Source organism: Microtus pennsylvanicus, chromosome 14, assembly GCF_037038515.1.
Source record: "Microtus pennsylvanicus isolate mMicPen1 chromosome 14, mMicPen1.hap1, whole genome shotgun sequence".
Classification (NCBI taxonomy): Eukaryota; Metazoa; Chordata; class Mammalia; order Rodentia; family Cricetidae; genus Microtus; species Microtus pennsylvanicus.
The window spans coordinates 64,183,833-64,760,548 of NC_134592.1; the positions used below are offsets into that span (position 1 = coordinate 64,183,833).

General features: G+C 41.1%; 3 protein-coding genes and 1 non-coding gene across 54 annotated transcripts; 1 reads left to right on the forward strand and 3 right to left on the reverse strand.

Annotated features, from left to right (window-relative positions):
• Positions 1–91,402: 91,402 nt before the first annotated feature.
• Nrcam (neuronal cell adhesion molecule) lies at positions 91,403–359,157 on the reverse strand. 43 transcript variants are annotated; one of them, XM_075947288.1, is made up of 34 exons: positions 358,904–359,157; positions 298,832–298,985; positions 232,801–232,878; positions 169,083–169,284; positions 166,948–166,965; positions 164,458–164,563; positions 162,326–162,522; positions 161,483–161,605; positions 157,268–157,438; positions 156,738–156,794; positions 154,826–154,937; positions 152,221–152,405; positions 150,897–151,028; positions 141,977–142,120; positions 139,682–139,793; positions 138,008–138,174; positions 137,763–137,910; positions 136,200–136,324; positions 135,793–135,822; positions 134,974–135,075; positions 130,932–131,129; positions 130,764–130,834; positions 129,389–129,614; positions 128,797–128,912; positions 127,136–127,340; positions 125,225–125,347; positions 124,515–124,691; positions 123,099–123,134; positions 116,641–116,766; positions 115,515–115,667; positions 110,229–110,360; positions 109,429–109,507; positions 101,886–102,040; positions 92,513–92,787 (listed from the first exon to the last, which is right to left on the reverse strand). In XM_075947288.1, exons 4-34 carry the CDS (start codon positions 169,186–169,188, stop codon positions 92,636–92,638), a joined length of 3,984 nt encoding a protein of 1,327 aa, XP_075803403.1. In that variant the 5' UTR covers positions 169,189–169,284; positions 232,801–232,878; positions 298,832–298,985; positions 358,904–359,157; the 3' UTR covers positions 92,513–92,635. The 43 variants fall into 43 exon arrangements, with proteins under 43 accessions (XP_075803432.1, XP_075803407.1, XP_075803409.1 ...); XM_075947287.1 differs by having other exon boundaries at positions 124,506–124,691; XM_075947292.1 differs by lacking the exon at positions 135,793–135,822 and having other exon boundaries at positions 92,512–92,787; positions 124,506–124,691.
• A 17,014-nt stretch (positions 359,158–376,171) lies between these two features.
• Positions 376,172–423,303, reverse strand: Pnpla8 (patatin like domain 8, phospholipase A2). 8 transcript variants are annotated; one of them, XM_075948411.1, is made up of 14 exons: positions 423,181–423,280; positions 419,079–419,118; positions 416,109–416,135; positions 414,781–414,907; positions 410,783–410,906; positions 403,027–404,153; positions 402,787–402,936; positions 396,862–397,013; positions 395,015–395,109; positions 392,447–392,618; positions 388,685–388,742; positions 383,957–384,151; positions 378,444–378,639; positions 376,172–377,433 (listed from the first exon to the last, which is right to left on the reverse strand). In XM_075948411.1, exons 6-14 carry the CDS (start codon positions 404,062–404,064, stop codon positions 377,159–377,161), a joined length of 2,331 nt encoding a protein of 776 aa, XP_075804526.1. In that variant the 5' UTR covers positions 404,065–404,153; positions 410,783–410,906; positions 414,781–414,907; positions 416,109–416,135; positions 419,079–419,118; positions 423,181–423,280; the 3' UTR covers positions 376,172–377,158. The 8 variants fall into 8 exon arrangements, with proteins under 8 accessions (XP_075804526.1, XP_075804522.1, XP_075804527.1 ...); XM_075948407.1 differs by having other exon boundaries at positions 416,083–416,135; XM_075948412.1 differs by having other exon boundaries at positions 415,996–416,135.
• A 15,682-nt stretch (positions 423,304–438,985) lies between these two features.
• Positions 438,986–443,701, forward strand: Dnajb9 (DnaJ heat shock protein family (Hsp40) member B9). Of its 2 annotated transcripts, none has more exons than XM_075947801.1 (3): positions 438,986–439,143; positions 441,089–441,315; positions 442,150–443,701. In XM_075947801.1, exons 2-3 carry the CDS (start codon positions 441,099–441,101, stop codon positions 442,599–442,601), a joined length of 669 nt encoding a protein of 222 aa, XP_075803916.1. In that variant the 5' UTR covers positions 438,986–439,143; positions 441,089–441,098; the 3' UTR covers positions 442,602–443,701. The 2 variants fall into 2 exon arrangements, with proteins under 2 accessions (XP_075803916.1, XP_075803917.1); XM_075947802.1 differs by lacking the exon at positions 438,986–439,143 and adding an exon at positions 439,286–440,006.
• A 66,847-nt stretch (positions 443,702–510,548) lies between these two features.
• On the reverse strand, positions 510,549–510,655 carry LOC142835434 (U6 spliceosomal RNA). Its single transcript, XR_012907861.1, has one exon. It is a non-coding gene; the product is annotated as a U6 spliceosomal RNA (small nuclear RNA).
• Positions 510,656–576,716: the final 66,061 nt, after the last annotated feature.

The following is a 576,716-nucleotide window of genomic DNA, read 5'->3' on the forward strand; positions in this document are numbered from 1 at the left end:
AAAGGACTCGTGGTCATGCCTACTGGATTATGATTTAGCTAGCTATATGTATCCCCATTATTCTCATACTCCCTTTATTAGGCGTCTTAAATGCTATGAGTTCTTTCAGGTGGGAGGAAAGTTTATTTTACAGAACATAATTTTTCTTTTAGTCTGCCCCAGGTAGCGAGTTTAAATGTCACACATGTAGACTTAGGTGTATGTGTGTGTGTGTGTGTGTGTGTGTGTGTGTGTGTGTAAGAGGGAGCCCTAGTTCTTTGAGTCCTAGGATTCAGTTATAACTTGCCAACATTAGCTATGGATGGAGCCTTGTCCTATGACATTGTGTCGCAGTTGCTCTGCCAATGTGACTGTTTGCCAGGGGATGCAGAGATAAGAAAACTAAGACCATGAATTCCTCAAGCTTTGCCATGAGCACTAAGGCTGGAGATCACAAACTCTAAAGAACCTGCCTGTGTAAGCACTGATAGGTGCACCAAATGACCTGTTTAATTACGACTGCATCCTTGGTAGCAGACACATAAAGTTTTCCTTAAAAACAATCCCTTCTTTTTCTGGTGCTTGTCCAACTGGAGGCCCAGGCTCCATTCCTACTACTGTGAGAAAAAGGAAGAAAGGAAATGTGAGCGGGAGAAGAACGTAGAATTGTAGCACAGACTCACACGCACACCCCTCCGTAAAAATAAACCATTGCCTTTACAGTGTGGTGAGTTGGGGCAGGGCACCCCCTTGTGGTTACTCACGGGAGTAAGCATTTCAGGATACTAAAGAGGGTCCATGGTCTAACCATCTGTCCTTCAGAAATCAGCACCAGCTTTGACACATTTGCAGTGACTATGATGGTAGCAAGTGGATGACATAATGACAGCCCTGTGCCTGCCAACTCCATGCTCAGTGTATGTCAGGTCTGTCAGTCTTTCCTGTGATGGACCCCAAAGCGGCGACTTTGCAGGACTTTAATGGCTGCTGAACGTGGTGCTGCTGACCCAGGGCATGGGGAGCAGAGGTTAGCCAAGTCACTCTGGACTTATGATCCGTCTACATTGCATAGACAGACACACTAGCAAATGAGAGACATCTGGGAAATAAGTGACCGGCTGGAGCCACTTGCTGAATGAAGCATCCAAGAAGGCTAAGAAATTCAACTCTATGTCTCAGGCACCAACCACGGCTGAAAAAATGAACTGTTCACAGTCTGGGAGATGTTCTGACATATCCTGGTACAATGGAGGTGGGGATTTTCCAAATCCTTCTCTTCGCTGTCCCCACCCAGTGCCCAAGTGTTCCCTCTGTGTACCAACACCTCTCTCCCTGTGGGCCCACCCTAGTAGCAATGGGTGGTATCCAAAATTTTCTTCCTTTATCAAAAGGAAAATAAAGACCCCCCCCCCAATGATTACTTGTCATTATGGAATGCAGAGCAGGAAACTATTGGTAGTCACAAATTGCTCATGGTAGGAGGCAATGGGCTTAAAAGCCGTTCCTGGGGGGGGGGGATGTTTAGGACATCCCCAAGGTCAAGGTATTGCATTGTACAGGCCACTTTGGAAGCAGTGCACGCTCAGACTGCTGGTAATGCTGGAGGTAGGTGCACCCTAAGACTGCTGGTAATGCTGGAGGTAGTGCACCCTAAGACTGCTGGTAATGCTGGAAGTAGTGTACCCTAAGACTGCTGGTAATGCTGGAGGTAGGTGCACCCTAAGACTGCTGGTAATGCTGGAAGTAGTGCACCCTAAGACTGCTGGTAATGCTGGAGGTAGGTGCACCCTAAGACTGCTGGTAATGCTGGAAGTAGTGTACCCTAAGACTGCTGGTAATGCTGGAGGTAGTGCACCCTAAGACTGCTGGTAATGCTGGAAGTAGTGTACCCTAAGACTGCTGGTAATGCTGGAGGTAGTGTACCCTAAGACTGCTGGTAATGCTGGAAGTAGTGCACCCTAAGACTGCTGGTAATGCTGGAAGTAGTGTACCCTAAGACTGCTGGTAATGCTGGAGGTAGTGCACCCTAAGACTGCTGATAATGCTGGAGGTAGTGCACCCTAAGACTGCTGGTAATGCTGGAAGTAGTGCACCCTAAGACTGCTGGTAATGCTGGAAGTAGTGCACCCTAAGACTGCTGGTAATGCTGGAAGTAGTGTACCCTAAGACTGCTGGTAATGCTGGAGGTAGGTGCACCCTAAGACTGCTGGTAATGCTGGAGGTAGGTGCACCCTAAGACTGCTGGTAATGCTGGAGGTAGTGTACCCTAAGACTGCTGGTAATGCTGGAAGTAGTGCACCCTAAGACTGCTGGTAATGCTGGAGGTAGTGCACCCTAAGACTGCTGGTAATGCTGGAGGTAGTGCACCCTAAGACTGCTGGTAATGCTGGAGGCAGTGCACCCTAAGACTGCTGGTAATGCTGGAGGTAGTGCACCCTAAGACTGCTGGTAATGCTGGAGGCAGTGTACCCTAAGACTGCTGGTAATGCTGGAGGTAGTGTACCCTAAGACTGCTGGTAATGCTGGAGGTAGGTGCACCCTAAGACTGCTGGTAATGCTGGAGGTAGTGCACCCTAAGACTGCTGGTAATGCTGGAGGTAGTGCACCCTAAGACTGCTGGTAATGCTGGAGGTAGGTGCACCCTAAGACTGCTGGTAATGCTGGAGGTAGTGCACCCTAAGACTGCTGGTAATGCTGGAAGTAGTGCACCCTAAGACTGCTGGTAATGCTGGAAGTAGTGTACCCTAAGACTGCTGGTAATGCTGGAGGTAGTGCACCCTAAGACTGCTGATAATGCTGGAGGTAGTGCACCCTAAGACTGCTGGTAATGCTGGAAGTAGTGCACCCTAAGACTGCTGGTAATGCTGGAAGTAGTGCACCCTAAGACTGCTGGTAATGCTGGAAGTAGTGTACCCTAAGACTGCTGGTAATGCTGGAGGTAGGTGCACCCTAAGACTGCTGGTAATGCTGGAGGTAGGTGCACCCTAAGACTGCTGGTAATGCTGGAGGTAGTGTACCCTAAGACTGCTGGTAATGCTGGAAGTAGTGCACCCTAAGACTGCTGGTAATGCTGGAGGTAGTGCACCCTAAGACTGCTGGTAATGCTGGAGGTAGTGCACCCTAAGACTGCTGGTAATGCTGGAGGCAGTGCACCCTAAGACTGCTGGTAATGCTGGAGGTAGTGCACCCTAAGACTGCTGGTAATGCTGGAGGCAGTGTACCCTAAGACTGCTGGTAATGCTGGAGGTAGTGTACCCTAAGACTGCTGGTAATGCTGGAGGTAGGTGCACCCTAAGACTGCTGGTAATGCTGGAGGTAGTGCACCCTAAGACTGCTGGTAATGCTGGAGGTAGTGCACCCTAAGACTGCTGGTAATGCTGGAGGTAGGTGCACCCTAAGACTGCTGGTAATGCTGGAGGTAGTGCACCCTAAGACTGCTGGTAATGCTGGAGGTAGGTGCACCCTAAGACTGCTGGTAATGCTGGAGGTAGGTGCACCCTAAGACTGCTGGTAATGCTGGAGGTAGGTGCACCCTAAGACTGCTGGTAATGCTGGAGGTAGGTGCACCCTAAGACTGCTGGTAATGCTGGAGGTAGGTGCACCCTAAGACTGCTGGTAATGCTGGAGGTAGTGCACCCTAAGACTGCTGGTAATGCTGGTGGTAGTGCACCCTAAGACTGCTGGTAATGCTGGAGGTAGGTGCACCCTAAGACTGCTGGTAATGCTGGAAGTAGTGCACCCTAAGACTGCTGGTCATGCTGGAGGTAGGTGCACCCTAAGACTGCTGGTAATGCTGGAGGTAGGTGCACCCTAAGACTGCTGGTAATGCTGGAGGTAGGTGCACCCTAAGACTGCTGGTAATGCTGGAGGTAGGTGCATCCTAAGACTGCTGGTAATGCTGGAGGTAGGTGCACCCTAAGACTGCTGGTAATGCTGGAGGTAGGTGCACCCTAAGACTGCTGGTAATGCTGGAAGTAGTGTACCCTAAGACTGCTGGTAATGCTGGAAGTAGTGTACCCTAAGACTGCTGGTAATGCTGGAGGTAGTGTACCCTAAGACTGCTGGTAATGCTGGAAGTAGTGCACCCTAAGACTGCTGGTAATGCTGGAAGTAGTGCACCCTAAGACTGCTGGTAATGCTCGAAGTAGTGTACCCTAAGACTGCTGGTAATGCTGGAGATAGGTGCACCCTAAGACTGCTGGTAATGCTGGAGGTAGTGTACCCTAAGACTGCTGGTAATGCTGGAGGTAGTGTACCCTAAGACTGCTGGTAATGCTGGAGGTAGTGTACCCTAAGACTGCTGGTAATGCTGGAGGTAGTGCACCCTAAGATTGCTGGTAATGCTGGAGGTAGGTGCACCCTAAGACTGCTGGTAATGCTGGAGATAGGTGCACCCTAAGACTGCTGGTAATGCTGGAGGTAGGTGCACCCTAAGACTGCTGGTAATGCTGGAGGTAGTGTACCCTAAGACTGCTGGTAATGCTGGAGGTAGTGCACCCTAAGACTGCTGGTAATGCTGGAGGTAGTGCACCCTAAGACTGCTGGTAATGCTGGAGGTAGTGTACCCTAAGACTGCTGGTAATGCTGGAGGTAGTGCACCCTAAGACTGCTGGTAATGCTGGAGGTAGTGCACCCTAAGACTGCTGGTAATGCTGGAAGTAGTGCACCCTAAGACTGCTGGTAATGCTGGAGGTAGTGCACCCTAAGACTGCTGGTAATGCTGGAGGTAGGTGCACCCTAAGAGTGCTGGTAATGCTGGAGGTAGTGCACCCTAAGACTGCTGGTAATGCTGGAGGGCCCTGGCGGCCTCTCAGAGAAGCTGATGTCTACCCACCAAGAAAACATTAAAAACAACACCTGAACCCATAAGTTCAGCACTGTTACCCCATGGAAAGGGGAAAGGCTAAAATCAGCTGTGGTAGTTTGAATGTAACTGGCTCCTATAATTGCCTAAGGAGTTATGTTATTAGGAGAAGTGGCTTTGTTGGAGTAGGTATGGCCTTCTTGAAGGAAGTGCATCACTGTGGGGGCAGGCTTTGAGGTTTCCTATGTTCAGGATACCTCCCAGTGTCTCAGTTGACTTCCTATTGCTTGCAAGATGTAGGACTCTCAGCTACTGCTCCAGCACCACGTCTGCCTACATGCACCCCTTGCTCCTCACCATGATAATAATGGACTGAACCTTTGAAACTGTAAGTGAGCCACCCCAATTTAATGTTTTCCTTTATAAGAGTTGCAATGGCCATGGTGTCTCTTCACAGCAATAGAAACCTAAGATACCAGCTCATTTTCTCCTTGCGAGCACCAATCTGTCCTCACTTCCTCCTTGAAAGCAATAGGAAAAGGGTTTAGAAGTGATACAAGTGTCCCCGTCCTTCAAGTTTAAAGTTGAGCTGGAGAAAGCTCTGACCTTATGTTCTTATTTTTTCTGGGTTCCTAGTGACCCTCTGTGGTGGGAGTCAGCTTCTCTCCTCAGAGTTCATCATCTGCATTTTACTCTCTGCCCCCTCAGGTTCCATCATATGCTTATCACCCCCAGATATGCAGGAGGAAATCTGAGGACCTTGCAGGTAGCATAATCTATATTCTTCCCACTGGACTCCTTCATGTCTGCTCTATTTTATCTTTCCTCTTATTCTGTGGAATAAAGCAAGAAATGGAAGAGAAGGAGAAGAGGAGAGGAGAGGAGTGAGGAGGAGAGGGGAAAGAAAAGGAAGGGAAAAGAAGGGAAGGGAAGGGAAGGGAAGGGAAGGGAAGGGAAGGGAAGGGAAGGGAAGGGAAGGGAAGGGAAGGGAAGGGAAGGGAAGGGAAGGGAAGATTTATACACAGTTCCCAGATCTTCTCACACTCAGAGAGCCGAATCTTCCTAAATTCAACCAGGACCGTGAGCAGTTGCTATCTCATTACTCGCTGGCTGTAATTGCCCGGCCACTTCAAGCATGTCAGGCTCTCTTGCACTTGAGAACCTCCACAAATGCTGCATCTGCTGCCAAGAATACTTCTTTTCCCCGTGCGGCACATGCTGACCATTTTTCACGTCCACTAAACTGTCTCAGAAAGACCTTCCTGGCCAACCCCTTGCAACATCTTTCTTCATGGAGCCTACATACAGAAGTGTTTGTCTGAAGGTAGTTCATTTCTTTGTTGTCTTCTACACAAGGTATTGAATTCTGAGAAGCCAGGAGCCATGCAACCGTGACCGGAGCCTAAGATTTAGCAGAAATATAATACATTCTTGGTAAAAGAGTGAACCTGACCTATTAAAAGCCTCCAAGAAAATGGTATGTATAAGAACATACTGGGGAAAAAAAATAAAACCAGTGAGTTCCAGGCTTGCCAGGGCTATATAGACCCTGTCTCAAAAAAGCAAAAAGTTAACAGCAACAACACCAAAAAAACAAAAACAAAAAACAAAGAAAAGGCCAACTAAATTTAAAAGGTAAATAATGCAACTGAATGGGGGTTGAACTGAAGCCACATCTTAGAAGGCTGAGTGCCAGCATTAGGATATGGCTGCTAGTCTCATCCTCAGTCACCTCTGACCTGGACCATGCTATGAGTTTTATGTGGACCATGCTATGAGTTTTATGCCCCCAGGCATGTGGTGGTTTAAATAAAAATGGCCCCCATAGGCTCATGTATTTGAAAGCTTAGTCACCAGGGAGTGACTTCATGCTATATGAAAGAATTAGAAGGATTAAGTGTGGCCTTATTTGAGGAAGTGTGACACTGGATATGGGCTTTGAGGTTTGAAAAGATTATGGTGTCTCTCTCTCAGCCTGAAGATCAGGATGTAGCTTTCAGTTCCTGCTCCAGCACTACGCATGCCACCATGTCCCACCATGATGAAAATGGACTAAACCTCTGAAGCTGTAAGCAAGCCCCAACTAAATGCTTTCTTCTATAAGAGTTACTTTGATCATGGCGTCCCTTCACAGCACCAGAACAGTGGTTAAGCCAAGGCAGAGGGTTAGGAATAGGAGCTTATTGGGAAAAAAAAAAGCAATCCAAGCAATGAGTTTCACGTCAGCCAGGCCTAAATAGACTCTGTTCTTGTCTCAAAAAAATCAAAAAATAAAACATAATAATAATAATAAATTAAAAGATAAATAACACTTGAGTGGAAATATAAGTTGAGGCCACATCTTAGAAGGCAAAGAGCCAGCGTTAGGATTTAGGTTGCTGGCATCTACCACCCTCTCTCACCTCTGGCCTGGGACTATGCCACAGACTGGCTTTTGGTCCTGGCTTTCCTATCCACAGACATAGTGACTTAGGTTTCCTTCCAAGAGCTGAAAATACATTGAAAGTTTAACTTCTGCAAGGCAGAACACGGTGACCAAGGGTCTGTAAAGTCCCTTTGCAGTGGTCCTTTTTGATACTTCACATTAGCTCATATTGCTTCTTCCATCCAACTTCTGCAGCCATGCCTGTTCCTGGGTTCTCAGCACTTTCCGCCAGGATTCTGAGTCTGAAAAAGAAACAGAAATAACAGAGGCTCCTGGAACTTCCCGAGAGTCTTGTGCAACTATGTTTCTCTTGGGTCTTTTCTTAGCACCTCTTCTTTATTAAAAATACCTCCTACCCTTCATCATGCTCAAGCAACCACAGGCAAACTCTGCTTTTCTCGCTTTTCTGTAGCATTCTGTTATTTATCACAGGTATGAACTGTATCATTCATAAACAAGTGGCCCCTAGAAAGCTAAAACCAAATCCCAGTGATATATAAGAACACACATGAGTAGCACAATAGATGTGTGTTTATGGAATAAATGTATGTATAAATACAATGTGTTAGCCAAGTACTTATCGTTTCTTCTCTCAACCTAAGCAAATATAAACTTTAAGTATTTTTTATACATATATCCTTTTGTCATCTCTATATAAATACTGATTTTTAAAATAGTTTTCCCTTGAACTAACCTCTTCTGGACAATATATATATATATATATATATATATATATATATATATATATATATATATATATATGCTTTGCATGTGTGCATTATCATATGTGTACACACATTAGAAGAACCATTCCTTTTTCACTCAGTATCAGCGTAGTGCTTTCTCCTTACTTTCTGGTCAGCTATGGGAAAGGGAAACTCATAAAATGAAATGCTTTATGTTAATTCTTATCATGGTGACAGCACACTCTAGGCACTCAATACGTGTTAACTTTATCACAACAGTGCTTACATGTTTCGCTATAAAAACGTCGAAGTCCTCATTTTCACGATAGAATGAATCTGAAAGACTATTGAAACTAGACACCCGGAAGCACAAATATCTAACTTGTCATTTAAAAGAGCGTGTGAGTATAAAGTACCAGGAAGAGAAGGCCATTGGATGAGAGCCTGAAACAGGCGACAGAGATGACAACAGCACAGGTGTTACAGTCGAGGGCAGTGGGGAAGATTGTTTGATTCTAGAATAGAGACGCTTTGAAGCACACGATGTTTCCTGTCTGGAGAAGTGGCAATGGGATGAAAATGGGGCAGAGATGGAGACGTAGATTTGGTCCTCTACAGAACACAGATGTAGGGAGAGAGGACTGGAGATGTGCCCTTACATCCCAATATTGCTACTATCTACTGAAGGCTTCTGCCTTCGCTTCACCTCCCCAAGCTGTGCTGTCCAAGAGCCAAAAAAGACCTGAGTAGGATGTTCTGAGCCCTCACAGGTAAATGTTTAATTTGCTTTAGAAGAAGGTCTCTTTTCTTTGACTCGGAGGCCCATTGAGAAACTTATATATCACATGTCTTCATTCCTTCTAACTACCTTTAAAAGACAAGAAGAACACATCAATTTTAGTGATGGGAAAATTGTCCTCTCTTCAGGTGGGCTTAAATCAGGCTTATGAGAAACATTGTTGATGGCTAGGACTGTTGGGAGCAGTGAAGCCCCAGATCCTGAATTTCTTGTAAACAACTTGTTTTCCCCTGATCTGAGTGCCTACAGCTGCTCTGAGCACGAGACCCTCAGGAGTTCCTGATGGCAGGAGAGTGGTTTCTGGTGGGTTTGGCTGGGGCGTGGCTATCTCTATATAAGCTGCCCCTGAACACAATAAAGGGGGTATTATTGGGGCATTCCTGTTTTAAGGATGACCTGTGTCTCTGTCTCTCCCTGAACACAATAAAGGGGGCATTCTTGGGGCATTCCTGTTTCAAGAGTGACCCATATCTCTGTCTCTCTCTGTCTGTGTGTCTTTGTGTGTCTCAATCTCCAGCCCCTTTCCTGGTTCACGAACTGTATGGTGGCGCATAGAGTGCAGACGAGCATGGTGCACCACATAAGATGAGATAAGCCCTATGACAAGTTAATATTCTAGTTTGTGAGGGTCATTGGGGTGGGCTGAATGATGCTGCCTTCAAAGGTATGCACATCCTGACCCATGGTACCTATAAGCATGGTGTTTTTCATGGCAAAGGGGATTTTGGACATATGATTAGAGATCTTGAGATAGGTTAGAATAGGTTACTTAAGTGAGCCCATTGAATCTCAGCGATCTTTATGAGTGGGAGACAGGACTGTTAGAATCAGGAAAGGAAATGTGGTAATGGAGGTGGGAAGAGAGGGAGGAAGGAAAAGAGAGACAGGGAGGGAGAGGATGAGAGAAAGAATGAAAAGTAGCCCTTATCTTTGAAGATAAAGGAAAGGGCTATAAGACTGTAAGTGCAGATGGCCTCTCAAAGCTAGAAATAACATGATAACATGAACACAGGACCTCTCCTAGAGCATCCAGAAGAAACGCAGCCTTGCCAGTGCTTTGCCTTTACTAGAACTATAAATAATAATGATAATAATACATTTGCAATGGGACTGGCAAGATGGCTCAGTAGATGGAATACTTGCTGTGCAAGTATAGGAACCATAGTTTGATATGAGAACTCCATCAGCCAATATTAAGATACCGGCCCACTTTGGGCCACTTTGAGCTGAAATCTTAAAGGCTATTGACTAAAAGAGTTCCCACAGCAAATCCCTCTTTTGTCTAAATAAGTGGGCTTAGTATCCTAAAGGCTATTGGCTGAAGGAGTTTATATCCTTAGTACCCATAAAATCCAGGTTGGCATAAGAGCCACCTGAAATACCAGCCCTCAAAGGGGATCCCTCGAACAAGCTGGCTAGCGGCACTAGCTAAAATTGGTAAGCTCCAGGTTCAATGAGAAACCTTGTCTCAATAAATAAAGTGAAAAGCAATTGAGGAGGCAATAAGACCTACACACACATACACACATTCACTCACATACACACTCACACCAGTTACATACATGTGAAAAGATGTTCACAATGCATTCACATGACACACATGCATACCACCCCAAAGTAAACAAAAATAAATCAATTTGTGTTTGTTTACTCCCCTATGTTGGTAATAAGTTGTTATAGCGACAATAGAAAACTAACAATGTCTTTAACCTCCAAGGTAAGGCATATAAGTTTTCAGGAGGGATCATCCAAGAGGCGGGAGTACAAGGAGAAGCCAGGGGAACATCCTTGTCTACATTGGCATGATGCTCTTCATGCTCAGCCTTTGCAGGTGATGGGCTTGAGGCTGTGCACCAGGTTGGTCCAGGATAGTACAAGGTCATGTCTGCTGCCTCAGTATGGAATCATTGGCGATTCCTTTCATCTTGACAAATGCCTGTTTCTGGATACACAAAGAGATTCACTGATGATACATTAGACATGAAGTCACTGGCCTCACCTTACACCCCTCGGACAAGCTTTGAGCCTGGATCTCAATGTAGTCCCAAATGTGATCCCCACATCTTTATGTGGCAATGAAATCTCAGGAGAGAACACATTTGGATGATTGACAGTGAGGAAAGCAGACATTTCAATAATAGACGCAGTACTCAAAATCCCTTCCTGGCACAGCCGAAGCAAGGAAACTGAAATTACATTACCTAATGAAAACAGCGATTTTAATATATGATAGCTCTTACAGAGGTGGCAGTTTGAGAGATGGTGCTTTGTATTGTTTTGATTTAACTTGATTCATTTTGGCTTTTAGCTGTGCTTCTGGGCAGACTGGTGATAGAAGCAGAGAGCTAGGGAAAGGAAGGGGTATGGGACAAAGCAAAACACAAAAGCATACAGGCAAGAGTGAAGGGAAGGGTCCTAAGCTCCAGACACCTTGCCACCTTCTCCAGCTTTCAAGAGCATCCAATAAGTATCCCAATAACCTTCGATCTCAAGCTGCCCGCTTTTCAAAGACAGGTACAGCTGAACAGTGGGGCACGATTGGATCCTGGGTCTGCCCTAGCGGGGTTCTGAAGAGTGTCGGGGCGAGAACGTCACGTGCTGCCCAGCTCCATCACACGGGACCAGAGGTGGACTGAATATGTCACTCAAATTGACCCTAAAGGGATGAAAATTAAACTGCTGACAAAATGAACGTTATCAAATTATAGGAAGCTATTTAATAGGCTCAAGTTCACACCTACCTTTGAAGGGCTTTAAGGAGAGTCTGTCTCCCAGCTGTTCTCGGCTCTTATCTAACAAGCAATTTCTTAGGCAGGACTATCACCGCCTTTAATACAGGATGTCTCTCACAAGCCCCTCCTTTTTCTCTCTTCTTTTTAATTCCTCTTTGGGGAATTCTCCAATTCCCCGAGACACCACCCTCAGACTCCCGAGCCTCCCTCTTCATGAAGCTGTAGCTGATCTCCATCTGTTCTCCACTCCCTCTGAGTTACCAACATTTCCCTCCCTCTTCCTTTCTCTGCACTCCAGACTTCCTAGGGGAAATACTCACTTGCCTCCCAAGATATTTTTGCAGTTGGTGACGGAAATAAAGAGAGGAAAGGGGAGACACAGGGGAGGAGAGGAAACCGGAGTTACAGTGCGTGAGGAGACAGAGGGAAGTATGGGGAGGAAGGTTGGGAGGAGCGTATGAAGGAGACACGAGGAGAGGCCTGGTGGCCAGGCAAGGGGAAAGACCACCAAGCACTCCTGACTGCTCTCACTTATGCCTGTACTGGGCTAATGGTTCAGAGAAGCTGAAAGGGGGCCTGTGGAAAGTCGTAACACTCACCAAACCCTTGACAGCAGCTATTCTTTACAGAGACTGTGAACAATGGCCTGCCTGCCAGTGTCTGACTGGAATAATAGCTGTACCTACAGGATCATTTGGAAGACTGATGGTAGAGGAAACCCCGTTTATCTGCCAGCACTCATTTCACGAGTCTCACTGTCCTGTCAAGCCAGGGTGGGAAATATGAATGAATGCAGCCTTGCTAATTAGCCATGCTCATTGGGTCCTTGTTGTTTCAAAGCAAGGACCCCACCCACCTCTGCCCGGTTCCTCCACCTTTTCTTATTTGCCGGACTGTGCTGACACCTATTCCAGGTGCATCCAGAAAGGTCTTGGATACTGTGAGGCAAAGCAGGCCTGCAAACCCTGGAAACTTTGCTGCTGGCTGTGTGGGAGCTCATTTCTCATCCATTCAGCCCCTCATCTTCTCTTCCTGCAGCCCCTGTCTCAGCTGCCTTTTGTTGTTTCCGTGCTTCTGGCCCACCTGGGCTCATATTTCAAAGGCTACATTACTTTCCCTATGCTATGCCGAGTTCCTGTTCTCTACTTCAATGACAGCCACTTCTCCTACCATTTTTATGACAGTATTAAGCCAGATATTGCCTCTCTGTGCCATGTGTATGGGCTTGGAGAATGTTGAGGCACTCTATGGCATTTCGGTACATCTGAGACCCTTGGCTGTCATTCAAGACCCCTTTCTAAGAATTCATATGGGGGAATGAATCAAAGTGAGACCTGGGAAAAGGACAAAGATGGAAGGCCAGGCTCATAGGATTTCCCTGTGTAGAAAGATACGGCCCATGCTCATTTCCACATTTTTTCGGTTACCATCCTGAACCTCTCCATAATTTTTAAACAATCCACCAAACTGTCATGTTTGTAGCTAGACTTGACAATTCAGTGGCTGGTTTCTGCCACAATTGGTAGACAAAGGGCAGAGTCGTGAGTTAATAAGGTCAAACTGAGAGGCTAAAAATCCCCAAGGTTTCTGTAAGTTGAGAGAAGCGAAAAATCTGCCCATTTGGCCAGGGAAACATAAACAGCAAAAGATGACTTTTTATTTTACTTTATTTCTTATTTTATTTATGATTTTTGTGCTGTTGGGGAAGAAACACCGGCTTCCTATCGGCTATGCAAGTATTGCACTGAGCACACCCTCAGCCTGAAGCAGCCTGATTTTAGTGCACTGCTAAAACAAACGTTGTTAACCTGCAGACACCAGACAGTCGTAAACTCCTCAGGGTAGCGGCTTCACCAGTGATAGCTTTTGGGACAATTATTGTTGTCACGGACCCTTTCACTGTCGTACAAACTTCACTATATACCAATTATCCTGAAACATCAACCAGCACACCAGAAAGGACACATTTTATGATACAGGTGTGTGAAGGGACTTTCTGAACCAGATCCCAGTTGTTCACGATAGAAGGCCAACAACTGGTAAAGGGGGCTTCGTGATATTAAAAAATTTCTTCACAGCATAGAAAACAGTTAATCAAGTTAACAGCCTGCATAAAGGGAGAAAAAAAGCTATACAATGACTGAAAATTAATATCTAAAATAGACAACAAAGAACTAGACAATACTAAACAACCAGAAACTAAACCCAATCTGTAAGTACACTAAGGAAATGAGCGGGCAGTTCTCAAGAGCAAAAATGTACAACCCCATCAGACATGAGAGAAATCCAAATTACAGCTATATAGAGAGTTCATCTTATCCCAGTGAGAATGTCAGTTATTACAAAAACAAATTACAGCAAATTCTGGCAAGAAAGTATTGCCTGCATAGTGGTCAAACCCACTCAGGTATCCTGGATGAACCAGGGTAGGTCATGGCTTCTTCTCATGATGGTGGAGCAGCAAGGTTGGGAACTGAGCATGAGATGCAGTAAGGGAATATAATATCCTAGGTCTTAACTCTTCAGTGGAGAGTGGGATGGGCCCAGGTCAAGTTTGACTCATGAAATGTGAGATCACCTCAGAATACTGGCAGCATTTCAAAGGTCAGAGATTTACTCAAAAAATTAAGAAATAAAGATGCTCATAAACATACCTATTTGTTCAGGGAGGCTGCTTGTTTGTTTCCCGGATGGTTAGACTCCCGAAATAATCACACGGATTGTATTAAAACACTGCTTGGCCCATCACTTAGGCGTATTGCTAGTTAGTGTTTACATCTTAAATTAACCCATTTCTATTGATTTGTGTATCACTACATGGCAATGGCTTGCCATGCAAAGTTCTGGCATCTGTCTTCTCTCTGCAGCTACGTGGCATCTCTCTGACTCCACCTTTTTTCTCCCAGCATTCAGTCTAGTTTTCCTGGCTAGCTCTATTCTGCTATATACAGAAGGTCTTCACACACCACCTTTTTTTTTTGTGGATTTTTCGAGACAGGGTTTCTCCGTAGCTTTTTTGGTTCCTGTCCTGGAACTAGCTCTTGTAGACCAGGCTGGCCTCGAACTCACAGAGATCTGCCTGCCTCTGCCTCCCGAATGCTGGGATTAAAGGCGTGTGCCACCACCGCCCAGCCACACCACCTATTTTTTAAACTTGTTATTGCACAGCCTGTAGAAACTTTATTAGTACAAAATGGGTCAGTTTCTGTGTCTTTATGTAGTCAATGACTTAAAAATCACTTTTTAGTATAAATAAAAATAGCATTTATCTTCAAACAATTAATTAGTAAACCCAGAACTAATACACAAAGGAAAGGGCTGTAAAATACATACAAAAATTAATTATTGTCCAATGATCGAAATATCCTCACTCCCAGGGGGATATTCCAGTCTCATTACAAATTGATTTATCTCTTTTCTCAATATCTGACTCTAGTCCACTCCAGACTTAGGAAGACATTTGGCCTATGCTGCTATTATCTTCCATGAAGGTCTTTTCTTGTATTAATCCTGTCTCAGAGATGCAGTGCATCACTGAGTTTTTTCTGGGTTTACGATGCTCTTGCTTTTAATTGAATTAACTGATTGGAAATGAGAAGCAGATGGACACCTGGCCCAGAAATTAAACTCCATCTCCTGTAATTAGATAGTGTGGATTCATGCTTCCATGGGATCCTCCTCCTCACTACAACCAGAAGAACATTCCAATGGGTCTTTCTCAAAGCATCATCCTTTGAATTTACTCAAGAATTCTGAAGAAACAGGAGTGAAATTTTCTTTGCCTTTTTGGTTTTCCTCTGATGGTTTTGCCACTTAACTTTGCTTTTTGGCAAGAGTTAAAACTGCATAAAGGGAATGCTGGGTAATGCTTGGCTAAATTTTACTTCCAAATAACAGAACTTAATTGGGGGAGAGGATGAGCATCATAACCATAGGAAAGTTCTGAACTGTGACCCTCAGCCTCTCACCTCTCCCCAAGTGCTCACAGGAAAGAGCATGGAGACTGTCTACCCCGTGTCTGAATCTTAACCCAGGGGGCAGCTTTAAAAATCTGTTATGTGCTACTAAGTGCTTAACAAGAGGATCTCAAAATATAAATCTTGATTTATAGCATGTGTCCATTTCTATGACATAAATTGTTTTTAATCAAAGCTTATTTCAAGCCACTGAATGCAAAGTTAAAAGAGGTTTATATTTTGAGCTCAGCTGTCCCACATAAGATGGCTGTAGAACACCTCTCTGCTTAAGTCTCAGCTTTCTCATCTATAAAATGGTGAGGAGGTAACTTTCAGGGTTGTTACAAAAATAAAGTATAATTAAAGATAAAGAAGGTAACTCTCAGAGTGAAGAGGGAGTAACTTTCAGAACTAATATAATATAAAGATTAAAGTAATAACTGTAGTGCAACCAGGATACCCTGACCACTAGAAGGTCAGTAAATTGTTCATACACCTCACCACTTAAAACTGGGCTATAAGAAGTGGCTTCACTTTGCTCAGCTCTCTAATCATCCGTCTTAAAACTTTAGCAAGTAAATTACCCTCCACAGGTATGGTTGGGAACCTGGAGATTTGATTCACATTAATCAAGCTCATAAGAAGCATATATATCTTATAGTAGCAATTTCCCCTTTTGATTTACATACAGAATTTCTGAAACAACCACATAACACAGTGATTAATTTTTACTTCTAGTGGCTTTGGAAACTGTAGTACAAAAACATAAATATTAATTATATTCAAATATGTTTAAATAAAATCCTTATTAAAAATTAAATTGAGGCTGCCCTTGAGCCTATGTTTTCTTTCCTATAACCCTGGCCTGAAAGCCAAGACTGGTGATCTTCTCTGGTCTCCTTGTAGGCAATTAGTATTGGAAGGCTGTGGAGAAAGACATCATTAAGAGGAGAGTATATTTAACATCCCCAAGGGAGTCCTGCCTGAAGTTTCTCAGCTACAACTATGATAGATTTTAAATTCACCAAGGAGGAAAAACAGAAACTAGTGTTTTATTTTTTTCTATATGCTAACACATGGGAAGGTAAAGAATATGAAATATTCCTAGAAGACCTCAGATGGATTCAAATCTTAAAAGCATGACATACATATTATTCTTTTCTCTGTCCCTGGGATAACAAGTTGAACAACCCAAAAGATACACACTATAGTAAAATACAGTAGGTAAATATGGATAAACATTAAAAGAGAAAAGGAGACTTACAATTATAGAGATGACTGTTTCCATAAAATATGGGATTCTATAAAAAATTAAAAGGAGAGAGGTGTTTAGTATAGCAGTTCTCAACCTGTGAGCAGCAACCTCTTCGGGGGTTGAACAATCCTTTCACAGGAATCACCTAAGATCACTGAAAAGCACAGATATTTACGATATAATTCATAACAGTAAATAAAATTATATTTATGTAGTGATGAAAATAACTTCATGGTGGGGGGTCACCACAACATGAGGAACTCTATTAAAGGCCGCAGAATTTAGAAAGACTGAGAATCATTGATATAACAGATCAATGTTGTAAGAATTCAGGAGTTCCCAGTTTGGTAAGTACACTCTCCCATAAAACCAGATACATTGAATCTGATAGAAGAGAAAATAGGAATAGCCTTGAACACATTGGCATAGGAGATGACACTCTGAACAGAATAATAGAATATCCATAGCTCAAGCAGGAAGATCACAGTTCATTAATGGGACCTTATAAAACTGACCAAAAAAAAGCTTCTGTAAGACAAAGGACACAGTCATTCAAAGTGGTAGCACATAAAATGAGAAAAAAAGATTTTTTAAACCAATTCCACTTCTGAAAGAAGACTAATATCCAAAAATGTATAAAGGACTCAAAAAACTACATATCAAATAATAAAGACCAAATAATACAATTTTAAAATCAAATACGTATCTAAACAGAGAATAATCAGTAGAGGAATTTCAAATGGCTGAAAAACACTTAAAGAAATGTTCAACATCATTAACCATCAGGGAAATACAAATCGAAATGACTTTGAGATTCAGTCTTACACCTTAGAATGACTAAGACCCAAAGCACAAATGGCAGCTCATGCTGGTGAGGATATGGAACAAGAGGAACACTCCTCCATTGCTGGTGGGAGTGCAACCTTGTACAGCCTCAGAATGCCTCAGAAAATTGAGAATTGATCTACCTCAAGATCTGCCTGTACTATGCTTGGTCATATATCCAAAGGACACCACATCCTACAACAAGGACCCTTGTTTAGTGGCATTCTTTGTTGCTTTATTCATAATATCCAAAAGTTGGAAACAACCTAGATGTCCCTCACAGAAGAATGAATAAACAAAATATGGTACATGTACACAATGGAGTATTGCTCAGCTGTTTTTAAAAAATGACATTATTTTGTCATGATTGGTTGTTATTTCATAGAAGCCTGTTCTTTTCTAATGAGAGAGAGAAAGGGAGTAGATCTGAAGGGAAGGAAAATTGGAAAGGGACTGGGAGGAATAGAGGGAGGAAAAACTATAATCAAGACATATGATACAAGAAAAGAATCTATTTTCAACTTAAAAAAAAGACCAACTCTTCTAATTACAGGTATAGAAGAAAGAGAACAATGTCAGGATAATGGCATAGAATAGACATTCAACTCTCCAAAATATATTAAAATTAAAGCACTAAATATACAGGACATATAAAGAGTATTGAAAGCTTTAAAAAGAAAAAAACACAAGTCATTTATAAAGGAAAACTCTTCTCAATGGAAACTTTGAAAGCCAGAAGAATTTGGAACAACATACTCCACATTCTAACAGATTAGGAATGCCAATCTAGACCTATCATATGCAGCAAATTAATCTGCCATAGTTGAAGAAGAAAGAAAAGATTTCTATGATATAAATAGCCTAAAATAATTCATAGTCACCTCAGAAAACCAGTCCTACCGAGAATACTAGAAGCAATACTTCAGACTGAAGAGGGAAATACACAAGGCCAAGCAACTAAAAAAACAAAATAAATAAGTATAAAATAGAACCATCAAGACAAAGATCCAAAAAAGGCAACAATTAACACACGTTTTTGAATAATAACAATAAATAGAAATGACCTCACCTTTCCAACCAAAAAGCAAAGGTTTGTGAAGGGATTAAGAAGCAAAGATTGACAAAGCTGGTATCTATGAGAAATTCAACTCACCTTCAAAGATAGCTATCACCTGACAGTGAGAGTACGGGGAGAAAATTCTGAGCAAAAGGACCAGATAAGAAAGTCACTGTGATCCTATAGTATCTGACAAATTAGAATTCAAACTAAATCCTGAGCAGAAGGACCAGAAAAGAAAGTCACTGTGGTCCTACAGTATCTGACAAATTAGACTTCAAACTAAATCCTGAGCAGAAGGACCAGAAAAGAAAGTCACTGTGGTCCTACAGTATCTGACAAATTAGAATTCAAACTAAAACAAATGAGAAGAGGTAAAAAAAGAAACTTCATTCTAAACAAAGAGCTGATTAATCAAGAAGATATTGGAAGATATTGCAATCCTAAATATATATACACCAACTTCTGGCATTCCCAACTTCATTAAAAGCATACTAATGAACTTAAAGACACAGATTAACTTTGACTCACTAATAGCGGGTGATTTAAACATCCCACTTTTTCTAATAGATTAGTTATATGGACAAAAATAAACATAGAAATGTGAGAATTAAATGATACCATATATCAAAAGAACATAATAGATATTCACAGGAAACACCAAACAATTATACAGTCTACTCAGCAGCACAGGGAAGAATCTATAAAATAAGATAAAATAAAATAAAATTGGGAACAAATTTTACAAAGCAAATCTTAACAAATTAATATAACTTGAAATACCTCCGTGCACAATCTATAATGCAATCAAGTGTAAAATTAACACCAAATGAATCTCTAGTAAATACACAAACACATGGAGATTAAACAATTCATTACTGAATCATTACTAAATAATTAACAGGTAAAAACAGAAATAAAAAACAATTCCTAGACTTAAATGACAATAATAGAAGTACACAACAAAAGTAAGCACCAACATTCAAAAAATATCAGAAAGAAGCTGGGCAGTGGTGCATGCCTTTAATCCCAGCACTCAGAAACCAGAGGCAGGGGGATCTCTGTGAGTTCGAGGCCAGTCTGGTCTACAAGAGTTAGTTCCAGGACAGGCTCCAAAGCTACAGAGAAACCCTGTCTCGAAAACCCAAAAAAACCAAATAAATAAAAATAAAAATCAGAAAGAGCACAAACAAATGACTTAATGACACAACATAAGAATTTGAAAAACAAAACTACAGTCTCAAATTCAATAGGTGACAAGAAATAGTAAAAATCAGAGCAGGAATTAATGAAAAAATGCCAGAAATACATATCTTAATAGAACCTTGGCCCAACTAACAAAAAGAAAAAGATAACTCAGAATCAGGAATGAACAGCAAAACATTACAACAAAAGAAATTGAAAATATTATCAATTGATACTTTAAAAAACTTACACTCCTGCTGCAGAATATTTGTACACTGTGAAGAGGTGTCTTTGCAGAGGCACCTTCTGATTAGTTTAAGAGAAAGCTGAATGGCCAATAGCTAGGAAGAAGAGGATAGGCAGGATTTTCAGGGAAAGAGAAGAAGAGGAGGAATCAAAGCATAAGGATTTTTCCAGAAGACTCAGAGCAAGTAAGACGTTCTGTAGTAAGGGAAGGTAAAAGTGTTGTGGCAGAAGGTAGCTTAATATAAAATGGGTTTAAGCTATAAAGCTAGTTAGGGACAATCCTAAGCTATATGTCCACTTTCATAACTAATAAGAAGTCTCCATGTCATTATTTTGGAATTGGCTGGTGGAATAGAAAAAGGTTCAGTACATACTCCATTAAGTTAGAAAATCTAAAAGAAATGGATGAGTTTCTAAAATCATCAAAACCACCAACATTGTGTTGGACTCTAGCGTCCAAACACCAAGGAGGAGTCGCCCCCAGAGACCATCTCACACACCACAGCCGATGCAAAAGCATGAGGATTTTATTAATTCTGTCATGACAGGGTCCCCCAGCATTCGGGAAGCCGAGGGACCTCGAATAGTGGGTACAGTCTAATTTTAAAGGGGCCACAGAAGCAAGGGGGGTTGTTCTTTGACTATTCTGATTGGCTTATTCTAAAGGGCTATTACCAATAATTGACTGGAGAGCTGTTGTCAGATCAGATGAGGTAAGAGGTCATTTTGACCCCGTTTCCCAGGGGACTGAACCAAAACATACGTATATAGGCAATTGTTCAGGAACTGAGTACATGCAAGTATAGCTGTTAGGTCCTTGGTTCCCAGGAGAGGAGGGGAAGCACTATGGCACAGAGGCTGAGAGGATTCAGAATTGTCAAAAATGGCTTCAGGATTGTCTTAAAGTCTTACAGTTGAACCAAGAGAAGACCCATGATTTAAATAGACCCACAATATATAAGATAAAAAAAAATAAAAACCTTCTAACATAAACACCTCATCACAGGACTCCACAACTGGATCAAAATGTAGAAAACAACCAACTGTGTGGTACACATCCCCAATAAATCTATAACACAACCCCTATATCAAAATCTTAGAAATATTGTAGAGGAGGGGTAGAGATACTGTAATAGTCATGGATGTCTGCTGTGAGACAGCGTCTTCAACATAAAAAGACCTTTACAGTGAGAGTGCCTGTTGACATCCCAGTACGGATGGGGAAAATCTGATGAGGCCTCGCCCCTAGATGAAGAGCTATAGGCAATTAATTGATTCTGAGAAAGGCGTTGGGCCAAAATGATCTCAGAGCCTGTACTTCAAGCCTATAGGACAGAAAAGCCTGGCTCAAGTTTGAGTGAGGATGAGATAGGAAAAAATAGGTAGATGCCTCTCCAGTCAGAGGGAGGGTTTGGATGAAAGTACCCCCACATCTCACCCTGTCACTTAAGGTATATAAGCTGATGCTCACATTTATAAGCTGAGTTCCTGCTTGACTGGACTCCCTATTGCGTCTGATTGTCTTCCATTGGGGGGCTGCAGATGGGCAAATAGCACACTGCACTCACCTTTCCCTGGGTATGAATATGGAGTCTCAAGAAGCCTGACAACTGGAGGCCAAAGAAGGCAGCAAAAGGAAGAATAATTCTATAGGATGTGCTCCTGATAGGTTATCCAATCTCCTGGATTTTAGATTTTGGTGTCTGTTTTAATATACAGGAGATATTCTTTCATGTTTTGCATTATGTAGTGAAGACATGTTAATAAAGTTGCATAGTTTTGAAATTTTATGCTTGGATTATTTTCAATTTTGTAACACACAGGCTGTCCAGATGCTTGCTTCCTTATTTACTTGTCCAGGACTTTCCAGGACAACATTGTTGGTCCAGAAAAGTAAATCACTTGCCTCAGTCTAACGGTGCGTTTTGAACTGAATTTCCAGTTGCTATTTTCTTAAGATCTCCTGGTCATTTTTGCTCCTGAGGTGACTTTCACCTTTGGAATAGGGAACTGGAGGAACTGGGGATCAAAATCCAGACTACTATACGACACGTAGTGCTTTTTACATTTCTATTTATTCAATTATTTATTTTGAGTTGGAGTCTCAGTTTGGGGCTCTTTCTGGTCTAGATGTCACTATGTATACCAGGCTGGTCTCAGACTCACAGAGATTTGCCTTCCTTGCCTACTGGGTGCAGGGATTAAAAAAGTACATGATCATATGCAGCAATATGGTCTTCTAAAACTTTTAATCTTATTGAAACAGGGTTATGCTAAATTACTTTATATTGGAAAGCTTGAACTTGTCATTGTCTTGTCTCAGCCTCCTAAGTAGCTAAGGTTACAGGCACATGCCCCTGTGCCCATCTACTTATGGTTATTAAAACATTCTTTCCTCATTATTTATAGAAATTATGGGTGTTCGGATGTTTTATTGTAGGCATTGAGTCTTTGATTAAACTTGGGGACCCAAGCATAGGGTGTCAACTTAACAATAATGAAATCCAGGGTGGGAAGTGAGCCTAAAATGGGTTCTAAGAATATGGTTCCAATATGCTTCAAACATGTTGAAAACAGCTGCACCAATTAAAAAGCAATTAAATGCATAAGTGGAATGCTACCAAATTGTTCTGCAAAAAAAGTTTAAATGAGAATGGCTGCAAGTTGTCACACAGAGAGAACTGTGTGCCTGAATAAAGGTTATGCACTTTTTCTCAACAATATCGGAGGTATCTTTAAAGGCAATAGCCCAGAAACAGTTCTTTCAGGGTGCCACCCCACCTTGTGAAGATCATGTCATTTCTGCAAGCCCAGTGCAAGGGAGAAGAAAATGAATGCAAAATAAGAATTACAGGGAAAGACAGGAGTGAGACCTCAGAGGTCCCCAAGCTTGCAGTCTGTAAATATGCCCATCACATGATGTGAAGAGCCAAGCAGAAGAGTGAAATGAACCAAGAAGGAGCTTATAGAATGGGACAGTTGATACTACCCCCCCCTTTTGGAGAAGAACCAATTCATCTTTTCTGATTTTATAATTTTGCAGTAAGTAAAATAATACTATATAACCTGGTTGGTCCTTGATATATCAAATAAATATTTTCTACTATTTTCTATATTAAAGGCCTGTCTTGATTGCCAGATAACATGGCATGGTGGTTTAAATAGGAACAGCATCCATAGATTCAAATATTTGAATGCTTTAGAGAGTGGTACTATATGAGGTTAGGAGGTATGACCTTGCTGAAGTGGGTGTTGCCTTGTTGGAGAAAGTGTGTGTTATAGGAGAGAGCTGCTTGGTTGTTCCCGGCCACTTAGTCCTGAAATAATCACACAAAAACCATATTATTGAAAACACTGCTTGGGCCATTAGCTCTAGCTTCTTATTGGCTAACTCTTACATCTTAATTTAACCTGTTTCTAGTAATCTGTACATCACCATGAGGTTGTGGCCTACCAGCAAGGTTTCAGCACATCTGTCTCCAGTGGCTCCATGACTTCTCTTTCTCCACCTTTTTTCTCCCAGCATTTAATCTAGTTTTCCCTGCCTACCTAAGTTCTGCCCTATCAACAGGCCAAGGCAGTTTCTTTATTCATTAACTAATAAAATCAACACATAGACAAAAGGACCTCCCACACCAAGTGTGCTATGGGGAATGGGCTTTGGGTTTTCAGAAGCCCAGTGCTCTTTCTTTTCCTGCTGCCTTTGGAGCTGGATGGAGAACTCTTGGCTTCTTCTTCAACACCATGCCTGCCTATATATTGACATGCTTCCCACAATGTTGCTAAAGGACTAACTGCTGTAATGGTAAGCAAGCACCAGGTAATTGTTTTCCTTTATAAGAGTTGCCATGGCCATGATGTCTCTACACAGCAATAGAACACCGACTAAGATACACAGCTATAAATATTCATGGAAACCTGACCCGTATTTGTTTTTTTTTTTATTGAGAAAAGGAAAAAAAAAGTTTCAGCCTCCTCCCAGCCTCCCATTTCCCTCCCCCTCCTCCCACCCCTCTTCCCCTCCCCCCACTCCTCTCACCCTCCCTCTCCAGTCCAAAGAGCAGTCAGGGTTCCCTGCCCTGTGGAAAGTCCAAGGTCCTCTCCCCTCCGTCCATGTCTAGGAAGGTGAGCATCCAAACTGGCTAGGCTCCCACAAAGCCAGAACATGAAGTAGGATCAAAACCCCGTGCCATTGTCCTTGGCTTCTCATCAGCCCTCATTGCTCACCATGTTCAGAGAGTTCGGTTTTATCCCATGCTTTTTCAGTCATAGTCCAGCTGGCCTTGGTGAGCTCCCAATAGATCAGCCCCACTGTCTCAGTGGGTGGGTGCACCCCTCGTGGTCCTGACTTCCTTGCTCATCTTCTCCCTCCTTCTGCTCCTCATTGGGACCTTGGGAGCTCAGTCCAGTAATCCAGTGTGGGTCTCTGTCTCTATCTCCATCCATCACCAGATGAAGGTTCTATGGTGATATGCAAGATATTCGTCAGTATTGCTATAGGTTAGGGTCATTTCAGGTTCCCTATCCTCAGCTGCCTGAGAAACTAACTGGGGACATCGCCTTGGGCTCCTGGGAGCCACTCTAGGTTCAAGTCTCTTGCCAACCCTAAGGTGGCTCCCGTAAATAAGAATTGTACTTCCGTGCTCCCCTATCCAACCTTCCTATATCCCAATAATCCTGTTTCCCCAAGTTCCCCTCATCCTCCCCTTCTCCCTTTTCTCTCCCCATCTCCCCTTACCCCCATCCCACCCCACCCCCAAGATCCCAATTTTCTCCCCGGCAATTTTGTCTACTTCCCATAGCCAAGAGGATATATGGATCATTACGCACTTTGACATAATTCAGTTATGGCAAAGGCTGGGAAAGTGAATGTCTAGACAGGCTTAGAGGATCAGAAAGTTAACAGCTAATCAAGGTGAGAAACTATGTTCATATCCCACTGTGTCTCTGTCAGTCTCTGTCAGGTGGCTAGAGGTGAGGCAGGGGCCACTACCAATCTAGAGGATCAACAGTCATGGAGGAGAACAACAAAATAGATAATCCGAAACTCCCTGGCAGCTCAGGATCCTTTTAATACTACATTTAGTCCAGATGGCCTTTGTCCACTAAGTGTGGTTGCTTTTCTGTTTACTTCCAGACCCCATGGAAGTTCCTCTTATATCCACTTGATAACCAGAACCAGACAATTAATTTCAGGGGACAATAGAGCAGGACAAGAAAAGTGATGATTTGCTGTGGAGCTGAGATTTCAAGTTAATCTTCAAGGGGAAGATCGAGGAATGAGACAAAAAAAAAACATTGGAGCCCCTAATCAGGTAAAGAATTGAAGGATCAAGCACGTATTTCAATATTCATTCACCTTAAGCCTTCATCTGTAATAACTTAAAGGTGAGCTCTTGTGCTCTCAGAACATCCTGCATCCCTTGTGTATGTATGTAACTGGAACTATCTTTCAAAGCACCCTGGGAGAGACCAAAATGAAGAGTTGACTGGAGTCACCTGGAATCAATTTTCTCTCCACAGAGGACAAGTTTTCTCTACAGCATGTTAGAATTAAAAGGAGCCATTAGAGGGGAACTCAGTTATGTTCTAGATGAATTTTGCATAAGCTGCTTCTATAGGGAGGTAGACATAAATATAGTACTGTACTCAGAGGTGGGTAAACACTTAAAGAAGTCAATGAAGAAATATTTCTGCATGGTTTTTATGGGTCTTGCAGGGGTAAAAGGAACAACAAACATATGAAAGCAGGGATTAAGGTTGCAAATTCTTATGAGCAACCTCAAAAATTCTATGCTGTATTGAGAAAGAAAAGACACAAAGAGTCTTACCCAGCTGGGAACTTTATGAACCACAGAAAGAGCCTGACAGGCAAGATGTGCTTGCCTGTACAGTTATGACATTCTTGTTATTGGGTAACCAACACTTCTCTGATTGGCTTGGAGACCCACTGCACAGGAAGGAACCTACACCAGATACTGTAAACTTTGTTGACAAAATAAGAGTAAGGGAGACCACAGACCTTAAACGGTAACTAGGAACCATTTGTTTAGCTAGCTTGAATAGGGTCAAACTAGCTTTTAAGTGTTTTTGTTAATACCCGTCAATAAGCACTACCTTCATTCTTAATTGAAGAAACCACCATTTTTAGTAAACTGTGGTGAATGCAGAGGCTTCACAAGATGCTGAAAATAAGTGGTAAATGAGAACTAGAACCTAGGAAAGACATTGCTATAGTCACTAAGGCTCAGAGAAAATTGAAGAAAAAATAAGCAGGGACTGAAAGAACATAAGAGCCAGAAAATAGAGAGGAGTGTAAAATATCATCACCTTTTGGATATAAAAATGGCATAACAAGCCACTGCAATTAAAAACTAACAGTATTATGCACTAAGTGTGGTGGTTTAAATACTAAGAATGGCCCCCACTGGATCATATCATTGAATGGTTAGTCATTAGGTAATGGAACTCTTTGATAGATGGGTCAGAAGGATTAGAAGGTATGGTATTGCCAGAGGAAGTATGTCAGTGGGAGTGGACTTTAAGGTTTCAAAAAGCCCATTCTGAGCCCAGGAACTCTCTTTCTTCCTATTACCTGTGGATTCAGATGTAGAACTCTCAGCTACTTCTCCAGCACCACGTCTGCCTGTGTGACACTGTGCCCCCTACTATGATGACAATGGACTCAACCTCTGAAACTGTAAGCAAGTATCAAAACTTTTCCTTTATAAGAGTTCCTTGCGAAGGTCGTGGTGTCAGATGTCCCTCAACTGAAGAATGGATAAAGAAAACCGTCATTCTAAAAATAATCTAAGTCCCTGAGTACTGATCACTGCTTTTTTTTTAACAGGTTCTTCCTTCCAGATTCAACACAGTTTATACCATTTTGTGAATATATAAAGTGTTAGTGCCCTGTCAACGTAGAGGAATATGTGCATATTCAGAACTAAACTTTACTTCATATCAGAAAACCTTCTTCTCCTATTTTCATCTTTCTCCCACCACTGATTCTCCATCTTAGCATTGAGTTATAAACCCTGATACTGAAGCGTTCTGCCATTTTTCCTGAGTAACACAGGTTCGAGAGCTTTCGTAGTTCACCAACCATCATATTAATAACGTGTCACCAAAAAAGGCAGCTTGCTAAATGTTTCTGGAGAGCTGTATGTCATGGTGACCTGATTGCTTTTATTAAAGTCACGTGCATGCAGCTTAGTGCAGGTTGCCAAGTAGATTTTTAGCAAAGAGCATGTATGTACTTCAAGCAAATTGGGTCCTAATTTGCTTAGCTATGCATGTGCTTGCCTGCCTCAGAAAGACATGTGAATTCTGACCTTTATTCTAGTCCAAACAAACCCCTTTTTTTCCAACTTATTCCAGCATACACAATAGTTTAGATAAAAATGATTCCTGCATTGGAAATACAATTGTGGCTATGCATAGAGTGTGCCAATCCTGCTGATTTTTTCATTCACCTCCATAATTTTGAACCAGTCACTTTTATTTTTGTGGTTCAGATTTGGTCCATCTTCACGTAAAGATTCCAGGTCTAGGTGATATTTGATGTTTGCAAATAATTTTGGAGCATGAGTCCCTATTTTTCCGTCCTTGTTTATTTACTTTCTCACTTGGGTCTGGCTCCTATGTCATGGTATCACGTATTAGTGCTCAGCACTGTTGGATTAATTGGGTGCATTTGTAGTACTGCTTTCTTAGCAGGTAGAACCTAGGCTAACTGATTACACCATGAACACGTTCTTGGAAACGGTGTCTAAAAATGGAAAGGGGTTACTTTAGCCACCTGCCCCTCCATTTTCTAATGACATACTTGTAATCAACAGCTCTCCAGAGAAGAGGGCCCCAAGTTGCCAACGGTACATAGTTATATGTAGGTTGCTCTCCCTGTGTTTGAACTACCCAATTCTTAATTTCCATAAATTAGAATTAAGACAATGATGAAAAATCAATTCCAAGGTACTTTTCATCTTATGGCAAAGGTCTTTGTGGAGTCTGTGAATGCTGGGACCTGACTTGGGGAAGGTAAAGAGAGAAACTGGCTCCCTCTGAGTTGGAAGCTCTGGTTCCAGGAGACTGACTTCCACTGGTGCCTACAGAGAAAAGCATAGGGTAGTTTTGAATGCAGAAACTGAAACTTCCTTGGGGATTTTTGAAAATGCTTGACAAGGAATAGCATATTGCCTAGAGTCAGCCAAAGAGAAAGCTGGAGGCCCCAGGGCTGCCGCAACCAGTGGCTGTGTGACTTCTCCCCTGACTTGGGGTTCCTAAGGGAGCGTTACTGTCCCAGTTCTCCACAGCTTACTCCCCACAGTGGAAGGGCTGACTCTCTGCTGTCACATCAGTTAAAACCCAGCCAAGCAGTGGGAATTCTCTGGATTTTGTTCTATTCTTAGAATCCAATTACCATCTGGTGGCATCAGGAAATGCTATTCTTCTGTGTCAGCGAACACAGTGCAGCATCGTGGTGAGCAAGCTAAGAGCTTTCAGAGTGTGGACCAAAAGGAGAGAAATGATATTTTACTGCACAAAGAATCTTCTCACTCTTGGAATCCCCTAACTTCAGACTAAAGCTCTCTTTTCTCTCTCATTTGCAGTCAAAACAATGTTATCTAAGCCTGCAAGGACAGACAATGCCAGCCATAAAAGTATCGAATCACTAAACAAAAACGCCAGTGGCGGGTGTGGAATACCTCCAAAGGGGGTTATGTTTGTTACTTTTTGTTGGTGCGATAAAACCGCATGACTAAGAGCACCTTGTGGGGACTTTATTGGCTCCAGGTCCGTACAGAGATCTACAACAGCAGACAAGCATGGCAGCCAGTATCCGGAGCTGGAAGATGGCAAATCACATTGTATCACACAGGAAACTGAGAGCAAAGGGAACGTGGAGTGAGGCCATTTGCCCTCAAAGCCCATGCCAGTGACCTACTTCCTTCAGCCAGGCTCCATATCCTCAACACTCCATGACTTCCCTAAAGAGCTTCATGAACTGGGGAGCACGTGTTCAAATATGCGATCCCCTTGGGGACATTTCTCATTGAAATCTTAAAACAGATGTTGGTCAAGGAGGCCGCAGAGACTCCCAGGACACTGCATTCGCACATCATTCTTCTTGGTTACCCAGCAGAAGTGGCTAAGAAGACCCTACTGCTGAAGACACCCTGGACTCTGGTTGTTTGACATAGAGAAATCAAGCTGGAACTGTGCTGGAAGCTTCCTTTCTGATGGGCAGCTCTCACATGCTAGATGGTGCAGGGAGGTTCTTGGAAGGCCAAGGCGGCAAGCCTTACCCAAGTGTGAACTCTATGAAGTACAATACTAACCTGCAAGGCAAGATGTGCCCTTTGGTTCAATAGTTGTGTGACTGTTGTCTGTTATGAGAATAATTGACCACCCCTGACTGGAGTCCGCACCACAAGAGGGAAGCACTGTAAACTTGATTCAAAACCTATGACTGAAGAGGTCTCAGGTCCTAGAGGAACCTAACTGTTGATTTCCACAGACAAAGGCTACCCCAACCCTAATTAGAGAAGTCTTCCCTTGCAGTGAATAGAGTGGGATATAAGTACTCATTGATTCTCAAGATGATAAGAATAAAGGAGAACTGAAACACATGCATGGGGTTGGAAAGATGGTTAAGAACACTGACTGCTCTTCCAGAGGACTCAGGTTTGATTCCCAGCATCCACATGGTGGCTCAAAACCTGTAGCTCCAGTTCTAAGGGATATAGTTCCCTCATCTAGTCTTTGTGGGCACCAGGCATGCACATGGTACACAGACATGCATGCAAGCAAAATACATTATATAATTTTTAAACAATACATATACACTACTGATTTTTATTTGAATATGCTTTTTTATCACTTAAAACTATTTTTAAAATTGAATATATTTTAATCATATTCTTCTCCTCCCCCAAGTCCTTCCAGATCCTCTCTGCTTCCCTATCCATTTAAGTTCAAGATTTCTCAAACAAACAGAAACCCCCTGGAAAAAGAATAAAATAGCACTCAGAAAAAAAGTAACAAATAAAAGAACACAAAAAACTTCAGAGTGCACTATATGTTGGCCAATGGCTACTGAACATGAGGCCTGCCTTGAACTGGTTGATACATCCAGTACCACTCCATTGGAGAAAACTGATTTCCCTTCCCCAGCAGGTATAAATGACAATTCAGTGGTTAACCTTTACCCTTGTAGCTAGATTTTCATCCATCCATCCATCAATCCATCCATCCATTAAAAAAATATAACAAAATAAAATATAATAAGATAAAACAAAAACTGTCACACAGAAGTTGGACAGAACAGAACAACATAATGAAGAGAACTCAAGAGAAGACAAAAGGATCAGAGGCCCCACTTGTTCATACATGCAGGAATCCTATAAAAACACTAAAGGAGAAGCCATAATATATACATGAATCTTTATGCAGACTCGTATAATACCTGGGTATGCTGCTTCATTTTCTGTGAGCTCATATGATCTTTGCTCAGAATGGTTAATAGGGAGTTATTTTCCTGGTATCCTCTACCCCCTCTGATTCTTACACTCCACCTCCTCTTCTGTTAGGCCCTGTGAGCTCTAAGGGGAAGGATTTGATGGAGACATCCCATTGTAGGGCTGAGTATTCCAAGGTCTCTCATTCTCTATGCACTGTCTGGCTATAGGGCTCTGTATTTGTTCCCACCTGTAGCAAGAGAATGATTTGCTGCTGATGCTTCCTTTTCAAAAATAATAAAGACAGCATTTGCTCTCATGTAGGCAGAGTTCATAATGAATAGCAGGTATTCAGAGTCTCTCTGTTGCAGATGCACACATGAATGGTATCTGAGGGATGAGCAGCACAGTGGAGGGCATTGTTCTCTGACACACAGCAAACAGGAGAAGGAATAGAAAAACACCATAGGCTCCCAGGTTGTGCAGAAACAAAACACCGTATGGGAGGTTTAGCAGTTATGGCCAATCTCTTGAAGTACATGGATTATTATAAAAACCTAACCTTTTGAGTTCTCCGTAACATATATAAAAATAAGACAACACATCAACATATAATGAAAGAGAAGCAAGACATGAACAGTTTACTGGAAACTCAAGAGAAAAGGCTATTGCTGGCACCCTCATAAGAAGAATTTGTGAGCAAAATGTGGCAGAAAATAGTTAAGCTGATTTGAGGGACCCAATTAATCATTTTCATAGTGTCCATGTTGACAGTACAACTTCAAACCCTCCTGATTAGAATTATACTTTAAGGGACCGAATACCTCAGAGTTGGGGTGATGCCCAATAGGGGTGTGCTAAACAGGGGTTCCCTGTGATGCTCAGGGAGACTGTGATTGCTGCCTGTCTGCACTCCCACATGCTTCTCACAGAAGGAGCAGTGGACAGGGAAGGACAATTTCCATGATGGTTGCCCTTGAGTGAGCCTATGCTAAGAGAATGACAAGGACCACATCTCTTGTTCTTGACAAGGACAATGCAAAGACAAAATAAGTAATTCATAAGCCTCCTCAGTATTCATCATGAAAATTAGTTAAAATAATTCATTTATAGTCAGTCCTGAAGTGGTATTTATTACTGGATAAACTGTCTGCTCCGTATTTAGGTCACTGGAGACAAATGAATTGGGCAGTCAAGGATTGTTAAATCTCTCTCTGCACTGGGCACTGTGTTGGGTATTATTTGTATCAAAGACTAATTGGACATTTAGTTGACTAGGAAGTAGTAATTGCTTTGAAATGTGAGCTGTTTTGAATAATAGATACCATTTTAATAAAGGTTTCCTCTGCAGACTTTGTGGTCACAAAGGGATCCAGAAAAATACTCCAGCTTATATAGCTCACCAACTCCACTAGACATCAGGTTTCAGTTTGTTATTAAGCTGAAAGAAAATATTCTGGAAGTTTAATGTCTCATTGCTCTGGGTCTTGAAGGACCTATTTGGCTTGACATCTGGCATCTCCGATTTTCCATGGAAAGAATAAGTATATTTATTTGATCACGCTCACTGGAAGCCCGGTGAATTTTTTTTTTAATTTTTCAGTGTTGGAGCTCAAACTCAGAATCTTGAGCTCTCCCTACAAAGTTGTATCCCCAGCTGATATAATACATAATATGTATATACAAATATCTGGAGAATTGAGAAAATCTGTCTGTTTTTCCCCAATCTTATCTTATGCCTACTAGGTAAGTATCCCACCACTAACAAATCCCACCAGTATAACAGGTCCCCAGATCTTCACAAGCCATTACTCCTTAGCCTAGTTGAGGCCATGATGGAAGGACCATTTTGGCTCTGGAACACAGCGCATAGGCAGCAACACCTGGCAGCGTGAGAACAAAGACCTAATCCATCAAATCTATAGTTCTGGGAAAACCCTTAAATGTACTTGCTTTTTGGCTCCCCATAGTTCTGATTCTGCCTAACTGTCCTTGCTAACTGAGGTGTATCAACCCAGGTACAGTTTGTGTGCTTTCCTGCCCAGATTACCCTGAGAATTCCTCGAGGCTACACGGGGTCAAACAGCTGCAGTCACCAGCTGATTAATACTCTCTTTTGTCTTACAACCATGTTGGATAGGTCTTCTCTTGTGGATACCCCACAATTCCAGTACCTCAGCAAATATTTCTGTAAAGGTTAAATGTGTTCATTCTTACTTTTCTTGATATTTTAGGTGCCAGGAAATAAAACAAAATCTTTTATCTCCTTGCCATGTGATTAATATGAAAAACAAGGGAAAACACTTATGACAAAAATATAATTGATACATCTATCTATCTATCTATCTATCTATCTATCTATCTATCTATCTATCTATCTATGTAATCATCCGATAGGCTCTCCACTTCTCTCAGAAGCCTTTCATGGTCACTCCAGCCAATAGAATTTTTCCCCATGGGTTTGCATGAACTTATTTCTCCATAATGCACTTCTTACATATAGAGACCAGGTGTACAGCCTCCTTCCCCGTGTGTACTCTATGCTCTTGTGGGGAAGACTCCATGTCCTGCTTATCTTCTTTCTTCACAGTGCCATGTATGTGACATGGAGTCAGATCAGATCTTATCAGTGAATGAATGCACAATAACTGTCTCCTTAAAATTTGGACTGTTGTGTAAATTAGATTTCAGCATAAAGTTTTATTTTCTAGTCAACATTTTTTTTCCTGATTGCTTCACAAATGTATTCATCTTAGGTTTGTTCGAATCAGCATCCAAATGAGGACACATCTTGCAATCAGTTGTAATCATCTCTTTCAGTCTATCCGTTTTTCTTTTCCTAAGCAGTCTTGAAGAAGCCAAGTAATCATTCCCATAACAACTCCATATTATACATTTCATAGATCACTTCTTGGTATTGTTTAGTTTGTGTCTCTATTCTTGTAGTTCGTGCACACTGGTAATTAGTTCTAGATGCTTAATAACATCCACATTCTAAAAGAAGGTGTCATGTAAGACATGCTAATATGTCTTAACAGTGTATAATACCATGCTCTCTGATTTTAGGTGCTATAAAGATGAACACATTTTTTTCAGTATAGGACGTTGAGCATAAAGCCTCACACATGCCAGACAAGCATTCTAAAACTGAGCTAGATTCCCAGGCTTCTTAGTTTTATTTTGAGGTAAAGTCTCTTCAAGCTGACCAGACTGGTTTCAAACTTGCTATGTAATCAAGGCAGACATTGAACTTGGATTCCTCCTGATTTACCCAGACGAATACCTGATTTATAGCCTATATCACTAAGTCGGCTATTGAGTTTTAATACTCACTCTAAAATTCTTCACTAGTATTTATAGTTTCTTTAGTAACCATGAAAGCCTTCGATTTTTATTTTTATTTTATCAGTGGTTGCAAACTTACGATTTTTAATTTTATAATTCCTTCTATATTTGTTACTCTAATATTTCTATGAAGTACTTTCCCATATCCCATATTTGATCATTTGAAATTGTTTGTATGGAATAAAAGGAATATTCAATCCTTTCATTATCAATTTCTAGATTAATAAAATGATAGCAAATTCCAATTGTGGATGATGAGATGCTAGCTTGTTATGGAGTATTGTCATGAACTCATGAATTTTTATAGATTGAATAGTGTTCCAAACAATTGCATTCATTGTTCTTTTTTGATGCTTAAATTATCTCATCCTAGATCAGTAGGGACTTCAAATTGATTTCTATGTATTTTCATCCATAACAATTTACTTGGACATTTTCAAAGAAAGAGAAATTTAAAGACTATAATGAACTTCCAAATGCCAAAAATTAATGGCAACAGTTTGCTACTTTTGCTTTACCTGTGCATGTATGTGCACATGTACATATGTGTTCATGTGTATGCATAGTTTTTCTGCATGTATGTCTGTGTGTGTTATGTATAACTATTTAAGTATAAGTTTCAGTTCTCTTAAACTTTTAATACTTAAGTACACACATTTTAGGAATGAGAACATTCTCTTATAAAAACTAAGGTCGTTTTTGAAACCTATAACTTATAATGCTTTTCTCATTTTATTCAGTCTTTAATAATGCCATATTCATATTCCTCATACCATTTTCAATCAGCATACAAGGTGGTAGGTACCATTGTGATGTTTATAATAAAGTGGCAACACCAGATTTTTTAAGGTTTGATCCAGTTGATGCGCTGGTTTTGGAATTTAACTCTTACTTTCCATAGCCTTAACCTATGTCTATAGCTTATTTCCTGTAGGTTAGAAAATACATCTAGATCAGGACTGTCCCATAGCAATATGAAATGTATCATAGGCACGATAAAAATTTATCTAAGAGCCACAAGAAAGTAAAGATAAAAGACATTTATGTCCACTATTTCCATAGTTCAAGCATCTAGGAAATTAGAGGAGAGGCTTCATGAGACACTAGGGAGCCAACATGGTCATGCTCCGGAAGCTGGGTGATTGCTACCCTCCTTCCACCTGTCCTAAGGATGCTTTCTTTGCTCTGCTTCGTTGGGTGTGTCCCTGTTTGCTTGGCCTCTCATTGTTTCTTCCTATTCTATTATCTCGACAGGACACACAAACAGACTCAACTACAATGGCTACTGAAAGTTATTTAGAAAAATGCAAAAACAAGACTTACTCCATGGCAGAGTAGTATATTTCCCTTCAGTGGGGACCCTAACAGCTATCCACAGACTAGTCTCTTCTTACACCTCAAAGGACAACTCAAGGCGCAAGAGAATGAGATCCCATGGTAGATGTGAGAGACTTCATTGGCCTATGAATTATATGTCTCCAAAGCGAAATAGTATTTTTTCTAACATCTTGCTGGCACAGCTTCTAAGGAGTGGAAGAGAAAAATCACGTTAAAGGAGCCCACAACCATGGCTTCTGAGCAGGTACAGACAATGTATTTGCCATCTTCCGAACTCAGGTGATTGCTAGTCCTTTCTACCAAAATTGATCCTTTGGGGGGGGGCGGGGGAGAAATAGTACTTAAGCAAGCCACAGTGCAAGCCTCATTTGCTTGCTCGCTCTCCCCCCCTCTCTTCCTTCCTTCCTTTCTCCTTTTTCTTTCTACTTTCTTTTTGCTTATTCTATGTGTCTTTTACATCATGTACCTTGACCCCATTCATTTCTCTATCCCTTCTCATCCAACCTCCTTTCCTGCACCCCCCCCCCAAAATAAAACAAAATGTAAGATAAAAAGGAAAGAAAACAAAAGGGAACAAATTAAAATTCTCATCATGGAAGCTGCAGTGTGACACAATGAGTCATGCAGTAAACCCCTTTACCGTATATCTTCACTTGTAAGTGTTCGTTCATGGCAAAGAGTCATGGGTTTGGTTTGTGGCCTCTCATGTCTAAAACACTATTGATGCTGGGCCCTCACTAGGACTACTTTTAGATATCCGGTTGTTGCCCTGTGTTGTTGAGACCCTGCAGGTCAAGTCCCTTCACTTGCTCCAGCAAAACATAGATGAGGTGGATGTTGAGGCTGACCAAATCGTAACCCTGGATCTGGGCCTGGGCAGCTGCAGGGTTGGTCCACCCGTCAGTTCTTCCCGTCCTCACCACCAGGGTGAGCTCTTCAGCATGGCTAGGGCTATTTCACCTTCTTGCGGCAATAAGCGAGAGATGGGTCCAGTTCTCCCGTTTCATGTCCTCAGGGTCAGCGCTCCCACAACTACACCATCAGGGCCAGCTCTATTGTATTGCCCAGGCAAGGTGCTGGGGCCACTCTTCAGAGCGCTGGTGGTGAGGGATAGGGACGGCCCTTCTCCTCTTACGATACCAGGGCCAGATCCTCCACCTGTCTCAGGTGTTGATGGGTGGGAGGGGGGGAGGAGGGCATCTCTCCTCCACCCGTGTTACCGCACATCTGATCAGTAACGGAGGCAGCTCTCCTTTGCTCCTAAGGTCGGGGCTGGGTCACCCTCACCTCTGATCACCGGGCAGCTCTGCTGTGCTGCGTAGGCAAGGCAGCCTCAGCTTTCTAATAGGAAGAGCAAAGGTTTACCTTCCCTCTGATTTGTGTTTCCTGTAGACTGAGAGTTACCTTGACAGGTTTGGTCAGATTAAAATTCACTGGTTTGCAAAGACCACAGAAAGATGTAACACCAGTTTGCATCTCCTTTTGTGTAGTGTTAGCAGTGCCAATTTAGAGTGCTCAAATATATTATTTGCTGGGATTTAGAGATGTGATCTTCTAATTCCGTCATTCCTTTCCCATTGATTAGCCAGAATACTCTTACCCTGAAAACAAAATATCCTTTCAGTGAGCATTTGTTAAACTGAATATTCTGAGAAGAAAGATAAGATAAATGCCTGATCCTTCCTTTTATTTCCACTTAGGATAATAGTGCATTAATCTATTAACACTCTTTAAAAGTAATGAATGAGGAAGCCATTCTAGAAATAAAGAAGAAAGTTACAAAGCAGGGAAGGGGTTCGATAACTGAACTGGAGAAAAGGCAATAGAAAGACGACAGACAGATCCATCATTGACAAAAGAGAAAAGTAACAGTCGGATGGACTACTTTGTTAAATTCTGTATGAAATAATTTTGAAATTGAATGAGATATATTATTCTGTAAGAAAATAAAATACCCCTCTCAAAAAATTAGAAAAACATATCTTCCAAATAACAGCTATCCTCGATATTTTTACAGAAGAATTTTAATCAGTCAAAGGAAAAATCAAACAAAAAAACCAAAAAATCCACAAGGGAGTAATTCAAGAACATCAAAAAAGAAAGAAATCCTTCTAATTATGTTTCTGATTTAAGTATAATTTTACGCCAAAACCTACTTTTAAAAGGGGGGGGGGAGAACAAGAATATTTTCACTAGTGAAATCAAAGTCAGATGCTCACCAAAAGATCCAGAAGGTAGATTAAAGAGTGCATTATGCATACTAATTGAGGCTCTTTGGAGAAATGGACCTAATTGTAAAGGCATGGCATGGCACTATTAACAGCAGCATGTATAATTTGCTATCATTGGGTAAAATTGCAAGAATGTATATGGGTATTCTCTTGGATATTAAAAGGAAGGAATTCTGGATGGACATATAAGAACCCAGTGGTGTGACTCTGAACAATTAGGGAACCATACGCAATAGAGATGCTTTACTGTACACAAAGCTACACACAAGTGCATGTACACTTACAGGTAAACGTGGATGTATCTATATAAAATTTTGACTCATATCTCAGAGTTCTTTAGTAAAGCAGAACTACAGCAAAGTAGTCCACATCTCTTTATAAGCGTAAAAATATTACTATAGGAATTGGCTTAGATGATTAGGAAAACTGAAAATTAAAGGTTTAACAAACCTAATTGTATAATTCTAGTCTATAATTACTCAAAGAGCTAAGAAATGAGAGAGTAGTTAGGGTTTAAGTCCTGGTGAAAGAAGTAGGAGTTGTGATGAACACGGTCAGGGAAAAGGTGAGTGCCAACTCCAGCGAAGAACACATCTTTCATCTTTCCTTGGCTATTTCGGTCTTTCATACCCGCAACAGACTGGCTGCTGTCCTCCTCCACTGTGGTTACCTTCACCTAGTCTATTCATTTATAAGCAAGTCTCTTTCACGACCATCCCTCAAAGTCACCCAGAGTCATCTTTACTATCTTTATGGCATCCCCTAAATTGATCAAGATAATGCACAAAAATAATTTCCACAACTACCTTTTAGAATTATTGGTGAAAGAATTAGACAAATACTTTTAGAGAGAAGATTGCAGATTTTCCAGATTTTTAGAGACTGAATTTGTAATCTTATGCTTTATAAAAAAATATATGACTGCTTTAACATCCACACATAAGGGCTATCTAAAAGCATTTCCCTGGGGGAAAACACATGTCTTAGCTGTACTTTGTCATTAAGGATTCTGATATTTCTGAACACAGCGTCTATATGCCTCATTGTCTCTGTTTTAGCAAGACTACATGCTGGATAATGCATCAAAGTTAGATTTATTTATAGCCTATAAGTCACACAAGTTCTTTGTGGGGATGCTTGAAAAGCTTTTTCTGAAAACTGGGAGATAGAGTTATGGTCTAATTTTTATCCACCCTACCTGTGCCTGTTAACACTGGGATATTCTAAGAGCATTTTAAACTATTGTCTCCATAATCAAGATCCTAAAGGCATTGTTTCTAAAAGCAGAGGGAAATTTCTACATCAAAATCTTTGAGGAAGCTGGGTGCCTTTAATTCTAGCTCCCTGGTGACAGAGACAGGTAGATCTCTGTTGACTGAGGTTTCTGTCCCACCTGGTCTGGCAGTCATTCAATCCCAAAGAATCACACAGAGATCCACATTAATTATAAACTGGTTGGCTCATTAGCTCAGGCTTCTTATTAACTAATTCTTATAATTTACATTAGCCCATAATACTTGTCCGTGTTAGCCACATGGCTTGGTACCATTTTCGGCAAGGCGGTCACATCTTGCTTCCTCTGTGTCTGGATGACTGCCATCTGAGATTTTCTTCTTCCCATAATTCTCATTGCCACGCCTCTATTTCCTGCCTGGTGGCCATTGCCTCACCTATACTTCCTGCATGGCTAAAGGCCAATCAGCATTTTATTAAAAATAATACAAGTGACAAAAAAAAACATTGTCCCACAGCAAATCTCTGTTAATTTGAGGGCAGAGTGGTCTACCTTGAGAGTTACAGGACATTCAGAACGACATGTAGAGACCTTGTCTCAGAAAAACAAAATCTTTGAGTTAAAGGATTTGAGCAGCTCTCAAATAAAAACCAAAAGTTCACTCAAAAGTTCTGTCACAGTGTCTCCTGTATATATTCTAGAAAAGGACAGGACTATAAAAAAGGAGCTTAATGCCTTGGACATTGCTATTACTAATATCAAGAGAAATAGGTTTAAATCAATGCCAGTTACACAAATAATCACCTGGTAAATCTCCCTCCTCATTGTTCCTATCTGTAAAGTAAGGAAGAACCAAAATGCTGAAGGCTGAGAAATAGTCTTAGAATACTGCAAATGGTGGGATTTAGGGAGGCCCTCACTGGCTCTGCCTGAGCCCTTTTGGGTTCAGAGAAAATAACAAAGGAATAAAAAGGAAAAGAATTGGCCTTGCGGGAATCTTTTTAAATGCAGAATATCCTAGTTTTCATCTCTAGAAGTTTCATTAGGTTCTTTCTTCACCTTTTTATTTCTACTCATTATGCTGGGGTTTGGGGGCTATATAGTAGCTATTCTAAAATCCTTGTCTGAGTATTCAATCATCTCTTCTATTTCCAACTCAGTGTGTATATATATATATTATATATATATATATATATATATATATATATATATATATATATATATACCATTTTCAGCTTTTTTCAATATCAAATAATTTCTAGTTGGATCCCGAATATCATTTATTTTCTGCTGTTGAAAGCTTGGTTTATTTTAGTCCTTTAGGGATGTTTGACACTTTCTGGTAAACATTTAGGTTTTATCATAATATTATTGTATACAGAGGATACTAAGAGAGCCATAAGAAGCTAGCAGAGCAACACATTTACAGTTTCAGAAGACACGAGGTTGTACAGAAAAGTTAGTCACTCCAGTCAGCCTTAGAAACAGTTTATTTTTCCAATGGCTACACCACAAAATCATGCCTAAACATATCATTCAGATAATCTCCATACTGGCTGACTTAAAGTACAATACATAAAATATATGGTAAAATGTACAAGTAAGGGCAAGAAGAACTTGCTCGGCAGTTAGGAGCCCTGGCTGCTCTTGCTAAGGACCCAGACTGGGCTCCTAGCAAAAGTCTGCAACTCTAGTTCCAGGGGACCCAATGCCATCTTTGAGGCCTCCACAGTAACCAGGCACACAAATTGTGTATACACATGCATGCAAGCAAACATACATACATAAGAAATGAAAATAAATATTTTATATAGAAGCATAAATTAAGGTGAGAGATGCTTTCATTCCACACAGTGTTAAAAATCAATTGTAAATCAATTTCCAAGAACAATAGTCAACTGTAGAAATTATTTCTTTAAGAAAAAGATAAAAATTAATTATTCCCCAACACTCTTGTATCTTAGACAGTCATTTGCATTCTTAAGGCAAAAGCAACTATTACATTTTACCTTCTAAGTTGTTTGCCAATAGTACAAACCTTTAATCCTAGCACTCAGGAGGCAGAGGAAGGCAGATCTCTTAATTCAAAGCCAGCCTTATTGACAAAGCAAGCTCCAGGACAGCCAAGACTACACAGATAAACCTTGATTTCAAAAACCAAAAAGAGACAGAGACAGAGAGACAAAAAAGAAAAGAAAAAAAAAAGAAATTTTACTTCCTATACCAAAACCCATCTTTCAAAGTCAACTGAGAATTATCTGAAATTAATTTTATATTCTTTTTTTATGTATTTTTTTATTGATAAAAGGAGAATAAAGAAAAGAAAGAAAACAAAAAACAAATTTCCACCTCCTCCCAGCCTCCCATTTCCCTCCCCCTCCTCCCATTCTTCTCCCCCTCCTCCCACCCCTCTCCCCTTCCCCCCACTTTTCTCCCCCTCCCTCTCCAGTCCAAAGAGCAGTCAGGGTTCCCTGCCCTGTGGTAAGTCCTAGGTCCTCCCCCCTCCGTCCATATCTAGGAAGGTGAACATCCAAACTGGCTAGGCTCCCACCAAGCCAGCACATTGCGTTGGATCAAAACCGCGTGCCATTGTCCTTGGCGTCTCATCAGCCCTCATTGTTCGTCATGTTCAGAGAGCCCAGTTTTAACCCATGCTTTTTCAGTCACAGTCCAGCTGGCCTTGGTGAGCTCCCAGTAGATCAGCTCCACTGTCTCAGTGGGTGGGTGCACCCCTCGTGGTCCCGACTTCTTTGCTCATGTTCTCCCTCCTTCTGCTCCTCCTTGGGACCTTGGGAGCTCTATCCAGTGTTCCAGTGTGGGTCTCTGTCTCTATCTCCATCCGTCGCCATATGAAAGTTCTAGGATGATATGCATGATATTCGTCAGTATTGCTCTAGGATAGGGTCATTTCAGGTTCCCTATCCTCAGCTGCCCAAGGAACTAACTGGGGGCCTCAGCTTGGGCACCTGGGATCCCCTCTAGGGTCAAGTCTCCTGCCCATCCTAAAGTGGGTCCTATAACTAAGAAATGGGGTTCCGTGCTCCCCTATCCAACCTTCCTTTATCCCGATCCTCCTGTTTCCCCAAGTCCCCCCTCCTTTCCTTCTACCTTTTTTCTCCCCATCTCCCCTTACCCCCATCCCACCCCACCCCCAACATCCCACTTTTTTCCCCGGCAATTTTGTATACTTCCCTTAGCCAAGAGGATAACTATATGTTTTTCCTTGGGTTCACCGTCTTACTTAGCTTCTTTAGATTCGCCTATTGTAGACTCCGTGGCCCCTATTTATGGCTAGAAACCAATTATGAGTGAGTACATCCCATGTTCATCTTTTTGGGTCTGGGATACCTCACTCAGGATAGTGTTTTCTATTTCCATCCATTTGCATGCAAAATTCGAGAAGTCATTGTTTTTTACCGCAGTGTAGTACTCTAATGTGTATATATTCCATACTTTCTTCATCCATTCTTCCATTGAAGGGCATCTAGGTTGTTTCCAGGTTCTGGCTATTACAAATAATACTGCTATGAACATAGTTGAACAAATGCTTTTGACATGTGATAGAGCATCTCTTGGGTAAATTCCCAAGAGTGGTATTGCTGGGTCCAGGGGTAGGTTGATCCCGAATTTCCTGAGAAACCGAAACACTGACTTCCACAGTGGTTGCACAAGATTGCATTCCCACCAGCAATGGATGAGTGTACCCCTTCCTCCACAGCCTCTCCAGCAAAGGCTATCCTTGGTGTTTTTGACTTTAGCCATTCTGACAGGTGTAAGATGATATCTCAAAGTTGTTTTGATTTGCATTTCCCTGATCGCTAAGGAGGTTGAGCATGACCTTAAGTGTCTTTTGGCCATTTGAACTTCTTCTGTTGAGAATTCTCTGTTCAGTTCAGTGCCCCATTTTTTAATTGGGTTAATTAGCCTTTTAAAGTCTAGTTTCTTGAGTTCTCTATATATTTTGGAGATCAGACCTTTGTCTGTTGTGGGGTTGGTGAAGATCTTCTCCCAGTCAGTAGGTTGCACAATATAGAAACAGAAGGGTCACTACCAAATTCCTTTTATGAAGCTACAGTTACTCTGATACCAAAACCACACAAAGACTCAACCAGGAAAGAGAATTACAGGCCGATCTCACTCATGAATATCGACGCAAAAATCCTCAACAAAATACTGGCAAACCGAATCCAAGAACACATCCGAAAAATTATACATTATGATCAAGTAGGCTTCATTCCTGAGATGCAGGGCTGGTTCAACATACGAAAATCTATCAATGTAATCCAGCATATAAACAAACTGGAAGAAAAAAACCATATGATCATTTCATTAGATGCTGAAAAAGCATTTGACAAAATTCAACATCCATTTATGTTAAAAGTCTTCGAGAGATTAGGGATACAAGGGTCATACCTAAATATAATAAAAGCTATATACAGCAAACCGACAGCTAACATCAAATTAAACGGAGAGAAACTCAAAGCCATCCCGCTTAACTCAGGAACACGACAAGGCTGTCCACTTTCACCATACCTCTTCAATATAGTGGTGGAAGTTCTAGCAATAGCAATAAGACAACATAATGGGATCAAGGGGATTCGAATTGGAAAGGAAGAAGTTAAACTTTCGTTATTCGCAGATGATATGATAGTGTACATAAGCGACCCCCAAAACTCCACCAAAGAACTTTTACAGCTGATAAACAGCTTTAGTAATGTGGCAGGATACAAGATCAACTCCAAAAAATCAGTCGCCCTCTTATACACAAAGGATATGGAAGCAGAGAGGGAAATCAGAGAAGCTTCTCCATTCACGATAGCCACAAACAGCATAAAATACCTTGGGGTAAATCTAACCAAGGAAGTGAAAGATCTATTTGATAAGAACTTTAAGGCATTGAAGAAAGAAATTGAGGAGGATACCAAAAAATGGATGGACATCCCTTGCTCTTGGATTGGGAGGATCAACATAGTAAAAATGGCAATTCTACCAAAGGCAATTTATAGATTCAATGCAATCCCCATCAAGATCCCATCAAAATTCTTCACAGATCTGGAGAGGACAATAATCAACTTTACATGGAAAAACAAAAAACCCAGGATAGCCAAAACAATCCTATACAATAAAGGATTGTCTGGAGGCATTACCATCCCTGACTTCAAACTCTATTACAGAGCTACAGTAATGAAAACAGGGTGGTACTGGCATAAAAACAGAGAAGTCGACCAATGGAATCGTATAGAAGACCCGGATTTAATCCCACAAACCTATGAACACCTCATTTTCGATAAAGGAGCTAAAAGTATACAATGGAAGAAAGAAAGCATCTTCAACAAATTGTGCTGGCACAACTGGATGTCAACCTGTAGAAGAATGAAAATAGACCCATATCTATCACCGTGCACAAAACTCAAGTCCAAATGGATTAAAGACCTCAATATCAGCCCGATAACACTGAACCTGATAGAAGAGAAAGTGGGAAATACCCTACAACAGATGGGCACAGGTGATCGCTTCTTAGGTATAACCCCAGAAGCACAGACATTAAGGGCAACATTGAATAAATGGGACCTACTAAAACTGAGAAGCTTCTGTAAAGCAAAGGACACTGTCATTAATTTTATATTCTTACAGCAGTTGGTTCCCCTTCCTTCTTTCCTTCCAGTCCCTCCCATCCTCATGCCCTCCATCCACTCCACCTCCACTCCTGTTAGAAAAGTGGCAAGCATCCCATGGATATTGGCAACACATGGGCAGTAAGACTAATCACCTTCCCTTGCATTAAGGCTGGGCAAGGATGCACAGTATGAGGAATGGGGTCACAAAAGCTGTAAAAGAGTCAGAGACATTCCCTCCTGCCACTGTTAGGTGTCCCACAGGAAGAACAAATGGCACAACTGTCCCACAGATGCAGAAGGCCTCCAAGTCCCATGCTGGCTCCCTGCTTGTTGATTAAGACTCTGTGAGCTCCTAAGCATCCAGGTAATCACCCCTCCATTCTATTCTTTAACTCCCATTGAATGCACTGTCCAGTCTCACTTCTCACACTGTGCACAGGGGTAGCAGTACACTGAACAAGTTAAATGTTCTCTTTCGGCCTCACTATTTGAAGTTGATTTTGGACAATATATACTTGCCTCATTGGAGTTACTGATTCTCCAGTAAACTGGTATAAATGCTCTACTCTAGAGTAGAGCACATTGGCCTCAGCCCTGAAGGACCCTTCTGTGCAATAAGAAAGCTACATACAAAGGGCCAGGAAGTAGTTAAGAAGAATTTAGTTTATCAAAACATAAATTCTGATGATATATATTTCTGTATGTATGTATATACTTACATACATATGTGGTCACATGCATTTTAGTCTTTCTATGATTTTCATTAACTCAATGCATTTTAACTAAAATATAATTACATCCCTTCCCCCATTTCTTCTCTTCCTTCAGCCCCTCCCAAGTCCAATCCTTTCGACCCCTCCCATGTTCTCTGCTCACTCTCAAATTGATAACCTCTTCCTCCAAGATTATTACATGATGTGTGTGTGTGTGTGTGTGTGTGTTGTGTCAATACAAATTGCTTTATCCACTCCTATTGTTTGTGTGCATATGGTTTATAAGGTTTCAGGGTCGTCTACCTGCACTGGGTAACCAATTAGGGAACTAATCCCCAGAAGAGGTTAGTTCTCCCTCTCTGCACATTTATCAGTGGTCTATAGTTCTGTGTCTAGGAAAGGGATGCCCTGAGGATTCCCCACTCCATGTTAGCATGTCTATTGACTTTCTCATTGTTCAGGTTCTTGTTTATGCAACCATTTCTAGAAGAGGCAGGCTTACATTCTGACTCTTATAACTATTTCATCCCCTCTCCTGCAATGTTCCCTGACCCACAGATGTGTACATTGGAGCTTCAGCCCCTACAATGTTATCTCTGTATTTTGATTGGTTATGATTTTCTGTGATGGTTTCCATTGCAGCTTCTTTGACAGGTGGTGGTAATTGAATTAAGGCCTTATGCTAGTTGAGCAAAATGGCAGCGTCAGATTCTAAAATCCACGGCCTCAGTAGCTCCAGGTAATTGGCTAGGTTTACAGTACCGGGCATGATTTTCTTCCTGTTGAGTGGATCATAAGTTCAATAATATAGCTTCTGATTCCCCCCATCATGCGAGTGCCACTTACTGGACTTTTATGGGTATCTGGCTGCACTGGTCATTGATGTGATTCATGGATGTCACAGCTGGGTAAGACTATAAATTGCTTTCCTCCCTTGGCAGCTTGCATAGCAAATGTTGTTCGTATAAAAGCTAGGACCACGGGAAGGCGGCTTTCAGATTAGATTCAGTTCAAATTATTTACTCCTGTGCCCTAAGTGTGCAGTGTCTTTGGCAATAGGGACTTAACTTCTTCCTCTGAGAGGCAACCAAGTCAACAGCAATAGCCTATGTAGTCTAGGCAGTGATTTGAACTACCCTGGCAGCCTGCTTAAAGGGAGATTTCTTATTCCTGGTGCTAGAAGTTGTGTTAGTCTGTGATTTGGGAAAGAGATATCAGTCCAAGTGGCTTGACTTCATTTAAGAACTTTATTCTAACTTATGCATTGCATATATTTTAAGGCAAATAAACAATAATGATTTCTTAAGGCTTTGCAAACAACCTTTGTGTTATTTGACTCTCCTATTTCTGTTCTGACTTCCCTGACTTTTTCCCAGTGGCTGCCTCCTCTCCGTTTTTTCTTATTCTCTTCCATATCCCTGTATCTTGCTAGTATTTCTTCAAGCTGTCCCTCATAGTCCCTTTATGCTTTCCTGGTTTCTGCTGTTACTCCAGGCTATATATTCACATCTGAAGTTTTGGAGCTAGGAACCACAGATTTAAGAAAACAAGCAAAATTCAAGAAGTCCTTGTTTTTTACTGCTGAGTAGTACTCTAATATGTATATATTCCATATTTTCTTCATCTATTCTTCCATTGAAGGGCATCTAGGTTGTTCCCAGGTTCTGGCTATTACAAACATTGCTGCTATGAACATAGTTGAGCATATACTTTTGTTGTATGATAGGGCCTCTCTTGGGTATATTCCCAAGTGTGGTATTGCTGGGTCCAGGGGGAAGGTTTTTGAGAACTCAATAACAATGGCAATGGGTTTTTGATCCTCCTGCACGTACTGGCTTTGGGGGAGCCTAGGCAGTTTGGATGCTCACCTTACTAGACTTGGATGGAGGTGGGTGGTCCTTGGACTTTCCACAGGTCAGGGAACCCTGATTGCTCTTCGACCTGATGAGGGAGGGGGATTTGATTGGGAGAGGGGGAGGGAAATGGGAGGCGGTGGCGGGGAGGAAGCAGAAATCTTTAATAAATAAATAAATTAAAAAAAGAAAAAAAATTAAAAAAAAAGAAAACAAGCAGCATTTGCCTTTCTGGGTGTAGGCTAACTCACTCAATATAAGCCTTTCCAGGACCACCCATTTACTGCAAATTTCATTATTTCATGCTTTTTTTGTAGCTGTATTGTGTATTCCATTAGGTATAGGTACTATGTTTTCATTATCCATTAAGCAGCTAAAGAACATTTAGGTTGTATCCACTTCCCAGCTACTATGAATAAGGTGGCAATGAGCAAGTATCTGGAGAGTAAGATGTTGAATCTTAGGGTAAATGCAAAAAGCACTATAGTGTATAGCTGGATCATATGGTAAATTTCCTGTTGTTTTTGTTTGTTTGTTTGTTTTTGAGGCTTCTCCACACTAGTTTCTAGAGTGGCTTCACCAGCAAGCCCACTTATGGTGGTTTGCCTTCCCGAAAGTCTCACCAGTGCTTGCTGTCAGTTGTTTCATTGATCTTTTTGTTGTTTTTATTGAGCTATATATTCTTCTTAGCTCCCCTCTTTCCAATATTAACTATTCTTAATGGGGGAGGGATAAATTGAAATGTCAAAGTTATTTTTATCTTTCATTTCTCTAATTGTTAAAGATTAATACTTTTTGAGTTATTTATTAGCCATTTTTTATTTCTTCTAGTGATAACTTTCTTTATAAATTTCTAGTCCATTTTAATTGGGTCATTTGTTTCCTTGACTCTGCTATTTTTTCATTTTTTGTACATTGTGAATATTAACTCTCTATCAGATGTGTATCTAGCAAAGATTCTCACTCACTGTGTGAATCTCTTCTTCTCTTGGTTGATTATTTCCTTAGGTATACAAAAGTTTCTAATTTTATGACATCCTACTTGTCAATTTCTGACTTTATTAGTTCCTTGGCTAATGGGATCCTACACAGAAAGTCCTTTCTTACACTTCTATCTTGTAAGTTCCTACCTATGTGTTCTACAGATTTTAGCTTTTCAGGTTTAAAATTCAGATCTTTGATTTATTTGGAGCATATTTCTGGGTGATAGATATGGCTCTTATTTCATTTTTCTGCATGAGTACGTCCAATTTTTCCAGCACCAATTGTTGGAGATACTGACTATGCTTTTGCTTCTTTGTCAGTCATCAGATGGCTGTAGTTGCAAGTACTTATGTTTGGGTCTTCTATATCATTTTACATTTCTATATGTCTTTTTTTGGTTTTTATCATATTTTTGTCACTATAGCTCTATAATACATCTTGATACCAGAAATGACAGTCCTTCTGGTGTTAAACTTTTTGTTCACGACTGTTTTGTCTATCAGAATCTTTTCTTGTTTCATATGAATTTTAATTTTTTTAGTTTTGATTTATTTTCCTATTTGTATCCCTTTCATTCTCTTGACTTCTATTTTGCCAGCTAGTACTTCAAGCACTATAATGAAAAGGAGTAGGGATAATAAACAGCAATTTTATTTCTGATTTTAGTGGGAATTCTTTGAGATTTTTTTTATGTTTATGATAATGTTAGACATGGGTTTGGCATATATATCCTTTACTATGTTGAGGTATGTTTCTTCCAATATTATCCTCTCTAGGACTTTTCTGAAAACATACTGGATTTTGCCAAAGGCTTTTTTCTGCATCTATTGAGATGATCATGTGAATTTTGCCTGTAAGTACATTTATACAATTTAGTATATTTATTAAATTGTTGAACCATCCCGTCTTTTCTGAGCTAAAGCCCACTTGATTGTGGTACATGACATTCTTAATATGCAGTTGTATTCAGCCTGTTAGCATTTTATTGAAGATTTTTGTGCCATGTTCATCAGGTAAATCAGGCTGTAGCTTTTGCTCTCATGGAAATGTATCTGGTTAAAGTACTACTGGTTTTATAGAATGAGTTTTGGAATACTCCTATTTCTGTTTTTTGAATAATTTAAGAAGTATTGGTTGTAGGTCTTTGAAAGTCTGGTATAATCTTGCTGTGAATCCCTCTGGACCTGGGCTTTTTTTTTACTCAGAAGGCTTTGTACTACTGTTTCAAATTCCTTATTTGTTATGGGATCGATTATGTTGTTGATCAATTTTTTTCTTAACTTTCATAGTTTGGGTGAATCAATTTATTGTTTTCTTTTAGATTTTCCAACTTCTAATAGAGTACAGGCTTTTAAAATATTCCTCTATAATATTCTAAATTTCCTAGGTAGGTGTTTTAATGTTTCCCTATTCATTTCTTATTTAATTAATTTGGGTCATATCTTTTTTTCTTTTACCTAGTAGGGCCAAGGGTCTAACTGTCTTGTTTATCTTCTCAGAGTCAGCTGTTAGAGTCATTGATTCTTCATATTGCTTTTGTTGTTTCCATTTCATTAAGATCTGCTCTGATTTTTATTATATCTTGCTATCTTCTGGGTTTTTGTTTGGTTTGTATTTGTGTTTTTCTAAATTTTTAGTTCTATGATTAAGTCATTTTTTATTATCTTTAATGTAGGCAATTATGACTATAAACCTTCTTTTTAGAACTACTTTTAATATGTTCCAGATGTTTTGTTGTATTATATTTACATTTTCACTTACTTGCAAGAAAGTTTTTATTTCTTTCTTGAATCTTTCTTTGAAACATTCATCATTTAATAATAAATTGTTTAATTTTCCCATGAGTTTATAGACTTACAAGAGCTTTGTTTGCTATCAATTTAAGTTTATTGCATAATGGTTTATATTGGATATGTGAAATTGCTTCTCTCTGTGTTTGTAAATAGTTGCCTTGTGTCCCAGAATGGCATCTGCTTTAAAGCAACTTCCACGTACTGCTTAATAGAACGTGTATTCTTTGGTGTCAGATACATTTGATGTCAGATTCATTTAATTATGAGAATTCTGTTTACTTTCTGTTCAGTTGACCTACATATTGAAGAAAGTGGGGTGTTGAAATTACTTGATAGTACTAGGCTTGTGCTAATTTGTGTCTTAATTTCCATTAGAATGCTCTTTATGAAATTGGTTACAACAGAGTTTGGTGCATAAATACCTAGTATTATAATATTACTTCCTTTACTGATCCCTTTATTAACATGAAGTTTTCTTTGTCTATAGTTAGCTTTATTTTGCAGTCTATTTTCTCTGCTCCCCTCCCTGGCTCTCCCTTCTCCTCCAACCCTCCCCCAAGATCCTCATGCTCCTAATTTATTCAGGAGATCTTGTCTTTTTCTACTTCCCATGTAGATTAGATCTATGTAAGTTTCTCTTAAGGTCCTCATTTTTGTCTAAGTTCTCTGGGATTGTGATTTGTGGGCATGTGATCTTTGCTTTATGTTTATTATGAGTGAGTACATGTGATTATCTTTCTGGGTCTGGGTTACCTCACTCAAAATAATGTTTTCTAGCTCCATCCATTTTCCTGCAAAATTCAAGATGTTATTTTTTTTTCTGCTGTGTAGTACTTCATTGTATAAATGTAGCACATTTTCCTTATCCATTCTTCGGTCAAGGGTCATTTAGGTTGTTTCCAGGTTCTGGCTATGACAAACAAAGCTGCTATGAACATAGTTGAGCACATGTCCTTGTGGCATGATTGAGCATCCTTTAGATACATACCCAAAAGTGGTATTACCTGTGTCTTGAGGAAGGTTGTTTCCTAATTTTCTGAGAAATCACCACCATACTGATATCTAAAGGGGCTATACCAGCTTGTATTCCCACCAGCAATGCAGAAGTGTTTCCTTTACTCCACATCCTCTCCAGCATAAGTTGTCATCAGTGTTTTTGATCTCTGCCATTCTTACAAGTGTAAGATAAAATCTCAGAGTTGTTTGGATTTGCATTTCTCTGATGACTAAGGATGTTGAATATTTCCTTACTTCAAATGGAAAAGCAAAAAAAACCCAGGATAGCCAAAACAATCCAGTACAATAAAAGAACTTCTGGAGGCATCACAATCCTTGACTTCAAACTCTACTACAGGGCTACAGAACAAACAACAACAACAAAAAAAAACCCAGCCTGTTATTTGCATAAAAACAGACAGGAGGATCAATCAGAGACCTGGATATTCATCCACACACCTTTGAATACCTGATTTTTGACTAAGAAGCAAAAAGTATCAAATGGAAAAAAGAAAGCATATTCAACAAATGGTGCTGGCATAACTGGATATCAACATGTAGAAGAATAAAAATAGACCAATATCTATCACCATGCACAAAACTCAAGTTCAAATGGATCAAAGACCTCAACATAAAGCCAGCCACACTGGCTTATAGAAGAGAAAGTGGAAAGCACACTTGGATGCATTGGCACAGGGAACCACTTCCTAAATAGAATCTCAGTAGCACAGACACTGAGAGAAACAATTAATAAATGGGATCTCCTGAAACTGAAAAACTTCTATAAAGCAAAGGACACGGTAAACAAGACAATTGACAGCCTACAGAATGGGAAAAGATCTTCACTAACCCTACATCAGACAGGGGTCTGTTCTCCAAAATATACAAAACCTCAAGAAACTGGTTATCAAAAGAACAAATAATCCAATAAAAATGAAGTACAGACCTAAACAGCAAACTCTCAACAGAGGAATCTAAAATGGCTGAAAGACAGATATCTATTTCTTAATCCAGTCAACTTGTGCCTATCTGCTAGCCAAATCTTTTGCTTGGAAAATTAAGATTATTAATATTTAGAGCTACTATTAAAAGCTGTGTGTAGATTACAGTCATTCTGTTGTGTTTTACTGGTTTCTATTTTTAGTTGTGCTTTGTATTTTCTTAATTATAGATTGCTTTATTGTTTCTAGAATCTTTTGGCTGTGTTTATTCATCTCTTCAGTTCAAAGTATTGCTTCCAGCTTTCTGTTTACATTTTTATCCTATATAAATTTTTTATGCTCTTTGACTCATGAAAAGATTTTCTTCCTTTGGCTTTAGGATATAGTTATGAGGGTTACTATAGTCTAGGTTGGCAGTTATGGTCTTTTGGAACTTGAAGTACATTGCTCTAGGCTCTTCTGACTTTCAAAGTTTTCATTGAGAAAACAACTTTTATTTTGATGAGTTTCTTTTATATGTGCCTTGTGGTTTCTCTCTTGAAGCTTTCAATATTTTTTTGTTCTGTATATTCAGTGTTTTGACTATGATGTACTATAGGGAGACTCATTTCTGGTCTAATCTAGTTGTAAGTCTGTGTGTTTCTTCTGTCCTATGAATATGTCTCTCCTTAGTATTGTAAAGCTTTCTTATATGCTCTTGTTAAAGATAAGGTCTGTGGCAAGACTCTTCTCCCTGATCTATGCCTGTAATTTGAGATTTGGCCCTTTGATGTTTTCCCTTATTTCCTTCATGTTCCTTCCCTATGTTTTAAAATATATATTTTTTGTTTATTTGGTCTATATCCTCTTCTTTATCTTCAAGTACCAATTCTATCATTTGCATAATTCGTTTTATGTATAAGCCTTTTTGTTTAGTTTTTTAACTGAGATATTGAGTTTTTTAATTCAACATGGTAGAAGAGGGAAAGCAGGAAGATTTTAAGAGCCAGAATACCAGAAAGTCAGTTGTAAACCAGTCTCTCCTAGAAATGGCTTCGTAGTCAAGCTGGAAACAATAGCAATACCAATGAACATATAAATACTGTCAGGGAAACTTTCAGGAGGTCCCACCCCTGCTATTTGGACTGGAGAGGGAAGGGAAGGGGGATGGGGGGAGCGGGAGGGAAATGGGAGGAGGGGAGGAGGTGGAAATTTTTAATTAAATAATATAAAAATAAAAAAAGATTAAGGTCTCTATATGTTGCCTAAGTTGGCCTCATATCCCTAGGTTCAAGTAATTCTCTTGCTCAGCCATAAAAGACAAGTCATAAAATTATTCTTGAGCATAACAAATATTTCATTACAGTTGGGGGCTTTATACCTACTGTCCATCATCAGAGGATTATTAATAATTATTGTTTTGTCTTTAGAATATTAAATAAAGTAGTGTGGTAGATAAAAATCTTTATTTATGCTAGGCATCTGTCTTGGTATCAACTCACCATTCATCTTTGACTGATCCCTGGAAAATAAGTTCCCAGTACCCCTACTCAGTGATTCCCTCACCTTGCTTAGAAAGGTATAGTCATGACTATCTACTTGCTATGATATGCCTAACTTCCTCTTGGCACCTGTAACTTGCTTACACAGTCAAGAACTATTTACAAGTTTCCTTGACTACCTAACATTGGTAGAGAAGAACCACTCTTGGTTTTCCTGTGCAGATACTCAAGGTCTTCATGTGGTTTTCACCTTTAAAAAGCCTTTCTCCTCACTCTCCTTCTCACAGCAATCTCAAGTTTGGCTCAGGGATTGTTGTCCTGCTAGAAGTAATCTTTAAATCCTTGAATTTAATTTAATTGAGTTTGTGCTCTTTGCTTGCTGTTTTTGAACCTCATACTCATAGAGCTAAAAATGCTATTTAAATGGATGTGCCCATTATGGTAGAAAAAGCACCAAGAAGTCTGTCCTCTCTCTGAGCCGCTGCACTGTGATCGAGACTGTTCTTTTAGCCAGTTTCTACTGCTTTGTCTGTACTTTGAACTCAGATGTCATACTTGAATTATGATCTGGCTTTTGCTCCCAGTTTTGCTTGAGGATGCTTGATGTCTTTTGGCTCTCCCTGTTCCTATGTTAAAAATCTTACAATAGACCCATTATCAACCCATGTTCACTTCTATATCAGACTGATATTTAAAAATATTTAAAAACCAAACAATCAACTTATCTTGGAGAATACTATGGATAATTTTTATATTATATCAAAAGATGCTGACTAAGAAATAGCAAATGATGACAGATAACAAAAGGAAGGAGAAGAAACATGATAAGAAAGCCTTACTAAATAACTTGGAGATGTTCAGTCTTTTGGTAAAGAAAACTAGCCAGTGGCAGTTAGGAATTTTCCTAAAGCGATCTCTCTGCCAATGCAAAAATCCCAATCAAACACAAAAAACCAAATTAAAAAAATATCCAGGTTTAGTGGGATTTCTGCGCTCTCCGGTGGCCCCAAAGGGGAACAAGGAAGCTGCAAACGCGATCACGGGGGTGTGTGGAGGGGACTATAAGGAGACTTTCCAGGGGAGCAGTTTAAATAGACTGGAGGAGTGGTCAAGATTTTGGCAGGCTGTCTTGACTTTCCTCCAGGGAGGGGTCAAGGTTTGGCGGGCACAGGGACGGGGCCTCCAAAGATGGAGGCCAGAGACTGGGACTTACAGTGGCCTTCAAAAATTATATAGAGGAACAAAAGATTAGATGGAGAGCTGAAAAAAGACCAACACTTGTATCTCTTGCTAACAAAGAGCATATTTCTATTAACAATCAGATTTGGAGACATTTAAGCTTGCGGAAAAGGACCTAGCTGTGAGAAATTTTGTAGACTGTGAGTGAGAGTCAAAAGTCTTCCTTATTGGGAGTTCTCGTACGTGGACTCAGTACATAAGGATTACCATTCCAGACATACAAATACTTAGTCAAAATAGGAAAAAGGAATCACATCTCAAAAACTTCAAATAAATTGTATTAGCTTGTTTTCTACTGTTCTGATTAACACCATGACCAAAATCAACTTGGGGAGAAAAGAGCATATTTGGCTTATAATTCCACATCACAGTCCATCACCAAAATAAGTTGGGGAAGAACTCAAGCCAGAAGCCTGGAAGCAAAAATTGAAGCAGAGAACATTGAAGAAGTTGGCCTACTAGTTAGTTCTCCATGACTTGCCCAACCTGCCTTTTTATACAACTAAGGACCACCTGCCCAGGATTGTACTGTCCACTATCAGATGGGCCCTCTCCTATCAATCACTAATCAAGAAAATGCCCACCCACAGATTTGCCTATGGGCCAATGTGAAAGAGGCAATTCTTCAAATAAAAGGAGTCCTTCTTCCCAGATGTTTAGATCTATGTCAAGTTGACAAAAAACACCCAGTACATAAATAAAATGAGTTTTGAATTATTGTATCCAGCGTGAGTAAACCAGTTTGAAAACTATAAGAACATTTAAGTTGTGAAGAAATGATGAGTACAAGAATTCTTATAATTAAGAAGGTTAAATGCCCAATGAAACTTGATGTGAATCTGCAGAATGATAATCAGGCAAATGTGTGGCTATAAAAAGCACTGAGACAAGATGACCTATATTCATCCTCTCTGGAAAGACATAATCAGTTTGTACGGAAGGATTCAAATGATGGGGGCCAAACAGGCTTGCTTACATTTTTCCCTGAAGCAGACTTCCCCGAAGAAGAATAGCAAAGCCTCACATTTTTGTATACCTGTTGAGTAGGAAGGGGGAGATTTGAAACCCCTGACTTGAGCCCTTTCATACCTATTTATTACAATGGCTGAATTAATTAATTCCATATAAGTCATCCTTGGAGAAACAGCAGGGACATGAAAAGAAAGATCCAAGCCCAGAAATGCCGAACCATCATCACTGTTCCAATTTACTAACATCTGCTTCATTCGATTGGAAGGATGCTTTAGGAGGTCAGAGAAAAACTTATCCACTAAATACTCTCTAGGACTGTGTCTGAAAACACTGGGGCAATGGGAGCCTAAAATAAAGACAGAATTCACGTTGTTTGCGGGGAACTGGAGACAATCATCAGTGTTAAGGCTTCCTGCTCTTAAACATTCTTTTGTTTTGTTTTGTTTTGTCTTGTTTTGTTTTGTTTTGTTTTCAAGACAGGGTTTATCTGTGCAACAGCTCTGGCTATCCTGGAACTCTCTCTGTAGACCAGACTAGCCTCAAACTCACAGAGATCTGCCTGCCTCTGCGTCCTGAGTATGGGTATGCCCACTGAAACGGTTTACCTGAGCTTATAGGAGCTCACCAACTTTAGCCAAACTGGGAAAAAACAAGCATGAAACCAAACTAGTCCCTCTGAATGTGGTTGACAGTTGCATGCCTGGGGTAGACTGAGGGGTCACTGGCAGTGGCACCAGAATTTATCCCTACTGCATGTACTGGCTTTTTGGAATCCTATTCTCTTTGGGTGTATACCTTGCTCAGCTTAGAGAGGGCCTTGGACCTTCCTTCCACAAAGCAATGTCCCTTACCCTCTCTGAGGAGTGAATGGGGTAGGGTGGGAGGGTATGTGGAGGGAATAGGAGGAGAGAAGGAAATAGTAACTTGGATTTGTTTTTTTTAAAAAAAATATCTAATAAATTAAAACAAAGAAAGCAAAAAAAACCTACTTAAATTAATGGAAGACTAAAAACATTCCAAAAATGATACAACTGGCAAATTGTATGCTTGCTATTTGGATTTTAATAAAAGCAAAACAAACAAGCTGTAAGCCAACAATGACTCAATGTTCTTGTAGGAAATGGATTGACGGGCCCAGAGGTCCCTTTTCAGTCTTCAGGGACTTTATTCTAATAACCCTGACTTTTGTTTTTGCCCTTGAGACAATGACAGAAGTGGGCACATTTTCTCTCCCATGTCCTCTGCTGTTTCTGCAGCTGAACAACATCGGGGTCTACAGGACAAAATTTTAGTCTCATTAACCCCAAGGACTTCACATTTTGAAATCTGATTTTCAAGAAAGCTCTAGAAATTAATTAATTATCAAACTATTTAGATACATTATTTAATTACGTACATTATTACATAAAAATTGCCAGTTCAAAGAATGAAATAACCAAGTCTACTATGAAGAATATGGTATATTTCTCATTTACACTTTGCCTAGTCTGTACAACCTTATTGATTGTATCTGGGATTTTTTTTATCATATGATGAAAATAACTTCAGGACTTAGTTTCTGGCTAGTGATTCAGGAGTCAAGATTTGGGTTTGTAGAGTTAGAATATCTACCTGGTGCCTACTTTGAAATATTCTTTTTACTATATAATCTATAAGGGTTTTATAAACAGAAAGTTGATGAATTTGCAGCAGAAATGGTCAAAATATAGCTGCCTTAATGGGATATGTGTGATGCTGCCTGTGTGGAGAAAGGTGGGAAATTAGGAAAGTCAAGAAAATGGTAAGGTCTTTGAAGACACAGCACCTTGTCTGCACCCCACACCACACATGGATTAAGCTCTCAATATTTGGTGAGTAGTTTTTTTGGTTTGTTGTTGTTGTTGTTGTTTTTGTTTTTTTTTAGTATCTGACTTTTTCTTTTAAAGTGAACATTTACTGTCACACAATATGCAAGAAGAAAAGCACACCAAGTGATTGCACCTATGTGACCAACATTTAGATAAAAAACCTGAAGCTTTCTTATACCTTTCATTATCCACACCCCATCCCTCCTGTCCTGACCTCTAAAATCACAGAAAATTAACTTTATTTACTTCTGAAAATCACACATAATCTTTCTTCTGCTCAGTGCTATTTACAAGAAGGCAATTGTTTGTTACTATTCATTTGCTTTATTTTGGACTATTTCATGATTGTGTACAGTGTACTGTGATCACAGTCACTCCCCCCCCACACACACACACTGCCATTTCCCATCACTGTCTCACTCCCAGTGACTGGCTTCTTCTCAACTGCTAACTTTATTTTTTATTAATTAATTTATATTATGTGTATGGGTATTTTGTCTACATCTATATCTGTGCACCACATGTGTGGCTGCTTGCTGCAGAAGCCATAAGAGGGTGTTGAATCCTTTGGAACTCAAGTCACAGATGATTGTGAGCTGCCATGTGGGTATTGGAAATCAAACTCAGGTCCTCTGGAAAAGGAGCCTGTGCTCTTTACCTACCGCTGAGAAATTTTCCAGCCCCCAATAAAGACCATTTTTATTATTACTTACAGGTCTTTCACAGAGCTGTATTCTTGATTTTTAATATAGTGTACTTTTTAAATCAGATTACTTATGTTGATTCCAGGTTTCTGCTTCTCTGAATTGTGTTAGAATTCGGTTGGAATGAGTGTTGTTATGTTCTCGTTTTGTGTATACACACATGACAGCTGTTAGGTGTCCACCAAGTAGCTCAGTTTATAAGCCAGTGGGGGAGTGGACAGATTTCAAATACTACCAAACAGCTTCACACAAAAAAATTTATGCCCATTTGTGTGTTCCGTTATTACCATAGTTGACACCAAATATGTTTGGAGAAGATAAATAATGAAGAGAAATTGTTCCCAGGCTTATAATTTGGAGCCTAGGAAAGACAATATGATCCTCAAAATATAGGCCCATCTCTCATCAACTTGCTGAGGAGTGAACTGACATCTTTGTTCCTATGTTTGGGGAAGGAAGGCAGAAAACTGCATAAAGCAGAAGAAAAGAAAGCGATGTGATTAGATGCTAACCCCAGATCCCAAGCACTGTTAGTAATTGTCCTTGTGACAAGTAAACCTGGCTGATATTTAAATCAACTTTCCCAGAAGTCCCAGTTAAGAACATTCTCCTTAGAAGCTACCATATATAGAAGTGGATGTTTTTAAAGCACCTACCACCCAGCATCCTTTCCAGCCCAATAGATAAGATTCGAGCTGAAGTACAGGAAATACAAGCTCTGCCTTATACATCAGCATTCACCACAAACTTCTACACTTGTTTAAGGCTTGGGGGTAAAGTTATGATTCAGGCTACTCAATTAATCTTGAAAGAAATGTTTTTTATTTGCCAAAAATAGATAGGAACTATTGTTGAGCCTTCCCATAAGATTTCTGTAGGAAGTTTAATTTGCAAATAACTAAGCAGGAATGGAAATGCCCAATACTCTCAGACAGAATAATTAGGTTATTTTTCCTACTTAAATGTGTCTGTGCTTTTTTTGATTAAATTCAAACTTTTCCTCTCAATGTCTCAGAAATCTCATTTGCCCATAGTAACACAATTAAATCACCCAGGAAGACTTGGTTATCAAGGCAAAGAAAAATGCAATGCTACATTTACAGAAAGAATTTGATTGCTAGTTATGAAACCCTAAGAAATATGTATGTATTTCATAGTATCACTTGACAATTGAGAAATAAGCCCTGAAGAAACTGAGCTAACATCCTCTCTGACACATTGCTATGCACAAGGACCTGCGTACTTGAACCTTTCCTATCTCTCTTTTTTCAAATTGGCTTCCAGTTCAGAGTGATTTGTTTCTGCAACAGACACCTGCTGCACGAGAGAGAGAGAGAGAGAGAGAGAGAGAGAGAGAGAGAGAGAGAGAGAGAGAGAGAGAGAGAGAGTCTGCCACCCTTGCACAGAAAAACCTGGGTTTTTGCTGACTTTGTTTCCCTTGGGGCTATTTTCAAGAACTAAGTTTGACAAAGTCCTGCCTATTTGCTTTTCATCTAACATGCTCGGCAAGGGGTTCATTTTATTTTCTGTCTCTCCAGAATCTGTGTCTAAGAACATTATCCATTAGGAGGCCTAAGGAAGCTGCTACTCTCAGTGACCAACAGGCATACTTGAAAGTCCATGAGCAATGTGTTAAGAGACAGTTCTTCCCACTCTGTATTTTAATTGGCCCACCACTAAGATGCTGGCTGAACTGCCACCAAATCAACAAAGCATAAGTAGTTAGTAATTGTTCCAATGCCACCAAAAGATCTAGAACCTTCTGAGCAGACTCTGGTTTATACTAAAGGTAGTAGGACTATTAATAACAGGCATGTTCAGAGCTTAGCCAGCCTAGTAGACATGCAGGTCACTCTCCTACAGGGCCCTAGCTGTTAACATTCACCTTAGGAGCCTTATAGGCACAAATGGACAGTCATAAATCACCTGCTACCCAGCCTCCTACAGACTATTCATCAGTCACCCCCAAGTCAGGAAGTGTAGGGTTCTGGGTGAAACTATAATCTATTTCATTCAAGCTGCTTCTCTCCTCTGTGAATTTATAGGAACATTTCCACACCACACCCTTCCCACTTTCCTTTCAACTTTTCAGTTTTCAGTGCTCCATTAATTCTAAGTTACTCTATTCTTTATTTGCATATGTTTGTGCACAGACGTGTGCACATGTAGGGTGGAGGGCTGAGCGGGCGTGTGTGTGCATATATGCTGAAGCTAAAGCACAACCTCAGGTGCAATGATGTGGGATCCCCTCTGTATGCTGTGAAAACCATCGGTTAATAAAGGACCTGCTTTGTGCCTATTGCAGTGCAGAATAGGACAAGGCGGGAATTCCAAGCAGAGAGAGGAGGAGAGAGTCGGTGGAGTAAAAGAGAAGCCATGCATCCACCCAAGGAGAAAGATGCCCACCACAGTACTGGGAGCAGTGAGACCCCAGATCCTGAATTTCTTGTAAACAATTTGTTTTCCCCGATCTGAGTGCCTACAGCTGCTCTGAGCACGAGACCTTCAGGAGCTCCTGATGACAGGAGAGTGGTTTCTGGTGGGTTTGGCTGGGGCGTGGCTATCTTTATATAATCTGCCCCGGAACACAATAAAGGGAGCATTCTTGGGGCTTTGGTATCAGTGTAAGAAGGTCTGCGTGTTGGTCTGTCTCTGCGTCCGTGTTCTCAACCTCCAGCCCTTTGCCCGAAGGTGGCGAACTGGGTTCTAGGGCACAGTCCCGACACAGGGGCACAGTGCACGGCACTAGAGCCCACCGGAAATTTGCCAGTAGGGCACAACTTCATAGTGATGCACAGATTAATAGCGATGGGTTAATTTAAGTTGTAATAGCTAGCTAGAAATATATATATATATATATATATATATATATATATATATATACATATATATATATATATATATGATAATAGGCCAACCAGTGTTTTAATTAATACAGTTTCTGTGTGGTTATTTCAGGTTCAGGTCTGGGTGGCCAGGAAGGAACAAGCAGTTTCCGTTTCCAGCGCAACCCTCCAGAACACATGAATCTCATTATGGACTGGGTCTGTCACTGACCTGGAGATCACCAAGGAGGCTAACTTAGACGGACAGCAAGAACAAAGACCTTCCTGTCCCTACCTCATGTCATTGCACTCACTTTTACCAGGAAAAAGATACTGTTTGTGTTTATTCTTTGAGAATTTTATATGAAATGTTTGGATCATATTCACCTCACCCAACTTCTCCCAGATCTTCTCCCACCCCCATACGAAACCAACTTCATGCTCTCCCTGTCTCTCTGTCTCTGTCTCTCTCTCTCTCTGTGTGTGTGTGTGTATGTGTGTGTGTCATTCTTTCTCTTTCTTTCCATCTCTCTCTCTCCTTTTAGCTATCTCCTGCTTCGCCTCTCTCCTTAAAAACAAACAAACACACAAAAGAAACCACACAAACGATAACAAACCCATGGTGTGTAGTTGAACTACACCTGGGACTGTCCTAGTGTGTGGTAAACATGCCCAGCGTCACTCTATTACAGAAAATCAACTTTCCATCTCCCAACAGCAACCAAATGCCAATAGCTCTTTAGCTATGGATAGAACTCTATGCCCACCTACCCTTCTCCATGCTAGGACTTTTGTCTGACATGAGTTTGTACATGCCGGGTGTGTGCAGTCAGGAGATCTGTGAATTCATATGTATATCTTCTCTTTCATGTCCTTAAAACATTGTTTCCTTTAAGCCATCAACCACCTCTGGCTCTTACAATCTCTCTTTACCTTCTTCCTAATTAACAATAAGGCATGGAGCTAAACAGAGTGTTCTCAAAGTATAAAACACAAATGACTGAGAAATACTTTTTCTTAAATGTTCAACATCCTTAGCCATCAGATAAATGCATATTAAGGCTATTTTGAGATTTTTATTTTACGCCAGTCAGAATAGCGAAGATCAACAAAACAATAACAGCAAACGATGGCAAGGATTTCTCAAAACAGCAGTGTGTTTTCACTGCTCATGGGAGTGCAAACTGGAATTGTCACACTGAAAATCAGTGCAAAGGTTCCTCACTAAAGTAAAATATGGATTTCCCTTAAATTCCATCTGTTACCACTCTTAGAGATTTTCTATAGAGATCCCTACCATCCATGTTTGTTGCTGCTTGTTTCACAATGGCCAGGAAGTGGAAACAGCTTAGATATCTCTCAGCAGATGAATGGAAAATGAATTTAAACAATGGAGAGTTCTGCATTTCATTTAGAATACTGTCAAAGGTGTCACCAAGGTTGGGGGCTCGTTTTAAAAAGTTGGTATCACCCCATAATGGGGGAACATGCCTCAGTTAGACAACATACACAACGAAACAAAACTCCAGTACCAAGAATATGTAATTGTTTGTGAATTGTTTGCCAATTGAATTTCATAGATCCTGCCCTAACCCGAGCAAAGGGGTTGAGCTGGCTGACCCTGTTGGCTCATACATAGGAGAGAAGGTGGACTGACCAAAACTCTGCGACCACTCAGGCCCAGATCCAAGGCTTTGAGGTAGCTCACCCCAACACCTACCCTATCTAAAAATGGATAGAGTATGTGACAGTCTAGGCCCTGCAGAATCAAAGCTGTGGATCTCCATGGCACAGGGCAAAAAGAGGATATCTGAGAGGAGTCCTGGGGTAGCTTTGGTATTGATAGTGTAACAGAAGCCAGAGGCCTCATCCAAACCAGACCAATGAGTCATTCCATTGAACTTTTGTAAGTAAAGCTATTTGAACAAAGGGTAGACTGGGTGACACACCTTGATGCACTATAGCAGTTTCCATTGTGGGTTGTTCCTCAAACTTGCAATTTTCTTTTTTTTTGATTTTTAATTTTTTATGATTTTATCTTTTTTTTTGGAAAGGAGGTTGTAGGGCAGAGGGCAGATACAGAGCAAGTGGAGTGAGGACAATGGAAGCACATAATATAAAATTCACAAATCAATACAAAGTTTTTTAAAAAGGAAAAAGATAAAAAGTAACTATTCTGAAGATATCCTTACCATTAAGTTCTGGAATACTAGAAACTCCACAGAAATCTTGTTAAAAATTATTCTTCTATCACTATATCCTCTAAAAGATTCCAAATAAACAACAACCACTGAGTCATTGTTTCTTCTGCTGGCTAAATTCCCTGTGCCACCAGAATAGCACAAGTTCTTAATACAAATGTGTACTTCATTCTGAATATGTGGTCAGATGATGGGTCATAAATGTCCCAGAAGATTAAATAAACGATGTGGTCTTCATCAGTAATAAGGATTTTAAGCATTTGACATTCCAAACAACTGACAAGAAATGAAATTTTAGAGTTCAGTTGGTGCAACCTGTTCAAGAGCCAAGACTACATGTAGTTCTGATCTCATATTCCTTCTCTGTGCCAATTTTTGGTGGGTCTTGCTAACACATTCAGTTCTCTTATTTAATCCATATTAAAGGTAGACTTTGGTGCTGGATTGAGTTGTGTAGGATCTTGTTGGACATTGACTAAATTATCATTTTTTAAAAAATGTTAGGCCACCAGTTCTCAAAGGAGATATTCATATTCAGTAAGACACAAAATCCTGTTTTTAACTGCCGTTGTATTTTATCTTCCTCCCCGTGGCTGTGTCCTTTTTTGAACTTCAACAATTAATCTTAGGAAGTGGCATCGTTTCCTGGGATAATGAAAATATAGAGTGTATTGACATATAGCTAATTCAATCTTAAAGACCCAGGGGCTATGAAAAGAAAACAAGAAATTTCGCAGTTAATCACAAAATATTGCCATAAGGGGATATAGACATGTTTATAATCATAAAAGTTGAAAATCAGGTTGGAAAAGTTTTCTACCTGTTTGTCTCTCTCCAGTTCTGGAAGTATCTTTTATTGAAGTCTCTCTCAAGTTTAAATGTTTCCTAATTATCTGCAAATGTGACCGGATTATGACAAGTTGCATATCTACAAAGAATCTAGAAGTTGATGTGAACACTCACTTTTGAAAGTACTTGTGGTTGAATAGACAATAGAAGTAACTAATTTGAGCTTAATTCCTTCCTATTTTTCAGTACTGACAGGAGGAGCCCTTGACCCATCATATGAACAGTAGTCTTCTGCATTCTTTCTTACTAACAAATGAATTCATAATAATAGATTTATTTGGAAGTGCTCTGAGTCTCTAGACAGCAGAACCTACTAAATCATTATGGTTCTATTTTTCAAATTCTGTTTTCACAGTGCTTTCTTAAATTTATTTTTAAATCAATCTTTTCTCACTTTACTCAATCTTTATTGTCCTATTAAATCACCTTCACAGAGTAGATACTTACTGAAGTTCAAAGCCGCCAATTGTCTAGGGCTCTTTGCCTTAGTCTCCTTCCTCCAGGTTAGTAGTCAGGTGATGCAATGTATACCTTCCCTCTTGCTCCAAGTTCACAGCCAGCTGAGCAGAGAGATCAGAAGCACAGACATCAACTGTCAACAATAGTGCTCCTTAGAACCCATCTTCATGAGGAAGTGAACAGACTCAGGATTTGTGATGGCTATTCTTGGCTGTCAACTTGACAACATCTGAAATTAACTAAAATCCAAAATGAAGGGCACACCTCTGAGGGATTTTTGCTTAATTTGAAGTAAGTTGATCCACTTCTAATCCAGACCATTGAGGTAGGAAGACACACCCCTTTAGTCTGGATCTTGAAGTAGGAAGGCTCACAGGTAAACTGGGCCACACCTTCCGCTGGAACCTATATAAAGAACAGAAGATTTGGTTCTTTGCTTATTTGCACACACCTTAACAACACATATATTCTTTCATTGACATTAGAGCCTACTTCTTCAGGATTCTGATGTTTATGTCTACCAAAGAGCAGCTAAGACTACGAGTCTCATAAACAGAACAACTATTGGACTCACAGCCCGCCAGTGTTGGATTAGCTTAACTGCAACCTATAAGTAATTCTAAGATATATATATATATATATATATATATATATATATATATATATATATTTCTTATTATGACATATATATATGGAAAGAGAGGGAAAGAAGAGAGAGAGATTCGTTCGATAAATTCTGTTACTGTAGAGAACACTGACTAATACATGGCTATTTCCTAAATTAATCTTGTTAACCCTGAGGCTGACTCTAGTGCAGGGTAGATCCTTCCCTCCAATCTTACCACACCATGGAGATAATTGGTCATAGCACATTATCAAGCATATTAGGTAATTTCTGAAGAACGGGAAGTTAGAAAATACTAAAGTATGGCAAAAGACCTTCACCTGCTCATTTTCTTCTCACTCCCAGCAGTTTAATCACTTGCCCCCTTCTTCCCCCCAGTGCATGAATGTGGGGGCCCACAGTGCCATTCCATTCTAGAGGCTCCTGACCTTAAGCATCTCTCACAGTCCTCAGTGGTTTCATAAGTGCAGATTACTGGGCATCTTGAATATTTTCTTTCTCTTGGTTTTATTTTCTTCTAATTGTTTAAGATAGTGTTTCTCTGTGTATCTACAGCTCTTGGAACTAACTCTATAGACAGGCTGGTCTTGAACTCAGAGATCCACCTACCTCTGCCTCCTGAGTGTTGGGATTAAAGGTGTGTGCCACCATCTCCCAGCCCTGTTGTGTTTCTGATTCAGTATGTGTGAGTGAGGCCTGAGAATTCATATTTCTAGCAAGTTCTTCATATCGCTCGGTCAGTCTTCTAAGCTTGACAGCCACTAGCATCACTAGAAGAGAGGAATCTGTGTTTCCTACTATTCTTTGCTATTTTTTTCTTCTTTCAGTCCATGAAACTCAAATGATCCTGTGGTCTAGCAGACTTGGCATTGTCACCTGGGGAATCAGCGATTTATCTAACAAGATAGCTCCACTTCACCGGGATTCCCCATCAACACTGACATCCTTCATGCGACTAGTGGAGGAGGGTGATGATTGTTGCCTCCAGAAAATTATGAAATAAATAGGGCATAAACTAAATCAAGAGAAGCACAGCAGCCAATCACACTCCATTCTGTTTTCCATCCTGTAATACAACAAGTCAAAATTTTGGGGTAAAACTAAATGATGACACTAAAATATGCTGAAATAATTTCAATAACAAAATATTCCAAATCGCAGCTAATGATTCTTCAATCATGAATTTCCAAGGTTGAACTTACAATGCTAAGATCAAATTCATGAATATTAGCACCTAAAATCAAATTATATTGCCTTTGTGTGAAAAGCCAAAAGAGATTAAAGACTCAAATTCCAGCCTGCTCATTGCCATTCTTCAAGCATCTAGAATTTTATTTTCTTTCACTGGCCTAGATTCCTCTTGGAATCCTCACAGCTCAGTTGTACATACACTCCTTTTGTGGGGCAGGTCAAAGAGCATTAGTGATTATCCAGATACAAGCTTTACATCCACTTAATGTAGAAGACGCATCAATTCTTGTCAGTCAAGTCAGCAAATATCTCAAACAAATCATATCCCCTGAACCGTCTATTAATTGTTGCCAATTATCTAGGAAGATTGAGACTGAGAGAAAATAGGCAACATCCTTCATTTCAAGTTTACCATGGTGCTAGACACTTTGTCTTTGTTGAGGGAACACAAATTTGAACTCAGATTAGTCTCTCCTGAGATTTATTACATGTCATTTTTACCTATAAGAAAGAGGAACAGGAAGGTTATCTATGTATACTGTGGACCTTCCTCTCCTTTGAAGTGGTCCAGACTTGGAGTTGGCTTTCTTTAACCTAGTCTATTCTGCAACAGTGAAATACAATTTTAATGCTCTGATCTTTTAATTCTTGTCTTTTCAGAAAAATTCAACATTTTTTACTTTAATAATTTTATTTTATTTAAACATTTAATTCAATAATTATTTCCATACAACACTGTGACAATGAAGAGAAAGGTCATTTCCATTATGTCGTAAACAGAGATTACAGAATCACAACCAATCAAAATGCAAAGTTGTGAAGTCCAGTTCCCATATAATACAATACAATTCCTATAACTAAGATTTAGTGGCCATAGAAGATGAGAGGACAGAAAGACTGTAAGAGCTAGAGGATCAGGGAGGTTTGGTTTTTTGTAATATTGTGTCTCCTGGGAATGCTAGAAGCTGCACCCATAAAACCTCATCAACATGACTGCCTGAACATGGGCTAAAACAGATAAGGGAAAGTTCGTGAGGCATCCGCCCTAGACAACCCCAGGTAATTAAGGAATGCTGCCAGCAGAAGAAATAGTCTTCCTCAGGGAAGAATACACTAAATGATTATCCAGTATCAAATTATTACCCCTAAAAACACTTTCTAAAATTTTTTAAAATAATTATCTAGGCATAGGATTTCTGGGCCATATTCTAAGTGTGTATTTACTTATTTAAGGAGGTGCCAAAATTTTGATCTTTAAGTTGGCTAAATGAGTCCTTTAACAGTTTCTCACAGGTAACCATTGTGTTCTGATTGGTCTCACCCCGCCCTCTCTTCTTCCCCCCATTACTGTTAATCCCTTTTGTTCCTCTTTACAAATTCTTTTCCCACACTGATACCTTTTTGTTTGTTTTGTGACTTGCTGAATTTTACTAAGGCCATCTATGTGACCATGTGCTTGTCAATATCCACTACTATTAGTATGTCAGTAGTCAATGGTTAGCAGGTGGCTGTTGAGCCTTCCTTAGTCCAGAGTTCACTGATGACAGATCCAAGTGAGCTTGCAAAGGCTCGCTGAAGGCAATCACGGCCGCTGGGAAATGATAATAGTGATGGCTACATCATGCTCTGAGGATGTATTTTGCAGCCCTTCTTACTATAATCTAGCTCTTATATTCTTTATGCTCTCTCTTTTGTGATGTTGCCTAAACCGAAGATGAGTGGTGTTATTATGTAGGACTGAAGACTCAACCATCACATATTCTCAGAAACCTGACCAGCAAGGAGTTTACCACCATTGGCTGAAAAGAGAGGCTTCTCTGATTAAGAGAAGTATCATCTGTCTATCAGTTTGTGCTAGCTGGTTTTGTGTGCCAACTTGACACAAGATAGAGTCATGAAAAAGGAAGGCGCCTCAGTTGAGGAAATGCCTCCATGAGATTCAGCTGTAAGGCATTTTCTCATTTACTGATCAATTGCGGAGGGCCCAGCCCATGGTGGGTGGTACCATTCCTGGGCAGGTGGTCCTGGTTTCTAGAAGAAGGTGGGCTGAGTGGGCCAGGGGAAGCAAGCAGCACCCCTTTATGTCCCCTACATCAGCTCTTGTCTCCCAGATCCTGCCCTGTTTGAGTTTCTGTCCTGACTTCCTTCAGTGACGAACAGCAATACTGAAGTGTAAGCTTAATAAGCCTTTTTCACCCCAACTTCTTTTTTGGTCACGATGTTTCATCATAGCAAAGGAAACTCTAAGACAGGTATAAACGTAAATATCAGAAAGCAGTTTGACAGTAGGTCAATACAACAATACTCAGTTCCGTGCTAGGGTCTGTGATCTCTCCTACCACAGAGCAGGCATTGATTCCCTCCTGCGGAGCAATCCTCAAATCCAATCTGAGAAGTCGGTGACCCTCTAAACAGATGCCACTATTTCGCCAGTGGACACATCTTGTTGACCAGGTTTGCAGAATAACTCATAGCGGTCCCAGCTAAGCACACTTGAAATGTTTTTCCTCCCCCAGCACCTTTTACAGACCTTCTAGTCCTATGAAAGCTAGCCCGAAGGGAGGAAGCTTCCATCTCAGTTCTGACTCGATTTGTCTGCATCTTGTACTTGAGGCATATGTCTTCAGCAATAGAATGCTGTCATCTAGTTCTGGTGGCCAGCCGAGAGGAATGGCGCGAGCCTGTGTTGTTGTGAGAGCATCAAAGGGCAACATCTTGCTGCATTGCCACAATGAGTTCTAGATGCCCTATAAACTTCCCATTCTTTACGGAAGTCTAGTATTTTAAAACCGTGGTTTATCTTTTAAGATTTTGATACTTTTTTCATAGTAACCAACATCATGAATATGTTATGTCATTTCATTTGCATTTCCCTAATGGTGTTGAGCCATTTTTTTTTTCATGGCCTTATTTCCTAACATTTCTATGCTTCGGGGATGTACCTATATAAATCACTTGTCAGACTTTTAAACAGTGAGTTGCCTCTTATTGATATTGAATTTTAAGGGCTCTTGATTATTCCGGAAGCAAATTTTCACAGAATGTGTTTTATAAGTATTTTCTTCTAGACTGAGGTTTGTCTTCCCATTTTCCTAACAATCAAGAGTAACAATCTTGGGTTCTCATGCTGAAGTTTTAGTCTGGAATACCTCTTACCCAAACATCACAGACAGTTGTTTCCAGGAAGATTTGTAGTTTCACTCCTATAATCTGGTCACTAGCTCGTTTCAAACTGACTTTCCTATGCCATGTGAGAATATTTTTCACAAAGTAGTTCCACCACCCTTTAGAAGACTATATCCCTACCTTACTCAGTGACCCTGATACTTCCATCAAGATTCAACCGGCCTCATTAGTGTGATAAACTTCTCTGTCCTGTTCTGATCCATAAATCTATAGTTTGTCATTATGCGTATCCCTCACTCTTGTTCCGTGTAGCTTTATTAAAAAGTCTTAAAATTCTAATAATTCCTATTTGCTATCTTTCATGCCTTCTCCACTCTATGCCTTTGCATTATCATATATGTTTTAAGATTTACCAATTTATATACGTCTCCAAAGAAAAATAGATTGAGGTCACTTGAAACATCAATTTGAAAGAAACAATATTGAGTGTTCTAACCCATGAGCATGGAGTATCTTTCCATTAAGTCTTTAATATTTTTCTCACGAGTATTTTGCATCTCAGTGCACAGGATTCATAATTTGTTCATTTTTCTTAAGTATCTCATAGTTTTCAATGTATTATTAATGATATTTCACATTTTCCACTTCTAATTATTTATCTACATCTGAGATTTTCACTTTTCTTTATTCTTCTATAAACATTGTGCTTTAATATTTAATTGCTGTTGTTGGTTTTTTTAACTCTTTGTTCTTTGGTCTCTTTGATACTTTTGCGGGGGAGGGCTGCCACCCAGCTCTAACATAAGTCACACATGGAGTCATATTCTTTCTTATAAATGCCAAGCCTTAGCTTGGCTTGTTTCTAGCCATCATTTCTTAAATTATCCCATGTACCTTTTCCCTCTGGGCTTTTTCCTTTTCTTACTTCTGTATATCTTACTTCCACTCTTCCTCCATGGCTGACTGGGTGACTGTGGAGCTGGCCCCGGCATTCTCATCTCCTTGTTTTTATTGCTCCTCCTTCCTTCTTCCAGATGTCTCCTCCTACTTATTCTCTCTCTCTACCAGCTCCACCTATCCTTTCTCCTGCCTTGCTATTTGCTTTTCAGTTTTTTATTAGACTACAAGGTATTTTATAGAGGCAAACAATCACAGCTTTACAGAGTGAAACATATGCAGCATAAACAAGAGCAACCCATCTTCACATTATTAAACAAATTTCCACATCATAAACAAACAATAATATTCCACAACACTTAATCTCTAATATTGATAAACCTATCTTGTTTGCATAAGATTCCCTGTTGTGGGATATTTGATCACACTTGGAAAAGGTGTTGCTGTCTTATTCTGAATGGTCAATAGCTAGGCAGAGAGAATAGGCAGAGCTTCCAGGCAGAGAGAGGAACTTGGGGTTAGAATCTAGGAACATGGGAAATGCTAGCAATACAAAGAAGGGGTCAGATTACAGAATAGAGAAGAGGTAAAAATCTACCTTGGAGGATGTAGATTAATATAAGCAGGTTAATTTAAGTTATAAGAGCTAGTAGGGAACAATCCTTAGCTGAAGGCCAACCTTCCATAATTAATATAAAATCCCCAAAAGACTAACTACATTTGGTGCCCAATGCATGGGCCATCTAGGACCCAGAAAGCTGAAAAAAGTTCAGAACACAGACTCAGACATGACTCCCTGGAGAAGTCTCTTGGGTAGGCCTGGTGATTACAACATACAGAGGTGTGACTGGGATGGCCAGGCATGGCTCTCACCACTGCCTGTGAACCCAAAAGCAATGATGCTAACCATAAGCACCATGTGCTAAGAGAGCCCACAGCAAACAGGCTAACCACTGCCTTGCTGCTAAAGGTCTGTCTCAGTCAGTCAGAGAAATACATCAGATGTGAAAACCAAAAAACAACAAAGGCAGGTCCAGGCAGAAAAAGAAATCTCTGAACTGGTATAGTGTGCTTAAAAATGTGTTTAGATGCTAAAGAAAGAAAAAAAATGATATAGAAAGTCATAGAAAAATTAATTTAAAGACAATAAAGCCTTTAAAGTAAAAGTAAAGAAATATAAAAAGAATATGCCACATAAGGATGAAAATATGCAGGGCATCTGTATGCTGTTTTGTTGACTTTGAATTTGTGAATGCTAATGAATGAAGAGCAAAGCTGCTGAAAGACATTGGATTGTAAAAAAACTGATAAATTAAACTAGCCTATATATTTTAAGATTGTCTTAACATGAGAATGGAAGTCAAGAAATGTGTTGTGTTGGGGAAGATACTGTGCCTTTGTTTCCACAGGAAACAAAAGCTGTGGATTTCTTCAAAGTCAATAAAGATCGGGTTTGAACGAGGGAGACCTCCTGAAAATCATAGTTGCAGACATGAAGGAAGAGACTAAGAAAGACTAGAAGACCGGTGACATATCTGCTGATCCCCTGACATGGGAACAGCTCTGGGACCATATGAGACCGGATACATCTTGTCGGCTACAGAATTCCCATTACTTATTATTACAAGTCATCCTTTCATATGGCATGGATGGAGATTTATATTACAGTTTGGTTATACAGTCCAAATGGATTTATAAAGTTGGCAGATACCTTTTATCTACCCCAACATAGAACAGAGACTCATCTTTAGCTGAGTTGTACACACCACACCAATCATACTTGTATTAATGCAGATATCTACGTCACCTTTAAAAGTTTGTATGTTTTCAGAAGGAAAGAGACCAGATATCAATGAAAACAAATATCCCAGCTAAGAATGCCTCTGTTGCAGTTTCTCAAAAATCTGCATCCATAATGGATTCAAAGCTGTTGGCTATGATGGTCCAGATTACTACACCTGGAACTTTCCCATCACACAGAGACTGAACAAAAAATGATACCACTAGTTCTCCCAGAACTTGGCCATTATCTCAATTTTCTCAGGGTCTGCTAAAGATGCTGTTGTCCCTAGACAACAAGAAGTAATTTTAGAAGCATTAAATTCACATTCCCAAGAGGTGGCGGGGTTTCTCTATGTAACATCCCTAGCTATCCTGGAACTAGTTCCTGTAGACCAGGCTGGCCTTAAGCTCACAGAGCTCCACCTGCCTCTGCCTCCCAAGTACTGGGATTAAAGGCATGCACCACCATCGGGTCACACTTTCTTGATGGAAGACTATATAAGGACAATGAAAGAAGGAAGGGTTCATTTGTTCATAGCCTGATTGCCCTCACTTTGAGAGTGCATCCATTCCTTCATTAGCATTGGAGCCTACTTCTCTGGGATTCCAGCATACACAGAAGACCAGCTGAGACATCAAGCTGGGGGACTGAGCAGCTACTGGATTCCTGGACTTTCTGTTCACTGCTAGTCAGTGTTGGACAGCAGCCTGTAAATCAGTCCAAATATATATATATGTGTGTGTGTGTGAGTGTGTGTGTGTGTGTGTGTGTGTGTATCACTTAGCCCAACCTGCCTCCAAGAATAATTCTCCTGACACATATATAGTTAATATAAAATTGTCTAGCCTTTGTTAGAGTAGACAGAACCATGTGGAAGAATGGGTATCAGTATTTTACTTACTGGAAAAACAATAAGTTTCTGAAGATTATATTGCAATTAGATTGAACTTTTCCCTTTAAAACCATTCTCTGTGGGTTTTAAGCATTTTTAAGTTTGGTATCTGGACCATACAGAGTGAAAAAAATTTTTTTCCTTATGAAATAACCTAGGAAAAAAACCTAACACCATTGGCTTTCTCATTCATAAACACATTCTGTTTGGTACTTCTGTGATTCTTTGTGAGGTGAATGAGCCTAGAGTTTCAATTCATTTGCTTGTTATCTCACTGTGACAGGGCATGATTTCTCCTTAGTCAGCGCTGATCATGCAGATTGCACTGAAATCAGATTACAGCTGCTCGCTCTGATGGATTGATTGATTCTGCCTTTAACAATCACTTCTGTCCCTTATCTGAGAGGAGAAAGCTGAGGAAATAATTAAAGCACTCCTTTGTAAGTTTCTATAAGGGTTTTAACACGCAACTATGCAGAAACCACTCCTGTGTAAAAGGAGGCAAAAGCAGGTTTCTTTCTTTCTTTCTTTTTTTTTTTTTTGGATTTTCCAGGTTTCTTTTCACAGTGCGTATTCAGAGTATGTCTAACAACTCCAAGAGTCATGAAATCATTAGGCCATTTTAAGCTGATCTCTGTAGTGCTAAGACCAAGCTCATCCCAGAAACAGCAAGGACTAGAGAGTCGGTGGAATTTCAATCTCCATCACGGGACACAAAGAGGCCTGCTCTCAGCTTCCAGCCCATTCTTCCACTCAAAAAAATAATAAAAAAAAAAATGTGTTAATCCAATATTCTGGGCAAACGTTGAGCCACGTGCTGGCATAAGAGCCGTAGAGTTTGGCTTTATGGAGAGGTCATTTATATTCCAAACTCGGACTGTACAATGAGGTGTCTCAGCTTCACATTTCTGGGGCCATGACCTTGAGCATACTTTCAAGCACTATTTGTTTCTATATCCGAAAAAAAAAAAAGTAATACTATTCTCTTGCAAAGTTTTGGGAAGCATCAGCAATCACATAGGTAAAGTGCCTAGATAGATGAAGGTGTCTCCCGTGATAGGCCACCGGCATGCGACAGTCCCCAGATCTGAGTTTGTTTATTGCTTCAGCGGGGCTTCTGTCCAGAAGCAAATGACACAATTTCCAGCGTCTCTCTCATAAGTTTATCCTGCTGGAAGGTGACCTTGGAGAATCTGCGCCAAGACAAGTGACGTGCCTTTCTTGGCCCTTGGTTCTCCAGCCAAGAGGGTTATTTAGGGCAAGGGACGAAAATCGTGTAGCGCAGACAGAAGCTCTGTAAAGGCAGGTGAGAGGAGGCTAGGAAAGAAAATCCAGGATAATGCGTCTAATTTGATCCGTTCCCTGGAGTCATTAAAATGCATCCTTCCCTGGACTCTAAAATTCTTGAGCTGAAATAATCAGTCTAACAAGATTTTTTCCCCTAAAGAACAGTAGAAGCCTTGTTTATGAGGCTTTCAAAATCCCAGGCCTGTTGAAATACTGCCCCCTTGTGCTTCAGGGTGGGAACAACCTCTACGGGAAACAGTCTTTATCTAACATGCTGAATACACAGAGGGCCTCAAATCACCCCTCTAAGGTGAAAGGTTAGAATGCGGTACCAGAGCCCAATTTGTATACGTGTGATTGTAAAACTCCACCGGTTCCATTCCTGTGCTACATGCTCGGGAACTAGGCTGAAAATTTAAAATCATACACACACAAACAGACAAACGGGGCCACGGGGACATCCTTGAGACTAGTGCCAAGAATGCCCCTTTTCTATATAATTATGAGCGATCTCTCAGTGTTCCCTTAGTTGCCAATCTCGCTGAGGGCTTTCACTGTTAGAAGCCAGCGTCTGCACTACGCTCTATACGGTACTAGGCCTGTAGCTCCCGACTGTACTATATGCTCCTGTGTCCCTATGGGACCTGCTGTGCGAGCCGGGAACCGGGCTGAGAGACTTAAAACCATATGCACAAAGAGACACAGAGAGATGGAGACATGGGTCACTCTTGATACAAGGTGCCAATTTTTATTGTGTTCAGGGGAAGCTTCTATAGGGCTCTGGCCACGCCCCAGCTCTCGGGATCTTTCAGCTGCGGATCTCTGATCAAGATCAGAGCAGAGGAAAACAAGTTGTTTTGCTCAGTTCACTCTAGCAGGCAAAGGGTCTGGGGCAGGCAGAGAAAATCAAGGGGCCAGGGGTCTATAGCTACCAACACGTGAATAACACAGAGACAGACAGTTACAAATTTCAAGGGACTACCAGGTGAATTCGGAAGAAATAACTGACCTCTTAAACGTCCTCTCTTCAAAGAAGAAAAAGAGAACGAATACGTCAAAGAAATTATGAGGTTTTTCCCTTCTATTGCCCTGCCTTCTCTTATTTCTTTATTTCTTTCCCTATTTATTGAACAACCCCTAGAATCAGGCACTCTGGGCTTAAAATCTGCTTTTACAATTGGTCCTTTGTGTAAATTTGGGCAAATTACTTAACATGTCTTCACCTCGGCTTTTTAAGTCTGTACAATGGTGGTAAGGGTGCTTGTGATTCTTCGCGTTTAGTCCTTACAACAAGACCTGCCACACTGTCAACACTGAATAATTACTGTCTATTTCCCTGTCTCCGGATGTATGGTAGAGTGTGGGCAATGTGACATCCTTATCAACGACCCTGTCCCCCAGGGTTCATGGCTGTCTGCAGGAAGAGGAAGGTGGAAATCGTCAGAGATGGTGGATGACAACAAGGAAACAGTGTCTCCCAGCCACAACAGGGAGGATGCCCAAATGAACTCACAGAGATGGCAAAAATATGCCCAAGACCTGCACAGGTTCAAAGAGGACAAAATCCCAGCACAAAGTGCCGCCTCTAACCAACAAACTATTTCAGCTGACACATGCTGAGAGGAGACATATCAGCCTTCTCCAACAGACCAATATGTCACCCACACTCCAGCACAAGCCCCATGCTCAGGGATAGCTGGCCAACACAAATCAAACTTCATGTATTTCTGTTTGTTGTTTCTTTGGTTTATTTGTTTTGGTAGCTTTTGTCTTTGGGGGTGTTTTGCTTACTTTGATTTTAGAGAAAGAAAAAGAACATGAAGTTGAGTGGAGGAGGAGGAGTTCAGGGAAGAGACAGGATGTGAACCAAAATACACTGTATAAAAATGTTTAAACTAATAAATACCAAAAAAAGATAAAATGAAGACAGAACGTGGGGTTGGAGCTGCAGAAGTCTATAATGGCCCTGCACTATAAAACTATGTCACATTTCAGAGGTCTCAAACTATTTGGGATTTCGCCCTTACAATTGAAGGGCAAAGAAGAATAAAATTCTTGATTATATCAGAAATGCCAAGAGAAGAAAAATTCATGATCCTTCAAGAACCCACTAGGAAACTGTAATGCCAAGTATCCACTGTCTCAAACATGGCCGAAATTCCCACAGTTAGTCTGAGGAAGCTTGGCAAGCTTCATATTTCTCCAACTTCATCAGGAAGATATAGTTTTTCTCCCTGTTGGCGGGATTTTACATTTTTAGCTAAAAAGGCAGATTCCTTGAGACAGACAAACCTGAATCATGCTGCCTTCCTCTCACTGAAATTATACACATTTGTCTTACCGGATTATAAACTTCAGGAATCCTCCGCTAAAATAAACATGTGTCAGCATGCATTTGCCATTATTATTCATTATATATTAGCACTACGTATGATGTCGATTTGGGAAATTCTTCTAAACTTCATAGCTAAAACTGAGTAACTACATTTTTTTATATGTACCATTTCTGGTCTTAAAAATAATGCTTGCTATAGAAGACATGGATAACACACAAAAACACTGCAGAAGAGAAATATCCTCAGCATCACATGATAATTAACTTTAACTTCTGAAACTTCCTTGCAGATACAGAACTATGACCTGTGTAGTTCGTAGGTCAGGTGGAGTCACAGAGATCATGAGACACATGGCGTTCATCTCCTGGTTGAAAACCAGAGTTCTCATCTGGGTTCTGCTGGTTGGCAAGGTTTCAGGGTTCTTAGTTCCAGCTCTTGTCCAAAAAGGCACAATCTCTGCTCATTACCAGGTCTACTCCCTCTTGAAACACATACACTTGTATGTGTATGAATGCATGCGAACGTACACACACATGTACACACACACACACATGTACACACAGACACACACACACACAAAGTTGCCATGCACCGTGCCCCCTTGTCTGCGCTGGCACCCACTTCCCGAGCTTTGGGCAAGGGGGCGGGAGGTTAACATACACAGACACACACAGACAGAGAGAAAGCAACACGGGTCATCCTTGAATTCCCCAAGAATGCCCCCTTTATTGTGTTCCGGGGCAGATTATATAGAGATAGTCATGCCCCAGCCAAACCCACCAGAAACCACTCTCCTGCCATCAGGAACTCCTGAAGGTCTCGTGCTCAGAGCAGCTGTAGGCACTCAGATCAGGGAATTACAAGAAATTCAGGATCTGGGGTCTCACTGCTCCCAGCACAAAGGTAGAGAGAGAACAGAAACTGGAGACCTGGAAGAAGTGTTCATTGCAACAAAGTATCAAATAAAACATTTTTCAAGTCTTCTAAACAATCTTCAGTCCTCATTGTGAGAAGATTCCCACAGCCTATCTTGTGCATCTGTCTTCAGCCTGGGAACACTGCTGGGTTCTCCCCGCTCCTGGCTTGTGTAGAGTAGCACAGGCACGTTCCACTGCGCCAGTCCCAGGAGTAAATTAGCACAGAAGCTAACTTATCTAACTCCAGAGCTTATATCCTCAATTTCTAAGACAAAAATAGTTCCCCTTAATTCAAATTTTCCACTTCTATTGCATTTTAATGCTAGGGATATATAAATTTGTATTCTTTAAAAATCAATCATATTATGAACTAAATATACTAAATATTTAATGTTGTGTAATACTTTATTATTACAATGAGTCTTTGAGGAAAATTTGGCTCAGGAAGATGAAGGACATGAGAGAAGGCACATGAGGAATGAGCTTAGTTCTTAGGGCATATGATGCCCCTCCCCCACGGGGGAAAGGACCAATGTCTTAAAGACAGATGCAAAGATGGGAAAATCCCTTTGACCAAAACAGAATTATCTTAGGCTTCTGCTAACGGATGAAGCAAAATTTCCAATCACACTAGTAATTTAGAACATTCTGGATATAACTAAAGCAAGAGATAGGTGGAATAATAAATCCAATTTCTTTGAAAGTGACAGCATATCAGTTGTGATCTGTGCTATTGGACCACATAGTACACACAACTGAAAATGGACACAAGTAAATAGAACTCCACAAAAGGGAAGGCTTACATGGCCTCCTATAGATTGTGAGAACTAGGAAACTTCACCTTAGTAGAATCCCGCAATAGGTGTTTATAGACTCTGCCTCACCCATGCATGACAGCACTGCCTGGGAGCTTGGCACTGCTCTGCATTCTCCGCTAAGTGTTTCGTTCTGTTCTTGGTCCATTCCTCAAGGGCTGTGATGGACACTTGCTCGTGGGTTTTGTAAAATAGGAATATTTTAGAGGCTGAGTATGTGTACATGAGTATGTATGCTTTGGTTATATCCTTTCCAGGAGCATCCAAAATGTGACCTGCAGGTCACATGCCTCCCAGAATAACTGAGAATGTGCTACATAATCTCACAGTGTCTAAAGGTTGGGCATCACATCAAATAATTTCTATGAAAGACACATATGAACGTCTACTAAGCCCAGCTTCCCCCATCACCAATACACACAGCCTTTCTGTTGCCTTGGTACCCACTCCTTGGCTTTGTGTCTCAATTCATCCACTTCCTCGGATTTCTGATTTGGGCTCTCCAGTTGGTGCCTGCTTTCTGACTCTTAGCCATCTCTTTTGAATCTAACACTGTCACCTGTCCCATAAGTCCTGTGCTGGCTGGTTTTGCGCATCAACTTGACACAAGCTAGAGTCATCAGAGAGGAAAGAACCTCTTTTGAGGAAATGCCTCCATGAGACCCAGATTAAAGGCATTTTTTTTTTCAATTAGGGATCAATGGGGGAGGGTCTATCCTATGGTGGGTGGTTCCGTACCTGGGCTCGTGGTTGTGGGTTATATAATAAAGAAGGCTGAGGAAGGCAAGACATGCAAGATAGTAAGCAGCACTCCTTCACAGCCTCTGTATCAATATTTTTGGTACTTGTTCCCTTATGGAACTTACCTATTTTATGTCCCATTTCCTGCCGACCCCATTAGGCGACTGGAGGCAGCATTCTGTGCTGGAGAAAGCGCTGAACTGAAAAGTCACGTTCTAATGCCTCCGCTAATGAGCTGTGTTATCGTGGGCACTCACAGCGACTGTGGTTTCCTCATTTACATGATGCTGGAAAGTCAGTTGGAGAGACAAGATAGAAACAGTTGTTAGCATCAACTCTACTCATTTCTAAGCCTCAGCTGAGTTAAGAAATAAGTGGAGAGCAACAACAGATCCCTGTTTAACCCATTTAAAAGATTTACTCAGATTCTACTTTAAACAACTCTGGGGTAGCACAGGAGATAAGGAAACACATAAGATCAATTCTAACTCTTGGGTAATTTCAATGTTCATTGCCAACACAAAAAGCTGAAAAGCTTTCAAAAATGGGATGCATATCACTGAATGACTGGCCAGGATTTATTGTCAATAAATCCTCCAGCAAAAGCATTCTGAGTTTCTGCAGAAATGAAATGCTAACATGGTCTTGAAGTAGACTCATTCTAACCTTGAAAAAAACATCCAGCCGGAGTTTTCCTCTGACGTTCATATGCCTGCTGTGGCACATGTATGCACACACACAATAAATGTGATTTTAAGTATTCCTCTGAAAGTAGAGTGTGTGCGACATGTAACTTCCTCACAATTATTTTATGTCAAAGAAATGTACTGTGTGAAAATCTTTGTTATAGTTTTCGGACTAGTAACAGACATGTGACATCTGGCAAAGGTAGGGTTCTGGTTTGCTTTCCTAATGTTTTGATAAAAAACATGACCAAAGGCAGCTTGCAGGGCAGAGACGGGGTGAATAATTTCACATCACAGCTTACAACCCATCAACAAGGGAAGCAAAGGTGGGAACTTGAAGCGGAAACCATGGAGGAATGCTGTTTACTGGCTTTCTTTCCCAGGCTCACGCTCTAGCTTTCTTATCCAGGCCTTCCTGTGTGGAGATGGCACTATGGTTGGGTTCTCCCGCAGTTATCATCCATCAGTATAGTTCCTTACATATAGGGCCACTGACCACTCTGGTCTGGTCAGTACCTCAGTCGAGACTCCCTCAGATGACTTTGAGTTGTGTCAAGTTGACAGTTGAAGCTAACAAGGACAGGGCCATATGAACTCATTGATTACCACATCATCATCCTTACAGCTACAGATATTCAGGAAAGACATCCTAAATGAAGATGTCAGCAAAGAAAGAAACCTTTTCTCTGCAATGGGAGAAAATAGAGCTCCTCACTGGGGAAGCATCTGGACATCCACTTTTTCTGCAGAGTCTACATTGGTTCTGAATTCTAACAATTGGAGCTCAGCATGCAAGGAAATGGAGTCTGCCTATCAGAGCCCCTCTTCCACCTCCTCTGCTATTAACACTATAATTTAAATATAAAGGTGCATCTCGCAATGATGGAAGCTACGTCTATCTCCTCTATTTGTTAAGGTCTGTCTGTGCTACTGTTACAAACACCACAAAAAATAGTTTATAAAGAACAGAAACTTATTTTAGAAGATAAGAGCTCCAACATAGAAGGGGCTTCTTCTTAATGTTTAATCTCACAATTGAAGGATCCTGGGTGAGATGGACAAAGGGAATTAAACTGGCCTTTTATAAGAACCACATCCCCATGATAATAAACCACATCTTATAATAGCAAATCCACTCCTGGGACAACTGCTTTAATCCACCCATAAAGACAGAATCTGGAGAGCCTAAACACATCTTCAATCTCTCATCCTAATACCATTAAAATGATGGCCAGTTTGAGCAGGAGCTTAGGAAGTAGTTAACATAAAAATATAGAAATGTCAGGTACTTTTTCAGAACATTCTAACCTAAATGGCATTAAAATGGGCTAGGAGAAAACCAAATCTAAGCCCAGCCCCAGGGTGAAGCCACTGTGCAAAAGGAACTAATGTCATTTCCCAGAGTCTGCCTCCAGAGAAAAGCTTGCTTCTCTTGTTACTCTGATTATCTTAGTTCCTAGCCATCGACACTCATGCAGAACTGGTGTCCAACTGCAATGGTGTCCAAACTGCTTATGGCTCAACACAGGGCAACACCACAAGAAAGGTCTTGCATCTCCAACCAGGACTTGACTAAGGAGGAGACAAAGAGAAAATGTGTTCCTTCTCCACAATAACACACACGCGCGCACACACACACACACACACACACACACACACACACACAGCATTACCATTGCTTCAGTATCCACTCCTTGGCTTTGTGTCCCACTCTTCCACATCCTTGGGTTTCTGATTTGGGCTCTCAGCCCTCCCTTATGAATCCAACACTGTCACCCATCCCTTAGGTCTTGTGTTGGCTGGTTTTGTGCATCAATTCAACACAACCTAGAGTCATCAGAGAGGAAGGAACCTCAATTGGGAAAATGCCTGTATGTGATCAGCTAGTGATTTTTCCAAACTAGTGATAAATGGAGGTTCTAGCCCACGGTAGGTGGTCTTGGCTTTTATAAGAAAGAAGCTTGAGAACACCAGGACTAGCAGATTAGTAAGAAGCACTCCTTTATGGCCTCTGTATCAGCTCCTGCCTTCAGGATCCTAGTCTGGTTTCTTTCCTTTCCTGGTAAGTACTCTATAAATACAAGCAGGGAGATCTTAGTAGGTACAGCATACTTGGTTGCTGACAAAGTGAGTGTTCTCATATAGCATCTAACAATTGCTCAAGATGAGTTTGAGATTGAATTCACTGATACATGGAAAAAAGTAGTATCTTGCTCCCAAGCTCGACAAGGATGTGGAGGTGCCATTATTATTTGTGCTTCCCAGCCTTAGATCTTATCTCATTTGATCAAAAATAGCCATTTTATTAAAAGAAAAAGCAAAAGTCAACATATATATATATATATATATATATATATATATATATATATATATATATATATATATATATACTCTTCTCCCATGTGGTAAACTCTGCATCACCTACATTCGCATCAGAAGAGATGGAATAGAAGGCACAGACTACCTCCAGGAGCATGAATATAAAACAAGAATAGGAAACCTCTAGAGTCTCCTCATCCTGCACAAGCATAGCATCCTGTGCCCTGGGTTGACCAACTGTCACTAGGGCCCCTGGGATAAATACGGATCTTAAGTAAATGAATGGAGCCTCGTGTGTTCCCTTGGGGAACAGGGACTCTTTAAAGCTCACACATAGCTGAGCTCTGGTGCACAGCAGGTGCACTGGAAGTATGCTGTGATGCATGACATGCACTCCTAATTAATCAAATGACTCCTTGCCCTACACTTTTATGGCATTTCTCTAATTTAGTTCTGTGCCACATGGGAGAATATGTTCCTGCCATGACTACAGTTCTATAGTTTTACTGAAAGGCATTTAAAGGCCATTGAACCCAAAGACCTATTCTGTGCACATCAGTCCTAGCATTCCTGTGTGTGTGTGTGTGGGGGGGCTTCTTAGCAGAAGAGACCCAGGCTGTGCCTAGTGTGGGGACTTCTCTTGTCTATTCTGCCTAATAAGACTCTGGGTCAACGAGTACGCTAAAATATAGAGCACAACCAGAATTTGTTATCAGAAGTAGTGATGGTTTCTGGGAAAGAGAGGAGCGATAAGAGGATGTTAAGGATAAAGAATGACATAGCAAGGCACAAGTAAGACTTGCATGGTCCAGTCCCTTCGGGTGCCCAGAAGTCCCAGGTGAAATCACAAACCAAATTCTTAAAGAGAGCAACCAAGCTCAATGAAAACAACCAGAATAAGAACCTAAAGAAGAAATGAGCTATCATCTAAAGATGCTGTGTAGTATGATGAATTAGGATCCAGGTTGTTAGTTTTGACCTTACCAAGTGAGCAAGTTGTTAAGGGATTTCTATCAATGGAGTAATTTTATAGTTATCAGAGGATTCTCAAAGCCATAAGCATTCAGTGAGCTAAGGGGCCGGTGATGCTTTGTTACAGTATGTGGACTTTGAACTCTCTGTCTCACAGATGCCCTGTGCTTCTGCCGCTTTGGAAAACCAGGAGTTACCCTGCTAGCTGTAATAGTGAACTCATCCTATGTGACTCCTCTAGAGGCCTGTCAAGGGTGATAGCCTCTAAACGGAAATGCCAAAGATCTTCCGAGTAGATTATCTTTTGTGTTCACAAATCCCCTGGATCATCCCGGTGTCTCCACACAAAACTTTCCTGATTTCAATGGAATTACACTTTCCAGAACCCCAAGTAAAGATCCCGCTGTTCCTCCTAAGGCCACTATGCTTGTACTAAAACCAGACCTCTCAGCTGCTTCCAGTATAAGACCAAGCAAGGCCAGGACACTGAAGCCTGCTGGTTCCTGGGAGACAATGGTTGTCCCTTAGATGACTACCTATAGTTTGAGGAGTCCCGGTAACTGTGCTAATCTGCACTGGATTGCCTAGCCACCTACCTAACTCTCCTTTCCTTTCTTCTTTCACAGTGGCTACATCTGCACCTTAACCTGAAGGCTCCGTCACAGGTAAATCATGAACAAAGTTCCTGAACTGCTCAACCTACCTCAGTGTCTGCTCTGGGAAGACTTAGGTTTGAACAGATTATCAACCATCTCACAACTAGCTGGATGAATGACTTCACTCATCCCTATTCAGTTAGAGCCATCAGTCTTTGTAAAAATCTTATTAAAGAACCCAGGCACAGATTTATATCAAGAGATGGTTGGCAATTGGCTTCCATTTCTTTATCTGTTTATTATCTAATTTACATTAAGGCTTTAGAGATTCCTAGGACTAGAATTCAAACAGAATCTGTGACTAGAGGGGAGGCATCAGTTGGGAATAAGTGTGATTAGTAAGTGTACTAAAGCAACAAAAAGAAACTAGGTGGTGTTTTTCTTTTCAAATACAATATTGTTCAGTGTTGCTATTGTGTGGTATTAACTTGTATGTGTGCGTTCCAAAGATGACACTATGTACTGCTTCGATGTCCTAACCTCATGTGCCTTGCTTTTGCGTCCATCAGCCATTCATTTGTTCTAGTGTACCTATAGATGTGTTGATGTAACAAAGTTTTTGCTGTGGAAAAACTCTATTTTTGTGGCATTCTTAACATGTGAGCTTCATGTAGGGACATACAGATGATATTCTGATGCAAGCAACCTCAGTATGGTCAGAGAAAACCCATATGCCTCATTGGAAACAGGATTCAGATTCCACTGCAGTAGAACAAGGGATTTCTCAAATCCACCATCTTGAGGTATTTTATTCCCATGTGTGTCTGTTTTCTAAATATGCTTCTATATACCTCTTCTGGAACAGATGATTGCACTGAGAAAAACAATTCCATTCTTGTTCAATCAATGCCCTGGTGCAGCGCTACAACGATACAACGATAATTCCATGTACTCTCTGCTTTCTTATACTCATTCTGAAACTACAATTTCCAGTGTTCTTAACAGTCTTCCCCTTTTATTAAATATGGATTTTTCTCATCCAATATAATCTGAATACAGTTTCCACGCTTCTACTCCACGTTCCTTTCCACCTCTTCTCCCACTGAGATCCACTCATTTTCCATCTCTCATAAGAAAAGAACAGGCTTCAGAGATAACAATGCAACATAACAAAATAAAATATAATGAGATAAAATTAAAATTATCATATCAGAAGTGGGGTTAGGGCCCAGCTGCCTTGCTGGTAGTGGTATGGGAGCTGGAGGGGCATAGGATGTGCCCTAGGGTTTAGTTAGGGTCTGGACTTTGGGGCAATTCACCTGACAGGCCAAACACTCACCTGTTTTTTTCTTAAGCTTTTTATTTTTATTTTTTTTAAAGCAATTTGGGGTTTACTGCATGCCTTTTACAATGTGGTGACATTTTTCTACTCTTGTGACACAGCTTGACTGGCCAGCTTTTGCTTGGAAACACGCATTCTTTCTTTCACAATGTGGCCTAGCCAGTGTTGCTGTTTTTAAAAATAATTCTTATTGCTGCTGTTTTTCAGGGACTAAAATTGCAAAATTAGGCCAAGCAAGTCTTCCCTCTGATAGCCGGAGTTTAACGGTCTCCATTTTCTTTTTTTTTTTAAATTTATTTATTTATTAAGGATTTCTGCCTCCTCCCCGCAACCGCCTCCCATTTCCCTCCCCCTCCCCCGATCAAGTCACCCTCCCTCATCTGCTTGAAGAGCAATCAGGGTTCTCTGACCTGTGGGAAGCCCAAGGACCGCCCACCTCTATCCAGGTCTCCTAAGGTGAGCATCCAAACTGCCTAGGCTCCCCCAAAGCCAGTACGTGCAGTAGGATCAAAAACCCACTGCGATTGTTCTTGAGTTCTCAGTATTCCTTATTGTCCTCTATGTTCAGCTAGTCCGGATTTATCCCATGCTTTTTCAGACCTAGGCCAGCTGGCCTTGGTGAGTTCCCGATAGAACATCCCCATTGTCTCAGTGTGTGGGTGCACCCCTCGCGGTCCTGAGTTCCTTGCTCGTGCTCCGTCTCCTTCTGCTCCTGATTTGGACCTTGAGATTTCTGTCCCGTGCTGCTCAGTCTCTGTCTTCTTTCATCGCCTGATGAAGGATAATATTCATGAGGATGCCTATGTGTTTGTCTTTGGGTTCACCTTCTTACTTAGCTTCTCTAGGAACATGCATTATAAGCCCAATGTCCTTTATTTATGGCTAGAAACCAAATATGAGTGAGTACATCCAATTATAAAATGGGGCACTGAGCTGAACAGAGAATTCTCAACAGAAGAACTTCAAATGGCCAAAAGACACTTAAGGTCATGCTCAACTTCCCTAGCGATCAGGGAAATGCAAATCAAGACAACTTTAAGATACCATCTTACACCTGTCAGAATGGCTAAAATAAAAAACACCAATGATAGCCTTTGCTGGAGAGGTTGTGGAGAAAGGGGACACTCACCCATTGCTGGTGGGAATGCAAACTTGTGCAACCACTCTGGAAAGCAGTGTTTCGGTTTCTCAGGAAATTCGGGATCAACCTACCCCTGGATCCAGCAATACCACTCTTGGGAATATACCCAAGAGAGGCCCTATCATACAACAAAAGTATATGCTCAACTATGTTCATGGCAGCATTGTTTGTAATAGCCAGAACCTGGAAACAACCTAGATGCCCTTCAACGGAAGAATGGATGAAGAAAGTATGGAATATATACATATTAGAGTATTACTCAGCAGTAAAAAACAAGGACTTCTTGAATTTTGCATACAAATGGATGGAAATAGAAAACACTATCCTGAGTGAGGTAAGCCAGACCCTAAAAGAGGAACATGGGATGTACTCACTCATATTTGGTTTCTAGCCATAAATAAAGGACATTGGGCTTAAGCTTTTTAAAGGCCTTATGGGAATCCATGCCCCAGACGGTGGGTGGCGTTTTGTAGGCAGAGGCTGCTCTTTCATTCCCAGTCACCCAGACCAAAATAATCACACAGAAACTATATTAATTACAACACTGCTTGGCCTATTATCTCGGGATTCTTATGAACTAACTCTTACATCTTAAATTAACCCATTTCTACTAATCTGCGTATTAGTACAAGGCTGTGACTTTTGGCTAAGGATCTGGTGTCTGTCTCCTTCAGCAGCTACATGGCGTCTCTTTGACTCTACCTACTTTCTCTATATATCCCTGTTCAGATTTCTCAGCTGGTTTTACTATCCATTGGCCAGAACAGCATTAACCAATAAAACCAACACATATACAGAAGGACATCCCACATCAGCGACTGTGGTACCACAGGCTAGCTGAAGTTACTTCTCCATTTATGTTTTCTTGTCGCATGTTGGAGCACAAATGTATGAAGCTTCCTTGTTGGGTTTGCCTGGACCATCAGTTAGCAAACAATGACATGAAGACTTGTCAATTATGAAAGCCTGGCCTTTAGCTTAGGCTTTTATCCTAACTAGCTCTTATAACTCAAATTACTCTGCTTCTATTTTTCCACATTCTGCCACATTCTTTCCACCTCTCTTCCATTCTATATGTCTGACTTGCTCTGCATCTTGCTGGTATCATCACCTCTATTCCTCCCAGAGTCCTTTCTCTCTCCCAGGAGTTCCACCTATTCTCTTCTGCCTATCTTTTTGTCTTTTAGGTCTTTATTAAACCAATCAGAAGGTGCCTTATGCAAAGACATACCTTTACAGTATGTGTCACTGCTCTGCTGAAGGCAACTTCAGAATTCTAACACTAAGCCCATGTGCTTAGTTGTGTCTGGGTGAATGACTGCAAACTGACCCTTTTCTCTTCCCAGAATTCTCCTGTTCTGTTCACTGCACCGATACTTCCTGCCTGACTACTGGCCAATCAACACAAGTGACGAATCTTTACAGGGCACAAGACCATTGTCTCACAGCAAACTCGCTTTTCCTTGGAATGTACACACTGCTCCACTGATGCAGGCAACTTCAGATTGGATGAGTAAAAATATCTGCTTCCTTCCAAACTGGATTTAGAGTTCACTGCACGAGAAGTACAGGGATTTTGTGAATGTGACATTGTGAGGGGTTTTAGTTGTGTTTGTTTTCTAAAGAAGTTTCTGTTACAGATGCTTGAGCTGAGCTAGTCCATTCATTTCCAGCTAATGTCCTGGTGCAGTGCTACAATAATTATCCCATACTCTGCTTCCTTGTACAGCAATCACCTCTTTTGTTCCAATTCATCTCTGTGAGTTATGCTGGTATAATGCAATTCTTGCTGCTGTCAAAGTCCTGCCATCATCTCTGCACTCCTAACAAACCGATTTTACCTAGGAATGTGATTGGTTTACAACAAAGAAGGACATGTGAGTATATTAATGTTGAAGTGCACCCGGAATGTGATTGAACCAGAGTGGAAGAGGAGATCTCAACAAAATTATCTGGAACAGAAGCAGTACACATCACCATCTTTGGCATGTGAACATGCAAATGACTAGACTTTAGTACAATGGCGAATTTGTAAAACCAAGGTGCTTCTCCTGAAGCAAAATCTAAATCCTGTTTACTACGAAACAGACTGGTTTATTTCTATACCTGTGTAGTAGCTTACATCAGAACAGAAGTGTCCATGTGCCTAGGAAAAGCATTTATTGAGTACACAGTAAAAAAAGGTCATACACTGACAGCAACAAAAACTGTGTCATACAAATGCACCACACAGAGAAGAACTGCAGGAAAATCTGTGATTGATTTACAAGTCCATTATCTTCTCACTGCACCAGAACACTAGTTGGACAAAAAAAGAATGAGAGATGGAAGAACACAGGATAAGATGTGTAACTTCTCCATCATACCTGTGTTCCTAGACTCCAAGGTGACTGCACTAGGGCAGACTCTGGCATGGACCTGGGCATTATTAGAAAGTGTGGAGTTAACAATCTCTCCTTTATGATGGTCCCACAAATCCCTAACGTGTCTTATTCGTGTATTGACATATTGAAGGCTAGCGTGTGACGGCTGGATCCCAACAGCCTTCCAAGTGTGGCTTTTTCAATAAATCACTTTCCTATTTAAAAAAAAATAAAGGATGTGTAACTTTAACAGTATTCAATTGCATCTTTAGAAACATGTGCACGGGTGACCAAAGCAAATAAGAGAGTAGAGTGTAAGAATCTGTGATGTCAACAGCACATGCCACCATTTTCAGAAAGAACACATGCAAGTGTCTAAAACACTGCATAGTGGAAAAAGCAGAGAAAGTCATGTCCTGTTTACAATGAAGCTGATTGCTTGATTCATGCACACTGCAGTTGCTTGCAACAAAAGAGCAACAAGTCCATTCCAAGGTGACATTGGTTTATTAGGAACACTGAAAATGCGGTGTTCAGACAATAGCACGAAGTGTGTTATGCCAGGGCTGCTCACAGATGTACTGCAGCAGATATGGTGACTGGTTTATGAGAAAGAGGAGCACATACGATGGTTATCACCGCATGAAGACACTGAGACACTGAAGCAGTGCACGGTGTCATCCTGGCTAACACAGACAGAAAGGAGTAAAACACCTCATGGTGGAGCAATAACAAAAATAAATAAATGAAAAGCAGGATTATTTACTGCAGAGGAAACTACATCCCATTTAGAATGAAGTTGTCTGCTGCTTGCATCATTGCTTGCCTCAGAACAGCAGCACAGATGTTCCTAGATAAAACAGGTTTGCTAAAAACAGTGGAAACAGTGGTACGTTTTACAATCACTTCATTATAGCGATGTACCTCACAGCAAAGTATTAGAAGAGAAGGGCTGATTGCTTCCCAAGAAAGCAGAGCAGAGGAGTTTATTGTCGTAACTCTGCAAAAGGGCATTAGGCTTAGGTTTGAGGTCATGAAAATAGCAGTATTTTCACAAGAGAAAGATATATATGATATCTGATCATTAATACAACTTATCAATCCTCACAGGAAAGTCCTGTAGGAGAAGTGGTGATCATTTTCCAATATGCAGAGCACTGAACCAGATTGTTAGTGTGAGGGCTGGGGTCACGTTAGGCTTAGTTTTCGGGTTAAGAACAGAAAACTGACTAGGAGGGCACCTGGGTTGGGATTAGGGTTAAGGTCAGTCTTTGGGTTGGGGTGAGGGTTAAGAACAAGAAAGAAATAGGAGAATCAAGCACAAAAATATGAAAGTTCAGTATCACACAGGGTCATGTGTAGAAAACACATCTGTAGTTTGTTAAACCCCTGCCCAGTTGGATGTTTTCAAAAGCAGCTCTATTTCTCCAGCAGTGAAACCTATGTTCTATTTACAAGAAATAATGGTTTCATCCTATAACTCTGAAGTTGCTTGCATCAAAATTGTTGTGCATATGTAACAAGGCAAAGCACATTTAAGTTACAAGAACTAGTTAGGAACAAACCTAAGCTAATGCTGAGCTCTCATAATTAATAATAAGTCTCTGTGTCATTTTTTGTGAGCTGACAGTCCAAGGGGGAAAAAAACCCTATTTACAGAAGAACATTTAAGGGAAAGCAGAGGATTCGAGTTCATCCATTTATTTTTAGAAGTTTTTTTATAATTATTTTTATATTTGTCTCTTACATTAAATATGAATTTTTATATTTAAAAATAAATCTCAATATTTGTAGAAAGTGCTAAAATGTACTAAAGTTTTATGTTGTTGATTCATGGCAAAGCTGTGTGACTTCTCTAGTCTTTTGTACCTTTTCTTTTCCACTGTTCCTCCATCCCCCTCTCCTCTTCCTGAATTTTCTTATTCCACATAAATACAAATGCAAGCTGCCCTACAACTAGCTGTGCAGGAGGATAATCTCGAATTTTTCCTTCATCTACCTCCTGAATATAATTCCTGTTTTACAGTATTACAGCGGTGCCAACATGCCCAGTCTATGTGGTGCTGAGCTTCTAACCCAGAGATTTCTGCTTGCTGGGCTCTACCAACTAAGTTCCTTCCACTCTGGAATTTCTGTGCAAATACTGTTACTACAGTCAAAAAGCAGAGGACTCAGGAGGGACTTTTGAGAGTCAAGTTCTAACACTTCTTTCTCACATAAAGAAAGGAAAATTTAGGGAGCTAAATAACAGCTAAAACCACATGCCAACTTTCCAACTCTCAAGCCCATGGCGGCTGGGCAGATTTCCTTAATTCTTGTTTTTAGAATGGGTGTTTTGGTATATAAATCATTCTAGAACATTTGAAGTTTTTAGAAGGAGAAATAGAGCTAGGAAATACTATAATCTCCACATAGATCCTGAGGTACATGGTAAATTTTCCTCATTTTACCGATGAAGAAACTATGGCACAAAGAATTTGAATAACTGGCCCATGATCAGTAGACAGTGACATTGGTTCCCTTGAGATGAGCTGATGCAGAAAGAAAGCAGGGACGGGCAGAGAAGACCAGAAGGTTGGGGCCATCGCAGAAATGAAACAAAACAGTCCTCAGTGCCCTTCCCTTCAATCTTACTGGACTTTGCCAAAGAAATGGTCAAAATCTTGGAGGTGTCAGGGAAATTCTTGGGTATCTTTCCTATTGTATACACTTCCTATTTATGTCTGTCTCTCGTTGATTTATTTTACAATTCTAAAAGTCCTGGGATACTGCTGTTAATGAAGATGAGCCTTGTCCATGGATAGAAATGCAATTATTCTTTGTTATATAGACTTCGGCAATGGATTACAGCAATTCTTATGGCCTGTCAATATGACGCACAACACAGAATTGTGGGCTGGAGAAAAGCTCATCTTGGGAGTTCACTGGCTATGCAGCTTAGCCAAAGTGTGGGCAGCAGGGTCATTGGGAGACCCTGACTCAAAGAAATGAGGTGGAGAGTGCTGGAGAGAGACACCCGACATTTTCCTCTGGCCTCCACCTGCATATTAACAGATGAGCACACAAGTGTATATCACACACGCACACGAGCATGCACACACACCACACACACACACACACACACACACACACACAGAGAGAGAGAGAGAGAGAGAGAGAGAGAGAGAGAGAGAGAGAGGCCTTTGCAGCTGAGGCTGTAGCTCAGTGGTAGAGTGATTGTCTTAGGTTCAACCATGAGCACTATCCCCCAAAGTCTTCCTTTGAATTGGTTATTACATTTTCCAAGTTCCTCAATTAATGAAACCAATAAAATCTTTGTTAGATGTTTTCTTTCTATTTTTAAGGGTATTGTGATTTTTATCTTTTAAAAACACTCATTTTTCATATCTGCCCAGCACTGCACTTCAGGCTTTGCCCTCTTCATGTAGATCCTGGGCACAAATCCACAAACCACAGGTCCAGTCCGGCCCACTCTCTGAATTTTTATGGTGTACATGCTAAGCAAGGTTTTTATATTTTCTAATGGTTTAAAAAAATAAAGAGAATAATAACATTTTTGTAGAATGTAAAGCAATGAAACATAAATTTTAGCATCTAAGTTTTTAACAATGACTCTGATTGCTTTCTGTGACTGTATTGTCTACACTACAAAGGAAGATTCAGCTAAGCCTGCATTGTCTACACAATGGTTCTCAACCTCCCTAATGTTGCAACCCTTTCAGTACAGTTCCTCATGTTGTGGTGATCCCCAACCATAAATTTATTTCTGTTGCTACTTCATAACTGTAGTTTTCTTACCCTTATGAATCATAATGTAAATGTCTTTGCTTTCTGATGGTCTTAGGTGACCCCTGTGAAAGGGGTCATTAGACCCTGAGGAGTCATGACCCACAGGTTGAGAGCTGGGAAGAGGCTACCCTGTCCAGAAAACCCCAATACTTACTATGCCTTTCTGGAAGTTGGTTCGACTGTGGTTTATTTAATGCTCTAGACTCTGAGCATTACCTCCAGGCACTTCTCCTAATTGTCCAGTCTGGCCTGGACAATTAAGGAAATTGTCTTCTGGGTGCACACAATGCATGTATTTGCAAAGGCATCACCAACCGAACTGTGCTCTCCTTACTCCTCCATACCTGGCTGTAAACCCTCTAACTGAGCTGTGCCTTGGCCTCCTGGCATCCCCAGACCTCTCTCCTGCTGGGTAACAGGAACATCCACATGTAACAGTGTTCTGCACCAGTTAACAATTAACTACCAATTGGCTTGTATGATAACATGATGAAAAGCAGTATTTCTTTTAATTTCCCAGCAATGAAACAGCACAGCAAAGAGTCAGTGGGGTAGAAGCGGTGATCAGCCCTTCAGGATTGACAAGAGGGACGCTTGGAGGAGCTGGCATGTGAGTACATTCCTGAGACACAGGTGTAAAGTCTTAGGAAGCCTGACCCGTTGTCCTGATGTATTGAACAGGGATGGGCAGGTCACGCAGCTTCCAGAAGTGCCCCTCACATTGCTTTCCATGGACCCATCTCTCTGAGGGCTCCAGGTCCGTCTAGCCTGTCTTTCCATCTTCACTAATTCCCAGGTTTTCCTGCTTTGTCCTTCTGGTGGGGGACCTTCTCCTCTCTTCCGCAGTATCCTGTGTCGACCGCTGTTGGAACTACAGTCTCCTCAGAGCACAGTTCTGTTGTTTCTGGAGACTCTGAATGTTCACTCCCAGAAGGCACTGTTAGAAAAGCCAATGGGTCATGTTCAGTAATCAGTAAAGTAGAAAGGTGATGAGAACAGCTGAGAGAAAGAAATAGGGTAAGGAACAAGAGTTTCAGAGCTCTGTGTGTGTGTGTGTGTGTGTGTGTGTATGTGTGTGCGCGCATGCATGCGTGTGTGCATGCATGCGTGTGTGAGGGTGCATGTGTGTGAGGGTGCATGTGGGGGGGGTGCATGTGTGGTGTGTGTTGCAGTTTAAAGGGGGAAAGAGCTTGCACCATGGAGTCAGACATTGCTGAGTTGGTGAGACAGATCTCTGCTGCAGCCGTGTGACCTTTGAGAAGAAAAGGAATGCTGCCTCACAGGCTGGAAAGAACATGAAATGGGTATGGTGTGCATATTGCCAGCATGGGGCTTGGCATTTAGCAGGCGCTGAAGGTAAGTTTTTTATTTTCTTCGTCCTTGCCATCCTACCACAGCAATTTCATGCTCAATAAAAGGGAACGGAATCTGAAAATATAAACCAGGCAGACATTGCAAGGCTGTTTGCATTTGGGAACAAAATGGGAAAGATTGTAATTTGCTAAAGATTGTTTCTTAGTGTTCTTGGGCTGCCAGAATAAAGCACCAGTTACCAGTCTGGATGGTTTAAACCACAAACATTTATTATCTCAGGATGTGATTTATTTTGTGAAGGCTGGAAGAGAAAAATAAAGGGGCTGGCTGCTTGTTCCTAGTGAGGCCTCTTTCTTGGTTTGCAGATTGTCTCCTTTACTCCATGCCTTCGTATGGCAAAGGGAGAGGGATGGAGTGGAGAGAGGGAGAAGTTGAAGAAGAGGGGGTGAGGAGGAGAAACAGAGGGGAAAGGAGAGAGAGGAGGAGAGGGCAGGAGGAGAGAGAGGGGTGCATAGGGAGAGGGAGAAGAGAAGAGGATAGAGGGAGAGGAAGGGAAGGAAGTAGGAAGGAAAGTGGAGCGGAGAGAAGGTGAGGAGAGAGGAAGAAGAGAGGAGAGGTGCTATTTGTAGACATGACAGTGTGGGATACACAATCCTTGTGCAGCCTGGAGAATGAGGAGTGACCTTATTCTTGTGAAGGGACCTAAAAGAGAACCCCAGCAAGGAGAAGCAAATGTAGATTACTCATGCCATGTCAATCACACCTCATTTAGATGGGAGATTGAAAGCCAAGAGACAGGATTTTGCTTAAAGGAGGCCCCGGATAATTTCTGGAAGGAGTAAGGTTGATTGTGGTGGCATTTCAATTGTATTTTAATAAATAAAGACTGCCTGAAGATCTGAGAGTCAAACAGTCCCACTGGTCAGCCCTACAGACCAGGTAATGGTAACACACACCTTTAATCGCAGTAGCCATAAAAACACGCACCTTTAATCCCAATAGTCACATTAGTTGCCACAGAAAATGGGCAGTACATGCCTTTAATGATGGTGGTGCACACCTTTAATCACAGTGGCACGTGCCACTGTGATTAATCCCAGACCTAGAGAGGATTATAAAATGAAAAAACAACTCTCAATACACAGTCTTTTTCTGAGATTCCAGGAAGCAGGATTGCCATTTTGGACTGAGGTTGAGGTAAGAGTCAGTGTTTGGCTGTTTTGCTTTTCGTATCTTCAGGCTGAACCCCAATTTCTCTCTCTGAGTGTTTATTAATCGTACTTCAGATGATGGTAAAAGTCCAACCTCAGAAAGGCTCCAAAGATGGCTTGTCACAGAGTCAGAACTGAGAAGCCTCTTCTGCATCAGGACCAGCTGTCCATACCCCCAGTGTGAAGAAAGACCTGGAGCGATGTTGGCCAGGCAGGGCTCTTGGGGACTGAGTTGTTCTCTAGTTGGCAGTTGACTAGAGAACACAAATGTAGCAACTGTATGAATGGAAATCAAATATTACTTTATTTCTAAGGTGAACATCAAATCTAGATCTTGGATTTGTCATCCGTATTTGGGTGCTCATATTCTATCTCATTAGGGTCCTTCAGCCACCCAACCAAGAAAGTCTGGGTGTGCTCTGTAACCTTGGCTTGACCTACAACATCATGCCCAACTGAACAGGTAGAGGAGAAAGCCACCATAGACTTCTGAAAGGACAGGGTGATCCCTCACATAAGAACCCGGGTCCCCTGCTTCTCTGCCCCATCCTAAGGTAAGCAGTAGAAAGAAAGAGAGAGAGCCTGTAAGGGGAGGAATCACCTATGTCCATTTTATTTTCCTTTCAAAATCAAATCAACTTTATTGAGATACAACATATATAACAAAGCACACTGACTTTAAGCATACAATTTTTTAGTTCTGATGAACAAATACCCCTATAACTATCCTCACAACCAAAATATCCATCATCTCTAAGAGTTTTCTCTGCCTCCCAAAGGTAAATCCCTCTGCAAACTCATCCCTAGCAGCCACAGTCTGCTTCCTGTCCTTGGAGGAAAGTTTGACCTGCTTCAGTGTTCCATAGCAGCAAAAGCTCTGTGCTTGGTTTCCCTTAGTGGCGTGAAATACTTGTACTTACTGATGGCTGGTGGTCTGAACATTGTGCACAGTTCAAAAATTTGTTTAACCACTTACCTACCACGGGCACTTGAACGACTATTTGAAGATTTTTTTTCTATTATGAAAACTACCTGGTCCCTTTCTTTAATCTCAAAGCTAAGTCTTTCCCATTCCTCCAGATGGGATAGGAAAGAGGCTGAGTGCCATGTTCCACACAAGCTAGTGTGTTTCAGAATCCGAGGGACTGTTAGAACGCCAGACACAGGTTTATGCCTGCAGAGTTCCTGAATCGACTGATGGGGGGCAGGGCAAGAACGCAATTCTAACAACCGATGCTTGGACTTCTAAATTTCATTTTACTTAATTTTGGCATTTTTTTTGTCTTATTGGTCTCTCGCTTGATTGTTTTGATTTACATTTTTGTGTTTCTTGGGTTTTTTTTTGAAAGAAAGAGAGAGAAAGAATATAAAGTTGGGTGGGTAGGGAGGTGGGAGGGATCTGGGAAGAGTTTGGGGAAGGGAAAAATTATCAAAATATACTGTATGAACTTTTTTTTCCAATAAAAAATAATAAAAATAAATAAATAAATAAAACCGATGCTGCCACTCTGGGGAACACCTGGCCTTGATGGCCTTGTAGCATCCTTGAAGATCAGGAGGTTATGTGACCATGGTGTGAGACTGTACTCATCCCAAGCCTCATTTATACACAACTCTATTTACCATTCAGACAAACATAAGCTTTATTGAGGTGTCTGTGATACCATAATTCAGTTGTTTTAACTATAAAACTCAAGATGTTTTAGTACTTCAGGAAGAGCCCTTGCACCAAGTTGAAGTAAGTCCTTGCCTCCACTTCCCCTAACCCCAGATAGCAATCTAGCTCCTGTTTTCACACATTTGCCTTTCTGGACAGTTCAAGTAAGTGAGAATAGTGGGCTTTGTGCTTGGCATTTCAAATGTGATGTTCTTGGAGACCCCTCTTATTGTTGTGTTCAGCAACCCTTTCTAGAACACACCAGGTAGCGTTTCCTCTGACCAGGTAGCTATACCTCTATTCATAGGATATACTCATTTTGTTCAGGTGTTCATCTGCTCACAGCCACTGGGCTTGTTTGCTAGCAGTTATGACTGATACTTAGTGAACATGTATATGCAAGCCCATGGCTAGATGTAGATGTTCATTTCTCTTGGGTCTAGATTGATGAGTTGCATTGTGGTCACATGGTAAATTTATATTCAATATTTAAAGAAACTGATAAACACTTTCCAGAATGGCTGCGCCATTTTGTATTCCCTCCACCAATGTGTGAGCATTCTACACGCCTCTCTAGATTCATTTTATGTGGGGCATATGAGAGAATTTGAGCTCCACCATTGCGCTGTGTTGAGGACTCTATTTGAAATATCGTTCCGTGACTACTTACACAGTAGCAAAGTATAACATGGCCAACATCAGTTTCCACACTGGTTGCACATCAGAATCATCTGGGGACGCTTTCCTAGTGAGGGGGAGGTTCAGATCAAGCACTGAAAACAGTGAGCATCCACTGTGGGCCAGGGCAAACAGACGCTGGGCTTTTAAAACTGCCAGGTGATTTCAGTGAGCCAGCTGATAAGCACTGCTGAAAAAAGTCTCTTGTTGAGCCACTCAATGAGATAACGAGGCACACACTTAAGAGCTGAAGAAAGACACGGTCTACTGGACATACTGAATGGAAAGAACAAAAGGGATGGACTGTCTGCTCAATAGTGGCTTCTATGATTAGTTCCCTTATTGCCTGATATCAGTTCAACCATCTGGCCATGAAGCAGAGAACTGATAACTGAAGGGTGTGGGATTAAGACTGTTTGTTTCTGAGACTTGAGCAGTTTAAAGTCAGTGGACAGCCAGAAAATCAGGGGCAGGGGTGACTGGTGGGTAGCATCTGTCAGGGAGGAGTGTCCAGACCCTGGTGGAAACATTCTTTTTTTTATAATTTGTTATGATTTATTTAACTTTATTTTATGTGCATTGGTGTGAAGTTGTCAGATCCCCTGGAACAGGAGTTACAGACTGTTGTGAGCTGCCATGTGGGTGCTGGGAACTGAACTGGGAAGAGCAGTCAGTGCTCTTAACCGCTGAGTCATCTCTCCAACCCCCCTACTTTCATTCTTGCAATGGCCTTTCTTTTCCCTGGCTTCCAACTGAACACAGCCCCCTGCTTTGCAGAGACAAGCATGTCCTGTTACTGGATTTCCTTTCTCCCTCTCCTGTTCGCTACATTGAGAGTTTCTGGATGGTGCGCCCCCCTCAGCCCCTTGTTCATATTCTTCTTCCTTAGCAGTTTGCTCAGGGCCCCATGGTTTAAACAGCAGCTCTTAATCTGAGGAGTTCCATGACCCTTTCATTTGCTGCCCTTAATCTGAGGAGTTCCTTGACCCTTTCGTTTGCTCCTCACTTTCCTGTTTCTTCACGAATACTAAGTAGGTTTGGCACAGGGTCCTCAGGCCCAGCTAGACTGGCCGCTGCACCTAGGCAGGCATGCTGGCCTCGCTGTGGCCAGCTTGTCCCCTGGCTTTTCTGTGGTTTGTCCTTGCCTTTCGCCTTTCAGCTCACATTTCGTTCCTGGGGCCTCTTTCCCGACCACCGTGTTTAGACTGCTTTCCATTCGGAGCTCTTTCCTGAGTGTGGACTTGCACCTATCCAGGTGATCCTCTGATTGTCCCTGTCTGCGCACTCTGGGCTCCAGGCCACAGCGGAGCAGGACTCATTTCCGGTTTTGCTTGTGTTTCATCCCGGCTTTAGCCAGTGCTCAGATTATTCTTTTGTTCCTAGGACCCACAGGATTGGAGTGGAAAGGCGAAGTAGACTAGACTTCATCTACCCCAGCGTTATCTACCTGAGGAAACCATTATCTAAATGGTTAGAGGAGGGGTTGGTGCAGGGCCGTGACGCTGGCAGAGGGCCTAGTCGGTACAAACCCTTACTTCTCTCTGGGCCACTGATCTTTCCACCCCACCAAGCTACTATTCAGTACGGATACTGCAGTAATAGCATCTGCTCTTCCCTCCCCTTCTCTTAAGTCAATCATAAGAGCTGTGGGCGGTATTTAAACTGCTTTTGTGTGTGTTCGATTCAATAACAAACATCAAACCATTGGTGGCCAACAAAAATCGTGTCTTTGAAGAAAGGGATTAATGCCGTTTTAAGGACTCCTATCTCTTATTGTCTCACACAGGCACCTGACAAAGCTGGCCAGCGAACTCCAGGGCAACTCCTTCCCTGAATCGCCGAGGCTGAAGCCCAATCAAGAGAAAAACGATGCAAAAGGCTCACAAACCTCATGTTTCCTCTCTGGAAAGAGCTCACTAGGGAGAGCTGCAGTCTCATGTCTTTCTTAGCAGCAGGCGATCATTTTCTGCTCCGTCAGGTTATCCTTTGATTATCCAAACTGATTGGGAAGGTATCCCTAGGCGGCTTTCTCTAGTTTTCTTTGGTGCCGAATAAAGCAAGGAGCGCCCTCTGGTGGTCAGCGGTGGAAACGTCTCGAGCGGGAGCGATGCAGTCCGTAGATAAGAATCCCTGAGTTCCTGGACTCCCCTCATCTCAAAAGTCGTTAAAACCACCCTAACAAAATGGTTTACACCGCTTTATAACTACCAGATATTTCTGAAGCTATGCTTATTCTTTTACATCCCCTGTTGCCACAGAGCCCTGACATGATGCGGAATGCAGGTGCGCCTTTGTTAATCTGGCGCACAGTGAAGAGGAGAAAGGAGGATCTGAGGGAGCCATGAACGTGGCTTCTGTAGGAGGAATTCTGAGCTCTATTAGATAGCTCTGTGCTTTCTAAATAACCAAGAGGGCAAGGCGAGTCTCCTGAGTGTACTGCTGGGACCAGGGGCCTGGGACTAGGGCAGGTAATGGAATGTTGGTAATTGCTAAGCTTGGGCTATTCGCACACCTATACGGCTTGGAGACGGCCAGAAGGAAGTGGATGACATATTCGTAATATGTATGAGTGTTCAAACTCTCTCACCAAGCAGCCATGTTAAGAAATACAACTGTGCTTGAGGCAGAAGGAGGTCTGAGCTGGTGGATTGGGCTGGTCATCACAGATTGGGCAAGTTGGGCATTTTTAAGAAAGAACACAATGGGATTTCATTTCCATTTCTCAAAATACTGGAACTATCTCTTTTTGCTTAGCCCCTAACCCTTTATTAAAAATTCTGGATTATGCTGTCTTATCAATTCTTATATTTAGTTTTGTGATAATGTCCTAGGCCTTTCAAAAATAATGCAAAAAAAGTTAAAATTTCTTCAAAACCTTTTTGAAAATCAGGTTTGAAGGAGCTAAAACTCAATGATAGTCACTTTCTGACGGCAGTCCAGTCACATGCTCTTGCTCTGTGCACAGATGATCTCTAGTTACACCTGCTCATTCCCATTCTGCTGGGAACACGGCAGAGTTCAAAAGAGGGAGGGATGTTACAACCACATTTAATTTTGAATACAAATCTGTCATGATCTGCAGAAGTGACTTCTTCATGCACAGAGACATTTAGCATCTCTGGCTGGAAGAACACATGTATTTATTTTTCTCTGAAAACACTGAGGTAACTTTAGTCTCTGTGCTTTCTGGTGTCTAGGCAAGCCTGTCTTATTCTTGGTATTTCCCACTGATAGGCTGGTTGGGGACAGTAAATGTGAAGCCATGGGAGTATTTAGGGCTGCTTCATTTAGGGATCACTTGAAAGCAAGTTTTACCTGTATACATCAAAGACGCCAGGTAACTCCATCCGTTAATGCTGAGGATCTCGGTCAGAAACTGGCTGACACAGTGGAGAAAATAGCTCGCGATTCCAGTTTCACAGCAAAAAGAAGAGGGCGAAAAACCCAAAGTAGGCATTTGCTGTTTTCACACCCTTACACTGCATTAATTGATGAGCTTGCGTCTCACACAGCAGAACATAAACATTGCTTGCGTGTTTATTTGCACGTAACACCTCTAAGCATATAGCATCTACACTTTCCTCATATTTACAAATTCAACAGAATATCTACATAGAAAAAGCTTTACTTAAAATTAAACTTGATGCAAGTTATGAGAAACCAATTTATTGGCAAGTGAATTTGAGCATCCCTTCAACCATAGGTTGTCATAGATTTTTATATTGGAGGTAAGTCATTTCATACACACCGTTTATGACTATGGGAGGGTATATGCATTTATTCTTTAGGCTGCAGCTGTAATCCCTTTGACTGCTGGCCTAATTAAGCGCTTGTCAGATTTTGCAGATTCTGGAGTGTGCCTGTTGCAGTTTGCACATACACTGTTGAGTGCTGCAGTTTGGAAGCTCATATAGGTATACTGGAATCTCTGTTCGCATGCTGCTCTGTGTTTCAGTTCTAGAATCATGTGTTTTTCATCCATTTTCAACCTCAATTTTCTTCTTCGATATAGCTTGTTTGGCTAGAAACAACAAAAGACCACAGGCCCATCAAGCTCTCAGGCCGATGACAAAGCTCTCTTTGCTTTGGATATTTATAGGGGAAAGCCCCTTCAAATAAACTTGTTTTTACTTTCCCAGCTTTCCAGCACTTCGGTTCTCACTGCCAATCCTTTTTAAAGTCCCTCCCTCCCAACAGCAGTCGCACAGGATGGAGCTGCTCAGATTGGCCAGTCTAGAGCACAGGCGTCAGGGGACGCTGCGTGTCTGAAGGCACTGCACGAGGCTCGCCCTGCATCTTCTAGACTAAGGTCTGAAATCTAACTTGAGAGTTTTGTCTTCGGTTCTTTCTGTATGGCACACACGCCAGAAGGGATCACAAAATGTCACGTTTATGCCCCCAAACAACTGGACACAGAGAGCGTAAGAAGTGGGACACTGCCACTGTAACCTGGAGGGTTAAGAAGCCTAGGAAGTAACAGGAGCAAAGAAGAGGTGGCAGAGCCTTGGTGAGCATCAGCAGATGTGTCTGTCATAATTAATTCACATAGGAAGTATTTACTGTACACACTGTTCCTAACAGTCTCCCCGAAAGACTAACAACAGCTAGACATAGTCACGAGTTTCACAACAATGTCCACAGAGACATTGGAGCTCTAGAGAACGCTACAGGAACACTCTCCACAATAACAACGGAATTCATATTTAGGGTTCAGCTGAGGATAGTGGCACTAAGTACCTGGCCATGTCGCCATCACATCCGCGGTGTGGCCTCAGTGCGGCATGTTTCATGCAGCTTATGGAGCTGTATCCCGCACAGGGAATGATGGGAGCTGTGGATGATGTTGGATTGTTTTTTAATCAGTTCCAAGGAAATTGAGAAAACTCACTCTGAACAACAAAAAGTATGCACGTTGCACCCCAGTTCACATTAACGTATCGCGTGACTGAGTTGTGTTCTTGCTTTGCTCTCATAATACTCACAGACAGCAGAAAACATCCTTTCTACCCACGTGTCCATAGGCTGAGAGGGACGAGAAGAGCTCAGGAAAGACATTCCAGAGAAATGGGACATTGGCGCAGAGCCTAAAGACTTAAACAAAGGAGTTCATGGCGTTGACAGGTGAAGGGGCCTCTGAGCTCTCATTGCCCTCGGCTGGTTCTTTCTCTTTCTTACCACTGTATTGTCCAATAAAGGAGCCGTCCTCATTGAATTGGCCATTCACCCCCTCGCCATAGTCAACCAGGCTATCGTCACTGTCCTCTTTTTTCACAGTCCTGTCTGAAGGTGTTCGGCTTCCTTTTTTCAAAGGCTTGTGGTCTTCTGCATCGCTGGGAAGAAAAAGAAAAAGAAAACAGAAAACATTTCGGTAAGACTGGCATTGATTGAGGCGAAGCGCCTTGTTTTGACAGATCGTGCATGCAAATTATGAAAAAGCATATGGAGTCCTGAGCTGCTGCGGCCAAATCTAACTGCCAGGTGGACTCCAGAGGCCAGGGCTCTATGCGATGGAGATCAGGCACAGAGATGGTTGGATCATGGTCTGCAGCGGAGAAGATGGCTTTTCGATTGCGCGTGCTAATTGAAATGAGAGATTCCGATGCCTGATTGGAAGGCAATCCAGGAGCAATCACGAGCATTAAAAGGAGGAGGTTCAAGGACAAGAGAAACCCATCACTGTTTCAATTCAGAGGAGCAGGGCAGAGCTCAGGACAGTGGCCAGTTAGTGTGTTAAACTGTAGAACATCTCTGATTCCTTGGATGCAAATGGAGCATGATTTTGGTTACATGTGAAACATGGATTGTTTTTTCCTAAGCCAGGAGGAGAAACAGAATCCTGCAGTTCAAATAATTTTGTTATTGAGTGCAGGCCAGGTTCGTGAACTTCTGTCTTACCTTTCAAAAGACCTAGAAATCCATTAAAAGAAGGCAGAGGAAACAAATGAGAACAGCCTAAGAAGAGAAGCACAATCCTTATATGGATAGGTCACAATATTTTTTTCTGAAGAATTTTTTGGTCAATTGGTAAAGATTTATTAATGTGGAAAGATAAACACTGTACATTAAAAGCACTATACTTGAACCGTAACCAAACATTAAAGGGGGTGAGTGCTTCCAAACTCACAAAAACAAATATGTCTTATCTTCTGATTAACCAGTTTCTCACATCTCCTCTGTGCTATGCACACACTACAGGGTCCAAGGCTTGTACTTTGGCAAAGCATTATGGGAGCCTATTATTATTTTGCTTATTTCTTTGCTGAACCCTTAAGCACAACTTCTGAAAGCAAAAGAGTGTTTAGTGTGTTTAAGAATGTCCACAAACATGGCCACATATGTCATTGAATTTAAGATCATCCACTAATAGGGTCATATACATAGGGACAGTGACTGACTCCTTCACAGGTAACATTTGGGAAAAAATAGCCAAAAAACTGTGTGAAATAGGCTCTTACTTGTCTAAGAGCCCTGATGTACTTGATGTACAAAGGGCTCACTGTAACTTCAGTATTTTAACAAAAACTGGTGCTAAGATCATTGTTAGTAAGACTGATATTTTTTCCTAGTCAAGCTCCAAGATTTAAAGATAAATAAATCTGTCTCCTTTGGCAACACCTTCTTCTAGCAATCTCCTACTTTTCTCTCCAATAAAAATATGTCCAACTTTCATGTGCTATGAAAAATGACCTGTTCAGCTAATACACAAGTACACACTGCCATCTGAACAATCTGCACAACTTGGTGACATCAGAGGTCATTGAGGTGGCCTGTTGAGGGGAGCATTTCAGAGGACATAACACCCACAAAACACAACTTATTATAAAAGCAGTTTACATGACATCTTTGAGATTTAGCTGTGAACTTCTGTACTTTGCTTGAATATCTCTAGTGTGTATGCCCCTAAAGAGTTCAATGACAAGCAGAATTTTGCCACCAGAGTTCCACTTATTACTCTACTTAGTGGAAATAACAGCCCCAGGAATACATTATAGGAAGATGCTCATTATGTCATTTCTTTGATCCTGTCTTCCCTTCATCTAACATTCACTAAGTACCTACTCTAAGACAGATGTCGTTCTGGCTTTGGGGATATAGAAACAAACAACACAGACTATAATGCTGACCTTATAACCAGTGGGGTAAAGTGCAGTTAATAACCAACATGGTAGGGAAAATTCATTATGCCAAATGATCAGTACTGCAGAGAATCTAAAATTGAGTAAAGAGAATGGAAGAGGGGGCGGGGCTGACAGAAGCTATCCAGGGAAGGTCTTGTTCAAAAGCACCATCTGAACAAGGGTCTAAGAGCTAAGTTGGCCATGGATGACTAGAGCAAGATCAACTATGGCAAAAGCATCAAGCAGCACAGATGATCTGTGGCAGGCCAGGCCTGATATGTTCTAGAAACAGCAAGGATCTTGCTGTGGCAAGAATTGAATGAGTAAGTGAGAAAGAGAGTAGTTGGAGGTGGAAGGTGTAGGCCAGGGTTCCATGGACATTGACAAGCCTCTGTTTAGGAGATGGAGGCGCTGGGGGGGGGGGTCCATGTGGGAGAACTGCAGTCTGACCCATATTACTCCAAAAGCATGAACTCTGTCATCCAATGTTGACAGTAGTCTGCCTTGAGAGAAGGGGCTGACAAACTCCTGCAAACTGGAGCCACACCCACTTGTGACTTCTTTACTGTTGATGCTCATGGCTCCCTTTCTGCTACATCAGTAGAATTGCAGGTAAGACTATGTGGGCTGCAAAATCTAGAACATTGGCCAGGGGCTCTTGAAAAGGGAGAGTCTGCAAAGCTCTGCAGTAGAGTCATGAGATTGTTTCCATCACCTGGGAGAGAGATGACTCTAGTTTGGACCAGGGTGGAAGGTTGAAGAAGTTTATACAGAGTGCTCAGCTTGTGGTCGTATTTTGGAAATAAGAGAAAGGAGGACTTCCTGATGGATTGGTTATGGAGCAACAAGGAAGATGATGGCATAAGGATGTCTGGAAGAAACCAGAAGCTTGGCATTACTCCTATTCACTGTGCCGCAGAACATGCTCAGAAAAAGATCCAAAGTTTGACTTGCACTTGTTAAAGCTTGTCCATGTCAGAAGCTCTGTAATAATGTTGTGGGACTTTTTAATGACAATGATATTTAAAACCAACAAAAATGCCACAAAAAAGTCAAGCTATAGGCGGATGCAACTCATGAACTTCGACAAGGAGACCTGAACTTATAACAAGTCAAATGTAGACAACCACTGAAGAGATAAAATAGCATATACAAGTTGGATCAAGTTTAGGAATGCAAGTTTGACTTAGAATGAAAATATAATTTATGAAATTTAACATTTTTACTTTTGTAGAAAGAAAGTAAAACCATTATCATCACAGTAGATTTAAGCAAAAGAATATGACAGAGTTCAACACTCATTCATGAAGAAAACTTTAATACCCTAGAAAAGGAAAGCGTTTCTATTAAGCTTGTTAAGGATGCCTATGTGAAAACTATAGTAAACAGAATCCTTGATGGCCACTGCTGAACTGTTCTGCTTGGAATCATAAATAATGGTAAGGATGGTCTTGTCTCCTCTTCCTTATTTCTCTCTCTCTTCCTTTTACTCATCCTCTCCCTCCTTTATGTTTATGAGCCTAACACACTCAACCTTGCTATGTAGCTGAAGATGACCTTGAACTTCTCATATTCCTGGCCTTGCCGCCCAAGTGCTAGGAATACAGACATGGGCTACGACATTTGGCTGTTTTCAGCACTACTAATGAAAATTACCCAGGAGTATCAAGCAATACAATGAGAAAAAGCAATAACATTTTCACACACCCATCAAGTTGTTGGTAGTTCTCTATATCCATCACTAGATTATAAACTCCCAATGAGGGGCCAAATTCTATTGTGCTCAAGTTTTCTAAGGTCTATAGTACACACTCTAAAAACATCTATTGGGTAAACTTATGTTAAAATTACAATAGAGGAAACCAAGAATATTTCAGATATGCTTTAGAATTCTAACATTAATTTTTTTCATTCCTTCTTAATGTTTTAATAGCAGACAAAGCATTAGCTTGTATTTTTTATTCTTCCATACTGAGAATACATTTTAGGGAGTTCATTCATTTCTTTCCCTGTGGTGCTTGGTTCACATCCATGAAATGTTTACCAAAATAAAAACCAGCAACCATAAATAAGTCTGATAATTACATATGATTTTCTTGCAGCAACCATCCAATTATGATCAAATTACACAACGGTGTTATTGACATACATGCATTCAAACCTTGTGCTGGCACACTTTCAAAGTTCGTCATTATTTTCTTACATCCAGTTCATATTTGTGAGCATGATAAGCTTGAAGTATGTAACAAGTGAAACAGCATGGCCTGTATCAGCCAGACTTTGAGAAAGAGTTAGCAAGCTGGCAACAGGGCTGTGGTCATATGAATAGCAAGATTCCCATAGCAAAATTCTCCATTTGAGCAGCAAATCACACAGCACAGGCATATACAGTTTACAGCCTAGGCTCACTCTTGTTTTTAAAGAGAATGCATCTAAAGAATAAGGAAATACTTACATAGTTGGCTGCACTGTTTCTTTGATTTTTCTATATGCTAGTAAGGATGCAGATCCTACTGTCTGTATAATTAAAGAGACAAACAAAGAAAGCTGCAGGCTTCTGAGAGAGGGTAGCTGCTTAGGGATGGGTGTTGGACTGAGGGTATGGGGATACAGTATATGGAAAAAATCAGATTTGGCCATTATGGGAGTTCCATCCCTCTTTGCACTACAACATTTTCTCTGGTTTGGAGCCAACCAGGTAGAATTGTTCCATCCTCAGACTAGAGAGTGTGTGAAACACAAATGGAATTAATTTACATTTTGGCAATAGTACTAATTGTGTGTCAGCATGAGACTAGCGTTATAGTTCTTTTTCAGAATTCTGGAGACTAAGATTCAATAAAAAAATACAGAGCTTGAAACTTCTAGCAGGTGCAAAGTAGAGAAAGGACCCCAGTGATTTAGGGAAAGGAATAACACTCAAATGTACCATTACAACAAATAATTCTCCATAAATAGTTGGAACCGTTTTCATTAATTATGAAACCAAAGGGAATAAACCTGTGGAAATATCTGAGTGCCTAAGGCCAAGGTCATATCGACAACAACGGTCTGCTGCAATCTGGGAGATGCAATTTCACATGAATGATTCACAAACTTGAAACTTCATTCAAAATCACATCTCCGAGTTGTGCTTTGAGTTGAAGACATCCATCAGAACTTTATCTCCTTTGGCTTCTCCAGGATTAATGTCATTACATGAGTGACAAGGGTTTTTTTCTTCATGTCTATTGGGCTTCTATTCAATAGGCCCAAACGGAAAGTCTCTATATCCTGAGAAACTTTGGCAGAAGCCAAAGATAGCCATCTGAAAACGCTTCACAGACACAGCACACGTATGAACTAATGCTGAGACAAAGAAATGAGAGCTGGTAGATGTAAATCTAGTCATGACTATGAAGATACGAGCTAGACACTTGCTATGTACTGCTCCGAAAACAGAACCATGCTGGAAACTGTCTGCTCATTCATAGAGAGTACAGCACTAAAAAAGAAACCTCTGAAGATGTTTGGATGCTAGAAATTTTGTCTACATGATGATAATTGAGAAGAATATAAATTAGGTATCATAAAGGAATCAGAGGCAATGGCTAAGTTGAAAGAAAAATTAATAGCCTCTTGATTCCAAGCTAGTTCATAAGCCACAACCCTTACTTAAATCAAGGTTTAGTGGTGTTAGCCTAGTCACCCAAAGTCACATTGTCCTGGATCTTGGCTGCACATCAATATAATATCAATTATATGATATTTTGAGGGCTTTGAAATGAGCAGTACATTGCCACATTTGCTTACGCATGATAAGAATATGAATCCACCAGAATGTGAAGAATGCATGACGTACAATGGCTTATTTCTAATTCATGCAAATGTATTTTTTTCTGTATTGAAGATGTAGCTTCATATCAATAAATAAGGGAATGGTGTGCACAGCCTGTATGAGGTCATAGTCACATAAACTTTACAAGGATGTCCTTTAATTAGTGTCAGCTCACCTGTGCTTGGGAGAAACAGGTAGAAAAGTGAGTTACACCCGCGAGGATTTTGCTCTTACAGAGTGCGACCCCTTGCCGAGGGCTATGCACACCGGGGGCTGCTCTTCTGCACTATGGAAAACTGGCCATAGTGGGCGGGTCCTGTCTTAGGTTTGCAAACTCTTCCGGTTCCAGACCCAATACCTGGCATCACCATAACCCTTACAAGACATTGTTATGGTGTTTTGAACTACAGAAATTGTGAGAGCTTTGAGAAATATCGGCTCTTTCTGTTGAGAAGGGGAGCGGTGTAGGTGCTGAGACACTGGAGGCCCAACAAGCTCACACCTGCATGGACTGCGATGAAAACTCACACTGAAATACATGGATTTTCTGAATCCACTTTACATTTCCTGTGTTGGCATTGGCTGTGGTCCCCTTATGAACAATAATGACAAGGGAATACCAAAAAATGAGATACAGAGGCAGGTAGATAGATGCAAATATCTATCTACAAAGGTGCCTTGGATATCACAATAGTGAATCTTTTATTTCACCTAAAAGTATTTTCTTCTATAAAAATAGCCACAATATGAGCTTCATGTATATTTAGAAGATTATATTTTATGTTATCAAAAACTAAGTTATAAAGGATATTCCATAAGTAGAGTTATTTGAGGGCATTAAATACATGATAAAACTTACTCTGATTTTAGTGATGTTCTAAAGTAATCATTCCTCTCTGTGAAAGACATGAAGTGTCAAGGCAAGAATAGTTTTGTGTAAAGGGAATTAAAAGAAGGTAGACAGGTTGTGCTAGATGCTTTTCTTAATATGGAGTTAAATTAAGATTGCAGAATTGGCATTCATTGAGTTAATGTTCGCCATGAATGGCTGTGACAATTCTTAATAATTAACAGCTTCAAAATAGCCTATTTTATGGACTAAAGGTCAGGGGGATGGGTCTTATTAAAGAAAACGCTTTTATTAATCTGAGATTAAAAAGTCTTGGGGCTGGGCATGTAGTTCAGAAGTAGAGCACTTGCCTAGTCTGTGCAAAGCTCTGGACTTGGTCCTCAGCACACACATTTACATCCACTTTCTCCTCTCCCTTGAAGCACCTACAAGACTGAGGTAGTGGGGTTGTGAGTCTGGAGCCAGCCTGGCCTATGTACTGAATCCCAGGCTTGCCTGAACTACATAATGAGATTCGGTCTCAAAACTAAAGTGAAACAGAAGCAGAGGGCAGTCCCGCTAACGCTGGTTTTATAAATGCATGTTTTCCTCACACTGTAAGCTGTGCAGGATTCTCCGTGTTCTCACTGCAACACAGTGACAATCCTAGACTGAATAGCACAGCTCGTGTCTCTGGAAAAGATAATATTCTGATCCTAAACATATGACGACAATGGAAGTATTTTTTTACAAGGATACCTATGTTTTAATGACAAGCTTTTAGTCACAATATTTTAATCAAGAAGGAGGATATATTGATATGGACTTTGTTCTAAATTAATAACTGTCAGGCAGGGCCCGCTAGTCATTCAAGTCTGCTCTCAGAACTCAGCGAGTGTCTGAGGGTAGTGCCTAGGGGGAGGGAAAGCAGGGCCAGAAGGAGCAAGGGCTCACCTGTACTCTCCAAATGTCCCATCATCTTCCTTCATGGGCTGGATTTCAGGGTCTGCATGAGCATCCTCCTTCTCTTTAACTGAAAAGTTTGAAGGACAGCATTACCCATTGATCCTAAACTTCCTTGTTTAGTATTTGCAGGGGCGGGCTGAGATGTAGAGGAAGGATAATCTCTACATACGTAGATACCATGCAGACATGTTTCTGATGTGGCCTTGAGTAGGCTTTGATATTCACTAGATCAATGTACACATCAAGATACTTCAGTTTTTTTCCCCAATGAAGAAATGATTTTTAAGTTTCTCAAGTTTCTTCTATATTTTCCAGCCTATTTATGAGCATATTGATGGTAACAAACATTTTTGTAAACATGCTCTTATGTAGTATTTTAAAAAAAAATAATGTTTTTAATCAGAGGATGAAATGGTCAAGTCAAGAAGACAGGAATTCATCAATCTTGCAGGGACCATAATGCAATGTCACACCAGTTCTTGTATTCTGAAAATTGTACACGCTGTCCCCTTCTTCTCCTGTAAAGTGATGTTAGGTCCTACTTCAGTATTTATAACCTTTTGGGTCCTATAGAAACAGGCTTCATTGGAGAACTAACTGACATATTTCTTCATGCACCCTAGGACCCATGATAGTCTCCACAATATAAAGAGGGGTCAAAATGGTTTGACGAAGAAATTCAACGTATGGCTCTAAGAAGATACGCTGTGCCCTTTCCTGTCTCCATTATTCTTTTCAGTTTAGCAGATAAATCAGCAGCACTAGAAAGCATTTTGAATCCTTCTTACCTGGATATTTACCACCCTTGTTTCTTCTGACGAAGCAAACGATCAGCAAAATTAAGATGAGGAGGGCGACGGCACACATTAGACCTATGAACCAGCCCTGGGTCGCAATATCCACTTGCCGGCTTGCCATCGCTGCAAAACAAACCAATGGCAGGAGTAGGAATGGGTTAATGCCAGGGTCAGTTCCATGCTGGTCTCTTCATTAAAAAACAATTGCCACAGTATATGAGCCTTTATGTACTTTTCACAGGATTCCAAATTGGAATCTGTCAATCATCGTAGAGAAATGACAAACTTAACTTTAAAAAGCCTTCATTATGCAAACATTGAACTAGAGAAATCCCGATGTTAATAAGATTAAATGCTACCGCACCCTGATAAACACTAGATTCACACTACTGCAGCTACACACTGCCAATAGAACTGCATTCTCAAACCAATTAAAATCTATTATTTGGGAGTGTAAAGTGGATATGATGTATGAAAGGAATATAAAATTGAATTTTAAACAAAAGAGAATGCATACATCTAATGGAGTATTTTCTCTTCAGAAGAAACTACCTTGGAAGACTAAAATATCAGTGAAAGATTGAAGTTCTTTTTTCATTGTTTAGAAATCTCAAAAATACAAAGGGGGGGGGGGAGAGAAAAGAAAAGAAAATGGCCCATGCAAGAAAGCCACTGATGAACACCAGAACTGTTATTTTACACAACACCTCCATTTCTGAATGGAAATCCTGAGAATATTAAATCTATTCTCAAAGTATCAGTAATTGTTATTGTCTGGGCTCTATTATCCAAAGAACCTCAAAATATATTTGATCAACAGAACCATTATTGGAATAAATGAACAGTTTGAAGAGAAAATACTCATTTACATGCATCCAATTCTTTACGTCTCCATCTATTCTGTCTGAGTAAATGACGTGAAACTTTTTTATTCAGCTACTCATAGTATGCAAAGCCCATAAGAATGGTTCGGGTATTATGAAAAATACCAAAGTGCTGTATCAGTGGCTACTCAGACACACCCACGAAGATGGGTTTAAATGTTTGCATGAACCCTTTATTAAAGACCTTTGCTTTTTCTTTTTAAACATACACGACATAAAAGGTTTTATTCTTCTGCATCCATACATATAGTGTGCCTTTAATCTGAGTTTCTTCTGAAAAAGTTTCACCATTGGGTTAGATGTGCATGGTCTCTGGATGCAGAAATAATCACAACCCAGGTTTCCCATAGGCACCGAAAGTAGCATCGCATTGTGTCATTTTTGCCACAGGCGGGGGGGGGGGGGAGGGGTGTGGGAGGGGGATGGTTGAAATCAAGTGTGAAATGAAATGTAAAACAATGTCTGGAGATATGTTTAAGAGATACGATCGAAATGGAAATATATTATTTGGAACATAAACTGAAGGCCAAAAGCCCCTCTCTGTCTCATTATTCAGAGGATTTTTTGAGCTGTACTGTAACCAGGCACATGTAGAACTTGAGGACAAACAGCTCTGGCTTTCATCCACATGTCACAGTGGTGGCAGTAGTGATGATGACATCAGTGGTGGTGGTAGTGATGATGGTGGTGGTGATGGCAGTGGTCTTGCTGATGATGATGTCAGTGGTGGTAATGATAATGTCAGTGGTGATGATGGTGGTGGTGGTGGTGATGGCAGTGGTCTTGCTGATGATGATGTCAGTGGTGGTAGTGATGATGTCAGTGGTGGTGATGATGGTGGTGGCTGTGGGGATGATGATAACAAGAGCTAACAACTTGGACCACTCTTCTGTGCTAAGAACTGTACTGAAGGCAGGATGGATCTCTTTTAATCCTCACAAAAGTCCTCTGAGATGGGCATTATGATAATCCCAAAGCGAGAGAGGGTGAGAACATGAGATGCCCCAAGAATTGGAAGGGACCTAATGTCTGTCTGTCCTGTCTATCTTCAGTTAGTGAGCATGCTACTAAGATTTTTTAACTGTCCTGATATAATGCATTCCTGAAAACATGTCCAGACACCAAATCCAGAAATGTCTGAATATATAATGAACTGCTTTAGAATAATCCATTTCAGAACAGGTAAATTATTTGAAAAATTCATTAAATTCTCTTTGGAAAAATAGTCTTGGCAATTTGTACAAGATCTCTGCACACTTTTATTCAAAACTGAGTCCCAAACCACATGACAAAAATTATGCTAATCATTGGAGTACTTGATTATGGGATGCTTAATGAATTATGGCATTGTTATAAATAGTTTCAGCATTTATATCTTACATTAACTCAAATAAGACTGGTGGAATAAAGATGTGAGATGCTCAAGAGTTAGCGCTGACACTGCCTTCCACAAATGGAGGCTTTCACTTCCCAGCAGCTACTCCTAAGTAGCTGTGCAAAACTGGCTGCTCCCTGGATAGCTGGCCAAAGATTTTCATGTTAACTTTGAATTTTTGCCTTTATATTAAAGAAAAGAGTGCTTGGCATTTCTCCAATCTATTACTTAAGACTAGCCAATCATAACAAGTGAGCAGGTGTATACATTCATACATACATTCATTCATACATACATACATACACACACACATAGACAGAAACAGACAGACACAGGTGAAACCTAGGGCATTTTCCTTCTTGGAAAAAGGGGTTTGACTGTGAAGTAACTCTCATAGGCCCAAGTGTTTGAACATGTGGTCCCCAGCTGCTGTTGCTCTTTTGGGAGGTTTTCAAATCTTTGGGAGGTAAAATTTTATGAAGGAAGTGTGGGTCAGCAAAGAGAGGTCTTGGAGTTTTATTGCCTCGTCCCCCAATCCTAACTGCCCGCTCTGGTCTGCCAAGCTGTGAGCAAGCAGCCTCAGGCCCTGTTGCAATAGCCACTTGCTACTCCCCTCACCATGCTGTCACCACCTTGATAAACTGGACTCTTAACCACTGACCAAAATAAATCCTTCCTTCCTAAGTTATATCCTGTCAGGTCACAGCAAAGGAAAAGGCCACTGACACAGGTGGGTATTAGTTATAAAGGGAAAGTAGATTTTCTTTTCATCTGGAATTCTATAGTTAAAACATATGCTTGAATTATTGGCAAGGTGATAATTAAACTAACACATATAAGGAGTATGCAAATACAAAATAAGGCAGAGAAGTGAGGAGGCTTGCCTTGATGCCTAGAAGTTTCAGAATAGTTTGCTGTTCTTATTTTGCTTGGTGTGATATGGATAGCCTGTGCTGCAAGGTGGGATATCTCTGAGAAAAGTGTTCTTTGGTCCTCCAAATCATAGAGTGAGATATATGATTACTATTTATGAAGAATTCGCAAAGCATGGAAATGTTCTGTCCAGTTAAAACAGTCAGAAATGGAAAGAATGAACTTGAAAAAAGCCTGAAGAATCAACAGAAAAGAGTTGGGCCCAAGAACGGATCTGTCTTAAATCCCTGATGATGGAAGAGAGGGGCTCCACAACTGAGGGGTGACATATAAGGAGGCCAGAAGGGCAGTGGTGAGGAGAGATGGGGCAGGAATAGAGCAGAGCACCGGTCTCCCCATGGTCCTGCTGCCTTCTGTCTCAGTGTGTGCTGCCTGGCACGGGCAGTGGTATCCTAGTCACAGACTTCAAAGGTGGAGATAATACCATGTCGTGCCTCATCCTAATATTATCAGTGGCTTACAGTAATGTCCCATGTCCCTCTTGTTCCACTCATTCATCTTGAATAAAACTAGCACTTGCCACTGGGATGGTAAACATCTCCCAATGAGGAAAATATTTTTTTTAAAGGAGACATCTTTGGTTTTGCAAAACGACAAACATGATGTGAGCTAATTTTGGAAGCGAATTCAATTAATCTGTAATTTGGGGGGACATGCAGGCCTTAGAGGCTAAGAAAAGCACAATAAGGAAGTATGAAGGCTCATTGAAGCCACTGTTTCTGAGACAACCTGGTCCTTTAGAGGCATGCTTCTGCAACTTTGTACAGTGGCTGTGACTGGGGCCTCTCTCTGGGACTGGAAGGTCAGACTCTCGTCCCGGCTACTGTACTGCAGCTGTCACTGAAGACTGGACATGGTGCAAGTGGGCAGTCACCGTCCTCACTTTAGAGCAGGAATGGAACGAGAAAAGCACTTGCGTGTCTGACCAGGCTGACTAAATTCTGTATTTTATTCCTAGTCTAGCTTCTTGTATTCTGAAATTAATAGTCACCAGTAACAACAAGCAAAGTCTTGCAGAGCCGAGTTATTCAGAAGCCCCCTTTCAGAATTAATTCCTTTCCTAAACTATGTATGTGAATGGATAGGAAATAGAAGGAAGCGAATAACGGGAATTTTCTTAAAACATGCTGACTTTAGCGGATGTATCTTTAGAAAGACTTATTTGGTAAATTATTTAGTACTAACTTTGGTTCCTTTCTCTTTTAAAAACTTTCCTGGGTGAGTATTTTTAAATGATAAGAAATTACTTTAAAAACCATGCTCTGTTAATTCAACTAGACACTCCATCTTGTCTTTGGTTCCTACAGGTGTAGGTATGTAACATCTCCTCAAGAATGGGTGACATGACTCAGCAGGAGATGGATGTATGAACCATAGGATGAACACACACCAAACGGTTCCTGCTTCAATCTGAGGAAGCAGAGATTATTTTCTATACTGGCAGTAAATATTTAAATAATAAATATTATTTAAATATATAAATAAATAATAAATATTATTTTATTTACATTTTATGATCTTTTTAAAACTTCGCTTTTATCCTAGCAAACTCTGAATAGTATTAACAAAACTAAAACACATATAAACAGGCAACTTTTGCAATAAAATACAATATCAGATTCATAGAATTTCTTTTGCATAAACTTAATAACACTGTATTGATCATCTAACCACGTTGGAGGGTTCTGCTGGGTTATAATCCATTGTGATATAAAGAATTTTTACTCTCTTAGATATAATTCCAACCTAAAAAGTATTTCAAACATTAATGTCAATTTAATTCAGGGAAATTTTAAATATGGAAATTATTAAAAATTGAATTATCTACATAATGTAAGTGAAAATTACACTTCAGTCTTTTAAATGGTTTTGGTCAAGAAGGTAGTTGAAAAGGGATCTTCCCAATTTTGTAATTAATTTAATGAAAGAAGCCAAACATAATTAAAATGCAAATTCCCAACCCAACAGGGCCCCACACATGAGATCCATAGCCCTGCGAGCTCCACCCGCACCAGCCTCTGACTAGAGTGTCTGTTGTCTTCTACTCCTGAACATGAGCCAGAACTGGGGTGGTGTGTGCCTCACCTGGGCCTGTCTCAAACACATCCTCTGAACTCACAAAACCAGAGTCCCCCTCAGCACCAACTCGCACTTTGTATGCTGTTCCTGGCATGAGACCCTTTAACCCAAAGAAGCTTCGAGAACCATTTACAAGTTCCTTTCTCCATTCTTCTTTGCCTATGGAAATTTTGCAAAAACAAAAACAAACAAACAAAAACAAATTTGAACATTTCAAGGACCAAAAGTTACTTAATTCTTCAGGAAAGGAAAATTGTCTCTTAAGTAAAGATTAAAACCCCTAGTGTGAGTAAATGTATCATTTTAGATTATTAAAGATCTAATTGTGTCAAATAAATCACTTAAAATGTTTATAAAGATTCGTAAGAATAATCTTTTGGTAAATTTAAATGCCTTGATATCCAAGTTACAGATTCAACATTTCCCAAGTATTGATTTTTTCCGAAGGGATGGTTGTTTGCAAAAACATATATTTGCCCGATAAAGGCCTGAACAAGAAGCTGAATGGTGTCGAACATTTTGTCAGATGTTTATGTAAGCATTCATTGGCCGTTCAGCCTGTGACATGCAGAGCCCACTGCACTGAGAGAGGGGTGGGTTCTCATGAGTCACTGGAATCTCAGCCCGCCTGCACCTTCCAGGAAACGTGGCTATATGCAAACAGAGCTGACTCGGGAATACATAAAACAGCAAGACAAAACAGATGCGTCTACAGTTTTAATTTTTTTCCATTTACTCTAAAATTTGGTTGGGTTAATTTGGGTAAAACGAATTCTTTCCTTTCAGTTTGATTTCTACTGCTAGAAATTTCAGATTGAAAAAAAAAAGTTGTCTTATGTGTACTTAAATGTTATTAGTTTTGTCTCCATGTTATTTTTACAGAACCAATGTAAAGATCTCTGACATGAAAAATAACATGCAGTGAGCTTCTGACCCTATTAGTAACAGAGTATTCGTATTTATATATGAAATAGAGGCTTGCAGTTCACTATGACTTTATTCTAAGGATGCTGATTCTCTTGGTAGGATCAAGTTATTTTTCAATGTGGCCCATGGTAAATCCTAAACATTATTCTTAGTCTCCTAAAATGTGTCCCCCAAATTGAAAGCAGGGTAATAAATCATGTCTTACTGCCTGCTACACCATATTCAACATAAAACTTCACATGCTCTGGTCCCTCATATTCCCAACTGATATTGGCATACGTCTCAGCGGCTGCGGCAGAGAGATTGCTGATCCTGGGGTTTACTGCTCGAACTAAATACACAACAGAAAACAAAACAAACAAAACACACAAACAATCATATTGCAGCACCATACACACTGACTGAAAGATCAAATAATCGGAAGTTGTGCAAATAAAATATTAGAATTTATTATAAAAAATAATTTAGAGTTCATGCATCTTCACTTTTTGTTATAGAAAGATTCTCTCAGTTACTAAAATAGTATAATAACCATAAATAATGGCATATGCTATTAAAATTATGAATTCTAGTACATGGTTTCTAAGTAATGCAAACTGCTTCGCATTAGATCCGGTCCCAGTAAATATAACTGTCTTCATTTACTGATGGATATTGGGGGTTAATGAAGAGTTCTGAGCACAGAATTCATTAGAGTGTTTAGAGATATCCAGGTACCATCAGGCTACTTTTACATTTTATTTAGCTTCTCAGTGAAGGTCTCCAAAGTATGTGTGTTGGGAGGAGAGAGGATATTCTCTAGAGTAGTGACTTCTGACCTGTCTTGAGTCACAGACTGAGAATCTGAGGAGCTGAGAAACCCATGTGTTAGGGGATAGTGAATAGTGAGGGCACGCAGGAAGAACAAGGACAAAGGGGGTGGCCAACTATGCTCTGCTGGAGGCTGAGAAGCAATAGAAGGAGCGGGAACTAGCTGACCTACTACATCCCAGAGAGTGAGTCTTGCCTGGTGTTGGTTACACAGCATTTCCTAAAGAGCATATAACAGAGGGAACGGTTTCTAAAACTTCAAATTAAAGGAGCTGCATGATGCTCCCATTTGCTTACAATGGAGTAAAAAACACACGTGAAGTAAGTAGAAGTGTTGAGTATCTCCAGGCTAATTCTGGCAGGCCACCTGAATAGCCTCAACTAAAAGTTAGAACTACAGAAGCTAAAATGATCAGATGCCTTTGCCACCCCAGAGAATTTATATGGGCTATGAAATCAGAGAGCACTGAGAGGTTTCATCAGACTCTAAAGTTAAATTCACAAATGTGATATAATTTAGAAGATCTGTGTGAAGTGCTGTGTAAAGGAGTGGCATTTCCTGGGATCAAAATGCAGTCTGTGGGGAGGAATTTGGGCTACAGAGGGATGGGAGAGAAGTGTGTATTGCATACATGTATGGTATTGTCTAAGAACAAATGAAATTAATAGGAATAAAAAAATTGAAAGGCATACTAAAGAAGTTAAATAACACACTTGGCCTGTGAAATATAACTGAATCACAATTCATATTTTGTGGTAAGCAAAAGGAATAGCAGAGGGCAAAGTGATTTCTGAATTACAAAGAAACAATTTTAGTTTTCCCAGATTTCTTCTTAAGTAGACAACAACAAGAAAATAATCAAGAGAGGGAGTTACATAGGCCTGTGTGTAAACTATCACCAGCCAGAGCCTAGTACACACCAATCAATTTCTTATAAAAAATAATCTGGAATCTGGGGCTGGGACTCAGCGGGGAGGGTGTTTTCCGATGTGCACGATGCTCTAGGTGTGGCCCCAGCAGGGCATCAAAGCAGGTGTGGCGGCACACTCCTGCCATCCAGAGCTTAGAGGTCAGGAGCCCAAGGTCGTCCTCAGAGACACAGGAAGCTCTAGGCCACTCTAGGATACAAGGCTAGCTTAGGATACAAGAAATCATGTCTCAAAAAAATGATTATGACATTACAGAAATAAAGAATTTAGTCTTGAATAATAGAAGTTTTCAGAAAGCAGAACCATAGCAAAATAATTTTAAACAAAGGGTATCTACATTGTTAAAGCTTAATTTAAAAAAATTTGTGTGTGTGTGTGTGTGTGTGTGTGTGCGCGCGCGCTCAGGTATGCACACAACATGGCACATGTTCAGAGGTCAGAGAACAAGTTGTGGAAATTGGTTCTCTCCACCATGTAAGCTCTGAGAATTGAACTCAGGTCATCAGCTTGGTGGTAGGCGCCTTTGGCTGATGAGTCATCTAGGCAGCTCGAAAACAGTGGTGTCTATGAATATTCATTCATAGCATTCAGAACTTCAGTAGCACAGAACTATTATGCCAGCACCAGAAAAGTGGAGGCTGGAGGATCAGAGATAAAGGTCAATTTCATCTATATGATGAGATTGGGTGGGATGCATGAGACTATCTCTAAAAATAAATATTCATTTCTGTTTCCTTCCTCACATTTCTTCTCTGGATTGTTTTGACATTTAAATTTTTATTCCCAGCTTTCCTGGAATTAAATTAGCGTCCTGAAGATGTTTCAGTCCCCCAGTGCTCACTGAAGCACTCATTGTGAATCAAGACAGGGAAACGAATGACAGAGGGGCAGGTAATGGTGACTGGCATATAATGAAGGAATATTATGCAGTCTTACAAAAGAAGAAAGTCCTATCTGCTGCATAGCAAATCAAAGGTCATTATGCTATATGAAATAAACCAAATGCAGAAAGAAAAATTCCTAATTATATATGGAATCTAAACCAGTCAAACAAAAATAGTGCAGAAAGGTAACTGCTAGAAGCTGGAGAGAGGTGGGAAAATTGGAAGATGGTAATCAAAGGGTATGAACTCCCAATTTTAAGACAGATATATTTTGGCAGTACCCAGAAGCCAGAAGTTGAAAGACCGGCCTGTAGGCTGCACCACCACTGCCACCACACCACTGGATTATGTTCCCCCAAGACCCACTCTACTGCCCAACCCCACCCACCTCATCATCAGCCTGTGGTCAACTCTGCCCTGCAGCTCTAGAAGACTCCACAGGCACAGGTACAACTCACACCATTTGGGAGAACAGATGCAAAATCTCCAGTGTAAGAATACATTCAGCAACAGAACATGCAACCCAAGAAAGTTCGCTGCACCCACAAAAACACAGGCAATAGATAACATCACACCAGCAAAACACCAAGAAGGAAAAACACACACACTACCACCACCACCAAAACCAAAACAATAACAGGAATTAAGAATCACTGGTCATTAACATCTCTTAATATCAATGGACTAAATTCACTACTAAAAATACACAAGCTAACAGAATGGATCTGAAAACAGTATTCATTCTTCTGCAGCATACAAGAAATACACCTCAACTTCAAGGACAGAGTAAAGGATTCAGAAAAAAAATTTCTAATCAAATGGACCTAAGAAGCAAGTCAGTGTAACTTTGTTAATATCTAACAAAATAGACTGCAAACTAAAATTAATCAAAAGAGTTAGAGAAGGATATTTCATATTCATCAAAGGACAAATGCATCAAGATGAACTCTCAATTCTGATCAGCTATGCACCAAATACAAGGGTACCCACACTTATAAAAGAAACATTACTAAAGTTTAAATCACATATCAAACCTCATATTAATAGTGGGAGACTTCAATGCCCCACTCACACCAATGTTTAGTTTCCAGACAGAAACTAAACAAAAAAATAAGGGAACTAACAGATGTTATGGACTTAGATATTTACAGAATAATTTACCCAAACACAAAACAATAGACCTCTTTCTCAGAACCTTATGGAACCTTCTCTAAAACTGACCACATACTGGGTCACAAAGCAAATCTCAACAAATACAAAAAAAATGGAATAACACCCTGTATCTTATCCAATCATCATAGATTGAAGTTGGAGTTCAACAACAACACAAACCACATAAAGCCTAGAAACTCATGGAAACTAAATAACTCTCAACTGAATTACCACTGGGTCAAAGAAAAAAATAAAGAAATTAAAGTCTTCCTAGAATTTAATGAAAATGAATGCATAACATACCCAAACTTATGGGACACCATGAAATCAATGCTAAGAGGAAAATACACAGTACTAAGTGTCTACATAAAGAATTTGGAGAAATCTCACACTAGCAACTTAACAGCACAACTGAAAGCTCTAGAATAAAAAAGAAAACACACACAAGAGGAGTAGATGGCAAGAAATAACCAAACTCAGGGTTGAAATCAATAAAACAGAAACAAAGAGAACAGTGCAAAGAATCAATGAAACAAAGAGTTGGCTCTTTGAGGAAATCAACAAGGTAGACAAATCCCTATACAAACCAACAGAAAGGAAGAGAGGGAATACCTGAATTAACAAAATCTGAAACCAAAAGGGGATATAACAACAGATACTGCGAAAATTAAGAGACTTACTGAATCATATTTCAAAAACATGTACTAAACAGAATTGGGAAACCTAAAAGAAATGGACAATTTCTTCATAGGTACCACATACCAAAGTTAAATCAAGACCAGATAAACAATTTCAATAGAGCTAAGGAAATAGAAACAGTCATTAAAAGTTTCCCCACAAAAATAATAATAATAAAACTTAGAATTAGATGATCTCAGCACAGAATTCTACCAGAATTTCAAGAAGATCTAATACCAATACCACTCAAATTGTTCCACACAATAGAAACAGAACAAACAATGCCAAATTCTTCTTATGAGACTACAGTTGCCTTGATATCTAAACCACACAAAGATGCAACAAATAAAGAGGATTACAGGCTATTTTCTCTCATAATCATTGATGCAAAAATACTAAATCAGACAAGGGAGTGGATCAGAATAAGCTCCTGAAGATCCTCAATATTCTCTGCTGATTTAATCATACTGAGGAAATAAAAGGAAAACTCTAAGCATGTGCAAATCCCTGGGGTCAGTCTCTATTATCACTTGAGAAGTGATCATTTGGCCACTTTAATTCATCATTGTTAGACTAAAAAAAAATACTTTGGAAGAAAAATTCAAAGTTACAAATTGAATTTAAATATCACTACGGTAAAATATCATTTTATATAGACAGCATTAATATTGCACTATTAAAATACTGAAAATGACATAAGGTTCATCATTTTTCTTATCTAAATATTATTCCTTTTATTATCTGATACCCATTAGATTTCACACTGAGGACTTAATTTGCTTTTGTTTAATTGTTAATTCGACTTTTGGGTTTTTTCTTATATTCCTTGTCCACAGTTGAATTTATTACAACCAAATGAAAAACAAAACTATTAATAAAGATGTATTTAGTTTGAGTTTCTTTTTAAAAAGAATTCATAAATATGACCAGTGGGGAGCTCAGACTTGCTTCACTGTCAGCCCCAAGGAAGCACAAGTTCTTGGCTGGCATTGGCCATGGCCACAGGGACATGCTTGTCACAGAGGAGAGGCAGTCGGGCTTTCCGAGGGAGTCTTGAGTTAAAGCGACATAGCCTAATTTCCCATAAAACTACCCATCGTTTTAGTTGATAATTATCCACGAAGAGAGATGTGCCTATAAAACAGAGTGACTCTAAAATCCACCTTATATACATTTTGTAATTCACCAAGGTTTTGAATATAAGCAGATTTTATAATAAAAATTAAGCATAAGTCTAAACTCACAATAGTGGACACACTTAAGACAAGACCCCCTGGTTCTCTTGTTCTTTTCCTTCACTGCTATGCACACTCGTCCAGTCTATTACAGCCCAAGGCAAGTCCTGGCTGTGGCTACTTCTCTGCTTCACTTGGAAACAGCTCAGGGAGGCAGGAACATAGCTGTCCCTAAAAGCCGACCCTGGTGGACCAATAGCCAGGGATCAAAGATGGCGGTGGGTGCTGTGGTACTGCCACAGGTGGAAGATAACATCACAAGTGATCAAACACCATTCTCCCAGCAAGTCTTGGGATACAGAGAGCTGTCGGAACTAAGGAGGAAGGGATGCCACCCACTGGAGAGCACTGGTTAGAGCTCAGGAAGGGAGACTTGAGCAGTGGAGGAGACAGGGTGGAGGGAGACTTGAGTAGTGGAGGAGACAGGGTGGAGGGAGACAGTTGTGCACACCATGCAGGCCGACTCAGTCACTCGTAGAGACTCAGTCTCGGATCAGCTCTCGACACTGCTAAGTCAAAGCTTGGGAGGACAGCGTGTTGTGATGCTATTGAGGGTGTGTGTGAACACAGTGTTGTCTAGGAGTGCGGCCAGGTCAGATGGCCATAGGAAACCCAGCTGGTCTGTGTCTGTCATCCAGTACTAGAATTCCTGACATGTGGCGTGGTTATGTGGATCTGTGACAAGTTCGCAGTTTTTGTCCCAATTCTAAGCAAAATCATATTAATACAATTTAAGATCAGGATTTGCACCAGGGATAAGTCTTGAGAAAAGAATTTGGGGAGAATTAAACATATGACTTTCTATTATAAAACCATGTAGAAATGAATTTCAAAGCCATGATCAGCTCAGATCCTCTCCTTTGGGTGGTTCTGAGCATATTTCATTTTCTCATTTTTACCCATGCTGCAGTTCCCTACATTTTAACATTGCAAAGTGCACACAGGTAGAAAGTCATGCAGATGAATTATTTTACCTTTGCCTGCACCTACATCAGGTGGAGGAATACCAGCTTAATGAAGGGAAACAGAAACAGGACACTATATAGTTAGATGTAACACATCCAGGAGCATCTACAGCCATATAAAAAGCACTTATTAAAATTCTAAGGCATGCAAGCGGAATGAAGCCTGTTATAAAAGGCACAGGGACAAAAAAAATGCATTGCTGTCCCCACACTTACCCAATATCCGGTATAAACATTACTTACAGTGCATTATTCTAAGACAGCTTAGGACGTTTGACCCATTTTTAGATATGAAATTTTAATTTCATATGCTATATAGAAGCTATAGAGGACACCCAACAAGATGATCTAGTCCTTAAGCAACTTCACAATTTGGAGACATGCAAAACCAGAAAATATTTTATAATACTTAAATACTTTTAGGATTTATTTTATTTTACATGTGTGAATGTTTTGCCTGCATATGTGTGAGCACTTGATGCGTGCCTGGCTCCCAACCCAGGCCAGAAGAGGGCAGCAGAACGGGATTTACTGATGGTTGTGGGCTCTCATGTGAGTGCTGGGAACTGAACCTCTGTAAGACAAAAAGTGCTCTTAACCCCTGGGCTACCTCCTTAGCCTCGCTTTATACTATTCTTGATCCTTTTAATTAAACCAAAACATTATGAATCACTTTTGAAAATATTCGATTTAATGAGAAATTTTTTGCTTTCTCTACAGATGACATACCAGAATCCATTTCTTTGTTAAGCATAAAATAAGTACACTACTTTTTTGTCTTACATTTATTGCTAGAAATTTTTAATCAATATGCACATAAGCAAATTATTTCCAGTGAATCAGAAGTAGAACCAAAATTATGTATACGCATATATGGATGTATAGGTAAAAAAACGTTACATTGAACTTAGCACTAAGTGTGATGAATTATTAATTTTTATTTCTTATTCCTGCTTCAATATGTTTAAAAGACGTATTTATTTCTTTGTATGTGTGTCTATCTGCATGAGCTTATGTGCACTATCTGCACATAAGCCAGGTACCTGTGGAGGCTAGAAGAGAACATCAGATGCGGAACTGGTGTGACAGGCAGTTGTGAGCCGCCCTGTGGGAAGTAGGAACTGAACCCGGGTTCTCTGCAAGAGCAGTTAAGTGCTCTTAACCACTGAGCCATCTCTTCAGCCCCCTGCACCAATATGTTAACATAAATTAAAAGTTTCATACAGGCTTGAAAAGGAAATAACCAAATAGCTGAACCAAATAACTGATTTCCCCCATATGCTGGGATGGGAAATTACAATTAAATATGTTATTAGGTAAGATGGAGAGTCCATGGCACACAAAAAAAGAGAAGGAATAAATTCACAATGCTTTTTAATTCCTTGACATTTATAATTATATAGATTTTATACATACCCATCTTACCTTCATCCACAGTCGTTATTGCTTCCTCTGTAATCTGACTGCCTGATCCCACCGATGTTTGTGCATAGAAATAAAACTTGTACCGAGTGCTGAAATTTAAATTTTTTAAAGTCCAGCGTGTCTTGTTGGCAGGAATTTTTAAATCTACCAGGGGGCCAAGTTCATGTGTGCTGTTAACTGCCAATGAAAAGTGACAAGTACATCCCCTATTAGTTTTCCTAGGAATACTACTGTAAGTCATTGTTTCAGAAAAGAAAATATAACATTTCCAGTTGACACGCCTTTTACACTCCTTTTCATGCTTTGGATAACATACTAATAGCTATTTAAAGTGTAAAATGTAACCTGGAGAATAATAGGAAGAAGTGGAAATTTTTTCCTTTGGCTTACAAACTAGGATTATGATACCAGTTTTAATTCTGTCTTTGCTGGTGGACTTCTATCTTTTTAATAATTCCAGATACTTCTCTTGGCATCTTATGGCCAAGGAACTTCCTCTTCATTTTCGGCTGCCAGATAATGTTCTATCCTAATGACGGACCCTCCCTTCAGCCCTACACTTAGCAGTCTGTATTATCCTAATGAGACCTGAATTTCAACAGCATATATGTTACCTTTCTACACAGGTATACTCTGAACCTCTTTCCGGAACAGTACTCTATACACACTGGGAAAGGAACAACTTGCATTTTACGACAGGCGTGACTTACTTGGCTGGTATTTTAAGGTGTACTCAGTCAGGACGCCATTGGGGTGACTCGGCGGGTCCCATTCCAAAGTGAGAGAGTCCAGGGTGGGATTGACAATTTTCAGAGAGGAGGGAGCACTGGGGACTTTTAATGAGAACGGACAGTCAGCACAATGTTTCACAGACATTCCAAAGTAAACACCCTTGTCTACACAAGTTTGGGTTTTCGGGTTATTGCTGGATCCAGCTGAAAATACTTTGACTCAAATCTGTGTACTTGTGACGTATTTCTTTTCCTCTATCTTTTTTTTAAAGCCACTTCCATTTAAATTCATTAAAATTATCTTCTTAAAATACATAATGACTGACTTTATAGGGACTCAAATAATCTATTTTAAAGCAGATGGCACTCAACTCCATTTGTAAAAGTGAGCCGGTTGCCAAGGGAGACCATCCATGCAGGCCTTTGAGAAGAAGCGGCTGTGTCCATTAAAAACTATTTCCCCCAACAAACCAGGTGTCTCCACATAGTCCCAGCACCCTGCCTGATGGGCTTTGGGCCTAGGCCAGGTTGCCCAAGTGATGAGCTGTGCTTATCCCAAGGACTCAGAGCTTCCCAAGACCTGAAGGTAAAAAAAAAAACCAAGAGCCCCATATGTCGGCTCACGCCCTACCCCAGCATGGGGAAGGATCAAGGGCTTCCGGTCTCTTGGGCAGAAGCTGGCAAATTATCAGAGGAAACAGGCCTAGTCCTCCACTCCCATCTTTAAGAGGCTGGGGATGATGTTGCCTTCCTACCATAGTCCCTAGAAACCCTTTAACGACATCACTATCCCTCCTTCACTCTAGCCGGAAACTGGAGAGTCAATTTGGAGTTTTTTCCATCTCCTGGGATGCTAAATCTTGGCAATGCTCTCTTTTCTCAACTATATCCATTCCCTAATCCTCTCTGCTTCTCCCCTATTCCCGTGCTTTGCCTGGGCCTGCAATCATTCTTGATGGGCTTCTAAGCTTCAGCCTCATTGATTCTTAACCTTAGGAGGTCATAGGTCTCCTCTCTCTAGAAAAATATGTTGACATGCTGCTTGGTGTTGTTTCAGGAGGTTGATGGTATTCCTCAAATGTCTCAGAAGACCCTGAAGGGACTACCACAGTCTGTAGGCTAAGAGCTTCTGGCTCACAGGTTAGATCCATGGCGTCCGAGATTATGCAAGATGTGGGTCCTCTCCCGTTGCCATATCTCTTTTCTCACCCTGGCAATACATCTTGTATTTGATAGGAGCTATACTTTTTAATACCTTTGTGACTTCAGAAAAAACATCCTCCCCCCGCCTTCAGTCTTCAATCCCATTTATCTTTTCTATGCCGCCCTGTGCCATCCAAAGGACCAGCCTTGGTTCTCACTGATGAGAGGTTATAGGGCAAAGAGCCTTCTGCCTCAGCACCTTGAGTGCCAGGACTGCAGGCACCACCAAGCCTGATGCAAGACTTCTACCCATGTAACTCAGGACAGCTTTATAAGAAATCACGAAAGCGTGTGAGCCAACTCCAACTCGCAAAAATATCTTCCTTTTGGGGAATTGTCTTACATCTTCCTTTCAGCACGGACACTTCCAGAGGGAGCTACCAAAGCTTCGAGAAATTACAGAATGTGCCTCAGCTCAGAACGCTGATGACTCAAACACATTAACAATGTTTCACACAGCCTAAATGAAGAGGAAACCTAAGGGAAAGAAGGCAGTATATGGGGACAGCACTCTGAATTCTGCAGCTCTGTCTGACCAGCATTGCATGTGGGTGACATTTTGTCATCTTTTTGTGTGCTGTGACTATTTATTATCATGCATATAGCTATTTTCTCAATGGTGGGCCTTTTGTAGTATAAAACCTTCCACAATATGCTACATGCTCCTTGATCCCAGAGACTCCTTACCTCCCTCTGGAGTATGGAAACCTCTGTCGCTGCTGGCTGGGCCCTCCCCTTTCCCGTTGACCACTCGGACGTTGAGAAAATAGTGACTGTACGGTTGCAGCCCTGGCAGCATGCCGTGAGTCTTGCTGCCCTGGAAGGTGAGGATCTTCTTCTCAATGTGGCGTCTGTTTCTTTTGGACGAGCTCTGCACCTTCCAGTAGTAGATCTGAATTGGCCAGAACCAGCGTCAGGGACTCACAGAAAACCAATATGACACCTCATGTTCACAAAACCGGAGCCCTGGGGCTGGGAAGGCAGCCCAGCAGGTAAAGGTCCCCACCATGTGAAACCTGTCAACTTGAGTTAGATCCCTGGAGCCCACAGAAAGGCGGGAGGACGTAACTAATGCCAGAGTTGCCCTCTGACCTCTGCCCTCTGCCCTCTGCATGTGCAGTTCCCTCCTCACTCATCCCATGGACTTGTGGGGAGCGCACATACATGTGTACACACGTGTGCACAGTTTTCTTTTTAAAAAGTTGAACTGCTGCTTTCTCAGAAAAATATCTTGGTTCATTCTACATGAGTACTCGTAAAACTGGCGGAGACTGGTTCTTAGACACGAAGGACAGACGCCCACAGATAATGAGGAGACTTAAGTCCACATGGTGAAGCTGCACTTTACCTGTGTAAGTTTTACTGTCCAATGTTGTTACTCATGTAGAGTTATACACGTTTAGCACAACATTTAATTTAATCCTCACCCTAGTGAGGCTTTTATTATATCTTTTTGTGGTACTGATGAGCTTATGGGTTACTGATGGATTTTTCCAAAGCCATAATAACCCTACACTATAAGTCTTGGGTTAGTCCATTAACCCACACTACCATCTAATTAAAAGTGCTGATAAATTGCAGGCACGGGTTTTGGGGGGGATGAACGAAGTGTTGCATAATTTTGGTCGAAAGGCAAGAACTTTTGCATATTATATTTTCTCTAAGGCTTCTTGGAATTTAAAGGCATTTTTCAAGATAAATTATATATGCCAAATCTGCTCATTATTAAGAATAAAAGAATACAGTGCAGTATAAAAAATGTCCTCTAGGGGCCAGTGTCAAATCAAAGTAGTGAAATAGTGTATATCAGGTTCTTTAGATGTATGAAAAAAATCTCTAGGATTAGTCTTTCTGTGTTTTTGAAAACTAAGATAATTAATATTCATAAGGATGATTCAGGTATGGACTACAGTCTTAAAATATAATTTGTCCAATAATATAGCCAGCACTAATAAATTTGTCCTCTGACCTCCTAGAATCAGATCAGAGGTCTGAAGACAGATTTATTACTACTGTCTATATAATTGTAAAGCTAAGTGCAATTTGCTAATTCTTTAAAAACCATTCTGCCTTATTTTACATTCAGTTGGTAGAACATTCCAGAAACTGTGGGAAAACTGTGAAAGACAGATAAAACATCATTTTCTCACCCTGGATAAATGAGATTTCTAGTCAACTCTAGCTGGGTTCTTTAGGTATGCCTGGAAACAGCGAGCAAAGTCGCTAGTGAATTCCCAAGTCATGAACAGAAGAACCACATAATTTCAGCCTGAAGTGATGTTCATGACAAGCAGCTCCCACCATGGCCCTGCTACTGAGTAAAAAACACAGTGTTTCCCTTCACCTACCCGGTAGCCTTGTAAGTGTCCTCGGACACTCTTCAGAGGTACTGGGTCCCAGTGTACCTCTGCCAAGGTACTGTTCACCACATTGACACGCACATTCCCAGGAGCCACCATCGGAACTAGGAACAAGACCAGAGAGGGGGGTCGTGGTGCCTAAAGCTGTTATTTCTTATTTCATGCAAAAATGTCACAATATTCAATAACTCTGGCTTGAAACACACTCCACACCACGCTATAGAGGCCCATACTATGGATTGGTGATGGTTAAAAGTAGACATTTTTAAAATTCATTTATCTGACTCCATGAAAGCAACTTTTTTTTAAAATGTTGTGAACATCTAGTCCCCTCACCCAGAGGTTCTGGGTTTGGAATCCAGAGCCTTCCATACATAAGAAAAGAGCTCTACCATGAAGCCATTCCCCTAGCCCTGAATCGCTATCACAGAGAAGGCTGTACAAAGGTGGAGAAATTAACCAAATGATTGCTACTTCTTTTTCCTTGCTAGCCTAGGGGCCTCTGAAATAACCTCAGTCTGCACCCCAGTAGGTCTGTCCCTCTGGCAAGTGTAGAATGGAAAGAACGGGGGACACTTACGATCTTCTCCAGAATGGCCCATGACTACAGCTGGCTCTGGTGCAAACCCCACGTCATTCAGGGCTTGAACTTTGATCAGGTATGGGACAAAGGTTGGCGTGCCGGAGACAATGTATTTGGATACGTTGGCTACTACCACAGAGGTCCACTCATCATCACCATCTTTCTGACGCCAGCTCACTTTGTACTGGAGGCCGGGCCCATTCGATTCAAAACCGTTCAAGGGCTATGGAGAAAACACCAAATAGAATGACTGGACAGTCTTCTACAGGAACGGCAAACCCAATTCCCAGAGCAAAGAAAACAAATGCTAAACCACTAGAATGCAAGCTATTAAATGCCCTCGTCTTCAGGGACCTCTTCTCTGTGTTCCCTTGTGATGAAATCTAAAGTTTGTTGAGAACCAAGGATGTGAAAGGCAATCCCAAAGTAGTAAATAACACATAAAGCCCCCAAGACTGGTTCCATAGGTAAGTATGGGTGAGTCTTATAACATTTTAGTTATCTAGATTTATTTTATATATTCCTATTTGTGTCATTGCACATCATTGTCCACTTGGAGATGAAAACTTATGAACTGTTTTTCTATTAAAAATTTGGGTCTGTCTATTCTATCATATATGCATATATACATGTACATGCTTAGATCTAAGCTAGGTTTTGGTATTATACAAAGAGTTTTGTTCTAATTATTGATTTTTCAGATCCAGAGCACATAGATGAGGTAAATAAGAATAATTATAATAATTTGACTTCTGGGAAGAGTTTGATGTGTGTCTTCCAAATGAACTCTCTGATGATAATAGCTAGCATTTTTGGAGCACACACTTGTGTGAGGCATTTTAATAAGTGCTTCATAAACATCAGTTCCTTCAGTCTTATGTAGCTGTATTAAGTTCTCATCATACAGATGACTGATAGTTGACTACAATTACCAAAGCTGGGATGTTCAACTGTCCATTTTCGCTCCAAAGATAGAACTTTTTAATTACTATACAACACAGCCTCCTAAATAAAGATATATGTTTTTCTACACTGGTTGAAAAGGAATACAAATGCAGATATTATTCTAAAACAACTCATTCTGCTCAGTCTCTAAAAGATAGAAGCAAAGCCAGGCAAAGGTGGTGCACGCTTTTAGTCTCAGCACTTGGGAGGCAGATGCAGGCAGAACTTTGTGAGTTCGAGGCCAGTCTGGCCTACAAGAGCTAGTTCCAGGACAGCTAGGACTGTTACACATAGAAACACTATCCTGAAAAACCAAAATAGATAGATAGATAGATAGATAGATAGATAGATAGATAGATAGATAGATAGATAGATAGATAGATAGATAGATAGAAGACTGAGGCAAAGGAAAGGCTTCGTGGCTCACCTTCCATGTAATTACCAAGTTGTCGGGCTCTGTTCCTAGTCCCTCCACAGCCGTGGGATTTTGATCTGGTTCTAAAAATGAAGACATCACACACAAGTAAGCTTTGGCTCTCTGGAAGGAGTAGGAAACCCTTCTGTTTTATGTTAGGTCCCTGGGTTGCAGCCTTACCGGCGGCCTTCGTCAGGTATTGCTCCGATGCCTCGCTGGGCACACTCCTCCCAATGTTGTTCTCCGCCATGACTCGGAAGGAGTAGTTCACATACGGGGACAGCTTTAGCTGTGCTGTGGTCTGTGTTCCAGAAACTTCAGCCTGGTGGTGCCATACCCCCGCTTCATGCATTGCATCTTCATATTCAATGATGAATTCTGGCCATCACACAACACACACCACAAACCCAAGATGGTGAATTCAGTCAACTTAAAGACAGGTTGCCAGAGATAATTCATGGCAAGCAAGAGTAACCAGACACAGGTGATTTTTTTTTTCAAGAAAAATCCTGTTAGGATATTGTGAGTTCAATAGATAAGGAGGTGCAATTTTTGGCATCTCTAACCTATCATGCAGAACTCAGCTTAGTTAAAACTGTTTAGACCTGATTCATATATTCTAAAGGGAAATTTAAATATATAAATTACTGTAGAAAGGAATAACTACAGAAAACACAATTAAGGAGGTGTTCTTCACTAGGAAGATTGACAACAATCAAATGTTTAACATACTTTGTTTTGTGACACACTCTCAGACCTCCTGAGAAGTGTACGTTGATACACTTCTATACAGGACGATTGAAAGTATCTAAACAATTTTAAGCATACACACCCTTTGAGGAATTGTACTTCCCGCAACTGATTTTGAACAAACTTACTCATGTGGTGTAAAGACACACGCACAAAAGAATCTACATTGCTGCATTATTTGCAGTGGAAGCAAAGGCAACCTTAATGCTAAAAGCTAAATGCTTTCCAGAGGGATATATGTAGCCAAAAATGGTCCATACAGACACTGTGGAAGACTCTGTACCTGTCATAAATGAGGATGTTCTGTATGTGTGTATCTAAGTGTACTATGACACAGGATCCAGCAGGAGAGTGAAGAGCACACATTGAATGCTACACCTGTTTAACAGTGGAAAGACCTGCTGGATAAACTGCACTTGGATGGACATGGATTTCATGTTAGAAGGTGCACACTCATTAAGAGTGGTGTGGCCTGAGGAGCTTACAGACATGAGTGGGAAGGAGACACGTTTTAGGGGGTACAGTCTATTCTGCTAGAATGCTGTGGTGTACCATGTTTGTTTGTTTGTTTGTTTTTTACCTTTGGGAAAGTAAGGTATTTAGGTATATCACACCCTGCATGAAATTGACTTGAGGTACTTGACATTTTCTGCATGATGTTGCTATGCTTTATTGTGATAATGACATGCTTCTGCCACGTATTTTTGAATATATCCCAATGCTGTGGTTCCTTCCACACCTCAAAATACACGCCCTGCCCTGCTAAAGTATTAGCCATCCTGGGGCTACAAGAAGTCTTGGGTAGTTGGGACGCGCCTGTCCAGCAAAGCTACTGAAGTGAAGACCGGTGGGACTGAGACAATGGGCACTTACCTCCTGAGGTAAGTGCCAGCCTAAGCTGAAGGAACAGTGAGAGGTGTCTACAAGCTCCTTACCGTCCCCCTGTGGGCTTGAAACTAACCTGTCTGCAGCCACATGTGACCCAGCAGGAAGCTGCTACTGAGCGGCATCCCTCCTAGCTTTCTTTTCCATCCTTTATGCCTCTTCTTTTTCTTTCTGAGTATAGTCACTCCACTGTATTAAATTTTATTTAGTCCCTTTGAAATTAGCTAATTTTATTTCAAGTGTTCTCTGTACTGGGAATATTTTTCTTTCTAATCTCTCACTATTTGTTCCCTTTATACTGTTCCTTTCCATTTCTCCTCTTTTTCCTTTTAACCCAACTTTATTTTTCTCTGTTCCATTCTTCCTTCCTTGACTACACTCATCTGCCACTTCCACTGTGACCCTAAATTACTCTTAACTTCACCAAGCACTGCACATTTCTTTTGCCATGTTTTTCTTTGCCGTGGGTTTTAATCCTTTCAAGTGTATTTCCTGTACGTTTTGATGCTGTTGCTGAAAGTCTGTTTTCTACCCTCTGAGCGGTAGTGGCTGTTCAAACTCAATCCCCCATGTGAAACTGAAAGAGAGACTTTCACTCGAGGGAAGCACCAGTGGAAACAGAGGCTATTGCCACTCTGCTGGAAGGTGCAACAATATCAACACAGCTATGATTTTGGAATGATCTAGAAGAGCAGTTGGTCTTCCTGAAGCCCACACTTGAAGATAACAATGTATTTCAGGGTCATGACTGACTACGCCTGCTCTCTTGGGCATCTCTTTAGTTTGACAATCAAGCCTTGAAGCCTATCTTACGCTGATTTAATAAATGTCTTTGTATCTGCAGGCCTTGGTCTCTCACCTGATTTTATTCCCTCTGCCAGTGTCATCAAAGTGAGGCCCTGCATTGTTGAATGTGTCATTTTGTAGCAAAGGGCAATGGGGCGAAATTCACCTGTATTGGAAGTTAACGACCTATTGTATATGAGCAGTTCTATCACAAACTGTAGGTCTGTAATAGAGCACCAAGATCTGTTTCCCAGTGTTTAGACTGGTCTCTCAGCACCTCCCAGAAGCAGAGGACTAAATGAATGACTAACAAGATCCATGTCGGAAATAGAAAACACTATCCTGAGTGAGGTAAGCCAGACCCAAAAAGAGGAACATGGGATGTACTCACTCATATTTGGTTTCTAGCCATAAATAAAGGACATTGAGCTTATAATGCATGTTCCTAGAGAAGCTAAATAAGAAGGTGAACCCAAAAACAAACACATAGGCATCCTCATGAATATTAACCTTCATCAGGCGATGAAAGGAGACAGGACAGAAATCTCAAGGTCCAAATCAGGAGCAGAAGGAGACGAAGCACGAGCAAGGAACTCAGGACCGCGAGGGGTGCACCCACACACTGAGACAATGGGGATGTTCTATCGGGAACTCACCAAGGCCAGCTGGCCTGGGTCTGAAAAAGCATGGGATAAATCCGGACTTGCTGAACATAGAGGACAATGAGGAATACTGAGAACTCAAGAACAATCGCAGTGGGTTTTTGATCCTACTGCACGTACTGGCTTTGGGGGAGCCTAGGCAGTTTGGATGCTCACCTTAGGAGACCTGGATAGAGGTGGGCAGTCCTTGGGCTTCCCACAGGTCAGGGAACCCTGATTGCTCTTGGAGCAGATGAGGGAGGGTGACTTGATCGGGGGAGGGGGAGGGAAATGGGAGGCGGTTGCGGGGAGGAGGCAGAAATCCTTAATAAATAAATTAATTTAAAAAAAAAAGAAATCAGCCTGAGAAAGGCAGTGAGCAGCAAAAAAAAAAAAAAAAAAAAAAAAAAAAAAAAAAAAAAAAAAACAAAAAACAAAAACAAACAAACAAACAAAAAAAAAACCCAAGATCCATCTCTCTACTGACTCTGTGCTGGGTAGTTTTATGTCAACTTGACACAAGCCAGAGTCATCAGGAAGGAGGGAGCCTCATTGAGAAAATGCCTCTATGACATCGGGCTTTAGGCAGGCCTATAGGGAATTTTCTTAATTAGTGATTGATGGGGAGGGCTCAGCCCATTGTGGATGATGCCATCCTTGGGTTGGTGATTCTGCATTCAATAAGAAAGCAGGATGAGCAAGCCATGAAAGAGCAAGCCAGCAAGCAGCACCCCTCCATGGCCTCTGTGTCATTTCCTGCCTTCAGGTTCAACGATGAATAGTGATGTGGAAATAGAAGACAAACAAATCATTTTCTCCTAAAGTTGCTTTTGGTCATGGTGTTCCATTGCAGCAGTGGTAATTCTAACTTGGGCAGTGGCAGACACAGAAGCTGATTCTTCACAATCTTAAACACAAATGAGAGTGTGTTTGCTTAACTAATATTTTCAGGAGTTAATTAATTGTGCCAGAAGCTATAGCCAGGAACAACTCCATTGATGAAGAGAATCATACTTTGGTTCTAACAGCAATAATGAAGAGACTGCCAGTAAATGAATGCATTTGGAAGGAATTACAACAGTATATCCTAAACTTGTTCTGGATACGGCTTCAGGAATAGCCATTAGGTTTACCAAGTACAAAGCAAAAACACCACATACTTGTAATGGGGCTATTGTTGTCATCGCCTGGAGTCCATGTCAGCTGAACGCTTTTGTCAAGTTGATTTGTCAACTCTAAATCAAAGGGAGGATTCGGTACATCTGTGGAGCAAACACACGCAAATGGTTCACTGTCTTCTTCAAAGGAAGTTTCCTTCTTTCTTTGTGATGCTACGCACAGAGGGACACCTTAGAGACACATCACTCTTATTGGTCACTGAGCATGCAATGGAAAGAGACACTGCTGAGGTTGCTGAGAACACTACACACCCAAGCCAACCCATCAGGGAGCTCTGTTGGCTTGCTTTTTCAAGACATACAAAATCGTTGTTTGCCAAATCCACTGAGGCAGTGCAAGGGTCCTCAGCATGCTCAGAAAGGAGCACAGGCAGAAATGACATCAAAGCTCTATTTCGGATAACACAAGGGAATCAGAACAGTCAAGGATGAGAGACAAATGCGGGCAAGTGGCATGCGCTGTTCAGAGGGTTTTCAGCATCCGGAGGCTAGGTGGGAAATGAATCTGGAGGTAGCTAAGGACTGTTTTTAGGGTAGGGAGCTCCTGGAATGCACAGACACATTGCATGTCTCGACAGCTGTTGGGACAGAGGTCACTGAGAAATACAATGAGCAAAATAGTCTAACCTTACGATACACTGTAAGGTTTTAAGAAATAATTGACTACGGCAAATGAAGCCCATGATAACTGAGAGCCATTTTCCTTTAAAAAATATAATGATGGGACAGAGAAGAGAAAGCGATGTTCACAGATGTGAAATTATTTAACAGAAGACAGAAAAAGAAGATTCATTAGTTTACCGTAAATGGGGGCTGGAGTTGGAGTAGGAGCTAGAAAGGACATTAATATAAAGGATTTTAATCAAAATTAGTGATGGAAACACAGAAGAAAACAAAGGCAACCCAGTATTTTCTTTTAATTAAACTCTCTATTTAGCTTCATGTGAGGTGTGCACTGACAGAAGGAGGGCGACAATTTAGGAATAACCTCCCCCGATTCTGTATAAGAGGTTACTTCCTTAATTTTCTTAAAAAATGCCGCTTATATGAACATCCCCCATTTTGTCAGAGAGTATATTTATATGGAGATAGCCTCCTGAGTCACCCACCCTTGTATCTCTGAAACAATAGCTAACAATTCTTCAACACCTAGAACTTTCTTCCAGTCTTAATACAGATGACCTGGCTGTGTTTGTTCTTGCTCTTACCGACAACCCTGAGCACAGCGCTGGCAGAGACTCTGTCCAGCGTCGTGTTGGCCGCGCACGTGTAGGTCCCGCCATCATCGTCACTGACATCAGTTACCACCAGATGATCCTTGTCTACGGAGAACCTGTAAACGGAACACACATCCAGCAGTTGGTGTGACACTGAGACACAGCTGACTGACGACAGCCTTCCCAGCAGGCAAGAGTCTCTGAGAACTTGATAAAAGAGAAAGATAAACACTTCCACAATTAGAGTGAACCCCTATTTATCACATTAATAATAAACCTGGAAAACATTTGGGCTAGGATGGATATTAACTCTAACAGGGTTTGTCAGGCTGATGGAGCAGCCCTCTTGGGGTCAGGACAAAAATCATATGGTATACCATAGATATGTACAATTGCTGTATGCTAATTAATTTTTTTAATTAATCAAAGTTACTGCTTGCGTCCTGAAGTGTGATGGGTGGCTCCATGTGTTCTGTTCAATTTCCATCAGAGTGCAGAGTTTTTACAAAGTTACTATTTGTGGCAGAAGCACATGTGTAAAGGCCCAGTGCAGTAACTAAGTGAAAAGCATTGGGGTCTTTCTTGTCACGAGATCAGCAATCTTCACTGAGAGATTCTAGAAGTTGCTTGCATCATGCATGCAGCACTAATGTTTGGTTCCAAAGAGGGTGCATAATCTGTCTTCCTAATAATTCTCAGTCAAATCTCAGCTGATCTAACTGATGGTCATTTCTTCACATTCTCTTCTCTTTACCACCTAGATTTCACATAGAAAATTGACCAGGTGGAAACTTGTACTTTGGGCACATGGAAAGAAAGGCCAGGAAGTTATAGTGGGGTCATTAGCAAGCAACAGGGTACCATGTAGTCACCCCAGGTTTAGGTCAGAGGCAATTAAACCACAGAAACCATCTCCATCAGAACACAGCATGCCTAGCACTGGGTATCACTTGTGTCCACTCTAATGGCTAAAATCATGCATGCAGATGAATTCCCTAGGTAATCAAACTGAAGGCCTCGGTGGAAAAACGCCATGGTATTCCTTCTATCCCAAACTACAGAACTGAATGCACCCCGTTAAATGGTTTACTTGATTTTGATTTTCTTTTCCTTCTGCAGGTGTTATGTTAAAAAAGAAAAAAGTAATTCAATATCCAAATTCAAAACTTATAATCTTTAAAACACTGGCAGAGTCAGGTGCATTCCTGATTCTGGAGCTCGAATATCAGCGTATTTGTGGAGTGTTGAGGAAAACATCTGCTGGGCCTTCACCATTCAAATTATGCAACCATGGTTGTTGTCCAAAATTGGGAGGGCGTTTTCCATCCCAATTTCACAGGAGAGCAACACACAAAGACCCACATTCTCAGGCTCTTCTTTCAAACGCTCAATGCCCTTTCAGTTCTAAGCATTTACGGTAAGAGGAAAATGCTGATCTCATAATTTTGCAGACAGTCGACTTCAAACACTGAAAGCATGGTGTCAGTAGCCTTTTGACACAAGAGCAATCTCCAGAGAGAAGGAAGAGGGAAGAGAGCCTCTTGAAATAAATACCTTTCCTCATTGGGCAGCTCTCCATGGTCCTTCAGCCACACGATGGTGGGGATTAAGGTATGGTCGTGTTTCACTTTGCACTCAAAGGACACTTTGCTCCCCCTCTGCACAACTGCATGTTCGGGTTGCTTGATGATTCTGGTTGGATCTAAAATCCAAAGTTTTGGTTATCAATTTTGGCAAAGAGAAATGGAGAATTTGCTGTGTCATATAACACTTGAAAATGCTCATCAACTCTGTCTTACCTTTGATTTCCAAGTGAACTTCGTTCTTTGCCATCCCTAATTTGTTTCTTGCAACGCATGTATACGTCCCTGTACTGTCCTTTTGGGCCACAGGAATTTCTAATGTTCCATTATCATGTAAAACATAAATGTCCTCATGAAGAGCGCTTCCTTTGGTTCCTTTAAACCTTCATTACAAAAGTTACAAGCGTGAGAATAAAACACACCAGAATGTGGTCTGCAGCAAGTGTCAAGGCCAGCGACATTTGGAAAGACTACAGAGATTAGATTCCGCTTATTTGTAAAGTGGGGATGAAAACACCTGTCGAGGTTTCACTTTTCAAGTTATAAAATCAAAAACGTTGTCCAAAACCTGAAGGGTTTTCCATAAGCACACTTCTGACATGTCAGAAGAAAGGAAAGGAAAACACAGAAAGCAGGAGACTACAAAAATAAGCAGAGTCTGCAGAATTAGAACATCAAAATATAATGAGATGCAACTTTTATGCGATACCTAACTTAATAAAGACTTTACCTTTTTTACCCTTAAAGAGATGATACAATAGGCAAAAGTAATATTATCTTGTTATTATATTTCTCTCCCATTTATAAGACCAAATTTGAAAGACATTTTGATTTCAAGGCTCAGGATTATACTCTGAATGTTTGAATAGCAAGTATTCAGACAATGGAAAGAAAACGTGTGTGTGATGTGGGAGTAGACACAGATGAAAAGGACCAGAGTAAGTCAGTCTGAGTTGTCCCTCTCAGCACCCTCACTACAAGTCTATCTGTCCATGGTACTCTTCTCTGGAGTTAAGGTTAGACCTGGAGTGACTTCTCTTTAATCCTTCACCTGCTGACAATCTCATCCCAGTAGCAGATGATCGATATGTACCTGCTCTATTTGTTATCCACACATTCTCGGCAGCTGCCCATCCTCCTCCTGTCCTGTCCAGCTCTTCGAAAGTAAGCAGCTGAAGGACCAGGACTGGTATGTGAACGTGGATGGACAGAGAGGAGGGAGGAGGACACAGGAGCTCTGCGGGGCTAATGAAGCAGCAAGCTGCAAGTCGTCTCTCAGTCCATGCCACCTCTCTTCCAGCTCCCTGACACTTTTAGATTTATTTTCTTATTTTATGTAAATGAGCATTTTGCTCAGCTATATAAATTTGTAACACATGCATGCCTGGTGCCCCGGGAGGTCAGAAATGGGCATAGAATCCCCTGGCACTGGAGTTACAGAGAGTTGAGAGCCACACAGTTGGTGTTGGGAACCAAACCTAGTTCCTTTACAAGAGCAACAAGTATTCCTAACCACTGAGCCAACTCTCCATCCCCAATCCCATGCTACTTTATTATCAAGAGCATGCTTCCGACCCAGTCCTTCAGCCACCATTCACGAAGTTCCAGGTAATGTCGATGGCATTGTGAAGTATGGCAGCCTTAAATATTAAAAATCATTTCCACACAGTTTTGTAGTTCATAGAGCATTCTGGTAGTATATTTGTTACATATGTGCAAGTATTTATTATATCCACTGAGTGGATAGTTAATAAATATTTGAGAAAGAGTAAATAAATTTAATAACTAGCAATGTGATGGATTATGTGTTGCATTTTTACTGTTTGTTTTTACTAAAACCAGACATAGTTAGAATTATGAATCAAAAAAAAAAATAGAACTACTACTTACCACTCAATGGTAGGCAGAGGAGACCCAAAGAAGGCGCAGTCTAAGAAAGCAGGTCTGTTTGCGATGACCTGGTACAGTATGTTTGCAGATGTGAGAATTCGAGGTGGTTCAGCTAAAACATTTCAGAAAGATAGAGTAAATACTAGACACATCTTAAGTTTGCAGTGTCCTTATCCATTTTGTTTTAAGATCATGAAAGTCTGTGATAAACTACAACCCGCATGCCTTTTCCCATATGTTCTGTATCTGTGGCATCCAGTAGTGACTCAAGACAGAAGAAACACCCCTGCGTCATGTTCAACATGCTATCTAGGTGTTGCTCAATTACTGATTTGCTTATTTGTGTTTCTTATGCTGGTTAATGAAGGATTCATTTAAATGTATCTTATGACACTGGTTATCTTTCAGTGAAAGAATGCATTTATTTAATCATTTTCTCCACAGCAGTCTCTGCCCAGAAATTATGCCATGGCTGAATGAATCATCAGTCTAGTGGGTGGGGATGTTGGGGACACACAAAGAGGGCAGGGAAGAGCAGAGTGGAAAGTGTGGTTTCTGGAAAGGAGAGGGGACTAACACCAAGGAAGCAACAGAATGAAGAGAAAAAACATAGACCGGGAGAAGATAGCTGCTCACACATGCCCGATGTAAGACTAAGACACAAAATATATAAGAAACTCAAAGAGCTCAATAGTCCCAGAAACCAAACTAGTTTTTAAAATGAACAAAGATCCAAATACACATTTTTCAAAAGAGGACACACAAACAGAAATGTGAAAAAAATGGTAACTATACTAATTGACAAGAGAAACACAAACTGATACTTGCTAGGATGCCTGCTTTCAAGGAGACATATAAATGTCCTCTTTCAGCCTTATAAAGAAGGGGAGCTGAGGCTGGAGAGATGACTCAGCAGTTAAGAGCGCTTGCTGTTCTTTCAGAGGACACAAGTTCAGTTCCTAGAACCCGTGGCAAGAGGCTCACACCTGCTGCCCCTTTCTGGCATCTTCAGACTGCCACACAGATGTAGTAGGCACCCACACAGATTCACAGACATAAATATAAATAAAAATTCCTTTAAATATCTTGTATCTGTGATACTGACGAATCTGAAAGACTCTGTGTGAAATGAAACAAGTCAGACTCAAAGTAACACATACTTGTATTGATCTTACTGAAATATGAAACATAAAGATGTTGAATCCATAGAAAGAAAGCATGAGAAGAAACTCAGATGTCAAAGCTGCTTCCTCAGCATCCACCAATACCTCAACTGCTGAGCTTCTGGGAGACTAATGGCCCTTGCTTTATATATGAAAAAAATGCCAAATATTGGCTGGCTTTCTTATGTTAGCTTTGTTTGGAAAGGAACACAGTATCTGAAAAAATTCAAGTATAGTTTCTGCTACCACAAGAATAATTCATCCATAAAATTTAAAAATGTAGCTTTTGGTAATTTTACTCAATATGAGAGATGTAGTGTTCACATAAGCCAACCATTCCGGAATATGCCTGAGTACATCATAGTTCCTTACAGTTCTTTGAGCATGTTTTTACACATGAAACAATGAATATTTGTGACTTGGATAAGCACTATAATTAACCATTTAGTTTTTCATGGAGGAATTGTGGCATTTTTGAACTCGTCCATTTCTGTGGTGCTAAATGAGAATGGCTCCATAGACTTGTATGTTTGAATGCTTGGTTTGCAGTTGGTGGAACTGTTTGGGAAGGACTAGAAGGTGTGGTCTTGTTCAAGGAGGTGCTCACTGGGGGTAGTTTTTGAGGTTTCAAAAGCCCACACCATTCCAGTTAACTCTCTCTCTCTTGTAGTTGTTATCTCAAAATGTAAGCTCTCAGTTACCATCCCTATTTGCCTGCTGCCATGATCCCCACCATGAGGACCATGGAGTTTACTATCCTCTGGAACTATGAGCCTTAAATAAATGCTATCCTTTATAAGTTGCCTTAGTCAAGGTGCTTTGTCACAGCAATATAAGAGTAACTAAAAAGTGTGTAAGGATGGAAGAGTGGGCATACTCATGCAAACCAGTGAACAGCGTATTCCTGCAGCAAAGAATCTGCCATATAAAACCTGTATGAAGGAACTGCAAGATCAGACCAAAATGGCCCTTGAGGCAAGATTTGTATCTCATCTACCCTAGTATATTCTTTGTAGCTTGAAACACTATGCACTTCAGGTAGCAAAGGCATAATGCATTTTCTATGAACAAGTAGAAAAGAACAGCAGTCATTAACTTAACTTTCCATGTCTTTAATATAAGGAGAACTTACCAAGCACATTTACGAATGCATTCGCTAGTAAATATCCGTATTCATTAGAGGCATTGCACTGATAAACCGCACTCAATCTTTCTTGAACATTTGAAAAAATAATGGTATCACCATCTATTTTTCTGCTGGGATCTTCAGGAGCAACTGTTTGGATGTAAAAAAGAAAATGTATGTTTCTTGCTGCTTAAAAGATATATAGCAAATGTATAAATTTTGAGATCTATGTTTTGTAAAGAGAAAATACATGCTGGTCTACATAAGTACAAAGGATCCAAGTAGAGTTTAGTTAACACACACATGCAGGCAAATATGCACAATGTCCATTTAGCCTTGAGTGGATGGATTGATCTTCAACAGTGAAGACTGCTTTGAGAGATGCAGAAAAGCAAGCCCAAGTTGGGCAAGTTGAGCAAATTCTGGGGGAAAAAAATGCTATCATGTTTATTTTTTTTTTTTACAAAAAAGCCAGCTATTTAAAAGGATGGAAGTTAATTATCAACAAATGGAGAAATGGGCTGGCTTGTTCAAACCTGCCACCTTTGAGGACCTATTATGGAAGCCAATAGATGAATAAACAAAGGCATGCCTAGAGAACACGCTCGTCACGAACATGAGGATATCCACTTTCCTGTTGTGCCCACATCTGGGGCTGAAGGAGAAATCAGTTGTATAAAATTTCTCCTAAAGACCTTTTTCAGCTAAATCCCTCAAGTACTTAAAACGTGTTAAGACGGGAATTGATCGATGCTGAAGCTGAATGAAACTGGCTGGGTAAGGCAGGATGTGAGAATTTAGTCCAAAGCAAGGCAAACCATGGACAAGTGCTGTGCTGTGATACAGGAATTTCCCTTCTAAATGCTAACCCCTAGACCATGTGCCCACATTGTTTTAAGAGAACATTGTTTAAGCATGCTGACCAAAATCAAAGTAAATAACAGTACCCCTCTCTCTGAAACTGCACATGGCAACCATAAGAGAACTTTGCTTTCATTCAAAACACATTTCTTTTTCTATGGTGGCCAGAAACGGTTGTGTATCACTATTATGAGACTCAATTATCACTTCGAAATAAAAGTATCTGGCACACCTGTGGCTTATTAACTCACTTTAATGAAAATAAATCCAGCTATAGCTGCTCCCCTTCATTTTATGTGCCCAAGCATTGTGCTCATTCATTCTGTAATAGTTTTTTACTTATACAATTTACAGCAAATCTATGCTATTGGAACAACACAAAATTCTCATCCCTTTGCTTCCCCAGATTGGAAGCCTGTGAGGATCCCACTGAAGTAAAGTCACAGTCCCAGGAAAGCCTTGCTTCTTCTTTGAGTTGCAGAGGAATACACTTCTTTGTTCCTTTTGTTTTCTGGGGGATTCCTAATTTATTAGTCCATATTTTCCCCTTTTTCCTTGCACCACCATCAGTGTCATTTTTTTCCTGCTTATTCTTCCATAATCAGGTTTTCCCTGAACAAAGTCCAGAGAGGCATAGTACCTTTGCGGGTTCATGTGATGAAACTGGGAACCAAGCAGATTCATCAGGATCTCCAAATTAGAAAGCTCCTAACCACATGTACAATGTCCCCCTTTGCTCTGTAAAGTGAAATGTTCACCGTTTCCAAGGATTGGGATGCAGACATCTTTGTGAGACCTTATTGTAACTACTGCACATTCTGACTATTATCCCTATAGACTAACAGTTTAGATGTTCCGGATGAGAATTATCTAACAATGAATCATAAGTTGAACTAGAGGACAAGTTCTTGCCGTCCAAGGATTTTTAAAACTTCAACTAGCTCCCAGGGAGTAAATAATACCCTTATTCCTGGAGAAGTATGATAGATAGTTTAAAAATAGTTTCTAAACATTAATGTTACAAAATTAGTGTCCAAAAGTCTGGCAACAATCAATGGCTGAAGTGTAGAATCATCTTAGACACATTTTTGTTCTACTAGTAATAAGGTATGTCAAGATTATTTGAATCGACTCCCTAACTAACACCTGCAATTTCTGATTAAAATTTCTTTAAGAAAAGCATTCTTACCAACAGAATACAAATAGGAGCCATAATTCCTTCAACAGGGTATAGACTGTATCAATAAATAACGGCAGAGGACGTATCTTACATTATCCCAGGAAGTGACATACAAGTATAGCTGACAGTCATAGATCTGTACACATCAGCGAAGCCCTTGTTTCTTATCTTGGATCCCACACCTTGTATCATTGGGTCTTTCTGATCGGCACATTGAAGAAATGTCCATCTACTGCTTTAACCAGGCAGGGTGGAACCCAGAGCAGCACCCTGGCCACTCTTGCTCTGTGGATTATTCTAAGCAGATGGACCTAGTACTTGGACAGTGATAGGGCTGCCTAGGGGGTATTTAGTACCCACTCTGATTGCACCTCTGAAGGTGTGCCAGGCAATGAAGAACAGTAATGAGGATGACACACTGGCAGAGCACAGTGCCCAAACTCTTAGCACGGGAAACAGACCATAGGATGAGACCACCTCGCATCCCTGAGCATCTGAAATCTTAAAATCACACCACCATGTTCTGGTTAATGGTATAGAGTTCAATTTTTATGAGATGAAAATCAACTGGAAGATTGTAGTGCAAGAATGTGAATGTATTCCGTAACATTGCATCGTGCATTCATGGGTTAAGTTAGCAATAGTGAGCCCAGGGCCTTTAACATACTAGGCAAATGCTCAACACTGAGCTGTATTCTTGACCCTAAGGTACTAAATTTTATGCTGTTTGTGAATTGCACCACAAAAATAACGATACAACAAATACGACCAAGAATACTGAACTCAATTGAAAAAGCTAGAAGGACAATTTCCCCAAGTAGAGATACATCAACCACAAGCAAAACACCCTGTAGCCCCAGGTTTCACTTGTCTTCAGGACCAAAGGTATTTGACTATAGCCACCTCATTTGTGCTCAATGGAACAGTTTTCAGATACTTATTTCTGGCATAATATTTGGGACTGAAACAAACTTGGACCTGAGGTATAGGCAATGAGTAGGCAGCTCTCTTTGTGAAGATCTGCATTATGTTTTCCTTCTGCAGTTATTCAAGAGAAGCAAGAGAGCCTAGAAACAGCAGCGACATATGGTAGCTCAGTTGGTAGCTGGGCACGAAATAGAGTCACTGCTGCAGAGCCATTGGCAACCTTTGGATGTTGTGTGCTGGCTCCTGGATGGGAAGAACTCGCCAACTTGCAAACTCAAATTGTCTAAAGGAATAATAATTAATTTCTAGAAATGACCAACATCATTTGCCATAAATAAGCACCAAAGAAAGAAATGTAAGCGTACACATCCACATATATAACTTTAAGCCCCAAGGGTGAGTTCTAAAAGTGGTGTGACAGCCTTCAGAAAACATAAAAAAAAAATATAACTCTCTTGGAAGAAATGGCAAAGACTGTAAATATTTCCAATTTTGGAATATGAAAATAAAAAAATGATGTCTTAAAAGTACTGAGTACTTTCAATCTCTAAAATGTTTTTATAACAATTGCATAATTTTACATTTAGAATAATTATGTTTAGAATAAATTTCTTTAAGAACTTCATGAAATAGGTCAACCAGATTACATTAAATATATTTTAGATATGAAAATTATAGACAGAAGCACTTAATATTTTGTTTAATTATATTAAATTTGGACTAATTTAATAGTTTGAAATTAAAGTTCTAGATTTCTGGTTTTAGTCGATTTTATAAATATTTCCTGGAGTATGAACAATTGGACATGAAGCAAAGCCAAGCTTTGGTGAAGAGCTGAATCTCCTTTCTCCTGGCTATTTTATCCTAACAGGTCCTGCCAACAGAGCCCTTTACCTCCCAGAGAAGGGGGAAGGAAACAGCTTTGATGGGATCTCGAGAATATTCTGGGTTAAGCCTCCATTCTCCTAGCTGAACTCATGTGTTATTTGAGCACAACTTGTAATTACTTGTAATTGTACTACGAGGAGATCCACTCTTTCTTACCAAGTTGGTTCTTTTCTCTCCTCAGATCTGAGGAACTTTTTAACAAAGGGTGAGATTTTTATGTGTTCCAGGACCAAAGCAAGTAATAGACTCTCTCACTGCCTCCTGGGACAGAAACAGGGATTGTGGATGTTCAGAATCTTGGCCTTGGGGACCACTAACAGGGATGTCACGGGCTCTGGTGAGGAAGGTAAAGGGGAGGAAGAGGAATGGAGGGACACTTGCTTTCTAGGAGAGCCAGGAAATGCTCTTGTCGCCGGTTATAAGAGAAGACGTTTCTCTTTCTGGTTCCAAGTTCAACTTCACACTCTCTCAAGCACTCCAGGTCATATCTGAGGTCTCCTGCGGGTCTCTTGTAACTACATAATTTCTGACCACTATAGACTGTTAAAAAATATTTTGGGAGCCGGGCGGTGGTGGCGCACGCCTTTAATCCTAGCACTCGGGAGGCAGAGGCAGGCGAATCTCTGTGAGTTCGAGACCAGCCTGGTCTACAAGAGCTAGTTCCAGGACAGGCTCCAAAACCACAGAGAAACCCTGTCTCGAAAAACCAAAAAAAAAAAATATTTTGGGTGTTTCAGAGGTGAATTCTGTATTTAACACACTTGTTTGTGTCAAGGAAGTTTTAAGTACCCAGCTGACCTAAATGAGACGGAGTTTCAGAAGTCAGTGAGAGATGCATCCAGGTGCTTTGGAGTTAATTCTATCAGTTTGATAAAGCTGTAGGTTCCAGGTCTGAAGGCAAGCTCAAAATCAACACCACAATTTGCCAACAGAACCCAGTCTAACCTCCACCTCACCCTGATATTCCTAAGTTTGTATTTTGAAGCTTTTGGCGCCGTCAGAGTCCTTGGATGATTACCAACAAGTTAGGAGAAGCAGGCTGTGTGTCTTACCATGTGGTCCCTGACTGCGTCTCTGCTGGTTGGCATAGGTTGACAGACCTGAGGCCCCTGACAGGGCTGCTGCTGATGCCCTGAATACTGCTACCACAGAAGCACAGCTGTTCCTCTACCCTTCGCCCCAGCAGCTGCTGATCCATCTAAGGTTTCGGCATTCTCTTGGGTGGAAGGTGCTACCAACTAGTCAGCTTGGGCCTCAGGCCAACTTCTGGAGCCCATGCTGGACTCCCTGTGCTGGGCTCTGTTGGAGGCTAGTGATCCTCGGGGTTCAGTTGGTGCCACTATGCTGTGAGGTTTTCTCTTTTTCTGCCTCGGCATCTCTCTGTTATCTTCCATGGCCTCGTACTACTAAATGCGCTACTCAACAAACTACAAATGAGGGGCAAGCACCAGGCCTGATTCCAGAACTGTCCACAAGCCTCAAACGCAGACTTGTTTAAGTTCATGGTCAACCGGTAAGTGTAAAGAAGAGTGGCATCTACCTCTTCAAGCCTGTACTGATTTTTTTGCTTGGCTTCGGGGCTTTATTCCCTTACCTACCTCTTCAGTGTGGACTAGAGGACCTCAGTATGCATCAGGACACATCTCTTTGCACTTAGCTGTCTATGATTTATTTTCCATTCAAAGGCGACACTCAACAGAGGCTGTCCAGAGACTAGCTGTTGAGGGCTCAGTGAAAGAAACATGCAGGGTCCCCGCCTGCTCATCACCATCAGTTATGAAGATGTCCATAGACCATACCCAGCCCTTCCGGCCTGGCCACTCTCAAAGAAGCATCACATCACGTCTCTCTGACGGAGACAACAGCTGCTTGTAGCTCCCCAGAGCAGCAGCCCTTCCTAGAGCAGCTGGGTGGGCACAGCCCCGTGCTGGGCCACCCGGCAGTACATAGTTTCCCTCCCTGAATGCCCACCAGAGAAGCTTCTCTGAGCTGCACACATCTGAGTTGGGGTACCCTGGATCTGGAAGAGTTGTGCAAGTCCTACCATATCTGTGTGGCATCCTTGCTTCTTTTTCAAGGAAACATACTTTGGGGATGAAAAAAAAGGAACTTACTTAGATTCTGATTTGACAGATTTTATTCTTACTCTTTCTATTTGGGACCTAATTGAATGATTTGGGGTTAAAGTGGAAGAGCCTAACTTGTCTCCCTGAAATAACTGCCCTCTCCAAACACCCCCTCTTCTAGTTTTAACCACAAAGAGGCATGCTCAAAGCTCATAATGCAACTATTAATAGGGTTCAAGGACCCCCAGGTGCTGCTATGCTGGTGCTGCCCTGCAAAGGTTGGTTGTCCTGAAAAGGTTGGTTGCCTCCGCAAGTTCATATTCTGAACCCCAAGCCCCAAGGTGGTCCTATGACTAGGTCATAAGGGCTCTTATCTCACAAATATGGTCAGTGCCCCTCGACAAAAGACTTGAGGGAGCCTGTCCCCACTGTCACTGCACATTTAGAAAGGAAGAGCCAGCACTTGAAGTCACCAGGTGCATTCAACTTGGATTTTCTAGTCTCCAGCACAGGGAGCAATAATTTTCTGTTTATAAATTATCTAACCCAAGGTATTTTGTTATGGCAGAAAAACAGAGTGAGACAGCCAAATTGGAAGGATGATAAACCGATCAGGAGGAAAGATCAGCCTCATTACTTAATTTTTCAATTTCCCCTGCTAAGGACTGTATCCTTACTGCCAAGCCCTGGATTTCTCTCTTCAACAGTCCCTGGCTCTCACAGTTTTCCTGCTGAGTGGCTAGATGGATGCTCCCTCCCACTTGTCTGTTCTTGCTGAGTCTAAATCTCAGGAGCACATTTAATCTTCTGTAAATCACAAAGAACCTCTGAGCTGGAAGAAAGCAAACCTTTGGATGCAGAAATGCTGAGTATTCAATATGGCTATGACTGTTCTATATGCATTTCTAAGAAAACCATAATTGTGCTGAAAAACATCTTTTAGTTCTGGGCTTTCTTTCCCTCTCTCAGTTGTCACCATAATCCCCTGGGAGTGACAGTGGCTCCTTGATATATAAACATGAGGTAAGATTTGTGGAGTTTCCTGCTCTGATCATGATTAAAATTGAAGCATAAATATCTGTACCGATTACCAGCCTCATTAGCCTTGTTTTTTTTTTTCCCCCAAGAACATATTTCCTTTTGCAGTAAACACAAGCTGTTTCTGTCCAAGTATCTGATAACTACTGTGCTCGTGACACAAGCAAACTCCCAATAAATACTCCAGCAAACACTCGTGGCACAGGGTGCGATTACTCAGACCATGGCTGCCAGGCCTGGGATGAAGAGCAAGCTGTCATTCCTCATAGCAATAGCAAATCGACTAGCCATCCATCACACAGGGGGACTCAGTTTTAGGAAAGTCAGTTTAAAGGACCTTTTGGTTATGTGGGAGTAGACGTGATATTTGATTTTCAGTTGGAGATGATCAGGAGCAGGCTGGTCTCTAAGTATGAAAGTATCTTTATTAAGCAAAGAAAATCTTTGAATCTGGCCTTGATAATGACTGGGAGGTGAGCCTGAGGCTGAGATTGGGTTTGATCTCTCTCTCTCTCTCTCTCTCTCTCTCTCTAAAGGAAAGTCGAAATTTCTTTTTATAAATATTTATTATATATACAATATTCTCTCTCTCTCTCTCTCTCTCTCTCTCTCTGTGTGTGTGTGTGTGTGTGTGTGTGTGTGTGTGTGTGTGTGTGTGTGTATGCCTGCAGGCTAGAAGAGGGCACCAGACAGATGGTTGTGAGCCACCATGTGGTTGCTGGGAATTGAACTCAGGACCTTTGGAAGAGCAGGCAATGCTCTTAACCGCTGAGCCATCTCTCCAGCCCAAGAAGTCAGAATTCCAAGACATGTAAAATAAGTGTTCTAAGGCCTTCCACTGGGGAGGCCAAAAGACAAAGTAGCTGGCTGCCCTCTGTATGACTACGGCTTAGGAAGGAGTTCAGAAAGCAATGAGACAAGATTCCAATTCTTATTTTTTTTCTCTGCCATAATTCCCTTCTCATATCCCCAATCTTCTAATCAAGTTTTATCAAATGAGCCTTTACTATGACTTGGAGGATTCAGGCAAAGCCCCTGGCTACACTTTAATGGTCACTGTGGGCAGCATTGTGGTAGCCTGGAAAGACGGCTAATGAAAATGGGGTAGAAGGGAACCTGCAGAAAGCAGGCTGAAGATAACAAACACAGCCACTGTCCTAATGTCTTCCCCAGGGATCTCTGGAGCAGACCTCACAGCACTCAAGGAGGCCAAAGTGGGAGAAGGCTGAGCATCATGCAAAAGCTCAGGACCCTGTCCTTCGGGTAGCCAGTGAGACATGACCCCTGAAGACTAGAAAACTTGGATGGAGGACAGCTGGGCTTTCCCCAAGACTAAAAACTAAGGCCAGATCAGTGTTTCTTACTTCTGTCATCTACTGACTTAGTCCCAGTATCCCTGTCAGCCGACAGTGACTCTGTGTAGTCTTCAAAAGCTAAGCTGAGCCGGGCGGTGGTGGCGCACGCCTTTAATCCCAGCACTCGGGAGGCAGAGGCAGGCGGATCTCTGTGAGCTCGAGACCAGCCTGGTCTACAGAGCTAGTTCCAGGACAGGCTCCAAAGCCACAGAGAAACCCTGTCTCGAAAAACCAAAAAAAAAAAAAAAAAAAAAAAAAAAAAAAAAAAAAAAAAAAAAAAAAAGCTAAGCTGAGCTGTTGGTGGTGTTTACTTCTCACCCTGCCATTCTCCCCATGATCTGAGTTAAAAATGAGAAATATTATTAACTTCCCATTGATACACATAAAATTATTATCATAAGTTCTTTTTAAAATTTATTTCAATCAACTCTTTAAAGTCTAAATAACTATCCAAAGGCAATAAAAAGCTTTGACGGTGACTTAGTGCCCCTGTTAACTTCATATTCAGCTTTTCATCCTAAACACGAATTATTTCAACGCCGTGCATTATTGCTGAGATACAGGTGTACCTTGAAAATAACCTTCCATTAAAGACAATGAAGAACACTTACTTTCTATTGGGACTCCATTTGTTAACCAGGCAATTCTGGGCTTGGGGTTGCCATTAGCTCTGCAGATGAGGGTGCCATTCTCTCCTGGGGATAGGACGAGGTTTTGAGGCGCCGCAATCCAGTATGGGGCCGCTTATTGAGAGAAGAGATGAGGGAAGCTGACTCAAGAATACACGGACAGTTGCAGTAGATTATAAGGGTTTTGCAAAAGACCCATTAGTCTCACTTTTTAGAATGAAAAAAAAAAGTGAGTTGCCTCAAATAATTCTTTAAACTTTATTTAGAGTATAGAAGATCACATGACTTTGAACTCTGAACTTTCTAATTATAAAATGGAGAAACAACTTTAAAACTGTTCATTTTTGAAAAGTTGCAAGGATAGAATACAGTGTCCTGTACCCCTTTGCTCATGTTCCTCTAATATCTAGGTTTCATGCAACTGGATTGTGACTGTATATGAGACAGGAAGTGACCATTGTCCTGACCTGGACACCACACCATCTCCACTGGTTGAGTCTCTCTATCTAAGGAGATTCCTCAGTCTCTTCTTTTCTGATCTGACACCTTTGAGGAGTGTTAGTTGGCTTTGATAAAATGCCCATCAGTGTGTCTGTCTGATGTTTGCTCAGGATTAACTCCTGGCTTGGGGCTGTAAGAATATCACAGTGGTGATGGGTCCTTCCTGATAACCCCACTCCAAGACCACAGTGACTTTTTATTAGTGATGCTCAGCTTCATCCCTGGGTGAAGGCCCTGTCTGCCAGGTACTCCCACTGAAAATGACTGCTCTCCAGTGTTCCATGCTCTCTGTTCATTGGCAGCTGGTCACTATATAGCCCACTCTCAAGACAGGACATAGCTTCCATCTCCTCCAGGAAGGAATATTAAAGAGTTAGTGGACGTACATTAAAACTGTCCTAGCCATTAGGCGTTTTTTGTTTGTTTGTTTTTTGGATAGAGGAACACTTTGAAGCTATGCAAATATCTTGCCTCTCCTTAAAGTTGTTTTCAGCCACCAATCTTAGACTTCCTCCCTGAATCTTGCCTGAAGCAGTTACCACTGTGGGCCTATCATTGTGATTTTCTATTTTTACCATTCCTTCTGCATTTACTAATTGCAGTTCTGTGAGGAAGACTCGAAGGAGTGGTTTTTATAATCTAGCCTGGATGTGATTACAATAGAAATGAGAAAAGCTTCATGACACCATGAAAGTGAACATAAATTTAAACTCCTCATTACTGAAGAACGTGATCCAAGGCACAGTCAACGGGTGCTCCCGAGCCTCTACAGAAGCAAGGGAATGCATCTGAAATGCCGAAATACCTTTAACTGTGACCGCGATGGTGTGATGAACGGCTCCTAATGGGTTTTTCGCTATGCACTGGTAATTTCCAGAATCTGCTTCTGTAACCTGAGTGATCTGCAAGGTTTTCTTAAAGTTCCGATAGAACGTCCGGTTGACAGGAAGGGTTCCATCTTCTTTGATCCAGTAAATGATTGGCGTAGGCCTGAGAGGATAAATAAGTAATGATGTTACAAAGGATGAATTTGCCTGTGACTATTTGGGAGAGTGAATTCTCGTGCACGTTTGTAATCAATTCTTTGTGCAAAGATAACGACAAAAATGCTAATGATAAAGACCCATTAATTAACATCACATTTTTATAACTAATACTCAAAACCTATACTTGGAACAATTTCAATTTTCAAATAACTAGGACTATACTAATTTTTGGCATACCGTAAGTTTGCCATCAGTGACACTGCAAGCATTGATCGCCTTACTAAAAGGACCTACCTAATCTTTTCTTTCAAGTTCTGGTCAGTAAGATGCTCTAGAGACTTTTACTATGTTAATCAAGAGAATTATTATTAAATTAGTCATATTGTAATATAATCCCACATCAGCTAGAGTCAAAAATATATAGTGAATGAACTCATACACACACCAGTGTCTCTGGACTCATGTATATGTTTCCCCATCAAATTGATGAAACTTTCTGTTTTATGAGACACTTGTGATGGGAACTACATGATTAATGAATTAAAATCCTTTTCTTCATTTCATTATTAGTGAAAATTTAAAATACCATTATACTAATTGATAATAATAGGCCAGATTAATGTTATACATCTTCTCACTCAATTTTATCCTTTTAAGTCAGAAAAATCCAAACAAATGGTTTGCTGATGCCAGAATACTTCATGGAGTTAGGTCTTTCTCAACGTCTCAGAGCTTCACTTAAATTCTTCTCTGACCTTGGTTACCTGACTTCCTTGGGCCTTAGCATCTCCAGTTGTCTTAATGAGAAGAACGATAAAATCATATAACGCCTTTAACAAATTTTTCATGACTAAGAATTTAAAGAATTGTTCAACACAAACATATGTCTGTGTGTGTGTGTGTGTGTGTGTACTCTAAGCCATGTGTATAGGAAATAGTACAAAAGTAAGGCTGATCTAGAACTTTAAGACATCTCTATATTTGTCATCACAGATGCAAGAGATATGTTTGTAACAATGGCTTTGGTTTGTTCCGTTGAACACAACGACAGCATATAAACTTGATGAAGCAGTTACCGAACAATCCTTAAGACTTATGCGTGTTCTAATGCCAAGCCTAAAAGTCCCTGGTTTGTAAGCAGTATAGTTCCTACCAGGGTTTCACAAAATTTCAAAGTTTCAAAAGTTCCTTCAGTATGTACACACACACACACACACACACACACACACACACACACACACACACACACACACACGTATATATATACATATTTCCAAATTACAACATCATACTTTACAGGAAAAAAATTCAACGTTCCTGAACTGAAAACGTTAAATGTGCTAAGATAGAAAACTAGCTAAATGTCATGTTGGTGCTTGACTAAAAACAAAATGGAATTTGGAAAATTCTGTTAGGAAAGACTGATTTTATTAATTAAATTTACATCCCAGCTGCATTTTCCTCTTCCTTCTCTCCTCCTATTCCCTCCTGCCACGCCCCCACACCCCCAGTCCATTCCTCCTCTGTTTCTGTTCAGAAAGGGGCAGGCCTCCTATGGGTACGAACAAATCATGGGAAAAGGGACAGATTTTTTTGAACATATCTTTAAGAATGTTGTGAGTTTTTAAACTGAAGATCTGTCACATTGGGTGTGATTTCCTAATTTGGCCAGCAGAGGCCCCCATGCACATCCTAAAACAATCATTCCTGGATTAAGGAAAGTTTATGGATCTCTGGATTGCCAGGTCAGAGACAACACAATCATAAAACCTGAAGGCAGCATGCTCCTGGGATCCTATTCACAGCTGCAGTAGCTGTGCCCCCAAAAGGCACTTTCTTTATGCCAGGTACTATGGGAAGACAGTCTAGAACCTGCCTGTCATATGGACCTGACTTCACAGTTGCTCTTGTATCTGCCTAAGGACTCCGGGAAATGCCTCTCAAAGACACCTGAGCTTTACAGTCTGTTCTCAGAAATTGGGGCAATTCCACAGTTCTGAGGCCTTGGCATGCCCTGTGTGCAATTGATGACAGAGGTGCACCATGTGGCAGACCTTGATGAACCCCCAGTTAATCTGCCTTCAGATGCTGCCCTCCCCGTTCTGGACAAATGACCAAGGATAAGTAGAAGTTATTTTTTAACCTACCGAGTACTGAGGTTGTTTGTTAGAAAGGAGCAAATTTCTACCCCCTTCCTAAAGCACAGTAATCATAAGGAGATTATATAGATAATGCAGTACAACACAATCAAAATATTTTAACAAAGACATGGATTTCAAAGTTTACTCAGGAAATGTTTGTAAAGTTTTCTGGGTTTTGGTCGAATTAGAAGCATGAGACAATGGTTCTCCCTGGGGCAGGAATGTCTATTGGTATTTTATATTTGGTAAGAGGTGGGCATCGGGACAGAACGTGTTGACTCACAGGCCTTCTGCGATGCACTCCAGAGAAAGCACGTTTCCTCTTAGCTCCTCCTTGAGGCTTTCATTGCCCTCTGGAGTTAGAAATGTTGGTGGCCTTTCTTTACTAGGCTTAGCTGCAAACAAGAAATACAACATATGTTAAAATTGTGCACCTCTGTTTCTAGGAACACAGTCATTGTCAAGCTGGCTAGAATTCTAATCTGGTTTCAAATCCGCTTAATGCTTGTTTTGAAATTTGTTTAGCTATGTGTACACGCTCTCTCCTTACACTTATTCGGTGTGCAAGAAAATAAGCAATTTTGGTTGTGTGAGCAAACCAGCAAAAAGATTCCTTTTGTGCATGTCTTTAATTTGGGTTGGGTCTTTATTAATTTTCTGGGGGCTAGTCAATTTTCAAAGCCACAGCAAAGAAAAGTCAGCTCATTAAACTACACGTCCCTTAAGACTGGTATTCAGACGAAGCAAAAAGTGTGTATTTTGAAAGATGTTCAAATCTTTTTTCAGCAGTAAATTATTGTGGACAAGTATTTTGATGTGTTCTGGAGATAATAGTACAGCCAGTTCCACTGACTTATATCTGAAGATTGCTACACTGCAAGGTCTATGAAAAATAAAATGAAACTAGGCAATTGCTGACAGAGTTCTGGCAAATTATGTGTCATGAATTAAGATTAAAGGCTGAAGGGTAAACTTCATGGCAGAGTGTTTGTGTAGTGGGTAAGATCCTGTGTTTGGTCCCTCGCTTTGGAGAAAGAGGAAAAGTGTATTAGCAGAGCTAAACACATTGAGATCAGTTTCTCAATGACAAAATAAAGAGGGTCTAAGTCAGAGAGCTTAGAACTGTTTATACCAAAGGCCTTCTGTCCGACAGACTCTTAAAAGTGTGGCCTTATCTACTGAGTCCTTGGCATATTTTCAGGTGGAAATGTCATAGGACTGGATTTTCATTGTTTCAACCACAAATGATCTACTTGATACTTCTGAAACCAAATTAAGAGGTGGTATGTAAATTTCTCATTTCTCAGAATACCAAAAAGGCATTGTTGAAAAAAAAAATTAGTTTTCTTAAGGATTTAGAGCTTGTTGGGGGACCTTCCTCCTCTGAAAACCACTTTGAGAATGCTCTTGATACCCGTATTTGGGAGGCTATATTAAACAAATAAAGGTGAGAATTAGATCCTGCCATGTTCTCTAATGTTCCTATCTCAAAGGCAAAAAATTAATGCAGCAGAAACTCTATGGGAATTATAAAGCCCTTATGTCCTGAGTTTCTTATTTTTAGTGATATTTTAGGTTTGACAGCCACGTTTTTCTTTAAGGAAATCAAACTCTTTTCATCTTAAAACAATGAAGCTGAATGATGTATTTTTAAAAGTTTGCTCCCACGGAACTCAATGAGAGGGTTTCTACCAAAGCTAAGAATAATACGGTTGCTAATTCTCCTGAGTAATGTCATGTAAAACTTAAGAAGGGTTAGACGACTACTATGGGATGTATTCTATGTTAGTTACTGAAGGTGCAGGTGAGTCAGTATTCTAGTGGTTAATATGACCAGTCATATTAACTGTTCATGTGTAGTTCATGTGTAGGTCATGCAGAAAGGTTTGAGACAGCACAAAATATGGGAAATACAATTCTGAACACACATGAAAGAATTTTTTCTAAAGCATATGAAATGGTTTACATGACAAATTATAACAAGTTTAATTATACATACGCCATGGAGGATGTTTTAGTGACATGGTTGAAATCGTCTAGCTAGGTTTCATAAGAAAGGCACGTTGGTATGGTAATATTAAACATGTAATTAGAAATTTCATACAGAAACAAAGTTAAATAGTCATGGAGGTGAAGTTAGTGAACTACAGTCTACAATGAAGGAGAGAATGTCAGTTACAACCAGTGTAACTCACCACCATAAAACTCAGTGTCACTCAAATTAGCAGCTAGAGTGTCATTCAATTCATCCACTGAAATAAACAGAATATCATGAAGAGGGCATAGAAGTGGGGAGAAGAGTCAAAAACCACTGGGCGACAAAAACAAATTCCTACGTCTATGCTAAGTGCCAGGTAAACACAGTGTTTGACATCTCACTGGCTAACTCACTCTTTCATTCACTCTGCCACCCCCAACCACAACTTGAACTACAGGATAAATGCCAACCAAAGGCATTGTGAGGCAGAATGCCTACGCCAATGCTCAGAACACCACAGAGTCGGGAGGTTACCATAGAAACAGGACTGGCAATCAGCGAAAAATGCTAAATACAATATTTAGAGTATGCATGCTCTTTCTAGCACATAAGCTGTAGCGAGCTTCACAGGGATTCTCCTGACCACTGAACTGGTTTACCTCAGAGTCAGAATCGTATTTAATTGCTAATCATTAGATTCACATATGGAACCACCACTGAAAGAGACCCAGAGGGCCGAGCTCTCACCTGAAATCACCTTCAGAGAAATAGGCTGCTTCTGTTGTATGGTTTGAGTGTGATTAAATCTGGCATAGCAGATATAGTCTTCACGGGTGTCTTCTGGGAGGACATTGGAGAAGTAAAGGTCTCCATTCAGGCCTTGGGAAACCCGCTCACTCTGTGGAAGTCTTTGGAAGGCTGGAGGAAGACAAAGAGTTACTCAGGTCATTTTATCTCCACAGCAGCCGGACAACCATCTACCAATAATACCTCTGTACTTCACCTGAAAAAAATGACATATTTCTCACAGGACTTTTAGTAAAGAAAACTGGTTTTATTGTTGTTGTTTTATTTTTGGTTTTGGTTTGTGTTTTTAAGATGTGGGATACACAGACAGTCTATCAGACTTGGCTGATCCTGATTTCTGGGAGCTTGAAGCAGCAATAGGACTAGAGCTATGAAGCGAAATATTTGATTAAGAACAGAGAAACAAAAACTGCCCTTAACAGACTTGCATGTTTCCTGGCATCTGAATTGGTCTCTAAGAGCATTCTCAAAGTGGTTTTCAGAGGAGGAAGGTCCCCCAACAAGCTCTAAATCCTTAAGGCACACATCTCGGTAAACACATCAGAAAAGTTTGTAAGGATATTAACATGAGTTACATGTCATCATAAATTCGGCTCTGAGCAAGGAGACCATCACAACAAGTCACCTAGTCTGGTGCGAGTTTACAGTCTAATCATGACTCATGCAGCAAACACCTGTTAAACATACAAGCAATGATGCCTCTATTTGATGCTATGATCTGCTGCTCGGAAGCCAGATCCGGTTTCCCTCCCCTCATGTACAGCTCATCTTGTGACATAGTCCACCATTATATGTGTGCATAATGACCATCTCCTTGTACTAAAATTATAGCTCCAGGAGAGAGGACATTCTTTGTTTAATGTTGAAGCTATGGACAGGTGTCCACCCTTTGGCACGGACTCCTTTAAACACTCTTGGAAGGGTTAAATATTAGCCTTCAGCACACTGGCATTCCAGTTTCCAGAATGATCGTCCTCCTTCAGGAGCAGGTAAGGAGCTAGCCTCGGGCACGATCAGAGGATTTCCCACATGGCTGAGGAATTAGGAGATGTGGGAACCACTGATCTGTGTACGATGTTACATTTGACCATCAGAAAGCATCCTGAAGCTCCTGACTCAGTTCCCAGAGCCTGAACTATGATTTCTTCAGCTCCCAAGAGAAAGAGACTTAGACAAGTCACATGTCCCTGCAACATCAGGCTGGGTGTCATATCTGCTGATGGGATTTCTTCAGTTTGAGGCAAGATGTGTGCTATTCCTTCAGCAGGTATCTGACCGAACATTTCTTTCACAAAATGCAAAATTGTAGTTAAAACTCAGCAGTAACTTTGGCAGTCAGAGCCCAATAAATTGTGTTATTCAAGTTTCCGTCAAGGTGGAGGCTGATAAGTTTATAGTCTTAAAACATTAATCCTCTTGGAGAGGAATGATTTTAAGATATTGAGGGAAAGAATATACACTGGGAGCAAGGCAGGGTGGTGCGTGCCTGAAATCCAAGCTATTTGGAAGGCTGAAGAGGGAGAGCTACAAGATGAGGCAAGTCTGTACAACATAAGAAGTTCAACATCAGCCTGGGCTATACAGTGAGACCTTTTCTCAGAAAATGTACATTTATCTAATGAATCCAAGGCACCGAAGACATGTATTTATTGTCTTTTGTTTCTCCTCCTGAATTGCATGGTTGATGGATGCTGGTAGCTCAGATGTGAGGCAACAGGACATCAATAGGGGGCATGAGGTTGCCCTTGAGGTTCTTTGTATTACACTTGGAGAAAAGATTATGCAGATAGGGATGTTTTTATGATGCATAAAGCGAGAGTGCTGCAGGGATTCAGCTTCTCCTCATATTTCAGATGCAAGCTCATTTGAAAGGCGGATGGTTTGCAGCCATTTTAAAATTTATGAAATCATACATATTGTCAGCTGTGCCATGCAGGAAGCATTAGCGATATATTCAGATTATCTGGAGAGTTTCCATGTGACATATTTCTTTATTAAGCAAACAAGAAATCATTTCTGAATAAGAGCGATTAATGCATCTAATTTTGATGGTGATATTTGAAGAGTGTTACTCTCGAAGCCATACATCACTCCTTTATATTGGATTTGTTGCTTATGCCCTCAAAATCCATAAGAGCTGCCGCATAAATAAAGCTCGTGACACTTTCTTTGAGTGGTTTCATGAGCCAACAATGAATATGAAGTGTTAAGACTCTGATTTTCCCCTCAGTGAGGTTTGCAGCCTGTGATGGCAGAGGGAGTCAGGTCTCTGAGAATAGGGTATTTTGTGCAAATCTTTTGCACGCGTTCCCACCATTCCCTCTACAGGTAGGTCCCTTTCAAGGTCACCTTGCAGATCTAGCAGTCCTTTCTCAGGGCTTCTGTTATCCATCAGCTTCACTCCGCAGCCATTACTATTTTCATAGCCTGACTTCTCCACCTGCTCCATGCAACACCGTGCTATGCCTCCAGGGACTCTTTCGGCCTCAGCCACTGCTCCTTCGCATTTGATTTTTTTCCTGTATTTCCCTAAACTCTTGCAAGGCCCTTGGTGTTAGCCCCGAGGCTCCGTTCTCTACCTCCAGTAGTGAATGTCTAAATTATCTCATTCAGCCCACGGTTGTTTCCCTATGCCTTTATACTCTAAGAATTCAGACCCTGCTGACTGCAACCCTGGCTTATCCCCTGCCTCACACCCCTGACCTTTGCTGAGCATACTGATATGAGCATGTCTTGGACCTCTTATGGCTCCTTAATTTCTAAGCCAAGCTTTGTGCCACCTCCGAGATAGCATGCTAACACAATAGCTCTGGTGGGTGTGGGGTTATAACAATAAATATTTCTGTCAATGACCAGGTCAAAAGTAGACACATTTGAAATTTTCTAGCAAATGTCATTTCTCCTTGTTCCAGTTTCCCTGCTGGGAAAATGGAGAGGATGACTGGATATGCCTCAGCTGGTTGTAAGCCACATCCTGGAGAATCCATGCGATATCCTTGGCAAAGGAACCCAGTAAAGGCTCAATAAATATTAGCTGTTTGGGGTGATTAAAAAAAAAGAAACCCTAAAGATATGAAATAATAGAAGTAACCTAATTTCCTCCGCTACTAGCCTTTGAGGTTTCAGGAAAGGAGTCTCCTATTTTTCAATCAGTGTTCTAAACTTTATATTCATCCCTGACTCTTTCCCACATAGTCCTATCTCTCCCTCTGTGGAGGCTGTGCCCTCCCATCACATCCAGAGTCAGACCCACTCCAGGGCTACCTCTCAAGTCCAAGCACCATTAGCCATGCCCCGGATTGCAGCAATGCACACCGAATTGGCCTCCACTCCCCTCTCTTGTTCAAGTGCTGGGCATTAAACCTAGGGTCTTAGAGAGTCTAGGCTAGTGGTCTGCCACTAAGCCACATGCTGAGCCACATCCTGGCCCCTCCCCCAGTTCCCTTTTGCTCTCCATGCTCTCCCCCCATAATGGAAATGAACCTTTTCCTAATTATTTTATTTAAGATAAATGTGCCCCTTCAATGTTTTTTTTATTTTGTTCAGAGAGAGAGGAAAAAAAAAAGCTCTTCCCATTGTGTCCCTTTGATCCCCTGACACTAACATCCTCCTTCCCGTTGGCTCTTTTACTATGGTCACTTTTTTGTTTGTTTGTTTTTTCTGTTTTTTCACCCTAGGGATGCTTCTCCTTAGGGCTGGCACCAAAGCCCCCCTTGCACACAGATACGCCGGTGGTCACTCGAGTACCCTCTCAGCCCAGCCCATTAGCTCGGGGCTCACATTTGTGCTCTGTTTTCTTCCAGAAAATTCATTGTTGACTGGCACCGATTGTCAAGACACACTTGCTGTCCGCTTCCTTTTCTGTCTCAGCTGACCCTCGTTGTCTAGGAAGGAAGCCTGGTTGGCACTGGGCTTGTATTTTCTGTTGTTGTTAATCTCTAGCAGCGCATGGAGCAGTGAATGAATGGTGTGGCATGGGACTTTCGTCACTAAGAATGAATGATGTTGCATGGCACTTGACATCACTAGGCAGCTGTTTCTCTGAGCACCTATCGATCATTCCGAAGCACTTCACGACTCTTAAGAGGAAGTAAAGTGTTAAGACAACTAATAACTACAAGAAGATTGCAGAAAACTCATAGTGATAAGACTTACAGTTATCCATCCAAAATATTATGGCTGGTGGTAATCCAATTGGAGGCCTACAGGGAAGTACCAATGACTGACCATTTCGAAGTGTGATTGGTTCAAGTCTTTCTTTGGTCCACAAGGGCGACCCTGTTAAGTAAAAACCAAAAATTTTCAGAGTTATGTCTTCATGAGAAAATAAAAAGATGACAACAATACAAAGAAAGGCACCCAAAGGTTTTGGAAAACAGTCACTTAGAAATTACATACATTGAATGATAAAACTGCTTTAAATAAGGCGTTAGAGACTTTTTTGCAAAAAGCAAACTATAATAGGGGGAAAAAGAAAAATTTCATTTATTATTATATGCTAACATAATAACATATAATAACATAATTATATATATAATATGTGTTAACATATAATAACAATTATTATCATTGATAGTGTTATTCAAGCCACTAATCCATTATCTAATAATTTACACTAATACACCAATAAGATACTGGCTTTGATACAGGCATGTTCTCCATAGAGAATGGGAAAAACATAAATGTCAGCATATTTGCTACATAAGTAAATATATACACATCTGAATTTCATACAGTATTATATATGTATACTCACTTATAAGATGTGTAAGAGAATATATACCATATATTGATATCAATTTCAGGCTAAGCTGGTTTTATATACATATACACAAGGAAAGAAAAATACCGACTAGAAGTTATTTCTATGAATGGAAAGTCTCATGATGAATTGCAACTTCTTTACCCATAATTTCAAAAGGTATGTACTTTTAAATGTTTTCAAAATAACCACAACTGCAAACGGTCACTACTGTATAGAGGTCAAATCTCCCTTACTGGATGGGCGGACCACAATGTTATTAGAGACAGCAGCGCCACGCTCGTTCCTTGCTGTGCACTGGTAGACTCCTTCATAGGTCTCTGCTTTCCCCTCAGTGATGATGTTGATGATGAGTGTTCCTGAGCCAGGCTTCATGGTGACCAGAGGGTCTTTGTCGATGTCAAAATGAGTTCCATTGCGAGTCCAGGAGAAGCTGCCCAACAAACACATCAAGGGTTAAGCTCATTAATGGTCTAGAAAAATAGGGTTATAGTCCTCATAAAAAACCTTGGGCTTTATGGGGTTCTGAGAATAATTGTTAGGTTTTAATATTTAGTAAAAGGCCCCCTTGCTTAAAATATTAAATTAAATCAAAACACTGAAAAAAATGTGATGTTTTTACATTTTGAGGCATATAAATCTTTTAAAATCAATTCAAATTTAATACAAATTGCCTGCCATTTATCGAAATAAAATTAAAAAACAGTACTTTAAGGTATAGTCTCTGAACTTTATTAACATTTTTATTGTAAACCCCATTGTTCATGCACAGTTGAGCTGTCTATAAAAATGTATTCTAGGCTGAAACGGAACAAGAAAGGCCTCCATCAGCACTGTATTATCATTGAGTGGGAAATTGACCAGATCTGTTTCAAGTTACCCAAGTACAAACTGGAGGCTGGGGGTGGGGGGAGAGTTAAGACTATGGGTATCTTAAATGTTATTAAATGTTTTAGTTGTTAAAAGTGGCAACTCTACATAGGTGTATTTTTAGAATTTTTAATTCTAGAAATAATTATACAAACTTTTAGGAGATATGCCAAATTGCCAACCCAAATTTATTTTTCTCAGTTTAGTTCTATAAAAGATGCCCTCCCATAGACGTCACAATGCTCTCGTGATTAAATACTTCCTAATTAGTCATACCTCGGTGACGGCAAGATGATGGCGACATACACATTTAACTTCCCTGTGTTTTCCAACTTGAATTTCTCGTCTTGCTACGTATGCTTGCTAAAGCTAGGGCAGGCAGTAGCAGTGGTTTAGACTACAGGCATCTCGTGGGCAGAGGGCAAAGATACTGGGAGCATCCCACAGTACACAGGGTCATTCTCACAGCGAAAAGCCATCAGCACTGACCACTGACAAGAAGTTCTGCCATGCTTGTATGGCCTTAACTAAGAGTGAAAGTGAAGGGCACATGGAGGCCTGTTGGAAAATGGTTTTCAGCAGTATGTCGGTGCTACCGTTCCGGAGTAGAACGTTGATGGAAGTGTTGCCATGCATAGGTATCTAGAACCAGGCAGTTTTTGGTCCCCCTCAGGTTCTAGTTTAAGAAGCTTATAATATATAGATGTGCAAATAAAATACCTAAAACACTCATCCTCCTTATTTTTAAATTAGTGTACCTAGCTACAATTTAACAGTCATAAGATTTAACAGTTACAAAGTAATAGTTATTTAACATCTTATATTTTAACAATCAAGCGCTACAGAATTCTCCATCCTACCGAACTGTTGTGTGACATTCTGAAGGGCTTTGGGTGACAGTCCAGCAGATTCCCCTCAGTCCCCCATCTTTATTATACTTTGTTTAGACTGAATTATGAAGAGCCCTGATAAGTACAACGAACAGTTGTAGGACTATTCCATGGCCAGTAGAGAGATAGGAAGGAGAGTTTGTAGAAGCCATCAACTCAAACTGTTCTTAACCAATGAAAGCAACACAGGGTAAAAGGTGTTTTCCCTTATCATAAACCACTGTTGTCAGAACCAAGATTAGAGGGTCTGTATCACCTCAATACTTATGAGCATTTTACAGAAAAGCACAAATAGGAAAGTGCAAAAATCTGGGCTTTAGCAAATGAGCTGGAATTAATCTGAGAGATGAGACAACGAACCTATAACTGGAACTTTAGAGAGATGCAGGACCTAAGAAGACACATCAAACACCTTTAAAGGGCGGAAATGAGCCGGGAGTTAGTTAGAAAAACAGAAGAGTTTGCTGTCGGTCATATCGAGAAATATCCAACTAAAGAAGACTTCACTCCTCATGATCCTCTCTATTTTATCAAAATCCCAAACATTTCTATGGTCACAGACATTGCCCACTATTTTAAGCGCTATCCGCAGCAGGAAGCATGCTTACCTGGGAGGAGGCTTCCCTTTAGCCTCACACTGGATCACAATGTTCTCCCGAGGGTCAACAATGTAGTCCTTTGGTGACTGTTGAGTGATGGTTGGAGGTTGCACCACTTAATTGTAAAAGGAGGAATAATGTAAAGAAATAAACGATTTACTATCATGATAGCAGTCACCTTTTCTATGTTAAAATCACTTGCCTTAGACTAAATATGCCACAAGTATTCCTAGTAATTTCTGTTGTAGCAGGAAATCCTCATTAAGTTTTCAACTAAAACTCATCTAAAGTCAGGAAGTCAGGACACAACTTCCCTTTGGCAACATCACACACACTTGCAAATTTCATTTTCCCATACCAAACGTCTGAGAAAATGATTACTAGTCCAAATCTGATATTCAAACACTGTTCTTCTGATGTAACAATGAGAAATTCACGGTTCTTCTGTTTCAATATAAGTTATGAAGTAGATTTGACTCTTAGAATACAGTCACTGACATTGAGCTCATTAATATGCTAATTATGTAAATTAATATATCTCAGGGAAACGTACTTTTGACATGCTCATATTTAAAATACTGTTAAACCAGAGCTTTCACATGCCTTATCAGAGCTAAGAGGTAGATGAATTAGGGATGAAGATAAAACACTCTTATTTCAGCAATAGATGGGATTGAAATTCTCCTTTTTAGGAGACGATGTTTCTATTGTGTTCTCCCAATTATTACCTTTACTGAGAACCTTTGAAGGTAACTGTTTTGACTCAGAGCAATTCAATCTAAGGGGAGCCAGTCTAGAGACCTTGAGCATTATCCAAATTGCTCTAAGACCACCACAGTGTCTTTCGTCTCATGAGATCATGATTCTTGTTAGAAAGGGAAGGCACTAGAGAGACCAGAAACTTCACCCTCTGGCTTGACCAGGAAGGCACCAAGCAGAGACTAATTCTCACCTAGTTTCTGCTTATGCTAAGCACATCTTCAGCTGAAGTTATTCACAGAGCCTTAGTTTGCAACAGGAGCAATTTGCCTTTGCTCTTCCAGGGAGGGACCTTTGGCCATCTGGAGAACGTTCCCATTGCCACTACTAGGGTTGGGGTAGAATGGCTACCTGTAGTAGGTAGAGGCCAAGGATGTCTTACCAGCCCCAGTGCTAACATGCTAGGGCTGAGAAGCCTGCCGTGTGCTGCAAAGTGAGGGGCATCTTTGGGACTGTGTGACGAAGCAGTCCTGTTCCAGCTTGCTTTCCCCGCATCAGGCACTTTGGGCCCTCCTGCCTTCATCTTGTCAATTTCCAACACCAGTCAGCAGTTCTGTCTGAAGGTTGGTGAATCTCTGTTTTTCATTAGCTGGGAGACTTAAGGCTCAACTCCTATAGCCCTCAGAGAAGAGGGAGGTTCAAAATTTGGCCTGGCTTCCAGCTGTAACTGGGAGGATTAGTGGCACACTTTGTGTAAAAGTTTTCATAGATACCAATCCTAGAACTGTTCAGTTTTGCTTCGGGATTCCAATTTTCACCAGCTTCATTTTGGAGTGATCAACCTCAGATTTTTGGGAGTACAGCGTTTGGGATAATGAAAGGAATTCTTGAGGTGCTACACCATCAAAGTGGTGAACAAAGACATTGATAGAAGAGATTCTTAGGAGTCATTCAGTTCAGTTCTTCTTGCAGGGGAATGAGGTGGGGTCCAAGAGTGTCAGACATGCAAATTTGGTTGCAAATGCAGGGCTTCCCCTCCTCTGCCTGCAGCAGTGCCAGGAGTTTGCCATCTGGTCGGATCGTTTCTGAGCGGTGCTTAGGTCATATGGCAATTAACAAATGCTTTGTAGTAATAAGTGACTTACCAAGATTTCTCTGTTTAACTCAACATCAAAGGAGAATATCTGAGAAGGGACCATCTCTTCAGTAGATGATAAAGACTACCCAGCTGTCAGAAGCAGCAGAACTGTTTCCTCCTAGGAAGCCTCCCTTGAATAATTAGCCGAAGTGTTCTGCCTTCTGTGTATGTCATAGCAATCTTCTAATTTGCAGGGTTGTTCTACTTGCAGCACCTAGGACCACTGTTCTACCCAGTTCTCAGAGCTAAAGTCATAGAAGAGGAACTTGAGAGAGGCTTCTGTGCGCCACCCACTTTCAAAACTCTGCAAAAGATGCGTGTCTGTTCCAACTGACATTTGTAAAAGAAAAAAAAAAAGAAAGAACCTCCCTACAAGGTTTTGAATTCTCTCATTGAGTTACATCAGATGCATATACAGCTAGTATATTAGTAGAAGAGCAGGTTGGCCAAAGTAGCACCAGAATCCCCGTTATTCATGCAGGTTATATAGTACGTTTGTACCTTAGCATTCAAATGAGGCATTTGGCTACAGAAAACAACATGCTTAGAAAGGCACTCATCACAAAGCATGGTGTTGTTTGCTTGATTCACACTCTTAGTTCAAGAAACAAGGACACAGCCACATCTTCACACTGCCTAGTAATTTGTGGAAATTCACTTACAGTCGTCAAGAAGCTTTGCTTTTTTTCCCCATCAGTATCAGCAGGTGAGTGGGCAGAGAAGATTAAAGAAAATCAGATGTTAGTGATGAGAAAGTTAGCAACCCTAAAGATAAAAAGGGCATCTTGTCTACTTGGCTTGACCTAGGATAAAAAACCATACTGTTAAAGTTGCAGTTGTGACATTACAAGAGAAAGAAGCAGGCACTCATAGTTTTGCCTGCCCCTGCAGCAGCGTCTCACATCAGCATATGGAAGAACAAAGGCGATGCTGTAGGGAAAAAAGGGGCGGGGGACACTTCCAGGAGTAGGCATAGCTAATTCCATCCCATACACATTGTGCTGCACTGATAATTATGGTCAATTTGAAAAACAGATGAATCTACAATTAATCCGAGTTGTCACTTTCTGTGTTGGGCCTGATCTTATTATCCCAGACACCAGGACGCATATGATAATGATGCCTAACAATGAGAGATTGCTACCACTCTCCGTCCAAGTCAAATCCAACACTGATTTCCGGTTCGTACATTTCTAGGATGGCTTTATGTCATTAGCCTATCTCTGCTTTGGCATTCTCGCTCACCAAGATTGAGGATGTAGGATGATTGTGAGTACTGAAGAAAGGGTGTGAGGAACAGGGACATGTTTACATGCATTTCCAATCATTCTGCAGGGCTGCCTGTCACTACTACTTGCAAAGGTTAATGCAGGAGAGCCTAGGCTACCCGTGACTTTATTTTCATCACGGTTGTGCCTCTTCTCCATTAGCTGCCATAATTGAGTTAGCCCTAGGTGCCTGTTTCCCCTGATAGTTAGATTGAGCGGTCAGATTAAGGAAGAATATATTTAACACAAGAGAGAACAAAAGCATTTCCCTCACTGCCTTTTCCTCTTTCCAGCGCACCTATTAGAGCAAATGCTTACTTAAATATTCCTGCTCTGATAGGCTCAGGCAAAATGAGCATTTCAATTAAATGTACATGTACATATTTTAAATTAAGGTCACTGGATGAATAACTCTTAAAATGAAAATGTGGCATTCTGTTGGGCTTTCGTTGTAGAGGCGCACGGCTCAGGCAGTGAGCAGAGTGTGCCAGAAACCCTGCCTTGTCTTCCAGGGGCCAGTTGCAATTTCTGTGGTGGAAAAGGAGACCCCAGCAATTGCATAGCCCCGGGAAACAGCTATCTTTCTTGCACCTTAGAAAGCTTGCCAAACAGATGTTCTGCTCAGGAAGCTAATGGCTTTAAAGAGGTCATGTAGACTGGGGATAAAGGGTAAATCAATTGTGAAGTACAGTAATTGCTCAGATTTGAAATTCTGCTTCACGCAGCAGTAATATATCCAGCTAGAACCCAGTGTTGTCTTCATTGTCTACAAACAAACCACTCGGGCCAGAAAGGCTGTGGTGCACGTTTTACTTTTGGGGAAATAAAGGAGAGAGATGCCCCCGTTTGCTGCTTCCTTTCAGGGATTTTTTCAGGTCCTGCCTCGGTATCAAAAATTTTTCACCTTGGTCTGTGGCCATATAGTTTAAGCCAAAGCAGACTATTCAGTGGGCTTGTCGATAACATTCTATTCTTATAATTAAATTCACGCTGAGTGCGCAAAACGAGAAAGTGAAATGAGGTTGTTTGTCTGAATTAGAAGAAACAAGGTATGAAGTATGGATGATCTGGGGACACAAAGGGGCAGAAGGTTGGCGACACCATCCTCTGTGTTCCTGTTGTCTTTCTCTTTTTTTCAGAGATGCCTCAGCAATGAAGGGAGACAAGAAGTGAGGCTCTGCAACCTTCTTGTAAAGTGGTTCACAGGGTCCTTCCTGCAGGGGGCTGCCCACCGGGAGGATCAGGGCAGTTGCGCCAGCCCCTCCTTAGACCACTCCCGCCACTGGACAACAAAGACACCTGAGGCAAAGAGAGATGATGAGAAAGCGAGGACAGCTTGTCCAGCTATTTCCACGGCCTTCCCCACAGTGTCTTCGTAAACACCAGGTGCTGAAGGTGAAAGCCAAATTAATTTTGATTAGCTTTTCAGTGCCTCGCAGAGACTTTCCTCATTAACACAGTTCAGGGTGGTGGTAGATACCGGGAAGGCTTGCCTCCTGGCCTAAGAGATGTAAACTGCTAATACTCACGATCAAGAGGCACATCCAGGGCACCAATCATCTGGCACAGGAAGAGAATCAGGGGCACTCTGCCTGCAGAGAGGTGCTTCTTTTTCGGCATTATTTTAAGCGGCATCAGCTCTTCTCCTGCTGAGACCCACACACGGAATTTCCTTTTCTTCTCTCGCAGAAGAGTTGCGGGCAACGCTCAAATAATTTCTCATGCAGGGAACTGAATAAGGGCGGGATGAGAACAATAATTAGGATGCATTAGAAGTCAGAAGCGAAGAGCGAAAAGGAGCAGCTCAGGAAAAAATCCGCTCTCCATTATACATGGATTCTAAAAGGGAATTAAGTTTTAAATATTTAACTCAGAGACTGGAATAATCATTTATTCATAAATCTAAAATCAGCTCAGAAATATTTGTGGTGATGTCAAGCAAAATCTGCACCCTTTCCTATTATTATGATTTTTCCATTTTTAAAGTGTTAAGAGTGTTCATGCTGTCTGAAGGTCTTCTTTGGAGTCTAACCTGGAACTCACTCTGGCCTCGAACTCACAGACACCCGCCTGTCTCTGCCTCCTGAGTGCTGGGATTAAAGCTGTGTGCCACCACCACGTGGCCCATGTTTTTCTTAATACTTCAGGAAACCTTGGCTGTGAAGCCAGTTGGAAAGTGAGCACCCTGAAACTTCAGAGGGGAGTCCTAACGGCTTCTTCATTCTGAAGATGCTCACAGGGAGAGTTCTGGGCAGGACCACAAGTTTAGGACCCTAGCCCTAAACACGGATGGAACACATAAACACTGACACTCGGGTCATCTCCAGGCTGTCCTCTGCTCACTCTCCTCAAAAGTGTTGATCAATTATTTCCTCCAAGGTCTTCTTCGGTGAAATATTGGCAGTCACCATTTCAGTTCACGCTGTCCTCTAACCGGTGTTTGAAGCCCCTCAATGATCTGGACTGATTGATCCACCAGCTTCCTTCCATTTCCTTGTAACTATTCTCTAGATGATTTCTTTCTGTTTTTCTTTGTTAGTCCTTCAGTGTGCCTTGAAGTCCCCCACCCCTTGTCTTATTTTATCCCATCCCTTTATTTGGAAAGCCTTATCCACCTTATTAGCTTATAAAAGTTTTATTTGCTTTTCACAAATCACTTAGGAGGTTCTTTTCGAGAAACGTCAGCTGATCGTCCAGACTAGAAAACATCCAAGCATCACCTCTGAATTCCTGAAATTTCTCTTGGTATACATACTGTTCATGTATATATGCATGCATACATGCATGCATGTTCGTATGTAACATGATCTCTGCGCCTGGGAGGCTGACACAGGAGGATTGGTGGGAGTTCAAGGCCATCCTGAGCTACACAGTAGTTCCAAGTTCATCATGGAGCTACAAGTGATACCTTTGTCTCAAAGCAAATGAAACCATAAATAAATAAATAAATAAATAAATAAATAAATAAATGGCTTTGTGGGCTGTGTTTCTCTCGTATTACTGTGCTGTCAGACGCTGCACTGAAAACCTGATTTCAGCCAGATAGAAAAATATCTGTCCCGCCTGGAAAGAGAGCTTGAATGTGTCTTCTCAGGAAGCAAAGGCACCCATGAACATGTCTTTTGGGTGGGTAAAAGGGAACAGTACCATTATAACCTAAGGTAGCTACTACAGGTTTCATTAGTGAATTATGTGTGGAACTCTTATTATTTAAGTCGTCGTGTATTTTCACCATATTCATCTTTTCTACCAGACTCCTGCAGGCTGGAGACTGACTCTCCACTACACACTACTGCATCTCAGCAGCCTGCTTGGGGCATGGAAGGGAGCAGATAAATATCTGGGGTAGCAAAATGAAGGGAAGAAAGAACAAAACAAAACAAAATGGAGCCCTGAGATCATTGAACTGACTATATTCAAACAGATTGACCATGGTATAACCCGAACTATTTTTATCCTATAATGTGCAGTTTACAGACCAGAATCTAATCATCATAGATAAATCAATTGTAATATTGGCTCAGCACATGAGATGAAGCACAGACATATGAAAAAAAATGGAACAATGTGGATAATGTGTGTTTGGCTAGCAACAGAATTCTGATTTAAACTTGGCAGAACAGGTACACAGAAAAAACAGCTAACTTTAGACATTCTGCTCATAAAATTATTACCTTGTGACACCAACATTCATACTATGTGGTTTAAGATGCAGAACGTTTGTCTTTTATTCCATAATAAGTATTCATCTCTAGGTAGCATTGAGAAGCAGGAAGAGCAGCTTGTTCAAGAATTTCTGACCTGAACTTTAAGCAACTCACATTTGTGTGCACACAGCACATGGCCACCACACAGTCACATTTTCTTAGGTCGCCTCAGCTCTGACTGCTTTGGTGCTAATTCTAATTCAGTAAAAGCATCAGGGAAAGTGAAAATAAAAGGTACAACGTGCACCAAAGCAAGCAGCTCTTACAGACAATGCATGCTGAGGAAATCCAGCAAAGCTCAGCTCTGGAGAGCACACCATTGCCTGCCTGGTTTATGAAGCGTGCAAATTAAGTTTATTAGATTTAAGCACTCAGTTCTCTAAACAGGTACTAGAAAACCCGAACACTTCCCCAAATCTATACAATATATACCACAATGCCTGTAGGATCTTAAGCGGCTATGCATACACAGTTCCTAAGTTCCTCACACCCTACATACTTTGCCTGATGTCTTAAGTGTTCATTTCCTCCCCCACTGAGAGAAAACAATGAGACAAGCTTCATATAAGATAAAGCATCATTTAGCTAGCTTTATCCTTTCAATGTATACATGAAATTAATAAGTCACATATAAAATTACGGTGCACAGGATAAAGAAAAAACTCAAGTTTTAGAAAAACAGAAAGAGTACTTACTGAAAGAGGGATGAGCAAATAAATCTTCACACTATTGGGAAGTTAGGAACGATCATACTGGAAAAAATGGTCTCTCCTCAAAGACTGGTAGTTAACTGCACCATTAGCCACAAGATCCTCTCCAGTGAATATGCTCTTAGGGCAGGACAAGGTGATGGCTCAGCCCATCCCTGACTCCTGCCGGAGAAAAATCACCCACTCCTCCTCCAAATGCCCTCACAGGTGACATGCCAGGCACTCAAGTGCAGCATTAAGTCCCCAGCACTCAATCAAACTGAAAATCAAAGACAGCGACAGAAAACTAAGCTTTCTCTCAGGAAAGGAATGCTGCAGGAAGGGCAGCTCCTGCTTGCAACCTCAGTGTTCCCGTCAATACCCCGCCAGGAGCTACGTGCCTTGTGTTCACCTTGGGAAGGAATGGCTATTCAACAGCAAGAACCACAGACCAAACGGGATTCTTCGTAATGAGATTAAAAGGAATAAAATCTCAATGTGAGATAACACCCCAGTGAAGGTTAAGGAGCGTGGTAGCTTGAAATGTTGAAGAAAGTATTTACTATTGGACAATATAAAGCCTTAGACAAGATTATTGTCAGCTCCGATATGTCAGCTTGATAATTAAGATCATCTCTGCTGTCAAAACCATCAGCAGTAAGATGAGCAGTGATGCCCATTAGTTTATAATTCTCTTAGTTCCATTAAAAGTGTATTTCACATTACGTATGGAATCTGTAAAATGGAAAACAATACAAAAAAAAAACATCTTCAATATCCTTTTCTCCACCATAGAAGAAACGTAATTCAAGCTTCCTTTACTTTTGCCTCAACTTCATAGTAAATCATGAAGCATGATTTACTATATAGTTTTAAAGAATAATCTTAAGTTTTGGCAAAAAAAATTCATGTAAAGTCCAAGAAAAGTAGCTGACCTGTGACTTCAATAAGATATCTTCATTTTTAGAAGAAAAGTAAAATCTTGTTTTTCTCCCAAATGAGAACTGCAGCTATTTTAGGTTTTCAAAGTCAGCTCTCCAGCAGGACAGGGAGGCTGAGCATCATTTGCCATTTTCTCTGCACTGCTCGTGCTTTTCCGCATCCAGCACGGGCCGGGCGTCAGTGCTGAGTGCACACAGCTGATCTATGCTGTCCAAACCAGTGAACAAATATGCCCGGGCTCCCATGATGCCCTAACTACCGCCACGGATGGAGCATCAGCAGCTGGCCTTTCTGGTTGCCCAGGATGTGGATGTGCCTCATTCCTAACTGCTCTCCAGTTTCCAACTCAGGGATGGTCACTTTTACGTTGTGATATTTTTACAGTAAGGGCTAAGCACACGAATGCTACCCCTAGCTACTCCTGTGCCTGTCAGTCACAGACTTGTATCTGAGGCCATGGAAAAAGACTAGACATAAATCCTGCACAAAGTCACAGTTACATCAAGACAACCACAGGTCACACAGAGCTAAGGTGTGGACCACAGAGACTTTAAGGATCTCTACAAACAGCATAGCAAACTGCTTGAGGCCTTAACGGGCATGTTTCTCATTTCCCTCAGTCAAAGGAATAGGACAGCAGGGATTATACAAAGAATTGGTAACGAAGATGAAACAATATTTAAGGACAGATAAACAATGACTTAGTTAGCCCTAATCCTTAGTTAGGGATTCTACAAAGAATTGGTAACTAAGATGAAACAGTATCTAAGGACAAATAAACAATGACAAGCGTTTTTAGTTAGGGCTTCTGTTGCTATGACAAAACACCATAGCCAAAAAGCAAGTTGGGAAGAAAAGAGTTTATTTGGCTTATATTTCCACAGCAGGGTTCATCATCAAAAATCAGGACAGGAACTCAAGCAGGGCAAGAACCTAGAGACGGGATCTGATGCAGAGGCCATGGAGGGGTGCTGCTTATTGGCTTGCTCCTCACGGCTTGCTCAGCCTGCTTTCTTATAGAACCCAGGACCACCAGCCAGGGATTGGATCGCCCATAATGGGCTCTCCTCCACTAGTAACTAATTAAGAAAATGCCTTACAGACGGATCTTATGGAGGCACTTCCTCAGTTAAGGTTCTGTCCATTTAGATAACTCGTTTGTACGTCAAGTTGACATAAGACTGCCAGTACAACAGGTGACAGTGTATCCTAGTAAAAGCTCAAGCCCCATATTCCTCCAAGCACTATAACTGATAATCTTCTCTGGCATATTGTAAAATGACAGAAAAAGGAAAAGCAATTCAAATATATCCATTTAACAGACGAGGGAAGAAAAATCCTAATCGTGATTGCACTGTACTGGTTATCTGCTGCAGTGATAAAATCCTCTGGCCCAAATCATCTCACAGAAAAAAAGGGTTTGTTTAGCTTATACTTCCAAATCACAATCCATCATTAAGGGAAGTCGGGGCAGCAAGTCCATGTAGGAACACGGAAGCTGGGACCAAAGATGAAAACTGCATGGCGACCTGTTCTTCCCTCCGTTCCCTGGCTCATGCTAAGTCCAGACCTACCCGCCTAGGGACGGCACCATCCACTGTGTGTTAGACTCTCCCTCACTAATCAGCAATCAAGATGATCACTTACAAACATGGCAACTGGCCATCAGATTCCAAAATACAGACGGCCTGAGATGACTTGAGGTTATGTCAATTGGCAGTTGAAGCTATACTATTAAGTGCCATCCTGTACAGGAATCCCACTTAGGTTCCTCCCTACGTGAGGATACGCTGTCTGCCTAACAATTCCCAAGTAAGTTCAAGGGCTGATGATAAGATGGCTCAGTGGGTAAAAGTGCTTTCTCTGATCCTGACAACCAGGGTTTAATTCCCCAAACCCACATGGTAGAAGGAAATAGCAGACTCCCACAAGTTGCCCTCTTGACTTTCACACGAGTCACACTGCATTCACAACCTCTCTCCCCAACACAATAACTGTAATAAAACAAATAAATAAAAATTCTAGCATTCAACATACTGGTAGGAACTCCACAATGCAGGCTGGTAGTCACCTGCTGAGGACACACAGGCAATGACAGATGAAGGACCAGACCTACAGTACAGCTGCTTCTTCTCACAAGTTCTGCTGCTTCTTTCATTTCCCTCTGCCGCATCCTGAAAGAATCCAGCCCCGCTCCTCCTTCCTCATCCAATTACTCCGCAAGCAGCCCCACAAGCAATCACAACTCCAAGTTTAGTCCTTATCCATCTTTATAGAGGGCTGATGGAGTCTATGGACGAGAATCGTCCCATGGATGCTCACAGGGCTCCGCCAAGGGTCTCTCCACACTGCTTCACACATGAATAGGGAATCCTTATAATTATACCACACGACAGCCCTGGCCTTTTAAAAGAATAACAAGGTAAGATAATAAAGACGAGGCATTTTTTTAAAGGTTGATTTTACACATGGGTAGGTAAAGGCAGAGAGATTTGAGAGTTCAAGGCCAGTGTGGACGACAAAGCAAGACCCTGACTCCAAAATAGCAACAATAACAAAAACACAGCTCTCTGTATAACAGTCATAAGGGAAAAAAACATCAACTAAGTAAGACAAAATAGTGAGCAATCAGTTCAGTCTTGCCATCAGGAAGTAGTTATTAGTACCATGTTTCACCAATACTTTAAAAGTTATTTCACATCTCAATGGGAAAAAAAACCCAATATCTTAAAATGTTTTATATTTAGAAAATTACATAACACTTTTAAGACATGAAGTTAGATCATCAAAACTACCAGACTTTTGGTAAAATCTAGTTATTTATCATACATGATATCCTATAGACATCAACTATTTCACTTAGCACAGCAATGACAGAAAAATAAATAACATACTAGGAGCCAATGCTGTGTATGAGAGATTCAGTACAAAGCACAAGACAGGGTTAATTTAGAAAGTCTGCATATGCCAGGCCAGTGGCAACTGGAGCAAGGAGCGCACCTGTTCCACACTAGTCTAGTCAGGTATCCGACTGGCACTGTTCGGGTTCCTTCTGGGTGAGAACATTGACTGCAGAAGCCAAGGTCGCTGGAGTAGGAGAGAAAAAGAAGTTGTTCTTGGGAAAAAGGAAAGACATACCCTCTTTATCCCACCTCGAATCCAGTCACAGCAGCTAAATCGAAGAGAGGAGACTACTCCATTCTCAATGTCCGACACTTAGTCTCCTATAACGAACCCTCCCACCCTGCCACCCAGGCCTGACCCAGGCTAAAAGAATCAGAGTGGGTGTCTGAACAAAGGCAGGCAGGCTGTACAAAGGCTGGGAGATGACTGGTGACTTGGAGGGGAATTAAGAGTGACCAGCTAAATGCTAACAATGCCCTTCTGGAGGATGGGTGAGTATGAGACAGGAAGAGAGAGTGGGACAGTAGTTTGGAGCAAGATCAAAGGTCGAAGGTCAAACACAGCAGCATGAACAGCCATGAGTCAGCAGAGGACAGATGAGGTATTAAAAGTGGAATGAAGGTAGGGTCGGCCAAGATCTGCAGGAGCAGAAACAGATTGTTGTGACCATGGCATTGACAGAACATTTGGTCGATGATAAGCACCTGCCACCCTTACGTGGCTGCAAATAACCAGGCTAAATGTCCTGGTATCCCCAACAATGTTCTAGCTCTCTGGAAGTTTGGGAGAAATTTCCTGTGATTAAGATGCCTTCTCTCCTCCATCCCTGTATCTTACAATAGACATGAAAAGTAGATAGAAGGTTATATAAAGGGCCCCCAGGAAGTACACCTTCCAGTTATCTCTACTCTTAAGTAGTCCCCTCTTGCAGTGACTCTGGGTTTGGCCATATGATATGCTTGGCATTGAAATTCTGCCAAGTATCCTACAAGCAGGAGTGTGTTGAACCTGATCTCTCTGGGAAATATAAGCTAAATTAATGATGATGGATAGCCCACAGAAGGAGATCTTGGGAGGAGAAAAAAAAATCATTGGAAGCTTTCTGGCCCCAGCTGAAAGAAGAGCCAGCGATATGTTAAACCACATTCAACCCCTGCCAACCCATCGAATCACAGGAAGTGGATTGTGAAGTGGTCTGTTGTGCAACCACAGATATTGTCAGCAATGGATGAAGACAAGTTGAGATTTCTTGCAACCAGAAAGGTACCAACCGAAGCACAGAAGGAGTTCTGACAAGCCAAACGCACTGGTGTCTTTCCAAGACTATAGCTGTAAACCCAGGAATTCAAAGTGAGCAAACTGTCTTCCAACAGATGTTCCCCTTGGACGTGACCTATTGTTTTGGATTTTTAGAAGCTGTTGTTCTATAGACATATATTAGTGCATCCAAAAGGTATATACTAGGGTTCTGTTTCTTACACAATCAATACTTCCCAATAAGCAAAAGACAGTTAATAATGACAGTTTCCTAGAGGTTTCTTTATACTAAAGTGATTGTAGAGTATGCCTAAGGGCATTACATCAATTTATTCCTAATGCAGAAAAGCAAAAGCAAGACTAGAAAACAGGGTGACGGACGGACGTCAGTGCTGCTGAGCCCTCTTCCTATTTTCCTGTCTCCAGCGACCACATCAGCACCCTCACGGTGCTCAACCAGGCTCTAGCAGTCTCATCCTCTCAACAATAGTGCAGAAGAAGGGGGTGTGGAGGAAAGGAAAATGGCCAAGCCATTGAAACAGGCCTGTACTTTCACCACAGGGTCCATTTGCCAACTGATTTCCTCTATATAACACAAAAGAGGAAAAGTTCCATTTTTCAAAGGAAATTAGGAACCTGCTCTAATAGCAAAGTAAAAAAAAATCAATTTACTTCTGAATACTTCTGAATATTATACCAGTGTCGAGAGTGAGGTATTTAGAAACATTCATGATGACTGAAACACCTTGTGGCCCGGTTTATCTTCCTGTCAACTGCAATTTCTGTGTCTACCACCGAAAAGGTGTAAGGGTCAGATGTAGCTAATCAAAAACTTAACAAAAATGATGACATTAGCATTATTATTGCTCCTTATTGTACCTCGTCTTTTAGTCAAGCAAATAACATGTGGCAAAATGACAGCTGTTCAATAATACAAAAAGCATTTTGGAGTGTTTGCCAAGTTGGTCTCTTTGAAAAAACAATTTTTTTTTAAAAATGTCACATCTCTAAGATAAGCCTTGCGACTCTTGCTGGAATAAAATGAGTGGTTTAAGACAAGGATGTGGTGCCCAGTTCAGCATCTCAAAATGTGTGTCTTTCCGAACAGTGCAAAGTAGGGAGGAGAATGGGCAGGGAGCAAAGTAACCATAAAAGTCAACCTAGCATCTTGGTGCATAACACATTGTAAGTTATATCTATCTTGTAATACAGTCCAGTGAGTGCATGTGGTCCAGCCTCACTGACGGGCTCACTTTGTGATGCAAACATCTCAACAGTGGCCTCCAGAGTGCCCAAGGCTTACCCTTCCTCTACTCAGAAGCAACAGACGTTCACACATGCACATGCCCCTCCTCTTCTCTCTCTCTCTCTCTCTCTCTCTCTCTCTCTCTCTCTCTCTCTCTCTCTCTCTCTGTGTGTGTGTGTGTGTGTGTGTGTGTGTGTGTGTGGTATTTTGGCTGCCTTTGATTGACCAGATATAGTCATATTTCAGTGACTCCAAGCTTAGAGAGTCAGGAAAACATCAGGGGACAATGAGGGGAATTTAGTAGGCACTACCGTTCCTGTCACAGAGAGCAGGCTCTATTTTTTGTCAACCAGAACTACTTTAAGAAAGAATCTTAGACGTAATATTCTGCAGGACTATCATCTAGTTGCTCTGTCTCAGTGTATCGGAGTCGGAGAGCAGAAAACTTGAGTGACCCAGGCTGACTGACAAGTGGGTGCTGGCTGCCTCAAGACACCTCCTCTGTCTCCTTTCAAGCTGCATTTCTGATTTTTTTTCCTATAATTTTTCCTTTCCTTAAACATGGAGGAGAAGCCCCAGATTTACCAAAATCCAACAGACATCATTCTTACCACACCACAGGCTTTTGTAATTCTCTCAGCAACAATCCAAGATAAATTGCACCAACATACCCAAGCCGTGCATAATCACAACAGAACCATGAAAGTGAAGAATGAAGACTGACAAGACATGAAGAATTGCATTTCCCCCTTGTTATCAGTGTCGGGAAACTGTATTAACATAAACCCCAGAGCTGGGAGCTGCTCACTGCAACCAGAGACTATTCTACATAAAGGACAAATCTCTGTTTCTAGGTAATATGTCTTGAGTACTACAAAGGATTTATCAGTAGGACAGGGAAGCAATACATGAAATATTTAACTCCTGGTCCATTTCATTTTTTTCAAACAGGCCATGTGAAAATCAGAATACACATATATTTTAAAAAAACAAATCAATGAGTAATCATTTGCTTGCAAGGAAATTTATCAAATTTATCCCCCCAAAGAGAATTTGTACCCTGAACATTTAGATACAATTCACTTTCCAGGAAGATCAGTATTAGGAGGCCATGTTCTCTGCAGAACATAAGCTTATAAAAGCACGCATGTTGGAAACTACATCTTCTGTAATATGAGAGTTCATCAATCCAACATTTGACTGAGCTTTGGAATAGTCTGCTGTCTGTGCTGTAAGGCTGACCTCCCAGGAACCCCTCTTCCTGAGACCGTCTACACAGGCTCCTAGAAAGTGTATTCCACTGCAAAACTGTGAAGCAGCATTCAGAGAGCAAGGAAAGAGTTAGCACCTGGAAGAAAATGTTCTAGGTCCAACTCTCCAATGAAAGACTCAAGACAGAAGAGCTTTATGGTTGCATCCAAGTTGACGGACAACATTAAGCCTACTGTCTCTCTGGGTGTCTCCAGTTCGAATTTTTATATAATAATAATGTTTGTGGGTATAATGAGCACTGGTATTCTAAAATTAAGTATATTTATCCTTCCAGAGGTGAGGGAGAAGGGAGAATGAGAAGAAAAGAGCAGATAGGAAAATAAAAGCAAAGCTCACGTTTCAGATGTAATACACATCAAATTATACTATTATTTTTACTCTTTTCATCTAGAAGTTGTGGCAATATACATAAAAAACTGAATTGAAAATTCAAAATTACTAAAATATTTTCTTTATGCATACTCAAGTGGTATCCAAAGGTTTCAGTGAAAAGATTTGCTTAGAATACCTTTGAGAAGGGCTTCAGAATGGGGTAATGCTAAGGTCTCCCCATGTTCTCAGGTTCCTAACAATGGGAGTCTAAGCGGTTACAGTGTCAGCACAGCCAAAGGAACCAGCTCTAAGAGTCACAGCCACTGAGATGCCATAGGAGATGGAGAAAACAAATACAAAATCAAAAGACAAAACAAAACAAAACAAAAAACCCATAAGACCAGAAACTGAGAAAATTAAGTTGAATATCATATTCCTTGAGACAGCTGTTTATTGCATCTGGGCACAGAAGGGATGGAGAAATGGGTATCAGGCATATGTCAGGCTCCCCACAAAGAGAGAAGTGCAGAGACTAGGATACACCAGTCCAGGCCAAATTCTGAAATAGGCAGGTGGGTCTGGGGCTCTCAACAAAGGTACTAGTTTCTGCATCTGCACACTGCTCATTGGATTTGTGTGCACTGGAGCCAGAAAGAAAGGCCATACCTGGAAGAGAAAGCAACCCCAACTCCCAGAAGAGCATTCTACTGCATCTGAAAATTTGAAGGCTCAATAAAGAACGAAATTCTGATAGGGCGCAGCAAGACTAAGAATGAGGTTTGAAACCAAGAAACAGGGAAAACAGAAGCTGGAAACATCGCTAAAAACTACAGAGACCTGCATGCAGTTTTCACGGGACATCTGGTCTAGTAACTTCTCAGGAATGTCAGAGGAAAAGAACTACAATCCTGTCCTTGCCCGTCAGTGGGCTCAGGATGAAGAGTAAGTATCCCAGGTCATGCCTCTGTAGGATGAAGCAGAATCTTAACTCATCTAATTAGTTTGTCTGGCTGAGGAAGGTTTTCAAAGTTAGATTTCTGTCTCCGTTGAGAACATTAAGAAAGTATTCTTATATTAATGCTTATTTAGGCATTAATTAATGGTCTCTAACTCTCCTGATAAGCCTCAAGAGAAGCAACTATTTGTCCTATTAGAAAGCATAATATACTGTAGGGACAGTCCCAGCAGATTGGTTAATACTATATAGGATTTCAGTGGTAGTTTCTGATTTGTATCAAAGATGCTTATATGAACAGGTTACATAGGTTCCCAGTTTATCTACATATTTAACTAATTCGAGAGATCCTAGTTCTTATGTATAGAACTTAAAATTAGATATAAGATATCAGACAGACAAACAAGAACTAAAACAAATAAGATGAAGTTTTGTGTTAAGAGCCTGGCTTTGGATGGGAACAAGTTACTCTGTAGCATTTTTGTGGCTTGTGTTCAATGGGACATCGTAAATAGTATTAACCTCTACCATAGTTGATAAAATGCCTTTTTATTTAAATTTTTTTAATTTTACACACTAGCCCTGGTTCCCCCTCCCTTCCCTTCTCTCACCCTCCTATCTCCTCCCATCATACCTCCTACCCTACCTCATCAAAGAAGGTAAGGCCTCCCTTAGGGATAAAAATTTTAACTGGAGGGCAAGTTTCTAAACCTAGGGGAAAAGCGCATCTACATACAGAGGCGGAGGAGCAGAGATGACGGGGCGGCTGGGACATTTCTAAGATGGCTATGCACCACAGCATCAGAACAACATCGAAGTGTAGTAGGAGTTCTTTGTGAAACGTTTTATTAACAACCTGCAATCCATACCCATCAAGTTTCTGATGGCAGGATTCCCGGGTTCTTTTGTCATAATCCAATACCTCCAAAATATTCTGTTCTGGGCTTGGCATGAGAAGGAAGCATAGTGCAAATTGGTATACTGAATGGCCGACCCCTTGCAGAAAGAGCTCAATATTACAGGAGCACGAAGCTGGTGTCCAGTTCTGCTTAAGAAAGGTGGACTTGGAGAGCCTGAAACAGTAACAAGATTGCCCTGGCAAGGAGGTGGGTCACTATGAGTAGCCACGGTTTCCACAGAAGCCCACAGTCTGCCTCCAACATGTATTCAGACGCAAATGACAGAAGGTAGAAAAACAGGAAAGTGATGTTGAATGGGGCCTTGCTGTGAGGGAACGAAATTGCTGGATTAATGAGTTTTGATTTAATTATGGTATTAGATGAATTTCAAAGCACAAAGCTCAGCATGGTGAGGTAAGTGCTTTGCTTTTGGAAGGAGCATGCAGGGTGGGCTAGGCAAGACATTTTTGAGGGCTCAATGAAATTGAGCTTGCTCATCTGGGAATCAATTCTGTACAAATCAATGACTGCCCTAGGCTAGGGGTGGCTGACAGGGGACTGATGGCAAGTGGAGAGGAGGGAATAATTTTTAGGTGCTCAGCAGCAGTGCTGACATCAGGCTTCTGGGGACCAGTCACAAAGGTTTAAAATTACAGGATTATGCCCAGCTTTGAGCCGCCAATCTTTACCATAGCCATGTACCCATAAGCTAACAGCGACTGCCAATTCTCTTGTTGAGACACTACTTTAGTGAACAATGCACAATAATTATTTTATCCTTGACATAAAATATAAGAAACAGCTCTGCCACTCTGATTAGGTCAATTTCTTAGCTATCATACATTTGGAAAAGAAAATTATCATTGGAATGCCATTAAAATAAAAAAATCAAATCCTCAAAAGATATCATTAAGAAAATGTAAAGATATATCACAGTCCAAGAGGAAGAATATTTACAAGTCACATATCTACTAGTAACATATTTATGACATATGGAAAGACATTTACAACTAAAAATTGGGAAATACAGGGCAAAGGATGTTTGAGTAATTTGACATTTCTCTGTATAAGATGAACACATGTCGAATAGCACATGAGAGGCATATTCAGCATCACTTACCGCTGAGGAAATGTAATTAGCAGCATAGTGTGCTAACAGTACATACGAACAGCCGTATGAGAACACACCTGGTGATGTTTAGGATCAGGGAAAATCTTAGGAAGCTGGAATCCTCACACATTCTTACAGGAATGGAAAAAGAAAGCCTGAAATTTTCCAAAAATTTAAGATTTATGTTCCACTTAACCCAGACATTCCAGTCCCAGGAATATTACCTAAGAATTGTGAAAATAGGATCTGGAGATGCAGCTCACCCAAAAGAGCCCTGGTTGTGTTTGCAGAGGACCTGGATTCAGTTCCCTACACCTACATGGTGCCTCACAACCCTTTGTAACTTAGTCCCAGGGAATCTGACACCCTCTTCTGGCCTCCACAGACACCTGGCCTGTATGTGATACATATACATACATGCAGGCAAAACACTCCTACATAAGACACAAATAAGTAATTTTTTAAAAACATGAAAACATATAGCCACACAAAACATATAGGGATATTACATCAAATTATTGGTAGTGATCAAAAATTAGAAAAGTATCCAACTATCGATCAACTGCTAAACAAAATGAAGTATATCCCCATAGCAGAGTGCCGCTCAACATAAGGAAGAATGAGCTCCAGATACATGCATGGCACACACCATGGGCAAAGACCACGCATATATCTAAAAGAAGTCCAATTACAAAGGAACCCTTACACGAGGCTTTGAGAATAATGAATACATAAAATGAAACAATTTAATGGCTTCCTGGAGCAAGAATAAAAAGGAAGTTATTGAGTCTCAATAACTTTAAATAAACCACTTTCAAATCTCTCTTATGACTCCTTTTTTTTGAGCCATAGCAGAAAGGTCTCATCTCCTCACAAGTTTGAATATCTTCACATAGCTGTTCAATAGCCTGAACAATAGCCTCACCTTTTCCCTCATAATGAACTCCTTCGTTCAGCGTCATGGTACTGGTGGATATATATTCTGACGGATATATTTTTACTCTGGTGCTAGAGATTAAACCTGAGGTCTTGTATACGTCAGGTCTATCAACTGAACTATGTCCTCGGCTCTTAGAATACAGTCAGCACTTAAACCAGCATAACCCAGTTGTGCAGCTGAGTTAGTGTTTTGGGGCTGGTAGATAGCTACATCCCTATTTCATCCCAAGGCAGACAGTTCTAAGAGCATTGCGAACCTCTCACTGGTCCCTAGGGCTCAAGGAGCAAATGCATCCTTTTGTTGGCTCTCTTTCATCTTCTGTTCCACTTCTCTGCTCCCCATTTCTCTTCCTGAACTCCTATTTCCAACTGTGGGTGAATGAAGCTTGGTCTGTGGCTCAGTCCTTAGGAGACTCTATGTTAAGATCAATGGGTTGTAGTATTGGATTATATTAGCAAAATTTATCCTGTAATTAAATTATAACCCATATTATGTTCTACCCATGACTGAGCTTGTCATCCATATTCAAAGCCTCCTCAACTACAGTGATTCATCTCTTATTTCCCAGACAAAAGAAGGAACAGGAAAGAAGCAGAGATCCTCTGAGCATTTCTTACATCCCTAACTTTACTTGAGTTTTCTAAAACAAGACTATAAAGGTGTATACATGAAGAAGTAGTTTCAGAGGGGTAAAAGACAGGCTAAGTTTACTCAACCAAGATGACAAAGCAAGAATTAAACCAGATATGAGCCCAGTACTGTGGTTCAAAGACCTTGATCCTCTGTGAAGAGTCAACAATTCCTGATTACTACAGCCGTAAATATTCTTTCTTCCCCAGCACAAGGACAAAAATAACACTAACTCCAAAAGTTGGAATGAAAGGAATCCTTGGCCACCAACTACACACACTGGCCTCTTCACTAACAGGTGCCAAGTGACAGAGGAGCCTGTAGTAGTGGACTGCCCCACTCTGACCTTCTTCATCAGGCAGTGTGGAAACGGGGCCCATCTACTTCCTGCCAACACCATCTGGCAGGTGCTGGCTTTTCCCAGTCAGCCATGAACTAGGCTGTGTAATTGCATCAAATCATGGGGTACTTCTCTCCAGCTCTTACTCCTGTCCCAAGCACAACTGTCACATAAAAACCACTTTGGAAGCTAGAAGTCATCTGTCTGACCCACTCCACAGAGCTTGGCTCACAGACCTACTGAACGACAAAATCATCAAAGCTCATTTCCACGCTGGGTGGATGCCAGCAGTAAGAGACACATGCCGAACAGCTAAAGGTGACCTGGGCCAAGGCTCATGATACCCCAGCAGTCTGAAGAGCTCCTGAATTTTATTTACCTTAGGATAAACCAGATCTTCCCACATTTACTTAGTGTTTCCACTTTGTACTGTTTACTATTTTTAAGGCATGCTATTACATTACTACTACACTAATCACAGTGCCTATGAAAATTCACGGCTTACAACCTTCTTTTCTGTTTCTTATATAGCATTATACTATTTCCTTACTAATTGCGGTAGGATTATTTACAAGCTAAGTTACACTTTTTCTTGGTTTAGTAAAAAGTACAGTTAGGACTCACAGGAAATGCACAAGGACCTAAATGGCATTGCATCTAATCAACAATCAGAGTCATTCTACATTTAATTGAAATAATTGTCCTAATAAAATCACAACCTTGTAGCTACATGGACTTAAGCATATTAGTGAAAATCCCAGAGTTACCAATATACGTTGGTATCACCTTAAGGAAAGAAATCAAAGCATTTCCCTTGGAGCAGTTTAGCCAAGAGGGAGCCTGAGTTTGAATTCTCTACTTCCTCCCCCTCCCCCGAGCATCTCCCATCTCTGTGTAATGTTCAATTTCTGGCCTGTTACCTGTGGGTTGTATGTCTGAATCTGTATCCCTATGTCTTACTGATATGTCTAGATACCTTATCTTGCCTTTGCCTGCCCCCATGTCTTTAACAAAGGGCTTTGCTCCATCCTTATTAGACAGAAAGCACCACATAGAGGAAAGGATGGAGACATCTTCCAGAAACCTTCAAAAGAGTTTTACAAGGGATTGGGCCACTGCTTCCAACTGATAGCAAAGACTGCTGTAAATACCACTGCAAACAAACTTACAAACATATATCCACAAAGCTTCTAACATTTATGGCGATTATTTATCACTTTTGACCAGTGTGCTATTTTCAGCAAAGCATTATCATAACACATAGAAACACGATATCATAGCATACATGCATTGCTTTCTGGGTCAGAGGTATAGAAGAGTGTGTAACTTAAAATTAAAGGTATGTGTTAGAACAGGTTGTGAAATTGATTATACGGGAAATCCAAGGCAAGTAAGGTTGGCTGTTATATTGTTCTCTGAAAGACAGGTGGAACAGGCTGAGTACAAAGTAGGAGAGCAGTCTGCAGTGACCTCAAGGTGTTTATTAGCTTGGGTTGTTGAGATCCAGCAAAAGTTCCAGTCTCTTAGAATATCAGAGATATTTTTATAATATTGCATAATCACATTAGCAAATTTGATTTTAGAACATAGTCATTTTCATATTGACTGATAAGGTTTTTAACTAAAGCTGGCACTGAATATTTATGCTAGTGGCAACTTATTGTTTCTTAACAGTTTTCTTGGTAGTTGGAGTTAAAATTAAAATCCTTTTTTGTTCTGATACTGAAAATGTTACCCTATTCCCTTGAGTTGTGATGTACCCAGAAACCATCCAACTGGCTTCCATCCTTACTAGTTGAGTCAACCCCTCACTGGATTTCTAGGTTTCTAATTCTGTGGGGTTTGAGGAGAATAAAAAACTTACCTATTTCAGGGCATCACTTATTAAATACATAATAATCTCATCACCACTTCTTCCTTCAATAAAATGTGAACAATGAAGGCTCTTACTTGACAGGTTATTGAACACTGACCTTACAGTCCCTCAAGAGGAACTGAGACATCTGTGTCTGAAGCTCTAACAGATGCTCTTAGGGACAAAAGTGATAACCATGTACCCTCTAGTTGCTGAGAACTGCCATGGGGTATAGATTAGTTGACAACTAGTATTTAATAAGTCAACCCACCAGACACACAACTCCCAAGCTCCACTTGGCAAAACAATAGGGGTTACTGACTGTAAATAACCCGTTGCTCCTGTCTGTAATTTCTCTCATGTGCTACTTTGTTTCTTCCCTAAGAATAGCTGTAGGTGTATTCCCACTGCCTGTGTGTTTATCTCATGAAAATATTCTCTCTTTGGGGCACACATATAACTGAGGATGGTCAGGAAGATGATTTCTGATTAATTTGTATAATTCTGATAAATAAAAATAATACTAGGATATTTTACATGCCTCAGACTGACTTAGGATCCTCAGTCACAAATACAGCCTTTTACCCGGACAGCTAATTTTAGACTTCAGGACAAGTTTAACGCAGGTTGGTTTCCCCACAGAGAATAATAACTGGTTGGTCCTAAAGATAAAGACACGAGGTCATTTTCCCAAGAGTGAGAGTATGAGCAAGGAATTCAAGACCATGAGGGGTCATCCACTGAGACAGTTTGCTTGAGCTAATGGTAGCTCACCAACTTCAACTGGACTGGGAGTGAACGAGCATGGGAACAACCAAGCTCCTTTGAAGGGAGTTGATGGTTGGGACAGACTGAGGGGCCACTGATAGTGACACTGGGATTTGTCTCTACTGCATGTACCGGCATGCAGTAGGATCCTATTCCCTATGAATGCATGGCCCTCTCTTAGGATTGGAGGGGGTGGAAGGGTCTGTGTAGGGAGAGGGAGGAGAGTGGGAGGAGGGGAGGGAGTGGGAATTTGGGAAAAAAGTTTAAATAAATAAAAAATAAAATAAATTTAAAAAAATAAAATGTATACTTTGTAAAGCCATAAAAATATCCTCTTCACCCAGTGCACAAAATCTTCATGAACGGACAAATTATTACATTTCATGAGAAATACTTACTGTTCTGTTTCTTACACTACCTAATAATTAACAATTAGGCCATCTACTATCTGAAACAGCACCTTATCCATACACTATACCTCGAGCCATGTAATCTCTAAGACCACCACTGTCTTCTTGGGACCAAGTACAGAGAACAGCGAAGGAAAAGCCCTCATCTTTTCTCAATCTTTAAAGATGATTACTATCAATAGGTTCTGAGAGTCTATTATTTTACCTCTCCTATAAGCTAATAAGTTAGCCTGGTGCCAGAGAACACAGGCGTCTTGGGTCAAAGAATTTCTTACATACAGCAGCACCAGTATTTGACTATCATCTTTTCTTGCACTGGTTCCTAATGCTCCAATTCGTGTCCTGTTTAGTTTTGTTGTGAACATAACACAACGAGGAAGAAGGAACTTCAATTAAATAATTGCCTGAATCAGACTTGCCTGTGGGCATGTCTTTGAAAGCATTTTCTTGATTAATGATCCCTGATGCAGAAGCGCCAAGACCACTGAGGGTCGAGCCATCCCTAGGCTGATCAGGCTAGAGCTAAGCATGTGCAAAGGCACAGGACAGTACACACCGTTCCTCTGTGGTCTATGCTTCCGTTCCTGCCCTGGCTTTCCTCGATGATGCACTATAACATGGAAGCGAAAACAACCTTTCCTTGACAAACTTCTTCTGGTTGTGGTATTTATTACAGCTATAGAGCTACAGGCCAATTAATATTGATGTAAAGAGAGCCTGGTGATTCTTGCACATACATTACAGGATTACAGGAGAAAATTTGATACCTGGGTAACCAGAATCTTATAAGAATATTTTTATTCTTTGAGAATTTCAAAGTATTTTGATGTTATTCACACCTTCTCCTCTTAACTCCTCCCAACTACACCCCCACCTTTATATCCCTGCAACTTCATGTCCTTTGTTTATTTTTTAAAAATAATCCATTGACTCCAATTTGTGCTGCCCATATACTCCTGGATGTGGTGTCATCCACTGTTAAATGGTCTGTTTAACTTACTGGGGGCTGTACCCTTAAAGCAAACCAACTTTCCTGTTCCCAGAAGCCATCAGCGGTCAGTAGTTCCTCAATTAGGAACAGGTGCTCATGAGACTCTTGACACTCCATGCTAGAATGTTGACTTGCCTGATCTTATGTGAGCAACCACAGCTGCTGTGGGCTCACGAGTATAGTGGTCCTGTAACATCCCAAAGGCACTGCTCTTTTTTTTCATCCCAGACCTCTGGCTCTGTCATAATTTCTGCACCCCTCTTCTACAATGATCTCTGAGACTTGGGGAGGGAGTATGGCATAATGTCCCATGTTGACTGGAAACTCAACTGAGATATATTCTCTGCACTTTGAACCACTATTAGTTTGAAGCATCCACTTACACAAAAAGTGCATCTGATGTGGCTGAAGAGCTGCACTGACCTATGGGTACAGAGATAGAAATTTAGAAGGTAGGGTCTATGTCCTATGACCAATGTGTGTGTGTGGTGTCTTCAGCAATAAGAAGCAGAAACTTTTGCAGTGGGTAGTAAGTGCCCCTGCACTTTCTACAGAGGCAAACACTTTCCTCTGCCTCACAAGGCTGTTTGTTTGACAGACATCAAGGAGATCACTAAATCCTCAAAAGCAAAAATATCAGCAGGAAGTCATTAACGACTCTGCCTGTAAGATGTACAAGAAAACCACGGAGAATTTTCTCCCCAAAGTTCCTTACTTTTGTTGTTGCTGGTGGCCATGGGAAGGCACACTGCGGCTATGCAAACTGACTAGGCTCCTTCAACTGGTAACCTCACACCCTCATTGGTGGCTCTTGACTACTGGTTCAGAGAATCCCATGGTTTCCAAAAGGAATGTAAACAATGACTGACAAGACTTGTCCCCACACAAGATTACTCTGCTTTCTAAAGCATCCTAAAGCTTCACAACAAATGCTCCACATTTTACTAAGATGGTCCGGAAAACACATTTCAAAAGGAAATTGTTTTCATTTCTCATGATTTATTTGAACTGGAAGGCTGTGTTGAATCTGGTGTATTTGAGCTTTTTATAAGAGACAGAAAGATAACTATATTTACATATGATCTCAGATGGAATATTTTACAAAGAAAAGCTCATCAAAGGGAAATGCTAATTCTAGTCAAGCGGCCTTCTTTCTGCAAGTTGTTAATTCAAAGCTTGAGGGTAAAATAGGAAAAATTAGTTATTCATTATGAGATAAAGCTCGTTTCTTCCATGGTATAACACTGTGTTCCCTGGGGCAGTTATTATAGTCATACTCAGAATTTATTTCATTGAAAATATTAGCTGATTATTCAGAAATCTACACAGATAATTAAATTCTTTCTAGCTCAGACAGCTGTCCCCAGTCTTACAGAATAAATTAGTGTACATCAGGGCATTTAAAACATGCAACTTGCTTTTAGCTATTTTCGGGTTAATATTTTGAACAAGTAAATTTATTTTTCAATGTAGTTTAGTAGTAGAGTGTGTGTATAGTATGCTCAAGGTCCTGTGCTTTCTGCTCAGCGTGTGCACATGTACACACACACACACAAATAGATGCATATTTTGTACAATCATCATAAAGAGAAGTCACTATCAGATGGGAACTAATTCCCCATTGGAACTAAATGGGGGCTTTGCCTTAGAACATATAGGACCAATGGCTTTCAGAATTGGGGATCCTGACTACGGGTGGGGCTCCCTAATCATTCACTGAGGCTGCTCTAGAATTCAATAGTAAGTGAAGGTAAGAACCTAAAGGTTGTGCATGCCTTGGTCACATAAATGTGCAGAGATGCCGCCATAGGTGCCATAGAACAGAAACGTGTGCAAAAGGGGAAGTTGTCTGTGGGTAACTGTGGTCCCGCCACACAAGAAGTAGGTGGAGGGGAAGATGAGGACCATGAGGCCAAACAATTAAAAAATCTTTCCTATATCACTGCTGTAACGGAAAAATTAAAAATGTTGCAGGATCCCCAGCGGCAGTAGGCAGAAGAAATGCTCTAGGTCCCCAAACGGTGGTAGCGGGCCATGTGGCGGCAGGCAGCAGGCCCTGAAAGCAGCCAGTCCCAAGCAGGTACAGTGCACAAGACCGCACATTCATGCAGCATCATTCACCCCGGCCAAAAGGTAGGAAGAACCAGTGTCCACTGAAGATGAATGCATCAGCACAATGGTCTCTACCAGGAGAGTGTACATAAGGGGAAAACTGTAAACCATCAAAGGAAGGGAATTCTAACACGTGCTGTATATGGATGAATTGGAAACGTTATCCCCAGTAAAAAAAAAAAAAAGCCACAACAAAACAAATACCATGTGAGTCTACTTATGTGAGGTACTCATCAAGTGGTGGTTGTCAGGGCCAATGGGAATGAAGAAAGAACAAAGGGTTTAACTGGGATGGAATTTCAGTAAAGGTTCTAGCAAGGCCGACAACAATGAAAATGGACTTTATGTTTCTGACCTGCGTTCTTAGAAATGAGAAAGATGGGAAATTTGTGTTATGTAATAAATTTTATAGTCAAGTGATTCCTAAAGAGTTAAACTTCTAAGAATATCTCTTTCTAAACGTAATATAAGATATATTCTTGAAAGGAAAAGACTGAAGTTCATATACTTTAATCAAATAGGGAAAATAATGCTGGAAAATAGGGCCTTGAAAGAAAAGATTTTCCTTCCAGGACACAGGGAAGACATCTATCTAATGTGCACTGCTGCCCCATGTGACCCCTTTCTCTTCCCCATAAGAAAGGAGACTACAACCCACCAATCTGGGGGACACTACAGAGGGTAAAAACTTTTGACCCATTTATTTCTCAATTAAATAACTTACAAATTCTAATACTTTATTACTGGTCAAACTCCTTGTGTGCCACCTGCTGCTCACCCGGGAACCCTGGTATCCCGAGAGAACTGGGGTAAAGTGCCTCCGCAACGCAGACTGGCAGAGAAGTTTAGTCAAGACATAAATCTCCGAGGACCGTCCTGACACTAGTTGAACTTGTGAAGTGATTGATTTTTATTCCTTCAGGGAAGAATTATGGTGAAAAAGAGAAAAGCCTAAAAATATCTTTGTACTAATTTTAACTGTATGTAATGGAAATCTCATTTCCAGTTCTAAATCTATAATTCCGATCTTATCAGTCATCCCTGAGGGGAGCAATATCTCTACTCTAAAATTACACAGGAAGGCATTTGTGTTCGCCTATGAACATTTTCTTGAAAAATGAACTTTACTGCCAGCTTTTTTAAGTAATAATGAGAATCAGAGACACCTACTGGATAATTTCTTTACTCACAATCCAAGTTGTGTAGATGAAAACTACATTGGTGGAATAATTATTTGCCAAACACATTCTCTCTAAATAGGGCTCAGTAAAGATTCATTAATATGCAAAAGTCCTGAACATTGCCCACAATCCTGACCTGGAAAATCTTTAGTAAAACCTTGTGCTAAACAAAAATGAAGGTGTATTTTATTGGAAATTGCTAAATTTGATGATAAAACATTGTTCTAGACCTTGCAGAGGCTGTCGCGCAACATTGCTACAAGTACCCTGCAGCCTTAAAAAGAATCAAAATTCTAAGACCAACCCAGAATCAAAAACCACATCGAGATCCCAGCCAGGGAGACATGACTTCTCACTGCCACCTACGGAGGCTAAGAGAAGCGGGGGGGCGAGGGGGTGTTGTCCAAGTCATACAGCCTGTGAGAGGTGTGGACACCGAGTGAGGGCTGTCTGCTCAGAACACCCTCATACAGCCTGTGAGAGGTGTGGACACCAAGTGAGGACTGTCTGCTCAGAACACCCGCATACAGCCTGTGAGAGGTGTGGACACCAAGTGAGGGCTGTCTGCTCAGAACACCCTCATACAGCCTGTGAGAGGTGTGGACACCGTGAGGACTGTCTGCTCAGAACACCCGCATACAGCCTGTGAGAGGTGTGGACACCGAGTGAGGGCTGTCTGCTCAGAACACCCTCATACAGCCTGTGAGAGGTGTGGACACCGAGTGAGGGCTGTCTGCTCAGAACACCCTCATACAGCCTGTGAGAGGTGTGGACACCGTGAGGACTGTCTGCTCAGAACACCCTCATACAGCCTGTGAGAGGTGTGGACACCGAGTGAGGGCTGTCTGCTCAGAACACCCTCATACAGCCTGTGAGAGGTGTGGACACCGAGTGAGGGCTGTCTGCTCAGAACACCCTCATACAGCCTGTGAGAGGTGTGGACACCGTGAGGACTGTCTGCTCAGAACACCCTCATACAGCCTGTGAGAGGTGTGGACACCGAGTGAGGACTGTCTGCTCAGAACACCCGCACTCTTCCACTGTCTCAGGCAACAGAGTGACGCACATCTGCAGATGTGCTACATTGTGGGCAAGAAGCTAGATACTTGGTTCTAATCCACACTGACTTTCTGGTTTCAGGTGGAATGATTAAAATCATTAGAAAGACGGTGATTATTTTGATGACAATGACAATGGCAGGATTTTCCTTGCAATTATTCAGTTTTATCAAATTTCATTTTGTTTCTATTTCTTGGCCTGATGAAAAAAAAATGAAAACTTTTACATATAAATCAAATAAAATTATAGGTTACGTTTTATAGTTGCTGTAGATTGTTTCATGGGTCTTTGAACATTTCCGTTCTTAAAATGTAAAATGTGCACATATATGAACAAAGATATATGAAAAGAATATGGTTTTATGTTTGAAATTTATAAAAGGAGACTTTTACCCCTGGGGAGGCTTCCCCACCACTGTGCCTGCATCTCCTAAAGGACACAAAGGAGTGTCTGCAACAGACCAGCAGGGAACTGTGGGCAGAGAAGGTTTTCACAGTGACGCAATCAAAGCATGGTCTCTGCATGGAACAGGGCTCCTTGCATTTTCAGCTGCATATTTACCATAGCTGCAACAGTGACTACATATACTATCAAGGACGATGCTCTTGTGCCTCTGCAGGTAATTTTCGTACCGAATGACACAATATTAAATGCAATAAAAGAAAGAACAACATAACTCTCTAGGATAAGAGCTGATGTACTCTCAAAGTCACACAAAATAAAGTCATTTTCCCATCTAGCTAATGACCCTCAAGACTCCAAAGCTTCGGCTTTTACTCGCTGAAATGGAAAGTAATCCGGGGGCTGGAGAGATGCTGCAATGGTTAAGAGCACTGGTTTCTCTTCCAGAGGACCCAGTTTCAATTCTTAGTACCTACTTGTGGTAGCTCCCAACCATCTGCAACTCCAGTTCTGGGTGATCTCATGTCCTTTTCTGGCCTTCACCAGCACCATGTGTGCATGTGTTACTCAGACTTGTATACAAGTTAAACACCCATAGACATAAATGAAATTAAAATTTAAGAAAAAGGAAAGGCAACGCATAGCAACAAAGATTGGTTATAGTTTCAGATGGGAGGAAGAAACACAGCATTTCTTATATGGCTCAACCCCCACCCCCTTCCTATCTTTCTCTCTTTGTTTTTTGCTGAGAAGAATTAGTGTCATACAGCAAGAAGCAAAAACCATTCAACTAGCCAACAACAACAGAATACAACCCAAACGTCAGAGACCCAAATACAAAGAAAAGATGGGCACGGTGGTAAAAAGCCAAGCGTTAGAAAGGCAGACCAAGTGGATCTGAGCAGCCTACTAGGCGAGTTCCAATTCAGCGAGAGATCATGTCTAAATAAAGGAGATGTACGGTACCTAAGATCAATGCTAAGTTTGTACTCAGCCCTCATTAGGCACAGGATTACATGTGTGTACAGTTTGAATGAAACTGGTCCCCATTTCCTCATGTATTTGAATGCTTAGTTTGTAGTTGGAGGAACTAATCTGGGGGAATTAGGAGGTACAGCACTTTGAAGGTGTGGTCTTGTTAGAGGAGGTGTGTCACTTGGGTGGGCTTTGAAGGTTCAGAAGTCTACACTAGTCCCAGGTAGCCCTCTCTCTGCTTCCTTGTTGCCTCAACATGTAAGCTCTCAGCTACTGCTTCAAAGCAATGCTTGCCTGTCTGTTGCCATGCTTCCCCCCCCCGTGATGATCAAGGAAATTAAAAGCAAGTCCCCATTAAATGCTTTTTAAAACTACGTTGCCTTAGTTGTGGTATTTTGCCACGACAATAGAAAAGTAACTAAGATGTGCATACATGTGTACACAAACACACACACAGATAATGCATGGTATAGTGCTGTAACTGTGATCCATTGTTGCAGGGAGAATAATCAAAAGCCTTAGCTACATAGCCAGCCTGAGACCAGCCTGGGCTACAGGAGACCCTATTCCCAAAAGAAACACCTAATCAACAAGCAATCAAAAAGACCTACTGAAATCACAGAAAGCTACAAGTTGAAACTGAAGTCTCCTAGGAACAATAAGGAAGACACACAGCCCTAACTCCACCCAGCTTCATTGTGCTTCACTTTATTATGTTTATCAGCTAACCTGGAACTCCTATGGTCAGTTTCTTTGGTGCAGTTGGAAACAGCTTCAACCTTTGTCCATTTTAACTGGATTGAGGGTGAGAACAATGTCATTGTATTCTACATAATGAGGTAAGGATCTGCCAATACAGCTACCAGCTGTTCTAAAAAAAAAATGCAACTGCCTTCTTAATTTGATTTCTTAAATATTTAATGAGCTGGATTTTAGCCTGGGTGTGTATATTCATGAATATTAGGTTTAAAAGATAAGAATATAGTGAATTATCTTCTGCATGCAGGCTGAAAAGGCAGGCAGAAGAAATAGGCCCACTGTGCTAAAAACTCTTACAGTGAATGTGTTAAATCCACTTAAATGCTGAAAACCTGTCCTCTAAGGTCCAAACTATACTTAGGTACTGGTACCAGAATAAAGGAAATCAGTAATTTGTTGCCTATTCTTTGATACAACATATCATATATGATAAATATTACACAAAATAGCTTCTTTGATCATTCAGATAGATTGTTTTAGGTTACTGTATTTATTTCCACTTTACAATATATTCAAAATTAGGAAAGCACAGACCTACCTTTCCCTTAATCTGGTGGAATGAACAAGAAAAGACTTGAACAACTACTCTATGTCTTCATTTCTGTATTGATTCATATTAATATGTTTGCTTAAACTATATTCTAATAATCTGAATATACGATACATAAGGACCTTCTTTAAAAGATTTTTTTATTGCTCTGTGTGCAGTGTCTGCTGAGGTCAGAAGAGGGCGTCAGAGAACCTACAACTAGTTACAGATGATTGTAAACTGCCTGACATGGGGTGCGGACCAAATTTTCCCAGTCCCTGGAAGAACAGGAATCACTCAACTGCTGAGTAGTCTCCAGCTCCAAGACCTTTATTTTGACTTCAGTATTTTACAGTCCATCCAAGTCATTGTAGGCAATGACAACTCTGAGTTTCGTGATCTTGAAAGGACCTGTGACTACACTAGAGGGGATAAGGCAGGAGACTGTACTGTACATGACTGTACAACGAGGAATAAAGGGACATGGGAATGACATGATGGGCTATGAGAATTATGAGAACAAAGCGTTGTTGGGGATTATTAACCAAACTGACTTCATGAGGATTTGAGCTGGACCTTGGCAAAGATTCGAAAGAATGCTAAAGGTGTCCAGCTGGCAGTTGAGGGGCTGAGGGATGTGCCATAATCTTCTCACCAGGTTATGGAGCCTCTGTGACAGTCGATGGCTCAAGTACAGAATCTCTGGGGGATGTAGGAAATGTCAGTGCAAATAAATGGCTGTGAGCCTGGCTGCTCTGGCCATTTATGCTTAATCTGAGAGGAGCGGTTCCTGGCTTTGAATAGAGCCAGCGGTCTTGATGGATACACTGAGCTGCATACAGAGAGTTCTAGAGGAGTACCAATGTCTACAAAACTCTTAACTGAACAGAAGCAAGTGTGGCAGGTAGCTGAGATTTGGGGGGACCTGAATGGGTCCCACAGAACGGGAGGGCAAGGCGACGGTGGGAAAATGACTATTGCTACATCATCATGCTCTTGAGTCCTGCTCCTATGACGTAAGAACTAAGAAAACCAGGAAAATATCTTAAATAACATGTACCATGCTGATGCTGGTTTATTTAGGATCTTAAACTATACCCAGCTTTTAATACATATATGCACATACTTACTAGTAAAACAAACAATGGATTATTAACATATCACATCACATGATTTCTAAGGAACAAAAAAATACCCAACACTTTCATTCGAGTAGATAAGTAGGAATACGCTACTATTGTTTATCCTGGATGCTAGCCAGAGAGCTGTTATAAACCTGGGCTGAACTGAAGACTGTCTCAATGCTATTTCTACCTTTTCATTTCTTCTCAAGGAAAGAAACTTTTAAACACGTTTGAAGACATGATAACTAGAAATGCATCGCACTTGACAACACTTGGGCAGAAGCAGTCCTCCGCCTCTAGAGGAAAGCGTCACTCGGCTGGAACCCATCAAGAACAGAGTTCACGTGGAGTCTTTGAACAATACGAATGCGGAGAATTTCAGCATAGCGTCAGAAATTGTATACATTAAAAGTCTTGTCATTTGCTGGAAGCTAGCGAACAGAACACATTTATTGATAAAGGAAATTGGAACATTCCTCCAGGCTGAGATGAGGGCTCTGTCAGCCATCCTTTGAGACCTTTCTCTTGTGGATTTGGAGCATAGGGGGAGATAAAGAGAATACATTGCCAGTTTAGGACAAACCTGCTTTATAGAAACACCCACATTTCCATGGAGGTAGAGTACATTGTCATCATTAGATGAGACGTCATATTCAATTGCAAATGAGTTTGTAAACCAGTTTCTCAATCTCATCTGCACATTAGAGTCACCTGAGAAGGAGAGCCCCCCTCTCCTGGTCTCCCAAAGCCCAGGTTCAACCCCATCAAATGAAACCCAAAGCTCTCGGGATGGGACTTGAACACCAGCATTCCCACACTTCCCCAGGGGGTTCAATGTGCAGTCACCTTGAATACCTGTAATTTTTTTAAAAAAGCATCTCAGTCTCTTCTATTCACACTGATACTGACTTTTTAAAAATCCCAATTCTAAACTTTGCATGGAATTGCACACTCTAAGAGGATGGACTTTACTGGTTCAGTACGGATTCATAGTAGGATTGGTTCTAGGAACTTCAGTCGTCATTGAAAGGCAATTATGTCTTCAGTATGATCTACCAGTCATGTTATAAGTATCTTACAGTTATTACTTATGTGCTTTGCAAATGAGCAGATAAAGTATAACTTGTAAGCTACCACTAGTACAAAATGACTAGAGATAAAGATGTATAGAAAAAGTTGTACGGTTTCCAGCAAGGGAAAAGGGTAATGCCAGGTTAATCTAAAGGGAAGGAGATTACATCTGAAGCTTCCAGTCCAGTAAAGAAAGAGGAGCACGAGAGCCCTATTAGGGGATGCACACAAAAGGGGACTATTGTAATTCAGCAGAAGCAAGGAGGGGTCAGGGGTTAGGTTTCGGAAAGAGAGAGAGGACCACTGCCAGCAGTCTTCATGCATAAGCTTGAGGTTCTGAGGATGGTGTAGAGATTTTCGACATTGGTCTAATTCATCTCACTGCAGTATGTGGTACCACCATCCCTGACAACTTCTGCCCATGATTCATACCCTCGTCCCTCTGTGTCCTTGACCTCTTCTTCTTCAAGCCCTCTGATACCCTTTTCCAGGACCCCCTCCCTCTAGACAACTCACATATTTCATCTTTTACATTTTTGCACATCTCTTAAAGGTCTAGCTTCAGAGTTCTACCCTATTATGAGCATCTGTGTCTTAAGCGACCCTCAGGTTTGGATTCCAAGCTGCGACTCCTGCCATCGATAAGTCTCTTTCCCTTTAACCCCATCTCAAGTCCAGCTAAACATGTTTCCTTTACTTCTCTTAACTTTCTCCTCCTGCGAGTGCTATCAGCCACACTTGCATAGCCTCTGCTAAATGAGACTTCCCACCTCCAGTATCAATACCTTCTAGAACATCCTTCCAAAATCCTGCTCTCACTGCCTCCCCTGCTCAGGCTCCTGGAATTCCCAGATCAGCGTTCACACCTATTTACCACCCTTGCAATCTGACCATTGCTCACTTCTAATTTGACATCCTCCCACCTCTGCCTACAATTCTAGCCTTTTTTTTTTTTTTTTGGTCTTCATGCCTTCCTAAATATCACTTCTGTCTGGCTCGTTTTCCTCTTCACTCATCAAGCCTCAAAGACTCCACTGGAAGCCTTTCAAGACACTGTGGTCTCAATCAAATCTTCTTTCTATGACTCGGCTCAGGGCTTACACAAAATGGCAGCTATTAGTTTATGTGTCAGTCTCCAGGACGTGCTTTTCATTTACAAAGACAGACATATTCCAGAAGCCCACTATCCCTCAATGGCCTTGTTTACAAGTCTGTCTCCACTGGGAGCCTGTATGCACCTCACTGGGGAGGGCAGGGCAAGCTTTGTGGCTCACATACTTAGCATGGAGCCTGGTATACAATTAGCACGCCACAGATTGAATGAATGACTAATCAGAGTTGTGTGGGAGAAAGGTTCATTCATCTATTCACTGAATAATGGAAGTGGCAATGGCTACAGTGGGCTGGGTGAAGCTTGGAGAGAAAGGGAAGGAATTAGATACCAGCATGAGGAGTCAGGAGTGCCAGTGCAACTGGCAGACAGCATTCTTTAATGGTAAATTCATTGGCTTGTCTGGCTGGGCCATCTGAGCATTAAGTCCACCTAATTGGCTTCATTCCTCTGGCTTTCTCTTGGTATCAGTCACTGGATACCAGTCTGTATCTGCACCGTTATCTTCCACATGATTGCTGGAAAACAAAAACAAAGCCCAACCTTCTATCCTTTCTTATGTATTCAGCGCCATTATTTTAGATGAGAATACTATGCCATGAGTTCTCATAGGAATCGCTGTGTCTGTTTAATTGAAGGAGAACATGCATTACTCACACACGCTGGTAGGCATCAGGAGGTACTATCAAGGAATATGTGATGAGTTTCACTGTTTCTTTTAAAAGCTTTACAATGGGTTCCAAAACAGATATTTGATCTGGTTAGTTCTTCCACTCAAAAGGAACAATGTAATCCCCAGTTTACTCAAAGGAGATGATGGATTTGCAAGGATAAGAAACAAATAGGGGAAGAGGGCAAGAGAGTTAAATACCTTCTGTAACGTAGATGCCAGCTTCTCACAGTGATGGTTTCACCAGGGTCTCTCTCTATCCATCTTCCCAGACCAGTGTCTTGATTGTTTCATGGATAAAGCTATCTACAGCATTGGGAAGTTACTTAACAAAGCTCCTCTGGATGCATTTATCACTCAGTACTGTCGAGAGTCTGGCATGATGGGAAGAGAAGATGGAGTTTCATCTCTGTGTGGAAGGAACGTATCAGGATCTCCATCGTGTCTCTTCGAAAGCTCCCTTCCACATACTCAGTTTGAGAAGCTTAGTGCTGATTCCCACCCAGCTACTGAAACTCTCTTTTAAAGCTCCATTTCAAATCAAACTGGAATGTGCCTCTTGTGAACAAGACAGGGTCAGAGAGTGGTGTCTGCAAAAGGCATTGCATGGCAAACACTTTAGGCCTCGGCAGTCATATATAGGTTTTTGAGAAACTCTTTAACTGTCTCCGTTGTGTGAGATCAATAGCAAGCAACACTAAGCAGACGTGCATGGCTATGTTTCAGGAAATTTTTACTTATCCACTGAAATCTGAATTTCGTGTACTTTTCAGATTACTAAATATTTTCGATCTTTTCAACCTTTTGAAATATGAAAACCATCTTAGAGCATAGTTTACTAAGATAAAGAGGGCGCCAGGCTTAAAAAAATTAGCAGTGACTTGAAGTCCGCTCGCTACCTTAGAGCCATTATCATCAGCGTTATCCATTAATTTGCTGTTGGTTCTAAATGATCATTTCAAAGCGATCGGGTAGGGACACTCTTTTTTATTTTATTCAATGTAATATCTAATGTATGATATTTGAATGTTTGTTCAAATAAGAATTACCATTTTAGGGGGCTGGAGAGATGGCTCAGTGGTTAAGAGTATTGCCTGCTCTTGCAAAGGTCCTGAGTTCAATTCCCAGCAACCACATGGTGGCTCACAACCATCTGTAATGAGGTCTGGTGCCCTCTTCTGGCCTGTAGGCATACACACAGCTAGAATATTGTATACATAATAAATAAATATTTAAAAAAAAGAATTACCATTTTAGGGCTAAAGAGATGACTCAAGGGTAAAGAACACTTATTATTCTTCTGTAGGACCCAAGTTTGATTCCTAGCACCTACATAGATGCCCATAACCATCTGCAACTCCAGTTTCAGGGGATCCTGATTTCTTCTTCTGTCCTCCATTTCTACAGTAATGACCTACCCATTGGTGTAATAATAACATACCGATATGAGATAATTGGAAACCTACCCCATCGTTGCCCACATTGAGAAAAAGGAGGTGGAAAGGATGTGAAAGCCAGCGGATGGAGAGTTGTGCTCTGTAATGCTGTTTTCTGGACATAACATGACTGGAATCCTCATGAACTTACAGAAACTATGGTACTCTACAAGACCTGTAAAAGGTTAAGCTGATACTGCAACATAGATGGAGGAGGAATTCAAGAGACCCTATCCTAACCAAGGAACTATTGGCAGCTGACAACATCTGGGGAAAGGAGAACCTTTCTCCAGGAGTATGGCCATTGGTAAATTATCCATTCTCCAGTGGATGGCACCACCATAAATGGACTTCGTGGATTAATTAGAAAAAGATGAGGATATGAGCAGGAAGGTGGACATGGAGTGGAGGTAGGAGAAAGCATCTGTAACCTTGTTATCTAGCACCCATATAAAGAAACAGGCAACAGGAGGAAGCGTTTATAACCTTGATACCCAGCACCCACATAAAGAACTAGGCATCAGGAGGAAGCATTTGTAACCTTGGCACTGGTGGTAGGGGAGGGTCCCTAGGGCTTGATGACCATGCAGTTAGTAAACCCGGTGAACTCCAAGTTCAGTGAAAATAACTCTCTTGAGAAATAAGGCAGGAATGATAGACGAAGACATGATTTTAACTTCTGCCTCCACAGGTGCATGTACAGGTACACACGTGACACATGCATGCACACGTGTGTGTGTGCGCGCACACACACACACACACACACACACACACCCCACAGTGTGGAGCCAAATGCTGAATTAAGTAAGAAAATAAACGAATGTGTTTTATTGTATAAGTTGATAATATATGTAGCTGTAAGTGCTCAGGACTTACCTCGGACCAGCAGAGAGAAATCAAGAATTTTGGATTTTACAAATTACATTTAAAACAATAGTATATGTTATATTCTTGATATCTAAGAACAAAATTCAATCAATCCTTGTCAACATGTTTCTCTTTCTATATTTGCTAGCTTTTAGTCTTTATAATAAAGTGCTTTTCCAAAAGGATAAAAATTATATTTTTATAATTATGATTCTTGGGACTTTTGCCAACTTCGCTGATAAACAATAATAAGTAGCAAAAATGTGATATTTATAAACTTTTATTGGACTAAATACCTGTATTAGACAAATCATAGAATAAAATTATGACTCAACTAATAAAGAAAATAAAGCACCATTTAGAGCAGTGGTTCTCAACCTTCCTAATATGCTGTGAACCTTTAATACAGTTCCTCATGTTATGATACCCCAGCCATAAAATTATTTTGTTGCTGCTTCATTACTGTAAACTTGCTATTGCTATGAATCGTAACATAAGTATCTTATATCCAGGATATCTGATATGTGGCTCCTGTTAAAGGGTCATTCAACCCCCAGGTTGGGAACTGCTGATTTAGAGCATCATCCAACAATCCCTAACATGCAAGAATCTGGACCCTTAACAGACAAAATTCTTCAAATCCCTTAGGCTCCAGTACGCGGGCTCCAGGCCACTGGCACCAGCATTGCCCTAGAATGTATTAGATGGGTAAAGTCTTTGGCACTACCACAGTCTACTCAAACTTTGGCCACAGGGGCAGAATCTGTGCTACATAAAACCTGGGTGATTGTGATGAAAAACCAAACATCTCACTGTGGATTTCACCCCTTCCAAGAAGAAAGCCCACAAGAAGGAAGAGGCTTTTTCTTTGACATTTGTGGCCAGCCTGTGGTATTGCTAAATATAACCTTGGGAGAACAAATGACAGAAAGTCATTTATTAATCTCATCAGACTTCCAAGATTGCATTTACTCTGAATGTGACCAATAACATCATGTTAACTGAGGGCATTCTATTTCCCTTGCTGGAAAAATAGCTCTGGTGTGAGAAGGGCCCGGCCCCATCTTTTTACCCGCTCCGTTTGACTGCAGAAGACAAGGGAAAGACCATGCAGTAAACTGCAGAATGGCTACAGACACAGCCTAAGGAAGGGAAGTAGGAAGGACCTGTGTCCTTAAGTGAGACCTGAGACCCATGCTCCTTCCACTTGCTGATCGCCAGACTTCTTTGCCCTGAACACCAGTTCTGCTTTAATAAATTCCTTCCTTATCATGTTTCTGCCTGCTGCACATTATCTCTAAGTACACAAAAAGTTCCAAACAGTTTCACCAAATACTTAATCAGGAGTCATTTAAAATTTTCCCCATGTAGGACAGAGCAGGGTCAAACAGAGCAGAGCAGAGAACAAACTAAGTATTTCAACTCATTGTGAGTACCACTGTCTAAACGCTGGTGACAGATTTCTGTGGTAATGTTTCTCTGCATGCCATCTCACAGAACTTAAACAATGAGGAACTAAAGTCAAAACTTGAAAACGCTAATCAAAGAAAATGAAGTGTAATCATTTTATTGGAAGCGAAATTGCATCAACATCTGAATATCTATTATTTTTTTCTGCATTTCAGCATTGTGTCCCATCATTATCTGTTCTTTAGGGGGTTTGAAAAGGCTTTAGAATCTGCTGATTGTCACCAACTGCTACAAAAAACCACAGAGCTCTGCAGAGCTGCTGGACCATAGCAAATGTAAAAGGATGGCTAGCTGCTGCAAATGGGGTTTCCTGTTGCCAGATAAACAGCACATCAAAGCTGGAGTTACAGGGCTAACATCTGGACACTTTCAGAGCACAGCTGTATGTGAGCATGGAGACCACTGCCTGGGACTAGTCACATTTCCAACGATACCACAGGGAAACTTGGCAAATGCAAAAGCCAGTTGCTTTGCTATTAGCAGATAAAATACAAAGTCGAAAGAAACACTCTATGTTTCTGCCAACCTCTTCTTCCAACTTCCCCTAGTCCAATACCCAATCAACTTATCTAAAAAGAATGTCTTGAATATACCATGAAAATATTTTAGTGTCACCTAAATTTACTTTGGGTAAGTCCTACCTAATTTCACTCTCTTTAGAATAATTAAAATGTATTATCTCAATAGGAAATAGAATTAGTTTCATTATGTAATTTATTTTTAAATTAAAAAATACCCTGATAGCAAGCAGAATGTTCAGAAATCATAATCTTGATTATACACAATTAGAGATCCAGAAACTAATACAGTATAATTGGAATAAAAACATAAGGATTGGCATAGAAACATAAAGAACGATAAGTCAGTTCCAAAGAGTAACTTTTTCCTACGTGTCTTAATAATGAAGCATGAGGAACAACCAATGACAGAATCCTTACGTGGCCTTCAGATATATTTGCTTCATGTAAATAAAGAAAATGATCGAGGTTCCTTTTGGCCTTGCCTAAAACTAGTATCTCTATAAATTCTCTGTTGGTTGGGGTGTTGAAGGAAAGATACAATCTACTACCCCATCAAAAAGGGGCTACAATCAGGCCAAATACTTTTTAAATCTGCAAATGATGATAATCAGAAGAGACGACGTAGGGTTGCAAAGAGGAGATAAGACAGGAAGCAAAGCATTTGCCCTGAACTGGAGGACTCACATTTAAATGCCTTCAAGGACTAAGTAGTCAATGCTAAAGACTAAATTACCAGGTGGGAAAATAGAGGCCTATGTAATGGGAGTATAGGGCTGGTGCCAATCTTCAGTGGACTGTGGTCAGGAGCATGATTACCTGGTACTGATAGACTATTTCTCTAAAACCAGGAATTCAAATATTTTCATGGAATGAATTATTTTTTTTTAAATATTTATTTATTTATTATGTATACAACATTCTGTCTGTGTGTATGTCTGCAAACCAGAAGCGGGCACCAGACCTCATTACAGATGGTTTGTGAGCCACCATGTGGTTGCCGGGAATTGAACTCAGGACCTTTGGAAGAGCAGGCAATGCTCTTAACCACTGAGCCATCTTACAAACCAATTTAAAAGTGCTTCATGATTCCAGTACTCTGGGGATGGACTAAGCACATCTGGGCCAGTTGCTGTCTCGACTTCGCACTGATGCTCCAATAGCCATGGGTATCTCTGGAACCGTTTCTATAAAGCACTTGTCCAACTCTCTGTCAGCACAAGGCACCTCGCCTGGCCCTTTGATGTAATAAGTTTATTTGTGAAGAAATATTTGAAGAGCACAGCATCTACTGATGGGGTGCCCGTGAAGACTGAGTTAACACCAAGTGCGTAGAACAGAGCCCAAGGCAGAAATGTCAACAAAGGATCAGCCATTGCTACTGACTACAAAACAGTCCAAACACTAAACCCACTACATGTCCTACACCAGATGAACCAGTGCTTTTGTCTTCGAAATATAAAAGACATTAAATGCCATCTTCACCCAAATCCATTGTCTGCCAAAAAGAAAAAGAAAAGAAAAAAAAAAACCCTACACTGATAACTTACAAAGGAGGACTCAAAACACCACAATTCTGAGATGTCTAACAAGAGGTCAGCCAGGAAATGCAGGTCAATGCAGTGGAACAGGGGCTGTTGAAAACCAAAGAGAGAGACCCAACGCCTCATCCTCGGTTTACACCCCCTTGTGATTAATTAACAACCTTGCAGCATCCACCCACCAGCTGTATCCTTGCTCAGATGCTTGACCCCAACAGAGGACCCCAACGGGATAATGAAAACTGTGCTTCTAATTGTCCAGCGGGCAGCCATGGCTTGGCTAAGAAAGGCTCTTTCGCTCCCCTCCTTTCCGATTAACTAGAGGGCTTTATAACTCCTCTTAATAAGTTCAATTGTGTAACCTAAGGCTAGTTGCCTTCCCTTCCTGCTGCTAAGAGAGCTCAGCTGCTTATCTTTGGATGTGGCCAGTCAAAAGAGAATTGTAAATATATATATAAATTGACAGCTAGTGCTGAACTCCCGTCTCTAGTTTAGCCATGTTTCCCTGTGTCACAGGAGTCTAAGTGCAAACAAGTTAATGATATAGCTAGCAGACATCCTTGCTAGTTGGTCAAAAAGTAAAATTTTTATGATTGTAACATAAACAGTGAATTAGTTAATTGCCCGTAAGCCAGTGCAGAATAACTAATAATTCACACGATCTTCATCTCTATAAAATGATTAACATATGCTTTGTCCCATTTACTCCAATAACCCTGTGAAGCAAGAGCTATGGTTATTCTCATTACAAGGGAAAAGGTTGTATACATAAAATTCCAGGATCCCTGAGTGTCGAGTCAGGTCTTGAGTTTCCTGATTTTAAATGCGATGCTCTTTCTCTGGTAACTAGTGTGCTCACCTTCCATGCTGCATTTTGGCCCCCACACCTGTCACTATGCACTTTGGACTAATACCAGGGCAGGAAATCTGCAACCACAATGTCCTACATTCCTTTTCCAGTCACTCAACTATTTATTTCACTCTGCTCATAGGAGTTTGTTTTCATTATCTTTCTACAGCTGTGAAAAATACCCAATATCACCAACTGAAGAGTTTGATTCCAGTTTATCATTTCAATGGTTTTAGTCCATGTTCACCAGGATTCACAGTTTGGGGGCCTGAGATGAGACAGGGGTAGGGAGAGATTCTCACCCCACGGCAGCCAGGAAACAAAGAAAGAAAGGAAAGACTTGGGCTGGTGTCTCCTTCAAGAGCAAGCTTAAATGACCATTTCAGCCAACTAGGCCTTACTTCTTGATGGTCCCACCATCTCCTAATTCCAAAGGCTGGAGACCAAACCTTAATATGCCTCTGGGGCACATTTAAGAGCCAATCAGAAGCAGGAATGGAAAATGGAAAAGCATGATAATATGCCAGACTCTTGGTGTGGCACTTAAAATGAAGCCATTGATGGCGTTTGCTATTGAAACTGAGGGAGGCTGTGAATCTGGGCTTTAGAAGTACAGGAAGGGCCAGTGCTCTTTCTCTTGGTGAATTTGGAACCAACTGTGAGTCTTTCTAGCCCACTTGCCATAGCTGCTGCAAGCTCATGGGCTCCAGCTCAGCTCAGTGGTGTTTGCTGCTCCCCATCTGGGCGTGGCCTCTTCTGTTTTGTTCTGCCAATAGCCCCGTTGCTCTCTTTGGTATTGCCAGCTTTGCTAATAGATACCCTTATTTTTATTTGTTTATTTATTTTGGTTTTTCAAGATAGGCTGGCCTCGAACTCACAGAAGTCTGCCTGCCTTTGTCTCCCAAGTGTTGGGATTAAAAGCATGCACCACCACCGCCTAGCTTTATACCTTTATTTGAAATGCATAAAGCGCCTTCCAGTTTTTCGCTGCATTTTGCCTTTTACACATAATGTCTGTTGGTAACAATCCACTGGAAATGGGATGAAGAAATTTGTAGTCCATCTGGATGGCAGAATCAATGTATTTGAACCAAGAAGGCTTGAATTAAATGGCACCCAGAATGCTCCTGTGATGGGCAGTTCATCCCAAACCTTACTGGCCTTGTTTGAGGACAGAGAATTGTCCTGGAGATTTTCTCAGTAGGCTTGTAATCAAATCTGCTCTTAGTCCAGAGGCAGTGCTTGCCTTCTGAACACTTCCCTTTACTTGGGCATGCTTGGTTCATACTTTCTGTGCCCATAGTCATTTCTGGTGCCAACTTGTCTGCTTCATTCTTGTGCAGTTTCCTGCTCATTAACTCCTGGCTCATTATACCATTTGCCTAATGTCCACATTTGCATATCCATGCATAAAACACTTTGTCTATGGCGAAAGGGGCACAATTACGACATATATAATTTGGAACAGAAGCTGCTAATTACAACGGGGGTTAACAGTGGGAGAAAAGGTGATTAAATAATTGCTTGCTATACTGTCAATGTTTTTTTTCAGCTGTAATTAAATTTACTGATTTTATCTTTTTCTTCATTAAAACTGAAGGACTCTATATCATTTGGGATTAGTTTTTGTTAGTAATGTCTTTTTTTCCTTCCTATGGGATATGATTTCACTACATATCCCAAGCTAGCCTCAAACTCACGATTCCCCACCCCACACCCTTCTAAACAGGATTACCGGGTTGTGCCCCTATGCCAGGCTGTTTATTCAAACAGCAACTGCAGTTCCTGGAAAGCTTCGTGTGCTCAGTCAACCACACTTTGCATGTGATCACTCTCTTACACTCTCCAAAAGAGAATGTTAGCATATTACAGACAGGAGAAGGAAGGTCCAGAGTAACTCTCCACTCTCCGAAATGCTGCACCCAAACTCCATAAACTATACACTCATACACAACAGAAGCTTCCTTCCTATAAACTATACACTCATACACAACAGAAGCTTCCTTCCCATAAACTATACACTCATACACAACAGAAGCTTCCTTCCCACAGTTCTGAGCACTGAATTCCAAGAGTACCTGCAGTTTTGTGCCTGCTAAGGTTTTTGGTCCACAAAGTCTATCCACCTTCTTTACCATGTCTTCACACGATGGGGAGGGCAAGGCAAACTGCCTGGCATCTCTTTTATAAGGGCACTAGTTCTACATAGCCCCTGTCCTCATGACATGGTCAGCTTCCAAAGGTGCCATCTGCTGTTTCCATCACATTAGTGATTAAGTTCCAACACAGTCATCAGGGGGACATAAACATCTGACAACACTGTTCTTGCTCCGAACTTCCTGAGACAGCCAGGATTCTGTCGTCTCGTCAGATTGTCTGTCTTGAATGTGTACACTTAAATCATACCAAAATGCCCAAACTGCCCATCTCTCTCTGTCTCTGTCTGTCGGTCTGTCTGTCTGTTTCCCTGCCGCCCCCCAAACTCTCTAATGCAACATGGGTGACAATTACTGCAGTGTCTCTGTAAGTCAGCCTCTGCCGGGCAGCACCAGGATGGGGCATGGTAAAGAGGGGAGGTCAAAGCTGGGGGTTCTGGAGCAGAGGAAAGCCTTGGGGAGTCAGTTCTCTCCTCTCAGCTCTACACCAGTTCTGGGAATTGAACTCAGGCTGCCAGGCTTACACAGCACCTTTACCTGAAGAGCCAGCTCAGTGACTCTCAACTCTTGTGCTATTAAGACTATAAAGTTAAACAAATCATTGGACAAACTCTAAGACAAAAACATCATTTCCTTCATAGAATCTGTCATGACTTTAGCTAGCTCCTTAATGTTATTTACATATCAAGTAACATCTTAGTTTTATACAAAAGAGCATTGGGCAAAATACCAGATGTCTTTGAGGACAAAGTTTTTAACTAAAATCTATGTGGCTGTACCCATGAAAAGTCCTGATGGTATCATAAGAGAAATGTCCAAGCAACCCTTGCAAACTCATGGTCAGCCTTCAGCCTGACAAGGCCCGTGTTTGTCACCAGGCTATGGGCTTCCCCAGTTATTTGTTAAAGAGTCAGTGACATAATACTTCAAAGATTTGGGAACAGTTTCTTTTTTTTTTTCGAAGACCATTTGTCCTCTGAAAAACAAATGCTAGATTTGTTCATTTGCTTCAAAAATGAAAGGAACATTTCTTTTGATGGTTTTCCAACTCCACCTCTGCATTTCAACAATGGAAAGCCATAAGACCTCCCTCCTGCCAGAAGAATTGGGGAGTAAGCTGAATTCCAAGCTGTGTTGTTTTCAGACATGGGAAGTCAGGGTGTTAACATAAAACTAAGATGAATTTATTAGCTAATGATATTGTCTGGTAAAGAGCTAAAACTTTCAAGTCTCCTAAGTCACCATTCATTCATTCATTCTCCACTGAGCAAATTAAACTTGTACTACAGACCAAGCAATATTCTTGGTTCTGGGACACATTAAAGAAGAAAGAGACCAAAGTTCTTACCCTCAGAAGCTTTATATTCTAGTATGGGCAAATCAGACATCAAAATAAACATTGAATTATATAATTTGTTAGATGGAATTTTGAAGAGAAGATTAAAGCCAAGGAGGGATAGTATGTTTCATGGTATATAAGCATGTATAATAAACCAGATTGCCCAGGATCAGGAAATAGCTCATCAGGAAGAGGTATCCGAGCAAAAGCTGTAGGATATATGCAGACATATGCAGGAAGCATGTTCCAGAGAAAGAAGCTAGCAACAGCTCTGAAGTGGATCCCAATGTGTTTGAGTATGTGTAAGGGAAGACAGCAGGGCAAACAGTGAACCTGGAGCAGCCAGAAAGGAAGTAGGGGAGAGGGCAACAGATAAAGTCAGGGTGCAGGCTTTGGCTTTGTAAAAGGACAAGCAAAAAAGTCAATGATATCAAATATAAAATACTAGGTAGGAGATCATTGAGAAAGGGTATGTATTTCTCATGATCATTGCCACCAAATCATGGCTGAAAAATTTACAATCTAAGTCAGTGAGGGGTGTGTGTGTGTGTATGTGTGTGTGTGTGTGTGTGTGTGTGTGGTGAGGATATCTTTATTGTGTGGTGATGTAAAGTGCTGATGGAATAGGAGTCCCCTTCACTAAAAAAAATAAATGCATGTTCATGAAGTTCTACTAATAGAATAGGGCAATAGGATTTTATTTCCTTCCCATCGCCATCAGATCTCAAGGCCAGATTCTTATGTTAAAGCACAAACTCTATGGCTGGAGGGCAGAAGCAGTTGACTTATGAGTATTTAGAAAAACCTTATTTAGGATTGTTGCAAGAGTCACCCAATGGATTAAGTACCACCCCAACTGCAACAAGATAAGAGGAAGTAAGTGGATGTGGAATCACTAAGAGTCACTAAGGCAGGGTGATGCTTGCTGAAGGCAGTCTGGACTAGATACTAAAAGGAGAAAATGAGGAGCATTATCAGCTATGAGAGGGGTAGATATTAAGGATTTTGCTGTTATTGTTGCTGTTGTTGTTATCGTTGATGTTAAACATAATTGGTAAAATGTGTTGCTGGAGATAGGACAGGACAGGCAGGGTTGAAGCCTGCTGGGGAAGCGGGCTCAGAGGAGTCTAAAAAAAGTTTGGACACAGTCATAATCTTTGTTGATTATTTTCAGTGAAAAGCCAGATGCCTTTGAATCTGGGGGGGGGGGGTGGTTAGAAAAAAAAAGATGGCTCAGCAGTTAAGGACAATTGCTACTTAGTCATTAGGACTGGTGTTCAGATCCCAGCACCCATGAAATAAAACAGATATTGTACATGGATGTGCTAGCTCACTCACACACATATACATAAATAGACAATAAATCTTCAAAATGAAATGAAATCCCGAGTGACAGACTTGGGTTTCAGGAAAGGAGGAGGTGGTATGATGAAGGAGCGAGGTCATAGGTCATAAGACTTTGTGGGATGCTGAGCATACAGCTGAAGTCCCTGTTAACTCGGGAGACTGTGCAGGCGGCTAACTAATCCTGTCTCAACACAAAACAAGACCGGCAAGCTTTCTGTTACTATAGAAAATAAAAAATCACCCGTGAGCAAACCACACCAACACAAAATTCCAATAATACCATTTATTTTTTTCGACAAAAGTAGCTGCAAACGATATAAGATAGTCCAATATCACTGCCAACCACCATATGAACAGGCAAATGGTCCTAACCACATGGCATTGTTGGACTCTGAATTTATTTCCTCTTTCTGTAGTACCACTTATTCACCACGATGCCCATGAGCATAAGACAGATATTTAGAACCATGGGCGTGGTGGAACCACCTTGACAGCCTTTGGATTTATTATTCACTAGGAATGGGCAGGAGGGTAATAGGTTTGACTTTCATATGAGACATTATTCATCATGTGCATATGGCAAATTGACCAGTACTCTCGAGGCCAAGCGCGCTCTTATGAACTAATTCATTCCTTGCTGAAGCCTAAACATGGTGAAGCAGATGCACTCTGGAAATCAGATTGTGGTGGCCGAATCTCTGCTTCAGTCTAACTCTGTGTATAGCCAATGTACACAATTTTGCACCTAATTCTTTTCATTTATACAATGAAGTTAATAAATATTAGGCCACTTGGAGGCTAACATTAGACAAAATATATAGAGTACTTAAGCATATAGTAAATGATAAGCCCTAAACAGTGACTACTATTATAATAGCAAAGTCAATTTTAAAAAGCCATCTCTGGGAATATCTAATTCCACTATAAACATATTACCACCTATACACAAATTCAAATCTTTCCCAAACTTCTGCTAACATAGTTTTGGGAATAGACTACAGATAAGAAGAAAGAAGTGATATATTAAAAACTATCGCTTGGTGAACATTTTTATTATTCCCAACTGCTACTGTGACACTATGCTAATTTCCCCTTATTAAATATTGAAGAAGGGCCATCACCACTGGGAAGAAATTAAAATACATTATTTGAAATTAAACTAATTTGTCTTTATAGAATACAGTGTTTAGAAGATCCCAGGTGGTATTTTTTTATAATAAACATCTATTTTCTTAGAAGGATGATTACATCATACATATGTCAACAAAACAGAGACTATAGGCAAATACATCCTGGATGGACTGAGACCCTTAAAGGAAATCTTCTCCTTCATGTGGTGCCTAAGGGAGACCCTGAAGCACCGAAGTTTATCGAGTGCACATGAAAAGAATGGGAAATGTTGAGTCTTGTGGAGCACACTGCTCAGGAAAAAATTTAAGAGTTAAAAAGAAACAGGAAAATTCATGTCCCATCCAGCTTTACAATCTAGAATGTCTCCACTTTTTCCAGTTTGGATTAAAATTAGAGGGTTGATTTAGGTGCATTAAAAGTTTTCTGTGTAAAGAGAGGTTGCTTGGCAAAAATGATTTTAATCTCTTATTTTCAATCAAAATACAATTAAAACAGTAACAAAGGCCTGTCTTCAAAAAAAAAAAGAGAATTGGTTTTATTTTATATTTTTCTCAAAAGTTTTTTCTTAATGTACTATACAGAGTTAGATATTATTGAATTTTGGCTTCTCATTATTTAAAGACTAAAAGAGAAAGTATACAAGGTTCTCTATAGTCTATTAAGAGAGGTGAAACGGTCAACTAAGTTATGAAACACAACAAAAGAAGAAAACATGATTTTTTTATATAAAAATGAAGTTAACTGCAATGAGCTCTCTATGGAAACTTAGGAACTGAAAACGAACTTACTGGTGGGGTGAGATGGCTCAGTAGGTAGAGGCTAAAGCCAGGCAGCCTGAGTTTGATTCCTACAACCTGTGTAAAGGTAGAAAGAGAGAACCCATTCCACTAAGCTGTCCGCTGACTTCAACACTTGAACCACGACAAACTTGAACCCAACTACACACATCACACATAGAGAATAACAACAAATAAAAATTAAAAATAAAGTACTGCATATGCTAACAAATACATCCCACTCTTTTTATCAAGAAGTTGGTTCATGACAAGCTATAAGAGCAATTAATGACAGATGTCACAGTGTTTCCTGTGTTAGCCAGATGCAGAACAATGTCAAAGAACATGTAGAAAACAAATGACAAGGCCGTCTCTCCAGCAGAAAGTATCCACGGCAATTAAGTAAAGTATTAAAGAAATTAACTAGAAAATAGGTCCTATATCTAGGCAGATCACTACAGTGACTTTTAGGTCAGGCTAAACTAAAGAATAAAGAAAACGTGGCATTGGTGGCATGCATCGTCATCAATGTCAACAGCATGTGATTGGAATGATCTGGATGAAAAGCAGGCAGTGTCCCCATGGAATGGGCTGTGTACAGATAAATAAAAGGCAGATCAAATCATGTTTATTTCACTTTATTTTTGTGTTTTCCTTATTCCACATATATAAGAAGTAGAAGGCATGGAGAGTTTTCTTTGGGGAGAAATTTTGACTCTTTCTCATTTGGGTGGTTAAACAGAAAATGAATGAAAATAGCATAAGTGTGATTAAAAAATATTCAGGAGCTCAAAATGAAAAATTGATGAATCTAATACATCATTTGGGGACTTAAATTTATGGCTGGGTGCATTTATTATGCCAGCATTTGTTTGGGAGTCCATTTGGATCCCCTCTCTACTCCGTGTGTTGCTTTAGGGCAGTAGTTTTGAGTCTTGTGATTCATTTTCATGCGTGCCTTAGGGTCAAACTGCCTTTCATCTTAATAAATCTGAGAGAATTATTAAGATGGAAATATTTCACAGAAATACCACCTCAACAATCTGCAATGTGTCTGACAAATCACCCTGTTTAAACAGTGATCACAAAACAACAACAACAAAAATCATAAAAAAAAAAAAAGGAGAGAGGGTGCAGCTCCTTCTCCGTGTGTTTGATTCTAATTATTCTGGCTCAGTTCTAAGGAGATTGCTTCATTCTTGCTTCAGGAAATGCTCTCCACGGCAGTGGCAATACTGTGCTTTGGTTCCCATCATCTTTGCCCTTGGTAAATACGATTTCTAGTTCATATGACTCTTCATTTAAAAAAATTATTTTGGCCTGAATTACACACAATCTCGGTTCTTTCGTTAATAAAATAATGACCTTTTCTCATTTTTACAACCAGTTCTTCTCTTGGGTATGATTGATGGCTTCTAGTCTCTTCACATGGGGTCCCTGAAAACCCATTTTTTTTTTAACACAGCAGTTTTCAGGACAACAGAGTCAGTGATCAGTGTTGCCAATGTGGGTCCATGAATGTCAGAGGGCAGAGGGGTCTCAACTAGCATTCCCTTATTCCTAAATTTACTCCTAGATTTACTTATATATTTATTTATGAATGGTGCTGGTGATCATCTGCCCTTTCTAATTTGGGTTTGTTTGGTTGGGTTTTTTTGTTTGTTTTCTGGACAATATTGGGAACTATTCTTCCTTCCTCAGCCCATCCAAGTCCTAAAGCCTGAATAGTTTCCTGCAACCTGTATATCACCATCCTTTGAACTCTCAGAACATTTTAGCTTCTATAACACCTACTTCAATGCTACTCTGTGCTTTCATTTCATGGAAATGTTCAGTGGACATGTCCATAGATGAATAGGGGGGCTGTGCATACGTAACTAAGCAATGCAAGTAGCTGAAGGGCAAGTGCCACATCTGGCTGCTTGCATTCCCAAAACCTCTCCTTGTTCCTTCTATAATATATAAAGGGCAATCAATAATGTCTATTTAAAAAGATGGGCCTTGTGATAGGCATTAGATATAGGGTCCATTTCTGAGGATTTTATTTTTATTGGTGAAATGCACATAACTTCACAATACATTTTGATTTTTCTCTCAAAACATTATTGATGCATTGATTTAGCTATGTGTAATGGTCTTTTTGTTCATCCAATGGTTATTAAACAAGTGTTTGTGAGGTAGACCATTTGATTCTCAGCTGAGGTAAACAACAGGGTCTGGCTCTTTGTTCTTTCTAATAAGTCTTTTCCTATGCCCTGAGTATTGAATTACTTCCTAGGTCAAAGCAATGGCACTGAAATCATTAAAACAGTTGAACAGAATTAACAAGTACCTTATTTCAAATGGACTGATTTAAAATCGACTCTCAGTGAAGCCGGGTATTGACCCAAGAAAGGAAAATGATAGCACCCAAATGTTTGTTGTTAAGAAAATTAAAATGTCTATAAATTTACCATAAAGTTTTGTAACCATAAAGAGCAAATGAGAAAACTCAGAAAGAAAAGTTGGGGGTAAGTTTTTCACGAGAGAGACTTCTGTTTGAGGTAGATAGCAGCTATGCATGTAAGTCTGGTGGGTATTACTAAAACAGTAAAGCATGAACTAGGTTCTCAGAGTGGGGCAAAGGGCTAGGGTGTATTTATATTTCCCACTGTATGGCAAAATTCTCATATCTTCTAGCGTGTGTAACAGTTGAATAATTTACTATCTCACATGTCAAATCAAGTTGAAGGCTGTTTTGTGTTGTAACTGTGCTCTCTTTAAAGGGGGAAATTAAATAATACCTAATAAAGAAATGTTTTAAAGGCTACCAGAAACTTAGTTTTATTTTCCAGGTCATTGGAATCATTTAAATGTGGTAGGTTTGTCTGGTTATATTTGTCAATTTCCTCTCTCTCCTCTTTCTCTCTCTCTCTCTCTCTCTCTCTCTACCTCGGGGAACAAAGCTATTTAGGAGAGTCCATTTGCTCTGTACTTTCTGACTAAATAATTAAATAAATAACGGAAAATTCTCAAAACGTTTCACCCATGCTTCTTTATATAGGACTGTCTTTGCTTTTTCTTCTTCCCTCTCATGCCGTGTTTCTGTGGCCTTCCTTTCCTAGGCTGTCAGCTCTGTCGACAGACTTCTGCTCAGCACAGTATCAAAAGCTTTACAGAAAAGTGGATTAATCATGTTCACTGCCTCCCTTTGTGCAGCCCACCAGTGCCCGTGGAATTTAAATAAGCCAAGAAGATGTATGTCTATTCTCGTATGAACTCCCCGTGGAGAGTCGCGCTGGTGTTTCTGCTTTTAAGCATTCACAGTTACTTTCCCTAGATGTCCTCCATCTTAACTGTATGGCTGTGATAGGAACACATTCCTTGCACCTAGAATTCCAGAGAGAGACTTATGCAAGTGTCATGGGGTTTCTTTTGCTGTCAAGAAACAACATGACCGAAAGCAATTAGGGGAGGGAAAGGTTCATTCGGCTTATACTTCCACAACTTACTCCATCACTGAAGGAAGTCAGGGCAGGAATTCAAACATGGCAGGAACCCAGAGTTAAGAGCTGATGCAGAGACCACACGGGGTGCTGCTTAGCAGCTTGTTCAAACTTGACTTCCTATAAATCCCAAGACCACCAGCCCAGGGGTGCCACCACTCACAGTGGGCCAAGCCCTCTCGCATCAATCACAAATTAAGAAAACTGCCCTCCGGGCTTGACCACAGCCCCATCTTATGGAGGCATTTTCTCAATTGTGGCTCCGTCCTCTCAGCTGACTCTAGCTTGTGTCAAGTTGACATAATTAGCCAGCACAGCAAGTAAACACCACAGGAATAAGTCAACACCTTATGTTGTTTCCCATGTCCGCAGGTGTTCTTGTGAGACAGAAAATGGGCACAACACAGAGTTTTGAAATAGTGAACTTGAGAAGAATGCGATCAAAACCACAAGTTGTGTGGTCTGTGAACTTCTAAAGTAGACTTTTACACGGGCATGCATGGAAGTTTCAAGACGGAATAAAGTCTTTTCTTTGCCTTCAAACTACAAGATACCATTCTTCACCATCAATTTCTCTCCAAGACCTAGAGGACTATCCCTTCTCTATAATGGTTTCCCATGGCAGTATGGGATACATATTCACTCTTTTTTTTTTTTTTTTTTTTTTTTTTTTCTTTTTTAAATTTGTTTATTTATACTTTATGTGTGAGTGTTCTTCATCTATAACCACATGCCAGAAAAGGGCATCAAACCCATTATAGATGGTTGTGAGCCACCATGTGGTTGCTGGGAATTGAACTCATGACATTTGGAAGATTAACTAATGCTCTCAACCCCTGACCATCTCTCCAACCCTTCATAGAAACTGACCTTTAACAGTTTATTTTTTTTTTTTTTTTTTTTTTAACGCTCAGTTTTTCATCTTTTTTTTTTTTTTTAATTTATTTATTTATTTATTTATTTATTTATTAAGGATTTCTTCCTCCTCCCCGCAACCGCCTCCCATTTCCCTCCCCCTCCCCCGATCAAGTCACCCTCCCTAATCTGCTCGAAGAGCAATCAGGGTTCCCTGACCTGTGGGAAGCCCAAGGACTGCCCACCTCTATCCAGGTCTCCTAAGGTGAGCATCCAAACTGCCTAGGTTCCCTCAAAGCCAGTACGTGCAGTAGGATCAAAAACCCTCTGCGATTGTTCTTGAGTTCTCAGTATTCCTCATTGTCCTCTCTATTCAGCCAGTCCGGATTTATCCCATGCTTTTTCAGACCCAGGCCAGCTGGCCTTGGTGAGTTCCCGATAGAACATCCCCATTGTCTCAGTGTGTGGGTGCACCCCTCGCGGTCCTGAGTTCCTTGCTCGTGCTCCGTCTCCTTCTGCTCCTGATTTGGACCTTGAGATTTCTGTCCCGTGCTCCTCTGTCTCTGTCTCCTTTCATCGCCTGATGAAGGTTAATATTTATGAGGATGCCTATGTGTTTGTCTTTGGGTTCACCTTCTTACTTAGCTTCTCTAGGAACATGCATTATAAGCCCAATGTCCTTTAGTTATGGCTAGAAACCAAATATGAGTGAGTACATCCCATGTTCCTCTTTTTGGGTCTGGCTTACCTCACTCAGGATAGTGTTTTCTATTTCCATCCATTTGTATGCAAAATTCAAGAAGTCCTTGTTTTTTACTGCTGAGTAATACTCTAATATGTATATATTCCATACTTTCTTCATCCATTCTTCCGTTGAAGGGCATCTAGGTTGTTTCCAGGTTCTGGCTATTACAAACAATGCTGCCATGAACATAGTTGAGCATATACTTTTGTTGTATGATAGGGCCTCTCTTGGGTATATTCCCAAGAGTGGTATTGCTGGATCCAGGGGTAGGTTGATTCCGAATTTCCTGAGAAACCGAAACACTGCTTTCCAGAGTGGTTGCACAAGTTTGCATTCCCACCAGCAATGGGTGAGTGTCCCCCTTTCTCCACAACCTCTCCAGCAAAGGCTATCATTGGTGTTTTTTATTTTAGCCATTCTGACAGGTGTAAGATGGTATCTTAAAGTTGTCTTGATTTGCATTTCCCTGATCGCTAGGGAAGTTGAGCATGACCTTAAGTGTCTTTTGGCCATTTGAAGTTCTTCTGTTGAGAATTCTCTGTTCAACTCAGTACCCCATTTTATAATTGGATTAATTAGCCTTTTACGGTCTAGTTTCTTGATTTCTTTATATATTTTGGAGATCAGACCTTTGTCAGTTGCGGGGTTGGTGAAAATCTTCTCCCAGTAAGTGGGTTGCTTTTTTGTCTTAGTGACAGTGTCCTTTGCTTTACAGAAGCTTCTCAGCCTCAGGAGGTCCCATTTATTCAATGATGCCCTTAGTGTCTGTGCTGCTGGGGTTATACACAGGAAGTGGTCTCCTGTGCCCATGTGTTGTAGAGTACTTCCCACTTCCTCTTCTATCAGGTTCAGTGTGTTCGGACTGATATTGAGGTCTTTAATCCATTTGGACTTGAGTTTTGTGCATGGTGATAGATATGGATCTATTTTCATTCTTTTACAGATTGACATCCAGTTTTGCCAGCACAATTTGTTGAAAATGCTGTCTTTTTTCCATTGTATACTTTTAGCTCCTTTATCGAAAATCAGGTGCTCATAGGTTTGTGGGTTAAAGTCAGGGTCTTCTATTCTATTCCATTGGTCGACTTCTCTGTTTTTATGCCAATACCATGCTGTTTTCAATACTGTAGCTCTATAATAGAGTTTGAAGTCAGGGATGGTAATGCCTCCAGACAATCCTTTATTGTATAAGATTGTTCTGGCTATCCTGGGTTTTTTGTTCCTCCATATAAAGTTGATTATTGTCTTCTCCAGATCTGTGAAGAATTTTGATGGGATTTTGATGGGGATTGCATTGAATCTATAGATTGCTTTTGGTAGAATTGCCATTTTTACTATGTTGATCCTCCCAATCCAAGAGCAAGGGAGGTCCTTCCATTTTCTGGTGTCTTCTTCAATTTCTTTCTTCAAAGACTTATAGTTCTTGTCGAATAGGTCTTTCACTTCCTTGGTCAGGGTTACCCCTAGATATTTTATGCTATTTGTGGCTATCGTGAAAGGTGATGCTTCTCTGATTTCCCTCTCTGTTTCCTTATCCTTAGTGTAAAGGAAGGCAACTGATTTTTTGGAGTTGATCTTGTATCCTGACACATTACTAAAGGTGTTTATCAGCTGTAGGAGTTCTTTGGTAGAATTTTTGGGGTCACTTATGTATACTATCATATCATCTGCAAATAACGAAAGCTTAACTTCTTCCTTTCCAATACAAATCCCCTTGATCTCCTTATGTTGTCTTATTGCTATTGCTAGAACTTCAAGCACTATATTGAAGAGGTATGGAGAGAGTGGACATCCTTGTCGTGTTCCTGATTTTAGTGGGATGGCTTTGAGTTTTTCTCCGTTCAATTTAATGTTAGCTGTTGGCTTGCTGTAAATAGCTTTTATTATATTTAGGTAGGATCCTTGTATCCCTATTCTCTCCAAGACCTTTATCATGAAGGGGTGTTGAACTTTGTCGAATGCTTTTTCAGCATCTAATGAAATGATCATATGATTTTTTTCTTTCAGTTTATTTATATGGTGGATTACATTGATAGATTTTCGTATGTTGAACCAGCCCTGCATCTCTGGGATGAAGCCTACTTGATCATAATGGATAATTTTTCTAATGTGTTCTTGGATTCGGTTTGCCAGTATTTTGTTGAGGATTTTTGCGTCAATGTTCATGAGTGAGATTGGCCTGTAATTCTCCTTCCTGGTTGAGTCTTTGTGTGGTTTTGGTATCAAAGTAACTGTAGCTTCATAGAAGGAGTTTGGTAATGACCCTTCTGTTTCTATATTGTGGAATACATTAAGGAGTATAGGTATTAACTCTTTTTGGAAGTTCTGGTAGAATTCCGCATTGAAACCATCTGGTCCTGGGCTTTTTTTGGTAGGGAGGTTTTTGATAACCTCTTCTAATTCTTCGCGACTAACAGGTCTGTTTAGATTGTTCACCTGGTCCTGGTTTAACTTTGGTATATGGTACTTATCTAAAAAAGTGTCCATTTCTTTTATATTTTCCAGTTTTGTGTTATACAGGCTTTTGTAGTAAGATCTAATGATTCTCTGAATTTCCTCTGTGTCTGTGGTTATGTCCCCCTTTTCATTTCTGATCTTATTTATTTGTGTGTTCTCTCTCTGTCGTTTAATTAGTTTGGATAGGGGTTTGTCGATCTTGTTGACTTTCTCCAAGAACCAGCTTTTTGTTTCATTGATTCTTTGGACTGTTTTCTGTGTTTCTATTTTGTTGATTTCGGCCCTCAGTTTTATTATTTCCAATCTTCTACTTCTCCTGGGCGCGTCTGCTTCTTTTTTTTCTAGAGCTTTCAGGTGTGTTGTTAAGTCCCCAATGTATGCATTTTCCGTTTTCTTTAAGTGGGCACTTAGTGCTATGAACTTTCCTCTTAGCACTGCTTTCATTGTGTCCCATAGGTTTGAGTATGTTGTCTCTTTATTTTCATTAAATTCAAGGAAGACTTTAATTTCTTTCTTAATTTCTTCCTTGACCCAGGTGTGGTTCAGTAGTTGACAGTTCAGTTTCCATGAGTTTGTCGGCTTTCTGTGGGTAGCTTTGTTGTTGCCTTCTAACTTTAATCCATGGTGATCAGATAGGACACAGGTGGACACTGATATTTTTTTGTATCTGTGGAGGTTTCCTTTGTTTCCAAGTATGTGGTCAATTTTTGAGAAGGTTCCATGAGCTGCAGAGAAGAAGGTATATTCTTTCCTATTTGGGTGGAATGTTCTATAGATGTCTGTTAAGTCCATTTGCTTCATTACCTCCAATAATTCTCTTAATTCTCTATTAGGTTTCTGTCTGATTGACCTGTCCCTTGTAGAGAGAGGTGTGTTGAAGTCTCCTACTACTAGTGTGTGTGGTTTGATGTCTGCCTTGAGTTTTAGTAATATTTCTTTTACATACGTGGGTGCTTTTATATTAGGGGCGTAAATATTCAGGATTGAGACTTCATCCTGACAAATTGTTCCTGTTATGAGTATAAAGTGTCCATCTCGATCTCTTCGGATTGATTTTAGTTTGAAGTCAGTTTTGTTAGAAATTAATATGGCCACACCTGCTTTTTTCTTAGGACCATTTGCTTGAAAGATCTTTTCCCAGCCCTTTACTCTGAGTAGATGCCTGTCTTTGTGGTTGAGATGTGTTTCTTGCAAACAGCAGAATGTTGGATCCTGTTTTCGTATCCAATCTTTTAGCCTGTGCCTTTTTATAGGTGAATTGAGCCCATTAATATTAAGTGATATTAATGACCAGTGGTTGTTTACTCCGGTTATTCTTATTGCTTTTGGTTGTAGAGATTGTGTGTCTCCCTTCTTTGAGATGTGCTGGTGAAGGGTCACTAGATGCCCGGGTTATTGTAGGCAGTGTTGGCAGTGTTGGATTCCTTGGGTTGTGGTTTTCCTTCTATTACTTTCTGTAGGGCTGGATTTGTGGCTACGTATTGTTTAAATTTATTCTTATCCTGGAATGTCTTGATTTCTCCATTTATAGTGAACGAAAGCTTGGCTGGGTATAGTAGTCTGGGCTTGCATCCATGGTCTCTTAGCTTCTGCAGAACATCTATCCAGGACCTTCTGGCTTTCATAGTTTCCATAGAGAAGTCAGGTGTAAGTCTGATCGGTTTACCTTTATAAGTTACTTGCCCTTTTTCCTTTGCAGCTCTTAATATTCTTTCTTTAACCTGTATATTTTGTGTTTTGATTATTATATGGCGAGGAGATGTTTTTCTTTGATCCAGTCTGTTTGGTGTTCTGTATGCTTCTTGAATATTTAAGTGAATATCTTTCTTTAAGTTGGGAAAGTTTTCTTCCATAATTTTGTTGAATATATTTTCTGGGCCTTTGAGCTGTGACTCTTCTCCTTCATCTATACCTATTATTCTTAAGTTTGGTTTTTTTATTGTGTCCCATATTTCCTGAATGTTTTGTGTTGAGAATTTGTTGGTTTTGCTGTTTTCTTTGATCTGTTCGTTTATTTTCTCTATGGTGTCTTCAGCATCTGAGATTCTTTCTTCTATCTCTTGTATTCTATTGATTATGCTTGTTTCTGTAGACTCTGCTCGTTGACCTAGATTTTCCATATCCGGCTGGTCCTCAGTTTGTATTTTCTTCCTTGCCTTCATTTCAGTTTTCAATTCTTGAACTGTTTCCATTACCTGTTTGATCGTTTTATCTTGGTTTCCCAGGGTATCATGTACATATTTACTCATTTCTTCAAACTTTTTGTTATACTTCTCATCCATTTCTATAAGGGCATTTTTTACATATTGTTTAAGGGACTCTATTGCGTTCATAAAGTCAATTTTTTCCACTTCTTCTGTGTTAGATTGTTCAAATACTTCTGTTGTAAGATCCTTGGGTTCTGGTGTTTTCATGTTGTTTTTCAGATTATTGGGTGAGTTCTTGCCTTGGCGTCTGCCCATCTCCTCCTATTAATCCTATCTAATAGGTCTTTTAAAAACCGGATCAGGTTTCTCTGCTGTCCCAGGGCTCCGCTTACAAAATGCCCTCGCTCTGTTTCCTGGTTTCTGCCGCAGGCCAAGAACCCTCTCACCCCTCCGAAGTGTCTTCCGGACAGGACCAGGCTCCCCGTTTGCCAGTGACCTGGCCAAACAAAGGCCTACCTCTTTGATTTGATTGTAGTAGGGCGATCTGTTCTCCTTATTGCCCGCCTGACTCTGCTGCTTGCGTCTGCTGCCGCGCTGGTCTCCCAAAGCCTCTTCCTGAATGCGGTGTCGCTCCGCCGCGTCTGGCCGCCGGCGCTCCGCCGCGTCTGGCCGCCGGCGCTCCGCCGCGTCTGGCCGCCGGCGCTCCGCCGCGTCTGGCCGCCGGCGCTCCGCCGCGTCTGGCCGCCGGCGCTCCGCCGCGTCTGGCCGCCGGCGCTCCGCCGCGTCTGGCCGCCGGCGCTCCGCCGCGTCTGGCCGCCGGCGCTCCGCCGCGTCTGGCCGCCGGCGCTCCGCCGCGTCTGGCCGCCGGCGCTCCGCCGCGTCTGGCCGCCGGCGCTCCGCCGCGTCTGGCCGCCGGCGCTCCGCCGCGTCTGGCCGCCGGCGCTCCGCCGCGTCTGGCCGCCGGCGCTCCGCCGCGTCTGGCCGCCGGCGCTCCGCCGCGTCTGGCCGCCGGCGCTCCGCCGCGTCTGGCCGCCGGCGCTCCGCCGCGTCTGGCCGCCGGCGCTCCGCCGCGTCTGGCCGCCGGCGCTCCGCCGCGTCTGGCCGCCGGCGCTCCGCCGCGTCTGGCCGCCGGCGCTCCGCCGCGTCTGGCCGCCGGCGCTCCGCCGCGTCTGGCCGCCGGCGCTCCGCCGCGTCTGGCCGCCGGCGCTCCGCCGCGTCTGGCCGCCGGCGCTCCGCCGCGTCTGGCCGCCGGCGCTCCGCCGCGTCTGGCCGCCGGCGCTCCGCCGCGTCTGGCCGCCGGCGCTCCGCCGCGTCTGGCCGCCGGCGCTCCGCCGCGTCTGGCCGCCGGCGCTCCGCCGCGTCTGGCCGCCGGCGCTCCGCCGCGTCTGGCCGCCGGCGCTCCGCCGCGTCTGGCCGCCGGCGCTCCGCCGCGTCTGGCCGCCGGCGCTCCGCCGCGTCTGGCCGCCGGCGCTCCGCCGCGTCTGGCCGCCGGCGCTCCGCCGCGTCTGGCCGCCGGCGCTCCGCCGCGTCTGGCCGCCGGCGCTCCGCCGCGTCTGGCCGCCGGCGCTCCGCCGCGTCTGGCCGCCGGCGCTCCGCCGCGTCTGGCCGCCGGCGCTCCGCCGCGTCTGGCCGCCGGCGCTCCGCCGCGTCTGGCCGCCGGCGCTCCGCCGCGTCTGGCCGCCGGCGCTCCGCCGCGTCTGGCCGCCGGCGCTCCGCCGCGTCTGGCCGCCGGCGCTCCGCCGCGTCTGGCCGCCGGCGCTCCGCCGCGTCTGGCCGCCGGCGCTCCGCCGCGTCTGGCCGCCGGCGCTCCGCCGCGTCTGGCCGCCGGCGCTCCGCCGCGTCTGGCCGCCGGCGCTCCGCCGCGTCTGGCCGCCGGCGCTCCGCCGCGTCTGGCCGCCGGCGCTCCGCCGCGTCTGGCCGCCGGCGCTCCGCCGCGTCTGGCCGCCGGCGCTCCGCCGCGTCTGGCCGCCGGCGCTCCGCCGCGTCTGGCCGCCGGCGCTCCGCCGCGTCTGGCCGCCGGCGCTCCGCCGCGTCTGGCCGCCGGCGCTCCGCCTCTGTGCGTCTGGCCGCCGGCGCTCCGCCTCTGTGCGTCTGGCCGCCGGCGCTCCGCCTCTGTGCGTCTGGCCGCCGGCGCTCCGCCTCTGTGCGTCTGGCCGCCGGCGCTCCGCCTCTGTGCGTCTCCATATTCACTCTTGTTCAGGGCAAATTTCTTTGCTTTCCGCGGTGCTAAAGCAGTCTTTCTGAGAAGCATGGGCAATTTCCTCTTTTAAAACATTAGAGCTGGAGAGACTACTATCCCCAGAGAGCAGTGCCATTTCTTCTACGCCCTGTTCCCCTTTAACCTGTTTTCAAACTTAGGGCTTTGATCCTTCCATCACCTTTGCTAAAAGGTCAGAAAGTATTTAGAGTAGCAATAGCATCCTTACATCTTAACGAATAAGTGAAACATACCAAACCAACTAAACTCTGATTTATCTTTTTACATGCTAATAACTGGGCAGAATCAGTAATTTTGGAAACACCATGAGGAAATATGTGGTTTAATGAGGATATATATAAATATAGCATATTTATATATATATATATTATTTATATATATAAATATAGCAAAAAGTATTCTAAATCCTAAGGGAGTAGATTAGTGATAGAATTGCCCTGGCTGGGCCCATGGATCTCTGCCCAGAAAAGAGTGAGTTTCCAGTGGAGACACAGGCCTGTTTACACATCTTTCTTATCATTCTAGTACAAATATCTTCCTATAACTACTTCCAATATTTTTCTATCTATAAAATTTTGAAAAGAACAAAAATGAAACTCAGGGCATGAATATCCAGGTAAATACCACCAGGTGTTTGAGGAACAAGGTTTATAAACTCCCTACCAGATCAGAGTGAAAAACACCCTCCTAAGAGGGAACAAAAGAGAAGCATGCTAGATGTGAGGTTTCATTTATAAAGGCACTGGTGTGATATAAATGCACAGAAGACCCATGTGCAAATGAGCCCACGTGAGTGAAACAGCAGCCGGTGAGGAGGCACATTGGACACACCTCAGCTGCAGTGGAGCTTAAGGAGGCATCCTAGGAACACATTAATCAAGACGGCTATGAAGGCTGGCATGCCCCCTTTGTTTAACTGTAGCGTGCTAAATAACACAGAGCATCAGTCTGAATGTGAATTCCCACCCTGCTGTAGCAAACAAAACCCTTCTCAACATTGGCTCTATGCACCATATCCTACTTCTCTCGCTGAATAGAAAGTATTCTCTTCTGTGTTTCTAGGAGTTTATGGATTTGCTTGCCACAACAGTCAACCAGAAACAAAGACTCTTTATGCAACGGCTAAGTTTGACAAAAGCTGTGGAACTGTCTTCTGCAGATATGAAAACTTGAATCCATCCAAAGGATTTTTTTCTTTGCCTTACGAAACGAACGCTGCCACAAAGGCAAGATGAAACAAAACCGAGCAAAGGAAAACAAAATGAATGGGGGTGGGGAAGCATCTATTTGGGTATGCAGTCACTTGTGACAGCAACATACTGTAATACCAGCAGGCGCCTAGGCCTGGTCTCCTGCTCCAACTGGGCTTCATTTTCCTCCTGGGTAGTTCCCTAGATAACCCTCCTGTCAGGATTCAACTCCCTCCAAAAGCAGCCAGGGATGAAATGTCCAGATGCTGGAAGGGAGGGGCACCTAGGCAACACACGCCTTTACTCCTTGAGTACATACAGACCTGGACACAGGAGGTTTGAAGCATCCCTGCCAGGTCTCTCATACTTCACAATGATCAAAGTTCACTAAAGGATGGTTTGTGATGTGTGAATAAGGGATACCATAATTTGGAATAAAATTCCTTGTGTAGATTAAATTATTTTAGTAGTGCTTACATTTGCTGAGAACTAGGCAGGTGACTTCCCACAGTAGGGTAGATTTTGTGGTCACTAAAATGCCTTTCAGGTCACTAATGTATCCTGCAATGCAAGGCCCACTAAAGAAGCCATATCTCATTGCCAGCTCCAATTCTGGTGATTCTATAAACAATTAAGAAGCTATAAGCCAGAAGTACAGCAGGACAAACAATCCCATCCAGTTTGGGGCCTCCATGAGAGTTCTTTACAAAGGTCACTGCATCAGCCGTGTGGTGCTCAAAGGCTAAGCTGTTGGACATTTTCAGTATTAGAGTGAGTCAGGCAGTTGTCTCCTACCAATTTCAAAGCAGATATTATTTCCTATTAGACTACAGTGGCAGGAGAAATAGCAATGCATGCAAGTTCCGAATTTCTTAATGAACACTAGCACTAATTGTTATTGTTTAAAAAAAAAAGCATAATTCCATCTTCCACTTCTTTCTGTCACCATTAAATCAACACGTGCCCAGCTTGCTTCCAAGTGGTTTCTTCCTTGATACACTGTTCAAATGCACTTTCTGGATGTGGGATTCCCCACTGTATGCTGTTAATATGTTTTATTGCCATTGGTTAATAAAAAAAAAGATGTTTTCAGCCAATGGCTTAACAGAGTAAAGCCAGGTAGAAAATCCAAACAGTGATGCACAGAGAGAATAGGTGGAGTCAAAAAGACACCATGTAGCCGCTGAAGGAAACAGACACCTAGAAACCTTACTGGTAAGCCACAAGCCTCATGTTAAAATATAAAATAATAAAAATGGGTTAATTTAAGATATAATAGCTACCTAAATGATTGGCCAAGGAGTGTTTTAATTAATACAGTTTCTGTGTGAATATTTCAGGTCTGGGTGGCCGGGATAGAGTGAACAGTCCTCACCTGCACTTTCTGAGCTTTTCAGAAATGTGTTACAAGACTGATCAGGCAGAAGTAATGGAAGATGGGTAGCACAAGCCATCCACAGAAAAAAATCATGAAGACAAGATGAAGGGGACAGAAGTAATGCAATTAATAAAGGCATCTCAATTCCGATGCCACTCCAGAGATAAGTCTCAGGAAATGAATAAGAACTCAGCCTCCCTGTAGAAGCACTGTACATGGAATTTAATATAATTTCATATAACTTTGAAATACATGGACTTGCTTAGACTTCACACAGAAATGAACAAAGGGAATAGTAGAGAAGGAGGTTTAAGTGGGGAGAGAGATGGTAGGGGAGGACAAGGAAGGACTTGGGAAACAAATAATTAACACTGAGGACCTTTGTAAAAACCAGAAGGAAACTATCATTTTATAAGATTCCTAAAAGTAATCTTATAAAAGAGTTTAACTGGAGGGGGCTAGAAAGATGGCTCAGTGGATAAGTCCACTTGTTCTTGTAGTGGAGCTGGGTCCAGTTTCCTGCACTCACAACCATCAGTAACTCCAATTCCAGCGCAGCATCTTATCTCCAAGGAAAGCATTTATACATATAAAATAAATAAGTCAAAACTTTTAAAAAGTTTAACTGGAGTTCTTCTATTCATGAGATAAAGCTCCTCCTAGAAGTCACAGGTTGCCAGCTAGAAAGCCCAGTGCCAGTTGTGACATACCTCCCTCGTGGTTGGTCATGATTATCCCAGAGACCCTCCAACACAACACAATTCGTTGGCATTGCTTGGTTGCCCATAGTACTTGATAGTAGGCCCTATTGCCAAACGCAGAAAACCCTTTGGTCACAGGGCATGAAAAATCAGCTGGTCTGAGCAAAAACTTCCTTCCATGGCTAGATTTCATAGCACTAGAAGGTGTTATGTAGGCTGCGATGGAGAAAAATTACCATTCTTACCCAGCCTGAAACTCTATGAGCTCAAGTAACAACCCCTGAGGCAACATACGGCACTAGTAGCATAAATGTTATATGAGTAATTATAGCTTTCTGACCATTTTTACATGTTATCTCATAGGATGAAAGTATCTCACCAGTACTGTGAATCGTGTGCAATAATAATGATGATGATAATAAGAAGAATAATGAAGCCTAGGTCCTAGAGTCTATTATTTTGCCAAATAGATACAGTATTCAACTATCCTCTAAATTCACATCTCTATATCTATAGAGTAGTGCAGCTCTCAGATTATACCCAGAGAAGTTTCTCAGTGCAGTGGACGGTGTTTAACTCAGAAACTCACAGCTTGTCAAAGGGTAGAAAATGAGTGTCATTGGAATTCTCAGCCACAAATGTGGGGGGTATGTGTGTGTGTGTGTGTGTGTGTGTGTGTGAGAGAGAGAGAGAGAGAGAGAGAGAGAGAGAGAGAGAGAGAGAGAGAGAGAGAGAGATACCTCCTTTCCCCTAAGACTTAGAGACCATTGCAAAAGAGAAGATATTAGGAGCCAGAAGTCAGGGAAGATCATAGCAAAACTGTCTTCTAGATATGATAGGACTGTTGTCCTCTTGAACGCAAGAGCAGCTATGGTTGCCTGCCACAAGATCAAGCCTATCAATATTCCACCACAGAGCAGGGAGGAGCTCATGAGCACCACCCTAGCTGAGAAGCTATTTGAGGTTAATGGCTTCGGGAAGTTGGAGACTCAGTTTTCTCTAAGGGTATAGCCTCTGGCAGGTTAACTATGCTCCAGTGGATATCCCCAAGAGTATATGGGCAGCACAGATAAGATTATGGGTTATTCTTTTAAAAACAGGACACAGGAGAGGGGTGGAGAAGTGAGGGCTGATCTGAGAAGAGGTGGGGAGAGGAGTGGGCGGTGATTATGATCAAAATATAGTGTATGTATATGAAGTTGTCAAAGAAATAACAAAAAATATATGCACATGTCTATATATAATGTATATATATAATGCATTGTGTGTGTGTGTGTGTGTGTGTGTGTGTGTGTGTGTGTGTGAGAGAGAGAGAGAGAGAGAGAGAGAGAGAGAGAGAGAGAGAGAGAGAGAGAGAGAGAGAATGATGTGTAATACATGGGGTAGAAGAACAGAACACTACTCATTGCATTATTGGGCTTCCAAGGAATGTAGCCTATGGCTGATCTGGGAAAGGCTTGCTGTGACCACCATAGGAAGTCAGCGCATGTGGCAATGCTTAAGAGACGCTGTCACTTTAGTTGGAATCTGGATCTTCCCCTCTGGATCCCTCTGGGTAAAGAGAGAGAGTTATCAACTACAACAAAGAGTGTTCTGATTTTCTCCCTGTCTAAATCAAGTAAACTCAACTGAAATGAAATAATAAAGATATTTATACCCTTGTCTTGGTTTTTGTAAATTCTAGGACTCCCAGGTTAACTGAATCATTCATGAACTTTCCATCTCCAGTTTGGGAGGAAGCATATTGACTAGTATCTGATAACATGGGATAAACTTCTTAGCTTTAGAAAGATCCCTTTATTGTTGAAAATTATTAAACTTAAGTTCCTGTTTAGGTTTTCCAATAAAATTCTTGCTTATATTTACAGGTCAACTGAATTATAAAATCAGATCTTCCTGCCAGTTCTATTACCTGTTGAGAATATGATTACCATTCTCCCCAGATAAATGAACAACTGAATCCCACAAGTCCAGGCAAAAGAACAACATTCAAGTCATTAACAACCAAACAGTTCCAATAACCTGTTAGACTCCTAGAATGTTTTCCTTTCTCACAATCTGCCAAGTTTTAACACACTTCAGGATGCACGGGTTCTTCAGACGCAGTAATTTAGCCATGGTGGAAACCAGTTCAAGGGGGTTGACTGCAGGGATGGCCCTGCTCCTCACATTGGCACATTAAAAAAATTCGAAATTAAAGGAATTGGGGGTTTGCTTTCAAATAAGCTAGGAATGTAGATTTTCTGTAAGAATGGCCGCAATAGGCTCAAGGATTTGTATGACTGTCACTAGGGGATGGCAAATAAGAGGTGTTGCCTTCCTGGAGTAGGTAAGGCCTTGGTAGAAGAAGCAAGTGACTGGAGGTGGGGTTTGGTATTTCAAATGCTCAAGCCAGTCCCAGTGCTCTCTCCCTGCTGCCTGCCTATCTGGATGCAGAACTCTTAGCTCCTTCTCCAGCACTAGTCTGCCTGCATGTCACCATGCTTCCTGCCATGATGACAATGGACTAAACCTTTAGAACTGTAAGCCAGCCCCCAATATTTCCCTTTGTAAAAAAAAAAAACACACATATATTTCATTAAATGATAAATACTGTGTATCATATCCGGCATGGAACAGGAAGAGACAAGTAACACTTCTCAGAGAAGGATCTGGGATGAATGTCGGCTTCCCAAACAGTCCACAGGCCTGCATCTCATATGTTTAAGACACCACAATGCACTAACAATTGTGGGAAATTCAACTGAAAACCCAGTGGCTGTAGTTAGCTTTCGACTTCCGGCCCTCCTCACAACCCAAAACTTTCTTAGTCTAATGTCAGAGGCCAATGGCTGGATAGCCTGGAGGTATTCTGAATACAAGCATGCTTTAGAATTTTGAGAAGTTTCAGCGTGCCTTTGTGAAGCAAGGGACAAAAATTAGGAAGATTCTAAGCATTCAGTTTTGGCTAGATAAGTCCATTCGCAAGGACAAAAGGAGACAGTTCAGCAGCTCTAACAGTCTGCCAAGTGAAAGTTCTCATAAGTCACTTGAAAGGCTAGCAGAACCAATCAGCAGGAATGTCCTGAGAAAGGTGTAAGGCAGCATTTTCACTTCCTTCTCTAGAAGATGAGAGATTTCTTGATAGTAAGAATAGGAAGTACCATAATCCTGCCAGGAAACCTCCCTTAGAGCCATCCCACGAAATCTTACTACCTGGGAAAACACTCAGGTTTGTCCTGTCACTGCCTCCTCCAAGTACAACCTCAAGTGAGCCTAGGGATCAGTTCACTTACCTTGCCATCTGGTATACCTCCTGCGCTAGGACCTACGGCCTGAAGGTAAGCCCTTGCCTTTGCTGTCTTTCTGCCTCTCGTGGCAAACATGCCACAAACTACTTACAGAAGGCTTGCTGTCACCACAAGCAGTATTCATTTCTGGCCCACTAAGTTGGGGGATTTCTGATGGTATTTTAGAATACCAGAAGAATCCGTCATATGAAATCAGTTTCTAGACAGCACAATGATACCAAATTCAGCCAGAGGCATGAATCATTTCCTCTTAATTCCAAAATGACATCTCAGTAGATCAACTTTTCTGAAGAACAATGGGCAAAACATGATGAAAGGCTTTTACTACCTCAAAATCTTACGTGCAATCTCCTTTACTTAATTAAAATCCATGAGAATTAATTTGTTTAACAAAACCTATGAAGTAGAGAACCAGACATCTGAACAATGGGCCCTTACAAGTCTTTAAGAGAGCTCTTTTTGGTTGAGATCTAGTTCTCTGGACTATGTTCCAGATTTCCATTTAAGATAGTTTCCACCAAATATAGTACTACAATAGGTGGCCTTTCAGAAACCATCACATGTCTGTTCTGGAGTTCATCATCCTACGTGACTCAAAGGGAGGGGAATGGGCAGTGGGAAGAATGGGAAGCCAGGGGTGGGGAAAGGATTTACAAAACAGCAAACACATTTCAAAGTCATAGTTCAGCTTTCAGGACCGGACTTTTCATTGTTCGGAGATTCCAGAAAAGCAGGATGCCATTATTTTCAGGGTTTTGATATATGATCAGATCCGACAAAAATGATTTTCTTATTAATAGTGTCCTACAGTTTTTAACTTTTAGTTCCGTCAGTGATTTTTTTTAATCAACAATGCTATTTTCTGTGCTTAATGAGTCATGATTGAGTAAAGCACAAGCATCACTCCTGTTCAATGAATAGGCAGCAAGACTGGTTTTCTTCTGTGTGCATTTGATCTATCCTCTTTGACAAGCAAGATGACAAATGTCTGCATTTGTAGTCTTCCTTCCTGTCTTTTATCATGCTCTCTGATGAAAAATATTAAACATGATCCTAATGCTGCATAATCTCATATTTTATAGTATACTTCCCTTTAAGAATTTAAATACTATAAAAATGCAGATCCTACCTTTGAAGGAAGTCTTCTTACTTGAAGATGTAAAATTTCTTTTTAATGCTTTAAGCCAAAGGTTGTCTTAGCATTGCTCTGTAAATTGAAGAGGGGAGGAAAATGTTAACTAGGCATCGGTTGTCATCAATCATAGTAGACTGTCAATAGGTTAACGGAGTCCCTGATGGGACACACAATTGCCAAGAGAGACCTGCAAGGAAGACAAATTACGAATACATTTGCCAAAACATCTTTCTGCTGGTTTCTATCAAAAGTGACACTGGAGAGGTGACCTGGGTGACTATACATCACCTTAATGGATAGTCTGACCTGTTTTCAATTTAGAGATAGAGGATTGTTTGGACAGAGAGGCAGAAATACAGACAAGCAGACACACAGACAAATATACATACATACATACATACATGTAAACACATTTGAGGTAGAAAAAACACTCTCTGGTTAGAAGCTTATGCTTGGTTCTTAGGCTCTCTAAGAAATTTAGGAACACAGAAATTCTTTTGCCTACATTTGTAGGCTCTGCTTCTCAGTAAGGCTCAACAAGAGCTGAGAACAGCTAGAATCTGAAGAGGAAATCCCACCTGCATCAATGCGAAAGCTCTCCAGCCACAGCTCCTTTCCTCTGTAAACCTCAGCATTCCCTTAGCAAACCTTCCAGAGAAGGGCTAACCGGGGAAAGACACCCTGGATGGGAAGCAGAGCAATCACACCGCGCACATCATATCTTGTCCTTCAGTCAAGCAATTCAGTGCCACCCAAGGTTTTCTAAGGGAGCATTTGTATCCTTTTGGACTTGGTATTTTTGAAAACAGAACTCACACTATCAACCACTGAAAACATCTTTCAGAGAAGAGACACAAGAATCAATTCAGCTACCCTGGGCTGCATTCAAATGTTAGGACACCATGAACCACAAAATTACTCCAGAAATAAAGCAAAAAGACATGTAGTGAGTTTAATTGCTTCAGATTAAGCATGGGTTATGAAATTTTATGCTTAAGTAAAAAAAAAATTCCCTTATCTCAAATATATCTAAAACTATCTTGAGTTTCCTTGCATCTAATGCATTATTATCAGAACAAAACCTTAGTGTTCTGAAAGTCAGTGTTTTGGGTTTTTTTTGGAATTAAAATGACTTTTAAAGTAATAAAGATTTTTCTTTTCTAAACGTTTGATTACTACTTAAAAAGGAAGAAACCTCTAAAGGTGTGTACAAGAGAGTCTATAAAAATTTGAAGCTATGTCTACAGTAACAGCTCAACAGATGTACTTGAGGACTTAATATGTATATGTTACAATAGATAGATATTGAATAATAAAATAAATAGAACATAAGTAAGACACTTTTACTAGGAATTTCAGTTTACATGCTGATGGGACTGTAGCCTGAACTATCAGAGCCCACTATAAAATATAGTATTATAGAATACTGTGAGCCTTCAGAAAAAGGAATATTTAATTCTACAATGATGTTATAAGATGGCTTGGCACAGGAGGATCACTGACTAGAACCTTAAAGATGAATAAGAAAAGCATTCTGGGTAGAGAGAACATCAGGTTTAAAGTAAATAGAAAGAGAAAATGCGGAAAGTCTACCAACAGAGCAGTGGAAGAAACATCAGGCACAGTGGGAGGGATGGTGAAGTGGTAGATACACACACACACACACACACACACACACACACACACACACACACACACAATATACACTATTGCAGGAAAATACAAGCGCAGTGAGCAGCAGCCAGCTTAGGAGTCTGAACTGTGACTGTATACTCTGAGAACATTTTGTGTCCCCTGAAGGTTTTAGATGAGAGGATAGAAATTGTGTTATTTGTACAGGGAACTGAGGTGTGGTAGGAAGCAGAAAAGGAAGTCGACTAAGAGGTGTTTCGGTAAGAAACATCTTTCTTCCCAAGCACCACCAGCTAACACACATCCGAGTCCTTCTTGAGATGCATCAGAACATACAGGTGGAAATAGTTCAACACGACGAGCATGTGCTACTATTTCACACATTTTAATTTATCAACAAAATAATCTGTTATTGCTAATTCCTCCCACCCTGTGAGTGCTCCTGTCCAGGTGTAGTTTTGTGAGGTCTGCATCTGAATGGAGTCTCATTTCCCTTTTTCTGTCTCTGCTCTCATTCCTTCTTTCCTCCGCCCTTCTCCCTGGAGCATCCTGGCCCTGTGCTTCTGCCCTGCCCAGGACTTTAGATGGGTAAGTTCACACAGAGTAGTCCTTGGCAATGAAAAGTATGTCAATAAAATTATGCTATTTTTTAGATGTGCCACTTAACATCTAATGAGATGCTACTATAGCCCAGACTCAGTCCATATAACAAGCTATATATCAGTTCTATCAATTCATATCCCTTTGGTACAGAGGCAAAATTCAAGAACAGAGGGATTAAGAGTTCTAGTCACATAACTGGTCATCAATACAATTGGAAAACAAAATACGTTCTCTCTGATCCCCAAACCTGTGGGTTTTTCATTTGTTTGTTTGTTTGTTTGTTTCCTATTTCACCTTATAGTGTTTGGGACAAGACAAGGTTAAACTCACTATTGCCACAATTTCCGGAGACGACAGCAGAAGAGTTCGTTGGTGTATGATTGTAATCCTAGCATTTGGGAGGCAGAGATAGGAGTTTTCAGAGAGTGGTAAAACCAAGCTAGGATTAGAGGCAGTCAAGGCAGAAGAGTAAACTAAGTCAAAAGCTTCAGGGAGGCTTCAAATGTGTCTCCTCTGTGGCTGTCAGGGAGCAGGGCACAGCCCTGGCTCGGAGCTCCCTATGGCATACTCCCACATTGGTGAGCTAGGGTTCAAAATCTGTGCAGTTATGCCACCATGTAGACTAAGGTTGAATCCCCATGGCTCCTATCACAAAGTCTTTCTTGGCTTTTTCTTGCAAAAACCATTACACAAAAGTATGTAAACGTTGCAGAATAGGGTAGGGAAGAAAATACCTTTGGACATAGATTTTAGGTGAGATGAAAAAGGAGTGAGATACTTTTGATAACATGTCAATTGTTATTTATAAATATAACGAGGTCAAGGGAAGATGCTCTGAAAGGAGCAATTCTTCAACCTTGCATAAGTGTGGTTCCAAGGTAGTGTAGGAAAACGATTTCATCCTCCTGGTTGTGTATTACCAACAAAGATTTGCCACAACTCAAGACTGCCATGGCAATTTCAAGCCCCGAGCACCAACCACCAAAATAGTATGTATCAATTGTACTACCATGTCAACAATTATGGCAAACACTCCTAGGAAGTGAATTTTTGTTACATTCATCCATTACTCTTGCAGTGACAACTGCACCCAGGCTTTCATCGCTTAAAAATGCATTTAGGTCAGCAGAACAGGGCAATTCATCATCGCTGTGAGCTATTTTACCAATAACCAAGTAACAATTTCATTTTCTTTCCCAAAATGCAATCAATTTATCATATTAAATAAAACTAATCCTAAGTCAAAAGGTCAGGAAGAAATTTCATGCATTTCAGAGGTAGCCTTCAGAGAAGATGAATGACATCTAGGTGAAAACCAAATGCAAAAGCCATTGCACACATAATAAACCAATTACAGTAACTGGGAGTCAAACGTATTTAGCAAAATTGCAATAATTCATAAAAAGAAAATACTTGCCATAACCGCTTTGCCCTAAAGTGAACTGCTATGATGGACCTATTTTTATTTTTTGCAGCATCTCCTTGTTTTATTTTAAAATGAGAATCCATAGCATCCAATGTAACTACAATCTATTATTACATACACTATCAGGCAAGAAGTATCAGCAAATGTGGACACTCATGACCTCATGCGGTTCATAATCTGTGGTGTAATTATGAAGGCATTCTAGATTTAGAGGCTGAGGTATAAAGGTCAGGCCCCTTACTGACAGAATGCTGTTATTAGATTAGACCCCTCACACCAATTTTAGTTTTCAGTTGAGACAATGATTTTTTTTGCTTATATTCAAGAAAAATAGAGTTGTGAAATACCTCTCAGAACATAACATTGACAAATTGTCTCTTGTGATATTTTATGTGAGTGTACACACCAATATTATGTATATGATGTGGGATTCCCTCTGTGTGCAATGAATATGTTTTGTTCCCATTGGTTATTAAAGAAACTGTTTTGGCCAATGACTTAGTAGAGCAAAGCCAAGCAGGAAAGTAGAAAGAGATACAGAGAGAAAGTAGGCAGAGTCTAGGAGATGTCATGTAGCTGCCAAAGAAGAAAGACGCCATCCACCAGCCAGAACCTTACCAGTAGGCCACAGTCTTGTAACAATACTCAGATTAATAGAAATGGGTTGATTTAAGATGTAAGAGTTAGCTAAAAATATCCCTAAGATATCAGCCAAACAGTGTTGTAATTAATACAGTTTCTATATGATTATTTGGGTCTGAGCAACTTGGAAATGAACAAGCAGTCTCTGCCTACATGTATATATGTAGCATACAATTATCTCATTCTACTTAAAAGATTTGTTTTGTTTAGCTTTATTTATTTTATTTTATGTGTGAGATTTTTTTTTTTACCTGAATGTATATGCACCAAGTATGTGGCTGGTGACCAAGAAGATCAGAAGAGGGGATTGGGTCCCCTGGAACTAGAGCTGTGGATGGTTGTAAACCACCATGCTGGTACTGGGAATCAAACCCATGTCCTCTGACAAGAAAAACAAGTGTTCCTAATCATTGAGATATCTCTTAAGCCCCATTTTTCTTTATATGCCCACAAAATTATAGTAATTTGTAATTAAAAATATATGTCTTTGACCTTGCCAAAAGTTCAATACATAATCTTAGGCTAGTCCTTAAACTTTTCTTTTTAAATTTTCTGCTTTTGACATTTCAGATTGAACTAGGGATCTATTCATACATATTAACTGGGGAGAAAAAGATAAGCTCTCCTATTAAAACTGATGTTTATCTCATGTTTCTCCAGCATATGCCTACCATACAGTAGCCAATTTGGGCATGGCAGAAAGCCAAACTAATCTTGAAGCCTAGTTCTCCCCATTTCAGCACCTATGAAAAACACATTTGAAACTGCACATGGTATGGTCTGAAATACAAGTTTTTATATCACTAGGAGGAGCCCTCTTCAACTACAACTGCTGAGCTGAGGCTCTGGAACACTGGGGCCTGATTTCTGGCCCCAAGTTTAGCATCAAGTTCATTATCAAGCAATATTAGTAAGTTTGTTGGGGTTAAGACTAGCATGACTTTTGAAAAGCAGGAGTCGGCCATATGTGGTGGTGCACACTTATAACCCCAACTACTCAGGATGATAAAGAAATAAGACCAGAATTTCAAGCCCACTTTGGGCAACTAAGTGAGACCCTCATAAAATAGAAATGAAAAAAAAAAGTTTAGGAAGGCTGGGGAGATAAAGTGTTTAGTTATACAAACAAGAGGAATTTGCAAATGCAGAAGCAATGCAAAGCCTGGGGACCTACTCGGAAAAAGACAAGGCATTTCACCTGTAATTCAAGCCTCAGAAGAAGAGAGAGAACCAGAGAGCAAGAAGGAAATGGCACTTGCCTGATCAGTAAGCTCTGTGTTTGATTCAAAGACCCAAAAGATCTCAAAAAGAATAAAGTTCAGGGGGCTGCAGAGATGGCTCAGGGGTTAAGAGCACTGGCTGCTCTTGCAGTGGTTCTAAGTTCAATTCTCAGCAACCATATCTTGTGGGATCTAATGTTCTCTTCTGATGTGTTGGTATACATGCAAATAGAGCACTCATATACATAAAATTAATAAAAAACAATAAGTTAGAGAATCATCAAAGAATACATCTTGACTATATGATGTTTCCCCCATCAGGGGATTGTCATAATATGCAGTTCTGCTTTACCTATGAAGTCAGAACATGGCTTAATCCTCAAGTTAAACCTCATGGATTTTGTGTTTGCCTACAATCAATGGACACTTATTTCATTTTAAAAAATATATTGGCTTATTCAGAACAGCAAAGCAACAAAGATTTAGGAACTCATGTAAATGCTAATAAAAACAAAGTAACATTATTTTGCCTAGAGAAGAAGAAGCTTAAAGGAAACTATTAAATACCAACGAATATACAAGGGTCCTAAAAATTTTATAGCATAATAGGAGGAATTATTTTTCAAGCATAGCAAATAAAGAGGGGTTTTTACATGCTAGCATGTAATGCACTCTGTGTCTGAGGAAATGGGGGTGGCTGAATGGAGCTTTGGCAAGAGTATGATTCAGCAGATGTACCGGGACCTAGAATTCCATTCCTCTACTAAGCAGCCTCAGATGGGGCTGGTGTAAGGGACCGTGGCCACATGGAAAGGTGTCTTTAGGACAATGACTCAATAGCGAATATGGTACTTTGTGAGTCTGTCAATTTTTCTTCCTAGAAGAAAGTAAAATAGGGAAGAAAGGAAGAAAAACATACTCTGTGGAACACCTTGATGTGGAAGCTAGAAGCAGGTTGTTGTTAAAATTCCTATTTGTAGGGAGATGTAAGCAACATCTCCCCTTCCTCCTACCATTCTAAGACAAACCGAGGTACAAGTCACCGAAGTTCACTCCAGAGAAACAAGGAGCTTATAGGGCTTAATTACAGAGTGAAAGTGGAAGGTTACTTATTGGAATGTGTGTGGTGAGCAAACAAAGCCACACTGGAAGGTGCCCAGTAGGGATGACGCCTTCTCATAGGCCTACAGATAGAGCACTTCAGTATTCTCCCTCAGCCTAAATTTTCTAGTTTCTCCTCCCTCTACTCCTCTCAGTTCCTCCCCACCTCCTCTCTCATCCAGATCCACCCCCTTTCTGTTTCTCAGAAGAACAGACTTCATAGAAATAATGACCAAACATAATAATATAAAATACAATTTTATAGAAATTTGAACAGAAGTGCCTCAGTAATAATGATGCCTCCAGAAGATATGAGTTATTAAAATTAAATTATCAGTGCCAGGAACAGGTCAGTGAGGCCCCAGAGTCACTGAAAACAATACAGGCTCTTGTCATTGTTTTTGGCTTCCCACCACAGCTAGATGGTAAGACTCCATTTCTGAAGGTACCATACACTTTATGGGACAGAGAAATCAATCTGAACTGACCCAGAAACACTCTCTCCCTGCTGGTTGGCTTTCATAGTGCATGAAGTTGCTATGCAGGCTGCTGGGAGGGAAAAGACATCATTAGTCTTAGCCAGCAAGGCACTGTGCTGCAATTCTAAAGAATGAGTACTGAAAGGCAAACGTGAGCATCTTGAGTGTCAGAAGACAAGGACGCTGGCTTAGTGCACAGAAGCTTTACCAAGGAAAGGATGGTTGTACTGAGACCTGGAGGGCTGGAGAAGAGAAAGTGTAGAAGGAGGTAGGGAGCCCAAGGCCTGATCAAATGGGAGTTGAAGGGGCAGAAGTCTAACTCCCAGAGCCTGCAGCTTTCTGGAGCAATGCATAATATGTATTAAGGAGGCAGGAACTGAAAAAGATGTGTCAGAAAGCATGCTCACTTTAAAACCTACCAACTGGAGAATGAAGCCAAGAACTCCTAGTGGGCTCCTGTGCAGCTAAAATACATAGGTGAAGCACCTGGAATTTTCCAGGTGAAAAGTAGAACTTAGGATAGCAAAGAATTATCACAATCAGTTAAGAAATTTAAGCAGACTTCTAATTGCTAATTTTTTCATGTTCATCAAAATCTTTAAGATCCCATTCTATAATCTACTAAAAGCTGAATTTTATTAAAAGTAAGTTACCTGACTTGTGAACCTAGTAAATTAATTTGCAGATATTTGGGTGGAAAAAAGAACAGTGGAAATGTTTGAGCAAATAAAGTATATTAAGCTCCACAAAGTATGAATTCATCTTTTGCTTACCCAGGGGGTGACAAATGGAAATTTAATTACTGAACTAATTTGATTAGTATTTAAGAACTTGAATCAATGAGCACACATTAGTAAGATTTCTTCCTTCAAAATATGGTTATCAGTTCAATACTATCAAATGGGAAAACACTGACTTACAATAATATCACATGCTAAGAGAAGATGGATGTGGCAAAAATATTCTACTTTTCATATGTATATTCCTTTGTACAAGAAACAAATTCTGAGACCCCCGGTGGATGCCTGTAACAGTGGCTATGGTAACCCCATGTGCACAGTGTTTCCTCCACTATTTGAGTGGAATTTGTTCTAGCTCTCTGTGCTACTTTCAAAATGCAAGGATACACAGTTCTTTATAGAAAATGCCATAGCATTTGGACATAGCTTGCCACATCCCCCTGAACTCTTTAAATCACTTCTAGATGACTTAGAATACTTAATGTAAAGCTATGTAAACGTTGCTTGCATTGACTGGGCTAGGGAAAACTGATGTGAAAGACAGTTGTTCATGCTCAATAGGGATAGATTTTTAAAAAGAACATTTCCAGTTGGGTGATGGTGGTGCACAGCTTTAATCCCAGCACTCAGGAGGCAGAGACAGAAGGATCTCTGTGAGTTCAAGGCCAGCTTGGTCTACAGAGTGAGTTCTAGAACAGGCTCCAAAGCTAGACAGAGAAACCCTGTCTCAAAAAAAAATTAACTTTTCCATTTCCATCTATATTTGGTTGAATTTAAGGATTCAGAGCACATGGATATGGAGAGCTAATGGTACAAGACATTGGCCTAGCACATATCTCTGATAAAGTTTAGTTTAGAAATCAGGCACACTAAAGGATATTCAACAATGTCTAGTGGGAGAGATGGTTCAGTGATTATGCGCACTTGTTATTCTTCCAGAAGATCTGAGTTCAATTCCCAGCATTCACATGGCAGCTCATCACCATTTGTCCAAGGGACCCAGCACCCTTTTCTGGTCTCTGCAGGCACCAAGCATGTACATGGTACACAGCCATGCATGCAGGCAGAAGATTCATACAGAAAAAAGAAAACCAGATGATGATAACTAATTATAAAGTAAAAAATGTTGCAGCAATATAGTGCAATAAAAATTATTTCAAATACACAAATTGCTTTTTCTGGACATCCCCTTTTAACATTTTCAATTGACTTTGGAGAAATGAAATGTTGGAAAGTGAAACCACAGATCAGGTGGAGCTATTGAAATTAGGATGATTAGATGATTGGTAATTTATGCTAACCCTCTGTAAGCAAGTGACAGAGGGTTTGTGTATTTCTAGCTCAGGATACAGGGAGGAAGGGGAGACCCCAATTGTCAAGTGTGTCCTGAGATGACCTGACCCCTGAACAGCACAGCGCAACTCCAGACCCCAGCGCTCTGCTGCACTGCTCACACTTGACCGATATAACACAGAATTGATCTTCTTACCAAGGTCCACTTATTCAGATCTGCCAATCTGCCTTCATTACCTTAAGGCAGTGATTCTCAACCTTCCTAGTGCATCGACCCTTTAATACGGTTTCTCATGTTGTGGTGACTCCCAACCATAAAATTATTTCTATTACATCGTCATAACTGTATTTCTGCCACTGTTATGATTTATACCATAAATACTTTTGGAAATGGAGGTTTGCTAAAGAGATTGCCATCCTCAGGTTGAGAACCTCATAGAGAACTGTTTGAAGATGCTTCAAACACATTTTAATATAAAGAATTCAAAGTCCCTTGGTGTAAGGGTCCTCGGATCTGCAGCCTCCTCCATGAGAAAATTCTACCATCATCCCTTTCTGAAACTGGGCCTTGTGAAGATGTACATTTCAAAGTTTAATATAATTTAATTCAAAACCTGGGGATGTTATTACTCTATCAAATTATACTCTCAACATAACTGGATTTTAAATCTCTTACACCTTTAATTTGCAACGTTCTTCTCTAAAATGAATATTTAAACGCTCGACTAAATTACCGGTTTGTATCAACACTGCAGCTTCTGTTCTAAGTGTGTTTATTTGTATTGCTGCTTCTGTATTGTTATGGTTCTAAGCCTGATAGTAAAGACGTAGCAATGCAGTGAACTGCTTTGAAAGCAATGGTAAAGGAGACTGAACACACGCCCCTTAAAAGGGAGGCAGAGAAAAAACGTCACCGAAAGTGTGGTCTGGCTGTGCATTCAGGCTGTTCCTGGGAGTGAACAAAGGAGGAAAGAGACAAAGCTGGGAGGTTGTTTCCAGCATTTGGACCAAGAGAAGACATGTCCTCTTCAAAGCTGGCCAATTACTTGGGGCTCAGAACACGTTTGAGACTCTCCACATCCTCAATCTCTTGAGATTTAGATGAGAACATATAAGCAATCCCTTCGCCTTTCTATTTTCTCGTAACTGCCTATGTGACATGTTCCTTGAACTGGACTTGCAGTCTTTCCTAGGTCATGCTAGAAGGAGAAAGGAAAGGTGCCCTGCAAAAATGAAGGAATATGAGTTTGAATTTGATTCTGCTTCTCCCATGTTCCCATGGTATTGATTGGACCCGGGATCTTCTCACCAAGGATTTTTTTTTTTAATTTCTTAATCACACATGCAATTATCTATGTATGGATTTTTTAATTTTAGTTGTATTGATTTTCTTTTGAACCAAGTGGATTTTCCAGCCATTACAAAGTAAGTTCTGTCAGGATTTAAATTATGACTTGGGAGCCAGAGGTTATCCACAATCACAAATCAGTCCCCTCTTATAGACACAACAGTAATATCAGAGCAGAATAGTCTAATCCTGCTCAATATCAAAATTGTCTTGGGAGTCTCAAGTCACTCAGTTCTCTTGTTCAGTTTCCAAATTTAAGGTAATAAAGGCAGTCTTAGGGAAATCTAGAATATCATTAGTTCTGAGCCACTAACTCTAGTTAAGTCCATATCTGGAGCCATCAATTTAAAGGAGACCATCTGTAATGTAATGTGACCTCTATTAAATACACCATAATTTACAAAGAAAGCAATCATATTATGAATTTAATAGCTGACTGGGTGGCATTGGGAAAATGGCTTCCTCTCAAAGTACACAATGCGTTACCTATCCTGACCTATCTACTTAGGTCTCTGGGGACAATTCATGTGGGAGTTGTCTAAGCACTGTATAAATGTTGGGGGTGTTATGAGAGCTTGGTTTTATTGTCATTAGAAGGCCACCATAATAATAAAGACTTCAGAGGGTTAGTGAGAGGTGAATTAACAAAGGAGGGTCTCTACTAATACAAGTGCCCTCTGACCTTGGACCACTGGGCTTGAAAGACTGCACAGATTGGAATGTGAGTGAGATTTACATTTCCAGAAACAGAGTTTTTGTTCATGCATTTCTTATTCAACTCCTTTACTTTTAAAATCATTACTGTGAAACACACAATTTCCATCTCCACCTAAATCCTTTCTTGTCATTCTCCCTAGGCTATCCCCTGAGCTGCTGCCATTTAAACACCACATGGGAAGTATCCAAACCCTTTCCTTTTAAACCAACCTTCCAAGAAAATTCTGTCTTAAACTATGTATTCAACAATTTTTTTATTTAAGATGATTTTTAACTGTATAAACCTTAGGTTTTCATTGTTCTTACAAAAAGTAACTATTCTTCTCAAATTTCCACAAATTATTACCTCATCCAACAAATAGTATTATCATAATAACAATGACTAATTCTATTCTCCATGGCTTACAATCACATAGGGTAAAGTCATATGTGTGTGTGTGTGTGTGTGTGTGTGTGTGTGTGTGTGTGTCAGGATAAGCACATAAATAATACAGTATGTTCAAAGAAAAATAGGTCTGGTGAGAAATGGGAGTGCAAAGATAAAGAAAGGTGCTAACAACTGTTCTGAGAAGAGGCTGACAGGGAGCCAAGATGAGAAAAGCAGCCCCCTTCGGAGATCACTGCAATATTCCAGAGCTGATGTAAGTCACATAGAGATTCAGTGTTCAGTCATCAAACACGTCCTTCATCTAGTTGTAGCTGATAATTTGAATTAATACTCCATGAAATTCTTGTCCTTCAAGTCTTTTATTTCTCTCTTGCTTCCAGTAAAAAAAACAATATTTTTCCTCAAATCAAATAATTTTAGAAAGAGTCAAAACGGGTCAACTTTGGATATATTCAAGTCAGTGTGCAACCCATTCCCCGAAACATAAATGACTTGCCAGGAGTCTGTGGCAGTTACCAACAAGTGAAATCACCTACAGCCCTCCCATAGGCTCTGCATCAGAGCCCAGAGGAGGCAAAGTGGTGCACCTTGATTAGCCAGCAGGGCGACAAGGAGAAACTGGATAGGTTCTGGAAATCAGGGATGAGGTCGGTAGCCTCCATTGTCAACAGCTTCTGAGCATTTCCCCATCCCTGTCTGTCTGTTTCTGCCCCCACACGCTGTGTGTGTGTGTCTGTGTGTGTTTCTGTGTATGTGTCTCTGTGTAAGTGTGTGTGCATGCGTGTGTCTATATCTGGGTCTGTGTGTGTGTGTGTTTCTGTGTATGTGTTTCTGTGTATGTGTATGTGCATGTGTGTGTGCATATGTGTGTGTCTGTGTGTGTTTCTATATATGTGCCTCTGTGCAAGTGTGTGTGCATGTGTGTGTCTGTATCTGGATCTGTGTTTCTGGGTCTGTGTGCTTGTGTGAGTGTGTGTCTGTGTGTTGATGTGTGTGTATGTACATCTGCGTGTGTGTGTGTTCTTGAGGATCAAATCCAGAGCACTGAAGATTGTTGACCAGTTTTCATATGCTCTATGACTATATAACCTGAAGACGTTGACTTTAAAAGGCTGCAGCATTAGGACGGTTGAGAACCACTTTTTTACAGCCAGCCTAGAAGAAAGTTAAAATGTGTAACCAGAGAAGTGAGTGACATGACCCCTTTCCAGATGAGTGAGAGAGCTCCCAGTTTTGATCTTCTCTCAGCTTTTGTAGAATTATTAGCTCCCACTCAGTAAGTGACCCTTACTAATGAATTATTTTTTCAATTAATTTTATTTTCTTTATAATGCATGACTTACCATAAGACGTCTCACCCCTTCAAATTCATTTAGTTTTTCCTAGAGTTTGGGCATCCTCCAAACCTAGAACTTCCTGTTCCTCCTTTTCCTCCTCCCTCACTCCTCCCCCCATATCCTTCTTCGCCCTTCTCTTTTAATGGTAGTTCTGGTGACTGACCCTGGCTTGCCCTGGCTTGCCCTGACTTGCCCCTCCTCTCTTGTGTCATTGTCCTCACAGGCCATTTTCTTTAGGGAGCTTTCCTTGGCTGCTCTCTGAACAACAGAAATATTTAATTCTCTACTTCCTTTTTCTGCTTATTTTTCTCTTTAGCACTTGTTTTGCTGCCTAATTTATTAACTTGGCTTTTTCTTGACACGTAGATCAGCTTTGGGAGAGCCAGGATGTTTTCTATTCTATTCATGCACACCTAATGTAGAGCATTAACAGTTGTTTGTGGAACTAGTAAATTACTCCATAAAGTGGCAACAATATGTGTGAGCTTGAAATGTTGTATTTAAGAAGTCAGGCTTACCCAGCACTTCTGAAAGGAGATACAAAAGAATAATGATAGCATTACCTTGGAGGGAAATATTTGACAAGTTATTCATATACAATCGCATAGTTATTTTTTTGAGATAGTCTCTCTCTGGCCCAGGCTGGACTAGAACTCACTATGCTATGTAGTATAGGCTTTCCTTGAATTCAAAGTAACCCTTCTGCCTCGGTCTCCAAGTGCTCTGACTGTAAGCTTGAATGTATGCCTCAGTCCCCCCAAAAGGTGAAGATTATAGGCATACACCACTACACCTACCTCTCATTCATCTTTAAATCATTAGAATTCTAAAAATCACTCAGATGTCTGAGAACCATGGGTCATTTAAAATAACCCATGGATATGTAAAAATCTACTCATAGAGAAAATATATCCATTGGAATATACAAAATAAATAGAAAAAGTAACTAGTCTATCTTGGGGATGCTCAGAGAATATCATACATAGTAGGACTAACAGAAATGGCGTGAATAGGTTATACTGGTACCAGAGACAACAGTGATTAGGGCTTCTCACTAAGCACACATGTCAAATAATGAATTGCAAACCAAGTAAGAAAGTGTTCGTACAGCTAAGTCTTGCAAAGCATGTTAATATATCAGTTTCGAAACAGTTTGGAGTTAAGTATGATATAATCTGCTATTTTTACAGAGGTTTCTCAAGGAAATATGGGAGGACATATTGAAAACCCAAGGCCAATAGAGAGTCAAAGAGAACCAGGCTGACAAAGTGGTCGAGTGAAACTCTGGGTAAAGTTATCTGAAGTAGAAAGCTCAAGGCGAAAAGAAGTCTGGCAAGTGAAGACAGCCCAGTACCAGAAGTAATAGTCTGGATATAATTCAGTGAACCGGAGTCCTGGACCACACATAGTACTAAGGGAGAATTTATATATGTGATCATTAACCTTCTGGGAAAGAAATAGAAATATAAAGTCTGTGAAAAGTGTTCTAGATGCTGACTGATGTTACTAGGCACAGAAATTCCTCAGAAGAATCCAGAGACCGGAAGGAGCTGCACCGCAGGTATGGGGACTTGGGAAAGGAGGCAAGCAAGACCTTCATGCATCATCTTGCCCTTAACCTACACTCTGGGATTGGGGTAACTTGCCCCTGATTCTCTCTCCCTCACTCATAAATTTCCACTTTCCAACTAAACAGGCTTTTGGTTTTATCTTTAATCTACCTAACACCAGCTGTTGCTGGAGCCTTCCTATTAAGAGCTTAGTTCAAACAGTCTGATCATTAGGGCAAACAGAGAGTACATGGAAGCCGCACAGGGCTGGGTACAGGCTCCGGCTGGAATGCTGAGGGGAATTCAGCTCTGTGTGGTCCTCGCTGAATGACTTAGGGCTTGCTGCTAAGGCTCTTTATGTCTTATCTTAAACATGGCTAAGGCCTTCTCTCCTTCAGAGCTCACTAAGAGGATCAAACCGAATCCCACAAACTGGAAAGCTTGGGCGGGGGAGTGAAATTAAAATTTATATGAGGTTTAGACAATTCTTTACTGTCCATAGAAACTCTAACAATAGAAAAATTAGGCTTTGAAAACAGAAGTATTTAGATATATTTGAAATTAGTATTTTCATAAATATTTTTAGGGTACAAAACTTTGAGTTTTCTCTTGTTGTTGTTTTGTTCTTTTTCGGTTTTTGTTTTCTTAAATACCTTGCTTGCCTTTGACTAAGCATACCTAATCCTTCATTTCATATTCTAAAAATTATTTTGGACCTTACTGGGGATCAAACCCAGGACCCCAAACACTGTAGACAAGGGATTAGGCTCTACATCCTCAACTCCCATGTTCCTTTTCAAAACGTTCAAAGTCTAAGACATACTTGATAGGACCTGACACACAGTCTTCCAGGGTATGCCAAGACTCAAGTTAACGATGCCAGTGCTGACATTCTTTAACATGTGTCCCTGATCCAGCTGTGCCAACTTCATACTGCACCAGCAAACAGGAGATTTCCAAGGAACTCAGTTTAATACAGGGGCAGTAAACCCAGAACCCTTCTCCCCCTCCCAGAAGCATACACACAGCATTTACAGCTTGTACACAGAAAACACTATAGAAAAATAGGATTTAAAATATCAAGAGCACAGAAGAAGAGAGGGGGGAGAGAATAAAGCCTGATTAGGAAATGACTTTGCAGTGATATAAAAATGGCCCACAACACTACTGAAAGCAAACATCTGAGCAATGACAAAATGTGTTGTAAACAACCTGGTGGGACACCCTGCTGACGGACTCCAGCAGCCAGCCCGAACCTGCTAACATTTCATTTTTCTTTAAAATGTGTCACATTTTGCTGCCTCAAATACTCAAATCAAATCCACCTGTTTGTTATTGCCCTATCAAAGAGCCCCTTCCAAGTGTTCAACAAGCTAAGACAACAAGCTGATTTAAAAACAAAAAAACTCCAATAACCAGATCAACACATGAAATAAAACCAAAATCAATGAACACAGAATATGAAGCCTAAGACATTTGTTTTTGGGTAGAACACAATTCTAATTCCAGCCTGCACTTTGAACAAATTACAGTGACATCTGAGAGCAGGAGGAAAAATCAATCCGTCCTACTCAGAAAGGCTGACAAATAGTGCTCTTCTCTGCAGACACGCAAACCCAGATAGTACCTTAGAGATGAAGTTGGTCTACTGCTTTCCATTCCTCCCAGTGGCAGAAAAAATCTTAGACAGAGTGCCCATCCCAGCACATATTTCTGCAGATAAAAGCCCTGGCAATGGAACCCTGGTAGAGGGACCCTGTGCAGTAAAACGTTAAAGTCCCTCCCTGTTAGCCAATCCAAAGCGGCTCAGGCCTCCCAGGGCGATCAGCCCAGCTTTGTGGTAATACAATGGGGTTAACCGTTTCCTCCTAGCCATTTAGAAACAAGCCATTTCATTACTCCAAATCATCTAGCAAGAGAAACAATGGATGATTTTCAGTGGTATTGTTTCCAAAATAATGCCATGTTTCCCCCAAGGAGAAGAACATAAGGAGTGTTCCCTTTTCTCACACCTAAACTCAAGCAAACATTTTTAGAGCCTGTGTGGCTATTTGAATGGGGGTTTCTTACAGGACCTAGCAGCAGCTGAAGACAGCGCAGCACACACACACACACACACATACACACACACACACACACACATACACACACACACACACACACACACACACACACACACACTGCCTGTATTCAGGGGACTCACAACATTCTTTTTTTATTGCAGTCACAGGAGGCTAGAACCTCTCCTTAATATAGCATGTGATCTTGGTAAATGTAAATGCCAGAACCTCCTATTTAGTTTCCTTCCCCACCTATGTATTCCTCAACTTCATTTCTTTTCTAGCCTCCTTCAGTATCTACTCAATGTCATTAAACCATACCTGTCAAAGATGCAAGAATTTTTAAATGGTGTATATTATTATTTTGCAAGTGAGATACTACCGGCACCCAACTAGACAACTAAAAACATGTTAAAATAATGAAGTGTTGTTTGGTGAACTGCTCTTTTATGTCATATTAAGAAGACCCAGTAGTGGGAGTCTTCTAAAATACATAGTGGTAAGAGGGTAGGGAGGTCCATTGTTGGTGCTGCTCAATCCCAAAGTGGCCTGGTTCTGCTTGGAGCCTGTCCTGGAACCAGCTGTTGTAGATCAGGCTGGCCTCGAACTCACAGAGATCCTCCTGCCTCTGCCTCCTGAGTGCTGGGATCCAAGGGTGTACACATCACTGTCCGGCCCTGCTCATATTCTTAACGTCACTTTTTAACTTTGGCCTCTCTAGAAAAACTTCAAGAGCAGTAGCTTTGGAAGTCACTCAGCAGGCCTGATCCCAACTTAAAGTGCCCATTCACTGGATGTTCAGCTAGTTTATCCACTCCTGAGATCACATCTACAAACCTGCTCTATATGACTCAGTGACTGCTGTGAACAATGGATGGATATGCTTCTCTGAAACTCTTTTCAATGTCCCTTGAGATCTGCTTAGAATAATGCCCTAGTTCACAGAAGCACAATCAACCTGTAACCAGCCTCCTTCGAAGCACATTGTCAGAGACAAGCCCATCCCAGGCTCCTCCAAAGCCAACCACATAGGCTGCTCCCCCTCTGCACATCTGGCTCTCTGTTGTGTAGGTCCCAATTAGCTTGTAATTATGCTAACAGGGATTCGCAAATAGAAAATAACTTCTCGTTTTTAATTCTTGGAAGAGATAAAATGAACAGAGGAAGAAAGCACGAAGGTTATTTCCTCTTGATTCTGCATCCGCCGGTCTCTGCATGAGTTATCTGCAGCATCAAGTGAGAGAACAGAAAATCAGCAGCTGCCTGGCCACTGGTGTAGCTCACACCCCTGACCGCAAAACTATGTGAGAGGGTATCGCTGATAGTCAACCTCCATACGGGTATTTTCCCATCATACCCTCATTGTGAATGAAAAGCTTTCACTGAACATTTCTATTGGGAAGTAGAAGCTGCTCACGCTTTTCTATGAACATGGGAGCACTGCCTTTCCGTTACTACTCAGCTATTCCCACAGGTAAAAACAGACTCCCATGCCGACTTGAAAGGGTGTAAAGAACGCTGTGAGGACTCAGAATGGTGCTTTAAGCAGCGGCTGTGCTCTGCACAGCAAGCGCTGAATGGGGGAGAAAGGAGCCCCATTATGCGGCTTGACTGACCGAGCCTAATCAGAATTACTTCAGCACAGTGCTTCACCACAGCTTCCGACCCGCTGAATGCTAAATGCTTTCGTCAGCCCGGTCCTGCGCTGGCTCCCACTGTGCCCAAGCCTTTGCTACTGTGTTACACAGTAAGCTGTTCAAAACAGCTTTGTTTTCGTTGTTGTTGTTTGGGGAGGGGTGTAAATAAAGAGAGTGAGTTTAGCAAGCTCTTCAAAATCCATCATCTAATCTGTTATTTACGACAGGAGTGGGTAACATCCCACTAATGCAAGCCTGTTATCCCCACCGTGCAGAAGGGACCTTTTGAATAAAATCTTTATCTTACTATTAAGAAAAATTGAGTCACAATAACCACTACCACCCCTCCCTCACCAAAAAAAAATCCATCCCTTCTTTAATGTTGTGATTTGGGGTTTCTCATTTTGAACTATTAGATTATTAACTTTTCTTATCCTACTTACTATATTCTCAATCAGGTAGCTCAAATTTGGGGACAAAGAGAAAGCACTGTGTTCTCTGCTTGTCAGCTTCCTGTCTCATGTCTTCATCTATCTACGTCTGCTGTGACTGACTTTCCTCATGAGACGACAACAGCCATGAAGCACAATGCTAGGTGTTCTTTATAACACATACCCGTCACTCAAATATTAAATACACCGTGAAACGTTTAAAAGAGAGAGGTGATGTAAAGGTAATTTCTACCCAAATGCTATAGCTCTACGATGCATAACACTTGTGTAGAATACTCATATGTGGTATTTCCTTGGCCTGATCTGTGAAACAAGGCAAATTCGATTATCTTCTTCAGAAAGGTGTTCTAGGATGAATGAGTAAATGCTCACAAGCCACCCAAACCTTCATGTAGTAGATATGTTCTGCTCGTGTTTCACGGGGGAAAAGCAGCCCAGATTCTCTGGGTGGGAAGGTGAGCCAGTGTGCTTTCAGACACTCCTCCAGAACACAGCCGGTCGACCCCGGCCTCATTCGCCTTCCTGATCTTTATTTTGCCATCACTATTAATTAGGTTCGGTTTCATTTTGCTTTAGAGGCAGGAGTCATTAGCCCAGGATGCCCTCAAACTCCCCATGTAGCCCAGGATGGTCCTGAAAGAGTTATTGTCCCTTCTGTCTCCTCCTGGAGTCCTAGTCTTGTGCTTCCATATTGCCTTTAAGCAGCCCTGGGCTGAGGGCCCTAGGCATGAGAGGCAAACACTCTATAAACTGAGAATCATTCGCAGTCCCTAGTTAACGGGTTCTAAAGTTTGTTCCCGCTTCCATCTACTGTCTTTCTTGCTTTTCCTCTGAGTTTCTGCTCGTTCCAACTTTGCACTACTGACCCTATCTGTAGGTCCCAGTTATCTGCAAATCTTTTTGTGAATCAGTGGATCCGTGAATCTTAAACTACTCCAGCTGAACAGGTCTGCCACGCTGGCCCCAAACACAGCTTCCCTGTCCCATCAACAGTTATAATTTCCAGACATGTCCCTATTCCTTCTCGTTTGCTTCGATCTGTCTTCCATCCACATCTGGATCAAGTCCATTTGCCCGCAGGAACAGATGAAAGCTGAAGGGTCCAGCTATCAGGAACTGCCTCTCCGACCTGAAATCTCCTTTTCCAGCACTTACGTCGTCTTACAAGTATTGTCTTGTTTCTGTCACTTCATTTGTTTGTTGTACGAGTCTCAGCCAAGTTTGGTAACACACACCTATATTTGCCATACTTGGGAAGCTGAGATGAAGAATTACAAGTTCAAGATAGATGTGGCTACTGAGGAAATTAAAGGACCACAGCAGCAACTTAGGAAGACCTTGTCTCAAAGCAACAAGTGCAAAGGGACTGGTTATGGTAGAACGTGCCTAGCACGTGTGAGGCCTTGGATTCAAACCCCACAACAGAAGAGAGAAAAGTTACTCTTCCCAACTTATAAACAGTTTCTGTAATTCTTACATCAACTCTCATACTTTGAGTGCAGTGGGTGCCTGTTACCTGCAAGGCCCACCAGTGGGTGTCAGACATGGTAAGTGGCTCTGTTTTCCTGCATGCATATGATTCTGTATGTGAACGTACAGAACAATTACAGAATGCACATTCACTAAATACAAATGGAACGGCCTTTCCTTTCCATCCACTGATGGGCAAGAACACTGTGGAGCTAGAATCCATTAGCTTATAATCTTAGTATTCGTCTTGGTGGGCACACTTTGAAGCCGCAGATATTAGCACATCAGTACCACCCTGTATTCCATTTCGCCTTGACCACATCACATGAGTCATGATCACAAGCTCTACAGAGCAAGAGACTCTCCTGCACAGATGTATTTTTCTGCACAGTACAAACAGGAGATTGTCGATTTTCCCCCTCATAACAATCGAAAATTGAGTTCGTCTTCAATTCATCACCTGGCTGGTTTGTGTCCTGTACATCTGTTCTGCCAGCTTCTGGGCTTTGCTGTTCCCCTGCAGAGGCAAGAAGCTGGCTGGCTGCCCAGGAGAGAGAGAATCTTCAAAAAAAAAATGCCCAGGAGAATGCACCTACGGCTATGTTGATCTCTCTTCATCCCTTGGACGAGGACAGAGTCTAGCTGCTTATCTCACAAGGAAGCCATCAAAGGTCCAGCAGCATCTTTTGTCTCTTTTGAGCCAGGCCCGGAGGTGTGGAGGGGAAAATGCTTTTCAGTGTTTCCGGATTGACTGCTTTTCTCCAGCTGATGCCCAGACCCAGGCTGTCACTATAGGCTGAATGCACTGTATCTTTCATTTATCTCCAACTATATTCCTGGGGGAGACCACAGCTCACACAGGGAAGACACACGGCCTATGTCTCTCCAATAAATGCTCACCTTTTTGTTTTGCCCTGCCTTTCATGGGGAATAATCACAAGAACAAAAGCACATTTTCAATGGTCGATCTCAATTCCAGACACTATTCCTGAGAAGTCTTCTCCATCCAGCTCTGATTTGAAGTGACCTTACATACAAATGCAACCCCAGGCTTGTTATGTGTATGTGAGGGGCTCATGGGCTGTGACCTCTGCTCCATCCAAACCCTCTCTTCAAGGTTTTGCTGACCTTATTTTCTGTAGTTAATTACTCATATTTTAAAAGGTTGTCTAATGCCATCGACTCATTTGCATAACTGAGGCAGGCAAATCCATGACAGGACCTTAAGCTTCTTCTGCCCGCCAAGTGCCCGTTCTCGGCTGTCTAATCCAATTTGATGCTTTTTGTGACAGGGCGTCTGTGATTCGGCATGTTTGCAGCCATTTGTACACTGAGAAGAAAGGATGCAGTGTTTACGACAATGACAATGGAAAATGTAGAGGTATTTTAAGAAGATGCAAGTCAGAAAGGTGAGCAAATTTAAAAGTAAGCATAGGAACTAACAGGTAAAACAATGTGCCTTTCAAACAGCTATCTCCTACGAGGGCTTTTTAAATGCCGGCTATTGATAGGAAGGATAGGAGATCCTAGAAGCCGCTCCTGGTTTTCTGGCACTGTACTTAGCCACCACACTTTCCTATCTTGCCAGATTCTATTAGAAACTTAACTGATTCTAAATGATTTTCTATGAGGAAACCCTATCTAATTCTGGTAAGTTTATGGAATTCAGTGCCTCTCAGTTCCCTGATACAGCTTTAAAATTCTCTAGACACAAAGTAAAATTCAGAATTCAGGATCATTATTAGCTAAAAAAGGAAGGAAGGAAGGAAGGAAGGAAGGAAGGAAGGAAGGAAGGAAGGAAGGAAGGAAGGAAGGAAGAAATCAACTTTCATATTTTTTTGGAAAGTTCAAATAAGTTACAAATAAATAGTGAGAAATACACCAATACATTCTGAGTAGACTGAGAGATGATTTTAGAGCTGGAGAGGTGACTAAGCAATCAATAGTCCTTGTTGCTCTTCCAGAGGTGCCAAGTTCAGATCCCAGCATTCACATTAGATGATTCAGAACATTTTGTAACTTTAGCTCCAGGAACTCAAGGCCCTCTTCTGGCCTCTAGGGGCACCCAAACACACACACACACACACACACACACACACACACACACACACACACACATAGTCAGTAAAAGTGACAATAAAGATCTTCTAAAATGCTCCGTAGCCAGGCTGTCTCGGCTTCCTAAGAATGCAGATCTACAGTCGTCCATCACCACATCTAGTCACACGCTTCATTCTGCATGGACAGTTATGGCAACAGCTTTAATCTCATATTTAAACAAAACTACACTTTAGAAATTAGGATATCATTTTTACTCTCTGTAATTATATGAAATCAAGGATAAAGCTGAGGGAGAAGCCCAGATGGAAGGCGTGCTAACTTCACAGACAAGAGCATTTAGACTCAATCATGGAACTTTCGAAATCCTTTTTCAGTCCATATTCACTCTCTTCCCCCAGATCCTCCCAAACCCATTCCCTCTTTCCTACCACCCAACTCTGTGCCCTCTTTTATCTTTTAATTGCTATGTGTTCAGGTGTTTTGCTGGCATGCGTATCTCCATACCGCTTGTATGCCCACTGCCTAAGGAGATAAGAGGAGGATCCAGATCCATATGGTACTGTAGTTGCAGACTGTTATGCGCCATAATGTGGTTGCTGGGAACCAAAGCCTATAAGAGCAACAACTGTTCTTTACTGCTGACCTATCTCTTGCCGAACTTCCTTTTAAAAAAAAAATATATTTTAAGATCATCAAGTACAATTTGTGCTTCCCATTTGCCTTTTAATGTGTGTCTTTCCATTGAATGTGGTTGGCCTACCAGGGTTACACACTTAAAGAAAACTCTCTCTCTCTCCTCTCTCTGTCTCTGTCTCTCTGTCTCTCTCTGTCTCTCTGTCTCTCTCTGTCTCTCTGTCTCTCTGTCTCTCTCTGTCTCTCTGTCTCTCTCTCTCTCTCTCTCTGTCTCTCTCTCTCTCTCTCTCTCTCTCTCTCTCTCTCTCTCTTTCCCCTAGCAACTATCCATTGCCAGTACTGCCTCACTTGGGGGTAGGACCTCATTCCTCCTCCCCACTCAATGCGGGGATTTTGTGTGATCTGAGTGTATGCAGAGCTTGCATATGTTGTCAAAACAGCTGTCATTTCATATGTGCACCTGCTTCAGGGTGTTCAGAAAACACTTCCTGCAGTCATCCACAAACCCCTGGCTCTTACAACTGTTCTACCTCTCGTTTACAACAACTGTAGTGCCTTGGGAGGAGGGTTAAGAATTCCATAGTCTCTTATTCACCACATTTTGACTGGCCGTGGGTCTCTTTGCCAGTTCCTACCAGCTACAAAACAAAAAGCAACCTCTCTAATGTGGGTTGAGAGTCGCAGCAATCTGATTGGATTTAAGACCTGCTCTACAAGTTGAAGCCCATACCTTGGTCAAGAACTTGTGACTCAACAGATCATCAGTCTGAGAGAGGAAGCTACTACTATCATTATGCTAACTTGATTGAGTGTTAGACCAACTTCTAATGACTTCTCATTAGACTTGTAGATTCGTGTATCTCTCAGTCCATGGGACACTTAATGAAACATCTTAGCAGGACCTGTTGAATAGAGGGTGAAAACTGTGAATCTCTCACAGACTTAATCCCTACGAGGAAAAACTGGAGTGAAGACTGAATTCAAGTAAGAAAACAGATCATTTTACGCTTTATAGTGTAGGTTAAGTAACCTTTATCTAAAATGTTTAGGAAAAGAAGTCTTTCAAATTTCAGACACATTCAGATTTTAAATAGGAGATATTTAGAGACAGAATCAAGTCTAGACATGAAATCAATTTATGTCTCTGATATCTCCCATATACAGAATCTGAAGATAACATGTGTGTGTGTGCGCGCGCGCGCGTGTGTGTGTGTGTGTGTGTGTGTGTGTGTGTGTGTGTGTGGGCACATTCACCTGCTTGCCTTGCTTGTTCATGGGGGGCTCTTTATCACTTTCATCATTTCTGTTGGAGACAAGGTCTCTCATTACCTTGCAGTTTCTGTTTCAGCTAGACTGGATGGCCATCAACCCCTACTGTGCTCATTTCTGACTGGTCAGCATCAGGATTACAACTGTACCCCCACACACCCTGCTTTTTACTTGGGCTCTGGGTTACCAATGGCCAATCTTAAAAGCCAAGCTCTTCCTGGGAAGTGAAACAGTCATAAAGTCAGAGAAGAGCCAGGTGGTGGTGGTGCACGCCTTTAATCCCAGCACTCGGGGAGGTAGAGGCAGGTGGATCTCTGTGAGTTCAAGGCCAGCCTGGTCTACAAGAGCTAGTTCCAGGACAGGCTCCAAAGCTACAGAGAAACCCTGTCTCGAAAAACAAAAGAAAAAGAAAGAAAGAAAGAAAGAAAGAAAGAAAGAAAGAAAGAAAGAAAGAAAGTAAGTCAGAGAAGGAATCCACATGATGGAGGCCAGGATTTGAAAATAAAAATAAGCCATGCCAACTACTGTGGGCTGTTAGAGCCGCCACGGATGTTAAACACAGATGATCTAAGTTCTATTTAGAAATGTTTTTTTGACGCATATGAACAGGATACATTTGAGAAGTTGCTAAGGATACTAGCTATGGTAGTCAAGCCAAAACATACAGGCATCCTCCTGAATATTAACCTTCATCAGGCGATGAAAGGAGACAGAGACCCACATTGGAGCACCGGACAGAAATCTCAAGGTCCAAATCAGGAGCAGAAGGAGAGAGAACACGAGCAAAGAACTCAGGACAGCGAGGGGTGCACCCACACACTGAGACAATGGGGATGTTCTATCAGGAACTCACCAAGGCCAGCTGGCCTGGATCTGAAAAAGCCTGGAATAAAACCAGATTCGCTGAACATAGCAGACAATGAGGACTACTGAGAACTCAAGAACAATGGCAATGGGTTTTTGATCCTATTGCACGTACTGGCTTTGTGGGAGCTTAGGCAGTTTGGATGCTCACCTTACTAGACCTGGATGGAGGTGGGGGTTCCTTGGACTCCCCACAGGACAGGAAACCCTGATTGCTCTTTGGGCTGATGAGGGAGGGGGACTTGATTGGGGGAGGGGGAGGGAAATGGGAGGCGGTGGCGGGGAAGAGACAGAAATCTTTAATAAATAAATAAATTTAAAAAAAAAGATAATGGTTGTGAGATTTATTTAAGTGGTAAGTGTCAGCACAATTTAGGAGGAATGAGAGGACTTTAGAACTCTTGGGTCCAATCTCTTCATTTTTCAGAAAAGAAAGCTGAAATCTTCACAAATTATCTTACTTATCCTACACTTGTGCTAGACATGGTGTCTTAGATGTATGCTCTGAGCACTCAGGAGACCAAAAAAGATCACTAGGAGTGTGAGGTCAGCCTGGGCTACATAATAAATCCCACAATAGCCTGGGCTATAGAGTGAGCCTCTGTCTCAAAGAAAGGAAGACTGAAAGGGGTGGGGAGTCAGCAAGTAAACTCAGCTTAACAAATGGATGAAATGAGACAGATATTTGAACGCACTCCCTCCAGTGTTGTGTCCGTGTGGAGAGGAATATGTGAATCTGTGGGTAGGAAAAGTCCAGAGGGGAGGAGCTAGCAGGGCAGCAGTAAGTCATCATCTGAGAAAGATAAGTTCTGTAAGACTGGAGTTAGGATCCCGAGGAAGCAATACAAAATTAGCTGTATCTGGCCATCAAGGAGAATGCATAATGCTTAGACTGGGAACACAAACTTTATAAAGATTTAATTTAGAAGGCCGATAGGATAAGAGAAGTACATTAGGGAAGAACATTCTCTGGTTTAACAGAATCAAAGGCAAAATCAGCACTTTAAAAGGCTTTGGGGAAATGAATAAGAGAGAAATTCTCCCTAGGGTTGATTTTTAGGGCAGTTTGTAGATTGAGAATTGCGAAGATAAATATGGGCAGCCAAATAGTGTGTGAGCTATAAAGATATATGTTGGCTGTATAAGATTTGGGAAAATTTTGCTGTGTGATAGAGTATATCTTTTCTTCCTCCAACCTTTCCATCTTCCTTTGTCCAGCCACCCTCTATCCTTTCCCTTCCCTCATGTCCTCTATTTTTTCTTCACTTCCTCTACAATCTAACAACTCTGAAATGAGATCACCTCCCAGCAAATGGCTTGTCATATTTTAGTTTGCAGCATTTCTTTTGTCACAGGGCTACCCAAAGTGGGTTACTTCCTGATTAAGAAGCACCCTCTCCCCGCCAAGTCGGCCATGTGCTGAATTCAGGAGCTCATCCATTTTGCTCACTCTCCAACGTTTCCCTGGCATTCTGAACAGTCTCTGGCACAGAGCAGTTGCTTTATAAAAACACTTGATCATGTGTAGAATTGTGGTGATAAGAATTATCCTCCCTGCTCTCAGGAGCTGCAATCTCCTCTCCGGGGAAATGGGATATTGAGGACTCTGACAGAAGAGACTGACTCCATCACTGAAATGTGTAGGAACCAAAGGCAACTCTAGTGGATCCACGAAGCAACAGCCATGTTGGATTGATGGATGGAGCTTTTTCTGCTGAGCATGGGGTTGTTTTATTGATTTTGGAATTGAAATAAGTTACCACCTTTTATGTTCATTTCCATTCCAACAACTCAGAAAAAAAAAGGCTGAACCTAAGGAGGGTGTATTAATTTCTGTAGTCATTGAGACTCAAATAAAACAACTTGAGGCAGGAAAGATGTATTTGTCTCATGGTTTCAGAGTGATTGACCCATGAGTTTGGAGCCCATATACTTGGACAGAACACAGTACCTGAATTTTGTTTCATGGCAGACCAGACCACAAGAGAAAGAGTTCTAGAACTCCATTCATTTTCTCCTCTTCCCACATTTCATCTATTGGGCCCTCAGCCCTAGAATGGTGCTAGCCACACTTAGTCTGGTTATTCCCTTTCTGGATACATCCTCATAGAGATACCTAGCAGTGTACCTCATCAATATCCTAGATAATTCTAAACCCAGTCAAATTGACAATGAAGGTTAGTCATCTTTGCAGGACATTCTGAATTTACCAATAGCATGACAGCTTAAATAATTAACTGAAGATTTATTAAGGTAAAGCTGTAATTATGATTGTAGATTGTAGAGTAAGTCATAAGTCATTCTGAATCCATTTGGCTTTTAATAAGCCAGTGAAGGGTGCTTTCAGAAGAAAATGAAATATATGCTTAACAAAAGAAAATATTTGTCTCTTTGTATTTCCAGTACAAACACTGTGGTGTAATTATATGGACTGCACAGACTCATTAATCACCCAAACCACACTTACAGAAAGCACAAACAGCTGTGTCCTCATCCCCACACTGCCCCAGGGATCCCTCAAAGCAGAGATTAAAAGACCACTCACTCCTGGCTGTGGCATTGTTAGTGCTTCAGTGACACTAATAACAAAGCCACCCTAACTATGGATTAGTGCCATTATTTTGAAGAATGTTCTCTTTTCCAGGAACTGACTTGAGACTATGTCTGTACAAGTCATCAAAGGTTTACAAATTTAGTTTGCTCATAAGTCAAAGTTATAAATTTTGCTAACTTACAAGCAAAGATGACATCGTATTGTCAAATCTCTGGAGCCCACCTGTCTGGTAAGATAATAAAAACTGCAGTGTTTCTTCTGCATTATTAAGAGCATCTTAATTACCTAATTTCCAGTGATTGGCACACATCTAAATTTTATGTGCAATCCAACCAAAGAGCTACTGAGTGGCATTCTGTTTCAAAATCAATGAGAATTTTCCTCCAAATGTGGCAGTTGTTGGCCCAATGTTAGAACTAAAGTAAATACATGAAATACCAGGTTTTCCTAGAGTCAGACAGATTGCTCTATCTGTGATAGAATTTCTTATATATACAGTGCCATGACAAAAATGGTCTGGCATATGGCATTTCCAGTGGTTGCTATTAAAAACTACAAATGGACACAATTTTAAGTTTTTATAATTTTTATGACAATGTTTTACAATAATACAATGCCAATTAGTTTCTATTGAAAATTAACTTTTGCTCCCTACTGGTGAAAAGCCTGTTCCTTTCCGAACATTGTAACTTTAGGAAATAGCATGATCCAACTGTTAAAATTACAAAATTGGGAGCCACCCAGGGCTGTTCTTTTTCCTCATACCCATTTTTTCACAACAGTTAAAAACACCTGTACCATGTAAAATTTTAAACATCTTACCATTCACCCTAACATCAGCAAATCCCACGGCTGTGCTTCTAGAGTTTTCCCAAGCCCATCTATTTCTCTCCTTGCCTTCTACAGCAACCACTATTGTCTCTCACCTTGGAGTCTGAAACAACATCCTCTACTGCCATGACTTCCCCTCAGGTCTCCCACGGTGTGCTCCTTATGGAGCACCAGAGGGAGCACTAATCTCACTCTGAAAACCTGCCACTGGTTTTTCATTTTCCAATGCATGGTTTATTATCTGATGCTTGATTTTAGGTTATTAACTCTGCATAAAAACAGGAGGCTCTTCAGAGTTATCCCAAGCTCCTAGAATAAACACACGGCAGGGTTGCCACATTTATTTATGAAAAGAGCAAAGGAACGAAAGATGAATGAATGAGATCCTCACTGTCTCTAGGTACCACGTAATGCACTTTATTGACAATGCTTGTTTTGACCTCTAGCAACCACATATGATGTAAATTAGTGATATTGTCTCCATCATACAATGCCAGTTCACACACTAGTAAGTGGCAGAGTTGAAAAACACAGCAAGTACAAGCATTTTACCTAATTTCTCCCCACCCCACCTCTACTTTAAGATAAAATTTTTCTATTTAGTCCAGGTTGGCCTTGAACTCACCAATTATCTGCTTCTATGTCCTGAGTGCTGAAATCGCAGGTATTTGCTACCATGCCTGTCCTGTTACTTTATTTTAATGTATGATATTGTGATGGTCATATGATATGGATTCATCTCATTAGGCACAAAAAAATATTCAATAAAATTGAACATTTTCTCAAGATAATGCCTTTAGAAAACTAGGAATAGAAAGCTTCTTTAGTCTAAAAGAGTTTATCAAATATCTACAGAAAACATTAGTTTATAGTGACCACTTATAATTGTGCCATTTTAAAAATCAAGATCAGGCCAGGTGTGGTGGTCAATATCTGTAATACCTAATGGTAACACCGGCTGGAGTTCAAGGCCAACCTCATCAATGAAGCAAGCTCAAGGCCACCCTGTCTCTAATTAAAGACAAAGGTGTCCTTAATTACCACTCCTACTCAACAGAACACTAGAAATTCTTGTCAGGGAAATCACGTTTAAGAAAAGCCGTTAAAAGCAGAAGTAGTAAAATTAAGAGCTCAAAGCAGCAATATTTATACACAGCAACATTTGCTACAAAGAAAAATAAAGCATCTACAGACATATTGACAGAATGCATCGAGATTTCAGAAATTTTGTTGGCTCTAAGTGTGTTTTCAAAAGTGATTTGATTTCTGCACACCAACAACAATTAATTTTAAAGTGCACATTCAAATGATACAACAACATACAAAATGCTTGGCTGATTCTAAAATGCATATTAAAGAATAAAGAGATAATGTTGTCGGGTTTCTGTCCCACCCAGTCCTTGCAATCGTTAAGTCTCAAAGAAATCATACAGAGGTCTACATTAGTTATAAACTGATTGGCCCATTATCTCAGGCTTCTTATTGACTCTTGTAACTGATATTAGCCCATTATTCTTGTCTATGGCTCAGTACCACGTGACTCAGTACCTTATTCAGCAAGGTAGTCACATCTTACTTCTTCTGTGGTAGGGTCAGGACTGCAGAGAAATGGCCATGCTTCTTCCCAGAATTCTCCTGTTAACCATTGACCTGCCTCTACTTCCTGTCTGGTTGTCCTGCTTATACTTCCTGCCTGGCTACTGGCCAATCAGCATTTATTTAAAATATAATTGACAGAATACAGACCACGGTCCCACAGCAAGATAGCAGACCTTTAGTGAAGCAAATGTGGTGCAAAGATAAAAAAGACTGGGAAGGGCGGTGGTGGCGCACGCCTTTAATCCCAGCACTCGGGAGGCAGAGGCAGGCAGATCTCTGGAAGTTCGAGGCCAGCCTGGTCTACAAGAGCTAGTTCCGGGACAGGCACTGAAGCTACAGAGAAACCCTGTCTTGAAAACCAAAAAAAAACCAAAAAAATAAAATAAATAAAAAAGACTGGGAAGAGGAGATGCAAGCCAGAGCTGCAGCCAGGGAGGCAACAAGGGCAATCCAACTTAAATTTCCGATCATTTCTGAGAACATACTTAGTACTGTATAAAGGAAAGGGTAGTGAGAACTGTATTATGATTTATAAAGAATAATCAGCTAGAGGGCCAAACTGTGAGAAGAAAAGTGATACATGCTCCCTTTGCTCAAATGACCCCAAACAAAATATATTAGACTATGGTCTAAAAATATGTTTAACTGGGAGCTGAAAAAGAGAGTTTAAAATGGAAGCTACATAGGCCAAAGAGGAGTCAGAGGGCCTGACTTAGATTATGATATGATTTACATGCACAGCCGTGAATCAGAACTCCTAAGAAACTAAGTGTTCCTGGATAGGAAATGATCAAAATTTACCCTGAAACTCCGGCCACTCATGTGATATGAACTGCATGGAATGGAAACCTGTGTCCTTCCAAATTCATTTGTTGAAATCCTAATCATTCATGGACCGTAGGGACTGTTCTTCTGGAAAGTAATCATGTCAGGAGGGTGTGGCCCACGTGTGGGATCAGGGCCTATATAGAATGCAGGAAAGCTCATTCCCACTTTCCCTCCACTTTCTGTGCCATGTGAGGATGCATCTAGAAAGCAGTCATCTGCAAACCAGGAAGAGGGCAGTCCCCAGATACTAAAGTTGATGACACTTAGATCTTGTAAATAAAACACTCTGTATATAAAACACCCAGTATGTGATATTCTGTTATAAAGCCAAGAAAGACTAAGGTATCACAGCAAGAAAATGAGAGGCAAAAGAAAATGAGTTGTTTTGTTTGTTTTTTAGAGACAGAGTTTCTCTGTGTAGCCCTGGCTATGCTGGAACTTGCTCTGGAAACCAGGCTGGGCTCAAACTCTGAGATCCTCCTGCTTCTGCTTCCCGAATGCTGGAATTAAAGGTGTGCACCACCACTGTCTAGCTGATAGGCAAATGATTTTAACTGAAAGAAGGCAGAATCAGAAGACACCATGTAGCCACCACAAAAAACAGATGAGCTGGAATCTTGCTGGTAAGCCATACCCACATGGCAATGCGCAGATTAATAGAAATGGGTTAAATTAAGATGTAAGAGCTAGCCAATAAGAAGCTAGAGCTAATAGGCCAAGCAGTGATTTAATTAATACAGTTAATTAATACAGTTTCTGTGTGGTTATATTGGGACTGAGCAGCCGGAAACAAACAAGCAGCCTCCCCAGCACACACAATTAGTTCATTTTTACCTCAGAACAAGTTCAAACTAGACTAAAGGCTTTTTGTAAATAGATCATAAGTCCAAAACTTTAACAGCTACACACAAGGTCAGAGTCACAGATGTCCAACCTAGATTGCTACACAAAGCACCCTAAGAAAAGCATGCTAATTCTTTGCTTATCAGTCTGCTGACAATAGACCTATCTCAAAGTTTGTCACTGGACACTGTACCCCCCCCCGGAATCTCATCAGTCTTATTCCTGTAACCGTGGAATCTTGTGTTGCAATGAATCAGCTCCTTATGGCTTACCCTGGGAATATACTTTGACCATGAGAAGTAACTCTTGTAATTTTTTTTAAATATTTATTTGTTATGTATACAATATTCAGTCTGTGTGTGTTTGCAGACCAGAAGAGGGCAGCAGACCTCATTACAGAAGGTTGTGAGCCACCATGTGGTTGCCAAGAATTGAACTCATGACCTTTGGAAGAGCAGGCAATGCTCTTAACCACTGAGCCATCTCTCCAGCCCCTCTTGTAATTTTTTTTTATCACTTCAAGGCTCTCATAAGAAGTTTTTAGGCTAGAAAAGAAGAAGCTAGGAGTAAATGGAAGTAGAACAGGCTAATTAGTATAGAAACAGAAGAATAAAGAGGCATGTTTGGGACAACATGTGTGTGAGACTTTTCCCTCAGATTAAGAGCTGTCTGAAGTTCCCCTTTGCTACACTGTGACTTCTGATTCAAACTCTGGAAGATAGCCCTGTACAGCAGTCTCAGAGACTCAGCATCTTGAGTATAGCCCTAGTGCCTATATCTGCTGAATAAACCTCTTATTTGTTAAAATTTATTTATGGTAGACTGGTGAGTCTCTGAATAAGTCAAAGTCATAACGATATTAAGCATATTTGTTATTTTTCCATTCTTCTGATTCTCTGTCTCCACTTAACAAGGAAAATATCTTTGTTGGCTTATTTTACCTTCTTCCAACCTCTTCATCCTTTTCTCCACAGCCTATTGGAACACACTCTTCCTTCCACAGAATGAAGTGTTGCCTGAATCTAGGGTCACAAAATGAAGTCAGTGAGAACTCTGTTGTAATTTTGTGCCTTGATTTTCTTTCAGTGGGACTCACATTTTGTCAAAATGGAAGCTCTCGTCCCCCTTCATTTGGATCCAAAAATCTTTGTTTACCTTAGATATTATTGTGAGGTTGGAAGGGATTCAGACCTCTTCTCCCATCTGCCTTCAGTAAGTGCACTTCCTCTATTGAATAAATACATCTACGGATTCTGACCTAAGCAGTTGTCTTAGGGTTTCTATAGCTATAAAGAGATACCATGGCCACAGCAACTCTTATAAGGAAACATTTAGCTGAGGCTAGCTTACAGTTCAGAGGTTTAGTTCATTAATCGTCATGGTGGGAAGCATAGCAGGATACAGGTAGACACAGTGCTAGAGAGGTAGCTGAGAGTTCTACATCCAAATCTGCAGGCAGCAGAAAGAGAGAGACACTGGGCCTGACTTGGTCATCGGAGACCTCAAAACCCACTTCCAATGACTCCCTTCCTCAAAGCCAGACATACTCCAACAAAGCACAGCTCCTAATAGTGCTGCTCCCTATGGGCCTATGGAGACCATTTTTATTCAGTCTACCATAGCAATTATCTGAAATTTTGAACAGAACATTCCAATTTCCCTGGTTAGTTCCTTTCTCTGCTAGGGGGGCCTATTTGAGGAATGGAAAAAAATTAAGTTTTACTGCATAGGTTGTCTGGGTTTCCCACCCTCTTGAAAAGGACGTGCAAGGTGAGAAAAGCAGGTAAATCCTGTCATCTGTACATCCGATTGCAGACTCTCAGAAAACAAAAACAAAACCATACAAATAAACAAAAGTTCAATAAACTAATGCTAAAAATCACAAACATCTTCCTCAACAGTCTTTGGCTACGTTTTCTAGGGGTTTAAAATCTTCCTACACAGTCCCAGCATTCCTCTTTTAAAAGGGAGAGTAGAGAGATGTAGGTGCTCAGAGACGCTTTCCAATTTCTGGTGACATCTAGTTGGCATTATGCACCCGGTCCCTCCCGAAAGCTGTTCTCTCTCAAGCTGAGCCCGACTTTCTTGTTTCACAGCTGTCTGCTGATGTTTGGCTTGCTTCAACTTCAGTTGACACTCTGAACACTGTAAGTTCTTCCTTCCTGTCAGGGAGAGTTCGTTAACGCTATTGGGAAAATAAACCTAGCACTTTCTCTAGATACATTAATGTCCTAGAAGTCTTAGTAGGGAATTCTTTCAGACGAGGACATCATCCCACCTCTCCAAGCAGTTGTAAGGCTCTAATAAAAAAATTTTAAAAAAAGACTTAAAAGACTAAGAAACAAAACAACCCCCCCCCCCAACAAAAGAAGACAAAATGCTTTGGAGTGATTAGAAAGTCAGTCATGTTGTTCAGTTTTGTAGAGGTATATGGGACTTCATTGAAAGCCTTCAATGGCATCCTCATCTGCTGTCATGTTTAGCCTTGCTCATTGCATCTTTATTCCAGCGTTCTAAGTAGGATACAGGCTATAGATTATATTGGAGGAACTGAAAGACGTCGCTTCTGATACAGAACTTAAGGAAGGATCCTGATGCACAGTCACTGTAGATGGGAGATGGTAGAATCTTGGCTGTGACAAATGCCTGCACCCAGGTACCCGTTAGCCAGATAAGGAGTATTTCCTTTCCTTTACACTGTTCCCATGTGTTCATTTGGATGTCCACTTCTATCCTCCAGGAGAGACAAGTGTTCTGAATTTTGCTCTCAAAGATTGGTTTTCTATTTTTTGAACTTTATAAAAATGCAATCACACAGTATGTCATGTGTTTGGCTTCCTTTGCTCAACATGTTTTTGGATTTCTTCCATGTTTTAAGTATATTAAAAAGGGAAAAATATATGATTCAACTGTTCCTTGAAATATTAATCTATAATATATAGAATATTCTGGAAATGTAAAATTAATTTCAGAAGTTCATTTCAGGTAGAGAGAGCTGTAGAAATATGTGAAAGGATTAGATTAAAATAATTCTTTAAAAGGTGGAAGGTTACAAATCAGAACATCTGAACAGAGAATGAGAGGCCTTGGGGGAACTAAAATCTCTGCATCTGTTTAAGTGTAATGGGATGAGACAATGAACTCCAAGCTAGCTGACTGAACCCAAGGTAATTTACCTGAGTGGACTGGCATTCCTTCAACAATAAATAAATTAGGGGAGAATGAAAGTGAAAAGGGCAGCCCACAGAATAAGAAAAGTGTAAGTCATATATTTGGCAAAAGTTCTGACCTCATAAAAGATGTACAAGAGGAAATTAAGCTTGTAGAAAGATAATCAGTATCACTCATTATTAGGGAATCTCAAGGCTAAACAACAGTAAGAGGCTTGCATATATCTATTAAAATGTCCAACTCCAAAGACCCCTGACAATACCAAATGTTAATGAAGATGCCATCACATGGCAGTCTCTTACAAACTTAAACATATTCTTGTTGTGTGTGATAGTTGACTTCATGTATTTACTTGAACCACCCATACAATGCCCAGGTATTTGATCACATGTTAGTTAAAGATGGTCCGGTCCACTGCAATGTGGAGGACTTCACTGACCAGTTGAAAACCAGAAGTGAACAAAGAAGATGATCATACTGACCCCCTCCAATACCTTCAGGAAGGAAAGAATTCTTCCTGACAGCCTTTGAATTGGGATTTGGGACATGGGAATTTGTATGTCGGTGTGTGTGTGTGTGTGTAGGGGGGGTACTTTTGGACAATGGCTCTTTCTGGGTTTTAAGACGATCAGCTTTTAGAACGACAGTATATTGCCAGCTCTCCTGATTCTCAGGTGTCCACATAAATACTGAAAACAAATCAGTTTCCCTGGCTCCAGCTCAAAGCTTGTCACAGGTCTTGGGAGATGTCAGCCTTCAAAGGCCAACTCTTTGTAATAAATTTCATAATACATGGTCCTGCGTTTTTCTGGAAAACCTTAACTAATATGCCATGCAAACAAAAGACTCCCAGGTATTTATCCAACTGAGTTGAAAACATGGTTACCATTAAAGCCTGCACACAAAGGCTTGTAGAAGCTTTACTCACAATTATCCCAAAGTAGAAGGAACCCAACTATCCTTCAGGAAATGTCTGCCTTAGTTAGATTTTCTAGTACTGTGATAAGACACCATGACCAAAGTAAGCAACTTGGGGAGGAAAAGGCTGTTTTGCTTACACATCCCAGATCACAGTTCACTGAGGGAAACCAAGGGAGGAATTTAAATGGGACAAGAACCTGGAGGCCGGAGGTGATGCAGAGACTGAGAAGTGCTGCTCACTGGATTGCTCCTCTTGGTTTGCACAGGCTGTTTCTTATAGCACCCAGAACCACCAGCCCAGAGATGGGACTACCCACAAAGGGTTGGGTCCTCCCCCATCAATCACTACTTTTAAAAATGCCCTATAGGCTTGCCTACAGCCTGAGCTTATTTAGTCATTATTTAAATTGAGGTTCCTTTCTCTCAGGTGACTTTAGCTTGTGACAAGTTGATATAAAACTAGCCAGCACATTCTCTTAACACTGTATAGATGATATCACAAAATAACACAAAAACTTACTCCTTATAATCTTAGAAGCTAGGCAACCCCATATCAAAGTGCTGCTGTCCAAGGTATCTGGTGAGAGGCAGCCTTCTTGTTCATATCCAGCAGTCTTTTCAGTAACTTAGTGTGACCGAAGAGCAGAGGCTATTCTGAGAATCTATTTTATAAGAGATTTTATAATCTCTTTAATTGGTCTCATTCATGAGGGCTCTGTCTTCATAACTTCTCAAAGGCACCACCTCCCCATACCATCACCCTGGACTTTAAGATTTGAACATACAAACTTTTGAGGACATCAACATTCAGAGAATAACAACAGGGAAATTGAACAAATCACATCACATTCATAATAGGATATTATTCTGCTGATTTGTTAAAAACAGACCTATCAAGCTATTGATAGTCTTTTCTTTTGTTTTTCATTTTACCCTTCTTTTTTGTTATTTTCTTTTGCTGTTGTCTTTCAGACAGCGTCTCAATCAGTGTCCCAGCCTACCCTTCTACTTTCAATTCTCAGTTGCAGATACATCCTAAATGAATATTGCTAAGTTAAGGAAACCAGATGGCAGAGGATATCTATATAATATGACATTCTCAAAATGCAAAATTATATAGAGAAAAAAAACAGTCTACTTGTATTTCAGATGTTTAAGCAATCTCAGTGATGTGGGAGAAGAAACAGGTGCTGTCCTTATGCAACACTGGAAGTGAAAGAAGTCAGAACAAACAGCATGCAAGCATTTCAGTAATCTGCAGAGATGTGGGCTAACACGACTATGCTACTTAGTTTTTATTGTCGGTGGATGCAACCTAGAATCACTACAGAAGAGGGTCTGTGGGTATGCCTGTAAGGGATTTTATCGAGTATCAATTGATGCAATTGAGGTAGGAAGACCCAGCCTATTATGAGTGGTACAATTCCCTAGGCAAGGAATTCTGAACAGTACAAGAGAGAAGAAAGTTGGCTGAGAGCTAGTAAGGATGTGTATATTGTTTCTCCCCTTGGGAGTGTAATGTGATGTAACTACCTTCTTGGGTTTCTGTCTTGTCTTCCCAAATGATGGGTTATTTCCAGGTTGTTTTTTGTCTGGGTATTTGTCAAATGAGAAACAAAAATAGAATGAGTACTGATTCTTCTCTACTTGCATCACAGAACAGGACAATTAAGAAAATAGATAATGGGCAGAGGGAGCCAGATTTCTCACGAGTGAGAAAATCAGTGTTTACAGATAAAGATGGGGAAGAAGCTGGGGTAATCTATATGCTAATAGATTAGAATTGAAAACTTTAATATGAATTTGGTCTAACACTGATCCAGTTATCTTGTTAGCTTTCCATTACTACAATGACAGCGGCTTACTTTGGCTCGTGGTTTCAGTTCGTGGTTGCTTCTAGCCCCAGAGTGGGGTAGGACATCACAAGGAAGCATGCATCAGAGGAATGCTGCTCCTCTCAGGGTGACCAGGAAGCAAAGAGAGGAAAGAACAGGACAGAGTCCCAATATCCCCTTCGGGAGCACATCTCCAATGACCTACTTTCTCCAAACCAATCCCACTTTCTGAATTTTCCACCAGCTTCCAAGAGTACCATCCACTCAGAAGCAAGGTCTCAATATGGGAACTTTCAAGGGGGGATATTTTGGGTTCAAATTATAACGGTTACGGATAGGAGTATTTATAGGTCATGTAAATCCATAGTTAATGACACACTTTTATAGATAGCTAGAGAGAGAGAGAGAGAGAGAGAGAGAGAGAGAGAGAGAGAGAGAGAGAGAGAGGAGAGAGAGAGAGAGAGAGAGAGAGAGAGAGAGAGAGAGAGAGAGAGAGAGAGAGAGATTTAGTTCTGTTGGAAGGAAAAAATTCTAAGAATGGTGACCAGATTTTAGTTTCTAATACTATTCTCCAACAAAATGAACTCAAGACCCTTGAAACCATAATTGATTTTAGCACTAGGGCAGAAAATATACTAGATAAGCCTATGGCATCTTGTAGTTCTAGAAAGTAAGGATATGCTGAACAGAAAAAAACCCAAAACATCATGCCAAAGTTATGTAAAAGCCAAGGGAAATAACTCTCAACGATCCAAATTAGAACAATTTAAGAAGTAAAGAAGTATAATTAGATTAAAATCCTAAGTATAATTCTAGGCAGAATTTAAGATAATTTATGTATTATTTATGTACCTTTAGAGGGTGGTACCTCCTTCTCAAATGTAAACTTGTGTGGTGATTTCCTTCAAAGGTATTAGGAGAGGGTAAGAGAAGCCTCTTTACAACTGAGGAACCAGACTCAAATTTCTTAGCCAAGTGTTTAAGATCTGTATTTCCAATAGGGTGTTGGTCAGTTTTCATTGGTCCACTTGGCACAAGCTAGTAATCTGGAAAAAGTCAAAGAGGAAATCCAGTTGAAAAAATAGCTCCTTTGGATTATCTATAGGGAAGTCTACAGGAAATTTACTTGGTTGATGCATTGTGTACAAGGTTCCAGACCACAGTGGGTGGTGCCCCTCCTCAGCAGGTGATCCAGAGGGTGGATAAGAAAGCAGACTAAGGAAGCCAGGAGGAGGAACCCACAAAGTTTCTGCTTCCAGGTTCCTGACTTGAGTGCCTACTATGTCTTCCCTCAGCTAAGGAATAGATGTGGAAGCATACAATAATATAAACGTTTTCTTCTCCAAAATGTTTTTGCTCATGATGTTTATCACTACAATAAAAGGCAACCTGAACAAGTGGCCATCATGCCATGTGTACGCATTCTTTATACTTTAAAAAGATTTCACGGCTTGCCTTTGGGTATGACAAAGCCACCTGTACAGCAAAAAGTAGCCTTCCACCTCCTCAGCTTCCTGAATGCTACACCCAGGGAATCAATCTTCTCATCCTGCCAAGACAGGTAGACTAAACCTTTCCCCCACGGGAAAATGTTCGGGCCTATTTTACTCAGCAGCTAACAGAAAGCACTACTTCTAAGGCTGGTGTTCTCCAAAGACTTAGGAGAGACTTGGGATTGCCTGTGTAGCTAAAAAATCTGTCTCATTTCTGTTCATTTATCCCTCTCAGATCTGTCTAACGGCATTTGATAACAAGGTAATGGTAGCTCATTATCTCATTTGTTAAATTTCCTGCTAAAATACAGACAGGTGTGCCTCTTTAAAAGACTTCATAGTCCAGGACTAACAGGTTTCAGTTGTATCTTTAAAATTCAGAGTTCTCAATTCCCTTTGCCTTCTAAAATGCTCATGTTCTAGTTGTCTTACAGATACCTGCAGCTTCCTAAAAAGTTGTGCTACTTTATCAAAAAAAAAAAAAAAAAAGGTCTGGTAAAAACTAACAGTCTCCAGAGCATATGTTAAACCCCACCCATTTTAAAGCATGTTTTACAGATCACTCCTGCTGTCTGGGCCAAGACCAACTTACAAAAGGCCATCTAGACAATGCCAACACCTGCACCAGCTCCTGGGAATTCACCACTGGTACCAATTCTTCTGGCTCATAAAACTAAAATCTGGTTTTATCTGCTCTTGTGTCTCACTTATACACCCGAGCCTCCCCTGTACAACCAGGGCACTTCTGTGTCCCATTCTTTCTGGCAGTTAATGACTTCCCATGGCTAGCCCCATTCACAGGGCCAATAATAACAATATATTTTTTCTTCTAGCCACCTTCTCATCTCCCTCAAGGAACAGATGCCTGAGGTCTCCAAGACGACAGCAAACTGGATGCTGCTCCAGCCACACCTCTCGCTGAGAGTGAGCCCACCAACTCCCAGCTCTCCCCTCTCCGATGTTGCTCATGCCTGCAGGAAGTAGCCAGACTTGAGTTGGCTCCCCTTTATCCAAAGAAAGTCGGAAATGTTGGGTCAGCTCCTTAGCACCCCTTTATACAAAAAGTCTGGAATGTTTAGCTGGGGGCTTCTCCCCAGCTCCTGGCATAAGCTTTCTACCCTGGGAGTTGCCTCAGTCCAAACTCCAACTCCAAAAAAGCCCACCAAATAACCTCTCCCCAGGGAGGGTCAAGACCACTCCCACAGGCTATTTAAACTACCCCCTCTCCCCAGAGAATGAACATGTGGTCTCTGGTTACCTGTGGTCTCCTATGTTTTCCCGGGGCAAACAGGAGTATTGCTCTTCTCATGCCTCGGTATCATTACAGTGTCTTCAAAGTCCTGTTTAGATTAAGTGTACCTTCTCTGAAATGCCAGAGTAATTCAAATTTCAGACTTGTTTTTGGACGTTTGGAATATTGCATATACATAGTGAGGTATCTTGAGCAATGGAATTCAATTCAAAACAAAAAAAAATTTGTTTTACATATACCTGATGCATGACCTTTCCCAGGGAAACATGAGCACACACCTATTCATTCCAGACAGTGCACCAACAACCGGTGAGATGACTCCACGAATGATTTTACTGAAGTTACACAGGTAAGCATGGGTGAGGGGCTGCTTATGGGCTCCTGGGGACTCCCACCTCAACCCCTCTGACAGCTAGTAAAAGATGCATCCCTTGGGCTCTCCACCAGAGAGCCTCTTCTTCCTGGGGATTTTTCACCATGCATCTTTAAATCCCGGAGGGAGTCCTGTGAGTTTTGAAGCCTCCTGAGCTTCCTAAGTCTTGCAAATTTCATGAGCCTCCTGGGTCTTCGAAGTCTCCCTCTGGGAGGCAGTGTTTCAGTTTGGAGGAATCAACTAGACAACACCACTTTACACAATTAAACTAAAGGTAACTTCTCAGGGTTTTTTTCTTCTTCTTCAACTATTTTGTGCAAGAATTTGTGGCATTTCCCAGTTGGGTTGTGCCAATGTTCATAAAGTTTTGGGCTTTTGAAACAGTCTGATTTTTTGAATTGACCCTCCTCTACAGCTTGGCAAAAGCACACTCACTATTTGAGTCTGCCTCTTTTCCAGAGAGAGGGGGCTAGCAGGGTGATTATTTTTATCTTGATCTTCACAGGTTTTTGATGTTCTGCCTAGATCCCACAGAGGTATATTTAGAACTGGTGCTTCCTGCCAGTGCCTAGGCCTTGTGGGACGACACTGTCACTTGCCCCTCACAATGGCTGAACATAGACTCTAAGCCTGGAAAGGTAGTTTCTAATCACAGAAATCTGGGCAAATATTTTAAAATGTGATTTAACTTATAACACGAGGACTTTTTTTAAAAAAAGCTATCTGACTTGCTAAATTCTCTCTCTCTCTCTCTCTCTCTCTCTCTCTCTCTCTCTCTGAAACAGTTTAAAAATATTCCCATTCAAGAAGAGAAAAGACTTTGAGGGAACAGACGAACACCAAGTGTCTCAATGTTCCTCTCCATATCACACGTATGTGTATGTATGTTTGCTTTGTAACAGCAGGGAGCACAGTAAATGTGACCAGATGTAGATTTCATTTCACTCCCATGTTGCTATGGAATCCTTTTCTCTCTAAAAATCGAATTTCTCCATCTGCTTTAGTGACTTTGTGTTCATTGCCGTGCCACGGGCCAGCTGATCTAACAGACATGCTATGGAACAGATTCTTCAAACCAGAAAGAAACAAAAGCCAAACAAGTGAGAAACAGAACAAATGGCACGAGAAACCAAAGGGCTCTCCAAAAGGAAGATAGTTGTGGATAAAATGGCAGGAACTTGGTTCCAGGTCGCATTTTCACAAGGGCAACTTAACACATACACTTCCCAACAGTGCGGTGACCAGGTACTGTTTAGGTATGCAGTAAAACCAGACAATGAATTAGAAAATAGTTTTATGAATAGCTTCAAGACTCCTGGTGGATAAAAGCACTGTTTTCCAAAACAATTAGCATGGAATGGATGTCAAAGATAAAATATTTTGATGAGAATGACTAAATAAACATAGGATTAGTAAAAAACTTTCTAGGAGAACAAATTAGTAATGCTGTACTATTTCTACAAGCAACAAGCATTTTTCCAATAGCCAAATCTCTCACTCAGTGCATAGTTTCTTCATAGTATAATGAATAAGAATCCTCCTGTGCTCCAAAGTAACAGCAAAAGCAGAGTGGCTCAAAATCCAGCACTCGCTCTATTTCTGCAATGCGTCTTCCCACACTGACACACACGTTACGGCTTTGAGACTGTGGTTAATTTTAAGCTCAGCCAAGATGGCAGCACACCCACACTCCCGGGCTTAAAATACCCCATCTTTCATAGCTACTTCTTGACACCTTACAGAATTCATATATGCATGCAGTCATGGCAATGATATTTCTCCAGCCAGGTTCTGCATATACCGTACATCTGCCACCGAAGATTTGCTTGTTTCTGCACACTGATGTTACTCCTCAGAGAGACGGGAGTGGGAGGAGGTCTGTTGCAGAAGAGAGACTTGAGTGAGACAGAACAAGAAAATGACTTTCTGTGTCCCTTAAAAATCAGATGGAAAACAAGGAAACCCGGAGTCACTCCTCTTTACTGCTTTTGGCAGTGAATCTCCGTCGGGCTGTAGGCAGCATTTGAGAACTATTCAGACCAGCAGGTGTTGAAGGCTAGGCCTACGGACCATCAAAGTGCTGACGTGACGGCCAGAAGACAGTGCAACAAGGAAAGCCTGAACTAGAACTGCATTCCCTTAGATATTTCTTGAGAGAAATTAGCTGTTTGTGGGTTCAGTCTTTCATCAGCAATCTGCTCCTTCATTTGTTCAGTAGGGGAGAGGGGCGTGCAAGGTTTGGGCCCTTCCTTTGCTTCTTTTTTTATGGCATACTTGTCCAAACTCTTAAAATTTCAGAATATAGATAGAACCATATTATTAAAGAATGAAGTCATTTTAAACCTTAAAAAATACCAAGAATATGGCGTGCTGCTTTCCCTCGCCCCTCCTCCCTCCCTCCCTTCCACTCCCCTCCTATCTATCGCTATAAGTTATCTCTTATAACCTTGCAGTCCCTCTGAAAGGCTGCTCCTTTCAGTAGTGTGAATGGGTAACCGGCTCAGGATCCTGTAGTGATAAAATCTGAAGCAAGAAGTAAGCCCTACCCGTGAGCCATGAGCTCTGGTCCGGTTCACTACTGACTTGAGCCTTGTTTTATCTGCACAAGCCCAGCTTTAAACCACGGAGAAGATGTTGTTCGTCACAGCCCATTGTTTCTGTTGTTGAGACGCACACAGGAGATATCCTTCAGAGGAAGACCGATGCACTGAGGTACGGTCAGTCATTCCTGCACGTCACCCTAGACCATCTAATACCACTCGATTCCCTCATAAACAAAGGACAACCAAGGTGCCCTTCCTCAAAGTGACATGCTGTGATCCGCAGGATAAATGCTCCCTGGACAGCCAGGGGGCAATATAGGTGTCATGGAACCAAGAGCACACTAACAATCCATGTCTCTGGGGCTGTCCTCAAGAAGACGATATGCATTTTTCACAAGTTCAAGAGATCCTGGTGCTATAAAAGTGCTCTTGAAGCTGGTGAGATAGCTCGGGCTCACAAACGTTTGCCGCGCAAGCATGAGGACTGAGTTTGATGGCTTGAGTCTCCTTTTAAACGTCAGGTATGATGGCACCCACTTGTAACCCCAGAACTGGCTGGCGCAGACATAGGAGGATCCTTGTTACTCTGGCTTAATGCTAAAGAATAGGAAAGTACAAAACTTGGAGTTGTTGATATTTGTCACAATACTAGCAAATCCTATGCCAAGCAAGCCAAGGATCTGTTTAATAAGTAACTGCATTCACTTGACGCTTCAGAGACAGTGGGACAAAACAGAAAAGCAGGAAAACTAATGATCAAGCCTGGGCTCGAAGTGGGTGCTGTGGTGGTTTGAATCCGAATGAGCTCCCTTACCCAATGCTTGGTCCATAGAGAGGGGCACTATTCGGAGCTATGGCCTGGTTGAAACAAGTGTGTCACTACAGAGGCTGTGTTAAGTTGGGGGCATCATCCCAGCCTCTGGCATCCATCCCAGCCCCCTGGCCTGGGAGTCGCCTTGGTCTGGACTCCAAATCCCAGCATGCCAGGTCCTGACCCCTCCCAGGGGGAGGGACAGCACCACTCCCATAGGGTATTTAAGTGGGTGCCCAGAGGAGGAACACATAGTCCCAGGTTTTGCATGTGCTTCCCGGTTTTCTGTCTCCCCTGCCATGCTCTTGGCCACCTGAGAGCGCTGTATTTAATAAGACATGGGCATTTTATTTCAGTTTGATTTGGCCTGGTTGAACTTCTTTGTGCCAGCAGAGAGGCTTGTCTTAGGATTTTTTCCTAACAGACGGGCTTTGGGGTCTCCCATGATTAAGCGGTACACATTCTCCTCCTGCTGCCTGTCTGTGGAACAAGAGAGCTCTCAGCTCCTTCTCCAACACCACGCCTGCCTGCTTGTCACCATGTTTCCCACCGTGAAGATAATGGACTAAGCCTCTAGAACTGCAGCCAGCCCCAATTAAATGTCTTCCTTTATTAGAGTTGCTGCGGTCATGATGTCTCTTCACAGCAGTAGGAACCTTAACTATGACAGCTGAATAACTTTCCTCTGGATCTCAGGTGATTGATAACCTCCTAAATACTGTGAGATGGGCCTTTTAATGATGTTTACGTGGGGAATATCACGGCAGCCATACTGGTCCTTAAATATGCAGTATGCATGGTAGTTTAAATGCTAATGACCTCCATAGATCACAACCATGAATACTTGGTCCCCAGTTGGTTGAACTCTTTGGGAAGGATTAGGAGATGTGGCTTTGTTGAAGGTGTGTCATGGTGGATGGGCTTCAAGTTAAAAACTCACATCATTCTCAGCATGCTCTCTTGACTCCCTACTTGCATTATGTGGAGTTCTCTGCTATTTGGGCTGTCATCCCTTTGCTCCAACATCACGGGCTCTAACCCTCAGGAACCGCAGACCAATTAAATGCTTTCTTTCATAAGTTGCCTGGGTCAGGGTGTTTTACTACAGCATTAGAAAAGTGACTAATACATACATTGGTATGAGGGAGCGAGATACTGCTGGGACAGACCAAGAACATGCTTGTTTGCAGAAACAAGGAAGAATTTAGAATCTTGGACTTAAAAAGTAGTTGGATGCTGTAAGTAGAGCTTAACGGGGTTATCCTAGAAGGATTGTGGGAGGCGGTGGTGCTAAGAGCCAGGCAGGCTATGGAAGCTCCACATAAGCGATTTCAGAGGGGAATATTAGCAACTAGGCTAGAGGACATCTCTGTGAGAATTCAGTAAAGAATGTGCATGATTTTTGCCTTTATCCCAAAATGTACCAGGACTAAGTTAAAATGCAATGGGCTAATTTCTTGGAGAGAAAGAATTTCAAGATAGCCCATTATTGACTCTGCCATGATTCATAATCAATCTTCTGCCAGTCTACAATGAAAGGGAGCAAGCAAGGCAAAAGAAATAGAAATGTACATTTTGAAGAGAAAAGGAGCATCAGAAAATTTAGCATTGGAGTCGAAGCTTGTGCTGAAAGGGACAAAAAAGATTAAGGACAGGCCTCATCCGTTTTGGAATAAAGGGAAGGATGCCAAAAGGGCATGAAGGAGAAAGGCCTAAGGAATTCCCTGCCCCTCAAAAGCAACCACAAATCAAAGCTTCTGCACATGTGACTCAAGGGATGGGGTTCACCCCGAGTGGATACATGGGGTGCTGGTTTAGAGTCATTACAGACACACGAATTAAAGGCGCTGAGAACTCTTCCTCCACAGCTAGTAAGAACTGCTAACAGCAGGCATGTGTTGAGGAGGAGTGGGGGGGGTGGTAAGGGAGTGGGGTAGTCTCTCTATGGAGGCCCTGAGAGGCCATTAGAAGTGAAGCCGGGGTTGCAGTGAAGACCCCAATAGCTTGGAGATGTCAGAGCGGTAAAAACCTCTGCCAAGGATAGTGTGGATTTTAATATAGTAAAATAGCATTTTTTTTTTTGGCAAACGTGTGTGTGTGTGTGTTGGACTGAACCATGGATTTCATACACGGTAGGCAACTGCTCTACCACTGAGCTATATCCCTCCATCCCAGAGCCAAATGTATTTTAAAATGTCTTTCAGTGAAAAGTATGACAGGATAGTGAGAGGCAGAAATATGGCTGCCTAGCACAAATAAGAAGCAAAACATCCAAACCACAAAAGCAGATAACTGCCGCACAGCTATTATCGAGCCAAGCAAAGCTATTATCAAGAACATTAGCAGAAAGGAAGATCTCTTACTAACAGAAGCTAAAACTACTTAAAGGCTATAAAACAAAGCAAAAACATAGGTTAAAAAAAAAATCCCAGCGATTAGACACTAGGGGTCTGCCGATGGGAGAAAACTTACTGTTGGAACAGGACTACACAGGACAGTAGACATTTGCTCAAAGAAGACATACAAATGACCAGGCAGAACACAAAAAATGCTCAATGTCACCTTTACAGGGAATACATTCTGAATGACACTTCAGTCAAATTCACTAAAAGTTATCATCAAACCTTTGTGGGGGAAAAATCCCAACAATACATATTTTGTCTGTTGTACATAATTTGGTACAGAGTATCATTCCAATAACTGGATTATTGTGTAAGAAGATCTAAGACAAAGTGCCCTGATGTTCAATGCAGGTACACCTGAAGCAAGAGGCTGGCATTACCTGAATTTGTGATTCTGTCACAGAGAATAATGAGGTATCTGAATACAACATTGTGTTCTCTCGTAATAAAGCTTGTACCAAGGGCTGGAGAGATGACTCAGTGGTTGAGAGAACTTGCTGCTCTGGCTGAGAACCCAGGTTTGGTTCCCAGCTCCCACCTGGCAGTTTAAAACCACCTGTAACTCAAGTGTGAGGGTATCCAATACCTTCTTCCTTTCCCCATGGGCTATAAGCTTTGGGCATCAAGTGTGTGTGTGTGTGTGTGTGTGTGTGTGTGTGTATCACATACATGCAAGAAAAACACTCACATGCCTAAAAATAAGTAACTCTCCAAAAAATAAAGCTTGTTTCTGAATTTGCTCAGATTACAGTAGATATTCAAGTTTTGTAGGAGAACAATGAGTCTGAAGGTCAAGCCATGAGAGAGAGAGAAGAGACTTTTTCCATATTGCCCAAGTCAACCTTGAGCTGCTGGGCTCGAACAATCCTTCTGTCTCAGATCTCCAACTGTCTGGGACTATAAATGTGTGCCAACACATTCAAGGGAAAATTCAGTTCAGTGAATGTTTGTTGGAATTTATTATGGGCTGCTTCGCCAAATGCAGGGGTTTAGCGGATGAAACAAGTTCCTTGCCCCAAATGCAAAATAAGCCCACATGCAAAGAGAGCACGTGGTGAGCCATGCCAGGACAGAAGCGGCAGTCAGAATGGCATGGCCATCAGTTAGGGAGAATCTGAGAAAGTGTCTGTGGACACCAGGGACAATGCACGTGGGTTTCTGCTCAGCAGTCCTCTTAGACTATCTTAGACAATCCTATCTTGTTTATTCCTATCAGCTCTGAATATAGAATACTTATTGAAAATCTTGGCTTAGAGTTTTATAGATGTTAGGAATTAATTATATTCTTTATAACACAAAACTATTAAAAAGCTAAAAAGGCAGAGAACCTGGGCAAATAGCCCAGACTTTCTGTTTTGGTAAGTTCAGCTCATTTTCAGGATAAAGCAAGCCAGTTCCAGAGTGTGACTAAGCACCAGTTCGTTGTCAGTCCGCATCTTCTTGGGCCACCTCCTAACACGCCATGAGCTATGTGAAGATGATGAGTATAATCTCCATCACAGTGCATGGTGTGCTGAAGATGCCCAGTATCTGGGTATTAAATGAAAGCATGGGCAATTGTGTATGTAAAGCAACCTTCTCCCCACTCAACTATTTAACACTGCCTTTTAAGGAAGGACTCATTATGGTGTCTTCAAATAATGAAGGTATCCCTGTAGGAGACAGATACAAGTGAAGGCTTGCTGTTAATATTAGCACATTCACTCATGGTATGGATTTAAAAATGATTCAAAACAAAGCTGGATTAAAAAAAAATCCTACTTCTGAATCTGTTCATTAAGTCACCACTTTCCTTTGTTCCAGTCTTTGCTGTCCTTTAAAGAGGAAGGTGTAACAGGTAAACAAAGGGGCAGCTGTCACAGCTCTCTCTGCAGACACTTCGCACCTGCTAACCAAATCGCAGCTGATCTCGAGGCTTTGTGGATCTGCGGTCTGCTCTACAGAGTACACAAACCAGCTAACCACAGGATCGTGCAAAGCGGAGTCCTCTAGACCAGATTTTCTATTGCTTTTGGTAGGGAATATTACTGACCCAAACTTCGGTAGAGAAAATTGCACAAGATGATTGTTGAAGGGAAAGAGATAAAAGGAGGAAAAAAATACACTCAAAATTAGCAGCACAGTCCAGGAATGTTGATGTTGCTGATATTAAGCATCTGATTCCCTCTTCTGGCATACAGGTATACATGCAGTGTCTGTGCAGTGTTCCTAAGGCAATGGAAAGCTTGGGCCGGTACATTTGGCCACTGTCACCCTAACCATACTTCTCCCAATGTATGACAACACTGTCTTCACCTCATCCCTCCTTCCACCTTGAGTGACTTCTTTCTGCCTATGTCCAAGTCTGCCCCGCCCCCAGACCCAGTTATCCTTTAAGCACTGTGGCCTCCTTATGGCCTTGCAATGCACTGTCTCTCTTTGTACTTACGGCTGCTTTTACTATGCACCAGATGCATATGGGCTGGTGTCCTAGAGGGGAGAAGAGCAGCTCCAGCTGAGAGGGCAAACACTTGCTCTATCACTTTAAAACCTGTAAAGCTGCATTGTGCAAATCATGCTAGGGACCTGTCCAAATCTCTTTTCACGTTTGTTTCAGGCAATCCCTAATTGAAGATAAATACTAGGCAAGGCAGTATTAGGAAGCTATCAAAATTTGTTTCCATCCTTTTCCTTCCTTTCTTCTGCCCTCCCTTCCTTCTTAAAGATAGAATCATTCTTAGTAGCCCAGGCTGGCCTAGATCTCACAGTCATTGTGTAGGGATGACAGGTATGGACCCTTGGCCTGGCTTTCATTATGTCTTTAACACTGGGAAAGTCCATAGTCATACAGAAGGTACTTCGGAGCCTCTTATAAAAAGAACCCAGCTGCACAGTCCCACAAAGGAAAGCCTGTGTGTTTTCTCTCCAGCATCCTCAGCGGCACTGAAAACAGACCTTCACCACAATGAACAGAACTTATCTGCACATTGCTCTCCAATTATAATTTAAGCTTCGGAGTATTCACAGCCAGCGGGGGAAAGCCACTTAGCAAACAGAATGAGTCCTAGGCAGCGCTACAGCTTTCACACTTGGGAACCTGGTTTAAAGTCTTGTGAATAAAGAGACATGCGGAAAGAATAATTAGATGATGTCAGCACAAGTGTCAGCTGACCTCACCATAAACGTCTTCCACTGAATTTCCATTGGGAAATTATGAAATGGAGGCTGGACAGTGCCACTTAAGACTGGGAAAGATCAAATTAAGAGAATGGGAGCAACATTTCAGAGAGAACGGCAATCCCAAGAGTCCTACAGTGTTATCACGGCCTTGCCACTATTCCTAGAGACTCAGCAAGTCAGAGAGGCCTGGGTAAATGAGAATACTAATGCCCTTCAGCTCACACAGAGCAAACATGCTAAACAGGACGCAGTACTGTCTCCAACACTGCTGAGAATCGATAGCATTTTACACGGCCACTCTATCCTCCCCGGCAGCAAAGCAGATTCCATACTCTGAAGCCAAACTAAACACCAAGCATTCCGAACACAAGCATGCAGGACAGCAGAGGTATACGAAATTAAACAAGAAATGACAATAAAAATGAGGAAAAAATAAAAATTATTTAAAAATCTAGTCAAAAGTAAAGGCTTTTTTAAAAAAGATGCTAATAATTAGAAATTGGGGCTCGTTAATGGTCTCTGGGGAGGAAGATAGAAGCAGGGGAGAAGAATGCATCAGTCAGAATCAAAATGAAAAAGCCAAACCTGGATGCTTAAAGGCTGTGTCCTTGACAAAGTAGAAAAAAGTTCAGCCAACAAAGGGAGAACACAGAAGCTTCCTCCTGATTCTGATGTTGAGAAGAGAGTGAAATGTCTCCCCAACAATTTGTAATCAGAAGTCATGCCCACCTTAGCTTTTAGGTCTAGATTTATACTTTCTCTAAGATACCCCCAATACACACACATACACACACACACACACACACACACACACACACACACACACACATATATATATATATATATATATATATATATATATATATATCCCAAAAGCAATACATTAAATCAATACCATTTATCTTAGAAACAAATCTAAATCCTCTAATGAGGAATGGCTTCTCAAACTAGACATTCTCACAAAGTCCTAGGAAAATTAATTCATAATTAAAAATTATATTATATTCAAAAGTAAGATATCAGGAATAAGAATCAACAGAGCCCACTACACAGATTGCCAAAACACCATATGCTGAAATTAATGGAATCAAAATAGAAATCCCAAGCACTTGTGTTAAAAGCCTGCAATCGTAGCAAGAAGGATGCAAGAAGATCCCAGGGTGGGGTTGGGGGAGAGCTGTTGTTCACTCAAAACAGTGAATCAGAGAGCTCTAGGTTCATGAGGAATAACCTCTGGACAACACAGAAGCTTACACCCTCCCTGACACACACCACACACAAACATACATGAGGACACACACTACTGAGTGGCAACTATAGCTCAGTTACTAGGGGGCTGGCCCTTGGTTTAATTACCAGCACAACATAAAACTGGAAGTGGTGGTATAGGCCTGTGATCCCAGTATTTGGGAGGTTGAGGCAGGAGGGTCAAGAGTTAAAGGTTATACTTGGCTACATAGAAAGTTTGAGGTCATCTAAAAAAAAATGTTGCCAAGGAAACTGAATATGTAGAACAAGAGCAGGATGCCATGAAGAATGAAACAAATTTGAACTAGAACAAAGCTAGTTCCATGACTGCATACAACAAATTGCAGAGGGCCACAAGAGGAGGTGACCTGGGGAACTAGAACGCAGCTGTAGAAATAACCAAACTGCAACAGACATCCCCAAAGTGGAATATACATACATACATACATTATACTATATATAATACTATATGTGTATATATACATACGTATATGTGTAATATAGTATAATACATATTATATAAATACAATAAATAATAAGAGGTAAAATTATAAAGCATAAAAATAAAACAGCAATGAAGATAACATAAATCCTATAAGAAGCAAACAGTGAAGTTGGAGAGGAAGAACAGGTGAAGAAGTAACACCTAGGACTTTCCAGAAAAGGTGAGTTTTTGAAACAGTCTTCACAGACTTGTGCTTCAGTGCTTGTTCTCCAGCTGGCGGTGGCAGGCTGGGGAACTGCTGGGGCCTTGCTGGTAGAAGTATGTCACTCTAAAACCATGAGCCAAAACAGGACTTCTTTCCCTTTAATTCTGTCACCGTGACATGAAAGTAACTAATGCAGATGAAATTCAAATTCCAGACAGTAAAACAAGCAGGATTTCACACACACACACACACACACACACACACATACACACACACACACACACACACACACACACGTTGGAGAAAGAGAGACAGAGACACAGAAAGATCGCTAGACATATTATACACTACAATTTGAAAATTTGAAAAATAAAGAGAAGATTTCCTGTAGCCAAACAAAGCAGTTTGATGATTAAAGTGGAAAGAACGTGAGAGAGGAAGGCTGGGCGAGGAGGAAGGGATTGGAAATGCGAGCTGTGTTACAGAATAGAGAAGATGGAAAAGGCGGAGGAGAAAGAGCTGAGCCGGGTGAACATGTTCCTGCGATGCAGCCAGACCTGATACTGACGTCAAAGTTGAGAGGCTAAAGGTTCTCAAATGGATAGGGTTTTTGATTTCTAATCTAGCAGATTAAAATACTCCTTGATATAGAATTCAGGACTCCCAAGTATCAAAACAATATATTTAGATCTCATAAATAACATTTGCAAATACCTCAGGGAACAAGAAGCAAGAAAACCCAGCAGAACACAGCAGACCTGGATACCTGATGTTAATTGGCATCAGATATTTAAGCTAAATCATCACCTCTGGAGTGTTTAAAATAAATATAGCAGTTAAAAATCACAAAGGAACTGCAATGGAATAGTGTGTGGCTTATCAAAAAGAAGAGGATTCTAAAATATGCAACATCAAGAGTAAGCCTTGGTTATGCTAATTATAGCAAGCCAGGCACAAAGGTACTACATGATTCCATTTCTATAAAGGACCCAGAGCAAGCAGATTCAAAGAGGTAGGAGAAGGATGGTGTGGGTGCAAGAAGGGCAGAGGCTAATGGCCAGACATCGATAGGCAAAATACAAAGTTTTGTACAATAATAGAAATGCACTTAATATAACAGTGCAATTAACTTGAAATTATTTCAAGATGATCAATATTATCTGTTATCACAATACAAAAAATAAATCACAAATAAAATGGTACTATAAATGTGATTAAGCAGCCCCAAAGGATAACAAAGGGAATTCAGGAAAATGGAAAGTAGACTTATTGAACTTCACAGAAATGTTAAGAGTCAATAAATGAGATAAGCTTCCTATTAGGTGCAGCCAAAGATACAGCCTATTTTTAAAATCACACAAACAAAAGGAAAATACAAGATGAGTTTTCAAAGGAATAAAAGAAAAAAGTGGTAGCACATGCCTTTAATTTCAGTACTGGAGAGGCAGAGGCAGGTGGATCTCTGTGAGTTCGAGATCAGCCTGATATAGAGTGAGTTAAAGAACAGGAAGGGCTACATAGAGAAACTCTGTCTTCAAAAAACAAAACTAACAAACAAAAAAGAAATGGAAAGAATTGAGGCGAGCAAAGAACAGAATGAGATGGCATTAATGGAGCGTTGACTGGGATTTTACTAGAACTGGCAAAAGATACAAAGAGGTTGACACAGAAATCATAGTGTTCACCAAGAGGGATGTAGAATAAGAAAGAAATATGCAGATATTTACAAGAAGAAAGAAAGAAAGAAAGAAAGAAAGAAAGAAAGAAAGAAAGAAAGGAAGGAAGGAAGGAAGGAAGGAAGGAAGAAAGAAAAAGAAAGAAAGAAAGAAAGAAAGAAAGAAAGAAAGAAAGAAAGAAGAGAGAAAGAGAGAGACATCAGACTTCTAAAAAGGTCTAATTAAAACAACCAGAAAGCAAAGATGTAAGTGCCACAGAGTCACAGATTCCCCGGAGACTGCAGCGCCCCTCACAAGTCATCTCTGGCACACTCCGGGTGTGAGCACATGGGTACCAGCACGATCGGTAGGAAAAACGATCCATTTAATAAAGCATGAGCATAACCAGTGATTAAATTCCATTAAAAGAAATACAACACAAGCAAGCTTTGCTGTGTGCACCAAGAGGCACGAGAGCATTCACAGGCGTACTTCTCATGGTCACAGTTGATGAATAAACCAGAGGGGTACAATACTTAATAAAATAGAAGACTGTTACCATGGATTTATTCAAATCACCTTGAATAAATCTCACAAATATAAGGTTAAGTAAATATCTGTATAATATTTATCATACAAGGTTCAAAGTTTTTTAAGGTTAAAGGGGACTACAGCGAGGGAAAGGGGTTAGGTCATGGAATAAAATGCAAGTAAAATAATTATGCTACCTTGCCTATGTAGGATATTTTTTAAAACTCCTTTTTATTGCACATATGTATAATATGCTTTTTCCAAAAATAGTAGTTCCCACTTTACCATTGAATTCTAACAATACTCTATACATGGCTGGCTATCTTATCTTGTTTTACATATAGAGAACATCATCAAAGACATCGAGTAACTTCTCCAAAGTTCGAAGTGAGCAACAGGCACATCCAAGGTCAGACAGTCTAGGCTATCCCCTAGCACGTGAGCAACAGTTCCTTGCAAAAACAGAGACTTACAATGAAGAAAGGTGCTCCGCATTAATATCCCAAGGACCCATACTATCAAACCATCCACAAGTGATAAATATGCACGTATGTACATGCATGTCGGTTTAATGAGGAATTACCAAATTACCAAGTAAGCTAATATTTTGCATGTGTTGTCTATTTTTTCATATTGTCTTTGTTTGTCTACCTTTGTTATGAGCAGGTTCTACTTTAACGCACGAGGAGGAAAATCCACACTATTTAAAACACTCCTGCTTCTGAGCATCTCTATAGCATATCTACATCACTTGGTAAGTTGCAGAGGAAGTCTAATTACAACTTGTCTGAAAGATAAAAGACAACTCCAAGTGTTACCAAGTTCCAAAAGAGCATGCTGTACCCAGAGGCAAGCTGGAAAATACTTGATTCCCTCTGGCCTTGCTTCAGGGCAATGATGCCCATACACGAGCGGGGAGGTAGCCTGGGTGCCTTTATCAGCCAAGCCAAGATGATTCAGGAGATGCACAGGTAACTATACCCAACCGTCAGAAAACAGTCTCAAAAAGGAGAGATCAGCTGCCTAAAAAGCAAGTCTAGAAAGTGGGCCTTAGAGGGCTCCTTTTGAAGACTAGGACCCCATGAAAGGAAGAGAAACTGCTAATTGCCCAGCGCTGGACCAGCAGGGCCTTCCGTGACTGCATCTCTTGGAGTCCAGAGCCCTGTGAAGGAATGTATTTCTAGAAAGCAGTGGGAGAGCACTGTGTGGAAGCTGATAGGGCAGATTTACACAGGATCATCCAGTCTAGGAAACACCAACTGAAAAGACTTCCCACGGAGAGCTGGTCGGCACTCAGGCTTAGAATATCAGGGATCACAGGCTTATGACCTAGCAACCTTTTTCTTAAGAACTTGATATCTCAAAATGGAAAATAACGTCAGTTCCTTAGAAGGAGTTCCTTCCAAACCACCCACTATCGGTTTCTGTGAAAGAACTGGAAGAGTAATGTGCTATAATTATGTTAATTATAGCAAACAAGGCACAAAAATGTCACATAATTCCACTTATGTAAGGGACCCAGGGCCCTAACATGGGGAATCACCTCACTCCTCTCCATTCACTATCTTGAGAATTAGAGCACATCACTAAATCACTGTCTCCAAGCTTTGGCCTCGGCTCACAGCTTATAGACAGGGTTAGTTTTCTCTCTCTCTCCCTCCCCTTCCCTCTCTTCTCCCCCCCCCCCCCACATACACACACAACCTGTGCCTTCTCAGAGTGACACATCCTAGGAAAATTGCCTTTCTTAACTCAGAACCTACACAGCAGAGATTAACAGACCAAATACATTAAAGTGAAAACTGGGAGTTACTTTTCACTTCAGATTTCACTGAAGAACAACCAAGTACAAAAAAAGGCCAGTGATGGAGGTGCACACCTTTAATCCCAGCACTTGGCAGGCAGAGGCCAATGAATCCCTGAGTTTGAGAGCAGCCCGGCAAACAGAGTGACATCGAGGACAGCCAGGGCTACACCAAGTAACCTGTCTTGGAAACAAACAAACAAAACCAAAAAAGCAAAAAGCAACCAATTACAAAATAGTAGCTGGAAAGGGACTTAGTCAATGAATATTCATGAAATCTGTTAACCAGAAGTAAAGACAAAGCTGACTTTTCTTGCCTCGTTAAAGTGAAAACAAACAAGACTTAGAGGAAGCAGCAGGGGAACTAAGGAAACGGTCAGGGGTGAAGACAAGAAGTCAGACATTGGATATATTGTACAGCAGGGACCCCTGAAGACACTGGAGTCCTTCCACCTTTAACATTCCAGGGCAGTCGTTTGGCTCCTGGGACATAGATCTAATTCTTGGTTTCCTACCCAAGACAAGAGTCAAGAACAAGGCTTTAGAATGTATGTCTTTTTAATGAAGTGCAGAGCTGGGGAAGTCATTTAACGGTAGAGCCTTTGGCCAGCATGTGCTAGACTCTCCCACTGAATAGAAAAACAAATAATGAAGTAGAGTTTTTTGTCTTTTTCCCATGCAGGGTTTCTCTGTGTAGCCCTGGCTGTCCTGAAACTCACTCTGTAGACTAGGCTGGCCTCAGACTTAGAGGTACCTTTGCCTCTGCCTCCCAAGTACTGAAATTAGTCTTGCGCCATCACTGCCAGGCAATGAAATACAGTCTTATGTTTCAACTTTGGTAGTGCCAAAGACGGCCACTGGTCACCTATGGGTCAATAATGTGACAGAATGAGACAGATGAGCATGGAACTTTAGCTCACTGTTTTATGGGTGCTGTGGGACTTGGACTTTACTTCAGGCCTGACTGAAGATGAGATGCAGCAGCAGAACCCCTGAAAACTGAGTATCATCGTAACGCAGTTACTTAGCCAAGGCTTGGAAGGGATAGGCCTGGGTTATGATAAAGCTGAGCAGAGGTAAGGCAGATGGATGGCCCATTGAGTAGAAGCCCTCGCCATGCAAGCCTGGCAGCCTGAATTTGATTCCTGGAACACATGCTAAAAGCTGAATGTAGTCATGCCCACATCTGTAATTCAGCACTCTTATGGCAATGGGTGATGTGAGATTCCTCTCTGTATACATTGAATGTGTTTTATTACTGTTGGTTAATAAAGAAGCTGCTTTGGCCCATGGTAGGAAAGAATAGTGCTAGGTGGAGCGAGGGCGGCTAAATTGAATGCAAGGGGAAAGAAGGCAGAGCCAGGAAGACGCAATGTAGCTGACAAAGGAGAAAGATGCCAGAACCTTACTGGTAGGCCACATAATGATAATACATAGATTAGTAGAAGTGGGTTCTTTAAGATGTAAGAGCTAGCTAGGAATATGTGTAAGCTATTGGCCAAACAGTGTTGTAACGAATATAGTTTCTGTGTGATTATTCAGTCTGGGTGGCCGGAAAATGAACAAGCACTCTCCACTTACAAATGGGAGGCAGAGAAAGGAGGATTTCCTGGAAGTTCCTGGGCTAGCTAGCTAGCTTACCCTACGGAGCTGCAAAAACAAGAGAGAATTGTGTCCAAAACAATAAGGAAAAGTATGACCAAGTCTTGAAAGTTGTCATCTGGCCTCCATACTGATGCCATGATATTAATTTGCCCTTAATACACACATATCATATATATGCACATATTTGCACATGTGTGCAAAACAAATGTATATATGATATATGCATACATATAAATAGATACACAAACATGCATACCTCCCCACACACAAACCATACACACCCACAAAGGACATAGTGAGATGACTCCGTGGATGAAGGTACTTGGGTCCAAGCCTGATGACTTGAATTTGATCCTCTGAACACACATAACAGAAGGACATTACTAACTCTAGCAAACTGTCCCTCTGACCCCCACACATATTCTGAGCAGGTGCTCATCTTCCCCACATATGTATCCACACATTTGTACATAAGCAAATAAATGTAGTTTTTTAAATGAAAAGGCTGATTAATAGCAAAAAATATTTCAGGACACAGGCTGAGCTGCAGGGAAAGAAACTTATATCCTTTTACGTTGGAAGTTTTAAAAATATGACTTAGACCACAAATGAACTTTTCAAAGTTTGAAAGCAACTATCACATCTGTACAGAACCTCTTCAAGGGTGTATGATTTGTCAGGTAAGATGAGGCAGCGACAGAGGTAAAGGTGTTCTTTCACCCTTTCACCTCAGGGCCTTCGACTGTCCTAAGATTACTGCACTTCCCCAACTTTAAAGACCAGGAATCCCAGGATTCCTGTCAGCATGCATGTTCAATGGTGGATCCAGAAACCTTAGTTTTTGACATGCTCCAAGGGACATCCATGCAGCTTGTGTGCAGACCACACTTCTAGGAACATGACTGTTGAACCTAAAATATAAGCTAGAGGTTGTGAGTTTTGTGTCCGTTGTAGAGGGAACATCCTCCAAGCTCAGATTTCCTATTTAGCCGATGGTTGCATGTTATTCTGGTTAGTTTTTGTTGACTCAGCATGTTAACATTATCTAGGAGGAGGAATCTCAATTTAAGAAATGCCTTCATTAGATTGCCTTCAGGCAAATCAGTAATGTATTTTCTTGGTTAGCAATTGATGTGATAGGATCCAGGCCACTGTGAGCACTGCTATCCCTGGCCAGTGGTCCTGGCCCTTTAATCTCCACATGGGTGTCCCTCATATCATTTATATGTTTATATATGTGTGTTGTCGGGGTTTCTGTCCCGCCCAGTTCCCAAAATCGTTAAGTCCCAAAGAAATCACACAGAGGTCTACATTAGTTATAATATGTATATTATACATAAGCTCTGGTGCAAATGAGCATCTGGCTTTGTTAGGTGACCTTGAAAGAGAGTTACTGTATTATGATTCACAAGCAGGTTAGGAGGCAGGAGCCCGAAGCAGACAGGAAGCCTGTGTAGAGGTGGTTTTGTTGTATGAAGAGGAAGAAATCATTTGTGACTTGAACAACAGGACCAGAGCCAGGCACTGCTCTGGATCCTTTCCTACAGGACGCTGTCTTCTGACACCACCTGAGAAGGCCCCGCAAAGAGAGCAAAATGCAACACTTGTGGCTATTCAGAAACCTTCCACGGGCTTCTGATTACCTCCTGAAATTAAGGCCTTTGTATGTAGAAGAGAAGCCTGTGTGTGTGTGTGTGTGTGTGTGTGTGTGTGTGTGTGTGTGCGTGCGCGCGTGCATGTGTTTATGGAGGTCAGAGATTGATGTTAGGTACCTTCCTCAATCATTTGCACCTGAGTTATTGAGATATAATCATCACACCATATGGACCAGAAAAAAAAGCTTACCTTGGGTGCAAAAAAAAATGGTTAATGTATTCTAATGTAAATGTAAAAATATAGCAGGTAATAAGATTGAAAACTATGGTAATAATATTTAGTGTATTTTTACATGCACATAATTACACATTTAATGGTAAGAGATTTGTAAGGTTATCAGGAGAGCATACAAAGTCTTATTTAGACACAAATACAATTAAGTTCAATTATAGAGAAAAATAAATATGAATAACAGCAGTTAATGACTTCCATCTGCAAAACAAATTAGCGTAACTTACAGAATGGCAAAATTTTGAGTTCTCTATTAGACTCCCATTTCAGTGACTCAGTGAAAGTTGTCTATTCTTTCTGAAGATGTGTGTATGTGATGTGTACGTATGTGTGTATGGAGAAAGTCTGACTTATTGTGGAGCCCAGGTTGGCCTCTGCCTCTGAAATGCTTGTGTTACAAACTTTATTTCTTTGATCACTTTGGAACCTTTGGAACCTTGCTAATTTCTCCATATACTCTGTTAAAGATGACAAGTACTGTGGAAGGATTACTCAAAGTTCCAGGTGATGAATCTTTTGTTTGCCTCTATACTCACTGATCGTGGTGGTCAGCACTCTGAGAGATGAGGCAGGAAGACCAACAGCCTGGGTTAGGCAATAAGCTCTGGGCCAGCCTGAGCTACATAGTCAGTCTCAAAAACAAAAACCAAACAAACACATGCAAAATATTCCATATTCTATTAAATTAAGTGTAATAAGGATGATATTAAATTTCTTTTGTTCCAGGTAATGGTGGCACACACCTTTAATCCCAGCCCTCTGGCAGAGGCAGGGAAATCTCAGAGTTTGAGGCCAGCCTGGTCTAAACAGTGAGTTCCAGGACAGCCAAGGCTATACAGAGAAATCCTGTCTCAAAAAACGTATATTCATTGATAGTCACTAAAAAACCAACTATCATATAATGAACACTGCCTATATATGAGGTACTGGATATTCCATTATAAACTCTATGAGTTAGGATTATTATGTCCATTTCTTGATGGGAAGGGTCTGGGCTATATTCTCACAAATCTTAGGAGTTCAAAACTGTCAGACTATATATAACCACATTCTCATACAAGTGCACTGCATTGTCTAGGTGTAGCGACCGCTGTAGGTTAGACTTCCCTGGAGCCAGACTTGCAGAGAATGTTTTGCATATGGGAATTTACTAGTGAGTACTATGGGATTCAGCCCTCATGGGAAAGCGCAGTGGAAGATGTATATATACTACTACAGTATTTCATTTGGATTTTAATAAATAAGGCTAGCCTGAAGATCAGAGAGTAAAACAGCCACACTGATCATCCATACAGGCCAGGCAGTGGTGGTACACATCTTTAATTTCAGTGGCCACACAAATTAGCCATAGAAACAAGGTGGTAAGTGGTGCATGCCTTTAATCCCAGAACTAGAGAGGAATATAAGACAGGAGGAGACAGCTCTCAGTCTCAGTCTCATTCTGAGGTTCCTGGAGGCAGGATCACCTTTCGGACTGAGGTAGATGTAAGTCAGTGTCTGGCTGTTTTGCTTTTTTGACATTCAGGTTGAACCCCCATATCTGTCTCTGGGTTTTTATTTAATTGTCTGACAATTGACCTGAGGTATTCACAACAAAGGCCTCAACAGATCCTTCAGGTCTCACACACTATATTGAATCAGACAGAGTAAAGGGTCTTGTATCTCCAAGTTGCCTAGGGTTTGAATGCATTCTGATGGCATAGCATGGCTGAGGTAGCTCTCTTTAGCTGAAGGCTAAGAACAGTCTCCGAAGGGAAAGAACCAGCTATTAGCCACCAGCTGTTCAACACCCCCAGAAGTTGGGAAAAGATGCTGGAGTCCAGGGAATGAGAGGGATGTGGGTGGTACCCCAGCTCTGCTACGGTGACTCAGCTTGGCTTCAGGACACCTGCTTAGGGGCTTAAAAGTTACTGATGATATCACTTAGTGTCAAAGGAATCAGGCATAAGATTGAGGAAAGAAATTCAGATACTGCTTTGATTGATAAATAGGACAGGAACAGTTTCTCTGTCCTTTCTCAAGTTTCTCTGTCTTCCTCTCCTGGATTCTGTGTCTCTTTGATTGGATTTTTTCCCTTTTATGTTTTTATGTAACATGCAACATGAACTCAATGACTCTAGATAAAACATAAAAGTGTAGATGGCAAAGAGGGGGACAGAGAGGGAGAAAACTCGAAATATGGAAAGAGAATGGTTATCACATGTCCACATTATCCAGTCAGCAATAATTGCCGTTCTCTACCTGGAAGGTGCTGTACTCAGTGAATAAGACCCTGTGTGTGGTTCTACATCCTCAATCTTTCCTTTCATTTTCTAAACCATATAAAAAGATACGGTTTCTTCAAGATGACTCTTGCCTCAAACAATTAGTATTAATAATGATAGTGTTGATTGTAAAGGTAACATTTTATTGTGTTTTTCTATTTCTAATAAGAACAATCAAAAGCATCCCAAAGTTTAAAATAAAAATGTGTATTAGTCATTGTTATCTGTTTAGTCATTAGGCAGCAGCTCTGAAAAGGGCAGGAAACCAACAGCTAGCAGGAATGGTTTATTAGGGAATGAATCTAAAATAGATCCCCCGGGGATAGTGAATCTAACTTATATGATGGAAAATGTGAAGAGTCGTTAATTCATATTATGCTGCTTGGCTCTTCTATCATGTGCTGGAAAAACAAAATCTCCAAGCACCGCTCTCAGTTCAGCGTGGCCAGCAAGAGACTAGTGCGCTCGCTGGGGCTCAAATGTTCATAATAAAGCCCAGTGAGGAATAATTTTGAAAGAACCCAAACGCCAAGAGGCAGTGGAGAGTGAAAGCTCCAGCGCTGTAGGATGTTATCTGACCAGACATCCACTGCATTGTCCTCTATCAAAATGGTGCACGAATCAATCGCTGATGTGAGGTCTGTGACCTCTCTGGTGGGATTGAGCTCAGACAGAAAGTCAGCGGCTCAGCGTTTCCTTTCTTCTTTTTAAAACTGCACACAACAGAGGGCAGAGGATGACAAACTTTAACGGTAAAAATTACTCAAGCCTATTGAAGTGCTGCCCAGTCAGAACCGTCACCCTGTCAACTCACCCATGACTTCCATTTTCCAACAGTTTCCCTCTCAAAATCCTCATCTTTAGAATCCTATCTTAGGAGGACCATCTTGAAGCCTACTTAGAACTTTAAGTACTTTTAAGTGTCAACTCCAAAATCAACACGAACTCTGCATATTGCTTTCATTGTTTTCACACACACACACACACACACACACACACACACACACACACACACACTGGTGTTTGCAGCACTCACCTGGGATCTAGGCAGAAAGCAGTCACCCCAGCCTATGCATTCTGTGCTTCCCTCATCCCAGACATTACCACCACCACCACAAAGGTGAGCTCTATCGTCCCTGTCCCTGTTGATAATGCCATGCCATCTTGAGCTCAATCTACATGACTTTCACATCTGTTCTCCCCAGTTCACGCTGCTCTGTGCAATGTAGCCAAGGAACCTTCAGCACAAGCCACTGTTTCCCCACGGCTCCATTTCCCTTCCCACAGCATATGCTGTTTCCACCCAGTTCTGAAGACAAAACCCATAAAGGACCATGTGTTTCGGAGGGATCAAACTGGCCTGTCCATGACACAGAAAGTGTGAGTGAGACGGGAAAAGAGAGAGGAGACAGAATCAAAAGAGAGACAAGAAAGACAAAGTGGAGGAAACAGGGAGAAATAGCCCCTTGCCTGGCATACAAGAGTGGAAACTCCTTTTCCTCCTGGCAGCTTTGGGGACGAGTGAGTCACTTGTTTCACACACACCCTAATGACTTAGAGCCTACTGTTTTCATAGTCAAGAATGGCCATCCCCCGAAGCGCACAGAGTAACTCCTTGTCTCCACGACCACCTACAGCTTGCATGCAAAAGCCATCATTCTGAGTCATAGCAGCTCAGCTTTTCCACAAATTCATTTTCTATACATAGAGCCCACAGCAGACTCCAGCGTCACTGAACAAGTCAGAAACATCTTCCGCTTATAAGCATTAGTTCTGAACACACGAGTGTCTTTTTCCAGCCAGAATTTAGATACAGGTGGTTTGATTGTGTCCCCATGTTTCATTTTTAGTGGTAGAACCAGTACAGAGAAAAAGTCCATATTAAAACTAAAAGGAACCATAAAATCAAAACTATAAGGCATTAACCACAGCCTCAAGTATTAAAGTAAAATCTGTTTGGTGAGTCTAGAGCAACAAGCCGGAGTAATTGCCATCAGTGGAAACCAGCCCTTAATCCAATTCCCTGTTTTAATGTGTCTGGATAATTCACTCTATGCAATTCAAAAAGGTTTGGAATGAGGAAGAGAGAAAAACACAATACTGTAGGAAGGCCAGAGTGTTTCCAGAGATGGAGACTCTGGTACCATCTGCTAGGATTAAGGCAGTTTCCAAATTTTCCTTTAATTTAATTTTCTGTGTTTGAAAATGAAAGTGACAGATGAGCCAATCCTGGAAAGATGATAATGAAGTGAACCATAAAGATACAATAGTAGGGCTGTGCAATTTCCAGTACATCTTAAGAAAATAAGTCATTAAGCTAATTAAAAAGACAATAATTCAATAAAGGTCACTCAAAATAGCACAACTGTAAGTACTATTTGAATTTAGAATTTTTACCCATGCCGTTCCCTCAAAGAAGGCTCCGAGTCATGAATGGCTACAGTCTAACTGGGGTGGTCATACTCTCAAACACTGAGACCTCTGTTTCGACAGATCCCTCTGCCATGTTCAGGGTAGATGCTAGGAATACTCAGGGGTGGAACTCGTACCACCCAACAGAAGAATTCAAGAAAGGCCCTGGGTCTCCTACAAACAATGTCCAAACACTGCACTCGGCAATGGAAATGAAGAATTGACAGGAAACCATCATGATTAATACTGAAAAAGAGTCGCGCTTGGCACTTGGCACTAATCGAAATGCAGAATGATACTGAGTTGCAGTGCTCCCAAAATTTAGGGTTTGTGTCATTTGTAAACAATGTTTTAAAGTTCTTTTTCTCAAACTAAAAAGCCTTCCAAGTTGGTCCCGAGGAAACATCCTAGTCTACTGTGCCAAGAAAACAAGAGCAGTAACTACATATACAAATAATGGTAGGATGGAAATTGGGAAGACTGGGAGCTGTGTCCGAAGTATGTGAAGAAATAATATTGAACACTTATGTACTAATTTAAATTACATTTTTAAACAGACTTGTAGTTGTTGCCTGCTTTGGATCCTATTCCTTCTTTTCTGTCTTCATGTTTTGTGGTACTAGAGATTGAATCTACGGTTCCATAGACTCAAGGCTAACACTCCACTTCTGAGCTGTGTCCCTGAACAGCATTTCGGACTGTCTGCAGCCCTAAAGAGTTGAAGGCTAAAGGAGTGGTGGCTAGCCAGAGGGCCTGTAGAGCTGTGGTGGAACCCTTGGAGGTGTGGTGTTATAGGAAGAAGTCAGGCCTTTAGGGGCAGGCCCTAGGAGATTACATTGGATTCCCAGACCCTAGCTCCCTCTCTCTGCTTACCAGTCACCCCAAGGGAAGGGAAGCAGCTTTGTTCTAGAATTTACTTCCGTTTTGACTGCCTGCCTCACCTCAGACTCAACAACAGCAAAGTCAGGTGACCTTGGACTGAAACCTCTGAAACTTGGACCCAACCAAATCTTTCCTCTGTGTGAACTGGTTTTCTCAGGGTGTTTGTTTGTTTGTTTACAATAGTAACAGAAAACTGACCAGAGATGATCTATAACTTCATTGTTTCTTGACCCAGGTGAACATTTCTATTTAGATAGCCCTACCCACCTTGAATCCCTGGTTTCATCAAAAATATTCTACTTTCCCCTGGTATGCCCTGAAAGTTTCCATCATGTTTTTAGCCTTCCTAGTCAGAAACCCAAAGGTCTTAAGTCCTGATCTTTCCCTTCCCAAGCACAATCAATCATCAAATCTAGCATATTCTCGCTTCTTCAAATAGCTCTCTTGTTCTGTTCCTTACTGTTCCTATTAAAATTCTATTTCTCCAAAATATTCCCCACACTATTTGAAAATTCATCCTCCCTTCTTTCATACTTGCTAAATCCCCTTGAGTTCTCGGTGCTCACTCTGGAGTAATACACCTAAGATGCCCACGACTTCCAGCTGACAGCACCTCAGCGTCTTGGTGCTTCCCCTACCCATACACACATGCACCAGAATGTAAGGCTCCATACTGCTGTACAATTTTCTGCTTTCCCATTTGGGTTTTATGGCCCTAGCCTACTGCTCCTGCCTGTGGTACCCTCTCTTCCTCTGCTATTTCTATGGCTCATTTCTGTTCATCTTTCAAAAGCCATTTCAGGGCTCATCTCCTGGAGCCTGCTTGACGAGATACCATCCTCCAGATTTAGGGTACACTAGAAGCTTGTTGGGGTCTTTAATGTACCATCAATATGCTTCTATCCTATGGAAGGAAGTTGGTCATACTGTTTTTCATAGATCTATCACTAACATTTGAGAGACACTGGTTGAGTGCTCAATGGCATTGCTTTATGAGAACAAAGCAAGGTTTATTGATATACTCTGGGGGAAAACACATTGAAAGGTTTGAGAGTATTTTGGAAGGTTATAAACAATTGCAAGTAACACTGATTCATATCCTTACTACCTAAAAATATTTGAGTTTACAGTATACTTTTATATAAGCTAAGCTATCTGAGCCTTGGAAGGCCAGACATGGTTTGTATAAAGACTGACAGACCCTAGCTACATAAGAATTCTCAGAAATGTACCAATACTGCTGTGCTCTGCTTGCTTGTTTTTAGGTTGTGTGTGTGTGTGTGTGTGTGTGTGTGTGTGTGTGTATGTGCTTGAGAGGGGTGGAGTTGTTTAATTTTATACAGAGTCTCACTTTGTAGCACTGGCTGGCCTGGAACTATGTAGACCAGACTTTGCAACTAAAACTTCTCCCCCAAAGACAATCTCTTCGTTTTCATTCATACAGAGAATTCTCAGGAACAGTTCCCCATTCATTCTCTGAAGAAGCAGATTGTGGCAGACAGATCCACCAATCTAACTACTAAAGAGAAAATGTAGTCAACTACTCTCACCTTCAGAAGATCCACCGGTCGGAAGCCTCCCAAGGTGCCCCTGATTTCTACGCCCTCCTTTGCTCAGGACGATGTCAGCAGCTGAGAGCAGCCTTGGTCAAAGCCTTCAGCAGGCAGAGGTACTGGATGTCACTGGAGAATACCACCAAAATCCCTGAGAAGGAAAAAAAAACCCACAAAGGAATGTAAACTATTGGGAGTCAGTTAATTCTATTAAGCTGAGATTTCCTTTTTATTATTGACCTAAAATCAACAAGGGAATTTAATACATATGAAATTCTATGATTAGTTTCAACCAAACATTATTGCATTTCCAGGCATTAGTAATTCTAAGAACTTTAAGTAATTTAAGGGACAAGGGTAATGAAAAAAGGGTAATTTAATTCCAGTTACATTTCAGTGTGGCAGAGAAATCTGAATTACTTCTAAATAGAAGCAAACAATTGTGCACACTAATCAGAAAAGAAAAAAGAAGAGGACTGGATCTTGTTCTCCTCCAGTATGTCGTGGTATTGAATCATTTCTTACAAACACATCAACATATTAGAATCTAAGACTGGCTGAGAAGAGCAAACAAAGAAAAACTCAGCATTTGATCAAGGTCGAAGACAACAGAGAGTTTGGTAGGGCCATTCCGTTTTAGAGGTGGTTTTGAAGGTGATGGGAAAAGATGGCAAGCAGAAATAAAGGCATTGCTAAACACAATGAAGTAAGGAAAAAAAAAACAGGGAAGGTAGTATGGAACTAAACGGAACAAAACCTTAATTAAATGGAATCCACCAGGCAGGAGCGCTTGAATAGTGTTTATTTAATTCCTCTCCTCTATCAGAAAGAGTAAAACTCACCCACTGATAGGGTTGTTTAGAAAGCTGATGTTACCAGAACTGCAGCCCCACAGGGAGAAGAACTGGAGCTAGGAATTTCAGACCTTTTCCCACGAATCCTGCGGGGTTGGACTCACCAAGTGCCCCTAAAACTGCGCTTTAGGTGAATTTGAAGACAATACTGTGGGGGTGAGAAGGCTGGGAAGATGGCTCAGTGGAAAAGCACACAGGGTGAGCCCCTGAGTTTGGAGACCCAGAACCATGTTATGCTGCCTATAGAGTGTGTCTGTAATCCCAGAACCCCTGCAGTGGCACTGGAGGTGGGGACACAAACCCCACAACCTCTCCAGACAAACCTGGCATGTGTAGCCACAGACAAAAGGCTCCGTCTCAAATAAACTGCAAGGCAGGGGCTAGAGTTCAGATTGTCCTCTGATGTTGTCATCTCTTGGTCTTTTCTGTGTCAACACATTGAAAAGTAGAAACAGAAACGTCCCCGGTACGTTTGGATTTTGTCTGTATTTGTTAGTCAGAGGGTTAAAGTCTTATGGAGTAATTAGTGAAGGCCGAATACTGAATACTGAGTACTGTTTCAGCTCAGACAAATATCACAGGAGTCGTCACAAAATCTGCCCTACATGACTCAGCCCAGCTGATGCCTGAATTTAAATGTGGCACTGGAGTGTCTGGAATGTCCTCTGTAATAGCTGCTCTGACACTTATCTTCCTTCGTCTGAAAGGAGGACGTGGGCTGCAGCTTGCTAACTCACCTCACTTATGCTATGTGTATCATTCCCTTTCTTGAATGGCATTGCTACTGATCACCACAAAATCTGATGTATAAGTAGCACGCACATTAAATTGACTTTGGTTAAGAAGCTAATGCGAAGAAATTACTGTCTCTGAAATCTGGGCATGTTTTTAGTTCCAATGCACTACAATTACCTCCAGGGCTCTTTATGATAGTAACATAAAGGGGTGAATTTTCATTAGACAGTGCTGGAAAGAAACAAAATGATGGTAAGAAAAATAAAAACACGGGTGATGGGAGGCTGGAAGGTCACTGAGTCTAACCATCTCTCCGCCTATGACCCATTCCAGGTTTACGAAGTTCCACATAGAGTTGACTCCCTCTCCTTATACTTGTTCCTCACTGGCTCCAATTCTGCCCCCAGGAGTCAGACTCAGACTCACATTCTAATGTGAACATCCCAATAATAGCCCCCAGGGTGAGCCGTGTCTTTAGCAGAGCCAACCAGTGATGGGGCTTCAGGAGCACTTGTGAGGTGGGTGGATGGCCCACTAAAGAGCCTCACACAGAAGTCTCTTCCCTAGACAGGTGACAATAGACCGAGCCACCCAAGCTGAGTTACTCTGGAGGTTGGGTAGTATACTGAGGATACAGGAGACCTATGCAGAAGGAAGCAGAAAAGACAGATGGGAAATGAGAAGCAGACAGTGCCTGAGGTTATCTCAACCTGTCAACTCCCCACCTTCCAGATCCAAGCAGGAACTATGGAATGAGTCCCTCTTGCTGAGGGTGCCCTGGTGGTTAATATCTCTCATATCTTTTCATGGGTCTCTTTGTTAGAATCAAGTTCTTAGGTTTTGTATCCATTTTGCTTGAAGCATTTGACATCCCAACTCTGGTCTTCAGAACAGGCGTTAAGTCCTTCACCATCACATCACCCACAAATGAGAGGAGCACACGGTCAAGAATGGCGTCCACACGACAGTGGTTTAAGATGAATGAATACCAGCTGGATAGCAGACAAAGACAAAGGTATTCTCCTGCATTGGTTCTTACTAAAAATGAATAATTACCAATACTACAAATCCTCCTAGTGTCGGCTGACAGACGAAGGTTTCAGCATTTCACTGGTTAAAGACTGGAAGACCCAGAAAAATTGTATCTGAGCAACTGTAGAGAAAATAAGGCTGTAGCTGAGAAAACTGTCAGCATCCTGGTTATAGAAACCCACTGTGAAGTGGACCAAGAAGTCATATTAGAGAAACATATTGCGGAAACAGAGCCAGGTTCGTTTCAGCCTTCCCTGAGGCGATCATCAAAATGGGAAGAATCTGTCATTTTAGATCATCTGGTATAGCACTGCCAAGGTGCAATTGTGTCCCTAAGATATCAACTGTGTTCGCTAATTTAGCTTGCAGTAAGCCATGTGAGATCTCCCATTACAGTAAAAAGTCCCATGGTCATTTTAAATTCCATGTCTGGTTTTCTCAGCTTTGTCTTCAGCCTCACTGTCAAGCTGGACAGTTCCCAGAGAACTCCAGCCCATTCTCTCTAGTCTGCCTGGAAGCTTCTGGCCCTCGCTGGCTGGTTCTCAGTGCTTTGACAGGCCTGCTGGGCCAGCCTATAGTGAAAACATGTGAGGAGGTTAAGGGTGTAACTCAGTTGGTAAATTGCTTCCCTTAAAAGCACTAGGGTGTGAGTTCAACTCCAAAATCTTACTTTAAAAGAAGTTGGGCGCAGTGACACATGCATGTAGTCTCAGTACTGGGGAGACACAGACAGGTAGATGGCTGGGATTTGCTGGGCAGTCAGACTGGCCCATTTGGAGCATTCTTGGTCTCAATGAAAACTAAAACAAAAACAAAAGTAATGTTTTGTGTCCAAGGCATGACACCTGAGGTTGACCTCTGACCTCTACCCGCACCTGCGTGTGTTTCACCTGCAGTGGCATTTCACTTGTATTTTAATAAATAAAGCTTGCCTGAAGATCAGAGAGTAAAACAGCCCCACTGGTCAGCCTTACAGACCAGGCAGTGGTAACACACACCTTAATCCCAAAAGCCACACTAGTTACCGTGGAAAACCAGGCAGTACACACCTGTAATCCCAGAACTAGAGAGGATTATAAAACTGGAAGAGACAGCTCTCAGACACAGTCTCATTCTGAGGTTCCTGGAGGCAAGACTGCCCTGTCGGACTGAGGTAGAGGTAAGAGCCAGTGGCTGGCTGCTTTGTTTTTCTGACCTTCATGTTGAACCCAAATTTCTCTCTCTGGGTTTTTATTAATTGTGCTTCATACACCCAACAAGCATAAACATCACACACAGAGAAGCACATCTGTGTGCGTGTGGATTTCACACCGTCAGTGCTGATCAGGCAAAGGCCTTCTTCACGTGCCTCTTTTTTCTCAGCTCTGTTGAATTATTCAATCATTTATACTACCACAATTCCTGCAGATTCACAAGAACAAGGTCCTCCTATAGTCATGAAGCATGTTTGTGCAGGAAACAGGACTCAGCAGCTCCTGCTAAAATCAGGCAAAATCAAGAGGACGTTGAGTTTCTATTTTCCTTAGTTATTCTCAATACTGAAAAACAACTGCCCTTCTCTTCAGATTAAAAACAAACACCCCCTCCTCTCACTCCTTGCTTCATCCCAGCCCTCAACCCCAGCTGGCAAGCCCTGCTAACAAGTCCCCTGTTGCCAGGGCAACAAGGAGGCTGAAGGCAGACCCACACTTCTCCTTCTGCTCCCCCAGATCCAATCCCCCTAGTCTCATCCCCAGCTCTGTAGCAGAACACCTGCTGTGGTCTCCCTATCCTCTCTGACCCTATCCCAAAGGAATTGCAAAGATCTTCCCAATCCTCCTTCCACAACTCATCCCAGTATCCCAGACTGCAACACCAGCAGCCATTTCCTATGAGCACACCAGCTGAGCAGGCCAGGGAAACAGAGACGCTAACTAAAGACCTTCACCATTCCCTCCTCTCCTCCAAGACCAATTCCCTAGTCCCATCCTTTTCTCTGCAACAGAATGTCTGTTGAAGCCTTCCTTCCTCCTCTGCTCACACCTCCTGTGGATCCCAAAGACCTTCCCCTCTTAGCCTCTCTCTCCCCCACTTGGTTTCTCCCAGCCCCAACTGCCAAACTCCCTGCTAACACAGAACAACCCTGCCAGGGAAATGGGTATGCTGTCTGTAGCCCTTCCTTCCTCCTTCTGTTCCCCTAGATCCAACACCCCTGTCTCATCCCCAACACTCTAGCGGACCCTCTAGGGTGGCCTACCTTCATTGTCTCGCCCAGTGCCAAGGAGATGAAATAAACAGATCCTGGTGGGACAGTCTGCTCTCCTTTCTCCTGTGAACCCCATTAGACTCCAGCCTATCCCTATTCCGATTTTCAACCCCCAATACCCAGAAATACATTTTACCTGGAAACCCAAGGGGCCACAACTATCAGGTCCAAAGAAAATGTCCCCCCAGGCAACAGAGAGGCATCACACTCACCAAAAATTCAGGGAGGAAACAGAAACCAAGGAACAAAATACACACCCAACAAAAACAAACCCAGAAATCATCCCAATTCCAAGTGCAGAGATGCCAGCATAAAAACCCGATCAATACGGCCAGGGCAAAATGTCTTCACCAGAGCCCAGTCGTCCTACTACAGTAGACCCTAAATATTTCCACATAGCTGACATACAAGAAAAAGACATCAAAACTACCTGCATGAAAATGATATAGGTCCTTAAAAAAGAAATGAGTAAGTCCCTTGAAGAAATGAATGAAACACAAACAGTAGAAGGAAACGAATAAAGCTGTTCAAGCTCTCAAAATGGACGTAGACTCAACAAAAAAAACCCAAACTGAGGAAAATTTGGAAGTAAAAAATTTTTTAGATTTATTTATTTATTATGTATACAGTATTCTGCCTTCATATATGCCTGCAGGCAAGAAAAGGGCACAGGATCTCATTATAGATGATTGTGAGGCACCATGTGGTTGCTGGGAATTGAACTCAGAACTTCTAGAAGAGCAGTCAGTGCTCTTAACCCCTGAGCCATCTCTTCAGCCCCTGAAAATTAAAATTTTAGGAATTTTAACAGGAACATTCAGGACAAGTTTCACCAACAGAATACAACAGATGGAAGAGAGATTCTCAGGCATTGAATATATGATAGGAGAGATAGATAAATCAATCAAAGAAAATGTTAAACCTAAAAAAACTACTGACGCAAATCATCCAGGAAATCTGGGACACTATGAAAAGACCAAACCTAAGAATAACAGGAATAGAGGAGGGAGAAGAATCACAGATTAAAGGCCGGAAAAACATTTTCAAAAAAAATCATAGAAGAAAATTTTTCTGACCTAAAAGAGATGTCTATAAAGATACAAGAGGCATAGAGAACACCATATAGATTGGATCAGAAAAGAAAGTCCCCTTGGTACACAGAAAAACACTAAATAAACAGAACAAATAAATAATATTAAAAGTTATAAGGGAAAAATCAAGTAACATAAAGTAGACTTATTAGAATTACATTAAACTCTAAAAGTCAGAAGGGCATAGATAGATGTGCTGCAAATTCTAAGAGACCATAGATGTCAGCAAAACTTTCAGTCACCAGAGAGTGAGAAAAATAAGTTGTGTGTGATAAAGTTAAATTTAACAATATCTATTTACAAATTCATGCCTACAGAAGGTGCTAGAAAAAAACTTAAAAAAGAAAACCCTCCAACCCAAGGACTTAACTAGACTCATGGAAACACAGGAAATACATAATCTCACACCAACAAAATCAAAACAGGGAAAGCACATAGATACACACACCAACAACAACAACAAAACAATAACAGGAATCAACAGCCACTGGTTATTGATATCTCTTAATATCAATGGTTTCAATTCCTCAGTAAAAAGACACAGATTAACAAAATGATTGTGAAAACAGGATCCATCCTTCTGCTGTATCCAAGAAACACACCTCAGAATCAAGGATAGACATTACATCTAGTCAAAGGAATAGAAAAAGATATTCCAAGCAAATGAACCTAAGAACCAAGATGATACAGTTATTTTAATATCTAACAAGATAGAGTTGAAAATAAAACTGATCGAAAGAGATAGAGGACACAAGACACTCATCAAAGGAAAAACCCACCAAGATGACATTTCAGTCCTTAATAACTATGCCCCAAATACAGAAGCACTCAAGTTTGTGAAAGGAAATAGCAAAACTCTACTACAGCTTAAATCACATATTGACCTTCACACTGGGAGTGGGAGACTTCAAAACCCCACTTTCACCAATGAGCAGGTCAACCAGACAAAAACTAAACAGAAAAATACTGAGTCTAACATACATTATACAACAAGTAGACTTAACAGATATTTACAGAACACTTCACCCAAACACAAAAGACTATATACCTTCTTCTATGCACCTCATGGAACTTTCTTCTAAATTGCACATATATTTAATCACAAGGCAAGTCTCAACAGATATAAGAAAATAGAAACAACTTTCTGCACACTATCAGATCACCACAGATTAAATCTGGATATCAACAACAAACTTGCAAACTCATGGAAACAGAACAACTCTCTACTGAATGAAAATTTGGTCAAGACAGAAATCAAAAAAAGAAATTAAAAACTCTAGAATTCAGTGAAAATAAATACACAGCATATCCAAACTTACTAGATATAATGGGAAATGATTTTAAGAGGCAAGTTCATAGCACTAAGTGCCACATTTAAAAAATAGAGAAATCACATAATAGCAACTCAATAGCACATCTGAAAGCTCAAGAACAAAAAGAAGTAATCACACTCAAGAGGAGTAGACATAAAGAAATAAGTACACTAAGGGCTGGAATCAGAAAAAGAGAACAATACAAAAAAAATCAATGAAATTAAGGGTTCGTTCTTTGAGAAAAATCATCAAGGTAGACAAACCCTAATCCAAAGTATCTGAAAGACACAGAGAATATCTAGATAAAAATATCAGAAATCAAAAGGGAGACACAACAGACACTGCGGTAATCTAGAGACTCATAAGGACATGCTTTAAAAATCTTTATTCCACCATATTGGAAAATCTAACAGTAATGGATATTTTTTGGTAGGTACCACTTATCAAAGTTAAATCAAGATAAGACAAGCAATTTAAACCATCTAACCTCTAGTGAAATAGAAGCAGTCTTTAACAGTCTCCCAAATAAACAAAGCCCAGGGCCAGACAGTTTTAGCTTTCAAAAAAGAGTATCAACACACCGCAAATTATTCCACAAAATAGAAACAGAAATAACTTTGCCAAATTCATTTTATAAGGTCATAGTTACCCTTTACCCAAACCACAGAAAGACTCAACAAAGAAAGAAAATTACAGACCAATTTCCCTTATGAACATAGATGGAAAAATATTTAATAAACTACTTTCAAACAAAATCCAAGAACACATCAGAAAGATCAACCACCGTAGTCAAGTCGCCTTCACCAGATATGCAAGTATGGCTTAATAAATGAAATCAAGAAATGTAATACTCCATATAAATCAACAAAAGAAAAAAAACACATGATCACCTCGGATGCAGAAAAGGCCTTTGACAAAATGTAACACCCCTTCATGATAAAAGTACTGGAGAGATTAGGGATAGAAGGAAGATAGCTAATATCTCCAGATTGCGTATCTACAGATTCAATAAATCTCCATCAAAATTCCAACACGATTTTTCTCAAAACTTGAAAAGACAATTATCAACTTCATATGGAAAAGCATAAAACCCAGAATAGCTAAAATAAAACCAAACAATAAAACAACTGCTTAAGGTATCATCATTTCTGATTTCAATTTGTACTACAGCGCTATAGTAATAAAAATCACATGGTAATAACATAAAAACAGACATGTTAATCAATGGATTCAATCGAAGATCCAGAAAAATGCACACACTTATGAATTCCTGGGTTTTTTTTTTTATAAAGAAGTCAAAAACAAATGGTGCTAGTAAAACTGAATGCCTGTATGCAGAAGAACGCAAAGAGGTCCATATCTATCACTCTACACAAAACTCAAGTCCAAATGAATCAAAGACCGTCATTAAAAAAAAAAAAAACAGATACACTGAACCTTGTGAAAAGAAAGTAAGAAATAGTCTTGAACTCATTGGTAAAGGAGAAAACTTCCTGAACAGATCACTTATAATTACACAATGAAGTATTATTACTCAGCTCTTAAAAAAGTAACATCATGCAGTGTGTAGGCAAATGGATAGAACTAGGAAAAATCATTCTCAGTGAGGTAACCCACAACCAGAAATATAAATATGGTATGTAATCACTTGGATTTGGATATTAGCCATTACATAAATAATAAACAGCCTACAATCCACAGACCCAGACAGTTTGAGTATATAGGAAAGAACTAGGAGAAGACACATGGATCTCCTTGGAAGGGTAAAATAAAATAGATTTGATAGGTCGATTGGGGGTGGGAGGGGACAGCAACAGGAAGATCCATGGGGGAGAGGGAATATGAGGTTGAGGGAAAGAATGTGGGAAGGAACATTTGAACGATGATATGGAAACCTTGTGAAGCAAAAACTTCCTAAAATTTATGAAGGCAATCCTAATGGGGTCTCCTAAAAATGGTGACTACGGAGTTCCAACTGGCCATCTCTTGTCAACAAACTTCCTAGTGGATGGGGCTGCATTCAACTGACGTTTGGCCAAGGGGGTTTCATGGAAATCCCCAAACAATCCAGGCTGTTGCTAATACAACGTGTTGCTCTCCACAAACTGACAGCAGCTGACATTGCTGAGGACAACACCCACACAACTCATTGAACACGGAGTGCAGAGCTGGTGTCTACATAGCGCCTTCACCCCTACATTCTAGTGTCTTTGGTGTGGGAAGATACTCCACAGGCTCCCAAAGGAGAAATGTAAACATCAGTCCAGCCCTAAAACCTTTGACTTACAAGTACTCCCTGGAAGATATGCTAGAGCTAAGGTGGTACAGAGCTTGTGGAAGTAGCCAACCAATGTCTGATTTGACACATATAAATATATGCCTTTTTCAATCATCATCAAGAGAATCTTCCTCCTGCAGCAGATAAGCAGATAGGAAGAGATTCAGAGACACACAGCCAGACATTATGTGGAGAGCGAGTCCCTGGAAAACACAGGCCTAAACGGGATGTCTCCATCAAATCCATCCCCTCAGTGCTCAGGGAATTGCACAGAAGAGAAGTCAGAAAAAAGTGTGAGAGTCAGGGATGGTGGTAGAGGACACCAGGAGAACAAGGCCCGCTAAACAGACTGAGCAAGGGGGTGAACTCATGGGGACTGAAGCAGCAAATCCAGACACAGGTCTGCGCCAGGTCCTCTGTGTACATATTATTGTTTTGAGTTTAGTATTTTTATGGGACTCCTGAGTGTGTGAACAAGTGGGTCTCTGATTCTTGTGTTTGCTCTTGGGGCCCTTTTTCCTTGTGTTGGAATGCCTTGTCCAATCTTGATGTGATGATTTTTGCTTTATATTATTACATCTTACTTTGTCAAGTTAGGTTGTTACTTCTTAGAATCCTGTTCCTTTATAATGAGAGACAGAAAGGAAATGAATGGGTCCAGGGACAAGGAAGGTGTGGTGGGGGCAGGGAGGAGTAGAGCCAGAGGAAATTGTAATCAGGATATATCATATGAGAAAATAATCTATTTTTAATAAAAGGAAAAAAACTAAGAACAAACAACAACAACAATAACACCTTTTTCAGGACTGGAGAGACGCCCCAGGGGTTAAGGGTGCTTACTGTTCTTCTGGAGGACCTGCATTGAGTTTCTAGAACCTACATGGTAGTTCACAACCTCTTATGGGTCTACCTCTTCTGAGCTTCCATGTGTTCCTGCATGCTTATGGCATATATAAACTCACAGCAGCACATGTACATACAAATTGTTAACTAATATTTTTATTTACTTATTATTTTATTTGTTTATCTATTCAAGACAGGGTTTCTCTGTGTAATTACTCTGGCTGTCCTGGAACTCACTTTGCAGACCAAGATGGCCTCAAACTCACAGAGACCTACCTGCCTCTGCCTCCCAAGCGCTGGGATAAGAGGCACCATCACTGCCTGGCTGATAACTAATATTTTTTTAATGTTTAAATAGCTTCTCAGTGATACAGACAGAACGTGACAAAGTCAGGACCCAAGGAGTTTTGTGCTTAGTCTTAGTCCACATCCCTTGCCCTGACCCAAAGGTTCTTCCGCTGATTGGGTAAATAAAACAATTCCACAGCTTGTGGATGCTTATTCCAGTCTGGGTGCTACTGGATTCATTTGTACATACTTGATCCTCCTAACAACCTAATGACAGAGAAGTCTTCATCACCACATCTGCCCGATGAGAATACTAAGGCACAGAACTTGAACTCATGAGCCAAGGATGCATGGTTAGTTAAGGGACAGAAAATGAGAGACCCGCAAGCGCTCTGCCACCCAGCAGAATGTGAAGGAAGCTGTTGGATCTGTTGCTAGGAAGAAGCCTAAGCACGTTGTGGAACGTTCTCTGGCATTTCCAGAACAGTGAGACTTTTCTTCTCTTGTAAATCCTGCGAGAAGACATTGGCATTGGAGATGAGAAATGATGGCAATTCCCAGAAAAGAAGGAAACGGCGTTCTTCCCTTCCCCTCTCGGCTGTGGTGCAGGACGTGTGGGTGAGGGACGTGACTTGGCAGCACAAAATGCTTTCAGCATGAGTACCATCTGCTGCTTTAAAGCTGGCGATGTATACTTTGGGTTATTTAAAAATCATTGGACAGATTCTATTTCTTGGGTAAAGGGGAAAGTGTAGGTACAGGTAGGCCCCTGGCATGCATAGTGATAGGCTCATGGTTTATGATTTGGGAGGAGTTGCCTGAGAGGCCATGAAGTGCAGTGGACCAGCAGGGCAAAAGTTTGCCTTGCACGTACTAACTGGCTGTATGTACACTCACCCTTCAGCGCAGTACTCCTTGTCTGAGCATGTCTGCAAGTTTACAAAGAAAGGAGGAATCTGTGAGAAGTGGCCGAGTGCTCAGTGAAGAACCTCCATGACCAAAAGCTAACAGAACAATACCATTTAGCTCTCACCATAACCCTATAGCTGGATCATTACGAGGGTACTACATGTAGATATGTTAAGTCGTGGGATTATAAATTTCTGATAAAGCAATTTAAAAAGCAAATGCACAGACAAAGACCATGTACGAAGCGAAAGCCACCAAGTGAGAGGGAAAGCTCGAGGTTAAGTTTGAAAAAGCCGTCAACTTTATTTTTATGTGTGCAGGTATGAGCGTTCAGGTGGATGCAGGACCACATATGTGTATATGGAAACTGGATGAGCTCAGCCGCTGCTCTTTGGGTTCTATTCACCTTGTTTTTGAGGCAAGGTCTGTCACTGGGCAGGAACTTGACAAGTTGGCTAGGCTAGCTGATTGGACAGCAAGCTGAAGGGTCCTTCTGCCTCTGCCTCCCTGGTACTGGGATTACAAGCACACAGCATCATGCTGGGCCTTCTCCCCTTCGATATTTAAGACTTGTGGTTTTTTGAGAGTTTCATACATGAATACCATATTCACAACATTTCTATCTTCAGTTCTCCTTACCCAACACCTCCCATGTCCACTCTTTTCAAAATTGGTTCACATATAAATGTGTATTTTATACATACACATTCACACACATATCTGTGTGCTTGTGTGTGTAACCTAGAGTCCATTTAGTTTAGGACTGGCCACCTCAGATTAGGTCACCTGGAAGAGGACCACAGAAGCCCAGTTCTCTGTCTCTCAATAGCCATCCACTCTCTGTAGCTCTTCATCTGTGAGTGGATCCTGTAAAATGCCCCCATCCTAGTTCACACATCAACTGGTGGTATTGTTTTGTGGGTCTTGCTTGGGGTCATAGATGACAAGAAGCCTGGCTTTTAAATGTGGTTTCTTGGGGCCAAATTCAGGTCCTCATGCTTGCAAAGAAAGCACTTACCAACTGAGCTATCTTCCCAGCACCAGCTATTAACTGTAGATCTGAGTTGTGCCCCAAACACAGGATACCAGATAGGAGTGTGTCCCAGTAACGAATCTCTCTCACTTTCACTCTCCCTCCCTCCCTTCCTCTCCCTTCCCCTCTCCCCTTCTCTTCCCTCTCCTCATCTGTATGCATAATGAGCCTAGGGCTTCACACATGAAAGGCAGGTAATCAGTCTATCCCTGAGTTTTAGCTCCAGCGCTGTCTTTACTTTTGGTTGCTGTTTTTGTTGCTGTAGAAACAGGGTTTTAGGAAGTTGCCAAAGTTGGCCTTGAAACTCACTTTCAAGGCCAGATGGGTCTTGAACTTTTAATCTCTCTGTTTCGCCCTCCCTAGAAGCTGAGATTACAAGCCTTCACCACCAGGTAGGGTTTAAACCTTTCCATATTCTTGAACTAAGTAAGGGATGTCCTTGGCTCTCATGAATCAGTCCCTCATAAGGGTACATGGGTTCCTAGGAACTCAAAGGTGGAGGGAAGGAAGTTCCCAGCCTAAAACTGGAAGGGGGGGGGGCAAGAGAACGACTGCCAGAAACACCGTGAGAGACACACACAGTGTGTGTGTGTGTGTGTGTGTGTGTGTGTGTGTGTGTGTGTGTGTGTGTGTGTGTGTGTAGGGGGTAGGGGGACCGCCAAGCCAGAATCAGGCAGCAAACACTGACAACTTTATGGAGATGTTGGCAGTGGAAAAAAGAGCTGGAACAGAATGGAAACTCCAGGGAGCAGAAGAGATGAAAAGTGATTTAGGCCAAAGGAGAAGTGAGCACATTTGCAGGCTGAGGAGACAGAGGCAATGAGGAAAGGCAGAGAGAACTGAAGATGCAAGTTGGCAAACAGGGCTTAGGCTAGGAAAAGGAGCACAGAGAGAATGAAGGACTCCCTCCTATCCTGCTGTACGCATCATAAGCACACGAGCCACCTCAACATGCTAGGAGCTGTGTGGGCTCTTTGTACATCTTCTCTCACGTTGGAGAGAACACTTTTCTGAGTGAAACCTTCTATGGCAAGCCCACACATAGACAATGGCTGATTTGCATACTGTCCAGTCTTCTTTCTGAGGAACAGCTGGAATCAGTCAATGCAAAAAGAAATGCCAATGCACTTCAACGGGATTAGAAAATGCCTTGCAACCTTGAACTTGAGTCTATTAGAATAAACAAAACAAATTTGCTTTGATGACTCTAAAAAAAAAAGCAAGTGAACTAGCTCCAACTTGAGCAGGATTTGTTTGTTTTGCTTAGCTCCAGTCATTTATGCAAATGCCCAAGAAGCAATGCGTACTGGGCACAGGGGTTCTGAACTGGAACACTCATGATTTGCATACCCTTCTGTGTTTTGACTGCATGGGTTTAGAAAGGGTTTTATTTTTACATGGGGAGGGGACTTCTGCAGCTGAGTTAAAAAAACTTTTACCTCTGGTTCAAAAGACATCATTATGTCATAAAATACGAAAAGTACAGGAAATTTTAAAATAAAACATTTCTTCTTCCAGTGCAACTAATATTGCTAATATTTCAGTGTGCTTTCCAAGTCTTTTATTTTGCTTGTGTGAATATGCATTTATGTATACTTGCACCTTTTTTTAAAACTGAATTTGGAATGTTCTTTAGATATCTTTTTCTCTGTCACTGCTGAAGAGTACTCTCCTGACAGGTTGTAGCAGTATACTAATTCATTAGCAAACATAAGCATATATGCTAATAATCCCTGCACTTCAGATTTAAAAGTAAGAGGATATTGAGTTCATGGTTAGCCTGGGCTATACAAAAAAACTCTGTCTGAATAATCAAAAGCAAAAGTGATATCTGTAGTAATAGGGGCGGCGGTGACGGGGCTACGTCCCCAAAACCCCAGCCGCCTGCCCGGCTAGCTTATGCCCCGAAATAATTACACAGACACTGTATTCTTTTAAACACTGCTTTGGCTCATTTCTACCTAGCATCTTCTAGGCTAACTCTCCCACCTGGACTAGCCCATTTCTTATCATCTGTGTAGCACCGGTCTTACCAGGAAGATTCTAGCCTAAGTTCATCCTGGGTCGGAGCTTCATAGTGTGCGTCTTCCCTGGAGCAGGTAGCATGGCGTCTCTCTCTGAGGTGTCTGCTCCGGAGAGGAGAGCTGTCGAGTCTGACCTCACTTCCTCTTCCTCCCAGCGTTCTGTTCTGTTTACTCCACCCACCTAAGGGTGGGCCTATCAAATGGGCCTAGCAGTTTCTTTATTGCTTAGCCAAAGAAATCAACAGATTGATATGACACTCCCACATCAGATATCCTTTAACACACACTGACTTAGCCACCTTTAACCCACAGAGACACTTAGTCAACTCCTACATGAGTCAGCTCATCAAGCCTATAAATCAGTTTCAACGTCTACTTACTAGTCTACCGTCTCAAGAAGTACTCAATCAATGTCCTATTGATGAACACTAGTGTGATTCTAATTGGCTGTTTTTAAATGCATTTTCTAAGGACAAACTATTTAAGCAGTCATGGCTGACAAACAGCCAGCAAAGTTGTTATACAATTGCTAATGGGAAGGATTATTCAACCATAAAGTCCATTTGCTTCATCTTATTGGTGGCCCATTGGACTGGGAGGATCTCAACCCTGGTCCAAACACAGCAGAACCAGATCAGCTTCTGGTACAGCCCTGCCCTTACCATTTGCTCCAGATCTGTGAAGAAGTCATCTGCCCACATGACTGGCACAAACGACTCTAAGTGGTAGATCTCAGCAGCTCAGCATTGGAGACTCCTTGGTGGACCTTCTCCGTGGGCTGGAGTGAGCAGACTCCTGAGCAGGGGTTAAAGCAGGCTGCTCACTGTGACTGTGGTCCCAGTGCATGAGTGGCTCCAAGGGTTGGAAATTGTCAAACTGTCCCTTTCAACAGGTAACGTTTGTTGTGTATTGATTATACTCCAATAAAACTGTTGGAAACGTGGCGAAGTTCTGATGTCACCCATCTTGGGTGGGCTCCCAGATGGTTTTAATGGAAAGCTGAAACCCACAGTCCTACTACAAAGGATTCCAAATTTGAGCTGATAGATTGATGGTACTGATGTAAAATTGACAAGGGCTGTTTTCAAACAGGTTATTTTTAAATGTTTTCAAGGATATCAATTATCATTTTAAAAATGCTATGAAGCAAAGCACCTTAGAGGCTTGCTTTTAATAATTTCTAATAATTCATTATTCTAAGCTGTAGAAGCCCCTTGTGTGTTAGATGTGGTGAGGCAATACGTAGATCATGCATACAAATGTGAGTGGCGTGTCTTAAGATCTTGGCTCTCTCCTTAGTGAATTTAAATCAATTAAAAACACCTTAGCTTAAATATTGGTATATGTAGGAACAACTAAATACATAGAGATTATACAAATGAAACTGCTATGGTCACACTGGCTCATCTCGGATTCTCACAGAACGCCACTTAAATCCAAGAGCTGTTAGTCTGTTTGCCAAGTCGTTGAGCTGGCTCAGGCTTTTAAGCAAGAATGTGGGAAACACTGTCCCAGAAAACTGGAAGCTTCCTGCCAGGGGCACCATCTCAGCTTCCTGACAGGTGAGGCTCAGTGCCAGTGTCTTCATCTGCAAATAGAAAATAGCGTCGCATTCACAATAAAACAGCCAGGCCTTCTTATTAGAGAAAATTAATGTTCGATATCAGCTTACATGTCTTTACTCTGTTATTAATAAGAAACCCTCATAATTGGTGTTGGCACTGATGACAGCTTCAGAGTCTCACCCCGCTGGAAAGGGGCACTGGAGCATAGGGCTTCCGTCCACATACTCCCTGAAAGGGCTCAGAAGGAAAAGAAAAGAAGCCACCCCCCCCCTTAGAGAGAAGTGCTCTTCCTGAATTCTGAAATGGGTGTGCAGCTGTCACTGGCCTGGTCCTCCTCAATTCCTGGTCCCAAATTTCATGATGTAGCCCTTCGGAGTTGAGGAACAAGAGGTGTGATCCGATCAGAGTGCTGCTGGCAATGAGAGAAGGCGTCAAATACACCGAGAAGGAAGACGCTGTCATGGAGTCACAGACCACACACAAAATGAGGCCTTCTCTTTGAAGCTGGAGACCAGGCAAGTTAGGGCTGATGCGTGCGGAGAATTAAGAGAAATGCCAACTGCAAAAGGCATGGTTTCCTGGCCGTCCACCACCACTACTGACTCAGTCAAAACGAGGCAGAGCTTCCTGCATTCCCAAAATGATGAACGGAACTGAAACTAAAATGAACTATTTCATATCCCTTACAGAAAATGAAATAAGGCCACCTGGCTGCCTATGCCTAATGCATTGTGGAGTTCTCTCCTACCTAAGCCCGTGACAGCCGCTAAACCTAGGCTTCTTCTTGACCCTAGGTTACCAGGTCTGTGAATGGGCGTGACCATCCTCATCCCAGTGCCCCAGAGCAGGTATCGAGGAGACCTACGGTTGTTTTGGGAAGAAAGGAAACACAATGCCTCCTCACTCATGCAATTTGTTTTAGCAGTGTGAAGACCTGTGATAGATGCCCACTTTGAGAGGGAGAAATTCGACTTTAACAAAATTTCTCAGGCAAAATAAAACTTTGAACCCTGGAGGACTTGTGAACACCAGGCCATGTTGCCCTTACGTCACCAGAAAAAAAAAATAATATATATAAATCTTAAAAGAAACCTATATTCCAATGCTATTCGTGTCATAATTTCTACTTCTCTCTACTAAACTTTAAGCAAAAATTGTATCCTGCGTTTTATTCCAGTTTTTGAAAGGCTGTATTTGAACAACTGATGTCCCTTTATGTCAAGCCAGGCATGTTCTTTACCGTTGAGGTATTCCTATCCACTGTCTTCCGTTTGCTTTAAAATAATTACAAAATCATAAACCAAACAAACAAAATTCCAACACGATAGACCCCAAAGAACTCTGAGCCCTGTAGTCTTGGTGTGGGAAGCTCGCAAATCCACACACTCACACTCCATCTGCACAGACGTGAAATTCCTAATTAATAAACCTCATTCAAACACAGGCAGGAAGTTACATGCATAGAAGGCTTTTTTGTTTTGTTTGGTTTTGTTTTCCTTGTAATACAATTCTTGTCACTCGACCAAATTTCCTAATAGATACATCCTGTCATGGTGATGTCAGTACAAATCGATGCTCACCTCCCAGAACTTTCAAACATTTGAGCCTCTTCTTACAGAGACCAGGGGATAAGTTTCTTGAGGCAGAGAAGGTAAAACATGAGTACCCCCTTTTTTTAAGATTGAATGGGCTTCTGAAGGAGCGTGCAGGGGTTGGCAGTCCTAGCTGCCCATGACATTCCGTGGGGCGTGGACCCCGTTCCCAATGACATTATTGTTTTAGGTGGGAACTAAAACTTGGTCCGTTTTTAAGGCTCATTCTGATATACTCCAACTAAACCCTTCCTGAGCTAAACTTTCTTTCAACAGAGTATTAAGAACTCTGTAACAAACTGCAACCCCAGAACAGGGCAGGCCTGAGGGGCGGAGTCCTCTCAGGGCAAGTGTGCAGGGAGGGCTGCCTGCCTGAACCCCTTCCCAGGATGGCGGGAGTGGGGGTCCTGCAGCGGCTGGGGCAGATCTTTGAAAATGAATTTTTTTCTATACCAGTTTAACTTGGGAACAGCGTTTGACATAAAGCAAAGCAAAGGAAAAAGCGTTGTTCATAAGCTCACAAAATAAATTTTTGACCCATTTTTAGCATCAATTTTAACAACAGCTTTTCTTCTACAGCTGAGTGAATTAATATATTTAAATTTTTATAATCAAACTCTCCTCTACTTCATCTGAACAAGCTGTTTGAAATTAGTTGCTCCTTCCTCTAATTCACAAAAATCTTAAATAAATGTTCTGTGAATATCACCAGCACAGCATAACCTGGGATTTCCTTGCCAGTTATTAGTCTTTCTTCTCTTTCTTAACCACTAACATGAAAACATCCTTCTCCTGGATGATAAGTTTTTGACCTGCCTAAATGATATGTTTTAGGATTTCCTTGTGTTAGCCCTGGCTTGCCTCAAATCACCTTGGGCTTGCTCACTTTTACTCTGACGTTACTCTGACCCTCGATGGTTATGGATTCAGTCTGAATTTAATTTTAAAACACTCTTTGTATTTTCATTGATACCAGTAAGATTTAAACATAGCAAACGTGCGGCCAACCAGAAGTCAATAAGTACTTAGTAAACACTTAGGCTACCTTTTGCTTCTTACTTATTTATTGTGGGGCTGGTAATTGAATCTATGGCCAGGCACCAAGCTATCTGACTTATATAAATTTCCCCTGGTGCTGCATTGGACCCACTTTTTCTGTCTTCTCCAGCTTGTCTCCGCTCCCACACACTGTCTCCCTAGCTGTTTACTTGATGTAAAATCGCTTCATCACTGACACAGTGTCTTCCAACACTACCAGCTGCCTCTACCCCATGATTCCAGCTGTCAAGTCCACCATAGTAGGAGTTGTTAAAGCCCTGTACCTAGTTCAACATAGCCGTTGCTGTGGAAACTGGCTCCTTGAGACACTTCTACATCCGCGAGAAATACCCTCTGTGGAGTATAAGATCCAGATTCCATGGCTAGCCATAACATTGGGAAAAACAGCTTAGAAACACAATTTAGGATCCAAGGAAGGGACTGGGAAGATGTCTCATTGGGTAAAGTGCTTGTCAATCAAGCTCAAGGACTTTGACTTCTCCACTGAGCTCATTTTTTTTTCTGTGCTATTTCTTATTGATGCAAATGGGGTGGGCAGAAATCTTACTAAATGACCCCATAAAACATCAAACACAGAACCATCAGGTCTGTGCCTGCTGTGCTGGGCAAATGGGCAAGGCTGGAAAGAAGCATGATAAAAAGAAATAATAAGTGCTTCTTAGTTAAGTGGTTGCCCTGCGTCCTAATTTGTTCCCATAAAAAGGAGATTAGAGGGCTCTGTGTGCTGATGGCGGTTCCTCCTGTGTGGTTTCTTTTTATTTACCTACATTGGTTTTTACAAGGCCTTACTCCAGCTATGTTTCTGCACCAAGATTTATTTTCTTCTGCTAGATGCCGCAAACATTTCAGAAATTTCTTTTCTTCTCCACTCTAGAAAAAGGACCCTTCTGCAACACAATGGGGCCAGCTGCCCATCTCTGTTGACGCAGGACCGAGATAATTCATCTTTATCCAGCAAGAATGTCTCTACAGGAGATTTGAACGCCACCCTTGCTTGAGATAAGATTGCAAATGTGATTCCATTCTGGAAGGGGGTGGAGGCAGCAGAAAGCCAAATGCATTTCTTTCGTGGTGCCAGCGCCTGTTTCAATCAGACTTCCCAGATGTTCTGAGACATTCTCATAATGTTGACACGGTTGACAAAGCTAGACGGCATTGTCTTATGGGAAGCAAACGCTAAATCCTAGGCATGTGCCAAAGAACCTGCTTTACTGAAACTCTGCTTTGTCATCGTTTCTGAAACGAGAGAGGTGTTTCTATGGCAGCAGGCCACATGTGCTGGCAGAAGGCAATTACTGGGGGACTTTGTTTTTTCTTTCATTTTATGTCTAATTGCTTAACCCTTTGAGAAAGAAATAAGAACAACAAAATTCTTCCTTAAGTAGTCACATTAACACCCACAAGGAAGATGCTGGATTTTTATACCCTGTTTTCAAGATGTGAATTTCATCGCCCGTGTCTCTGAAGGCACAGGACTTCCTCCAAGAAAGCAGACTGAAGGCAGTAGAAAAGGAAAAAAAAAAAAAACTTGAATGAAATCTCAATTGCTGTAGAACACTGCATGCATCCCATCAACCACCATTGCCATTCACAATTAACAGAGCTTCTTGGGCTCTTTGTGGCTCTACTTTTATGAACCGCTGAAAGAAGCAGAGCCTCATGCCCCCACCTCGCCCTGCCCCCCATAGGTCCCTGGTGTTCATGCCCCTTGAAGCTAACTGAAAACACACACTTTTAAAATTTTTTCCAGAGAGATTTGTGGATGCAGGGAATCAGTTTTGAGATGTTTGAGACATTGCTATTGTTGGATATTTATTTCATTTTCATTTCAAAACTTTCTACTTTCCCTTAATTAGTAGTAATTGAATGAATTTATTATTTTTTTTGGAGTTGGTATTTGCATTCTGAAACTTCATCAATAATATTGTTGCTTCTAGGTATTTCACCCAACAACAGCTCTATACTTCCAGTGTCGAAAAGGATTATCTAATAACTAAGATAAACATTCCAGAATTCAACTGAGATTTCATGTCCTAATCACCTATACATTTTTTATAAATTCATGTCAGAACTCAATCCCCAGACCTCTGGGCACTACACCGGCAGCCTCCTTCCTTGTTTTACAAGTCAGAAGGCAGGCTGATGTGCCTGGCTTTTTCAATAGCAAGAGCTGGCACTCACTGGCATCTTGCTGGTGCTGTGGCAGCCTGTAAGCTGCAGTGACTTTCCAACATACCTGCAGCTTTTAGCACTAACGAATGGTTTCTTTAGCTAACACTGCCCCAGTGAGAGCCACACTTATTTCACCTGAGGGGTGAAAGCCTGGTCCTTCAGAAACCACTCTGCTCTTTGAGCTTGCCACAAGCACACCTGTGACACAGCACGTGGCCCGGCCTCCAAGTGCCTGGGCTTGAGATCACCTAATTTCTTGAGTTGAGGTTGCCACAGATAGAACCTTTAGCCTCCCCCCCCCTCCCCAGATCAAGGTCAGTGTACAGTGAGATTCTCTACTAGACAAAAGATCTCTGTGTTTCCGTGAAGCACAAAATATCAAAGCTATCTTGAGAAGAAAGACAAGCCAACTCACAGGATACACACATATGAGTGTCTCCATGGAAATTAGTGGTTGGTGAGGTCCTTGGAAAATGACTTAATGCATGGAACAAGTAGTGGCCCTATCTCCTGATGTCCTCAGCACCACAGCCTCACCACACACTGGCTAGAAAAGAGGACTATGGGTCTCCCTTTGCCTGTGGTCTCTTGACCACCAGGCTATGAGGACGAGAACATAGGCGGCAAGCAGGGCTTGGTCAGCTGTGAGAATGAGGTACATATCCTTCTGGGAGCAGGCTTCAATGGGACAGCTGGACTTCATTCCAAAGTGAGTGGAATATATAGAACAGGAACAGCAGCTGGGATATCACCTAATAGGCGCTCATAGTATGCTTCACGTGCACTTGACAGCACAGTTCCATCATACAGATTGGAGCTTAATACTTAATTATCATATGGGGGTGGGGGTAGAACATTTGCAAGTCAAAGATCACACTTAAGCCCAGTGTCCAAGCTTAGAGACAGCTTCCAAATAAGGTCAGGCAGAGAGCAGGAAGCTCTGGTGGGGCAAGGGAGTCCTCCATTTTGCACCAAGCTCAGAGAGCTATCTGAACTTGGCAGCTGTAGTCACAAGCAGCAGGGCCTTCCAACAGAAGACTTTTAACTCTTAACCTCTTTTTCATGTGTTTAGTGTGTGTTCACCCATGTGCAACATTGTTGACCACATAAGCATTTAGAAAACATATCATCAGGGCTTAGTAGATGGCTCAGGGGATAAGAGAACCTGGCAGGTATGCAGGAGGCCATGAGGTTGAATCTCTAACATCCACATGAGAAAGCAGAGCATGGCCTTGTGTGCCTGTCCTGGTCTGAGGGAGGAGGCAAGGATTAGAGAAAAGTGGATTCTAGGAATTTGCTGAGGAGAGCGCCCAATCAAAATCAGTGAGGTTAGGTTCATGAAACACTTGTTCTCAAGGAAATCAGGAGGACAGCAATAGAGAAAGATATCCAATATTCTCCTCTGGTCTCTACGTGTATAAACAGGTGTGTGCATCTACACACACAGGTGCGCATATACATATACCTCTCTCTCTCACACACACACACAACATACACAAATACATATTCTATTTTCTAATTTCTATGAAGACTAACATTTAATGTAACTGACTAAAAAGTGTTTAATATAATCTCAGCACTGTAATATAACCATATAAGACTTTTCTATGGTTTTTTTTTCCCAGTGTAGAAATTTATTTCAGCATTAGTAAAGAAGCCCTTGGCTATTCGATAAGTAGTAAGTCCAATAAACTCACAGCAAACACAGATCATGGAGGAAAATTCTGCTTGAGTTTGACAATTTACTTTGAGAGTTTTTCCAGAGGTGGTTTTTCCCTCTCCAGATCCTCAGAAGACACCTGACAGCCTTTTGGGTTAGAGCCACTAACAAGGTATATGCATGCTTAATTAGTTTCACCCTCATATCGGACCTGTCTGCTCTGCTTAGTGTTTATCTGATGTCTTTGCATCCCCTCCCGAGTTCTTGTTTCATCCTTTCTTGTAAAGACTGCCTTCAAGCCTTAAGTCTTCTTCCAAGACAGTGTTAGTCATGATACCCCTGGAACACACTTCTCATCTGCCAGTTTCTTCCCAGGGGAACCAGGGAGCCTCAGACAGTTTATCTTCAGATAATCTCCAATTAGCGTCTTCTCTTCAGTCTCCTGCCAGGCTCACTTTCACAACTTCTTGCAATTCCTCCTCCTCCTCCTAAGTCACTTCTCCCATCTCCAGGAAGATGCACGATTTAAACTGTGCCCCTTCTGCTTTACTGTTTTCTTGTTTACCTATGTGCTAGACATAACACCTTTTAATGCCCCAAGATAAAACAAAATTGCATCTTCTCATCTGAGCTGGCTGAGCAGTCAAATCTTTTTTGCCTTTGTCTTTTTTTTGCTCTCTTGCTTTAAGAAAAGGATTTTAAGTTTTAAAATGGATTCTTTTTTCATTTTTTAAAAATTAAGTTTTGAGATTATATCACTTTATTTCTCCCTTCCTCCGCTTCCCACAAACACTTCATTATATGCCTTCTTGCTCTCTTTCAAATTCATGGATTTATGTCCTCTTCTTTCATTCACTGTTGTTACATACATACTACAAAATACATACGTATATTTCAAAATACATAAAAGCAGTCTGCTCAGTTTATATAATGAATGTATGTTTGCAGGGCTGACCATTTGGTACTGAATAACCACATGGTGTACTCTTCCCTAGGGAAGACTATTTCTACTGCTCTCAGCATCCCTTAGTTAGCTGTACTTCTATGTGTAGGGATGCGGCCTCCTGAGTTTTCCTCTGCTCGTGTCCACTTTAGCATGTCCATTGTTGTCATAGTTCTGGCATGTTTAAGCAGTCATCTTCAGAAGACTTTATTGGTGTAGCGTCTGATATGTGTTGACAGAGGTTTCTGTCCCACCAGGTCCCACCTCCATTTAGTCCCAAATAAACACACAGAGGCCTACATTAATATAAACGGATTGGCCTAGTAGCTCAGCCTTATTAACTCTTATAACTTATATTAGCCCATAATACTTGTCTGTGTTAGCCATGTGGCTTGGTACCTTTTTCAGTGAAGCAATAATATCTTGCTTCCTCTGTGTCTGGATGACAACTGCAGACTGATTCTTTCCTCTTCCCAGAATTCTCCTGTTCTCATTTCCCTGCCTCTACTTCCTACCTGATTGCCCTGCCTATACTTCCTGCCTGGCTACTGGCCAATCAGTATTTTAATAAACAAGTACAAGAAATAAATCTTTACAGGGTAAAGCCATTGTCCCACAGCAACGAGGAGACACAATCTCACAGCAAACCCCCTGATCTCTGGTTCTTAAATCTTTCTGCAGTGATGACTGAGCCTTAGGTATGGGATTTCTTTTGTAGATGTAGATGCGTCCATTGGGACTGGGCTCTACAACTCTGTATTTTAACCGGTTGTGTCTGTAATGGTCTCTGTATATTGCAAAGAAAAGTTTCCTTGATGAGGAGTGAGGACTCTACTTATCTGGGATAAAGGCAAATGTTTAGATTATTTTCAGGGATCATGCTGGTTTAGTACAGTGGTGGTTATAGGTTCACCTCCAATATCCATGGCTTCACTAGCCCTGAGTAGTTGGATAGGTTTATAGTGCCAAGCATAACTTTCCTCTTATTAAACAGGTCTTGGACTCAATTAGAGCGCTCTTGGTTACTGCCAGAGTATATGTACCCCCTGTACCCTTAGAGTTACTGTGCCATGCTGGTCATTGTGGCTTATAGATATCATAGTTGGCTAGGACTGCTGGTTTCATCCCTCACTGGGAAGCTTTCACGGTGCCCTCTGGTAACAGGAAAGCTAGTTCACAGAGAGGAGACATTCAGGTCAGTCCCAGCTCAGGGACCTCTGGGCCCTGTGTCTGAAGTGTCTGATATGAGAGTACCCTCTTAAGGAATCAGAGAAGTGTCTGTTATTTTCTTTTGTGGCACTGATGAGTGGACCTAAAGACTTGAGCATACTAGCTTTATCACTCAGCAATATTCTCAGCTCTTAGTCTTTTGAGACAAGGTCTTGCCATGTAGCTCCAAAGGGCATTGGGTTTGCCATGTGGTTCAGGCTGACCTTGACTTGTGATCCTTCATCTTGGCCTAGTTCACTATCCTCTTCCTTCCTTCCTTCCTTCCCTCCCTCCTTCCTTCCTTCCTTCCTTCCTTCCTTCCTTCCTTCCTTCCCTCCTTCCTTCCTTCCCTCCTTCCTTCCTTCCTTCCTTCCTTCCTTCCTTCCCTCCTTCCTTCCTTCTTTCCTTCCTTCCTTCCTTCCTTCCTTCCTTCCTTCCCTCCTTCCTTCCTTCCTTCCTTCCTTCTTTCCTTCCTTCCTTCCTTCCTTCCCTCCTTCCTTCCTTCCTTCCTTCTTTCCTTCCTTCCTTCCTTCTTTCCTTCCTTCCTTCCTTCCTTCCTTCCCTCCTTCCTTCCTTCCTTCCTTCCTTCTTTCCTTCCTTCCTTCCTTCCCTCCTTCCTTCCTTCCTTCCTTCTTTCCTTCCTTCCTTCCTTCCTTCCCTCCCTCCCTCCCTCCCTCCTTCCTTCCCTCCCTCCCTCCTTCCTTCCTTCCTTCCTTCCTTCCTTCTTTCCTTCCTTCCTTCCTTTCTTCCTTCACTCCTTCCTTCCTTCCTTCCTTCCTTCCTTCTTTCCTTCCTTCCTTCCTTTCTTCCTTCACTCCTTCCTTCCTTCCTTCCTTTCTTCCTTCACTCCTTCCTTCCTTCCTTCCTTCCTTCCTTCCTTCCTTCCTTCCTTCCTTTTTTGGTGTGGGAAGTCCTTCTGTATATGTTTCGCTTTTATTTGTTAATGAATAAACAAGTTGCTTTCAGCCAATGGCTTAACAGACTATAGCCAGGTTGGAAAAGATACATTGAGAGAGCAGGCAGAGTCAGTGAGAAGCCATGTAAGCCCTGCTGGAGACAGACACTGGACAGAACTTTACAGTCACATGGCGATACACAGATTATTAGAAATGGGTTAATTTAAGATGTAAGAGCTAGCTAGAAATATGTTTAAGTGATTGTCCAAGCTGTGACTTAATTAATATAGTATCCGAGTAATTATTTCTGGTCTGGGTGGCAGAAACCAATGAACAGCCTCTGGCAACACTTTTTTACATTTTTTGGTCTTTCTTATCTATTTGTTTAACTGATTAAGGCAAGGCCTCATTATGAAAGTTAGACCAGACAGTAATCGTGCATACAGAGTTCATGATAATCCTCCTACATCATTACAAAACATTTCTTACCTCTAGGAGTACCTGCTTCCCAAATTATCGTTTATTCTTGTTCTGCATAAGTTTATATTGTGGATAGACTTTTTTTAGGTGTCCATAGTTCTTCACTCAACTACTTCATTGGTTTTCTTTTTAGGAATTTTACCCAAAGTAGAACCCCCACTGATCTTGAACAGCCTAGATGTCATAGATTCATCACTCATACGTTCTTCCCATCACATGACACCGACTCAGAGCTTGTTTCCTAAGAAAGTGACTTTTAGGATCTTGTATTTTTGTGCGCACATGTGTTGGGGGGTGCAGAGAGACACAAAGAGACACCCAGAGAGAACAGGAAGAGCATACCTCATGGTTAGCATCTCTGTGACTAAGTAAGATCACATTGATAAAATAAGAAATGCTTATCAACTAAAAATAAAAACCATAACTCTAGGAAAGCAAAAGACCCATTTGGAGATGGAAAACTCTGTCCTCCATCATGCCCCACATAGGAAAAGCACTTAACATGGTCAGTTGGGAAAGATTTGTTATGTTTGTATACAAGTTTAACATTGTTATATAAGTTTGAGAAAGGAGATTATGTGTGTCTAATGTATTTTTTAAGCAATATAACATAATAATAACCTTGTGTTACATGAAATTGAATAGGCTGAAAATATGAGAAAAATTTCTTGAGCTAGGTATTTGCCTGATTTAATTTTCAAACTTAGTTCACTGTTTTATTAAATTATAGCCTATGACATCATATGTTATTTATGAATATTTATGTGTCTTATAATTCCATATTTAAATATGTACAATTACTCTACATCCTAGACTTCTATAATTTTATTTAAGACATGCAAGTTGAATTCATAAGGGTGAAAATAAATTGTTGTTAAGCTTTCCGATAGACTTTTGAACATTGTTAGCAAACCTTTCATTAACCAACAACAAAAAGGTGCCGAAAGGGTTCAGTGAGAATGGCTGTCTACATCACTGTGCCGGAAGCCAGGAAAGACAGCAGAAGTCAGCAAGCTCATCCTCTGCCCCGGGGTAGCTGCAAGCTCTACACTGATTCCTTATAATTATCAGAAGAAAGCACACGCTTACAGTCATGAAAGGAACAGACCCATTAGAAAGACAGTCTTTTTTAAAGGGAAAAGCGATTGAAAGCTATAAGCTTGGTTCTCTGGAGATGAAGTAAGATAAAGAATATGAGCACATTTGTTCGGGAAGTGGGCATTACAACATTCAGTGCTGTTGTCATCTTATTAATAAATCATCTTAGAAAAAAAAATCAGAACCCAAGTCCAGACACAGTATGCCCTCTGTCCTGTTTGTTAAATAGAAGAGGTAGGCCTCACATTTACTCCATGCAGGGAACTAAAGTTCCAATCCAGGACTGAAAGAAAATCAATAGCGTAGTAACCACTGACAGGAAACTGCTTTGCTCTTCAATTATTTTGCTTTTCTGGGCAATTGACACAGCTCATTCCAAGAAACCTGTGGTTTATCTACTACTGAAATCTCAGACATTTCAGAGATTTCTGCCCATCCTTGAGAAGAACAATGCTAGATTTCATCATAGTGATGGAGCAGCAAGCAAAGATTTGGCTAGCAGAATGGTGACCGCTCCTTCTGTAGAGATAGGGGTATGCTAATGCATGCCATAAAGGATGAGCCAACAGGAAAGACCCTGAGCAGTGGTGCTTTCCACGTGACGTTTCTCTGGACCTCACCTCCTCCACCAGCTTCATCTCTGTACTAAGATCAGAATCCATTTCTCCTTTCTCTGAAAGTCTCCCTGAAGTGTAGAACACCAGCCATGAGCCTTCAAATTCCATATTCTGCTCCCAAATAAATGTCCCTAATACAATGTCATGATTCAATGTGAAATGCTATGCCACAAAGGTGTTAACTTTTCTCATCACTGCAACTAAACTGACAAGGAGCAAGTTAAGAAAGGAGAAGTTATATCGGCTCATTGAGACAACACAATCCACTGTGGTGTGGAAGACATAGCAGAGGCTACAAGGTAACAGGAATATGCAGCAGCCACCTTTTCACCTCTCAATAAGCCTTGAAACAAAGACAGGACTGGAAGTGGGAGGGCCTATAACTTTCAAGGCCCACTACTAGTGACCCACTTTCTCCCAAGACCTCACTAGACATTGTCTGGCAACATGGTGTTCAAGTACATCAAGTACATGAGCCTCTGGGAGATATTGTACAGCCGAACAGTGACCTGCGGTTAGCACTTATTTAGCTATAAAATGTCAGCAAGCACTTACATCATTTCATATGTGTGTGTGTGTGTGTGTGTGTGTGTGTGTGTGTGTGTGTTAAGATCCTCACTTTTAGACATTAAGAAAATCAAGGTTCAGAAGTTAAGCTGCATAAAGGCACTAAGCAAGTATCTGAAGCTTAGATCACCATCTCTATTTCAAACTCTTCTGAGAGTATGCTAGCTTTCAAACACACAGAAAAGCAGAGAGTATAAACTATACCACCTACTTTTGAGACACAATTCTTAACTTAAAAGATATAGATCATCTTTGACATAAGAATACAGTATAAAGAAATGAAGCTTTTCAGTCCAAATGAAAAAGGCAATCGGGAGGCGAAGAAAGAGGAGACTCTCCATTACCACAAAGAAGGCACTATCAAGGACAGTACTGTCATTGAAAAGGTTTTTAACAAAAACTCAAGGAACACACCATTCTCTTACCCAGAAGTCTAAAAGAAGCCAGAAAAGATCATCCAAACAAGAATGTGACCTTCAAATGAGGAGCAATTCAGGCAGCCGTGCTCTGTGGTAAGAGAGCTCCCCTTTCCCACCTGCTCCCAACGCCGATAATTGTAGCTACAGTCGGGTCGTCCTTTTGTTCCAGCAGCCTGTGCCTCATTCCCAAATCCAGCCCCAAGGGCCAAGAAAGTATCACTAGGGCAGGCTGGTTCAGGACAAGAAAGCACCCTGTTTTCAGGACAAGACAAGAGGAGGTAAAACAGGAGACAGGTTATCTTTGGGGTGCAGGGCCAGGATATAGAAGGACAGAAGCCATCAGCTATCACTAATACTCTGTTTCTCAGGCTGAGTAGAAGGGATGATGATGCAGTGGATGAAATGATTAACTACACAACATGAAGGATGTTAGCTGGGGGGGGGGGGGATTATTGTGATTCAGGGAAGTACATAAATGAAAGCCTTAGGAAAGATAGTAGGCAAAAAGGAAGAGAAAATGATGGGGTAGGGGAATTAAGCATATGGTTGGATGTGGAAGAATGGAGGCTCAGTCAACAAGGCAGCTCTCACCAGAGTTCTATTAATACAGACACTGAACAGGCCAGGCAGAAGGAGGAGCTGCACACAAAATGAGAGAGCTGGGAGAAATGCCCATGCTTATCATAGTAGCACTTAGGAGGCCGAGACAAAAGGATTGGTACAAGTTCAAGGTCTGCCTGAGCTACACAATGAGGCCAACGTCAGCCTGGGTTACATAGCAAGAGCCCATTTCAAAATGTAAGGAGGAGGGATTATGAGTGACTGATGGAACAAAAAGAAAAGGTGACCTCAACTGTGACTGGAAGCTTGTTCTACATGAGAATTGTGGCAAGCCAGCAAAGCAGTTTGATCAACAGAGCTCTAAAATGAAAGCAAATGTCCTCATAAATATGCCAGGTGAGAGAGTCAGTGCAATGAGATGAGACCCTTATTTGTGTGGCAATCTTACTAAACCTGGTTACCCTCCATGGCCTCCTTGACTTTTCTCCACTTAGGGTCCTCACAAGAGTAGAAGTGAGACACTTAGCTGGAGGAGAGATGAACCCAATTCCCCTCACCACCCAAGACCTGAGCATGAAATAACCAAAGGAGGCTGAAGAAGTGAAGGCTGCTCATATCACCGAGTGGCTATTCCTTCTTTGAGAGACTGCCTTGAAGTTTTGCCCCACTGAATAGTGTGACAGATCCCATACCTTGTTGACCAAGATTTCTGTCCTGCCTGGTTCCGCAGTCATTCAGTCCCAATGAAACACACAAGAGGCCTACAATAATTATAAACTGGTGGTTGGCCTAGTAGCTCAGGCTTCTTATTAATTAATTCTTATATCTTACATTAGCCCATAATTATTATTTGTGATAGCCACATGGTTCAGTACCTTCATCAGCAAAGCATTCTCATCTTGCTTCCTCTGTGTCTGGGTGACGACTGAAGACGGAGCTTTCTCTTCCCAGAATTCTCCTGTTCTCATTGCTCCCCCTGTATTTTCTGCCTGGTGCCCTGCCTCTTCTTCCTGCCTGATCTCCCCACCTATACTTTCTGCCAGACTACTGGCCAATTAGCGTTTTATTAAAATACAAGTGGCAGGATAAAAGACCATTGTCCCACAGCAATAGCTAAATCTACCCTTGTCACTACCTCATGTCTGCATGCATCTTCCTTCTTTCTCATAATCCTGCATCATAGGTACCCAGGGCAGTTGTCAGTCACTGAGGTTGTCTCTAGCTTATCATCCTAGGATTCATGCATTTATACAAAAAAAAAAAAGAAACCATCCCACTCTCCAGTCCCAGATTCAGCCTATGGGTAAAGACATAACAGCTTTCTACCAGGAATGGACCATCAAAGGAAACTGGTGAGGAGTGAGCCTGAAACCACCTCTCAGATCTCACATGGTCATCCCTGTAAAACGACCACCAAATTAGCCATTCTGAGCACTGAGGAGGGGTACTGAAAAAAAAAACTGTGTTGCAGATTCCGAGAAGCCCTCGAAGAAAAGCAGTCTGTCAGACCTCAACTGACATTTCAAATAGAAATTATAGCGCCAAGTAATTCCTTGAATAGAGTAGTTTGTCACCTGTCAGGAAAAAAACTAAGACATGGAGGCAGAAAGGGGCCATTTATATAGCAGGTTAAGCAAATCATCTTCAAACCTCATAGCTTTTCCCGCTGGGCTTGCACTGTTGCTATCACTGTTAAAAACTGAATGAAGGTAATATTATCTCTTGCTAGCATACATGGTTTCATCAAGTTTCATTTCAGCTGCAATTGAGAAATGACTTATTCCTACATAAAAATGTCAGAGAGGGAAGGACATTCTGGAAATTGGTTCTTTTTCAAAACAGAGTTGTTAATCCTCAAATTATATATTATTGTTGAATAGCACTGTGTTGACAAATTTAACATACATACTACACATGTGTTTTACTTCCGTTTCATCTGCAGCCTTTCTCAGTTAGAGTTACACACTTCCAGAACAGATTCCTTCAGTTCTGTCCAGGACACTATAGAGCTAGTGCTGAAATAGCACAATAATGTGTTACATTCAGGACTGCTGTAGGACAGGACAGCCTGATGAACTGAACCCTCCTAATGCTGTGGAGCTTTTTTTTTTTACACACGTGCGCGGTTGAGCAAATTTCTGGGGTCAGCTGTCATCACTTCCACTAGGTTCTAAAAATAATAATGATCCAAAAGGTTAAGAGAACGTCAGTGAACTTTAGAGGAAATAAGATATTTATGGAATAGAGTAACTCAAAGAAGTGGACCCACTGGAACAATTTCTTTTACCTGAGGCTGGGAGGTCGCTGAGACAGTAAAGTGCTTTATCGTGGGACCAAGCATCCACATAAAAAGTTGCACGTGGGGGTACATGCTCTAGTAATCCCAGAGCTGAGAAGGCTGAGGTAGGCAGATCCTGGGTTTCCCTGGCCAGCCACTAGCCTATTCAGTGAGCACAGGTCCCAGCGAGAGACCCCGTCTCAAACAGGTAGGCGGCTCCTGAGGAGGAACGACACCAGAGGTTGAGCTCTGGTCACCACACACATGTGCACCTGCACGCACACGACAATTTCATTTTTACCCATACTTACTTCATACATATTTCTAAATCCATTGCCAATGATTTTTTTTCCTCTGGAAGCAGAGAATGAAACTCCTGTATAATTGTAAACATCCAGATTACTCTTCCATTGCCCAGAGAGGAAGAGGGGGAAGGAAGGGAGAAAGAGGAGAGATTTTAAGTGAACCTGAGCCCGGGAAAAGAGGCTATGTGCAGTGTGTTATGTTGGTGGGCTTCATATGTGGGCTTGAACTTAACATTCTACCTTCCCCCTGCACTCTAGTATGTAAGTCAGTCAAGGTTCAGACACGCACCTCTGCAAGGTGGTTGCATAAGTAATTGTCTTTGATTTTATGATCCTTACACATAATTAAGATATTAACTATCCATCTAAAAGATAGAAGTTCAAGGTTATAATATAAAGTACAAAATTGGAACCAACCAGATAACAGCATTGTCCTGCTGGTATCTGGCCCAACTAACTATACTGGCAAGTCATGTGTCGTTCACATTACCACAGGGGTTTGAAGAAATTACCAGGACTGTCCATTTGTGTGTGGCAAGCATAAGTGAGTGGGAGCTGTGTGCCCTAGGGAGAGGTGCCCAGGTCTAAGAAAGCTCGGACATTCCCTCCACGTTGCTAGGAAAGCAGAACTCTGGCTTCTCTCACTGCTGCTTCGCTCTAGGGTCTACAGCAGCTGACATTTGAAAATCGGAACCACAGAAGAATGGCATTAACGCATCCATTATTTCAAAGAATGGCTTTGGTTGTTTAAGGAGATAGGACATCTCTGAAGAAGGGCTGATTATGCCTGTGTGACTCAGAAGACAGACAGGTCTGTCTCTGTGACCAAGACTCCCCATTAATCGTAATATGATTACCCTTCTAATGATGTGCCTACTTTTAAGCAGAAGCTACAGGGCTGCTTCCCACCTGATAGTCTCTCACGACTGGGCACAGTTTTGCTCCCAAACTCTAGGTGTTCTCATGGAGACGAGCAAATACATGTTCATATTCGGTATGCCCCAGACACAAAGCCGACAATAAATACGTTTGCATTATCTGTCGCTTTTTAAACAGCTCAGACCTTACTTCAAAGCCCATAAATATCTGGGGAGGGGTAACAAAGATGAAAAGATGTCAGATGTTCAAATCCCACACAGATCCTGCCTGCACAAGGAAGTTCCACCTTCCCTCCACAGGGCTTTCATTCTCCATTAGCAAATCAAAATCCGCTATTGCTGCGATTGCTTGATATGCACCAGTCTCTGCCTAGGGAAGTCCACATTCATTTCTTTTCTTCATCCACCATCTGCTTCTCTCTGTCCCTCGCACAAACCCCTGCCACACTCATGCCTGTAGTCTCTAGTGTTTCACAGACGCGTCCTTCTTCCAGGATTACCACTCTTGTCTACTCACGTCAAATCTCAAGGCACCTCGAAATCCATCCCATTTCCTCTCCTTCCAGGAAGGACTCTCAAGCTATTGCGGGCTCCAGAGGACACTCCTTCCCCTGGAGATCTAACTGCGTATCCTGTCTCTTCTCCGTGACCCTGCATCTAATGAGTGAGTTACACATACAGATATTTCTGGTCCACTAGTTCTCTGTCCTCCACGAAATGAGCTCCTAGCGGGCAAACAATCCCCCTGATTCCCACAGCGACTCTAATTAGTTCACTGAGAAATAAATTGTCTTAACTGACAAAGAAACACTTCCCCTTTAAGTTCTTTGGTTCTCAAACTTGCCTTTGCTTCTGAATCACCTGTAAGTAAGACTTGTTTCAAATAGACGGCAGAGCCCATCCCCCGAATTTCTCACTCGTTAGTCTAGGGTGGGGGTGAGAAGTAACAGAGACTATCACAGCTAATGAGTCCCCCCCTCCTCTTGGTGATACTGATGCTCATAACTTGGGGGAACTTGTATGTGAGAACTGCAGGCATAGTTCACTTACTTGATCAGAGGACTGACTAGCAGAAAGAATATGGCACAAAATTCTGGGCAACACAGACGGTGGGAAGGAGGAAATCTAGCCTCTTGGCCGTGTCTCTTAGTAGCCATGACCTGGCTTTGGCAAGACATGATTCTAGTTTAGTCATTCCTTTGTTAAGCTGGGATAAGACTGTCTACCCCATTGGTAAACATTATTGCAATAATCAAATGTAATCAAAGAAGAACAAAGGCCTACAACATACAAAGTCAATTTGCAAAGGAAGCTGCAAACATACCTGTTCTGTAACCAAGCACTGGACACATATTTAATAAATGTAAATGTGAATTGGTAAGCCTAAGAGTTCCAAGATTATAAGACAAATTTTTTAGATATGAATTGTTTGTTTTCATTACAGTTTAACTTTTGGGGAAAATAAATAAATTTATTATTGCTATGCTTACTTCATTCAAAATATCTGAACTCCTGTATGTGCATATTATATATTTGAGTTATATATGATACATATTAAGAAAGGGGAAAAATAAGGGTTCAAGACCTTTTCTTTTTTTTAAAAAAAAAGCCCCAATTTAAAAAATAAAATGTTCAATTCTGTGTGTAGAAAGAAAATACTGTCTAGAAATTAAAATACTGAGATCACTTAAAAAATAGAACTCTGAGAAATCCCACCAGAGTTAATTCAATCTTGCTCCCAATTTATTGTTAACTATTTTCTTGCCATATCTCTCTGGATTTGAGTGATTAATCATCAATCAAATTTTAAGATTCCCCTGTGGTCTCACAATGTACAAATTAGGGAAATGAAATGTCTCCTTTAGCATGGATTGAAGATCCATGACCTTCTTAAGTATGTATAATAAAAAGGGGTCACGGGGTCTCTGATGACAAATGGGCTTTGTGATGGATGACTAACACCAGAGAAAAGACACAGTGGAGCACAAAGAGAAACACTGAAACCTTCCTAGAAATAAAAAGGGTGGAAACCTCTAGGTGTCTTCACTTCTTGTGATGTTAGTCAGAGCATCGTTTTGCTAGGTGCATCGGATAAAAATAAGTTTTCAAATATATCTTTGGTTAGTACACTTACAATGGTTTTTAAAAGTTGATCATATAGCCTCATCGTTTATGCCTAAATATATTTATATTCTATAAGTGTAAGTCTACAGTTGCTTGTCCGTTTGTGCATTGTTCCCCATAAGTCATGTTTTCAGGAAACATTTGTGATCCAGCCCAGAAGGGCGGGGAACCAGGGCTTTGCACGCGTGACCCTTCAGCTCACTGAAAGGCCACATGTTCCTGTGAATAAACCCACAAAGGCCGCAAAGCAAAAAGGATCCTGAGGTCCGAGCACAAAAGAAAAGGAGAGGAGGCGAAGGAGAAGAAGGCAAGAGAAGCTGAAAATCAAACAGAATTGAGCAGCCTGGTCGCTAAGCACCAGGGCAGCCCCTACAGAGAAGCTTCCCCTCTGTGTGTGGGTCTCCGATATGCAGAACAATAGCTCCCCCAAACATTCTCCTTGACACCAGGGAGTAATTTCATGGACTTCAGTAAGCACGTTTCAGATAGGATAGAGTTCCTTTGCTTTCTGCGTTTCTCACCCACATCCACCCACTGCTTGGTTTGCACTGTTCTCAGTTCCTGTGTGTATGCTAGAAGAAAGGGCAGAAGCAAAAGACCAAAAAAAAAAAAAAGAATTTATCTTGTGCTTTGGACTTTTTTCCTTCCTTCCTTCCTTCCTCCCTTCCTTCCTCCCTTCCTCCCTCCCTCCCTCCCTTTCTCCCTCCCTCCCTCCCTTCCTTCCTTCCTTCCTTCCTTCCTTCCTTCCTTCCTTCCTTTCTCCCTCCCTCCCTCCCTTCCTTCCTTCTTCCTTTTTGAAAGAGTGTCCAAGGATTGCCCAGCCATCCAGCTCATGAAAGTTTTTTTTTAATCAGAGGATCTAGTAAAATACACATTACATCAAGTGCTAAGTATCCAATTAATAACATTTGGCACACTTCTTTAACACAGGTGATTATTTTTAAATGTACTTGCCCCACATCAAAGGACGATTGGGTCCGCTCTTCCCCTTATTGGAGACCTCTCATGACTCTTCCAGCCAAATTGCTTCATAGATGCCCGTAAGCTTTCCTCAAATGAGTAGATTCTTTAATGTCATGCCAGCACCTGTTTCATTTATTAATCAGCAAGCATTTACCAGGTATTTGATGTGTACCGAGCCACGCTTTACATGCTTGGGATGTAAGGATCTCTGTCCCATGAAGCTTATATTTATACCTGGGAGGGTAGAAACCAAACTAAATAAGAAAATTATGCAGCATTTAAAAGGTAGCAAGTAGTATGGGAAACTGAAAAACAAACAAGAAAACAAAACAAAACAAAAAAACTATAGTAAATTCAATGGAACCCAGAGAAAGAGGTACAAAATAGTGATTTAAGTAAGATGACCAAGTTAAGTCTCATTGAGAAGTGTCATCTGAAGAAAGAAAGGGAAACAATGACCAAGTAGATGTGTAGACCTGAAAAGGGGGTCCCAGTCAGCACACGGCCAACACAAAGCCCATGGGAAGAGCAAAACCTAGTGTGGTCAAGTCTGAGTAACATGGGAAAGACAAGGCTAGATGGGCAAGTAGGGTCCCATACTGCAGTGTGCTACGGGGACACCGCTTTTCTTTGTTAATAAAAATTTTACAATAGTTTGAGAGGAGGTGATTGCTGTGCTATGCAATTAAGAGTGACAAGCTCTGAATTTTACATTTGAAGGATCCAGCTTGCTAGATTGACAATAAGACGACGTAGCAAGGATGGAAGGCAATCAAAATCAGCTCTGGTAGTAAGTCGTGGAGTGAAAATGGTTTGATCCAGAACAAATGGTTGACGGTGTTAAGGGTGGTCAGGTTCTGGATGTTTGGGTGCCAGACAAATTAGACATTAATCATGGGGAAAAGGAAGGAGCTGGGCATTCCTTAAAGAATTGTGAGCTAAGGGATGGGCTGAACTGATGCAAACCTGGCCTGTGGAGAAGAATGGGTCAGTTTTCCATGTGTGGGATACCAACAGTGAGCTTTAACCTACACAATGCCTCCACAAAAGGGGACACAGGCAATTATTCCAATCAAAAATGTCAAATACATTCACAACTCTATGCCTCTGAGTATATTTCAGTCTGGTCAGCTACTCTCTTCAAAACACTGGGTCAAAGACGATGCAGAGATGGCTTTAACTATTTCCCTTGACATTGGCAGCCACAGTCATTTCTGTTCTCAAAGTATTGAGCTGTTGAAATTTTAATTCCCCCCTGCCCGCTTTGTAAAGATTTGCTCATAGCCTCACCTCTTGTGAGATTCATAAGAACTCATGAGATTCAGCTCATGGGTCACCTCAATGTCTCCTAGTAGGCTGATAGGAATCACTTGTGTCTGGAGTGTACAAACTTGCTGAGTGAATAAAGAAACTATTAATATTTGCTCCAGTCTTTCATCTTTCAAGGGGCCCTGGCTTTTTATCTCATTTGCTCTTGATAACAATCCTAAGAAGGCTCAGCACTGTTTATGTCAGGAAGAAGAACGAAGCTCAGAGAGCTTGACTCGGCCGAGGTCATGTTGTTTCACGGCAGACTCAATTCCAGGCGAAGCCTGCTGACTCTTCACCCCCTGCTCTCTCCACACAATTATGCTACTTCCTCTGCCACTGGCCCTGACTAGGATGCCAACATCAGCACCCTGTTGCTGCACACATGTTGCATTTGGGCAATTCAGGCCTCATGTGACACCATGGTCAAAGGCTGTAGCAACTTTTCAACAATTGACTTCTGTCTTTCGTTTTGATCATGACTCATGATTCCTGTCGAAAAGTGCAGAAGACAAGGGCAGCATTAAACTCACAGAATCAAAGGAAGAAAGACCATAGGCCAAAGCAGGGCAAGGCAAAACTGCCAAAAGTTAGCTTTAACAATTCATTTAAGGTCACGTTACCCAAACCAAGAGGTGGAGGCCAAGGTGACTTGGCTTTCAAGAGTATACTGGTTTAAGCACCTGGCACTTCCTTATCTGAGACGACAGATAAGCTGGAAGGTTAGTTTTGCAGAAAAACATTAGTTTTGTAACTAGGACGGGAAGGAGAATGGCAAGAGAAAGTGATGATAAGGAAATGTTTGCAGAATTGTGATGGGCAGCCACTTGTGTTGTTTGCTGAATTTCTCTGGCCACTGTTGTGTATGGGCTATCCTGATGGAGCAATTACCATCTCGGTTATGGGTTTGTTTCCTCTATATACTATGTCCACCTTACTATAAGAATTTAAAAATAATATAGGAAAAGACTAATTGATGTGGGAGGTCCTTCTGTCTATGTGTTGCTTTTACTGGTTAATAAATAAAGAACTGCTTTGAGCCTGTGGCAAGGGCAGAACAGAACTAGGCAGGAAAAGCTAGGCTGTATGCTGGGAGAAGGAGTGTGGAGCCACAGAGAAGCCATGGAGCCGCCAGAGACAAACGCTGGGAACTTTACCTGGTAAGCCACAGCCACGTGGCAATATACAAATTAATAAATGATGTGGGAGTCCCTTCTGTGTGCTGTGATTATCATTAATGAATAAGGAAATTGCCTTGGCTTGTTGATTGGGCAGAACTTAGGGAGGCAGGGAGGACCGGACTGAATGCTGGGAGAAAGAAGGGCAGAGTCAGGAGATGCCATGGATTAACCGCCGAAGAAAGACATGCTGAAACTTTACTGGTAGGCCACGACCTTGTGGTGATACATAGATTAATACAAATGGGTTAAATTAAGATGTAAGAGATAGCCAATAAGAAGTTAGAGCTAATGGGCCACGCAGTGATTTAATTAATACAGTTTCTATGTGATTGTTTTGGGTCTAAGCTAACTGGTGGCTGGGAACCAACAAGTGGCCTTCCTCCAACAGTCAATGTTGTTGATCTTTCAATTTTGATGGCAAAAAAAAATGCAACTCATGGCAAGCACTGGCTACTTCCACTGGATCTTCAGAGACCATGGAATCCGTATGACAAAAGATACCAGTAAACTTATTTGTTTGTTTAGTGAGGCAGGCCCTCCCTATGTAGTGTGTGTTGGCCTGAAACTTGCACTCTCCTGCCTCAGCTTCCCAATGATGCTGAAATGCATCTATTCTTATTTGAGGGACTAACAGAACAAGAGTACCCATTTCTATCAACAGTGAGTTCTGGGTAAGACACATCTTTACATCAAGCAGTTAGAAAAAGGATTCTTAGTTATCACAGCCAGCAGAACAAGCCTGTTGAAAATTTGTCCACATACTTTATGAGCATTAGGTATTCACATTAAACATGTAGTAGAAGTGTTCCCTTAGGCAACGGTCATAACAGATTTTTTTAAAGGGCAGAAAAGGAAAACTTAGGATCTGTTTATATTGTATGTACATCCCAGGATGAAATAATCCCCAAACCTTCCCTGGGGTGCCCACAAGCTAAAGCAAGATTACCAGGGGAGTCTGCCTTTACTTCCAGCTCTAGCTCAGTTCAGCACCCCGTGGCTATTTTGCTTCTGAATATAGAATTCCAGCTAAAAGTGGAAGCTTTCCAGTCTGTGTTCCTCTCATTCCCCAATCTCCATGATTGGGGTCTCCACTGGACCCCGCCCCCAGCTACCTCCCAGCTCCATCTTTAAACAATAGGTATACAGATGAGCAGCTGTCGGTTTTTAGATGAGCTACACAAGTCCTGTATGTACGCGCCGGGCTTAGAGAACCCCAAACACAGTGAGGTCCAGAGTCCTACATTCCTGATGTGTCTGACGACCAGCAGCATTGTCTTCACTTGGGTATTTATTTACTAGAAATGTAGAATAGCAGGTCACACCATTGACATACACTAGAGTTGAATCTTCAGAATCCTGATAAGATAACCAAGTGATTCAGGTACACAGTCACGTTTGAGCATCAGACTCCACATTTACTTGACTTTCGCTCTTTGTCTTTTACTCAAGAGTCAGACCCAAGTAGAAGCACAGCAGAATCCTATAGCCACCCGCAGCCTAGCCCTGGGTCTGCAGCAATCAGGAAAGATTTGTCTGGAATAACAATGTTTCATCCAGTAGGTGGCAGATACGATGGTGGTCCTATGAGATTACAATAGTGCTGAAAAATCCCTATTGTGTGGTGACAACATGGCCATCATAAGGCTGTCAGCCTTACTCAAGAGGATGTGGGAATGCATGTAAACAAGCCCATTGCCCCGGCAGGATGACACATACAGTTCTGTATAATATGCGATACTTGATGAGAAATAATTATGCCACCGGCCTATGAGTTGCACAAACTTTATCTTTACTTCAGAGTAGACACTTGCTTTTTAGAACTAAAATTTGTTGTAAAACAGCACACTGCTACTCATGCAGTGGTCTCATGCATCTTATGTTCACTATGTCTACTGAGTGCATCAAGAGGCCACATGAAGGCACAGATCTACACCATCAAGGTCTGTGTTACTCACTCTATGATGCTTGCACAGCAAAATCGCCACCAGCGAACCTGATGGAACACATTCCATCTTTAAGCGATGCATGTGTCTGCTAATGATCTCCAGGGCTGCTTCTCATTTGTGAGATAGAGAAGGTTATTTGGGAAAGGGGCTCCTGGTGTGGTAGATGTCATTTATTACTTGGAGGAGGTTACCTGGTGGCTTGGTTTTAGCACTTAATCGTTGCTCTGCAGTTCTCAGACTCTGGGAGGTTTCATAGCGCTGCCCTCAGACACTCCTCAGTCAAGCATATTTGCTGACTTTCTAGTCTGGGTATCAAGCGATACTATAGGTATTTTCTAAATTACCCTGTTCATGAAAATAGACAGTCTACTTAGCTGCACTTTTTCAGAATCTCTTTTCTGATGCTGGTTGAAAATTGTTCTTGAATTTGTTAGTCCTTTCTTGAATAAGTAGGTACGCTGAGAGAGGAATGCTCATACAGAATGTGAGACTTGTTACTCGGCATCATAGCCTGTATGTACTTGGGTCTGCTGATCACCCTCATGAAAATCCGAGCAGCTAGGCTGCTCCTTGGGCAAACCGTTTTGACATGAATGATGGCTCTACCACATAATTGCTCTGTGATCTTAGGCAAGTCACTGAGTCTCTTGGGACCTTAGCTGTCATGGCAAAATCGAGAATATCTGTGCATGCATGATCTACATGTCAGTTTTTTTCATGATAAAAAAAATATTTGGGGGGAGGAGTACAGAATTAGCAGAAGGCGTACAGAATAACAGAGCTGACCTGGGAATACAATGTCACTCCACATTCCTGGGTCTCATGTGAGTATCAGCATAGGCAAGAACTATGTTGACAGCCTGTGCCTGGGGATCCATTCCAGTCTCTGATAGTTCAGAGCAAAAGCTACCTTCTATAGTTAAAGCCAGAGCAACTGCCATTAGCAGAAAACTGGAAAAGGCTGTTCTGGGCGGTAAGGACATAATACATAGCCCCTGTCGCCAGCATCCCTCTATTCTAGGTGGGGCTAAGAATCCTTCCATTTGTTATTGGCCTCTCTTGTCGGGATTGCTTCTTTTCTCACAATCTAATGCCCTCACTAGTGTGTCTATAGTACCTTATTCAGCCGCCTCCAATGTCTCTCTCAGCCTTTACTTCTTCTGGTGACTTCATCCTTATTTATTTAACGTTTCTCCTAGTAGTTTTTATTTTAATTATTAGAAATAATACATACTAAAATTTCTGCCTTATCCTTGAATGAAAAAAAAATCTATAGAAGTCACTGGTAATCCATTACTTGACACACCTACATCAGAACTGGCATTTTGGGGGACTTTGCTTATATACCAGTCTTGCTCTACATATTTTTATTTCTTACTTAATCCTTGCAATCCCTATTTTACTACTGAAGAAATTGAGGCTTCTAGAAGTTAAACAAATCACATGAGGAAATAGAAGTCATGGCAATACTACTGTCAAAACCCCCTTTTCTTTTCTGCATCTGTCACACCTACAAAAGCAGATCGATCTGAGAAACAGATATAGCCTTCAGACATCTGAAATACACAAAAATGTATTTCACATTTATTTGGGGGCTCACTCATCCTGATAAGTGGGTCTTCATGAATGCACACACGGAGAAAGTGGGAAGGGGAGAGAGGGGGATGATGAGAAAGACTTCAGGTAAAGCAGTGAGGAGGTTTTGAATTCCTAAAAGTCAATTATAAACCAGGACAAAACCGGAGACAAAACCGTTTCAGCTCTGCACATTAACCAAATGCACTCGACAAGCTGAGAAGCACATGTTCACAGCCACCAAATTCAGGGTCAGAAACAGTCCACGAGACGTTGTTGACTACCTCTGCTTCTGTTCCCACCCATCCCCACCCTCCAGCATGGTCTGCTGTTCATCTGAGCCAAACACACCACACCATAAAAACAGTTGCTTCACTGCACTGTGTAGGAGGGTCGGGGGGGAGCACTTGGTTAGGGCACTCACAGATAACGTAGATGTTTTCACTAGAAAGCAAACAGGAATGACAGCGTTTTGCATACACTGTGGATGGGATTCTGTTTGGGACAAAAAAAAATTGCTAGTGGATGAGTCAACAATTAACAGAGATCTAGTAGGTAACCCAGATATCAGTAAGTCAGAAAAAGTTCTCCATGATTCCTGAGTTAACAAATACTACACAAATACATCGTAGAGACTGAAGGATCCCAAGCCATGCATACAGTCAGAGTCAATCAAGAGTGGTTGGTGTGTGTGTGTGTGTGTGTGTGTGTGTGTGTGTTGTGCGTGTTTGCCAGTGTATACAAATGTCTGGCGGTGGTGGCACACACCTTTAATCCCAGCACTCGGGAGGCAGAGGCAGGTGGATCTCTGTGAGTCGAGACCAGTCTGATCTACAAGAGATAATTCCAGGACAGGCTCCAAGCTACAGAGAAACCCTGTCTCGAAAGGGGAAAAAAAATGTACACACACATACAGTAGACACAAGAGCTGGGGTGAGTTTTGAAAATGGCTTTCACTATGAATGCATTCCTTACACTCAGCAGAGAAGGACAACTTCGTTAAGCATTTGAACATAACTTCTAGAAGATTCATGGCTGATTATTAGACAATGCAAATACAGAATTAAACATGGGAGCAGGATTAAAATTTTGTAAATAAAAAGATAAATAAGTCAAACAAAATAAAAAGAAACAACACTCAATCATATATTTTGAGGGAAGCATGTCACAGATTTCATACCAACACCTTGTTAATCAAAAATAACAGCTACAAGTCCCTGGTGAAGGGAGTTACACTAAATTTAAGGCAACAACTGTTTACCTAGATCACTGGTTTTAGAACAGAAGTAATTATAAAACAAGCAATAGAAAATGAAACGTGTTTTAAAAACTGAGGGGGAAACTATCCAGAGAAAATGACCTTGCATGATACTCACTGCTGAACTTTGCAAACCAGAATGTCTATGCAGGTGTCAAAATTATGTACAGAAACTAAAGGAAACCATGTATAAACATTAAAGAAAAGCAGATTAGCAACTAGTCAGATAACGAGAGAGCTTAAATTTTATGGTATTCAAAGGAATCAAATGGGGAATTTTGATAGGCATATTCTAATCAGGATTTCAAGATATAGCATCACCTATCATCATGGGACTATTAAATTTCCACTAAAAAGTTTAATGTCTGAAATAAAAATTTTACCCGACATACCCATTGCAAATTTTGAGAAAGCAGAGTATGGAATCAGCAAACTGGAAAGTAGATCAATAGAAATTACTCAAGCTAAAGAACAGAGAGAAGAGTGAGTAAGAAAAAATGGCATTGAAGGAAGACTGAGCTACGGCCAAACATTAATAATTAATAATAAATCTGTGTCATGATTTGGGGGCTGGCAGTCTAAGAAATTCTTAATCTTAAAGTCTTAAATATATGTTTAAATCACTTAGTAATACAAATTATTTTAATTGAAAAAATCTTACAGATATTTCTACAAAGAAGCGCTATCATTAGCTAACAAACATATGAGAATTAGAACATTAGCCAGTAGTGAAATACAGGCAAAACCACAATGAAATATTACTATGTACTCTCTAAAAATGGTCACAATAAAAAGACAGGCAATAATAAGTGTGACAGGAATGTTAGGAAACTGGAAACCTCACTCATTGCTGGTGAGAGAATCAAATGCTGTAGCTACATTAGACAATTTGGCAAGATCTTGAAAGTTAATCATAACTCTGCCATCGCCCTATCAACTCTGTTATCAAATATCTACCTAAGGGAATTAAAACATAGGTACACACAAAAATCTGAATGTACTGTTACTCATCAGAATCCTGAATTTCAAACCATACAAATGTTGATTCAATGATGAACATGTAATTGCAGTATGGTATCTTATACAGTGGACTACTGATTCATTGAGACGCCTTAAAACATGCTAACTTGGTCCAGAGAGATGGCCCAGCAGATAAGCGCTTGCCTTGCAAGCCCACGTAAAGGTAGAAGGAGAGAACCAACTCCACAAAGTTGTCCCTGACTTCCACTCACACACTGTGACATTTCCCCCTCGTTCAGATATATGCGTATGCAATAATAATAGTAGAACATTTTTAGGGCTATCTAAAAGAAGGCAGACACAAAAGATATATTGCATTAGTCCACTCATATAAAATATCCAGGAAAAAAATGGAAATATACAGAGAAAGAAACTAGATGCCTTGGGTAAATGTAATTGAAAATGGCCCTGGGGAAATTCTGAGGAGATAATGAAAACTTTCAAATGTGTATTGTGGTGATACTAGCTTCGTTCGTTTTCCATTGCTATTATAACACACTGTACCATTTTTAGAGGTTTAAAATAATACACAATCAGTATTTCATAGCTTCTTGGGCCAGAAGAGGAGGCATGGCTACAGGGGGCTCTAAGAGGTTGCTAGCAAGAGGGTGGTCAGGTGGCTTCCTCACCTACAGATCTGGGTGTCTTCAGCTCCTCTAGGCTGTTGGCAGCAACCAGCTCCTTGCAAGTTAAGGACGAAGACCTTTCTTCTTCACAAGGAATTCACAATAAAAATATTGTCTTCCTCAGAGCTGGTGAGAGGGAGTCTCCTGCAGCAGCATTTTAATAAGGCTTATACCCGATGAGGCCAGGCCTACCTAGAGTAATCTAATCTCCCATTCTATTAGATCATAATTGCCTAGGAATTTTTATTACTTCTCCAAACCCTCTTCAAGTCTGCCATATAATGTAACCTAATTATGTATTAATTAATATCTCTTTCTTTTCACAGGCCCTATCAGCACAGTGCAAGAAAACGTGGGGTCAAAAACCTTTGGGGGTATCTTAAAACACTGCTCCACACACCTGGAAAAATATAATCTTATTTTTAAAAAAGCACTACTTTTATATTTACCATGACTGGATTTTATATCACATAAAGCTATAAAATACACCATGAAAAATGTGATTATTCTATAATTCCCTTCTAGGATACATTTGAATTCAACATACTATAACCTAAAACTATGTTTTCTAGAAATTTACCCAACAGGGGGAGGAGAGTCATTAAATTCATCATCCATACCCTTAATAATTTGTTAGCAATTAATTTACAAAAATCACGTCCCGTGAGCACAGCGGCCAACTTTCCCACTGGCTGGGTTTTATTCCGCTGTGGGCTTTCAAGGTAATGAATAGAGAAGTTCAATTGTGTTCACAGACTTCAGCTCTCCAAAGAGAATAGAGTTACCTTTGCACAAGAGTTTCCCCTCTCTGGTTTCTCTCTCAGGGAGTGGCTCCATTTGGAGCTCCTCTCACAGTCTGAAAAGCTCTGAGGCAACCTGAAGCCCCCATTTACCAGCTGCACACTTCTCCAGCGCCCTTCACCCCACAGCCATGAAGGCTGAGCTCTGGTGCACCTTGTATTATTCCAGGAACATCTCTGAAGGGTATTTGATTCTGAAGATTCTGAAGTTCTTCATAATTTTGGCACCTTCTCAGGACCTTCAGTCTTTAAAGAACTTGCTATATAAGAATAATTTATTTTAAAGTAAAATGAAAAGAACACCGTGGGCCATTGCCATTCTGCTTCAGGTGCCGTTTTGGCACCAGGAAGCACTATTAATCCCCTTGTGGGGATGCACAAGAAGGTCAGCTGGAAGCTTATCAGGTAAGGTCTGTTATTCTAAAGCCGAAACTCACCGGTTACCATGGAAATAAACACAAAAGACCATGTCCATCCTAGGAAGAAGGGAGCAATTTGGAATCCTTTCAAGGGTTTTATATGAAATGGAATAGCAACTCTTCTGTGGGATGTTCTTTAGTGAAAACAAGCATCTTCCTTCTAGTACGCAGGGTATATCACATTGTAGAAGACATGGCCCACCTATATGTGAGTGCACTTGAAGGGCAAAATTTTACCTATTTTTTAAAACTTTGGGACATTTTCTTCTAGCAAGCCTATTGACTAGAGTATCAGGAATAGCAGAATAGGGGATCCTAAAATCATTACTCAAACAGGCAAGAACGCAGACACTTCACGCAAATGTGCTAAAATAGGCTACCAACATTCACTTACACAGCATCTTGTGGATACTGGCTGACACTGCTTATTACACATTTCCCTTTAGAGTTTGACTCATTCTCTGTAACTCACAAATACAGAGGCCACCTCGTTATAGACCTCAGTAGCATGCAGGAACTGAGGCTAAAGGAAAAGGTTAAATGCATAGAGAAACACCCAGCAGCTACGCTAGTATAGCCAGTTTTAAGACTCTTTAAGCCTGTTGCCTCATCTATAAAACAGGTATAACAGCATAAAGTAAGAGTAGGCCAACCAGGACCCATGGGCCAAACCTGACCCAGTTCCAATTGTGTAAAGAAAGTTTTATGGGAGCATGCCCATGCTCGCTCATTTGCATGCCATCTATGTCTATTTCTGGAGAGAGTCCATGGCCTGTAAAGCCTACCACATTAATTATCTGTCCCTTTATGAAAAAAAAATAATTGCCAACTTCTGTCACAGTTTGGTTTGGTGAAGATTAAATGAGACTTCACAGAAGGTGCTCCTATGGCAAAGTAAAATAGGTCTGTGATTATTACTATGTATTCATAGTAATAAGTTGTCAAAACCACATGAACCCTTGTTCTAATATGTGTGTATGTTATTTTACATACGTGTGTGTTATTTTGTGTGTGTGTGTGTGACTTCTGAATCAGATTGCCAGTGAACTAATAATACCATAGGATTGGTAGACTCCCTTGTGCTCCCCACCCCCTTAGATATCCTGACCATGGAAGTGGCTGAAGTAGTGTGGCCACAGTATATGATGTGCAGCTGTCATGTAGACCAGGGCATCCTGTGGGCCACAGACAGCAGCTGCTAGGAGTCATGTGTTTCTAAAGTAACCGATACTCAGCTATTCCTTGATGGGAGGCCTGTTGGTCACAGGTGTGTTGACACATGCATATTCATGACTGGCCCTGCTCCTAACTGAATAGTGAAGACAGGAGAGTGAGAAGGATTCAAGCCACCCTTAGAATAAGGCCGGAACAAGTAGATGTAGCCACGACAGAGCTCATTTCTAATCTCCTTAGCAGTAACTGGTTGCCCAAGGTGAAGTCTACTTGTTTCAAATTGAAAATAACTGAAGTGGTCTAGTTTATAAAACTTTAAAATATGAGTTTAATACAACAACTGTGGACCAATAATTTCAAAGACTATAATAGATCCAAAAACTTGTAAGCAGCACAGAGTAGACCTACTGGCCCATATTTGTACATTTGCAAATAAAGTTGGATCAATTCTTAAATCTGTAAACCCTGGAAGCAATCCTTACAAGTTTCTTTCAAGCCAAATGTTTAAATGCCGAAGAGTTCACACCAAGACCATGGTTTTCAGACACAAACTTCCACCTGCACTCTACCCCGGTCTAGGGCTGTAAGAACTCACCCAATCAGTGTGTACCTTTCAAAATACTGTTTTGCATATTAAAGGGAGGCTGAAAACAGGTGAGAAATGAAGACAGCCATACTTCAAAATGAGCTCCTGGATCAGCTCAACGAAACGCCTAACAATGAGACCACCCTACTTCCCCACAAGCCTCTCTGCAAATTTGTATCAAATGTCTAAGCATATGCCACTTGTAAGACAAATACATTTAATGGGTTTTATACTTTATTGGTTTGTAAGGTCACCAGCTACCCATGGCTGACACACAAAAACTAATTACTATCTCCTTTAAAAATACGAATGTGCCTATGGTTCGAAACCAACTCAATTAGAGCTCAAATGCCTATCACCAACATTGACTGCAACTGATGGAAAGTGTTTGTTGAACTTTTGCCTTATTGTATCACATTAATTCAATCTTACACACACACACACACACGCATGCACACACACACACACACACACTATCTCCATTTGTTGGAAATTAGGAATATAATGTATCTTCAACAGTTCTAATTTTACATCATTGATAAAGGGTCCAGTCTACCGGACTGCAGCACGGGACCACTTCATTGGCTGAAAAATCAGGTAGACAAGGTGTCTTAGTTCGTGTTTTTATGGTTGTGAAGAGACACCATAGCAACGGCAACTCTTATCTCTTATAAAGAAAACACTCAATTGAGGGGACTCGTTTACAGTTTCAGAGGTTCAGTCCATTACTGTCATGGCAGGGAGTATGGCTGCAAGCAGGCTAAGGTGGTGCTGGAGCTGACTGCTGCATCTGGCGGGAAGCAGGAAATCAACTGACTCACTGGGTAGCATTCTGAATGTAAGAAAGCTCAAAATCCGCCACCACAGTGACACACTTCCTCTAACAAGGCCATACCTACTCCAACAAAGCCACACCTCCTAATAGTGCCACTCCCTTTCAGATTATGGGGGACAAAGACATTCAAACTACCACACGCAGGTATCACTAAAGATGTAGGATATGTGTATATACCTGAGGCCAATTTGCCAGAATGCAATGGCGGATCAAACAACTGGCATCTATGTCATTGTACTATCTGCACTTTTGTTTTCAACTGTCCATTGGGGATAGTTATATGCACTCTTGAAGCTGGGGTGGGGATGAGACAGTTCTAATCTCTCAATAACATTCTTGCAGAAAGAAAAACACTGAGCAAAATGAAGTTTTCTGATCAATGGTGACTGAACTAATGCTTCTCAAACCTGCATTAACCAAGGATGTCATATATATAACTGTCGACGCTGGAATAACCTCTCAACATGGCAGCCATGCCTTGAGCCCAACCCCTATAGCTCACAACTAGACAGGAAAGGACCTGCAGGAACTCAGCTCACATCTCAGCATATAACACAAACAGTATGTACAAGGATGGAGAGGCCACACAAAGTGGGGGCAAAGCCCTGGTTTTAAAGCTGCAGCAGGTTTTTTACTTCTCCTTTCTGTCCTGTGCACCTTGATTTCAGTTTCTACAAATTCACGTGGCAGAAAGCAATCTCAGAAAAACGCTTCACTCGATGAGCTTGCTGCCATCCATACATCCCCCCAGGGAAAGGGCACGTCACAGCTTCAGAAAGTGGGGGAAAGGAAAGCCTTGTGTAAATCCAGAACTATCGTGGGTGCACGAAGGTAGAAAATTATAGTGGAGGTCCTTGAGGTCACAAAGAGAACATTTAAGACTGACTTAGAATGATTTAAGAAATAGCAGCCTTCGCCACTGAAGCATTTCATCTGCCAGCTCAAGTGCCTGATTTAGAAGCATAAAGCAAACCACAATCTACAGAATTTACAGGCACACAATCACGAATTTCCATTCCCCATGCTCTAGACATGGTTATGTCTTCAAACCAGGGTGAAGCATAAAAATCTCACCCAATTCTCTCCACAAAATGCTCCTTCAATGGTCCAACATTTTTCCATATCCATGCATTCAGCTGTTCACCACCAAATAGGGGACTCTTGTATACACAAGCAAAGACAAAAGCAGCTAAGGCTCCTAAGAGAGCAGAGTGGGGACAGGGCTTCCTCAGTCAGATAACCAGGGAATGCTGGCACGATGCTATTATAAGCAAGACTCAATGGATCTGGACAACTACTTCGTTATCCTTTCCTCTTTGACATGTGGAACCTGGTCTCTCAATGTGATTTAGAGCAAATACCCAACATTTCCGTGTAATTGGGATATTTTTCATTTCCACTTGTCTCCCTCCTCATTGACTTAACCTCATTTGATGAAGTGTCCCTGTGTATCTGTGTGCTACACTCCTTCAGTAGACTGAATAAATGCATTCTCTCCTTACACACAACTAAAAAAGCACACTGGAGCCGGGCAGTGGTGGTACATAACTTTAATCTCAGGAGGCAGTAGCAGGTAGATCTCTGTGAGTTTGAGCTAGCCTGATTTATAAGAGCTAGTTCCAAGCTCCAAAATTTACAGAGAAACCCTGTCTCAAAAAACAAACAAACAAAAACCAACAAAAAAACAAACAAACATACAAAAACCAAAAAACAAACAAAAAAAACCCACCCTGGAGTGGTGTATTTTAGGAGCTGAGCCATATAATTCTATGCAAAGGAAAGAACGCTATTAGAAGTAAATAATGATCTAGCTTCCTCAAGGTGACCACTAGCACATAAAGAAACAAAATGGCTAGAAGGAAGAGCAGACCTGAGCAAGAATTTAACTGCTAAAGCGTACCATAAAGTATAAAGACCGAGATAACATTAGGTGTCACTCCTTAGGAAACTCTCAATTTCTTTACAGTGAAAATATATTGCCATATTGTGTTTTATAGATTATGTTATGAATTATTTCTGTCTTAGGATGTTCAAGTTCCTTAGATGTCCTGAGTCTCACAATCATAAAATATATCCAATATCGGATGATATGAAATAAAGATTATTCTCTATAAACCAGACAATCACCATGCATTTTTACTTTTATTATTTTTTTCCTTGAGCTTTTTGTATTATTAGACTTACATTGCTCTGTTCTTGCTCTGCTCCTTACTTACATAAGTCTTAATCCTTTTGCCACAAGACACTTCTCTGGGATGTCATAACTCAGTGCCAAACTGAGCCTTCTCTCTAGCCAAACATTCTCTAGCCCCTCATCTCGAATCTCTCATTCTCAGATCCAGAAAATGAATTAGACCATGAACTTCCTCACTATCTGCCACTTAATCCATCTTTCCTGGCTGCAGAAGAGGGGGCAGCCTTGGTGTATCTATCCCACCAGCCTCTGCAATTCTGAATCTTAGCAACTGCTACTAGAAACACACACTTCTAGCCATGGGATTTAAAAACCCTATGCCAGGAGCTAAAATGCAGTTTAGCTTTAAAGGTAAGAAGCATACATTCTATCATATGAGTTAAAAGAATTAATCTGAAACAAATTAGCCTTTGCCTAAATTTTCCCTAACTTCCCTCTTCACTGTTTGTTCAAATTATTTCCATGTTTTTTCTCGGAAAGCAAAAATTTCTCTGTGTATATGTATGTGTGTGTATGCAAACACATGTGAGTGAGTGCTTAGAACCAAATCATTTAAAGAATCAATTAACAAAATAAAGCGTGCTAACTTTTCAACTCTCAATTTTTCTGTTTCCAAGAACTGATATTTTTTCGGTTTCTAGTACTATTTTTAAGGAAAACTAAGGAAGTTTTAAATTAGCCAATTTTTAAGTTTTATTTAAACTAAGGAAGTTTTAAATTAGCCAAAATTGTTTTTTATTTTATTTATACTTAGTAAACTCTACCTCTTAGCAACTGTTTTATTTTTGTAGCTCAATTCTATTGGAACATTTTTAATTGGATGCTACCTACCAAACTGAATAGAACCATGTGTCATATTAACAACCTCAAGAATAAATATAAGTCATCAGTCCCCACCAGAGCCAGAAAGCCCAAATATACTATATAGAAATTAGTAAATATTTATGACAAATTCCCTTTATTATATATAAAAATATTTTGCAAACAATACCAGAATACTGTAACATAATTTTTGGCATTTCTGTTTTCACTCAGCCAGATGAGGGAGGGAAAGTTACAGAATAATCAAAAGAATATTTGCAATGTAATTAGAGGGACGACTGCATCTGAATGTCTGCCAGACACAGGGGCCTCCCCTTAATACACCCAGCCCAGTGTCTTAACGCACTGTACAGCATCAAGCTGCACTTCCTACAGTGCTCAAACTTTTGTCAGTTAACTAGATGTTTACGGAGAGCCTGGCTTGGGCGCTCAACATGAAGGGTATGCTACCCAGGGCTATACAGACAGCTCCAACACCATCTGTCACTTCAGCTTCCAGAGATTCAAAATTTTCAATTCAAACTGATTTACGCTGAACTCAAACTGAAGCTATAATTCAAATTTCGACATGAAGCTTGAATTCCTTTTCAGTGTTCTTCAACTTTGACCCAGCTCCCCCCTCCTTCGCTGAAAAGGGCCAAGACAACAGCCCAGCAAGTGGGGCAGGCAAAACAGGCCTCCTTTGTTCAGGGCCGGCCTTTCAGCTCGCCATTGAGGTGAGGAACTGAAAAGGCGCACCAGGCTTTGGAAGGCTGCTTGCTTGCTAGCCATCCTCCCTCAAAGAACCAGGAAAAAAAAAAAGCAAAAACCCTCCAGGACGAAAGTCTTTCACAGTCCATTCGTACCTTAGGGCATAATTAGTGGGAAATTAGCACTCTTCTTCCTCCCCTTCCTCCTCCCTAGAGGGGATATGTTCATAGAGTTTAAGCTACATTTGCAATGTTCATCGAAAATGCATGTTTAAATCACACCATTCAATGCCAAGGGCATCTAAGAGTGGCATGGAACCAGCTTCAAAGTTGAAATTTGGAGAAAAGATTGCTGTATGCTGAATACACACATACAGGATTTTTTGAATGCCCTCAACCCACTTGAGGAAGATAAATCAAATTCATTGCATAGTGCCCAGTGGAACCTCCTACAGGATTCCCTCGGACTGCCCTGGGAATAGACTTTTCTAGTTAGAGTGGGTTTTGAACCAACAAACCATGCATCTCATAAATGTGGAATGTATTATAAACAAATATACATTTGTAAAGTGCTAGATCCAGTATTTTCTGTTATCACTTAATAAGGAGAATTTTAGGATCAATTGGTGTAATAGTAACTGTCATCATTATTCTCCTGTGGATTAAATAATGAAGGGCAATAGAGAAGATAGCAAAGGAACACGGAGTACTGGACAGGACTTGCTAGTGGTGTTTTGAAACCAAGTAAGACCTTTACAGTGTGAGCAACGCAGGAGTCTGTGCTGATCAACACTACAAAATTCTTACACTCACTAGCTTTTAAATTATTTGAGGGAAACCCTCCATTATGCTGTTATTTTTGTTCTAATTTGCAATTCCAATCTTGTAGGCCAATAAAATAGGTCAATTAAGTTGACACCACATCTTTTTTTTTTATTAGCTCAGCTAAGCAATTACAATTGGTGGTGAGGGTCATTGTGTCATCTTTGAAGAGTCAATGGCAGAAGAAATGCCAGTGCAGAGAAGTAATTTGCAATTCCAGCACATCCTGAAACATTCAGCATGAAGATATTTCTATCTGTTCCCATCCTGGGGCACATGTGCTCTGGATCTGAATTAAAATAATGATGTCACTTTGGGGCAATTAAAAGATGTAATAATTGAATCTACTCTTGTAAGAAAATCATTTGGTACAAATGTACCACAGACATACATACATACAAATATGTGTGTGTATCTCTTTATATATATATATATATACACATATATATTCATACATATATATACACATACATATAGTCAACACATTAAAATATCAAAAGGACAAACAAAATAGCCATGCTGTCTCATGTTAGAGTATCACACACACACACACACAACAGCATTTATTTCAGGCTTTGTACAAGATATGGGGTCAGCCATAGTTGTTGGAGCTTGTGTAACTCCTAGTTAATAAGGGTTGGACCACAAAATTGGGAAATTGAGTGACTTGTTCATAAAACATGGTATACTAATTTAGAGCTTTATTTTGTGTTGATGGTTGTATGGCACATGTGTGTTTGAGTGTGTGGAGCCGCCGATCACCCTCTGTCCCAGTCCTTGCCTTCTACCTTGTTTGAGGCAGGGTCTCTTTGTTTCTCATCACTGGCCATGAGCTCCGAGGGACCCTCTTGTCTCTGCTCCAGTCTCTCTGTAGGAGCACTGAGATTTCAAAAGTATGCCACATCCGGCACTTAACGGGTTTGGAGAATTTGAACTCAGATCCTCGTGCCTCCATGGCAAGTGTTTTGCCCACACACACATCTCCCCAGTTCTTGCTCTGTAGTTTTAAATGCAGAAGTGGCAGCATTTTGCAGCCATTATGACAACTCTTATCAAGAAAGCAGAAAGTACCAAGTGTTGGTTAAGATGTGGAGAGGCTGGAACCACCACACAGTTGGTGGAGATGTAAGATGATGCAACGATTACAGCAAAAAGTATGGTGATCCTAAAACAAATTTTAGAAGAGTTGTCATGTGATCCAGCAGCCTAATTTGTACATACCCCAAACAACTGAAAACAATGATTCAAGCAGACACTTAGGCATCCGCATTCACAGTGGCATCATACAAGAAGCCAAAAGGTAAAGTAACCCGGGTGTTCACTGACAGATGAATGACAAAACGTGGCACAGAGAATGAAATTATGAGTACAATGGAAGGAAAGCCTAATGCATTGTGCAAAGTAAAGGAAGCCAGTGATAAAAGGCTGTACATGACTCCGCTCATGTGAGATACTTGGTCAGATTCAGAGCAACAGAGTAGGGGGATGGTTGCCAGAGATCGAAGAGAAGAGGAGTTACTGTTTAATAGGCACCAAGTTTCAGTTTGAGAAGATGAAGATGCTGGAGACGGACAACGATGATGATTCCTCATGGTGTCAGTTCTTAATGTCACTGACTGATTTATTTTAAGTAGTTACAATAACAGACTTTATACTTTATTACAGTCTAAAGAAACCCAACAAAAGCATTACATTTTATATAAGTGTATCGAATTAATCTCTCCTTTGAAAGATAACTGATTATGAACAAATTCATGTTGCTAAAAATGGAGGTAAGCCCATTCTTCCTTCCGGCAGCCACCAGCTTCTCACTTTGAGAACAAAACCATCAATTATGCGTTGATATAATGTATTCCTTCTCAGTATTAGGAACCTCCGTAGCTAGGTATGGTGGCCTATGCTAGTAATTCTAGCACTTGAAAAGTGGATGTAGGAATATTGAGAATTCAAAGCCTGACAAGGCTATATTGCAAGATGCTGTATCAAAAGACCGTAAGGTGATGGCTCAAAAGAACATTGGCTGCTCTTCCAGGAAACATGGATTTAAGTCACAGTACCTACATGGCAGCTCACAACCAACTAACTCTACTTCCAGGGGATTCAGCACCTTCTTCTAGCTTCTTTGGGAACTGCATGCATGTGATGCAAACATATATGTGGACAAAAGATCCAAACATATAAAATAAATCATTAAAAGGGGGGATGGGAAAGGAGATGGGGAAAAGGAGGAGGAAGAGACAGAGGAAGAAAAATCACGAAGTGTCAATCAAACGCAGAAGCATACAGTTGAATGGTGGTTCCATGAATTGGGGGTGGAGATGTGAGTGAGGAATGGAGACACTGGACAAAGGGTACAAAGTTTGTTAGGTTGGAACACAAACTTCTGAATAGCTAATGAAGAGCTAATGAATTGACTGTGGTCAATAATATTATTGAAATTTTCTTGAAGTTTGCTATGACAGTAGATCTTAAATGTTCTTACTTCAAAATGAGAAAGAAAATGGCAATATAGAAGGTGATGTGATGAATATGGCAATTATATTTGATGATCATCTCATAACATATATAGATAAAAACATCAAGCTGCATGCCTTTAAATACATGCAACTTCTTTTGTCAATTATACTATAATAGGTCTGGAGAAAGAAGGACTTTGCCCTTTGATGCCAACAGAGGCCTTTGGGGGGGGGGCGGGTTGGGAAGCCAACTGATCTTTTCATTTTGTAAGCAGACAATGAGCTAAATAAAATAAGTCACTAGAATCTTGCCCTTAGCACCCAGGTCTCTTTGTTCTCACCTGCCAGGGAAGGTTTGTTTACCTACCAAGAAGGTTAAGGGGTTCTTCAGATGGGAAAACACAAAATTTAAAATAGAAAGAACATCTAAGTGATTTTTAAAAGATTTTTTATTATTTTTGATATGTGAATGTATGTATCTCTGTGTACATATGTACAGTATGTGAATGCTGGTGGCCAGAGGCTTTGGGTCCCCTGGAGCTGAAGTTACATGGTTGTGAGTCCCCTGATATCAGTGCTGGAAAGCACACTCAGGTCCTCTATGTGTGCTAATTCCAGCCACGTTTGCAAATGTCAGTCACTTGCAAACCACTCCCTATTCATCTACCATTTGGACAGCTGAAAGCTGACCTGAACACTCCTTAGAGCCACAGGCAAGAAGCTTCCCAGTGCAGGCAAGCACAGCAGAGCTGCGCTGTCCCAGCCCTATTTGTTCTGGGCTGTCATCCTTCTCAGACAGAAACTGGTCCTTAGGATGAGACTCCAGTGGCAGCTGATGGAGGCTTCAGGTTGGGACTTAACGCTGTCATGGTAAGAGCATCAGCATGATGATATGTAGTGGTTCCCTTTCAGGAAAAGGATGACAGTAAGAAGTCACAAGGGGGCATTTATGCATGGTGTCAGACTGTGTTCTGGGATTTGAGTGCCGGTAACACCAGTGTGTCGGTTTGTGCAAGTTTACCAGCTGAGCATTGATGATTTGTAAAAGTAAACCTGTGGTCATTGATGATGGAAATGCTATGCTCATCACTCTCATTCCAGTGCCCAGGACAAGAGGCCACTCCCTCAGTAAATAGCCATGGATAATCCATTAATGAATGAATGAACAAACTAATCTCTTTATGGGAAACCCCTGTGAAATTCCACTAAGTAGGTTCATGATATAGTACATACAGATTCCATTCTATCCTTCACACGAGGAAAAGGATACTAATAAAAGTGATCAATGAAGAGATCCCTAAGAAAGCTGTCCGTACATGCCCACACACTTCTGACACGCACTTCTGAAGCACTCACACCTGGCCATTATCACCACGTGTGTCGCACATGAAACAACATTTCCAAAGACGGCTTCCTTTCTGTTTATCGTCAGCGCTGCAACAACAACACTGAGGTGTAAGGGTGTTTGCATCAGTCCGTGGCCGTACCACTACCCTGCCATACAAGACCAGGTGAGTTCTCTGAGACCTGTGGCACTCCTTTTGAAATGCAAACTGTCAAGCACAGTTTTAACATCTATTATAGCACTATACCCCCCAAGAATATGAAACACTTAGGAATTTTCCTGAGTCTTGGTTGTGAAAGAAAAATTAACCCACTTTTGAACTGACTGGTCATTGCAATAACTCTAACAGCTATGACAGGGATGTTCGATATTACTTTCCTTTGAAGTCTTCTTTTCTACTAGCAATGTGGAGGGGCTTGGTAAAAGCAAGTGCCTCTGTCACACTGTCACATATTTAGGACACTGGAGGCCACCTTAAGTTTCTGTGCTGAGACTTTTCACTCAGTATAGAATTTGAGGAATAGCTCTTCCATAGTCCAATCATCTACAAAGGGCATTTAGGATTGGGGCTTTTAGTTGGATATAAATGTTTGGCTTAGGACCGGGGAGGTGGCTAAGCAAGTACAAGCTCTTTCGATGCAAGCCAGTAAGGTGATCCCTAGAACTCACGTAGAAATTCTAATGCAGTGCCCAGGACATCTGCCATGAGCGGGGAGGGCAAGAATTGGTCAGCACTCAACAGAGCTGAGGAAATGAGAGACCCTGCCTCCAAACACTGTGGGGAGGAAAGACCTCTTCTGAAAACTGTCCTCTGAGTGGTCTGTGTGGGCCATAGTGTAAATACACACACACACACACACACACACACACACACACACACACTTAAAAATCAATAGGAATGAAAAAGAGCACATAAAGGAATTACAGGAGTAAAGGTTATCCCATAATACTGTCTTCTGAATTATAGTATTGCTTTTTACCAAAAAGTCTGAAGACGTCAGAATTAAATGGCTTGGTAATGCATAGCATTCTTGGTGTTGAATACTAGGACTTCATGCTTCCTCTAAATTGATGAGAGGCCCCAAGAAGACCACACTTTCAAAGTCGTGGAGGGGGAAACACCAAGACAAAAATCCAATCCCACACCACCACTGGCTGCCTGTGTGATCTTGTGAAAGTTACTTAACCCATCTAAGCCACTGTCTCCTATTCTCCTATTTTAAAACATGGTGGTTAGGGGGATTGAGACGGTTTGTGGTATGTGCATAGTTCCAGCACTCCTGAAGCTCTCCCAAAACACTGGTTTCCATAATCATTAATTCAGAAACAATTCCCTTGTCTAAATTGTTTCAGCACCTCTGAAGGTGTCACAGCAGAGAATGGCCAGCATAAGACAAGTTTCGGAAGCAGTCCAACTAATCAGGTTTGTATTCAGTGGCCACTGTGTTCCTTCTCAGAACAACCCCAGGGGGAGCTCCTGGTGCGTGCAGAAACAAGGCTTCCTGCCCCATAACACTCTGCTCCACGGCTTCCTGCTAGAGCCTCAGAAAGGAAGGTCCCTGCTCTTCAGATCACACTTCTGACTATTAACCATCCAAGATCAGGGAAGAAAAAATTGCATTTCCCTCTCAGAACATCTTTCCTACTGGTGTAGCCCGGGTCTGGAGTTGTGGGTGCAGGTGTGTGTGGGGGGAGAGGAGGCAAGAAGTGAGATAGGAGAGGGACTCTTGCTCATGGTGACCTCCGTTCTGTCCTGGCTGGAGCCAGCTCCAAATTATGAAGAGGTAGCCCGGAGCAAAAGGAAAAAAATAACCTGCCCACCAGTCCTATAGAAGACCCAGAGAATTCTCCTGCTGCACCTGCTAACCAGAGAACACTTCTCGGAGAATGACTCAGTGGCTCTGCCTACTGTGACATCCCGTGTCCCTCCTCCCGCCCCCTACCCCCTCGTGCTGTGGCAGATGCGGGCCGAGAGTGTCCTGGCCCGCACACCGCGGGAACCACCGTGCAGCGGCGCCCACCCTCGCTGCCTGGAGGACCCGGGGCGGTGCCGGGCACAGATGGCGCTCTCAGCTAGATGATGCTCCAGCGCCTGCAGTCACTCCATGCTCAGCACAGCATCCCGGGACGAAGCTGTTGTCAGATCCCAGCACTGCGAGCCGGGGCAGGAAAGAAGCTCTTTCCAGTCCGTCTCAAACCCTGCAGGCCAGCCCTGATAAGCCCCTGTCCTCAGAGGCTGGGTGTGGTGCGGGGGGACCGCCAGGGCCCTCACCTAGAGGCCAACAAAGCCTCCTGCAAGTGTCCCCAGCGCGCGGTCTCCAATGTCTATCCCATTCTCCTCTCATTCCTCTCAAGGGCTGAGAGAGTCGAGGAGGGCAGTCAGTGTCGCCCCCTGAGCACAGCGATTTGCGCAGGTGTGAGCACATCTGAACAAAGCCCACGCCCAGATGTGTCCGCGGGGACACGAATGCGCGCACGCTGCTGCGCGCCCCGCGGGACTCAGGCGCTCCTCGCTCGGAGACCCTGTCTTGTGACACTCCGGGTCCTCCTTGTCCCAGCCCGGAAAGCTCTGTGCTGCCCATCTGTCCACGGGCAGACCTCTAGGAGAGGCTTCCGCGAAGGCGTGGGGCACCGGCGCTCAGCCAGAAGTTGACCTGGGACCTAAGGAGTTGTGGGTGCCCGCCGGCGACACCGGAGCTGCCGGCTCCGAGCCGCGTAGTCCCCCCGGGCTCGCGTCTCGTTTCTCCAGCGGGCGCCCGCGGCTGTGTCAAGGGCTGGCAAGGGAAACGTTGCCAAGTCGCCGACCCGTTTCGCCCGTGCTGCAGACGCTGCCAGACTCCCACAAGAGCCAGGGCTGAGCCCAGGAGCCAGCGTCCGAGTGACAACGCGGCAGCCTCCGGCTCCTCGCTCCGCTCCAGCCGCGTCCACCCACCAGAACTGAGTGTCACCAGTGCCACCGCCAGACACACCCAGGGCTACTCACGTTTTCGCGCCGCGCCCACCGTCCCGCCGGGGCGTTACTGCCCAAGACCCCGAAACGCAGCTGTCGTGCGTGTTTCAGAAGCTGTCGCCTCCAGCTGCCTCAGTCCGGCTGTCCCTGCGCGGTTCCTCGCTCTGGCGCGTCTGAGGCTCGGACTGCTGCGCGCGTCCGCCGGCGACCCAGGCGAAGCGCGCGTCCCCGCCGCTCCCGCCCTCCGTTCCCCTTTCCCAGCGTCGCGCTCAGGCCCCTCCCGACTCCCGTAGCGTCCCCGCGTCCCCCTCCCCCGCACTCTCCGGGCGTCTCCCGCCCCTTCCCCTCCGGGCCAACCCCCTCCCTCCCGCAGCAGCGGCTACAGCGAATGGGCTCCAGCGCCGTGCGCCCTGAGGACTGGGTGGCCCCTCACCTGAGCGGCCGAGCCACTGCGGACCTCCGCCACTGCGCAAAGAGTGAGGTGGTGCCTGTGGGGGTGCCAGGAACGCAAGACGTGAGTGCTCAGTGGGACCGGTGACTGGGATGTTTGTACAAATATTCCAGAAAATGAGTGTTTTAAATGTCACTCTCTTCAGTTTAGATTTCTATGATGGATGGATCTGGATCACGAATCCCTTCCCTCCCTCCTTCTATCACCTCCAATTCCCTGCTCTCTCTTCTCCTAAGCATTTCATGCCTTTGAAACACTAATTGGGATGGGGTGAGTACTGTTTTACTACCATCCTTTCCAAACACACTTGAGGAAGGGTCCCTGTAGCGATTAAACAGATGCTATTTGCGGTAGGAATTGGGTTTCTGGGGTAGTTGAAATTAGCTTTTCAAACTGTAGAATATTATATACTTTTTTTTCAATGCGAAACAAGAACTTTTTTCCTTAGATGTGTAGAATTTGCATAAGCACATTGCATACTACACAATTCACGCTCTGGGGTCCCTTGCAGCACCGTCTGGCGTGATGATGTCCAAGACACAGAGTCAGACACTTAACTGGGCCTGCTCCCTTCTGCAGACTCAGTTATAGGCACCGGATATTGCCCACGTTGACCATTTACTACTTACCAGAGCCTGTCATCAGCCTCCAGAATCTAGAACAGGTATTAGAATGGGATTCATGAATAAAAACGGGTCCCGATTATGGGTCCCTATAGCTCCTCTTCCCTTCTGTAACTTTAATTTGAACTTAAGCATCAACCCGCATGCACTCGAGTGTACGGTGCTCTCCTATGGCAGACCACACAGAAACCCCTTCATATCCTCAAACAATAGAATGACCTCTCACGACGCTGTCATTGTCCACACAATTTTCTCAGTTCTGTCCCTCTTCTGAAATTTGGATCTTACTCTGCCTCAGTTCATCAGTGTGCTTCATACCTCTGTATTCACTCTCTACGTCTTTTTCTCGAATATTTTCCAAGAAGAGATCAAGAAAGAAAGACAGGGAGGGAGGGAGGGAGGAAGCAAGCAAGGAAGGAAGGAACGAACGAACGAACGAAGGAACGAAGGAAGGAAGGGAAACAGAAACAAATGATGACATGGTACCAAAAAAGATAAAGGCTAACCTTGTTTTGATTTGTTTCCTAAAAATAAACCAAAGATCTCTGGTATACCTAACAATCTACTCACAACTTACTTTTTCATCCACTGATGATGGGCATTTTCTAAAGCTTCTATATGTGAGAATCTTTCTGTCTAGAACATTCTTCCATCTCTTTTTTCATGTGGCAAGCTCTAGTTCAACCTTCAGAGCCCCGACTCATTTGTTACCTCTTTGTGAATTCCTTCCTGGGTCCCTGTGTGTCGCATTGTTATAGGGCTTGGTTGTATGTTAATAGTCTGTGCATATCTGGCTCCATACTAATTCCAGTGGTTCAAGAACAATTTGTCTTTATTTTTGTTTAATTTAATTTTCCATCAACAGATATGAAGCTGCAAATTAGCCATACTAACTGACACCATTCTTCGTCAGACCCACCTATGTGATGATATCTCAGTTCCCTACCCTACACATGACTGCTGAGAGCCACGGAGCATCCCTGCCTGTCTTTCTCACGCCGGGCTCCATGCTCCTGTGATGTCGCTTCACTTCAGCTACTGAGATTGGGCCTCAGCAACTCCCTGACCACATTCGTTGAATCCTGTACTTCAGATCTGTGAGGTAAAAACGTCATGGTCACCCCTCTTGAGCTCTTGGTCGGTCTCCACACAGCAGTCTGTCCACTGGGCACTGAAGCAACATGTCTTGTTCCTTCCTTGTGTCACAGTCTCATAAAGATACGTCTTGAACAACTCCTTCACCTTCTACGTAGAATTGCTCCCTTTTTAGGCCTCAGTGCTGGTCTATGAAGCCAACATGTGACAGACAGAATGAGGTTCTAGTGCAGCCCAAGCCAGTCTTGATTCCTCTGAGACCACTTAGGATAAGAGCTACTCAAGTGTCATAATTGAATCTCAGACGAGTGACAGATTCTTAGGGCATAGTTCTCCTTATCTATTTGTAGAACATTAACACACAAGGTTGCTATGTGGTTCAGTTTAAGCACTGAAGCGTGTATGGGACTGTTGCAAAAACATAGTCCTCAGAGATCTATAGCAGCTATCTTCATTCCATTGGCCATGTCTGCTTGCAAGAGACCATCAGGCTTGCCCATGGTAGCTGTTAACATTCCCTCATAAGAGGAGGGTGTGTGTGTGTGTGTGTTTGTGGGGGGTGGTATTAGACCCTCACTGATCATCCATCTGTCCCGTGCATTTGTATGCAATTCTGTCCTAATTGCATGCGGCCTCAGGAGGTGCTGGGGACACTAATTGAATGGGGAGTTCCAGCTTTGTGTCTATGAGGAAGTCACTACCCAGGCAGGTCACCCTGCTCCTGTAAGCCATCCTTTACCTATGTTCTGTCAGTAAGACCAACAAACACGTGGACTCCCCAGGGTGACCTTTCGTGGGGGTTGAACTTTTGTTTTTTCATTGGGGTCTTTTGAAGAATGGGAAGACATCTTTTATGTCTCCCTAGAGAAGAAACTCTCACAATAAGAACTTCCTAAATGCCCTGGAAATGCTAGTTTAAACAGCAATATCTGATATTTGTCAAATAAATACGTTTCAATTAAAAGTCAGTCAAGAAAAATCAGGAGCCACACTGACAGCCTGAAGTTAAAATTAAATGGTTTTTATATTGTATTATATAATAGTTATACTCACATTATATTATGTAGTTTTAATTTCACGTTGCTTTTTTCAATGACATTGTATCCCTACATTGCTAGGGATTATTCTCCTGGAGGATGAATAAACTACAGGATGAATCAGACAGATGGAGCCTAAGAAAGGCTTGAAAAAGGATTAGGAAACCAGCCGAGTGGGCAAATGGAGTTCCGAAAACAGTCTCTGTGACTTGCTGGGTGGCACTCCACACATGGCAACGTGACTGCAGTTTGCTTAGGGATGCACACAATCACCCAGGTATCCTTCCTCTCTCCAAGCCTGTCCTCTGGCCCATCCTTTATCCTCCGCCTTCCAGCAAAGAGGACTGGGAAGAAGTCTCTTGCCCTCAACACTCAGTAACAATAGGACTTTGCAGGAGCTCACTGCTCTTATGAGCACTTTGCATTTATTAAAGCATTCCATCTCATGGAAAGGCCATACAGTGTGTACTAGTATCGTCCTCATTAGAAAATGAGGCAAGTGGGGTGAAGTGTCTTTTGAAGGTGACACAGCCAACAGAAGAGACGGGATTCAATCTTGACCGCTGTGCCATGCTGCCCGGCAGTACAGCCCACAAGTGTGTTTCTTTCCCTGGAGAAGCAGAGTCTGTCACTGCGTTAAAGCACCTCCACAGAGAGCCGTGGAGCCCTCCAGTGGAGTGAACGAGCTGTAGGCTCGCCTTTCTTTTCTCAGTTCTGTCTTTTTAGACTGCTTCCCCTCTCCTTTACCTTGTCGCTTCCTTTGCCTTCTGTTCTTATCCAAGTTTGCTTAATTCATACCCACACTGCAGACCTCCCGGGGAGGCTCTGTCCTGCCATTTGGCCTCAAGTTTTCTGAAATCAAGCATGTGTCCACCAGCAAGTCACTTCCCATCTCCCCCTCCTCCAGCCCTGCGAGGCAAACATTTTAGACCAGGTGAACACAGAAATTTCATTTAGCTGTGTTCCTTTGTGGTAACCCAGAATATTTCCTTCGCCACCACCCACACCCTAACAAAACTCAAACCGGTGGTGAGTTCCAGGTCAGAAAAATAAGAGTGCTTTAAAAAGTTATGGTAACATCACTAAGTCATGTGCCACAAGAATGGCGTTTGCCTGTGTCATCTTTATCTTCAGATTCTGACAGAGATACGTTGACAATAGTGATGTTAAAAGCCCATCTATTTGAAAGGGCATTATAGTCCAAGACTGTTAAACTTATAGTTGTTCTGACAGGCAGCTCAGCTGATAAGGTGATTTGTATTGACTGCCCGCTGTATTCACACCTGGGTGCTGTCTCTCCCTGACCCTGAGAGCTACGTCAATCGCTGTAACAAATACGAAGAACTACACAAAACTACACTGATGACTCTAATGAGTGTCTGAGATAATCGACGTACACAGTATTTATGTTGCTCACAGTTTCAGAGACTAGAGCCCGCGGCCAGTTGGTCCCATTGCTCTTGGCGTGGCAGCACACCATGGCAGGAGAGTGTATCGTGGCAAGCCTGCTCACCGTAAGCCAGGAAGCAAAACAGAGAGCTCCTTCTAGGACAATCTCCTTCTAGGACACATACCTAATGACCTGAAGCCCTCCTACTAGGCTTCACTCGGAAAGGTTCCACCACGCTGAGCACTGAGTTTCAACACGGGCATTTGGGAGCAGCTCAGCTCCAAGCAGGAAGTGCAGCTTCAGCCTAGTCCCGGTAAGGTGCTTCTAAGGGACAGGATTTGCCAGAGATGTCCTGATCTTAGGTTACAAAACTGTCCTGATTCCTTATTCTTTTGCTCTCTTGAGCTAAGAGACACCAGTTGTCACATAAGAGACGCCCTATGAAGACAGATGTCCTTTCTAAGGGAAACCTCTGGCCAACAAACTGAAGAACTGAGGTCATTGGTCCAAGTGCCAGACTGCAGCTTAATTATCTTTCAGTCAATTCACTGAATCAGTGGATTCAGTTGACCCAGTCAAGCCTTGAGATGACTCTAGTCCAGGCCTGCTCCTTGGTTGTGGCCTCCTAGGAGGTCCTGAGCCAGGGGATTCAGTGAAGCAAGGCTTGGTTCTGGCTCAACAGACAGCAGCTGAGAAGAAAGGTTGCTAATGGCAAGCTGCTCAGTCAACATAGGCAGATGTCTTAGCATTCTGGTGTTGCTGGTTTTGCAACATGATCAACTGCCATGGTCACAAGGTAAAAAATGGCACCAGATAAAAAAGCAGTTGTGGGACAGAGGAAATCCCTGTGTGACTTGCCTCAGCAGTGCCCACCTCCACACCCAGTCACACTTAGCTCCCACAGACAAGACGGGCCACCCTCAGCGCCCCGCCTAGAGCTGCACCTTTCTCCTTTGGCTGCCTGCCATGGTCTCAGCTGACCCAGCTCTTAGTGATTCCTAGTGGGCGGTGTTTACTCACAGTAGATGATAGTGGCGTGCACACTTGCATGTTCATACCATGTAATAGTCAGAGGTGCTGTTCCACATCACATGACCAGGAACAGTGGAAAGTTTCCACAGACGCACAAGACCAGTTGCTTCCTCATGCTTCTCCTTGCCATCTGTTCCCCAACCAGACCTCTGTGTGCTAGCCTGATGCCATGTGGGCACACGTCAGTTGAAGCCAGAAATTTGAAACCCATCTCCTGCCTGCTGCTTAGCAACACAGTTCCTTGACACCTATCTAAAGGAAATGCTATGCAAGCAAGTGGAAGAGAACGTGTCCCATAGTGGCTGCCATGTGGGAATTTCTTCTCTGGGAGCCTGCGAGTCACCAATAGTTTCATTTTGGCTCAGTATCTCCCTACCCCCAAGGACCAGGGAACCGAGTTGGAAAGAAGGACATTTTCAACGGTAATAAACAGGCTGTTTGGCCAAAGCCCCCATCTGTTCCCAATGTCTCTATCTACAGGAATGTACGGCAGTTCAGCTGAATAGATTTAAGACTAGTTAAGGTCAATGTGCAAGGAGCCATTGCAGATAGGGTCATCGAGAACAAGAAACTGCCTCTCGGGGAAAAAAGACATACCAAAGGTCGCTCAATGTGCAGCTTCCACTGCTGGCTTCAGGGGCACAGATGACAGGTACAATGAAGGTGAATTCACCCTGGAGGAAAGAGAGTTCCTGTGCACAACACTGAGGTCTAAATGAGTGGTTGATTCAGGAACTGATGTCTAACCATTGACGGTTTTGCTTCATTTTAAGAAGAAAAGGGGTCTTAGGTTAGTACACACCGACATAATTCTTGCTTGTACTTTCTCTTCAGCTTTGATTTAAGCTTTCACTCAGTCTGCTTTAATACACAACATAAAGCGCAGCATCTTAATCCATTTCCAGTGTACAGCTCGGCAGTATCAGGTCGCGTGATCATCACCGCCATCTGTCTCCAGAACTGCTTCGTCTTACAACGCTGCAGCATTATGTCCACTCAACATCTTCCCCAGGATCCTCTCCCTCCAGGCTCTGGTAACCACTACCGCCCTTGCTGGGTCTATGAATCTTGCCACTATAAATATTTCATATAAATGAAACAATACAGTGTTTTTTATGACTACCCCAATGTACTAAAGATTTATACAGAGTGTAGCCTGTGTCAGAATTTCCTTGCTTAAGGCAGAATACTCAACTGTATGCAAGAATCACACTTTGTTTACTTGCTCATCTGTTGATAGACACTTGGTTGTGTCTACATCTTGGCATTCATAATCCTATAAACATGGGTATATGAATATCTTTGAGATTCTCTTTTAAATTCTTTTAGTTGCATACACAGAGTGACATTTGATAGTCATAAAATATTTAAAATTTCTGAGTAATTGTTGTACTGTTTTCCACAGTGGATGCAATGCTTTACGTTTCTCCCAGCTGTGCCCAAGGATGACACGTTCTCTATAGCCTTACCAACATGTCATTACATTTTTTGGCAGTTTTATACACATATATGCGTGTGGGGTTTGGTTGTCAGTTTAATACAACTATAGGGCACATTTATGATCAGATGTACACATTACTTGCTCTTGTCTCTCCCATCTCTTGCTTAACCCCTTCTTTCTGACTAGTCGCCCTCTGTTTCCATGTCCTTTTGGTGACCTGCTGTGTGTTTAATTAGGATTGCACTGGTGTGGGGGTTGTTTATTGGAGTTTAGACAATCACTGAGAAAAACGACTCTCCTTAAACAAGGGTGTGGTTGCATAAGCCCCTTCCCCACCTATTAGGGATGTGCCAGTCTTGGGCAGGTGACAGCAGTGGCTGTGAGTTTATTGCAATTCCCAGAGGACAACATTTTAGAACATTCCTCCCATTCTTCAGCTTTTACATTTTCGCTCCCCTCTCTTCCAAGATGTCCCCTGACCCCTGGAAGTGGTCATATAGATGTTCTTGTTAGGATTGAGCACTCAAAAATCACTTATTCTTAGTTTTTGACCCGTTATGAGTCTCTGCACTAATCACTGCCCACTGCAAAAAGCAGCACTATTCTATGAATATAAGCATAAGCACTTGGAAAGATTTTAAGTGCATGTCCATCTATCAAAATAACTGTAGTAAACTCCTCATGATGGCCTAGGACCAGGAGGTCTTTGAACATCCATGGGGCTTTGAACAGATTTATAGTACCAGGCATGAAGTCCTTCTCAGGAACAGGACTCAGCTCTAATCGGAAAGCAGTTGGTTGTCCCCATAACAATCATGCTACTCTTGCACATGTGGGTATTTATTGCCTGGGAGGTCCACAGCTGGGTATGACCATTGGTGACTTTTCTCCTCCAGTAGTTTGCACAGTCCTTCTGATATTATGGATGTTAGCCAACAAGGATGTTTCCAGTTCAGTTCCAGTGAGATTTGTGTACTGCAGCCAAACCATGAGGTATCTTTATCGATAATGTCTTAAGACCTAGTTCTAATGGGCAAACAAGAGAAATGGCAATGCCTTGTATGGCCATACTTCATAGGGAAGTATCTTATACATACTTCTAGGGGATTTTTTAGTAACTATGGCTTCTGGAAGCAGCATTATCTGATCCTGGAGAGTACCTCCATTTAAAGTTGTTTATTTATTCATTCATTTGTACATTATATTTTTAGAGCATAGCCATCCTGATGGGTGTACTACCCTGCAGTATTTTATAGCCATCCTAATGGGTACACCATCTTCCAGTATTTTAGAGTGTATACTATCCAGAGAATCAAGCAAGTACTGTGCTTTGGAAGGCCCTGTGCTGGCTCCTTTGGGGCTTATTCCACACTTCTTTCTAGACCACCCTTGAGTCCTAGGATTGAAGAATTCCACCCAGGTCTTCAAAACTCTTTTTTCTTGCTTCCCACAATGACAGTTCTGTTGATGTACACACCTGGAGCCTTGCGCAGGAGTGTGGCAATGTCTGCAAAGGTAGGGAGTGAACCTGGGCTTCCAGTTTCAGGTATTTATTTTAATTCATGTACTTGAGGACCCTGAAGGTTCAGGTATCAAGTCAGGGCTGGGGTGATGGGCTAATTCTACCTTTCCAGACACAAGCACATTCTGTCACAAGCCTCCAAAGTGTCTATGAATTCTAAGCTTAAACTTTGACTTTGAGTTCAAGTCTCCAGTTTTGAATTTCTGGACATATGGGTGTCCAATTGTCTTCTTTCTTCAAGGTCTGATTTATAAGAGAAGTGACTCTCTTTCCAAATGTTACAGGTGCCCTGAGATGGCAAGACTCACTAGACAGATATTAAGGTTGCTTCTGAGTATAAGTAATTTTAGTTTAGTAATGATTTATACATAGACATAGTCCTGATTTTTTTCCTCATGGGTAGGCAACAGAATGGGTGGCGAAATTAATTGAAACAATAAAATTCCTTAAAAACAACTAATGCTATCTTGATTTTTGGCTAAGAATGCTGAAATTTTTTACCCTAGTAGCCAAACATCTCAAAAATTTCCAGTTTTGATATTAGTTTAATTGGCAATATCTTAAATAGCATCACAATATATATAAAACATTATTTGAACTAATAAAAATTAGTTTTAGTGAATATCAGGTTAGACATGTGAGACTATATTTTTTATTATTTTACTTTACAAAATATTTTTAATGTTTTGTAAAAATATTTTATTAATACACAAAGCAGAAATATTTGTTACTGAAGACCCAGTATCTTTTTAATTATCAAATTTTACATATCACTGGGTAGTTAGCTGTTAAGCTAATTAAACAATTTTGTATAAAACTTAATAGTTTCTGTATTTGGAATATTAATACAGAAAAGAGTTCAACATTTGTTGAATGGTGGTCCTGAGGAAGGTCAGAGTGGTTAATCAACTTGCTTCTTATAGTAAGAAGCTCCAGTTGAGACTTGAATAGGGCACATTTATTTCTTTGGTGCATTAAGAGCCAACAAGTTTATCATCTATTGTGTATCAGATTCTATGTAGGAGATGCAGAAGAAAGAGGTATGAGAGGCTGAAGTCCCTATCTCAGGGGTCTTTCAGTTTGGCAACGAGAATAGCACCAAACAAGTAAATAAAGCTCAGTCTCAAGAAGGTTTTTAAAATGTGAAGCCAAACTGTGGTGAAGGACGTTTCACCAAGGGTTCCGTGCTGAAGGCAGGAGGCTGAGAACAGGCTGTTATGAACAATGCCAACAACAGAATTCCCCAGTGTTCTGTAGAGACCAGCAGCGGGAGGGTCCTTTAAGAAACTGAAAGAAAGGGAAGGTCCAAGAGTGCAATGAGGAAAGCAAGTAGACACAAGAGACAAAGCTGGGGAGACACACAAAGCCAGGGACAGGCCTGGAGGCCATGGTAAAGTGTTTGGAACATCAAACAACACCCTTCCTTTTGTTATGATCCAACTTATGCTAATAAAAAAGAAATCTAGGCCACCCGGAGGATTCCGAGCTTTCTGCTTCAAGATAGGGAACAGATAAGAAGGAAAAAGATCAGGTAGGGGAAGGCAGCAGAGGGTTTAGAAGACGAAGAGTAGAAGAGAAGCACAGAAATTAAGGATCTAGAACCCAGAGGGTCAAATGATAGACCTCAGTTCCAGCTACAGGACAGGCTTTTATGATACGCATTAATGAAAGGATTATTTCTTCTACTTCTGTGAGTAATGTCTTTGGAATCTTGATAGGGGTTGTTTGCACCTGCAGGTTGCTTTTGATACCACAGCCAGTGCCACACTATTAATTCTGCCAATCCATGAGTTGGGAGGTCTATTTTCTAGTCTATCTTAAATCTCTTCAGTGACTTACATTGTAGAGTTTTTCCTCCTCCTATTTAGTTTTTCTATAGAAATTTTATTATGTTTTTAATCTATTGTGGATGGAATTTTTTATTTATTTCTTGGCAATTTATTATTGGAATATTGGAAAGCGATTGGTCTTTACATGTTGATTTTGTTATTTTGCTATTTGTCTGAAAATGTTTTTCACCAGAGTTTTCTGGCTAAGTCCTTAGGGTCTCTAAAGTAAGTAATTATGCAAATGGGGATGATTTGAGTTTTCTCTTCTCTGCTTTTACCCATTTTCTTTCTCTCTTGCTTTACTAACCTAAAAATTCACCAAGTGTGGAAAGAGTATGTGTGCGAATTGTTCCTGGTGTGAGAGGAAATTCTTTCTACCTTTCCCATTTAATGAGGTCTAGAGGTTTGCCACATACCCTTTATTGTGTTAAGGTATGTTTCTCCAATGTCTTGTTTCTTTGGGGGATTTTATCATGAAGGGACACTGAACTTTGTCAAAGGACTCTTTTTTTGGCATCTATTAAGATTCTTCTGATGTCTGTTGCTAATTTATGCACTGTACTTATCAATATGCTGAAGCCCTTCATGTGAATACAAAATTAATCACCTTCCATGTGCTAAGACCAGGTCTATTTTAGAGAAAATACATACAAACTGAAAAACTATATATTTATATAACCTACTTTATTCTATATTTTTTTGTTGCTTATTTCTTTTTTGGGTTTTTGGTTTTTTCTCTCAAGGCGGGGTTTCTCTGTGTAGCACTGGGTGTCCTGAAACACAGTCTGTAGACCAGACTAGCTTCAAACTCAAGAGGTCTGCCTGCCTCTGCCTTCCCAGAATATGGATTAAAGGCATGCACCACTGCACCTGGTTCTAGCTGCGTATTTTTACAATGTAAAATACATTGCTCACTGCATTATTCTTTACCCTGGAACTACATAATATGTTCATTGACAGAATAAAGCAACATACAGACAAGTTAATTACAGAGATGACAAAAATATCATTTAGATAACAAAGCATTTCCAACTTACAAAAGTAAAAGCAAGCCCCACAGAAATATATATTTTGGATTGGTAAGATGACTCAATTCATAAAGGTGCCTATTGTTAATCTTTTTTTTAATCATTGATTTTATTGAGCTATATACATTTTTCTCTACTCCCCTCTCTTCCTGTCCCCTTCCCTTCACCTGGCTCCTATGGTCCCCATGCTCCTAATTTACTCAGGCAATCTACTTCCCACATAGATTATATCCATGTATGTCTCTCTTAGGATCATTGTTGTCTAGGGTCTTTGGGATTGTTAATTGTAGGCTGTTTTTTGTTTTTTGTGGTTTTTTCTCTATGTCTAAAAGCCACTTATGAGTGAGTACATATGATATTTGTCTTTCTGGGTTGCTGTGGAACAATAGTCTTGTACCCTGTATTGATTTGTCAGTTGTATTGGTTTAATAAAATGTTAATTGGCCAGTAGCCAGGCAGGAAGTATAGACAGGCCAACCAGAACAGGAGAATTCTGGGGAGAGGAAAGGTTCAGTCGGCAGTTGTCACCCAGATGCAGAGGAAGCAAGATGAGAATGCCTTGCTGATAAAAAGGTACAAAGCCACATGGTTAACACAGACAAGAATTATGGGTTAATGTAGGATGTAAGAGTTAATAAGAAGTCTGAGCTAATAGGCCAACCAGTTTATAATTAATGTAGACCTCTGTGTGCTGTGTTTCTTTGGGACTGAATGGCTGTGGGATTGGGCAGGAGAGAAACCTTTGTCAACAAATGGTGCCAACATGGACAACTTTGTCCACATAAAACCTCAGAGAGTTTGGGAAGGAATTCTAGACACAAAAAGAACAGAGCTAAGCACAGATTCTTGGTAGCAGCATTTTCTCAGGTAGGGTCTGTTTTCTAGAGGCAAGTGAATCTCATTTAAGAGAGGGTTCCTGACTCAGCTTTAGCTGCAAAAACTTTGCAGCTCTTTTAAGAGGCCCCACCACCAAACACTTAAATGGTGTTTTTGAGTAGCCAACAGCATGCTTCTTGGTGGTGGCAAGGACCTAGAAATTCCATAGAGTTCTGGCAATAAACATGGTTCCTGCCAGTACTTCTGCCATGAAGCTAGCCTCTCAGAAAGCTAAGGAATGGGGTGGATCTAGCTGTTAAAGTCATGGCTTTAATCAAAGCCACATCTCTTAGCATATTAAAGACTCATGTGGTGAGAAAAAGAGAGAGATATAGCAAAGATAGATTCAGATGAAAAAAACCAAATTTTTTTCAGTGTGTTTAAAAATATATGTAGGCTTGGGAAAGAAAAGAAAAAGGATAAAGTCCTTAAAATAAAAAGGAGAGTAGTTGGGTGTGGTGGCACACACCTTTAATCCCAACACTTGGGAGGCAGAGATGGGGGGGCTCTGTGAGTTCAGGGACAACCTGGCCTACAGAGTGAGTGTCAGGACAGCCAAAGATACACAGAGAAACCTAGTCTCAAAAAACCAAAAATTAAAGAGTTTAAATTAAAGCCACATAAAGATGGAAAATACAGAGAGAGTCTGGATATTATATGTTATTGTGTTGTCTGAATGGTTTGATGACTGAGGAACAACAGCTGCTAAAAGACATTTGATTACAAATGCTGCAGCATTAATACAACATATATATTTTGAAAATGCTTTGACTTCAAATTTTAAGTCAAAAGATATGTTACTTTGGAGAAGAGGTTTTGCTTTTGTTTCCACAGGAAATGAGAGGCTATGGATCCATTCTGGGTTAAGAAAAACAGGTTTGGGCCGGGCGGTGGTGGCGCACACCTTTAATCCCAGCACTCGGGAGGCAGAGGCAGGTGGATCTCTGTGAGTTCGAGGCCAGCCTGGTCTACAAGAGCTAGTTCCAGGACAGGAACCAAAGCTACAGAGAAACCCTGCCTCGAAAAAACCAAAAAAAAAAAAAAGAAAGAAAAACAGGTTTGATCAGGGAAGACCCCTGAGAAATCTCCAATAGAAGCAGATGGCCCAGATGTCTGAGCTCTACATCCAGAACAGCCTCAAGACTTCTGGTTGAGATGATCAAAACAAGTCAGTCAGGACTTGACCATAATTCTAAATTTTCTTTAGGTCACTTTAAGATTATCAGCACCCCCAATCAACAGGAAGTATCTTAGAAAACTACGCTCACATTCCCCCAAAATAGACTATGCATGTTTTTCTTTGTTTGGAGTGTTGGTTATAAGTTGTCAGGAAGAAAGCTAAACAAAGGAGATTAAATTCAGAGTTTTTTTTTTTTTTAAAAAAAGGGGGTGTGTGCTGTGGGACAATAGTCTTGTACCCTGTATTGATTTGTCAGTTGTATTGGTATAATAAATGCTGTTTGGTCAGTAACCAGGCAGGAAGTATAGGCGGGGAAACCAGAAGAGGAGAATTCTGGAAAGAGGAAAGGTTCAGTCTGTAGTCATCATCCAGATGAAGCAAGATGAGAATGCCTTGCTGATAAAAAGCACAAAGCCACATGGCTGGCACAGACAGGAATTATGGGTTAATGTAGGATGTAAGAGTTAATAAGAAGTCTTGAGCTAATAGGCCAACCAGTTTATGATCAATGTAGACCTCTGTATGTTTATTTGAGACTGAACAGCTGCAGGAATGGGCGGGATAGAACTTCTGTCAACATTGGGTCTGGGTTACCTCACTCAATATGACATTTTCTAGATCCATCCATTTGCCTGAAAATTTCAAGATGTCATTATTTTTTTCTGCTGTGTAGTTCTCCTTTGTGTAAATGTACCACATTTCCCTTATCCATTCTTTGGTAGAGGGGCATTTAGGTTGTTTCCAGGTTCTGGCTATAATGGTTTCAATAAAATGCTGCGGTTTCCCGAGGGGGAGCTGGGTCCCACCACCTGAAGCCTCTGTGGTCCCAGGTAGATGGGAGGTGGTGGGTGAGAGACCTCCGTGGGTCATTGGTGAGGCAATCGGTTCCATGAGGAGTGATGGCGGGTGAGAGACAGAGAAGGATAGGCATACCATGCAGAGAGAGGGTTTTGGTATAGTTTATTTGGTGGGTTATGGGAGAAAAGAGAAGGGGAGAGGGAGAGGGAGAGGAAGAGGGAGAGGGGGAGAGGGAAAGGGAGGAGGGGGAGGAGAGGAGCCATGGCAGCAGCCACTGTTCAGAAGAGAAACAGGGCAGAGGGAGTGCAGGCTGGAAAGGGTCAGGAAGATCACAGTAAGACTAATTTGAAAAGCAGAGAGAGATGTAAGCTTCATTGGTTTTTATTTTCTCAACTTGACAGATTGTCAAAAATTCCTTAGAGTGGGCATATGTTAACATCAACACAAAAGCATGATTGCTACTCTAGAAATCTAGTTTTCAGGACTGAGATGACTCAATGTACGAAAGAGAAAGATAAGCAATGTAGTATAGACGAAACCAATGATATGCATATCATCCATTTTGATGGCCTGACCTGTTGATATTAAATCAGACTGTAATCTTTAAAATGTATTTGTATTACTGTCTTGTTGCTGCAACAAATTATCTGAAAAGGGCAATTTAAGGAAGAGCTTCTTTAGGCTCACAACTTGAATGCATTTTCATCATAGCCCAGGAAGGCCCCGAGACAGGTGCATTAGGCAGTTGTAGCCAGAGAGCAGTGGTGAATGCTAGGGTCCAGCTTCTTTTCTTCTTCTTCAGTACAGGATGCCAGACCATAGGACGGTGCTATCATAGCTGTGGGTTTTCCATCTCGAGTAACCTAGTCTAGATAATTCTTCACATACAAGCTCATAGGATTACCTCCTAGGTGACCCTGACAATATTAACTATAACACCTCACAGTATGTAGTGCCTAAAAGCAAAGAATAAGGCATAATACAGTTTGTTTTTTTAAGAATGAAGGAAAATCTATATCACAGTCGATATTTTACTCCCTCCACCCAGAGGCAGAGCCTCACGAAGCCCAGCACGGTTTTGGACTTACCATGAAGCCCAAGCTGCCCTTGAAGAGTCCTGATTATCTTGCCTCTACTTTCCAACTGTTGTGATCACAGGTCTGCACCACCAAACCTACCTTCCTATTTCATTCTTTACTGTGTGTGCATGCACGGGCACATGCATCCTGTATAGTGTTCAGGGCTCAAATTTTATCTGAGAATTCAACTCAAGTTATCAGGCTTGGTGGCAGCTGCCTTTACCTACTGGGCCATCTCATTGGTCCAGTATTTTATTTTTAACGAACTAATTAACCCAACTAGTAATGCCTATTGTGAGGTGTGATGAATTTGAAACTATTCAGTTGAATAAAGGTTATAATGAACAAAGCAATCAATGTGGCTTCTCAGAGATACATTTATCCAACTGGTGGGCCAACACATGCAATAGTCTAGTCCAGGGGCATCTGTAGTCTGTGTCTACTTTTTGGATGGCAGATACCTCCACCAGGAACAGAACAAACTGTTTTTTAATGTGCTTCCTATTTTCTAGTCATGAAAGAGTAACTGCCATAGATTTGCCTCAAAAAGTCAAATTAAGTGAACAGTTCTGTTGTATTTAAACTTGGCAAGAAACAACAACAAAAAAGAACACAGTGCAATGAATGTGAAAAGAATTTGTTGGAATGGAACCGAAGTAGAATTTTCCAAATGGGTTATGCATCCTAACTACACAGAGGACATCTTCCATTTCCTGTCAAAGAAATTCATTGTGGGCATTTGTGGCCATTCTGTAGACAGACAGCTCCTTCTGAATGGCTGCAATGTCGGCATACGAGGTAAGAAAGGTCGGGCATCATCTCCTCCAGCCCCTCTCCATACATCTGTGAGTCCTTTCAGAGGTGCCATCACAAGGACAGTGCCACTGTATGGCTAAGGACACAAGCTATATCCACAAACCTGAATACTGATAATCTGCTCTTGCAAAGAGGTAACATGTCCACAAGTACATTTTCTCTCCAACTGAACTCAACATCACAGATTCAGCTCAGTAAGCTGGATCTGACCCAGTTAAGATGACAGTGGTTTTCTGAGTGTGCAGTGGCCCTAGTTCTACCATTCTGAGTCCTGCTTCCTTGCTTTTGGACACAGAGAGCATTGTTTTCATTACAGAATGAAATGTTATCTCAGGGAATCACTCAGTTCTTTGGATAATCAGCATCAAGTACCTGAGGGGATAAGAACAAACAAACACTTTCACACCACACAAATGGCTATACTTTGTCAGGATGAAAGAGTATAGGCTGAATCCCAGCACTCGGGAGGCAGAGGCAGGTGGATCTCTGTGAGTTCGAGACCAGCCTGGTCTACAGAGCTAGTTCCAGGACAGGCTCCAACGCCACAGAGAAACCCTGTCTTGAAAAACCAAAAAAAAAAAAAGAAAGAAAGAAAAGTGGGCACTGATTATCTCTGGCAATGACTAACAAAGCACAGACAAGGAAAAGTGGACTTATGCTGCAAGGCATGAGCAGCACCAGAAAGTACAAGAGAACCTCACAAAAATGTACACCTATGTGGCCGCTCGGTGGCTTGTGCTTGAAATCTATTATAAAGGATCACCAGAATATGCAGATTTCCAGTAATTTCTGTATTTCGTATGGTAGTCAGTCTAGCTATGTAAAAGTTTTTATTTATAGTCTAAAGAGGATTATTTTAATTATATTCTAAAATCACTGGAAGCTTATTTATTTGTACCTAAAATATGCATGAGAAGTCACAAGATTTGACCACTGCCTTTTCTCCTTTTACAAATGAAAGATCTGAGTCTCCCAAACTGTCCACTGTCCTCAGGGTCATGCCCAGAAGCTGCTATACAGCAGACAGAAGCAGACTGATAACCACAGCCTCCACCACTCCACAGCGCTCACCCATCTCAGTACAAACACTATGACAACTCGGGAAACAGGGTCAGTGTTAGTTTATGTGTATAATTCAAAGTGTACATACCTTGGTTTCATTTTTCATGGGAAATTTCAACACAATGTAAAGATTTACAAAGGAAATAATACAGCAAAGAAGAATTTATTCGGCTACAGAACAAAGTTCTGACTTCGGTAAAACCCAAACAGGGATTACTGAAGTAAACCTAAATTGACTAACATTTCTTTGTAAATGCTACAAGAAACTGGGCAATCATTATGAGCAATAAAAAACTTTAAAATGGCATTAGCCTTTCACAGATGATCACTTTAACAGTTTATTTTTGTTAATGATAAGAATATTGTCTCAGTAAAATCAAACAACTGATTCTGTAACAGTGAATGAGAAGACAGCATTCGATTTAGAAAAGTGACCGTTATCTTCAAATTTCAAGAGGAAGTTAGCTCACTGGAAATTCACCAACCTCTTTACATAGAAAACTGCATCCAATGCTTTCCTATTTCAAACATACAGGTCCTCTGTATGGAAATCCCATTCTCTGCATCTCTTTAAATGCTACTGCAGTGAAAGGCAGCACGTGGACTGCAGGTACGCCCAGTGAATGCTGAGTGGTGTAAATGTAAAGGAAATCAATGGTCACACAAACCCCACATGATTGAGATGACCAAAAGCAAAGCACAGAGTACAACGCTCCCATTTCTTGTTTGGCACATATATTAATAAATTTTCAACATCAAACAATTTAAGACCAAGAGATACTAAAACCAACTAGCACAGTAATAAAATGCCTAAAGGTTATGAACATCTTAAATACTTAATTCCCATACGATGTCTGTAACCAAACATATCTTCCATGAGGTGTGAGCTGTTCAGAACGTCACCTGTCTCAGGATTGATTTCCCAGAATCCATTCAGCATTCCACAGAAACTCACTTTGGAGCAGTCCCTCACTCACTCTGGTGGATCTCCTCACGACCTTCACTTATGAGAACACGTGCATACCCTCTTCACAATTTTGAAAAAAATGGAAGGCCTTCATACATGTCAGTTTTTAATTTTATCCAATCATTGATCTTTTGAAGAGTTGTTTTTTCTTGACTTAATATTTTTGCAACTTTTTTCATCTTTTGTTCATTTCTTTCTATATACTTCATCCCTTCCAGCTGCAGCTGATCCAGCTTTTCATTTCGACTTTCATCTAGGGGTATGTTTTCACACATGACAGGATTGAATCTAAAATATGTGTCAGGAGGTAATAGACCGTCCAGCATTATATGGACTTCTGTTAAAACAAAAATGAAGGAGAGAGGATAGGTAAGAGAAGGTATGATGTAAGTTATTTTGGAATGTTCTATTCATTTTTTCTTCATTTAAAATTATCTTCATTTTAGGCGCATTATTAACATGCATTCATTTTATCACCCCAACTCACATAGTTTCAAGGAATCCATAAGAAGAACAAATCTACAAATTGCAATTCACTTTCCAAATACTTTATATATTCTGCTCAATTAAGGACCTTGCTTGATTATTCTCTCTCCCTAATAAAATGTCTTGCCTTCCCTTTGCTTTTCATTTTTTAGGAACCATCCTCACTGGGGTATATATTTATGCATATTAAAATTAATCATTTTAATTGTGTAATTTGAAAAAGTTTGGCAATGTACAAACTTTTATTTTACTACCATAAGTCATGAGCATTCCCATGACTTCCAAAGGTTTCTGAGTCTCCAGTGAGCCATCCTTATCCTCCTCCTTTTAAAAGAATCATGTTGGTCATCTTGCCCTCCTCTTAATCAAATATATATATGGTGTAGGAGGGTCTTCTTTGTATGTGTTGCTTTCATTGGTTAAATAAAGAGACAGCAGCTTAGATAGGCGGAGTAGACAGAACAGAATGCTGGGAGGAAGAAGGCAGAGAGAGAGAGCCACCCACCATGAAGCTGCCGGGTCAGACATGCTGAATCTTTCCCAGTAAGCCATGAGCTTGTGGTGAACACAGATTATTAAAAATGGGTTGAATCAAGATGTGAGAGTTAGCCAATAAGAGGCTAGAACTAATGGGCCAGGCAGTGTTTAAATGAATACAGTTTCCATGTAATTATTTTGGGTAAAGCTAGCCGGAAGCAGGGCGGCGGGAAGCGACCCACTGCTGTATGACTGCATGCTCCCTGTCCTGCCATGGTGATAATGGACTAAATCTCTGAAACTGTAAACCAGCCCAGTTAAATGCTTTCCTCTATAAAAGTGACCATGGCCATGGTGTCTAGAAAGCCAAACTAAGACACTCACCCTCTGTATCCGTAGCACTGTTGATGACATTCGAGAGCTTTGTCTTCAGGCTCGTGTAGGTGGCAGTATTCCTCACGTCACTCTCATACCGTCCTGTGCCCAGGGACACTATACACTCTAATGGTGCATCAGGCCAGAGACATTTACACTCATGCATGGCCAGGGCTGAAGGGTTATTCAGAAGCAAACCTCCATCCTGTAAAAAGTCAAAAGAGCAGCCAACTCAGTACTTCCTACAGGGAGAAACTAACAGGAAAGTGAGTGATTTACAAGAGGGGCTTTGCAAACGGATTTATTCATGTTCTACAACTGCAAGATCCACCATCAAAGATAATAAGTTGTAATTTCCTATTTTGAACAACTTTTTTGGATTGATTTGTATAAGTTGCTCAAAAATACTAAGATAAACTGAAAAACCTAAAAAATTTTCATGTGTATTTATTGACTGATTGTGCGTTCACTCATGTGGAGGGCAGAGAAAAATTTCTGCATATGGGTCCTGAAGACTAAACCCAGGTCATTGGACTTTGTAGCAAACACCTCTACCCACTGGACCATCTTGCTGACCCCTGAACTAAACAGCTTTTTAAAAACACACTGGGATAGTTGGTAGTTAATAATAACAAAATAATCTCACAAGTTTAACATAATCAAACTAATTGAAATTTAAACAATAATTTGTAGGTATCATATTCACAGTACAGTTATAACCTGAACAAAGTAGGAGAATGTTTGAACGTCTAAGTCAGTGGTTCTCAACTAGGTGCTGCGACCCCTTTAGGGGTAGAACAATCCTTTCACAGGGGTCACTTAAGATCATCACTTAAGAAAACACAGATATTTACATGAAGATTCATAGCAATAGCAAAATTACAGGTATGAAGTAGCAACAAAAATAATTTTATAGTTGGGGTTACCACAACATGAGGAACTGTATTAAAGGGTTGCAGCATTAGGAAGATTGAGAAGCACTCTTCTCGGTGTTTTTCAGTATCAACATGATTTGGAAGAACTCAAAAAGTAATGCAAAATACGCATTAATATAAAAATTAAATATAATAAATAATATTAAAACTAATATAAAAAGAGTAAAATAAATTAAAAATTTAAATTATGGCCAAACTATAATAGAATGAATCACAAAACAATATTTAAATGTATTTAATTTCCATATTGATACTGAGCTTAAAATCTAGGAACACACATCTGACTAAAGATACTTTAAGTAACTACATAGCCTTTTCCCTATATGGCTTCCACATGTACCCACTGTAGATCTACAGATTTCAATGGTCTACTTTCTTCCTGTGAGTCACTTTATTTCCTAATTTTGATGAAGTCCAGTGCACCAGTGATGTCTGCGGATGGACAGTGATTTTGGTTTGTCGGGTTTTTGGTGTGTTTGTGAAAGAGAAAGGGAAAGGTGGGGGCAACAACAGTGACTATGTCAAAGCAAATCTTCCCTGAGAAGAAGAGTGTCCTTGGGTCGTAGTGATGCTTTCCTAGGTAAAGTGTCTGCTACTGGAGCAAGAGGACCTGAATTCAGACACCGAACACTTAGCGAAAGCCAGGGGTGGTGGTAAATGTTGTGTCGGGCAGAGATAGGCAGATCCATGGAGCCTACTGACCAGCCAGTTTAGCCAATTGGTAAGCTCTGGGTTCAGTGAGAGACCTTGTCTCAACAAGGTGGAGAGCGAAGACACCTGATGTCAACCTCTGGTATTCATTCAGATTGCTCACATACACTATACACACATACACAGCCTGTCTCACAAAAGGACTATTTTTTTTTTTAGTTTCTTTGTATCTGTATCAGATATAAAGGCGCCATATTGTAGATAGGTCTATTTGTGGACTGTTTTACACACACACACAATATTCTAGCATGTGCTCACACTAGCAGGCAGATATATACTGTTAATGATCACTAATATAAACTTTTAACACACTTTTGAGATTATAGGGAAACACAAGGAAGGCCATCACATTCTGAGAAAAGCAGTCTGCTTATCTTTTCATTGCTTATTCGCTTCTACATTTTTACTAAAAGGGCTGTTAGTTGTCTCTTTATGGTCTAATTTCCATTTTTGAATTGCTGACCACCATCGTCTTATAAGTAGACATCTTTGAAAGATTGTAGTGTACGTTTTTATGTTGTGACTTTCATTAGACAATATTCTTTTAAAAGACACCTCTTGCTGGGCATGATGGTACACACAGTTAGTCCAGCACTCTGGAGGCTGAGGCAGGGGGATTGCTGTGAGTTTAAGTGCAATCTCAGCTACACAGGTAAGATACAGGACAGCTAGTGCTACATAGCAAGACTCTATTTAAAAAAAAATCCGGATATATTTCTTATCAGTAGGTATGAACATTTAACACCCACGGCTCTTTCCACGGTGCTGAGCACTAACAGTCTCTGAAAGTAAGACTACAGAAAACTGGTCTACGGACGGTCCAAATCTGGGATAAGAGGGCGAATACTTGGACAAGTGCGGCTGTCCTGAGAGCACTGACCTCAGTCCAGGAGGGGGCCTTTGTCCTGAGAACACAGCTGGAGAAACATAACTGGTGCTCACTCTGGGTACGATGTTCACGCCTCCATCACCCTCCTCTCTCCAGGTTCTTACTATGCAGCTCTGGCTGCCCTGGAACTTGCTACGTATACCAAGCTGAATTGAACTAACAGAGACCTGCCTGCTTCTGCCTTCTAAATACTGATATTGAAGGTTGGCAATACCATATCCCACTCCATAATTTATAGTCTACCTGACCCCAAAAGGATATAAAGGAACTAAAATGAGATACCTGTAGACATGGAAGGGCATTTTTAAATGAGATTATATATAATAATATATTTAAAGACTATAGTATGAGAGTTATAAAAGTACCACATTTTAATGTTATCTTTGGCAACTTAAAAAGGTTAAGAAGAGGCAGAAAATAACATTGTTTCATTCCAAGTTTTTGTGTGTGTGTGTGTCAAGACCATTAATAGAATAAAATATTATCTTTTGAGGAGACAACTATCCCATTTCCTGCTCAAGATTTTCAAAAAGAAAACTAAAAGCGTTTACTTAAGAATGATCTTACGTTACAGATTCCATTTGAATCTTAAGATAAATGTGTCACTGTTTCTGGACTCCACTGGTTAGTTATTTTATCCGTAGCTGATAATAAATTGAGAGATTATAGTTGTCAGTATAAAAATGGTCAAACATGGAAAGAAATATTACTAGTCTATGTAAAATAGAAAAGAACCAATAAAGTAAAGTTAGCGAAACATTAGAGCTGCTTCCTCTTAGATAAAAACAAAAGCTGAGGTAGGAGGAATGTGAGATCAGTGCCAGGCTGGAATAATCAGTGAGTTCTAAGTTCTGGCGTCTCAGTAAAATGGGGGTGAGGAGGGAAGAGACAATAATGAGAACATTTCTGGAGGCCTGAAATTGATGGTTATATTAAAAGTTAGAATTTATAAACATTATAGTATTTTTATAATATTATTATCATTATACCTATTTTTTATAATTTATTTTATGTGCATTTGTGTTTTTGCCATGGCTGTCAGGCCCCTGGAACTGGGATTACAGACAGCTGTGAGCTGCCATGTGGGTGCTGGGAATTGAACCAGGGTCCTCTGGAAGAGCAGTTAGTGCTCTTAACCACTAAGCCATCTCTCCAGCCCCACATTATAGTATTTTTTTTTTTTTGGATTTTCGAGACAGGGTTTCTCTGTAGTTTTTGGTGCCTGTCCTGGAACTAGCTCTTGTAGACCAGGCTGGCCTCGAACTCACAGAGATCCGCCTGCCTCTGCCTCCTGAGTGCTGGGATTAAAGGCGTGCGCCACCACCGCCTGGCTTATAGTATTTTTAAATATTAAATTATATTTCACTTAGGACACAGTAGGAATAATATAATAACAGAGAAAGTTATTGATATGGATATAAAAATACATATCAAGATAAAAATTGTATCTGGATATAAATCTTGAATCAATATCAGAAACAAAAAAACCTCAAGACCAATCCTGAGGTAATGGAAGAAAAAAAAAACAAGGGAAGTGCTTTACATAATTCAAAATAGATAGTTTAAAATGATTATAGAGATTAAAGAACTGTGCTTTAACTACAGAGATTATATTATTACTTCCAAAAACTAAAAGAAAATAGGATAATTGACAACCATTTAAAAATGTTATTTTATCCAAATGTAAAACAAAATCAAGAAAAGTAGTTTAAATTTTTAACCCGGATAGATGGAAACTAAAATTCTCCATGAGGAAGATTTCAAGTTTATACAGATGACAACAGCTTACAGAGAAGATCTACACATGGGCTTTGAGTGCTATCTGAAATTTTTCATCAGTAAAATAGACTTTTTTCTCACAACTGATTATCATAAAGAGTATACATATAGTTCAATGATTAGAGAGGAAAGTTAGAAATCATGATTCCTTCAACTGGGACTGATTTTAAGTGGGAAGTCACATCAACATTTAGCTTTTATAAAAATATGTATACTGGAAGTATTAGCTCAAAATCTTTAAAATGCTTAATTTTTATTATTTAGTAATATGTTATGAATTCAGGGTTTGTTTGTTTTTTTGGATTTTTGAGACAGGGTTTCTCCATAGCTTTTGGTTCCTGTCCTGGAACTAGCTCTTATAGACCAGGCTGGCCTCAAACTCACAGAGATCTGCCTGCCTCTGCCTCCCTAGTGCTGGGATTAAAGGCGTGCGCCACCACTGCCCGGCTATGAATTCAGGTTTTAAACTGTGAAAAACTAGATAGAGGAAAAAGTAAATCAATCTATTCAGATAAGGAATGATCAACAATATCCAACTTTCCAGATAATCCAAACATACATCTGAAACAGCAGGCCAGAGACAGCATCCTCTAACTGTAGCTCCATCTCGCTATCTCTTATCCGTCCTAAAGACTCTAATCTCTTATTTGTAAAATGGAGCAACATGTAATAAATGAGTTGGTGCCTGTGAAGTATTGTCTAGCAGAGAGCTAGCTTAGTGAGTGCTTGCCTTCTATTGTGTGACAACCTTCTCACCTTCAACGTACTCTTTTCAAAACTGTCACACAGATGGCCTGCACCTCCAGGAATTTATCAGTTTTCATCATGTTGTTATATAGTTTATGCACACGATCTCATTTTTCGTCAGTTCAGGTACTGTGTTTATCAACCACACAATATAAAGCAGAAGTTTTCCTAACTCTCAAATTTCCAAACTCTCAAATCATAAGCCTTATTAATTAAAAAAAAGTGTCTTGAGTTACAAATCTTTTGACATATGTAAAAACATGAAGCAATTCCTTTTATTGATCCTTGTGAAGGTCAGCTATAATTACTAAATGGCAACTTATAAATCTTTATTGTTTGAAATTATAATATATCATTTCCTCTTTCCCTTTCTTCTCTCAAAATTCTCCCATAGACCCCTCTTGCTCAAGTGCTGACTCAAACACTTAAGAGTTTAAAGACAGCCACACAGGTCAACTTACTTGATGCAGATCATTCCCCAGTGCATATTCTGCAAAGTAGCCTGGAGCGGCTGATGAGGCTCTAATGGCTTGCCACATTTTATACTGACAGCCTCCTAAATAGTGAGAGTTGATGCCAGGAAAATGACCGTAGTTTCTGAACACAAAAGCCTTTGGTGTCAGGCCTCTATTTACTATGGTACTTACAGCAGCTACCTAAAAAGATAAAAAAACAAACAATATGACTATTAACCACATTATCTAGAATCTTTAAAAACTAAATACTATTTATGATTTTTTAATTTTTTAAAGGCAGAGAGCCTCATTCTGCGGTCTTGATTGGCCCAAAACTCACCTATAACCTAGGCTGGTCTTGAATTTGTGCAATTCTCCTGCCTCAACCTCCTGAGTCCAGCAATTATAAGTGTGAAATGCCATGGCCAGCTAAATACTATTAGTTATATACATCCACAAGACCAACAAGGTCAGTGTGTAACACAAAATTCCCTATGAAACTACATGTTTGTTATGAGAGAAACAAAGGTAAAAAAGAAATTCATAAGCTGTGGGATAATTTGTGAAACATCAAAACAATAATAAAAGGTGTATTTGAGTACATGACTTTATTTTAAAAGATTCGGAATGGTACACATTTCTAAAGTAATAACTAATGTAATAGTCTCAACAATTAACAAATACTTAAAGATGAACAAACACAGTAGTACTTCAATGTCATTTACAAATTAGTCTATTTTATCTGTTTTGGAAATATTATAATTTCACAAAACTACTTTGAGATTCCATCTTAAACCTGTCGGAAAGACCAAGGTCAATAACACAAGTGACAACTCATGCTGACAAAGATATGGAATAAGGGTCACCCACTGCTGGTGGGAGTGCAAACTTGTATAGTCAGTATGGGAATCAATATGGTGGTTCCTCAGAAAGCTAGAAATCAATCTATCTCTAGACCCAGCATATACCCAAGGGATGCTCCATCCTTCCACAAGGACACTTGCTTAATCATGTCCATTGGTGCTCTATTCATAATAGCTAGAAACTACAAACAACCTAGATGTCCCTAAAAGGAAAAAGGATGGAGAAAATGTGGTACATTTATACAATGGAGTATTACTCATCTTTTAAAAAAAATGACATCAGGAAATATGCAGGCAAATGGACGGAACTAGAAGAAACACCCTGAATGAGGTAACACAGACCCAGAAAGATAAATATGGCATGTATTCACTTATAAGTGGATATTAGCTATTAAATAAATAATAATCCACCCACAATCCATAAACCCAGAGAGGTTAGTTATAGAGGAAGGGACTAGAGGAGACACATGGATCTCTGTGGGAGGGGGAAACAGAATAGACCTTATGGGTATACTAGGGGCAGGTGGAGATGGGAATGGGAGGATCAAGTAAGGAGGGGGGAAGGGAAATAAGAGTTGAGGGAGGGAATGTGGGGAGAAACAGAATTAAGGGACACTTGAGGAACAATATGGAAACCTAGTGCAGTGGAAACTTCATAAAATACATGAAGGTGATCCTAATGAAGTCTCCTAATAATGGGGGATACAGAGTCCTAGCTGGCCATCTCTAGTCACCAATCAAGAATCCCTGTACTGGGACTGGGCTGCATTCAATTGGGTTTTTAGCCAAGGGGGTCCAGGCTGTTGCTAAGACAATGGGCTGCTCTCCACAAACTGACAGCACCTGACATTGCTGAGGACAGCACTCACACAATTCATTGAACATGAACAGTTGAACTGATGCCTACATGGAGCCTTCACCCCTATGTTCTGGTGTCTTTGATGTGCGAAGGTGCTCTGCAGGCTACCAACCGAGAAAGGTAAACACCAACGCAGCTATAAAACCTTTGATCTACCATCTGTCCTGCCTGCAAGATATGCTAGGGCAATGGGGCCCAGAACTTCTGGAAGCAGACAACCAATGTCTGACTTGACTTAAGGCTACTCCACAAAATAGAACCCAGAGCTCTACTACACAGCCCAAAGACCTAGGGTAAAACCAAAGACTAAAAGAAAAAAGGATCAAAAAATGACCCCTAATCATATTCTGCTATACTCTTAGACCAGTGTCTATTCAGTCATCATCAGAGAAGTTTCTTCCTGCAGCAGACAGGGAAAGATGTAGACCCATGGCCAGACATTACAGAGAGTGAGAGTCCTTGGAAAACACAGCTCTAAATGGAAGGTCTCCAACAGCTCCTCCTCTGAGAGTGCAGAGTCCCTCAGAAGAGACGGCACATTCAAACAGTCCATGAATGAAGCTGTGTGAGATTTCTGAGACCTTGTGAGAAAACTCCAAATAAACAACAGTTGTAATCTCTGTTCCTCCATAACATGAGATGTTCTTGGATGTGCTTTTGTGCCCTCCCAGTACAGTGGATTCGAGTTTACTTGGGATTATTCATTACAACTATTATTTGTTTATATGTCTCTATGGAAAAACATGTTTTTGCCACTTGCAGCTTGTCTTTGTGATTATATACAGCTTGAACTCATGACAGCTTGAACTCATGACAACTTTAGTCAGGTGACCTTTCTTAATCCTCGGTAATAAACTGTCTGATGCTCTGAGTTGACATGAGACTTGAGTCTGCCTCATTTATAGGATCCATTCTCCCAGGTCCCACTGCAAACGAGGGTGATAAACAAAGGAGAAGGAGTGTTAGAGCCAGCGGGGATGGAGGAAAACTAGGAGAACAAGACTCTGAGTAACTCAGCAGAGCTCATATGAAATCACAGAGACTTAAGCAACAAGCATAAGACTAGATCCTCTGGATACATATTAGAGTGCTCAGTTTAGTATTTTCTATGGACATCCTGAGTGCTTGAATGAGTTCATCTCTGATTTTTATGCCTGCTCTTGGGGCTCTTTTCCTTCTGATAAGAAGCCTTATTCAGTCTTGATGTGATAGAATTTGCCTTATCTCCTATTTTATTTTGTTATATTTGACTGTTAATTCTAAGAAGCCTATTCTTTTCTAATGAGAGACAGAAAAGGAGTAGATCCAGATGAGAGGAAGTGCAGAGGTCTGCAAGGAGTAGAGGGAGGGGAAACTGTTCTCAGGATACACTGCATGAGAAAAGAATCTATTTTCAATAAATGGAAACAATGGGGGAAAATATATTGTGATTTTAGTAAAGCCAGAGCATAGACCTGCACAAATTCTCAGTTTTCAAATCACAGGCCAAAGTTTTTCTGTCCTGTGCCCAGCCCTGACAGGGCCCTGTTTGCTTGGACCTATCCTAAATTTTTCTAAGTAATTCATGATTCTTGGCATCTATAGGTACCATTGGCCATCCACTAAAATCCAGAGGGTCTTTATATAACAAAAGAGGATTAAGAATTCTAATGGTAGTGACTCCATTTATTACAACAAAGAACCTTTAGATATGGCTCAGGTTTCCCCATACTCACCTCTACTCCTTTACAAAGTTGACAATTTCCACAATTTGGAAGCAAATACACAAACAAAAACAGAGGCCTAGTGATCCAGAAGAACAAATAAGAGGGGTAGGGTAGGTAGGGCACATCCTAGGGTTCTCTCCCAAGGAATGAAGTCATCTCTTTGTCCTGGCCTTCAAGGCCAGTGTGTGATCTAATCTGCCTACTGTTCCAGCCTCATCCCACATGCTGCCCTCAGACCCTTGGGCCCTAGTCTTCAGGAAGGCTTGCAGTTCCTGGAATTCTAAGGCCTGCATAGACCATTCTCTTTGTCCTTTTGCCAAGAATGCTCCTACTTACTAGCCTTCACAATGAGGTCTCACAAAGTAGCCTTCCTTACATCTCTTGAAATGTATGCTTTCAGAGAACTGCTAGTGTGTTCCACAGCATCTACTTCATTTGTGAGGTTATTTATTTAGTAGTCACTTAAGTAAATAACTCACAGTCCTATAATACCATGTGTCTAGCTTATTTTATTATTATTAGTAGTAGTAGTAGTAATAACACAATATTATCATCAATAAATACCACAAAGATTAATATAGTGTATTTACAAATTAGTCTTTGTTTCTAGATGCTTTGAAAGTATTATGATTTTAGTAAAGTCACAGCATTATTCTGCACAAATTCAGTGTTGCCATAAAGGCACACAACATTCACAAAATGAAGGTATGAAAGTGATGAAGTCAAAAGAGTAACAGAAAAAGGGATGTCTTGACCTCGGATCCTTACAGCTTGACATTCAAGAATAAATACAAGCCATATGGGATTCCTAGGCACATCAATGATAACCCTCCATCAAAAACTACTGTTAAAACCAAGATAAAACAATTTCAGACTGTGGGGTTCCAAACAAATCAATGAATGAAGAACTACATAGAAACATTCAAATATTCAAATGATTCAAATTTTAAAAACGGGGATTCTATTCATATGTTAATAGAATCCTATTATTTTATATATTACACACAACTTCACTGTAAAAATCTAAGATAGAAAATACTTTTAATTTTCCTTAAATCACTAGATTTTGTTAATTATGATAAAATATGCTTCTATATTTTCAGTCACAATTCACGTTTGTAAACTTTTACTACATACAGAACTAATCTAATGATTACATCCTGTATTTTAATAGAAACACCTAATAGATAAGGAATCAATAACATCAATTAAAAGAAATTCCATAGAACGCTTCTTCTTGTGACTACTTGCATTACATGTTTTCTCTGGACCCTGTGATGGTCTACCTAAGAGATCTCAGACTCACCTTAGGACATGATGGGTCTCTCGCTGTTTCAATCATTAGTGCAGATCCCATTCTATCCCTTTATTAAACAAAAATACATGAGTTATATCAAAACTATTTTATCTCTTAACAATCAAGGACTATATACTTGCCTGTAGATCTGTTATACTGTTACAACAAACAAAAATAACTTTAAACCTCCAAGAGGCTTAAATCCAATGAATGCATATCACACTGCAATGACAGATCATGCAAATTCATGAAGACACTCTCAGAAGTTACAAAATAAAAGACCATTTGGTGGTACATTAGCTGGCTTTGTAACTTTCTTTTATACATTTACTGAAACATCTTAAAATAGTACTATGACTTCATGAAAAATTATATGAATCATTCCGTCCTAGCAGGCTCAGAAGAACGTGAAATAACATTTAACCTGCAATAATGGGTAAGTTCACAAGTTGAAGGATATAAATACATACTGTATTATAACTGATAATTCCTACATAATTTCCCATGGAATCTTTCTAGTATGGCAAAAGTAGCTTAAGATTCATTTAAAAGATTAAGTGAAAAGAGCTAACATATTTCTAAGAAAGAGGGGGAAAGTATTTGATTAAAAATTTATAGACACTGAACAAAAATTAACAGATGAAAACTTAAACATAGACTGTCATGTAATGTGGTATTTCAAATCAATGAAAAAAGAAAACAAAAAAAAGTAAACTCAAACATTTGAATTGGGCAAAACAAAGCTTGATTTCAGTACACATCAAGATCATTTTCAGATAGACAACTTACTTAAAAGCTTACCATTAAACTGAAAATTACAATTATTTACTTGATTTCAAGACAGAAAGTAATTTTATAGTCATTAAAACAGTTAAAAATCATTAAGAAAAACATGGTTAATGAACATTTGTAAATCCACTACATTAAAAATATCACTCACTAAAAATATTTTTGAGGCTGGGGAGACATCTCAGTAGGAAAGGGCAGGGCACTTGCTTTAAAATCAAGAGGGCATGAGCTCAAGTTCTGAGCATCTACGTAAAATCAAGGAAAGGCTATGCATGCCTGTCACCCTGCATTGCCGACAGAGACAGGTGGGTCTCAGGAGGTCACTGCCCAACTAGTCTCGCCAAAACTAGTCTAGGCAACCTTTAGGTTCAGTGAAATAAGGTGGAGAGTGATACAGCAAGACAACAGATCACAGAGTGTGGTACCCAATGTTGCCTTCCGGCCTCTCTTTATGCCCAAAAGGGTACCTGCATACATATATGTGATTAATGCTAATTCAGTACAAGCTAGGATCGTCTGGGAAGGGGGAACATTTTGATCGAGAAAAAAGCCTTCATCAGAGAGGCCTGTAGGTAAGTCTGTAGGGCACTTTATTGGTTAATGATTGCTCTGGAGAGAGCCCAGGCCATTATGAGCAGGTGGTCTGAGGGTTGTATAAAAAAAGCAGGCTGAATGAGCCATGAGAAACAAGTCAGTAAGCAGCATTCCACCATGGCCTCTGCTCCAGTTACTGCCTAGAGCTCCTGTCCTGACTTTAAGTCACGATGGACTGTGCTGGGGATGTGTAAGCCAAATCAACCCTTTCCTCCTAAGGCGCTTTGTTAATCGTGCTTTATCACAGCAATAAAAAATCAACTAGGATATAGTCTCTCCCCCGCCCCCCGCCAAAAACCAAACCAAACAAACAAACCACCACACTATTAAAAAGAAACTAGGAATAAATAAAGTATGTTCTTGAAATAACAACAGCAAAAAGTATTCTGGACCCATTAGATGGCTCAGTAGATGAACATGCTTGCTGCCAAGCCTCATGATCTGAGTTCAATTACAGGAACCCACAGGCAGAGAAAACAGTCTGGCAAGAAAACCCAAACACAGATATACACAATAAATACATGTAAAAAACAATTAACACAGTTTTCAATATATGCTTAATATATTCATAATATAATGGGCACTGCCCTGACAGAAAAATAAGCAAAATATAATAGCCATACAATTTACAAAAAGAATGTAATAAAAATATAAAGAAGGTTCATGGTCTCTTAAAAAAACTCTCAAACTCATATATTTTAAAAATTTAATTATTTGGTATTTTAAAAGACTTCATAAAACAGAAATAGAAAACTGGCAGATGAATAAGCCAGGATCCCATTTTTAAGAACAATTCAGCTAGATACAAACATATACCTCAAGATTTACTGTTTGAGACTTTCACTCACCCATGCATTACTATGTCTGGATCAAATCCATCCCCATTCTCTGCCCTCTATCCCTTCCTTCTTCCTACCACCACTTTTCCCTCCCAAATTCATGTGTTCCTTTTCCCCAAAACCTTTAAAACATGTATAATATTCTGACACACGATTTTATGTCTAGAATTTCCCTAGGAAATATGTTAAGCCAAAAATAATATATTCATAATAGGAGAGAATGAACAACTATTCAATGAAAATGCTTTCAAATATATTGATGATAGATCCCAGAGACAGATGCTAAGAGAAAGTGTAGGACACATGCACAATCATCCCAATTGTGGGGAGAAGGAACACACACGTGAACACAAGCACAATCATCCCAATTGTGGGGAGAAGGAATACACACGTGAACACAAGCACAATCATCCCAATTGTGGGGAGAAGGAATACACACGTGAACACAAGCACAATCATCCCAATTGTGGGGAGAAGAAACACACACGTGAACACAAGCACACACTTGTTTGGCTCTAAGTTCTAAAAAGGAATATTAAAGTTTTGTTCTTAGTGGGATTATAAGTTATTTTCATTGATTTCTTTAATGTTTCATTTTTTAAAAAACAGCATTTGAACAAATGAGAAATGAGTAATTTTCCTATAACTTAACAAGACTGATACATTCTGAAATGTTGGCAGAAGTTTAAAATCAGTTTTCTGATATGGGATGTCCTTCTGTATGTGTGTTACTTTTACTGGTTGATGATTAAAGCTATTTCGACCAATGGTTTAGCAGAGTAAAGCCAGGAAGAAATTCCAACAGAGATAGAGAGAGAGAGTGGGCAGTCAGGAAGACACCGTGTAGTTGCCCAAAAAGAAAGATGTCAGAACAGAACCTTACCTGGTAGGCCACAGTCTCGTGGCACTGTAATTCTAGTGATCGGGAGACAAAGACAAGTGGATCCCTGGGGCCTGCTCACCTGTCAATCCAGCCAAATTGATGACTCCCGACTTTAGTAAAGGACCCTGCTTTGAAAGATAAAGTAGGCTGGGAAGATGGCTCAGTGGGTAAAGAATGTGCTTCACAATCATGGAACCTGACTTCTATCCCCAGACTTCATGAAAAGGTGGAAGAAGAGAACCAACTCCACAAACTGCCCTCTGGCCTCCACATAGGTGCTACAGAGCACGCATGACCACACATCATACACACAATGATAGACAGGTAAATAAAAACGTGGAATGACCAAGGAGGACACCTAACATCAACCTTTGGCTTCCACTTGAGTGTACACATACATGTGCACCACAAACATATAAACATACATAGAGATAAAAATATGCACTCATACACATACTAAAAAACGTTAATTATGATTTCTACATGCAAGTCTTACACACACAAGTTCAAGAATCTGTGACTAGAACATGACGCACCAACACAGTAATAGTAGTTATTTCCAAAAAGTAGGAATAATATTATTCTTTGTATTCCTTTTAGTTTTCAAATTTTGATATGTATAAACAACAATATAACCAAAATATTTTCAAAGGAATTAAAACTCACTTAAGGATCTTTTCCCACGTGTGACTGTCATAAAATGCATGGCTCCAACTCATTTTGACTGTCCCGACAATGACGTTCTGTGAGAACACATCCGATCCCAACTTTCTATAGAGTTCCTCACATTCGTCCAGCGGCATGTGGAACAATCCCAGCATGAACGCTAATATGGCCCCTGGAAAGAACATTCTTAGTCTTTATCAGCAGTGAGGTGACTGCTCTTACAAGTACACATGACTCTGAGCCACCGAACTGCTGAAACTCTACATCTGATGTTTTCCGTCTGTGAAATGAGCATAAATAATAACTACAATTTATAAGTCCCTTACACTTGACTAATACATGTAAAACACTTTTTCACGTCCCAAAAGATGACAGTGAAAGGTATCAGTGACTTCAAGGTAACAAAGAAAGCAATTAAAAAATATTATCAAAATGTTTTATACTAAATTAGATTATATGTAAGATGAAATGGCAAGTAAAAGCAAGTTTTACTAACAAAATACAGTGTATTTGAGAACTCCATAAATTCATTAAGCAACTTCCCCGGAGTTAGGCCCTAGAATCAATGTGATGATAGAAATTAGATAGTCTAAGATGTTCTTTTAAATAGTTGACTTTATGCACCCAGTTGTAACGGTAGGACACTCTGCCACCTAGTGGTTTACTTTGCCTTACTCTGAACTAAAGAGGAAAATGAAGTGCTGGGATATGAGTAAAAAAGACCTGCTTAGCTGCTTAACCTGCAAAGAAATAACAACAATACACTTTAAATGCTTTCTTAGTTTTAATGTTTTTTTATTTCATATGTATTAGTGTTCTGAATGCATTTATGTCAGCACACTACATGCATGCCTGGTGCCATGAAGTTCAGAACAGGGCACTGGCTCTTCTGGAAATGGAGCTAAAGATAGCTGTGAACTGAGCCCTGGTCCTGGAGAAATTTAGACAATGCTCTCTTAATCCCTAAGTCATCTCTCCAGTGATGAAAAGTTTATTAATTTTATTTTAATTGGTAGCATTTTAGGAAAAGATAACTCATAACTTGAAAATACAGTATTATGGATCAAACTACATAAAATATTTTTAATTTGGAGAATATTCCTAATAACATATTAAGTAATTTGTTTTAAAAAGTTAAATGATTTTTTTTTTTGAGACAGGGTCCCTTTATGTAGTCCTGACCGTCCTGGATTTAGATACGTATGCCACGCTGACCTCAAGCTCATAGAGATCCCTTCTGTCTCTGCTTCCCTAGTACTAGGAAAGTGCCTCTCTATTACCTTTAGGTGTTTAATTGCCAGGACCATTCCAAATTTCAGAAATGGGGAATGTGTCAAACCAAACCCACAAACAACACTAGACTTAGGAAATGTCTCTTTGAGAAGCTTTTAGAGTCAAATCAATTACTTTTGGACATGTACTTTATTTTCTTTTTTCCTTTTTTTTGAAAAAAACTTTCTTTTAATATTTATCTATTTATTATATATACAATACTCTGTCTGCATGTATGTCTGCAGGCCAGAAGAGGGCACCAGAACTCATTACAGATGGTTGCGAGCCACCATGTGGTTGCTGGGAATTGAACTCAGGACCTTTGGGAGAGCAGGCAATGCTCTTAACCGCTGAGCCATCTCTCCAGCCCTTTATTTTCTTATTTTAAGAGTCATACTATATATTAAAAGAAATCTACAAGAAAATAAACATTTCAAATATGACATACTAAGAGACCTCTGCAAGGAAATGTTTTCTTCCTTCTCCATGCTTGCTAACACCTGAAACCCTGGGTTCCTTACTCCAATGTGCATCACCCCATGAATCACCCTTGCAATAGTTCTCATCATTCAGTCTTTCAGCTGGGGAACAATTAGCGTGCACTCTGGGAATATGTATGCCACACTTAACACTAGCCATATGGAGAGATCTCTGTTTGTAGCGGTCTTTAGAGTTACCACAGTTAAATAAGGCATAGATTTAAACCTTGTGAAGAGCACATTAAAATGAGAAACTGAGTCAAACAGTAAAATAAATTAACAATTACTTCAAGTAAAATTCTTGTATACAAACATAAAAGCTCCTTTCATACATATGCCAAGGAACAGTATTTAAAAGGAGCTTTGCAGACCAAAGACACATTTGCCACTTTAAGTTCTAGTTTCAAACCACCATGTAAACAACACAGGAGTCAAATTACTCACTGATATTCCTTACAAACAAACAAGGTTTTTACCGCCTTTAATTTCATATTAAATCAAGTCCCATCTGACTACCTGCCACTTCATCCTTCTGCCATCATCTCCTTATGGTGACTATGCCAAAAAAGCAGTGATTAGTAATTATTCATTGTCAATGTGACTTGTTGAAAATATAATAAAAAAGTCATTTTAAATGCTTACACTTAAAAGGTTACATGTTTAAAAAATAAGTTTGAAAAGTTTATGACACAAAGGATTAACCATCATTAAAGTTGAGAAAAGAATGCCCAGCATCTCAGAGAAGGACCATGATCTCCAGTCTCCATGCTCTTCCTGTAGTTCACTGGTGGGACGCACCCAAGTACATGATAGTCACCTGTGCTCACACCACAGATGTAATCAAAGAGCTCATGAATTGGCTTCTGAGTAAGTTCAACCAATTTCCTCAGAGTCTGAAGAGCAACCACACCTCTGTGAAAGAAAAAAAATACAAATGGACAATTTGTTTCAAGGGAAATTCAAGTTATAGAATAAAATAATTCTATAAAACTGCTTTTAGCATTTGACAAAATTCAACACCTCTTTATGATAAAAATCTTGGAAAGATTAGGGATACAAGGATCAAATCTAAATATAATAAAAGCAACATACAGCAAGCTGACAGCTAACATCAAATTAAATGGAGAGAAACTCAAAGCCATCCCACTAAAATCAGGAACAGGACAAGGATGTCCACTCTCTCCATACCTCTTCAATATAGTGCTTGAAATTCTAGCAATAGCAATAAGACAGCATAAGGATATCAACGGGATTCGAATTGGAAAGGAAGAAGTCAAACTTTTGTTATTTGCAGATGATATGATAGTATACATAAGTGACCCCAAAAACTCTACCAGAGAACTCCTACAGCTTATAAATACCTTCAGTGATGTGGCAGGATACAAGATCAACTCAAAAAAAAAAAAATCAGTAGCCCTTCTATACACAAAGGATAAAGAAGCGGAGAGGGAAATCAGAGAAACTTCACCTTTCAAGACAGCCACAAATAGCATAAAGTATCTTGGGGTAACTCTAACCAAGGAAGTGAAAGATCTATTTGACAAGAACTTTAAGTCTTTGAAGAAAGAAATTAAAGAGGATACCAGAAAATGGAAGGATCTCCCATGCTCTTGGATTGGTAGGATCAACATAGTAAAAATGGTAATTCTACTAAAGGCAATCTATAGATTCAATGCAATCCCCATCAAAATCCCAACAAAATTCTTCACTGATCTTGAAAGAACAATAATCAACTTTATTTGGAAAAACAAAAAACCCAGGATAGCCAAAACAATCCTATACAATAAAGGAACTTCCGGACACATTACCATCCCTGACATCAAACTCTATTACAGAGCTACAGTAATGAAAACAGCTTGGTATTGGCATAAAACAGAGACATTGATCAATGGAATTGAATTGAAGACCCGGATATTAATCCACAGACCTATGAACACCTGATTTTTTTTACAAAGAAGCTAAAACTATACAATGGAAGAAAGAAAGCATCTTCAACAAATGGTGCTGGCATAACTGGATGTCAACCTGTAGAAGAATGAAAATAGTTCATATCTATCACCATGCACAAAACTCAAGTCCAAATGGATTAAAGACCTCAATATAAATCCGACCACACTGAACCTGATAGAAGAGAAAGTGGGAAGTAGCCTGCAATACATGGACACAGGAGACCACTTTCCATGTATAACCCCAGTAGCACAGACAATAAGAGTAACAATAAATAAATGGGACTCCTGAAACTGAGAAGCTTCTGTAAAGCAAAGGACAGAGTCATTAAGACAAAAGGCAACCTACTGAATGGGAGATCTTCACCAACCCCAAATCAGACAAAGGTCTGATCTCAAAATATATGTCACAATATAGCCTCTATATTCATAAATAAAAGTGGCTTTATGTTTTAGTTTTAAAAATTGATTTTATGGCTGGTCAGTGGTGGCACATGCCTTTAATTCCAGCACTTGGGAGGCAGGGGAAGGAGAATCTCTGTGAGTTTGAGGCCAGCCTGGTCTACAGAGTGAGTTCTAGGACAGCCAGGGCTACACAAAGAAACCCTGTCTCGAAAAATAAAAAAATGATTTTAGAATAACTCTATTAAAATCTTTAAATAAAATCTCTGAAGCTGAATTAAATATGTAGTTTTAGAAGCCATTTTTCTAGCCTTACCTTGTTCCTCCACCATCAATTGTGAGGATTCGGATTCCTCTGCCTTTCACTGGATCCACATAACCAATTAAGGCCAAAATTTCTCTAACTGCAGCCTGAAGAGTCTCATCTTTAATTTGTCTAAGTCGTAATAAATACGGAATAATTTTTTCCTACATTGAGAAAAAAGATACTTTGTTACTTATGTCAGATCAAGAAGGAAAATGCAGCTGGCATGGCAGCACACATGCATTAGGAAGACAAAGGCAGGGGAAGCTGGAGTTCAAGACGAGCCTCGCTAAAGTGACACCGTGTAACAGAAAGAAAACATATTTTTAGCTACATGAGTAGAGCATAAAATGAGCGTGTATTTATTACTTTCGCTGTGATTAAAAATGATTACTTTATGACACGCCAGTATCAATAACAATTAAGCATATATTTGTCTTTATTTGAGGATCAAAAACAAATAAACAACCAAAAAATACCAGTCTCTTCCCAAACATTTTCTTAAAATGTGCAATGTTTGCTAAGTGGTATAGCACACCCCTATACTCCCAGCATTTAGGAGTCTAGGGCAGGAGACTGTGAGTTTGAGGCTATCCTGGGCTACAGAATAAGTTCAGCCAGCCCGAATTACTTAGCAAGACTGCCTTTAGAAAAAGAAAACATTCAATACTCAATACAGAAAATATGACTCTCTTAATACAATTAGTAGTAATTTTGCCAAAAAGCTTACATAAATTTAAGGGAAAAACTGAGCTGTGTAATGTTCAATACATTGAATAATTTTTTTTTTTTTTTTTTTGTTTTTTCGAGACAGAGTTTCGCTGTGGCTTTGGAGCCTGTCCTGGAACTAGCTCTGTAGACCAGGCTGGTCTCGAACTCACAGAGATCCGCCTGCCTCTGCCTCCCAAGTGCTGGGATTAAAGGCGTGCGCCACCACTGCCCGGCTCATTGAATAATTTTTTAATGCATTACTCACTTTGCTTCTTTTGTTGACCAACCAAACCTGAAATACTGTTTTTGTTATTCTGCTTTTTGTCCTAGCTAGTACTGGGCTGCAAAGGACCCCTACAGGAATCTGAACAATAGTGGGAGCTACACAGGCAAATTTCCATTACTGGTTAGGATACAAAATCTGTTAAGAGGTCCTCGCAACCAGAAAAACCTTAGCGAACTCAAGAATGCCACATTCTAAATGCACCACAGAGCTGCTAAACACAGCATGGGAGCAGCTTTCCATCTGGAGAGGGTAACTGCTGCCTGGAGCTGATAACCTTGCTCTTTCCTCCAGACATTTGCTGATTCTGGGAAGACACAAAGGACAGGAAAGCTGGGCTTGATTTAGAGAGGGTCACAAAGAAACAGAGAACTCAGCGAAGCTTGTATTTTTATGAGGTTGGAGTCACAAAACTGAAGGCCTAGGAAGCCTGCATAACTGTTTTCAACTTAACACACCTGCAGAATTCTCAAAGTAAAATGTATGGGAGGGGAAAAATGCTAAATTTAAGCCGTCTGTAAAAACAAGATAATGTTTTGTATTCTTAATTTAGTTTGGACGACCCAAGGCATGGTGGTAGTGCAGGAATATACACTAAGGACAGGAAAATTAGAGGTCTTTCCCAAACTCTAAATATCCTTAGCTCTGTCCTACTTAGTGATGGTGGTCCATTTCGTATTTCAGTAGAGAAGCAAAATAACTCTCTGGAAAAAAAATCTAGAATATTTGCAATTTTTGAAACTCACAATTGCCCAGCATACAGAAAAGTTACAATATATGTCAAATCGGTAGCATATAGTCAAAGACCAGGGGTGAGTCTCCTACTAGAATTACCAAAAAAGATGCTTAAATCACAATAACGTTAGCAAAATTACACCTCAAAACATCACAGTTATAAATTAACAAAATAAGCATAATGAAAGATGTATAAGGCACTCACGTTAAAGAAGTTTAAATACTGATGGAAAACAAAGATTAAGTTGATAATTTACCATAAACCATCTTACTGATTTCCTATAATCTTAACGTAATTTTATTCTCCTTTTTTACTTCAAAATTCATCTGTAAATGTGGCATGCTAAGAGTAGTCAAAGTAGGGGCTGGGTAAGTGATTAAGAGCACTGGCTGCACTTTCCAAGGTCTGGGTTTTAATACCCAGCACCCACATGGAAGATCACGACTGTAACTCCGGTTCCAGGGATCTGATACTCTCTCTGACCTCCACAGGGCACCAGACTCACACATTGCCACTGACAGACAGATAAAGATAAGTTTAAAAAAAGGAAGAAAAATAATAGCAAATTTAGGAGCTGGAGAGATAGTTCAATGGTTAGAAACATGAGCTGCTTTTGCAGAGGTCCTGCGTTTGGTTGCCAGCATCCACATCTGGTAGTTCCCTACCATCTATAACTTTCCCTCCAGGTGATCCAATGCCCTCTTTCAGCCTCCAGAGACATCTTTACTTACATGAACCTATGTACCTATGTAGACATACATGCATATACATAGCTTTAAAAATAATTAATCTTTTTTAAAAAGAAAAGCTGAGTTAGAAATTATAAGGATGAACAGAGGTAAAAAAGACAAAATGAGACATTAAATTTATTATAAATCTAAAGTAATTTAGGAAGTACAGTGTTGGAGCAAAAATACTTAAATATATTAGCAGAACAAAATACTGTGTCCGGAAACGGACCATTACAAAAACAATGGACCCATAAATAACTGCCTTATTTATGAAAACGTTTTTTCAACAAATGGTTGCTTGTTCAACTGGATAAATATATTAAGCATCACTTGTACCTTACATAATAAAAGCAAATGTACTCTAGATGAACAATACAAAAAGGTACAAAAGGCAAAACAAAACTTTTGAAAAAACAGAGAAAAATACTTAGAGTAGGGAAAATTTTTTTTCTTTTCAAAATTTAATTTCATTTTTTTTAAAACATCATAAACAAGTTCTACAGCTATACCATTTCCTCCTTTCCTTCTATGTCTCCCCTCCTCCCACCCCACTCATGACCCTTTGATAGTGGTGGTGTTGTTGGTATGCGTGTGTCTGTGAGGGGGGGGGGTATGTGTGTTGGAGCCCACAGAAGTGGATCCATTAGACCTAAAGGTCAGAGAGAGTTCAGGCAAAGTCTCCCTCCTTCGAGGTTATTTACATATTTATAGGATCTTTGACCTAAGGTGTGGCTACTAATTGGAGGTCTTGACCTAGGGTGTGGCTGCTTGGTGTTTTGGGTATTAAGTCGGCCCACAGAGCACAGAGCGGACCTGTTCCACCCTGACTAAAGGTCAGAGAGTTCAAGCCTATTCCTGTTTCTTCAAGGTTTCTGGCAGAAGATTTGACTTAAGGTATGGCTATTAACAGGCATCTTGACTGAGGGTGTGGTTACTTGGTGTTTTGGGTATTAACTTTATTACTTTGTTCCTTGTAGTATGGCTTAAAAAAAAAGGGAGGGGCTTTTCCTTTCTTCCCCTCTTGTGGATGGGGTATTTAAAGATCCTAAGAAATAAACATGGGCAGGTTTGGTTGTCCTCCCGACTCTATCCTATGTCTCTGTATCTCTTTTGTTTTTCTGTTTATTCTGTCTAACATTCTAATCCACATGCCCCTACCCTGGAACAAGGCAGGACTGACATGTGTGTGTACAGAACCTACTGAATCCGTTAAGCTTTGCCTGAATGTACACGTGTCCAGGGCTGACTGCTTGGGTTTAACAGCCAGTATGGGAGCTCTTCCGTGGAGGAAACTGGTTCCCCTCTCTCTGTAGCCATTGAACCTGCAGTTCTTCAGGTAGGAGCAGGGGCGTGTGGAATTTCCCCCACCCACATTAACATTTCAATTGAACCAACTGAAGAATACAAAAAAAGAAAAGCTGCTTAAGACAGTGGGAGAAATTGGCAAAAAGTTTAGTTGGCAAAGTTTACAGCCAAGCAACACATGACGCAATTTCTTCAGTTCATTGATTTTAGATATTATTTAGGAGAAAGGCAGCCACTTTCTTCCAATTACCTAGATTTTCATCCCTGACTGATCTGAATAGAATTTCCACACCACATTTCTTCTCAATATTGATGGTTGATTGTATTTGGGATCAGTTCTCAAATATAAGAGAACCCTTAATAGTTCAACTAGTAACACAATTCCTAATAGACTAACACTGAAAACTACCCAGAAATCAATTAACAGTATAAAGAATAAACCGTGACCCACCATAATAAATATAATAAGAAGGAATCATTTAAAATTACCTGCCACATTTCCAATAAATCCTATCGATGTACCAAGTAAAAAAGGAAGCAAACACACATGAGTCCAAACTAACCTTTTCTGCAGACTACAAAGGAGAGGTGGGAGGAAGACTTCGGGGCACTGGCAGTGTTCTGTCTGTTGACTTCTATGCTAAGTCTGTGAACTTCACTTGACACAAATAAAGCTTATTCTTGAATAATATGTTGTTAAATCATTCTTTAAAACATATTCTATATTGGAATTCTAGGTCTCTTGTAAAATTCATATTGGAACTCAGTTGTTGGTGCACTAATATTAAAAAGTAGGGACTTTCAAGAAGTGCTTAGGTCATGAGACCTCTGCTTCATGTGTGAGATTAGAGATCTAGAGATGGGGGCAAAAGGGAGATGCTGTCTTGTGAATTAGTCACAAGCTTCAGCATACAGGTACCAAGCCTTCTCCAGACCCCAGATCAGTCATTACTTTTCACTGGGCCTCTCAGTACACAGATTATGAGAAACAGATTTCTGTAGGATGTAACCCATCCAGGGGAAGGTATTTTGTTACAGAAGCTCACTAACAGAAATTTTATTTTAGATCTCTCCTTTCTGGCTATCCCTGACATGAACACTCTCATTAAGAGCACACGTATATTTCAAAATCCTATCTCTAAAAGATAAATCTATATATGAAATATAAATTTCAAATTTTAGGAATATGAAATGTTGAAAATCTGTTTATATGTATTAGAAAATGTAAAACTTGCAGGGTATATTTCAAAGAAAAACTTAATCAGCAAAACTGTAATAAAAGAAAAGGTAGAAAAGTATGAACTAACAAGTTTCTGTATAGTAAAGTAACTAATTAATTAATAAGAATTAGACTATAGTATATAATAATATATTTATAATTATATATTATATAATATATAATAAAAGCACCAACAGGGATTTAATGAAACTGTAACAATACCTTCATGACATTTCCAAATTATTGAGGAGACAAGTAAACTTGGTACAGACCTGGAGACTCTCCTTCCCTGGGTACTCAGCTTCTTTCTCCTCAAGTGGTCTAATTGCTGAAGTCTAAACCTTGCTCACTTCTGTGTATGTAGACCATTGAGGAGAGGAAAGCTAAGTGCTTTACCGATTCGATGATTAGTTAAAATTTGGACTTTAAATGTAAAAGGACCATGGGATGGTGAATAAAAAATAGCAATGGCTTGCTCCATATTGTGTTTCCTGTCTTTTGTTTATAGACAGAATCCTGCTCTACAGCCTAGGCTGGTCTCACATTATTGATCCTTTTGCCTTGGTCTCCCAAATGCTAGAATTAGAGGTGTATGACATACCTGGCTATTTCTTATTTTGAAAAAGTGATTCCACAGTAAAAATACCTGTACTGCAATTAAGATTTTGACAATTATTAGGCAATGTAACTAACATATTTAAACTTATGCTCCATTTTTACACATGCTCAAATCAAAGTATATATAGATAGTCACAATAAGCAGAATTTATGTCACAGAATAAAAGTAATTCATCAGCCTAGTGTGTACTATAAAATAACGGGCAATTCCCAAATATACTGTATGATTTAAAACAACAAAACTTTTAAAAAGAGAAGGGCTTTGCATTCCCCACTATAAAAGGTTTATTAGAACTTATATTTCAAGACAAATACTTAAAAAGTTAGAAATTACCTTAACAGCCACTCCTTTTCCTTCAGGAAATTCTAGAAGATGAAAAGTCAGTTCTTCAACCCTGGTAATACAGAGCTTTGGGTCAGTTGTTCTTCTTAAGGCCTGCACTAAGGCTCGAGTTCTGTTATCAATACTCACTCTTGCAATAATCTACGAGGTCATATGAAATACGTGATTAGGAGATAAAGTTACGCTATAAATGGTTAATGTTTCTTAGGACCACTCTGAGAAACAACTTGCCTTTTCTCGCTGAAGAGACACACGTTTTTTCTCCTCTGCCTTCTTGTCTTTGCCGACAGCTTGCTCAGTTTTAGCAGGCTCTTCCTGTCCTTCTGGCTGACTCTTTGAATCAGACTTTAATTTGGGTACAAGTCCACCAATGTAACCACCGACTAAGGCTTGTACGCCCTCAGTGGGACGAGAAAGGAAGTTAGCAATACTTTGCTTTGCAGACACCGGAAGAACCTCTGGCGTCTGGCTAGGACTGGAAGGTTTGTCCCCAGCATCTAGGGAAGATCCTGAGTCTGGCCTGTCTGTCACGATGTTGGGGTCAGGAGAACTGGATTTCTCTTCTTCAAGGTCTGGTTTGTCCTGAAGATGTTTAACTTCCTTTGTTTGAGACATTTTTTCCTTGCGACTGAAGTATGAATTAATATGGTTCGCTAAAAAGTAGAATGACTCTCCAAATCTGGTGGTTATGGTGTATGTGTAATGGAAAAGGCTCCGTTTACCTGCATCATCTTCTTTATCTGCAATGTAGCTTTTCTGTTCCACAAAAGAATTCTTTTCTGCTGATTTATCACTATAGTTTTTCAGAGACTCAATGGTTTGTTTAACTTTTTTTTGTTCTAACCAGCCCCTATCTGATACTTTTCTTAATATTCGAGAATTTGTCTTAAACTGAGCTAACCGTGAAACCATTTCATTTTGACTGCCAAAAATAGCCTTTGAAACAGAATTCAAAGTACTTTTAATACGGGACATATGAATGCTCACTTTTGCAAGTCCCTTGGGAGCAGAAGTGCTAAGTTTCAAAATTCCAATATGTAAGCCATGGTTGCTTGGAGAGGGCCAGTGCTTACTGCAACGCGCTTCACCTTTGTTCCACCTACAGCTTTTCTTACTTGTGTGAAAATCTCTGTGCACAATGATATGGGGCATTCGCCAGTAATGTTTGGAACACACAAAACGCAGCTGTTTGCTTTTCTGATTCCCACAAAGACTTCTTGCATTACTGAGGAGGTAAATATATATATCTAAAGTCAAATTAATAGACATAACTTAAAAATCATTTATTTTCTATGTGACATTCTCTCATTTCACTCCTGAGTGCTTCACTTAAAAAATTCCATAATTCATGGTCTTACCTGTAAAAAAAAAAAGATTAATTAGTATTCAAGTTAAAAAAAATAGTTCAGTTTATATGCATGACTTTGTACCCAGCAACAAACCATTCAAAACAAGATGGACTAAGGCTGGAGACAGCTCAGAACTAAAGCGCAGTTGTTGCTGCTCTTGCAGAAGACTCAAGGTTCAATTCCCAGTTCACAGCCCGGTCTCTACACCTCCCAGGTCCATAGGATCACACGCCCTCTTCAAGCTTCTCAGGGCACTACACAAATGTGGTACACAGCATACATAAAGGTCAAACATCCAACACATAACAAATAATAATAAACAATAATTAAAAAGATGGAATACTATATTTCCAATATGACTGGTAAGATTTAATTTTAAAAATAACAAAAAAAATTAAGCGTTCGGTGCAGATGTCAGTTGGGGAGTAGGAGAAGAAATCAGAGACACTTCTAATTATGCGATTTTCTCTTTTTACTATTATTAAATTTTTGACTAGCTTGAAGCATTAGACTTTAAGTACTATGGAGACAAGAGTCAGGTCTTTACCCCATCTGCTGCGAATCATTTATGGGATGCTCAATCCACAGTGGACATGGTATTAAATGCCGAGGCCACCCACAGATTAGAGCAAGAAAGAGCCATGTCAAGACTATCTTCCCTATCTAGTAAAAGCTGCTCACTAAAGGGGCTCCCTAATTTCCCTTATCTAGTAATTTCTCATTACATTGAGGGAGCCGGGTGATAGCTCAGTGGGTAAGGTGTTTGCTGTGCAAGCATGAGGAGCCAAGAGTAAAGTGGAGAGTGACACAAGATGACTCAGACGTTGACTATAGCCTACACAGTACACACCAGAAAATATGTGCGCCAGCTTGCAAGTGGTCGTAATTACACTATAGAAAAACATACATAAATAGGAATAGTGTAAAATGGACAAGAGACATTATAAGCCATTCACAGATAAATAAAACAGTAAAATAATAGAAATAATTATAAAATTAAAATGCACCAAATAAAACAGACATTTTGGCCAAGTATGATGGCACATGCTGCAGTCCCAACACTCAGAAGGCTGAGGGAAGGATTACAAATTCAAGACCAGTATGAGCTTCATGGGATAAGTGGCTGGGGTTACAGGTTAAGATACTGAACAAAACAACAAAAGTCCTAACCTTTTAACTAGTAAAAATGGGGGCTACAGATGTACCTCAGGAGTACCTGACACAAGCTTCACCTAGTGCATCGAAGGACCCAGAATCAGTTTCTAGCACTGGGCATGGGAGGTGGGTAGCAATTGAGAAAAATACAAGTGCTGTCCACTGTTGATAATGAGTCAGGAAAATAGGATATAGAAGCTTCTTGACAAAATCTTACAAAATTTTATTTAGTTTTTATTTTTTTAGTTTTTCAAGACAAGAGTTTCTCTGTATAGCCCTGGATGTTCTGGAAGACCAGAGTAGCCTCAAACTAAGAGATCAGCCTACCTCTGACTCTGTAGTGCAGAGAATAAAGGCAAGGGTGTGCCACAACCACCCAGCAATCTGAATAATTTTAAATTTTATTTATTTTTTTTAATGATAGAGAAAAGTCAGACCAAAGAAGATGCTATTTCCTGTGAAGAGATGTAATTCTGAGAAGTGAGCCAACACAAAACACAGCTTAACCTTAGAGAGAATAAAACAGCTTTTTCTTGAACCAAATATGAGTGAGTACGGTCTGAGGACATAAGATTCAGGCTGACCACTGTAGACGTGGTTATGTAAGATATTAGTAGTTACGGAGCAAGGAAAGTCCTAAATCACAGTATTGAGACCTGGATCCCGATGGAGAACCAAGGAAGACAGAATACAGCAGAGCAGGCACATTATAACACAGGTTTCAGTGTTCCGATCTTAGAACATTCTAAGTGCTGAATTTGGGGATTACAGGGTCAGATGGTTAGTTAGGAGTCCATGGCAAAGCAAAAAGCAGGGTGGCAGTAACAGCTAAGAGCTTTGTCATAGTTTGGGCTACTACTGCCATAATAAAACATCAAGACCAAGAAAAAGGCAACTTGTCCACAACCAGTGACGTACTTCCCTTACTAAAACCACACCTCCCAGTCTTCCCCAAAGAGTTTTACTAACCAGGGACCAAACATTCAAACACAGAAGCTTATGGAGGCCATTTTCATTCAAATCACAAGTACAAGATTATATCTTGAATCACAAGTAGGAGGCCAAGAGAGCTAACTGGGAATAGGAAGGGCATTTGAAATTTCAATGTCTGCCCTGCTAACATACTTCCTCCAACAATGCCACACCTCTTGATCATTCCCCAACAGTTCCACAAACTAGGAATCAAACAGATGAGCCAATATAGGAGGCCATTCTCATCAAATCACCGCATTCCATTTCCCCACCAAAGACCTGTGGCCATATCATAGCGTGAAACCCATACAGTCCAAGTTCAAAGGTCCCTATCATCTTTCAGTCTCAACACAGTTTAAAAGTCCAAAGTTTCTTATGAAACTCGAGGTAATCTCTTAATTGTAACCCCAGTAAAAGCAAAAGCAAAAAGCAAACTATATATACTTCCACCATAGAATAGTACAGAATATACATTATCATTCCAAAACAGAGGACTAGCGAGGAACTGCTAGCCAAAGCAAGACTACAATTTAGCAGGGCATATCTCCAGCATCTTGAGGTTTTAAACACAATAGTGCAGTGCTGATTTCAATTTCATTGCTTTACACAATGGCCTCTCAGGAACTCTTGCCCTCCCGGGGCCTTTATGCAGACCCTACTCTGTCACGTGTGGCCTGGCCTCAGCAGCTCTCCTTAACCATGGAGGAAGATTCACAACCCCTTTACTTATGTGTCTGTCCTGTAGGACTACCTGGATGACACTATGAAGTTTGACTGTCCTCATGGGAAGAAGCCTGGTCCCACACGTTTGAGTAAGATTCCCTTTGTAAGTTGCTTTTTAGAGGCAGACTATTACTCAGGCATTTCCTTTCTACAAGTGGGGAGCACAGCTGGATGCCTGTCCTGAGGGCATCCCTCCCTTTCTTCCAACTTGGAACTTTCTTCCACCTTTAACTTTTCATGTTTCAGCACAAGCCTTGGCTCCACTGTTAAATTTCCTTCCAGGTGCTCATTTCTGCTTCAAACTATACATTTTCTATTTCTTTTTGCCCAGCTTGCTCTTCTTTCTTATAGACCCTCCCAGGAGTGATTGATTACAAGTAACCATATGACAGAGACAATATGAGGCAGTCTTGATATATTCACCAAGGAAATTAATATACTGTTTTTCAATTTTGCTTCAAGAAAAATTTTAGGACAAGAACAGAATGCAACCACATTTTTTGCCAGCCTACCACAAGAATTCTTTCAAGGCCAGTTGTTAATAGTTTTCCTCTGAAACCTCTTGGGCCAAGATACCATAATCTACTTGCTTTGGGCACTCTTCTACTAGGACGGTCTGCTAAGCCCCGTTTACAGCATTCAACTACATTTCTTATCCACACTTCCGAACTTATCCCCATTCCTCAAAAAAAAGAAAAAAAGTGTGATCAGGCCTAGCAGCAATACCCCACTCCCTGTAACTTCTGTCTTAGTTACTTTTTTTATTGCTGTGATAAGACACTATGTCCACAACAACTTATACAAGTTTATTTGGGGCTTACAGTTTGAGAGGGTAGATAGAATCCGTGACCATCAAGGTGGAGAGCATGGCAACAGGTGTGCAGGCATGGTGCTGGACCAGCAGCTGAGAGCCTACAACCACGCACACAAGTGTGATGGAGACTACTCGTTTCCCGGCCACCCAGACCTGAATAATCACACAGACTGTATTAATAACAACACTGTTTGGTCAATGACTCAGGTGATGTGGGATTTCCCTCTGTATGCTGTGATTACTATTAATTAATTACTATTAATGAATAAAGAAACTGCTTTGGACCTATAGCAGGGCAGAACTCAAGTAGGCAGGGAGGAAGAAGGGCAGAGTCAGAGAAAAGCCATTGAGCCTCTGGAGACAGACACTGGGAACTTTAGCCAGCAAGGCACAACCTTGTGGCAATACACAGATTACTAGAAACAGGTTAAACTAAGATGTAGAAGTTAGCTAATAAGAAATTAGAGCTAAAGGGCCAAGCAGTGATTTAATTAACACAGTTTCTGTGTGATTATTTCGGGGCTAAGTGGCCAGGAACCAACAAGCTTCTCTCTCCTCCAACACTCAGGTATTTCTAGCTAGTTCTTAAATCTTGAATTAACCTATTTCTATTAATCTGTGTATTGCCATGAGGTTGTGGCCTGCTGGGTAAGGTTAAAGCATCTGTCTCCTTCAGCAGCTACATGGCATCTCTCTGACATCATCTATTCTCTATCTCTGTTAGGACTTCCCACTTGGCTTTGCTCTGCTAAGCCATTGGCCCACAGAGCTTTATTCATTATTCATTATCCAATAAAAGCAACACATATACAGAAGGATATCCCACATCACACAAGAATTTATGTCTGATTCACAAACACAAGACAGTGCTAACTAGGAATGAACAAACCTCAAAGCCAGCTCCCAGTGACTATCTCCAACAAAGCCACAGTTCCTAAACCTTTCAAACAATTCCATCAACTGGGAACCAAGTATGCAAACATATGACTCAATGGGGACCAGTCTCATTCAAAATAATCATTTTAAATGCTTTGGCAGTTACAGAGATACTAGGTCAGACATGGGCTGAGCAATGAATGGCTTTCAAAAAAACTAAAAACAGCTTGGTTTTTAGCTTTGGTCTTTCTGACAGCTTTATATCAACTTGACACAAGCTAAATTATGAGAGGTGGGAACTCAATTAAGAAACTGCACTGTAGGCAAGCCTGTAGGGCATTTTACTTAGTACTATGAGGGGAAAGTCCAGCACTGAGAGCAGTGCTATCCCTGGGCTGGAGGTGCTGCATTATAGGAAAGCAAGCTGAGCAAGCCATGATAAGCAAGCTAGTATGTAGCAGTCCTCAATGGTCTCTGCAACAGCTCCTGCCTCCAGGTTCCTACAGTGTTTGAGGTCCTGTCCTGGCTTCCTTCCACAATAAACAGTGACATGAGAGTGTAAGCAAAAGAAACCCTTTCTTCCCCAAGCTGCTCTGTGTTTGAACCCAGCAATAGAAACCCCAAGACATTCCTGGATTTGCATATTCTAACTGTTTACTTTCCTGAAGTTCTAGACAGTCATTCAACCTTGTACATCTTTAAGGAAGTGGTTTCCTTCTGTGAACTTCAGTCTGGAGTTACCCTTGCAGACCCAACTGTTACAAAAGCTCATTGCTCTCCTACTATCTGATAAAGGTGAGGCTGAGTAAGCAGAAGAGCAGTCTTCATGAAATTGTTGGCAAAGTCATTAAGAAATAAATCTTTGGATGCCATCAAATCTTTCAGACACCAGTATCTGGGTCGATTTTTTTTTTATTCTTGTATTTTCTGTATCTGAAATAAATAAAGTGATGTGTATATTGTATAAACATAAGTAGTTTTACTTATGTACATGGTGTTTACCATATATGCCTGCGAATCATATGCATACCCAGTGCTTATGAAAAGTCAGAAGAGAATATCAAGGTTACAAAGAGTTGTGAACCACCATGTAGATGCTGGGAACTAAAACCAGGTCCTCTGCAAGAACAAGTCCTCTTAACCAATGAGCTATGTCTGCAGCTCTGGACATAAATATGAGATTATATATAAAGCTAAAATAATCAAGGATACTATATGGTCTAAATAAGAAAGGTAGCAGGTAAGAGAGGCAGACATTTTAACTTATTTCCAACCAAAATCATACTCTTTAACTAGACTGAATATATATTTACAGTTATTTGTACTCTATGAAATATTTCATTTGATGCTTGGAGTATCTGAGATAAGTTGATTGAGAAAATCAAATATTTTCATTTATTTCAGGGTGAGGATCAGGGCAGATGGATTCCATAGCTATAACTTCCTGTGGGATTCTTAGCTCTACTTTAAGGAAAAACTTGTATTTAATATCTAAATTACTGATACGTTTTACTTATAATTAATAGTTTCATCTGTCTTACTAAGTTAATAGTACATTAGATTTCAGATTGGGAAGTAAATGGATAGTCATAGAAAGAATCAGATAATAATATAGTATCTCTTTTCATTTCTTTTTAACAAAATTGTCCTTTTCCCAGATAGCAAATACTATTAGTGAGCAGAGATAGAAATGAGATCTGACTTGAAATCAAGACTTTTATAGATTTTTGTTAGCATAGTCAAATCTCATTTTTAAATTTTATGTTCAAGAAATGGAAAAAAGACCCACTATGTAATATTGTCCACTTTCTTCTCATTAGTAATATATGAATATTGTGTGTATATACATGTGCCTATATATCCTAAGTATACTATCGGGACACCTTTAAATGCCTTTTTAAATAAAGAAACACTAACTTCTAGGGTAAGGGGGCCCAAGTATCTAACACTAATACTTGGAAGGTACAGTCAGGAGGATCTCTGTGAGTTTGAGGCCAACCTGGTCTCTAGCCAGAGCTAAAAAGTGAAATGCTATCTCAAAAACAAAACAAAAAACAAATAACAAAACCCATGAGTGCTGTGGGACAATGGTCTTTACCCTGTAAAGATTTGTTGCTTGTATTGCTTTAATAAGATGCTGATGGGCCAGCAGCCAGGCAGGAAGTATAGGTGGGCCAACCAGAACAGGAGAATTCTGGGAAGAGGAAAGGCTAAGTCTGCACCTGCAGAGGAAGCAAGATAAGAATGTCATGCTGATAAAAGGTACCAAGCCACGTGGTTAACACAGACAAGAATAATGAGCTAATTTAAGATCTAATAATTAATTAATAAGAAGCCTGAGCTAATAGGCCAACCAGCTTATAATTAATGTAGACCTCTGTGTGTTTCTTTGGGATAAGAGTAACAAAGAAGTGACACTTTAATCATGAGAACTTGGTTCAAGGAGGAAGAACATCTGACCAAGAAAACAAGTCATTGGAAAACCACCATCACTAAGAGGACATAACAGCATGATCGTCATTTGCAGTTTGCTGGAGCCAAGAACAGCACTGTTTTTATATTCAGGAAAATACACCAAGGGAATTTTAAGTATCTCAGACAATTTTTTAAGTGGTAAATACAAAAAGCTCTTGATTGCTGAGCCATCTCTCCTGCCCCAATTCTATACCCAGACTGAAGAGAATCTTTCCTGTTTCATCTTTTTTAATAGACAAAAAATATCTTAGTTTTAGTCCACTTTCACTTAGTTCTTTGTATTTTGGCAGCTCACTGTGGAAAAACTAATGAATTACGAATTTTAAATTTATATTTTAAAGTCCCTAGTAATGTATCCTTCAGCAAAGATGGCTTTAGTTTTTCTTTTCTTTTTCTTTCTGTTTTTTTGTTTGTTTTTGTTTTTCAAGACAGGGTTTTTCTTTGCAGTCTCAACTGCCTGGAACTCGCTCTGTGAATCAGGCTGGTTTTAGACTCACAAGAGATTCTCCTCTCTCTGCCTCCTGAGTACTGGGATTAAAGGCACCACCACCTGGCTAGTCTTTATATTTCATAAGATGTCCAGTAGTTATTTTATTAGAAGAAAACTGGTATTTTGAAAAAGGTTTAGATCTTAGATTGAAAATAACATCTTTGGCTAAGGAAGCCAAAAGCTTTTGTCAATTCTGACAATTAAAAGTTTTGTAGAGCCATTTGTTGGTAGAACTAACCCAGAAAAATGAATGACAAACACAATAAAATGTTGTATAATAAGCCAAATTTAATGAACAGATTTAAATGTTTATTTACTAAAGTGAGTTTCTTAATCACTTTATACTTTAACAGGAATGCCTCCAGTAGGAAGGAATACTTCTCCCTCTCATAATTTTCCCTACAGCTAAGGATGTGGTTTTCCATCAAGGGAAAGTTTTAGCTGGGAAAAAACACAGACTAGCTCACTATCACTAACACATCATTATATCCTTGTGTCAGAGTCATGTGGATAAAACATAATCATTCAATTTTAAATATCAAATTCTGGTTTTCTATGCAATTTTTTTGTAAACAAAAGATGTTTTTGTCAGAAAGTTTTAAATTTTTTAATTAAGTTTAGTGTACAAACATGTGTATTGTGTCAAAGGACAACGAGGGAGTTGATTTTCTCATTCTATCAGACATTCCTAGAGCTCAAGCTCAGGTTATCAAGATAGGGGGCAGCAAATGCTTTTATCCAATAAGACATTTGCCATCTCAAAAGTTATGTTTTAATTTTACATTAGTGCATTTAATATTTACCCAGAGAGCTTTAAATAGCATATAAATAAATAAAATGAATATAGAATATATTTACAGGTTAGTTTTTACAAACTTTTTGGTGACATACTTTGGTTTTTTAGATTTGTATTTAGAATGAATATCTTATTTTACAATATAAAAATCCTCCCTTAGAACATGAGCAAAGAAGTCGGGACCACGAGGGGTGCACCCACCCACTGAGACAGTGGAGCTGATCTACTGGGAGCTCACCAAGGCCAGCTGGACTATTACCAAAAAAAGCATGGGATAAAACTGAACTCTCTGATCATGACGAACAATGAGGGCTGATGAGACGCCAAGGACAATGGCACGCAGTTTTGATCCTACGCAATCTGTTGGCTTGGTGGGAGCCTAGCCAGTTTGGATGTTCACCTTCCTAGATATGGACGGAGGGGGGAGGACCTAGGACTTACCACAGGGCAGGGAACCCTGACTGCTCTTTGGACTGGAGAGAGAGGGGGAGAGGAGTGGGGGGAAGGGGAGAGGGGTGGGAGGAGGGGGAGAAAAGTGGGAGGAGGGGGAGAAGAGTGGGAGGAGGGGGAGGGAAAGGGGAGGCTGGGAGGAGGTGGAAAATTGTTTTTTTTTCTTTATTCTTCTTTTATCAATAAAAAAAAAGAAAAAAAAATCCTGCCTTAATATGACACGTAAAAATCACATACTTTAGGATGAAAATCTTACTTTACAATACAAAAATCTTCCCTTAATGTTACAAATCAAAACAATCAACATGTTAAATGAATTTATGAACGTGTTAAAGGAGAGTTAATTCCAAATTAAACTTATGATATAACCTGGGTAAACGAACATGCTGAGAAGTTGTAAAATTCTCATCTGTCGCAGAACCCAGGTAAACTTCACTGTTACTTGGATTTTTTTTAAGTTCTTTTGCAAATTTTCTTCCCTTGTTCTCAGAACAGTTTGAGTTACAGAATGTTACATTCCAGTGGGAGGACAAGAACACATAAGGGAGACAAACATAAAAAGAGCCCAAAAATTTAAATGTTAATTGTGTAATTGCCATTTTGCATGCAAAATGTATTTGACCCTTTGGACAGCTGAGGGACCCAACAAATGCCTACTCTTTGCTGGAGCAAACCAATCAAACAGTGCAGGTTGCCAGGAGACTTGCTATTGCAACCAGTGACGGCAGGCTGGACCAAGAGCATCGGTGTGTTCACTAGAAATTCTGAAAATATTTATTATCATATTCATAGTCTTTCTCCCTTAATCAGAAAAGTTTCTCTCTGTAATGAACAGGAGTCCAGAATATGGTGCAGAGAGCAGTACAATGAACAAAGGTGCTGAGAATAAGTGAGAGCTGAGTGCTTAGTCCTAAACTAAACAGGACATTTGTACTACCCACTCTTAGGCTCAGGTGTTGTGGGAGCTGCGGGCCTGCTTTTCGTCCTGCCCGGCTCCCGCATGTCTAGCTTTACACCATAAATAACAACACACAAACTGTATTCTTTTAAACACTGCTTGGCCCATTATATCTAGCCTCTTCTCGGCTAACTCTCGCACCTGGACTAGCCCATTTATAATAATGTGTGTAGCACCCCAAGGTGTGCTTACCGGGAAGATTCTAGCCTACGTCCATCCTGGGTTGGAGCTTCATCGTGTCTGCCCCAGAGAGGAGAGGAAATGGCATCTGTCTGAGGCGTCTTACCTCACTTCCTCTTCCTCCCAGCATTCTGTTCTGTTTACTCCACCCACCTATATTCTAACCTAAGGCAAAGCAGTTTCTTTATTAATTAACCAATGACCTTCCTCCATCACTCAGGGACCATCAGGAGAAAAGCCAGAAAGAGCAAGAAGCAACGGACAGGGAGAAGGCCTGGGAAATGCTGTCTACCGGGTGGTGCAGCCAATAGTCGTGACCTCACAGCAGCTGTGGCTGCCTGCAATGGGCCTGCACTGCTGTGGAATAATCCTTCTGTACACTGTGAAATCTATTGCGCTCATTGTTAATAAAATGCTGATTGGCTGACAGCTAGGCAGGGTTTTCGAGGCAGAGATAATGCTGGGAAGAAGGAGGGCAGAGTCAGGATTCCCGGGAGACAATCAAGACGAATGAATGTGCTTGCTGAAAGAAGGTACCACATAGGGTACAGGGTAAATAAGAAATATGGGTTGATTTAAAATGTAAAAGTTAGCTAGTAACAAGAATAAGCTACCAGCCAAGCTTTCATAATTAGTAAGTCTCCCTGCCATTTATTTGGGAGCGGCAGCCAGAACACAGAGAAACTCTGCCTACACTACACAAGACTGGATTTATCAACAGTCAATCAAAGATAATGTGGGCTTTACCTATCCTTGCTGAACTACTGGCCACTGATAGGCTGGAGGAGCAGTCTTTGTCTTCAGTTCTGAAGTCACTGAGGAGCCAACCAGGTTCCAATGGATAGTTCTGAATCTATGAACTCAGTGGACTCCACTGAAAAAGGGGACGGGGTGAAAGATGTAAGAAAGGGATTTGTGTGTATGGGTGGTATAATAAAAACAGAATAGAAGGAAGTTTGGAAAGAGTAGGTAGTTACAATAATCAAAATATATACTTTATACATGAGTGAAGTTGTCAAAAATAAAAATTATTTTAAAAATACCCTGAATGTAAATTCTTAACTTTTGTGATAGATAGATAGATAGATAGATAGATAGATAGATAGATAGATAGATAGATAGATAAAAAAAGCTGGAACCAAAGTTCATCTGGTAAAATGCTTGCCTAGCAAGGATAAAGTCCTGGGTTCAATCCCCAGCACTGCAAAACCTGGGAACGGTAGTACACATCTGTCCTCAGGAGGTAGAAGCATGAGGACCAGAAGTTTTAAGTCATCCTTAGTGACACAGGCAGTTCAGGACAGTCAGGGCTACAGGAGACTCAGTCACTAATAAAACAGTGGTTCTCAACCAGTGGGTCATGCCCCCAAACCATTGGAAAACATAATATGTTTACATTATGATTCAAATCATTTGCAAAATTACAGCGATGAAGTAGCCATGAAAATAATTTTATGGTTGGGGGTTACAACATGAGGAACTGCATTAGAGAGTTGCAGCATTAGGAGGGCTAAGAATTCGCTGCTCTAAAATGAAAATGGAAAAAAAAATAAGACTTGCCAATTAGAAAAAAATTGGTTTTCTCTCTGTAATAAACTTCCTTCATTGTCAAGGACAAACATGGGTGGAAAGCAAGACGATGAAAATGATATTTAAGCAAATGGTATTTGGAAGCAAGCAGGGGAAGCTAGTTAATAACTGACAAAGAAGGCTTGATTTTAAAATTTGTCCAAAAATACAAAGAAGGCCATAATCCATTAATAGCATACAATGAGTGCAATATACATGTTTCTATCTTGGTGCACCCAATTTCTTAAAAATGGATGGACCCTAATGGCCATAAGCAGACAGATACAATGACGCAGATGACTTTAATATCCTACTCAAAGTACTTCAGAACAGAAAAAAATTTGACCAAAGTTCAAATGGGTTTCACATAACTCTGGAAAATATTTCACTCACAACTGTGGTAAGCACATTCTTCTCAGCAACCCAAGGAATTTCCTTTTTTTAAAAAGAAAAAAGTCATATTTTGATCACAAAGCAAACCTTAACCAAGTTTTCAAAATTCTTACTTCTTATCAGATCATAATGGAAGAAACCTAGAAATAAACAGCAAGAGAAACATAAAAAATGAACATATGGGTATTAGACTATATACTTGTCAAACACTAATGGGCCTGCAGAAGGGGAGAGGTCAATTCACAGTATCAAATGAAAATGAAAACTCAACTTACAATAATACAACAGCATCGATAAGTTTAAAGAGTGAAGTACATAGCTATAAATACTTACATTTAGAAATCAGAGTAGGAACAAATAAATAACTTAGTAACATATTTCAAGATCTTAGAAAAACAAGAAGCCAAATTCAAAGTTATTAGGAAAAATAGTGAAGTCCAGGACTCAAATTAATGAAACAACAACTATCACCACAACAAAAAAATGATCAATGAAAAAGAGTCAGTTTATTTAAAAGAAAACAAAGCTGTAACCAAAACACAAAGAATATGCAAATTAGTAAAGTCAGAGACAAAAAAGTAATTACACTGCTTACCATATAATAACCCTACTACAACAGACCCCACTAAAATCCAGATCATTAAGGAGTATTTTTAAAAATTATATTCCAATCATTAAGGAAAATCTAAAATAAATAAATTTCTAGACACTAATGACATAAAAGATTAAATCGAGAGAATACTGAAAAAGAAAATAGAAAAACCTAAACAAATCAATTAAGGGGCAACGAGACTGAAGCTGTATTAAAATTTTTCCCAAACAAGAAAAGCTCAGAACTAGACAGGCTCATAGTCAAATCTATCAGACCAACACAAGCTCCCTATTTTATGTATTATTTATGTGCATAAAATTTTTAGACATATTTAGTATATAAAAGTATACTAACTAGTATATAATTAGTACATAAAATAGAAAAGATAATACTTCCAAAATATTTCCACAAAGTCAATACTACCTTGGTATCACAACCAAATGTAAATAGAACACAAAGACTATAATATTATTGGCATACATAGTACAGTGGTTTGAATGAGTATGGCCCCCATAGGCTCATGTGTATCAATGCTTGTTCTATAGAGAGTGGCACTATTAGGAGGTATGGCCTTGTTGGAAGAGATGTGTTACTGTGTATGTGTGTGTGTGGGGGGGGGAGAACTTTGAGGTCTCACATGCTCGGGCTACACCCAGTGTGGGACCCAGTTCACTTTATGTTGCCTGCAGATCAAGATGTAGAACTCTCAGATCCTTCTACAGCACCATGTCTCCCTGAATCCCATCATAATTGAACTAAACCTCTGAAACTGTAAGACAGCCCCAATTAAATCTTTTCCTTTATAAAAATTGCCATGTGTATGGTGTGTCTTCACAGCAATAGAAATCCTAACTAAGACATATAAGATACAAAAAATGTTCAGTAAAATACCTGTGAACCAACTTCAGCAGTACACTAAACAAATCATGTATCAGATCATGTTCATTTCACTTCAAGTATACAAAGATAAACAGTCAAATTAGTAATGTAATATAGCACATAAATAAATTCAGGAACAAATCAGACAATCATCTTAATAGATATTCAGGACAGTCTTTGACAAAATTCAATATCCCTTTCTTGTAGGGTATTTGAACACTGTGTGGCATAATATTACTGTGATGGATTTCATAAAGAGATGAACAGCCAATGGCTAGGGAGGAGGCATAGGCTGAGAAAGAGAGGAAGTAGATGGGTCTATGTGAATATAGATACGCCAAGGATGCATAAAGGAAACTGGACATACAGAATGAAAGAAAGGCAAAAAGCCACAAGGCAAAACATAGATTAATATAAATGGGTTAAGTTATAAGAGCTAACAGGATAAGCCTAAGCTAAGGCCGATGTTTCATAATTAATAAGATATCTCCATGTCATTATTTTTGAGTTGGCAGCCAAACCAAAGCGTGCTACATAACTTCATGAGAAAAGTCTGGAAGAAACTAAATGTGAAAGAATCAAACCTTAATATAATAAAGTCTACACACATAAATGCACATGCAACATCACACTGAATAGGGGAAAACTACTAGCTCTTCTCTGAAATTTGGAATGAGAGAAGTGTGCCCATCCTCACATTTCTTACTCAATATGCTATTTGAAATCTTAGCACAATGAGGTAAATATAAGAAATAAAAGGGAAACAAATAGGAAAATGAGAAGTCAAACCATTCTTTATACATGACATAATCTTATACTGTAGGTGGCGTAATAACCAGGCTAGCTTAATATGAAACAGCAAATTTTAATGAAGGAATAGCTTACAACACCAGGGATCCAGTGAAGAGCAGGAGATACAAAAACGAGAGGCAGGCGGGGCTCAGGCCGCCAGATTTATATGTAAACATCAGCCCGAGGCGAACACGCCCCCCACTGGGAGGAGTTTCCCCTACATTATACTTATATGGCCTTAATATTATCACCAGACACCTCTTAGATCAGCAAAGCAGTGGGATACCAGATGAACCTACAAAGATCAGGAAGAGCTGTCTACTTCCACTCTGCCTTACTTTCCCCTCCTCTCCCTTTACCCCTACACCTCCCAAAGTTGTCCTCTGTCAGGTGCACACACATGCACACACACACCAAATAAATGTATTCTTTAAAAAATATGACTAATATGCTAGGAAGGGAAAACACTGGAATCATCTCCAATGATTGGTTAAAACAAAAGTGCTAAGCATAGCGGTGTATGCCTGTAATCTCAACACTCAAGAGGCTGAGGCAGGAATATCATAAGTTTAGGACAAATCAGGGCTACAGGGAAAGACTCTGCGTATCAAATATATATACACATATACAAACATGCATACATATGATTAAAATTCCAAACTAGAAGAAAACTTACAAGTAAAGATGAGGAGAGAATTCTAGATAATGTTAAAGCGCGCACACACAAATAAATAAATAAATAAATAAATAAATAAATAAATAAATAAATAAATAAGCAAGCAAGCAAGCAAGCAAGCATGCAACAAAACACAAAGAGTACCTTCCAAGAGTCAAGCAATGAAGTTTTCCTCAGGATGTAGCTTATATAAGGAAGAAGTAGAAAGTTGTACTGAGAAAACCAAAACAAGAACTGCAGCTATGCAAAGGGGAGGAAAGTCTGAACTAAACCCGTTCTACATTGTAGCTTCACACATTATTTTAACATGCTTACTGTATAGAGGGAAGATAGAAAGGGCACAAGCCTGTCTGCCTTTCTGTCCTGGCCTTCTAAGCTTCATGGGACTTGCTGTGAATGCGGTAAGTTCAGTTGGTATAAACACTGGTATCTTCCACCACAGAGAAATCCCTGATAAAGTCATGCTGTGTGGCTGGGGATCTAGTACACCTGGCAGAATACTTCCTAGCACGAGGAAACTCAAGGTTCCAGCTACATGAGCCCAGCATGAACAAAAGTCAAGCTTTAAAAGCAGACCTGATCTACAGTCTTAATACCACCACAATGCTGAGATGCTATGCAAATGGAAACTGGTCAGAGCTGGTTAACTACATGGAATTCCTGCAAAAACAACTAAACTCCAGAGCAAAGTCACTTCCCAAATGTTGGGCAAGGGACAACCACCAATGAACATTAACTCAGATTACAAAACATGGCACAGAATGAACTATCCCCTAGAGAGACTATCCACCAGCACAGCCAACAGGAACATGTGCAAGCAAGCTTTAGATATAGAACTTAGTTTAGAAATTAAGTAAGGCTAAATATCCAGTGATAACAGGAAGAATAAAATATTATAGGCAAAAAAGAAGTAACCAAGAATAAAGAGTAAAGGAGACTAAAATGTTGGAGATGAATACTCCTAGCTACATACTCGCTCTCTAACATGCCTGTAACCTACTGGTAAGGATTGAGAGGTTTGGGAGTGATGAGATTCTAAATAGTGAAAAGTGAAAGCTTCCCATGGCGAATATAAGGGAAAGAGCTTGCACAAGATAAAAGAGGCACACGGCAGTAAGAGGATGACCTATTTATTATTTACCTTCAGACAATCTTGTAGATCACCACAAATTACTAACAAGTAGATACATTTTAATTAGTTTGTGCTCACAATAGTGTCAAGAATTAAAGCAGAAAGGGAAGGGCACAAAGAATACTAATTATACAGGAAGAACTGATTCTTTGGCATTTTAGTGGCTCCCTGAATGAAGTGAAGAAATGAATTCTTTTGGGACTCTTGATTTAAAAAATTCCGACAGAAGAAAAGCAAATGACATTCTGGTGACAGCTTGAGCTGAAAGGTGGCTGATGGCATATAAGAGTCACAATGATCAGCCCAAGGCTGAGGCAGAAGAGAGACCAATGAAGATCTAGCAGATCTAGACTATTATACACTCCGCTCTGTTTCTTTCCAGACCGTCATCTGGGGCCAGGGATCTCTCTCAGTAGGTAAAAGCACTTGCCATGCAAACTAGACAATCTGGGTTCAGTACTTGCAACTCATCGTGGAAAGAAAGATCTAATTCTTGAGACATCCACACACCCACATTCACACACACACACACACACACACACACACACACACACACACACACACCCCATAAAATGCTTTTAAAAGTTTTAAAGATATAATAGTCTAATAATGAATATATACCTATCAATTCGGCATCAATATACAGAACATAAAGCCCCCCAAATGGGAAGCACTACAGAAAGATGATTTTGTGAACAGAATGAGACACTGCTTACACCTATCAGAAACCACAATGACCAATCACAATTACTTAACACAGAAATGAGCAACAAGCTTCACCGCCACTGTACAGATGTCAGCACTACAGAAAAGGCTTTGAGAGAAAACGCAAGCACAAGACAAGACACAGCAGAAGCAGGGAAAGAATGGAAAGAGAAGAGTGTTATAAACTGGGACAAGGGCAAGACAGGCTAGATCTGGCTATCATACAGTGAAGGTGCGCCCAGAGAGAGACACTTTGACTCCAGGGAAAGGAGTGGAGTTTAACCAAAGGACATCAAGGGACTGAAGGAAATGCTAGGTGTGGGCCCAATTGTGGAGGGAATGAATATACAAATTTAGCCGGGCGGGGTGGCACACAGTTCACCCTGTGAGTTTGAGGCCAGTCTGGTCTAGAGAGAGTTCCAGGGCAAGCAGAAAGGTTACACAGAGAAATCCTGTCTCACGCCCCACCCATCCCCCAAAGCCCAAAAAATATAGATATATATTATAATAATCACAATACCATAGCCAAAAAGGAAGCAAGGGTCTGGATACAGCAATGGTGCAGGAATGCAGAAATGGGCTATCTGTGAGGCACATTTTGAAGCGAGGAGGAAAAAGAAAGATACATAAAAAGAACGGGGCTGGGAAGACAGCTCCCTGGTTAAGAGTATGTGCTTTTCTTCCAGGAACTAGAGTTCCTTTCTCAGCACCCACATCAGGCTGCTACAGCTGCCGGCAGGCTCACAACTGTCTGCACTCCCCAAGACATCCAACACCTTTTTTTTTTGGTATCTGAAAACACACTCATGTTTGCACTAGCTACATATAGACACATAATTAAAAATAAAAGTAAAATATTTTTTTAGAAACAAAAACTGGATTTGGTGACAAGCACCAGTGAGATAAGGAGAAGTTGTCCAGAGAACTCTAAGCCTTCAAATCAGACACAGAGGAAAAGGGCCACTTGTGAACATGAAAAACCTGGAAAGGGAACAGTGTAACAATATAAAGGAAACTGGATTTCTCTTTTGGCTTTACAGAATTAAGAAATGATAGGGAGCTGAAGGAGAAACTTAATTTATGTATGAAATGATCCACAGTGACAACGGAGTAGGTGAGGTCAAAGGGGTTTACCAAAGGCCGGCCTGCGGTATTTGGATGTATAGGACCCAACAAAAATGAGCTCTTTAAGCCCTTTTCTTTTGACATTTCAGGATATCCACGGGCCTATTAATTCGACTTTGGTTTCAAACATTAAGCTCTTGGTTTGGGGAGAACGATGTGGTTAGCGCTTTGAGTGGCATCCAAAGTTAGGAACAGAAAGAAAAAAAAAGCACACAAGCAAACCAGAAAGCATTGAAGGAGAGTTGTCTATAAAATTCTGCAAGAACTTTCTAATGCAATAGATACTAAAGAGAATAAAATACAAGAAAAGCAGAGTAAAGAGCAGCAACTGAGAGGAAACAAGAGTCTACCTCTGACCTTTTTTACAAAGGTATGCTCCCCAAATGAGCAACAAATTCCGTCTTTACTGGCTGAGGAAAACAACGCCAAGTACAGGCTGTTCTTGTATCAATTCTGCATGAGAATACCTACTAATAGAAACCAGTGAACTAACCCTTTCATTAATCCAACACCATTAAAGAGGAGGGCCACCGCTAGGAAGATTTTAAAATGAGTTGTAGGAATAGAAAAACAAGATAAACAAAATAGAAAGATAAGCAAAAACTATCAAGTGACATCATTATATCTTCTTTCGTTGTGGTAATGCACCACCCTGGTTGCCTGAAACACATTGTTTACAATCAAGAATGCAGTTCTAGAATACCACTGTTCTTGGAAATAAAAATAGCATTTTAAAACGTATTCTATGATAGTCGCTTATGTCAACATCTATCTTGAAGACATTCCTCGGAGTGTCACTACTTTTCCTTAAAATGATCCCTGTACTGGGCATGGAAACAGGTCCCCCCCCCTTCTCCCCCGCCCAGTATCATGACAGAAATGACAGAGACGACGGAGAAAAGAGGCACTGCAACCTGATGACTCAGACAGTTTTCTTCATCTTTTAAAAGGCAAGTACATCTGATTCTGCTTAAGCAACAGCGGTCTGGGATGGGAACACACGCGAACGAAGAGATAAACAAATCGCTGCACGCTGCCCGGTCAAGGACGACGTACGACAGAGAAACCGTCAGGTCTCCGGTGGACTAACTGCCCGAGAACACCCTGTCCCGGACCCAGAGCGCAGCCCGGCCGAGGAGCCAGGCGGACGGGCGGGCCCACGGGCGGGGGCGGGACGCGACCAACCACAACACCCGGCGGCCCTGCCCGCGACCCGGGGACGACGGGAGCCAGCGCGCCCGGCCGCGGACGCCACCCGCCACCCGCCGGCCGTCGGCCACTCACCGGGACGCGGGCAGTCACGGCCCCGCGGCGGCCACTCGCCTGCCTCCGTCCGCGTCAGCTGCGACGCCCGGAACCCAAACAGACGACCGCCCGGGCCAGTGCCACCCTCCGCCGCGCCCCGCCCCGCCCCAGCGGAAATGACGCTGTCTCTGGGTGGGGCTTTCTGCCGCTAACCCTCCCAGGCTGGCGCGACTTCTCCGTGGCCGTGGGAAGGAGCTGGGTGCGGGTCGGCTTCGAGACGCTTGGTAGCGGCGGGAGGGCAAGCTGGGCTCTTCGGTCGCGGGCAGGTTTATGGCTTTTAAGCTCAGTGCTGGATCTCAGCGTAGAGCCCCTAATGGCTTGCTTGCTGATTGCCGTCCGTTTTCAGCTGAGCTTGCCTGCAGGCTCTGCGCGTGCTCTGGGTTGCCCCGGTCCCTGGGAACTGCTCTTAAGAGCCGGCTGTGTCTGAGCAGACTGGCTGGACCCTGTGATAGTGCAGTGGTGACACTTTCTCATTGTCTGTTTCTATTAAGCTACCCCGTCTGTCGACCGAAAAGCTATTTTTCATTATGTTGTCCTGTGGAAGTTAGCGTACACAGTCCCAATGGTGGCCCTGTTATCAACACGTCAAAATTCTGATGGGTTTTGTATACCAGAGAGGCAAACTAGTGTCAACTAGTTAAGTAGAGCGTCAGATGAGGTACTCAAGGCTCGGGGTGGTAGGGTTCTGTAGCCCTATAAAATGAAGATGATTTAAAGATGTGTTGCCAGACTCACTGAGTTTTAATTAAGGGGGACCAGCATGACAGAGTTTAAGGATGTAGAGAGATTATAAACTCAGAGGCCAGCCTGGTCTACATAGGGTGACCTTGACCCTTTCTCCACCCCTAAAAAAAGAGAAAGAGAAAAAAAAAGAAGAGAGCATGTTAGGTTTAGGGGGACTCAAAAAGTTTGGTTGTGTCCACCATAATGTCTGGTAAGCCCTAACAGTGTATTAGCTATTAACTAGCTACGCAATAGTTAAAATCTGTACTCCACAAATTAAAATTTAGAAGGGCTAGGAAGTAACTTTAGTTCTTGGTTTCTCGTTGTTAAAATACCCTGACACTGGTGAAACAGTGGAAAGATTGTTCAGAACTATTGCTATAGTGAGCTATCAGGTCCAAGTTCTGACACAACAAAAAGTGGAATTTCGAGGCAACAGACCAAGGGATGGAAGACTGTGCAGAGGTGACGTGACAACCAAAGCGGACACAATCTTGCTGAGGGCAGGTGAGAGTGACCAGTGACCCAGCATGGGTACTCATTTTATGTGACTTAGAGGATTTTTGCTAACACTGGTCTTAGGTCTAAAGAGCTCAAAGCATGACAGCTATCTGTCATTTGCATAAATGGAACCTAATTAAATGTTCGTCAAGGAGTGAGTTCATCACCATACCCTTTCCCTTTGCATTAATTCCTTAAGTTAGTCAGATAATAGAAAATGCCCAGGGTTTCTTCCTGTATCAAGACTTTCCATGTAACTCAGTTCCTCCTATCCCTCCCTTTCCTTCTTTGTTAATGACCAGACCTTTAATCAACAGTGAAGCTTGGTGATCTCACATCACCAGCTCCTGCCATTCCTTCAACTCTGTTTTCTCGTTTTCCTTGCTTTAGAGCTTTCTGCTTGTCAGTCTTACAGAAACTGGTGCTACAGTTTGTAACTAACCTCTCACCCAGCGTCTTGCGCAGGTAATCATCTTTCAAAACTGCAGATGCTATCATGTGTTTTCCCAGAGCAGAAAGCTTGGACCAGCAATCCATCTCCGGTAAACCACAGGGTCATGATAAGATTTGACTATGTGACCTCTTAACACCTGTCCTTACCCTCGTCCCAGAGCCTGAGGGTATAGCAAGTTTTCTCTGTCCTGCCAAGCCAGTTCCCCAATCATAACACAGAGACTTATTATTAATTATGAAGGCTTGACCAATAGCTTAGGCTTGTTTCCAACTAGTTGTTACAACTTAAGTTAACCCATATGTTTTAATCTATGTTCTTTTATGTGCCTCAGTTACCTTTTCTTTGTAATGCCCATGCTGTTTGTTCTGCAATTCTGGGGTCTCCCCCTTCTTCATCCCAGTGTCCTGTGTGTCTGGAAATCCTGCCTAGCTATTGACCGTTCAGCTTTTTATTAAAGCAATCAGAGTGACATTTCTTAAGTGTACAAAAACATCTACAGCATAGGGCATACTAACGTCTGGAGTTTTATTTTTTAAAACAAGTTACTTCTTTTTATAACTCCCTGTACTTTTTCTTCTCTTTCACAAGCCTGTGTACATTTATCCGATACTATGACCCATTTAGAGGTCTTTTCTGTCTAAATATGTCTTTATTGTGTATCTGTAATTGTTTTCTGACCAGAAACACTTTTTTTTTAATTCTACGCCGGCGTGGCTATGGCCAACACAGCCCTGCCTGCTTGCTCCGCCCAGTCCAACATGGCAGAGTCATGTTCACTGCCTCTGAGAGCCATGTACATTGCCCCATTTTTAGGCACATAGCAGGTCTATGTTGCCATTAAGCAAGTTGCAGCACTCTGCTCACAGACCCCATTTAAATGCTCAGCCACCTGAAGGAGCCAGAGTTAATGCTGGGAGCATGGCCCAGGAAGGCCACTATTTTGATACCACACTTTGTGTTGTTGTTTGTTTGTTTGTCTTTTGGGCTTTTTGTTTTGTTTGTTTTTGATACCACTGAATCTGGAAGACCTATCTTAAAAGAGCTTCAGCATGCTGCCATCAAGCAGAGACCATCTGAAAAAAAAATGCAGCTAAACTTTGCTTTTCGTGTCTAGAATTCCTTTCCAATCTCTCTCAGGTTTATGTGGATTTAGCTAGCACACGTTGGAGCACTAATCTGTTGTTCACTGTCTCTGTTGAGTGCCGTGTTTGTCATAACCAGAACCTGGACACAAGCTAAATGCCCCTCGACCACAGAATGGATAAGGAAAATGTGGTACATTTACACAATGGAGTACTACACAGCAGAAAAAAATGACAGCATGAAATTTGTAGGTAAATGGATCTAGAAAACATCATATTGAGTGAGGTAACCCAGACCCAGAAAGACAAATATAATATGTACTCATAAGTGGCTTTTAAGCATAAAGCAAAGAAAAAACAGCCTACAATCCACAATTCCAGAGAACCTAGACAACAATGAGGACCCTAAGAGAGACATACATGGATCTAATCTACATGGGAAGTAGAAAAAGGCGACAAGATCTCCTAAGTAAATTGGCAGTGTGGGGACCATGGGAGATGGTAGAAGGGGAGAGGAGGGGAAGGGAGGAGAGCAGAGAAAAATATATAGCTCAATAAAAACAAAAATGAAAAGATAATTAGTGTCAGATCTGTACAGTTCCAGTTCTCTACAATCAGGAGATTCTACTTGTTAAGCCGTGTATAATCTTTAACACCAATGCCCAGGTTTTATCTGTTTGTTTTCTGGAAACTTCAGTTCACATACTTAGGCAACTTTAAAGGACCAAGAGAGACTCTTGGCTGACAGTTTACAGAAAAATGGAAACCTTAAGTCTGTAGTAGCAGAATCTGAACTGAATTCTCCATCAATCTACTAGACCTTTAAACGTTTACCCTTTTATTTTATTAATATATATTTATTGTACAAAATGGCTTTAACTATAATCTAGTAATCACAATTAATTGAAAGCACATTCCTTCCTCAAACCTACATATAAAATCCTGTTTCTGCTGATACCTTGAGTTCATTCTTCTGAGACCTATGACAAAACACACAGCCAGTAATTCAAACAAACTTTTGGTCTATTGAACTGTGACATAATACACTTGTTTTAAGCACTAAATACATAATGTTTTGTTTCAACAAAATTCATCTAATTAGCTGCATATAATTTGGAGCTATGAAAGGGAAAATATCTTTACCTGTAGCACTGAGATGTTGTATTTAGTAGACATTCAGTAAATATTTGGTGAGTGCATATTAAATGAATTTAAGTCATTGAGTCAAAGCTTTCTGAGTGTCTTTTGTATGCTTAGCACCAGCATTTTACTACATGTGAAGAAGGGCACCTTCATGGATCTCAAAGGTAAACTTCCTTGGAGTGGCAGGTAGGACAACTTTTAAGCCGAATCTTAAGAGATCCGATTGTGAGAAGGAAGGCAGGTGGCAGGTGTATTGTATGCAGTAAGGAAAGGCCAGAGCTTTACAGGGAGAAGGTTCACCGTGATGGAAGGCGGTGAGGGAAGAGCTTAGTCATTGGGTACTCATCATGATGTATGTATGAAAGTGACTGCTTGTTTCTTCTTCTTAGTAATGGAAACATGTTAAAGGGGTTGGCAGACAACTGGAGCTGAACCTGCACTTGTTATTCCAGGTGCTTTGAGTCCCTGTCAGACTTTAAGACAAAAGGGTAATACAGTAAAGTGTAAGCTTTTCAATCGATTACTTTTGGTAGTGAGAGAGGGCAAAGCTTGAAGGAGATGATGAGCCTGTTACTCTGTTTTCCTCTTTAGACCGTTAATAAAACCATTCCTTTACCACCCCAAAGTTACCATCAAGAATTGCTTATCTATATTTTAGATAAGCTGAATTTTTCTGCTTGCCTTGATGCCAGTTTATCTAACTTCCTGATAGAAAAAGAAACCAATTATATAAGGTAATTTTCTGGATTAAGAAAAGCACAGTAGCTTTATTGTTAGACTAATCATATCCTAGATTTTGCCAAAGAACTTAACACAAAGTTGAAACCTACTGATACATTTTCTTTAACTTGCTTCTGAATCTGAGATGTATTTTATTGATTAGCTAATATTTGTTGCCTTATTTATTCGTAGAACATCTCATCCAGTTAAATATTCAGAAAAATAATCTAAAAGTGCTCCTGATACTCAATTTTATGTTGCTTTCTTATAAACAAGTATCAGTATTTGTATTGCTTAACTTCAGAGATAGAAGAGCTGGAGTCTTACCATCCCTACTTACTTTACTGGTTAAAATACTGTGCATGTAATTACTTCTACAAACTTCCCTTTTCTCACATTGAAAGTTCTCAGAAACCCAGCTTAATCATTCAAAGGTTTCATGACCTATGGCACAGGAATGGGGTGTGGTGATTGGACAGTAAACTCAGGCTGCCCTCCCTAAGGCCATCAGCAGAGCCCTGGCATGTTGGGTCTTCCATGAAAGCAACTGCTATCACAGACCACAGAATTCACTCGGGACAAAAGAGTGTAGACAATGCAGCAAGCCGATTAATGCTGGCTGGAAGCATGACTGAGGTGGTGTGAAGCTACAATGGAATGAGTAGCATCTTTTCTTTCAGTGTGCTTGATAGTGTGGAGAATTCAGAGATTCTCCATGGAGCTGCAGCCTTTGGGAAGTGAGATACCTGTGGGAAGCAAGTGCTTTGGAGACAGAAATTCTAACCGTAATATTTACTTGAGAAATGTACTGCTGTGGGACAATGGTTTTACCATGTAAAGATTTGTTTCTTGTACTTTAAAATCCCAGAGATACTAAAGGTAAAACTTAAATTTCATAAAGTAACTTTTTTTTTCAACATAGTGTTTCTCTGTAGCTTTGGAGCCTGTCCTGGAACTAGCTCTTGTAGACCAGGCTGGTCTCAAACTCACAGATATCCGCCTGCCTCCACCTCCCGAGTGCTGGGATTAAAGGTGTGTGCCACCACCGCCTGGCCATAAAATAACTTTCAAGTCAGGAGACTGACCACTCAGGTGAAGATAATTATGAGAAAATGTTTAGAAATTGTCAAAGGCTTGACTTTAAAACTTCATTCATGTAAGGAATGTTTGGGAACGGACAATGAATCACTTTTAGTATCTCTGGGATTTTAAAGTTTTTTGAGTTTCATGTACTTGTTTTTATTGATTCTATGTTGAGATAAAAAACAATTGGTACAGGAATAAATATTCTGTGATTTTTCTGAGTGGACCCTTAAGTTGAAAAGAATGGATGGATATTCTTAACCATATTAAACCTCTCAGCACATCCTATTTAAAATTAAAAAAAATGTTTTCACTTCCTTTGATCTTAATTTCCTATGGAATTTCTTCTATTTGAAGGGGAGCTTTACAACTGAACTTCTCTTATGGATAGGTTTCTCTTATGGATAGACTTTACAACTGAACATTAAGTAAAAATGAATGAAGTAGTTAAATTGAAGTAGTTAAATTTCATTTTGCATTTGACTTTAATAACCACCATCAATCAAATCTGGCCACAACACAAATGGTTATTTTCCATTAATAATTGAGGCATTCCTTGGTGCCAAAGATGAGTAAGTTCTGGCCTCCACTTCTTAGGGACTCTGAATCACAGAAATTGGTAAGAAAAGGGGGTAATTGTAACAAAGCATGATTTAGTAATAATGTGATCAATCGTATGTGAGGCTAGAGGAATAGATGAACAACTTATATGTGTATAAAGGACTAGAGGCATGGATGTGAGGCTAGAGGAAGAGATGAACAACTTATGTGTGTATAAAGGACTAGAAGCATGGATGTGAGGCTAGAGGAAGAGATGAACAACTTATGTGTGTATAAAGGACTAGAGACATGGATGTGAGGCTAGAGGAATAGATGAACAACTTATATGTGTATAAAGGACTAGAGGCATGGATGTGAGGCTAGAGGAAGAGATGAACAACTTATGTGTGTATAAAGGACTAGAGGCATGGATGTGAGGCTAGAGGAAGAGATGAACAACTTATGTGTGTATAAAGGACTAGAGGCATGGATGTGAGGCTAGAGGAAGAGATGAACAACTTATGTGTGTATAAAGGACTAGAGGCATGGATGTGAGGCTAGAGGAAGAGATGAACAACTTATGTGTGTATAAAGGACTAGAGACATGGATGTGAGGCTAGAGGAAGAGATGAACAACTTATGTGTGTATAAAGGACTAGAGACATGGATGTGAGGCTAGAGGAAGAGATGAACAACTTATGTGTGTATAAAGGACTAGAGACATGGATGTGAGGCTAGAGGAATAGATGAACAACTTATATGTGTATAAAGGACTAGAGGCATGGATGTGAGGCTAGAGGAAGAGATGAACAACTTATGTGTGTATAAAGGACTAGAGACATGGATGTGAGGCTAGAGGAAGAGATGAACAACTTATGTGTGTATAAAGGACTAGAGACATGGATGTGAGGCTAGAGGAAGAGATGAACAACTTATGTGTGTATAAAGGACTAGAGACATGGATGTGAGGCTAGAGGAAGAGATGAACAACTTATGTGTGTATAAAGGACTAGAGACATGGATGTGAGGCTAGAGGAAGAGATGAACAACTTATGTGTGTATAAAGGACTAGAGACATGGATGTGAGGCTAGAGGAATAGATGAACAACTTATGTGTGTATAAAGGACTAGAAACATGGATGTGAGGCTAGAGGAAGAGATGAACAACTTATGTGTGTATAAAGGACTAGAGACATGGATGTGAGGCTAGAGGAAGAGATGAACAACTTATGTGTGTATAAAGGACTAGAGACATGGATGTGAGGCTAGAGGAAGAGATGAACAACTTATGTGTGTATAAAGGACTAGAGGCATGGATGTGAGGCTAGAGGAAGAGATGAACAACTTGTGTGTATAAAGGACTAGAGACATGGATGTGAGGATAGAGGAAGAGATGAACAACTTATGTGTGTATAAAGGACTAGAGACATGGATGTGAGGCTAGAGGAATAGATGAACAACTTATGTGTGTATAAAGGACTAGAGACATGGATGTGAGGCTAGAGGAAGAGATGAACAACTTATGTGTGTATAAAGGACTAGAGGCATGGATGTGAGGCTAGAGGAATAGATGAACAACTTATGTGTGTATAAAGGACTAGAGACATGGATGTGAGGCTAGAGGAAGAGATGAACAACTTATGTGTGTATAAAGGACTAGAGACATGGATGTGAGGCTAGAGGAATAGATGAACAACTTATATGTGTATAAAGGACTAGAGGCATGGATGTGAGGCTAGAGGAAGAGATGAACAACTTATGTGTGTATAAAGGACTAGAGACATGGATGTGAGGCTAGAGGAAGAGATGAACAACTTATGTGTGTATAAAGGACTAGAGACATGGATGTGAGGCTAGAGGAAGAGATGAACAACTTATGTGTGTATAAAGGACTAGAGACATGGATGTGAGGCTAGAGGAAGAGATGAACAACTTATGTGTGTATAAAGGACTAGAGACATGGATGTGAGGCTAGAGGAAGAGATGAACAACTTATGTGTGTATAAAGGACTAGAGGCATGGATGTGAGGCTAGAGGAATAGATGAACAACTTATGTGTGTATAAAGGACTAGAGACATGGATGTGAGGCTAGAGGAAGAGATGAACAACTTATGTGTGTATAAAGGACTAGAGACATGGATGTGAGGCTAGAGGAATAGATGAACAACTTATGTGTGTATAAAGGACTAGAAACATGGATGTGAGGCTAGAGGAAGAGATGAACAACTTATGTGTGTATAAAGGACTAGAGACATGGATGTGAGGCTAGAGGAAGAGATGAACAACTTATGTGTGTATAAAGGACTAGAGACATGGATGTGAGGCTAGAGGAAGAGATGAACAACTTATGTGTGTATAAAGGACTAGAGGCATGGATGTGAGGCTAGAGGAAGAGATGAACAACTTGTGTGTATAAAGGACTAGAGACATGGATGTGAGGCTAGAGGAAGAGATGAACAACTTATGTGTGTATAAAGGACTAGAGGCATGGCATTTGAATAAGACCCTTACTTACACTCTCTGTCCCTGTTTCCCTGAAAAGTTTAGTCTTACTCAGATTAGCAATGAAGAAAGAGGAGAACTTTGGGGTTTATTTCTCCTATACTGTGGTTGTTTGAATGAGAATGGCCTCCATTTGAAAATTTGGTACCTAGTTGGTGAAACTGTTTCTGAAGGATTCAGAGGTATGGCCCATTCACGCCTCTGGCCATTCCCAGTGTAGGGTTTCTGACCTTTGCTTGTGGGGTTTTTTTTGGTTGTTTGTTTGTTGTTGTTGTTTTGTTTGTTTTTGGTGTTTTTTTATATGAACTCTCAGCTGCTCCTCCAGTCACCTGTTGCCTGCTACATCTGCTCAGCCATCATTGACTAAGCCTCTGGAACTGTAAAGTCTTCCTTCTATAAGTTACGTTGGTCACAGTGTTTTATCACAGCAATAGAAAAGTAACTGATATACTCACCATGTATCACACTTCAAAACCAGAGTGGTCTAGTCTCTGTTCTTAATAGTGTTGTCTCTTTACTCATCACTCACCTAGAGATTAAGTATTTTATCTGGGTATGACTTGGGCTAACTTTGTTAGTGTCTTATCTCATTAAAAGGTATGGGGGAGGGTCAGAGAGTAGCTCAGTCGTGCACTTGCCAAGCACGTGTAGGTTTTGGTTTCAATCTAATTAACAAAAGTTTTGTTTGCAGCACTCTTCTTTATACATGTCTTTTTATATAACAGCCAGTAATGTGCATCTGCATATTCACAAAGGGAACAAGATTACATTCCCAAGGTATGTCAGAATCTTTAGTCTTCTGAACCCAGAATTCATGTTCCTTTTCCAGTGCTCAACATTATTTTCTTCTGTGTTTTGTCATTTTCTAAATTAAAGATGGTTAATCTTGTCAAATGGATGTGATCTAGAGTCACCATGGAAACAGGCATCTAGGTATGCCTGGGAGTTTCTAGATTATGGTAACTGAAATGTAAAGACCTGGCTTAATATTGGGAGGCACCATTTTATGGCCACAGGGTACTGATCTAAATGAAAAAGAGAAAGTGAGCTGGGTATCAGCCTGCATCTCTCTGTTTGCTGAATGTGGACACAATTTGACCAGCTCTCTCAATCTCCTACCATCATTTTCTTCCCACCTTGAAGGACTCTACCTTCAAACTGTAAGTCAGAAGCTTTCTTTCTTTCTTTCTTTCTTTCTTTCTTTCTTTCTTTCTTTCTTTTCTTTTCTTTCTTCTTTTCTTCCTTTCTTGCTTTCTTCCTTCCATTTTCCCTCCCTCCCTTTCTCTCTCCCTCTCTCATTCCTTCTTTTCTTAAGTTGCATTTTGTCAGGTATTTGGTTGCAGCAAGGCAAGTATACAGAAACTAACCTAGAAGGTAGACTGCAGTTGATGTGCTGAAAGGGTCTCAGATAACAAATATTAAAATATTAGCGAGGTAAATCATATAGCTGTTTAATTAACACTGACAAGGAATAGATGTTTTATACTGAATGATTTTGTGGGGATGGTTTGAACAACTTGCAGAGTGTGATTGACTCGTCATCCTGTATTACTTCAAAGAGCCCTTGTATTATAAAACCACACAATTATTGAGTCGAATGACTTATTTTTCATTTGTGATTCAGATACATTCTAGTTTTAGTGAATTAATTTTCATCTGGACTAACAAAGATTGAATATCAGTAAAAATGACCTCATTTCACATTTATGATATTCCAGTCCATTGTATACATTTAATTACACCCTGCTTTTAATAATAGGAAGTCCAGACTAAGCAAACTAAAGATTAGTTCTCTCTGAAACAGAGTCCTGCTTTATTGCCTCTCATTTTGAATTATAGTTCAGTAGCTAAGAAAACAAGAATGAATCTTACACATTGCTTTCCAGTGATCCAAAACCATTGAACTCATTCAATACCATATAACTTGAAAATTATAATTTAGTTCCTGAAAGTCATGATTTAGTGTGTGATTCATAAACTTTTTAAAAAGAATTTATCAACCTGCTTTTGTTATGGGCCAGTTGTTCTTTTTTACCATAGATTTATGCCCAATTAATTAAAACATTGAACTAGCTTTTGTGTGTCTACATCTAGAATAAACAACATGTTCATTTCTCTATTCCAGGGCTTTAGAGAGTAATATATGCAAGAGCTATATGTTTCTCTAAAAAACTGCACAAGATAAAATAATAAAATATTACCGTCTCAAGCAGCAGTGGTTAAATTTGGGGAATCCATTTATCTCTTTTCTAATCCAATCAAAGTTATGAGTTCTTGCTGGGCACAGTAGCATGTGTCTGTATGTCCTGCACTTAAGGACTTCAAGGTCCTCTGGTGCACGGTGAGCCTGAAGACAGATGGGCAACATGGGATTCTGTCTCAAAACGAAGTATGAGCTCTTTCCAGAAAAGTGGTTATCATACAATTTTTCATTAAATTTTAGGGGATCCAGTGACCTATCTGAAGGCTTCCATAGTCCAGACCTGAGCTTATAAAACTTTAAACCAGACAAGACTCAACTTTATTTTAACCATGTATTAATAGTAATATGTCAAGAGACATTTAAGTAGCATTATCTATACTATACTCAAGTTAATATTTTACAGAGTTGACCTGAATAATGGGGCAGTAATATACTCACAAAGCAGCAAAATAACTAACATATATTCTTGCTGTGGAACCAGGATTAAGCGCAGCAAATTATTTTTGAATTATGGTTTAAAAGGCATTACTGTCCATTTTACAGATATTCATGGAACTCTGGCTCTGTAAAAGAAGTTTTGCTGAGCAATGAAGTTAAAAGATGGAAAAAAGCTTATACTTTGCTTTATGAAAGCAAGTTAATAAAGAGTTGGTAACAGAGTTAGAGGAGGTAAAAGAACTGAAAGACTAAGGGGACTGGGGTTGCAGAAATGACGGGTGGTAATGTGCTTGCTGTGAAAACAGGTGGGTCTGAGTTTGGATTCCCAGCACCCGTGTAAAAATCCTGGCATAGTAGCATAGCTGTACTCCTAACACTAGGGAGGATCCCTGGAGCTAGCTGACCAGCTAGTTTATCAAATTCGTAAGCTCCAGGTTCAGTGAGAGAACCTTTCTCGAAAAATAAGGTGAAAAATGAAAAAGATTCCTAACACCCACCTTTTACATCCATGTGCATGTGTACACAGACACATCTGCACAGATCTCAGTCTGCTTCCTATTACTGTGATAAAACACCGTGATGAAAAGCAACGTGGGGAGGACAGAATTTATGTTGATCATATACCCTGAGTCACAATTCACTGAGGGAAGCAAAGATATAGGACATGAAACTGGAGGCTGGAACTGAAGCAGAACCACGGAGTAATCATGCTATTTACTGGCTGGCTCTCCATGGCCTGATCAGCTTGCTTCCTTATACAGCCAATGACAACCTGCCCAGGGGTGGCACTTCCCAGTGGGCTGGGACCTTCCTCATTAATCATCAACAAGAAATGTGCCAGAGTCCTGTCTACAGGCCTCTCTGATGATGGATGGATTCTCTCAATTTTCCTTCTTCCCAAATGGCTCTACACACACACACACACACACACACACACACACACACACTTTCATGTCAACCCCCAACTTCTTAACAAGATTATATTTTAATGGTTATGTTGTATTTACACTGCTTTAACTAAGTAGGATTATGTACTACAATACGGTTTGACCTTCTGTATCTTGTGTGAATATTTGCTCATTGTGCTTATCATTAATTCAATGGCAATACCTAAATCCAATCTAGTAGATGTGAGTTTTCTATGAAGATGTTCAATATATTTGCTAATCTGTCCATTGTTGTCTTCCTGAAGAACTCTATTTCTGAACATCCTGTCCTGGCTGCCCTCTAGACTTGTAAAGGTGCTTTTGGACCGTGACCACTTTTAGCAACTTAGGATTCTTTTTGCATCTATTTTGTTTTGAATTATCTTTTTACTATTTCTTTTTCTAGATCAGCTGGATAATAAATTATCATCTAAAAATCATTCCAGAAAATAATTCTCAAGACTGTGATGGTCTTATTTTTCTATAATCCATTTTACAACAGACCCTTTAACAAGGGGTCAGTAGAGGCACTTTTATGAGAACTTGAATCAAACAATTCTACCTTAGAAATCCTCCCTACTTAGAATTTTCAGATCATTGGTTATTGTCTGCTTGCTTACATTACAGCCATTAAGAAGCTGAAGTCATTGTTTGAACTGAGATCTCACTTTGATGCATAGGCATGGGATTCTCTTGCTTTAGCCTCTCAAGTAGCTGCAACGACAGCTGTGCTTCACCATGCCCAGGGGTTCCTTTCTGGGTTTTTGTTCATTTATTGTTTCTTTATTGCAAACCTTTTTGGGTTGTAATTGTTTTGTTTTTAATGTTTCCTTAGTGAGTATCTATTGCCATTTACTGTTCTAGTCACACAGTGGATTATTTCATTTGGAATACATGTTCTGATCTATAAAAATTTTCTTGCATTATTTCTTTCATTATTTTCATCTATTTTTTTTCTCGTCTACTTTTCTAACCATGCCCATTGTTTAGATACTGAGTCTCTCGGATATACTGTTGAATATTGCATACTGACAGACTACATGTATTATGATGGCTCTATAAAACTTTAATGGAGTTTAAAAGTTCTATTGCCTAGTGATGAAGCTATAAAAACATCATAGTACATGACACTATGGACAAGGTTGGGTGACACTGGTTTGAACAAACTCACGACATTGCCAGACTCATGAGAGTACAGCACATAAAATTATTATATATGTAGACAGTAGGAGATAGTACTGGACAATGATAACGAGTGACTATGTTGCTAGCTTATATACATATACAGAATTTTTATTGTGCTTTCATAGTGAGTCCTTTACTAGAAACATTTTTAGAGTGGTTTTTTGTTTTATTTTTATTTATTTATTAAAGATTTCTGTCTCTTCCTCACCACTGCTTCCCATTTCCCTCCGCCTCCCTTTAGAGTGGTTTTTATTGATAAGAAGATTTTTTTAAATTTTAAGATGTGCTGGGTTAAGACTGTTATTGTCTAAATATATCAAATACAGTCTCTTCTCAGTAAGGTAATAATAGTTGGATTATTTCTCTAAGTTATACTCCACCTATATACTCTGTTTCCTCAAAGTTGTTAATTACAGAATTAAAATTAAAGCATTGTATGCTGTAAGACAATGCTCTTGCACACTGTAAGGATTTGTCACTCATATTAGTTTAATAAATGCTGATTGGCCAGTAGCCAGGCAGGAAGATAGGGCAAACAATTTTAGTGCGTCATCATGAGCTTTACTCTGTTTCCATGTACATCTGTGAACATGACCATGTGTGGGCCCAGGCAAGAAGGGTTTAGTGACTGGACTAATATACATGTAGACAATAGAAGGGTTTAGTGACTGGACTAATATACATGTAGACAATAGAAGGGTTTAGTGACTGGACTAATATACATGTAGACAATAGAAGGGTTTAGTGACTGGACTAATATACATGTAGACAATAGAAGATGAACACTAAATGCATACAAATGAAGTACTAGATTCTTATACTGATAGTAGAAAGACATTTAATTCTGAAATGATGTCCTCCATACAGAGCAAAGATATCTGAAAGATCTTTGACTCCAGAACCATCAATGACACTGGCCTTGCAACTAATTATGAATTGAACTTTTCTTTCTCTTTACTAAGTATCATTGCATTTTGTGGAAGGGATTCAAGGAAACCGATCATAGAAAAAACAGTATGTCATGTGAATTACTTGGGCTTATATTTTTGTCACATTATTTGACTGAACCATTATTGAATAACAGCATCAGAACTAAAGAAAAATAGTATTCTCAAAATAACTTGGAAGCAAATGACAAATCAGGTTAGCTCTATCTGGAATTACTTTTAAATACAAGGGGAAAGAAAAGGAAACAAAATATTTTGCCTGCACTGATTTTCATATGTATGTATGTATGTATATATATATGTACACACACCCACACATATATATATTTATGTTAAGCATATACTCCAAACCCTGTTTTGTTTATCCATACAGAAGAGTAAACTGAGAAACTGACAGCTTCAAGACTTTGCAAAAGTTACTAAGGCAAGGGAACCAGGGTTTGAACTCGGTTAATCCGCCTTTGGAATCTGACACACCACTTGCTTTGAATTATGAATGAAGTACTTATCTGTTGTTTCTGAAATATTTCATGCTGTCCTAACTTTATTCTAAATAATAAACTTACCTATCATGCTCTCCGTACTAATTGATGCGTATGAATACCTTCAATCAGGACACAAGTTATACTTCCAATCTAGCAGAATGCTCAAGGTTGCCCTGCATTTTTGGCATGAGTTTTCGAAGAAGAAACATAGGATTACAATCTACCTGTGTGACCAACCTCACAGCAACCCTATTAGCGAATCAGATGCTCTTGAAATGTAGTTTACGTTGAAATGGGGGTCAGCTAAAGCACGGGAAGAGTTGAAAACCCCCCGCGTACCGTGCAAACTTCAGTGTTTGAAACTTGATGCAAAGCTGCGTTAAGGACCGCGGGCTCAAGCTTTTTGGGGAACTGAGGGATGGTAAGACGAACAGGTGACAGACCCACGCCTGGCTCTGCCTCACCACCTAAGGGTGAGGCTGAGCCTTCAGGCTACCCGGCTACTAACGGATAAAACCTCAGCTTCCGGTCTTTATTACGACGGCGGCGATCCTTGCATCAAACCGCCCGTCCGCAGCAGGGCATGAAGACAGGTCCTCTCCCAAGCGGGGGCCCTAAGCCCCGCGCGCAGCCCATCGCGCCTGCGCGTCACCCCGCCCCAGGAGGGAAGGATTTGGGTGGGTGGGGATTGGTCCGACTCACTTCCGCTTCCCCTGACTTTAGCACCACCCCCTGGAGGCTGGTACCGGAAGTGACGAGAGGCCCAAACGGCAACAACAGTTTTCCACGTGCGCGTAAGGCGCCAAAGTCAGGTGGGCGGGCGGCGGCCAATGGGCGAGCGTTTCGTGTAGGTCGGCTCGGGGGAGGCCGCGCCGGTAGGGACTCCCGCCAGTAGGGAGCGGGCCGCGCGGGACGGAGGCAGGTCGGCGGCGGGGAGCCGGAGCGAGAGCGGCCGCGGAGAGGGAGCCGGACCGCGGGGTGGAGCAGCTGCAGCGGGACGGACGCGCGGGTGAGGACCGGGCCGGGCGGCGCGGAGGGGACGGACCCCGGTGTGTGTGTGTGTGTGTGTGTGTAGTGGGGGGGGGCTGCGTCACTGCGCCTGCTCGCGGTGCCCAGGAGCCCGGTCCCCTCGCCCGACGTCGGCCGGGCCGGCGCCCCCGAATGCAGCGGGCGGAACCGGCCGGCCTGCGGGGTCGACGAGGGCGCTGCCATTGTTCGAGCCAAGTCCCCGCGACGGGGCAGCTAGGCCGCTGAAGCAGAGCCGGGGTCGGCGGGAAGCCGGGCAGGGCGCCCTGCTGCCGGGTGTGGGCTCGCCCTTTGGCGAGTGGACAGCCGCGGTTCCTGGAGCTCGCCAGGCACGCTCCGCTTAGGTTTATTTGTATTATTATTTTTAAAGCAGGATCGTCCTGTCTGTCCTTGGAGCTCAGTGTGTTGTCCAGGCTGGCCTTGACTTCCAAAGTAATCGCCTCTCCCTGCCCCTCGAGTGTTGGGTTTAAAGGCGTGTGCCGCTCTGGCCGGCTTCTGTCTTTAGATCAAGAGGTTGAACTTTATGGCTGGTACGCGTGACTATGACTAATTCTCAGGGAAAAAGAAGTAATCCACCTGCTCATTAGGCTCAGAAGAGGCCACAGGAGAGGACGGCGGCATTTCCACAAGCCTTAGTACTTTTTCGTCAGCCGTGTTATGTCATCATAGGTTATTAAGGACGTCTGTGGTACAGCATTGAAAAAAAGCAAACCAACGAGTATTATCAGTAATTCTAAGTAAAGCTTCTTGTTTTAACGAGAAACAGTTGACTCGCTGAGAAATTTGGAGAGCCTAATAACTTATCCAAAGTACAAACTATTGCCTTCCTCTGGTAGCCTAGCCTCAGTAAGTCTTACATTTTATTAATTTTGAGCTTTCTTTTTCTTTCTTTCTTTTCTTTCTTTCTTTCTTTCTTTCTTTCTTTCTTTCTTTCTTTCTTTCTTTCTCTTTCCTTTCTTCCTTTCTCTCTCTCTCTCCCCTTTTTCTTTTGCTTTTGGTTTTTCGAGACAGGGTGTCTCTCTGTGCCTGTCCTGGAACTTGTCTGGCCTTGAATTTCAAAGTAATCCACCTGTCCCTGCCTCCCAAGTGCTGGGATCAAGGCCTGTGCCACCACCACCTAGCTTAATTTTTTGAGCTTTAAGGAGAGGCTCTTTACCCCTATTTCTTAACTATTTGGGACCTACATAAAAGAAAACTGATTTTTTTGTTTTGTTTTGTTTTTTTTTTTTGGTTTTTCGAGACAGGGTTTCTCTGTGGCTTTGGTTCCTGTCCTGGGACTAGCTCTGTAGACCAGGCTGGTCTTGAACTCACAGAGATCCGCCTGCCTCTGCCTCCCGAGTGCTGGGATTAAAGGCGTTCGCCACCATCGCCCAGCAAAACTGATTGTTTTAACCCCTTTAAGAGTAAGTAGATTTAACCAACTTGAGAAGCCTCTTTTCTTCCCCACCTTTGCCTTGCTGCTGAGATTCTAGCCAAACGCAGAGAAGACAGAGTTTTTCAATATTTGGGTCAATTTCTGAAGCTAGATGTAATGCAGACAACTCAGGAAGCTGGGGTAGGAAGATCAGGCCAACTAGGCCACCTTGTACTTAGGATTCCTGGCTCTCTTAAACAGGATTCTGAAGAGGCAATAATCATTAACAAGACAGGTAAACAAAAGTTGATTATCAACATAAATAGAAATCTTGCCTTCCTAAGAAAGGATCAGTTTAACTTTTCAACAGATAAGCAAAATACTTGCTAATAGATTCTTCCTTCCTATTAGAGAAACTGACAGCACACTATCATGAGTGTAAGACACTGTGTGTATAACATTCTGATGCTGCTGCAAGTCTCATAAACCAAAGGTTTGTTGAATTTGATTGCTTTTTAGAAGTCTTAAGATGCGTTCCTTGGGTAAAAAACACCTGTTTTTCTTTCTTTTTTAGGATATTAGAAATGGCTACTCCCCAGTCAGTTTTTGTCTTTGCGATTTGCATTTTAATGATAACAGAATTGATCCTGGCCTCAAAAAGCTACTATGATATCTTAGGTGTGCCAAAATCTGCTTCAGAGAGACAAATAAAGAAGGCCTTTCACAAATTAGCCATGAAGTACCACCCTGACAAAAATAAGAGCCCTGATGCTGAAGCAAAATTCAGAGAGATTGCAGAAGGTAAGTAATGATTGTTCCTGCAGTCTCATGGGCATTTATAGTAAGGGTGATGCTAATCGAGAATTTGTGTGCTCTTAAAGATGGTGTGGAGATGGAAGAATTTGATGTAGGCTTTTGTAATTCTTTTGTTAGAATAGATACCTGGCTGCTAAGTAATGAATTGTAGTAGGTAATTTTATTGGTTTACAATTCTAAAAAATATTGGAAGTACATTATTTCCCTTACTTGTTATTTATGAGATCACTGTGTATAAAAAGGGATTAGAAAGCCCAAATTCTTATTAAGTAACTTAAGGAATGTATTTTACTAAGTATTGATATAATATAATAGGTTATATAGGTTAATATAGTAGATTTAATATAGGTTAAAGGTGTCTTTACTGCATCTGCATTTCAAACCGTGTCTTTAAAACTAAACCACATTTTGTCTTAGCACCAGTTCTAAAGCAAATTGTACATTCTGCAAATTACTTAAGTAGTTAATGGCCATAACTAGGAGTTGGAATGAAACATTTCCTTCATTTATAGTAAGTGAAAAACCTGATTTTCTATTAGTTGGATACATTTGATAATTTAATTCTTTAACACAAATGATAGTTTTGCACAAATAATCTGAAGACTAACAAATTAATTTTTCCCATGTTTATTCGTGATATATAAGTTGATAAAACAAAGTCCGTTGTTCCTTTTACAATTTATATTTTTATATTAATTGTAATATTTTGTGATGTGAAATTCTTTCCTGAAGTACATAAGATGAAATCATGTGTTTGAAGTTTGTGTAGACATTTTAAATATTTTGTCTCAGTTGCTAAAAGGTTTTTATCTCTTTCAGCATATGAAACTCTCTCAGATGCTCATAGGCGGAAAGAGTACGATACAGTTGGACACAGTGCTTTCACTAATGGCAAAGGACAGAGAGGGAGTGGAAGTCCTTTTGAGCAGTCTTTTAACTTCAATTTTGATGACTTATTTAAAGACTTTAATATTTTTGGCCAGAACCAAAACACTCGGTCCAAGAAGCATTTTGAAAATCACTTTCAGACACGCCAGGATGGCTCCAATAGACAGCGGCATCATTTCCAGGAGTTTTCTTTTGGCGGTGGATTGTTTGATGATATGTTTGAAGATATGGAGAAAATGTTTTCTTTTAGTGGCTTTGAGACCACTAATCGACACACAGTACAGACTGAAAATAGATTTCATGGATCTAGTAAGCACTGCAGGACTGTCACTCAACGAAGAGGAAATATGGTTACTACATATACTGACTGTTCAGGACAATAGTTGGTTCTTTCAGTTTCCACTAAGCCCTCTTAGTTTATTCTTTCTCACTATGTGTGATGAAAAAACAGTTTTCTCTGAACTATTTTAACAAATGCATGATTTCACATAACATTAAGCCATTGGTTGTAGGTATTCCATATATTAAATTTTTTTGACAGATTCAATCACATACAGCTAGCAGACAACTCTAATTATTAATTTTCCTGATTAGGAAAAGTTCTTTTGAAAGAAGATCATTTGCAAGATCTTTTTTTCCTTTACCTATCTTTTAACTCTTTAATTTGGCCACACACGCCCAAAAAATCCACAAACAAAATTCAATTTGTCTGGTACATACTCAAGATTAAACTTTAAAAGATAAATTGTGTGAACTTGAATAATTTTTGCAGTGAAACCTCTGCTAATTTAAAATCGCATGCCCTGTAGCTCCTGTGAGTTGGGTTACTAAATGTCTGTGAAACTAATTGAGTCGGTCAGTGAAGGAGACAGTAGGCTCCGGGCTAATTGCCACTGAATGCTTTAGAAAGTGGTGGTTTGATATTTATCACAAAAAGATGCCTCTTCTGCAGTAGAATTGGTGTAACAGGAATGATTGTATTGCACGTAGTTAAGCTGAAAAAGTTTAAAACTTAAGATGAAATATTTGCCAAGAGATTGTGTTTGGTCCTGAGCTAATGATTTTGTATGATCAAAATCATAGCTTCTTAAACATCTTCTTTTTCTTTTTTGTTGACTTTCTAGGTCTTAGTATTAGTTTATGTATTTTGGTTTTTGTGTGTGTGTGTGTTTTAGGTTTTGTTTTTTTTTTTTTTTTTGGTGTGTATGTGTATAGTTCCTCTTGAACTTACCTTTATCTAGAGATTGACTAATACCTCATTCTTTTTATAAAAGCAGCCAGTAATTTCTGTGCAACCTTTTATGTGCAATATTTTTAAATCCTAAGAAATGTGTGCTTTTGTTGTTGTTAGAGTTATTTCTTTAGTTCTGCACTTTTCCATGTTATACTCCGTACGAGTGTTAATCCTATGGATGCATATGAAAATAGTAATGTCTCATGCAATATTGTGTGTGAGTGAGAAATACAAATATTTACAACCTGATCTTCACTGTTGTCATTTTATTATGCAGTTCTGGGATGTACAGTGTATAAATGGGTTATTGTCTAGCCAGAAATCACCGTATTTTATTGCCATTTGGTCATTTCTATTGCATTACCTACCATCTTCTATTTCAGTAGCTTGAAGGTCTTAACAACTGTAATTTTTGTATATTTGCTTTTGAGAGCAAGTGTTCTGTCACAAGGCTTTACCTAGTTAGGTCTGGTTGAGAAAAAGAGACTTTATAAAGCTGAAACTATCTTTGGGAATTAACCCAAACACAACACACACTCGAAATTTCTTGCAGTGCTTGGAATGATTTCAAGGCATGTCAGGTACTCATTCTACCATTAAGTACATTCCTAGCCCTCTCACCCATTAAGAATTCTGGGTATGTATATGTGCACATGAATAGTGCAGGTATGTTTGCCTGTGAAGGCAGAGGTTGACGTTTGGGTGACCTCTGTTGCTCTTCGCCTTACTTATTTTTGAGGCAGGCCCTCTCACCGATTTGAATTTGCAGTATCTACTAGACTAGGTGGCTAGTCAAGCCTCTAGGTTTCTTATGTCTCGTCCCATCCCCCTGGCCCCACTGCTGGGGTTACAGGTACAGGCCACCACCATTCCTTGCTTTTTTGTGTGAGTACCGGGGCTCTGAATAGAAGTCCCCAAGCTTGTATTTTATCTGCTTTGCTATCTCACTAACTGTACTTTTAAGAATTTTTAAAAAAATGAATTTATTATATTTATGGATCTTATTTCCTAGAAGTTGTATCTGCTGTTATTTGGTAATAGAAATACCCATATCTTGAATGTTGGGCCAAAGAATTTGTCAAAAAGATCTCATTTTCAAGTAAGTTCTAAGAAAGAATTATTTTATTATTATTTTTTTAACTTTTTTCAAGGCAGGGTTTCTCTGTAGCTTTGGAGCCTGTCCTGGAACTAGCTCCTGTAGACCAGGTTGACCTCAAACTCAGAGAGATCCGCCTGCCTCTGTTGGGATTAAAGTCGTGCACCACCACTGCCCGGCTGGAATTATTTTCATATTGTTGACATGTGTATCCCCTTCTCTAAGACCTGATTATCTTCATTTTTCACAATTGTGGGTTCTCAATATTTATTTTGATCCTCTTAGGAATTTATTATTCCTTCTTGGGCTCGGTAGTACATAACCTGTAACCACAACCCTCCAGAGGCTGAGGCAGTAGCATCCCAAATTTAGGGCCAGCCCACACTATGCATCAAGACCCTGCCTTAAACACCAAAATGATTTGTGCAGTCTTGAGATAATTTTAGTTTTTTGAAATGTTTGTTGAATAATTAACTCACTAGGAGATTATGAGATTATTAAGTAGAATAAGGACTTTGGTAACTAACTATTCAGTAGGTCTCTAACATTTTTAAAATGTATACATGTAGGATTTTTAAATCGCTGGGAGTGCACATGCCATATATGTGTGGAGGTCAGAGGACAACTTCTGGAAGTTCTGTCTTTTCACTGTGCAAGTACTAGAATTGCAGGAATCGAACTCAGGTCATCACGCTTGGCAGCAAGCAGGCTAGTGTAGCTATCCTTAGATAAAGTTCAAACCAAAACTAATTAAAGATAAACACTGCATATTAATAAAAATTCATTAAGAATATATAACAATTGTAAATATGTACCTAATGTTGGAGTCCTCAATTTCATAAACAATAAAGTCATAAGGCCACATAGGTTTTAACATAATGATAGCAGGGGGACTTAACCCTACACTCAGGTATTCCAAACTGAAAGAGCTAAAGTATCATACAGATTAGCTGTTTTCAGCCTTCCCAGTTCTGCAACCCTTTATGTTCTTATCGTGTGGTGATCCCCAACCATACAATTTTATTGGTACTTCATAACTGTAATTTTGCTACTGTTATGAATTGTAAATATCTGATAGGCAACCCCTGTGAAAAGGTCTTTTGACCCCCAGGTTGAGAACCACTGGTACAGCTCAACTGGATTTAACATATACAGAATATTCCATTCAATAGATTAGAAATATCTTTCTCTTCGAGACCAGCCTGGTCTACAAGAGCTAGTTCCAGGACAGACTCCAAAGCCACAGAGAAACCCTGTCTCGAAAAACCAAAAAAAAAAAAAAAAAAAAAAAAAATATCTTTCTCAGCAGTGATGGAATTTCTCCAAAATTCATTGTGCCATAGGGCACAAGTCTCAACAAGCAAAAAAATGGAGACTTTGTGTGTCCTATCAGATCACAGTGTAATAAAATTAGGAATTAACAATATTAAATTTTAGGACTGTGTTGGGAACTCTTGTTCTTTACTCTTGTAGTTAAATAACAGAAGCAGCTTTTTCTTCAGGCCATGGAATAAACCACTGAAAAGAGAAATTATCCGTAGAAACTCCCAGGGACAATGTCGCAGTTTGACAGAGTAGTGAGGATGGAAAGGCAGCGAATGTGAGGAGCAGCTTTGGCATGCCAAGCACACCTCGGTGCTGCCTTGCGGGGGTGGTTCACTTGTAGTTTTTTCTCTTTTTTTTAAAAAATTTATTTATTAAAGATTTCTGTCTCTTCCCCACCACCGCCTCCCATTTCCCTCCCCCTCCCCCAATCAAGTCCCCCTCCCTCGTCATCCCAAAGAGCAATCAGGGTTCCCTGCCCTGTGGGAAGTCCAAGGACCACCCACCTCCATCCAGGTCTAGTAAGTTGAGCATTCAAACTGCCTAGGCTCCCACAAAGCCAGTACGTGCAGTAGGATCAAAAACCCATTGCCATTGTTCTTGAGTTCTCAGTAGTCCTCATTGTCTGCTATGTTCAGCGAGTGCGGTTTTAGCCCAGGCTTTTTCAGACCCAGGCCAGCTGGCCTTGGTGAGTTCCCGATAGAACATCCCCATTGTCTCAGTGTGTGGGTGCACCCCTCGCGGTCCTGAGTTTCTCCTTCTGCTCCTGATTTGGACCTTGAGATTTCTGTCTGGTGCTCCAATGTGGGTCTCTGTCTCTGTCTCCTTTCATCGCCTGATGAAAGTTAATATTCAGGAGGATGCCTATATGTTTTTCTTTGGGTTCTCCTTATTTAGCTTCTCTAGGATCACTGTCTTTATTTATGGCTAGAAACCAAATATGAGTGAGTACATCCCATGTTCCTCTTTTTGGGTCTGGCTTACCTCACTCAGGATAGTGTTTTCTATTTCCATCCATTTGCATGCCAAATTCAAGAAGTCCTTGTTTTTTACTGCTGAGTAGTACTCTAATATGTATATATTCCATATTTTCTTCATCCATTCTTCCATTGAAGGGCATCTAGGTTGTTTCCATGTTCTGGCTATTACAAACAATGCTGCTATGAACATAGTTGAGCATATACTTTTGTTGTATGATAAGGCCTCTCTTGGGTGTATTTCCAAGAGTGGTATTGCTGGGCCCAGGGGTAGGTTGATCCCGAATTTCCTGAGAAACCGCCACACTGCTTTCCAGAGTGGTTGCACAAGTTTGCATTCCCACCAGCAATGGATGAGTGTACCCCTTTCTCCGCAACCTCTCCAGCAAATGCTATCATTGGTGTTTTTTATTTTAGCCATTAATAAATAAAGACTGCCTTAAGATCTGAGAGTAAAACAGCCCCACTGGTCAGTCTTGCAGACCAGGTTATGGTAACACACACCTTTAATCCCAGTAACCACAATGACACACACCTCTAATCCCAGTAGACACACTAGGTGCCATAGAAATTGGGTGGTGCATGTGTTTAATCCCAGTGTGCACGCCTTTAATCCCCAGCCCCAGAGAGGATTATAAAATGGGAGGAAACAACTCTCAACACACAGTCTCATTCTGAGATTCCTAGAGACAGGATCATCATTTCTGTCTGAGGTTGAGGTCAGAGCCAGTGACTGACTGGCTGTTTTGCTTTTCAGATCTTCAGGTTGAACCCCAATTTCTGACCCTGAGCTTTTATTAATTGCGGTTCACCTCCTGGCTGAGCCTATTAAACTCACCCAAGACTGTGGCTTCTACTTACCAAGGGGGTTAATTCAAACGTGACTACTAAGGAAACTGCTTTTCTCAGGTCATATTCAGGGAGTTCAGCATCAAGAATTGTGTGTAGCAACAACTAACTCCAAGAAAGAAATTGAAGATTATAAAAAACTTTAGTATTTTCAGACTTCTGATGGAATTCTGTATCAGCAATCCAGATCTATTTTTTTTAAGTTTTTGAATTTTTTAAAATTATAATTACATACTTTTCCCTCCAACTATTTCCATGCACCCTTTGTTTTCTCAAATTTACAGCCTCTATTATATATATTATAGACATTATATACATATACATATATTTAAGTTATGGTCTCTTATCTGTTGGCAAGGAGACATTTCTTTGATGAGGGGTGAGACATATACGTATCTGGATAGAAGGATAAATATTTAGAATGTAGTTAGGAATTATGTTGGTTCAGTAAAGTAGGTTCTCCGAGGTCCATGAGCTCGTTAGCCCTGGCAGTTGCCTAGGTTTTGGGTACCACTTTCCTCTTGTTGAGCAGGTCTTACATCCAATGAGACAGCTGCTCTTTGTTACTGCTAAGGTTTGGGTGCCACTCTTGTACCTTTAGGGATATCATGCCATGCTGTGCTGGCCATTGTTTTAGTTTGTAGGGACCAGAGCTGGGTAAGTATGCTGCTTACTTTACTCCCTTGGAAGCTTGCATGCTGCCTTCTAGTACTATGAAAGCTAGCTCTCTTGCTTCCAGCTCTCACTTCCGGCTGCTAGACTCTGTTCCTGTTCTCTGTTCCTGCAGAGGATTGTGATCTATGATAGTGATCTGTATGTCTCTCCTAAATAAATAACCCTTTATTATACATAATTCTGAACTAGTGTGGGGTTATTTTGTGTCATCATAAAGTGTACAATTTGAGAAGAAAAGGAGCGCCAGGATGTATAAACTAACTAATGATGCTCCGAGGAGTCAAGGGAGTGGTGGTTCACCCAGCTAAGCTTCTGTCTTAGTTAGGGGTTCTATTGTTGTGAAGAGACACCACAACCATGACAGCTCTCATAAAGGAAAACATTTAACTGGGTCTGGTTTACAGTTTCAGAGATTTAGTTCATTATCATGGTGAGAGGCATAGCAACATTCAGTCAGACATGGTGCTGGAGAAGAAGTTCTCCATCTTGATCTGCAGGCAACGGGAAGTGACTTGTGACACCGGACAGAACTTGAACATAGGAGACCTCAAAGTCCATGCCAATGGTAACAAACTTTGTTCAACAAGGCCATGTCTACTCCAACAAGTCCACACTTCCTATAGTGCCACTCCCTGTGAGGGACATGTTCTTTCATACCAAATCTAACATGTGAAAAAGAATTAAAGAAAAGTGAAAAGGATATAAAGAAAAGCTTAGGGCCAGGCATGGTGGCGCATGCCTTTAATCCCAGAACTATAGAGGCTGAAGCTGGTAGATCTCTGGATTTGAGGCCAGGCTGGTATACTGAGCGAGTTCCAGGATGTCCAAGCTTAGGCAGTGAAGGAAGCCATTAAAACAGAAAGCTGGTGAAAATGTGTTTGAATAAGAGGGCTATGTTCCAGGCCTAGCAAGCAGCAGAACTTGGCAGCTTTGGTCATGTGGTTCTGGTTTAGGAGGGTTTGTTTTGGGGGGGGGGGGAGTTACTTTATGTAGCCTTGGCTGTCCTTGAACTAGCTGTGTAGAGCAGGCTGGCATCAAACTCACAAAGATCCACTAATTTCTGCCTCCCAAGTGTTGAGATTAAAGACATATGTCACTACCACCCTGTGAAGGAAAACATTTAAACCCCCACACTGATAGACAATGGGGACTTTGAAGTTGGACTGAATGCTTTTTGCATTATGATATGACTACAGGCCTATGGGAGTGAGGGAGTAGAATGTGGTGGTTTGAATGAGACTGGCTTCCATAGGCTCATAGGGAGGAGCATTATTAGAGGTGTGGCCTTGTTGGAGGAAGTGTGTCACTGGAGGGTTGGGCTTTGGGGTTTCAAATGCTCAAGTCAGGCCCAGTGGCTCTTTCTCTTCCTGCTGACTACTGAACCAGACGTGGAACTCTTAGCTACCTCCCCAGCACCACACCTGCTTCCATGCCACCATGTTCCTGCCGTGATGACAATGGACTAAACCTCTGAAATGTAAGCCACCCCAATAAAATGTTTTCATTTATAAGAATTATCTGGTCTTGGTGTCTCTTTACAGCAATAGAATTCTGACCCTCCTTCTGTTTTTTTCTACTCTCTTCCTCCTGGAAAGTGTTATACAGTAATGAGTAAAATTTAGTAGGACAATAACAACCAAAGATATTTCCCCACAAAATTTTAGTTTAGCACATCTCTGAAAACTAATACCAAGGTGGTGAAGTAAGAGCAATGACTTGAAAAATCTGAAGGGAAATGCTTTTGAACTTATAAATAAAGAAATTATTAACAGGGGTGAGACCAAAATTATGGGCATTAAGAAATTACTGCTGCATACCTTTTATGTAAAAACCTTTTTCTCTAAATTATAACATATAAGAAAAGGTATAACCTGAAAAATGAAGCAAAAATAGAGCTGAAACACCCGCATGAAAGAACAGAGAAAGAAAGAAATTGAGAACATGCATTAAAAAAGTCTGCAATGTTTGTGAGTGCATTTTATTATACTTTTAAAGAAATGAAACAAGACTAAGTGACCCCCCGACTTCAAATCTAGCACTTTTGATTCCTGCAGCCTCCAGTAACAAAGCTATCATTAAGTCTACCCAAACAATAAAAGGCTTATTTTCCTCTCAAACAAGAAGTCCAGAGATCAGGCATGTCCAGAAGTAGAATGCCAAGAGCTTGCCTGCACGGTTCTCTTGATTCTGACCTCCCTCTGTGCAGGCTTCCTTCTCTCGTGATGGTAGCACAATAGAGATGCTACCTGTCACTGCATGTACGTGCTCAGACCAGTCAGAGGAGAGAGGGGTATGACTGCCATGGCTAGCTTGTTTAGGCCAGTTAATAGCATGGTGGATCTAGTCGATTCTTTAGAATAAGGAGGATGCCTATAAAACCAGAGCTCTGTGTTAAAGAGCTAAAGTGTGTAAGGAGATTGAAGGGAACAATTTACATGCTCTGAACAATTGAATATTGACACTTTAAAAAAAGCCTTAATGGTTTGGGGATGTCTAATTTTTATGTTTCTTTATTGCTATATTGTTTAAGTGTTTTAAAAGAGCATCAGACTCTTTTCTTTGTCCCCCCTATTTGATTGTCATGGTTGGGTTCAGTTAGGAACAAAGCTCACCTTAAGTATTGTAGTGCCTTGGTAGATTTTGACATTGATGGTTTTAGCTATTCTGTGAAGCCTTAATGCTCTATGAAATAAAAATTTATGAATTTTCTGAAGTGTAGTTACAAGCCTTGCCTTGTTGTTGCCTTGGTAGTTTAACATTTATTTGGGTAATAAGTGAACCTTGCTGACTGTTTCATATCTATGTATCAAAATATCTTTGAGTGTTTGTAAATATAGTAATCATGTAGGCATTTTAAGAGAGAGAGACCCAAAAGACCCCTAATTCTTACTTCTTTACTTATTTACTGAGTACTGTCACTTAGTTGGAGATCTTTGTCTCTTTTTATCAAAGTCCAGGTTATTACTTTTTGCCTGGAATTGGCTGCTGTCCTGGCTCCTTTATCTCATCAAATGTTTTGCTGACAATACCTTCCTACTTTGCCTTTCCCTGACATAGTCAAACCTAATTTCCCTTTATTTATTTGAATATTGACTTTGAATTTCAAACCCTAGTCCTTTAGAGAGTCAAATCTACATCTGGATCATTTCCCTTAGCCGTGATCCTACAGACTTGTTATTATTCTTCTACCATCTGTCTGTGCTTCCCCAGGTCCCAAGAAGACCTCATTGTGGAGTCTTTCTTCTAACTGCACCTCATGTAATTATCACTCACTAGATCAGCAACATCAACCAATATTTCAAACACTTCATTCAATTTTTAAATTTAATTTCATATTACTTCAATATAATTTCACACAATAATTATCCCCCAAAAGCATTACATGATTCATTAAAAACATTAAAGAAAAGTCATCAAAATAAAAATTTCTGCTCACATTTCACAATTTACTTTTAATTACAACTTAAATTTATTAATATTTAAGTAATTTTTTATAAAAATATGCCATCATTTTTTAAATTTAAGTTTAAATGAATTTCACGTTAGCATTTTTCTAATGGTTGTTCTAGAATCGTTCTTGCATTATGTATTTCATAGGCAGAGATAGGAAGGACTTTGCTAATGAAAATAATTTGGTTATTTGTAATACCTTTTCATTGGGTAGTGTGGTGGTTTGAATAGGAATGCCCCTCTCCATAGGCTTATATATTTGGATGCTTGGTCATTAGGGAGTGGTGCTACCTGACGGGATTAGGAAGTGTGTCCTTGTTGGACCAGTTGTGACCTTGCTGGATGAAGTGTGTCACTGGGGATGGGGCTTGGGGTTTCAAATATTCAAGCCAGGTCCATTGTCTCTCTCTGTCCGCTCCCTGCCAACCCAGATATAGAGCTCTCTGCTCCATCTTGAGCACTGAGCCTACCTTCACCACTATGCTTCCTGCCACAGCCCCAGTTAAATGTTTTCCTTTATAAGGGTTGCTGTGGTTATGGTGTCTCTTCACAGCATTAGAAAACCTAAGTAAGACAGGTAGTACTGATTCTAGTTCCTTGACACATAGATTAGTCGTGTAGGTTCATTGTATATGTTAGAGCTAGGCTGTGGAGAGAGACATTTCTTTTGCCATGCAGGGCAAATTATGATACATTCATCTCTGCTCTTCTCAGTGCAGTCAATGTTGCAGTAACAACACTTGGTCTTAGTGACGTAAGTCTGTCTTTCAAATGATGCCCAGGTTTCCTTCAAATGATGAGGTGTCCATGCTGACCCAAGGGTATTACTCTGCCAATTCTGTGTAGGGCGTCTTTGGTTATAAGAAAAAAAATTAAAAGTTTTTTTTTGTAAAGATAAATCAGCCCTTAAGAAGACATATTACTCTTGCAGAGGACCTAAGTTATGTTCCCTGTTCCCATATTGGATAGCCTTTGGCCTCTGGCTGCATCCACACACTTAAATATGTAAAATCTCTTATTGTGAGATTCTTTGGTCCAGAATTAACATATATTCATCTCAAGGGAGGTACTTTGTAGATCATAAGAAAGTCTTTAGGAGCCAACAGTCACTTTTGTAGCAGTCAATGTACTCCTCACCGTAGGCATTACAGCTCAACTTGGAAGCCAGGACTCAAGGAATACCACAAAGTCAATCCTCACATAACAAACCTCACACAAGAGATTTATTGGTAGGGGAAAAACCAGGAGGGTGGCTGCCTCTGCTTGGGCAAACACCAGCAGCAAACTGAACAGGTTACAGGGCTTATATAGAGCTTCCTGGAAAGGGGGTGGACTTTTCAGGGTGGAGATTGGTGGGGTTTCATTCCAGAGACTGGCCTTCTTACTCAGTATGGTGGAGGCAGGGACTGGCAGTTAGGGAAGTTAGGGTGTTGTGTGGTTGTAACCTGGCAGTTAGATGTCCTTGGGTGAAGGGCCCAGACACTCGTGTGGTTTTACACTCACAGTATCTATTCAAGTGCAGATTAGTTGCAACGACTGAATGTGTTCTCCATACATGGATCAAAAAAAAAAATAACTTCACTAGCACACACATAAAGTGTATGTCACACTAATTTTCTTTAGTATTAGAATACTACTATCAAAACATTTCAAATAAATTGATTATTTTGGCAAAGGAACAGCTGCAGACCATCTTTTTCCCCAAAGTGTTATGTCTTTATTAAATGAAAAGTAAGAATTTCATAGTCAAGGATAGCAAATACTGGGTTTCAGAGATACATTGTTATCCAAAGACTTCTCAAAGTATTTAATATGTTAATTTACATTTGCTATCTCCAAGAAGCTGTTATAGTTTGAGGCACTTATAAAATATATGATCAAGAAACTTTTACAAGGAGCATCTCCATGGACCAATTAAGAGGAAATCTGTGTGAGGTTCTTTGGAAACTCTGGACTAGACCTAATTAAAGAACAAGCTATTGTGGAAAGGCAAAGTTCAACTTTACTGTAACCTTGAGTCATGAGCAAGTGCTGCCTAATGTTCCCCACAGAGCTGAGCACTGAAGAAAATTTTCCAGAAGACTAGTTTGAGGAGGAGGCGATGACCTTAAAGATGCAAAGTCTGAGTAGTGCTGTTTGTTATCTTTGTTGTGAACATTAGGAGGCTCCAGACTAAAGGGGGATGTTGGTCATAAAGACATAATATTCATGAATTTAAAACATGTTCTTTTTTTTGTGTGTGTGTGTGGTGTGTGTGCTGGTGCAAAAACTGTAAAAATATTCCTTGGAATTTTATTCTTAGAGGAACCACTAACGTCTGTAGTTACCTGACTCTTGGAAAAATGACAGAAATGTGAATATAGAAGCTAGAATTGAGGAAATACCTCTCTGGAAAGAGAGTGATAAGATACACATTTATTTATAGTTGCAATTTTTCCTTCACTAAGAAAATGGTGTTATCTGGCATAATTTTAGGATTCTCCGTCACGGTATAAGAGCAGCCTACTTTCTTTGTCTTTGGGTGAACCCACTACCATCAACAATTGTTCCTCTTCTCATCTCCAGTCAACCTTTCCAGCTGTGCATTGGATCCCATCAGTCAGATTCAAAGACTTGCTCCAGAGTTTCCCTGCCTTCTTTTTTTTTTTTTTTTTTAAATATTTATTATGTATACAATAGTCTGTCTGTGTGTATGCCGAAGACCAGAAGAGGGCGCCAGACCTCTTTACAGATGGTTGTGAGCCACCATGTGGTTGCTGGGAATTGAACTCATGACCTTTGGAAGAGCAGGCAATGCTCTTAACCACTGAGCCATCTCTCCAGCCCATCCCTGCCTTCTTGTTTGTTCCTAACTTTCACTGCCCTGTAACAAATAACACCAGAAACCAGGTCTGTTGTTCTTAACATTTCTCCCATATTAAAATCAATTTCTAGGACTGGAGAGATGCCTTAGTCGTTAAGAACACTGACTGACCTTCCAGAGGACCCAGGTTCATATCCTAGGACCCACATGACACCTCATAACTGTCTGCAGCTCCTGTTCTAGGGGATCAGAAACCCTCCCACAGACATGTTGGCAAAGCACAAGTGCATACAAAATTAAGAAAATAAATTCCTTGGGCTCATTTCCCTCTTTTTAAAAATTTTTTATTGCTTTATAAATAATACCATTCAAAATTTCCACTTCCTCCCCTCCTCCCATTTCCTTCCCATTCCCCCCTCCCTGTCCCCCCTTCCCCTCTAGTCCTAAGAGAGGTCAGGGTTCCCTTCCCTGTGGGAAGTCCAAGGCCCTCCCCTTTCCATCCAGGCTTAGGAAGGTATGCATCCAAATAGACTAGGATCCCAAAAAGCCAGTACATGCAGTAGAGACAAATCTCAGTGCCATTATCATTGGCTTCTCAGTCAGCTCCCATTGTCAGCCACATTCAGAGAGTCCAGTTTGATCCCATGCTCGCTCAGTCCCAGTTCTGCTGGCCTTGGGTGAAGCTCCCATTAGATCAGGCACACTGTCTCAGTGGGTGGACCAACCCCTTGTGGTCCTGACTTCCTTGCTCATATTCTCCCTCCTTATGCTCTTCAACGGATCTTGGGAGCTCAGTTCAGTGCTCCAATGTGGTCTCTATCTCCATCTGTCGCTGGATGAAGGATCTATGGTGATATTCAAGATATCATCAGTCTGACTATGGTTCAAGGCCAGTTCAGGCACCCTCTCCTCCACTGTCCAGGGTCCTATCTGGGGACATCCCTGTGGACTCCTGGGAACCCCTCCAGGGCCATCATTTCCCTCTTTCTAACTGCTGCCTCTTTTCTTTGTTCAGGTTTGTAACAAACTTCTACAACTTTTCATCCTCAAGGCACCTCTGAAACTTCTGTTGAGTTTATCAGTGACCTACGTACACTGTGAAATTATCAAGTGGCAAGTTGGAGACTTCTCAGACCCCATTTTCCTCCCAGTTCAACACCCTCTTCCTTGACAGTCTTACTTTACCTCACCTTTTCTCAGTGAGTCATGTTGCTTCCTCCTCATCACCGCATCCTCTCAGTCCTGGTCCTTCCTGCTTCCTCTTCTCTTTAGTTCAATTTTTCTATCCTTTTCTTCTCACTTTTCCATCCCCTTTTCTTCCCCCTCCCTTCCCTTTTATAGCTTCGGCTCTACTCCGGTTTTACTGATTTCCTTAATGACCGTTCTTAATTTCATAGTTTCAATATCATCAATACATCTGCTGGTTAGACATTTCTATCCTCAGCCAAGACTCACACTTAGAACTCCAAATTCACATATCCAACTGCCACATACACCTTAACATATCTAATAGGTAACTAATGTTCTGACAGCAAGACTACCCTTATAGCTGTCCAAGTTATAGCCTTGGACTGGTTCTTAGTTTCTCTCCTCCCCTTGTACTTACCGTCGTAGACAATCCTACAGAGTAGTAATTTAGATTAGTTCCAGAATTTCATAGTTTTTAAATCTCCTACAGCATTAATACCACCATGGTCTTTCAGATGGGTTGTTAGGTAAAAATAAATATCCTTTACCCTTTCCTTTCTGTCACTCACCCAGCAACCAGAATCACTCTTTGAAGAGGTTAATCAGAACTCCTTGTTCTTCCCATGCTAAAGCCTTCCATCTGCTCCCTTGTCATTCATATTAGAGCTGAGAAGTTAACAATGGTCTGCGGAATCAGCCCACCCACAGGCTTCCCTAATTTAGTTATTTTCTAATCCAACCCTCCGGGTTCTGTCTGTTCCTGTCTTAGAAAGGTTTTATTCTTCATTTTACTGTGTTCTCTGTTGTACACACCGAAACCAGGATTGACATGTAAGGTAGGGTCAAGTGCCCAAATATTGTAAATCATCTTCCCCTGATGATGCTCATCTTCTCTTTCCCAGAAAAACGATGATGCTCAGTTTTGAAAGAGTTAAAACTGCAGATGGAATTTGGAGTTCTAATCTGCTGATTTAGCTCCTGGACTCTCTGGGTGGGCACACTGAAGTGGGAAGAGGGGGAAAGAAGTCAGACCCAGACATGGTTCCGTCACGAAAAGGGTAATTCGCCCCCAGCTGGCTTTGCAGGAGGAGAAAATGGATCCTCTCCTGAGATCTGGAAACTCAGTTTTAGGCCGGTGAGGCCTGATTTGGACTTCTGGTGTCTAAAATTGTAATACAAGACATTTGTGTTGCTTTTAGGCCACCAAGACTTGTAATTTGTCACAGCTGCAATACAAGATTTTGCAAAAATCATTTATAGTCTGGAGCAATATGTCTATTACCCTCTCTGGCCAAAACAAATGCTAAGCTAAATGTGCAATTCAACCAATATAGACCAGCGATGTTTAGAAGAAATAAAGACTGCAGTCTGAAAGGAGAATAGAAATTCAGGTACCTTTCTCAGAGGTATGTCATGTGTACCAGTACTGATGACACCGATAGTCCCATAACCAGTCAGGTGGGATTCAAACCAGAATGACTTTCTGCCAAGGCTCCAGATTAAATCCATAATACAAGAGTTGCTGGGCAAATACTCTACCACCGAACTAAATCCCCAGCTAGCCCCAAGCCATGTTTAATATGATTCAGGAAATCCCCAGAATGCCATGAAATAATTTATATTTTTCCTTCTCAGTTATATAATATCACTTCTAAATTTTGTTCACTTATCTTTTGAAGTCACCTTTAAAAAGAATGTTTGGCAACTGTGTCTATTCCTGTATACTTCTAAAATAAAGCCCATGGCTTCCTTCTTTTTAAAAAATGCTAGTCAAAAAAAAAATCATTATTTATTTATTTATTTAATTTGTGTGTGTGTGTGTATGTGTGGTGCATTTGTGTGTGGCATATTGCCATGTGTGTACACTTATACACGCATCTGCACACAAACGGATGTCAGAAAAGGGTATCAAGTGTCTTCCTCTATTATTCTTCTCTTATTCTCTTGAGTCAGGTCTCTGCCTGAACTCAGACTCACACTTCACAGCTAAGTGGGAAACTAACAAGGTTCAAGGTATCTTTGCCTATAGCAGAGCTAGTATTATAGGTGTGTGCAGGACTCCTTGGCTGTCCTATGGATGCCGGGATCTGAACTCCAGATCTCAAGATTCTGTATTAAGTGCATTTAATTGCTGGGATATCTCCAATTTCTCTGCTTTGGTATTATCCTCATCAGAAATATGCACTGCTGGATTTTGTCGATGGCCGTCACTAAACATCTATGATCTCATTTTCGGCTTACATCTTCTTTGAACAGTACTCAGACAACCGCGAAGCTCGTGTCTCCCCTGGCCACCTTTACTATTTCAGCGAATGTCGAAGACTCAGGCTCTCCTTACCTCTTCTCCTCAGAGGAAGTCCTCTCTACCTTAAGGGCACGTTTCATCAGCGAGGATCACTAATGTATCCTTCAGTGTGGCTCTAGCTAGCTCCCCACTCTGGGCCCTGCTGGTGGCAATCTGTTGACAGCTTTCTTTGTATCTCATCCTCAGATAAACCATTTCTTTGATGTTCTTCTAACAGACCTCTGAACTATCACACTCCTAAAAGCAGTTGTTTATCTATCAGTTGCTCAAAGATTTTAATTAGGAACTTGATTTGCAACAGCTTATACAGTTCCTTATATAATTGAAGTACAGAAACACTAAGTTTGATTTCAGTCGAAATAGAAACAGCATATTAAGGGCACTTGATCACTTCTTTTTGCCAGACCATCTTTTCTCTTTCCCAAGCTTCTCTCAGTGGTCAAAGGAAACTGAAGACTGAACCCCCAGACATCGAGTTTTAACTGTGACTGGTGGTAGTGTGAAGTGTTTCTTACAACTTGAAGGGTCTTCTGCAATAAACCACAGCAGAGAGTGTGACTTCATAGACTTTGATGCTGTCCTCATTTCTTGTAAAAAAAAATCACTTGCTGTATATCGGTTGAATTGCACATTTAATTTAACATTTGTTTTAATCAGAGAGGATACTATACATATTGCTCCAGGCTGTTAATGTTTTTTTTTTTCCTGCAAAATGCCTATATTCTTCATTTTCACTGCTCTGGCTAGGAGGGAAGATAACATCCCCCTTATTCTATCGAGCTGACTGCCTGAGGGATGGAAATTTTTTTCATTTAGTGTCGCTGGTTGCATTAGCATTTGTGACACGGCAGACGCTGGAATGTTACAAATGTCTGTAATTGTTTGCATTGCTGGAGGGAGTATAATGTTGTTAATATCTATTACTGGACTAAATGAATGAACGAAGTAGCCAGAAACAAATATGAGTGTCAAGCATGATTTAGTTGGCGTATAGCTTTGGAACAGCTGCCAAGTTTAATGTGGAATTGGGAGGAAGCAAACACCAGTGTTTGCCACCTCAGCTTCCCCACTAGGTGGCGGTGTTGCTTTAGTTTAAAGTTACCGACAGTCAGGGTACTGCAGTGTGGTGTAAGAGAAGATTCTACTGACATTCCCCTTTCCTTTTCTGGTCCATTGCTCTGTTTCTGCTGTTGGTTTGTGGGCACCTTTTCCCTTTGAACGGGGTCATACACGCAAAGGAGGATCAAATCAGAACATCCTCCAGCAAAGGCCAGGGAAGGCAAGGGTCAGCCACTCGGGTTGTGCTGAGAGAGACGGAGGCTTTTTAGTTCTTCAGTATCCTAATACTTGGTCCCTGCCAAGCTCTTGTATTCCTAGTTATGTATGACTGCTCAGGACTTCTCTTCTTTGGCCATTCTTGATATGCATAAACATATGTTTTCAGTGACCTTTTTCTTCCTTGAGATTCAGGTTTGTATTTGTAACCCCCGCCCGGTACAGCCTTTAGGAGCAGCTTTCTTTCGCTAGTCAGCATGATCACAGCAACCATTTATCTTCACGACAGTTACCAGGACAGAGGGATCGTCTCTCAGCTAGTGTGGAGTCAGCCAGCCGAGATGGCGGTCTGCTAAGATTTTTTTTTAATATTGTGGTCTAATAAATTTAGATTACCTAATGATGGACATTCTTACTAGGAAGTTCACAGCTTGTTGTTGTTGTTGTTGTTTTTCTTCTTTGAGTCTGCCACAGTGGCTTCTGGTTGTGGAACATTCTCATGCATTAATAACAATCTGAGTATTCAAAAATCTTCATTCTCCGTCCTAACTATGGAGCTCTTGATGTGGACATATTCTTCCTTAGGACCAGTCACTTCCGTTAGGCTGACACTTAGGACCAATCACTTCCGTTAGGCTGACACTTAGGCTGGGAGTGGTGGCACATGCCTGCACTCACAGACTTGGAAGCTGAGTTAGGTCTGTGAGTTCCAGCTTCTATCACTATTACAATAAGCGGGGCGGGGCAGATCAGGAGCTAACCAAATCTCCAGGACGGGAGATGAACAGGCAGCCTTTCTGGCAGGAAGTAAAATGGAAGTGACTTTTGTCACCCAGGAGGGGGTTGGTACCTTCTGGCACTTTATCTGGTCTAATGACTACCACTGCTTGCAGCGTTCTTTTCTACCGATTCCTAGATCGCGGATTATGGCTCTCAGTTGTTTCAGACCTAATGGCTGGGTCAGCAAGTTGGCTCCGTGGGTAAAAGTGATTACTGCTACTCCTGACCATCTGAGTTGGAACCTCAGAACCCATGATGGAGAGGAGCTGTAAGATTATGGGTATTGGTGCATACTTTCTTACTTACAGTGAAAGAGTCATAAGCCAGTTACACGTCCCGCTGCCCTGTGTGGTGTAGGTAAGGGGAAAATGAAGCTGTGAACTTCCTAGTTTGGCAAAGACAAGGGTCCATGGAGCTCTGCTCTGAGAAGCGTGAGTCACCCTCAGGCAAGTCCTACCATCACTCAAGGACATGGTTGACTGCTGCTGGGCTGGGTCAATGGATCTTTTTCTCTCAGTGATTCTTCCAGTCAAGAGCCTTTTGGTCTTACATACCTCTGGACGTTGGCCAGTGCTATGGCATTCCACAGATATCAGCCCTAGATCTTGAGCCATAGGGCTGGGGGTTGGTTTCTTCTTTCCCAGGAGGCTTCTGCGCTACTTCTGTGAATTCACCAGCTTGCTCCCGCCACCTTTCCTAGTTAATCTTGCTGTGATAGCAACAACCCCAATATGAATATTATTTATTACATTTCTGCATTATTACATAGCATCAAGAACCTAAAAGCTGAGATCCTTTTGTAACAGGAGGTCAAATGCAGCTGCCGTTTGTCTCTGGGGAAAACAGTCCGCTGAGAGCCACATAGTAAGTGCCAGGTTGTGCCATAATCCTAACGGGATAGACATGGGAGTCTGTTCTCCCTGCAAAACAGGGCCCCAGTGCTCCCCTAGCTACTCCTATACCTATTCTCAGTTCCCCTGAGAAGACATCCTCAATGCGGCATTCCACTACCCAGCCTTTCCATGATGTGTCTCAGGGGAACGTCTAAGTATTAGTAGATTGGTGTGTGCCTCCCAATGTGTGGGGATCAGTAAGCCTGCTTCCCAGGCTGTGTGGAAAGAGATGGATGACACAGGGAATTGGAGAAGGGTCGTAACACTATTTTGTTAGAGATAGGCACCGTGGAAGGCAGCTGGATGGTTGTTTGGGGAAGATTCTACCAAAGTCAAATGGAGCCATCCGAAGAGTAGACAGCCCTATGGGATTAGGGTCCCAGGCAGAAAACTGAACAGTTCTACAGAAGGACGCCAGCATCTAAGGTAGCAGAGGAGAGCCTTTATGTCAGCATTTGCCTGAGAAGTGCCTTCTACAGGCCAGCCTGAGTCCTCCACAAAAAACTCTCTCCATCTGTTCAGCCCAGTAGGAACCAAAGCAAAGTGGCTGCTTCCCAGCGCCTCTTTCCCCTCTCATCCAGTCCCACAGCTGTCAGTTTGGGTGTCCTACCAAGGCGAACAAAGAAGAGAAAGGGAAGAACTTTGACTCATTCTTTTCTATCTGAGGTCTCTGCCTGAGGGTGGAAGTGGAGATAAAACTGCTTAGGGTTAAATGTGGTCAGATGTTTGATTGCCTACAGCATGCAGAGAATTTTGTGTGGTATGAAGTTGGTTTGAAAGACGATAGGGCCTGTCCATAATTTTTCTAAATAACAGGAAAGAACAAGCTTTATGAACTGATGAGGGCTAAGGATAACTCTTCTGCTTGTACCCTGCACTCTCTGGGCTCTGGTTTGTCTAACAGAATGGTTCCACTGAGAAGACCTAGTCAGGTGTCACTGACTGATGGGAAGCTGCGGAGGCTAGTCTAAGTCTCCAGTCACTGATGCCCTAGGAAAACTTCCAGGAAGTAATGGATACTTACCATGACAACCAGGTGAGCTGGGATATATTCAACTTCATCAGACTGCACACATTTAGTAGTTCTTTGGGTATCCACGATACCTTAATAAAATTGGTTCAAAAAACAAGCCAGCAAACAAAGCAACCAATTCCTAAGACTCTGAGTCTTCCTTCTTAAGAATTAGGAGCCTGGGGATCCAGTACTGCATTGTAGTCTATGTTAATAACCTCTACACTTAACCATAGGTTACAAAGGGAGTAAAGTCAGAGCATGGAAGTGAGCTTGTAAGGGTTGCATAGATTTGTTTTTTCCATCCTTCTAAAAATTAGGAATACAATATGTAAAATCACAGAGGTGGTGTCAGCTTATCAACACTGTCACCAGAGTGCTTTCTGACGCTCTGTGTCGTAAGCCCCGTTTCAGTTCAGTTAGCATGAAGGAAGTTAAGGAATAGCTTAAGAAGTCATGTAATTTCTTTCTTCTTGCCTAGGTATTTCTTTCTTTCTTTTTTATTTATTTATTTATTTTTGAGAAAAGGAAGAAAAAAAACAAGTTTCCACCTCCTCCCAGCCTCCCATTTCCCTCCCCCTCCTCCCACCCTTCTCCCCCTCTACCCACTCCTCTCCCCCTCCCTCTCCAGTCCAAAGAGCAGTCAGGGTTCCCTGCCCTGTGGTAAGTCCTAGGTCCTCCCCACTCTGTCCATATCTAGGAAGGTGAACATCCAGACTGGCTCGGCTCCCACAAGGCCGGCACATTGCGTAGGATCAAAACCCTGTGCCATTGTCCTTGGCGTCTCATCAGCCCTCATTGTTCGTCATGTTCAGAGAGTCCAATTTTATCCCATGCTTTTTTTGGTAACAGTCCAGCTGGCCTTGGTGAGCTCCCAGTAGATCAGCTCCACTGTCTAAGTGGGTGGGTGCACCCCTCGTGGTCCCGACTTCTTTGCTCATGTTCTCCCTCCTTCTGCTCCTCCTTGGGACCTTGGGAGCTCAGACCAGTGCTCCAGTGTGGGTCTCTGTCTCTATCTCCATCCATCACCAGATGAAGGTTCTATGATGATATGCAAGATATTCGTCAGTATTGCTCTAGGATAGGGTCATTTCAGGTCCCCTATCCTCAGCTGCCCAAGGAACTAACTGGGGACCTCGGCTTGGGCTCCTGGGAGCCACTCTAGGTTCAAGTCTCTTGCCAACCCTAAAGTGGCTCCCTTAACTAAGAATTGTGCTTCCGTGCTCCCCTATCCAACCTTCCTTTATCCCAATCCTCCCTTTTCCCCAAGTTCCCCCCATCCTCCCCTTCTCCCTTTTCTCTCCCCATCTTCCCTTACCCCCACCCCACCCCACCCCCAAGATCCCAATTTTCTCCCCGGCAATTTTGTCTACTTCCCATAGCCAAGAGGGTAACTATATGTTTTTTCTTTGGTTCACCTTCTTACTTAGCTTCTTTAGGATCACCAATTGTAGACTCCGTGACCCTTATTTATGGCTAGAAACCAATTATGAGTGAGTACATTCCATATTCATCTTTTTGGGTCTGGGTTACCTCACTCAGAATAGTGTTTTCTATTTCCATCCATTTGCATGCAAAATTCGAGAAGTCATTGTTTTTTACCGCAGCGTAGTACTCTAATGTGTAGATATTCCACACTTTCTTCATCCATTCTTCCATTGAGGGGCATCTAGGTTGTTTCCAGGTTCTGGCTATTACACATAATACTGCTATGAACATGGTTGAACAAATGCTCTTGTCATATGATAGGGCATCTCTTGGGTATATTCCCAGGAGTGGTATTGCTGGGTCCAGGGGTAGGTTGATCCCGAATTTCCTGAGAAACCGAAACACTGATTTCCAAAGTGGTTGCACAAGATTGCATTCCCACCAGCAATGGATGAGATCGCTTCCTATGTGTAACCCCAACAGCACAGACATTAAGGGCAACATTGAATAAATGGGACCTACTAAAACTGAGAAGCTTCTGTAAAGCAAAGGACACTGTCACCAAGACAAAAAGGCAACCTACTGACTGGGAGAAGATCTTCACCAACCCCGCAACAGATAAAGGTCTGATCTCCAAAATATATAGAGAACTCAGGAAAATAGACTTTAAAATGCTAATCAACCCAATTAAAAAATGGGGCACTGAACTGAACAGAGAATTCTCAGCAGAGGAAGTTCAAATGGCCAAAAGACACTTAAGGTCATGCTCAACCTCCTTAGCAATCAGGGAAATGCAAATCAAAACAACTTTGAGATATCATCTTACACCTGTCAGAATGGCTAAAATAAAAAACTCCAATGATAGCCTTTGCTGGAGAGGCTGTGGAGGAAGGGGTTGCCTAGGTATTTCTTCCCTGGACTTTCTTTTGGGCACGCAGTGGTACATAGTGGCCATCTCCTATTTTTGTGGCTTTCTCCGTAGTGGAAATTAGCTTGAATTTAGCCATTTCTGTGAACTTACTCATTTGTTCACAAACTGCCCAGACCTAGTGCACCCTCAAGTAATTAAAGAGAGCTAAAGGGAATTTTGCAGGCCAATACTAACTCAATGAGGTAGCATGGGTCAAAGGTGAAAGCGAGGCTCCCTTACCTGACATTAGCTGTCCATACTAACCAATCATTTATTGTTGTCTTTACCACTTTGCAGACATTAACCCTCTGACACTTCAGTGGAGCAGATGCTGTCACCTTTTTTACCAACGAGAAAATTATCTTTGAAAATTATAAAGCAAAATGCTAAAATGGTATTTACCTAAGACTTTGTCCTGCCCAGTCATGTGTGGGCAAAGCAGACAAATGCCTTGCCTTTCTTTTTCTATTTACTCCCCTTCCCCCACCCAGAAGCTAGGCAGAACTTAGATAACATTTTGGGAACAATATTAGTACCCCCTCTTTTGCATATGTTTTTGAAGAATTTAGAGATCAAGGAAAATCTAGCTCTGTAATTAAAACGTGAAAGCAAAAGCTATTTGTAGCAGAAAAAACATCCCATTAATGTGATTTCCTTGTGGCGGATTGACAAGTTCAAAGCAGTGGTGCAGGTTGCCATGGGCACCAGATTCTATTTGCTCTGCTAGTTCATTTTGCTTAGTGACTGAGAGGGTAGCACCCAGGCTCCCTTAGCGTTGTTAGAATGGATTTGTAATTTCTGTGGAATGCCTTCTCTTTCTATATCTATCCGGATAAGAGCTACAATCAGTATATGGTTGCTTTAGGAGCAGAGGTTGTGGGATTTCTTAGGCATATGAACAGTAGAAAGACGCAGGGCAGAGTGGGTTTTCTTCTTTCTCAGATCTCTCATGCACCACAGGCTGTAAATTAATATTTGTCAAAAAGATGGGGGAACGGATGGATGGGTAACTCATTATCATGTGGTAGGTGCCTGGATTAGTCTTTGGGTGTGTGAGGAGAGGAGCTAGGGCAGAAATTGCAGCAAAGACGTGGCTGAGAATGTCAGGAGAGAGAAGCAAGCAGGCATTCCCGAATGCTTTATACTCATTAAGGCACTTTTGCGCAGCCTGGGATCTGGGAGAGAAAGTCAGCAAGGTGAGTGAGAAGAGAGGTTCTCTTTCGGAGGCCACCACAGACTGCGCAAGAGGCAATCAACACACAAAACCTGCCCTGACAATGTCCTGTGACCACCCTCTCCTAATTCCGTTCTTTTATTAGATGTGTGGTACCTTGAGGAAGAAGTGAGAAATGGCGAGGGCAATTTGCTGTAACTGGTGCGACAGGAGTGGCTCCCTGGCCCGGAACCAAAGGGTGAGGTTTTGTTTCATTTGTTTCGCGTTCTCAGGCCAGGTGACTTTCATTTTGAATTATGTGTTTTCCTTCCCTGACAAACGATGCCTCCTGCCAGCGCCTTCAGATTGGGAAAGGCTCCTGTGCCTTGGTGTGCAACAACCACACAATTTAAAATGATGGTGGTTCCAGGGTTGCAATAGAAATGGCAATATTTCACACTCACTGCCCCCTTCTCCCTCCCACCCCTATGTTCAATGTTGCCTAAGCAAATTCTGGTAGTCTCTTTTGTATTTGGCCAGTGTCTAAGTAAGCAAAAGGCAGGATATTGCAAATGTCTTCCAAATCTCCATTTATCACGAACACAAATCGTAGCTTCAGCTTTTTTGCTATATGCAAATGAGCCGGCAGATGTATGCCATTGGCAGGAAATCTTGCGAGGGACATGGCCCTGTCTGTTGCTAAATATACATCTCTAGCTCTTCTGGGAAGAGATACAGCTATGAACTTTAATTAATTGCTGCTAATGTTCTGACTTCTCATTCTCTGCCCCCCAGGAGTCCCTTAAGGCAGTCTTTGCCAGAGCTCCTAGAGGAATGGTGATGTCTTGGCTGCCCCTGGGTTCATGGTACCCCTATTTTGATTTATCTCTATGAGTACTCCATTGCCTCAACTCACCCACACACGACCGGTGCACAGTTATCTTTGTGTGCTTACAGGTGATTGTTTGATGATGATTTCTGATGCTCCGATACCCTGATTCGTAACACGTTTTAGTAGACAACAATAACAAAGGACACAGCTCACTGAGAGTTTCAACTAAAATCCTCTAATGATAGAGAAAGCAAGAATGTCATGGAGAGGCATAGAGATGGGGGTTCAAAGTAGGGGAGCTGGGCCAGGCAAAAGTAACGCCTAAGGGAAACTTCTTTCAAAATCTGCCTCAGGTTGCTTATCATATATATTACTTAATGCTTTAGAATTTCCAAAATACCCAGCAACCTTTGCCGTGGGAGGATGGGCCCCATTCACCCAGCACCCCATATAGCTCCCCACCTTCTGCCACTGTTTGCGCTGCTGCAGGTGGGTACAGGCACACTTTTAATTCACACAAACTTCTGCTAATTATTTATATTATCCTTTCAAAAGTTTTATTGATGTAAGTATAAACTGCAAAGTACATGCCTTTGTAGACTCTCCAAATGACGCAGGAGTGTGAAGAAAAATGTTCCCTCTCCAATTTCCTTCTGTTAGAGATATGCTAATAAGGCACGTATTGTTTTCAGACGAAGTGCACACTGTCGTATAGATTATAACTTCTTATAAAATACGGATATTTTAAGCATTGTGTTCCATCTTTAATCAGCAGCACAGTATTGATCAGTTAACTTTCACTCACCTCAGAGAAGATCAACACTGGCAAAGGGGCTTGAAAGCCACGTCTGAGAACTGCTTAAATTTGTTTGCTTGAAAATGATTTGTTTTGTTCTTATAATGTATGTTGGTAATATTTTACCCTTAGTGAATGTGAGGTGTCTCGCAGTACTGCGCAGGTTCTCTGGAGGAGCAGGAAACAAGCGTCTAAGTAAGTTCAATATTACTATTACTGATGTCTTGCATTGGAGGCCAAGTTTGTGTTCCTTTGTGTTCTGTGTGGTAGAAAGGAAAACCTTGTCATTCCCCAATCCTATGGTGAAATGTTACATATTCCTCTGGAGATGCTTTTCGTTCAAGGTTGTCTGGGGTACCAAAAGAGAATCTCCACTTCTTTGAAATAGAGATCATTACTGTGTATATAACTACCTCCTGGTGAGTCTTTGTCTCTGCTTCATTGGGATGCAGGATGTGAAATCCACAAAGAACAAATAAAAGGTTAAAAAAAATTTATCTGAAATTTGTTTTCAGTTGGTAACAAAGAGACAAAATGCCACAGCAGTTTTTAACCATCAGAGGCTATATATCCTGCCAAAAGCACCAGATGACTGTGAACAAGTTGGTTTGAGTCTCCAACACAAAATATAAAACTAAAAAATAAAGAGATATTTAAAATGCATTAATTTATAGAAACAAAAAGGATTATATAATCTATATCCCTTGTCCAAAATATATTGTGAGGTATATTTCTAATATAGTAGCTTTGAGTGCTTTCAAGATTGTAGTGGAAGATACTTTTCAGAAAGATGAATTATTACCAAACTGCAAATTTATATCACACAAATTAACATCTGTTTTGTTGCATTATCTCCTCATGGGCTAGGTATTGAAAACATTTGCTTTCTAATTTTTGTAGTAAAACACATTCCTCTTGGAATGGTTGAATTTAAAAAAAAAGAGACTGAGAAAATGTTTTAGCAGGTAACAGCGTATACTACTCTTGCAGAGGACCCTGGTTCAATTTCCAGCATCCATATAGTGACTTACAACCCTCTGTAACACCAGTTCCAACAAATCCGATGGCTTCTTCTGGCTTTGGCAGGCAACAGACATTCATGTGGTACATGTGCGTACATACAGGCAAACACTCATACACACAAAAATAAACCAATCTTGGAAAAAGGAAAATGCAGAAACTGAAATCCTCTCTAACCCTTCTATTAGTGTATAAACTGAGGACATGACCGCTCCAAGGGATGGTTGAGAGGAAAGTTTTTCTTGCAGATATCAGGGAGAGTACAGCTAGAGGCATCTGGAAGTGTGCAGAGCAGAGGGGGAAAGTAGCAATCTGAACATGGCCAGCAGACTGGAATAGGTCATTATGGGAGGGGGGCGGGGCGGAGAGACAGAGATGAAGAGAAATAGCTTAAATAGTAGGCTTCTACAGGAATGAGAAACTGGGTGAAGGGAAGTTCACGAGCTGGAGAAATTCAGGGTGGCGCGCGGTAAGAAGAGCTGAGAAGACCCATAGATCATTGTGGTATTGAGAGAGCCTGGAGACCAGCGTGTGCTTGTGTGATAATTAAGGCAGTATAGATAGCCATGTGTCCAGAGTTTCTTTTGGCCTGACATTAGGAGATAAGTTATTGGCAGTTAATGTTTTTTCTTTGAATTTTAGTGTAGAAAAGTTTTTTTTAGTATCTTTTTGTAATTTGAAAAACAGTTTATATATGGCCCATTTAACTTGCATATTCATCTCTCCAAGTAAACCAAGAGACAAGACAGTGACCTCGTCTTCTGCTGTTGACAAATATTTGAAAGATGTTTAGAGAAAAATGTAAAATGTCCTAAATAAACACACCACCGTTAATGGTGAAGCTATGTTTCTGTTTTGGCAAAAGGAGAACAGTTGCTTTATTGTCTCTTTGATGATTAGTTTTATTCACTATGACTCGAGCCAGGAACCCTGCAGGCTTCTCCCTCAGTGATCCCTTGGAGCTGGCCTTCATCGTAGAATCCACAGGGGCACCACTCCTTCATCGCTAAATCCAGGTCAGCCCTCCCTTCATTACTGTTGTCCTGAGGGGAAATGAACATGGAGAGCATTTGTGTGGAACCAGCAGATGTCTGTGGGACCCATGCTGCCTTCTCATCTCAGCTGCACTAACAGAGGTAAGATGGAATTAGCCACCGTGTTTCACATGGAAACAGAGAGAATCAATCCACAGCTGTTGTCTGGCAGCTCTCGTCTCATGAGCCTGTGAAGTGACAGCTTCCGCAGCTGGGAGCAGAGATTGGGAAGCCTTCTAGGGTCTAAAGGTGCTAATTAATGTGCTACCTAGATGCGTCTAGTGACTGGAGCTAGTTACATGCTCGTTTTTAAACAGCTGACCTTTCTCTCCTGGACCTCATCTTGAGTGCTCTAGGTAGTCAGGAAATCATAGCAGATATTAAACCTCTCCTATTCTTTCAAACCTTTACAGAAATGCAAATCATTACCTTCAGGAGGAAGCACCCAGGCATATGAATTTATATCAGCAATGTTTGCCGATGAGTCATACCTGATATTGTAAAAGCTATTCAAGTAGGAAGGCAGTCGCTGCAATAAGGAAACAGCAGGGGGAATGCCGCTATGTCCTGAACGTTGAGTTCAATGTCGAGTTTTAGAAGCGTGCAGAACACTTTTCCCCAAATACAGATAATTACACTAAAATGTTTGTTTATTTGTTTACAGTATCACCACAGGAAGAAAAATTCAACTCCTCTAAATATAGATGGCTATTGCGAAGCCAGAAAGTAAATCTGTAAGGAGGCAACTTGTGTTACTATGTTAGGGCAAGAGCTCAAACTCATGCAGGTGTGTGTTATTGATGCTTCAATTGTTACATCTGGTAGCTGTTTAGGTGTCAGTGGATAGTACTTCAGTACTGTACAATAGGTACAATAACAGATGTTACATATCGCAAGAACTACAGGGAGTCAATATAAGCAACAGGGTGAATCTGATTACTGGAGACACTAAGCAGAAGAAGAAAAAGCACACAAGGGCAGATGAACCTATGGCTGCAATTTATGAAACTACTGCTCCCATTGCAATCTAGAGTGCAATGGATACACCAAGAAAGGTGGGCTTGGAATGACAATTTATGAAACTACTGCTCTCATTGCAATCTAGAGTGCAATGAATACACCAAGAAAGGTGGGCTTGGAATGACAATTTATGAAACTACTGCTCTCATTGCAATCTAGAGTGCAATGGATACACCAAGAAAGGTAGTCTTGGAATGACAATTTATGAAACTACTGCTCCCATTGCAATCTAAAGTGCAATGGATACACCAAGAAAGGTGGGCTTGGAATGACAATTTATGAAACTACTGCTCTCATTGCAATCTAGAGTGCAATGAGTACACCAAGAAAGGTGGGCTTGGAATGACAATTTATGAAACTACTGCTCTCATTGCAATCTAGAGTGCAATGAATACACCAAGAAAGGTAGGCTTGGAATGACAATTTATGAAACTACTGCTCTCATTGCAATCTAGAGTGCAATGAATACACCAAGAAAGGTAGGCTTGGAATGACAATTTATGAAACTACTGCTCTCATTGCAATCTAGAGTGCAATGAGTACACCAAGAAAGGTGGGCTTGGAATGACAATTTATGAAACTACTGCTCTCATTGCAATCTAAAGTGCAATGAGTACACCAAGAAAGGTAGGCTTGGAATGACAATTTATGAAACTACTGCTCTCATTGCAATCTAGAGTGCAATGAGTACACCAAGAAAGGTGGGCTTGGAATGACAATTTATGAAACTACTGCTCTCATTGCAATCTAGAGTGCAATGAGTACACCAAGAAAGGTGGGCTTGGAATGACAATTTATGAAACTACTGCTCTCATTGCAATCTAGAGTGCAATGAGTACACCAAGAAAGGTGGGCTTGGAATGACAATTTATGAAACTACTGCTCTCATTGCAATCTAGAGTGCAATGGATACACCAAGAAAGGTGGGCTTGGAATGACAATTTATGAAACTACTGCTCTCATTGCAATCTAGAGTGCAATGAGTACACCAAGAAAGGTAGTCTTGGAATGACAATTTATGAAACTACTGCTCCCATTGCAATCTAGAGTGCAATGAATACACCAAGAAAGGTAGGCTTGGAATGACAATTTATGAAACTACTGCTCCCATTGCAATCTAGAGTGCAATGAGTACACCAAGAAAGGTGGGCTTGGAATGACAATTTATGAAACTACTGCTCCCATTGCAATCTAGAGTGCAATGAATACACCAAGAAAGGTAGGCTTGGAATGACAATTTATGAAACTACTGCTCTCATTGCAATCTAGAGTGCAATGAATACACCAAGAAAGGTGGGCTTGGAATGACAATTTATGAAACTACTGCTCCCATTGCAATCTAGAGTGCAATGAATACACCAAGAAAGGTAGGCTTGGAATAACAATTTATGAAACTACTGCTCCCATTGCAATCTAGAGTGCAATGGATACACCAAGAAAGGTGGGCTTGGAATGACAATTTATGAAACTACTGCTCTCATTGCAATCTAGAGTGCAATGAGTACACCAAGAAAGGTGGGCTTGGAATGACAATTTATGAAACTACTGCTCTCATTGCAATCTAGAGTGCAATGGATACACCAAGAAAGGTGGGCTTGGAATGACAATTTATGAAACTACTGCTCTCATTGCAATCTAGAGTGCAATGGATACACCAAGAAAGGTGGGCTTGGAATGACAATTTATGAAACTACTGCTCTCATTGCAATCTAGAGTGCAATGAATACACCAAGAAAGGTGGGCTTGGAATGACAATTTATGAAACTACTGCTCTCATTGCAATCTAGAGTGCAATGAGTACACCAAGAAAGGTGGGCTTGGAATGACAATTTATGAAACTACTGCTCTCATTGCAATCTAGAGTGCAATGAGTACACCAAGAAAGGTGGGCTTGGAATGACAATTTATGAAACTACTGCTCTCATTGCAATCTAGAGTGCAATGGATACACCAAGAAAGGTGGGCTTGGAATGACAATTTATGAAACTACTGCTCTCATTGCAATCTAGAGTGCAATGGATACACCAAGAAAGGTGGGCTTGGAATGACAATTTATGAAACTACTGCTCTCATTGCAATCTAGAGTGCAATGAGTACACCAAGAAAGGTAGGCTTGGAATGACAATTTATGAAACTACTGCTCCCATTGCAATCTAGAGTGCAATGAGTACACCAAGAAAGGTGGGCTTGGAATGACAATTTATGAAACTACTGCTCCCATTGCAATCTAGAGTGCAATGAATACACCAAGAAAGGTGGGCTTGGAATGACAATTTATGAAACTACTGCTCTCATTGCAATCTAAAGTGCAATGGATACACCAAGAAAGGTAGTCTTGGAATAACAGATTCTGTTTAGGGGGAGGAAGAGGGGAAAAGAGTAAGGGAGAGAGTGGAGGGATAGAGGGAGGAAAGGGAAAGAAGAGGGAGCGGGAGGGAGAAAGAGGTAAAGGGGGAGAGAAAGGGAAAGGCGGTGGAAAGAGATGGAGAAAGAGAGGGAGAGAGAGAAGGACAAAGGAGGGGAAAATAACCAGTCACATGGTCTAGTGAAAGAAATGTGGCATTGAAGGAACAGACAGAGAAGCTGTGGCTCTAAGTGTTGAAAGCTCCCTGACGGGGACAGATGTACCGGTGTCCCTGACGGGGACAGATGTACCGGTGTACCTGACGGGGAAAGATGTACCAGTGTCCCTGACGGGGACAGATGTACCGGTGTACCTGACGGGGACAGATGTACCGGTGTACCTGACGGGGACAGATGTACCGGTGTACCTGACGGGGACCGATGTACCGGTGTCCCTGACGGGGACAGATGTACCGGTGTACCTGACGGGGACCGATGTACCGGTGTCCCTGACGGGGACAGATGTAACGGTGTACCTGACGGGGACAGATGTACCGGTGTCCCTGACGGGGACAGATGTACCGGTGTACCTGACAGGGACAGATGTACCGGTGTACCTGACGGGGACTGTTGTTAAATATTAAAATATCTGCGGTCCCCCCCCCCCCGCCCGCACCAGCGGGATGGCATACACGCGGCGGGTCCCGGCGGTGGCGGCTGTGGCGGCGGCTGTGCTCCAGGGTCCGGCACCCGAGCAAGCGGCCACAGCACACGCGGCGGGTCCCCGCTGGCGGTCCCGGCGGCTGCAGTGGTGGCGGTGGCGGCGGGTCAGACATATAAACACAGGAAATAGCTATATAAGAATTTATTAACAAGGAGAGAAAGAAATAAAGGAAGAGAGAGAGAGAGGGAGAGAGAGAGGGAGAGAGAGAGAGAGAGAAAGAGAGGGGGGGAGAGAGAGAGAGAGAGGAGAGAGAGAGAGGCCAAAGCCCCGTGTGAGAGGAAAAACAGAAAGAGAGCGATGTCAGGGCGGGGTCAGGAGTTAAAAGGAGTGGGCGTGGCCAGGGCAGGGACCAAAGGAACAACATTCCCACATCTTGCTTTTAATAAAAAGCAAATTAGACACTCCAGTTTGAAGGAATTGGGGCGGCGAATTCTCAAGACTGCTTCCAGCTGATTGTGGGCGTCGTCTTTGGGGGGGCGCGAGAGAAGGCTGGGTGCTGGGAACATCCTGGCATAGCTGGTCTCTTCGCCCTTGACCGATGTCTGTGGCATGGAACTGGTATCTCTTATCCTGTTTAAGGTATTGGCAGAACAAAGTTAAATTAAGGGGAAAAAATTTTTAGGACCAGGGGATTGAGGGGGTATCTGACCTGTTTAAGATGGATTCTTTAATTCGGCTCCCTGGAACTCACGAGAACTCCTTGGATTTGTGAAAACAGAAGTTTTAGACACATAATGACTGTAGCATAAGAGATAAATTTGGTTTGAAATTTGTTTGGTGAGGTCACTTTGCAGAACCTCTCAGCTGTCAAACTGTCAGAGATCTTTGAGAAGGATAAGATTACTTGAGTTATTGATTAGAAAATAACAGAGAACTTACTTGGTTGGCACCCAGAGCTACTCTTTTTGGGTCCTCCATGGTCGCTGAAGGTTGCACTTGAACTTTGTTGTTTAGCGCAGGGCCTGCCAGGCTCCAGAATATCCTGTGGGCTAAGAAATCTGTAGGAAGACAGGCCTACCTTGACCTGAGCAGCTAGGCTGTCGATTCCAGTGATTCCGTCCACGTCTAGAGGTCTTTACTTCAGATGAAAGGCAGGTTTGCCCAATGGTCAGCGCTCTGCAGTTGAAGGACGTTGTTCTGCGCATGTCTGTCTTTTGTCTTCTTTGGAGGGAGCAGAGAGCTGCTGCTAGGAGCCAACCTGTCTCTTTTTTATTGTTGTGAAAAGTTTTTTAAAAATTAAATACTTAAATATCACATTCCCCAGATCTCTGAGCAGTTGAGGGCTGTTTATCAGGTATAACTATAGTATAGAATTCGTTTGGAAAGTTGGGTCTGAGCTTGACCGCACTGGCTCCCAACAGGTAAGATTTACATTTGTAAAAAGGCAGATAGAGGGAAAAAACTGCTTGTAATTAGTGGCAAAACTGACAATGGTAGAGAACAGCTTAAGAGACTTAAAGGTACATAGCAGTTTAAAATATATGTATTATTATGTATAGAAACAGTGTACAGGAATTGGGCAAGTGGACAACTCTGATGGGCCCTATCAGAGACATGCCATTGCTCAAAACACATGTAACAGAGTTAACAGGAGGATTTTAGTGAAAACCGGGTGAGAAGACAGGGTAAGACTGGGAGTAAAACCGGGAGAGTGTGGTCACGTGGTCTGGCCCTCAGCCAAGAGGGCGGAAAGTCACCTGACCCATCTGGCCTTCAGCCAAGATGGCGACTGCCACGTGTTGTCTGCTCTGTTGGTGAGCCGCCTTGCCGTAACAAAAAGCCGCAGAGGGGCGGGGCAGAGGCGACAAGGGGGAAAGGTGCAGGCGACATGGGAGGAGGAGGAATGTGTTAGCCAATCGCTATCGCTCGACTGGGCGGAGCGAGAGCGAGTGGCCCCTCCAGGAGCGGTGGGGGGGGGGTATGGAGTTTGAGGTTAGAGCCCATAGGTGAAGCGCAGCTCACCCGCAAAACGGTACCCAAAGAGTACCGCGAACACGGCAGGCCAAAAACACAGGCGTCCGAGTGTTTTTGGGGCGTGCTAAGGCTTAATTGGCCCGAACCCAACAACCGTACAGGGGAGAAAGAAACCCCGGTTGGGAGGAGACAATTAAGCTGTTTAGGGCGTACTGCCCGGTGGGAGGCACCGCAACGTAGCGGGCCGGAGACAGGAAAGTTTAGAAAAAAAGGAGAAGAAGGCCGGAAGCACCGAACTCCCGGTTGCGGGTGACGCAGGCCTAGGCCAAGGGAAGGAGGCAAGGGGGGGGTGGGAAAGGAGGTTGGCGACCCAGTCCGGGACACAGCAGAGAAAGCCGGCCGGACAGTCTCTGAGCGCCCTGGGGGAAGGGAAGCCAACTTAGGTTAACTCACGGATGCGGATGAGGCCGTGGCAAACAGGTGAAGTTGGGCGCAGGTAATCGGTCGAGATGAGTCAAACGGCACCAAATTGTTGTTAAATATTAAAATATCTGGGGTCCCCCCCCGCCCGCACCAGCGGGAGGGCATACACGCGGCGGGTCCCGGCGGTGGCGGCTGTGGCGGCGGCTGTGCTCCAGGGTCCGGCACCCGAGCAAGCGGCCACAGCACACGCGGCGGGTCCCCGCCGGCGGTCCCGGCGGCTGCAGTGGTGGCGGTGGCGGCAGGTCAGACATATAAACACAGGAAATAGCTATATAAGAATTTATTAACAAGGAGAGAAAGAAATAAAGGAAGAGAGAGAGAGAGGGAGAGAGAGAGGGAGAGAGAGAGAGAGAAAGAGAGGGGGGGAGAGAGAGAGAGAGAGAGGAGAGAGAGAGAGGCCAAAGCCCCGTGTGAGAGGAAAAACAGAAAGAGAGCGATGTCAGGGCGGGGTCAGGAGTTAAAAGGAGTGGGCGTGGCCAGGGCAGGGACCAAAGGAACAACAGGGACAGATGTACCGGTGTACCTGACGGGGACAGATGTACCGGTGTACCTGACGGGGACAGATGTACCGGTGTACCTGACAGGGACAGATGTACCGGTGTACCTGACGGGGAAAGATGTACCGGTGTACCAGAGGGGCTCACAATGTAGCACCTACCCACTGAGATGCTTTACAAAGGCTTAAGGGAACTAGGAGATCTGATGGGAAAAAAGCCTAACAAAACACGATTCAAAAGAAAAGCAAACACACACACATCTGGAGCAAATAATTTTGAATAAAGAGACCCAATTGGGAAAAGAAAATGTGTAAAGCCTCAATCGGAGTGAAAGCAGCCAGCAAATTCTCTCTGGATTGCAAGGCATTACAACAGCTACTGAAGGCGAGTCTTCCCTCTTGGGGTTTCAGGCGCAGAGCTGCCTCATTAGGAGACACCGACAAAGGCATTTGCGGCCCTCTTTACAAGTAGAATAAGGTCCTTGTTACATTTCTGCGGTGAATGAATCTCATCTGCATTGGTGAACACATTCTGAAGTAGGTGAAGGTGCAAACGAGGCGGTACTTCTGCCCTGTTATCATTCCTAATTGAACACACCGACAGGAACTTGCCATTAGCAAACTAATTGTCAGCTCTTGAAGGAACCATTTAATGGTAGGATGTAGTATGTGCTGGACAGGGTTATAAAGCACTTCATCTACTTGAACCATTAAATATTTGCAGCAAACTCTTGTCTACATGAACAGATGGGGAAGCTGAGTTGTAGACGCCTAATGTCCTCCCCAAGACCGTGCTTTGAATAAAGGGTGGTTTTGGGATCCAGACCCACACAAATGCCTTCCTTACTTGGCGGCTCTTCAGTGATGCCTCCATCTTCCCAAGTAGGAAGAAAAGGAGGCTAACTAGGTAGTTCTCTACAATTTGGCAGATAAACATCTTCTATGAATGAGGTCAGAAGAACCAATAACACATTTCTAGCCTTTACTGTTTTCCTAGGATGTCCTGCCATCACCTCAGCTTCAAAGAGCTAGTTTCCTTCCAAGGGTAAACTGAGGCCTGTTGGATGTGGGATCTAGGTTTTTCTTGTGGCTTCTGTCCTGGACATTTGTGGGCTTTGGTCTATTGAGCCTCAGTGGCCCTTGAAAAACGGGATGAAATGAAACTATGTAGAACCTGCAGAAATCTCAGGATCCCTGTGGCATTGTATTTGAGATCTATAGTTAATCTTAGGAGACTGCTTAAAATAACTACAATCAACAATTTTTGAAAGTTGCTCCATGCAGATATATGTTATGTATAAAATGTTGGATTTCCAGTGTCTTCTGGGACGGCAGAACCACTATATTCATGAACCTGTAGTAACTATGGTTGTTTACTGAAGGCCTGTGCAAGATCAAGCCAATCAACATTCTAGCATAAAGGAAGGGAGGAGCTTATGAGCCCCAACCCCTAACGGAGGAGTTATTGATAGTTGATGGCCTATCTGAAAGGGAGGTGTGTGTATGGTCCCTGCTCGTGAACATAGGGGCAGTGTAAATTGGACTCAGTGGGTTATTGAAAGGGCAGAGGGGCTGGAGAGATGGCCCCGCAGTTAAGAGCACTTGTTGCTCTTGCAGAGGACCCAGGTTCAGTTCCCAGCACTCATATGCTCCCTCACAGCCATCCATAATTCCCATCTCAGGGGATCTGATGTCTTCTGAGTTCCTTGGGCTCTAGGTATGGATGTGGTGCACATACATCTACACAGTAAAACCCTGTATGCACTGGGTGGTGATGGCCCATGCCTTTAATCCCAGCACTCGGGAGGTAGAGACAGGTGGAGCTCTGTGAGTTTGAGGCCAGTCTGGTTTACAAGAGCTAGTTCCAGGACAGGTTTCAAAGTTACAGCAATACCTTGTCAAAAACAAACAAAACAAAACAACAACAAAACAACAAAAACAAAACCTGTATGCATAAAATAAAAAGTAAAAAGATTTACTTAATAAAAAAGAGGATATGAGGTTGGGAGGAGCTGGAAAGTGGAGGCCTGAATCTGACAGGAGTGGATATGATCAAAATTCATTTGTATGCATGTAGGAAATGCTCAGAGAATTGCTAAAATTTTATATTAAAAATACTGGTTTCCGCTATGTTCAGAGAGTCCGGTTTTATCCCAGGCTTTTCCAGACCCAGGCCAGCTGGCCTTGGTGAGTTCCCAATAGAACATCCCCATTGTCTCAGTGTGTGGGTGCACCCCTCGCGGTCCTGAGTTCCATGCTCGTGCTCTCTCTCCTTCTGCTCCTGATTTGGACCTTGAGATTTCAGTCCTGTGCTCCAATTCGGGTCTCTGTCTCTGTTTCCTTTCATCGCTTGCTGAAGGTTAATATTCAGGAGGATGCCTATATGTTTTTCTTTGGGTTCTCCTTATTTAGCTTCTCTAGGATCACTAATTATAAGCTCAATGACCTTGGTTTATGGCTAGAAACCAAATATGAGTGAGTACATCCCATGTTCCTCTTTTTGGGTCTGGCTTACCTCACTCAGGATAGTGTTTTCTGTTTCCATCCATTTGTATGCAAAATTCATGAAGTCCTTGTTTTTTATTGCTGAGTAGTACTCTAATATGTATAAATTCCATACTTTCTTCATCCATTCTTCCATTGAAGGGCATCTAGGTTGTTTCCAGGTTCTGGCTATCACAAACAATGCTGCTATGAACATTGTAGAGCATATACTTTTGTTGTATGATAAGGCCTCTCTTGGGTATATTCCCAAGAGTGGTAATGAGGACTACTGAGAACTCAAGAACAATGGCAATGGGTTTCTGATCCTACTGCACGCACTGGCTTTGTGGGAGCCTAGGCAGTTTGGATGCTCACCTTACTAGACCTGGATGGAGGTGGGGGTTCCTTGGACTTCCCACAGGACAGGGAACCCTGATTGCTTTTCGGGCTGGGGGGAGACTTAATTGGGGGAGGGGGAGGGAAATGGGAGGCGGTGGCGGGGAAGAGACAGAAATCTTTAATAAATAAATAAATTAAAAAAAAATAAAAAAAAATTAAAAATACTGGTTTCTCTGGTGATACCCTTTGCCTTTTCAGAATCTTACTGATTGGTGTCCCCATGACTGTGTGTCGGAGGAATCCATGAGTTCCTGTCGATGCTATGATTTCTGACTGTGCTGCTGTGGTTTTCTGATTTATCTTTTCTGGCCTGAGATCTCTCCATTAGAACTGCTACATCCATCACACACAGAAAGGCTTGCTATCTATAAGTTCCTTATCCAAACCCAAGAGCATTGTACCACGAGTCTCTCTCCCAGCACTGGTAGCTCGGAGACTCTCAGGGTCTGACCTGGTGTTCTATGTCCTTACCCTTCAACCCCTCACCATCCTCTTATTCTCATTTGCGTGTATTTCATTGCTATGTTCTGAATTATACTTCCCTAATGTTGAAGTGGGATTTTTTTTTTATTATTATAGGGTAGGAAAATATCCTGGGACTATGAAGGTTTTCTTTATATCCTTAAGGAACTCAGTGTGTCGACCACTTCCAGATTCTGCCCATGTCACGCCTTGCTTTGGGCATTTCCAAGCTATCATGGAGACGGGAAAATAAAGTCAAGCAAGAAAAGGGGCCAAGCTTCATTTGGCTGCACAGAGTTTCTGTGCCTTCTGGGAAGGACTGGGGAGTGACCCACTGGAAAGCCAATTCAAAGGGCATTGAGCTAACAGGTCACCCAACTCTCCTTTACCACAGGTGTTGGGAAGCATGGTCTTTCTTTCCTGGTGACTCTATAAAGCTCCAAACCAAGCACTACACACCGAGAGTTTAAGACGAGAAACAAATTCACCCAGGAGCAATTTGAGATAAACTACAAACTGATTGGAAGTGCTAATTATGCGTTCAATGTTGTACGTACTACCATTCACCCTAATTTACCCAACCTTTTGGCAAACATTTTTTAGGTGCTATGCTAGATACTGGAGATCATAACTGATTAGTGTATGATTCTCCTCTTAAAGAAGTCAGAACCTATAGGGAAGACAGATGCACACATGGTAATCCTAATAATGATGTACATTTCTGGTTCTAGGAATCAAGCACTATCTTATTAATGAGGAAGGGGAAAATTTGGTCATCTGGTTTTGGAGACGGGCGTTTGAGGTTGGCCTTGAAGGACAAGAGAGCTTCTCAGTATTTCATTAGGTTGTTATCCTTCATATAGCAAACATTGAAAAAATGCTGATGCCTAATAATCTCAGATAAAGGAAAATAGGATTTCTTGAAGGGTGAGTCAATTATTGCCCCCAGCGGTGTAGATTGATCAGACATGGTTCTAACATGGCATCATTTGGCTCATATGAATAACCAATATCCCTGAGATCATTGTACAGATGATAGATAGGAGGAAAACTTGACATATCACAAATGCCAAACTAGTTGTTGAAATTGTCATCTCTCCTGTATTTTTCTCTTTATGAGGGTTTTATATTTTCAGGCTTGGGACCTTGACATCACGTTTATAAGCCAGTAGTTCAGCCCTAAGTGCATTCTGATGAATGACTAAAATTTATCACCGTGGTGACACTTAATTTGGGTCCAGTGAGAAGTCAACTTAAAGCTATAAGTTTTAGATTTTATAATGAAATTTTGATTAAACTGGGCCTTTTCCCTACTGTCATTTATTTTGTGAACTAGCACAGTAGTTAGAAAATAAATGATGGGAACACAACCACAAATTCTGTGTAATTATCACCAACTCTATATTTAATAGTAATGGTTGCGTTTTCTTCCTGTATTTAATTTCTATTGTCAGGCATCCCAAGGAAAATAATGAATAATTTAATGTTGAAAAAATGGCTACTCTGTTGACTATTCTTGTGGGGATATAGAGAGTGGTGTCACATACGTGTGTGAGAAAGGAAAAAAAATTCTATGATCCATTGATCATTTCAAAAAGACCCGTGTTTGAATAGCTTAGTAGACTATCAAATGACGTGAATTTCTGTTTAAACTCATCTCTGGATGCAAAGCTCTGGTTGTTTGAAGGCGTCAGTTCTGACTTTCACCACCAGGTGGGAGTAGAGCACCAGAAAGAGTATGAAATGGAGCCCAATAAAAAAGCATGTGTAAAATGTATTTATGATAAGAAAAACATATCCTGAAGCAAGAAATAAGAAAATTATAGAAAGAGTCAACTAAAATCTAGTAATCATTGTGGCTCTGCATAGCACTAATTTTTGCTGCTTTATAGTTGGTAAATTTCTTGCAAATTTTGCCTTCAAACTAAATAAGTAGTTTATAAAGCAGAAAAACTGAAGGAATACCAACTGTGAGTGAAGGGAAATAACGCTGTATTTTATGTTGAATGATAACGTGGAATCTTAAGCATTTGGGGTTGGTTATGTTTTGTCAGATTGACTGGCTGGCTGGCAGGGAAGTGATTATTTCAGAGGCTGTAATAAGTAGAAAAGAGATCACTCCAAAAGTTTGCTTATGCTTGGCCATGTGTTTATTTCAAGAGGTAAATATTTAACCTGAACCTCTAGCCTTGCTTACTGGGCCTTTTATCAGGAGGGAACATCAGGTAAATCAACTTTTTACCAAGGCTGACTCAAGATTCTCTTCAGGAAACATTTCCTGTCTCATCCACCTGAGGCAGCCTCTAGAGAAGTTGCGTAAACACGGACAGGTGGGCTCTAGTGGGAGAGCTCCTGATTCCTAGGTTTGGAGCAGGAACTGGGGTACAGACTTCAAGTATGTGCAGCCGTGACTCTGACGCCGTGGGGATGGGTGCACCTTTTGAGAACTGCTGTTTTCTATGCATTTGTGCAGCTCATGGGGGCAACACCCAGATAATTCTGATGAGTGTTCTTTATTTGTTAAGTTACAGCATGGGCTGGGAAAATGTTGTTTGGCACTTGGTAACTGTTGCCTAAACCCCCAAATGTTTTCTTTTCATAGTTTTGCAACTGGATTTATTTGTTAGAGTTTGATCTGACTATTGTCTTACAGATTAGATTGCACTAGTGTCTCAGGTGGGCTTAGGTGTGGTGTGTGTGCACTGTGGCTTTGCAAGCTCGCTGTCACAGGTGTGCCGTGGGCAGTGGCTCCTGTGCTGCCCTTTGCAATGCCAAGGAGCTGGAACTGTGTAAAGCAGGCAACTCATCAGCTCTCATGACTGTCACCAACCAAGGGCAGACACACTGTGGTCTTCCAGCACATGTGCTACTGGGAAGCTATGCTTTCAGGAAGTGATGTAAAATGAAGATCAGGGTAGTCATTGTCCTTAGTTACTGAACCTGTGTGCATTACTCATGGTTCTCCAGAGAGATAGAACCAACATCACTCAGGTGCGAGCCAAGAGAGCCAATGGAAGTTCCAGCTTAAACACAAAAAAGAAGTGTAAGGGGGGAAAAAAAGCTGTGTATAATTGCAGCTGCAGAAAGACAGACAATGGTAGCTGCGGAGCACAGGCTATTACAGGTGTGCACACACACTACCTGTTTACCTTGGCAGCACTGCTCTGCCTCTTTGAGAACTTCTCCATTTGATCTCTCTCCCAGCTTGGCGTCTTTGCTTTCTCTTTCGGTGGTCCCCTTACTTCTTGCCAGTGCTCTCTATGGTTCTGGAGAGAGCACAGATCCTGAGGTCAGATCGCCAGATGTCAACTGCTGTCCTTCCACTCCCCTCTGAGTCCTTTTCCTCCTCCCGTGGTCTCTGAACGGGGATTACCTGGAAACAAGAACAGAAACCACCGCAAGGGTTGTTGTCAAGATTCAATTCTTGACAAATGCCTATGTTCAGCAAGTCAGCTGTTGCTCTCTGCCCGGCTACGACATTCTCCTGCCTGATTCTGCAGTGCTCCCTTGATCCAGGGTTTCTGCAAACTCTTCTTCCCTGAGAGCCTCTGGCCTCCTCTGTTGGTGGAGGGTTAGTGAGTTTCTACTTCCTGAGCACTAACTAACCCCCAGTGACAGACAGCAGCAAACTCTTTAGCTGGACTGGCAAGAGGAGTGACCTGTTGTTTTTGTCCTCTGAGCATATTCTATAGACGATGTCTATAGATTTGGCTCCAGAAATCAATATTTCTCATTGGAACCGTTGAGAGCGCCGCATCCCATAGCATGTTCTACTCATTGATCAGTGATTAATTGAAGACGTTTCCTCTGTTCTCACTCTACGGGCAGGTACAGGCCAGAAAGACGCTCATCCAGCTTCTGTTTATTTTTTAGCTATGTTTCTAGTAGAATCACCGCTTGTTCAGGTGTGGAGTCCCCTTTGTAGGCCATTCTCACTCAGTTAAATAGGTTGCTGTTCTTAGTCACCCCGAAGAAAAAGGCTTCGTATAGATGGCGTAAGGACCCTAGTACGAGCTACACCCTCATCTCTCAAAGCTAAATAGTTTTGCCATCTTGTGGGTATAAGTCTGTCTTCTGGGAGATGAGGGCCAGAGGCCACAAAAGCCAGAGAAGTTATTTCTCAGTCATACAGGATAGGGAAATAGAGGGTTTCTTCCCTTGCATGATTTGAAGCATACATTTGGGTGCTATGAGGAACATGGCAGATACAGTTAAATAGTCAGGCAAATGTAACCTGAACAGACAACAGTTAAAAATGGTTTTCCTCTATGGAATAACACATAGAAATCCAGCTTATTTTTAGATGAACCAATCCTAGTCTGTCCTTTAGGGATGTAAATGAGGAACACAAGTCTCCATGAACTCAGAAGAGCTGTGCTGCATCACTGTAAGTAGGGTTTGCGCTTTTGTCCCATGAATGAGCTGTAGATAGGGCATTACATTCATATGAAATACATGAATACGGTGGATTGTGTTGCATCCTTATGCTGCTAAAAAGTCTTTTCTTGTCCAAATTCCACTGTGTTTTCAATGTCAGCTTTTTCTCTTTGAAAAGGAAAAGGGTCCCCTGTGGAAGTTTATGAAGGCTGACACATTTTCTTGTAAAATATCCTCTGGAGATGATGTGCTTTTTTGTTAGGCACATATTTTTGGACCTTTTAAAATGAGTATTATGAAATTAGCGTGAGATGTTTTCAGAAAAATGGACACTGTTGACTCAGTACGGCAGAATGCCTTTCTCCTTTGTGGTCGCTACTCTTTCTAATCCCCTGAAAAAGACATTTTCAGATAATTAAAAAAGGTGTTTTGGTCTGTGGAGCAAAAATACTTTTCAAAAGAGGTTCTATAACACATGCATGGCAGCCACTTGTCAAAGTTAAATATACCCATTCCTTTCCCTCCGAAGCCATTAGATCTATTACCACCTAATTGCTTGGAAAATTCATTTTCTTTTTCTCAAATCACAGCCTTAATTGAGGTCTGAAAGCTCACCAAGTGCCTCTTAAATCAGTAAACCTAACTTTTTTTAAAAATTCTTCTATAATTTAACTTTCTGACTGAGACCTTTTTTTCCCCCTTCAAGACAGTTGGATGTTGGTACTCATGGGAAAACCTTTCTGAAAAAAAAAAAAGAGAGAGCTGAGTATCACATCTACTGTTTCTGTTAATGCGCTTGGGGCCAAGAGTTCACAGCAAAGCGAATAGATATTAATGTGAACATATTTAATCATGCTGAAACCAAATGACTTTTTGAATATTCTTTTTTAAAATTTTGTTTTTAATTTTATGAGTATTGGCGTTTTCCTGTGGGTGTAGGGTCCCCTAGAGCTGGCTACAGACAATTGTGAGCTGCCATGTGGGTGCTGGGAATTGAATCAGGGTCCTCTGGAAGAACAGTTAGTGTTCTTAACCACTCAGCCATCTTTCCAGCCCACCAAAGTGTTTTTTAAAATCCAACTTATGTGAGTGTTTTATCCTAATGTCAGAATGAGAAATGTGTATCTTAGTCTTCATTAGATTGTGGAAATATACCCTCCATGTAGCCATCTGTGAGGGATCTGTATGTTCAACAATGTAACCTTATTCTTTGTTATAAAAACCTGAAAGCATTTACATAACAGGAAATAATTCTCAACTTTGCTTTGTGGATGTATCAGGGTGCTTTTAAGTGTATGTGATGAGTAGACTATTGTTGTGGGAGCTGCGGGGCTGCATTCCGCCACCCAGCTCCCACCACCGGCTAGCTTTACCGGAAATAACAACACACAAACTGTATTCATTTAAACACTGCTTGGCCCATTAGCTCTAGCCTCTTTCATACTAATTCTCATATTTTGCCTAACCCATTTTTAGTAATCTGTGTAGCACCAGTCTTACCGGGAAAGATTTAGCATGTCTGACCCGGAGGCTTGCTTCATTGCGTCTGCCCCGGGAGAGGAGAGCATGGCCTCTGAGCTCACTTCCTCTTCCTCCCAGCATTCTGTTCTGTTTACTCCTCCCACCTATGTTTTAACCTATGAGGGACAAGCAGTTTCTTTATTATAATTAACCAATGACCTTCCTCTATCAGAATATTAAAGTTGATGCCTGAAATTAGACAATGATATATTTGAGAAAAAGAAGAATAAACTTGGTTTTTCTTATTTTTATTTTAATGGACATTGATACAGCCACTCAAATTATGCTATTATTTCAAAAGGTTTACTTTGGGAAGTGCCAAATTAATTTGAAAAATGTATTAGTTCTCGAAATGACTTTAGATTCCTCCATTAAAATAGCCTTAGAGTTAGTTTTTGGTCTGTCTCTTTATTGATTGCGAATTATACCTTGATATACATGTTATCATCCTTCAAGGGTACATTTTTCATAAAACTTGACTTTGAATGAACTATTTTAGAACATCTCTAATTTATTCTTTAATGATTTCACATGTGTGCAGTGTCTTAATCATAGGTTCCCTAAACTTCCCCATAAGATCTCTTCTTATTTTAATATCTTATTTCTTCTACTTCTGTTTTATATTTCTTCTCTTCTTTTTGTTATATTGGTTTTTTATTTTCTTTTGTTTTTAAAGACAGGTTTTCTTTGTGTAGTTCTGGTTACCCCATCCTGGAATTCATTCTGTAGACCAAGGTGGCCTCAAACTTACAGAGATATGTCTGCCTCTGCCCCCCAAGTGCTGGGATCAAATGCATGCACCAACTTGCTTGGCCTTATTTCTTTTATACCTGAAAGAGCCCAATGGGTGTTGCCTGCTTGCACATGGGTGTGGGGCCATCCAAAGACACATGGACAATGTGCTACTGGCCACATCCAGAAGCATGACTCCCTCCCCCAGCAGCCTGATCTAATTTTGTTTGCTTAAAAATATATATAAGGATGAAGTTTGAAGAAACTCCAAAAAATTTCATGTGGCACAGTTGTCTCTGGAAGGGTGTTGCAACTCTTTACTCATCTTAGGATACTTTAGTTATGAATTGGGAGAAATGACCTGGGTGATAATATGCATGATTAACATTTGTGATGCATAAATTTCTTAGAAAAAGGGATTATTCCCATTATCCAGCTAAGGAATGGAATCAAAATCTTTAAAATTAAAGACCCTATAGGATTAATGAATACCTGAAATTAACTGACACCCACTTCCCATTTTTTCCCACCTGTTTTATTTTCTCTTTCCAAAATGACATCATTTTGGTGTAACAAGTACTGCCGTGCTTGTGATGTTTTGGTGACATCACTCCAAGCATGTTGTATGTGTATATATGAGCTTGGGCCATCTGGCATATTTTTAATATTCTATTAGTGATTATGTAGTTCTGAGAGATACGGAATGATGAGCAATATCTTTTGTTTATGCATAGCAAACTAATAGGAAAGCTGAACCACATAGGGTGCAATTGGCGGTAATAATGTTTTAACTCCTAGGATAATGAAAATTCGCCTCAGTCAACAAGATGAAGTACATGCACTGTTGAGAAGAAAGCCCCATTTCTAACAACCAGGACTTAGGAATAGGAGGAGGAAATAGCAATGAGATATGAGTCACATTTCAGTGACATACATTGAGAACAAAGGCTGCAGATTGCAGATGACTTGGGTCTTTATTTTTTGTGGGTATCTTTGAAAAAACAAGAGACCCCAGACACATCCTGAATTTTGGTTTAGAAGGCTATATGCATCCTGCTTGCTAACTTGGTTTGGATTCAGAAAGTAAGATGAATTGGAGATATACTTTATCAGTTACTTATCTGCTGTGGATAATACGCTTGGACCCTGTAATGATTTGTCACTCATATTGGTTTAATAAAGCACCGACTGGCCAGTAGCCAGGCAGGAAGTATAGGACGGACAACCAGACTAGGAGAATCCTGGGAAAAGGAAAGGCTCAGTCTGCAGTGCCACCCAGACACAGAGGAAGCAAGATGAGAATGCCTCAGTGAAAAGGGTGCCAAGCCACGTGGCTAACACAGGCAAGAATTATGGGTTAATTTAACTTGTAAGAGATAGTAATAATTAACTAGTTAATAATAAGCCTGAACTAATAGGCCAAACAGTTTATACTTAACATAAACCTCTGTGTGTTTTGTTGGGACTGAACAGCCGTGGGACCAGGCAGGACAGAAACTTGCATCCACACTTATCTTGCTGTGACAAAATACCATACTAAAGCAACTTAAGGAAGAGAGTGTTGGTAGAGCTTAAGTGTGCTGTCCACCCTTGTAAGGGTGGCATGCTTTCCCTGTGATTTTTCTGGGTTTAGAATCCAATATGTGCCTTCTCAGAGCCTTTAAGGGCAAACCAGGCTAATTGTTCCTTGATATCAGGGTGTCTCCTAAGACTTTAAGCTGGGTGTTGGTGGCACACACCTTTAATCCCAGCACTTGGGAGGCAGTGGCAGGCAGATCTCTGTGATTTCAAGGCCAGCCTGGTTTACAAGAGCTAGTTCCAGGACAGGCTCCAAAGCTACAGAGAAACCCTGTCTCAAAAAACCAAAAAACAAACAAACAAACAACAAAAGACTTTAGACACACACACACACACACGAATGTAGAATCCCTACCACAACCCTGTGAGAATGGAACTTTTATTATCCTATTTCTACAGATAGGAAGGACTTGGATATTGAAAGACCTGCCTGATTGCCTAACCTGGAGATGAGAGAGTCAAAGTTTGAGATTAGGGTGTAGAGTGCTGCTTGGGACATCATCTCCACATGGGCTATCTCTTCATGTGTCTTGATCTGTAGATAGGGGGTTGTAGGGAATAGAAGGATGCTCAGAGACTAGTCTTACTCTCATGGTGCATACACGAAGTAGATACTCAAGAAAGCAAGCAATCACTAGTTCTGAAGAGGAAGAAAATCTGGGACCAGAAAGTGAGTAGAGCCGGTTGTTTATGTATGGTCGAATGGGCAATTGGCCCACCCTGAAAGGTCACGGTCAGCATGAGGCAGTCTTTGATGGGGTCTCCCTGTTTCTTGATGTTCAGGAGTTTGTCAGTGGAGTGAAGCTTATTAGAATATTGCACATTTGTAGGAGAGTTCAGAACAATGACACAGGCTACAGAAAAGCAAAAATCACTGGTAGGGAGAACTTTCGGGGAGTCAGAGGCCGGGTAACATCAATTGTACCCTGTCATCATTCCTAGGTCATGGTAATCGTGCTCTGTAAGCCCATGTGGTCCATGACAATCTTAGATGAATATATAGCCTGGGAGATTACCAGGCATGCACACGGTAGATTGTATGTAATAATTACCATGGCAACCCAAACGAACAAAAAAAACCCAATACTTTTTTTTTTAAAAATAATTTCTTTAAAATTTTCTTTTGCTGTGAAGTATGCCCAGGAACTAGCCAATTCCAGCAGGTTTGTTAAGGACTGTGGGAGACTCCGAAACTAGGACATGGTGAATCATGTTCTTTTCCAGGCATACCTCTTATTTGGGATGTTGCTTGGAAATGGGTCCTAAACAGTGAAGGCCTCAGTCTACCTGGGGCATATGTGAGTGAAAACTAGGACTCTTACGCTTTAAGCTGCTGTGGATTCGGATTTCTTGCCATAGCATGCACAGGTCTGTATAACAAAAACGTTCCCGAGTTGTGCCAGTTATGACTATGGGTTGTCGGGTCAAACTCAACTGACTCAACACAGCAACTATCTATCCATCTACTGCGTAGTTGTTGAAGTTTGACTTGCAGCTGGGTTTCAGCTTTCGTAGAGGTAACTGTGCATGCTCTGTCAGGGTTTGGTTGCAGCAGCAATAGTGACAATTTGTAAGGTCCTGGGATCCTGTTCTATTTTGTGTTGCTTCTGTTTGCTGTTTTTATATAATGTCCTCAGCTGGACAATCCTGGCTACGCCTTAGACCCTTTAAGCAAACATCTGAAGTATGTTTGTATAGGAAGGATCCTAGACCCTGGTTGGTTTGCATGTAGCCCCAGGTAATTCCTATGTGCTTTGCATGTAGCCCCAGCTTATTCTAATGTGCTCTTGGAGGTTCCAGCTTCAGTAATCATTCATTCCCTGTGAATTTGCTGATGGTCTGAACTAGCTAGATATCCTCTTTATATAAATCATAAGCAATAGTCTAGGATTCAGAGCACCTCCTGGCACCATGAAGGGGAGTTCACAGTGTGTCTTACTGATGGGCAGTGAATCATCGTATTTCCAAGTGGTATTATTCAGACTATGCAAAACAAGCCCTCAATGGAGGCTAACATCTATTTGGAAAGCTGATTCATGGCTCTAAGGTGCTAATTAAATTGCTGTAGAACTTAGCATGTTATAAATTTTTATCTCATCAAGAAGATATGCTTTTTTTTTTTTTTTAAGAAAGAGGGCTCACATGATAGCCACACTAAGAAGGGCACCCTTTCCTGAATAGACAACACTGAGTTGCTAATGCCATGCACACAGCTCTCTTTGGGAAGTTGCACCTTGTTACCTACTGTTTCTGTAGCCCCACATGAAGCTAACCTCAGCTACCTGACTATTGGATTGGCTACTTCTTGCCTTTCACCCCCACACCATGCCCACGCTACTATACACTCCAGGACTATATTTCTGCATCCATCCACATCTGTGCTATCGAATGTCCCCCTGTGGTTGAGAGATTTTGGTCTTGTCTTGGTGGGCACATGGAGCCAGTGCTTACTGCATGTGAGTAACAGAGTTCACTTTCTTTTCTTTGTTGCCTTGGGTACCTGGACTGTTTCCATTCTTTAGTTCAATTTGCTAGCTTGTACCCACCCAGGCTCAGTGGGGGCCACATGAGGTTAGGATCCCCTGCTTTGTGCGTCTTTTGTTGGCCTCCTTGCCCTTTGAGATCTATAAACTATTGAGAGCATCTTTATTATAAGGAGCCTTTGCCTCACTGTGATTCCCTCTCCTGCCACCTTCTCTGAGGCCTTAAACAGATCATAAGCAAAAGTTAATTGAAGATAAAAGTTTATAGTTAGGCAGGCAGGTTGTAGCACAATATCCATATAATCTAAAGTAACGGGGACGCTCTTAGGGTCATTGAAATGTACAAAGGTATTCTTCCAGTGCCTTTTAAAACCTAGACAAATTGTGTGTCACATAAAATGCATTATAAAGGTTCAAATTGAGTCATTGGATTAAATGAGCCTTTCAATACCTTGCAGAGGAAATAAGGTATTTGATGTGATGGAGTGGTTCATGCCTGGCTACTTACATACATGGTACAGCATTCTTCTGGGAAGCCTTTTCTTAAGAGAAATAAAAGAAATAAACCAATGAACTCCCAGCTCTGTGTTAGATATAAAGTGTTCTTTTTAAGAAGCAAGATTTTCATAGTGTTTATTTCTAAGAAGGAAGATGATATAGCTTCTGCCTTCCTTTGACAGCCTACTATGTGAAACCTCATTCACGTCGTCCAGAGGAAACAGTCCCACCCCACTCAAGCATTGGTTACTCACACGCTAACCACTGTCTGCGTTCATGCTAACAACAGTCATGACATCCTGCCCAGAAATGAAAAGGACACTGGGGGCTGATGTCTGCCTAGGGAGCTGTAGAGACCACATGGAGGAAGCAACAGGTGCGACCAGTCTACTGGTGTTTGTGTTTAAATTACCTTATTCTCAACCTATTTAAGAGTCTATCAGCATGAAGCCATTTGGATAGCTTTGTACTTACAAATGAGTTTAATGTGATCCTTAGAAATACTTTATTTGCAAACATAGTTCTGTTGCCTTCATGGAGGATAAGCCCTGAGAGGAATTTTCTGATTCCACACTGTCTACATTCTTCTATTCTCATACATCTGTGTTCCACCATCTCAAAAGCTAACTTAAAAAAAATTAATTCATATTTTACATATCAACCACAGTTTCACCTCTCCCTTCTCCTTTGGTTTCTTCCCCCACCTTTCTTCTCCCACTCCCCCAATCCACTTCTCCACTGTCTCCATTCAGAAGGGGTAAGGTTTCCCATGGAAATGAACAAAGCATGGCATATCAAGTTGAGGCAGGAATAAGCTCCTCCCTCCTGCAACAAGCCTGGACAAGGCAACCAAAAGGAATAGGTTCCAAAGAGCCAATCATGTGCCAGGGACAGGTCCTGGTCCCACTGCTAGGGTCCCGACAAAGGACCAAGCTACACACTGTCACCCACATGCAGAGGGCCTAGGTTGGTCCCATGCTGGCTCCCCAGCTGTCGATCCAGAGTCCGTGAACTCTCACAAGCTCAGGTCAGCTGTCTCTGTGGGTTTCTTCATCATGATCTTGAACCCCCTTGGTCACATAATTCCTCCTCCCTCTCTTCAACTGAACTCCTGGAACTTGGCCCAGTGCTTGGTTGTGGATCTCTGCATCTGCTACCATCAGTTACTGGATGGAAGCCAGTTCAGGCACCCTCTCCACTATTGCTAGGAGTCTTAGCTGGGGTCACCCTTGTGGGTTCCTGAGAGTTTTCCTGGTTCTAGGTTTTTTTTCCTAACTCCATAATGGCCCCCTCTATCACGATATCTCTTTCATTACTCCCCTTCTCTGTCTTGCTCCCAAGACTCGACCAAGCTAATCCCTTGTTCCTTTTCCTCATCCCCTCTTCTCTACCCCCTGTCCCCAGTTTGCCCATTTATTTCCTCTTCCCAGGGAGATCTGTGTGTCCCTCTTAGAGTCCTTCTTGTTAGAATGTGGTATTGTAGACTGGTTATCTTTTGCTTTACATCTAATATGCACTTATGAGTAAGCACATATAGACCACGTTTGTCTTTCTGGGTCCAGGTTACCTCATTCAGGATGTTCTTTTCTAGTTCCATGTATTTGCCTGTAAATTTTATGATGTCATTGTTTGTTTTTCCACTGAGTAATACTCCATTGTGTAACTGTATCACCTTTTCCTTATCCACTCTTTAGTTGAGGGGCATCTAGGTTATTTCCAGGTTCTGGCTATTATGCATAATGCTGCTATGAGCAGAGTTGAGCAAGTGTCCTTGGGTATGATTGAGCATCCTCTGGGTATATGCTCACTACCTAACTCTTATAACAAGTTTTTTTTCCTCCCAGCCAGCTTCAAAATAATGACATGGAGACTTCTAATTAATTATGAAAGCTTGGCCTTAGCTTAGGCTTGTTCCTAACTAGCTCTTATAACTTAAATTAATCTGTTTTTTATCAATATATGTTCTATTACATGGTGTTGTCTCTCTTCCATCTTGCACCTCCATCTTGTGTCTCTTGAAATCTCCTGTGGGCCTAGATTCCCCCCTCCTCTTCCTTTGTCACTATAGAAGTCTTGCCCATATTTGCTGCCTAGCTATTGGCTGTTTAGCTCTTTATTAAACCAGTCTTAGCAACAGACCTTCTCACATTGCACAGATATCTCACGAAAACCTCTGCCTCTCACTGATTTTCCATGACGTCATCAGTTGTTTCCCCCCCTAAAGAAGTATTTACTTCAGGTAGTTTTGTTGACTCACACTTTTATCTAAACCACAATTATTTCTCTTAGAATTTAGGTTTCTAAAAGTAGACTTTTTTATTTATTTTATTTTATTTTTTGCTAACATGCTATTCCCAGTTAGTGATGATGAAAAGTTAAAGGAAAAAAAAAACAAATTTGTTTATATTGAGTGGCCATAATGCTTGAGCAGAGTTTCTATTACATTACCAGTTTTGGAAGAAATTCTTAAAAACAATACCTATGCACTGACAGAACTTAATTTGTAAAACAAAACAAAGAACCCACAACAAAAAACCTCAAAACATTATTTTCACCTTGGAATTATTGAACATCTATACTTCACCACAACATAGCCCTTCCAGGTTGTGTTTTTCATTCTGGTTCCACTTGGATAGAGCCCCAGATTTTCCTGCAGTCCCTGGAAGGAGGGAGGACAGAAAATCACCTAGAGAGTTGTGAATGTGGAGGGTTGCTATGACAGAGTAGGGGTGGCTCTGTAGCTCAGAGTGGCAGAATAAGTCACCAGAGTCAGGACCAACCACCTTAAATTAACTACAGTGATGATGATCCTAAGCCAGACAACAGAGCACCGACAAAAACAACAAATCCCACCATATGCTGAATTTAACAGCAGGTGCCAGAAACGCCCAGGGCTAGATCTCTTGGCACTTCTCAGTCAGACCAGGAGACTCACCTTTCCCTGATCACAGGGCAAGCACTGTGTTGATAAGACATTGCTGGAAATCAGTTTAAAAATCACCACTTTGACTCTCTCTTCCTGGACCAAAAGCCTTGAACAAAAGGGTTCTCAGCCTGACAGCTAGCCATCTTGAACCATGGGTGCCTAGCGACAGTGATGCCGATGATTGCCGCAGTTTGCCCGGGTTCCTGAAGACACAGTCCCACACAGGACCAGATGATTGTCATCAGCTTCTCGGAGATCACACACCTCGCGGAACCTGCTGTGATTATTGGCAAAGCTTTGATTGGTTGGTCTAACTCACAAGCCTTAATGATTGTGATTGATCTGTAAGGAATGGCTGTAATTGTCCAAATGAGTGTGTTCATCCAAACACTCCTTCCTGGCTTTGTAACCAGGTTTCTCAATAAAGGCTCGGCGACAGCCGTTTGTGCTTCCTCTGTTCGTCTTGCACTAGCAGGTTGAATAATGACGTCTGGGCTGGTGTTTTCTTGCCTGTTCTGAATAGCCTGGGCTGTGCTGGAAACTGAGAAAGGCGCATCAGAGGGTGGTGACAGCAGTGTGGCAGGCAAGTGCAGAGGAGGCTTCTTGGCAGCAGAATGAGTGGCCACTTTGTGCAGACGGGGTTTGGCGGTGGCTCACAGCTAAAGATCTCGCTGGTGCAAAGGTGACCTGATATCTCAGTTGAAGTGTGCATTACACACTACTTGACAGCTGAAGATCACTTGAGTGCCGCGTCAATGCGTCTGGTGGTCTGCAACAACCAGCCTGCCTTCCCCTGGATGGAACTTCTTGGAACTCTTTCTGATAGCTAAGAGTGTGGTGGCCTTGGAGGTTGATCCCAGAAGCTGATGCTGACTTCTGATACCTAGGGAAACTGAAGTTGAGATATGGAACAGCTTGTAGTGGCACTGGGTTCCTAGATCCCAGCTTCTGGTTTTCCACCTCAAAACAATGACCAGCGACTTCACAGCTAAGGAAGTAGCTGAACTTAGGTGGAGACTTTGGTCTGTGAACTAGTAGTCTTCCCAGGCCTGAATCTGCTGGTGGTGACAATGTTCCATCCCTACCATGGGCTGCCCACTGATGCCACCCACGCAAGAGACTGCTCCATTGGGAGGGAGTACATGCACCGATACCCTTTGCTCACAGGTGCCCGATGCCTGAACATCCCTCCTGCGGTTCTGCCTCCTGAATGCTGTCCTGACAGAGGCAGGACAGAGAGACAGTCATTCTGGACTTGCCACTGACAGCTGAAGGAGAACCAGAACAGCTCTAGACCAGGGCAGGGAGAAGAGACACAGAAGCAGAGAGACGATAAGAAGACAGAGAGCCGCTAGAAGGCTATAGTCTACGGTCATACCACCCTGGACATGCCAGGCTTCATATGATCTTGGAAATCAGTGAGGTTAGCATTTGAATAGGTAAAGGCTGTAAGGAGTCAGAGAAGAAAAACCGCAGTTTCTGGTGATCAGAAAAATTTCAGAGAGCTTTGAATTTCTAAGATCAAGGTTCTTGGTGCCCAGGTGAGCTGTAACTGTGACCACTGCCAAGGGCATAGGATATTGATATTCACGGCTACTCAGGGGGACTGTGACACTCGTCAAGCTAAGGTTTCTGATATATTAGACCTGCACAGGGGACTGAGGGTCTTGATATTCAAGGGCCACATGGAGATTGTGGCACTTACAGGATCCTGAAGGATCCTGAAACTGGCCCACGAGCTATGATACTAGAGGGTGCTATTTGCTGCGTCTCCTCCTGCTGCTCAGTGCCAGCTCACTCTCAGACACTGAGAGCCATGGAAGCTGTTGAAGAGCAACATCTCAAGAGCGTCTAATCTCTCCATGATTTCTATCCAGGCGGAGCCGAAAGACCCTCAACCACTGAGGTATAGCTATGATTGCTAGTCCGGAGAAAAGCAGAGATTGAGAATGTAAATATGGGGTCTTGCTTTCCTGCTTGGGGAGGGGGAACACAGAAAACACAATTAGATCTAGCTGGCCTTTTGAGGAAGAAAAGGAGAGCGAGCAGGACATTTATTTAAAAAAAAAAGACAGCAGTCTCCAGAGAGAACTAGATTCATTTACAAGAGAGGAGTGAACTCAGTTCTTAATTCCCGCAGCAGGTGGGTGCTAATGAGGAAAATTAAATTGTTACAGACAAAATAAAGAAGTTAATTTTTTCCCTGCACATTTGTGTGGTGAGAAAAGCTTTGGAAACCTCTGCTGTATTATTGCATGTGTGTGTGTGTGTGTGTGTGTGCATGTGTGTGTGAGAGAGACAGAGAGAGAAAAAGAAAGACAGAGAGACAGAGAGAGAGACAAAGAAACAGAGAGATAGAGAGAATAGGAAAGATAGGTATGAAAAAGTTTTATCTAAAAATGTATAGGTAGTATTGACAGGAAAGGGGAAAATTGGGGAATATATTTGGGTGGTTCTGGTAAATAGTGGCCAGTGCTCTCGATACTAACCGGATTCCACTGGTGAACATTGTTGTTGGTCGGAAAAACTAGAATGGGAAAAGAGGTCACCAAAACTGTAAGCCAAACATAAGGAACAAACAGAAAATTCACTTAGCACTGCTCAGGACATCACAAAAGACTATGTTGAAGAAATAATTCCGGATGTGCCATAAAATATGGGTGAGTGACGATTTCCAAGGAGCTCGTTGAAGAGCTCAGAAGCAACAGACACAGGTACGCACACTTGCAGACACTGTAGTGCGTAGAACGGGAAGGGAAGGATAAGACAAAGAGGGCCAAGATGGAAGCGTGGTGCAGAGTTACACTGTATTCCAGAGGATACAGGGACCTGCATGTGGATGTTGTTCCCGTTACTCTTCTGCTGACACCCCTCAATGACTTCTCTGGACAATAGCCTCATGTTCTAGGTGTCAAATAACAACCTCATGTGTACTGTGGAGAAGGATGTCCCAGGTCATATAAGTTTGGAAAATGTCCTGTGTTATAGGTTGTGTGATTGGTTGTATTAGAAAGGCTGCCGTAGGCTCCTATGTTTGCATGCTTGGTGCTCAGTTGGTGGAAGTGTTTGGTGAAGCTGGAAGAGAGGTGGCCTTGTAGTCTTGTTGGGAGAGACGAGACACTGCCAGTGTCCCATCGTTCCAGTTCTCTCTCTCTCTCTGTTTGGTGGTTGTTGTTTTAACATGTGAACTCCCGTACCTACTTGCCTGCTGCCATGTTCCCTTCCATGATGGTCACACTCTCACCCTTTGAAACTGTAAGCAAGCCCCAGATGAAATGTTTTATAAGTGGTATTGGTTATGGTGTCTCTTCCTAGTCAGGAAAGTAACTGAGACAGGTTGGATCTGCTGCCAGGGTCTGCTATGATTCATGATCTGAAGCTCAGGGTGGTCCTCTCTGGGAGGTAGTGCAGCCTTTATGGGGTGAGGCCTCGTAAGAGGTTGGTAGATTTTGGATGGCTTACTTTTAGAAGATAGTTCTCATAGTTCTCATCTTGTCCTTCAGTTTCTCAGAAAATTGTTATAAAAACAGAAAGCCTCTTTCCTCCTGTTCTTTTTGTTTCTGATTCAAGAAAGACATATCGCTTGCTCTTGAGTACATTCCATAATCTGCCATTTGTCATGAGGTCCTTGCCAGAACTGAGCGTCCCTATTTTCCCCCAAACTATGAACTCAAGGAAATGTTTTTCTCTAATATACTCCATGTCAGAACTTTGTGATAAAAAGCTGAATGGTTAGTCTTGTATCAAATGCTGTATCACCCAATTCTTAAAGAATCACAATATATGTTTGCATATTAAAAATTATAAAAAGTTCTATTGTAAAAAATCTGGGTCATTGGTTGCTTAACACAGCAGATTTTCAGCAGTGATTTATGGAGCCCTTTTTAAAATAAAATAATTTAAACTAACCTAAAAGTACTGTTTAGATTCTTCTATTTACAGCGCCCCAGTTCCTTACATGAGAACTATAAATTCTTCCTGACCTGGTCCTGTCTGTGAAACAAACTTTCTCAGCATTTTCTGATTGGTTATATTGCTTTAGATCCACTTGCTTCCTCTTTTTTTTTTTTTCAGATCAGGGAAGAAATTGCTATTCTGTTTGTCTTCTCTGAGTCTGATGAACCTTTATAGTATATATTTACAGTGGTTGGATCTCCACTGTTCTTTGAGTCCCTTAGGGGTAGAATAAATATTTCATTAATTTCTGCTTTTCTGTCATCTAAGCAAATGCCTAGCACATAGCAACAACTCAGTTTATGTTAAACAACTAGATGGTAACAATACTATCTAGCGATAGTAGAGGAGAGACAGATTTGAGTGACAAGACCAGAAATAAGATGTAAGGAAAGTCCATGTGGTTGTTAGAGAGGATTCAGGTTGTAATAAGGTAGTTAGAATGGGTACCAAACTAGGGCAGGGTAAAGATTTATTGACCATTTGTCTTATGCCAGGCCCTGGGCAAGCAGCTATCCATCTTGTCTATCCACACACACATCTTTATTGGGCTGGCCATGGCATGTTGCACCATCCTAGCTAAGGAACCTCTAAAGCTTGCTTGTGAGCCTTTCCTTCTTTAAAGTCCCACATGCAGATGTCCCCTTTGTCTAGAGTTGAGCTGTCTGAGGAAGATCACCAGGTTCCCAGGCAGCTGTCCACAGGCTGATGGTCTATGGCTTATAAAGATTGCACCTCAGGTTCTGCCCTGATTACTTCTGAGGCAATCATTCCATCTGACCATTCCTTTTGAACAGCTTAAAAATGAAAGAAGCAAGAGGGATCAGTGGAATGGCAAAGGAGAGAAGTATCCATAGGAAAGACAGTGATAAAGCAGGGAGCTTTACATGTAATGAACTAGGAGAAGGCAGTTGGCATAGAACAGACTGCAGTGGATAGAAAACAGGAATCAGAGGAAGAGGGAGCAGGTCACGGTGTTGACATAGTCCTTAGGACAGATATAGTAAATGCTTGTCTTTGAAAGCGTGAGTCTGAGTAGATGAACATCAAAACATCTGCAGCAGTGTCCGGAGAGGTTTCCTTTGCTTTCTGCACCTCCCTTTCCATCTACTTATTTTTATGACACCCAGTAAAATGCTTTATAAGATTCTGAGATAATCAGAGAATCCCCGCTCTCTTGAACCTGAAACAGCCAGCATTGTTCTGAGTTTTGCCGGTGAGATAACCTGGGTGCAGAGACACTAGGTATTTTTCTCAGGCTCATAGAACTAGTAATCAGGGAGTGGAGTCAGAGGCAGAGCTAGATTTGCCCAACTCAGAGCTGATATTACATCTCACTCAATATAAAACTTCCTCCATCTGGGATGAGAAGAGCAGATTCAAGGAACACTGTAGAATTAGCATCCTTGGTGCTTGGTGACCTAGTAACTGCTTCATTTGCATTTCATTAAACAAAAGGTCTTGGCACTTCCTTTTGCCTCTTCTCTCACCTTTCTCTTTTTATAAGCCTGCATTTGCACTGTAGGAAGGTGACATAGAATCACAGATCCAAGGGGTGGGTGCTGTTGAGCTTAGGTCTTTTTGTTCTTTTTGAAATATTTCAGAAACACTTGTCCTTTGCTGCAGTTTAATAGCAGAGATTTAAACACAGTACCTCATAAGTGGTACTTGGGAGAGGACAAGATTTTCTGCTATTGAGTAGTTTAGGTGTTATGGAGTTTGTGACCCCTGGGAAAAGACCATAGACTCAATCCAATTATAGTGAAAAGATTTTTTGATTAGCTGCTAGCAGGAGGAACAATCTCTAAGTCAAATATAATATTGCCGCGAAGAAAGGGGTATGGGGAAGAGGTTTTAAAGTGGAAAGCCACAGAAGATCTTCAATATCTACTCAAGCAAGCAGAATCTGGTCTCATCTGCCAAGTTTAAGTGGTTAAGGTTACTCAAAACAATCTTTGGGTATCTACGTAAGCAAGTTACAGAAGCCAAAAAGACAGTTGTATCATGACAAGTACATGGTTACTGCTGTACAGTTCTAGGTGGGGGTCACTGAGTCGGGGTTCCTGAGAACTTATCTTCCAAGGACTGGAGTCAGAGACAAATGGCTAGTGAGTACTAGGATGTCAAGCATAAAATGGAGTTTCTTTAGCCATCACATTCTCCAATGACTCTAGGTCATATCAATCAAATCATTGATTCACGTTTATGTAGTACTAAAGGCTGATATCTTTATTAAGTCATCTACTCAGATCCCAGGCCCCATCCTGAGTAATCATTTTTGTAACTCTCTGATTTTAACAGGTATTTGTAGTACTGAAGGAAGCTGGAGGCCAGCATGAGCCTTCCTTTGTAAATAGGCGTCATAAAGAGATTTATGCTAGAGAGGAGAGAAGTGACTCCTTTTGGTAGAGGGAAACTAGTTTCCTTTGGACCTAATGTTTCAGTCTTTGGTTAATGATAAGACTGATGTAGTCTCTTGTGTAACTGCTTCTCCGCTGAACTAGGATATTGCTGTCAGGCCTAGTAAGTCTGGAATGCCAGTCACAGCCTGGGAAGAACATGGTACATCTTCTTTCTTGCCTAGTTCTGGTAGAGCACCTGGGGCTAGTGAAGTGCAAATAGATTTGGAGCTCTCAGGAATTCTGTCAGCAGCTGGGGCGCTGTTAGGAAATTTCATCATGAGCATCTGGCTGACGTTGGTTTTAGCATGTTCAGTGTCTGAGAGTTTTGAATGCCCACCTGAAGCTGGTGTGTTCGGAGCAGTTTGCAGTCTTTAGTTTCTTGGAAATTTGATGGGAAAAATATAAACTAGGAACAGAAGGTAAAATAGGGAACTTAGGGAATAAAAATCTTTTTTTTTTTCCCAAAGCAAGTCTTTATTTGTGTTCTTTTGTCCTGAATTGAAAAACATCTAGTAGTAACTTTCAGATCAGGGAGAAAAGAGTGGTAAGTCCTTTCTTTTTTGCAATTCTTAATACACTTTATTTATTTTCTTTTTAAATTAATTAATTTATTATTTGTTTTACATCCCTACTGCAGCTTCTCCTCCCTCCTCGCTTCCCATTCCCTCCCTCTTCCCCCCCCCCCCAATCCATTCCTCTTCTCTTTCTGTTCAGAAAAAAACAGGCCTCCCACGGGTATCATGACAAGCATGATAAGCATGGCATATCAAGTTGTGGTACCTCTCCTTGGATTAAGGATGGGCAAAGCAACTCAGTATGAGGAACAGGTTCCCAACAGCCAGCCAAAGCACTAGGGACAGCGCTGGCTTTCACTGTTAGAAGTCCCACAGGTAGACCAAGCTACACAGCCATCACATACATGTAGAGGGCCTAGGTCAGCCAAGGGGAAAAATCATAACTTCATTGGTTAATGTCAAACTCTAAACTTTTGAAGTCTTAATGATATAGCAATAGGATAACAGGAGGGAAAGTAATTTGAAACATTTAAAAACTGTTTTATATATAACTTGAATCATTTTTTATACCTTTATACCTTGGGTTTATACACCTTAAATCACTTTCTCAGACCCTTACAACTTACTTACGCTTTCATATCTTCAGACCTTTATATACCTTAAATTACTTTTTTAGACCTGCATAATTTATTTAAGCTTTCATATCCTCAGACCTTTACAACTCGTACCCTAAATCATTTTCTTAAACCCTCATAACCTTTATAAACTCCATTTTTTTGATTACTGGTTGATTATTGAGACCAGTCATTGAAAAGTAATTTTTTAAAAAAAAAATTAAAGTAATAGGAAAAGTTACATTGAAACCTATTTTTTGAGTTTACATCTTTTAATGTGAAGCCTGTTGGCAAATAAACTCTATGAATCTACTTTTTCAGCAGACATTCTAGTAGCTCGAGAAAAAGCAAGGCCTGGTTTTCTGCGTATGAAATGGACTGATGAGACAGCTGCTTGCATGCTGTTGTTCAACCTGTCAATATCTTCAGAGATCTGAGAAGGATAAATTTGAGCAAGAAATATAATTAAATGGCCTCTGTCTCAATGAAAATGACAGAGACTTATCTAGAAGGCTCCTCTAAGACCCTGTATGGTTGTTTTGGGGGTGAGGTCATTGCTGTCGTCACACAGGACAATGTTAAGTCTTCACAGTCACACAAGTGGCATCAGACTCAACTGCTAGGCGCAGAAAGAAGATCTGGGAAACTCTTTAACTCTTTTTTTTTTTTAATTGTGGGTGAGGCATTTGAGAGGTTGACCTACCTTGGGAAGCAAAGTGGAACAGTCACTTCTTAGTGTCCTGCTTGTCCACAGCTTGAGCAGGGTCCTGGTGGTGGGTAAGGCACGGGGCAATTCTCTGCTAGTGTCTAGCGTTACCATAATTCAGGTGAACTTGTCTGCTGTGCCACCCTTCTCCCTTAGGGGAGACTTTAGGGCCGCCTCTGGGAACCGACAGTTTTGTCAGGGGAAGCGTTATTTAAACACAAACTCTTAGGAGTTGAGGGTCAACATTTAATTTATTAAGTATACCTGATTTTAAACAAAGTTAATTTGTTTTTGGTGGCTTGGGTCAGGGTTAACCTTGAAAATATACACAGAAAGCTAATTAAAGCTTGTTCTGAAAAGGAATTACATTTGTATTGAAGAACCAAATTCCTCCATTTTGTTCTCCACCTCCATCTTGTGTCTTGTATAAGCTGTTTTCCTTAAAACATTCCAGTCCTCAGAAATGGCTAAGGGCAAAAGTAACAGGGTGGGCACCTCTAAAGTACAGATAACTGCAGAATGTCCCCACCCATAGGTCAGCCGATAAGAAAACTTGAAAAGCATCAGGTCAGGTTTGAAAATAAAATTTCTGAAAAGTCCTTAGACACGAGCCAATCTGGATTGAACCCATCACCCTGCTAATGTAACCTTTCTGGTTTTTGCCTTTAAATAGTGCCCCCTAGAAGGTCAGGGTACCTCCTCTTGCTGCTGCTGTGCTAGTTGCTTTGATTAGGTCCCTGCCGGCTTCTACTGTGCACACAATGAACCTTGCTTTTGCATTTTGGTGAGTTGGTCTCCCTGGTGGTCTCTTGGGGTCCCCATGGACTGGGCATAACAGTATTTACCATGATAAGTCCACAGAGAGACTGGAAACGTATTTTTTTTCATTATTTTAATAATATTTTTATCCTTTTATTTTTCACCATTACAGAATATCACAGTTTCTTGTATGATTCAGTTTATCCAAAGATTAATGAATTAAAACTTAATGAGTTTAGTAAAGATAAAGGGGCTATACATTCATCTTTTAGTCAGTTGTTACCTGAGTAGACCTTAGGGATTTATAAACCTTATTTATCGAATATTTTTTATTTATTAGGTATATGGATTATTTTTGTTTAAAAATTTTGAGACAAAAGTCGTCATAGAAAAATATATCCTGAAAAAAATTGATGTAAAATATCTTGGTGACCTGTTGCAGCTTTAGTCTTAAGGGGAAATAACAAGAGTTGATTTAAAGTTACATACATATAAGCGTGTAGTAGCAAATTAAGTTGTTTTTTTAACGATTAGCGTTTTTGTTACAAGCTTTAAACTAACTTTTTTTGCTTTTAATTTTAGAGCCCCCCCCCCCCCCCCCCCCCGCAAATATTTCACAGATTCTGAGAGGAACAAATTCGCTTTCCAGAAAGAGTTTTGAATATTCATGACCTTGAATGGGGGAATAGTTTTTATAAACAGAACCAAGAAAGAGGGAAGAAGTCAAAGAGCTAGACATCTGTGATTACATTTGAAATTACCTGGTGCACGAGAGAAGGAAACGCAGAACATGCAACAAACCCGCTTAGGAGTTTATTAGAGGGGGCGTGTACAGGCCTGGGGAAGTCAGTGTGCAGAGAGAGACGAGGAAGATGGCAATCAGTTTTTAAAAGCTGCCTAGCCTATGCGCAAAGGGGGTTGACGTGACTATGTCGGGGCTCACACATGGGCGCAAGGGCTTAGCTGAGCCATATGTGGATGATGCAACCACGCACGTACATGGGACACGTGAGGTCCTTTAAGATTCCCGGGGCCATTAGGCACTTCTGCCTGAGGTCTTTTCTGCACATGCATGGCCTTAGAACCAAGAAGTGTGAGCCTTATTCTGACTGAAATCATAACATTTAGCCATCTAAATGTTGTATATAAATACTTTTTTGATTAACAGATTTAAATGCATGAGATGTAGCAATAACAAATAAATTTATCGTTTGTTGTAACAAAACATTTTTTATGGTGGTGTTAGATGATACCTGGAGCCTTTGCCAGCAAATATGGCAGCTTTCCCATTGCTGCATAGTCGGACCCCATCCTTATTTTTAGTTTTTAGCTTGTATACCATAGTTTATCCAGAAAATTTGGAGGCCTCATACAAATAGGGCCTAATTACATATCAACAGATGGGAGGAGTGGCTGGATGCTTAGGGGAAGCTTTAGTGACCTTGCCTATCTCCTATTTTGAAGGAATATTAACTTTTAACAAGTCCAACTCTGATAATTTTACACAGGAATACCCGAAGTTATTACTAAGAGATTTTAGACAGAAGGTTTATTTTTGTTTTTAGTTTGTGTTTGTAGATGGGAGCAGACAACCTGAAAAGTTTAAATATATATATATATATATATATATATATATATATATATACACACACACACACATATATATACATATATATATACACACACATATATATATAGTCATTAAGTTGAGGAATAATTTATGTATCTTTAACCTAGAGGCCATTAAACAGAAAATTATATAGAGCAGATATCTATAGGAACTCAGAAATTGTTAGTATCAGGTTGTTTCTGTTTTCTTTACAAATTTTTAATCATGTTCAATAAGCTCAAAAGTTTTAATGTCTAGAACATTTATGTTTTAGAAGTTTTAAAGCACACAGCTCCCTTTGTTTTGCCTTGCCCTAGAATCAGATGACCTTTTGACCCAGGACAGAGATTCGGAAGGAAGTTTTTAAACAAAGATGCCTAGGTCAGAAGAAGGGGACCATTCCCCAATTCCAGAGCCGGCTTTTTAATAGCAATATTGCCCATATGCCAAAGACATCCAAATCCCTGCAAAACTGAAGCCAGTGATCAAAGAGAGATACCAGAGCAAATGAAATACAAATAAACATAGAGATAAGAAATCCTGGGTACAGCTCACCTGCAGTAGTGCATCAAAACAGTAGGGAGCAGAACAGGGGCCTTACAGTGCCTGGGAGGGCTTTGCACCAGGAGGGACCAGATTCCCTCAGCCTCACAGATCAGGGAGTGGTGGCAGTCAGAACTCAGTGGTCAGAGGCGGAAGCCAGCTGGGAGACAGAACAAGCAGGTAGAGATATCTTTCAGCAGCAGGGTGAGGGAAAAGGATTGTATATAGACGGGCATCAAGAAGTACCCAGTGTACCTGTGGGACTTACATAGCAGGCTTATAGGAACCAGTGAGAGGGACAGAGAATAGAGCAAGCTTCATTGAGGAGCTATCTGGGAGGCAGCCAGACATCCTGAAAATGTAGCTTGCAGCTTGGGAGCAATTTGGCTGTGCTCAGTCTAACCCCATCTCTGCAACAAGGCATGGAAACATAAATCCAACAGACAACAGAGAATAATGGAAAAAGACAGCACAGAAACACAATCAGCAAAGACAAGATGAACTCAGACACGTGGTGGCCATCTTCATCCATACACCAAACCAGAAGGAAAGTAAGGCATACACTTTGTCTGAGAGACTGGGTCTGTGATCCCGTTGGATCTTACCTTTTTTGCGCTACAAATATCTGGACCCTGAAACAGCACAGAACAACTTATTGATGGTTCAAGTGTGAGAAGCATGTTGACCAGCAATCTTACTTTCATTTTGCTTTCAACTGGCAAATTTGGGGCAGTTGCCATCTGGGCTCCCTGGAGCCTGTCAAGTCCACTTTGGACTTGCTCCCTCTGGGGCCTATCGCTGAACCCTAGACCCAAGTCCAGGGTCTGCTAGAGATCTCACTGAGGCCTCCAAATACCATGGAGTTTGTTACCCCCAGTAAGATACCATAGACTCAATCGATTATAATTAAAGGATTTATTGATTAGCTCCTGGCAGGAGGAACAATCTCTGAGCCAAAGTTGATGTTGCTGAGAAGTTTAAGTGGTTAAGGTGATTCAAAACAGTCTTCAGGTATCTGTGTAAGCAAGTTATAGAAGCCAAAAAAGGCAGTTATTAATATTATAGGAACTAGGTGGTCATGGTTGTATATTTCTGGGTGGGTGGGGGGGTCACTGAGTCAGGGTTAAGGAGAACTTACCTTCCAGGGACGGGAGTCAGAGACAAACAGTGGGTCCGGAGACAGATGCCTAGCATCAGATGGCATTTCATTAGATACATCACATGGACACGAGAGGAGGCAGCCCTATACCCCACAAAATTCACAACAGTCTTCACTCTTCATAGCTGTCCTGGATGAATCTTGGCCTATTTCTTCTGCCTTCAAGAAGACCCCACCCTCTCCTGGGTCTGAAAGGACTTCCAAGCAAAGTTTATTCACCCAGTATTTGCAAATTTAAAGACACATGATTAGACACAAAATAGTCTAAACTTCAACATTTGTTAAGTATATAATTTTTTTCCTAAGGTGTTTTTGATAAATAGTACTCTGTATATGGAAACATGAATGTATTCTGTATTTTTCTTTTCTGGGTGCATGGTAAGTCTCATGCAATCAGAAATAAGTTTTTTTTTATTACTGTATTTCTAGCCCAAGTTCAGAATCTGCCATGTAATGGCTCCATGCATTACACTGGATTGTATCCATGTTGAGGCCTTAATCCACAGTGTCTGAGGGAAAGTGATATGCAAGGCTTTGACTGCCACCTGTAAGTTAGTCAGGGAGGCCTCATTAGAAACCTGTCCTGGTGGCACCCTGATTTTCAATATCTATCCTTCAAAATTATGAGAAAATCGTTGTAGCTTAAACCACTTGGTCTCTGCTATCTGCCAATGCTGACCTTAATAGACTAACACAATACTCAAAAATCCTTTGGAATTGAGGAAAGTATGATAAAGGCAGGTGGGAGAAGAGACCCAGCTTGAGCAAGTCACTTCAAATACCTGTTCACATTTCTATTTCCTGTAGGACAAAATACAGATGATGACTCCCTTCTGTGCTGGCTATTCAACGTGTCAACTTGGATGAATGGAATCACCTGAGACGAAGGGCCAAGATCAAAAATACTGAATACAGCTTATGCTGGAAAGGATGTGGGTAAGGGAAACATTCCTCCATTGCTGGTGGGAGTGCAAACTTGTACAGCCACTTTGGAAATCAGTACAGTGATTTCTCAGAAAATTAGGAAACAATCTGCCTCAAGACCTAGCAATACCACTTTTGAGTATATACCCAAAGGAAGTTCAACCGTGCCACAAGAACTTGTGCTCAGCTATGTTCATAGCAGCATTGTTTGTCATAGCCATAACCTGGAAACAACCTAAATGCCCCTCGAATGAAGAATGGATAAGGAAAATGTGGTACATTTACACAATGGAGCACTACTCAGCAGTAAAAGATAATGACATCTTGAAAATTGCAGACAGATGGATGGATCTAGAAAAAAAAACCATATAGAGTGAGGTAAGCCAGACCCAGAAAGACAAATATAATATGTAGTCGCAAGTGACTTTTAGACACAAAATAAAGAAAAACCAGCCTACAATCCACAACCCCAGAGAACCTAGGGAACAAAGAGAACTCTAAAAGAGTCATTCATGGATCTAAATAGGAAGGAAAAAAGACAAGATCTCCTGAGTAAATTGTGAGTGTGGGAGTCACAGGAAAGGGTAGAAGGGGAAAGGGTTGGAAGGGAAGGGAGCAGAGAAAAATGTATATCGCAATAAAAACAATAAAAATTAGTAAATAGGAAAAAAAGAATCACTTCAGAGGAGTCTGTGGGCATGCCTGTGCCTGGTTATATTGATTAGGCTAACTGAGGTGGGATAAACTTTACACAGTGAGTGGCACCATTCCCTAGGATGGGCTGTTAGACCACATCAACATGAGAACGTCATCTGTGCATAGTCATCTTCCTATGCTTTCTGACCGTGGTCAGCTGGACTGGGACCAGCTGCCTCGGATTTCTAACCTCAAAGTTTCAGCCAAAGTAAACCCCTTTAACCTTCAATTAAATCTTAAGTTGGTATTTTATCACAAAAACAGGAAAAGTCATAAGACACTTGCTCTGAGTTCTAGGCAGGTCTAAATATGGGTGTACAGGGAGTACATGCACACACTGCAAAGCTATTCCGGGCTTAGTTGCTCTTGTTTAAGAAACAACCCCTACCCCCATCCTGTCACCAAAGCGCTTATTCAATGACTTCTTTTTTCATTGTCTGTGATGCCTGCTGCTGGACAGTGAGGTCTGGAAACATCGTTTCTTATTTTACTGCAGAAATCCGTTTTAGTTACTAAAAGAAAGATAATTTAGATAACAGCAAAAAAGATACAGTTTTCTTTTTCTTTGACTCCTGTTTCTTTCAAACAATCAATCCATACACACAAAAATAACAAGGTATATGATCACTTTATGTATATATTTGAATATTCTCATGCTAAAGTGTGAGGGACCTTTGAGGCTTTTTTTTTGTGCTAAGTCCTATCCAGAGCAAGAGGCAATCTGAGCTATTTTCTGTAAGATAACACCTATATCACCATCTGCTTCTGAGTCCTTGTACAAAACTAAAAGGAAGACTAAGAACATTGTCAACAGTACTGAGGTATTGTTGGACTTTTAGTGAAATTTTATAGAAAGGCTGCTGCAAGCGTTGGTAATGCTGAGTGATTAAGTGCTAGGAAGCTGGATATAAGCACAGTGCTGTAGTATATATTACTTACAGTTAACAGTATCATAACGTGGCGATGGTCTCTGTACAGGCACAAGATGCAAGGAAGCTGTTAATGCACCAGAGCATGGACACAAGAGCTAAGGAAATCAGGTAGAGTGTGCTGTCTGCTTTTAACAGAAGAAAACAGTCCCATTGAAGAAAACAACAAGCTATACATTGTCCTTCCCCCAATCCAAGCAGCCCAACATAGACAGTTACTCCTCCTTATCGGAGGGTGATAGAATTAAGTCCAGGCCTCAAAGTGAGACCAATACAAGGCCTATTATGGGAAAAGCCAGTGTTGGGAGAAGTCTCACCACCTTGACCACCAGGTCTTCCTTTCAGGTGGCGCTGCTGGTGCTGCTTCAAGGAGGGCTGCCAAAGGCCTCTGCTACTCCTTCACTTTAGGTGGTAAAATGGAGAAAAAGATTGTAGGTGCTGGGGAACATGGCAGTGCAGGGCACTGCAGGGGATGGGGACCACAGCACCTGTATAACAAGGTAGCACAGGATACCACCTCAGAACCTGGTGCTAGTTCCAGTGAGAACCATAGCTCACAGAAGCTAAAGTCTCTGTACTCAATCCAAAGTTCATAGATGGAGTCTCTAGATTGGCCCTCACACCGAGCATGGAGATCCATGTGTCAATAGAACAGAAACAAGACTTTTGTCTCATCAGTCCCAGACTTGGGATGAGGCAGGGGCACACTAAACTCCCTGACCTTGTGAGCCTGCTTGAGATCTGTTGCACAAGCCATTTAAAATGTTTAAATTTTCTGCAGTGAAGCAAGACCATTCTACGGTTGAGGGGCACCTAGGTTGTTTCCAGGTTCTGGGTATTATGAATACTGTTGCTATGAACACAGTTGAGCGAATGCCCTGTGGCAGTGATTGAACGTTCTTTGGGTATATGTCCAAGATTGGTATAACTGTGACTTGAGATAGACTGATTCCCACTTTTCTGAGAAACCACTATACCTATTTCCAATGTGGTTGTACAATTTTGCACTCCCCCCAGCAGTGGAGGAGTGTTCCCCTTAGTCTACATCCTGTCCAACATAGGCTGTCATTACTGTTTTTGATCTTAGCCATTCTGACTGGTTTAAGATGGTATCTCAGAATCGTTTTGATTTTTATTTCCCTGATGGCTAAGGGTGTTGAACAATTCTTTAAGTATATCTTGACCATTTGAGATCTTTCTGTTGAGAATTCTCTGTTTAAAACTGTACCACCTTTTAAAATTGGATTATTTGATATTTTGATGTCTAGTTTTTAAATTTTTTTTTTGAGATCAGCCCTCTGTCAGATGTGGGCTTAGTGAAAATCTTTTCCCATTCTGTAGGCTGCTGTTTTGTCCTATTGATAGTGTCCTTTGCCTTGCAGAAACTTTTCAGTTTTAGGAGGTCCCATTTATTAATTTTTATCTCTGTGTCTGTGCTGTTGGTGTTCTATTCAGGAGTTGTCTTCTGTGCAATGCATTCAAGGATACTTCTCACTTCTAACAGTTTCAGTGTAATTGGATTTATGTTGAGGTCTTTGACCCACTTTGACTTGAGTATTGTATGGAGGATAGATTCGGATCTATCTATCTTTCTTATTCATACATTTTTACTTGTTCTATTATATTCATGATTAAGTTAAGCTGCTATCATTTCAAATAGCTTGTTATAATTTAAAGGTGAGGATTAGGAATCCTTTTGTTTTTTTGTTTTTTTTTTGCTGCATAAGAAATAAAAATTTATATCTGAAGCTGTGCAGTTTTTGCAATCAGTTTTACATAGCGTTGGCTGCTACACTGATTGAAACATCTTGTACCATTAGAGAAGTCTCTGCTAAGATTTCTCATACTCAAACTTCTGACTCTAATCTGAAAATTAAAGATGTGTGATCCAGATGTCCATTCCAGACGTGCGATCCAGATGTTCATTTCCAGATGTGCGATCCAGATGTTCATTCCAGATATTATTACAGATGCTCATTCCAGATGTGCGATCCAGATGCTCATTCCAGATGTGCGATCCAGATGTTCATTTCCAGATGTGCGATACAAAAATGTGGGATGCTTCACAAATTTGCGTGTCGTCCTTGCGCAGGGGCCATGCTAATCTTCTCTGTATCGTTCCATTTTTAGTATATGTGCTGCTGAAGTGAGCACTAGGAATCCTTTTGTTAATCATAGTGAAAAACTTATAACATACAAGCAAAAATCTTAAGCAAGGAATCAAAACACACCACACTAATAACTTACAAGAAGAATATAAGAGAGAGAGAGAAAGAGAGCGAAAGCGAGTGAGCCAGCAAGCGAATGAGAGAGAGCCAAAATCAATCTATCTGGATATTTGCTGCAAGAATAAATATTATAATAACTTGTATTAATGACAGAGAAACTCAGACTTTTAGTCAAGAATATGGTTTAAGTTCAGATTCAAAGTAATTAAGTTTGCAGTAATTGTTTCGTTAAGAAAGCTTGATTGAGCCATTGCACTTTACTATTTTTTTTAAGCATAATGACTTACTGCTTAGGAATGCTGTGTCTTTCCTACACTTTGTTCTTGTGGCGTTCTATCTCTTGGACTTATCTATATGTACGTCACTGAGGTTGAGTACTTGGATTGAAACTTTTACTTTTTGGCATGAAAAGCAATGTCTGAAACTATCCTATGATTGCTAATCTTGATTATCAACTTGATACAATCTGGAAACAACTAAGAGGCATGCCTCCAAGTGGACCAGTAGGGAGCATTTCTAAAAAGAATTACCTGTAGTGAAGACCCTCTCCAAGACCTCCAAGAGAGGGTGGCATATTCTGGTCTACATGTAAAGAGGTCTGAAAAACAAAAGCAATTTTGCTTCCCTGACTACTTTCACTTCTTGTTGGTCAGTGCATTTATCTGTGGCTGCTGCTGCTGCTGCTGTAATTCTTTGCTGACAAAGGATTCCAGTGGGGACTGAAAGCCAGCAATCTGCCCGTTTCTCAGCTTATCTTGTGTGTGTGTGTGTTCGCTTGTGTGCTTGTTTGTGTATATATATATATATGTGTATATATCTGTTGCTAGACTCTGCATCTCCTTTTGCATAAACCATTCTAGTAAATCTACTTCTGTGAATGTATTATGTGGTTCCTTGATTTTTGTTTCCCTAGAGAACACTGCCCAATCTAAGGTCTAATTCATAGAGTTCACTTTGGGCAGAGTTACTATAGCTGTGCTATAGTTTACCCCAATGATTTCATCTCTACCCACAATACTAACATGTTAGGACCCATGTTTTTTATAAAGAAAGATGCTGGGCTTTGGAGAGGAGGATAAATGAGCTGCTTGTGATGGATAGTATCAGGAGTGAAACCCTGGTCTCCCTTCATCTCAATGGTATGCTTTGAACTCTCTCCTGCTCTTCTTTCTAAAATGATTTTTAGGTTTTAGAGAAATTTGTGTTCAAAACGTGAATACACAGAAAGGAAACTTGCCATATAGCTCCTGTCTACTGACATGTGCAGCTCCCCTGATAGCAGCATCCTCCACCAGAGATAGCAGCATTTGTTACGATTGATGAACCTACAATGACACATTATTATCACTGAAAGCCCAAAGTTTATATTAGCATTTATAATGCCATACTGTTATGGCTGAAATCTGGAATATCTCACACAGCCGCATGCTGTGGATGCTTATTATCCAGCTGTTAGCCCATTTTGGAGAGCTGTGAAGTCTTTATGAGGTGGGGTGGGGCGTATTTGACAGAAGTAGGCCAGTAAGGGTGAATCTTTGAAGGTTATGCCATGGTACTGGCTCTGGTCACTCTGTGTTTCCTGGTTCACCCTTGCACAAGCATATTCTTCTTGCTTCTGCCACCATAGGTAGAGGTGACTGATACGAATGGGGGTAGGTGGGAACTGCAATCCTCTGAAACCATGAGCCCAACCAATGATTCCTTCTGTGAAGTTACCTGTGAAATATTTGGTTAAAGCTTTGAGAGACCGACTAGAGGGTATCGGTTCTCTTCAGAGTGATGAGCTTCTGAGGATAGATTTCCTTATGATTTATACAATAAGCAAATCCTAGCATTCGCATTTCTTGGGAACTTGCCTTTTTCATCACTAGAAAACCACATCTAAGGCAAGCCTTTCCATTATTAAACTTCCTTGGCATCCCAGTTGTTCACTAAGAAGCTGTGAGGCAATGTGAACATATGGGGATCTTGAGTGCTTTTGAAGGAGCTTTCTTATGGGCTATAACAGAATGCAGAGAATCACACCTGCCACCAGATACATGTATCTAGTGACTCGTCCTCTATATTCCAGCTCTCCACATAAGTTCTAAGGAACAATTCTTCTCATTTTCTGAGCTTTATGCAGATCATCCTCTTATTTTGCTTACATTTATAGCAACATGTAGCATCTGGGTTGTGAGGAGCCAGACTAATCCAAGATTTTCTCAGAGGTCCTGCTGAAAGGACAAAGGGAACCTTAGTTCTATGTCCTTGTCCAGGAGTGGCCTTAGAAAGGCGAGTCTAGGACTGGAGCCATTGTCTCTTGAAGGAGTAAAAATGTAACCATGCCCTGACTCTTACCTTTGAGCTGTGGTTATCAATCCTAAGACATTGGTGTCTGAGGTATCTTGTGTTCTCTTTGTCAACACTGTATGATCTAGCTCCCTATTGACCTTGACTGTTGCCCCTGCACCCTGCAAATAGTATATAAAATGCTGTACTTCTTAATAAACTTGCTTGGCATAAGACAGTGTTGGTGTAAGATGTCCTGACACCAGTTTTTATCTTCTTTAGCATCTATCTTTATCTTTCTCATCTCCTGGCACCTCTCTCTCAGAACCCTGTCATTGGAGAATGACCAGTCCTGGTTCATGTTACCAGGTTACCTGAAGATGAAGTACAGGCTGTAGTGACTTAGCCTCTTGAGGAGATTTAGGGGCGGCTAGTCTCCCTGTGGAATGTATGAATTAGCATTTCAACTTGGCAAAATTCAGAATCACCTTGCAAAAACACTTTTTTAGGCATGGTTACATCTTTGAAGACATTTCTAGAGACAATTACATTAGAAGATAAGACCCATTTTCAAAGTAGGTAGCATTTCCCAATGGGTAGCTCTGATATAAAGCTATTAACCGAAAAATCAGCATGGATGGGACTGCTTTAGCTTCTCTGGAGGAAGTGTGTGTCCTTGGTACTGTCACCCTCTGATGTCTTCCCACTGTGGACTAAATTTTAGTGACTCTGCAGAGCAAGTCTGAGCTTTCAGTGTCTGGTTGGGACTGCTGAGGCATACAGCATTCCATATGGGGCAGCTATGGGTTTTCTGGACTATGCAACCCTTAATGTGCAAATCTATTTAATAATCCCATAAACTGTCTCTCTCTCTCCCTCTCCCCTCTTCTGTCTCTGCCTCTTTTCCCCCCTCCTCTCTCCCTCCTCCCCCACAGGATTTTGTTGTTCTTGAGAACTCTACCTTCTATACCAGAACAGCTCATTTCAAAGAACTTTTCCTGGGTGACCCTACTATCTACATCAGCTTTGCTAATTAACATAAACGTGAATCTCCAAGGATGACTCTTTAAATTTTGCTCTCAATTTTGGTGACTTACTCAGGCTTCAGATTTTAGCACACATTGATTAAAAGAGAGAGGCAAAAATGGTATCCTACCATTGCTTGAACCGGGTTTTCCAGATTCAGGGAAGTTGACAGGTACCAAGCAGATCTATGTGACAATGTGTGTGTTTAAAGTTTGTTTTTTGCTGAGTTTCTGAAATGAAGATGTCAGATATGTCAAAGTCACTTCACAGAAAAGAAGCCTTAGAGAAAGAAAGATTGCAACTCATCAAAACAAAGATCCCCTTAGTTTCCTCAAAATCCCCTTGTCCCGACCCCACCTCTGCCCCTGGCTTGGGTTGCTTATGACACGGTGACCAAGCGCATTTCACTCTGACTTAGCTCAATTGTGCATCCTATGTTACCTGGACAGTTCCATTCTCTTTGGTCCCCATATCAGTGTCTGCCAAATGAAGTGTCACTTCCTATTGAGTATGGGATGTGAACTACTAGTTTCCAGGGGACACTCTGAGAAGAACTCATTTTCTCCCTCTTCCAGGTGGCGAACATTGCTGGCATTAAATTAACTAGCGCAGTGTCTGAACCGAAGTAAAAGAATGGGAGACCGCCATTAATAACTGGACGTTCTCAAGCATCCATAGAGGTTCTGCATCAGGCTATTCTTTGATTATACGAATAGGAATTCTGAGCTTTTGTTTTTTAAAAGAACATCATTAAAAAGAAGCTTCTCCTTTATATCTTAGCTAACTTGAGCTTGGTACTGTAAGTCTATTCACGTCCCAAGATTGTAAATCACTGTGAGATGTGTTTTTGTATTTATATGGACATTAGTGTATAATAAGAAAACATTATGTACTCTGGAATTTATTTTCTAGGTGATTCTGAGCAGTGACACAGGCAGCTGGAAAATCAGTATTTTTCTGAGCAGAAGAGCACAGATGTCCTTAAATATACCTCTTTTGAAATGACAAAATGGATGTTTCCCCTCTGCAGAGTGAACTAGACTGGTAATGACAAAAGGACTCTGCCAAGTTTTGCCTCTTCTCCTTAAAATTCAGGGTCAAATTAGACTTGTAAGAATGACGGTCATGAAAGTCACTGGAAACTATTCACTATTCTTTCCAGAGAAGGGCTCATCCTTAAACAAGGTAGATCTCAGGGTGTCAAAGCTTGCTAGGACAGTTCCCTGTGCCTGTTTCTCTCTTGGGGCAGACATTAATTGCAGTTAAATGTATTTCACTTTAGGTCTATTTCATGTAATAATTTCCTGGGTTAATGATTATTTTAGAAGTGACTAATCTAAATAAAATAAACAGATTTGAATATCTATGCAAGAATGGTCTCAGACTGTCATCTGTTCTGCCGCCTCTGTCCCTCTTCTTAGCCAAGAGGTGAATCACAGGCATGCACTACTAGGCACGACTTCCAGAATATATATATATATTTTAAAAATTATTATTACTATTATTTTTCTATCCACAAGTTTAGAAAGAATTTTTTTATTTTTTAAATTATTTGAAGTTGAAAATTTTTTTAGCATTTGAGAAACCAGGCTGTAATAATTTCTTTCTTTATATATATACTGGTCTATAAATAAGTAAATAATAAATTGTCACAATTTTAATTTTTTAGAGATAAATGGCACTTCTGCAATTAAAACATTAGCATAACAAAGAAAGAAATTAAGGAAGACTCATGGATTGTGAAATTGTGATTTCACAATTAATATTATAAAAATGGTTATTATAACAAGAGTGTGCAATTCAGTGAAATCCCTCTAAAAATTCTAATGATATTTTTTTCAGAAAATCATTAAAAAAGGATCTCCTTTAGCCATGACGTAGTTGAGCAGAAAGAACAATGTTGGAGACATCGTCACTCCCACTTTCTAGCTAAACTAGAGTCATCCTAACAAAACACCATAGCACCACAACAAAACCAGTCACCTAGACAAATGGAGTAGAATATAGGGAACAAAATAAATGAAAACAGCTACAGCCATTTAGGTTCTGATAACGGTTTCAAAACCACACATGAAAAGACAGTGCATTCTATGAAGGGTGCTGGGAAAAGTGGGCATCTACCTGTAGAAGAATGAAACTAGATCCTTTCTCCCACCCTGCACAAAAGTCATCTCAGAATGGATTTATGGCATTAATATATGACCCCAAATTCTGAAAGCTGTTAGAAAAAATACAAGTAAAATACTTCAATCTATAGACATAGGAAAGGACTCCTATATCCCCAGAAATAATACCCAGAATTGTAAGACAGAATTGTATGCAATTGAGAAGCTGCAGCAAAGTAGAGGACAGATTACACAAAAGAGATGTTGGCAGCTATACATCTGGCGGGAGGTTAGCATCTAGAATCTATAAAGAACCCAAAAGCTGAACATCCAAATCCCCCAAATCACCTGATCAATAAGTGGATGAAGATATTCAACAGTTTGTTCTCTAAAGAAAAAGCACAAATGGACAATAAATAAACAAAAAAATATTCAGTGCTTCATTTGCTTTTAGTCTTCAGCATGCACATGAATGAGGATGACTGAGTCAAGAAAGTATTTGGAGCCCTAAATAAAATCATAGTCTATTTTGTCAAGGAGGCCTGGAAGATCAGATGGGAGTCACTGAATGGAGATAAAAAAATGTAGATAAAAAGAGAGGGACTTTCCCTCTAAGCAAATTTATGTAAACATATGATCTCCGTTTTCACTGAGCATCAAATCAATATTCGCCATATTTACAATTAAGAAGATGCTAGAAATTGCAAAGTTGTAAGGGACAAAATTTCATTCTAATGGAAAAAGGAAAACATTTATATTGAGGCAAATGCTGATCTTTCAAACATGTTGCGAACCCTTTCCAGATGAGAATAATTGTGTCTCAGTCACAGCCGCACTCACCAACAGTCCCCACTTGAGTAATAACAAACATATTGTAAAACGTCCAACTGATGAATGGCTTGGGCTTTTAGGAGCGCTTTCAATAAGATAAAGAGACTGAAGGAGAGTAGAAAAGAAGCCATCTGCTTCAGTGTTGAATTTTAATTCTCTATTATTAATATAACAATTAACAGGTGACAACTATTCTGGATAAAAGCTGTGCGCATAAACAATCAAAGCAAGTGGGTGGGTAGTTGTGCGACTTGGAGAGGATTTGGGGGCCTGCAATCAGAATTTGGTGCTTTCGTGGCTTGTGAATTCCTGTTAAAGTCTGGAATGTCATGGGAATAGAGAACAGCATTAAATTAATTTCTTTTTCACTCTTGTTTCCACGCAATCTCACACATTATACCACTGCTATAATATGTGCCATGTTCAATTAAGGTGTGCTGGTATTGTTGAAGTATTTTCCAACAACTTTGCTGAAATCTCATGAATGAGGTCAGCTCACGGGGTCAAACTAATACATGCTAAATGCTTGTATGTAATTTTTTAGTTTGAGGCAGGCTCTGAAGGCATTTATTTGACAAACTCCTAAGAATAATTGGTTCTTCAACAACCTTGGCAGAATAGGCTTTTTGAGAATAGAACAGGTCCTCTTTCATTCTTACCCTGTAGCTCATTTTAAGGAGCATCTTGTAACAATTCCAATTTTGAAGTTCCTTCTATTCACCTGGTGAAAGTCACGTGTTTCTTTGGCTCCTTTTGCGTGCTGGGTCATTAAATTGCTTCAAGCTGTTCCCGTGGGCTGTCACTGTTAATCACACACGTTTGTTTTGCCTTATGCTATTAGCATGATGCAATTTACTAGCTTCTTTGCATGATCCTGTTACACTGATACACTTAACATCTGGCATAAATCATTTATTGAGATTTGGTGAATATTGGATATAAATATATTTAGCATGCAAACATGGTTGTAACCATAAATGGTTTAGTAACATTTTGGTGCTCTCCAATATTTTCTAATTATAATTAAAACATAATTTCATTTCATTATTATTTTGGAGAGCTACAGTATCACAAGTTATCTCTTTTTTAAAAAAATTCCTTTTAATATGCCCATAAATTTTCATCTTATCCAGGTGGGTGCTGGCCTTTTGTTGCAATCTTTCTTAGATAAGATGCATGTTTTATAGGATGGGAGGTCTTGTGATTTTTTTCAGAGTCATGGAAAGGCTTAGGCTATGACCATAACTTAACAGGTGCAACAGATGCAGCAAATAGAATTTTGTGTTGGTGTATTTATTTTTATATTGCTCATACCGAAGGTTATTTTATTCAACTGGGTCAAATCACTTCGGTCACTGAAGCTAATGTAGGAAGTCTGATTGCTTATGTTAAAGCATTGGCTTAATGGATTAATATGCCTCCTCTGAATAAACAGCTCTCTAGGGACTGCTTCTGCACAGAAGTTCAATAAATTTACCACCCCTAAACATTAGGCTTAAATAGAGTTCTCCTCTCTGGGGAGTTTGGCCTTGCCAACTTGGAATCTAACTTCTGAGAGCTTTCAGCTGTGTTTCCTTTCCACCCCCTCTCTCTTCCCCAACTGGAGATTTGGGAGAATCTATGCCTCAGTTCTTTTTTTTTTTTTTTTTTTTTTTAGTTTTTTGAGACAGGGTTTCTCTGGAGCCTGTCCTGGAACTAGCTCTTGTAGACCAGGCTGGTCTCGAACTCACAGAGATCCGCCTGCCTCTGCCTCCCGAGTGCTGGGATTAAAGGCATGCACCATCACCACCCGGCTTCTCTTTAACAATTTTATTAAGTGAAATTAAGGAAAATGTACAAATCGAGAAAAAACAAGGGCAGGATTGCAATCCCGAGTTCTGGGAATGAAAATTGACCTTTAATGTGTTTTGTTTGATTCTCAGAAATGGTTTGGAAAAGTGAAATGTGGGGTTCTATGAGCAGGACAGGCATCCTTCAGTTTGCTATAGGCTCCACGCCTCTGCCTCCTAAATAGTGTGAGGTTGCCAAGGTTACCTAATTGTGTCTTTCTGGCCTTTGTTGCTGATGGGTCTCCATTCTTTGTTAACTAGGCATCTTGAGTGGTCAGCTTATTGCATGACAGACATGTACAGGACCTAGGGACACTGCGAGCTAAGAACAGGCAATGTCCAGCCAGCAGGAAGTATCCAGAACAAGCAAGAGGCTCTCTCCTTGGACTGTTGCTCAGAATTCTTATTCCTTATTGTTGAGTTAGGGTCTTTTTATATGTACCCGTGACTGGTCTGGAACTTTCCATGTAGACCAGACTGGCTTAGAATTCACAGAGATCCACCTAAGGACTGCCTCCCAGAGTTGGGGTTAAAGGAGTGTGTCATCATACCTGGCTTAAAATTCTCATTCTTGAGGGCAAAGTAGCACTTGCTACCAGAATCTCAGTGTGAATTATCCACTGATGTTAGAAGCATTTATGAGTTGACACCATTTGAAAACACCAGTTTTTTACTTTTTAGTGTGAATTAAGATTTCTCAACCCCTGGCCTTGAAAGAAGTAGTGGTATTTCTCTTGCTGTGCTATATACAGAGTTAGTGGATGGGAATTAAGATCCACTGCCAGTATTTATCTCATCTGTGGACAGTGGACTTTTATTTGATTTTATCTTTTTGTACAATGTTTGAATAAGTCTATAAAAAATCTTAAGATACTTGTTTTATGACTCATCAGCTCATCTTTGAGGAATTTGTTTGGTGGAAATGACCAGAGATGTGCAGAAAGATATTGTTAGGAGCATTGCTCATACCTATTGCTCGAATGAGATGCTTCAAAATGGGCATTTGTTGAATAAGTTCTAGTGTGGTGAGTTGACATTCACTGTAGTCATAAAAAACTTTATTAGAATGTACAAAAAGGGAGAGAAAATGTTTACAGCCCAGCGTTCTATAAGAACATTTTCATTTTGTAATAAAGAGACTTTGCTTATTCTCAAAAAAGTAAATATAAAGTTATAGTGTAGGCTTAGAACCATGCTCTCAACTATTAATCAGGAAAGTCATTGATTTTCAAAGATCGTTTTAAAAACTTCTCTCTCTCTCTCTCTCTCTCTCTCTCTCTCTCTCTCTCTCTCTCTCTCTCTCTCTCTGTACACCATGTGTGTATAAGTGTCCACAGAAGCTAGGAAATGGTGTTGGATGTCCTGGAGCTGGAGTTACAAGTGGTTGGGAGCAACTGTGGGTGCTGAATCACACCCAGGGTCCTCCGAAAGAGCAACCAGTGCTCTTAATTACTTAATCTCGTCTCCAGCTGTAGTATAGTTGATTTTAACTTCTGAGAACTTTTTAAAATTTTACTGGTTTTGATGAGAAAAATACTAAAGATAAGCAAGTTAGAGTCACCACTGTTCTTGGTGGAGACTACTGGGGATAGTCACTATCCTTAGCTCATTCTACCTTTGGGTTCTTCTGCTCCCCTGGACCAGAGGATGTGAACACCATTTTACCAGAGGGTCCACTCAACTACATGGTCTAGGCCTTTAACTTTAAGAAAAGTATGATTTGTTGATCTCTTGACATCTCAAGCAACTTTACAACTGTAGAGGAATTAGAAGCTTTTCTCTGTCAGAGTCAATGGCCCTGAGTAGTGTTTCTACCCTGAAGAATAATTCTGCTTAAAGCAGGAAATTCCATGATTACCCTGTGATGGTTAGCTGGGGGATGATTCTGTTTATTTCAGGAAGAGTTGCTCTAATTTAATGCTTCTGAATGACAGAGAGAGGAAGGGATATTTGTTCTCAGACAGGCCTTCTTACTAGGTTCCTTGTCTTGAAGCAAGGCTCTTTTGGAAACTACTTGAAGTCTGTTGATGCAGCAGGGAAACTGGAATGTTAGAAGCTGCATGCTCACGTGCATATGTGATATTGAAATTATTCCAATTAGCACAGAGAAAGGACTGTAAAATTTGTATCCTAAATAGCTAATAAATAAAATACTACACTTTTGTTCCAAATAGGGATACACTAAAGAGAAAAGCTAAATATTAAAATTCTTCCAATGTTTATAAGGTGGAAATTTCATATCTAAAACACAGAACTCCCAGGCACATGTGGCAGATGTGCAAGGGAAACTGAGACAGATGGTTGGTCTTTGTGTTTTGTCACAATTCAGTGTGTCCCGAGGAGACAACAGAGAATGGAGAGGTGGGAGTTCATTGGTTAGAGGGGTGTGGTTAAGGGACTATGAAAAATTCCCAGGAGTTCTTGCTAAACATGTATGCAGTGCTTTAGGTTTTCGTGTTTTGAGCCACTCTTATTAAATAACCTATATTTACTTTAAGTTCTCAATCCTCCAGCATTAGCCTCTTGAGTGCTGGAATGTCATACATGTTCTGCTAGCAAGTTTCACTTTCAAAATTTGAGAATGAAAATACCAGGTTTGTAACAGTTACGTTGTTACAGAAAATTGTCAAATTGTTTTTTACTGTTGTTTTGTCACGTCAGAGTCTTTTGATGTAGCTCCATCTGGACTGGAACTCACTGTGTAGTGCAGGTTTTTCCCTTTGCCTCAACCTTTAGAGTAAAGGGACAAGCATGTATCACCACATTTGGCACCGAGTTTATCTCTGAGAGCACTGAGATAAACTCTTCATCCATGGTTGAAAGGGGCCGGAAGGAAGGAGACTCAACATAGTGAGCCAAAAGTGTTCCTTAAAGTGGTTTACACTTTCTACCCCAACTCAACTCAGCTCTTGCCTTGCCACTGAATGTATTAGTTTTGAAATGGGGGTGCTTCTATGTTGTCCAGGTAGCCTGCAACTTCAGAGCTCAGGTATCCTCTTGCTTTTCTTCCAGGTAGCTGAAAGGACAGATCTGTGCCACCAACTTTTCACTTCCTGAAGGGACTCAGCTGCCATCTTAATTACTGGTAAAGTTTACTATTTAAGAAAGGAATAAATGGTTGATTTTTTGTTTTAATTAAAGTAAAACAAGTTGAAAAGTCTACCCATGAGTACCAGATTTCCATCATTTCCACCCTTCCCTCTCCTCTCTCTGAGTCCTCTCATGTTCCCTCAAATGTTTGTTGTTTTTGGAGGCAGGGTCTTACTGGTGTGGGATGTCCTTCTGTATATGTGTTGCCTTTATTGGTTAATGAATAAAGAAAAGCTTCGGCCAATGGCTTAACAGGATATGGCCAGGCTGGAAAAGATATATAGAGAGAGTTAGGTAGAGTTAGTGAGAAGCCATGTAGCCACATTCTGGGATGGACGACTCCACTGGAGTTCACTGAAACTTTGCTGGTAGGTTACGACCTCATGGTAATGCACAGATTAGTGGAGATGGGTTAGTTTAGTCTAGTCAGGGCAGGTGGGAACGGATGAACATCCTCCCCCAATATCTTACTTTGTACCTCACACTGGCCTCAAATTCACAGCAACCTCTGTCTTACCCTCCTGAGTTCCAGGTGCCTGGTTTACAAGTCACACTAAAAATGAAAGAAATCAAGAAAGAAAAAGAGGAGACTTTGAACACAATACAGCTTATCTGAGGAGAGATTGTGGAGGCCTGTGCTCAAGTGGTGGAGGAGGCTACAGGTGAAGGCATGGGCTCTCTGCCTTTGCAGAGCAGAAGAGTCGTGAGCCATTGTGTGTATAGTGGTGGTGACTGCAGTCTCTAGAACTATTTTCTCAGAGATCCAGGAAGCAAAGTCTGAGAGTTTTTCATCTTCCCTGAGAGCGAAGATTAGGAACTTGAATTTTGAGGTAAAAGAGGAGATGAAAAGAGCTTTTAGGGTAGTGAGAAAATTAGGTAGAATTATACACCCATTTTCTAGGAGCCACTAAAACTGCGAGATTAAAAACAATAATTTCGAGATAGGGCAGGACTGTTTTCTATACGTTTGACTTCATGGATGGCAGGACAGAGATGGTGGGGAGTTTGACTTAACCATGACAGAGCTTTGCCAGGATTGCGCCCGAGGACAGAAATTAAGGGAGCCGATATTTATGTGAAAAGGAGATGATGAGATTTAGATTTTAAAGTATATAATGAAAGTAACATATGAATAGGATGTGGGAATTACTCTATTCTACCTAACTCTCTCTCTATATCTTTTCCAGCCTGGCCATATCCTGTTAAGCCATTGGCCGAAGCTTTTCTTTATTCATTAACCAATAAAGGCAACTAGCTAAAGATACTAGTTAGAAACGGGATGTTTGGAAGTTTTGGAATAGAATGAGATTCTGGCTATTCTGCATGTATAGACACTGCCACTGAGGGTACCTGGATTTGGTGGACATTGGAACAGATGAGTTCCAGTGTGTTGTAGGGAATGTGCAAGTGGAAAACGAGTGAAATCCTGAAGTCTGATGAGAAGTAAAGGGATAGGAGGAACAGTGGCCCAGGTGTGTAGGTAGCTGCAGGGCAAACAGCCTGAGGATGTGAAAGAAAACCCTGTCCTTTTGGAGATGAAGATCAAACTGAAGTAAAGGGGATATTGCTTATTCCATGGCACATTGGAAGTGTTTCAGGATTTAAAATGAAACAGAGATACACAGTAAGAAATCAGGGGAAGAAATCATAGATGGGAGTGTGGGGACAGCTGAGCCTCATGACAATCAGCAAATCTAAGTCAAGAAAGAAAGTGTAATCCAGGGTCAAGAAAGGTAAATTGTCTGAGTGGGAAGAGGGGACATTGAAGATGAGATTCTAGTGATAGCCCATAAATTTGGGAACCTTTTTATTTGTGTCAGAGACATTATGGACATGATTTTGGTGCCTGAAAGCCTTCAGTCCAGGTGAACTGGATTGTGTAGAGGTAGCACCTACATCAGAATCAACAAACATGAGCAGGGGACCATGGCACCTGGCTTTAAAGGCCTTTAGGTTAAAACATGAGACTTTTGTCATCATAATGACTTATCTGAATATGTCATGAAAGCCACGGGTGAGTAGTTAGGTATTTAGCAATTACATTAGGACCAAGAAATTAAAAAGCATATGGTGAGAACATGAATATTTGACAGCTGCATGAACCAGCACACTTTGCCTGTCAAGGTTTTCATTTCCGTAATTTGTAAGTATTACTTTGAGCCAAGCACTCTCCCTGGCTTCAAAGAACTTTCAAACGTGATAAAAAAAAGTGCCCAAACTATTTAACATGGAAAGAATAAATCAGGGCTGTGTACCTGTTTCCCTCTGCATGGATTACATTGCAGCGATGAATTTTATTGTAAATGGATCAGTTTCACAGAGGAAAAGTACTCAAGCAAGTTGTCTACTACTGTACTTAAGAGACTTAGCCTCAAGTTTGTACAAGGTTCTGAAGACTAGAACTCTTGGAGCAGATTAATTTACATGCTTCTTAGTACGAAGACCCCTTTCAAATTGAAGCCTACAAATACCAAGTGAGGTCACTGGTGGTTTCAAATAGAAAATTTTGCATGACAATTGGGACAGAAATGTAACTTATTTTTATAAGGTACATTTTCATAGAGACTTCATTTCTATGACAGAATTTAACTTTTTGCCCATTTTAATTTATGTTGTTAAAGTGTTACATTTGAGTACTCTGCTTAATTGGCTTCCTGAGAGTGAGTGACAGGCTATGCAGTCAGCTCTGACTCTCTATAGAAATTTTCTCTAACCCTCTCTGATAATGTTATGCTTAGGGACTGCCAGGAAACCGTAGAAACGCCCTTGTGAATCCCAATTCTAGGAAAGTTGATCAGTGGAATGATAATAAAGCCTGTGGTTTCAGTGGACATGAGCTAATGGGAGCCCACCAAGTCAGGCCTGACGGCAAGGGAACCGGCATAGGACCAAACTAGGCCCTCTGATTGTGGGTGACAGTTGTATGGCTGGGGAAGACTGTGGGGCCACTGGCAGTGAGACCAGGATTTATCCCTACTGCTTGTTCTGGCTTTTTGAAACCCGTTATCTCTGGCAGGATACCTTGTTCAGCCTAGATATAGTAGGCAGGGTTTGGTGCTGCTTCAAAGCAGTGTACTAGACTTTGTTGACTTCCCATGGAAAGCCTTACCCTCTCTGAGGAGTGGATAGGGAGTGGGATGGGGGGAAGGTGTAGAGAGTGGGAAGAGAGGAGGGAGTGGGAACTGGATTTGGCATATAAAATGAGAAAAGATAGTTTTAAAAAATTAATTATTTAAAAAATTTCTAAAGTTACTGAAACCCATGTGGTCTCTTGACGCTTGCAGTCCTCTAAGTTGGGAGACCGAAGCAACTGAACTATGGGAGTCTGAGCCTCCACTGTGCTGCATTTAAAAGTGGGATACATTTTAGTTAATAACTTCCTATATTTTGGAATGGAGACCATAGATACCCTAGCTGCTTACTTAGCTTTTAATTTCTTGTAAATATCAACCAGAGACAAAGCAAAACAGAGCAATCTACATGCACGGATGGACACACGTTGTTATATGTCATTTCATCTTTCAGGTAGAAGTCATAGTTGACTAAAGTATATAACATAGTTTTTATTAGGTGGTAAAAGTAGATTGTAGGATTATTGTTTATTACTGTTCATTATCATTATTATTATTAGTTTTTCAAGACAAGGTTTCTTTGTGTAATAGCCCTGGTTGTCCTGGAACTCACTTTGTAGATCAGGCTGGCCTGGAACTCACTTTGTAGATCAGGCTGGCCTGGAACTCATGGGGATATGCCTGTCTCTGCCTCCTTAGTGCTAGGATTAAGAGCTTGCACCATTAAGCCTAATAACTGCAGGATTATTTGATGTAACTTTGGTTCACATCTTTGTAATTTGTCATGGAGAACTTACACATTAAAAAATAGTTAACAAATTAAAGTATACCCCACACAGTGATTTCTTTTTGTATTTGACTAAATAAAAGTTTTTAAAATCACAGAATCTCACTTTCTAACTCAGTAGTTTGCAGTGTGATGTCAGCCAAAAGAGCCATCTGGTTGAATGGTAAAGGAGAACCAATGCAGAGGGCATTGTACGTAATGTTTTCCACTTTAGCTAATGTTGTGTAGCGAGGTTTGGTCACTATAAGATAAAACAATGTCAGAAATTTGTCAGTCATTTGTCTTCTAAATTGCTTCTAAAATATCATTTCAAATTGCCAAGAAGGCTATCACTATTAAAAAAAGAATTATATTAAGTAATGTAAGTAATGAAAAGTGGCTTTATCAGTTTTCTCTTCCTGATGCCCAACAAGTTGTCATAGACTTGCTGGAATAAAACGGTACAGCTAGGAGTTATGGAGTTCAGAAGGCCAGCTTGGGCTGCACTGATGTCAGCAGCTTCAGGAGTGACTCAGATTTCTGCTTCCCCGTTTCACTTAGAAACACCCGGTGGCTCATGAGAACAGTCTGCCGTCATCTTCTACGGCCACCAGAATAGCATTACATCCTTATTCTTCTTGTGATGTAATCCAACTTCTCTATGAGAGATCTGTAGACTGATGTTGGGTCTGAAAAAGTTTAAAGACACAGATTGTAACCAAAGGGGTTCTAAACAGTTCTTGTTCCACACCTGGAAAATGTAGCTTTTGATTTAATGATTGTTACTAATATTTTATTCTTTCACAACCAACTTAAGTAATTTTTCCTGTGTTTGAATATTAATATTTATTTATTCCATTCCAAAACTTAATCTCCTAAAATATGGAAGGAATAGGAAAAAGAGAACGATTGAAATATGCTAGATATTTCATTATAAATTTGTTCAAACTATTATTAGACTATAGGGCATTAAAAATAAACTCTTATGAGAACTATGGACTTTGGGTGATAATGCTATCAATTATAGGTTTCTTAGTTGCACTAAATGCACTTCTATGATGGGGAATGCTGATAGTGGGAAGCCATGAATTTATATGGGGAGGGGACATATTGGATATCATAGCTCCTGTGAGTTCATGTGTACAAGGTGCTGCCTTGTCTGGAAATCACTATTTTGCAGCAGTCCTATCCTAGCCAAGGTTCTTAGGAAAGAAAATAAAGTATAAAGGATCAAGACAGATGACAAGAACTTTCTCCAGAAGTGGCAAGAATAAGTACAGGACAGGGGAAGAAGCGTGTGAGGGGAGGTGGAGGACAAGAATCAGAGGGATGGAGTGCACACAAGCTGGCAAGTTTCCTGGGAAGGTAGATGGTGGACTGGTGAGAATGGAGGGAGTTCGTGGAGCTGAGGAGGGGAGGGATCAGTATCATGATGTTCAATGTAGGACTTAGGTACCTAGCTACTGAACAGTGGAGGTCAGAGAAGAGTCCCCAAATCACAGAATTCTTCTATCTGTTGGCTATATATCCAGGCTGTGCCATTGGAGCCACAAGAGACTGTCAGGGCCAACTAGAAACTCATGCTTCCTTTTGTTTAGGAGAGAGGCAAAGGGAGTCATATGTGAAGCTTGAGTTGCTGGAGAGACAGCCAGCTGTCAAAGAGACAGTCAAGATGGGAGCTGGTGAAGAACTGGAAGAGCTGTAGATGGAGAACAAAAAGCACAGTCAGGCAGAGCAAAAAAAAAAGTGATATCCAGGGACAGGTATTTCCATAGGAAAAAGAGCTGCCAGCAGAGAATCCGTGTTTGGTATAAGATATAAGTTATCATTTCTAGGCAAAGACATGGCTAATAAGGTCAGACAATGCAGTAGGGTCAAGGATGGTGAATGTTATTAAAGTCTACTGATGTTGGCATTGGCAGAGGCTTCCCAGCTGTATGCATCTACAATGTGACTTGTAACATACCTGGTGTGGTCTGCTTCCTGTATGCCTGCTGGAGCCTCCCTGATGTGTGGTTTCTTTTTACCCTTCCTCAGAATTTTTTGTAGGTCCTATCTTGATATAAATAGTTGCTATTGGCTCAAAGAAGTATTGGAGGGCAAGTCAAAGGAGGCCTGGCCAGAACTGAATATGAATGGAAAGAAGTCAGGGGAGAACAGAGTAAAGAAAAAATGGTGAACTGGCCAAGACTATGAAGCAATGAGTCTTTTCTCTAACAAGAGAAATCAAGGAAAGTTAAACATAAGCATAGATATTGCAAAGTACTGAGGTCGAAGCACAAAGAGCCAGGGGTGTATCTGTCTGGAGGAGTTTTTCTGTGATGAGTAATAGAACCGGATGCCTATACTGAGTTGAACCCTTGTGCATGGAGGAGAAAATGTCCTTTTCATAGTCACAGGACTGGAACATATTTTGCAGGGATTGCAGCCTTCTGGAGGTAGGCATTTGGAGCTCATTGTCACTGATGTTCAGGTCTGCCTGTGCATCTGTCTTTGTCTGGGGTGATCTCTCTCACCAGAGAAACCGATACACAACATTAAGCAGGCTGTTTGGACTCCCTTTTGAGTCATAATTTTTTACAGCAACTAGGTCTGCTTATTCCAGGTCCTGGTCTCCATGCTCTTTATGTTAGAAGCTACTTCCTTTCTGGAAGAGGAACACACACGTTGCCAGGGTACGTAGTCTGGTATTCGGTTAGTAGATGGATACAGTAGAATTTGCTATCGATTATTGAAACTCATTGTTTTGACGTGCAGCCTGATGATGAAGTGAGCTTGTGGAATTGGAGAGAATTCTTCTGCGTGGAATTATCCTGCAAATCCACAAGAGGGAGACATGTTGCCATCAAAATGGAAGTGGGGCCCATGCTCTGAGATAGCCACTCAGAAGCATGATGTTTTCATGTGTGTCCCCAGTGGAAAGTGAGAAAAGGGCAGGAATTGTAAAGCGAGGCTTCACAGTTTTCTGTTGAGATGGGAGATTAGACACAGGGATGCTTGGTAGTTTACCTCTGGAATATGCACCATGTGTCCAGGTTTACAACTATATACCAGCTTCAGTGAACATATTCAATGGACTGGAGGGGTTTTGTTTGGTTAGTTTTGATTGGCTTGTGGCTTTCTCTGGAATGGGTTGTAAAATTGGCTTGGTTCTTCTCCCCATTCCCTGTCTTGGCAGCTGTGGTACATTTAGTGCTGGCCCAATTCGGGAAGGATCCTGGGTGCAAAGACCCCCAGAAGTCTCTTTGTGCCTTTTGGGCCAGTTGAACCCCTCATTCACTAGTAGTTCAACAAAACAAAACAAAACAAAAAACTGGTATCAGTTCCAAACAGGACAAAGCGAACATAAACTTGTCCTTTGGGCTTGCTGCTCACTAGCTGGCTTTCTCTGCTCTAGGTGGCGAGTGTAACAGAAGCCCTTCATAATTTCAACAGAACCATTTTCAGTATTTTTACTAGTTTATAAACAAGTTTTCTTTTGTTTTTTTTTTCTGTTCCTGTGTGCATGGATGATATTATTTAAGGGTATTTTTTTCTGTTTTGTACTCCTGACATTCTCTCATTTCCAAAAGCTGTTTCTTTCCTTGATATTTCCATTCTCAATATTTTTATTTATTTATTTATTTATTTATTTATTTATTTATTTATTTATTATACAGTATTCTGTCTGCTTATATGCCTGCAGGCCAGAAGAGGGCGCCAGACCTCATTACAGATGGTTGTGAGCCACCGTGTGGTTGCTGGGAATTGAACTCAGCACCTTTGGAAGAGCAGGCAATGCTCTTAACCACTGAGCCATCTCATTCTGCTGTCTGTTGTTGCCAACTCTCTGTGCTTCACACTTACTCTCCCTCATGAAGGCTGTACTTGGGAGGTACAAGAACTCAGACCAGAGACATTTTGTTGAGTTCCCCACCCAACACTGACTAGCTGCATGAGACCTCGAGAACTTGACTTAACTCTATAGTGCTTTAGTCTCACAAGCTGAAAAGCCAAGAGAATGATCCTGCCCATGTCACTTCACTGCGTGTCTGTAACAATGAGAAGAGTTCATGTGTGTGAAGGGTTAGGAACAGGGCCTATATAACTATTAATAGTCCAGTTAACCTTATGTGTCCATGGACCCCATGCGGATACAACTGACTGAAGGTGAAAGTCTTTTTAAAAAATTGGTCTGTTCTGAGCATGTACTGAACATGTACAGTTTGACTTTCCCTCCTGTCTGGATTTCCTAGATAGTACAGTCGTGACTTACACAGCATTTACATGGTATTAGGAGCTAGTCAAAGATGATTTAGCTTATGTGGGAGGACATGCATGGGTCATGTGGCATTTTGCATAATGGACATGGACATTTTTTGATTTTAAAATATCTGGAGGGGGACTTGATTGGGGGAGGGGGAGGGAAATGGGAGGCGGTGGCGGGAAGGAGGTAGAAATCTTTAATAAATAAATAAATAAATAAATAAAAATAAAATATCTGGAGGTCCTAGACCAGGGGAGGGCTGTTGCTATCATTAATCTTTTCCATTATAGTCATTCTTTAGAGAAGCTCATCTACACTGAGGCCCTCACTTTCTCCCTTCATGAAGTTTCTGAGCAGCGGACACATTTCCTTGGGGGTTCCCAAACAATTGCACAGAGGTTCTCACAGGTACTTCAGTCTTAGCATGTTCCTGCAAGCCTACTTTTACTTTTCTTTCCTGCTCCTTCTTGTAGCAAACAGTACTGTCTCTTGTCTAGTAGGCAAAGCTGAGAAGGGATGAGTTGTCCTTGACATTAGGGTCTCACTTCCAGTTCATTTGGCTATCAAATTAGGCTCATGCACTTTGTAAACTTTATCCACACTCAGGATTTTAATAAGTCCACAGACTGAGTGCTTATTTTCTTGTCTCTACTTGTCCTGTGTATTTATCTTCCCAACCATGACACAATTATCTTTCTCAAATGAAAATCTGATCCCATACCTCTTAGGATCAAAAATATGAAGGCTCTGTGTGACTTGACACATGGATCTTTAACGATCTGGTCTCTGATTCTCTCCCTCTATTAGTTTATTGCTTCTCTCTGCCACTCAGAAAATCTCATCTCTACCTCAGATTGACAGCGTAAAGAGACTGTATGTGAAAATGCCTTAGAGTAGTGTATAAATCCCTTGTGTCTATTTCACATCCTAGCACATAGTAGGAACTAAATATAGTTAATATATGAATAAAGGTCTGGACCCTGGTGAGTGGGAATTCTCTCTGGCACAGAGACTATAAAACCATCCTCATCATGTTGATTGGAATCAGCATGTTTCGCAACATAATTAAAATGTGAGAAATGCTTCTAGTGCATCAGTAACATAGACACTTTTAAATAATGTCTGAGAAAATGCAAGCCCAAACTTACAAATCGCCTTTTACACAAACAACACTCAGAGGTGCATTTTCTCCTTAATGCATGTACATAACTTCCATTAGCGTTCTTTGCCTCAGTGTTTAGCTTTTATTTTTATGTCTGTTATATAAATCTGACTCTTGACACTTTAATGGAAAGATCTTAGTTCGTAATGACATCATATCAAATGTGAAAAGTAGAGGCGGTTGGATGGCTTAGAAAACTTCCATCTGAGAATACTCATCTGTAATTCCCTAGAAAGTTTTCCTTAGAGCAGCGACAATCTTCCTGACAGGAAGTCCCTCTATGCCGAAGATCCTGATGCTACCTTCATTCCTCCGCCACATCTCTCTGTGCTGAAGGCCCTAAAGCTACCTTCTTCCCTCCACCACATCTCTCTGTGCTGAAGGCCCTAAAGCTACCTTCTTCCCTCCACCATAGCTCTTGAAGGAGATTTTATGGATAGCTGGAAGGAATTAGATTGAGGAATCCTAATTTATGGAATAACTGAAGGGCCAGACTGATTTAGATGCCATTATGTCTTCTGCAGAATGCTGCTGAGGTGGGGCTGGGAAGATGGCTAAGTGGGTGAATGCTTGCTATGAACATGAGAGGACCCAAGTTTGAATCCTCAGCCCTCAGATAGAAGCCTGGCATGGCATGTCTGTTACCTCAGGTTTGGGAAGCATATGTTGGCAGCCTTCCAGAGATAACTGACTAATAAATTTAGCCAAAAAAGGGGAGCTTCAGAGTCAGTGGAGAATCAAAGGCATCTAATGTCTTTCCCTAGCCTCTGCATGCATGCACATATGTGCGTGCATCTGCACATACACATACTCTTTCTCTCTCTCTCTCATACACAGCACACACACACACACACACACACACACACACACACACACACACACCAATCACATTGAGAGAGAGACACACACAGACACACATATATACAAAGGAGCTGAGGTGCTTTAGGAAATGGCAGTAAGAAGGAACAGATGATAGAAATAACTACTTTGTGTGTGTGTACATGCATGTGCATACATGTGTAAAGGGAGGCTAGAGCTTGGCATAGGGTGTCTTTTTAAATCATCCTCCACTGTACTTTTCGAGGTAAAGCCTCTCACTAAACCTGGAGGGCACCTAGAGAACCTGTCTATGTCTCCCCAGTGCAGAGATTTCAGGTGTGCGATACCATGTCTGCTTTTATGTGGGTGTTGGGAAATGGAACTGAGGTTCACATATTTGTGCGGCAACCACTTTTCTAGGCTAACCATCTCCCAGTCCCTCTCTTGGGCTTTCTTCTATTGCTCTGGGATCATAAAAAGTTGGGCATAACTATTGTTCTTTGATTTTTTTCTCACAATTTTTCAGGTTTCCATGAAAGACATTTTAGATGCTGGTCTTGCTTGATACAAGTGGAAATCTGAAGCCCAGCATCCTCCTAGCTAATCTTTATTCCCCTCCCACCACATCTGCCTTGAGCACAGAAACCACCCTGATGAATGATGCATGCCTTTGACCTTCATGCTGAATTGGGGTCCTGGATTTTTATTCTTCTAATTTATTCATGGTATTAGATTGAAATTGAATGTTTTAATTCCTGAATGATACTATTTTTCTAAGTGTAAAGTGCAATGAATCTCCCTGGGATCATAGGGTATGATCTGAACCTGCTGCGGAGAAGGAAGCTGAATCTCAAGACCGAAATGACTCACTCAAGGCAAGTTTAGTTTTAGTGATAGGATGGGCCACACAGACTCTTCTTCCACTGTGATATTCCTGTGTTTCTTTCTACCCTCTTCCCCATCTTTCTATTTTTTGAGACAGGGTTTCTCTGTAGCTCTGGCTGTTCTGGAACCAGCTCCTGTAGACCAGGCTGGTCTCGAACTCACAGAGATCCGCCTGCCTCTGCCTCCCAAGTGCTTGGATTAAAGGCATGTGCCACCACCACCCAGCTCTATTTCCTATTTTTTGAAAGCTTTAACAACATAGGAGACACAGCCATTTTAAAAATTACAAGCTTTCTTTCACACTTTCATGTATGGGTCTGTATGTAATGAACTATGATCATACCTTCATCCCATTATCTTCTCTTATCCCCTCTCCACCCCATTGAATTTTTCTTTCTCCTCAGCATTCATGTCTTCCCAACTTCCATGTCTTCTCCTATGTGTGTGTGTGTGTGTGTGTGTGTGTGTGTGTGTATTTTCCACTGTATGTAATAAGGGTTGCTTGCATAAGTATTCACAGTGGTTATTTACTTGAGCAAGAAAAACTTACCAGAAGTTATACCACTAGCAAACACGACTCACCTCCCCCACAGCCATTATTTGGTGTCTGATCATCAGTGAGGGATAGTATCTTAGGAGCCCTTCAGCCTCGATGGAATGTTGATGGGCACAGCCTTGTGTAGGTTTTGTGCAGGTGGTCACTGCTGCTGTGAGTTCATGGACTCGACAGTCATGCTCAGAGTATAGGATTTTATAGTAATCTTTCTCATCCTCTCTCTCTCTTACGTTCTCCCCACCTTTTCTACAATGATCCCTGAACTGCATTCAACACTCACTTACTTTCATTAATTTAACTAGAGTCTGTATTGACCATTGCCCACAAAAACAAAAACATCTCTTATTAAGGCTGAGAGTACAGTTTGTGGGTACAAGCATAAATATTTAGAAGGCAGTTAGACAGATACCATGACTATTCAGCAAAATAGCAGTAATAACCTCTTCCTAGAATCCATGATCTCCCAAGTCATGGGTTCTAACCAGTTTACAGTACCAGATACGAGTTCCTCCTGAGGAATGTGCCTAATATCCAATAAGAATGTAGTTGGTTATCTTCATAATCATCACGCCACTATTGCTTCAGTGGGCACATCTTGACCGGCAGGCTGGTATTGTACCTACAGGGTTCCTGTCTGGATTAGACTATTGTTGACTTTTCTCTCCTATTTCTACACCATGAAAACTAACCAGCAGGTGTGAAACTTACAGTTCAGTTCCAGTTTGACTTTAATATGTTCTGTAACCAAAGTGCAGAATTTTTTCAGCAATAGGTTCTTATCATGTTTTATCATGATACAGTTATCAGTTACAGATGGGTAACTGATGTGGGAGTCACCTCTCTATATGCGAATACCATTGGTTAAGAAAGGAACTTATTTGGGCCTATTTCATAACTATAGGGGAACAAAGCTAGGTGGGAAAAACTAAACTGAATGCCGGGAGAAGGAAGGTGGAGTTAGAGAGAAGTCCTGTAGCCCTGCTGGAGGCAGATACCAGAACTTTAGCCAGTAAGCCACAGCCATGTGACGATACACAGATTAATAGAAATAGGTTAAATTAATATGTAAGAGTTAGCCAACCATCGCCAGATGAAGGTTCTATGGTGATATGCAAGATATTAATCAGTGTGGCCATAGGATAGGGCCAGTTCAGGTACCCTCTTCTCAGCTGCCCAAGGAACAAGCTGGGGATATCTCCTTGGACACCTGGGAACCCCTCTAGAGTCAAGTCTCTTGCCAACCCTAAAATGGCTCCCTTAATTAAGATATCTACTTCCCTGCTCCCATATCCATCCTTCCTCCATCCCAATCATCCCATTCCCCAAGCTCTCTCCATCCTCTCCTTCTCCCTTCTCTCTTCCCCTTACCCCCACCCCGCCCCCACCCACAAGGTCCCAATTTTTGCCTGGAAATCATGTCTACTTCCAATATCCAGGAGGATAACTATATGTTTTTCTTTGGGTTCACCTTCTTATTTAGCTTCTCTAGGATCCTGAATTATAGACTCAATGTCCTTTATTTATGGCTAGAATCCATTAATGAGTGAGTACATCCCATGTTCCTCTTTTTGGGTTTGGTTTACCTTACTCAGGATAGTGTTTTCTATTTCCATCCATTTGCATGCAAAATTCAAGATGCCATTGTTTTTTCCACTGAGTAGTACTCTAATGCCTATATATTCCACATTCTTTATCTATTCTTCCAATGAGGGGCATCTAGGTTGTTTCCAGGTTCTGGCTATTACAAATAATGCTGCTATGAACATAGTTGAACAAATGCTTTTGTAGTATGATAGGGCATCTCTTGGGTATATTCCCAAGAGTGGTATTGCTGTATCCTGGGGTAGGTTGATCCCGAATTTCCTGAGAAACCACCACATTGATTTCCAGATGATTAAAAGAAACTAAGCAAAAATTTAGGTCATTCTTCTTTTAGTTGGAGATATTTTCAGTGTTATGAGGGGCTAGGGTTGAAGTGACTTCTTGCTAAGACTGATGTGCAAGGTCCAGGCTCTCTTTTTAGCTCCAACAAGAGCCTGGAACAACAGCCACTATCCAGAGCTAGACTCATGGTGAAAATAGAGTAATAATGGATTGTACACTAGATGCCTTGTTAAGGGGTTACTGATAGCATAATATTAGTTATTGTGCATACGAGTGGAAATAAAAGAGAAAATAGAATGAAAAAGAAAAAAAACAGACTTGATTAAAAGCAAGTAGAGGAGGGCAACACAGATAGGGGGGCACAAGAGATGTAAACAGTTGGGGAAATGAGAGATTCAGGCCTAAAGATAGAATGCAGAGAGAAAGGGAAGCCGAGATGCAGTCCCGTCTTTCAGGAGGCTGAGGCACAGAAGCCCTGCAAACAGAGCCATACTGGGTTCTGTAGAAGAGGAAAATACAAGGAAAAGAGTAGAAGGAGAGTGAGGAGAAAGAGTAAAAGGGGAGACAATGTAGGGCAAGAACAGCTTGCTGCTAAAATAATCTTGGCTGTTAAGCACAGATAGGAGTCAATTCTTGCTTCCTGTCACATGGATCCTGGGGATTGAACTCAGGTTGTCAGATTTAGTGGCGAGAGAATTAGCATCATGATCTTTTTTACAGGCACCTCTGATATTTTTTTTTAAAAAAACAAACAAAATATTCTTAGATATATTAAGAAAGTTCCTGAGTTTTCAAATATCCTCATAGATAATCCTTGTATTAAAGTTAATATGTGTTCATTTTTTTATGTTCCCACTTGTGTTTCTTGTAACATACACAAATACAGTATATATACTCTTGTAATTTTTAAAAAATTTATAATTAGTTATTTTTAGGTCATGTATACTGATACGGTAATTTATTTTCATTGACCCATATATTGTATGTATATGAAATGATTCAAATGAAAGTATGATAATTTAGCTTTCCTAATTGTGGTAGTTCTAATGTAGTTGGCCCCATAATCTCATTTGGAGTGGCACGATTAGAAACTGTGGCTTTGTTGTAGTGCTATGGCCTTGCTGGAGGAGGTGTGTCACTGTTGGGGTGGACTTTGAGGTTCCCTCTGCTGAGAATACTGCCCAGTGTCTCAGTCAACTTTCTGATGCCTGCAAGATATAGAATTCTCAGCTGCTCCAGCACCACATCTGCCTGCATGCCTCGATGATCCCAGCCATGATGATAATGGACTGGACCTCTGAAACTGTGAGCAAGCCACCACATGTTTTCCTTTATAAAAGTTGCTATGGCCATGGGCATCTCTTCACAGCAATAGAAACCCTAACTAAGACACAATAATTAATAAATATTTTCTTACTGTGTGATGCAGTGAGCATCCTTATAAATTTATAATACCGTTTATGTGAAATATTTGATAGGGTATCAGCCCCAAAGTGGAAAGTTTAATTGTAGAGAACTTTAATTTTGCGGCAACTTTCAGTGCTCTATATTTCAAGCACATGATGAAATTCTATTCTTTCAGCTCTTTAGAGGTTAAGTGGATTCATGAAACTTTATTTGTACAATGAAATATTTTACACATTTCAGTATTGCATTACAAGTCAGCGAGAATTCATTCACCACTTATGTCTTTGTATTTGCCTCAGTAAATGTAATGATCCGTATAGTGATATTTGGGTCTTGAGTATGACGTGGTGATGTGGGAGTGTCATATATTAATCTGTTGATTTCATTGGTTAAGCAATAAAGAAACTGCTAGGTCCATTTGATAGGCCCACCCTTAGGTGGGTGGAGTAAACAGAACAGAATGCCGGGAGGAAAAGGAAGTGAGGTCAGACCCGACAGCTCTCCTCTCGGGAGCAGACGCCTCAGGAGAGAAGCCATGCTCCAGGCTCCTGGGCAGACACACGCGATGAAGCTCTGAACTAGAATCTGAACTAGAACTAGACCGGTGCTCACAGATTGTTAGAGATGGGTTGATCGGTATATCAGAATTAGCCAGTAAGGGCCAGAGCAGTGATTAAATGAATACAGTGTCTGTGTAATTATTTCGGGGCATAAGCTAGCCGAGCAGGCGGCTGGGGTGTTGGGGACGCAGCCCCGCCGCCGCCAATATTACTACAACGTGGAGCAATAATGATCATTCACTTGCAATGCATATTAGCTATCTGATATCAATTAGTCAATTATATTTTATATCAGGAGTTTCAGAGTATGGGTGTTTGGCCTAGTCTGACCTATTGTCTGGCTCTTTATTGTGTAGGTTGACAGAAACAACATGAATTTACATAAAATACAAATTTGAATTTATTATGTACAATTTGGCTTTTTGAAGAAAATATTTAATTGACCATATTTTAAATAGCTGAGGCTGTTAGTGAATTCCTGATCCTCCTGCCATCTTCTCCCAGGTGCTTGGATTACGAGAATATAGCACTACACCTGACTCTGGACATATATTATTTTGATACTCATGTCTATTTCCTCTTCCTCCTTTTTCTACTCTTCTTCTTCTTACTCCCTTACTTCTCTTCCTTCTTCCCCTCATCTTCTCTCCATTTTCTTTTCTTCCTCCTCCTTGTTTTCCTGTCAGTAAAGCAATTTTAGTGAAATATCTTACATACCATTAGTTTACACATTATACATATATAATCCTATAATTTTGTTAAATGTCTGGAGTTATGCAACCATCCTCATGGCATTTCAAGAGGATTGAGACTCGACAAGCCATATCTCAATAGCAATCCAGTTTTTATAATAATCAATTTTAGAAGAGTCATTACAAGTTCCCTTGTTTCCATTGGTAGTCATTTCTCAGCCCCAGGCAATGCATGTATCTTCTGTCTGCTTATACACATTTACAGTTTCTGTAAGTTTCATAGAAATAGGGTGATATCAGATATAACCTTTTAGAGTTGGCTTCTTTTATTTAGTATATTTGGAAACCCATCCTTTTTAGAGCCAATCAGTACTGTGTATGTTGCAGAGTGGTTTTTTATTATATACATACATACTCACATTTTTTATCCATTCACAGGGTGATGGGATTTGAGTTATTTTTACTTTTTTGCTTTCATCAATAACACAGGTGTCACTATTTATGTCCATGCCTTTACTTTCCTTGGATGCATTTCTGGAGTTGGAGTTGATGAATCACATGGTAAAATTTTCATTCACTTTCTAAAGGATTCACAAACTCTTCTCGGATGTGTCCATTTTATTTTACATGTTCATGAGCAGTGTAGGAGGATCCACTTTCCCCACTAGACACTGTTGGTCTTTTTATTAGCTATTATAATGGGGGATGTGGTGGCACCTGAATGTTGGTTTAACTGATTTAATTCTCATTTTACTTATGGTTCATGATTTTGAGCAATATTTCATAAGATTATTGATAATTCACACATCTTATTTTTGAAACATATACTTTGGTTATTTTGTTCATCTTTCTTCAGTTTTATGTTTAAACAGTTATTTTTGTACCTATCAAACCCAACCTTTTTAGTTTAAATTTTGATGACTTGAGCATGGGGAGTGGGAAAGGGGGAGGGAGAGGGAGAGGAAACGGGAGAGAGAGAGAGAGACAGAGGAGATAGATAAATAGACTATATGGAGAAAATTTGGTTATGGTCCATTAAAATATTCAATTCAATTTACTTTTTGGCTTTACACTTGTGTACTTTCTATGTGCTCTCAGCTGTATTGATTGGCATGCAATTTTCTCTATCAAATCATTTATCTATGCTTTAATTTTTATGACGTGAAGCATGTATGGATATTTTTTCCTTTTTTAAAAAATTAAAAAAAAATTTTTCTGCTCCCCCCTTTCTCTTCCCTCCCCTCCTCTCCTCTCCCATGGTCCCCATGCTCCCAATTTACTCAGGAGATCTTGTCTTTTTCTACTTCCCATGTAGATTAGATCCATGTATGTCTTTTAGGGTCCTCATTGTTGTCTAGGTTCACTGGGATTGTGATTTGTGGGCTGGTTTTCTTTGCTTTAAGTTAAAAACCATTTATGAGTGAGTACATATAATAATTGTCTTTCTGGGTCTGGGTTACCTTACTCAATATGTATGGATTTTTTAATTAAAATTTTTTACACAATATATTTTGATTATTTTTTTTCCTTCTTGAATCTCCTTCCAGATCCTGTCCACCTACCTCTCCACCTAACTTTATGTTCTCTCTTTGTGTCTCAAAGAAATAAGAAATGTAAACAAAACCCACAAAACAAACAGCCGTCCCAGTAGAAACACAAAACTGAAAATAAAAACATACAACCAAAAGACCAACAAAACAAAACAAAAAGTCAAAATAAAGCCAAATAAAAGAGAAAGTCCACAAAATTCTATTGAGTTCATTTTTTTTTTCAGCCAATTACTCCTGGGTATGGGGCCTTCTCTTGAGTGTGACTGATACAACCATTAACACTCTATTATAGAAAAATAATTTCCCCCTCGCCAGGGGGTATCAATTTTAAATAGCTTCTTGGTTAGATCCTGTGTCTACTTTTCCTTCTTTGTGCTGAGACTTCATTTGTCTTGAACCTGTCTGGTTTTGTACCTGTTTCTGCAATCTCTGTGAATTCAATATGCACACCGGTGCTGTTGTGTCCGGAAGACACTGTTTCCTTGGAGTCATGCATTACCTCTGGCCCTTACCATCTTCCTGCCTCCTCTTCTGCACAGATCCTCGAGCTCTGAGTAAAAACGCCTGATGAAGATATCTTATTGAGCACTGAGTACACTAAAGTCTCTCTCTCACTCTGCACATTGTCCAGCTCTGGGTCTCTTTGTGGATTCCAATATACTGGAAGAAAAAGCTTCTCCATTATGGGTTGAGTGAGGTGCTCATCTATAGTTATAGCAGAATGCCATTAGGAGTCATGTTATTGCTATGTCCCTTGAACAGAACAACAGGATTAGGTTTTTTAAGCTGATGATTGATCTCGATTGTTAGCCATTCATACATCCATTCTCTAAAACACCTCCAATTTCTTTCTTTTCTTCTCATTTATCTGAAGTTCAGGGTTTAGACAATCCTTTACCCTCATTCTCTCAGTGAAAGAATGTTACTAAATATACAATCTGCAAATACAATTTCCCAGGCCATGGTTTGTCTTTTTACTGTATTTACCTATTTTCATGTAAATTACTTTGATTTTGATTAAATCCAGTTATCACTTTTGTCCACTTAGTTCATTTTTGGTGTTATTTTAACTAAGTGCTCAGCCCAAGGTTATAACAATTTTGTTAGAAGTGGTAGAGTTTCAGCTGACATTTAGGATTATGGTCCATTTTAAACTGACTTTTTTTTTCTGGGACAGGTATGTTGGGTTTTAACTCATGTTTTTGAAGATTATTGTTGTGTTCTGAAGGGAGGACATAGCAGAGGTGACAGTCAGGTGCCTCATTGAGTTTGGTGGAGAAGCAGGATGGTAGGAAGTCAGAGAGTACATTTCCTACTTAGAATAACTTAACACGTAGGGAAATGTGAAATGTCTAAAGTATGAGAATACCTTGCATTAATAAAACACCCATTTCAAAATATTAAGAATGTTCATACTATAGACAAGTCATAATGAGTGCTAGTCTCACTCAGCTAAGTGCTAGTCTCTCTCAACTCTTCTAAGAGCTCGAAGTAGTGGATATTTGAAAGTATCAGCCAGAGCTTACACAGCCTTATCGTTCCTTGGCAGCTTTAGAAACTTCAAGAGAGTTACACAAGTCCAGAGAGACCCAGATTTTCTTCAAAAACTTCAGGACATGACTCAGGAAGGAGCACTTTCACGCCTCTTTCATAAGATGAAGGGAACAGGGATGTCCCTCAGTAGGACTAACGCTGCTTTCTGAAGAGTTGATTGTACACATGGAGATAAGACTGCTTTTTCTTTGTAGCTGCAGCAACTTGGGAGCTGAGTGGGATGCTACACTGCAGTTAATTAGCCAAGAAATTGTGTGATATGTGATGAGGCTGTTTGCAGCCTAAAGAGGCAAGCACCAGTGTCATAGTCAAGATAGCAACACCAAAAAACAGAAAACAAAAAAACCCACCCTTGCCATCTCTACTCAACTCCTGAATGCTCTAGTCTCCTTTACTCCTTTACCCTCGTGCTTCCTTCCTGGGGTTGTCCGCATAGCCCATACTATGGCCCTGGAATGCATTTGCTGCTGCTCTAAAGCCAAGCTGGCAGACTATCATTGCTATGTTGCTGCCCAAGGCACCTATGGGCTTTGAAACCAAACAGACTTGCTTGGGATCCTGACTTTGCTAGTGGCTCTGTGATCACGAGCTTCTTTGATAGTCAATGTTTGCATCTGTACAAACAAGATAATAACAACCGACTTTCAGAATTGCAGTGAGGATTAGTGACAACATGAAGCATGTACCATGGAGCATATCGTTCATCACGACCCTTCTCAGCACCCTTCTAAAGGAACATTATTGAGTGCATGCTGTAAATACTCATCATGGTTGTGGTCCCGATAGACTTCCCCCTCCTTATTACTTTCCTCTGTCTCTTCCTCTTTTTATTCCCCTCCTTTTCTTTCTTCCCCTTTCTTTCTCTACCCCCTAACAGCAGATGGCACAGACGCTACAGATGGCTTGATGAATGGTTCCACATCTGAGCCACTGTCATTGCCATAAAATCCGCTCTCCTTTGCAAGTTCAACATTTCTACCACTTGTCCCATAATACTTAGGATAGGGCCATGTCCATCATCTCGAATGAAATCTAATACCTTTCATTGCAGAGTGGCAATGAAATGTTTGTTGTATGGAGTAAGAATATTAGAGCAAATTCTAGGAGTGGGGGCACTTTTGAAGTTGGACTGAATGCATTTCTGCATTATGTTATGTTTACAAGCCTATTGGGGCCAGGAAATGGAATGTGGTGGTTTGAATATGAATTCCTGCCCTTCTCCCCCGACTCATGTGTTTGAGAGCTTGGCCCATAGAGAGTGGCACTATTAGGAAGTGTGGCCTTGCTGGAGGAAGTGTGTCACTGTGGAGGCAGGCTTTGAGGTCTTATATGCTCAAGCTGTGCCCAGTATGGCACACAGTCTCCAGCTTCCTGCAGATCAAGATGTAGAACTTTCAGTTTCTTCTACAGCACCACGTATGCCTGCATGTCACCATGCTTCTCACCATGATGATAATAAACTAAACCTCTGAAACTGTAAGTCAGCTCCAATTAAATGTTTTTCTTTATAAAAGTTGCTGTGGACATGGTGTCTATTTACAGCAATAAATCCCATTATTGTTCTTATATATTATTATCATTGTAGTAATGCATCATATTACAAAAAACACCTTATTATCTGTACCATATTATGCATTAAGGTTTTAGTAACTATTTGGCTTATACATTTGGCTAACATTTCCCCAATTTATCATTTCCTGCATTTATCAGAAAACTTCCAAGAAGTTTCTAGAAGACCCTGTCCCGGTTTCATAGAAGCTGTAAGCAACTGTTGGGGGAGGAGACTCCAACTAGCAAAATTGCTAAGGGATTTCCAGGCCTGTCTAGTTGACTAGAGATGCCTTCATTTCATGTAGAGAACTCCAGGGCTGAAGTTTCTGTGAGTTTCCACTCCTAGTGGAAAGCAATTTTCCTGTGGTGTGGTCGCTTTGAGTCATCCCTGTTTCACTAACTAACCCCTCACTCGTACTCCTATTAGTAATCCTAGTAAAAACATTGGTTTATCAAGTTGGAGTTAGGCAAAAAAGTTTCTTATTCTGCCATGGGTTCTCTTTCTGTGCTGAGCAGATGTGTGTGTGTGTGTGTGTGTGTGTGTGTGTGTGTGCACGTTGCATCTGTCAGAAAAATGATTCTCACAACACCACAGGAGTGAATTTGTCTCTTTGAGTTACTGGTTTTATTTCCTTCAATATCTGCCCCCAAATGGGAATATTGCTTATTTTCTCCACGCCATCTCCAGAAGTACTTGTAATTAGATCTTCAGGAGTAAAGCTTGTTTCTCTGTTTCTAGGCATATTTATTTAGTCTTTTGTATCTTCATATACTTGCTTATTAGAGGATACTGTTGCCTGAAAACTTCAGGGCAGAGCTCTTTGAAATAATACTGAGAGTTACTGCCTGAAAGAAATCTCTAAATGTGCTTGAATTTGCTGAACTCTAACAGAATGCTCTAGAGTTGATCATTTTACAAAACAGTAAGTAATGAACACATCTGATAACTCAAAATAACATTTAGTTTAAAAGAGTATGCTTACCTTATTCATTTATGGCATAGCATAAGAGAGTACATGCAGAAGCAATTTTTTGTGCTCTGGTGGAATATTTATGCATTTTTCTCAACTCTGCCATGTATAGCGTGTGAATTCTGGTTGGATTCATTACTGCACAAAGCTATTATTTGTTCAAGGTGCGGTTTTTTTTTTTTTTTTTAATTTTCACATCTCAAAGTTGCATGCAGAAGTAACAGCCTCCACACCCTGCAATCTCTCCACCAGGCCTTTTCATTTGTGCTCCTCGACAGCCAAGCTAGGTGCGATAATCTCTGTTTTGCAGCTGTAGACACAGATAGAACAACGGACTTCTTACAAATGTGGCTGGGGCCTCACACGTTAAGTCTTGCTTTCTGAACAATAGCTGTTCATCTTACTTCAAATCAAAATCCCAGCAGGATTTTTAACTTCACCAATTTCTTTTCAGTGAGAAGGGAGCTAAACAACAATGTGTCTAGGAAATGAGCAAGAACTGCGGGCCTTGAGCTTTTGTTCTGCAGAAGGAGAAGCAGAAAGCATATTGATTTCTGTCCTTTTCATCTTCACTCAAGATGTGAAAGTCTACAGATGATGTTGTTTTGGAAAGAAGCTAACTAAGAAGTGTAAATATACTGCAGTGTTCTGGCTTTAGGGGAGTGTTTATTCTCTCTCCCTCTTTCTTCCAATAACCCTTATTTACCTGATTGTGAGGTATTTATCTTAAAGTTTCAATACCCAGCAAAATCTAAAGTAGAATAGGATATCAATTAGTAACTGCTGCTTATCCAGTAGTGATTCTATTTATTCAAACAAAAAATGTACAAAATTTGATAATAGCAACTAGGGAGACCAATGAAACATAGTTGGATATTTTAAAGAGAAACCGTTTTAATATATATTTAAGACGGAGAATTAAGGGAGGGAAAGAGGAACAGAAAGAAGTGGGGTGGAGGAGGTGGATATGGGGTGAATCTAAGAAAAAGACAGCACTCATCGAACAAGGGTTGAAACTGCTCAAGAAAGAGGTTATTTTAATTATTTTGTCATGAGATTAATTTTAGTCATGCAGAACATAAAATTATGTTAAGTATTTGATAGAAATTTAACTGTTATTTTCTCTGAAGTAGTAGGGACTTTAAAAAACTCACTCCATGTAGCCTAGGCTAGCCTTGAACCTGAAACCCTCTGGACACTGCCCCCTAAGTGCTTGGATTACACATATGCACTACCACACCTAGCAAGAAAGCATTTTAAGAAATATATTTAATCATCTGGGGTGGTGGATCCTGAGTTTGAGGTCAGCTTAAGTTATATAATATGATCTTGTCATAAGTAAGTAAAATAAGAATACCTAAAATAAGAAATAATAAATCATATCCCACACAGTAGAATTATTTAGAAAGTGTTGAGGAATGCAGAAAACTCTCTGGGACCACCAGTACTTTTTCTATTTACAAATTTGTGAGAGAAGTAGATGATCTCTTGCTAGGAAGAAACCCACACTGTGAAAGGCAACGTGTGAATGCACTCTGGAGACCAGAGGTAGCAAGTGTTGGAAACTGAAAATTGCCGGAGGGAAGGGGGGTGCTAAGGATTAAAACAATACATTTTTTTTTTTTTGGTTTGAGAAACTAGAGGGCTGTTGTCATTTGCTTATAACATACTTTATGGATTCAAAGTGCTGGGCTTTGTACTCAGAGGTCCTCAGGAGAATGAATACAAAACAGAATGATCAGTCTCTACAATAACTACTGTATGGACACCAGGAACAGAGTAGCCAAGAGGCGAGTCCCTCCGCGAACTTGTGGCCTGAGGACCCCTTAAACACACTTATAACCCAAGCGGCAGCCAAGTGGAGGACTTGGAATTTGGAACCTGGATTTAGGAATACACTTCTCTGAACCAAACCAAGGTTTAGGTGAACCACACTAGTCTCTTACAAATGCTTACATATGGAACTATGCTAGGATATAAAGTGATAAAAACGTCAGTGTCACCAGTGAGTTAAACAGTTCTAATAAGACATAAACATACATGATGTCTCAATTCATTTTCAATTTTTAGTATATCGTAAGTCTTTAATTCCACTTAATAAAGAGGCTAAAAATGACTGGCTTACTTTTCAAATTCCAAAACCAGGTGTCACATTCTCTTCATTATAACTCAGCAGCAATACTTCAGAAGCTCTCTCAGCAGGCTACCATGACATTTTCTTTCTGTTTCAATTTTTGAAAATCAAAGTATTGAGTTCATCTTCTATCTATTTGAAATGAAGAAGAATTCCAATTTTTAAAACTCAAAGTATTGATTTCATCTTCATATCTATTTGAAAAGAAGGATTAATTTAATGAAATAGCATAAATACTATGGCTTCAGGAATAGTCCAGAGCTTTAGGATGGAAGTACAATGAGAAGAGCTCCTTACAGATAACAGTCACTGGAAGAGAAGACAGAGCCTTTTTCTGTCTAACACACTCCCTCTGAGTAAACAAAGGCAAGTAAATAAGCCCTTACTAACAAATACTGCGTGAGTATATATAATACAGGGTATATATGCATGTCCTACACAAGTAAATGCAAATTAATAGTGTTTGCTTTGTGTTCAGAGATTTGACAGGAGAAGAAGGAGACTAAAAAGAGAAACATGCTGTGTCGTTGAATTTACATGGTGTTTGGAAGGTTATGTGTTTTACAAACATTGCTAGGTACAGTGTTTTCAACTTAGAATGACTTTATTGGAACACAGTTCCATTGTAGGTCCAAGAGCACCTGAAATTTGAATTCTGCAGAAATTTCTAAGCAGCATATCCGACAGTAGTGGGAAATTTAATTGCATTATCTCATGTTATTTAACAGCCTGCTTCTATGATCCATTTTTGTTCATTTTGTTCAATCAGTGGCTTATGTTTTTATTAAAATTTGTGTGAATCATGAACATGAAACATTAAACTCCTAGGATGGCATTGTAGAAGAGTTTGGTTGGTGATTTAATGCTCTGTTAACAAACTCTCATATCTTCACACTGAAAATCAAGACTATGATAAGATTATGATATTTCTGAAGTTTATAAGTAGACAAAATAAGACTAGCTTTTTAGTAAAAGTAATTTCCTTCTACTCTCAGCTGAGTTTAAACATGTGTAACTCGGAACCTAGTATGCTTTCATGTCCTTAGCAGTAGAAAAGGAAAAGTTTAATGAACATTAATTGAACCCTTTTTCTCCTTTTATGTTTTTTTTTATGAATATAGGATAAAGCTTTTAGAATTATGGCTGCAGGGAACTTTTAAAGCTTTAAGGACTACTAGAGGAGCTGGCTTAGTCAACACAGCTCAGCTCTGGGCTCTTCATGTTGTTCCTTCCTCCACCATGATTCACAGGGAATCACAGTTGCTTGAAAGACCATGCATTTAACTATTTCTAACTTTCATGATAAAGCTGAAAACCTTTATTGTCCTCTGAGATGAGAACCAGAATAAAATGAGCAGTTGAGACTTCTGAACATTAGACTGGGGGACATGTTTTACTTGGCAGATCCTGTCAGGGAAGGAGGTACTGATAATATAACATTTACTATGAGCTACAAAGTTGGTGTAAAAATCACCTCAGAGTCTGTTTTTAAGGAAACATCCTTTTAGGATGAAAGGGCTAAGCTGTGTTGACTGATCACCTCAGCTGTGTTACTTGCTTTAACCTTTAAATAGTCATTTCTGCTCTCTACTCGCTGAAAAATAGCCAAGCCTAGGCTGATTTCAAAAAAGGGACTCCATCTTATTCCCAAAGGAAGTGAATCCATTGTGAGATGTTTTTAACTTAACAGTTGTGAACATTTCATTAGTTTTCTGGCAGACCCAGTGCATCTGGATTCTCTTTGTTATAAAGCCTGCCATTTCTTTCTAAGACTGAGAGTACACCTCTTCTTAACTAAATTCAGGGCCATGCTGGCTTCTCTGGTGCAATCCAACAGAAGGCATCTTAAAGGATGTTTTGTCCTTCTTTGTTTGTGTACCACATACAACAGTATCTCTGTTTTTTAAAGATAATTTGACAAATGGAATTTTTAAAAGGAGTATTAAAACAGTAGAAATACAGCCTCAGAAATTCTGGTAACCTAAGGTAATGACTTATTTTTTTATTGATTAGTTTTATTGAACTATACATTTTTCTCTGCTCCCCTCCCTTTCTCTCTTCCCCTTCTACCATCTCCCATGGTCCCCATGCTCCCAATTTACTCAGGAGATCTTGTTATTTTCTATTTCCTATGTAGATTAGATCAGTGTATGTCTCAGGGTCCTCATTGCTGTCTAGGTTCTCTGGGATTGTGATTTGTAGGATGGTTTTCATTGCTTTATGTTTAAAAATCACTTATGAGTGAGTACATATGATAATTGTCTTTCTGAGTCTGGGTGACTTCACTCACTATGATGTTTTCTAGATCCATCTATTTGTCTGCAAATTTCAAGATGCCATTATTTTTTTCTGCTGTGTAGTACTCCCTTGTGTAAATGTGCCACATTTTCCTTATCCATTCTTCAGCCAAGGGGCATTTAAGTTTTTTCCAGGTTCTGGCTATGACAAACAATGCTGCTATGAACATAATTGAGCACATGTCCTTGTGGCAAAATTGAGCATCCTTTGGGTATATACCCCAAAGTGGTATTTCTGGGTCATGAGGAAGGTTGTTTTCTAATTTTCAGAGAAATCATCATACTGATATATCCAAAGGGGCTGTACCATCTTGCACTCCCACCAGTAATGCAGGAGTGTTCCTTTTACCCCACATCCTCTCCTGCATAAGTTGTCATCAGTGTTTTTGATCTTGGCCATTCTTTTCTTTTTAAATTTTTTTTATTGATTTTTATTGAGCTACATTTTTCTCTGTTCTCCTCCCTGCCTCTCCCCCCCCCCTCAACCCTCCTCCAAGGTCCCCAGGAGATCTTGTCTTTTTCTACTTCCCATGTACATTAGATCTATGTAAGTCTCTTTTAGTGTCCTCATTGTCGAAGTTCTCTGGGATTGTGGTTAGTAGGCTGGCTTTCTTTGCTCTATGTTTAAAAACCACCTATGAGTGAGTACATTCTTACAGGTGTAAGATGGAATCTCAGAGTTGTTTGGATTTGCACTTCTCTGATGGCTAAGGATGTTGGGCATTTCCTTAAGTGTCTTTCAGCCATTTTAGATTTTTCTGTTGAGAGTTCTCTGTTTAGGTCTGTACTTCACTTTTTAAAATTGGATTATTGGTTCTTTTGATGACCAATTTCTTGAGTTTTTTTGTTGAGAACTCTCAACAGAGGAATCTAAAATGGCCGAAAGTAATGACTTCTTAAACGCATTCCTTGATCATTTACTTTTGATGTTTGAGGAAATTAGCAGGAATTAGCATAAGACAATATGTTTCCTAAGATCTCACTTGGCTAGGTGGGTCTAGAAAGACATGGTACAACTGCAGTCATTTCTGGGGATCTTGTCAATGTCAGGGTTGGTGCCAAAGATGGGTAGGGACATCACTGAGGCTACTTAAATGTTGGGATCCATTTGAGTTACACACACTATGTTTTTTAGTCATATTGTTGGTCAGTAATGCTTTGAGAAAAACTGAGACTTATTTCAAATGTGCCAAGCACAGGTAGATTCATCTAAGGACAGGAGACACAGACTGCTTGACCTCAGTTTTGTGATGATTGGGAATTCTTTGGCATCCTTGGATCTTAGTGACAGAAATTTGTGTTCAACCATTCCTGGGACATAACTGTACTCCAAATGTCTGTATTTTAGTTTATTCTAGTCCAGTTGACTGTAGGATGAGGGACATTTATGGGCATTTGTCCTTTTATCAGGGATTAAGGATTAGAGAATGTTTTTAAGATTATGGTTGAGGTATTGTCCTAAAACACTATGTTACCAAAAAATTCTACTGAGTAAAAATGAAGATTGAACCAGAGAACTCCATGTTTTGGAGAAGAGATATTATATTTAAGATTGCTTATACTGAGTAAGGAGTAACTACTAATATTCAAGTGAATCTCTCTAGAGCAATGGTTGACTCTGAGGCTCCAGACAAAGGGCAGGTTTGTATATGCAGCTTTGGATGTCATTAGTGCATAGGTGAGAATTCAGATCTTTAGCTCAAACAAGAATCATTTATCTGTCTGTCTGTCTGTCTATTTATTTTTTGTGTTTCCAGACAGGGTTTCTCTGTGTAGTCTTGGCTGTCTCAGACTTTATTCTATAGACCATGCTGGGCTCTGCCTCCCAAGTGCTAGTTGCTTTTAAAAAGTGGTTTTATGTAATTGGAAAAAATACGGCAGAGCAGATTCATGTGTGGCAGAGAGAAACTTTTTATTATTATTATTATATTTATTTATTTTTATTAAAGATTTCTGTCTCCTCCCCGCCACCACCTCCCATTTCCCTCCCCCTCCCCCATTCAACTCCCCCTCTCTCGTCAGCCTGAAGAGCAGTCAGGGTTCCCTGGCAGAGAGAAACTTATCTAGAGACAAGGCAGTGACAAGGGCCTGTCTGCCAGGAGGCCAGGACCACCACTGGGCCCACCTCAACTGGTTAGGCTGGCTAGCATCATGGAGCCACCACTGCTGCTACTCGCCCTGCTGTGGGGAGGAGAGCAAGGGGCCAAGGATCTGCCTGCAAGCTGCAAACACTATGATTAGGCTGAGGACTGGGTGCTGCACAGCAGCTTGGAGCTCTCATAGATACTGTCCCCGAACGTGAGGTCAACTGCACGATTTCCCTGATTTTGAGCAATAACAAGATACCCTAGATGAAGAACCGCTCATTTCCTGGATTAAGCATCCTCAAGTCTTTAGTGATCTATCCTGTCTCTGGTGGCCTTGTTGTGTAGTAGTAGGAGCGGCGGGGCTGTGTCCCCGGCACCCGGCCGCCCCCACGGCTAGCTTTACCCGAAATAATTACACGGAAACTGTATTCTTTTAAACACTGCCTGACCCATTAGTTTCAGTTTCTTATTGGCTAGCTTTTACATATTGATCTAACCCATTTCTATTAATCTGTGTAGCCCACGAGCTGGCTTACCAGGAATGATCTTAACCTGCATCTGTCTGGAGTGGGAGAACCATGGCGACTCCTTGACTCAGCTTCTTTCTCCCAGCATTCCGTTCTGTTTACTCTGCCTACCTAAGGGTTGGCCTATCAAATGGGTCTAGGCAGTTTCTTTATTAATAAGAAATCACTCCCACATCATTGTTGGTTTCCTTGGTCCATGCAGATGCCATGTTGATATCCATCATTTGTTCTATGCCAGAGGCCATGCTGAGGTCTGTATTCTGTGTTGTTGCTGGAGGCCCTATGTGCAGCGCACAACGCCTGTCTGCGCTCTATGTGCAAACATACAGTTCGTGAGCTTCAGGCAAGGGGCTAGAGGTTGAAACACATACAAAGGCACACAGACAGAGAGACAGCACAGACGGAGACACGGACCTCTAGTTACTGGCAAGAAGCCTTTTATTCAATAGCACCATGGAGGCTTATATATTCAACAGTCAGGTGGGCCAACAGGTGAAAACCTTATCCTCTGAGCCTCAAGGCCAAGGCAACACGTGCTTGTGAAGCAGAGCTGGTAAACAACTTTAACACAGTTTTCAGTAACTCAAATCAGAAGGAAAGTAAAGATCTCTAGCAGGGAAGAGCAGCTGGAGGCCAGGACTCCAAATGGTCCCAACACCTATGGATGTCCATGGTCCATATTGCCAGAAACCATGTGGAAGTCCATGATCCGTGCTGCTATGCAAGGAAGCTTCTTTTGCAGCGGTATTGGTTACTACAGACTCCTGAGAAGGAGAGACATCCAAGGCTTCTGTGACACCTGCCCCCACAAAAAGAGAAACAGTATCTCAAAAACTGTGATAAAGATGCTGAAGTTTAGCTCTTCACAGTTCACGGCTTCCAGTTGGCATGGGTTGGGGTGGGGCTAAGTTTTCTTTAAGGGATTGGCCACTGGGAATTTGACCATGTTCCAGTGAGTATGTGGGCAACACAAATTGGTCTTGGTGTATTTCTTCTTTTTGGGGGGGGGGGTTGCAGAGGGGCATGAAGGTAGAAGGATGGACCTTTGAGGAATGGAAAGGGAGTGTGCTAGGAGTGAATTAGAGGAAATTCCTAAACAATTAATAAAATTTTATGTTGGGGAAAATAAACATGTGAAACAATAAATAATGAGGGCACACAGTTTTATTTGTTTGTATATTTATTTATTTTGTGTTTGTGCATGTGCCATTGCACATGTCTAGAGGTCAGATGACATCTTTTGAGAAGTGGGTATCTCTTTCTCCTGTGTAGGTCCTGGGTACTGAACTCAGGCCATCAGCCTTGGCAGCAAGTGCCTTTACTTGCTGAGTGTGTCTTCACTGTTTTCAGTCGGGACAGAAAAGACAGATATAGTTGATAATAGAATATTGATAGGTTTTACATTGTGGATGTAATTGGTAGCAGTTTTTGGCCGAATTGAGACAGGTATGTGATAGATTATAAAACACAGATTTTTATATTTAAGCACTAAGAAGAAACTGGGACCAGTGAGGATGCCACGTGGCCGTTCTAGAATGTTCTCCAGAGGTAGCTAGCCAAGGAAAGAAGCAATCTTAGGGCTTAGGCCATGGAAGAGATACATTTTTTCTGGATAGAAATTTAACCAAGCTTATTAGCTGAAAGAGTGGAGAATCCAGGAGGACTAAATGATTGACAGTCTCAGAAGATGATGTGGAGATTTTACAATAGTGAAGTCCTGGTGGGTTACAGTCATTATGCAATATGCATTATATATGAGCTGCATTATCTAGTTAACTTGAACTTGTTTATTATGTCATGGCCATGTTTGTTAAGCTCTGTCGACCTCTATTACAGGTAATGACATTTCCTTTCTCCTTTTTCTTCTCTGTAATGGTCTTCAGGGATGGCAGAAGCAGCTGAAGTCTTCAAAAACCCAAGAAACTGATTGTTTTTTTGCTTCTTTTAACCATTTTGTTCTGCTTGCCATTTTAGAGAAATTCAAAGTTTCATGTCCCTGACTGATATCTACCTATGCTTCTTCTCCCTGACTTTCTGATTTACCCCCAGTGGAAAAAATCTAATTAGACAAAAATTGTAACAATTTCCTCAGCAGAAAGATTCACCAAACACTCCTACCTCCCCTGACTTTGATGCAAGTGGTTTACTCAGTGGAAAAATTAAAGACAGGAAGTTTTGATGATCAGGAACTTTCTACCATTTCAGAAGTTGTAACTGCTTTCTTATGGTATATTGGTGAGCCTCAACTTGCTTTTGGATGTCATCAGAGCTAAGGCACACCATGTTAGCAGAGATAGAAACTTGGAGATATATAGCATGGGACAATTATGCATAATGAATTACAGATATATAGCCTTGTGCCATCTGCCGCAAAATAATTTACAGTCTCCACACAAATTTCTGATACTGTGCTTTGTGTTCCCTGAGACATGAAGTCAGATATAACAGTTAATTCTTTATCTCGGAGTGTTTGTCATTAACAGCCTCACTCAGCTGTGTATGTGATGAACAAAGCTCCAAGGAGCAATGAAGACTCAGAGCCATCAACGTTTTCTCCTTTCTGTTAGAACAGCCTTACCTGGCATCCTGGTAAGACCCAGAATGTTCCACATCTTCTTCAGTTGCTGTTTCTCACTTGAAATATTGGTGAAAAATAATATATGCATTGTTACCACTGGGAGACTTCCAGAGTGTTTCTTTTTCTTTTCTTTTTAAATGCATTGGCTACTTAGAATTAAAATTTTAAACCAGGGAAAGATAAGACCCTAAAGAAATACCAGGGAGGAAACAAAAACCTCTGAGAGTAAAGAAACCATGTAAATGCTCTGTAATGTTTTGAAGAGGAGATGGGATTCAAATAGCTTCTTGTAGCACACAAATAGGTTGGTATCAGACAGTGAGGTGTGGATCCATGTTCAGGTGTCCAGGTCGTGACAAGCCCTGGGACATGGTACACAGTCCATAGACCTGGAAGGTGTCACTTGCCTGTCTGCATATGGGAAGTAGAAAGCTTTAAATGAAAACTGAAGTGATAAGCATGAGGTAAGGGATGATGGGGGAAAAAAAAGAAACAACCTGGGAGCGAGGCACAAGCTGCTGCTCCCTGCCTGGCAGCACTAGTAAGGTGTCCTTCCCCCAATTTAATAGGAAGTGCACCTGTTCAGGTGAACTCAAGGAGCAAGGACAATGGGTCTCCGAAGATCTTTAAGATATGTCTGTATGTACATGTGCATACATTTATCTATATCTTAAATGTATATATTCATATTCTTGGGCTGACTAAGAACTTCCCTGCCAATGTGAGTTATCAATGAATATGCTGGAAAATGGTTTTAGAATTCATATATTCAAAGCAACCTCAGTGGGTTTTACAACTTAGTTCAAAGGCCTGGGGTTAGGATACGAAGACTCATAGGGGAGAACCAGTTAAAAACAAATCTGTACCAAGGCAATGATTTCAGAATGCATTTGGCAGGTCTTGAAGCTCTCTGAGAAATCTTATATAGAAACACTGTAATCTTTAAAAGTGCAATGCAGGCCTACCTGAACAAATCGGTATACATTTCAAAGCGTTCTTCCACATCGGAGGCTCAGCAGCACCAGACAAAAGGGCTCCAGCTGTAAGTGATTATTTGTGAAAATAGAACCCATTATAGCATAGTCAACAAGGAGTGGAATCTGGGGGTTGTTTCTGGTTGTTTGTGGCAGAGGAAATGGCTGTCATAAAAATCCACTTCTTCCTGGTACAGTGTAGTTCCTTCTCTTCTCTTCTCTTCTCTTCTCTTCTCTTCTCTTCTCTTCTCTTCTCTTCTCTTCTCTTCTCTTCTCTTCTTTCTCTTCTCTCTCTCTCTCTCTTTCTCTCTCTCTCTCCCTCTCTCTCTCTCTCACCTACGTGTGGCAGTAGTGGTGGCCTGCATGTGAGCAAAGATGTCACATGGCACTTACAGAAGGAGACTGTTACGAAGGAAACACACCTTCTTTATTTCCTTCTTCCCCACCTTTAGGGTAGATGAACATTTCTGGGTTGCCTTTGGAAAGCATGTGTTGGAAATAGGAATACATTGAGTGGAGAGCTTGTCTGAGAAAAGAGCTGGCAGCTCACTGGAAACATCCTTCTTTATCTACATTCAGGAGAAACAAACTCATTACATGTTAAACTACTCAGTTGGCTCGGTTTCTTGTTTTTAGGGAATCAAGTGTGATCTTAAATGCGCACTGTAGATTTTTGGAACTCTTGGTAGAGGATTTAGCTCTGACCACTTCCTGAGAGATAAGGGTCAGCTGTGTGTGTGATCTTCTGCTTTCGATCAGTAGGATACATGACCCTGGTTGAGGATCACACATCTCTTAAACAGTGGTATGCTTGGAGGCAAAGTGATGAATGAGGACAGAGCTTTTCCTGGAGCACTGTCAGAACTGAGTCAGTTAATGTTCTCTCGGCTCTCCTTTTTTAGGTAGGCCCAGTTTTCAGCTGATTTTACCTTATTCTGACTCAGAGCTGTCAATACCAGCCTTCGGTCTGAGCTGCGAGAAGAGTTCCTTTTTCCTTCTATCGTTTCAGCATTCACATTAAAAAAAAAAATGAAGATCTTTGATTCCCATTCCCTAGGTAGACATGGGGAGCGTTGAAAGAAAAAGGACTCAATGCCACTATGGCAGAGACTCCCATTTGGTCCCAAATCTCTTACCTTACCTTTCCTTCCAAGCACACTTCCTACTCTGGTCTTACAGTTCAGTGCAGCCGTGAGAGTGAATTGATCACGACGAGAAGTGACGCAAGCCCTGCATTTCTGGACTTGCATGATCTTCTGTGCTATTTTCCCTTTTAGAACTGGCTGGAGGAGGGGACCTTCCTGCTCACAGTCGCCACGTATTGAAGAGGGTAAACATGCCTACGCTCTTACAACCAGCCTGACCCACATTCAGCTCTCACTTTGGATCCTCCCTTGATTGGCAATGGGGCGGAAATTCCTACTGATGTGATCGCATTCTGTGGTAGTTTGAATGTAATAGGCTTCCATAGGCTCATAGGGAATGGCATTATTGGGAGGTGTGGCCTTGTTGAAGTAGGTGTGGCTTGTTGAAGGAAGTATGTCATGGTGGGGCAGGCCATGAAGTGTCTTGTTTAAGCTTTACTCCGTCACAGCCCATTTTCTGTTGCCTTCTCTTCAAGATGTAGCCAACACCATGTCTGCCTGATGTCGCCACGCTCCCCACTGTGATAATAATGGACTGAACCTCTGAAACTGTGAGCCCAATTAAGTATTTTCCTTTATAGGAGTTGCTATGGTCATGGTGTCTCTTCACAGCAGTCAAAACACCAACTAAGGCACCTCCCCAGCCAGAAATAAAATCTTATTGAATTAGGTACACATTTGGGGGTCTATGTGTTAAGAACAATGGGAAAGTCACAGAGGGACCTGACTTGATACACCAGATGTTAATAGCCAAGTATTTCCTTATTTCCCTTATAGAGGACCAAATTAGTCAATGGTAAGCAGAAGGATGGCTTTGAATAAGAAATGGCTTAACTTCAGATTGCCTTTTTAAAAATGAAAGTAGGTGGAGTCATTCTGCAATAGTGAGAAAGTCTGAGCAGAAGCTACCTAGCATGTACAGGTCCCTCCTAGCACAGTCTGGATTCTGTGAGCTCTCAAGTTGCTTTTGGATAGGACACAATCTCATTATCTTAGAAAAATATAACACATTTTTCCATCTCTTATTTTCTACTGTGTGTACTTGATAAATAACACTGAATTCCATTTCCACTTTACTTTTTGATTAATACTAACCTAATGAGACTGAACTGATGGGAACCCGACAATACTTTATCTTTTTTTCTAAGGGACCTGAATTTGAAAACACTTGAGTTCCCAGGACTCAGACTAAATTACCATATAAGAACAGTGTCAACATTTCCATAATTAATTTTGTGAAAGAACCTTCCCAGTTGCTTTTAATGATAGAAATATTGCTACCACCCTTTGGAGTTTAAGTAGAATTTTATTCCTGTGTGATGCCTAATATTTGCAACAATAATTCATAGTACATTTGATTAGGGTACTCTTTAAGACCTGTGAGAAAACCTATTTATGTGTTAATTTATAGTTTTAAGCCTTATTCTAAAGCATTAGTAAAAGAAAATGTTGTCTGATTTCTTCAGTAAGCAAAGCAGACAAGATACTCAAACTGAGCAATAAACAGAGTAATTGTAAGTAAGGAGAAGGTACTTGGATTGAGACAAGACACAGTAGGTCTCTGGGAACTAAGAGCATCATAGTGCCATCACTCTCTTAGTCACGAGGGAGGGAAGTGGGGAGGAATTTCTAGAACTTGGAGACAGAGCGAACATTGGAGGAGGTAAGTTGAAAGGAGCTATGCCCTGTGGTTGAGGGAGATTGCTAGTTTGTAAAAACCTGCTGGAAGTAAGTAGGGAGATAATAGCTGAACTTTACTCCTTTCTCTCTTCTGTCTGTAGCAGATTCCCAATAACCAACCCCAAGCAGAGAATCCTTTTGTATATTCTGTACCCTTAAGATTAAGGAACTGAGGGCAGAAAGGAGAAAGATAGTTTCAATTTCAGAAGGGAGCCAGGATATCTAGACTCTGCCTATATACCTTTGTTATGAAATTTAGGACTGTTAGTGAAATTAGAGTGATTAATTCTCATAGTTAAAGATCTAATAACTTATTTTTATCATAAGTAAGGCTACTATCAACCCTGATAAATTGTGTAGTGTACACATCTTAAAAAAGGGGAATGTGTATTTGGCTCGTGGTTTCTGCAGACTTAGATCATGGTTGCTTGACCCCACATCATTGGGCCGAACCTCATGGTGGTGGGAGTATGTGGCAGAGGAGCTTCCCAACTAGTTTATAGTGCGCATGAAGCAGGAAGAGGGAAGGGACCAGAAATCAGGCATAAATTTTAAAAGTGTAGGTCGAGTGGCCACTTCCCTCAACTAGATCTAACCCTCCAAAATGCATCCTCCAGCTGGCCATCGAAGCTGTAACACATGACTTGTGGGGAAATTTGATAAACACACAGATAAAGTGTTATTACTCATAAAGTACTAGCATGCAGGCTCTTTGTTCTAAAATAAGAATTAACCATATAGGACATTTAAGTTAAGGTTAGTTAATGTACTTTTGGTTCCTGAGTATTCCTGTGCCTAGTGGCTTTTGCTTATTCAGCAGAGGCAGAGGACATTTCAGATTTTATAAAAAGTTTTTTTTTGTGTGTGGGGGGATTAAATTTCTTATTTGAAAGGCAACAGAATATTTTATTTTATTTTATTTTATTTTTTTTTACTCTTAAACATTTATATTTAAGAATCTCATGGTTCACTCACTTCAACAAATTGCACAGGATTCTGAGGAAGAATTCATATTAAGTAATTATTGATATTACCATTTTGATTGGTGATTTTATCCCTTTTTAAAAACTGTCATAACATATATATATATATATATATATATATATATATATATAATCAGAAAAAATTATTGAAAATGTTGGGGAATATTTGTAACATTAAAAAATGAAGTTATGTATCATAGATATCATCTATAGTTTAGACATTATTTAAAATTATGGAAAAATATATGTATTCATATAATTTTAAAAGTATAACTGTGAGAATTTTTGAGAACAATCTTTTTTTTTTTTTTTTTTTAAATTTTTTTATTGATAAAAGGAGGATAAAGAAAAGAAAAAAAAAACACATTTCCACCTCCTCCCACCAGCCTCCCATTTCCCTCCCCCTCCTCCCACTCTTCTCCCCCTCCTCCCACTCTTCTCCCCCTCCTCCCACCCCTCTCCCCTTCCCCCCACTCCTCTCCCCCTCCCTCTCCAGTCCAAAGAGCAGTCAGGGTTCCCTGCCCTGTGGTACGTCCTAGGTCCTCCCCCCTCCATCCATATCTAGGAAGGTGAACATCCAGACTGGCTAGGCTCCCACCAAGCCAGCACATTGCGTAGGATCAAAACCGCGTGCCATTGTCCTTGGCGTCTCATCAGCCCTCATTGTTCGCCATGTTCCGAGAGTCCAGTTTTATCCCATGCTTTTTCTGGTAACAGTCCAGCTGGCCTTGGTGAGCTCCCAGTAGATCATCTCCACTGTCTCAGTGGGTGGGTGCACTTCTCGTGGTCCCGACATCTTTGCTCATGTTCTCACTCCTTCTGCTCCTCATTGGGACCTTGGGAGCTCAGTCCAGTGCTCCAGTGTGGGTCTCTGTCTCTATCTCCATCCATGGCCAGATGCAAGTTCTAGGATGATATGCAATATATTCGTCAGTATTGCTCTAGGGTAGGGTCATTTCAGGTTCCCTAGCCTCAGCTGCCCAGGGAACTAACTGGGGACCTCAGCTTGGGCGCCTGGGAGCCCCTCTAGGGTCAAGTCTCCTGCCCACCCTAAAGTGGGTCCCTTAACTAAGAATTGTGGTTCCGTGCTCCCCTATCCAACCTTCCTTTATCCCGATCCTCCTGTTTCCCCAAGTCCACCCTCCTTCCCTTCTACCTTTTCTCTCCCCATCTCCCCTATCCCCCATCCCACCCCACCCCCAAGATCCCACTTTTCCCCCCGGCAATTTTGTCTACTTCCCTTATCCAAGAGGATAACTATATGTTTTTCCTTGGGTTCACCTTCTTACTTAGCTTCTTTAGATTCGCCTATTGTAGACTCCGTGAACCCTATTTATGGCTAGAAACCAATTATGAGTGAGTACATCCCATGTTCGTCTTTTTGGGCCTGGGATACCTCCCTCAGGATAGTGTTTTCTATTTCCATCCATTTGCATGCAAAATTCGAGAAGTCATTGTTTTTTACCGCAGCGTAGTACTCTAGTGTGTATATATTCCATACTTTCTTCATCCATTCTTCCCTTGAAGGGCATCTAGTTTGTTTCCAGGTTCTGGCTATTACAAATAATACTGCTATGAACATAGTTGAACAAATGCTTTTGACATGTGATAGAGCATCTCTTGGGTAAATTCCCAAGAGTGGTATTGCTGGGTCGAGGGGTAGGTTGATCCCGAATTTCCTGAGAAACCGAAACACTGACTTCCACAGTGGTTGCACAAGATTGCATTCCCACCAGCAATGGATGAGTGTACCCCTTCCTCCACAGCCTCTCCAGCAAAGGCTATCCTTGGTGTTTTTGACTTTAGCCAATCTGACAGGTGTAAGATGATATCTCAAAGTTGTTTTGATTTGCATTTCCCTGATCGCTAAGGAGGTTGAACATGACCTTAAGTGTCTTTTGGCCATTTGAACTTCTTCTGTTGAGAATTCTCTGTTCAGTTCAGTGCCCCATTTTTTAATTGGGTTAATTAGCCTTTTAAAGTCTAGTTTCTTGAGTTCTCTATATATTTTGGAGATCAGACCTTTGTCTGTTGTGGGGTTGGTGAAGATCTTCTCCCAGTCAGTAGGTTGCCTTTGTGTCTTAGTGACAGTGTCCTTTGCTTTACAGAAGCTTCTCAGTTTTAGTAGGTCCCATTTATTCAATGTTGCCCTTAATGTCTGTGCTTCTGGGGTTATACCTAAGAAGCGATCACCGGTGCCCATCTGTTGTAGGGTATTTCCCACTTTCTCTTCTATCAGGTTCAGTGTTATCGGGCTGATATTGAGGTCTTTAATCCATTTGGACTTGAGTTTTGTGCACGGTGATAGATATGGGTCTATTTTCATTCTTCTACAGGTTGACATCCAGTTGTGCCAGCACCATTTGTTGAAGATGCTTTCTTTCTTCCATTGTATACTTTTAGCTCCTTTATCGAATATGAGGTGTTCATAGGTTTGTGGGATTAAATCCGGGTCTTCTATACGATTCCATTGGTCGACTTCTCTGTTTTTATGCCAGTACCACCCTGTTTTCATTACTGTAGCTCTGTAATAGAGTTTGAAGTCAGGGATGGTAATGCCTCCAGACAATCCTTTATTGTATAGGATTGTTTTGGCTATCCTGGGTTTTTTGTTTTTCCATATAAAGTTGATTATTGTCCTCTCCAGATCTGTGAAGAATTTTGATGGGATCTTGATGGGGATTGCATTGAATCTATAAATTGCCTTAGGTAGAATTGCCATTTTTACTATGTTGATCCTCCCAATCCAAGAGCAGGGGATGTCCATCCATTTTTTGGTATCCTCCTCAATTTCTTTCTTCAATGCCTTAAAGTTCTTATCAAATAGATCTTTCACTTCCTTGGTTAGATTTACCCCAAGATATTTTATGCTATTTGTGGCTATCGTGAATGGAGAAGCTTCTCTGATTTCCCTCTCTGCTTCCATATCCTTTGTGTATAAGAGGGCGACTGATTTTTTGGAGTTGATCTTGTATCCTGCCACATTACTAAAGCTGTTTATCAGCTGTAAAAGTTCTTTGGTGGAGTTTTGGGGGTCGCTTATGTACACTATCATATCATCTGCGAATAACGAAAGTTTAACTTCTTCCTTTCCAATTCGAATCCCCTTGATCCCATTATGTTGTCTTATTGCTATTGCTAGAACTTCCAGCACTATATTGAAGAGGTATGGTGAAAGTGGACAGCCTTGTCGTGTTCCTGAGTTAAGCGGGATGGCTTTGAGTTTCTCTCCGCTTAATTTGATGTTAGCTGTCGGTTTGCTGTATATAGCTTTTATTATATTTAGGTATGACCCTTGTATCCCTAATCTCTCCAAGACTTTTAACATAAATGGATGTTGAATTTTGTCAAATGCTTTTTCAGCATCTAATGAAATGATCATATGGTTTTTTTCTTTCAGTTTGTTTATATGCTGGATTACATTGATAGATTTTCGTATGTTGAACCAGCCCTGCATCTCAGGAATGAAGCCTACTTGATCATAATGTATAATTTTTCGGATGTGTTCTTGGATTCGGTTTGCCAGTATTTTGTTGAGGATTTTTGCGTCGATATTCATGAGTGAGATCGGCCTGTAATTCTCTTTCCTGGTTGAGTCTTTGTGTGGTTTTGGTATCAGAGTAACTGTAGCTTCATAAAAGGAATTTGGTAGTGACCCTTCTGTTTCTATATTGTGGAATACATTGAGGAGAATAGGAATTAGGTCTTCTTGGAAGTTCTGGTAGAATTCCGCATTGAACCCATCTGGCCCTGGGCTTTTTTTGGTAGGGAGGTTTTTGATAACAGCTTCTAATTCTTCGCGACTTACAGGTCTGTTTAGATTGTTCACCTGGTCCTGGTTTAATTTTGGTAAATGGTATTTATCTAAAAAAGTGTCCATTTCTTTTACATTTTCCAGTTTAGTGGCATACAGGCTTTTGTAGTAAGATCTAATGACTCTCTGAATTTCCTCTGTGTTTGTGGTTATGTCCCCCTTTTCATTCCTGATCTTATTAATTTGCGTGTTCTCTCTCTGCCGTTTGATTAGTTTGGATAGGGGTTTATCAATCTTGTTGATTTTCTCCAGGAACCAGCTTTTTGTTTCATTGATTCTTTGGACTGTTTTCTGTGTTTCTATTTTGTTGATTTCAGCCCTCAGTTTGATTATTTCCAATCTTCTACTCCTCCTAGGTGAGTCTGCTTCTTTTTTTTCTAGAGCTTTCAGGTGGGCTGTTAAGTCTTCAATATGTGCTTTCTCTGTTTTCTTTAAGTGGGCACTTAGTGCTATGAACTTTCCTCTCAGGACTGCTTTCATAGTGTCCCATAAGTTCGAGTATGTTGTTTCTTTATTTTCATTGAATTCAAGGAAGACTTTAATTTCTTTCTTTATTTCCTCCTTAATCCAGGTATGGTTCAGTAGTTGACTGTTCAGTTTCCATGAGTTTGTAGGCTTTCTGGGGGTAGCATTGTTGTTGAATTCTAACTTTAATCCATGGTGGTCTGATAAGACACAGGTGGTTAGTAATATTTTTTTGTAGCTGTGTAAGTTAGCTTTGTTACCAAGTATGTGGTCAATTTTCGAGAAGGTTCCATGAGCTGCAGAGAAAAAGGTATATTCTTTCCTATTTGGGTGGAATATTCTATAGATGTCTGTTAGGTCCATTTGCTTCATTACCTCCATTAATTCTCTAATTTCTCTGTTAGGTTTCTGTCTGATTGACCTGTCCATTGGTGAAAGAGGAGTGTTGAAGTCTCCTACTATTAGTGTGTGCGGTTTGATGGCTGCCTTGAATTTTAGCAATGTTTCTTTTACATACGTGGGTGCTTTTATATTAGGGGCATAGATATTCAGGATTGAGATTTCTTCCTGATGAATTTTTCCTGTTATGAGTATAAAATGTCCCTCTCCATCTCTTTTGATTGATTTAAGTTTGAAGTCAACTTTGTTAGAAATTAGTATGGCCACACCTGCTTGTTTCTTAGGTCCATTTGCTTGATAAGCCTTTTCCTAGCCCTTTACTCTGAGTAGGTGCCTGTCTTTGTGGTTGAGGTGTGTTTCTTGTAGACAGCAGAATGTTGGATCCTGTTTTCGTATCCAGTCTCTTAGCCTGTGCCTTTTTATAGGTGAGTTGAGTCCATTGACATTAAGTGATATTAATGACCAGTGGTTGTTAACTCCGGTCACTTTTTAAGTAGTAGGGTTTGTGTGTTTCCCTTCTTTGAGTTGCGCTGGTGAAGGGTCTCTAGATGTCTGAGTTATTGAGGTCTTTGTTGGACTCCTTGGTTAGTGATTTTCCTTCTATTATTTTCTGTAAGGCTGGATTTGTGGCTACGTATTGCTTAAATTTGTTTTTATCCTGGAAAGTTTTGTTTTCTCCATTTATGGTGAACGAAAGCTTGGCTGGATATAGTAGTCTGGGCTTGCATCCATGGTCTCTTAGTTTTTGCAGTACATCTATCCAGGACCTTCTGGCTTTCATGGTTTCCATAGAGAAGTCAGGTGTAAGTCTGATAGGTTTACCTTTATAAGTAATTTGGCCTTTTTCCTTTGCGGCTCTTAATATTCTTTCTTTATTCTGTATATTTTGTGTTTTGATTATTATATGGCGAGGGGATGTTTTTTTTTGATCCAGCCTATTTGGGGTTCTGTATGCCTCTTGAACCTTCATAGGTACATCCTTCTTCAGGTTGGGAAAGTTTTCTTCTATAATTTTGTTAAGTATATTTTCTGGACCGTTGAGCTGCACTTCTTCTCCTTCTTCTACTCCAATTATTCTTAGGTTTGGTCTTTTTATTGTGTCCCATATTTCCTGAATGTTTTGTGATGAGAGTTTGTTGGACTTGCTGTTTTCTTTGATCAGTGCGTTTATTTTCTCTATGTTATCCTCAGACTCTGAGATTCTTTCTTCTATCTCTTGTATTCTGCTGGATATGCTTGTTTCTGTAGTCTCTATTCGTTTACCTAGATTTTCCATGTCCAGCCGGCCCTCTGCTTGTGTTTTCTTCTTTGCCTCCATTTCATTTTTCAAATCGTGAACTGTTTCCATTATCTGCTTGATTGTTTTTCCTTGCTTTCCTAGGGAATCATTCACTGATTTACTCAATTCCTCGAACTTTCTGTTATACTTCTCATCCATTTCTATAATGGCGTTTTTTATATGCTGTTTAAGGGTGTCAATCACTGTCATGAAGTCAGTTTTTTCTCCTTCTTCATGATTAAGGTGTTCATGTCCTCCTGTTGTGAGGTCGCTGGCTTCTGGAGGTTTCGTGTTGTTTTTCAGATTGTTGGGTGAATTCTTGCATTGGCGTCTCCCCATCTCTTCCTTCCAATATTCTCCTATGGGTCTTCTTTTACAGGATCAGGTCTTCTTGCCAACTGATGTACCTTCCAAGTGATGTCACTCCCCCGTGATGTTTCTCCTGGAGTCCAGTTCCGATCTCCTTGCTGCTTGGTTAGCTTGCAAACAAAGGCCCACCCTGCTTGCTGCAGGCAGGTTATGGAGACAAAGGAGCTACCACCTTCCCCTTTGCACTCACCTTCGGGTTCAGTCCCAGCGCCCAGGCAGGCTGAACAGGGAGGCACTCTGCCCCAAGAAGGGAGGGATGGAGGGAGACAGGGGGTAGGGGGATCTGGATGTAAGCTGGATGGGATAGGAAGAGAGAGGAGGTACCGGGCAGTGTAGCCCTGTAGGTCGATCAGGTAGTGTAGGCGGGCTGTTGCCGGGTGCCGCAGCACTCACTCACCACAATGATGTCTCGCTAGGTGCCCTGATCGAAACTCCGTGCTGCTTGGTTCGCTCGCAGACAAAGGGCCCACCCTGCTTGCTGCAGGCGGGCTATGGGGACAAAGAAGCCCCCGAGCTCCCCTTTACCCTATGCTTGGGGTTAGGACCCAGCGCCCAAGCAGGCAGAGCAGGGAGGCTCTCTGCCACCAGGGAAGGGAGGGGGGAGAGACACAGAGGGTGGGGGGATCTGGATGTAAGTTGGATGGGATAGGAAGAGAGAGGAGGTACCGGGCAGTGTAGCCCTGTAGGTTGATCAGGAAGTGTAGGCGGGCTGTTGCCGGGTGCCGCAGCACTCACTCACCACAATGATGTCTCACTAGGTGCCCTGATCGAAACTCCGTGCTGCTTGGTTCGCTCGCAGACAAAGGGCCCACCCTGCTTGCTGCAGGCGGGCTATGGGGGCAAAGAAGCCCCCGAGCTCCCCTTTACCCTATGCTTGGGGTTAGGACCCAGCGCCCAAGTAGGCAGAGCAGGGAGGCTCTCTGCCACCAGGGAAGGGAGGGGGGAGAGACACAGAGGGTGGGGGGATCTGGATGTAAGCTGGATGGGATAGGAAGAGAGAGGAGGTACCGGGCAGTGTAGCCCTGTAGGTTGATCAGGAAGTGTAGGCGGGCTGTTGCCGGGTGCCGCAGCACTCACTCACCACAATGATGTCTCACTAGGTGCCCTGATCGAAACTCCGTGCTGCTTGGTTCGCTCGCAGACAAAGGGCCCACCCTGCTTGCTGCAGGCGGGCTATGGGGGCAAAGAAGCCCCCGAGCTCCCCTTTACCCTATGCTTGGGGTTAGGACCCAGCGCCCAAGTAGGCAGAGCAGGGAGGCTCTCTGCCACCAGGGAAGGGAGGGGGGAGAGACACAGAGGGTGGGGGGATCTGGATGTAAGCTGGATGGGATAGGAAGAGAGAGGAGGTACCGGGCAGTGTAGCCCTGTAGGTTGATCAGGAAGTGTAGGCGGGCTGTTGCCGGGTGCCGCAGCACTCACTCACCACAATGATGTCTCACTAGGTGCCCTGATCGAAACTCCGTGCTGCTTGGTTCGCTCGCAGACAAAGGGCCCACCCTGCTTGCTGCAGGCGGGCTATGGGGACAAAGAAGCCCCCGAGCTCCCCTTTACCCTACGCTTGGGGTTAGGACCCAGCGCCCAAGCAGGCAGAGCAGGGAGGCTCTCTGCCACCAGGGAAGGGAGGGGGGAGAGACACAGAGGGTGGGGGGATCTGGATGTAAGTTGGATGGGATAGGAAGAGAGAGGAGGTACCGGGCAGTGTAGCCCTGTAGGTTGATCAGGAAGTGTAGGCGGGCTGTTGCCGGGTGCCGCAGCACTCACTCACCACAATGATGTCTCACTAGGTGCCCTGATCGAAACTCCGTGCTGCTTGGTTCGCTCGCAGACAAAGGGCCCACCCTGCTTGCTGCAGGCGGGCTATGGGGGCAAAGAAGCCCCCGAGCTTCCCTTTACCCTACGCTTGGGGTTAGGACCCAGCGCCCAAGTAGGCAGAGCAGGGAGGCTCTCTGCCACCAGGGAAGGGAGGGGGGAGAGACCGGCAACAGAATATTTTAAGCACTGGGGTTGCATGCTCAGTTGTACAATTAGAATAGTATTGGATCTAATTTATTACCTGGATTATATTAGTATTTAACTAGTTGGCCGACCCTGCTTCCCCAAAACAGTCAATTTACTCTTACCCTATCAGTTCACCAGGCTGCCAGAAATCTATAATCATGAATTAAAGTTTCTTCTTTAATATTTTTCCAAAATCAAACAAGCTGTGAATTCAGATCACATAATATATATTGAGCATGGTTTAGGCTTATGGTTGTAATTTACCAGGGCAAAAGTATTGTTTTAATAACTCCAGGACAGTTTAGATGGGACAATTGAGTTTCTTTCCTGTTCCAGTCTATGCAGCAGGGATATATGTCTCACTTGCTCTTGCAACATGGGTATACCAGGGGTCACTTTGTAGAGCACTCCTGCCTTGAAGAATTCTGACACGACTCTCATATTCTTGCCCCTCTAAACAGCTGCCAAAGCAGAAGCTCAAATGTCACATTTTCTGTAGCAATCTTTAAGTCAAAAGTCAGCCTTTACCTTCAACTTCCTGGCTCCTTTTTTCTAAGGCACTTTTGTAATGTCTTAATGATGAACTGGAAAATTACTCAGCTGGAGGGTTTGTAGCTCACTGGTTGAGTCCTTGCCTGGTGTGAAGCTCCAGACTTCATGCTAGCAATGCAAAAACAAAAAAGAAAAAAAAGCCTTAAAATAATATGGCATCCTACTTTACTGAAAAAAAAAAAAGATTGTTCAGGTTGTCTATTCTGTTTGACATCAAATATGGATCTCTTCCACCTTTATTTCAAAGGTAAAGAAAAAGGTTCAGTGGGATCAGGCCTTCCCAAAGATCACACAGCTCTTTGGAACAACCACATATGCTATGTAGATACTAATTTTTAAGACAAGGCAGAGTCAGGCTTTCTGATAAAGCTTGTCAGCTTGTTCTTTCTTCTGTGCTGGAAAAGAATTAATGGCTGTATGAAAGATATTTCACTCTAAGAAAGAAAGCCTGTTAAAATATGCTAAACCGAAAGGAAGATGTGGCTTCTAGAGCCTAAAGGCAAGAGGTACAGTGTGACCTACTTTTGAAGAAAAATCATCCCTACCTTCAAGACCTTCATCTCTGCCATCATTTGTATTTGTTTTGTCTTTTACTTTCCTGTCAACTGATTATCTCTGTTTGCATAAGGTGAAAGATGATCTCTCTGAACATTTTAAGTACATCACAACTGTCAGTCAACAAAGCCGGATTGGGGACTTTTAGACCTAATAGTCCTAATTTCAATACAATTGGTACAAAACAACACGGTTGTCTTTGCATGGAATTTTTTCTTCCTGTTTCCTATGGCCAGTGCCAGCATGGTATATAATTATAACAGCAGACTGACTTTATGAGGATGGGTCTGTAGATGTTTAAAAAGAGAATGAAGAGAGAGAATAATTAAAATACATATACAATTCTAATCTCAATAGATATGTATTTGCACAGAGGCATACACATACATATATACACACACTCTGTTGGAGGAGGGAGCCGCTTGTTGGTTCCTGGCCACTTAGCCTCAAAATAATCACACAGAAGCTATATTAATTAAAACACTGCTTGACCCATTAGCTCTAGCTTTTTATTGGCTAACTCTTATATTAATTTAACCAATTTCTATTAATCTGTATATCGCCACGTGGCTGCGGCTTACTGGGTAAAGTTCCCAGTGTCTGTCTCCTGTGGCTGTGTGGCTTCTCTCTGACTCTGCCCTTCTTTCTCCCAGCATACTGCCTAGCTTTCCCACCTAGTTCTGTTATTTCTGGCCATAGGCTCAAAGCAGTTCTTTATTCGTTAACCAATAAAACCAACACACAGACAGAAGGACCTCCCACACCAACACACTTTCCTAGTCCATGAATTATGTGGAACTTTGAAGTATACTAATATTTGTTTTTGACAGGGTCTCTGTATATATCCTGCCTAGTCTAGAAGTCGTTATGTAGACCAGGCTGGATTCATACTCAGAGAGACATTCCTGTCTCTGGCCCCTGAGTATTGAGATTAAAGATATATATCACCATCCCTGGTTACCAATAATCTTAACCTTTCTTGTTGAACAAAATATTTTAAAAGTATTTTGTTTTGATATTAATCACATATTATGTTTTGAAAGTGCCATTGCTTTCTGAGTTCTATAGGGAAGAGTCAGTAAATACAACTTAATGTTTTGCTGTAGTCAGTATGTGCTAAATATAAAACATATAATAAACAACGTATATCAATCCAACTCTTTGTAGATGACAGCTGACAAAGAAAAGGTATCTGATAGGCAGGGTTAATGGATGGGACAATTTGCCATAAATAGGGCAAGACTTATTTTAATTTTGGGGTAGACTGAGAGCCTGTTTCATGTTTTACCCCGTTATCTGTATCAACAGTTCATCAGTTCTTTCCTTGGTTTGTCTTATTTATTACAATTATCATATCTTTAATTAAGTTCCTCCAAATACTAGATAGATAAAAGAAGTTTAGTTCAAGTGTATCATGTGTATTATGTGTGTCAGAGAGAGATGGAAGAAGGAAAGGAGGGAGGGAGAGAGAAAAGGAGAGAGGAGAGAGAGAGAGAGAGAGAGAGAGAGAGAGAGAGAGAGAGAGAGAGAGAGATTTTAAAGAATTAACAAAAGTATCCTCTAGGAAGTAGAAAAGAAATTCAAGGGCAGTAGTGCACCCAGACATACTTTGCAAAGGGAAAAGAGAGTTAGGAATGGATGGTTCTCTTTCTGCCTATTTGATAGCTGCAAGAGCAATGGCAGGAAAATGAAAAAGAAAGGAATGGAACAATTTAAAATGTTTCCTTTACAGGGGAAGGTCACTTCAGGTACTCTCTCCTCTATTGCTTAGGGTCTTAGCTGCAAGCATCCTTGAGAATTCCTGGGAATTTCCCCAGTTCCGGATTTCTTGCTAGCCCCATGTTTCCTTCAATCAAGATATCTCTTTCTTTGCTTTCTCTCTCTGTCTTTCCTCCATCTTGGCCATTCAGTTTGCTCATGTTCTCCTCCCTCTTTCCCTCCTCCTCTCCCCTTCCCCTTCTGCCTCCTCCCCACCACTGCATGCTCCCAAATTTTCTCAGGAGTACTTGTGCATTTCCTCTTCCTAGGGGAATCCATGTATGTCTCTTTTAGGGTTCTCCATGTTGCCTAGCTTTTCTGGGGTCATAGACTATCAGATTGATGACTGCCTTATTTGTCATTGTAGAAACTTTCATCTAGAAACTAATAGAGGCAGATTCAGAGATCCACAGCTAGCCCTGGGCCAAGCTCTCAAAGTCCAGTGGAAGAGAGGGAGGAGGGCTGATAATATGAGCAAAGTGGTCAAGACCATGATGGGGAAACCCACAGAAACAGCTGACCTGAGCTAGTGGGAGCTCACTGACTCTGAACTGACAGTGGGAGAACCAGCATAGGACCAAACTAGGCCCTCTGAATGTGGGTTACAGTTGTGTGACTGGGGCAATCTGTGAGGCCTCTGGCAGTGGGACCAAGATTTATCCCTACTGCATGAACTAGCTTTTTGGAGCCCATTATCTTTGGAGGAATAGTTTTCTCAGTCTAGATATAGCTGGGATGGCCTTGCTTTTTGCCTCAAAGTGATGTGCCAGACTTTATTGATTCCTCATGGGAAGCCTTACCCCTTCTGAGGAGTGGATGGAGGATGGGGTAGAGAGAAGGTGGGGGGAAGTAGGAGGAGGGGAGGGAGAGGGAACTAAGAATGGTATGTAAAATAAGAAAGGAATGTTTATATATATAAACAATCATACATATATATGTATGATTCCTTTTTGTTCAATGGATACTCTATGTATCAATTAAATGCTACTCAGTCTTCTAGCACTATTCAGTTTTGTGTTTGTCAGAAGAAATGACTATGCATTCTGAGACCTTTAATCACGTGGTACCTTTAAGACACATACCATCTCAATTTTGATTGAACTCTAGATAGTGGTCACCTTTGTATGTGTTAAGCCCTGCTCTCTGAATCTACTAAAGGAAACCCAATTTAAGATAAATTTCTTTCTGTCACATAGATCTGACTTGCCTGCCCCCCACAAACCTACCCAGAAATCTTTTCAGGAATTAAGAAAAAAAATACCTTTTTTAGAGTTCCCAAACTTTTACAAAGAAGTCTGATAAAAATATACTATGCTTCTAAGAAATCATGGACAGCTTTTTTCATCAGCGTAGATGGCATTTGTACCTAATATGCAGGTGGCTCAGTGTGTATTCCATTATTGTCTGTTGGGTGAGTAGACAAGGTACTTGCTCTATTATTTCTAAAAAGAGCAAATGACATGATATACCACTATAGACCTTTCATGGGGTTTTCAGGGTATAATTAGGGAGTTAAAATAAAGATAATTGCTATTAAATTGATTTATAATTTAGGCTTGGAGGCCTAGGAGTTCCTGGGTCATAAAACGATAGTTAAGACTGAATCCACATAATGTATACTAACTGCTGGTTTGTCCCTGAAAACCTGCCCAGAGAGCTCACTGACACTCAAGAGATCAGGAATTATGAAGTTCAGCCTTTCTGAACATATAATTTATTTACTTTCATATGGCATTTACCTTGAATGGTGATAAATATATTAAAGTATCATAAGTAACAAGTTATATTAGCCTGCTTTATTTTAGAATTTTGAAACTGAAAACTTCGGGAAGAAAGGATACAACAGTACACACCTAGATGCCCTTCAACGGAAGAATGGATGAAGAAAGTATGGAATATATACATATTAGAGTATTACTCAGCAGTAAAAAACAAGGACTTCTTGAATTTTGCATACAAATGGATGGAAATAGAAAACACTATCCTGAGTGAGGTAAGCCAGACCCAAAAAGAGGAACATGGGATGTACTCACTCATATTTGGTTTCTAGCCATAAATAAAGGACATTGGGCTTATAATGCATGTTCCTAGAGAAGCTAAGTAAGAAGGTGAACCCAAAGACAAACACATAGGCATCCTCATGAATATTAACCTTCATCAGGCGATGAAAGGAAACAGAGACAGAGGAGCACGGGACAGAAATCTCAAGGTCCAAATCAGGAGCAGAAGGAGACGGAGCACGAGCAAGGAACTCAGGACCGCGAGGGGTGCACCCACACACTGAGACAATGGGGATGTTCTATTGGGAACTCACCAAGGCCAGCTGGCCTGGGTCTGAAAAAGCATGGGATAAATCCGGACTGGCTGAACATAGAGGACAACGAGGAATACTGAGAACTCAAGAACAATTGCAGAGGGTTTTTGATCCTACTGCACGTACTGGCTTTGGGGGAGCCTAGGCAGTTTGGATGCTCACCTTAGGAGACCTGGATAGAGGTGGGCGGTCCTTGGGCTTCCCACAGGTCAGGGAACCCTGATTGCTCTTCGAGCAGATGAGGGAGGGTGACTTGATCGGGGGAGGGGGAGGGAAATGGGAGGCGGTTGCGGGGAGAAGGCAGAAATCCTTAATAAATAAATAAATTTTAAAAAAAAGAAAGTAACACATTCTAGTAAAATAAGTTTTAAGTATGATGAGGACCTCATCACATTTACTTATATAATTAGAACTAAGGAGACCGTCAGTTGCTAGGTTAAAGCTTTCTGGACTGAGCATCAAAAGGACAGGTATAATGGACTATTCTCTTCTGGACTGTCGAGTCGCAGAAAAAGCCTATCTTCATTCTCTTTCCTGGGAAGTGTAATTGACAACAGCCAAAGCTGGGTTAATTGGAGAGTGGAGTTGCATGTGGCTCTGAACCCGCTCATGAACGCTTTTGTTGATGGATCTAGTGAAACTACTGAGTTTTTCAGAACTTTACTTCCAAATTCTTAAAGACGTTTGAGTACAATGTTGCTTTAAAAAATGTTTACTGCATGTGAATGGCAAGAATGTCACTACAAGTATTATCTAAAAATTCCATTTTCCGGGGTGGGGGGCAGAAAAGATAAACTGAAGAAGACAAAGGCCTGCATTTCAGTTTTGAATTGAATGTGTCTTGAAACATGAGGCAATATATCCTTGGTTGACACAGGCAATGTGTAAGATAAAATACCTCTTACAGAATCCGTCTTGGAAAGTATAAGCCAAGACAGGCAATCAGTTGTTTTTCAAGATGAGATAAGAACATTGTTAAAAGCTTTAATGTTGATGAGAAATGGTCTTGACGATGCTTTAGGGAATACAACAGTTTGTTTGTGGGAAAAGAGGTTTACGTTTTCAAGAAAATTTTAAGGCTAATAAAATGTAGTTAAAATGAGTTATTGAGGAATAGTCACTGGTCAGAACAAAACCTGAGGTTCATTTTCTTGGACCCATCGTTGCTATGGTAAGGGATGCTTAGTTCTGTGTATCATCGCCACTCTCTCATAGTTTTATGCTTTAATTTCTGTATAAGCCAGGGACCTCTGTATCCAGCTTTGACCTTTTTCCTGACCTTGAGGATCATAGCTATGCATTCCCAGTGTCCACCTTCAATTGGATATCCTGTACAGCCTACACTTTTTTTTTTGAGACAGGGTTTCTCTGTAGCTTTTGGAGTATGGCCTACACTTTTTAAAATGTGTTTTGCTCCTTTCTTCTTGCACTGCCCAAGCAGTACAAAGTAGCTAGCTCACTTACACTGCAGTCACTGTTGATGATGTCATCATTCATCTTTGTGTGGAGGTCAGAAGATCAGGAATTGCGTGGGCAGAGCTCAGGGCTCCCTAGTTCTTGTGGGGGCTCTTGTGGGAATTTCAAAGTACCAACCTTCTCCTGGGCACTTAAACATCCTTCCTGGTGAGCCTAGCTCCTTGGGTTTTAATCTCACCTTTTCTCCCTCAGTGGGATTGGTTTGTGCTGAGAGCCTGACACACATGCCTTCACAGAATGACGTTCATTCCAGATCATTCTAGTTATTGGTATTGATTTGTGATTTTCAACTCACAAATACCTTGTTATCATAAATACCTATTCCTTTCTGCTTACTTGTCCTTTAAGTAGAACAGAAGAAGTATATATATTACCTATATATGTGTACTTTATAATGTAGTGAAAACTACTGAACTCAGAACCTTCCCTGGGCCATCACATTATTGGCATGTTACCCTGTTCTTTCTGATCCTTACTGTCCCTGCCATAGTTCACATCTCCACCATCTACTTTACCATGGCTGTAGCCCCCTGGTTTAGTTTCAGCTTCCTCAACACACATTCATCCATTTCATTTCCTGCTGAACTTGTCTCCCGCAACCTTTTATTCCTTAAGAAGAGACTCAAGATATACAGTATGGCAGGCAAGGCTGTCTGAAGTCTGTCTCGACATAACTACTCTGTCCAAACTTTTGTTGTCACATCCTGTGGGCAGAACTAATGGGGAGTCTCGGAAGAGCCCACTCAAGCTCATTCTCAGCAATCGCTTACTTTCTTCTTCACTCGCCCAGCCAACCTTTTCACAGCTCACTGAGATTCTTTATCTGTGTGAGTTTCTCTCTCTTCCTACAGTGCTAGCTCTTTGAAGTCAGAAATTCTATTTCATTTATTTCTGTTACTAATTCCATTCATAAAGCATAATAGGATGTCAGCATCTGCATTGGAACTGAGGGGAAGAAGTTTTGGGTGATGCCAAACATTCTAAATATTTGTTTTTGGTTCAACGGGTCGTCTAGACATCTGACCCAAAGCCCTTTGAAAAAGTAGTCAGTTTTTTTTTTCTTATCTTGTAGACACGGAGGCTGAGTTACCTTGGAGGAAGTAGTGTTAATTTTACTTACAGTGCACGAAGGGTACAACAAACCTCAGGGGCTTGCACAGCATTCTATGAACTCAGCTTCTATACAGTGCTGCTCTGGGGATTCTTGGAAAGGTTTCAGAAGTTCATTAGTACCCTGTATCTTCCCTTTATTTTTCCTCCATCTTGGCCTTTTTCTTTTTATGCTGCCGTCTTCTAGGTTCCTAGTACCCTGCAGCTGCTCTGCTGGATCCAGCAAGACTCCCATGAGCCATTGCTCCCACAGAAGTTTCCCTTGTCAGAAAGTTTCCTCTCCTCCCTCTCTGATTTTACATGCATCTTATTTTTTTCCAGTCCACGATTTATTACTGGCTCTTGGAAGAGGATAAATCTCATTAAATTCATTCAATTAGTGTGTGAATACTTGTTCTTTAACTTACTGCATGGACTATCTCGAGTGTGCCTCAATTTTAAAAGAGGGAACTTATTACTTCAAAGGAATGAAGCATGAAAGGCTCCTTGCACAGAGTGGGAGGAGCATCCTCATGTTTTTCTAATCAGACAAAATAACGCACATGATGATTCTTTTCCTACGAGCCTGGTTGGATGTCTAAATCTTTGACTGGTTTCTTTAAAAAGAGAAGTAATAAGCTTTATAAATATTATGCATGTATTAGAAAAGTCAGACATATGTAAAAAATTCAAAGCCGACTCAGGTGATTCTTATCTGTGGATGTTAGCCATGGGAGCAAGATATCATTGAAACAAGAGTAGGTTTTCACCTTTTTTTCTACTGTAACAACTGTCCCAGGCTATGAGACCTAGGTTATTCACTTTTTTTTTCCAATTCAAGCACAGATTACAGTGGTAAGAGAAGTTTGGAAACGTTAATACATCTTTTACAGTGACAAATATTTGTTAGAAATACCATTTTTTCCAGGGCAGTTTGCAATGAATAAGACAAGATTCCTATCCTCACATATCTTATTAGAGGCCTAGAAGAAATGCAGGCTGTGATCAATGTTATACAGGAGGTTCAAAGAGTCCTACAATCTAGGGAGAAGATTAATTCTATATGGCAAAGACAGAAAGGACATAACAAAGGGGCAGCATTTGAAGAATTGTTACAATCTCACAATATAGCATTGGACAAGGGTGCTGTACACTAAAAGCAAGGACCATGAGCCAGATGCAAAAGCAGGAAAGAAAAGCATGGATCAAGGCGTGGCTCAGAGTGCAAGAACAGGTCAGTGTGCAAGAGGCGTCTGAAGGCAATGTGGCTCGGGCTTTTGAACAAGAAACACTCTCAGCACACAGACTCCTTTATTCCTCTTAGAAAAGACATACTCTGCTTTACTACTTAACATACTTAAAATCTAATTGTTTTTCTTGTCAGTTGGTTTGCTTTTGTGTGTATGTTTTGTGTGTGTGTGTGTGTGTGTGGTGCGCGTGTATGCAGGCACACTACGTAGCATGTAACAGGGTTGAATACATGTGGAAGTCAGAGGCTGCTATCCGACTGTCCTCCTCTATCACTTTCCACCTTATCTCTTTTGAGACAGGATTCTTCATTATACCTGGAGTTCGTTCATTTTGGTTGGCTGGCTGGGCAGTGGGTTCCAGGGGTCTGTCTGCATCCGTCGACCTAGCATGAGACAGATATCTGCCACTATGCCCACTTTTTTATAGGTATTTTAGAGAGTGAAGCCTCATGTTTATACAGTAGGTTCATTACCAACAGAGGCAAACCATACGTTCCTTCAATTAGTTAGATTTTAAAGAACATCAAAAACCTTTTTTATATGATCAACCCAGTAAAATTACCTTTATTTAAATTAAAGCATAGTGTCCTCTAAAATCTTGTATTTGTTGAGTTTTACATTCCTATTACATTCAGACATTCATAATAATTTTGATGTAATTATCAAGTACCAGTTATAAGTCAGATGCCATCCCACCCGAGACTGAATGTGCTGGTTTACCCACTTATACCTTGTAGTCTAGTCAGAGATACAGGCATCAAGCAAGCAGCTCTTCTACTTAAGAGATGTCCGAGCTTTGCTGCGGCAGCAAAGCACAGGAGGTCCTCCATTGATTAAAGAGCAATGCTGCGTCTCTGCTCTCAGGTTGAGAACTGACTGCTGAGTGTGGTTTCTGGTCTGTACCCAGTGTTTGCCATACTGACCTTCTTTTTAAAAATGTAGTGTTTATCACAGGAGAGCCTTCTATCCATACAAGAACGGTCATGAGGTTTATGATTGTCTGGGAAGCTCATTGTCACCTACAACCCTTTCTCACTGGCCAAAACGAGACAAGTCAGGTCAACAGACAGGAGAAATATGTACCTCCCATTGAACACAGTGTGAATAAGTGTGACTTTTTAAAAAACTTAAAAAAAATCCCATTAGTGTAGTAAATATACTAATGGGATAGAGAATGTGGGATTAGAAAGGGGGCTTGATTTTCTATAAGAGGTTAAGGAAAGAGCTGACTTTGTACTTGAGAACTGAGTGATAAACAAGAGAAATCTGTGAAGAAGGCAAGGGGAAAGACATTCTAGACATGGACATGAACAAATAAAAAGAAACTGTGCCAAAAACATTGATGATCAATAATAGGAATTGGCATTTAGAATGAAGACAGGTGTTATATCACATGGGTGTTCAGGCTAGCTCAGGAGTCTAGATTTTGTTCAAAATC

Excerpts from the sequence above, each read along its gene's own strand:
- Pnpla8 (XM_075948404.1), bottom strand. The coding sequence starts at position 404,064 with ATGTCTATTAATTTGACTTTAGATATATATATTTACCTCCTCAGTAAT. Across the intron at positions 392,619-395,014 it reads CATCTGTGGTGTGAGCACAG|GGGCCATATTAGCGTTCATG; the intron begins GTGACTATCATG and ends TGTTCTTTCCAG. Across the intron at positions 378,640-383,956 it reads TGGGGAATGATCTGCATCAA|GATGGAGGTTTGCTTCTGAA; the intron begins GTAAGTTGACCT and ends GACTTTTTACAG.
- Dnajb9 (XM_075947801.1), top strand. The coding sequence starts at position 441,099 with ATGGCTACTCCCCAGTCAGTTTTTGTCTTTGCGATTTGCATTTTAATG. Across the intron at positions 441,316-442,149 it reads ATTCAGAGAGATTGCAGAAG|CATATGAAACTCTCTCAGAT; the intron begins GTAAGTAATGAT and ends TATCTCTTTCAG.
- Nrcam (XM_075947287.1), bottom strand. The coding sequence starts at position 169,188 with ATGCCGCTTAAAATAATGCCGAAAAAGAAGCACCTCTCTGCAGGCAGA. Across the intron at positions 135,823-136,199 it reads CGCTGTGCTCAGGGTTGTCG|CTCCTACTCCAACTCCAGCC; the intron begins GTAAGAGCAAGA and ends TGTCCTTTCTAG. Across the intron at positions 129,615-130,763 it reads ACTTGGTAATTACATGGAAG|CCCTTGAACGGTTTTGAATC; the intron begins GTGAGCCACGAA and ends TTTTCTCCATAG.